At 42.1% G+C, this 511,800-nt stretch overlaps 8 protein-coding genes, 1 long non-coding RNA gene and 1 pseudogene across 24 annotated transcripts; 4 read left to right on the top strand and 6 right to left on the bottom strand.

The window, feature by feature from the left end:
* Positions 1-314: 314 nt before the first annotated feature.
* Positions 315-4,029, bottom strand: WDR5B (WD repeat domain 5B; the record flags this gene model as incomplete). The annotated part of the gene is made up of 1 exon (XM_082459499.1): positions 315-4,029. One exon carries the CDS (start codon positions 4,027-4,029, stop codon positions 3,040-3,042), a length of 990 nt encoding a protein of 329 aa, XP_082315625.1. The 3' UTR covers positions 315-3,039.
* A 710-nt stretch (positions 4,030-4,739) lies between these two features.
* LOC309659640 lies at positions 4,740-12,654 on the top strand. Its single transcript, XR_014262897.1, has 2 exons — positions 4,740-4,858; positions 12,214-12,654. It is a non-coding gene; the product is annotated as an uncharacterized lncRNA (long non-coding RNA).
* Positions 8,588-85,329, bottom strand: KPNA1 (karyopherin subunit alpha 1). The gene is made up of 14 exons (XM_082459488.1): positions 85,126-85,329; positions 60,265-60,398; positions 42,617-42,724; positions 39,524-39,623; positions 37,386-37,480; positions 30,548-30,679; positions 29,436-29,524; positions 28,995-29,094; positions 28,281-28,444; positions 26,729-26,807; positions 22,951-23,076; positions 21,169-21,296; positions 15,225-15,403; positions 8,588-13,782 (listed from the first exon to the last, which is right to left on the bottom strand). The coding sequence occupies exons 2-14, from the start codon at positions 60,391-60,393 to the stop codon at positions 13,595-13,597; spliced, it is 1,617 nt and encodes a 538-aa protein (XP_082315614.1). The 5' UTR covers positions 60,394-60,398; positions 85,126-85,329; the 3' UTR covers positions 8,588-13,594.
* A 4,574-nt stretch (positions 85,330-89,903) lies between these two features.
* Positions 89,904-128,825, bottom strand: PARP9 (poly(ADP-ribose) polymerase family member 9). Of its 2 annotated transcripts, none has more exons than XM_082459484.1 (11): positions 128,732-128,825; positions 123,825-123,906; positions 122,980-123,013; positions 119,936-120,780; positions 117,681-117,905; positions 116,244-116,444; positions 113,168-113,231; positions 110,042-110,407; positions 106,591-106,727; positions 105,804-105,978; positions 89,904-98,315 (listed from the first exon to the last, which is right to left on the bottom strand). In XM_082459484.1, the coding sequence occupies exons 2-11, from the start codon at positions 123,837-123,839 to the stop codon at positions 97,945-97,947; spliced, it is 2,433 nt and encodes an 810-aa protein (XP_082315610.1). In that variant the 5' UTR covers positions 123,840-123,906; positions 128,732-128,825; the 3' UTR covers positions 89,904-97,944. The 2 variants fall into 2 exon arrangements, with proteins under 2 accessions (XP_082315610.1, XP_082315611.1); XM_082459485.1 differs by having other exon boundaries at positions 123,825-123,903; positions 128,732-128,769.
* On the top strand, positions 128,769-137,867 carry DTX3L (deltex E3 ubiquitin ligase 3L). Its single transcript, XM_082459486.1, has 5 exons — positions 128,769-129,105; positions 130,275-130,480; positions 132,728-134,263; positions 134,685-134,902; positions 135,745-137,867. Exons 1-5 carry the CDS (start codon positions 128,904-128,906, stop codon positions 135,812-135,814), a joined length of 2,232 nt encoding a protein of 743 aa, XP_082315612.1. The 5' UTR covers positions 128,769-128,903; the 3' UTR covers positions 135,815-137,867.
* Positions 137,868-139,568: 1,701 nt separating this feature from the next.
* LOC309659636 (large ribosomal subunit protein eL30 pseudogene) lies at positions 139,569-147,478 on the bottom strand (annotated as a pseudogene). Its single transcript has one exon. The product of its transcript is annotated as a large ribosomal subunit protein eL30 pseudogene (transcript).
* Positions 147,479-161,674: 14,196 nt separating this feature from the next.
* On the top strand, positions 161,675-225,206 carry PARP14 (poly(ADP-ribose) polymerase family member 14). Of its 3 annotated transcripts, XM_082459478.1 has the most exons (18): positions 161,678-161,940; positions 166,873-166,997; positions 167,761-167,794; positions 170,900-171,142; positions 173,882-174,118; positions 178,329-180,571; positions 182,598-182,831; positions 183,369-183,590; positions 186,370-186,448; positions 188,628-188,777; positions 189,094-189,156; positions 190,798-190,965; positions 194,823-195,029; positions 197,729-198,328; positions 199,608-199,741; positions 205,365-205,539; positions 206,201-206,293; positions 224,971-225,206. In XM_082459478.1, exons 1-18 carry the CDS (start codon positions 161,754-161,756, stop codon positions 225,036-225,038), a joined length of 5,262 nt encoding a protein of 1,753 aa, XP_082315604.1. In that variant the 5' UTR covers positions 161,678-161,753; the 3' UTR covers positions 225,039-225,206. The 3 variants fall into 3 exon arrangements, with proteins under 3 accessions (XP_082315605.1, XP_082315604.1, XP_082315603.1); XM_082459477.1 differs by lacking the exon at positions 224,971-225,206 and having other exon boundaries at positions 161,681-161,940; positions 206,201-208,928; XM_082459479.1 differs by lacking the exons at positions 199,608-199,741; positions 206,201-206,293; positions 224,971-225,206 and having other exon boundaries at positions 161,675-161,940; positions 205,365-205,461.
* On the bottom strand, positions 212,074-266,155 carry HSPBAP1 (HSPB1 associated protein 1). 7 transcript variants are annotated; one of them, XM_082459495.1, is made up of 8 exons: positions 266,056-266,155; positions 252,779-252,964; positions 243,602-243,783; positions 229,221-229,357; positions 225,214-225,385; positions 222,111-222,194; positions 212,827-212,937; positions 212,074-212,699 (listed from the first exon to the last, which is right to left on the bottom strand). In XM_082459495.1, exons 2-8 carry the CDS (start codon positions 252,915-252,917, stop codon positions 212,160-212,162), a joined length of 1,365 nt encoding a protein of 454 aa, XP_082315621.1. In that variant the 5' UTR covers positions 252,918-252,964; positions 266,056-266,155; the 3' UTR covers positions 212,074-212,159. The 7 variants fall into 7 exon arrangements, with proteins under 7 accessions (XP_082315621.1, XP_082315619.1, XP_082315618.1 ...); XM_082459493.1 differs by lacking the exon at positions 266,056-266,155 and adding an exon at positions 264,602-264,919 and having other exon boundaries at positions 222,138-222,194; XM_082459492.1 differs by lacking the exon at positions 266,056-266,155 and adding an exon at positions 264,602-264,918.
* On the top strand, positions 266,073-374,872 carry SLC49A4 (solute carrier family 49 member 4). 3 transcript variants are annotated; one of them, XM_082459490.1, is made up of 9 exons: positions 266,073-266,548; positions 275,368-275,461; positions 295,415-295,680; positions 306,484-306,613; positions 313,175-313,283; positions 323,671-323,738; positions 327,194-327,321; positions 347,499-347,681; positions 373,981-374,872. In XM_082459490.1, exons 1-9 carry the CDS (start codon positions 266,203-266,205, stop codon positions 374,037-374,039), a joined length of 1,383 nt encoding a protein of 460 aa, XP_082315616.1. In that variant the 5' UTR covers positions 266,073-266,202; the 3' UTR covers positions 374,040-374,872. The 3 variants fall into 3 exon arrangements, with proteins under 3 accessions (XP_082315616.1, XP_082315615.1, XP_082315617.1); XM_082459489.1 differs by lacking the exon at positions 373,981-374,872 and adding an exon at positions 359,095-366,618; XM_082459491.1 differs by lacking the exon at positions 373,981-374,872 and adding an exon at positions 354,492-355,153 and having other exon boundaries at positions 266,178-266,548.
* Positions 374,873-388,952: 14,080 nt separating this feature from the next.
* SEMA5B (semaphorin 5B) lies at positions 388,953-510,562 on the bottom strand. 4 transcript variants are annotated; one of them, XM_082459481.1, is made up of 22 exons: positions 510,508-510,562; positions 429,217-429,419; positions 423,926-424,025; positions 418,841-418,886; positions 407,208-407,270; positions 406,740-406,838; positions 406,079-406,292; positions 405,127-405,412; positions 402,639-402,774; positions 401,257-401,464; positions 400,940-401,147; positions 394,080-394,197; positions 393,749-393,930; positions 392,508-392,651; positions 392,159-392,306; positions 391,796-392,021; positions 391,390-391,608; positions 390,756-390,926; positions 390,504-390,653; positions 390,121-390,165; positions 389,473-389,678; positions 388,953-389,235 (listed from the first exon to the last, which is right to left on the bottom strand). In XM_082459481.1, exons 2-22 carry the CDS (start codon positions 429,368-429,370, stop codon positions 389,077-389,079), a joined length of 3,282 nt encoding a protein of 1,093 aa, XP_082315607.1. In that variant the 5' UTR covers positions 429,371-429,419; positions 510,508-510,562; the 3' UTR covers positions 388,953-389,076. The 4 variants fall into 4 exon arrangements, with proteins under 4 accessions (XP_082315607.1, XP_082315606.1, XP_082315608.1 ...); XM_082459480.1 differs by lacking the exon at positions 510,508-510,562 and adding an exon at positions 505,829-507,815; XM_082459482.1 differs by lacking the exon at positions 510,508-510,562 and adding an exon at positions 480,235-480,541.
* Positions 510,563-511,800: the final 1,238 nt, after the last annotated feature.

The raw sequence follows: 511,800 nt of genomic DNA, 5'->3' as shown, positions 1-511,800 counted from the left end.
CTGGTTTGGGGAGGATGTCACTGTACTGACGCCAGCAAGCCTGAACCTAGAAAAGAAAGCTCGTCTGAGAGAAGAAGCTGCTGTGAAGGCCAAAACAGAGTAGCAGAGATATCCATGTTGGCTGGATTTTGAAAATCTAGAAACAATGTTGCAGTAACAGGCCTTATTAAAATGAATGTGGTATGAGTTCCCTAATTCTGCTCTAGAGCTACAAATAAATTTTCTTAAAGAAATGACTTGTCTATATTTTACGGCTTTGATCCAGGTTAAATGCAGCCTCAGCTTTTTTGAGAAAATGAAAGAATGAAAAGTGAGACAACTTACTTGAACTTTAATATTAACTCTTCTTTAGAGAGTCAGGTCCCGTATCTTACTTTAATTCCCATTACCAAAGTGACATCTCCCCGGAAGCCAAATGGTTTCTAGTTCTGCATTTCTCTCTCTTCTGTGTCCTCATTTCTGAAGCGATAAGGAGGGCCAGCTGAGTACACTGCCCAGGTGCACGTTGGAGCGCTAACCTTCCCAAATGCCCTGGTGTTTCTCAAGAGCCCTGGGAAGCAGCGAGACCACACTATGCCTTTGTCAGGCGTGCTGGTAGACAGAGGCTTTTAGGAGAACAGTCTTTGAAAAAGTCCCGGCAAGGTGATGATGGAGGTCTGGCCACAAGTTTCTGAGGATTTTGAAATCCCAGCGCCATGGAGTTGCTTGGGGCCAGCACAGTCACCTCTTCTGCTCCATGGCTTACAATTCCCAACCGGTCCTTTTCCTTCTGCCTTTACACTAAATTTCTCAGTTATGAAAATCTATCAAATGCATTTTCTTATTAAATTAGTGTTGAAAAATAAGCATTTGCATCTGGTATGTATCTTATTTACAGTTCGACGAGGGTGCCAGGTTGTCTCACACTTAGGTATGGATGCTGGTTTCTATTTAAGTATTTCATTTATTCTCATGTGCTTCAATAGTATTAACGGATGGCAGGTCCGCATAAACATCCCAACCTGCTGGTTCTCTTCAGAGGGTTATAGCAGATTAAAAAGTAATATATGCAGCTGTTTGGGAATTTGGTTTAATAAAATACTCGGTAAAATGTAATGCACCACTCTACCGACAGCTTCATAATCTATCTGATGATGTTAATTGTGTCTGTCTATATACGTCACAGTACTCTGACCTTAGCTTCATTTTAGATATCAAGCTCTTCGATTTTTATCACTTGCAAATTTATCATCAAAAAGCATTGCTTTGTATACATTTTAGCAGATTAGTTTTTCTTGATTATTTTGGAACACATGTTACATCTTATCTAAATATGGGTTTTAAATATGGGTAAAATCTAATGTACTTCTTTTTAAAAGTGTATTATCTTTCTTCATAGAACAATACCATTTTTAACTTCTAAAGAAGCATTTTAAAGTGTTGTATCTTGGAGATATATTGTAATAAAATGTATGATTAAGTCAAAGCTCAAAAATGCTACCATGCAGCAAGAATTTATATAATCATTTCTCATTTTGTGTCAACTCTCCTATTCAATAACTTATAGTGACTACCTCTTTTTGGGTTAAATATAAATTTCATGACCAGTATTTAGGACCTGCCCCTATCTAATCCCACTTCTCCCAGTACCCTCACTTATTAACTTCTTAGCAGTCACTCACCTACTAGTAACTCTACTATCTTATATTGCTTACAACTTGTCAAGCAAATATTTCATGAGCACTATTAAAAGCAACAAGGGCAAAACCGTCTTCTTTTGTATTCTATAATACCTACTTTCAATTAAGTGATCATTGTACTATGTTTTGCTTAATTCCTAGATTATTTTTTCATGTTTATCATGTCTCTATAGGTAAAATGGGCAGAAAACATTTTCCACTTTATATTTCCTGTAAGCCCTGTTTGAATAAAGTTAACATGTGAGGCTATGGTTAGATACTTTTAATCAACAAAAGTAACAGTATAGGGATTGACTCCGAAAACTTATTGAAAGCAGGTAAGGAATGAAGTTGTGATGGTGGTATAATTCATTGTCATTCATCAAACATTACCTGAGTCCCTCCTATATACAAAAAGTGAGAATACAAAGATAAATAAAACATACTTGACTCCGCAGAGCTCATAGTTTACCAGACACATGGCCCATGAAACCATTACAACACAAATTGGTAAATGATATATTTTGAATTTTATAACAGAAGCTATAGCAAGAAGCAAGAAAAGCGAATTTAGCTGTCAGGCAGGCAGCCAGTGATGGTTACACAAAGTGATGATTTTCTGAACTGAGTCTGTAGCATGGGTAGGGTTAGGTCAGACCTAATGGAAAGAGAGCAGCCTCATACAGACATTGAGCTTGCCCTGAGAATCAGGAGAGGGCAGTCTGACAAGGTAGTGAGAGGTCCTTCAGTAAAATGCCTTTATAATTTTGTTCTGGTTTATTTTTACTTTTTATTTTGATAAAAACTTAAAACTTTTAGACTCTCAGAACAAACACAACCATTGCTTATTTTTCCCAATTTACAAACTTGATTCCATGGACCATTTCACGTCCCATCGTGTAGGCTATCACTTAAAGTGTGTGAGTGGCATCTGACATAAATCTCCAATCCACCACCATCCTAGGCTTATTCTCTTAATTCATCTGCTCGCCCAAACCAAATACCCTGGAGTTATTCCAGACTCCCTTGCTACCCTCATTTAATCAGTCATCCTGTCTTGTGAGCCTTACTTCTAAATTTTTGTCAAATACAGTGATCCTCTAGAATAGTCACTGAGAGGAACAGAATGAGAATCTGCTCAAGGACAGACACAAGAGATTAATAACAGACCTCAAGATTAAAGTCAGAAACCCTGGGATCTAGACTTGCTTTTCCAACTGTGTTGCTTTGCAAATTGAGGTCTTAAAATCTTGTAATTCAAGGCAATGTTTAAAAAAAAATACAAAACCATTCCAAAATTGAGAGGAAACCATCTTTTATAATACCTAACCTTTTTTTTTTTTTTGGCCGATTTGACTCTACTACTTGATTTCTAAAGGGTTTAATTACTCATCCATAATTTAACTGTTTTGTCATTTCCTAATGCTGCTGATGCAATGATGTTTTCTGTAGGATGACAAGCTGCTGAGATTACGACATCTGTATGGCCTTGTAATTTCTGTACAATCTCTTTAGTCTGAAGGTTCCAAATGTAAACCAGGTTATCCTCTGAACCAGACACAATCCACTTTCCACCAGTAACTGAAAAACTGGCAAATATGCAGTATTTCTCGTTCTTGTGACCAGTATATGTCTTCAGGCATCTGCCTCTGCTGTAATCCCATAGTTTAAGAGTATTGTCCAAAGTTGCAATGAGAATATATTTACCATTTGGAGAAAATTTTACAAAAGAGACAGGAGGGTTATCATCATCAACAAGTGTTTTTAAACACTGACCTGATGCAGCATCCCAGATTCGACAGACACCATCATAGCTACCTGACACTATCAAGGACCCGCTACAATTAAAGTGAACAGCAGAAACTGGGTCGGAATGAGCAGACAAAGTCTTAAGGCACTTTCCTGTTTTCACCTCCCATATTTTCATGCTCTCATCAAAAGATCCTGAAATGATGAGGTTAGATGGTGGATTGAAATTACAGCAAAAAACATAATCACTGTGCCCTGTAAGCGTTTTCAAACATTTTCCAGATCTCACATCCCAAATCTTTAGAGTTTTATCATCTGAGGCAGAAACAAGACGACCGGAATCTGATGACCAGGCAACATCTGATATTTCCAAATTGTGTCCTTTAAGTGTTTTCTCATGTTTTCCATCATAGGCGCCCCAAATTATAATTACTTTATCAGCAGAAGAACTTGCCAGCCATTCTCCATTAGGACTAAACTTAACTGATGATACTGCTTCCGTATGTCCCACCAGAGTAAATTTCAGAGCATAGTTTGGTTTTTCAGACACACGCTTGCTCGGATTGGCTGATGAAGAGAGAGCCGACTCTGCTTTGGCACCTCCTGACTCCTTTGTAGTCATGACTCTGAAGCTCGAAGTCTGTAGGCTGGCTAGATGTCCGGTCCTGAACCAGGCAGCCAGTATTTTGGCCCTTCTGTCCAGCAAAATGAAGATAAAAAACATCGGACTCAAAAAAAAAAAAAAAATCAACAAACTAAAAAACGGTCTTTTAGTGACAATTTCTGGATCGTTTTTAAACTACAATATACACTGATACAGCAGCACGGCTTGGACCGCTTCAGTTTTTCCTCGCTTCTTCCTCTGTAAACAAATACTTGAGAAATACTATTAAAAGGGTCCTGTGCGCTGTCGGCAAGTAAGGTATTACTGCTGGGTATTCTGCGAATGTATAAAGCGGTCCAAAGCTGCACGCGGAGGGGTGGGGCGAGGCGGGGTGGGAATCTACAGAAAGTATTTCTCACCGCTCCTCCCCCCAGCTCTGAAATGTTTGAGACTACTGAGCACCCCTACCCGCCAGACTTTAGGTACTCTACTTGAGCATGAATGAATCACCGCTTTAAACAGATTTCAGAAGCTAAGCGAAAACCTGCGTGGGCTCGGTTCCCTGAGGTCCAGGCCTGCGGCTCACTCTCCTCACCGCTGCGTAGCGAACTAACGCGGGGGCAGCACAGCCGGGCGCATGCGCAGAGGGTGCCCCTTCCACCACCACTTCCGAACCGAGGTGACTTGTGGGGGAAGCCCCCTTGCGCTTGCGCAAAAGAAAGTCCTGAGGTTTTCTTCCGGCCTTCTGTACCCTTGCCCTCCACGCGCGAGCAGTGGGCTGCGTTCTTGGGCGAGAGGGAGAGTGAACAAGGCTTCTACGATACCTCACTGGCTAGCGTGGGAAGCAGTGAGTATTTCGAAGAACATTCATTACTTTTTGGAAACCGTGTGACGAGAACGGACTGAATTTTGCGATGCCCGTAGCTGCAGGGTTAAGCCCGCATTTGGATGTAAGGCGCTCAGACCGCGCGTTTTTTAGCAGACCGGGGCCCACCCAGCGCCGATGACTGCGTAAGCTCCGGCTGCACAGGTGGCTTTCATTCTGTTCTCCTCCACCTGCTGTGGTGTAGAGCCTGGTGGCGGGTACGAAAGGCTGCAAGTAGGCGAGGGGGACGTAGCTAAATTTACGCCCAGATTGTAAGACTTCTGATTTAAAAAGTGTTCCCTAAACGTTTCGGGAAGGATAAAGAATATGTGTTAGGGGCCTTTAAAGGCCAGTGCCCAGGTAGCCCGACATGGTAGTGCCGGGGGAAATGAGCAGACGTTTGTCTTAGCACTTCCTTATGGTTTAAATTTCCAAAGACAAGGAAAGTTCAGATCTGCATAGGTGCTTGGAACGGAAAAGGTGGAATGGGGTAAGAAATGTGTAAGGTTACTCGTAACTAGGCTTTAGCCAGCCCTCCCTACTTTTAAGAAATGATTAGTGGCTGCGAAATATGTGAAGGATACATGCTTTTCAGGTGTAAATTACTCTTTAAACAAGAATAAGTTTACCAAAAATGGAAGCCTGACTAGTTTCTCCAATCCTGTATAGTCTGTCCCTTGGTATCTACAGGGAATTGGTTCCACGACACCCTCCCCCCCCGCCCCGCCACACATCATACCAGAATCCACTGGATGCTCAAGTCTTTTGTATAAAATGCTGGAGTATTTTCATATAACCTACTCACATCCTTCCCTATACTTTAAATCATCTCTAGATTACTTACTTACAATACCTAATACAATATAAATGCTATGTACATAGTTGCTAGGATGAAGCAATTTAAAGTTTTGCTTTTTGGAACTTTCAGGATTTTGGGGGGAAGATTTTTGATCTGTGATTGGTTGAATGTGAGGATGTGTAACCCACATATAGGGAGAGTCGATCGTAATTGCGCAATAAAGAGTGCCCAAGAGAGGCTGTTAGTGTTGTTTGAAAGGTTTTCCTGGTAGCCAGTTGAAGTGAAGACGCAAATGTGTCTCAGGATGTTTTCTGTCAGTCACCAATTAAAGCTTTTGGAAACCAAGGGTCTCCTGTCGTATACTTACTGGGGATAATTTAAAGTCTTGCTTTTATAAGGCACAACAGCATAACTAGATCACCTAGAATAAACTGTAAAAACCTCATTACTTAAAGACCCTACTACTCTAGTTTGGAATTTAGACAGGAATTGTCTTAGCTAGTGCAAATTAACAGTATAAACACAATGTGGTGCTGAGAATGGGAAGAGCATCTTTAAAATGGTTTGAAGCATCCATTTTTATACATTATCTTAATCTCATTAAACTCCACCTCCTCCCTCTCCTTTCCTCCTCCCATTTAGGGAGGGTTATCACTCCCAGGGTTAGAGTGATTTTTACTGGGAAGCTTAGAAACACTCTAAATAACTCATTAAAAAATAAATTTAAAAGCACTTCACAGAACAAAGCATAGGCTTTGTTTCAAAGAATATAAGTAAATCTGTATTTTTCCAACACAGAGTAAAGAAAGGCAATTAGACAAGGTAAACACATGGTCTGAGGGCTAAGATGGGTGTTGGTACTGGAGTATATTTAGCCCACTAGAAATACCACAAGCATGAGGGGGAGAGGGGGCACACAATTAAGAATGTGTTGACAGAAATATCCAGAAATGATTTTGCGTCAGATTTTCCCAAAATTTGAGAGATTTCAGTATTAAAATTCATTTCTTGGTGTCTGCAGTGTTTTTATGAATAGCATCAGGAACTCGTGTAAAGAAACAGCTATGAACATAACTAGTTAAATCTTTATTCATAAGTCATGTTCTAACACTAACATGTAGTCCTAATACTGTAGTCTGTATGGATTAGGACAAAGCATTAGTTTACTTCCTTGGGCGGAGGGGAGCGTCAGCAACTGTGGAGTGTGTAGGAATAGGGAATACTGATACAAGTAAATCCACAGTGGCTGAAACCATAACTAGAGATTTGCATTTGGGGCTCTCAAGCAAAATTCCTTACTCGGTACCGTTTTTAATGATTTGTATTTTTGCTACTTTTAATCTTCACCAGACAGGTGATTTGGAAGTTTCTCTCCCATTAACGTTTCTTTAAATTTCCCATAGAAGTTTTAGAACTGAAAGTCTCATCTGTGGTTGAAAGGTTTATTCTCCTTGCCACCCAGTAAAGTTGCAATTGTAAGAAATATTGCCACAAATGGGTCTTTTTTTTTTTTTTTTAATTCTAAAAAAATTGGGGGTGGGAGGTGGGTATGTGTGTCAGACCTTAAACACGGCCTGGGAGTGATTCCTATACTAAGGAACAACTTGACTGACGTCCTTCGTAGCAACTGATTACCAAATCCAGACCTCAAAAATCAGGCATAATAGAACTCTATACATACCCAGTTGCTTAAGACCACTAGCAATTTAAATATACAAGCATCTCTTTGGGCTGAATATGGGGTAGCCATGCAATTTATCTAAACTGAGACTTTTTTAAAGTGAAACGGGGCACTAAAATAATTAACAGGTGTTGATTTAAAAACTGGGACTGCCCCCAGCAAACCAGAACAGTTAAGTGTGGACTTCCCAAGAGGGCTCTCCTCATTATCAGAAGTTAATCTTGGAAGATTCTACACTCTTTGTATGCTAATTTGCACTCCAGCCTGCCCAGATCTCTGCCCACCACTGTGGTCTTCTGGGTTTCTATTTTCTCCTTACCCATAAATAATGCTGGGGCCAAGAGTTTTAGATAGGGCAGTGCTCCATATTGTGGACACCTGCTGGGCTCCTTTGGCTTCCTCAGGTTAAGTGGGTATAGATAAAGGAATTTAGAGTAATTTCATTCTTTGGAAAAACATTCAAGATCACAGAAATGACCATTATTGATTTTAAAATTAGAAAAATACTTTTTTTCAAAATGGCAAATGAAATAGGGGCAACAGTCATCTAAGCTAGCTTTAATAAATTTGTAAACCCTACAGTTGTGTACTATGGATAACAGTGTAGTCTGCAGGAAGTAAGACTGTTTTAAGATTTTGTTTTGTTTTCAGAAAAAATACCTGGTCAGTGGAATCTCTCAAAAATGGTAGAGAAGCAATCACAGAATGAATAAATACATCTTTCTGTTTCTACTGATTTGTCACTTAAATTGGAAGAATGTATAAAGAAAGTATTCTCATGCAGCAATACATACAATGTGTAAAAATGAAAAATCTCTATTTAATAGCGTAAGGCAACCACCACTTCCACATTGGTTGGATATAATTGGCAAAAAAATTTTTTCTTCTTAGAGTATGCCAGAAGAGACTGATGAGCTATTTCTGGTGTATATATAAACATGGGGTTGATTATATATTAGTTACCCTGTAAAATATACCCATTAACTTTTCTCAGAAGGCATAGGTTTTTTGTTTTTGTTTTAATATAACAAACCTGTGTTATGACAGCGTTTGCTTTTGTAAACTTCAGGTCAAATTATGTCTCCTGAAAGGGAACTACATATAAAGCACTTAAATTTTGAGACACTAAAGAGTTGTTAATCCTTGTTTCAAACAGCAGCATAAAGGAATTCCTTTGAGCTTTCTTTGGTAACCAAGTACCCTTTACTAATATCACATAGATGCACATTCCTTCAGTCATTTAATATTTATTGAATGTCTACTGTGTGCAAGGCACTCATCCATGGCCTGACCAACCACATTCAAGTACAAAGAATCATTAGAACCATTCCAAATCAAAGTGTAAGAACACTTTGAAAAAGGACATAGAGTGGTCAAAATGACGAGGTAAGCAGAACATACTCAACAACATACATTAAAAGGTCATTTTTTTAAATTTTGGACACTCCTTGTGTTGACACTCCTTTAGGAAGTAAGCTGTGTTAAATTCACATCCATGGATGGCACTGCTTTCTATGGCAGCATTGTTTGTTCCAAAGCCTTTCCCTCTCTGTCAGTACTTCCTACATTTGAGTTTGTTGAATGGAACATGTTTCTGAGTTTAGCCATTATGCTACTAAACTCAAAATCAATCATTTATATATTATTTTTAACTTGTCAGGTCATACAGAATTTTAGCACCACAGAAGGGGAAAGATGTTTGGACTGAGAGGGTCTACACTCCCGATTATGTAACCTAAAAGCAATTCATACCTGATTTAGTCATTTCAAGGGGACTGATAAGGAAGAACAAGAAAGAATGGCCCAACAAAACAAGAGTTGGCCCCGCTGTGGTTGCGGTGTCTTGTTCTGGGAATTCTTGGCACAGAACACCACCACTGTGACTGCTGCTTTCTTCAAGACACACAACCTGCAGGGCTTTTCCCCACCTTTAGACAGTGTTCAAGGGCTGTGACCTTGAGGCAAAGTAAATTCTCCTAAGTGTTGATTTTGTCACTGTAACATAATGACAATTATCCACCTCAAAGAGCAGTTGAAGGATTAAATGAGAGAAAAGTGAAAGCCTTCACTTAGTCAAGCACCTGGAACACAACAGTGGTTCAAATAGACTAGTTGCCTTTATGTGACCTGTAGGAAAACAGACTGGGACTTCTTGTCTACCCCTAGCTGAAAACAGAATGGAACTTCATCTACCCTTAATCCTTTCTTCTTACCCCAAACTTCCAGATGAATTTTATGTCCAGTAGCAATCTGATATTTTTAGAATCAGCATATAATATTTATTTTACTTTATCACACATTCTTCTGATGCTCTGGTACCCATTGTTACTACCTATCCTTTTCTGACAATAAAGCATGCTATAGAATATTCTCCAAGTTAGAGCAGACTTACTGTACTAGTAGTACTATATCTGCCTTCAATTACTTTAGCTTCTTAAAGATATATATGTAACTTTAACTTTTGATGATAGAAAAAGATAGCCAAGAATATTTCTCAGCTGGGTAGATATATATTTACTCTGCTCACCTCACAACAGAAGAAAATGGTTCTGTTAACTTCAGATGGCAAAAAATTCAGATTTGAGACTTCCATATATAGGTATACCTGTCTCTGCAAATGAGCAAATTTTGGAATGCAGGAGGTAGAACATAGTAAATAAATACGAAAAGCAAATAATACCTCTTTCTAAAAGTGGATCCCTTTTCTTTAGTGAAAATCACCCTTAGACATCACAATTTCTAATATATGTAAAAAGCCCCAAGCCCTTAACAACAGCTATAATGACTTGCCTATTGATATAAAAATGTTCACAAAATTCATTAGCGAGAAAGAAAAATTCTTCAACCTGAGGAAAACTCTTTCATAATGCAACCCCAAATTGGGGTATTAAATAACTGAAATATTTATTTAGCACTAGAGAAGTAAATTCATAGTTGCCCGTGGGTGGCCATGTACAACAAAGGATAGTTGACAAAGTTTGATTAATAAAATATACTACATATTTTTTCTTATGCAAAGTCAGCAACAATCTGGAATAATTCAGATTTATTATGGGATAACTGTTAAAGTTTATATCTGTAACAATAACGATGAAAAATGACCCCGAGCCCATTCAGCTTTATCTGGCAGATGGAAGGAACTATCCTAGGGCAATAGAATTTTCAAAAACAGTACAGCTGATATAAGTTAAGTTTAAAAGGGTTCTAATTATTTAGTGACAACATGAATTAAAAGTGTTCCATGGAGAACTCTGTCTCCTCATTCTCACCATTCTTCGTATCTATCATCTTTACCTTTCTTGGTGTCTCTCAATCTGGCTGTTATCTACCTGCTGGTCCTTCAGATACAAAGTGCCTTTACATCCCAAATGTTATCAATGCTTTTTTTCCCACTAAAGTTCTCATTTCAAAGAATACACTTTGAAAGTTTGGAGGAGGAAGAAAAGGAGAGGAAAGTAAAATCAAGCCACTTCCCAACCACCCCCCATCAGTATATATTAAACTACAGAAGAGTTTTCCTGTGTTGAAATTAGCATGCTTTTGTAATAAGTAACATCTTAGTGATAAGATTATACAATAAACTGAAACTAAACTGATATAATCTGCCAGGTAGAGAACTAAAAACAGGACAACAGCTACCTCCTAAATGTCATTCTATTACCAAAAAGGCTGCTTTATCAGTTACAACAGTTATGCTGGGATTTAACTTTTAATCAATTCCAACTTTTATATTTAAAAAAATTCGTTGCAAAAAAAAAAATTAGCTCGTATCTCATGGCTCATGAACTTCTAGGACACGAGCAAGATAAATTCCTCTTGTTTTAGACAGAAAATAGACATTAGTTAAATGGACTTTCTTTGTTTTAATTAATTCATTGAGACACCTGCAACTGCTAGCAAAAATTCCCAACGTATGCTCTTCTTGCTAACTTGGGGAAACAATTTTGTTTTATATTTTTTCCATTCAAATTGGTTTATCAAAACGAAATTTTTTAAATTATCCAATAGAAGGTACATGATTTAAAACATCCTAGAGAAATGATGTGTTACCAGTAATTTACAATTTAAAAAAACTCAGCCACGAAAAAGTCAAAGCTAAAAAGATTTTTACTATGAATCAGTGTTTCTATTACCCTTCTGAAAGAAGTTATATTTTAATGTGATATAAAGGCAACATTGAAAGTTTTTCTTTAAATTAACCACCTAATTTGTCCCTAAAATTACAAAGGATCAAAGTCTTTTACAGGTCAAGTGCAGTAAACTAAAATGTTCTTTCAGCACAAAGCAGCACTAGAAAAAGTAACAGTTATAGATGGGAGTTGACTAGTTTTGCAGTGGCTGCTCCATCAATAACAGACAGACATCAGACGGTATCCATCCAGAGCACAGACACAATTACAGACTAGATGCAAAAAATGCATCACACGCTTGGCTGATCAATGTCCTCTGTCTTTGTATCTTTCTACTTTGAATGAAGTGGATTTTTTAAAGTTTAAATCAGATCACATAAGTTGGCTGCTTAAATAACATGATGAGGTATGAAAGCTCTGAATGTCCCTAAAGTTCAGCAGGATTTACCAGAGATATAACAGCTTGTCAGGGGAACTTCCAAATAGTTACGCTTTGGGGTTATAATGAATTCTAGAAGAGGACAAAATTAAAGAGGTTTAATAAAAGGATATTCTCTGAAAAAGTGAGCAACTTTTCCTTCAGAATTCATTTTGAACAGCACATCAACAAAAAATCTTCTCTGATAGTATATCCCAACATTGAGTCAAGATGGCCAACTAGCACCAAGAAGTCGTATTGAACTCAGTTGCAGTTCTCTTGGCAATTAAGCTTATTTTTTCATTCCAGTCTGAGCACAAATGTGGATCACTGAAGACAGTACTGGAAGCGCCATTTGCAGGTAGAGATTGCAGTCATCATTAAATGAGCCAGAAGGTAGAACTGTTTTTATTTTATGGAGGGGACTTGACTGGGTAGTACTAGTAGGAGATGAAATGAAATGAAATGATTAGGGAACAATGAGGTTGTAAGAAGAAGATCACTGCCCTTATTTGGGTTAAACAGGTCATGTCCAGAAGATGGTTATTTAAGATAAGGATGCTACTTATGTGCAGCATGAATACATTAGAATCCAGCTGCACCTAACTAAGGGGAAAAAAAAGAATTCCCTAAGTAACCTTTAAAAGCATGTGTTACTTGCCAGTCACAGAGAGGAAAAGCACCTAGGGTGAACTCCAATTTAATGAGGACCTTCATCAGGACCACAAAGCCTGAAACATTTGTTTTAATGCAGAAACACAGCCTCTAGTCACACTGGTTAAGTTTGGGAAAATCAGAGGGCTTTTTTTTTTCTATTTGTTTTTAACTTGTTTATTGAATTACAGGATACGGTTTCGATCACTAAGGATTCTAAATCTTCATACCAGCATTAGAATTGAACCACTTCCAAATCCTAAGACACATAAGACCGAAGAGAAGCAACAGGCATACAAATTAATATGTGCCCCTCTCCTTTTTGCTCTAAGGGCTTCTTCAAACCAGTATCACATTTAAGAGTCAAAGTGTTAATTCTTCAGCATTCCTGACAACTAGAAAGCACATTCACTGAAGGCTGAAGGTGAGGGAGCGGATGGTTGAATATCTGTGGAGAATGGCGCCAACAGAGGAAAGAAAACCATCCAATCTCAGTAAGGATTAATGCAAATTTGGCTAGAAAAAGCCACCAGGTAATCCAAGGGTTCACTGTGGAAGAACTCATGAAAAGTACTCTGAAGTACACAACAGGTCTAAACATCTCCCTTGTTGCAAGTAGTTGTGTGAAATTCAAGATAAAGGTTTAGTCTCATCTTTTAATGTCAGTATTTTTTCCCACATTAAAGGGAATGAGGAGTCCTCTTTTTTCCCCCACACACAAAAAAAAGGGAGCCACATTATTATGTGTATATTCCCATGACTCTATAATATATAAGTGCGGATCTCCAAAGCCTAGGGTTTTCCATAAGACAGTGGGCCGTTCTGGTTACCCTTTTATTAGAAGGGTATTCCACCACAGAGAGCCAGAGGTTTTCCAGATGTGTGTAAGAGAGCAGGTGCGCAAGGCAAGCAAATGAGCGCAAACAGTATTATGGAAAACATTTGAGAAGTTAGCTCCATGAGGACTGTGGGCTCCACAAGAGGACTTGACTGGGTAGCCTGGTCTGACACAGGGACATGAAAGCAGAGTATTGCTTCAAAGCTGGAAACCTTCCATAGGCGCCTCACACTGCTGGAAGATGTACTGCTGCTGGCTAAGGTCAACCTGGGGTGCAATGCTGCTGTCTTCATCCTCAGTCCCGAAGTAATGCTCAATAAGGTCAAAGGCCTTCTGGTAGATCTCTTGGTTTTCATGACTCTGTAAGAATTCAATTTTATCCAGACCTAGAATGAAGAATTAAGAAAAAAATCTGTTGTATATCTGTTGGAAATTCTAATAAAACTATATTTTGCCATGTCTCTTTTCTTGACATAAAAGGAAGATTCTCTATATCTCATAAGCATCTTGCAGCAACATAGAAAATATTGCTGGGATTACATCTGAATAATACTGTTGCAAACTGACATCTTAAACGTGTGTGCAAGAAACAGCCAGTCCCCAGAAGCAGCCGTTTCCATAACAGTCACATCATCCTATGCCCAAGGCCAGGAACAGAAGTTCTCCTATGGGACTGTGTCTGTGGCCTAATTTATTCTTTGCTCTGGTTCTATCTACCTAGGCTCTGAGCTATCCAATATCATTTCAACAAATGTGTAATATCCTTAAATCAATCAGAATCAATTTCTATTGCTTAAACTAAGAAGTCTAACCAGAACAATCAGCCAACACATACTCCTCCCTTTAGTAAGTTCAAGCACATCTGAGCTAGGCTTTCTTTTACCTATAGCCATAAGCAATCTAACTGCTACAGCGATACTGGAAATAAATGTTAACATTGCTCAAAAAAAAATACATATTCATATATGTATCCATATTTATATATATATATATATATATATATATATACACACACACATACAAAAATTAACAAAACTTCTATGGCAAAAGATCTGGGTAAAGGAACATTTGTCTTTTCATACTTTCAAAATTTCTTACACTAAGCAGGAACATAGTTTTTTATAATCAGGCCTTTAAAAAATGGTAAACTGTTAAAGTCATTTTGGAAAACAATTCTGCATTATCTGATAAATTTGAAGATGAATGTGCCCTATGATCCCTAATTCCAATTTTAGGAATAAAAAACCCTAGAGCAGTGGTTTTCAATCCTGGCTATGCATTAAAATCACTTAGGGAACTTTAAAGTACAGTGGTAAACCAGTGATTAAGAGTATAGTTAGAACTGAGATTGGAAGAATGAGGAAACGAAACGGCAGATAGTGACTCTACTGTTTCTAATGAAACTCTTAGAAACCTTTACAGTCAAGAACACTTAAGGAACACAGGAATTGGGGGATGCAACTCAAAATCAGAACTCTGAAGTCTTACAAGAGAAAAGGAGTGGAGTCGAGCGTTGTCTACAGTAGATATGGATGCTCTTGAGGCTCAGATGGACTAGTAAGAATACAAAAGTACCCACAATGGCAAGCAGAGTCAGGGAACGGAAGATCCTAACAGCCCAGTGTAAAAAGGGCTCAACTTAAAAGGGTACTTGCTTCTCTTCACATCTACAATGCATCTTCTTTTCCAATTCTGCATACTAAATATTACTCATAAGAGAACAACTTTTTTGTAAGAGTTTGCTAATGACAGGTGTGGACAAGCCAGAAAAGCATGGAGAAAAAGGAAAAAAATAATTTCAGGACATCTATTAAACAATCTATCTTACCATAAGCTTCTTCAATCAAAGCACAGTAAGGATTAATGCCAGTGCCATTCCTTTTGGCTTCTTGTTCTCCAAGCCTCAGGATATTTTCCAAGCCATTTAGGGCAACCTGTACAATCTTAGAGTCCATGACTGTGAGGAGATCACAGAGTGGCTTGATACAGCCCAGTTCTACGAGGTACCTAAATTAATACAAAGAACAATTTAATCAAACAAAGCTTTTAATTTCATAAAACTTTTATGAAATTGGTAGAAGGGAAATCCTCAAATTCACTGTAGAAATAAAAGTAGGCACCCATTCAACCATACAACCTATACTTGTCAAAAAAAAGCTACCAAAAAAAAAAAAGTTCTCTGGCACCATCACCATTCTTTTTCCCCCCCACAATTATTAGACTCAAAGAAACTGTAATACTCTCTTACTTTGACTATGAGTGATTCTTCAAAATAGTATACTTTTGATTAATTTCATTTTTGTTTCTATAGGTAACCACACCTCTGAAACAGGACACACTTGGTGCTAAAGCCAGCACAAGCCCAACAAGCCAATTCTATTGTGTAAAAGAACTCTTAAAACTCAAAGATAAGAAAACAAGGAATTTAAGAATGGGCAAAAGATCTCCACAAAGATATACTGATGGCAAAAAAGCATATGAAAAGACACTTAACATAATATGTCATTCGGGAACTGCAAATCAAAACAATGATGCCCCTACACATCTATTAAAATGGCTAAAATCCAAAACACTGACAATACCAAGCACTCGTAAGGATGTGGAGAAACAACTCTCATTTTTTTGCTGGTGGGAATGCAAAATAGGATAACCACTTTGAAAGACAGCTTGGCAGGTTTTTGTTTTTGTTTTTTTAACAAAGCTTTCCATATGATCTAGCAATCACACTCCTAGACATTTACCCAATTGAGACGAAAATTTATGTCCACACAAAATCCTGTACAAGAATTATTTACAGGAGCTTTATTCCTAACTGCCAAAAACTAGAAGCAACCAAAATGTCCTTCAATAGGTGACTGAATAAACTGTAGTACATTCAGACAATGGAATATTATTCAGTGATAAATAAAATGAGCTATCAAGCCATGAAAAGATGTGAAGGAACCTTAAATGCATATTGCTAAGTGAAAGAAGCTAGTCTGAAAAGACTCCATACTATATGATTCCAAATATATGACATTCTGGAAAACAGAAAACTTTTATAAAGGCAATAGAATAGTGGTTGCCAGGGATTTGAGGGATGGAAGTAAGGGAGTAGTGATGAATAGGTGAAGCAGAGGGGATTTTTAGAGCAGTGAATGATACTACAATGGTGGAAACAATCATCAAAACCTATAATTGTACAACACAAAGAATAATCCTTAATATAAAATATGAACTTAAGCTAATAATGTATCAGTACTGGTTCATTAACTATAACAAATGTAACCACACTAAAGCAAGATTTTACTAGAAGAAACTTAGAAGGGAGGGAAGTATACAGGAACTCTGTATTATCTCAGTTTTTCTGTAAATCTAAAAATGTTCTTTAAAGAGGCTTAATTTTTTTAAAAGTTTTATGTAATATTTAGCTTTATTATTTACAAAGGAATGAATTTAATAGTATTGTGTGTAATTTTATTTAAATATTTACTGACAATTTAGATGATATGTCCTAGGAATAGACTAGGTCAGTCATAAAGAGACTAGGTAAGGCATAAAGCCATTTCTGACCATTTCCCCTTCCTTTACACCACAGTTTTTAGTCACTAAAAACTGTTAACCATTCCTTCAACATATCTACATAATTCTGTTTTTCTTAAAAAAACAAAACCAAGCCTCTTTAGATTATAAATGTTAGTTGCTGCAAATTTGAAAAACAGAAAAGCATAAAGAAAAATAAAAAGTACCCAGAGATAACCACCACTACTACATCCCAGCTGTGCTACATACAAGCTGGATGACTTTGGACAAGTTATCTGATCTCTCTGTGCCTCAGTTTCCTCAACTGGAAAAGTCTGGGAATCAAAGACTAAGTCTGTCACTAAACCCCAGCAAAATTTTAGAGTAGTTAATTAAACAGATGGCTTACATGTCTGCACTTAAACTTCACTGGTCTATACAGGCAAGTCTATAGAACACCAACTGGATTTCAGAGATTTGTTCAGAATCTCCAGATTGTCTGCAAACTTGATCCTGGTCTATGCTTGATATGATTTTCTCTCCCATCTAGAAATCTTGGCTCAGTAACCTCTAATCCTTACATCGCCTTTAAAAACCTCATTTACTTTTGTAATACTGTCTGGTTATGAAACCTTTTATTATGAAAACCAGTGTACTGAAAACTTGATTCAGAATTAAAAACAAATTTTAAGTTCTGGAAAGCTTCTAGAACTTGTATATAATTAAATGAATAAATACTGACTAAAACTTTATTATAAAACTCTACCCAAAAATGTGCTAATAAGTAAATCCAGAGTTTTGAAGATGTGAGGTTTTATATTTGCAAAAATATGGTATTATTATTATTATGGCACAGTTCATTAAATGAGTTTTGGGTTCCCAATTGTAGCCACTTAAATTATACCTCCTTACAAGATCAGAGGAATTTAAGGTGCTGTTTTCTGATGCAACCACTCATCTTTGGAGATTTAAGACCACCATAGTGGTATTTCACTACTGATGCAAGTTTCTCCAAAGATAGTAATTTGCACCAAAAAGCAGAACAGGTCACCAGAGGACCTGGGTTGTATAGGAGTTGGAAAGTCATATTACTTTGAGAAAAGCACTGCAAGAAGTATTTCCTCAGGAAAGTCTGAAGCCTTGAAAAGATGACTGGAAAACAGGCACAATTCTATGGTTAAAGTCTGGAACTGGCTCCAATGGGTGGTGTATTTCAAACACTTGGATAAAGCAATCACTGGTCACTGACGCTAGCTGGCTTTTGTGGCAGAAGAGGCTTCCATTAAGAAAATTTTCTGGGTAAGGAAATTTAGTCCATAAGAATTTACTATCTGGAAAAGTGAATTATATTTCTCAAATATTTCTTCTGATGAAAAACAAACTCACTGTGTCTTAAACCATCTCTCTCGGGACTTCCCTCGTGGCGCAGTGGTTAAGAATCCGCCTGCCAATGCAGGGGACACAGGTTCGAGCCCTGGTCTGGGAAGATCCCACATGCCGTGGAGCAACTAAGCCCGCGTGCCACAACTACTGAGCCTGCGCTCTAGAGCCCGCAAGCCACAACTACTGAGCCCGCGTGCCACAACTACTGAAGCCCATGCGCCTAGAGCCCATGCTCCGCAACAAGAGAGGCCACCGCAATGAGAAGCCCACACACCACAACAAAGAGTAGCCCCGGCTCACCCCAACTAGAGAAAGCCCGCACGCAGCAACAAAGACCCAACATAGCCAAAAATAAATTTAAATAAATAAATAAAGCCATTTCTCTCAAACAGGATTTTGCTTCTTCTGCGTCCTAATTTTTATCAACAGCACCACCTTTTTCTCCAGTCATCTTTGGCTCTTTCCTTTCCTTTGCAATCTGTAACCTGCCCCCAAGTCCTACAGATGGTTCTTTCCCATATCTAGACCCATACCTCATGCTACAACACTTTTTTTTTTTTGCCACACCTAGCAGCATGCGGGATCTTAGTTGCCCGACCAGGAATCAAACCCGTGCCCTCTGCAGTGGAAGCATGGAGTCTTAACTACTGGACCACCAGGGAAGTCCCTACAGCTATTATCTTAATTCTGGCCATCACAGTATACTAAACTACTGCAATGGCATCTTAATTGCTCTCTTTCCTCTCCTCAAAACACTATCTTCTTGGGACTTCCCTGCTGGTCCAGTGGCTAAGACTCCACGCTCCCAATGCAGGGGGCCAGGGTTCGATCCCTGATTAGGGAACTAGATCCCATATGCTGCAACTAAAGATCCCACATGCCACAACTAAAAGATCCCACACGCAGCAACAAAGATCCTGCATGCCGCAATTAAGACCCGACGCAGCCAAATTAAAAAAACAAACAAAAAACCACTATCTTCTTCATATCACTCTCAATGTTAAAGACACTCCAGAGTCTTCCCAATACCCAAGATTAAGGCCTTCATCCCAGTTTTCAAAGTCCCTCAATTACTTAATTCCTCATCCCTGCAAAAGAATAACCTGTAGCAAGATTGATTTGCCTCTTCCAATAACATTTACTGTGCATATTCCCTCATGCTATTCTCTCTCCTCCAAAATTGCCAAATCTCTACCCAAATGTCAAGTTTCATCTCTTTCATGAAACTTTAACTCCAGTTAACATTCTTTATCCTTCATTTTTAAGAACCACAGTATGTATTAGCATTTGATTATATTTAACCTAAAATTATGAATACTTCCTAAGTTATTCTAACTGGTTCTTGCATCTAAATCTTGTCTTCTCAACAATAAGCAGAAGCCCCACAGATGTCTTTTATCAGTAATAAAGACAGCTTATTTTCTATAATTTGGACTGTAATAGTTTTATAATAATCTTTCAAGATAACTCTTTACCCAGTTAAGAAAAAACTGCTAGGAGACTGATAATTAACTCCCATTATTATAAATAGCTATGCTGAATAGTAAAAAGGGATAGTAGGAATTCCATTCCTCTCTAACAGAGCAAAATACCCCTGAATACTTTCTGATGAAAGATACCATAGTATTTTAAAATGTCTTTAAAATATGTACATGTACAGTTTCACTATTTCAACTAAGAAAACATATTTGGTATAAAATATAGTGACAATAATTATAAATCTGAATTTGAACATGAGACAACTATCAACTGTTCTAATAACTTCTATATTACTTCATATTACTGCCATCTGGTGGTGGCATACTTAAAAATCATAGTACCCCAGACTGGAACTTTGGAGGTTAAAAAAGACCCAATCCCATACAAATATGCTCTGAAGACCACTTGAAGTCCTCCTTGGCTAACCTATCCATGATGAACTTTACCGAAATAGCTACTGCATGTGTTAATCTATTTAAGTTGTATTATTTCAGGTACATACTTATATTCTGTAATCTTATTTTCTGATCAATTTCTGAAATCTTAGGACTACTTTACCTTCTCATGTTGAAATTTCCAACAGAGCACTAAAAAATCAGCATTGGTTGAGCACCTACATTTAACCCACAAAGCGACAACATCAGAAGTAGCTATGTTTCCCCCATACTACTACATATATAGAAGGGGTTAATGCTTTAACACTCATTGGTAACCATCTTCTCCTCATTTGAATTCCCCAAAGAATGTTAACGCAGGCTAAGAGTCTAGGTTCCATTCTTCTTTTTTTTTTTTCTATCTGAAATACTGTATATATCCATAATTAACCATCTGATTATATGATGTTCCTTTGAGGAATTGATTCCTATCCATATTTATGCCTACTCAAGCCATTAAGATTATAAGTTGCTGCCCTAGGGGCCATTTAAGTCTCAAGCTAATACACAGACCTCTCCCTTTACTGAATAACATAGTCCTTTAGGAGACCTGCCTCTACTGAATTTGGCACTTTATTTTAAGGCATATCAATACATCTCTTTCAAGTCTGTCCAATTCTACTATTAACACATCTAAACTAGAAATAGCAAGAGTTAGCTATTAAAGTTAGACTCTAAGAATTCTACAAGTAACCTTCTAGACTACCCAAGATGTTTTTTGATCAAGCAGCTTGAGAGTAGGCTCAAGCCACCCCTATAAGTATTTCGATCGCCTCAAACCTCAACTATGTGTTCCTTCTCACATCCCAGAATTATCTTCAGCAATAGAATGGGAGCAATATAAGGAATCAAATATATGCTTGAGTCTAATTATGAAACTGAGAACAATCTTCCAAGAGGCTAGAGTTGAGCATTCTTAATTGGGAGACAGTAATTTTCCTTTAATTTACAAGACACTACTTGGCTAGTACTTACTTGATCTGTTCAGCTGATCCTCCAGAAGTTGCATTTGTGATGGCCCAAGCTGCTTCTTTCCTTGTCCGAAACTCAGCAGTTTGTAATATACTAATGAGGGCTGGGAAAATGTTGGCATCTATCACAGTCTGGAATGAAAAAATTAAATGGAAAGGGAAATTACAAGAGTTGTAAAACTGTTCATGACACTAATTATAACTTTTCAGCTAGCTTCACTAATGACACCCTTCCCCTGTTAAAAATAAACTGGAAGGAGTTAACTCCTCATTATCCCTAACCTTTTGGCTACACTTAGTATCACTAACAACATCCTCCCTGGAGTTTGTGACCTTGTAATCTCCTAGTTTTCTACCTGGGTTCTTTTCTCTTTTATTGTTCTCTCTTGTTCCACTCACCATAACAAATTATAAAAGTTCAATTTTCTTTCTTTTCCTCTGCCATTCTCATTTCTCTCATAGCATCCACTCTCACGTGTGTGCTCTACCTCTCCAGTCCACATTTCTCACTGGGGCCCCAGCCCAAGGTGGCTGACAGCTTACTTAACATCTGCTAACCACCTTAAACATATTGTCTGCTCTTTGTATCAGGTCTCCTTTCAAACCTCTCTCATTTACAAAGGCTGTTTTTATATTTATTTATTTGTTCATTCTAAATTCAATCAGTCACCAAGTCTCCTTTACATTCTCAATTCAGAATGTCCTAAGTCCATCTTTTCCTTTCCTTTAGCACTGCCACCATTCTATTCCAAGCCACCACCTCACACACAGATTACCAGAATAGCCTTTAGACAGAGTACTTTGACTCAATCACTCTCATATACTACAGTAGTCTTCCTCAAATTGCTTTCTTCATGTTTCTCCTTAGCTCAAGAACCTAAAATGGGTTCATATCATTTCATTTATCAAAAAACTGAGGACTTCTATATGAGAGCCTGGTGGTAGCAGACAATAAAGTACAGCTGAAATCACCCTGATGCATGCTATAAAATGCCACAGTTACCAATCTCAGTCCCTGACAGCCTCCTGGGGATGACTAACCATGCTTTCGTGGTCAAGAACTCTTTCTATTCCACCACTGAAGAAAGTCAGTAAAATTTAGTGGAAAGGTGCTTCATCTTGGTCCTGTCATTAACTAGAGGTATCCTTGAGCAAATCATTTTATTTCTCTGAGCCTCAGTTTCATCTTTAATTGAGAATGTTGGGTTAGATGACCTCTATGATTCCACTCAGCTCAAAGTCCCATACGTCTATGGTGTATCTTTTCCAACTCATTATTCCAGCCTTTCTCATGGCCTATTCTGAACCATTTGGCCCATGGCTTAGCCTTTCACTTGGATTACTCTCCCACTAATACAAGGACAAAAGTAAAGGGCAGATAACCATTTAGAGAAAACTGGGTCCCCAAAGAGTCATGAAAAATTGAAGCAATCCAACACATGGGTCCACTAGAAAAGAAATATTTTATTTGGCAAGAGTAAAGCCAATCTGTTTAGCATGAAGTCCATCAAAACATTTTGAAAATACAAGATACTATTTCTCAGATCTTGACAAATCATCAAATATTAAAGGCAAAGAGAAAAAACCAAGGCCTAAGTGTAAGTTTCAAAAGACTTAACCTCTATAATGTTGGATAAAAAAAGTAAGAAGTACACTAAATAAGACAACATTGGAAATTAGTGTTCTCCAATGCAATAATGAAAAATTATACATACTTTAAAGGCTGACTGAAAAAAAACCTTAACTAATAAAAATAGAGAAAAAAAGACAGGTGCTATGAGATTACCTGGATCTGTGCCCTATTTCCAGCTGTGATGTTAGATATTGTCCAACATGCTTCCTTTTTGATAGACTCCTTTGGGCTACTCAGCAAATGCAATAAACTCTGCAGAGCTGAGCAATTCAAAATTACCTAAAGAAAAAAGTTTGAAAATTTTACTTATTGTATTAATCCAAACTGAAGTAAACCTTTAACTCAAAGACTTTATTTTCAGAAAATACAGACAAAGAAATAACATCTCTCCTTGAAATTTTAGAAATAACTTTATCAAAGCAGTTTCATTATATACACTCACAACTGCTAAACATACTTAAATATGGCACAATATGCCTTATTCACTTTCCTATGCCTACAGCATATTAAAATGTCTTTTGGGTAAATGTATCAAGTGGCCAGAAATTCATAAGTGGTCTCAGATTTTTAAGTCTTCTGATAATTCTCTACCTGGAAGTCAAGGAATCAATACATGCTTAGTTAAGTATACCAGGTGCTTTATAGGATACAAAGATTAAAAGTATATGCCCCCAGCTATCAAACAGCTTACAAAGGTGAGGAAGATAAGACAAATATACATGAACAAGGAGATCTACTCTACCAGAAACTAAAATCATAAAGTTGTAACGATTAAAATAATATGTGACAGGCTCAAGATCAATCACTGAACAAAAGAATAGGATATCTAGTCTAGAAATAAATACAAGTATTTATAAAGAATTAATAAGTATGTAATAATATTAATCCTTTCTTCCTCCAATGACTGGTAGTCTTATTTAATAGATGGTACTAGAATAAGGGGCAACTAGTTGAAAATTTTTAAAAAATCAATTCTTAACCCCAAACAGTTAGTAAAATAAATCTGCAACCTATTTAAAGAGTAAATATAAAAAAGAAACCATAAAGCAGAAGAAAATATTAGTTAATAGCTGGTTTGGGGACAGTGAAGGACTTTTCAAGCATAAAAACAATAGAAGAAATTATAGGGGAAAACTTAAAATTTCACCAAATGGAAATTTTTGCATGTCAAAAACTCATATGAAAATTAAAATGCACACCACACAATGTGAAGAAGTAGTTGCAACGGAAAAAAGCATTGCTGTCTTTAATATGTAAATTGGTAAGAGAAACTACATTTTTAATAGAAAATTACCTCACAAAGTAACAAAAGAAGTGCAAATTAAAATGAAGCCAATTTTTCCCTATTAAATTAACTCAAAAAATAACAAAACTTGTGGTTTAACAGGTACAGTCTTTCCAAATAACAGTGTGAAAGACATCACAAAGCATTTTTAAATGCCAAAGATGTGGTGTGGAAGATAAGCATGTCAGAAGAATACCTGGGGAGGAGTAGTAAGGAAAAAAACACTTCACGGGAGGAGGTGGGGGGGAAACACCTTGAAACACAGACAGGATTTCATAAGCAAAGAAGAGGGAGGACACAGCAGACAGAAGGGTTAGAAATGAAAAAATGCTGAAATGGTTCTTTATCTCACAGGCATTAAAGAAGCTCATTGTTTCTAGGAGGAAAATAATGTGAACAGAGTTATTTTAGGAAAGATTAAGCTGTTATTAGGAAGAATACACTGAGAGGGGTAAATGCCTGGGAGAGCAGGAGGATGAATAAGATAGGTACAGCAACAACCCCTGCATGTGAGAAAACAGGGCCCAAACTAAGGTAATCAGATGTGGATCTAGAAACACTAAGAATCAGTAAGACCTGCTGACTTGCTATACAAAGTGTGAGAGATGGAGACACCAAATATGACTGCAAAGTTTCAAGACTGGGTGAACAGTTGTACCATTAACTGAAATGGGAAAAACCAAGACGAGAAGGCGAGACAGGTACTGGAGACATGGGACTGGAACTTGAGAGAGGTTGGAACTAGATGTATAGGTTCAGAACTTCATTTATTCAGTAAATATTTTTTGAGTCTCTATACATTGTGCCAGGGACTATTGTAGAAGCAACAAAAATGAACAAGAATGACACAGTTCCACCTCTACAAGCTTACAATCTAGTAGACAGTTACATTACAGTGTGGTAAGTGCTATGATGGATGAAACAAAACAAGGAGCACCTAATTTAAGAGTCAGCTTCTCGGAGAAAATGTTAATAGCAAGACTTGAAGAATGAAAAGGCATTAGTGGCAGAGTGAGGATTTGTGTGAGGGGCTGGTCAGAACAGGGACGGGGATGGAAGCATATGTTCCATGCAGAGGGAAGCAAGCCATGGGTTAAATCTCAGAACTGAGTGTGGTCATAGCTAATACAGCGGAACAAACATGGCAAAAGCACAGAGCATGGCATGGGAGGGGGTAGATAGAAACTTTTTCTGAATAGCAAATATACCAATATGGTTTTAAAATTCAGAAAATAAAAAGGACTATACAGTTAAAAGCCTTCTTTCCATTCCTATACCCCAGCTACCTGGTTCTCCACAGAGACAACCAATGTTATTAGTGTCCTGTGTATGCTTCCTGAGAAATTTTATGCAAATACAATCAAAAACATACATTGTTTTCTTCTCCTCTCCTCCCTGCCCATTTTTTACACTAATAGTAATATATCCTACATACTATTCTGCCCCTTGTTTTTCTTTTTAAACAACAGAACCTAGAAACCTTTCCATATTGCCTATTAGCTTCTTCTTTCTGTTGCACAGCATTTCATTATACAGGTGCCAGATTTTAAAGGATCTTAAACACTGTCCAAGGACAATAGGGGGCCATAAAAAGATTTTAAGAGAATGACACGATCAAATCTGCATTTTACAAACATCCTTCTAGTGATATGGGAATGGTACAAGAAATGTCTGAACTAAGCACTGCAAGGAATGAGTAGAAATGGCAATCATTAGTGACTGATGAGAAAGGTGGCAGAAAGGGAATAATCAAACTAATGTCCAGGTTTTTGGCTTGGGTAACTGTTGGGGCCATTCACTGAGACAGGAACATAAATAAGCAGAGGTCCAGATACACCAGGAAAAATAATGAGTTCCCTTGTGGACAGAATAAATTTAAAGTTAAATATTAAGTGTTAGAAGACACCTGAGAACAAATTCAGTCTCCTAATTTTAGAGATTAGAAAAGTGAAGACATTAAATGTCTTGCTGAAAGTCAGAGCTGGCTAAGAAAGCGCTAAGGCTAAAACTAATCCCCTCCAGGGGATAATCCCATAAACAGAAAAGAACAGGTAAAGGAACTTGCTAAGGAGAAATAAATGGTCAATGAGGCAGAAGACCCAAAATACTTCAACACCACAGAAGCCTAGGAAGATAATTTTAAAGATGATGCCAATGCATCTGAGAGATCAAGAAGAAAAATGGCTAGAACAAACCACTGTGAGTGATGTATCTTGATATAAAATTTGAATGGAATAGAAGGTGACATTAAGAACTAGGAGGGAAGATACTTCTCACATAGGAAACTTACCATGTACAAAAAGGAGGAAGCCATCAGGGAAGATAAGATGAAGAAGACAGAAAGGATGCTACTAGAGGCTTCTAATGCTCACAAGAACCCCTTCAAGTAGAAGTAGTGGGAAATAAACCGAACCAAAAGGATAAATTACACCATAGGGGAACCCAAAATTGCCACAAAGCAATAGGTCAAGACAGAGATAGTGAAGGTATTGAAAGTAGCTGCCAAAGCCAACACTTTTAACAAACATTAATGAAACAAGGTATCATTTCTCCCCGTGGAGTTAAATACTGTAACAGAAACATAATCATGAGGGGTCAATCTGCTATTTCTGAAAGAAAAAAGAAATAGTTACCATTTATTCATACCTGTGTCTGAATATCATCGCCTGTGACAATGTTTCCCACAGCTCGCAAAGCAGGAGAAACCACTTTATAATCATTATGCCTGCAACCATAAAAAGAAGCATCATATCCAACAGTTCTATCTTTAATCTCTTTTCCTTAGGGCTGAAACCCAAAAGAAATTAATATGTGATCGGTCCTTGGAGCAGAAAGGTACCTATGGTGGTTATTAAAGGAACCCTATCATAATGAGGAAATGTTTTTGGTGTCCCAAGAAAGGCTGTCTTTCCTTTTGTTTAGTATTTTTGGATAAAAACTACAAATCTGTTCTAATAACCCTTCCCAGGTATTCAATCACCTGGAGTCCAAGTTTTCCCTCTCATTCATTAATGCAGGTTTCATTTCCTCTTTACTTGGTCTCTATGGTTGCTGAGATAATGGAAAGAGATAGTAACATTTATACAGCATTTTTAAGTTTTACAAATCACTTAATTTTCACAGGAATAAAAATATATCAACAGTTGAGCTAACTTGAAAATGGAAGCCAGGCTTCATACTTCAAATAGTAGACTCTTTCTACTAAACCTCAGCTGACTTACTGGTCTGAAAAACCCCTCCACAAATCTTTTATATATCTGAAGACAGATATTAAGTCTTGATTTCAGGCTAAATAATATCCTTTAACTTTCCTTAAATATCTTATTTTCTCTCCCCTTTAATGAGATTGATCACTCTTCTCAAAACTATGCCAGTTTCTCCACATTTAAGATCCGATGACTAAAAAGAAGTGGTTAAAATATTTAGTCATCTAGAGACTAAAGAGTACAAAAGGTTACTCTCCCAGATTCTGAATGACGTACTTCTGAGTCCTCCAGCATTATATTGCTTTTAATTCATAACAGCATTATGCCGCTAATCTGTACCCAGTCTATAACCCCAGAGTCTTATATTCTATATATTATACTATCTAATTCATTCCACATGTCATCTTTGGGGCAATGTTTCCTTGCATCTACTTTGTACTTACTCCAATAAATTTCACATGGCTTGTAATTATACTGTTTCCCCATTATGTTATCACTCTAATTTTTTTCTTCGATATTATTTTCTAAAAATTTGATTAATACAGTCTCAAATTATTTATGCCATCAGTAAATCTTCCACTTCATAAATGAAAGGCATCACAAAGAGATATAGCAAAATAAAATTCAAAGTCTGACACCAGTCTAGGTTAAGCTCTAAATGAGACAAAAAGATGAAGAAATGACTGTTTTTAGTGGCAGTGTGCCTTCTGCTATCCAGTGGTTGGTCTCAGGTCATTAACCATGAGCTAGAATTACACAGATCAAAGTTTTCCAAATGTTTCTGCTAAAGGGCTGCTTACAGCAGAAGAGTGAGAGGTTCTTTATAACCCTCAAAACAATCAAACAAACAGATGTGACATGAGTATAAAAAAGTAACAAAAGACAGTAGCCTAAAGCACAATAAATCAGTATAATGCATTAATATTTGAGTATCAGCAACTAGAAAACTAATATGAGAGACAAAAGAACAGACACACTTTAAGATATCTTACATCAGCAGCTCCACAAGTCTCCTACATACTCCTGCATCAATGACTGCTTGAATTTTATCATTGGGTCCATCTGATAGATACGAGAGGGCCCAGCAGGCATCAGCCAGTACATCAGTGTCACTGACAAACAGCAACCAGGAAAGCACATTCAGACAGGGGGAAACCTATAAAGGGAAGATGATATGATTATGAAATTCAACAGAATAAAAGCAAGAAATGAGGGGGGAAACTCCAGAGAGCAACCAGGCACACACCTGGTGACTTCCGGTGTGATTAATACTTCTGGAGATGGAGCAGTAAGTGGCCAAGTGACATTTCCATCTTTGGGAATGCTGTCAATAACCTTGCAGTTTACTTTGATGAGGTAGTCAGAGCCCAGGGAAAACAATTTCAAGAGCAAAGTTTAATATATACCAATTCTCAGAGTGAGATTCCTTGTCAAAACACTCTTTGTGGATCAGAGAGGTAAAGGAATTCTCCTAAGTGTTAAAGCTAGGAAATTCTGCATTTTAGATACTTTGTTACAAACAAAAAATGCCATGTTTTAAGAGTAATTCAGAGCTTTTTAAAGGCAGTGAAAATTTATTCCAAATTCAAACAAAAAGACCTCTTTTTCTAGAAACAAATTATTCTCTTTCTATTCACATTAATATTGGTTCTTAGACTCTTTTAACTGTACTTTTTCTGCCAATTTCCCACAAGCATAATCCTTACCTTTGCAAATTCTGGAGGGGGACTTTTCCCTCTACAGAGATTAGACAAAGCCCATACTGCATTCCGGGTCATGGTCAGGCGATTTTGCTTTGAAAATAACCTATAAGCATAATGATGAAATGGTAAATGATATAATGGGCATTAATTCTCTGATGGCATAATATAAATATTTAACCACTTAATGCTATTGATAAACAGATGTCTTCAAACAGCTCTTCTCCACAACAATAAAGCTTAGTTAATTCTAACACAAGGAATTCAAAATTTTGGCACTTGAATAAGATAGGATGCCCAAGGAAATGATCTGAACAAGTTAGTAAGAAAACATCTGTAATGAAAAGTAACAGTAGGAAATCCAAAATGATTTCCAAAGATGCACTGCTTTCTGAGGAACTTCCCGTATTTTTATTACTCACAAAAAAAAAAGAAAAAGAAACTTACTGCAGCAGAGGCGGAAGAATATTGCAGTCTAAAACATAGTCCCTGCACATGGTACTATCTCCAGCAATGTTGCCAAGAGCCCAGACTGCCTGTGAAAGAATTATTCATTAATGACAGGCTGTAGAGTTTTTCACATAATTCTTTCAAAAAAGATGCCAACATATCACAATAACTCTTTACAAAATTATACAGTAGTTAATCAACATATTATACATGGACATTAACTATTAAAACCCCTAAGTTCACTCAACAGGGAGTCAAATGAAATAGTTGTGGGATTGGTGGAAAAAGATCAATACTATTATATAAGTATACATGTGAATACTCATGGGAGTAAACTTATTAAAAGGAGGTACCAGTTCTTATACATATTCTTAATCTTAGGGGCCCCTCCCCTTAAGTAACATTCCATACAGCCCTTGGAACATAGCAGAGATCCAAATGGCTTACTCAGCTGATTACAAATGTATTTTAAGCTTGCTTACAAAAGAAAACAGTGAGCCAAGAATTTAAGAGCAATCAAAACGCAAAAAACTTTACTCAACTTTTGGGGGTGATGGATATATTAATTATCTTGACTGTAATGACAGTTTCATGGGTATATACGTATGTCAAAACTTATCGTATTATACACTTTAACCATATGCAGTTTACTGTAGGTTGATTATACCTCAATAAAGCTGTAGAAGAAAGTCATATTCATTTAGTAATGATTTATATTTATGAATTTGACAAACTTTGCAGTAATTAAAATTTCACGTTTTCTAAGTGATTTTCTGCACAAAAGTGGCAAAGACTTGCTACGTCAATCAACACTAGAGATTACTACAAGAAAAAACTCAGTAACTGCTTACATGGTCTAAAATGTATATCTATAGGACTTAAAGAATTTCAGGGTTGGAAGGAAAAAATGGTTTTATGTTTCTAGGAGAAATTCTGCCTATATTCACTATGAAATTTTCTATTTTGGTTAAGTTTAGATTTCTCGAACACTCCCTGTGATGAACCATGGATTGTCATATCCAAGCGGTAAAACTGAGACTCTGAATATAAGACTGAAGGGAAAAATTGTACTCTTTGACCTGCTTCTCTTTACTTGTTTCATTTTTTACCTGCTCCTGGACATCTTCAAACTCTGAGCTGAGCAACTCTATGAAGATAGGCACAGCTCCTGCCTGAATCACAATCCGGGTCTGAAGAGAATTTCCTGAAGCAATATTTGTCAGTACCCAAGCTGACTCAAACTATAAAGATAAAAATAATTTCATTATCTTATTAGAATTTAATAGCTTGTTTACTTATAACAATAAGGTTTTCTGTGCATGAAGAAAAGAATCTGAGATCATTATTTACACATAATCTATCAGGTCAATACCATATTAATTTTAAATGAAGAATTCCTGAAGAAATAACCTTAGCCTAGAGGAATACTCAGGGTGTATAAAATTTCAGATCAAGACAGAGCTGACATGAGACCGTAAGAAGAATGAGGGAGTGCTTCATATACTGACATGGAATGATCTCCCAAGATATAAATGGAGGAAAAAGAAAAAAGAAAAACAATGTACATTAATATGGTACCATACTGTATTTTCCAAAAGGGTTAAGAAGGAATATATGCATTAATTTACTTACTGCACAGAATATCTCTTGAAGGAGCCACAATAAACTGTAAATACTTGTCACTTACATAGAGAGCTCGAGGTGAATGGGAAACAAGTATGGGAAGGATAGGCACTTACAGTAAAGCCTTTATGTACCTTTTGGCCTTAAACCATGTTTATTATCTAATAAAAATAAAATTAAATAATTTCTATAAAATGGGCAGAGCGAAATGGGGAAAGAATAAAACTGTAAAATGTGTAAAATATAGACAGAGTGAAAAAGGCAGAAGACAATTTAAATGATAAGTAGTCCAAAAGGAGTTAACAGGCATACAACTAACAGAAATGGCAACTTCAGAGCACAAGAGCTTCCAATAAATTAGAAGTCTCCAAACCAAGGCACAGAGGTAAGACTTCTTTAAAAAGAGCATTCTTAAAGGTTGATAAACTGGTAAACAGTACGAAGGAAATTACGGCCAACAAAAAATACAGCATGTTTTTAATTCTACACATCTCTATAGTAACTTGACTCTTTAGCCTAATATGATGAAATCCAAGAATGACCTCTTAAAATCCAAGAATGAACTCTTATATTACCATTCTATTTAGAGTCCTTAATTAAACTTTAGTTTTGTTTCCTTCTCCTGTTCTGTCTTCTATTTAATATTCTTTAATGAAGCACATATTGCGGGGGGGGAAATTCCGTGACGTGCCCCTTGAATGAGAAATCAATAAAAAGTCATCAAAAGATGGAGCTGTGACTTCTTTAAGCTTTTGGGTCAATTGAAAGGCAGTTGTCATATGGAAAACTAAATCATCAATCACTTGGGGTACGGGAAAATGAAAGAAATGGGAAGACAATCTGATTAGCCCAGTCCAAAACTACATGAATGATAGTAAATTTATAGCAGAAGACACTTAAAGAAGGGATATTCAAAGAAACCTAAAATTTGATATACAGAAGTGAAATAAAGTGGTCTGATAGCTAGTTAGGACACTGATATTACAGCAGCAGGGAGGACAGCCTAGGAGCACCACAGTTAAACATTTTTTGCCTGATAACTCTTTGCTATAAGAGAAGTTCAGGAGACTTTTAAACACTGAGTATCACAAAATAAAAACTCATATCACCTCTGTAATTAAATTACTACTCAAACCAATGTTCAAACCCTTTTCAATCTGTCTGAATTGAAACTTGACATTTATACAGTACTTTATATTTTCAAAGCATTATTCACATACTCTCAGGTGTTCCTTACAACAACCCAGAGAAGCCTGGCTTTTCTAGTTTATGAATGAGGAAACTATCAGAAAAAGATCCAATGATCACTAATGATTTGAGTAATGTCAGTCAAAGAGAGCTAGATTACAGCCTCCTAATCTAGTAGGCTTATGGCCCCAACCATAGTTTCCTCTCTGAAACACACCTGTAACACTGACAAGAGTCTTCCAATTGCTGGCAGTTTTGGTATCTAGGGCAAGAAATTTCAAATAATGATATGACAGATTATTTAGGGTATGCTAAAAGGAAAACACAGTTCACCTAAAATGTAGCTTCTTTTGCTTACTAGGAAAATGAACTAGTAAAAGAGACATATGAAGTGGGTACGAAAGCAAACTTTCCTACAAGAAGAAAGGCTCAAAGTTCAACAGAGTCATCAGCATCTGAGACCATGTCAAAAAAATGAAAACTTTGAGGAAAAGCAACCTGTGAAGAATGAATAAGATCAGCATACATAGCAATCTATATCAAAGAGAAAAAGGTTTGCAGTGAGATTTTGATGCAAAAGAAATGGTGACAATAAACTGAGTAGACAAAGGATATATTAAAGAGTTATCAATGAGAAGAAATTAGAGTAATAATTGCTAACAGAAGTCAAACTGCTGTTTGTCTAATGAGGTTTAGCCCCAAAGGTCTCCCAGAAAAAGAGAGATTTCCAGATGCCACTGAAATGAATAAAATGGAGAAGCAAAACAAAATAGAGTGACAATGATTAGGAGGATGGAGAATAAGTAAATAATAGCCAGAACATGAATGGAAGAAAACTGGAAATTAGAACTTCTCAACAAAAGAAGAATGTACCAGAGTTATGTTTATCACTAAGAAGTACGTAACGATTATAACCTCTGAATGCAAAGAAGATTCAAGGTCTCTCTTGGTAAGAATGGAAATCAGAAAGTAGTTTTGCCATTACTGGGGAAAGAAGTAGATGAATAACTATAACCAGAGGGCCAGTGAAAACTCAAATCATATTCATGGATTAATGAGGCATTAAAACACATACACACACACGGTGTTGATTACTGTGATGTTTACCTTGTAAAAACTTATCAAGCTCTATTTGTGCAATTTTCTATACCCATGTGTGTATGTGTGACATGAGAAGGAGGCGGGAGGAGAGAGAGTGAGAGATAGAAACAGAGAAACAGAGAGAGAGAGAGAGAGGCAGAGAGAAAGAGAGACTGAGAATTCCTCATGGGTATAGACCCCTATTAAATTGTTGGAAGAAGCAACTTTCAAATGTGTTTAATATGTAAGTATGTTTTTAAAAAACTGGTTGTACTTTGAACTATGTAGTTTCTCTTTCACTGGGTATCGCAGTCTTTATTTTTTTGAGTGGGGTGAACATTTCCGTCTCAGGTCCCAGACTAGATTTTAACATGAAAGAGAGTTGTGAAATGGGAATGTCCAGAGTTGATACCAAAAACAATTGCATAAAGTTATAATAGAAATGGCCAGAAAAGGTAATTTAAGTAACCATGCAACTCAAGAAAAACTCAGCAACATGATGAAATGAAAAAAACTTAAGAAATGGTATCACCTGAAGTAGTACCCAAAATTATTATAATCTTTACTCCTCTTTGTTGTTTTAAACTACTATATTCTTAGTGTTCCAAGAATGGCATCATGCAAGGAAACAACCTGTCGTGCAGCTGTGATTGCTTATAAATTGTAATTCCACTATTATTTTTCACTGTCCAGAACTTTCTAAATAAGGCTACAACTGAAACCTGAAGGGCACGCTGAAGATTTTGGTATGTTCTCTCTTTCCTTTCTCAATCTCTACCTTCTGGTGCTCAGTTCCTTAAAATAAGGAAAATGAGAATCCAAAACTGAAGTACTTCTGACCTCCTATCAAGTTTCCCACTCCAGGTTGAAGTACGCCTGGTTCCCTTTCTCCATTTGGATCAGGACTCTGTTGCTGGCCACTTTGCCGGTTCCACTCTGGTTCCTAGCAAATGCCAGGCTCACCTGGAGAGCAAGTGAAAAGAGAGGCTCACATCAGAAAAATAAATCCAGATATCAAACTCTGCGGAGAACAGTGCCTGAGTCATCTGAGCAACCTTTTAAGATAGGTAGAGGGATCAATGAAGATGGGGAAAAAACATAGGAAGATGAAGGCTTAACTGCAGTTTACCACATTAAGCTTTTAGTGTGGACAAGAAAGGTAGAAATGGGAAAACTAAACCAATTTAATTCAAATTTACAACTTTAAGAGGAGTATCTATTTAATGACTGGAACTAGGAGGCAATTTACTTATTTCTAGCTATTTTTATAAGCTTCTATAAGAAGGTCTGGGAATACACCATCTCAGCACTGCAAAGGACAGTACAAAGATGTTGAACCTGGACTCAAAAAAACAAACCAAGTGGGCCCAGGGAATACACCATAAGGCAGACCAATCTCATGTCAAGGCTCTCATGTATGGCTGAGGCCTACATGTCACTGTGTTTGAGAATGCTGTTAGTTAAACGGCATAGTCGGCTTCCGAAGTCCTAGATTCCACCCATATTCATCTCATTTGAGGGCAAGTGAGTATCTAGGTAGCACTGCCAAAAGCAGGCATTTTTATCTCCCTGGTTTGCAGTATCCCACTGATAAGGAAAGCCAGAAAGAAAGTGAAGAAACCCTTCACTAGGATTCACAGTTCTTTATCTATGGAATGAAGGGATTAAGTTTATCCAGTGATTTATTATTGACTTTAGCTATCATGACTACATATTATTACTCTTTCTAGAAGAGAAATGGCAAACACCCCATTCCAAAGACACACTATTCAAATTTCTAATAAGCAGGTACGAATATCATGGATAACTCACATCCTAGCGCTCTCCAAGAAGACAGAGGAAGGAATACCCTCCAAGCTTCCCAGAGCATGTCTAATTATTTAACAATGAAGTCTCCTGGCTCTAAGGTCTCCATCAATTATTTGCTCCTCCTGCTTCTGGGGTAGTCAAGGTTACCCATTAGTCACACTGGAGAAAGAACACCATATTGTGCTTAAATGCACACAGAAGAAAAGCTGGGGATGATGACCTTTATATAATAAACAGGTTTGTTATCTCTAGAGTCTTTGGATCGCTAAGGTGAAAATCATGAGGTGGTCACTTCCAGAGGAATCATTTCTCAATCTTTCAGCCTAATTATTAGTTAGGCTGCACAAGGGTGGAATCTGAGAATTCTGATAGAAGCAAATTAGAGATTTCTGAAGGCTTTCATCTTCAGATGTGTTAAGATACAAACTCTGGGATTACAAAATCAAAAATGATGTAGAATTTACAAGTGTTAGCCAGGAGAGGGCACTGTCTGAGAGAATATACTGTGCTCTTTAGGGAATACTGGAGAAGGTAGGGATGGGGAAAGACCAAATTCTCTGACACTTTTCATTTTAGGACTAGAAAGTTATACCATCTTCCTTTAACACATTAAGGAACTGGACCTCTGCAACCACCTACTAAAAACTGCTAAGTCCAGGAGTAAATTTAATATCTCTGAATTACTCTCATTGTCAGAGACAGGATAGAAACATACTTCCACATGAACAAAATGATAATTTTCCCTACCTCCCTCTTCCTACAAAGCTTTTCAAATGATAAACTGCAGTAAGGCTCTTCATTTGGTCCCTTTGATTCTCTTGACAGGTTGCTTAAGGGGCTCAGGCTCTGTTCTCTGCAGTATTGGTTGTCTGGATTTCCTTTTTTTCTGAGAAAAGTCCTCTTTCTTTGCTCTCTAGGTGAACCTGATTATTTTCCAGGTGTCTGGTGATCCTGGCCTTAGATGGGGACCAGAATTACAATCCAGGAAGCAGCCAACAAAACAGAATCTTAATTCAAATGAACTTGGGGATTAGTAAATGTCAAACTGGAGAAGAAAAACTGATGGGACACTGAAGTACTCTACCTTTTCTGGACTTCCTGTTTTTTCCTCTGGAAGGAACTCATCACCGCAACAAAGAGAGTAAAAGAGAGAGAAGGATGGGATGGGAGGAAAGGAGAGAAAATATCAAGACAAAGCATCAAGTCTCATGAATTATCAATAATGCTCTGGACAGTAAGGAACCTGGGGAGAGGAGCTGGTACTTATAAAGATGCCCCAGTCCTTATTATACCCTTAAAGTAAGGCAAAGGTAAACATGGGGGTGAAAGTTATCTTTATGATTAACTTGTTATTAGCAAATATTTACTTGGAAAAATAACCCCATTCTGCAATCTATGTAGGACCTAACCAATCTTTATAGTTGCAGAATCTTTCCAAAGGGCCTGAGCCACTCAGATTAGATCCTACAAGTGAGAATTTAGGAATCACAGGTATTTGTTAAAGAATAACTCAGAAATTATTCGGTTGTTTACTCCAAGGAAGTCTAGCTACTGAATTACTTAATTACCAGTTTACTTAAGATCCAACTTTATTCAGGAACAATATAGTATTTTTAAATTTCTAGATAACTCCCAAGATGAGAGTCAGTTGATAGTTGGTTCTTTTTACTGTAAAAATTATCTAATCCAGAAGCTGTAGAATTTTCTCCTGGAACCCCTATACAACAGTACTAATACAGTAAATTAACATAGGAGAAAGCACACACATTCCCAACAAGGCTACATCCTTGTCAGCTCTTTTGGGGTGGGGCCGGGGGTGGAGGGGAAGGATTAATTAGTACCAGGTTTGGGGATCAGTGAGTCTCTGACCTAGCCCATGTTACACAGCCCTGAGAAACCCAACAAGTACAATCTAAAAGTCCTTCAAAACCAAATTTTACATAGTCCACACTTAGGTCCTTATAATGGCTCCTCTACTGCAAACAATTCCCTACCAGATAAGTATGATCCATAGTCATCATAAAATAATCTTTTACATGACTAAAAGTAACAAGAATTTTAAAGAGTAAAACCAAGGGCCTGGATGTTAACAAAGCTATCAAAGCAGCTTGCAATGTGGTTGCCAGGAACATCAGTATCAAAAAATTAACCCTTCATATAGATTAAAATAAGTAACAAATCTGTATACAAAATGTAACTTTGTAAAGGGAATTAAGATATGAGGCAAGAAATGAAAATGGTCCGCACCTGCAATGTACAATTCTCTTTTCGTTTGAGGAACTCCACAAACCTGGCCACTACTCCTGGTGCGCTGATGACTTCATCAATAGGAGGATTAGGTTCTGTCTCCCCATAAAAATAAAAGGAAAGAAGAAAAATAATCCTTTGATTTCAAGACAAGGACTTTATAAAGCTCAAACTTACTTCATAATATCCCTCCCTCCATTTTTAGCAACTCTTTCATGTTGTAAATCTAAAACAGAAAAAAAATGTAAAACTGAGTTCAGTCACTTTGAGACTAGGGTAGCTTAAAAAGATTTCATAATAAGGGAAGCCTTAACATGGAAATATGATGGGCAGAATTCTTACAAATTAAAACTACTGCCTCTACTATTTTAGAAAACTTAGAAAGTATGGGGAAAAACATCAAAAGACAACCACTGTTATTATTTTGGTATACTTACTTCTAACCCTTTTTCTGTGTATGGGTTTTAAGTCTCTTTTTTATTTAACATAAATTGTCCGAAGAAACTGGATTAAGAGATTCTGTGCTTGCAGGATCTAATTTTACTGCTGTAGTGATAAGTAGGAGTCAGCAGAAATTCACTAAGAATGACCTGCCAAATTAATCTCATTTTCATTTATGACAATAGAGTATCTTATAAATAAAGTCATTCAATAGAAACTTGTTGGGCAAATAGATAAGAAATGTCCTAAACAATTAGCACTGTAATTTCAGCAAGACATTTGACAAAGTTTTTGATGACATTCATGTAGCTACACAAGAAAAATGGCAGCTGGATTACAGTACTACTAGGGACTCTTAGCTAAGTCAATGGCCTTACTGGGAAGAGATGACTAATGATTCAATGTTAATTTGCAGAAAGCTCTAGTGACATGTTCTTTGCCTGGTTCAATATTTTTATCAACCATTCATATAAACACAACAAATAAATTTGATGATGACAATAAAAATGAAGTAGTTAACATGCTAGATTACAGAAACAGCATATAGAAAGAATAACAATAAGCCAAAGATGAAAATAAAACAGGGATAAAGCAAAATTCAGCTTTTAGATTTTTTTAAAGCAATTTAAAAAAATCCACATGACTTCACAGACGAAACCTAAAAATAGTTCTAAAAATAGTTCATAAAGAAAAGTACTAGGGAGTATAGACTGCTGAAAATGCAATGAAACATTACTATGCCATGACTACCAAAATAAATGATGCTAGCCTGGAGTACATTATTGGAATGTATAGTTTCAGGACAAGGAAGGCACTCTCTCACCACACCTTATTACTATAAGAATGCATCTGGAGTACTGTAGTCTAATTATCACATTTTAAGAGGAATGGCTGGCAAACTAGAATACATGCAGGAAAGCAGCAGAGTGTTGAAAGGCCTTGGAAAACCACATTATCTGAGAAACCTTTTTAGAAGGGTGGGGAAGGTAATATGATAATGGCCTTCAGCTATTTTTAGCAGGTTGTCAGGCAAAAAAACAATTATTTTTTGCTCTGGTGGTAGGTTTTCTTTCCAGTTAACCTCAAGGGATATATTAATTTATCACTAATGACTCCAAACAACCATAACTTACTATGCGGGGGAGGGGGTGGTCAACTGTTTTAATGCTGATTTACTATCAACATTTTAATATGGCTCAGAGTTCCAGAGTTCTTACTTGCCCAGATAACAAGAAGTATCATATCCCATTCTACCCTAATTATACACACACACCAAAAAGGTAGTTATCCTGTCCACCAATAAATCCATACTTAAATTTCAGCGATAAACTGCTAACATTAGAATCAACAATCACTACTCTTTCAAGTGATATTTTAAGTTTTTCTTAAAGAAGAGTGGAGTTTCTCAATTTGAATTAACATGAAATATTGCTACCGTTCTTATCACTTTAAGATCTTTTATAAGATACCTCAGAAATGAAAATAATGCTGCCTTCTGGTCCTGGTAAGGTCACACAAATAAAAAAGGAAATTCAAACATTAGCCATGACTCATAATATACATATGTCTGTATGTGTCCTTTTATTCTGTTGATAGAGATACTCCAAAGCAAGTTATCTGTAGTGTGAAAAATAGATTATGGGAAAGTAATACTTTGTAAATAAATGAAAAATATACTTAACATATTCAGAACTCACCTTTTGAAAGCAGTTTTCTGAATTTCTGCGTTGCTGAAAGCTGTTGCTCTGGGCTATTGGAAAATATCATTTCAATCATGTCAGAAGTAATAACACCACCCTGGAATCACAAACAAAAAACAAATATAATAAAATTTTAACTTAAATTCAAAGGAAAACAAAGATAGTACAAATTGTGGCCAAGTTACTGAGTTAACTATATTTATCTACAAGAGTTACACAATGGTAGGATAATCTTTGCATATATAAATGTATGAGATGATTAATAATGTGATGAAGCCAAAAATCTTTGTCTATCATTAAAAAGCTCACAACCGTGAGAAAGTAATGTTAGTAGTAAACACTAAGACAAGGCGTTTATTACTCTTCCTCTCCTGCTCATCACATGGCTGGCTGTTCCTTGTCATTCAGATTAAATGTTAGATTATAAAAGAAGGCTTTTCCTGACCTTCAAATCTAAAGCAGCTACTCTATCTCTGTGATCACATCACTCTATTTTAATCCTATGCCCAGCCCTTCTCAGTATCAGTTATTCTTCTTAGTTATCTGTTTATTGCTTAGGTTCCCCCAGTATACTGTAACCTCCATGAAAGCCAAACACCCTGTCTATCTTACCAATATATCCCTGATGGGTGGCATACTGTAGACGCTCAACAAATATTTACTGAATGAGTATAGAGTAGTCTTATATAAATCACAGATTCTAGCCACTGCCAAATTCAACAGCTGACTCTTAAATTTATTTAAAATTTCTATTTTCTTGCTTTATTAAAACTTTTTAGTTTCCCACTAGTTTCTTGCTTTACTAGCGCTTTCCCATTTCCCACTACAAGCCATCCTCAGCATTAGTAGTTAAACTTCCTTCTCAGGATCACTTGTCACAATGAAATAAAGTTCTTAACATTTCATGAAGCGTAACAGTCAACAAGATAAACTGTGAAGAAAGCTGCACTGAGCTGTACATGCAAGATGGTTGGTAAGCAACACCTAACACTTAAGAATAACCCATGGGGAGAACGAAGCATTCTGCTCTTACAAGTCAGAAAAGTAACTACTTTGAAACTTATAAGTCTGGTTCCTGAATAAACAAAAGTACCTGTATGATTTTGCTATGAGTATGTTTCCACATATATCTTTGTTTTCTTCCCTCTCTTATCCCCTTATCATATAACATAAGATGTATTGACTTCACATTCATAGTATTTAAATATTGTTAACTTCACATCAGAGTATTTAAGTTACAGGATATCCAAGAGAGAAGTAAATATCACCCAAGGACTTTTCCCCTTCTGGGGAAAAGGTTAGTGCATTTTCAGCTGCATGCAGGATAGCTATATCATGTTACAAGGAGGTATGACCTTGTCATTGTCTTTATCTGAGACTCAGTATGGTTTAAGGAGTTGGGTATGGATGCCACAAGGACAAGGAGTAGACTGGGACAGTTAATTTTATGTGTCAACTTGGTTAGGTTATGGTACCCAGTTGTTTGGACAAACACCAATCTAGGTGTTACTGTGAAAGTACTTTTTAGGTGTGATTAACATTTAAATCAGTACACCTGAGTAAAGCACATTATCCTCCAAAATGTGGGTAGGCCTCAATCAATCAGTTGAAGAGCAAAGACTGAAGTTTCTTGAAGAAGGAAATCAGCCTCAAAACTACAATATCGGGACTTCCCTGGTGGTCCAATGGTTAAGAATCCGCCTGCCAATGCAGGGAACGCAGATTCAATCCCTGGTCGGGGAACTACGATCCCAAATGCTGCGGGACAACTAAGCCCGCATGCCACAACAAGAGAAGCCCGCACGCTACAGCGAAGAAGAACCTGCGTGCCACAACGAAGACCCAGCGTGGCAAAAAAAACCCCCAAAAACCTATAATATCAACTCTTACCTGAATTTCCAACCTCCTGGCTTACCCTACAGATTTCAGACTTAACAGCTCCAACAACTGCATGAGCCAATTCCTTAAAATCAAATAATCGGTGGATCAATCTATCTCTCTCTTCCTCTCCCCCCACCCGCAAATTGGTTCTGTTTCCTCTGTAGAACCCTGACTAATACAGTCCACAAAATACTCCATAATCATTTAACATCCACTTTAAAAAAAAAAAAGAGAGAGAGAATTCTTCAACTTCCTGAAGAGCCTAGAAGAGTTCACCACAAAATAACAGTGTTGGCAATAACGTCTACATAGATTCCAAAGCAATTTAAACTGTTCTAAGTCCAAAAGAAAGCTGGTCCATAAAAACTGGATATCTATGAAGTAAAAAAAAAGAGAAAAAAATCTATAAAATACTGTGAATAGTCTACTATTTGCCAAAAAAAAGAGAGGGGTTTTTCTCAAAAGCAATAATAAGAATCTACTAACAGTGGTTGCCAGTGGGGAAAGAAATTGGGTGACTAAGGCAGAAGAAAAAGATTTTTCTTTTTTTGAAAACCATGTATATATATGATCTATTAAAACATATACAATTGATCAAAATAAACTGGAAATCTAGACAGGTGTGATCCATATAAATAAAGCATAATTTTTATCTGTTTATGCAACCTCAAGAAAGTTACAAAATGGGTTACAACAGAAAATTCCAATAGTTGTGATGTGGAATCAATTTTTAAAATCATATGAATATGTCCAATTTTGTACTTGGAATGAGTAACAAATTGGAATTTCCTTTAAAGTATCACTTATTATCAACTTTTAAGGAATAATTTTATAATTATCCTTTTAAGTTTTAATAGCTGAATTGATCTCATAATTAGTTAATTCTGTTTAACTGCATGTTATTCAAAATATAATAAATATTTTATGAACCATGAGTTTACAGATATAGTTTCCTTTTAAAAATGAAATGCCAAGTACTTTTTGTAGCCATCTAACCTTTTTTTTTGTTGGCTGCACCACACGACTTGCAGGCTTTCAGTTCCCCAACCAGGGACTGAACATGGGCCACTGCAGTGAAAGCCCAGAATCCTCATCACTAGGCCACCAGGGAACTCCCCTAACCTTATTTTTTTAAACTCCAAAAAAGATCTAACCTCATATCTTCATCAGAAAAAGAGTAAAAAGAGGTTCTTTCATTATCCTACTTACTGGTGCCATCTCCATGTTATTAATCTGAGCCTCATGGAAGCCTCCATCTGACATAACTTCTTCTTCTGTTTCTTCTTCTGCTGTAGCAACATTTCTTCGCTTGAATAACTGAAAAATAAAAAGTCTGTTACTAAAATAATTCTAACACAAGGTAGTTCAACATCCAAACACTCGGCACCCCACTTTTAAAAGGCAATAAGGATGGAGCTTTTTGAAAATCATTTTTTAAATTCTAACGTTTGTGCCACCTTCAACCTTTCCTGATGAGGAACTATTTCAGAATTCTCCACTCTTATAATCTAATGCAATTAAGTATCACATCATACTATCACCAACCCTTGATGAGGTAAAACTTACTAAGAGAGGCCTGACACTACATGACATATTAAAAAAACACATAAGGTTGAAAAAGGAGCTGGGGCATGCTTGGTCATTTCCCTCTTCACTACTGAAGTAGGTGATAGGATAATCTTACCAACACATCAGGGGAAATAGGATAAAAATGCTGTTAGAATGACTTAATACCTCCCTCATAACCCTAAAGGACAATGGATCAAGGCTTCCTGACCTTCCCAACCTGTCCAACAACCAATGATGACAAATGACCTCTGCTTGAACACTACTTTTAAAGCACCCATTAATTTGTGCAGGCAAAGGAGAATAGTTCTCGCTAACGGCAACTCACTAAGATGCCTTCCGTTACATCCTAGGCAGTACACTTATTCATTAAGCCATGACAGAGTAATAATAAGTTATCCTCTCACCCTATATGACTAAACAAAGCAGACGAAATCCCTAAAATAATAGGTTTCAGACATCGGACAACAGACAACAGAGGCAGTGATCCTTCAGAAGAAAAGAAACAAGGTCAGTCCTACAATTGCCTCAGATTGCCTGGATGGAGCTTCTAGCCTGCAGCACAGGTAGGGTGAACCTAAACAGGGTCTAGAGGCCCCCTCAACTGAGGAGACAGCATTCAGAACTGATGAGGCCAAGACACCTAGAATCTACAAGGCAGAGTACTGAAGACAAGCGACCAACACAGAACTCCAAAAATCTGTGGAAGGTTCCCCTTAAGTCTTTACTGGCTTAGTACTCACAAGCGCAGGTGTGTGATGAAAAGGTCCAAAGCTGGAAAAGAAACCGCCTTCAAGGAGCATGCAGAAAAATTTTGAAGGTCACACAGGTCAAGCAATCATTCATGTTTCACCTAGCTGTTAATAGAAATGACCTCCCAATATATGGGGCACTAAGGAGAATACTCAGAAGGGTATTGACTCAGTAGTGAGGTAAATTAGTCCCAGATTAAAGACTGTTCTGGTCCAGCCCAATGGAACATAAAAGCAAACTGGTTTCAAGTAACTTAACTACATCCAATGATACATTCAGAATTACACATATTAAAAGAATACAAAAAACTCCAACGACAAAGGAGGTAAAATTTACAATGCTCGGCATTCAATCAATTACTAATAAGCATGCAAAAGAAGTAAGAAAAGACCACCCACGAGGAAAAGAAAAAGCAATCATATCAATCAAAACCACCTATAAACGGAAAAGATGGAAGAACTGGACAAGGAATTGAAATAGTTGTTATAAATATATTCCATGTATTCAAAAGTAGAAGAAAGTATAACCATGAGACGGAGAGATAGGAACACATGAAAAAAAAAAGGCAAATCAAACACCTAGATATAAAAAATACAATTTTTCAAATGAAAAGTATGCTGGAGGTGATTACGGTCAGATTAGATATTGTAGAAGAAAAGATTAGTGAATTTAAGGCCATCACAAAATAAAAGGGATGGAAAAAAGGCTGAGAAAATATGTACAAAACATAAGTCAGCTGTGGGACATGAAGTGGCCTACTACACATGCATTGGAGCCCCAAGGATGGGGGTAGGGAAATATATTTGGAAAATTAATGGTCAAAACTTTTCCAAATCTGTGAAAAATACAAACCACAAATCCAAAATCTCAAAGAACTCCAGGAAGAAATATGAAGAAAACATGATAGGACATTATATCAATGTTTAAAATCAGGAATAAAAAGATAAAAGATAAAGCAGCCAAAGGAAAAAAGACATCTTACATGCATGCAGGGAAACAAAAGATAAGACTGACAGCAGACTTGCTGCTGGAAACAATGCAAACCAGAGAGTGTGGATCAAACACAGTTAAAGTATCTCAAGCGACCACTGGGATAGCCACTACAGAAGTTCCTCAAAAAACGAAAAAAGAATGAAATTCTGCCATTTGCAACAATGTGGATGGACCTAGAGAGTACTATGCTTAGTGAAATAAGTCAGACAGAAAAAGACAACAACAGATACTCTGTGTTATCGCTTACATGTGAAATCTAAAACATAAAACAAACAAATGTAGATAACAAAGGAGAAACAGACTCACAGATATAGAGAACAAACTAGTGTTTATCAATAGGCAGATGGAAGGGGAGAGGGATGAGATAGGGGTATGGGATTAAGAGACACAAACTAACAATAGTATGTATAAAATAAATAAGCAACAAGGATATATTGTACAGTACAGGGAAACATAGCCATTATTTTATAATAACTTTAAATGGAGTATAATCTATAAAAATATTGAATCACTATGTTGCACACCTGAAACTAATATAATATTGTAAATCAACCATAGTACAATTATAAAAAAAAAGAAATCAAAAAAAAAGGGGAGAGAAACTGTTAAAAATGGAGGTAAAATACTTTTTTCAGTAATGCAAAAGCTGAAAGAATTCATCACCAATAGACCAGCTCCGTGAAGAAATGTTAAAGGATGTTCTTCAGACATAAGGAAAATGATACCAGATGAAATAAAGATCTAAAAAAAGAATGACAAACACCCAGGAATTCCCTGGCAGTCCAGCGGTTCGGACTCTGTGCTTTCACTGCTGAGGGCATGGGTTCAATCCCTGGTCGGGGAACTAAGATCCTAAAAGCCACAAGGCACAGCCAAAAAATAAATAAAGTTTAAAAGAAATTAAAAAAAAAAAAAAAGAATGACAAACACCAGAAATCGTTAAAAGGTAGTGAAATTGGACTTCCCTGGTGGCACAGTGGTTAAGAATCCACCCGTCAACGCAGGGGACACGGGTTTGAGCCCTGGTCCGGGAAGATCCCACATGCCGTGGAGCAACTAAGCCCATGCGCCACATGGCGCAGAGAGTCTGACAGAGATTGGTACATTGAGGTTTAAGATTCTAGGGGCAGGGGCTTCCCTGGTGGCGCAGTGGTTGAGAGTCTGCCTGCCAGTGCGGGGGACACGGGTTTGAGCCCTGGTCTGGGAGGATCCCACGTGCCGCGGAGCAACTGCGCCCATGAGCCACAATTACTGAGCCTGCGCGTCTGGAGCCTGTGCCCCGCAACAAGAAAGGCCGCGATAGTGAGAGGCCCACGCACCGCGATGAAGAGTGGCCCCCACTTGCCGCAACTGGAGAAAGGCCTCACACAGAAACGAAGACCCAACACAGCCATAAATAAATTAAAAAATAAAAAATTAAAAAAAAAGATTCTAGGGTCAGAGGTGTTCTTGGTGATAAGGTTTAGGATTATGTCATGGGAAAGCAGCTGCTGAAATAGCCTGTGGATGAAGATCTCTGAAGTGGGAAAGATCAAAGAACTTTGAGGGCTTCCCTGGTGGCACAGTGGTTGAGAGTCTGCCTGCTAATGCAGGGGACACGGGTTCGAGCCCTGATCTGGGAGGATCCCACATGCCGCGGAGCAACTGGGCCCGTCAGCCACAACTACTGAGCCTGCGCGTCTGGAGCCTGTGCTCCGCAACAAGAGAGGCCGCGATAGTGAGAGGCCCGCGCACCGCAATGAAGAGTGGCCCCCGCTTGCCGCAACTAGAGAAAGCCCTCGCACAGAAACGAAGACCCAACACAGCCATAAATAAATAAATAAATAAATAAATAAAAATTTAAACAAAAAACTATTTGAAGGAATATTAGCTGAAATTTAAAAAAAAAAAAAAGTGAAAACAACCCAAATGTCCATCAACTGAATGAATAAACAAAAAGTGGTATATCCACACAATGGAATATTACTTGGTAATAAAAGGGAATGAAGTACTGACACATGTTACAACATGAATGAACCTTGACAACACTATGCTATGTGAAAGAAGCCAATCACAAAAGACCATATATTGTATAATTCTATTTATATGAAATGTCCAGAACAGACAAATCTACTCAGACAGAAAGTAGACTGGGGGGAGGTAGGGAGAGATGGGGAATGGAGAGTGACTGGTAACAGGCAGGGATGAAAATGTTCACAAATTGATTGTGATAATGGTTGTACAACTCTGTGAATATACTAAAATCCATTGAATTGTAAAGCTTAAATGGGTGAATTACATGGTAGGTGAATTATATCACAATAAAGCTGTCTAAAAAAAATTGACAATTTAAAACAAAAGTAATAACAGACTAGTGGTTTGAGAACACACATGTATAAGTAAAAACCATGAAACATAACATGGTATAGTATAAGTTGAAGGCAGACTATAAGTTAAAGATATAAACCCTAAAGCAAGCACAACACACACACACACACACACACACATATATCATATCTAATAAACTACATGCAGCCTACATGAAACAAAATACAAAGACACAATTATGTTAAAAGTAAAAAGGTAGAAAAAGACTGCTAATGCTAACCAACAATGCTAATTAACAATGTCAGTTAACAGGAAGTTGGAGTGGCTATATTAATATCAAGGTTTACTATCAGGAGTAAAGAAGATAATTTCATAATGATAAAGGGATCAGAAGACATAAGAATTCTAAACAGTTATTTACCTTTTTAACCAGGAACAGAAGGGACCTCCTTGAACTCAAGGAAGGGAATATATCAAAAACCTAAAGCTAACATCACACTTCATGAAAGATTGATTATTTTTCACCTAAGATTAGGAATGAGACAGGTATGTACACTTTCATCATTTCTATTCAAGGTTTAAGGTGTCAGTGAGCTGTAAGGTGCTAGTCAGTGCAATCAGGCAGGTAAAGAAATAAAAGGCATCCAGATTGGAAAGGAAAAAGTAAAACTGTCTTTATCTATAGTCAACATGATTATCTATGTAGAAAACTCAACAGAATCTACAAAGAAGCTACTAGAAGTAATACGTGAGTTTAGCAAGCTTTAGAACAAAAGTGATTATACAAAAATAAACTATTTCTAAACATTGACAATGAACAATTGAAAACTGAAATTAAGACACCATTTACAATAGCATCAAAAACTATGGGGGCTTCCCTGGTGGCGCAGTGGTTGAGAATCTGCCTGCTAATGCAGGGGACACGGGTTCGAGCCCTGGTCTGGGAAGATCCCACATGCCGCGGAGCGACTAAGCCCGTGAGCCACAATTGCTGAGCTTGCGCGTCTGGAGCCTGTGCTCCGCAACAAGAGAGGCCGCGATGGTGAGAGGCCCGCGCACCGTGATGAAGAGTGGCCCCCGCTTGCCGCAACTAGAGAAAGCCCTAGCACAGAAACGAAGACCCAACATAGCAATCAATCAATCAATAAAAATAAATAAATCTTTAAAAAAAAAAAAAAAAAAAAAAAAAAAAAAAAACTATGAAATAGGGAAAAATCTGACAAAAAAATGTGCACCTATACACCAAAAACTACAAATCACTGGCAAATTAAAGACCTAAACAAATGGAGAGATACACCATGCTTATGAGTCGGAAGACTCATTTGTTATCAATTCTCTCCAACCTAATCTATAGATCTAACACAATCACAATCAAATTCCCAGTAGGCTTTCATGTACAAATTGGCAAGCTGACTCTTAAAGTTCATATAAAAATGCAAATGACCTAGAAGAGGGCTGACACTACCTGATTTTAAGACTCATAAAGCTATAGTAATCAAGACAATGTGATATATAAGAGATAAACAAAGAGACTAATGCAACAGAGTAGAAGTTCAGAAGCAGACCCACACAGATACAGTCAATTGAATGTATTGATAAAAGGTTCCAAGGCTGGGCTTCCCTGGTGGCACAGTGGTTGAGAATCTGCCTGCCAATGCAGGGGACACGGGTTCGACCCCTGGTCTGGGAAGATCCCACATGCCACAGAGCAACTGGGCCCGTGAGCCACAATTACTGAGCCTGCGCGTCTGGAGCCTGTGCTCCGCAACAAGAGAGGCCCGCGCACCACGATGAAGAGTGGCCCCTGCTTGCCACAACTAGAGAAAGCTCTCGCACAGAAACGAAGACCCAACACAGCCATAAATAAATAAATTTTAAAAAAAAAATGGTTCCAAGGCAATTCAGTGGGGGAAAACAATCTTTTCAATAAATGGCACCTGAACTGGACAGCCATATGCAAAAGAAGGTCCATTTCGCCTAGCCTTACATTGTACACAAAAATCAAATGTAAATGATCACAGACTTAAATTTAAGCCAGAACAATAAAACTTCTTAAAGAAAACATGAGAAAATCTTAAGTGACCTTGGATTTGGCAAAGATTTGACATATAAAAGGACAATCTGTAAATGAAAAAAAAAAAAACTGATAAATGGAACACCACAAAAACTTTTGCTCTTCAAAGATCACCGCTGAAAATGAAAAGGCAAGCCACTGACTGGGAGAAAATATTTGCAAAACATATATCCAACAAAGGACTTGTATCCAGAAGACAAACAACTCAATTAAAAAAACAAGGAAAATATTTAAACAGAATTCACTAAAGTAGATATACAAATGGCAAATAAGCACATGAAAAGATGCTCTCAACTTTAGTCACTAAGAAAAAGTAAATTAAAACCATAATGGCATATACTACACACACCATAGGTAAAATGAAAAAGACTGATGATGCCAAATATTGACAAAGACATGGAGCAACAGAAACTCACACACTGCTGATGAGAAGGAAAAACAGTACAATCCATTTTAGCAAACAGCAGCTTTTTAAGTATACACCTACTTAGGTGTACCCAGTCATTCTGCTCCTAAATATCTATCCCAGAGAAAAGGAAATATAGGTCTACACAAAAAGCTGTCCATGAATGTTCACAACAGCTTTATTTGCAACCAGCAAAAACTGGAAACAATCCAAATTACCATCAACAGGTGAATGGATAAACCAATTGTGGTCTGTGCATATAATTGAATATTACTCAACAATAAAACAGAATGAGCTACTGACAAACAACATATGAATCTCAAAATGATTAAGCTGATTGAAAGAAGCCAGACAGGGCGTCCCTGGTAGCACAGTGGTTAAGAATCCGCCTGCCAATGAAGGGGACACGGGTTCGAGCCCTCGTCTGGGAAGATCCCACATGCCGCGGAGCAACTAAGCCCGTGAGCCACAACTACTGAGCCTGCGAGCCACAGCTACTGAAGCCCGCGCGCCTAGAGCTGTGCTCCGCAACGAGAAGCCACTGCAATGAGAAGCCTGCGCGCCGCAACTAGAGAAAGCCCGCGTGCAGCAACAAAGACCCAACGCTGCCAAAAATAAATAAATAAATAAATTCTATAAAAAATTCAAAATAAAGATTTAAAAAGAAAAAAAAGAAGCCGGACAAACAAGATGCACATTGTATAATTTCATTTATGCAAACTAACGAGTGGTGACAGAAACAGATCAGAAGTGGCTTGGAGATAGGATGAGAGGGGTAGAGAAAAGGTACCATAAAGGTGTACCAGAAAAGTCTGGGGAGATAAACATATTCACTATCTTAATTATGGTGATGGTTTCACAGATATATACGTATGTCCAAACTCATCAAATTGTGCAGTTTATTGAATGTCAACTACATTGACATATATCAATGCCATATTGACATTGTCAATAACATATGACATATTGTATACCACAAAGATTTTTTTTTTAGTTAGAAAAGAGTAATAGCTGAAATAAATTTAAATACTTCTATTATGTTAAACACTATGCGTTCCTAATAATTTTTTAAATTATTTATTTATTTTTGGGTGCGCCAAGGGCACGTCATGCGGGATCTTAGTTCCCTGACCAGGGACTGAACCCATGCCTCCTACAGTGGAAGCGCAGCGTCTTAACCACTGGACCACCAGGGAAGTCCCCTGATAATGTCTTAATACACACTCACCCTTTACTGCTCCCCTTGGAGGATGCTAAGGAACCAACTCATTATTTTGAAAACAAAGGGAGAGAATCAAGTATTTCTCTTTCCTGTATGATTAGTAATTCAGGAAAACAAAAAACTTGTTCAGGAAAAGCTCCTCTTTAGAGTGACCTGCTAGTTAATAAAAGCAGAAGGAATGATAAAATGATCACTGCAACTCCTGGTAAAGTAATGGATCTAGGCAATGACCATCAAAGGTTACTAAGCTTGAGGTGAAAAACTGATGGGTGTTGACTAGAGGCTTGATATTAAGGAACTGTTACCTTTTTAAGGTATGATAATACAGGCATGACTTGGAGATATCGCAGGTTGAGTTCCAGACCACCACAATGAAGTGAGTCACACGAATTTTTTGGTTTCCCAGTGCATGTAAAAGTTATGTTTACATTATACTGCAGTATATTATAGGAAGTGCCCAAAAGCATTATGCCTAAAAAATACAATGTATATCTTAATTTAAAAATACTTTATTGCTGGGGCTTCCCTGGCGGTCCAGTGGTTAAGACTCTGCGCTTCCAACGCACAGGGCACGGGTTCAATCCCTGGTCAGGGGAACTAACATCTTGCATGCCGCGCAGCGCGGCTGAAACAAAACAAAACAAAACTTTATTGCTAAAAAATGTTAACCATCACTTGAGCCTTCAGCGAGTCATAATCTTTTTCCAATATCAAAAAAAAGTAACATCACTGATTACAGATCACCATAACAAATACAATTATAATGAAAAAGTTTGAAACGTGAAAACTACCAAAATGTGACATAGAGATACGAACTGAGCAACTGCTATTAGAAAAATAATGCCAACACACTTGATGCAGGGCTGCCACAAACCTTCAATTTATTAAACACATACACACACACAATATCTGTTAAGCATGATAAAGCAAAGTGCAATGAAACAAGGTATGCCTGTACTACTCTGGTAAGCCTTTATCTTTCAGAGATATATACTGAAGTATTTATAAATGAAATAATTTGATGCCTGGGATTTGTTTCAAAGTAATTCAGGGCATTATTTTACTTCTGTCTAAAGCAGCAGTCCCCAACCTTTTTGGCACCAGGGACCTAAGACAATTTTTCCATGGACTGGGGTGGGGGGACGATGGTTCAGGTGGTAATGCAAGCAACGGGGAGCGGTAGGGAATGGCAGATGAAGCTTCGCTCGCTTGCTCGCCCACCGCTCACCTCCTGCTGTGTGGCCTGGTTCCTAACAGGCCACTGACCGGTATCGGTCTGCAGCCCAGGGGTTGGGGACCCCTGGTCTAAAGGACACCCTCCAACATTGCTTGTAGTACAGATCTGGTGGTGATGAATTTTTTCAGTTTTTGTATGCCTAAACACAGCTTTGTTTCTCCATAGTTTTTGAAAAATACTTTTGCCAGCTACAGAATTTAAAGTTGACAGTTTCTTTCTTTGAGTAATTTAAAGATGTTTTTCCACTGTCTTCTGGCTTGTATTATACACTATTAATGAGAAATCTGATGTCAACTTTATCTTTGTTCTTCTTTATATAACACGATTGTTTTCTCTGGATGTTCTTAAGACTTTCTCTTTATGATTGGTTTTAAGTAGTTTGGCTATACCATGCCATAGTGTAGTTTTCTTCATGTCTTTCGTGGCTGGAATTCACTGAGTTTCTTGGATCAGTGGGTTTATAGTTTTCAATAATTATGAAAAGTTTTTAGCCATTATTTCTTCAAACATTTTTTTCTCTTCCACCCTCTCTCCTCTCCTTCGGGGATCCAAACCATGTACTAGGTTTCTTATAAGTTGTCACATCACTCACTGATGTCTGCTCTTCCGTGTGTGCACGTGCGTGTGCACGCGTGTATTCTTCTACCTCTCTTTTTCATTTTGGATAGTTTCTAGTCTTATCCTTTGAAGTTCATGAATCTTCTCTTCTGCAATTTCCAATTTACCATTGATCCTATCTGTGTATTTTTGTTCTGACATCGTAGTTTTTCTCTAGAAGTTCAATTTGAGTCATTTTTCTATCTTCTATGCCTCTACTTAATGTTTTGAACATAATACAGTTATTTCATTGTTCTCCTGATTAATGATAATGTTCTCCTACTTCTTTGTACACCTGATAATCTTTGTTTGGATGCCAGACATTGTCATTTTGACTTAGCTGGGTACTGGATATTTTTGCATTCCTATAAATTTTCTTGGGCATTGTTCTGATATGTAGCTAAGTAATATGGAAACAGTTTGATCTTCTTGGATCTTGCTTTTATGATTTGCTAGGTAGGTCTGAAGCAGTACTAACTCTATGGCTAATTAATCTCCACTACTGAGGCAAGACTCTCTTGAATACCTAATGCCCCAAGAATTATTCCAGTCTGGCTAGGGGAACAGGCACTATTCTTAGCCCTATATAAGTGACAGGCACTGTTCCCTCTAATCCATTTGGGTATTTCTCCAGCCTTGGGTAGTTTCCTCAAACATATGTGATCAGTACATGCTTAATATTCAAGGAAATCCTTTGAAGATCTCCAGTTCTCTATGAATACAGGTCTCTCCTTTCTGGTATTCCATCCTATGAACTCCATTTGTTTTGGTGTCCCGGGACTCAGCTCTGTCTCAACTCAGGCAATCTATGGGCTCTGCCTTAGTTCCCCTTCCCTATGTTGAAACTGGGAAACTCTCAGGCAGCAAGCTGAGGCAAGTTGTAGAGCTCACCTCATTTGTTTCCCATCTCTAGAGATTACTGTCATTGAATGCTTGATGTCTTTTTTTTTTTTAATTGAGGTATAGTTGATTCACAATACTGTATTATTCTCAGGTGTATAGCAAAGTGATTTAAAGAGAGATCATTTTCCATTATAGGTTATTACAAGATACTGAATGTTGTTCCTTGTGTTATGCAGTAAATTCGTGTTGCTTGTCTATTTTATGTATAGTAGTTTGTGAACCCGATACTTCTAATTTACCCCTCCCCTACCTCCCTTTCCCCTTTGGTGACCGTAAGTTTGTTTCCTATGTCTCAGTCTATTTCTGTTTTGTATATAGATTCACTTGGATTATATTTTAGATTTCACATATAAGTGATATCATATATTTGTCTTTTTTTCTGATTCACTCCACTTACTATGACTTTCTACAGGTCCATCCATGTTCCCACAAATGGCAATATTTCATTCTTTTTATGGCTAATATTCCATTGTGTGTGTGTGCGTGTGTGCATGTGCGTGTGTGTGCATGCATGTGTGACCATCTGTATGTTTTCTTCAGAGAAATGTTTATTTAAGTCTTCTGCCCATTTTTTTTATTGGGTTTTCTTTATTTGATGTTGAGCTGTATGAGCTGTTTATATATTTTGGAAATTAAGCCCTTGTTGGTCACATCGTTTGCAAATATTTTCTCCCATTATGTAGGCTGTCTTTTTTTTTTGTTTATGGTTTCCTTTGCCATGCAAAAGCTTGTAAGTTTGATTAGGTCCCATTTATTTCTGCTTTTCTTTCTTTTGCTTTGGGAGACTGACCTAAGAAAACACTGGTATGATTTATATCAGAGAATGTTTTGTCTATGTTCTCTTCTAGGAGTTTTATGGTATCATGTCTTATGTGTAAGTCTTTAAGCCATTGTGAGTTTACTTTTGTATATGGTGTGAGGGACTGTTCTAACTTCACTGATTTATCAATACATGAGGCTGTCCAGCTTTCCCAACACCACTTGTTGAACAGAATTTCTTTCCTCCATTGTATATTCTTGCCTCCTTTGTCAAAGAATAATTGACCGTAGGTGTGTTGGTTTACTTCTGGGCTCTCTATTCTCTATTTATCCATGCCCGTTTTTGTGCCAATACCACGCTGTTTTGATTAGCTTTGTAGTACTGTCTAAAGTCTGGGAGGGTTATGCCTCCAGCTTTGTTCTTTTTCCTCAGGATTGCTTTGGCAATTCTGGGTCTTTTATGGTTCCATATAAATTTTAGAATTATTTGTTCTAGTTCTGTGAAAAATGTCATGGGTAATTTGATACGGATCTCATTAAATCTGTAGATTGCTTTGGGTAGTATGGCCATTTTAACTATACTAATTCTTCCAATCCAAGAGCATGGGATATCTTTCCATTTCATTGAATCGTCTTCAATTTCCTTCGTCAATGTTTTATAGTTCTCAAGGTATACATCTTTCACCTCCTTCGTCAGGTTTATTCTTAGGTTGTTTTTTTTTTGGACACTATTTTAAAAGAGATTTTTTTTTTACTCTCTCTTTCTGATATTGCATTGTTAGTGCAATGAAATGCCAACGGATTTCTGTATATTAATCCTGTATCCTGCTACTTTGCTAAATTCATTTATTAGTTCTAAAAGTTTTTGTGTGGAGTTTTTAGGGTTTTCTATATAGAGTATATCATATATCATCTGCATATAATGACAGTTTTACCTCTTCCCGTCCAATCTGGGTACCTTTCATTTCTTTTTCTTGTCTGACTGATGTGGCTAGGACTTCCAATACTATGTTGAATAGAAGTGGTTAGAGTGGCCATCCTTGTCTTGTTCCAGAATTTAGCAGGAAGGTTTTCAGCTTTTCACCGTTGAGTATTATGTTGGCTGTGGGTTTGTCATAAAAGCTTTTATTATGTTAAGTTCCCTCTATACCTACTTTGGTGACTGTTCTTATCATGAATGGATATTGAACTTTATCAAATGCTTTTTCTGCATCTACTGAAGTGATCACATGGTTTCTGTCTTTTCTTTTGTTAATGTGATGTATCACATTGATTCATTTGCATACGCTGAACCATCCTTGTGACCCTGGAATGAATCCAACTTGTTCATGGTGTATGATCCTTTTACGTTGTTGGATTCAGTTTGCTAATATTTTGTTGAGTATTTTTGCACCTATATTTATCAAAGATATTGGCCTGTAATTTTCTTTTTGTAGTGTCTTTGCCTGATTTGGGTATGAGGGTGATGGCGGCTTTTCATATAATGACTTCGGGAGTGTTCCCTCCTCTTCAATCTTTTGGAATAGTTTGAGAAGAATAGCTATAAGTTCTTTAATGTCTGGTGTCTTAAAACTGTTGTTTCACGTATTTTGTCTGTTTACTGTTGGTTGCTTTGAGTAATAGGGTAAATCTGGGCCCTGCTACTCCACTTTGGCTGGAAGCAAAGTCCTCATAGTACCCTTTCTGAAATTCAAAATATCCTACTTTTGGCTAATGAGAGCCTGTTTAAGCTATCTCCTGAGTCTTTTCACCACAGTTTCACATCTTAACTTCCTTGCTTTATGTTATGAAAAAACATTATAGGCTCACCTTGAACACTCCCTATCTTTAATGAAGAATCAGCTATTTTTCCAAGGAGCCTCGTTCCTTTGAGAGAGAAATTCTAATGACCGCCATCCCAGGGTACGAGGGGTGCTCACTGCTACAAGGCACATCACTGCTTCGAGGCGTTTTCAGGACAAAGCTGGGGGTGTGTGTGTGTTTAAAGAAAATATATAATGAATCCCTAGTGATATTACCAATTCAAATTTATAGAACTTCTTTGATTTTACATTTCCATATTTTAAGCTACAAAAATCCAGGTTCCTAGTATTAAATACATAAATACTTATTTGCTGTATTCATATATAAGAATACATAGTTTCAGAATAAATATCAATCCTATATGATTACAAAAAGCAGTTAAAGATTTGTTTATACTTTTTTTGTCCTTACGGTATATCCCAATATAGACAATTAATCATATTGTCATATTTTAAAGTTTATTAAATAATTCCTTTCTATGTAGTTTAACCACAACAAGCATGATACACAGTAAGCGTCCTTTAATTACTTTTATTTATTTTTAAGGATAGCCTCCCTCATGTTGATTTAGTTTTGTTTTACAATTACTTAAAACATTTACATGACTCAAAAATCAAACCTAATCACTAAAATTACATCTACTGGTAACGCAAAATTTATATTCACAGGCAGGGTCCTTAATATGGTATGATGGAATTTAAAATCAAAAACACAATACTATTTAAGTCACAAGGATGACAAGAAAAGAAGTTAAGAAATTACCTAAGACTACAGCTATGCAACAAGCCCACAGGATAAACAATACTGACTGGAGCAAGAGGACAACAAATATAAGATGAAGGTCTCTAGAGTAAAGAAATAGAACTGAAATTATCTGAGAAGTTTAACCAAGTAGAAAATCAGACAAAAATAATTTAAAAGAACTGTAGGAAAGAGAAGACAGCCAGGAATTCGAAGAAAGCCAAGCAGGTAAAAAATGAGACAATTAACCCCAGGAAAAAACAAAGTATTAAGAAAGGAAATGTAACCACAGTATACTATTCAGCTCAGCAATGAATTCTTACATATTGCAATATAACTCTACACTAGGAAGATGCACAGGTAAGGGAAAGAGTGGTTTAAGAGCTTAAATCCTCACCTACTGTAACAGAACATCAATAGATAATATTTTAAATTGATAAAGACATATAGTAACATACACATATTACTCAGAAACGCAGCAGTATAAACCACGTTGAACAGCTGAGAGGTTGAAAGTGGTTTACTTGGGAATGAGACCAAGAACACTGCTGGTTTGGTTTCAAGTATTTTAGGACTATTTAACTTTTTCAACTATGTACATGTATTATTCAGAGAAAAATAGGTTGGTTTGTTTTTATCTGCTTCTTTGACCAGTTTTATTAAGAAATAATTGACATACATCACTATATAAGTTTAAGGTATACAGCATGATGGTGTGATTTACGTATATTGTGAAGTGACTACCACAACAGGTTCAGCTAACATCCATCTTCTCATATAGATACAACAGAAAGAAAAAAACTTATCCATCTTTCCTATATATCATACACCAGTGTTAGCTACAGTCATGTTGTACATTACCTCCCTCATACTTATTTATCTTATAACTGGAAGTTTGTACCTTTGGACCACCTTCCTCCAATTCTTCCTCCCCCAATCATCCACCTCTGGTAACAAGTCTGATCTCTTTTTCTATGAGCTTGGGTATTTTTGTTTTTTGTTTTTAGATTCCACATATAAGCATGTGTCTTTCTCTGTCTGGCTTATCTCACTCCACATAATGCCTTCAAAGTCCATCCTTGTTGTCTCAAAAAAATAGGTTTTAAAAAAGACAAAAATGGCCAAAATAATCATGATTTGTATACCATGTACAGACTACATGTTGACTGAAATTGTAAACAAGTTATTCAGTGGGAAAAGTTGGCTGTCCACAAGTTTTATCAACTTGCTTACTTCACAAAATATTTCTTGTAACTAAAAACATCAATCAAGCCTCCATTCTTTATCACTATGGTTTTTACAGACTTTTTAGCATCATTATGTTACCTACATACATTGAGTTAGCAAGAGTCTGCTTAATTCAAAATATTTTAATAATAAATGCAAATTTCATCTTTTTATACATAAAAAATTATAAAACTGGCTCAATCAGAATGACATCAACTAGTAAAATTTTTGCCAAAAAATAAATTTTAGTTTGGTCTGCTGGTGTCAAATAAATAAAGGTCATTTATACAGTGCTGCCTAAATAACAAATATTAAGTGCTAGTCTGCTAAAAGGAAAGCTCTAAAAGATGCAGTTATCTTTTGTGTACTTGGCAGCATCAATTCCTGAACTACCCTCGAAACTAGCTGCACAGCTGGCCTAAGCCTGTGACTTTTCCAGATAGATGACTAAGCAACTGTGGAAAGATAAACAGTACCTAAATGAATCTGTATATTACTGATGTTTACTATTTTACAAATTAGGTGTGAAACAAGTACTGCTGTGATATTAAGAAGCCTGATTTGCTTTACCAGTTCTCCTTACATAAGATGGCACATATGAAACAACAAAATTAAGATTTTAAATAGAGCAATATTCCAGAAACTTATCACAGAAACCTATTAAAGCCCTAGCACAGTTTCAGACTCACACAATGAAGATGACAGAACTTCAACTACAAATGTTTTTAGTCAGATAAGTGGGGCCATACTTGCGACCTGACAGAGCATCTGCCTTCACGCAACTGAATATGAAAAACTTATTTTTTGTTTATATAGATTTTACAATGAAGTCTAATAACATGAATTCCCTGTCACCAAAAAGAAACAGTATAAAATAAACATTGTTAATGGCAGACTGTCACTACTACATCTTCAAATGGCTTTATGCCAAATATAATGTATAGGCTAGTCGTTATATTCAGACCTATACTTGCGCTTGTGTGCGTACATACGTGTATTCACATTTACATGTAAATATAAATATATAATAATGCTGTTGTAATACCTGAATTTTACCCCCAAAATAGAAGCTAAATAAAAGCTCATGCAAAGAAAAGGTTCCACTTCAAATAAGACACAGATGAATAAAGATGCAACAAGAAACCAAGAGAAACTCATCCTTTTATGAATAAGTGATTGCTTTCAAAGACAGTAAAGCACAATGTTAAGAATTCATAACTTAATTTGCTGCACTTAATATAAACTCTATTACAATATTACAAACTCATTGCCCTCCCACCAATAGTAATAATGATAAAGTGATTCAAACATCTACAGCCCAAACAAATAAAACACTGAGGTTGTAATGCACTCTTGGACTTCAAATAATTGGATTATCTAGTGCAGTGTTACTCAAAAGAACAGTGTATGTTGAATAACTCACTATAACTGTAAACTATTTATAACAAATTGCCTTATTTCTCAGGTATGAAGGGTTCTGACTCATTCACTTGCCTTTTATGGAGCTTTCATAGTGTGGGGGTCAAATGGTCCTTCCAAGCCTCAAGCCTTAGCAAAAAAAGTCACCTAAGTGTTCTACCTTTAAATTTCCTTGCCAAAAGGGATGGACCATTTGTCCTAAGCGTTTTTAGAGAAAGGTAAAGTGAAGGTGAGTCTCAGATTCCCCTGTAGACATTCTCAGGTTAAAAATGATCAAAAATCCCTGTCCTAAATGTCCTTATGAATAATACAGAATTCAGGGGTGAAAAGACTTATTCCTTGAAATTTTGTTTAAAATACTACCTAATAAAGAAACATAAAGATAGAAAGACACAAAGCAAGTACAGCAAACTGTTGATAATTACTGAACCCAAAGGATGGGTTTATGAGGTTCATTATCTATTCTTTATTTTTGTACATGTTTATAAACTTTCAAATTAAAATTTAGAATGAAAAGCAATGTTCTGTTGGTCACTTGAAAATTCATTAATAAACACATAAAATCTTAAAGAAGTTGTAGCTCTAGAAAAATAAAACAAATAGGCCAAAATATTAAATAGTAGTTGGGAACATGAGAACCTGAGAGATTTCTTCATTCTTCTATTCTGCTTTTCATTACCTCCACTCCCCTACCCCTAAAACATGTTGATTTTATAGTTGGGAGGGGGATATACACCACACAAACATATATATTAAACATTGTTAAAATTAAAATACAGGACGGTGCTGTCAGGATTAAAAAGAAACATTAAGTTCTTTAAGAGAAATTAATTAAGGGTAAAGGACTTACCTGCTCTTCTCTTTTCTGCTTACGTAACTGCAGTCCTTCTTCCTCCCTCCTTCTGCGCATCTCATCAGGATTCAGGGACTTATTTTTGTAACTTTTCAGGCGAAAGTTCTCTTTCCCTGGGGTAGTCATGACTTCTACAAAAATAAGAGGGAGGGAGGGAACAGATGAGCTCAGCTGACTATAAAGAGCTCTGTTACTTTAATAGCTCAATCTTTTAAACATATACATGCTCAGACCCACCCCACAGGAATGTCAAATGGTTACTTTAACAGCTTTATTAAAGTGTACAATTCAGTGTCTTTTAGTATATTCACAATTATGTGCAAATCAACACCACAGTAAATTTTTAAACATTTTCACCACCTCAAAAAGCTCATTGCTCCTATTCAGGATATTTCATGTGAATAGACTACGTGTGATCTTCTGTGCCTGGCTTCTTCAACTTAGCACAGTATTTTCAAAGTTCATCCGTGTTGCAGCATATATTAGTACTTTATTCCTTTTTTTGGCTGAATAATATCCCATTGTATGGAGATACTCCGTTATATTTATCCACTCATCAAATGATGGACATTTGGGTTCTTTCCACTTTTGGGCTATTATGACTAGTGCTTCCATAAACATTTGTCGACAAGTTTTTATGCAGGCTTATGTTTTCATTTCTCTTGGGTATATACCTATACACTCTGTTTAATCATTTCAGGAGCTGCCAGACTATTTTTCCAAAGTGGCTGCACCATTTTACATTCCTATCAGCAGTATACAAGTGTTGCCAATTTTTCCATATCCTCACCAACACCTGCTATCACAACTTTTTTTAAACTGAAATACAGCTGATTTACAATACTGTATTAGTTTCAGGTGTAGAGCAAAGTATCACAACCTTTTGATTCTAGCCATTCTAGTGGGATAGATGTCTTTTAACATATTTATTTGCCAACTACATATCCTCCATAAAAAATGTCTATTCAGATTCTTTGCCCATTTTAAAATTGTGTTGTCTTTTTACCACTGAGCTGTAAGAGTTCTTTAGATAGAAGTCCCTGTCAGATACATGACTTGTTAATATTTTGTTCCATTTTATAGGTTGTCTTTTCACTTTCTTGATGGTCAAATCTACTGTTAAAACCCTCTCATGAATTTTGAAGCACCAAAAGTTTTTAATTTTGATGGAATCCAAATTAATCAATTTCTTTTTCTGTTGCTCAATGCTTTTAGTGCCATACTTAGGGATTCTTAACCCTGTTTCCTTCTAAGAGTTTGAGAGTTTTATCTCTTACATCTAGGTTTGTCATCCATTTTGGGTTAATTTTTCTATGTGGTTTGAGGTAAAGGTCCAACTTCATTATTTTGCATGTGGCTACCAGTTGTTCCAGCACTACTGAAAAAACTATTCTTTCTCTATTGTACAGTCTTGACACTCTTGTTGAAAATCAGTCCATCGCATATTTATAGTTTTATTTCTCAACTTTCGATTCTATTCCCTTGATCCGTATGTGTATCCTTGTGCCAATTCCACACAATCTTATCTTTTTTGTAATAAGTTTTAAAATCAGGAAGTATGAGTCCTATTTTATTCTTTTTCAAGATTGTTTTGACTCACCTGGGTACACTGCTATTCCATGTGAATTTTAGAATCAGTTTGTCAATTCCTACAGAGAAGTCAGCTGGGATTCCAATATGAACTGCACTGAATCTGTAGATCAATTTGGGGAGTACTGCCACCTTAATGTTAAATCTTCCAACCCATGAACACAATTTTTTTTTTTACTTAGATCTTTAATTTCTTTCAACAATGTTTTGTAGTTTTCAGAGTGTTTTACACTTCTTTTGTTAAATTTACTCCTAAGTATTTTTTAATGCTATTGTAAATGGAATTATTTTCTTAATTTCACTTTTGGATTGTTCATGACAAATCTATATAAATACAATCGATTTTTATACATTGATTTTTATATCCTGCAACCTTGCTGAACTGAACTTGTTTATTAATGCTATTTTATTAGTGCATTCTTTAGGATTTTCTACATAGATCATGTCATCTGCCAGAGATAGTTTTGCTTCTTTCAAAACTAGTAACATTTTTTGTTTTAAAGTCTAATTTTTCTGATATTAAGTATAGCCACTCCAGCTTCCTTATGGTTGCTACTTGTTTATCTTTTTCCATCCTTATACTTTCAGTGTATTTGTATCTTTAAACTTAAAGTATGTCTCAGGGAATTCCCTGGCAGTCCAGTGGTTAGGACTCTGCGCTTCCACTGCAGGGGGCACGGGTTCAATCTCCGGTCAGGGAACTAAGATCCCACATGCTGTGACGTGGCCAAACATAAATAAATAAATAATGTCTCTTATAGAGAGCATATAGTTGGATTCAGCCTCACAATTTCTGCCTTTTTAATTAGACTGTTTAATCAATTCATATTTAGTGTTATTATTGATATAGTTGGAGCGATGACTGCTTTCCCATTTTTCATTTTCTGTCTCATGTCTTTCATTCCTTTATTACTCTTTTACTGCTTTCTTTTGCATTGATTTTCTAATGAAGCACTTAAATTTCTTTAGTGATTTTTTTCACTGTATTTTTTTAGTTTTTTTCCCCCCAGTAGTTGCTCAAGGGCTTACTACACACTTTCACTTAGAATCAGCTTCAGACTTATACTAGCTTAATTCCAATGAGATATAGAAATGTTATGCTGTATAATTCTATTCCCTTCCCCCCATTTTATCATATTGTTGTTACACATGTTAATGTTACAAATCCAACAACACAGTTATAATTATTACTTTATCATCTACAGTTACTTCCTTAGCTTAAGACAGTTTTGCTCCCACTCACCTCCTGAGCTGTTATTAGCAGATACATTTCAAATACATTACATTTCTATAGGCCCAAGAATACATTACAGCAAGTCCCCTACACACAAATTTTCAAGTTGCAAACCTTCCAAGATGCGAACGTGCGTTCGCATGTCTAATCATGTAAGCTAGTTCATGTGTCTGGTATAAATTGTCACGTGCATGCATCCTCTACAAGTGGTTGTGCTTCTGTATACTTTACTGTACAGTACTGTATACAGTACAGTAGTACAGTATCTTTATTTCAAGCCCAGGATATCCAGAAGCAAGCATAAAAGCAGCAGTGATGTAGCTGGTACAGCTAAGAAGCGCCAAGCAATAACAATGGAAACAAAAGTGAAAATATTGAGAGAGTGGAGCGACAAGAGGAAGAAAAAGTAACTGAAGAACTGAAGAGATTCACGATGCAGGAAACGGCAAGGGCATTTTCTTTATTTGAGGAGGCACAGTTAGCTTTTGAGGCACGGCACCCAAATGTAGAACAGTACACGAAGGTTGCAGCAGCTGTTCAGAATGCAATCCAGTGCTACCGTGTCACCTATGACAAGAAAACAAAGAGCTACCCAGACATCACTGGGTCGTTTTTTCAAGAGGGAAGAATAGAATTGAATCCAGCAAGGAATCAGAACTTGTGCCATCAACGTCAGGTGTGAGTGAAATTGCAGCTTGCCCTCCTTCTCATATTGCTAATGATCCTTCAACTCTACCATTTCCCATCTCCTCTCCCTCCTCCACTCAGTAACTCTTCTTGCCTGTTCACTCGATGCCAGCCCTGTATGCCAGCTGTGGTATTGTGCTACTGTACTTTTCAAGGTACTGTACTGTAAGATTAAAAATGTTTTTTTTGTTTTTTTATGTATTATTTGTGTGAAAAGTATTATAAGCCTATTACAGTACAGTACTATATAGCTGATTGTTAGTTGGGTACCTAGGCTAACTTTGTTGGACCGATGAACAAATTGGACTTACGAACATGCTCTTGGAACAGAACTCATTCGTATGTAGGGAACTTACTGTATATACATTATTTTACACAACTGCTTTTTAAATCAGTTTTAAGAAAAAAGGAGAAAAAATATGTGGTTATACACTCTCTGTTAAAATTACATCATTACCTTTACTGGTGCTCTTTGTTCATGTGGATTGAAATTACCATCTGCGGTCACTTGCTTTCAACCTAAAGAACTTCCCTTAGCCATCTTGCAAGGCAAGTCTGCTAGTAACAAAGTCTCTCAGTTTTTGTTATCTGCAAAGTATTTTACCTTCATTTTTAAAGGACAGCTTTGCTGGATATAAAAAAATTGGGGTTAACAGTATTTGTCTCTGAGTACTTGGAATATATTGGATTGGCCAAAAGGTTCATTGGTTTTTTCCATACGCTGGCTCTAGTAGGGCTTAGTTGTCTTTAACTCCATTCGAAACAATTTTGTTAAGATTATATTGTGACAACTGTCATATCAGCATGCATTAAAAAAAAACTTATCAAAATTGGTGAATTTTTGTGTAGCCATTTTAATACTGAAGATGGAAGAAAAAAAGCAACATTTTCAGCATATTATGCTTTATTATTTCAAGAAAGGTAAAAACGCAACTGAAACACAAAAAAAACGATTTGTGCAGTGTATGGAGAAGGTCCTGTGACTGATCAAACGTGTCAAAAGTGGTTTGTGAAGTTTCATGCTGGAGATTTCTCGCTGGATGATGCTCCACAGTCGGACAGACCAGTTGAAGTTGAGATCAAAACAAGACATTAATTGAGAACAATCAACGTTATACCACATGGGAGACAGCCGACATACTCAAAATATCCAAATCAAGCGTTGAAAATCATTTGCACCAGCTTGGTTGTTAATCGCTTTGATGTTTGGGTTCCAGTAAGTTAAGCGAAGAAAACCTTCTTGACAGTATTTCTGCATGCGATTCTCTACTTAAACGTGACGAAAACATACTATTTTAAAACAAATTGTGACAGGTGATGAAAAGTGGATATTTACAATAATGTGGAATGTACGAGATCATGGGGCAAGCGAAATGAACCACCACCAACCACACCAAAGGCCAGTCTTCATCCAAAGAAGCTGATGTTACGTATATGGTGGGACTGGAAGGGACTCCTCTATTATGAGCTCTTTCCAGAAAACCAAATGATTAATTCCAACAAGTACTGCTCCCAGTTAGACCAACTGAAAGCAGCACTCGATGAAAAGCATCCAGAATTAATTAACAGAAAACTCATAATCTTCCATCAGGATAATGCAAGACCACATGTTTCTTTGATGACCAGGCAAAAACCTTTACAGCTTGGCTGGGAAGTTTTGATTCATCTGCCGTATTCACCAGGCATTGCACCTTCGGGTTTCCATTTATTTTAGTCTTTACAAAATTGTCTTAGTGGAAAAAATTTCAATCCCTGGAAGACTGTAAAAGGTACCTGGAACAGTTCTTTGCTCAAAAAGGTAAGAAGTTTTAGGAAGATGGAATTATGAAGTTGCCTGAAAAATGGCAGAAGGTAGTGGAACAAAACGGTGCATACGTTGTTCAATAAAGCTCTTGGTAAAAATGAAAAATGTGTCCTTTATTTTTACTTAAAAACCGAAGGAACTTTTTGGGCAACCCAATATTATTCTACCACCTTCTGGACTCCATTGCTTCTGATGAGAAGTCAGCTGTAAGTAATCGGCTGTTTTTCTCTTGCTGCTCTGAAGATCCTCTCCTTGTCTTTGATTTTCAACATTTTCACACTGATATGTCCATTTGCAGATTTTCTTACATTAATCCTACTTGAAGTTCTTTGGGCTCTTTGGATGTGTATGTAGGTCAGTGTTTTTCAATAAATTTGAGAAATTTCAGCCATTATCTCCTTGAATACTTTTTCCGCTTTTTTTCTCCCCTCTTCTTCTAGTACTCTCATGTATACCATGGTGCACTTAAGGTTGCCCCACATTTCTCTGAGGCTCTTTTCAATTTTATTCATTTTTTTTCTCTCCCTTCCTTGGATTTCTATCAATCTATTGGCAAGTTTGCTAATTCATTCTTCCACCAGTTCAAATCTACTATTGAGCCCCTATAACTAATTTTTCATTAGTTATGGTACTTTTCAACTCCAGAATTTCCATTTGGTTCTTCTTTAGAATTTCTGTCTCTTGACTGATAGTCTCTATTTGATATTAGTTGTCATCATACCTTCCTTTACTTCTTTAATGAAGGTTTCCTTCGGTTCTTTGAACATATTCATAATGGGTACTTCAAAGTCTATGTCTGTTAAATCCAGCATCTGTTCTCTCTCACAGGCAGTTTCTGTTGCCTGCTTTTTCCACTATATTAGCCATACTTTCCTGGGTTTTGTTTTTTGTTTGCACATCTTTTATCTTTTTATTGGGAACTCAACATCTTATATAATACTCTGTGGCAACTCCAGGTATACTCCTCCACCCATGAGGTTTTATATTTTTATTTGCTTGTTTGTTTAGTAACTTGTTTTATTTTAAAGAAGTCTACTTTCCCACCCCACCCAGCCCCCTGCAGTGTTAAGCCTCTGATGCTGGTCCTCAGGGGGACATAACCTGGATATGCCCACAGTCATCTTGCCATACAGTAATCTGTCAGGACTCACTTTCCCTGACTACTCCCAGCTATTAACCTCCACTAATTGCCAGTTGATTGCTCTACTGATTTAAACAATGGCTTCAGGCATAAATTGCTCTGCAGAGGAATCCAATCAAATTCAGGCTCCTGAGAAGGAGCAGTTTCAGGTCAGTGTTTGACATTAACTCTGTCCCCAGGAAGGCTCCTTCCAGCTGTCTCTTATCCCAGTTCTTGCTGCAAGCTCAATGGCCTGCAGTTTAGCCTGGATCTTTTTGAATCTACAAATCTCCCAAGTGCCTTTCACCACAATCTCCACTGTTTCTGAAAGTAGCCTTAGGTTTGAACTTCTCCAGCTCTACTGCAAATGAAGTCAGTTCCTTGAGGAAGAGATTAGGAGCTATCTGTTTCATGACTTGCTTCTCACCCCTACCCCCAAGCAAAATCTCTGAACCAGGGCTCTCAAGATGAAGGTGTGGACAACAGCACACTCTTCTGAGTGACAACCCATTTAGCAACTGAGTATTCTGTGGGGGATAGGTAGCAACCTGAGGTCTTCTCAGCTTGTCTCTCCTGACATGGAGCTACCATCTTATAAGACAGGGAAAAGGTGATCTGTTCTCTAGTATGCTCAGCAACTCTGTTACCAAGGTAGAGCCTCTGTTCCACAAGTGGGGACTGGACAGTAGCCCCCTACCTCTCCAACACATTTTCCCAAAACTTAGCCGTAACAGCAGGCAGCTGGGGGCAGGATGAGAAATCCTGACGTCCTGCTTCTCCCAGAAAGAAAACCTTTGCTCCAACAGGAAGCTCTGCATTTACTGTATACCCTAGGACCATTTCCAAAGCTCTAAACAGTTGTTTCTTAATAGTTTTCCTCAGTTATACTAGGGAGCAGATCTGCAGAGCTCTTATGCTATCAGACTGGAAGTCAAAGAAACAGTTATTTTTAAGAAGAGGATTCTGATGCAAGCCTGGTTTGAGAATCACTGATTTATACTGTGCTGTATCACATCACCTATTTTACCTGAATCTCTTGAAAAAAAAAAAAAAAAATCTACAGGGCAAGAATTATTATTCTCATCCTTTATAGGTAAGGATTCAGGAGGCTCACAGAGAATTAAGGTTAAATGAGGTCATAAGGATGGGGCCCTAATCCAATAGGACTGGTGTCATTAGCAGAGGAAGAGACACCAGAGATCTCTATCTACACCCACTGCCCCCCCCCCCCCACCGCCATGTGCTCAGAGAAAAAGCCATGTGAGGAAACAGAAGGTGGTCATGTGCAGGTCAGGAAGAGAGGCCTCACTGGAAGCCAACCCTGCTGGAACCTTGACCTTGGACTTCAAGCCTCCAGAACCATGAGAAAATGAACTTCTGTTGTTTAAGTCACCCAATCTGTGGTACTTTTTAATGGCAGCTCAAGCAGACTAATACATATACCCAGTGGTATTTTGTCAGATTGGACTGAAAGATTGGTGCAATGCAGATGAGAATCTGCAAATAATTCTGAAGGAATCATAACTAATGGTGCTGAGAAATGACACAGAGAAGAGTTGGATTCCTGAGGCAGGCAGCATTTTGGTTCTGAAATATCACAATATAGCATAACAGCAACAGTGTTGCAACGAAGTTTCAGGTTAAAGGTATAGTAGTATAGTAACAGGGCAAGACCTGGATAAAGTTTAACAAGACCAAAACCAATCAGACTTAAATAATTGGAAGCCTAGATTCAACATGGAGCTGGAAGGGTAAGCAGTTAAGGAAAGGCAATGTTGGGAACATAGTACACATATACAGAGAGACCAAATGATAAAGCAAATGGAGCAAAAGGTAAAATGAACAACTGGGGAATGTGGATGAAAGGTAAACAGGAGGGCTTTGTACATTTCTTCTGTAAGCTTTAAATTATTTCAAAAAATTTTTTAAAGTACAAAAACTCTAGAAGGAAAGAAATGGTCACACAAAAATTAATTATTCACTTGCTTTTTATTAAAGTGATGTAAGAAGCAAGTCCAGAGAAGGTGCCTGGCCTTGAAGCCCTATTTTCAAATTTACTTCTTAGCACCAAGATGTAGGGAAGGTACTAAACTTCTGTGAATCTTGGTTTCCCTTATTCGCACCATGGAGATAATACCTTATAAGGTGAAGAGAAGTAACATATGAAAGCATGCTTCCACTGTCTGGCCCATATATAGATCACACCTGATATTTGTGTAGTGAAGAAATGGCTATAAATAGCTCTAAAGGTTCAAAAAAAGATCTTGTCTGACAAAACTGATCAGGGGTGGCTTCACGGAGAAGATGGTGTTTCAGCTAGGTTGTGAGGGATAGATAGAATCATCAGTTGAGGCTAAAAGAGAAAGACCCACGAAACAGGGAAGAGTACAAAATAAAGGCACAGATGTTAGAAAGAACAACTGATGAGAACAGTAGTAAGTCATGTTTGACTAGAGAAACTGTTCTTTAAAAGAGGTAGGTAACAAGAGAAATGCAAAGGCCTCTTGGTTTTCTTTTTCTTTCTTACTTGTTTGGTTAGATTTCGGTATCCAAGAACTCACAAATGACTCCAGCATTCTAACAATTTCTACCTACCATTCATACAGTGCACCTGTGCCTTTGAATTTCAAAACATTTCAAAAAAAAGAAATCCAAACAGTATGAAAGGGTATTAAAAAAATGAAATTGTACCTCCCCCATTGTTTCTAAAGGTAACCACCATCAAGTTCTCTGTATATCCTTTCAAGAAGTGGTTATACAAGCACATACACATCCTTTTGGTTATTACTGTATACTGACAGAACAATTCTATACACAGTTCTGCACTTTGCTTCAACTTTCGACAACTTTCCATACCAATGCCTACAAATCTTTATCATTTTTAATACAGTAATTAATTTTTGTAGCATAATAACTAGACCCTACACGTAATTGACAATTAAGCTTGACTTCAATTTTCTGTCACAAATAATGCTGTAACCAATATTCTTTTTCATGTATTTGTACATATTTTGCAATTGTATCCATGAATGAATTCTAAACAGTGGAACCTCAAGGTCAAAAATATGTTCACTTAAAATTCTGATATTGTCAAAGTTCCCTCTAAAATATTGCACCAATGTACCAGTGAATAAGAGTGTTAACAGTTCCCCATCACCATCATCACTAACCCACGACTGAAGCAAAGTTTTCCATATTTGACAATGTGATATGTGAAAAAAATGCTTCTCATGAACACTGTTTTCATAATACTCTTAGTTATATGCTTTTTTCATTTTCACTCATAAGTTTTTCAGAGGCGTGGTGATGTGATGGCATCATCACTCTGGTGCCTAATGGGATGTTTGCTGTGTATTCCTGTGTTTTAAAATTTTGTTTTTATTTCTAATGCAGTAATTTTGCAGATACACAGTAACATAAAGGTTTTTCAGGGTCCTCAATAAGTGTAAAGTTCTGAGACCAGAAAATGAGAACCCTTGGTCCAGATAATCCTTCCAGTCTTAAGAGGGGGGAAAAAGAAAACCTTCGATATTCAGATAGCATTCAATTCACAGATTAAGGAAACTTCTTTACAATACTGTATCTCCTTGGTCAGAAATTAAATACGTATTTCCATTTATCTCTTTTGTTACAATGATAAATGTGATGCTTCCTTCCATTATATTCTAACTGGCTATTGTTTATAGGAAAATTATTCATTACTATATGTTAATTTTTTAAAGCCAGCCACTGAATTAAATCAGCTACTGAATTCTGTTTCTGATACTTCAGCTGACACTCTTTATACTGGGGGTTTTTCAAAAGGTCATGTTTACTGAGGTATAATTCACATAGAGTAAAATTTGCCATTTAAGTAAATATCACGACAATTAAGATAGACATTTTCCTCACTACAAAAAATTCTGTCAGGCCCCTTTCTAGTAAATCCACTTGCCCCAATCCCAGGCAATCGGTCCCTATAATTTTGCATTCTCCAGAATGTCAAACAAATGGAGCCATACAACAGGTAGCTTTCTGTGTGTGGCTTCTTTCACTCAGTATTAACTATTTGAGAGTCCTCCATACTGTTGCATTTATCAGTAACTGATTCCTTTCATTGCTGAATTGTATTCTATTGTATTCCACAATTTGTTCATCTATTTAACAGCTGATAGACATCCAGATTGTTTGCAGTTTTGGGTGATTATGAATAAGCTACTATAAACATTCACATATGGCATTTGTTTAGATAAATGATTTCATTTTTCTTGGGTAAAAACCTAAGAGTGAGACTGCTGGGTCATATAGTAAGTACATGTTTAACTTTACAAGAAATTGTCCAACTGTTTTCCAAAGTGGCTGTAACATCATGCATTCCTATCACCAATTTATTATAGCTCCAGTCGTGTCATAGTATTGAGATATATATATATTTTTTAAATCACATCTAAGTACCACCCATCCATATCTATTTTACTGAAGTTTTAAAAACCTGAAATGTGTGTTGAATTAGATCAAATGCCTTTTTGGCAGTTATTAAAATGGTCACTGTTTATCCCCTTTGACATATTAAATATGGTGATATATTAATACACTTAATAGTCAATGATTTTTGACTCTTGGAATAAACACACTTGGTCACAGTGTATCATTCTTTTTAACTCTGTTAGTTATCTTTTTTTTGTTTTACATTATTTTAAATTTTATTTAATTAACATACATTAAAATTGACTTGTTTTGTATACAGTTCTATAAATTTAACACATGTATAAATTTGTTCAGCCATCACCACAATGAAGATACAACTGTTCCATCACCTCAGAAAACTCCCTTGTGATATAATTTTGTAGTCACACTCTCCCCAACCTTTAACTCCCAGCAACCATGGATCTTTTTTCCATCACTACAGCTTTGTCTTTTTGAGATCATCGTACTAATGGAATCAAACAGTATATAACTTTTTGAGACTGACTTCTTTCCCTCAGAAAAATGCCAAGTTGTTTCATGTTAATAATCTATTCCCTTTTATTGCAAAATAGTTTTCTATTGTAGACTTGGACCTTTTTTTGGATATCATAAGTAGAGAAGATATGAACATTGATGTCCAGGTTGTTGTATGAAGATGAATTATCATAGCCTAAGCAGGAGTGGCATGCCTCAGCCATACGGCAAATATATGTTTTAAATTGATATTTTTTTAAAAACCTGCCAAATTGTTTTCAGATTGTCTATACTCTTTTGCATTTCTACCAGTAATGCATGGGATTTCCAGCCTCTCTGCATCCTCAGCAGCATTTGGTATTTTTATTTTAGCCATTCTAACAGGTTGTATAATGGTATCTTGCGGCTTTAATTTCCATTTCGCTGATGGCTAATGATGATGAACATCTTTTTATGTGCTTATTTGTCACCCATATATTTTCTTTGGTTAAACATTTGTTCAATCCTTTTGCCTACTTTTTGATTGTTTTCTTATTGGTGAGTTTTGAGAGTTCTTATATATTCTGAATATAAGTACATTATGAGATAAGTGATTTTTAAATATTCTTGCAGCCTATAGCTTGCCTCTTCATTCTCTTCATAATATCTTTCACAAATTAAATATTTTAATTTTGATAAAGTCCGATTTATTATTTTTATTTATCTTTTATGCTTTTGGTGTCACATCTGAAAACTCTTTTCTAACTCAGGTCATCAATATTTTCTCCTACATTTTCCTCTAAAAGTTTTACGGCCTTAACATTTTACACGTACATCTACGATCTATTTTGAATTGATTTTTGTTTAAGGTGTGAGGTTTGGGTCAAGTTTCAGTCTTTTGCATATGCATGTTCAGGTGTATCAACACCATTTTTGTTGTGTTTTTCCCAGCTTTATTCAAATACAATGGACAAATTAAAAACTGTACATATTTAAGGTATATAATGTGATGATTTGATACACGTATACATTGTGAAATGATTACCATAATCAAGCTATTTAAATTATCTATGACATCACATAGTCTTCTCTTTTTTGTGGTGTGAACACTTAAAATATATTCTCTTAGAAAACTTCAAATATACAATACGGTATTATTTGCTATAGTGTCCACGATGCACATTAGACCCCCAGAACTTACTCATTTTACAACTGAAAGTACGTACCCTTTCACATCTCAGTTTTCCTCCCCCTCAGTCTCTGGCACCCACCATTCTACTCTTTGCTTCTGTGAGTTCAACTCTTTTATGTTCCACATATAAGTGAGATCATACAGTATTTTTCTCTGTCTGATTTATCACCTACCATAGTGACCTCAAGGTCTATTTATACTGTTAAAAAGGCAGGATTTTCGTATTTCTATGGCTGAATAATACTCTATTTTACATTTATGCCACATTTTCTTTACCCTTCCATCCATCTATAGACACTTAGATTATTTCCTTGTCTTTGTTATATCGTGAATAATGTTGCAATGACATAGGAGTGCAACTCTCTCTACGAGATAACTGATTTCCTTTGGATACATCGCCAAAAGTGGAAGAGCTGTATCATACAGCAGTTCTAATTTTAATTATTTGACAAAAGTTCATACTGTTTTCCATAGTAAGCTGCACTAATTAACATTCCCACCAACAGTACAAAAGAGATCCCTTTTCTTCATATCTTTGTCAGCACTTATTATCTTCTGTCTTTTTGATAAAAGATCTGTGGGCTTCTCAGATATGGCCTTTATTATGTTAACATACATTCCTACTACACCTAATTTGTTGAGAGTTTTTATCATGAAAGGATGTTGAATTTTTGTCAGATGCTTTTTCTGCATCTATTGAGATGATCATGACATTTATCCCTCGTTCTGTTCATGTAGTGTATCACATTTATTGATTTGAATGTTGAGCCATCCTTGTACCCCAAGGATAAATCCCACTTGCCTCATTGCGTATGACTCTTTTTTTTTTCCAACATCTTTATTGGAATATAATTGCTTTACAATGGTGTGTTAGTTTCTGCTTTATAACAAAGTGAATCAGCTATACATATACATATATCCCCATATCTCTTCCCTCTTGTGTCTCCCTCCCTCCCACCCTCCCTATCCCAACCCTCTAGGTGGTCACAAAGCACCGAGCTGATCTCCCTGTGCTATGCGGCTGCTTCCCATTAGCTATCTATTTTACATTTGGTAGTGTATGTATGTCCATGCCACTCTCTCACTTCGTCCCAGCTTACCCTTCCCCCTCCCCGTGTCCTCAAGTCCATTCTCTAGTAGGTCTGCGTCTTTATTCCTGTCCTGCCCCTAGGTTCTTCATGACCATTTTTTTTTTTTAGATTCCATATATATGTGTTAGCATACGGTATTTGTTTTTCTCTTTCTGACTTACTTCACTCTGTATTACAGACTCTAGGTCCATCCACCTCACTACAAATAACTCAATTTCCTTCTTTTTATGGCTGAGTAATATTCCATTGTACATATGTGCCACATCTTCTTTATCCATTCATCTGTGGATGGACACTTAGGTTGCTTCCATGTCCTGGCTATTGTAAATAGAGCTGCAATGAACAATGTGGTACATGACTCTTTTTGAATTATGGTTTTCTCAGGGTATATGCCCAGTAGTGGGATTGCTGGGTCGTATGGTAGTTCTATTTTTAGTTTTTTAAGGAACCTCCATAGTGTTCTCCATAGTGGCTGTATCAATTTACATTCCCACCAACAGTGCAAGAGGATTCCCTTTTCTCCACACCCTCTTCAGCATTTACTGTTTGTAGATTTTTTGATGATGGCCATTCTGACCAGTGTGAGGTGATATCTCATTGTGGAGATTTTTGCATATGTGTTCCTCGAGGATAATGGCCTGTATTTTTTTTCTTATATTGTCCTTATCTGGCTTCACTTTTTTTAATAGTCACAGTGTATCATTCTTTTTAATTCTGTTAGTTTTCTTAAAAATTTCTAAATCACTATCCATACATAAGATTGATTATTTAATAAAATACCCTCCTCTTTGGGGGTAGGGGTGGATATTGTATTTGTCACATGATTCCAATTTTATGACATTCTGGAAGAGGCAAAACTATGGAGAGTTAAAAGATCAGCGGTTGCCAGGGGTTTAAGGGATGAATAGCAGAGCAGAGGATTTTGGAGGCAGTGAAACTATTCTGTTGGACTATAATGGCCGATACATGTCAGTATACATTTGTCAAAACCCACAGAATGAATGTACAACTCCAAGAATGAACCCAAATGTAAACTATGGGCTTTGGGTGATAATGATGTGTCAGTGTTGGTTGGATTATAACAAATGTACCACTCTGGTGGAAATGTCAATGGTGGGGGCACTGGGTGTACAGGGGTAGGGAGTAGATGGGAACTCAGTAGTTTCCATTCAATTTTGCTGTGAACCTAAAATTGCTCTAACAAACAAAGTCAATATTTAAAAAAAAAAAAATCAAAGATTTCTTCTCTGATATTCATAAATGAGACCGGGTTCCCCTCTTATCAGGAGAAAGAGATTATATTTGCCAAGTGGGAGAGCTTTTTGAAAAACAGACGCCTCAACTGTCCTTCCAAAGAGTTTGATTAATAGGTCTGAGGCAAACACGAGGTCTCTAGTGTTGTTTTTTCTTTTAAAGATTCCCAAGTGAATTCTGATATGCATCTGCATGCAACTGAAAATCACTATAGCAGAGCAAAAGTTTTATCGGAAAATAATGCAAAATACAGCTGAAATGTAGGCTTAAGTTGGATTGAAGAGAGCTTAGATAACAAATGAAATAAAATCTATAGAGGTTTATGATTTTAAAAAAACATGTAATAGTATGAGAAAATTATATTTATCCTAAACAAATATTTTTAGGATATTATCACCTAAGTGATTAATTGAAAAACTTAAGTTATTGTCAATAACTTTTCACTCTCTCAGGAAGCAGAAGCCTTTAAAATTAAAGCCATTATGCCCCATTTTCCTCTTGTTTTCTAGGGAAATAAAGCCAAAAAAGCAATAAAGTTAAAAACAAGATGCAATACTGGTGGTAAAATAGAAATGTACTCTACTCTTCCAAAATGAAATCTCCCAATTTCCCCTTCATGTCTATTTAGTTAAAATTATCAAATTTTGCTTACTATTCCATCCAGAATGATTTTATCTATTCCTATCTATTCACACTGCCACCAGTCTGATCCAGGTCCCTGTCATCCTACAGCTAGATAACTGCAACAGCTCTAACCACCCTTCCCTAACCTCAGTCTCTTTGCTCTTCAATTCATCCTTCACACAGCTCTCAGACTAATCTCAACACCTTTTTCACTATATAACTTCAATGCCTAAGGACCTAAAATGAGTTTTTAGCACTACTTAGATCAAATCTGAACTTCTTTGTCCTACAAGTTCCCTTCACTTTGATACTCTTTCCATTCTTCATCAATCTATACCCAAAACACACTGAGTGTAGATCTTTTTATATTTTTATTATATTCAAGATGGTATATATATTCAGTGTGCTGAGTCAATCCAAGCAGTCAGTAAGCCCCTAACCATTGTGAATATTTAACATTCACAATATTCTTTGTGCAACACTATAAAATGTTAGTATACTTAATTCCATCATATAAATTGAGTATAATTTTATTAGAAAACATGATGTGTATTTAATATTAAAAAAACCAAAAACCACAAGAAAGTATGACTACAAAAAAAGCAAGTTACAGGTTTATAAATTTAAGCATAAATGAATTTTAAGTATAAAAAATTTTCAGTTCAGTTGTGAATATTTTTTGAACCTATTTTTTCATTAGAGAATGGAGAGGTGTGAGCCTGCACCCCAGAGTATATGCTCTCCCATTTGTAAATATTAATTACTCATCTACTGTTAACTTCTAGTCAAGTAGTAGTGGGTCCCTTTAAAATATTTTAATAAAAATTAGGAAAGAAAAAGGAAATTTAAAATATCCTACCCATTTCTTCCCAGTAAAATTATTAGAGTACCTTTATTTTAGTGACAACATTCTTGCGTTCAATGGAGGCAAGGTTTGAAAAACCCTGCAATAAGCCTCCTCTGTGAGAAGTCAACGCTACAGATATGATTCGTAGGTGCTCACCTCTGATTACATCTCATAGCTCTAACTCCATTAACCTAATAGAAATCCCTACTTTCTTTCATGTCCCAGCTTCAGACCTTCTTCCACTGAGACGTTTACTATAACCTTTGACCCTGAAGTCTGACCTCACCTTCCAGTATCTACGGGTTCCCAACATGCAAGGTTCCCCAGAGACAGTCTCAATATCCAAACATTTAAAGGAAAATATTTACCAAAGATTTGGGGAATTCACACCCCAAGATTCAGTAATTCCACTTCTGGAATGTACACTAAGGCAATAAAATCAGCAGCATGTAGAAGAATATTCACAGCAGCATGACTGTTACAACGAAAACTGTAAACCTAAAAATTCCAAAACGGGGGCTTGGCTATGGGACATAATCATAACATACTGCGAATTAAGAAAAACAGAACATTAACACATGAAAAATCGGGGTGGTAGGAACAAAACCCCAATTTATACTATTCTCTATACTTTTAAAAATATTTTATAACTTAGAATACAAAAATCTTAAGTGGAAATTAATATTCTTCTTTATCTTCCAAATTTTCTACAGTAAGCAATATACTACTTATACAATGAGAAAAACTTTCAAAAAGTAAAGCTGGAAGCATATATTATATTTACTACAATGAGACTTCCCAGACTAACTAAAACCTTAAATTTCTTTACTTTTGGCTAGAATTTTATCAACTCAACATGCTGTTATTTCATCAAAGTTCTAATTGAATACTTCAGGTCTTTATGAAAGGGAAAAACTACTTCCCCCTTATAGCTGGATATTTTTAGAGAGAAATCTTTCCCCAAAAATGGCATAAAGGACTCCTTCATGGGGAAAAATAAAAAGCGCAAACTTGCCTTTATCCAATTCATATTCATTACTGAATCTAATATATCTATTACGTGTACACTTATAAAGGTTTTAATGTTTTACATTAAGATTTAGCACATACAGGATGTATGTGCTTTCCTCCCAAAACATATTAACAACTTAAAGCTCAGAAATTTAATTTTAATCTTCAATACTAAACAAAGTACTGAGCGTACAACACTCAAATGCCATGGAAAGAATGAACAGACCAGAAATAAAGAGTTCACGTAAAGAAATAAAATGATGGATTTGGTAGATTAATCCATACCAAAATTATAACTTTTTTTAAAAAAGGATGAACTACAAAGATAGAACACAAAAGGAGAGAATCAGAGGTGATAGATGAGATGTCAAAAACTTTTTAGAAGCCTTAAAACAGATGGCCCTGGGACTTCCCTGGTGGTCCAGTGGTTAAGAATCCATCTTGCAATGCAGGGAACACGGGTTCGATCCCTGGTCGGGGCACTAAGATCCCACATGCCGCAGGGAAACTAAGCCCGCATGCCACAACTACTGAGCCCGTGCGTTCTGGAGCCCGCTCGCTGCAAGGAAAGATCCCGCATGCTGCAACGAAGATCCCATGTGCCGCAACTAAGACCCGACGTAGCCAAATAAATAAATTTTTAAAAAAGATGGTCTAATGATATTTTACTAGTGAAGTGGAGAACTCTGAAGCCTAAGCACCTGTAAAGAAGCTGATTCACACTGCCCACAAGCAGGAGGCTTCATAGACAGGAGCACCCCCCCCCACCCCACCCCAGGCATCTCTGAATGTAGAGTGAGGAACAGGACTGAAAACTAGAAGATTAGTTGAAAGTCTACAAAACAGTCATCACATTCAGACTTCCTCCTCCGTTGTGCACAGCCAGGCAACAGTCCATCCCCAAGCCCCTATGGATGTTGAGAGCATTACTCTGAAGAAACTAAACTAGAAAGACTCTAAAATGAGGGACTCCAGTGTAGGTGATGTGCTATACAAAAGACAGGATTACATGAACACAATTAACAGTGAGAACGCCAGCTTCTTTTCTAAGATGAGTTCTCAGAACATGGCATCCAGGTGTATATCCTCCAGGCAAGACTGGAGGCTCTCTTTTACTTTTTTTTTTTAATTTTATTGAAGCATAGTTGATTTACAATGTTGTTAGTTGGAGGCTCTCTTTCTCAAGGAAATTGACAAGCCCAAGAGAAAAGAACTATGAGAGTTCCCTCCCCCCATAAATGGCCACCAGATACCCTGTCCACCCTTTTAACAAGCCACACCTATAGTTTCCAATTCAGTTTTTAGCACTTCACTCTTAAATAGGAATGGACAACCGTAAGTTTACCAGACATCCAGGGAAAGCCTCTACAGAGAAAGACTGCAATGGAAACAAAGGAACTTTGAAGAAACGGAGCAATGAGGGGGTACAAAACTTTAAAAAAAAAAAAAAACTATCATTAATACTGTCCTCAAGAGGACTATAGTGTCTATAAAATAATATATAGATATCATAAGAATGAGCTCTAAGAAATTAAAATATGGATAGGAATTAAAAATTCAATAGAAGGGCTGTAAGATAACATTAAAGAAATCTCTCAGGAAACAGAACAAAAAGACTAAGTGATGGAAAACAGGAAGGAAAAGAAAATTAAAAGAACCACCTAAGAATTCTAATACCCAAATAATACAAATTCCAAGAAAGACAAAAAAATCAAATGAAAAATAGATTATCAAAGAAACAATGCATTAAATTTAGAGTATTCATTCAATGAAAGACACCATGGACAAAAAACTAACAGACAGATGACAGGCCTATAAAAGATATTTTCCAATCCTAAAACCAACAGACCTCCACAAGGAACTCCTGCAAACCAAAAAAAAAGACAGGAGGAGTTCCCTGGTGGCCTAGTGGTTAGGATTCTGGGCTTTCACTGTTGTGGCCTGGGTTCAATCCCTGGTCAGGGAACTGAGATCCCACAAGCTGCGCAGCACAGCACGGCCAAAACAAACAAACAAACAAAAAAAGACAGGGACCGGAAAGGAAAGATAGACAAAGGACAAAACAGACAATTAACAAAAGGGAAAACCTGAATGGATACAAGAGACGCTCGAATTCATTAATTATCAGAGAATGTAAATTAAAACAATGAGATACCACTTTATACCTGACTAGCAAAAATTAAGAAGTTGGATAAAACCAAGTACTGTCAAAGATGTGGGCAAACAAGAAAACTCCTCACTGCTAGCAGGCACATAAACTAGTTCTCCTATTCTATGACCCAGGAATCCCACTCCCGGGCATACATCCCAGAGAACTTCTCACACAGGTCCACAAGGATGTACAAGTAAGAGTATATTTACCACAGTGTACTTGTGATGCCAGAGAGGCAACTCAGGTGTCAGTGATTAGAGAATAAAAAGTAAAATGTGGTAGATGCACATTATGGAATTCTACATTATACACAACTATATGTACACACAATGAAACAGAAAGGTCTCCAAACAATGCTGAGTAAAAAGAGTAAGAAACAGAACAAGGTCTATAACACAATATATAAACTAAATACACAAAACGTGCTACATATTTCACAATGATTCACATATAATCAAGGAATGTATCAGCCACAATGCAGTGGGTGCCTACTAGAAAGGGTAATGGAAGTAGGGCTCAGAAATGAAAGAGAAAAATTTAAAGGACCCTGTATAGTTTGATGATAGTGTCAAGAACTGGGAAGCATAATTAACTCTAAAACTCTTTTTACCTAAGGCCCCAATAATAATAATAATTAATAAATAAATTTCCCAAAACTAAAGGACACAAATCCCCAGCTTATAAGGGTCCATCGAGTGCCCTTAAATGAAAAAAAAACAAACAAACAATCAAATCTAGGGACATTATGGAATTTCAGGGGTTAAAAATAATACCCTAAAAGCTTCTGGAGACTGGAGAAAAGACAGGGAAGGTCACATACAAATGAAGAATGAGAACGCCTTTGGACTTCAACAGCAACATTAGAACGCAGAAAACAATGGAGCTATGACTTCCAAACTTTTTAAGCCTAGGTTTTTATACCCAGCCAGATTACTGATGAAATGTTAAGGTAGAATATAGATTTTTTTCAATCATGCAAGATCACAGAAAGTTTTCGCTTCCCAGGTACCCTTTCTCTGTAAGTTAAGAAAATACGGGAAACAGGAGATCCAATACAGGAGAAGGGCAAAGAGAATTTTAAGGGCGACATAAAGAAAAGTTCCAGGATAACAGCTGTGAAATAGACCTAGAAAGTAACCAGTCCAGATTGCATTAAAAGGACAAAAGGTTCCAGGACAGCTATCTCATGGAAATGGAAGTGGGAAAAAAAAGTATTACTCCTGGAAAAACAAAAATTGGTTAAGAGAAGAAATGATATCATAATATACTACATGGTTCAGCTAGAAACATTTACATAGTTATAACTGAACGTTGACTTAATAAACACCTGTGATAACTATATTAAAAGGATGGGAGAGGCAGTGTGTAAATGTGGAGGAAAGTCAATAGATAATGTCTAAAACTGCTGTATCAAGAAATAGCAATAGAAGCAAGTTATTTATAAATATGAAAGAGGAAACAGCTAAAAGAAAGAAATTGGTGGCCTCTAAAGTGCAGAGGCTAGGACAGGGGACAGTTGTTTTCAGAGAATATTCTAATTTAAAAATTGTATTTTTTAATGGCAGTAAAGCAAGGAACTCAAATAGCCCTTCAGCTTTTAGTAAATTAGATCTTCACAATGTCATTTCATGATGTTAAACAAACTGCATCTAGTTTGTTCTGTTGGAGACTGCACTGCAAACCAAGACAAAAATCAAGCTTTAATGATTGATGTGAACATAGTACAAATAGCCCTGTGATTGAATACCAGCTCCACCACTTATTCTGTGAAGTAAGGCAAGTTACCTAACCATCCTGTACGTGTAGCCACTTTCTCAAAGTGGTTTTGCAACGGTAATTAAGTGAAAACACCTGATGCAGTGCTTGAGCCATCAATAGATGTTAGTACTTTTTGCTTGTCTTTCTGCTCCCTAGCTAAAAACCCCCATTTTGACCCCAAGCTGCCTTGCTGGTCACAGAATACGGAGACTCATGGGCAACTCAGCACATATTCCTCCTCATGCTGAAAAATCAATCATGATGAGTAAGCAGACTTATCTTTGTATATGAAAAGCACCATTATTCTTGTTATGTGAAGGAGATTATCCCCATTATCCACATTTTGGATTACTGCCTGCTTTCAAGAACTGTCCCAATTAGTCTACTACACTAGATCAGAACCATTTTGTCACTAAGGTCTGTCGTGTAGGGTCGTTATCATCTTTAAAAACAAACAAACAAAAAACTGTACGTTCCACGAGTCTTCATCCCTGCTTTTCCACTGCAAGGACTTAAAATTTCCTAATGAAGGTCCTATCTGGTCCCTCACTGTCCTGGGGCCACCTCCTGCTCACTGCAGCAAAAATAGAGGCAAATCAGCCCCAATCAGCTAATTGAATTGTTTACCATTTCCAATGTTTTCTTCCATTATTATGGCTGAATTCAGAATACCTTGCAAAGTACAGAAACCTTAAAACAAAGAGATTAACAGGGAATTATCTTTATGATCACTATGTCAGTCACCTTTACTTGCATGGCCAAAAGTCTTAGTTGATTTTATACAAAGCATACATACTTCTAAAAACAATCTGACAAGACTTAAAAACACTAAATCATAAATCATCAAGACTTTACCATTAATTCAACAAACACTATGCTAAAATACCGGAGATAAAAATAATATATAATCCCTACTTTCAAACGAGAGGGAAAAGGTAAAGACAAAATCAAGAGCAACAGAGAACAAACAGTCCAGGAAACAACTGAGAGCAGCAATTCCAGACTACCTGGTATAGTTTATAACACAGTTGAGGCTAAGGAAAATTATGAAAACTATGAAAGCTGAACACAGCTCTGAGCCTCCTGATAGCCAAAGTACAAAGAGAAACAGGATAGCTTACAAATACAAATGATCTAATAAAAGCAGTCATTTGTTTTAAAAAAAAAAAAAAGCAAAGGAATAAAAAAAGGCCTATCACTGAGGTGTTAAAAGAATTTGTAAGGTTTCTACTTTATAAGGATCAGTAAATAAATTAGACACGGTGTCTTAGATAGCAATGAAGAGTTCTTTCATGTTGCCTTTTTTCATGTTCCAATCCTAGATAAAAGTCAAGGTACAAAATATTATTAATTCATAGTTCTGTGAAGAAACTTCTATGAGGATCTAAAGTAACATAATGCAAGTATACTGACTTCAGGTGAAGCGTTAATTTCTATCATTTAGCTTAGTCTAAGTTTTTATAAATGTATGTTTTGTTTCCCTACTAGACTGTAAACTCCTCAAGGCTTATGTAGTCTGATTCCATTTGAACTTCCTTTGCTATTTAGTACAGTTTCTGCTCAATTATGACTGATAAAATGTCATGCAGTCAGTATTTTTACTCATTATTTGTTAGTCTTCCCTGCAACACTATAAATTCCATGACACAAGAACAGTGTCTTCTAGGGGCAGGACAGGAATAAAGATGCAGATGTAGAGAATGGACTTGAGGACCCGGGGAGGGGGAAGGGTAAACTGGGATGAAGTGAGAGAGTGGCATGGACATATAGACACTACCAAATGTAAAACCCATAGCTAGTGGGAAGCAGCTGCATAGCACAGGGAGATCAGCTCGGTGCTTTGTGTCCACCTAGAGGGGTGGGATAGGGAGGGTGGGAGAGAGACGCAAGAGGGAGGAGATGTGGGGATATATGTATACATATAGCTGATTCACTTTGTTATACAGCAGAAACTAACACACCATTGTAAAGCAATTATATTCCAATAAAGATGTTTAAAAAAAAAAGAACAGTGTCTTGATCATGTCTACATCCCCAGTCTCAGGGCCTATGAACACTCCAAGTATTCGCTGAATTAATGGACCAAATAAAGTGAACGCAACCAAGAAGTATGAAAGGAGAGGAGAAATAATTCCTAAATTAGCAGTGATTCTGGTTCTAAGGCTGGTTCTAACAAGAGCTGGAACACCTTAGGTAAGTTACCTAACTTCTCTGACCCTCGAAGCTTTAATCTGTAGGAAAGGAAAAAATATACTTCAGAGTTACTGTAAGCATTAACGTTTTAGTGTACAAAAAGTATCTAGCACAATATCTGGAAAGGAGCTTAATAAATCTTAATTCCTTTACCTTTCCTCATGTTCTCCACCTTAAAATCCGGTATTACACATAAAAGTGCCGTCCAAGAATAAATTATTTCAGTAAAAGTACAATAGAGTTCATTCTCCCTTTGCTTTGAAAAGTTAAAATTTCATCTCTTCAATCTTTAAAATGGAGGGGGACTAGCTTGTGAATTACTTTCAAAATATCACAAACGCAAGAACAAGTTAAGAAAAAAACAATGTCAAGAATGAGCCTTGAAGCAACGTAGAGGGGCGGCGGGGCGGGGAATAACTTACTCAACTACTGCGAATAGGGGTTTTTAAGGAAGTGCTCACTAAAGGAAAAAAGGCTTGAAAAAGGTAGAAACGTTATTTAATAGTATGTTTTAGAAAAAAAATACTTCCCAACTGTTTATTCTGAATTTAAACCTTAAAAATCAATTATTTTGACATCGTGCGCTTAAAAGTGGAACATTAAATATACTTCCATTCAAACCTAAGACATTCCTTCATGACGACTTCCCAGACTCCAGTCATCCTTCAGTTTCATCCTCCCATTTTGAGCTTAATCGAATACCTCGCCGCTTCCCTCGCATCACCACTGACACACGCTGTGTGCAGATGAAGTTCTGTCATTCCTATAATTACCACACCCCTGTCAGACGCTTCAGGCCCATGTTGTTATGACATCTGTAAACTGCAGTCCTCCGTCTGTCTCCACCCGCACCGCCCCCCCACCCGCGCTTCCAAACCACCGGCTCCGGCTCGGGCTGTAACTTATGAATTCCCGAGACGGTCCCCTCCGGCCTCGGTTAGGATTTTTACACGCCCCCTACCCCTTGGTCTTTCCTGCCTCAGTCGCCGCACTCTGCGCGGCCCACCCACACCCCCGGCTCGCTCGCGCCGGGCCGCGGCGCTGGCTCCGCACTCCCTCCTCTCCGCCCCGCTGCCTCGGCGCCCCGCAGTCCCCGACGCTGCTTCCAGCCCCGCTGCCGCGCCGCCCCGCCCCGCCTCGCCTCGCCTCCACCGGCGTTCCCGATGGCGAACCAGTGCTCCCCACCCCCACCCCCACCCTCCTCTCCGCCGGCCGCGCGGCCGTTGGGACTGCCTGGCCCGTGACGCACGGACGCGCAGCGAGCGCCCAGGCCCCGGAACCCGAGCTCGAGCACGGCCGGCGGCCCGCCCTCACCGCGGGGCCTCCCCCGCACACAACCGGATCCACCGGATCCCCCGGCGGGAGGGGGAGGGGCCGGGGGCCGCCGGGGCCCCGCACTCACCAAGCTCAAGGCAGCCGATCCCGGTGCCACTGCTGGGGTGAGCCTCTGGCTCGCTGGCTCGCCTGCCGTGCCTCTCCCGCACACAACCTCGAAGACCCAGCTCGCGCCTCGGCGGTGCTCACCAGGCCTCGCTCGCCGACACCGCCGCGCACCCAGCACAGCGAGACCCAGCTCAGCCGGCGTTCGCAGTACGCCTGCGCGCGGGGGCCGGCCCGCGCGCCTGCGCGCGCCTCTCCACCACCCTGCTGCAGAGGCTGCCGGGAGATGTAGTCTTCCAACCGTCCTTCTCGCGAAGCGCTAGCGGTTAGCCGGGAACCAGTGGAGAGTCTGGAGTCGGTAAGGAGGTCCGGTTGACAAGGTTCGCAGTTAGTGGCAAAGGTTAGAGAGTCATGCTGGAGTGACAATGAAACGGTACTTCTTAGGCTGAATTGAAAAGTTATGTCTACAAACTTGTCTTCGAAGCTCTTCCAGGGCGGATCGATCCTTGCTCACCTCTGTCTATAGCCTCTGACAGGGTTGTTACCTAATACACGTTTACTGAATAAATAATGGAATGAATGAAGCCTGAGGGATTACTAAAAAAGAGTTATAAGTCACCGCTTCATGTCTAAGGCATTCACATGCAGCATGTTTGAGAAACTTCTGGGTATTTCCTTTTTTAGTTCTCTCCCGTCCCCTTTGCCTGATAATGTATATAAGCAGTATCAAAAATCATTAAGAAATTAAATGAAACACAAATGCTTGCTTTACTCTCAATAAATGCTCTCAAACGAAAATTTGGGACAAATAGTTGTTACTGTTAAATCTGATGGAATTCTCTTTGAGCTTAATCGAATTCTTTTTGAGCAGTGGCTTCAAAAGAAGAAAGACTGAAGCCAGACAAGCAGAGGTCACAGAATACAATGGCTCACATCCGACCAGGTTTATCAAATCAATCTAAACACCCACGGAGAAGCAAGGTGAAAGAAATGGGGTAGCTCTATAACATAAATGTGGGAGAGAGGACCTCACTGCCTGAATCCTAGGCTATGCGATGTTCATTTGTTCTGGATCTCTTTCTGCCACGTCAGTATTCCCCACTAACGGTGCGTTTTCTAGGATGAGCTGAGTTTGAGCAAGGGCACTGGGGAAAGGGAATGTGTTCTAAGGGAGAGACTTGGAGGCAAGTGTGCGTGACCGCAGCCAAGCTGAGGACAGATCACTTTATTCCAATCAGGAGCTAATATTATTCAGAGCTGGACTTTAGTGTTTGTGAAAACTAGTTTCTTTCCAGTTCACCCTTACTCCTAGTTAGGGTATCCCGTGAGGGTCTGGACCAAAAGTCTGGGGTATTTACTAGGGCCTCTCTTCCTTGACCCAACCTCTTCAGCCCCATGAGACAGTCAAAAGCTCTACTCAGTTTTTCAGCCACTGCTTTCAGAATTAGCAATCACTTCAAGTGGAAAAGTAACAGCAAACATCAGGCTCACCTCTCACGGGTTCCCTTTCTTTTCTTCCAGATCTTGGACCCACAGATTCTCACTGCTGTGGTAGCTCTTCAGTGCCTTAATGTTTTCTATATTTTGTCCAGCTATTCTCTGTGGTGGGAGGATTTGTTCAAGACAACAACAGTAGCTCATTGCTGAAGCAGAATTCCTATATATGTGTTACTTTTACAAAAATGTTATCATACCATACATGGTGTTTTGTTAGCTAATGTCTCTCTGACTATATCTTTTTGTATTAAATTTTTTTTTAAATTTTAAATTATAGAACAGTAGTTTTGCTATTACAAACAACACTGCTGTGAACGTTCTTGTACGTATCTTTGTGTGTACAGGGAAACTGCTAGATCCTAAGACATTGCATCTTTAACCTTACGAGATGTGATAGGCAGAATTCTCAGATGGCCCCCATGATCTTTGCCCCTTGCTGTTACCCTGTATAATCCCTACCCCTTGAGTGTGGGTGGGAGCTTTGACTTACTTCTGGCCAATAGAATGTGGCAAGGATGATTACATTTCACTATAAGTCTCTGTCTTAGCAGACCGGAGCTAGACACTCTCCTGCTGGCCTTGAAGAAGCGAGCTTTCATGTTGAGAACTGCCTATGGAGAGGGCCACGTGGCAGGGAACTGCAGATGGTTTCTAGCACCTGGGTGCAGCCTCCAACTGACAGCCAGTAAGAAGCCAGGGCCCTCAGCCCTACAACCACAAGGAAATGAATTCTGCCAACAACCTGAGACGGCTTGGAAGTGGATTCTTCCCTAGGCAAGCCTCCAGATGAGAAGACAACGTGACTTACACCTTGATTGCAGCTTTGTGAGACCCTGAGCAGAGGAACCAGCTCAGCTGTGCCCGTAATCCTGGCCCACAGAACCTGTGAGATAATAACTGTGTTTTAAGACACTAGGTTTCTGGTAGTTTGTTCCACAGCGATGGAAAAGTAATATACTAGATATTGCCAGATTATTTCACAAAGTGGTTGTGCCAGCTTATGCTCCACAAGCAGCTGATAAGGTTTTCTTTTCTAAACAACCTTGCTAACATTTGGAAATGTCTTTTTCATTTTTGCCAAATGGATGGGTGTGAAAATACATAATAATTAGACACATATATTAACATAAAAACACGAAAAATAAGTTTTTACTTGCAATGATGTATTCCCTTGTATTTTTTTCTGTTGCATAAATGCTATTACTTAAAATAGCAATAGGACTCATTAAAAGTGGCAACTAATAATAATTAATAGAAGGACTAATTAAGAAAATAATTTGTGAGAAAAATACAACCTTTTATAGCATAATATATATATATATTTAAACATCTTTATTGGCGTATAATTGCTTTACAATGGTGTGTTAGTTTCTGTGTATAACAAAGTGAATCAGCTATACATATACATACATCCCCATATCTCCTCCCTCTTGCGTCTCCCTCCCACTCTCCCTATCCCACCCCTCTAGGTGGTCACAAAGCACCGAGCTGATCTCCCTGTGCTATACAGCATAATATTTTTATGTTTCTTTCTGTCCTCTGGTTCAGCAACTTATTTTAACTCTTTCTTAAACTCTTTATCACATATTCAAATTTTGTAGGCTATATTATTCTATATTCTATATGTATATTAAGATACATAAATTAGGAATTTTATGAAGGAGAGTATAAATACAGTAGAACTAGTTAAACAGATATTACTCCTATTACAGTTTTAAAAAATGATGTGTTTCTGTCCCATGATACAGTGGGATATTTTTTATTCTTTTTGTTTCCTTTTTCATCAATATTTCTCTGAACTGCCTGGAGCCTTTAGGACATCTTTTCTTTTATGTAATGGTAAAACCAAATACAGCCAAATATAAAATTAGTTTTGACTTGCAGCTCTGTTCCTCAGCCTGCATTGCACTGATTCTTGTTGTTGGCACAGATGACATCAAGCTAAACATTCCCTCAACAAAAGTGTTTGAGCATCGAATAGTTAGGATTTTCATTACTAGTGCAGCAGGTTTTTAAACTTGTAGGAATTTGTTTCTGGTTCTCCAAAATGTCCACCCATTTTGTATCTACAGACTTGCTTTGGTAAACCAACTGTTTGTCAATCAGGTCCTTTGCATATATAAATTAACCATTTCTGTATCTAAAATGCCCATTGTTTTTAAAACATTCTGAAGCACATTGTATGTTATCATAAGTTAAACCTCTCTTCCCCAGCAAAAATGGTTTTAAAGCATAGAGGTAATTTGAACTTGTGAAATTGAAGTTAGATTCCAAATAAATTTACAGTTTTAGTGAAGAAATTCAGAAAGTCCTGTTTAATTTGGTTACTTTTTTCTAGGGACATTTTTTTTTAAGTTCTGAAACAGTCTTATTTCCAAAAATTAGTCTTTTTTTTTCTGTTTGGAGTTTTTGTCGCAACCTGCATATAACATTGAATAATTGAGATTCAGATGGTTCATCCTTTTCTAGACTTCTTACGACCTCTTCAAGGATTATCAGACAGTTTTGGAGAACCAGCATGTTTATTTCTGTTTCACTGTAATTCTTCTCTCCGTTCTCATCCTCAATGTATTTCCAAATTGGAGCAGGACATTCTTCTTGTTCCACGCTTTGAAAATATGATTTTATGGCAGGCTGACATTATAACGTCTTTTCTATGGCTGGCAACAATGATCGCCATCTTGTAGGTACATGTTTAAGGAAGCTGTCTCCTGCCATTTCTATAGTCAAAAATGTCGTTAAATGCTTCCGCACATTTTGAGGAAACTGAAATGCCCAAACACTTTCATTATGAAAACTTCTGTATCGAAGGTAAGCAAACCACACCCCTCTTTAAACAGTGTTCTGTATAAGATGTTTAGCCGATGAGATCGTTTCATTTTCTTTGATAAGAAGTTTAGAGAGTGAATAGAATTTGTCAAAATTAACATTTGCCCTGAAAGCAAATAAATAAGCCAAGTCGACTTTGTCTTTGGACAGATATAACACACTTTGTTTTATGTGTTTGTGGTTTCATTAAAATCTTAGACATCAAGAAGTCAATTTGAAACTCCATTTTTCAAGTAAAATTACCTTAAGAGCTAGGGGAGACATTTTCTGAATCAGGAAATAAAACCTTACTCCGTTCGGTAGAGCAATGAAAGGCACGATACAATAATGCATATTGGTTCATGTGATACGCCCAAGATAATTCAGCAGCCACTGTTTTCAACTGAGCATTGGTGTCTTTGGGAGAAATTAAACAAACTTTTGATTGATTTTGAAGTACTCGTCTGTCTCATCCTGGACTTGTAAATTTCAGTCTCCATATGTGCTTTTACGTCCCCTTCTCCGCCATACCCATCTCAAACTCTTTTCTGCATATTGCACAGTATGCTGTTTTTGTTATTTACCTTCATAATCAGTTACACTGTCCTTCCATATGTAATTAATATTACACAGTCGTTGAGCTTTCTTTCAGTGATGTCATCATGCTGTTGCTGGTATTATAATCACTCTCTTATAAAACATGATCATCACACTCATAATGTTAAAATATTTAACTTGTATGAGGCACAATGGTTAGTCCATAGGCAAAGCCAAAGATGTATTGCTAATGTTTATGATTACAATGCACTTAAACTGCACACTTTGGTCGCATCCCTCAGAATGATGCAACAATGGATGATCATTACCGTGAACTGCAAATCATGGTTACCAATATCAGTGAACAGGGGAAAAAAAACAATGACAGAGACTATAGAAGTCGAATAATCTGTGCTGTATCCATTTGACACAATAAGCAGTGTTGCTTTCAGCCTCTATTTTTGGGGATGTATGGTTTTGTGCTTTTCCCCCAACTTCCCACACCCATCATAAAAGATCAGGATTTTTTTGTGTGTCCTGGGAGGTTTCCCAGGATGTAGGAATTTCAATGCTAAAACCCAGAAGGTCAGGCAAATCAGAACAGTTTGTCCCTCTTTCCCACCTGTACTGGCCAAATGTATTCCATTCATCTGGCCAGTACACCCATTCCCCTACCTGCTGTGAGTGCTGGCTGATAACTTTCAGCTGCCCCCTTCTCTGAAGAATTGCAGGGCTAACAGGAGCCAGCTTGCTAGAAGGCTCCCACTCCTTTCCCCAAGGACAAACCTCAGCCAATAACTGACATCAGAGTAAAAAAAGGCCAACCATTGCTACAGTGAGCGACTTACTCTGATGGTACTATGTGTGCTCTGGAGCCTCCCCATGTAATCAGACTGAAACTAGTCTTCAACTGAGACAGCACTCTTACTAGCTTTTCCCCCTGCCTTAGACTGTCTCCTTTATTCCCACATTCCTGATAGCACTCTCCCAATAAGTCACTTGAACAAGAATCCCCATCTCAGGCTCTGCATCTAGGGAACCCTCCCTAGGCCATGATCCTAATGTGCTGTTTTCCATTTCCTTAATCAGTTGTCCAAGACCACTTACTGAGGTTGGTCCATTGTTTTCCCAGTGATCTGCGATTTTACCTCTCTCATTCATATATATATACACACTCAGGGCTCCACATTGAGAAGAGTATGCATATAGTCACATGATACTCAGAAAATAAAAAGAATCAGTGAGCAAAAATGCAAGAAACAAATAGTTTAGACTTGAACATGGAAACTTGAATAAGAAATCAATTGTATTCTTTATCACATAAATTCTGATTTCTAAATGGTACTTAGCTTCTAATTGCAAATATTTACTGAAAATATTTTAATGCATCATGAAAGTATTGACACCGTAAAACCTGCAGTGTGAAAAAGTGCATCATAAATTTGCAGAATTTTTTATATATTTATAAAATTTATATAGTATATATAAACTTGAGAGATATATATCGCGACTATACAAATATATAAATGTACTATATAAATTTATGTATTTTGGGGGGTATTCAATACATATATATTTGATATATATATTCGAGATACATATATTCTCAAGTTTCCATATAGGCACAGGTCTGTTTTGGAGCTTTCTATTTAGTTGGTCTGTTTGTCTATCCCTACCCCAATAACACATCTTAATTACTGTAATATGTTGTAGGTCAAGTCACCTCCACTTTGTTTTTCTTCTTTAAATTGCTTTGGTTCTTCTTGGGCCTTTTTGTTTGATATGTTTTATAACTACTCCATCAGTTTCTATGAAGAAAATCTCCTCTGATTTTGATTGAAACTATATTGAATTGATAAGATTAATTTTTGGAGAACAGACATTGCTAGTATATTGTCTTCCTCTCAGTGAGGATATAGTATATCTCTCCAGTATTTAGGTCTTCTCTAATGCCTTTCAATGATGTTTTGTCATTTTTTCCGGGAAGTTTTTGTACATCTTTTGTTAAATTTAATTCTAGTTACCTTATTTTTTTGCTGTTGCTATTATATTGGTTAAAAAAAAAAGCCTTTACATTTATTGTTTTTCATGCATAGAAATGAAATTGATTTATATAAATTTCTATTTAGAATCTTGCAGAGTGCTTTTACTAATTCTAATAATTTGTCTCCAGATTTTCTTGGATTTTCTGTAGACAATCATATTTTCTGTGATTTAATGACATTTTTGTATCTCCATTTTTTATGTTTTTTGTTTGTTCTTTAATGTGTTTGACAGGAGCTCTAATACACTGCTGAAGGTGTGGTGATAGGAAGCATCCAGTGTCTCATTCCTGATTTTGTAGGGAATCACTCTAATGTTTTACCATGAAATACGATCCTTGCTCTAGGTTTTTGGTAGATATCCTTTTATGAATTCTTTACCAAATGATTTCTCTATATATATTGAAATGAGCATACCCTTTAATATATTTATATGGTAAGTTACATTTTAGGTTTTCTAAAGTTAAACTATCTTTGCATTTCTGAGATAAACCCAACTTGACCATGATTTATTTATACAGAGCTGAATTACATTTATTAATACTTTGATTAGAATTTGTGCATCTATTAACATAAATGAATCAGTCTGTACTTTTCCTATCTTGTACTGTTGTCTATTTTTGGTATCAAAGTTAAACTAGCTCTGAAAAATTTGTTGGGGAGGGTTCCCTATTTCTGTTCTCCAGAAGATTTTATGTTTATAATTCCAGAAGATTGGAATTATCTGTTCTTTGAAGATTTGGGAGAACTCACTAGTTAAATCATCTTAGCCTGTTGTATTTACTTGTTTACTTGTTAGGAAAAATTTTAATTACTAATTTAGCTTATTTAATAGATATTAGGAAATTTAGGATTTCCAGTTCTTCAGTCAATTTTGGTAAGTTGTTTTTTCTAAGAAAATCTATATTTTGTCTAAATTTTCAATGTATTAGCATTAAATTATTTTGTCTATTTTTTAAAATTTTTGCAAAGAAACTGCTATTGACTTTATTACTTTTCTCTGTTGTATGTTTTTGTTTAATTATTTTCTGTTTTTATTCAAGTTTATTTTGATTTTCTTTTTTTTTAATTTTTTAAAAATTTATTTATTTTATTTATTTATTTTTGGCTGTGTTGGGTCTTTGTTGCTGCATGTGGGCTTTCTCTAGTTGCGGTGAGTGGGGGCTACTCTTTGTTGTGGTGTGCAGGCTTCTCATTGTCGAGGCTTCTCTTGTTGCAGAGCACAGGCTCTAGGCACACGGGCTTCAGTAGTTGTGGCACGCAGGCTCAGTAGTTGTGGCGCACGGGCTTAGTTGCTCCGCTGCATGTGGGGTCTTCCCAGACCAGGGCTCAAACCCATGTCCCCTGCATTGGCAGGTGGATTCTTAACCACTGCGCCACGAGGGAAGCCCGTGATTTTCTTTTCTTACCTTAAATTGGTTACTTAACTGATTAATTTCTGCCTGTAGATTTTCTTAATATAAGCTTTAAGGTTCTATAACTTAAGTACTATTTTAGTTTTATGTCAAAAATTGTATTAGTAATATTTTCATTAACATTCAGTTCTAAATATTTTCCAATTTCTGTTAAGTTTTCATGACCCATGAGATGTTATTTTGAAGTGTATATCTTATTTCTAAATGTATTTATTTTTAAGCTATTGTGGTTTTTTTATTGATTTCTAAGTTAATTACATGATGGATGATGGTCAGAGAACACAGTCCAATAGAGAATATCTTAAAACTGTTGAACTTAGAATATGGTCAATACGTATAACTGTTCTGTGTATACTTGAGAAGAATATATATTCTCTAATTGCTGGGTGGAGGGTTCTGTATATGTTCATTAGGTTAAAACTGTGTTCTTCAAATCTTCTATAGTCTTGCTAATTTTTTTAACTGAGTGTCAACTAGGTCCTGAGAGAGCTGTGTTAAATCTCTAAGATAGTGGATTTGTCAGTTTTGCCAGTAATTCTGTCAGTTTTTGCTTTATATAGTGTGAGGCTATGTTATTACCTCAATTACCATCATTATATGCCTATCATTATATCTATTCCCAGTTAACTGAATCTTTTGTTATTGAGTAGTCATTTATCCCTAATAACATTCTTTAACTTAAGGTTAAACTTTGGGATTTGTTTGTTCTTATTTTTCTAATTCCTTTAGGTGTAAGTTTAGATTGTTTGAGATTTTTCTTGTTTACTGAGGTAGGCTTGTATCACTATAAACTTCCCTTTTAGAACTGCTTTTGCTGTGTCCCATAGATTTTGGATCATTGTTTTCATTTTCATTTGTCTCCAGGCATTTTAAAATTTCCTCTTTGATTTCTTCAGTGACCTATTGGTTGTTTAGTAGCCTATTATTTAACCTCGATATGTTTGTGTTTTTGGCAGTTTTTCCCTTGTAATTGACTTCTAGTCTCATACCATTTTGGTTGGAAAAGGTGCTCAGTATGATTTCAATCTTCTTAAATTTACCGAGACTTGTTTCATGGCCTAGCACATGATCTATCCTGGAGAATGTTCCATGTACACTTGAAAAGAATGTATAGTCTGCTGCTTTTGGATGGAATGTTCTATATATATCTGTTAATTCCATCTTGTCTAATGTGTCAATTAAGGCCAATGTTTCCTTACTGATTTTCTGTCTGGATGATCTGTCCAGTGATGTAAGTAGGGTGTTAAAAGTCCCCTACTATTATTGTATTACTGTCAATTTCTCCCTTTATGTCTGTTAGTATTTGCTTTATGTATTTAGGTGCTCTGTAGTTGGATTTTTAAAATCCAATCTATCTGTGACTTAACTAGCAAGTTTAGTTCAAATTACACATATTATGATCACTTATGTATTTGGAACTATTTCTTCCATTTTGTGTTGTCTCACTTTTTTTCCCCTCTGATTCTTTTTTTCCATCTTCCCTGATTTGCCTTTTTTGGATTTTTTAATTCTTTTTTTTTTTTTAATTTAAAAATTTTTGGTCTACTATTTAGAAGTTAGGTACTTTACTTCTCTTCTTTTAGTGGCTGCCCTTAATAATGCTAATCTCTTGAATGACACAAGGACTTTAAATCCCTTTAATATTTAACTATATTCATTAATCCAATATTTTACATGGTTCATTTTTTCAGTATTTTATTTGTCTTATTTTATTCCACAAATTATTAGTTGTTTATAAAGACAATGATTGTTTACCATATACACATTTACCATTTTTTGGTTTACCATGCCTTCTTGAAGCTTAGATTTTTCTTTGTTTTTTCCCTCCTCCCTGAATTATATCCTTTAAATTTTAAATTCCTTACGTAAGAGTTTATCTTTTGTTGGTAAATTCAGTCTTCAGTGGTCTGAGAGTGTCTTTATTCAAGAATTAAGGCAAAATAAAAGCTTAGCTAATTACAGAATTCTAGGTTAACAGTTCATTTTTCTCAGCCCTTTGAATATATTATGCAAATGCCTTCAGGCTTCAGTATTAATTTTCTATTACTGCCATAACGAATTACCACAACTTTAGTGACTTAAAAAAGCACAACTATACTGTCTCACAGTTCTATAGGTCAGAAGTCAGGCATAGGTCTCACTGGGCTAAAATCAAAGTGTTGGCAGGCTTCACTCCTTTCTGGAAGCTTTTGAGTCCATTTCCTTGTTCACTCCAGGTGTTGGCAGAATTCAGTTCCATGCAGTTAAGGAACTGAGTTCTCACTTTCTTCACTGGTTGTCAGCTAGAGGCCACCCTTAGCTCCTATAAGCTTCTCACTGGTCCTTGCATCTCAGAACAAGCACAGGGCATCAAATTTTTCTCATGCTGCCATCTCTTATGTGATTAGATTGGGCCCACCTGGATAATCCTGGTTAATCTTCCCATCTGAAGGGTAACTTTATTTTTTTTTAACTTTTTATTTTATATTGAGGTATAGCCAATTAACAATGTTGTGATAGTTTCAGGTGCACAGCAAAGGGACTCAGCCATACATATACATGTATCCACTCTCCCCCAAACTCCCCTCCCATCCAAGCTGCCACATGACATTGAGCAGAGTTCCCTGTGCTATACAGCACGTCCTTGTTGGTTATCCATCTTAAATATTGCAGTGTGTATATGTCGATCCCAAACTCCCTAATTATCCCTTCCCCTGACCCTGAAGGGTGACTTTAATCACATCTGCAAAATGCCTTTTGCCTTGTAAGGTAATATATTCGCAGATTCAGGAGGTTAAGGTGTGGACATCTTTGCAATGAGCAGAGGGAGGACATTATACTGCCTACAACAAGAAATATGTTGTCAGTCTAATTGTCATTCTTTTGTAGATAGCTTGACTGTTCCCTCTGCCTGCTTTTAAGATCACCTCTTTGGTGGCCTACAGTTTCATTATGTTTCTTGGTATGCACTGTTTCTTTTCTTATCCTTGTGAACACTGCCTCTCCTCCATTATCTTTTGACATCTCTATTAAACATACGCTAGATTTTTCAAATCAGTCCTCTCACCCTCAGCTCTGTACCACAGCCTCATGCACAGGCGTGTCAACACCTCAGCCCTCACGTCCAAGCTCCATCCCTGAAAACAGTCACCCCATGGCCATTCTTGATGCAGACTGTGGCATAGTCTACCCTTGGGAGAGAGACCCAAGGAAGAGTCCTGGAAGTAGACTTGGAGCTGTGTAGGCAGGAAATCAGAGTTTCCAGGTACCTAGTGGGTGGCTTAGAAGTGAGGTGTGCAGGTTCCAAATGGACACATTCTCTTGATCTTGTGCATTCCTCACCTTGTGGAGATGGGCATGGCCAGAGGAAGGTGAGAGTGAGACCCTCTCAAACAAGAAGTCCAAGGCGGGACTCCTCTTGCCCATATTCAAGGGCAGTAACATATGAGACAATAAACATGCTTCTTTTAAGATGAAGAATGCTGGCCAAGGTAAGATGAGGAGGAGGAAGTATTCTAGACAAGAGGTTGAGGATGTGAAGGTCAGGGAAGTTTGGAAGTATAGAGAGATACTGATTTCAGAATAGGAAAGAGATGCATGCTGAGATTAGCTGGCCACTACATTGCAGAAATCGGAAGTCAAATATGGCCACAGTCACAGTAGATTCAGCCTTTTTAAGAGCTCTCTGCACAGAATACTCTTCCAACTCCGTTCCCAATGTGCTGCGTCCCTAATTCGCCTATCTTAAAAATTCTTCAGGTCTCAACTTGAGTTTCACTTTTTTTTAAAAGGACTTCCTCCCAACCCCAGATTAATTTATCCCTCTCCTCCTTAAATTTTTCCAAAGAATCTGTAATTCCTCTTTTGCTATACCGAGTCACACTTGTTAAGTTGTCCATAGCTGCCTTTCTGATTATTTTGGCTGAAAGCTTTAGGAAGACATTTGTCTTGTCCAGCATCGTATCCCCAGCACTGAGAAAGTGACTGAAATACATACATCTGGTGACCAAGATATATTTGGTGAATTAATAATTTAGCCTCATGGTGCCTGAGTGGCATTACTTGAAATAGCTGAATCCAAAAGGGGTAGCAGTAGAATATCGGCTGTCTGGTGTCCTTCCACTGCAAATAAGTTCATTTTACACATAATTTGCGGAGCCAGTTACTTTGACAAAGGTGATTTATTTTGATATATAAAGCACTTTATAAGATTCTCTGGAAAATCTAAAATCATCTTGCCGTCTTAATATGTTACACTATCATCATTTTACAAAGTAAAAGGATTGGATTATATACTGGAAAATCTCTTCATTACATGTAAAACATTTCTGCTATTACCTATGGTAAAGAAGATAAAATGACAACTTGAAGGAGAGGGAGAGGTCCTAAGAGTGTTTTAGTTGTTATCTACCCACCCCAACCCCAAGAGAGGAAGACAGAGATGAAGGCACTAAGATGATAGTTTATTTGACATATTCAAACCACTCTTTGAGTCACTGATGGTGATTATTTGGTTAGTTCCTCCAAAGCAAGGTCATACTTGTTGTTAAAATGATGTGGAGGTTAATCAACAGAGCTGCCACTTGAGAGTTTCCTCCAAGGCTGCTGTGGAGAGAGCATCATTTGTCCTGAGTAATCCTGTACATGATCTTGGGTGCAAGTCCACAAATACTGGGGCACAGCCTGTGTGTCATTAAAAACGACAAAGGTTTCAGGGCTGGAAACATTGTCAACCACACTGTCATGACAATCTACAGCTCCAGGATGCAATGGTGGGGGAACAATATTTAACTGATGACCCTTGCAGAAGGAGCCTGTGAGTACTTCAGCCTCAAACACATAGATCAGCTTATCTGTGGCAGATGTTTTCTTGATCTGGTGTGCTATGTTTTTGAGGTTCTTGACGAAGTATATTCCAGCTCCATATTTTGTGTCTGATAAGAGAAAAAAAAATTAAAGATTATTATGATCTGACAAATCACATTGCCTATTTGGGTACTAATATGTATTCACTCCCTAGTTCTCCAAATAATCACCACTTCCTGCTCTCAAGTCCCTGTGTCTGTAGCAAAGACACCCAAAGTTGTTCACTTGTGGCAAATTAACACTAAGATCACGAAAATAATGATAGCTTACATCTTAATATACCATTAGAGTTTATAGAGGAGTCTATGATATACAAAGCATTTTTACATTGATTATCTTCAATTAATATGTGATTTGGGTAGGATCTCCATATCGCATGAAAAATCTGAGGTTCAGTGAGAGTATGACTTCAGTCAACTTACCAGCTGAGCATCTAATAAAGACAGCATAATGTAGGGAAGGTTCTGTTTCTATTAGAACATGGCCTGACTTCTACAAGCTACAAATAAGGATATGTCTAGAACTCTTGAGAATAGAGCTAGTGAAAAAAGCATGTAAGAAAGGCAAAGTGTCTTCCAAATTCATGGACAGCATTACAAGAAAAATATGTCAAAATAAGGGGAATGCTGAGCATATGAAGTAACGTTAGTGTGCATGCTACATTGTTCAGGAGGAGACACGCTGGATTTTGGGGACACAGACATCCGGTTACTAGAGGGATATTCTCTACTGTGGGGCAGGGATAGCTGTGGTAATACCAACCTCAAAGAGGAGGCAAAGATGAGACTTGGTTCCTCATCTACTGGCGCCTAGTCTAGGGATTTTTCCCTGTTCCAAAAGCTAATCCAAATAGATGACTCTCTAACTGAGGGATGTCAGTATTGACCAGACAGATGGAAGGAGCATTTGGAGGGTTCTAGCAGCTTCCCTGGTGTCCCTGAAATCACACCATGTAATCATTCACCTGCTCCATTAGTTCTGGCCCTTGAGACACACCCCAGTGAGGAACAGAAACCTCTCTAGATCTGCAGCTTAAAGTCACTTTACTGGGTATGAGCAAGTGTCCTGGGCCTGGACACAATGCGGGCCCGTCTGTTAGAGAGCATGGCTGAATATTAGAGAAAGAAAAGGTGTGTCCAGCTCCCTGAACCTCAGCCACAGTTGGAGGCTGACCCCGTCACATCCCAACCCCTCAGCCTGACTTCAGACCAAGCCCTGGGGCAGTTACTGAATGAACCCTGTCACAGAAAGACTCCTAAGGCTGGACTGAGCCTAGAACCGTCTGGGCTCTGGTCCATGCTCTCCCCTCCCTACACCCCAGCCCACAGTGGCCTGTAACCTGGGAACTCTGCATCCATACACATAGCCAGGTCCTGGTTTGGGGGTGGCATCAGTGGGGCCATGGACACTGAGAATGGCTATCAGGCTTGGGGCCAGTCCCAGAGCAGGTCCGTGGGGTGCAGGGAACCACTGAGAAGCAGCATGAAGGCTGGGGCCAACAGAAATAGGCAGTGATCACCCAAGGCATGAGCCTGGCAAAATAGCCCACAGAGAATTTCTACATGCTTTTGATCTAGGTCCATGCTCACCAGGAAGTTTTCCATTCATCAGGCATCCTTAATACTGTGATACAAGGAGGATGTGCCCTATTTCAACCACTGGAGATGAATATTCTCCACACTGATATAAATGCTTGTCATCTGTCTTCTCTTCTCTGGAATATTAAGAACTCTCAGGAAGCTGAGGGCCAAACTCTGGTCCCCAAGGTAATAATCCCTGCTTAATGCCCTCTCTACCCCTACTTAGAGGGGGAAAAAAATGAAAACTTCTTTGAGGCCATATTCTCTCTCCCTCCTTCCCTTCCATTCTTCCCTCTCTCTTTCTTTACATTTACTTGGGACATAACCAAACACTGTTTCAGGTTCTAGAGCAGCACCGAACAACAGAAATGTAATGGAAGCCACATATGTAATTTTAAATTTTCTAGTCGCTGCATTAAAAAAGGTAAAATTAATAATATATTTTTAACCTATCATATCTAAAATGTTATCATGTCAACATGTAATCAACATAAAAATTACTGAGATATTTTACATTCTTCTCTTTGGCAGTGGTCTTTAAAATCCAGTATGTATTTGATACTTACAGCACATCTCAATTCAGATTAACCACATTTTAAGTGCTCAATATCCACATGTGGCCAGTGGCTACCATGATGGTCTTGAGCTTCAAAAGTGGCTAAGAGGGCTTCCCTGGTGGCGCAGTGGTTGAGAATCTGCCTGCCAATGCAGGGGACACGGGTTCGAGCCCTGGTCTGGGAAGATCCCACATGCCACGGAGCAACTGGGCCCATGAGCCACAACTACTGAGCCTGCGCACCTGGAGCCTGTGCTCCGCAACAAGAGAGGCCGCGATAGTGAGAGGCCCGCGCACCGCGATGAAGATTGGCACCCACTCGCCACAACTAGAGAAAGCCCTCGCACAGAAACGAAGACCCAACACAGCCATAAATAAATAAATAAATAAATTTATTTAAAAAAAAAAAAAGTGGCTAAGACATGTTCACAAAGAGAACTCCCCACATGTAAACAGATAAAATACAGTACAATTTTATGTGGCAAGAAAATATTTTGAGATAAAATTCGAAGATTTCTTTTCTGGGGGTTTCTTCTTGCGCCTCGTTCCTCTACCCATTGAGTTCTTGCTACTTATCGCCTCAGAGGCAAAAAGAATAAAATTTAGAACAAACTCAATTGAATATACATATATATGATATATACATGTATGTATACATAAATGACAAAATTATTTTTAATCAAGCAGAGAATATAGTCATAAAAGTCTGGCTTTCCGAGTTAGGAGTTTTTTTGAACCAAAAAAGGAGAGAAAAAGGAGTTTTTTTGAACCAAAAGGCTAAAAGCCTGAAGGATTTAGAGCATGGAGTTTATACCATATATGAGAGAGGAAAGAATACAAGATATTCTAAAGCAGTTTTCTCACTTCAAGATAAAAGTTTTGGGCTTCCGTGGTGGCGCAGTGGTTAAGAATCCGCCTGCCAATGCAGGGGACACGGGTTTGAGCCCTGGTCCGGGAAGATCCCACATGCTGTGGAGCAACTAAGCCTGTGTACCACAACTACTGAGCCTGCGCTCTAGAGCCCGCGAGCCACAACTACTGAGCCCACATGCCACAACTACTGAAGTCTGCACGCCTAGAGCCTGTGCTCCGCAACAAGAGAAGCCACCGCAATGAGAAGGCTGCGCGCCACAACGAAGAGTAGCCCCTGCTTGCTGCAACTAGAGAAAGCCTGCACGCAGCAACAAAGACCCAACTCAGCCAAAAATAAATAAATAAGTTAATTAAAAAAAAAAAAGATACAAGTTTTTCCTTCTACCTGGTGGGAAGAGAAGAATCAGAGAGGACATGACTAGAACTCCTGGGGACTCTGAGAACTTGCTCACTTTACTGCCCCACTCCCTTGAAAGAGCCCTGGGAGCTAAGACGGAGCAGAATAATAGAAATCTCAGAAAAACTGGGGGGACTTCCACAGCAGAAGGGACCATTGCCTGACCCCGCTGAGTGCAGCCCCTCACCCAGCCTGGCACTTGAGTGGAAAATAGCAATGGCTGGGAAGGTGTCCAGAACAGGTGAGGACAGCCCCCGCAAGAGCCCGCATTTCAGCTTGGAGGACGCGCACACTCAAAAGTTTCCTGTGCTGCAGGAGGGGCACAGACCTGGCCTGGAAAGGATTTCCCCTGGCATGAGAAACAGAGCAGTCTGTGTAGACACTACCTAAGAGCAAAGGGCATTGGGAATTTAAGTCTGGGAAGGTGCTAATGACCAAAGCCGAGGGTGGTTTACCTACCAGAGGACACTGGGGGCAGAGGACAGATGGGGGGCCATAAGCCAGACCACCCTCCCCACAATGCCTGTCCCACCATCTAGAGCAATCTCAGGGATATTAGGAGAAGAAAGGGCAAAGCCTTGCAGGAACTGAGTTTAAACACCAAATGGGGACTTCCCTGGTGGTCCAGCGGCTAAGACTCCGTGCTCCCAATGCAGGGGGCCTGGGTTCAATCCCTGGTCAGGGAACTAGATCCCACATGCCACAAGTAAGAGTTCTCATGCTGCAACTAAAAGATCCCACATGCCGCAACTAAGACCCGATGCAGCTCAATAAATAAATAAATAAATATTTTTTTTAAAACCAACCCAAATGGACTAAGAAAACTCTGAAAATGACTGAGTTCATCCTGGACTGTCAAGATGGAGTTTTCCATATCTGTGGACATGGGCGCATGAAAGCTAAAGTTCAGTTATAGAACGATAAAGAAAACAAGTCCCGCACCTGAGATGTGTGGGACTGTACATTTTTGTACTTGTTAGATTTACAGATGTAACAAAGAAATGAAGGAAGTACAGGAGCACACAGGGAAGCAACTTGCTGGGCCTGCAGGAGTTGCAGAAGGTGTCAAACAGGAGATTCCATTTGAACTATATCTTGAAGAAGGAAGAGGAGTTCGCAGGACTAGAAAGGGTGAGGACGGAAGGCATTCCACATGGAAAGGCACAGAGGCATGAAAGCACACAGCACATATTTAGGAAGCTCTAAGAAGTTCACAGCTAGTGTGTTGAGGAATATAGTAAGTGATAAGCTGGTGAAATAACGTGGGTCCAAGGCCTTAAATGCTCTGCTAAGGAGTTTGGGTTTTTTACCTTGTAGGCAACTAAAATTGTAGATGTTAAACGGGTGTGTAATTTTTTAGCATGCTAATTCTGGTAACAGAGTAAAGGATAGGTCAGATGGGGTGGTTTTGAGGCAAGGAAAGGACCAGGCAATGGTCTAGGCTTAGGGGAAGATGAACTAAAGCAGTAGGAACAGAGAGGTAAGTCTGGACTGAGAATTTTATTGAGAATCACTAGAACTGCATGACTGCCTCAATATGAGAGTGAGGGAAAGGAAGGAATGGAGGATGATAAAGTTTCCAGCCTAGGAGACCTGGTAGATGGATGGGGGTATTAGCCAGGTTAGGGAGTATGGGGGGAGCCTATTTCTTAAGGAAAAGTATGGCCAAGAAAAGCGTTCAGTTTGAGGTGGCTATGGGACATCTAGGTAGAGATGTCCAAAAGACAGAAATATGGGCCTGCGGGTCCGGAGAAACATAGGGGGTTAGAGTTACAAATTTGCAAGTCATCACCATAGAGGTAGGAGTTGAAGTCATGGGAATAGGTATAATCACGCGGGGGCACATTGTAGAGGAAAAAGAGTGAAGGTTCCTTCAGAACTCCAGAGAATACCAACATTTAAAAAAAGGACAACAGATGGACTCACTAGATTATAAATTATAAGGGCAGGAACTCTGTATTTTGTTTCACCGTTGTATCCCTCCCACCTAGCACAGGGCCTGACTCTTAGAATGGTTTTCAATAAATACTTATGGAATGAATGAATGAATCCAATAAAGAAACTGCAAGCATGCAGGCACATTCTTGCTGCATTCATCCAAGTCTTACAAGCAAGAGATGAATTCAGAATAGAACTGGCTAGAATGCAAGACAGATAGAAAAAAATAAATAAAGCTTGTTAATAGAAGCCCCCTCTACCAACACATGGCATCTAAGTTTACTGAGAGTCCCATAATTCAGAGCCATGCAGGTGTGAAAAAGCCAGGAGCCTTTACACTCCAAATGAAAACTAGGTTAAAAAAAATGAGTTGCAAACAACTTCAGTGGTGACAAAATTGATGTCTCCAGGGTTTCTCAGGCACGTTCAGTTAAACGTTCTCACCAGACACATTGGCACAAGTCACATTATGAGAACTATCTCCCCACTGAGTCTGGATTGCCTGAATTCCCTCAAGGCAGTAGCTGTTAAGCTAAAGGCTAGGGAAGTGGGCACAGCACAGAGGCCAGTAGGTAAAAGACCAGAATCTTGAGGCTTAAAGACTAGATGGAGACAAGATATTTGGCTGGGTTAAAAAGACACAAACTTGACCAGAAACAAACAGGCCTCATGCTGCTTAGTTTTTAAAGGAATCGTATGGCTGAAAAAAACTACAAGTCCAGCTATCAGTAGCCTGGGAGCATTCTAGATCCCTAGGGCAATCCATAGACCCCTGGTAGGCAGTTCACCTAGAAATGACCAAGAGCGGCAATACATAAGGAAGATTTTTCCCAGAGTGCAAAACGAGGGTCTTACTCCACTCCCAGAATAGAATACTATTCCGGTCCAGCAGCACGTGGTTAGTGGTATAGACCAGTGACTTGTGTGTTTTCCTTTCTCCCCTTTCGAACTGGGAGTTTTTATTGCGGTTTTCCTGCTCTCTCTCATATCGTTGTATAATGAAAGTATTAGGACAATTACCTTGCCTTTAAGCTTTAAGAAAGGACTGTCTGGACCTGAGGCTGATGATAAGCCAAGATGAGACTTTGGGACAGTCTTCCTTGGGAGGATGGTGTGTGTCTTAGCTACTTGGGGAAGAAATATGTGCACAGATGTTAGGTAGGCAATTAACAGTGTCTGCCACAGAACTGAAAAGAGGGCACTCACTGGATTTGAAAAATATGAGGATTGTAATGTTCTTAGAGTAGTTTAAGTCAAAATAGAAGGGGCAGGGGTGGACTGCAGAGATGCCAGTTACAATGGGTTTAGGAGCAAATGGAAGTCGTGAATTTTTAAGATTTTGCCAGTGAAAGGATCACACTGATCATCACTTCCCTGGTTACACTTCCAAGACTTCTTGGTGGGGATTCATTTATCAATTTTTACCCCCAGGTGAAAAATTGTTCATGTCCAATTTTTACCCTGGGTATTGCTTATGTTTTCTCTGGGGCAAAGAGATGATTTCCAGACCCTTCGCTTTCCAGAAATCAAGCCTTGGAGTAGGCTCTACAGCAAGGATCATGCTATGTATTTGAAAGGCGAGGATCAAAAGCCACATATTTAATGGACCAGGCAAAATCAAGCTGCCTCGCTAGTATCCTCCATGATGATTACGAAACTTCTTAGCTTCTTATGGAGAGATTTAAGAGAGAAAATATAGCAGTAAAGTATGCAATATTTTTGTACAACTGAGACATAGAAGCTACTACACGTAGAACCCCCATAACTGAGATGATGCCTAATTCATTCGTTGGCAGCTACTGGAAATGAAGAGGATGGAAGAGAAAAGACCAACTTTATTATATTCAGGAAAATGCTCTTTTAATTAAGGGAGGAAGGTGGTTTGGTAGTGTTGATAATAATTTCGTTGAGATAAGAAAAAAAAAAGCTCCAGGGTGCTCTTGGCAGATAGGACACAAACACAGAAAGGGGAAAAACAGTGAACTGTAGCTCTTACTGCAAACACTTTCATCAACATAAAAGCCACCAGCCACAATATACGTGAAGGAAAAATTTGAAATATGACCCTTTCCAAATAACTTTACCACTAAATCCCAGTTGTAAATGACCCGCTTACCAAAGCAACAAATGCTATTAGTGGTGAGTCATCTGCTGATGTCTGCTCACCAACTCCTACATAGAGTAACCCCGATTGTGAGGGGCTGACACCTACCGCAGGGCACCGAGTACATTCTGTGAAAGCCGACTCTGCATACCATTTTGCAGAACTGGTGTGGGACTTGCTGAAACAACCTGTGGCTCACAGGTTTCCCATGGGTTCTGTCTTCCATCATTTTCTTCCTTCTTTGGAAGGCAGCCATGAGAAGCGCATTGTCTATCTTCTCCACCTACAGCCCAAGGAAATGAAAAACTGAAAAAGAAACTGGAGAACTGCTACTTAAATTGCCTGCTACTCTGCTTCAAAAATAAAGGCACTATGTGCATATTACTTTGCATGTGATTTGCTTTTCATATAAAGTTGCCTAAGAGTCTCTCCTGGCCCCAACCCTCTCCTATTTTGACTTCTATCTCTTCAAAATTCCCCGTCCCTTCTTCGATAATAATTCCCTGAGCAATCACTATGTGATTGCTGGTAATGAAATGGTCAACTGCAGACACAGTCTTTGCCCTCTTAAAGCTCATAGTTTAGTGAGAGCTAAAAATAGGTAAATAATTATAAGTGTGATAAATGCTATTGCATTTTTTATTTTGCTTCAAGATAGGCAGATAGCTTCTCTCTGAGTCTTGATCTATGCTTCTGTACATCCTGACATCATTTCTACCACTTGATTCCAATTATACCTCTCATACCTGCCCATCCCTGCCCTCCTTTCAGACTAATTCCTAGGATTCCAGGTCATTGAGCAGCTAGCTTAGAGTCATTAGCAGGTGAGTTTTTCTTTTGGCTGCAGAACCAAGTGATAGCAGATAAGTCAAATTCTTCCCTTAATTAAGTATACCTTTATAACCTGCAAACCACAGTCTTCAAACTGTTTCTTTTGATCCTGAATTTCTCGAGCTGAAAGCTTTAGGCGTTTCAAAAATGCATTTTCCTTCATTTGATTCTGGTTTTCTGGTTGCTGATCAGTCTGCTGCCCTAAAAATGAGTAATATAAAACTTTGTCTCAGTGCTCTGTGAGAGGGAAAGGTTTGTAAGGAAATTGAATGAGGGAATTCCCTGGCAGTCCAGTGGTTAGGACTCAGTGCTTTCACTACCGGGGCCTGGGTTCGATCCCTGGTCACGGAACTAAGATCCTGCAAGCCGTGCCACATGGCCAAATAAGTAAATAAATAAATAAACAGAAATTAAGTGAAACAAATTATAAAAATTTGGAGGAATATATAAGCAGTTTAACTTGTATGCCTCATATATTTAGGACATGCAAGGACAGCTGTAATACCATGAGAAGTCATAGGATAAAATAGGGGGTTAATAAATTTGTCCTCAGGACTTCCTTGGTGGTCCAGTGGTTAAGACTCCACGCTTCCACTGCAGGGCACTCAGGTTTGATCCCTGGCCCAGGAAGTTCCAGATGCCGCGGGGTGCGGCCAAATAAATAAATAAATAAATAAAATAAATAATAGAGCTCAAGAAAAAAAGTTACATCCCATGGGAGGCAGAATCTCCCACAGAATAAATAAATAAATAAGTAAGTAGTAAATAAATTTGTCCTCAGATGATTTGGATTATGAAGCTGAGGGGATAAGAGAAAAAAGAGCATTAATATATACTCCCCCCATCAATGCTGTAATGATGATATATAGTTGTATTGCTAATAGGAAATGTTTGTATTTCTAGCCAGGATGCCAATCAACAAAAAAACATAAGCATAAGAAAATGTTAAGGGGTGATGGAAAACGGTATGACATTTATGTAACACTTCAAAGTTTTCTAAACAGTTTTGTATCTCTACCTCATTTGGGTATTACAAACCACCACTGAAATAATTAACACAGTTTTACAAATAGGGAAATTGAAACTCAGAGAAGTTAAGTGACTTGCTCAATATCACAAAGCTAATAAGTACAGATCCAAGATTATAAACCTGGCTTTCACCAGTGCTTTCTGTAAGGGGCAAGGCAGAATATTTAGTATATATGTTATTCATAGGCCACCCAACCAAGAAGAACAAAATTTGGAGATTAATAGTTTATGGTGTCATGTCTTTCCTCCCTTACTTCCTTTTCCCTCTTTTTCTTCCTTCTTTCCTTCCTTAACTTCTTTCCTTCTTTCTTATTTTACATTCAAGGGACAACCTTTTATTGCCCAAAGGAGTTCCTTACTGGACTAAATACACAGGTGGACATATGAAAACCCCAAAAAAGGCTTCTTTTCTTTCAGTTTATTTTCCATTTGACTTAAGACCAAGTATACTAAAATGACCTAATCCCTAGCACATTATCTAATTGAGTGGGCTCAATTTAACCACAAAAAGCAGATGATTAATTCAGAGAAACTTATAGAGGGCCAAGTTGTAAATCCGGAAAGCAGGAAAGCAGGAGGAACATAACTCCATAGCAGAGGAACACCAAAGCCAAGACATTTCAAAGGAAGAGACTGTAAATTAAATCTGGAGAGCAATAGCTCACATTTATAAAGTACAGTATTAGAGTTCAGTTCTCTTGAGTTCAGCAAACATTTACTGAGCTCCTATTACATGCCAGGCACTGAGCTGGGCACCGGAAACTCAAAGATCCACAAAGTCCTGCTATCAGAAACACTCACCAGGAAGGATTAAAAGAGAACCATAAAAGAGGAGATGCCTAACTTCTATTATTTAAAACATACTGTTCTGGTGGATAGCTGATGTTCCCTGTAGTAATAACTCATTTCAAAATTATCCATTTTGTTAATGTAGATCTTAACCTGATTAAGAGGGGGTGAGTCTCTATGAACCTCTGAAACGCTGCTGTAGAATAACATGCTTAGTCATCAACTGCCAAAAAATGCCACCTTGCAGCAGAGCAAGGGACTTACATGACTAAATTGCCAACAGCTAGGAGAATGGGCCAACTTTACGAATGCAGTTAAAGTAATGCCACAAGCTTTACAGGAGATCAGTGTTATTTCCTATCTTGTTCTCTTGAGAAGTGTCAATGTCAGTTTAAAGACCCACATTCACTACATTTTAAGAGCTAAGTAGAAATCATAATCTTGGGTCTCATTCTTGAGTATTATTTTTCTCCATGTTTTTTGACACTGGGTTTTCTGTGGACTATGGATACAACATTTATTGCAAACTCCCACTCACTTTGACCGTATCTGCCTGAACTATTTTTACAAACACATGGTGAAAATAAGGCGTTCTCTGAAGTTTTACATCTGAATTTTTGCACTAAATTCACTCTCCATGTTACAACTAGTGATCTTTCTAAAATACAAGTCTGACCTTGTCTTTGCTTAAAATCATTCAAGGCTCTCCACCTGTTTCAAGAAAAACTCTGAATACTTTCATATGATTTACAAAGTCTTGCATAACCTAGGCCCAGCTATGGTCTGATTTCTTTAAAGTTTCTTTCTTTGCCTTACTAACTCCTACCTATTCTTCACTTCTCCATTTGTGACACATCCCCTGAGAAGCTTTCCCCTTACCTCCCAAGTCTGGGTTGGGTGCCTCACCTAGTTGTTTCCAGAGCACTTTCACCTTCCTGTTCATAACTAACCTGCTTACCTCTCAGTTTCCCCAGTTAGATTTTGAGTGGGAACAATGTTCATCTTATCACTGTACCCCAAGCACCTAGCACAATGCTTCACATAACACGGATGCAATACACATTAGTTGAATAGATGAAAGAAATAAGCCTCAATTCCCCAAGGCAGTATTTTCAATGGTATGATTTCCCAGTTAGCTCTAGGGCTAAGTTAAAAGGATCTCTCCAGACCCAAATTCCCACAGTCATCCCGATGGATTTTGCCCCATTGAATGAGTGATACTTGAGTGGACCTCACAGTACCAATGAAATTTACTCTGATGGGAAGGCTCAAAGTAATTTTAGGGCTCCTAACGCTGCCAGCAATAAATAATTGCAATAAAACTCAATTAAAGAAATGAATTAAGTAAGTGGAATGTGTCTGCATTTGAATGCTCCATCTGCAGAATTAGGGATGTACTTTTTTTTCCCTAGAGACTGGGCTTGGGTTATCCTGGGCTTTCCTCATAATCGCCTCTTAGGCAATCCATGTCATCATCAGTAAACCCAATCGTGTGTGTGTGTGTGTTTTCATTTACTAATAATTAACCCTGCTGGTATAAAGAGCCAAAAAACGGTTATAAAAGTTATGGCCTAACAGACCCAGCATGGTTTACTCTCTCTCCTCTTCCATTCTATCTCTCACGCACTTACACACATGCACGCTCACGCCCAAAAGTTGGAAGGGCTGACTTTCCAACTTAATTGAAAGTTACTCACCTGACAAGCTCCAAAGGAATCGCTCCTTTTTTCTTGCCATTTCCTCTTGAACTTCACACAGCATATGTTCAATGTTCATAACTGCCTTAATGAGGTCAGCCTGGGCTCCTTTAATCTCTAAATGTGCCTTTCCCAGGCTGATCACCTCTGAGATAGAGACCCATGAGGTTTTCTGAAGCTGAGACAAACAGTCATGTTTCTTTTTCCCGAGGTAGAGGATATGCATATCCTCAATGATGTGGTAGTCCTGGAGGGTCAGTATCCTCTGGATCCACGCTTGGGCCTCATCTATCTTTTCCTGATTGGGTCCCATCAGATTGAGGACAGGAAATCTATTTTCTTTCTTCTCTCTGGTCCCCTGGGGGACTGAAAACACTATCGTAAGCAACCACAGAAGGCAGGTGGGTTTTAAACCAGTACAGAACAGAACACCACAGCCACTGTTTGCCCTCAGCATCCTTGGCAGTAGCAGCTTCAATTAAGTACCTATCTCTGAGAGCTTTGCTGGGTACAAAGAAAATCTAAATGTATAGTTTACAGTCTCCTTGGGGACACAGAGTTTAGCTTATCATGTCTTGCCCCTGCTGTGTTGCATGTGTCAGTTTACAGATGAATTCACCTTGTAATCTCATCCTGGATGCTAACCAACTATTATTTCTTGCTGAATGGGATTTTCCGTAAACTCTAGTTACCACCAGATTTAAAATCAAATATCTCTGAAAGCCACAGGTAAAACCAATTTTTGAAAAATTGGAAATTATCATAGTATAATGAAAAGAAATACCCATAATTTCACTACCTGGGATTCCTTTTTATATCTTATCTGTATATGACAGGACATTTTGCACCTCCACAACCAACACTTGGAGTTCAGTGCTGCTAAACAATGGAATATTATAGCAATGAAAAGGAGTAAACTTTAACTACACGGATAAATCTCAGAAACATATTTTGAGGGGAAAAAGTAAGTTGAACACTTAATATTTCTAGGCATTATTCTAAGTGCTTTACATGTATTATTTTATTCAATTCTCACAATCCTATGAAATATGTACTATTAGTAGGACCCATATTACAAATGAGGAAACTGATTCAGAAAGTTATTAAGTAACATGCCCATAGTTACAGGACTTGTAAGTGGTGGCCAGGGAGCTGGTAGGTGTGTGGGTAACCTGACTCCAGTGCTCATACAATTCTGCTTCCCAGTGAGTGATCTCAGGACAGTAGTGGTCATTAGCATCTTTTCCCCTGATATAGCAGTTGGGTGGTACCAGGAGCTATGAAAAAGTACCAGGACATACCTAAAAGTAGGAGGGGGAGAATGGCCTCCCTCTGGTAACAATAAAAGCCAAAGTTTTAGACAACAGTAAGAAGTGACAGAGGTTCTTATATTGATGACATACTTTTTTTAAAAAACGCTTGTTCTGCCTGGGAGCTTATATTATTTTTAGGAGAAAATAAAAATAATGCATGGTGATATTTCATTTATCCATCATTATTAGGAAAGAAGAGTTGTTCTTCTAGGTAACTAAATTATTGAAATCACTAAAGGAGTCTCTTCTAGCACCAAAACATAATTAACTTTAACTATTTATTAGTTAAATACTTATAATGGAAACATAACTTCCCTGCCTTCCTAAATAGTTTAACTTTTCCTTAATAATCTGAGATCATCATCATTAATCATTATTAATGTCTGTTACTGTCCTGTACTATAATTTCTTTATCGATGTCCTCAAAAATTACTGAAGTAAATGGCACCGCCTGGCCCCATTTTTCAGATTAATGATATAGGGACATTTGTATGTTCCTCTTGCATATTATCCTCTCCTAAAACTCCTCCTATCTAACTTCCTTAGAGTCATTGTGGTTTCCCAAACATGCAGTGCATTTGTTTGCTTCTGTGAGTTTTCTTCACTTTGGGTGCCCTACCCCCACCAATTCTGGCCATTGAAAATCTTGCCATCCTCAAAGCCCAACTTAGAACCATCTTGTCCGTGAAGCCATTCTTGCTCCCTTCCAGTCAAAGGGCATCTCTCCCTCTTCTAGGCCACCTGGGGAGTCTGGCCATCCTCTCATTCATTATTTATCCCCTGGCATTTGTTTAATGCTTTGTAATTTACAGAACATTTTTACATACATAATCTCCAGTTATCCTCACAACCATCTGTCATTATCACCATTTTACAGATAGATAAATAGGCTCATAAGAGGTGCAGTCACAGGCCAGAGCTCTTCAAGTTCCCTCTTCTTCATTTCCAACACTGCTGGACACTGAATGTCCAAAAGTGAACTCTTCTAATAAAGGGTATAAGCAAATCATTTCGACCCTAATAGAAAATATCCTAATAGTTTCTATTGCTGGTTGAATGTCTGGTGTTCTTAACATCTACAGAACACTGTGGATTAAAAGACTATTTCAGAAGTACACATCCTAGTTGTCATGACACAATTCCATCTCAGTCCACTCAAACTCCTCTACAGGAATGGAGTTATAAGACAAAGTTAATCCTTCTCCAACAACTACCAGGATTGGTTTAGTCCAGTGATCCCCAGACCTGGTTCTGCAGCAAAACTGACCAGGAAGCACTGAAAAGTATACATGTTTGGCCCAGACCCAAAGTTCCTGAATCAGAATCTGTAGGGTTGGGCCATACATATTTTTGTTTGTTTGTTTGTTTTAAAGTTTCCATCACAATCCCAATGATTACTCAGGTTTGGGTAGCATTGGTTTAATCCACTTATTATTATCTGGTATTACTGATATATATTTTCTATGATTACTAATAAGTAACTCCATTTAGATAGCACTCCATTCAAATCAGAAAGAGTAACTGGCTTAGTAAGCTTATGAAAAAAAAATGTAGACATCTATTTGTGAATGAACTACCCACACTGTGGATTACCTACTTCAACTTAGCTTCTCTCTATTCATATCATGAAACTAGACTGAGCGAAAATAGAATCATGGTCAGGTATAGAGCACATTGGTATCCAGGCAGGAGCACAATGAAACATGTTTGGCTTATTTATTCATCTTCTCCCCTCCATTAGTTCGGATGATCAAGAATAAAATGAGCCTATGGTGGTAGACTCTATTTCTAGATCCGTGAGTTTCTTACTCACCACCAGGGTAATTGTTGAGACCCTGCAGCTTCAACTTATTCTTTTCCATTTCAGTGCTGAAAACCTACGAGAAGCAAAACAGAGCAGAGAGTCCTAAGTGGGGCTTTTAGCCACTGTCATCAAAATCCCTCTCTCTACCTACACTCACATACTTGACCTCATCCACTCTGTCATCCCCCATTTCCACTGCCACAAATCTAAAGCAGCCTTTAGGAAAGTCCTCGGGAACCGCAAGTGCAGCACTACAATCTATTAGAACATGTAGGGGAAACAAGTATAGGAAAAATGGAAAAAGAAAAAAAACCACCTTAAAATCTGGCATAAAAAAAAGGAGAATGTACATCCCAAGGCAAAATATCATTTATTCATTCATTCATTCATTCATTCATAGATATTAATGCCCTGCTAATTGCATATTAGGCACTGAACTAAAGCTGTGGATATGTCACTGAAGAAGACAAACAGAGGCAGACGCTCTTGTAATCAATAAAACAAATTCATTTTAAAAAGTTATACGCACACCATGCTTTGTTTGTAGATTAAATAAATGATCAATTCCTGTAAAGTGCTTATAATTGTACCCAGCATATTATAAATATTCAATATGTTAGCCATTGTTATAATTATTAGTATGTGACAGTCTACACACAAAGATTTATGTATATTGCCAGGTAGATCCTTTAACATAGTATCTATTTGAAAAAACTCATCTCTCCTAGGGTTTGGAACCACCACGCCCAGGGTCTTCCTTGTTTAAAGTTGATGCAATTGGCAGTAATTCTTCATTGAAAAAGATGGTAAATAATGAGGTAAAGACTAGATTTTCATTGCGTCTGAACTTTAATAATGAAGTTTCTTAATCTGCAGTACTTTTTCTTCATAAATTATATTTGCAGCTGCTATTTACAGAGCAAAAAAGCCCTCAATCTTACCATGCTTATTTAGTACCTGGAGAGGTCATAACAGGGAGGAACTTCCCTGCCCTCCAAAACAAATGACATAACATTATCTGCTGATAAACAGACTAATAACAGCTGCCAAACACAACATGGATAAAAATCAGCTCTCTTCCAAAGTCACTTAAAGGTCAGTATGTGTCGCAGGGTTAGAAATCATTTAGGCAAGGCTTTTGAACTGAATGTGAAAGAAAACTGTACCTTAATCAGTATCAATAACATAGAGGGTGTGGATAACAAGCAGACAGTCTGCAAGCAGTCTGGAAAAGTAGATCCAAATGGCAAGAATTTGGCAGTTTTTCCAGCTCTGTCCACGAATGACTAACACCTCATGTGAGGAATGTGAGGAGTGTTCCTAGTAAGGAGTTCCTTATTCTGAGACGTGATGTCTGGCACAAGGTAGATATGCAATACATATTTGTTAAATAACCAAATGAATGACTGTTCATTGCCTTTTACAGATACTCAGTGGCACCCAGGACCCTTATCATCATGAAATACTAGTGAACACAGTATTTCAGTCAGCTGGGGAGTTATTTACTCATTGTCATCCATGAACTGGAAATTCATGAGTGTGTGAACATAAGTATCACTTTATTGTGAGCTCAGTAATTGGTTGGTCTTCCTGAGTCAGGTCCACTCTAGATGCCTGACAAATCCAATTTCTGGAGTGTAGGGACCTTGCCAAGGTAATGCCCCCTGTGAAGAACTGTGTAAGTTGCCCTCTGATCTTTCTGAACATACACCCCTCTCTGAAAGACTTATTTAGGAAGAAAAGATGTGCTTAGCAGAAGACCAGAGGTGTACACATATGTGTACGCGCACGTCATACTTCCACATGGATATAATGTAGTGTTAACATTGAAAAAAGCCTGAAGGAATGGTCAATGTTCAGGGTATAACATAAATTACTTTGTAAGATAATCTTCTCCTTTGAGTTACAAAACTGAAAGCTGTATCATCTTTCAAGTTATTTTTTCTGTATTTTTGCTTAGTGGTTCAGAACACAGGCTTTGGGGTCAGACCAACAGACACAGGTTGGAATCTTGGCTCAGCCACTGGATTGGTGTGTACATATCAACCTCTGGTCCCATTTGTAAAATGGAGATGACAGTAGTGGCTTCATCATAGGACTGAGGGGAGAATGAAGAGAGACAGCTTCTTCTTGGCACAGTAACTGGCTGATGCAACTCATGGCAACTACTGTTATTATTAGCCTCTGGGGAAGCCCTCAGACTGTGGTTGATCTTTTCTGTACTGTTGAACCGCCATTTACATTTTTGTTTGTATGTTGAAGAGAATGAGAGCCTTCTTTTCTAGTTGTGGTTAATTCCTCTTACAGGGATGTGGTGCTTTATGGACAGTCCAGAGATGTACTCAGGGCACCTATCTGGGCCCAGTAACAGTCCTCTGCTGGGGGCGGGGAGGGACTGGTGAACTTCATTCGAATGACAGAATGTTTAATTTTGTCAATAAGGTAAGCTACTTCATTGGGTAATTCACCAATCTTTCAGGTCAGCTGTGGATGAGACAGTGGTGTACTGGAGCTGGCTTACACTGGCTCATGAGACCCCACTGTGAACACCTCTTTCCAATTCCTTCTTCAGTGATGTAACATGGATAGCTTGACGTCAGCAATGGAAATCAGTAAACACTACAAACCTCCCTGTGTCTAGTGAGGCAGCAAGAGGAATAAGAACCTTTACACTTGTTCCAGAAAAGAATAAGATAGAACAAATCTGTTTCCTTGTAGGGAGAGAGAAAATGGCAACCACCGCCCACATGGAGACAGCCTGGGAGGTGGGAAAGAGAAGGGGAAGGAGTAGAGGACCCCATAAAACTAGGAGGTTGCTTACCTTTAAGGAGCAGAGGGAAGAATAAATGCCAACAAAGGACAAGAGAGAAGCTAGGTAGTGGGGTAAACATGGCTTGTACAATGACATTCTTTACTAGGTCAGAAGTGAGCAACTTATAAAAATTAAATTTCACCAAGTTAGACCATCACCATGCTGTACAGCACTTAACAGGCCCCATGTCTTACTTTGGAGATACTAAACAGATGTTGTTGAGTGAATGAATGAACAAACGAACTGCAGGACATTTCTAAGACATTAACTTACCTTATATAACTGCCGTTCTTTTGGGAAGATCACAAACTTTACAGTTAATGGTTGCAAATGGTGTCTGGCAAATATTAAAACTTCATTAAACATAATCTCTGCTGCTGCAGAGATTCCAGTCCCAAGGGCAGGAAAGGAAATGGAAGTTATATTTAGCTCAAGGCATTTTTCCAAGCATTTCTTCATTGCAGTTTCCAATGTCTGCAGGAAAAACACAAATTCAACATCAGCCTTGAGTCAAAAATAAGACTTCACTTACCCCTTAATCCTGCCCATATTTTACAATGCCAGCCTCCACTATTCCTCAGGGCCATGTCCATCCCTCCTCAGAGAACAGGAAAGGTACCACTCCATAGGGGACCCATTATAGCTATAAGGTTAGATGATGAGAAATGAAAGGGCTGAGAAACTGAAGTAATTGAGTGGCCCATTTTGTGCCATTCAGGACGCCTGAGCATCGTGATTTCCCTCAGTTTATGTAGCCTTCCCCACAGGTTAGAGAGCCAACCTTCAGTTTATCCCCACTTCCCTGCCACTTCTGGGTCAACATAAAGAGCTTTAATAAAGGAGGCAGAGGTTAAAGTAAGTAAGCAACATTTATTTAATGTCATTAAGATCTGTTATGTAATTTTTTTTGGCAGATTTACACTTCCATCAATGTTTCAACATTCAAACTGAATACTAATGTAGGAAGGTTATCTAATAACCTTCCTACATTATACTAATATACTAGTATATTAGTTGTTCTAATGTAGGAAGGTTTTACTAATGTAGAAGGACCTTGAAAAACTGAGGGGTAGAGAGTGACTGGAGGACCAATTTGGGATTTGAGGGCTCTCTAAACAAGAGAAGACCAGAAATGGAGACAAAATAAAGATAGACAAAGGTAGAAAAGGGGACTAAGTTTCCCTCTCTCCACTTGTCAGTAGGTTCCCCCTATTCTTTAATGCATGTAACTTATGTCCCTCAGTTGTAGAGTCAGGCAGAAAGCTAAGCTCCACCACAGGCACAGACACCACAGGCGATAGATTTGACTGGAATGGTATTGGACGGGAGATCCCAGGTCCTCCTGGAGTTTAACAGATGGCAGGAGATATGGAGAGGCTGAATCCCAGGCCCACGTAGGAAAAGGCCTACAGGGTCACTGGGTGCGGTGAGGTGAACAAGTGTGCAGACTGAGGGAGCCCTGATGTTTCTGTGTCTATCTGCGGTATGTCCACTTAAAATTTAGACATGGGTTAGGTGATATTTTAAATTAAACTTAAGATAACTTGTGACAACAATACCTGTTTAGTATTTCAGGTATTCACAGGAGTAGTAGAGAATGGGGATTATTCCACTTGACAATAACATTTCATGAATGTAATGATAGGATGGAAATTCAACAGACTACATAGACTCTGGAGATACAGAAAGATAAATTTATTTTGACCTTACCAGTTTTTGTTCAGAACATCTTGAAGGCCACAACACATGGTATACGTATTTGCAGGGCAATTTAAATCCTTTTGTGACCAGTACCAACTGGGAATCTAGTGGTGTTTTAGTCATATTTTGGCTAAATTCCCTTTCTATTTCATCTCCTGCTGCTTGTAGAATTGATTTTGACACAGATGTAGCTCTAAGACCATGTGGATATACACAATTAACAATTACATTCGTCTGAAAAGGGAAAAAAATGAACAAGATTCAGTGTTAAATTACTTTTTCTTAAATGACTAATTTAAATCTTTATTTCCCTGAAGAGCTTTGAAAAATACATTTGAAGATCCTAAATCCACAGAAATATCACTTAATAATGGATATAAAATTTCCAAAGCATGATCATTTGACTGCCATGAATCTGTCTGTCCTAGTCAGAAATTAGGTGAAGTATGTAGATGATACAATTTTTATTGCAAACATCTGTCAGCCCCTTGCTGGCTTATACCCCCAATATCCCAGATTCACAGCATTCTCTATGATTTGTTTTAAGCTTTATCAATAAGTGGTTTCACTCTCTGCCCCACTGTCATCACTTTTTGCTGTTTCTGTGTGAATTCTCATTTTGTCTTACAGAGTGGAAATAAAATTTCTCAGGCAATTTCTATCCCCTAAAGTTTGTGTTTTTTAAGGTAAGTAGTACATGGTGAAAGAAAGCACAAATGAGACAAAAAAGTCTTCGGTGGGAAGTAGACCTCCTTCTTGGTGGGGTCCCCAGATCCCCCTAATTCATCCTGATGGCTTTGGCTCCCTTTGGGGGTAACTTCGGTACTTCTCATGAATGTTAATGAATGTGTCACTTTGAAAGTGAAATCAGAATTTGCAAGTCGGGGGCATTGGCACCCTTTACAAATTTTAAAGTTCCTTGTGTTGGCAATAATTAAATACAATAAAATTTTAGTTAAAGGGGTAAGTCATTCAACCAGGATGTTTCCACTTTAATTTTAAATTGGCATATTAATGACTTATCAAATAAATATTTCATCTCATGCCGTCCCCTCAGTCTTCTTTCTAATTGTCTTGCAGGCAATAAATGGCATTTTTTCACTTGTGATTAAGTCTATTTGATTGTGGCCGTAGGAGAGTCACAGATCCAGGGGAAAAATAGAGAATATAGCCTTGTATCCTTTCTCTCTCTTCCTCTGTTGCAGCCCTTGCTCCCTGCTGCCCCCTTCAGTGACTCATCAGTAATTTGTTGAACAGCCAGATGCATGCCCAGAGACCAGCCCCAGGGCTACAGAGATGAACAAGCCACGATTCCCACCTTCGAGGTGCTCTCTGCCTGGCAGAGAAGCTGCACTAATCCAGAAATACCTACGTTCACTGTCACCCTGACTCCCTCCCCTCCCTGTCAGGGTCCTCACCTTTGCGCCCTATGATCCCTGGCTAAATGCTAAGTTACACTTTGTATCCTCCTCAGCTCCTGGCACAGAGCCATATACTCAGAATACGATTTACAGCTCCGCTTAGGTCTCCTGACTGGTCCAGCCTACCACTTCTGATCTGTCAGTTCCTCTGTATCTCTCTGATCCGTCATTTTAACCACGCAGGCCTCTTCTCCTGCCAATTCATAACTATCATAACTTGAGATCAGATTTAAAACTCACATCTTCTGAAGTAATCCTTCTTGAGCTACTACACTCCACTCTTGTCACAAATGTATATACTCTTAAATACGAACTCACTTTGTATTAAGACTTTTTTGTTTATTATTGCTAGGTTGCTTTAGAAATGTTCAGATGGTTTGTCTCCCCAACGAGATTTTTCAAATAGAGAATCTTTTTACATAAAAAGAATAAAATAGATTTTAAGTTCCTCGGAATCAAAGATTGTTCTATTTCCTCATGGTGCCTAAGAATAATGGCAATAATAATTGTAAATACTTATCACATGCCAAGTTTTATTCTAAGCAGTTTATGTGTATTGATTCCAACTCTAAGATATAAGTGCTATTATTATCCTTATTTTACAGATGAGGAAACTGAGGATCAAAAGGTAAAGTAATTTGATTCAGGTCACCCAGTTAGTAAGTGGCAAAGCTAGTATTGAAATCCAAATGGTCTGGCTCTGAAATCCATACTCTTAACCTTACTTAACAAGATGCTTTCTAAACCGTGTTTGAAATAGCATATGCTCAAAACATACTTGATAGGTAATAAACAGTTCAGGGATCCCCTTTGGTAGTGCAAGAAAATAAAACAAAGACTTACTTTCTGCATTTCAATGAGGCCCTGGACAATCTGGAGAGTCAGGTTGTTCACAACCATAGTATTGAAAAGGTGGCTGGCTTCTTGACTCACCCGGGACCCCAGCTCGTTCCTCCCTAGGATGACTTCTGAAGCAGTTTTAAAGGCAGCAACAGTACGGTCCTCATTGCTTACCAGGTGAATTTCTTTCAAATTACTGGCTAGTTGCATGTTTTGGAAGTAACACTTGATAGTTTCCACAATGACCTGTGTACACCAATCCAGAGGGAACTGGAAAATCCCAGAGCTCAGGGCTGGAATCGCTACTGTCTCAGTGTACACATTACTAGTGACAAAATCCAAAATATTTGTAATGGCTCTTTGCAGCTTACCGATACATTCCTGTCTATCCATTAACCCCCACCGAGGCCCAACAGCATGGATAATGAGTTTGCAGGGAAGCTTCCCTGCTCCTGTGATAGCTATGTCACCAGTTGGAATTTTGCCATATAAGGAAATATGTCTTCTGCTCTCCTCTTGGATTTCAAGGCCGCCAGCTTTCACAAGGGCCTGGGCCAGGCCTCCCCCATGCATGAGGTCTTCATTGGCTGCATTCACCACAGCATCAACAGCATGTCTGGTGAGGTCATCCTTCCAGACAGATAACTCTAGCCTGGGCATCAGCATTTTTCTGAAGACTTGTCGAGACTCACTGTTACCTTCCTGGGCTGGAGAGACTAGGCTAAAGATACAGCTAAATTTATTCTGGAGGACTTCCCACAGCCGACTCTCATTATTTTTTAAAATTTTGAAGTCATTGTGATTAATGGAAATTTGCCGACTGTAGTTTTCTCTGAGAGTATCAATCTCTGGAAAAGGAGAGAAGATAAAAAATAAAGAAATGAGCAAGAGTTCCTTTGAAAAGAATGTAATTCTACTTCACACCAGGAGACTGAGCTTCTTCTGTGCAAAAGGAAAGATGAGCTTCCTCTAGGTCCCTTCCTGATTCTCCCTCTCACCTAGACCTGTAATTAGACCAAAGATATCCAAGAGTTTTCAATGGTAAGTCACCATAAAGTGCTTAGTCGTGTGCCTGGCATACAGTAAATATTCAATAAGTGGTAGCTACTATGATACAATGATGGTGGTTTAAAACTGTGCATATCAGGGCTCATAGATTTAAAAAATCTACATAAAAATGGCAAGTTTGGGAAGACACATGCTTAAGGCACAAGTATTAGAAAGGACTTACTTATGAGTCAAAAATATGTGGAGGCTTTATTCATAACTCGTTTGCCTTTGTCAGTGTCTTGGCTTGGGTTCTCCTAGAAGCTGATTCTGAGGCAGGGGTTTGAGTGTAAGTTTATTTGGGAGGTTATCCCAGAAAACACCAGGGGTGTAGGATGGCAAGAGGAGAGTGGGAAAGTGAGACAGGGAAAGGAAAGAAATGAATAAAGGGGGTGTTACAAAGCAAATGAAGCTTAACTCCACAGGGGGACAGTTTAGACCATGTGTCTCAGCATTATATCACCAGAGGGGTAAAGGAGCTGGGATATTTATTCAGTTTTTATCAGTCATTGGTCGAGGATGCTCCTGGGTGCATAGTCCAGCACATGGGCGGAGCATTGACAATATGACAGTAAATAATTCTTCACCATACTCTAGTTTTGTAGCGCAATTTTGGTGGAATTAAAACTGATTGGCTAAAAATTATTTACTGCATGTGGCAGCAAGATGATGTGCTGCTCAGATCCCCCTTCAGTGAAGGGGGCAGTATGGTTAGCTGACAGCCTCCAGTTGTTAGTCCCTCAGGGCCCATCTCAGCCTTCCAACCCAGGTCACGCTATTCTCAGTGTGGCTCCCATCAATGGCTGAACAAGGCCATTGATGTCCAACGTGGGACTCCGCCAGTGAGCAACCTCAGGCTGGCAGAGTTTTTTTTTTTTTTTTTAATTAATTAATTAATTAACTTTTGGCTGCATTGGGCCTTAGTCGCTGCACGTGGGCTTTTCTCTAGTTGCGGCGAGCAGGGGGCTACTCTTCATTGTGGTACGCAGGCTTCTCACTGCAGTGGCTTCTTTTGTTGCAGAGCATGGGCTCTAGGCGCACGGGCTTCAGTAGTTGTGGCTCGCGGGCTCTAGAGCGCAGGTTCAGTAGTTGTGGCGCACAGGCTTAGCTGCTCCACGGCATGTGGGATCTTCCTGGACCAGGGCTCGAAACTGTGTCCCCTGCATTGGCAGGTGGATTCTTAACCACTGCGCCACCAGGGAAGCCCGGGCTGGCAGAGCTTTGCCAGGTTTTCATTACAGTCTGATGGCTTCACCTGCCCAATCCAGTTTCTTCTCTTTTCCTTTTACCTTCTGCATTCCTAACTCCATCTCAGTTTCCGCGTCGTGGAGAACCCGACCTGTGACAGTGCATTTCATGGGGTCTAAGGCATCATTATTATATGCCACTGAGAAAGGAAAAACGATGCCAACTAAACCTATCAGTGGGTAGAAAGTAGCCTTATTTCAGAGATGTGAAAAAAATGTGTGCCCTAAAATAGATTATAGTGTAGTTAATTAATTATTTTTTACTTCAATTCCCATTTCTAATCTGAGCCACCTAGAAAGACCTCTGGTGGCCTCAATTACAATTACCTAAAAGCAGCAGCACATGAGTAGTCAGAGCCAACAGGCTTGTGCTTTGGTTGAAAAATCTCAAGTGGGCCACCCAAGTTTAGGCAGGTTCCATTTTGGCTCTTACAAGCCTTGTTGAGCAAGGAGACAATCAGTGGGTCACCTCTTATGAATAGTTTCAGTTCTAGGGCTGTGGTCAGAAGGGTCTCACATCTTGTGGGCAAGGGATAGGATCAACGGGAGCCCTAAGGAAACACATCTGCTGGTGCCACACTGCTTCCAAAGCAGTCCCCCTTCTGAGGCATATGCCCGGTCCCCACAAGGTCCTGCAGTCACGCACCTGAGCATCTGTGGGGGAGATAGTCTCCTCTGTACTCCCCTTTCTCCACTGAGGAAAGATAGGAGCAAAGATTTTCTGAGACAAGAGTGAGAGTGAGGTGATCCTACCTGATTTCTCATTGTAAGCTGCTGCTCCAACACCCTGTGAAAAGGGAGAGGGTTTAAAAAAAATTGAGACTGAATGATTTACAGATTACTGATGACAAATACCATTTCATAAACACAAAGCAACAGAAACCTTCCTAAGAACACTGGGTTTGAGGGGGAAGGGGAACACGTTTGTTTGTTTAATCAGTGTGCCTGAAATACTTGAAATACTAAATGTTCCAGCCAACACTGACTCTACCCCGCTTCCCTAGAGGCCAATGCACTCTTAATTCTGGATGGGATGAAGGGCTGGAGATTACCACTTGAAAAGGCTCAAAGGTCACAGACCAAAATGACCCAAAACTCTCAGGCAGGACTCCAATCTCCAAAGGTTTGTGGGGTTTCTCTAGACAGAACAGAAGACATAGGGACCTGAGCCTCATCAGCTACACCTCACCATCTACCACTTTCAATTGCTTATTTCGTGATACAAGCCTGAATGTGGAACTTTCAGGATAAACAAATGAGGTGCCTTTTCCCTAGTCCCTTATTTTTATTCCTCCTCCATCCTCCTCCTTCCCGCATTCTGCAAAAGCAGAATTGCTGAATGAGTAGAGAGAATAAAAATGATACTGAGGCGACATTTTAAAAAAAATCACCCATGCTCATGTTGACTCTGTTGATTATACTAGCATATTCTTGAGTCCCCGTCTCTCGCATGGGGCAAGGAGAAAACTTTTACTGGGAGAGTAAAACCAAATAAGAATGCCAGTTATAACTGAAGACCCCAGATTTTTTGCTGTTACAGGAAGAACTATTCACGTGCTGATCAAAGTTTATTACTTATATACATTTATGCTTTTTACCTTGGAAAAGTCCATCCTCCAGGTCTCTGGGGTCTTTCAGTGTTTACTCTGTTTTGCGTTTCCCAAATGTGGCGGCCCCCTTCTAGGAATGAATAGAAGGATGTAATATGATGAGCATCTTAGGGAATTTGGTGAGAACACACAACAGGAAGACTAAACAAGATTTCTGATCTTGAGTGATTTTTAATTTCATTGGTGAAGATGCACACATTGCTTTTGCTGCTGTTGTTACTGTTTCCCCTCTATCCTTTACAGAGAGATTCAAAGAAGGGAAAAAACTGTATGGGCTACAGCAGGGAAAGCTTTATGAGGAAGGTGAGGCTAGAGCCAGGCCTTAAAGGACGAAGCAGGCTTTTACATATTTAGAAGAGGAGGATGATACCAAATGGTAAAACTAAGCACAGCATTCAAAGAGCAATGAGGAAAAACCAGCCTATGAGTGAGTGAAGACCCCTGGAAGGGGTCCAAAGAGAGGGAACTGTGCTTATGCCTGTGGAGGATGTACGTTACTGAGTTTGTGATAAATAGCTCTGATCGAATTAGAAAGGGGATTGTCTGGATAAAAATCAGAGACCATGGGAAAACACATTTTAATAATTTTTCCTTCTAACAGGTAGGAATTAAAGACTGTGAATTTTGAGGAGAATAATAATAAAAATGCTTAAAGACACCGTTGCCCACACTTGTTTCCACATAGTCGCCTCTAGGCCTCTGAAATGATTTCTGATGCCTTTGCAATAGGAAAATTTTGTGCGACTCTCTACAGCATCAGAACACTATCATTCTTTCTTTTTTTTTTTCTCGGTAATATTTATTTATTTTATTTTTGGCTGCGTTGGTTCTTCATTGCTGCGCACGGGCTTTCTCTAGTTGCGGCCAGCAGTGGCTACTCTTCGTTGTGGTGCGCGGGCTTCTCAATGCAGTGGCTTCTCTTGTTGCGGAGCACGGGCTCTAGGCGTCTGGGGTCAGTAGTTGTCGCTCACGGTCTTAGTTGCTCCGCAGCATGTGGGATCTTCCTGGACCAGGGCTCGAACCCATGTGACCTGCATTGGCAGGAGGATTATTCTTACGTGTCAGGAAAAGTTGCAAGTCCAAGTATAATCCAAAAATGCAGGGAAAAGATGCATTTTTGCCTCCAGAGGGCACTGCTGTTTTCACAAAAGAAGGAAAACTGCCGCATCTGCTCCCACTGTGGGCTTCCAGTGGGTTTTTCTTTAGATGATGTTGCACTTGTTTTCTTTTTTCTTTTTTCTTTTTCATTATTAATTCTTATCGGAGTATGGTTGCTTTACAATGTTGTGTTAGCCTCCACTGCACAACAGAATGAATCAGCCATGCACATACAGAGATCCCCTCCCTTTTGGACTTCCCTCCCGTTTAGGTTACCACAGTGCATTAGGTAGAGTTCCCTGTGCTATACAGTATGTTCCCAGCGATTGTCTATTTTATACATAGTATCAATAATGTATATGTGTCAATCCCAGTCTCCCAAGCCCTCCCTCCCCACCCCTTTCCCCCTTGGTATCCATACATTTGTTCTCTATGTCTATGTCTCTATTTCTGCTTTGCAAATAAGATCATCTATACCATTTTTCTAGATTGCACATATACGCTTTATTATACGATATTTGCTTTTCTCTTTCTGACTTAATTCACTCTGTATGACACTCTCTGGATCCATCCATGTCTCTACAAATGACCCAATTTTGTTCCTTTTTATGGCTGAGTAATATTCCATTCTATATATGTACCACATCTTCTTTTTCATTCCTCTGTTGATGGTAGGTTGCTTCCATGTCCTGGCTATTGTAAATAGTGTTGATATGAACATAGGGTGCATGTGTTTTTTTGAATTATGGTTTTCTCTGAGTATATTCTTGTTCAGACCAGGCTTCAAGGGCTCTGGGATAGACTTGGCAGTGGGGGATGACACTCTTTTAACCCCAAAGAAATTAGAAACAAGGAGCATATTGTCCAAAACATTCAATCTCTTCTATTTTATTTTAACAACAACAATAGCAACAAAAGCCTTCCCAGCTTTCCATCACTGGTTCCTACTATGTTCCTTTCTCTTCATGGGCAGCATGAAGGAGTTGGCTCTCCGTCCATCTGCCTGCTCAGCCCACTGCAGTCTGACTCCCAGCTCATCCCCAGCCCCCTCTGAAACTGCTCGTCAGTGTCTTCCACGTGGCTAACCCCAGTGGACTCTCTTCTGTCCTAATCTTTATTTGACCTCTCTCTATAGTTTCATTCTTCATTTCATTCTCTGATTCCTGAACCTCTGCTTTTTGGCTTCTCCTATACCATCTTCCCTTGGTTCTTTTGTTACCTCTCACTTTGCCTTTACAGACCTTTCCCCTGGATTCAGCCTCAGTCAACTATCCCAGGATTTTGTCGAGAGGCACGTCTCAGCTCATTCTGTACACCCTCAAAGGGTGATCTCATCCACTCTCACGACTTCAACTCACCAGCTGCAAATATGACTCCCACATCTGTATCTCTAGGCTATGGCTCTCCTAAGCCTCACTTTTCAAGACTACCTGAACGTCCCGTAGTCCCCTCAAACACAGCCTCTGCAAAACTGGACCCATAGTCTCCTCATCTCCACTCCCCGCACTGCTACCTACCCTCACCCAACCCCCTCCAAAATCCATGCTTTATCTCCTGGATTCCACAGCTTGGTAAATGATACACCATTTATCCACTCAAGTCAGAAATGTAGAATCTTCTGTCCCATATTCAACTCATCACTGGGTCCTGTCCACCTAAATCACTTTCAAATACAGCCCTACCCTCCTTGCCCATTGATACCACTTCACTTCAGGGCCTCAGGGCCTCTTGCCTGAGCTATGGCAATACATTCTTTTTAAACATTTAAATGTACTTAATTTTATGTTTTATTGTTTGAATTGTTCAAATTTCGAAAGTATAAAAGGCTCCCTCCTACTCCCCTCACTAAATTCCCTTCCCAGAGGCAATCACTGTTATTAGCTTCTCCTGTGTCCTTCCAGAAGCATTTTTACACAAAAGAAGCATCTTTTTTTCCTCACAAAGAAGGCATTTATTTGAAAAGCACTCTCTGCTCAAAACCTTCAGCAGACTCCATCACCTATGTTAAAGATCAAGCTCTTCAGCCTGGCATTCAAGGGTCTCTCTGTCATATCAGTGTCCCAGCCTCCCCTTTACATACCCAATGCTCCGGCGGAATTACAGTGCTGCGAAATGGCACTACTCGATGTTCTCCAAACTCTCCTTCACCTCTGGGTCTTTGCCCTCATGGGGAGGAAGCTCTGGGACATCACCTTGGTCAGAGTGCTCTTCAGAGCCTGTGCCCATCCTCAAAAGGTAGCATGTTATACACACTGTTCTGCATCTTCCCTTTTCCATTTAATGTATTCTAGAGATCTTTCCATGTTAGCACATAGAGAGGGTCTTCCTTCTTTCTACTGCTCATTGCATTCCATTGCATAGATGCACTCACTATAAGTTATTCAACTGCTAGTACCCCCTTTTATGGACACAAGGAGTTTCTAATCTTTTACTATTATAAAAAAGGCTGTAAAGAACAACTTAGTACATAGGTCACTACACACAGGTGTTAATCAATAAACAGGACAAATTCCTAGAAGTGGAACTGCAGAATAGGGATGTATATGCAGTCATAATTCTGATAGCACTGGCAAATTGCTCTTCATAAAGACTCACCCACTTCCAGTCTTACCAGACACGTGCAAAAAAATCTTACCTCTGGCCTCTCCACCTCCATTCATCCCTGCATGGAAATGTGTCCTTCACATGATTGTCAACACCAGCTTTCTAAAATGCACATCTGACATGTCACTCTCCTGCTTGCCCTGCCTACGAGCCTTCCATATCTCGTTACGATCTTGAAGGCTTTTCACCGTCTAGAACTGTGCGGTCCAGTGCGGGTCATTAGCCACATGTAGCTCTTGAGCACTTGAAATGTGGCTAATCACAACTGAAAGGTGATGTAAATGTGAGATAAACACTGGATTGCAACGACTCAGGATGACAAAAAAGAATGCAAAATATCTCATTAATAAGTTTTTAACATTGATTACATGCCTAAATGGTTAATTTAGGCTATAGTGAGCTAAATAACATAAAATTAAAATTAATTTCACCTGTTTGTACTTTAAAAATTATAGCTACTAAAAAAAATTAATATGTAGCTCACATTATATTTCTATTGGACAGCACTGATCTAGACCCTTCCTCCGTCATCTCCCTTACTCATCACAGCTTCCCAAGGCCTCAGTGTCCCCTCTGTGCTTCAGATACAGTGGTCTCTGTGCCTTTGATGCTCCCCATCCCTCCCTCTCCTCTCTTTTAAGATTCTTCTTCAAACTTCCTCGCCTTCAAGAGATTTTGCTTCTTTAGTCACAAGTCTACCTCACCCTACCAGCAGGTGAGGTCAGGTGCCTCCCCTTTCACCTTTATTCCCTAGTACACAGGGCACAGCATGGAGTTCAGTATTGTTGGCCAAATCGAGAAATGAGAGCAGAAAAGCCCCAAGAGCCAGTCTAAAGCATAGCGTTAGAGAAGGTAACATGTGCTGTGTCACAACGCAGGTGAACAAATTCAAATTTTAAAAAAGTGTAGGTAAGTTTAACCTGAATTCAGAATGTGAATTACATTTCAGCTGCAAATAATAGTAACAACAGTAAGAGTTAAAAGGAAAAAACAAAAAGGAATCACAAACTCAGGAGAAACTTTCTTTGACTTGAGCATCTGCCCAGCCTCCATCCTCACCAGGGGAGGCTTGGCCCTGGGCGCGTCTCTCGACCGCTTCTCCCCTGCCCGCTCCCCGCCCGAGTCCGCAGGAGAGGAGACCCGGGCGCCTCGGCGCCCCACCGCCTCGGGAACAGGGGACAGGACCTACTCACCCGGCAGTCCGCGGCAGGGAGGGCAGCGAAGAGAGGAGCGGGTGCGGCTCTGCCGGGAACCGAGAGTGATCTCCGGAAAAGCGAAACTGAAACTGCGCTCCAGGGCGGCGGGGCCGGACGCACCCCTGCCCGGGCCCGGCACAGCGGTGTCGCGAGTCGCGGCGCCATCCCCATGCGGAGAGCCATGGCTTCGAACCTCTGCCCGCCGTCCCCGCTGCTCGTGCGGGTGTCGCATCCCGGCACCCGCCTTACATGGAAGCTGGAAAAGTACTTCCAGAGCCGGGAGTCGGGCGGCGGGGAGTGCACCGTGCAGGCCCTGGACCGCAACGACCCCAACTCGGACACCTTCCGGGTGCAGTTCGTGCAAAGGGCAAGTGAGCTGCGGGCCCGGGCTGGGGGGCAACCACCGTCCCTGGGAAGAGGGGAGGGGTGGGGGGCTCCATGCAGACCCAGTTCAAGCTGACCTAGGAGAGAGGGCGGGAGAAAGTCTGGTGGGGGACAGGAACCTGGGGGTCCTGCTGGCAAGAGGCGCAGCCCCAGAGAGGAGGACAGTGCTCACAAGTCCCCAGTCTCCGACCTGGGCCGACTGCGCCTGAAAGTTGATACTTTGCAGTCTCCACGCCGTGACTCCTATTTCTCAGCTCTCAGAACACGCTTGCCACCCCCAGACGCCTGTCAGCCCTTGTCACTTAGGAATTCCACTTTTATGTTTTTTTTTAAATTAATTTATTTATTTATTATTTATGGCTGTGTTGGGTCTTCGTTTCTGTGCGAGGGCTTTCTCTAGTTGTGGCAAGTGGGGGCCACTCTTCATCGCGGTGCGCGGACCTCTCACTATCGCGGCCTCTCTTGTTGCGGAGCACAGGCTCCAGACGCGCAGGCTCAGTAATTGTGGCTCAGGGGCCCAGCTGCTCTGCGGCATGTGGGATCTTCCCAGACCAGGGCTCGAACTCGTGTTCCCTGCATTAGCAGGCAGATTCTCAACCCCTGCGCCACCAGGGAAGCCCCACTTTTATGTTTTATATAATTATTCCACTGATTTTGTTTTTGAGAATTCGAAAAGTTATATATGCTCACTATGGAAAAGGGAGAAAAGAATAAAGAAGAAAACCACCTGGAGAGAAACAATGTGAACATTTTGCTATATTTCCTCCCAGCCTTTTCCTCTGAATGTCAGTAAACACATAGTAGTTGTAAAACTGAGTCTACACTTCTGATTCCTGCTGTTTTCACTTAACTCATAATGAGTGTCATTGAAATGGGGAACTGGCAACAGTTTCAGGAACATGACTTTCCTGAAACTGTTAATGAGTGGACGATATTCCATTATCATTAAGCTTTCCTTTCTACAGTAGAACTTCAGCTGCCTACTTTAGAGTTTGGAATAGCTCCCTCACCTTATCACCAACCCACCATTCCAGGAAGCAGGGAGCAGCCCTTACTGGGAGGGTGCTGGGGCAAGGTACAGATGCATGAGTAAGAGGATTATTTGAAATTGCTCCCATTTCTATGTGTATGTATATATTTAATGTCTCCACTGAAGGTAAGGAGGGAGTGTTGAAGAAAGGAAAGCACCAAATTGTGGTTGACGGCAAACCTGTGACTGTTTTCCTGGAACCCAATGAAAATGCAGTAGAGAAGAACACCAGGATGTCTTCTTTGACACAGTCACGAAAAGGGGCGAGGCCTGGTGAGAAGCATCCAAATGAAAAGGACATTTCTAGCATTGTGGATTCCTGTGTCCAGAAGGTGAGTATTGAAGGAGCTAGGTATGTTCCTGCAACTTCCTCTCCAGTCCAAGGACCATTTGCTGAGGATTTATTATGAGCCTGGCACTGTTGTAGACATTGGGACACAGAGGTGAACACAACAGACAGGTCCCTGCTGGGGATGGAGAGGTACATAGAAAGACAATAAGCAAGAAAACAAAATAAATAAAACCATTTCAGAGAGTGATACGTGCTAAGGATAAAATATAATGGGGTTTTGCCTTAGAGAGTGACAGGGCCAGGGCAAGGAAGGAGAAGGAATCTGTGTTATTTCCGACCAGAAGTCAGAGTCTCTGAGGAGGTGACATTTGGCCTGAGACTTGAATGATGAGCAGGGGCCAGCCATGCAGAGTCATTCGACAAATCAGTATCAACTGCCTACTATGTGCCAGGCACTGTCACAGGAGCTGAAGATCAGCCAGGAACACAGCAGACCCTGCCCTCAGGGACCTTACATTCTAGTGAGGGAACCAGACAATAATACTAAACATATAGATACGGAATAAAATATCTGCCAGTGATAAATATCTGCTAGGAAGAAGAATAAAGCAGGATAAATGATAGTAACAGGACTACTATTTCAAATAGGATATCAGGAAAAACCTCTCAAATGAGGTGACCTCTGAGTAGAGACACAAATGAAGTAAGGGAGCTAGCTAAGTGGATTTCTAGGGGAAGAAGGTTCTAGGCAGAGGGAAAAAAACAAGTGTAAAGCTGACACCCCCCCTCGCCACACACATCCAGACAGGAGCTCACATCCTGAGCCCAAGAGCTTCAAAGAGGGAGACCAGCGTGGCTGGAGGGCAGAGAGCAAGAGAGAGAGTGAGAGAGGAACTTGGAGAGGTACCTAGAAGTCAGGTCTTTGAGGGATAAAGGTTAGGACTTTGGATTTTAACTTAAATGTTAAGAGATTCCTTAGATGGTTTTAAGCAGGGGAATAGAGTGATCTGGTTCACACTTCTGCAGGATCACTCTGGCTGCTGTGTGGAGAACAGAATCTAGGAAGAGGCTGAAGTGGAAGGTCAGAGTCCAGTTAGGAGGGGGTGCAGTGAGCCGGGTGCAAGATGACAATGGCTTGGACTCTGGGTGGTCCTGATGGAGGTGTGAGAAGTGGCTGGATTCAGGAAACATTTTGAAGATCTAGAGGAAGGATGTTATATGCAGAGGAAATAGCTTGTGCAAAGACCTCGAGGGAGAACAAAACATTAGGAATCTTGCTTTTATATTACATTCAATTTGCCTCTGTCCTTTTTCGCCTCATCTGGTGTTTGTCTTATACTTGAGCTTCTAAAGGCCAGGGTTTAGAGGGCCCAGCAACACTGCATGCAGTTAGGGGGTTAGTTTTGTTTTGTTTTTTAAAAAGAGAAAAAAAGAAAGAAGGATGAGGGCAGAAGAGAAAAAACAATAATAGGAAAAAACATCACCCTCAGATTTATGGCTCCCTCCCAGGCTCACACTCTTCAGTGAGAAACATAGCAGTTTACCCAGAAAGTCGAACGAAGTGCCTTCCCTCTGCCCTACTCCCCAAGGTCAAAGCAATAGTGGCAGCTCTAGAATCCAGACTTCCTGTCCATGGAACTTTTTTTTTTATTTAATAAATTTATTTATTTATTTATTTATTTATGGCTGCATTGGGTCTTCGATGCTGCATGTGGGCTTTCTCTAGTTGCAGCGAGCGGGGGCTACTCTTCATTGCGGTGTGTCGGCTTCTCATTGCGGTGGCTTCTCTGTTGCAGAGCACGGGCTCTAGACGCGCAGGCTTCAGTAGCTGTGGCACGTGGGCTCAGTAGCTGTGGCTTGCAGGCTCTAGAGTGCAGGCTTAGTAGTTGTGGCACACAGGCTTAGTTGCTCCGTGGCATGTGGGATCTTCCCGGACCAGGGCTCAAACCCGTGTCCCCTGCATTGGCAGGCGGATTCTTACCCACTGCGCCACCAGGGAAGCCCCATGGAACTTTTAAAAATGTTAGTGCCCAGGCTCTACATTTACATCAGAATCTCTGGAGATGTGCTTGGGCCTTGGTTTTTTTTTTTTTTTTTTTTTTCTCCCCAGGCCATTCTAATGTACAGACAGGGCTGGGTGCCTCTGGGTTGTAGTACATTGCATGCTTTGCAAAAAGGATTTGAAAGAAGTCACGGCGGTTATTTCTCTAGTCTCTAGACATTCTCCTGAGAGGAACGTAGACCTGGATGTCTAATAGATTTTATTTGTTCCCTTTTAAAATTTCAGATCTTTCTTACTGTCACGGCTGAACTGAACTGTCACCTGTTCTCTAAAGAGCAGAGGGAACACATCGCCATTCTCTGCCCCAATGTCGAACGAGTGAAGGGCCATGAAGGAATTGAGAAAGTGCGCGGTGACTTCAGAGATATTGAAAAAATACATGGCTTCTTGAGTGAACACCTCCTGGAAAAGGAGCAGAAACGAGAATCTTCCCCTTTGACAACAGAGAGGGAGCCACTCCATCAGCAGGACGGGAACAGCTGTGTTTCTCCCTCTGAACCAAAAACCAGGTCGGAAGAAAAAAATAACCGTTTTGAAGTTCCCTTGGCTCTCTTTGAATACTTCACATACACCTGCCCTGATAAAATATACTCAATAGAGAAAAGATTTGGTACAAAAATAAAAAGTCAGAAGAGTTCTCCGAATATAGTCTATTTAGACTTCACCTCAAGTCAATCAGGTAACCTCGAAGCAGCTCGCGAGTCTTTTGTCAGAGAATTTCAGAAGAGTGTGGAGACGCTGAAGCAGGAATGCGTTGCTCTGGCAGACAGTGAGCAGGCACACAAAATCAAACAGGAATTAAATCACCAGTTTACAAAGCTCCTCATAACGGAGAAGGGAGGAGAATTAACTCTCCTTGGGACCGCAGATGACATTTCAGCTGCCAAACATTTTCTTGCCTCACAAATCTCTGAAAGTCTTCCCAAGGCGCCTGTGAAAATAGTGACTCCCAAGCACATGATGAATGGAATTCAGGTTGACACTGCTCACTATAAGCTTTTAGAAGCAGAGTTACTCCAGGAGATATCACAGATAGAAAAAAAGTATGACACTCAAAGTAAGGTTTTGAGAACAAGTCAGAAAATCTGCATTCTATTTGAACCTAAAACCAAGGAGTTAGATCTATCTGTGCATGCTTATTCAAGTTTCATCGATGCCTATCAACATGTCTCATGTCAGATTGTGAGAGAAGTTCTTTTGCTGAAACTTTTGGGCAAGGAGACAAAGCACTTACATGGGACCAAGTTCTCTGATGACTTTCGAAAAAGGCATCCAGATATAGACTTTGTGCTAAATCAAGAGTCAATGACTTTGATTGGGTTGCCAAATCACCTTACAAAGGCAAAACAGTATGTCTTAAACAGAGGGGGAATGTCTCTATTAGCTAGAGAGAAATGGAATGAAACACCCACGGACACTGATAGTAATGATTCAAAAACAGCTTCACCAACATTGCAGCGCTCTGCCAGTTCTGAGGTGTCAGAAGTGGACAAGGAAAAGGACATATGTACCATCTGTTTGAACACCATTAGCAACAGAAAAGTGCTCTCAAAGTGCAAGCATGATTTCTGCAGCCCTTGTATCAACAAAGCCTTGTCATATAAGCCAGTCTGTCCTTTGTGCCAGACTTCCTATGGTGTCCAGAAAGGGAATCAGCCAGATGGAAACATGCATGTCGTTTTCGAAAGAGACTCACTTCCAGGTTACGAATCCTGTGGCACCATTGTGATTACTTACAGTATTGAAGAAGGCATACAAACAGTAAGTGTTTCTGAGGTCCATGGGTTTCTTTCCAGTATGCTGGGATTACCAGAGCAACAGGGACTGTTACCAATTAGACAGTGGATTTCCCAGGTAGTTATCTCCATGGTCATATGCAAGGATTTTAAATGCTGATACAGCTAACAATGTTTACGTATAATTTAGGTATCTTTTGTGTCTATTAAGGCAGAGAAAGGGTGGGTGGTGATTGTGCGCTGGAGTGGGGGAAGTCAGGAAGGTGGATAGTGTTCCCAGCATGACCTTGGGGAAAGAGGAGAAATATGAATTATATGGAGAACGTGAAGAAACCTTGAATACTTCTGTTGATTTTTGTTTGCTCTATATGCATATGAACACATCTACACATATAGTAAAATTCTGACACAATGTTTTCATGTGACATTTTCTTGCCTTCATATAGAAAGAGCACCCAAACCCAGGAAAGAGATTTTCTGGAATATGTCGAACTGCATACTTGCCTGATAACAAGGAAGGAAATGAGGTTTTGCATCTGCTTCGTAGGGCCTTTGACCAAAAACTGATTTTCACAGTGGGAGACTCTCGAGTATTAGGAATCTCAGATGTCGTTACGTGGAATGATATCCACCACAAAACGTCCAGGTTTGGGGGACCAGAAAGGTGAGAAGCTTTTGAAACAGACTGGCTGCTAAACAGAATGTAGAGGTCGTAAAACATGGTGATTTGAGGATGTGACTGTAAGGAGACAGTTTCTAGCAGTGGGATTGGATGCAGTATTTTGACAGATGCTCATTTGGGGTGATCATCTCAAAGATAGGAAGATTGGTTCCTATGACCTTCTACCCTCCCAACCACAAAGTGTCATACAGTTAATAAATTTTGCATCAGTGGGCAGCAGATCTTCAGAATCCAAGATGAATGGAATCTAAGGTGATTTAATTTGGGGTTTCATGTCTATTTGAAGGGTAGATCCTACGAATGTTATTTACTTCGTCTTCTTTTAAGATCACCCTTTCTTCTACCCTCCCCTCCCATGAGTCCATAGAGATCTTAAATTCACTTGGCTAACAGAACTCTAGAAAAAGTCTTACTTAATGGAGATGTAAGTTGTATTATGGGCAATCCAATTGCTCTTTATGAAATTCAGATAGAATACCTCAGACCCTTAATATTCAAAAAGGAATACATCTTAAGACTTAATTTCCCAAATTTGAAAATCTTCCTGTAGCAAAATGATTACCCTCCATAAAAATATAGTATATGATAACTTTATAAGAGTCATTGCTAACCATGAGCTGAAAATTGAAGTCTTGTTGGAAGGCAGATACTGGGCAGACAGCTAGGCCTACTCACTAGCGAAATGACTCACATCAGCACACTTACAAATCAGCCTTCAGGATTGCTTGTGAATATTTGCAACACTGAATGTTAATGCCAGGGACCTACTGTACAGATTCTTTAAAACCATCTGTGATGAAGCTAAGGGCCTTTTTCTTCTGCAGGTATGGCTACCCTGATCCTGACTATCTGAAACGTGTCAAACAGGAGCTGAAAGATAAAGGAATTGAGTAAGAAGAGTATTGGAAGGAAAAGTTGAGCCAGGCTTGCAAAAGGCACAGTTGAAGAAGCAGAGTAAATTCTAATCTAAATCCTTACGTAAAAACACCTTTAAAATTGTTTCATCTCAAGAAGATTGGTTTGTGGGGAATTCCCCGGTGGTGCAGGGGTTAGGACTCGGAGAGCTTCCACTGCAGGGGGCACAGGTTCGATCCCACGGTTGGGGAACTAAAACCCTGGCTGCACAGCCAGAAAAAAAAAAAAAAAAGACGTGCTTTGTGTAAGAGTAAGAATCTGCTGGTCTGTCATTTCTGGAGTGTTACATTTTCTAGAAGATAAAAGCCCCGGAGATCTGTGTAATCTTGCTGCAGAGGTAGTGTGCCTCATTCTCCTGTCATCCGTGTGGAGGCTAGAGGGGTGGAGTGCTGTGGATCTGAAATCATCTTCTGTGTTGTTCAACTGAAGTACCAGCTGTCAGTGGATCCTCCTTTTATTGCCATCTCTCGGGTAGTCCTTCAGTTTTGTCTGTTTGCTCTTTGACCCCTACCCTAAAAGTAAAACCCTAATGTGAAGGGTGGTCGGGTGGGAGGAGGGCTTTGGTTATGCAAAATTAGAGACCTACGTTCCCCTCCCTGCCCCGTGGCCAGAGGAGTGGCCAGGACAGAGCCTGAGCAACCTTGGTCATAAAGGGAATAAGGCTGTTATTTTTGACAACACAGAGCCTGGTGAACAGTTGGTGCTTAATAAATGTTTGCTGCCTGACTCAAGTTGCTAGTAACCCCGCAGAGAAACATGGTCCTTAAATCTTTGGCAGAGGCAGGAGTAAGGAAGACAGCTCTGGAGTCCTCACCACTTATTTGGGAAACGGAGTTTCTTACTCCAGAACTTGTGGCCTCTGAACTCTGACCGGCCTCTAACTTTGTCCTTGCTCCCTGCTGATTCTTATAACCTGCCATGTGGTGTGCGCCTCCCCTGCCCTAGTCATGCTACCCATCTCTGAACATTTTTCCCTCTGGATATTATTGTACTTTTATGTATACCCCACTTGCAGTTTTAACAGATAAATCACAGGAATCGCCACAGACTCTCATTTTCTCATGAGAAAAATGAGAAAAAACCCTTTTCCTCCCTTTTGCTAAGTCCTACCACGTCATGCTTTCTCCCTTAAAATATGTCTCCCTAATAATGTCTGGACAGAGAAAAGACTAGAGTCGTGCCTACCATCAGGAATACGGACATGTCAAAATTTACTTTTAAATGGTTCCTCAAGTCAGAAGAAAGTTTTAACAGCAAACTATCTAGTTATCCATGTCCCAGCCTCTCTCCAAAAATGACGAAAGAGATGTCATTTTCTTTTCCTAAAGATACGTGTACACACAGTTTTCTTGGTCAGACAGTAATAGTTAATATTGTGTACTTATTTTGTCCCCTTTATAAGAGCTTTATATCTGTGTGATTGATACTATTGGTATCCCCATTTCATAACTGAGAAAACTGATGCACAGAGAGGATAAGTACCTTGACAAAGGTCACATAATTAAGAAGCAGAAGTTCTGGGATTCGAAGGAGTTAGTCTGGCTCCAAGGCTTCTGTGCCCTAGAGCTGTACTGTCTCCTACAGGGGTCTTTTCCTCCATGGAGGAAGCTGAGGCGTTCCCATTATTCTGAGCTTCTCTCAGAAATGGATTCCTGCCCAGTGCTCAAGGCAGATTTCCTCTGAGGAATTCCTGTTTGAAGAACTTGAAAAACCAGAATCTTTTTCTTTGTCCGGAGAGTTGAGGAAGTTTAAGGTAAATGATACGTCTTTTTTTAAAAAATCAGATTAGACATTTAGTTTTTGGTGATTCATTAAAGTCTTAGAGTTATGATTGTTTTGTATCTATGGATATTTTAGCTAAATTTGCTTCAAAAAAGCAAAAGTTTGGTCCCTGCTAAGGGCTGGATCCTTGATTGCAACGTGTACGCAAGTTTCATAGTGTGGTTTGTGAGCCTTTGGATTACTGCTTGTGCTCTGTGGAAGGTATTATCATTGATATCTGCTATAAATAAAGTTATATCCATTTTAGGAACAGATTGCATTCCTTCCCACTTCTTTTTTCTTTTTCCTTTTTCCTTAGGTTTAGATTCTGGGTGTTTCCTACAATACATACAGTGTACAACATACCATGTGGGCAGATGTCTTTGCTTGATTTTGTGTGTAGCTGTTGCTAAACAGTATCACAGTAGACCTTTACTATTGACTTCACTGCTGCCACGTTCAGCTGTAAAAATCACATTTCTTAGTATTTTTCCTCCTTAACACATAGGTTACTACAAAGGTAAAGGTAGACTGCAGGTTTCATCTCTTCTCTCCTTTTAGAGAAAGCATACATAATAACCCATCAAACTACACTTGCCCCTCCTTGCTGCAAGAGTTTTTGTTTCACCTTTCTAGCATTAGTGCTGGATTACTGAAATAGCTCACTAGGCCCCAGCAAATTAGGGCACCTTTTTCTCCAAAGAAAAAAAGAGAATTACAAATAATATTGAGATATTTGATGTCTCTCTAAAGATAGTAAGTTTCTGCATCCAATTTCAACGTGTGGGATTTTCCCCCATACATCCAAGCAATCCAACACCAGCTGAGTGTCCTACAGTTCAACTCAATTCTGACACTTTCTACCTGGGGATAGCACCAGATTCCAGAGGTAAGGGCTCAGCCCCACAAGACTGCCCTCCAGTTCAGGTGCCAATTGCAAGTCCAGATTGTTCTTGTGCTTCTGACCGAATGGCTATAAAATCAGAGGTTCCCATGACCCCCTCCTTGGGTTCAAGTAATTTGCTAGAGCAGCTCACAGAACTCAGGAAACCAGGTTACTCACTAGATTACTGGTTTACTATAAAATGATATAAGTCAGGAACAGCCGTATGGAAGAGATGCGTATGGGGAAAGGGCATGGAGCTTTCATTCCTTTTCCAGGTGCTCCACAAAACCGAGCAGAACCCTGTGGGGCTCTCCTGGGTACGAAAGCCTTTCCGTGCCCCCCATTTCTTGTTTGTAGGAAAAAGGTTTCAGCCTCCTAGACCTTCCCTGAGTTCCAAAGGGCAGATTCAAACAGTTACTAATTAGAGGAGTGAGGGAATGCAGAAACAAAGGAAAGGCAGTCAAGAAGCAATAATGCAGCAATGGGCAGGCTCCTGGTTCCTCCTCAAGGGACACACATAACAATCTGATACATATCTCTGTCCACAAAAATAATCAGTAAACAATTTATAATAGGAATAGAAAAGAGTTTTATCTGAGCCAAACTGAGGACTTTAGCCCAGAAGACAGCCTCTCAGATAACTCTGAGACCTGCTCTGGAGAAGCATGGTTTTCAGCACAGTTTTATGTCTTGTCAGAACAAAGAACATCAAACAAGTCAGGGATACATTCCTTCAAGGTTTCAAAAACAAAACCAAAAAAATCCAAAAAACAGATCAGGACATACACAGCAAGTAGTATAGCCTTGGCACCTGGGAAGGTATTCTCATCATCAAAGGAGTACCAGCATTGGCATCCCAGGAAGGGAGGCATTTAATCTTTATTTTTAACATGGACATTCTTTACTTCTGGTCAATGCACCCTCTTCTTTAATAATTAAAGCAGATGTACAACGCATGTTTGATAGGCCACAAACTGGCTATTCTAGTTAGCATAAAATTCAAGTTAACTCATGTATAAGCCAGAATGACTTCCCTTTACCTCAACATGTGAAAATTTCTTTTATCATCTCTGAGTTCTTCTACAGGAACTAAGGTCCCCACCCAGGTGGAGGATGGTAACTTCAGGCTGAAAACAAGCATGTGGACTTCAGACTGGTTGGAACCAGACAGCTGATGATTGAGATTCCAGGAACACCACCCAGTTACCTCCCCACCAAACCATCAGAGGGAGGTCACACACCCTGCAGCTCTCTCCCCAACCCAATTTTGCCTATAAAAACTCTTCCCCAAAAACCATCAGGGAATTGGGGTCTTTTGCGCATGAGCCGTCCATTCTCCTTTCTTGGCCCTGCAATAAACTTTTCTCCATTCCAAACTCCAACATTTCAGTTTGTTTGGCCTCAGTGTGCATCTGGCACAGGAACTTCAGTTGGACAACAGCCACTCTCCCCAAATCTCCAAGTGAATTGAACCCCAGAAGCTCTTCAAACCCCGTCCTTTTGGATTTTTATGTAGGCTTAAAAACATAGACATGACTGATTAAGTCGTTGGTCATTGGTGATTGGACTCAATCTCCAGTCCCTCTCCTCTCCCTGGACTGAAAGTTCCAACCCTCTAATCAGGGTTGGTTTCTCTGGCAACCAGCCCCCAACCTTAGGTGCTTCCCCAAAGTCACCTCATTAACATAAGAAAAGACACCCTTTTCACTCTCAGCACTGCGGAAATTTCAAGGGTTTTAGGAGCTCAGTGCCAGAAATGGGGATGAAGACCAAACATATATTCTTATTATGAATCCCAACATCACAGATAGCATCAAAGCAGCCATTAGGAGAAAAACCAAACTTTTGTTGGACTTCCTTACACTTACGTTTTGGTTTAGTACTGTTTTTGCCTTGATTTCCATATGGGAGTTGGGCACTATTTCCTTTTCTATTAATTGGGACTTGCAGCCTCTAAAACACAGAGCCCTAGGCAAAGAGTAAGACGCTAACAATTTGTCGGGAGGTGCACATCAGGTCAGTGAAGGTGAGAACAAACAGGGAAGTGAGGCAAACTAAGATGAAACGCTATGCAATACCAAGGGTCCCCACCCCTCACCCCACCCTGTGCCACTGCTTTGCAAGTTAAGATGCATATCAAAGGAATAATTTCAATAATCCACATACATAGAAAAGCACTAAACTATGCACCTGCACTACCTAGGGCCAGTATCCTGTTTTTCTCCATCCTGAATTCCCCTTGGGGTGCACTGTGGGGGTCAGGGGTGGGGGAAGACAGCTGCAGTGGTTGATGGCTTCAGAGCCAAAACATCCTTTCTTCACTGAAATGGCAGGTGACATTCTTTGTCCACACCCATATCCCACAAATCTATTGTCACCAGTCCTGCCTCTCCCTCATTTCAAAGCTCACTGCCCAGTTGGCATCTTCCTTGTTCCCTCACCAGAATCACTGGACTACCCCTAAAGACTCTGTCCCCTTCCCCCTTCTTCCTCCCACCTCAAACTATCTTTTGAAAAAACAGCTCCGATTGCATCACTCCTCTGATGAAGTGCCTTTAGTGACTCCCTGATGCCTAGAGCAGTGCTTCTCAAACTTGATCTTGTGTCAGATCACCTGGAGGGCACAGCAAAACACAGATTACTAAGACCCACCCCCAGAGCTTCTGACCCAGTAGATGTGAGGTTGGGCCCCCAAATCTTCATTCCTAACAAGGTCCCAGGTGATGCTGATGCTGCTGGTCTGGGAACCACATTTTGAGGACAATGACCTAGAAAATCAAGTTCAAACTCCACAGCATGGCCATCAAGTATTTTTCATTCTACTTTGCTTACCTCATGTCCCTTCCTCCCCGCCAAGCCACTAATGGTCCACTCACACCAGACTACCAACTCTTCCAAACCACAGTCTATACTTTCATTCTTCTGGCCTTTGCTCTGCGTACAGGGCGCGCTCTCCCTCTCTCTCGCTCTCTCTCCCTCTCATGGCCTAGCACCTCATTCTCCTCTTACAAATCTCCTCCTCATCACTCAAGTTCTTACTCAAATGCCACTAGTATAGAAACTGTCTTTCTAATTTGTCTCCAAATTATGAACCACCTTTTCTCTGGTTTCCTAATATACTATACATATCTCTATTAATGCAGATGTGATATCAAAATCCACTTACCCATTTTGAGTATACCATCTATATCCTGCCAGGACCTTTCAAGATACAGCAAGTAAATCTGTATTCTTTCTTTTTGCTTTTCTTTCCCCTTACGACTACACTTACCCCAGAGAGAAGGGATCCGTGTCTAAATCATCTTTGTAATCTTAACACGATGCCAGGGCCTTCACTACATGTTGGCTGAATGACATTAAATAATGTCAGGCCGGAGGGACACCTGATTCTATCCCTGTCTTAGGGGGCATGAAAAGGACCCAGTGTATTTTTCTGAGGATGAGTGTGTAGGGAAAGTGGGGTGGGGTAGAAATGGGTTGCCCAGCAGAAATGGGAACTAATACTGATTTTTAAAAATAAAATATGCCAGGCACTCTGCAGACATTATCTCATTTAAGCCTCATGACAACATCATGAAGTAGTTACAGCTCTGCCCATTGTACAGATGCAGTTGACTGAGTCTACACAACTAATGAATTATAAAGTCCAGGATTTTGACCCCAGAATTTGTCTAACAGCAACGTCTGTCCCAAAAGGGTGACATAATCCTAAAACAGCTATAAGCGATTTTCACGGAAAAGAAATCGAAAGAAGATCAAGGCACAGCCTGCTGGGTGGGGCAGAGCCCGACAGTGGGGGCAGATGAGCGGAGCTGAGGAGGGCTGCGCCTGCGCCCCCGCCGCTGCTGGTCTAACCGTCCAGGGGTGCTGGGGCCCCCAACCCTTTGAAGAACTGACCTCCAAGTTGTACTTCCTGAGCCCAAAGAGACTGAAAGCCATGAGCCAGAGTTCCGCCAGGAGCCAGGGAGCCCGTCCTCTTCCTGGCGCTTTTCCTCGGGTTGTTTGGTGAGGGGCGCCCCGGGGGCGGAGAGGAAAGGGAGATCCAGCTGTCCCACCAGGCGTCCTGCGCACGCGCGACGCTCTGCCTCGCAGGGGGCAAATCGGTGCAGAGATCTCGGTCCTTCTACACCTGTCTTGGGGTAGGCGCTCACCACCCTGGCTTGCCCTGGGAGAGGAGAGTTGTGCGTAGTCTCTTCCATAGCATTTTTGGTCTCTTTCCCCCCAAATTTTAAACTTTCCTTATAAGTTAGGGATACTAGTCATTTATTGTGATGTATCCTATGAATATTTCCTCTCATTTTGTCATTTGTCTTTTGAGTTTGCTTATTGTGGCTTTTTTTTTTTTTTTTTGCCAAGCAAACGTTTTTTATTTTTATATAGTAAAATTTACCAATCTTTCTTTTTATTGCATCTGGACCTTTAGTCACATTTTAAAAGCTTTCCCCTACATCACGTGTAGGTTATAGTCTCCCCATGCTTTTTTTTCTATTCGTAATGCTTTATTTCTTACATTTAGATCTCTGATCCATTTGAATTTTATTCCTTAATAAACTTCCTGTGTATGTTTCCTGTGTATTCCTGTGTATGTTTTGAGAAATGGAGCTAATTTTATCTTTTCTTCTGAATGGGTATCCATATTTTTATCTCTGGTAATACTTAAATCCAAACAGCATTTATTAAAAAGATTATCACTACCTCATTAACTTGAGATACCACCTTCATTTATCATATACTAGATTTTTAGGTGTAGTTTGGCTATTCTGGAACTTCTGTTCCATTGACTACTCCATTGACCTGTTTATTCATCCGTTTTAGAGACGCTTTGTAGTATACGTTAAAGTCAAGGCTAGTCCCCCTACAGAGCTCTTCCATCTCAATGTTTTCCTCCATATTCTTGTGTACTTTTCTTTCCTTATGAACTTTAGGATAGGCTTCTGATTTATGACCAATGTCAAAAAAAAAGCTCGCTGGGATTCTTATTTGAATTGCATTAAACTTGTAAATTAAATTGCAGAGAGCTGACATCTTGAGATGGTGTTGAGGTGTTCTCACCATTTCGTTTGTTCAGATCTACTTTTGTGTCTTTAAAGAGTGTTTATGCTTTTTTACATAGAAATTTCTTAAGTTTGTTTCTATATATTTTATCTTTTTTCTTGCTGTTGTTAATGAGCTTTTCTCATTCATTATATCTTTTAACTAATTATTTGTGTATATGAATGCTATTGACTTTTCCTGTATTTCTAAAAATTAAGGTCTAATTTACATACAGCAGATTCATACTGTTTAGTATATAATTCTGTGACTTTTGAGAAGTGTATACAATTGTGTAACAACCACAAGATACAAAGATATAAAAGAACTTCAACACTCCCCCAAATTCCTACCAGTCCCTTTGTAATCAACCTCTTCACTCCAGGTGAGCCCCTGACAAACACTGGTCAGATTTTGGTCCCTATAGTTTCAGAGTGTCATATAAGGAGAACCACAGTGATCAAATAAGGTTCATTCATGTTGTAGAATGTATCAGAACTTTGCTACTTTTTATTGCCAAATAATACTCTATTGTATGGATATACCACATTTTATTTATCCATTCATTTATGATGGACATTTGGATTGTTTAATTTTTTTAATTGTTGGGGTATAGTAGTTTTACAATGTTGTGTTAGTTTCTACTGTGCAGTGAAGTGGAGTTCCCTGTGCTATACAGCAGGTTCTCATTAGTTATCTATTTTATACATATATACATATATACATATATATGTCAATCCCAATCTCCCATTTCATCCCACCTCCCCTTTCCCCCCTTGGTGTCCATACGTTTGTTTGCTATGTCTGTGTCTCTATTTCTGCCTTGTAAACAGGTTCATCTGTACCATGTTTCTAGATTCCACATATATGTGTTAATATACAATATTTGTTTTTCTCTTTCTGACTTACTTCACTCTGTATGACAGTCTCTAAATCCATCCACGTCTCAACAAATGACCCAATTTCGTTCCTTTTTATGGCTGAGTAATATTCCATTGTATATATGTACCACATCTTCTTTATCCATTCGTCTGTCGATGGGCATTTAGGTTGCTTCTATGACCTGGCTATTGTAAATAGTGCTACAATGAACATTGGGGTACATGCATCTTTTTGAATTATGGTTTTCTCTGGGTATATGCCCAGTAGTGGGATTGCTGGGTCGTATGGTAATTCTATTTTTAGTTTTTTAAGGAACCTCCATACTGTTCTCCATAGTGGCTGTATCAATTTACATTCCCACCAACAGTGCAAGAGGGTTCCCTTTTCTCCACATTCTCTCCAGCATTTGTTGTTTGTAGATTTTCTGATGATGCCCATTCTAACTGGTGTGAGGTGATACCTCATTGTAGTTTTGATTTGCATTTCTCTAATAATTAGTGATGTTGAGCATCTTTTCATGTGCCTCTTGGCCATCTATATGTCTTCCTTGGAGAAATGTCTATTCAGGTCTTCGACCCATTTTTTGATTGGGTTGTTTGTTTTTTTTGATATTAAGCTGCATGAGCTATTTGTATATTTTGGAGATTATGGATTGTTTAATTTTTGACTGTTGTGAATAAAGCTTTATGAATATTTGTTGTCTCAGTCAGCTTGGGCTGCTACGACAAATACCATGGACTGAGTGGTTTAAAAAACAAACATTAATTTCTTACAGTTCTGGAGGCTGGAAATCTGAGGTCAGGATGCCAGCCTGATTGGGTTCTTCATGAGGGCCCTTTCCCTGATTCGTAGATGACCCCTTCTTGCTATTTCCTCACATGGTGGAGAGAGAGAAAGAGAGAGACAGAGAGATCTGTTCTCTTCATCTTCACATAAGGGCACTAATCCCATCGGAGGCTCTATCCTCATTATGTCATCTAAACCTAACTACCTCCCATCTGACCCCAACTTCAAATACCATCACATTGAAGATTAGGGCTTTAATGAATTTTGGAGGGACACAAAGATTTTGTCTATAGCATATGTGTACAAGCTTTTGTGTGGACATATATTTCACTCTTGAATATGTACCTACTTGGCAGTGAAATTTGTGGATCATGTAGTAAACTCTAACTTTCTGAGGGACTGCAAAACTGTTTTACTAAGTGGTTGTATCATTTAATATCTCATCAGCAACATATGAGTGTTGCACTTTCTCTACATCCTAGATAACACTTATTATTGTCTGCCTTTTTTGATTTAGTTATCCTGGTAGGTGTGAAGTGGCATGGTGGGGTTTTTTTTTTCTTTTAATATATCTCAGTTAAAAACTTTTTTGGTTTTAAAATATAAGAAGATACAATGAAAATGTTTAAGGTGAAATGAACTTATTTCTAACTGAGTTGGATTAGACTGTGACAGACCAACCCTCATACCTAAAACAGCCAGAAAATTGAAACAAAATAGAGAAATCATCTATTTTCAGGCAGAGGAGAGCTGCTGAGTCAACGAGAGAGAACCGGAGGGGCTGAGACTCCAGAAAGGGAGAATCTTGGAGAGGGAGGGCTGACTTCTGCAGCCTCTTCACCCAGGTGTTAGTTGCTGATTCTGGGCGTGAGCCCGAGGTGGATGATCCCAGGGCTCGCACCCAGGGAACACCAGATCAGCAGAGCTGGGAAACAGATCAGCAGAGCTATGGCAGGAGATTTGGGAGGTCCCTTCAGAACATCTGTTAAATTCTGGGGATGCACGAGTCTAGAGTTCTAAAAACAGAAGCAGAAAACTTCTGCAAGCAGAACAGAGCCTTCCAAAATCTTGTGAGACAAAGATTAGAATTCTGGACTCATCAGGGGGATTTCTGCCAAAAATCCTGAAGAGACAGGAGTAAAACTGAGGTAGACTGAGCCTTACCAGGGCTGCAACTCAGCCTCAACTCAGAACAGGACATGACATTATTGGATTCAGGTGACCAGCCACTGATTAGAAATAAAATGCTTCATAGAATTCACGTAATTTTTATTTTATGTGGAAAAATAAATGGGCAAGAACATCAAAGAGTATTCTAGATTCAAAAGGAGTCATGAGAAGAATTTGTCCTAGCAGACATTAAAATCTTTTGTTTGTTTGTTTGTTTGTTTGTTTGTTTAAAAACAAGCTCTGGCCAGTTTTATTAAAGAAAAATTGTGCATGATTTACCTTTCACCAGTCTGTGCAGGCATGCTTTTAATAATATCAGAATCACCTGGATCAATGATAGCCAGTGTGTATACTCTGTAGTATTTTCTACACACTCTGCCCAATTCAATATTATTGCCACTGTAGTGATGGACACCAGTTTTGGCCAACATGGCATAATACTCTATTTCAGATTTCTTCAAGGCTGGGCAGTTGGTGAGGATGACCAGTTTCGCTTTGCCTTGTCTGATCATTTTCAAAGTCAGCTTGTACCCCAGCACATACTTTCCACTTTTCATAATGAGTTGGAGCCCAGAGTTGATCGACTCCAGTGACTTTTTCTTCTTCTTTGCGGCCACCATCTCCCTGCCTTAGGTGCGGGACACCCCCAACCAAGAGCAGCCACCAAGATGGCCAGGGGGCGAGAAAGGTGACATTGAAATCTGTTGGTAACCAATTTGAGACCCTTGGTATATAATAATATCAATAATGAGAATATTAAAAAGACCCACACCCTCCACCATACTCTCCAAAAAATTCCAGGTGGATTGAAAGTTAAATGCTTAAAAATCAAAACAAATGCACTCTCATGTATGTGAACAGACTAGCACTAGAGGAAATCACTTTTTGACTTTTGATGGAATAGAAATGAAAAAAGTTGGACAGGTTCGTTACTTAGATAGTTTTAGCTTTGATGGAAAGAACATCAGTAAAGCTAAGGTTTTAAAACTTCAGAAGAATGGAGAAATTGCACATAAACACAAAAGTTCAATAACTGAAAAGTATAAAGAGCTCATATAAATGGGCAAAAATACCAACTGGCCCTTAAACAAATGATTAAAAGGTAGTCCCATGAGAGAAACATGATTTTAAAACACGATTTTTAAAACATTCAGTCAACCTTGTCGGGAATACTTCACCTACTGTGAAGTTTCATTTTGTACCTAAAAACACAATTAGAAAAACTGTTGAAAAGGGATAAAACCCAAAGCCTGCAAGTCTTGAGGACAGCAGATATCATGCCTTAATGACAGCAGTGCCAATGGAGCCAGTCTTTCTGAAGGGCAAAATGGTACTTTATTGAAGGAATCATAAATATGCCTAACCCCCCACTAAGTAATAGAATTTATCCTGAGGAAATAATGTTTAATAAAAACCAAAAGTCTACATAAACAATGTTTATTTTATGATATTGAAACGCTGAAAGAAAGCTAAGATCCTAACAATGCCAAAATATAGAAGCTAACTGTGGTATATCAAAATGATATACTCTAGTGATATACTAAAAACATAAATATAAATATGATGCAGGAAATAGAAAACATTTGGTTAAATCACGTTACATAAGAGGAAGAATACCAAATTGTGTATACACACCCATTATAATGGTAAAAGAAAAACGAATATGTAGAGGTAAAGGAGGCAAAAGGACAGATAGAGGGAATGTTTCTAGTCGGGTTAAGATCAGCAGACTTGGAGTGAATTATTCTGTAAAGTTGCTAAAATTACATTTCAGAAGAATTTAATATTGCTCTAATGAGAGCAAGATTTTCTTTGCAGGACATTGAACTGACTTATAGAAATACAGTTATTTGCTGCCTTCTTGATTGGATAGATGGAAAGATGGTGTTGTTTCCATTTGGTTATGTGAACTTTACTGCAGCTAAAGGTCATAGGTAAATGATGATCGAGTGGCTCACCCCAGTCCAGGGGAAGAGAAATAACTTTCCTTCTACCCTTCTGAGTTCTTGGCTGAGACTCATGTAATAAAAGACAGATTAACAACAGACAAACAGAAGTTTATTGCATGTATACCTCATGTATATGTGGGAGATACCCCGGGAGAATGAATAACTACCCGAGGTGGTTTAGAATCCAGACTTAAATACCATCTTAATAGGGAAAGAGGAGGGGGATGTAGATCTCTTAGGGGAGAGTAAATGAATTTTAGGAAAAATGAAGGGCTCTTAGAAGGGTAGGTGAATGGTATCATAGTTTGTGACAAAGTGTGTCTAGGTGAGGTGTTAACTTCCAGTACCCTCTCCTGCAAAAAGAGTTGATCATCCCTGGCTGATGAAACTTCTGGGGGGTGTGGGGTTGGGTGTGGGCAGATTTATGACAACCGAGTTCCTTTTGGAGGATCTGTCTTTAGGCAGATAAGGGGAATCAGAGAAAGCCTCTCCCTGCATTCTCTGTTTTATATGTGCCTACAGCTCAAAAAAATCAAGATACCAAAGCAGGATATTTTAGGGGTGGCATGCCTTGAACTCCTACAGTCATATTTTGGGGTGGCATATTCTGCTGCCCTTTAGTTCAACTAAGACTGTTAGCAAAAAAATGTTTCCTAGTAAATGAGCAGAGAGGAACTATTAGGTCCTAGCCACGTGCCACAAAGTAATCTGAGAAGTGGGATGGCAGTGGGTAGAACTCTGCCCCCAAAAGATATGTTGAAGTCCTAACCCCAACCCCATAATTGTAACATTTGGAAACAGGGTCTTTGCAGAGGTAATCAAGCTGAAAGGAGCTCATACTGCATTAAGGTAAAGCCTAATCTGATGACTCGTGTCCTTACAAGAAGATGGGCGTTTGGACACAGGCAGATGCCAGGAAGGCACTATGTGACAATGGAGCCAGAGAATGGAGTGGTGAGGCTGCCAGCCAGAGAGTGCCAAGGACTGGGGGCAACCACGAGAAGCTAGGGGAGAGTCATGAGAAGCCTTCTTTCTCAGAGCCTGCAGTAGGAACCAACCCTGCTGACACCTTGATTTCAGACTTCTGGCTCTAGAACTGTGAGAGAATACATTTCGTTCGTTTTAAGCTACCCAGTTTGTGATACTTTGTTACAGCGGCCCTAGGAAATTAATACAGGGACTAAATGTGTACAGTCTAGTAGAAATACTAATTAAAACAAAAAACTGACAGCAGCTGACTACTGGCTTCCAAGGCAGTGGCAAAATCCGTGGTTCGCTGTTTTTAGGAAAACACCTTATGTGGAATCCCCATCACTGTCATAGTCTAGGTCAGGGGTTGGTAAACTGTGGTCTGCAGACCAAATCCACCCCACGGCTTGCAGGCCAAGAGTGGTTTTTACATTGTTAAATGGTTTCAGAAAAAAAAATCAAAAGAGGAATAGTATTTCATGGCATGTGAAAATTAAATGAAATTCAAGTTTCTGTGTCCACAGTAGTTTCACTGAAACACAGCCATACTCCTTTGTTTACATACATTCTATGGCTGCATAAGAGCAAAGATGAATTTAAAAATTAACAATTAACTTGCTCAGGTGTTGAAGAGGGAAGAAATCTCCCCTCCACTTTCCATTTCAGCTTTAGAAAACTTGCAATCGTTAATGCTTTCTCTGTCCCTTTGAGATGTACATAAAACTTCTTGAAAGCTAAAAAAGCCTCTGGTCAGTTTTACAACCTAAGAGTGTTTTCTCAAAAATATGGGAACCATCTCTTTGAAATGCAGTCATCAAGAAACGTGGAACTCCATCTCCCAATTTCCCTGGGAGGGTAGGAGCCTAACTTCACCAGCAACTGGCTCCCAGTTGTAACTACATACCCGTCATAGAGATGTGAGAAGTTGTATTATTCTTTTGGATAAAGGCAATTAGCTAACACAGATGGACACCGCAATTACCAGGTGAATTTAGGATGAATTGTGTGTAACAAATGGTGTTGTCAAGGCCTCTTACTTGAGGACTAGTTATTTTTCTTGAGGCCATGCGTGTTAACGGGCTGTATCTGCCTGGCTGTATATAAAGGTGAGATTGTTGTCTGTCTTCTAAATTCCTTTAGTGGATTGCCTGTGATGAGTACCACACTCTGGTTTAATACTTAATCAATAATAAAACTATTTTCTTTCTCTTCTACTTTGTGGAGAGGTCTTCTGGGTTGGCAGAAGATATGTTTTTTAATGATATTTCCCCAATGGTTGCTTTTGGTCCATGACAGAAGAACTGTCAGAAGACAGCAGAGACCATATGGCCTGCAAAGCCTAAAATATTTACTATCTGGCTCTTAATAGAAAAAGGTTGTTGACCCCTGGTCTAATTGACTAGGTGTATGAGCAAGATAATGAAAAAGCTGAGTTATTTAGTATCATAAAGTGAGTGGAATTTTGGGTTTGTGTGGGTTCTAAAGAGGAGCGGTAGGGACCTGGGAACATGGGGAAGGGGTGGAGGAGGAAGTGGATTTTAGGGCAAGGGGTTGCAAACCCAAATGTCTAGAGGAGCTGGAGGTTACTGTAATGAATGAAGTGGGCCAAAGGAACTTTCAATGAACAGAAGCCAGGGATCAGCTGATACTGGCTACACTTACTTGATTGCTGACATGCGAGAAGGTAAACCGAACATTGGTAACCTGTCCTGCCTTTTCCCGAGAGAAGCTGGAAATCTGAGGTTTAACGGAAACTCACACGGTTACAATGTTAGCATCTAATTCACATTTCGAAAGCAGGTCTCAGGGCAGGCTTCAGTTGGGTGGCTACCAACATTTAACTGCTGGTCGCTGATCTAGAGAGTGGGAAAGGACCTCTCCATGTTAACACTGAGTGAGGAGATGGTTAGATAGGAAATGGCTGATGAATTCCTGGAAATACTTATGAGTGACGTTGACCTGGAAGATGATTCCTGCACTAAGATGTAATTAGTCAAAACCTTCAGTGAATGTGGTAGTGATGATTTGGGGGGAAAAGAGGGGATGGTGTCTCTAGCACAGGAGCAGTGTGGAAACAGGAGCCAAGAAGCAGATTTCAATGTGGACTTTCCCTGGAAAATGTAGTCCCCTGAAAAGAGCTATACTGGGGAGGGACTGCCCCGCAGTGCAGTGGATGGGGACTTGAGATATTTTATTTGGATAGTAAGTGAAGAATAATTCAAAACAGGATCGAGAACTTGGGAACTTAGATTACCAGCACAAAATAAGCTCTAAATAAATGTTGGCTCTTGTCATTTTTCTTGTAAGTTTTCTGGAATGTACACAGAAACAGGATCACTTGGCCAGAATGCAACACCAGCTAAGAAAGAAACAAAGGAGGCTCAACTGCTTTTCTGCTCAAAAGGAGAAGGTTTGGCATATGCAGTGGCTTTAAAACATGTCAGCAAACTTATAAATACTCCTCCTGTGAGGAAGTGGAGTCTATTTCTCTCTCCTTGAATATGAGCTGGCCTTAGTGACTCACTTCTAATGAACAGAATGCTAAGAAGTGACACTACGTAACTTTTGAGGGCTAAGTCATAAAAAATGATACAGCATTGGTCTCTCTCTTCTCTCTTTCTCCTTCCCTCCCTGTCCCTCTCGACACGCCTTAGGAGCTGAGCTGCCATGTTAGAAGTCCAACTACCCTGAAGCTGCCATGCTGGAGAGGCCACGTGACGAGCCCACATATTGATGGTGGTGCCAGAGGAGCCCCAGCTGCTCCAGCCCCCAGTTGTCTGAGTTGTCCCAGTCTTGGCACCAGACACGTGTGAGGCTAAAACAGGCTTTGAGACGACTCAAGCCTCATGCACAGTTTGACCACAGGCACACAAGAGACCTTGAGGGAGATTGCCTATGTGAGCCCAGAATCTGGAGAAATAATAGTAACAAGCGATTGTCATTGTTTTATATCACTATATTTGGGGGAGGGTTGTTAAACAGCAAAAGATAACTGGAATAATGTACTCAGCTCCTGCTGTGTGCCAAGAATTTTTAAAAGTTAGGTTCAAAAAAAAAAAAAAAAGTTAGGTTCATTGCCGGATATAGAAAGAGAGTAATTTATACTGAAATTTCTTTACATTCATGCCTTGATTTCACTGACAGATTATGGCAATTAGGGAAGAAGTTGATATGTAGGATAGATATTTTATTTCTTTTAATTCAGGCATAAGACTGACCTATGGAAACAGAAAAAATTATCAAACCTCTTCCATAGAACAAAGACCTCTAGAATGTAAGGGTTGTAAGATATGAACCTTCTTGTATGTAAAATAACTCACAAGATTGTACTTTCAGACTGATGATAATATAACATCCAAATACCTTGAATTTGAGAATGCGAGGAGGAAGGACACTGCTGATTTCTTCAGAAGGTGCTCTGGTTGGGCTGGGAAAGACACGTGGATTGAGTAGATGGCCCTTGTTCCCAACTGCTGATCTGCCTTCATTCAATGGAATGAAAAGATGCTTTAAAATGTCCTACCCAATTACGTTATGGGCTGGCTTCTCCAGGGGTCAGTTGCTGACATGAAATGTAATATACAGAATGTTTACTAGGGAATGCCCTTGGGGTCAGCACCTGTAGAAGGGAGATAGAGAAAGCTGGATTGGGCAAAGAGGTCAAGCTGCAATGCAGGCCTGAAGACAGGCTCAGTTGACCCCAAGGTGTGCTTGAGCATTAAAATGGCCCATCAGAGTTGTCCCAGGTTTGGCTGGGAAGGCTGGGTCTTTATACTCCCACTTGAATCAGTCATTGGATGGGGGCTGCCCCAGGAAGGGCATGACCCTGGGCAAGGTACTGTAATCCCTAATGGGCCGAAAGCTGAAGGCTGTTGGCTGATAGCACTTCCTGCAGCTGAGTCAACAAGTCCCTCCTTAAAGTGGACCCTGGGTGGTGCATCACTGTGACCGCCTCAAAAGAGATTAAAACTGTGGCTGAGTGTGGACCATCCATTCTGTTTCTGAGTATGACTTTGGACTGCAAACCTCAGGGTTCCCACCAGGGCAATGAGTTTCAAGTGGAACTGACTGAGCTATAAGAAAGGAGACTCAAGAACATGACACAGTCTCCCTGGAGTTTGGGGAATGATTTTTATGAACCTCTGAATTATTCTGAAATTTCTGGCTATGTGGCCAAATTGTGGGCAAAGTTGTGTCAACTCAAGTCTGTGAATTGAATATTTTAGTTTCTGGCTGTGAACTGCATTTTTATGACTCTCTTTTTGGCTGAGTTTGGATTTGACCACTGCTCACTGGACTTGAGGAAAATTTTTTAAGTAAAATTAGTAAAGACACAGGATTTAATAAAAACAGATTTGGATAATGCATTGTTAAAAGTCACTTTTCCTGTACCCTATGGCTTATTTAGTTATAAAAAGCTTGTAATTCCAGGTGACCACATTATATTTCAAGTTACTACTTTGAAGAATATGGTTTAATCCAATTGATTTGACAGGAACATGCTTGTGCAGAAAAGAGTTAATTAACACAGTTATCCTTGGAAAGGCCTGCTTGTAAGGTTGGTCCTGGCTGGCGTCTGATCTTTGATTTGGGGAGGGGTCTCCCAATTCCCTAACTGATGAAAAGAGTCGCTCACAAAGTGCCTGTCTGTACAAACAGCAGGATTTGTGCTGAATACCTGCTTTCCTTTAAGGAGTCGGGAATTTTGGTATGTGCTAGGTAGAGGCTGCCTGCATGATCAGCCCCAAATAAAAACCTGGGGCACTGAGTCTGCAATGGGCCCCCTAGTAGACATTTCACATGCGTGGTCACAGTTCAGTGCTTGAGGAATTCAGTGCATCTTATGTGACCCCATTGGGAGAAGACCATCTCTCCTCCAGACTCTCCTCATGCTCTGTTCCCCACTGCTAACTTTGCTTTGTATCCTTTCACTATAATGAATCGCAACTGTTGAGTGTTTCTGTACTCTGAATCTTTTGAGTCCTCCTAGAGAATTACTGAACCCAAGGGGTGGTATAGGGACGCCCAACACAATGTTATTATCGTACATGTAATTAAATCATATTTTTCTCTCTGATGGTCTACACCCGTAAATTGTAGTTCTCAATTACAATTTTTCCTTAATTAAAGCCAGAAGTAGTCATATTTACTCATAAAGTTAAGTGAATGAAAACTTTGTGGTTTATATAGAAGACAAAGGATAGATTTTAAGGGCTAAAATCCACTATTAGCCATTTCCATAGAACTGATACGATCTGGGAGCAAGAGCTGGTAACCAAGATTTCCAGTGCAGCATTTTCTTCTTCTTCTTCTTCTTTTCTTTCTTTCTTTCTTTCTTTCGGCCATGTCTTGCGGCTTGCGGGATCTTAGTTCCCTGACCAGGGATCAAACATGGGCCCCTGCGGCAAAAGCGCCGACTCCCAACCACTGGACCACCAGGGGATTCCCTCCCATGCATTTTCTAAGGAACCCCAGAAGGAAGCTGTCACCTCATCACTCCTCATCACCCTCTCCCTACCTTCCCCCTCAAACAAAGGATGGGATGCCGCTCAAGCAGTACTTAGTGGAAAAATTATAACATTAATGCTTACAAAAAAAAGAGAAAGTTCTCAAGTCAATGATACAAATTTCTATCTTAAGAAACTAGAAAAAGAAGAGCAAGTTAAACCCAAAACAAACCAAAGAAAGACAACAGTAGAGATAAAAGCAGAAATCAATGCAATCAAAAATAGAGAAAGAGTAGAGGAAAAAAACAGCATAATTGAAACATGTGAAGTCAGACAGTATATGATACTCTTTATATACTTATCTTTTTGTCTTATATAATCCTGAAAAAAACTTTTCCTGGCGAGTACTATTAAACTTATTTTTTAAAGATGAGAAAACCAAGATTTATAGATTTTGATTAATTTGCCCATGGTCACATAGCTGGTAAAATCCAGAATAAGTCTTGAACCCAAGTCTGTCTGACCCAGACCTTAACTATCATATTACCCTAACTCTTAATACCTTGAAGAGGATACAAGGGTGTCTATCCAGATCCCCATTTTAGGAATGACTAGCGTTTCTCTCAGTTGCTAGAAACATCTGCTGCTGACAGGCCACAGCTTCATCCCTCACTGGAAGTTCATCTGAGCCTGCAGAGAACTGCCTCCCCCAAGACTGGCTGATATTTTCAGCTGTAGGCAACTGAATATAAAACTAAAGGGAGCTTCAACAACAAGGACGTTTACTGACTCAATAAGAAATCTGGGGGCTTCCCTGGTGGCGCAGTGGTTAAGAATCCGCCTGCTAATGCAGGGGACACGGGTTCGAGCCCTGGTCTGGGAAGATCCCACATGCTGCGGAGCAACTAAGCCCGTGCACCACAACTACTGAGCCCTTGTGCCACAACTACTGAAGCCCACGTGCCTAGAGCCTGTGCTCCGCAACAAGAGAAGCCACCGCAATGAGAAGCCCACCCACCACAAGGAAGAGTAGCCCTTGCTCACCGCAACTAGGGAAAGCCCGCGCGCAACAACAAAGAGCCAACACAGCCAAAAATAAATAAATAAATAAGATAAATTAAAAAAAAAAAAGAAATCTGGAGGTAGGTGGTTTTAGAGCTGATTCTGTACCTCAGTTATGCCCTCAAGGACCTGGGCTCTTTCTCTCTCTTCAATTTGCCATTCTCAGTGTTTCTGGCTGCAGTATCTCTCATCAGCATATCCCACCTGATAACATCCCAAAAAAAGGAGGGAAAAGAGATTTCTCATTAAGTGTCTCTACATAAGGAATGGATGGCAGACTTCCCTTTATATCTCTTTGCCTAGAACTGGATCACGGGTCGTACCTAAACCATTTCCATGAGAAGGGAACCGTGAGTCAAGTGTGTGTCTGAAGGGGCATTTCCTTTACCTCAGCACTTTGCTCCTAACAAGGAAGGAGAGACTGCCTTTGAGTAAGCGGCCAACCTACTCAAGATATCTGTAACACTTAGCAAGGACTAACCAAATTAAAGTGGTTATAATATAAGACAAAATGGACTTTAAGACAATGAATTAATAAAAGAGAAAGAACAGCACTCACTAATGACAAAAAGAAACAATTCACTTGGATGATATAAAAATCTTGAAGGAATACAGCCTTAAATTAAGCAAAAGCAGATAAGCAAAAAGTGGCAAAATTACAAGGGGAAATTAACAAATCACCCACCACATGAGAGACCCCATTTCCCCACACCCTCACTACCACAGCTTTGCTATTTGGGCCACATAAGTATGATATGGTTAACCTAGCCTGCGGGTAGAACTGGACTCAAATGTAGGAGATATAAATATTCTCTGCCATGAGGAAACTGTTGATGGGAGAGATGAAGCAAAGGTAAGGCCAGTGAGAGATCCTGCTGTGAACTGTCAACAGCTGATATGACCAGCAGCTGGGGAGTGGGTTTATTACCCTGTAGAAGGGATCTGAGCAGAACATCACTGTGCAAGGGTATCATAATGTTGAGTCTGGGTTGCCTAGGTTTGTATCTCAGCTTGACATTTAACTAGCTGGGTGACATTGGGGCAAGATATTTAACCTTTTTTGTGCCTCAGTTTCCTCTTAATAAAATGGAAGTAATATTAATTTTCTCATAAGTTTGTTGTATTAATTATTACACTTTAATATTTTAAACTACATTTGTCCTTGTTTTATGATTTTCATTACGCTTTTATTTCTTCCAGGGTAGAATTCTCAAAAGTAATGAACAGATTAATGAATGCCTTGGTGACTAATTGTCCATAGTAATGAAAGGAAGCAATCAGCTTTAAAGCCTATTTGACTAGGAGAATATTAGTATAACAATTGTACTAAGGTGTGTGTGGGAGGAGTTGGGAGGGGGGAGAGCGTACCAACTGCTCTATCTGATAATACTACCTCTGATGCGGAAAGAGTACGGTTTTGTGCTAGAGGTAGGTCATACTGGCTCACCAGAACTGACTGTTCAATTTTCAAAATTTCTGTGAGCCAGTTATTAAAAACCATTGTATAAACTCATAATAAAATGGATTATATTTTTAAAAGATTCATCACTTTCTAATTATTTCACTACACTTTACTATTATCTGTACTCTTGAGTTATTTATGTCTACTGTATGGTAGAAGTATTATACAATGGTATGCTACTGTTCATCTCTTCCCAACTCTGCATTCAGTGCTATCACACTGGGAGCTTAAAATCAGCCATGGTAAGAATATTTACACCATGGAATTGAAAAACACTACAAATCAGGGCTTAATTTATTGTTTTGTTGATTAAGACTTAAGAAAGTAATGGAGAATATGTTAATAAGGCAGACTAAATTTAAAAGTATGTCATGTCTGTAGCCATAACCTTGTAAAGGAATTATTCTTCTGGTAGTTGAAAACTATTATCCTATTCAGCAAAGAAGGAGCCCATGTCATTGACAAATAACAGAAATTCTGACACATGTATTCATTGTTTCATCTTCATCTCCCTTTTTAAACAAAAGTATCGACCAACGTTTATATCAGAACTACCCTCATTCATCAATTGCAACCATAGATTGGCAACCATTGAGAGTTGGGCAAACATCTTTGAAACAGTCAGTGAGAATCAACTGACTATTTGAAATTTACAATAAAGAATATTATACATTTTATTGTTATTTGTAAACTATGTGCTATACAACCTTTATGTCAGTGAAATTTATAATCACATATACATACATGTAAACTTTTTTATTTCCCAGAGAGCAAGTTGTTCAATATTTAACAGCACATCACTGGTGATCATGCATGGTATGGTGTAGGAATAAAATATTGTATGCTTTTCTTTTTTAGTATGATCTAGGTTGTACTCTCTCTGAGAGTTAATGCCTGTCTTGAGACACGTGCATGTGTGTCTGATTCAGTACCTACTGAATGGCCAAGAAGGATCTTTACTCTGCTTTACTCTTCCCATCACATGAACTTGGAAAGATCAAGTCGGCTCTGGACTCTTCTGCAGAAGTCTCCCTCCACTTCCCAGCCAACTATAGTATTAATGAACCTAAATGACCTTTTTTCACTTGGAAACACCCCTATTTTTAAAAAAATAAATTCATTTATTTATTTGTTTTTATTTTTGGCTCTGTTGGGTCTTCGTTGCTGTGCATGAGCTTTCTCTAGTTGAGGCGAGCGGAGGCTACTCTTCGTTGCGGTGTGTGGGCTTCTCATTGTCGTGGCTTCTCTTGTTGCAGAGCATGGGCTTTAGGCACACGGGCTTCAGTAGTTGTGGCATGCGGGCTCAGTAGTTGTGGCTCACGGGCTTAGTTGCTCTGCAGCATGTGGGATCTTCCCGGGCCAGGGGTCAAACCCGTGTCCCCTGCGTTGGCAGGCGGATTCTTAACCACTGCGCCACCAGGGGAGCCCCTAAATGACTCTTATTTGGGAAAATATACCATTAGCGATTACCATACTAGAGAGTGGGGGCATCAGAGACATTCCTTGTGGATGAGTGAAGACGATGAAACTCCTAAAAGGGATTGGAGCACAGGGAATAAGTCCACAAACTGGTGCGTGCCCATCAGGTGACTCCATCTGAGGACTGAACTTGGAGTGGTAACGGGCAGTGGAGCTTGCCTCACTTCTGAGGTCACATCCTGTTTTGGGGGACCAGGCCAGCAGGTGCAGGAGCAAAGTGAGGCAGAGAGTTCGGCATGAGGTGCTCACAACTCACTGATTCAGGACAGATGGGAAAACCAAACCTTTCCCCAATATATACTTCAGCGGGAGAAATGGGGGGCCTGATGCTGGCTTGTGGAGAACTTGAAAGGAGTCTGATGTTAGGTTATAGAAGTTCATAGAGAAGCTGAAAGGGGAAATTTAGATGAAGCAGAGAAAGGGAAGTTCAGCCCCAAAATGCGGATGTGGGTTGTTCTGTTAAGATCAGCTGTGACTTTTTGGTGGAAAGAGAAACAAGGAACAGCCACGCAAACATGGCCACCTCTCTGCTGGAATCTGCTCTCCCCCAGGCCCTGAGAGGATGCTTGCTTCCTTGGAAGGAAATGAGTTTCAGGAGGCAAACACCCTATGGAGACAGAGAATTGAGAGAGGATAAGCACACTGGGGGAGGGCGGAGGGTATGGGTTCAACAAATGAAAAGGGTCAAAACAACTGAGGAGAGAAGACAAAGTACTTCAGGGGCTAATGATGGTTAACAATTTGCTCCTTCTAGAATTTTTTTTTTTCCCTTGGCTTTCAAGACCTGACATCCTGATCCTCTGATAGATTCTTCCCAGTCAACCCAGGAATAATGAGCAGACCATGTGCGACAAAATACACTGTTAATAATTAAATAAATCCTTGAAAGAAATCCAGAAATGGCCTGCCACAACTTCTACTATAGTTTATTTCTCTCTGATTTTATTTTTTGTAAAACGATGGTGTGAGGAAAAAGGTAAACTGTTTGCCCAGTTCTGGACTCCCAAACTGGTTAAAGGAGGGTGCTGATTTTAGTTGTGGTTTGAAGGGAAAGGGTGACAATGCCCTGAAGAGAAACAGTCACCACTGAGGCTGAGAGCCCTGGCTGGCTGTTCTGTATCCTCCCCACTTCCCCCTGCAGGGGCCCAGGGTGGTTTGGACTGGATGATGAGCGCCACCTGGAGGTAGGAGAAAATAGCTGAACACTGTTTAGCATTGTTATGCATCAGAAATTAAAGCCCTGTAACCTCTCTTTGGCCCATCTCTGGTTCTCTTCTTCCTGAAATTTTGTTTCATTGTGATTAAGAGACAATACATAAGGTCCAGCCCTGCAGGGAGAAGCAGCTCTAATTTTGGCAGTGTCTAAGAGGCCTCATCACCTTCTTCATAGAGAAAACAAACTATCAGGAGAGAATTTACAGACCTTCCCATCGGCAGTCATTCAAAATCACCTACTTCTGTACTCCAGCTCCTCCTTCCCGGTGCAGTGGGAAAAGCGTCCCTTCCTTGGGCCAATGCCCCCAGGATCCCCTCCCACCTTCTCCCACAACCTGTGTCCTCAACCTTCCTTTTACTTTTCTAACACTATTTAAACATTTCTAAGCTTCTTCCAGCTTAAACATATTTTAAAAGCTAAAAGACAAAAAGAACAACACCTCCCCGATCCTATAACCCCAGAAGCTGCTACCTAACTTCTTCCCTTTCACAGTCACACTTCTGGAAAGAGCTGACAGCGCTTGCTGCCTCCCTTCCCTTCCTTTCGGATCTCTGACCACCGCCCTCTACTCCCTCCTCTGCCAGAAGACAGTGCTTGCCAGGTCCTCCGAATCCAAGAGACATTTCTCTCACCTGATGTATTGGTTGTATTTGAATGATGATCCCTCCTTCTCACTTGAAACACTACCTTACGATGGTCAAGGATACACACATTCCTAGCCTCTCTCCCACTTCAGTGCTCCCATCGGGTAGATGCCACTTTTATCTAGCCAGCTGCTCAGGCCATGCATGGACGACCAAGGAATCACGCTTGAGTGTCTGCTCTCGCTGCCCGCATCCTTCCGCAAGTCCGATATCAATTCGGAACCCCACCCCTTCTCTGTCCTCCTAGGTCAGCACCCTGGTCTCAGCCACCCTCACCTCTCCCCTGAGACACTACAGTAGCCACTCGGCTGGCCTCCTGCCTCTACTCTGGCTACCGCCCAGCAGCTCAAGGGATCCCATACAAGTAAATCACACGGCACTCCCCTCTTCCCCACCCGTCAAGGTTATCCGCAATCACCCTTGGCTTCAGGTTCCATGTTGCCTCCCCATAAACCCTCCCTGAGCTCCCACACCTGGGCTAGGAGCCCCTCCTAATTTGTTCCAGGAACACCTGTATATTCCTTCCAAAAGCACTTATTCCACTGTGTCCTAACTGCTCTGCATCCCCACAGCTTCATGAGCTCAGTGAGGGCACAGACGGTGTCTGCTGAATCCATTCAGCTTGCATGGCACCTAGCCAATATTCCATAAAAAGACGACTGTGAATGTACTGTGTCCCCCACATCTCTAGACACAGAATATTTAACAGATCAGGAGGGAAGCAAGGTAAAATTCTGATCATTAGTTGACTGTTGAAAGAAGTCTGAAAATGGGCCCCAGACATTCTAAAGAATCAGAGTTTGTAAAACGGCGGCCTGCGGCAAAAATGAAGCTTTCTTCGTGTTTCCGCAAGGTCTAGTGACCAGAGCTGCTGATTTCACCTGTGGCTTGGGTGAGTGGCAGATAGTGCCCTGAGCTTAGGGTCCCGCGTATATAGATGCAGGGAGGCCACGAAGGCGATACCACCTTCTGCCGTGGTCCAGAGATGAAGGTGAAGAATTGGGGAGGGGGCGTCGGGAGGACGGTGGTTTCTAGTCCAACTAAGGGCAGCTGTTTACAGCCAAAGGCGGGAACTAAGGGTGGGAGGAGTGTTCTGGGAAACGAAAGCGAAAGAGGCTTAACCACTGGGATTTGGGTGGGACCTGCAGTCGGAGCCGGACCAGCGGAGGAGAGGATGGCTGCGTCCGGCTCCTTCCCGCTGCTGGTCGAAGGGTCCTGGGGTCCCCAGCCCCCGAAGAATTTGAGCACCAAGTTGCAGATGTACTTCCAGAGCCAGAAGAGATCAGGAGGCGGGGAGTGTGAGGTCCGCCAGGCGCCGGGGAGCCCGCCTCGTTTCCTTGTGCTCTTCTACCCCGACGACGGTGAGGGGGCAAGGGGTGCGGGGGAGAGGGGACAGCCGGGCTCTCCTTCCAGGGAAACCTGGGGCTGGGGCGCGCGGCGGGAGAATTCGTCCGGCTCCGGCAGCAGGTGTAGGAAAGAGCGTGGGGGGCGCAGAATAGACAAGGCGCGTCGGGGGCGCTGCGGTGCCCCCTGCGCGGCGCTTCCAGGCGCGCCCGGAGCTGGCGGCAGACAGCCCAGGTGGGTTAAATAAACATTTAGAACCGTGTGACTGAAGGGAGCTGCCTGAGAGCTGGTACACCTACCTCATTTTACGAGGCTACATCGTGTAGTGGCATCGTGTGTTAGGGGCAGAGTTGCAATGCCATTGCAATTTTTGTCTTCTTCCTCTGAAAGCCGCAGTTCTGGAACTCCAGAGGTTTATGGGAACACAATTTGAAGGGAAGAGAAGGTTTCCAGGAAAGTCACATCTAAACTGACTCCTGAGGGTGAATTCAGTTCTTGATAGGCGAGACACTGGGGAGGGCTCTTCAGATGGGAGCTGGCTGCAGTGCTGGGGACAGGAGAGCAAAGGCGTCTCCAGGGAAGTGCTGGGCGCCCTTGGGTAGCTTTGGTTTGAGGAATGAGCCCCCTCCTTATCTCTGTGCACAAGCGAGTTCTGGAGACTGGCACTAAAAAGAACAGGTAGGATCTGGGAAATTTTATAAGATTACAAAGAGGGTGCTTGTATTTTAAAAAATCTTAGGCCTTCTCTTATTAAACTTCCTTTTTAAAAAGAAGTGGGATGGAAATTAAGGCTAATAGAATATTGCGTTGAGATAAAAGAGGACCTTGCATAACATGCTAAGGAGTATGAACTTTCCCCCACAGGTAGGCAGGGGAGAGCCACGTCCAAATACACTTTGGGGAGATAAATTTGGTTGCAAATAAGTACAGTGATTTCTGTTGGGAGAGACCGTGGACATCAGACCTTTGAAGAGTGTCATGCAATGTCCAAGTGAGGACCAGTGAGGCCTTGAACAAGGAAAGTCATCATGGGGATGGAAGGTGCATGTTTGCGTACTGTCTGGATTTGGTAACTGATTCTACAGGATGCTCCACTTGAGAGAGAGGGAGAGGGAGAGCCCCTGTGCTTTCTCTTATTTTTTAGATGGGGAAGGAAGGAGCTAAGCAATGTGAGGAGTCACAGGGATTTCCCCATGGGTCATGGAGATTCCCAGTGATTCTGGGATCACTTGGGAGAGGGGCAGAAGCATTGCCTAGAATCTCATTGTCTGCATGTAAATCTAGAGGCTTATTGGAGGAGAAAGGCAGGTACTGTTGATCAATGCACAGTATCTTTGTCGAGGGTCGGCTGGAACCTCTCCAGTCAGTTTCAGGGTGGTCCTCAGGCTGGGAGCACGGGTGGCATTCTGAGTTGATTGAGGGTTGGGAGTTTTGAGCTTTGAGGGGGAAGTTCCCTCCCCATAGGCAATTGAGCAGCTGAGTTAACCCCTCCTCATGCTGTTGCTATTAGGGAAGCCGGAGGACAAGTACCCACCAGTTATCTGCTTGCTCGAGACACCTACCAGGTCTGCACTGGGAAGCACGTGACCTGCTGTTCTCCCAGTGCACACTTTTTCCCATCAGAATCTCAAAGGCAAGGATGTGGACAACCCCTGACCCTGCCTTCCCGTTGCTGGATTTGGAGAAGCATTTGGGTCAGAGGAGAAGCAAGGAGGCTTACGAGGCCATCAGAGCAATTGGAATGCTCTAGGGCAGGGATGCAAAAAGGAAAGAATGAAACCCAGAGAAGAGAGGGGTGCACAGACCAGTGTGAAGGAAACGAGGTGGGCAGGGGTCAGGAGACCTGCCTGGCTCAGAGCCCTTAAAACAATGTCAAAAAGTTTTCCAAGGGTTAATTTCACCAAGCAATGCTCAAAAGGGCATCTGTGCAATGTAAGCCATTTCCCTGGGGCTTCACTTTTCCTCCCAGGATTTTACCATTTTGATTCCAATTGTCAACATCACCATGGGCCTGGCCCTTAGGGACACTTCTTTCTTCTTTAAAATCCCGTTATTCTCAAGAGTAGTCCTCACATTGAGGCAACAGACCCCCTGCATCCAAATCACAACAGGTTAAACAGGCACATTCCCAGCTCTGTCCTAGAGACTCAGGTACCCTGAGTGTGGGGTGGGTGGGAATCTGCATGTTTAACCACACCCCAGGTGATGCTGATTTGCTAAAGTCTGAGAATCCCTGTTGTTTGTTGATGACCCTGAATGAACAAAAAGGGAAATAATTGTAGAAAATACAAACCTCGTAAAAATACAAACAGCAAAAATATAATTGTGTGATGATAACATCATTCTGTTCTAGTCCTCAAAGCAGAAGTGATTTCAGTCTCCCTGCCAGGTTTCTTCCTTCCCATCTCCCAGCCCACTTCCTCCCTTCACCCACATCTAGACTGCTCTAATGTCCTTCTTGCAGTAGTACCCGCCCAGCATACACACTCAAAGCTTAGTTCAGCTCTTTGTATGGTCAAAGTTCTTAGGGGTGGAAAGTCCCTGTTCAGTTTTGGTTTCCTCGCAGAGGAATGGCTTTCTCAGAAGCAAGTGGTCAGGAGTTTGCTAACATCAAATTACCTACCCCAGCACTGTCCCTCGGGCAAAGCTCTTCTCCCACAGGAACACCCTCTGCCCTCCAGGGAAGGAAGTGGCCCCAACAGGTGCAGGCCCATAGTGTAACACAACTTGACTCTTATCATTCACATGATAAGAATGAGCCCCAAAGCACTCCAGTGTAGAAATGAGTGGATAGCAAACAGAAACTATTTGGAAGCTGTATACTTCTATATAATTGGCTGAATTTCCGAAAAGTCGAGTGTAAATTGCCTTGTAAGATTTTAAATCCTGGGCTTCCCTGGTGGCACAGTGGTTAAGAATCCGCCTGCCAATGCAGGGGACATGGGTTCAAGCCCTGGTCTGGGAAGATCCCACATGCTGCGGAGCAACTAAGCCCATGCGCCACAACTACGGAGCCTGAGCTCTGGAGCCTGTGATCCACAACTACTGAAGCCCGCGTGCCACAACTACTGAAGCCTGCGCACCTAGAGCCCATGCTCCACAACAAGAGAAGCTACCGCAATGAGAAACCTGCACACTGCAATGAAGAGTAGACCCCGCTCACTGCAACGAAGAGTAGCCCCCGCTCGCTGCAACTAGAGAAAGCCCTCGCGCAGCAACGAAGACCCAACTCAGCCAAAAAACAAAAACAAACAAACAAACAAAATTTATAAAAAAAAAAGATTTTAAATCCTGTTTCAGATGTGTACATTTATCATCTTTTCTGGTCATAATTTTGCTCCTGATTATTGTCAGCTTCTCCTTAAATAAAATTAAATATGGATGGTCTGAGATTGGTGCAGGAGAGAGCCTGTCCACATGGGTAAGGGTGTTTAGAGGGCAGCATTTCAGCTCTTCTTCCTCCCAGATTCACTTTCTCCTTGTTGCGGATCACTTACTGTTACTGCTACCACTTACTCTCTTAAAATAGTTGTGCCCATACATATTACACACAATCTCAGAACAAGCTGGCACATTTAGATACCTGGACAGGACTCTACCAAAATATAGGGAATAATAAAAGGAATGTAACACAGAGGTCCATGACTCTAGATAGCTTGGCTTATAAAACTTAGCCTGCTCTCTGGGCTCAGGAGTCCTATCCAGTCCTTAGTCCTCACTCCAGCTTAGGTCAGCCTATCAGGAGTCCATGCAAAAACACCCACCCTTCTCACAAAGAATGAAATTAGAGTCTGGCATTCCTTCTCATATTGTTTTTGAGGCCTGTTTTTGAGATGGCATCCAATTAAGTCATCACCTCCCTCATCCTCTTCATGGATGGTTGAGGTGGGAAAGCTATTCAAGTCCCTCTTGATGAAAGATTCTACCCGTATCTTCAGCCTCAGCAGGCAACCGTATCAGAATACAACATGGTAGCCCAACAGCCATAGCAGAGCCACATCTGTGAATGCAGGGCACTCTCCAAGGTCCTCCTTCGCCCTGACCTCTTTGTACCCCCTGACTACGTTGGCCAGGCCTCCTCCTCTAAACTCACTCATTCCCTGTTCTCCACTGTCTCAGATACACCGATTTTCCTTTTCTCTCTCTGACTGCTCCTTCTTATAATTGTACAATAACTTACAGTTACACAGCTCTTATGGGTGTCAAAAAATTCATTCACAGACGCTGCTTCAAGTATGGAAACTGAGACGCAAGAAGTTAAGATATTTTCTCAGTGACACAGCTAGTTGGTGGCAAAGTTGGAATTTGAATCCAGGTCTTTGGACTCATGTCCACTGTTCATTTTTTTCTTCCACTGCAGCCCAGCTGCCAAATGTGTTAATTTTTTTTTTTTTTTTTGGTAAGAATCTCTCCCATCTTATCATCACAGGTTAAAGAATTGATTGAAATACCTTTTTAATGAGGCTCCTCGCCATTCTGCTCATGTTAACCTGAGTCACTTTCCTAAAACATGGCTTTCATAATGTCATGTCCTAGCATCCCTGGCTCACAGTGAGGGACGATTTAATTATTTCCCTTCACTGTAGAATAAATATTGCTACCTTTCTGAGTGCCTACTGGGCATCGTGTACTGTACTAAGTTCTTTATAATGTTTCTTGAATCTAATCCATGTAACACCCACACAAGACAGTCTTCATTAATTAATAGACAAGAAGACAGATTTTGTAAATAAGGCTTATTAAGGAACATGCTCAGGGTTAAAAAAGTAAGTTTAAAGATAGAATTCAAATCTGTGTCTGCTTGCTAAACTTTCCCCCTTTTCACCACACACAGCCTCTCTTGAGAAGCTGACCAAGCCGTTGATTGATGATGATGAAGCCTATGGAAATCATAGAATAATTTTGTGAATAAAGATTGCTTAACAGTTGGCTTTTTAAAAAAATTTCAGTTCGGCAGCAAGTTCTGGCGAGAGAGAACCACGAGTTAGTATGGCCAGGAAAAGGAACGTTCAAGTTAACTGTCCTGTTGCCCAGAGCCACGGATGAAGTCCAGGAGGGGAAAATTCCAACAATGGTAAGTAAAGGGGTGCTTAAAAGGGAAGTAGGGTGTTCTCCCAAGGTGTGTGGGATGGGAACCACGATGAGGAAATATAGTGGAATGAGAAGTACAACTCAAACTGGGGTGAGGAAAGCAACTTACAGATGTGGAGGGAGTGAGAGTGGTGATAGGGTAGGTATGAAATAATGGAAGAAGAAGCACTTTTTGTTTGATTTTTGACACTTTTGAAAATTCAAGATTGGGGGGTTACCATAATGGTGGTTTGAGATGTAAAATCTTGGGTCTGTTTGTCCCAGGTACTTAATAACCTGGAACTTGCTATATTTGTTTCATTTTCACATGGTTTAGAGGGGCCAGCGATCTATACTGCAGGTTCTAAGTATTTCCTCAATTGTAAAATGGGATAGTAATAGTATTGACCTCTTTGGATTATTGGATTGTTGTGAGGATTAAATGAGACAACCTTAGTAAAGCACATGGCCTAGTGCTTGTTAATAGTACGCACTCAATAAATGTTAAATGGGAAAAAGAACATGAGCTAAATTATTGCTCTGATTTAGGTCTTACCTCAAACACTTGGTGCTCCTTTGGGGTTTCTTTTATTTGTGACTCGTTTTTACCAGTGATTTGTGTGCTGTATATTCAACAGCATCATTGCCTGAGCTTTTAGTTATAATTTCTGTAGACCCTACATCTCCAGGCTGGTCCTAGGGACATTTTCTTAATGTAAAGAGATTATTAGTAATTTATTAATGCTACTTTATTGTTTGGGTTTTAGGAATCCAAGACCAAAGAACATGTGAAAGAATCAGGTAACTTCTCATTCACCAGGCAGTTTTGCTTTCAATATTAAACACTTTGTGTTGCAGAGGTCATCCTTCTCTTCTTAACTTCACAAGTCAGGGTTTGTTAGCTGAGAGATGCTTTGGGCTGCATCATCTCCATCCTCTCAGCCAGCTGTGCAAGGGTTGCCTCTTGAGCTCTAAGGGTTCAGGTCAGAAGGATGGGAACAGCTCTCTCTGTGGGAGCTGGGAGACACCTTGCAATTGATGGGAGAATAAAGAGGTACCCGAGAGGTGGATGAACTGACTTTTAGAGTCTACCTGTGCCCAACTGGCCATTGTGAAGCAAGGACATGATGTGACAGTGGGTGCTGTGTGTGGCTAAGTCAGTTAGTGCTGCTTTCTGAGCTCTGGGTGCCGGATGTGGGTGTAGCCCTCCAGACCAGCGGCAGCTCTTCTCGTCCCATCTGCTGTAGGAAACAGCTAGCAACCTAGTAGCTATACAGTAGGACCTTGTTGTTTATCCATCCTATATATAATAGTTTGCATCTGCTAATCCCAAACTCCCAATCCTTCCTTCCCTTGCCCCTCCTCCCCCTTGCTAACCACCAATCTGTTCTCTATGTCTGTGAGTCTGTTTCTGTTTTGTAGATATGTTCATTTGTGTGGTATTTTAGATTCCACATAGAAAGACAAATACCATATGATATCATTTATATGTGGCCTCATTTCTTACACCTCTGCACAAGTGCTCCTTAAGCTTCATTTGTCAAATTGCCATTTCCTAAATGGTTTTGGTGCAATCTCGGCACTCTGTCTATACTTCCGTTGCTCACAATACATTCTACTCCACTTTTCTCTACCTAAATTCTAGGATAGCCTTCAAGATCTACTCAGGTCCTTCCTCTTCTCTGAAGCCATTCCAAGCCAGCCCAATTCCTTCATCTCTCTTGTTTGGATTCCTGGCTTGATTGTTGACACTCTTTATTTGGCAGTCAACCAAGCCACTCTTGTGATGAAGCTTCTAATAGTCATGGGGTTATAAACTATATTGCTGGAAAGGCTCTTTCCATTCACTTAAGTCCAATAATCTCATTTTATAATTAAGAGATGTGCCCAAGGTCACATGGCTAAAGAGTGGCCGAGTCAAAGGTCGAACTCATATAGCTCACCCCGACTCCAGTAGTCGTTCTGGTTTGTCATGCCTGTCTCACTGAATGCTAATTTATGTTGTTATTGAATCCTTAAGCTATTTTTTATTTGGCATGAGTGTGTGTTTGTGTGGTGTCACATCCAGCACATAACAGGAGTGTTTGTCAGGGTCATCTAACTGCTGTAACAAACAACCCCCCAAATCACAGTTCAGTGTAGTCGGCAGCTAGAGTGGTGGGGGGGAGTCTAGACTGCTTCACACAATTATTCAGGAATCCAGGCTCCTTCCATCTTTTTGACACCGTTATCTGTGATATGTGGCTCCAAGGTCACTGCAAGGGAGAAGGAGATTCACATAAAGGAGATTTGATTGGCCAGGTCTGGAAATGGAATTCACCAGTTCCACCCATATTCCATTAGCCACATGAACTCTACTGTAGGAACTCAACTGTAGGAAGTCTGGGAAATGTTGCCTAGGAAGAAAACAAAATGGATTTGTTGAGCGCATAGCATTTTACTCTGCCATGATAAACATTTACAAATGTCAGTTCCATTTCTTATTTATTTATTTATTTATTTTTGTATACATCCATTAAAAAACTGGTAATTTCCTTTTCTAGCGTTTTTTGTACGCACCCATCTCCACACAACCAGTGCCTTGAACATAAGGGTGCTAATTGAATAGTTGCTCACAGAATGTCTAAAGATCATAGCATACTCATTGTGCTTCATTGCACAATCATAGAGTGAGACGGACCTTCTGTATACAGTTAACCCTTGAACAACACAGGTTTGAACTGCGTGGCTCCACTTATACGTGGATTTTTTTCAATAAATATATTTGAAAAACTTCTGGAAATTTGTGACAATTTGAAAAAACTCACAGATGAACTGCATAGTTTAGAAACATTGAACAAATTAAGAAAAAATTAGCTATGTCATGAATGCATAAAATATATGTAGATGTACATATAACATACAAAATATGTGTTAATCGACTGTTCATGTTATCAGTAAGGCTTCCGGTCAACAGTGGGTTATTAGTAGTTAAGATTTTGAGAAGTCAGAGTTATACGCAGTTACTTGGCTGTGCAGGGGGTTGATGCTCCTATTCCCCGTGTTGTTCAAGGGTCAACTGTATATGTAACTCACTTATGGCCAACGATGAAACGGAACAAGCTGGCTGGGTGGTTGCTATTCTGTAAGTTTGAGGTATACACATAATTCTCTGGGCCATTTTATCTTCCATGTGCATTCCTTAGTCATTCACTGTAAGTATCGTTTTTCTCTCCAGTGATAGGAAATTATTGCTTTTCAGAGCATAATGTGTTAGGTGATGCCCAAATATGGGCATGGGATAGTCTTGCTTTTCTCCAGTGACCTAAGCAGTAATTCTCCAATTCAGCAAACATTTATTGAGCCTCAACTATATACCATATGCCATCAATACAAAGATGAATAAATATGTCCCTTGCTTTGGAGTAGCTTGGTTCAATAACTGTAATTTGGTGCAGTGATAGAAATATATGTCAAGTGCTATGAAAAACAAGGCAGGTTCCTTAGAGAAACAAGGCAGAAAAGAGTGTAATAAAATTGAACATAATCATCATCAACATCATATGAATAGACAATTAAATACTATTTTTTATTTTAATTAAGTTAAGCTAAAAGTCCTCTAAGATCTGTTTTTTTGAAAAAAATATTTATTTATTTGGCTGCGTTGGGTCTTCACTCTAGTTGCGGCCCCTGCGGCATGGGGGATCTTATTTCCCTGCCCAAGGATCGAACCCATGTCCTCTGCATTGGAAGGGGGATTCTTAACCACTGGACCACCAGGGAAGTCCCCTAAGATCTGTTTTATTTGAGTTAGCCAAGAGATCAGGAAGGGAAGAGGGCAGTGTAATTAGCTTATGATAATTTACTTGCTAAGAACATGGTAGATAAATATAATATCTTGTACCCTTTTTGTCTCCCTAAAATCAGATGCATCAGAAGAACTAGATGCAAATATCTCTCTCAATAGAAGATCAGAAAAAAAAGAAGACACCCCAAAAGATTGTGAAAATATTTCCTCTTTGGTTGCATTTGAAAATCTCAAGGCAAATGTGACTGATATGATGCTAATCTTGTTAGTGGAGAACATAAGTGGCCTGACCAATGATGACTTTAAAGTGGAATTAATACAAGATTTTAATGTTGCTGTAGTTACCTTTCAAAAATATACTGGTAAGATCAAAGGATGCTCCATTTGTCAGCGTACTTTGCACTACACTTTGGGATTTGGGACACCTAGATTACGGAACGTTTCTGAAAGCTTCACTCTTTCTAATAGCTAGTAAGAGAGGACTCCAAGTTAATACAGATGCTTTCTTATTTTGAAAGAGAAGCAAATTCGTTCTGAAACCAAATTCTGATTTTTTTTTAATAAGTTTATTTATTTTATTTATTTATTTTTGGCTGCGTTGGGTCTTCGTTGCTGTGCGCAGACTTTCTCTAGTTGCAGCGAGCGGGGGCTACTCTGTTGCCGTGCGTGGTCTTCTCATTGTGGTGGCTTCTCTTGTTGCAGAGCATGGGCTCTAGGCGCACAGGCTTCAGTAGTTGTGGCACAAGGGCTCGGCAGTTGTGGCTCGCAGGCTCTAGAGCGCAGGCTCAGTAGTTGTGGCGCACGGGCTTAGTTGCTCCGTGGCATGTGGGATCTTCCCGGACCAGGGCTCGAACCCATGTCCCCTGCATTGGCAGGCAGACTTTTAACCACTGCACCACCAGGGAAGTCCCTCTGATATGTTTAATAAATCAAACTTTATTGTATGAGTTTGTGTGTGTGTGAGAGAGAGAGACAGACAGACAGACAGAAATAACACACCGAAACAGAAATCTAAAGTCAGGTTATTAAAGAGATTCCAAGCAAAGGACTCAATGTTTTCCCATGTGTTATCTCATTGGGAGGAGTAAATATTGATCTGTGTTACTAAACTGGACTTGTTGGGCAGTAATAATAACAGCAAATACTCATATAGTGTTACTATAGTCAGGTACTATGCTAAGTTTGTTCCATGTATTAATTTATTTGTTCCTTCCAACAACCTTTTGAGATTATTATTATTCCTCATCTTACAGTTGAGGAGACAGAGACACAGAGATGCTAATCAGAGACACAGAGATGCTAATAACTGGAAGAACTAGATTTGAACTGAAGCAGCCCACCTCTGTAGAGCCTGTTCTCTTACCCCTTTACCATATATTTCCTTAGTGGGGTTGGCCAAAAAGTTCGTTTGGGTTTTTTGTAACATTTTATGGAAATACTTTCATGGTTGTCACATATGCAGGGATGAGTAAGTGCATGTGACGCAGAATATGAGTGCCCTTTAAGGTCTGTGTGAGGAGTCTGTGGACAGTTTCTGAGACTGGAAGAGCCATCTCTGGAAGTCAAGGAAATTTTCCAGTTCCAAGCCCTCACTATTCCATGGCCATGGCAGTGGAATGGTTGATCTTAATCAACCAGCACAGGTCATGAAGTCAAAATTCTAGTTCCACCATTTAACTAATTATCTGAGGTTGACCACGTTACTACCCTCTGTGTGCTTTACTTTCCTTATCTATAAAATGGGGACAATAATACCTAATACAGTTTCTGTGAGGATCAAATGAGATGGTGTTTGCTCTTAACATAGTACCTGAGACATGATAAGGACTCAATAAAGGGAGCTATTCTTACTTCAAATTTATGATTATTTCTTATAAAGGTAAAACTAAGTTGACTTGCTTTTGTTCATTGATCAAAAATCTTGATACCTACTATGTGCCAGGTACTTGTCTCGCTGTAGGTACACGGGTGAATAATTCTTGGTTCCTGCTCTTGAGGAACTCGTGTGGAGCAGGGAGGAAATCCATTCATAAGTGAACAATGAAGATGCAAGAGGAGAAGCTGCTTCCCTCAGCTGTGAACAGCAGGCTGTGGGGAATGGGAGGAAAGAGGACACAAGCATGGTGGCTTGGTTATCTTTGAAGTTTATACTCCAGCAGTACCAGGCTATCAGGTCTCAGATATGCTATGTTGCTACACGCCCCTGCTGGTCCCTCTGCCTGAAATGTTTCCTCCCCTTAAATACCCGGTAAACTCTTCTTCATCCTTCAAAACTCGGATCAGTGACTACTTACTCTGGGAATCCTTGTCTGATTCCCAGTATTAATCTTCCCACCTCATTTGATCCCTAAATAGGCCATTTGTTTGCTTTCAAGACTTCCTCCCTCCTGGATGGTGAACTTTCAAGGAGCTGTTATAGTCATCCCCTCTATCCCCGGATCCTAGCCCGGAGCCTGTTATGTCATGGGCTCACCGTCAATATTTATTAATTTGAAAGAGATAATGGGGCTGAGTCTGGAAGGAGGAACAGGACCAGGGTAAAAAAATTGGAGAAGGGCACTTTAGACAGAGGAAATTGTATATACGAAGGCAAAAGAGAATGTAGTTTTCAAAATAATCATTGGGTTTTGTGGCAGTGTGGAAAATAAAATGAATGGTCGGTAATAACAAGAGGTGATATTTAGAAATTAGTTTGAAGTCAGATAGCCAAGGGCATTGTAAGCCTAGCCAAGGAGCTTGAACTCATGCCTGCAGGCAATGGGGAGCCGTTGCAGGATTCGAGGAAGGAGTGAAATGAGGAGACTTGTATTGTAGAGAGTGCATTCAGGTGGTGATGTCAAGGAGGGGTGGAAGGGGCTGTGGCTAGAGGCAGGCACACGACTCAGTGTCAGCAATCCAGGTAAGACATTCCTATGTGCATTGCTGTTCAGAGGCTGGAAGCTTTAGGCATGTAGATTCTCATGTGGGAATTAAAATCTTGCATTTAAAAATTGAGTGCTTAACCTCCCTCCTTAATCTCAATTAATATTCAGTTTCTTCTATATAATATAAAGATATAATCATAATTTTTGATTGATTGATTAATTGATTATGGTTTGTAGATGCGCTGAAATTTGTTGATAAATGTGTCAAGCACCATTCAGTGAAAGAACTTCAGCTTTCTGCAAGACTTCTGGAAGTGACAAAAACGGTCCGAGTTGAAAACCTGCCACCTGGTGTTGATGACCATGATTTGAAATGTTTATTTGAAAATCCTCGTAATGGAGGGGGAAGAGTTGCCAGCATTGAATGTTTTCCTGACGAGAGTTCAGCACTGATTGAATTTTTTGACAGAAAAGGTAATACCTATTAGCCTAATTTTGTAAACTTTACCTGGCATAATTAAAACCATTTTAATAGATCTTAACAGTTAACAGTTGAATTCTGATGTATTTTATTTTTATCTGTATATATTTTTGTTTTTTTGGTTTTTAAAATTTATTTATTCATTTGTTTATTTTATTTTTGGCTGCGTCGGGTCTTAGTTGCAGCACGCGGGACCTTTGTTACAGTGCGCTGGCTCAGTAGTTGAGGTGTGTGGGCTTCCCTCTAGTTGTGGCGAGTGGGCTCCAGAGTGTGTGGGCTCTGTAGTTGCGGCACACAGGCTCTCTAGTTGTGGCTCGTGTGCTCAGTAGTTGCAGCGCGTGGGCTTAGTTGCCCTGTGGCATGTGGGATCTTAGTTCCCCGACCAGGGATAGAACCCGTGTCCCCTGCACTGGAAGGCAGATTCTTAACCACTGGACCACCAGGGAAGTCCCTCCATATATATTTTTGGAAATCCAAGTAGCAATCCTGTACATCTGGTATATCATGTTAAGTGAATCCAGTGATTCAAACTTTAGAGAAGCAATGTCAAGGTTTTGAAAGATATGAGGAGATTCTCTCATGGGTCTCTACTTATGACAGACTGAAAAATATATAATTCTTAGAGTCTTTGAGATACCGTATTTAAAGAGGTGATCTGTGTTTTAGCTATACATTTGGTAGAAATTCTCAAGTTAACTTCAACAAGATTAGGTAAAGAAATACTCAGAAACACACAGTTCCTATGAAGTATCTTAACTTCCCGCTTCACTTGTCAGTGTCATCATTCAGAAATTAATAGGGATGGTTTCACATGATCAGTGGATGCCTGCTAGATTGTTCTTTGCAGTGACCCTGTGAAAACCTTGTCCAGGTGAACCTTAGGAAAACGTTTCTGAGGGATTCGTAGACATAGATTGCCCGTTCTCTGAGGCATGTGCAAGGTCAGCTTGGAGATTCCACTGATGTTCAGAGGTCAAGGCTGAGGAGTAGGAATTAGGGAGCCAGACTTCTTAGGGAAAGAAGGAACGTTGTGCTTGGGATCAACTGAGGGAGAATGAGACAGGATCATGTGGAATGCCACTCACTTAAAGTAAACTGTTTCATGGGGGTACTTGGAGGAACCTCCTTTCAGCTGTTATGAGTTGGGGAAATTGTGGTGAAGGTATGGTTTGGATTAAAATGGAATGAAAGACCTAGTGTTCCTTGGGCAAAGGGATGAAAGATGAGCTTTTGTTGCATGTTCTTTAAATCTCTCTCAGCCTGGCCTTGGGCCCAGGGAGAGAGCTACATAGAGCTGTTACTCTAGAAGTTAACCTCTCAGCTTATGGTGGGAGTTGACAACTATGGGGCTTTCGAACATCTTGAGGGCATGGGGCAGTTGGGTGTGTCCTCAGAATGTCTATGTGACATGTCTAATGACATGTGTATGAATAATAATAGGAACTATTTTATTCAGGTTTATTTTATGCTAGAGCCACACTTGTAGGGCACTCTCAAAAGTTGCTCTTTGCCCTGACCTCTTTGCACCATCTGACTATGTTGACCACACCTTCTCCTCAAAACTCACTCATTCCCTGTTCTCTGTGTCTGAGATACACTGATTTTCCCTTTCTCTCTCTGGCGGTGTCTTCTTCTGAATACGACTTACATTTGCACAGCTCTGCAGGGTGCTACCAAGTGCATTCACAGACACTGCTTTATGGGCGTTGCTATTATTGTAATCCCTATTTTACAAATGAAGAAACTGAGGCACAAGAAGGTCAAATAACTTGACCAAGGTTACACAGCTAGTAAGTGACAGAGCCAGGATTTGAAGCTGGGTAGTCTGGCCCCATAATCTGTGCTCTTAACTTCTCCACTTTCCCCCAATCTCCTATACATCTATGACATTAATTTTTCTTGTAGGATATTTCACCACTTACAATGAGTTAATAATGAGGCAAACTGTAGATAAAGCTGAATTAAAAACAGAATTTATTTAGCAATATTGTATTTTATATAGATCATTTGAGAGGAATAAGTTAGGCACTTTAATCTGAAATTATTTTGTTCAACTTCACAGAATCCAATTCATAAAATCTTAAGGAAGGGAACTCTTATTGAATGCTTGTTGTACATGAGATCTTTTTTAAAAAAAACATTTTATTTATTTATTTATTTGGCTGTGCTGGGTCTTAGTTGCATCATGCGGGATCTTTAGTTGCGGCATGAGAACTCTTAGTTGCGGCACGCATGTGGGATCTAGTTCCCTGACCAGGGAGCATTGGGAGCGCAGTGTCCTGTCCACTAGGCCACCAGGGAAGTCCCTACATGAGATCTTTTGCTGTGTTTTCTGCCACAGTATCTCATCACTGAATCCTCATAAGAACCTGCACAGTTATATAGTTTTTTGTTTTTTGTTTTTTGTTTTACAGAGGAGGAAAACAGGATGGAGAGCTTAAGCCACTTTAAGGTGATATCTGTGATGGTTCTTGGGTCAGACAGAGCTGAGTTCAAATGCCTGGTGCTTTGGTGCTTACTAGCTTTGTGATCTTGGGGAAGTTACTTTAACCCACCAAAGCCTCTGTTTTCCATCTGTAATAGAGGGCTCACGTTACTACTTAGCTCAGAGGAATGTTGTGAGGATCAAATTCAATTGTACCTGCAGAGTGCTTGGTACATGGTGGTACTCACTGGTACTCAGAGTCTGTTCCAGGCCATGGTGGGAAGTTGAAGCCATGAGTCTGGGCCTCTGAAGGCCACGTTTTTTTCATTAGGTCTGGCTCCAGGCCTAGGAGCCAATGGTGCACAAGGTGAAGTTATTTTTAACATCTTTTCACAAGATGCTATTTTAATCCAAGTTGTTCCTGGAGTTCATTCTAATTCCCTTCCTGCTTAGACCCCTTGTACCTGTCTAATAACTAACACAAAGTGAGGAGGGGTTTGGGGGAGAAGAGTACCCCTACACACACACATACACACAGGGACTGTCCCAGTAAAAGTGGCAGGAAGGGGATTAGAGCAGGGACAAGGGATGTGCAGGACTTACTGAATCAGAGTCTCTCGGGCTGGGCTGTCTGATGACTGTGAGGATCGTCTTGGTTTGGAACCCTTGGAGGAGCGGCAAGAGCACGGGCTTTGGCATTAGACAGACACGGGCTTGAACCTTAGCTCAAATCTGTACAGTCTGTGTGACCCTATTCGAGTTACCTAACATTTCCTAGCTTCAGTTTTATCAGTTGTAAATAGGGATGATAATAATAGTGTCTCCACCTCAAAGGTTTCTTGTGAGCATTAAATATATGTAAACCACTTAGAATATTGTCTGACACGTAGTAAAAGCTATTATAATTATTATTATGCTCCTCCTCTTAGAAGTATTAACGGAATCTAAGTCATCTGTGAAATCTAAAATTGTGCGACCGTACAAGAAGAAATAAATAACATGATTCTTAGATTAGCTTTGCTTTGAGCGGGAAAATATTCTTCACAGTGGAGCAAACATTATCCCCTTGCTGGTGACTAAACTCTTCTCTCTCTTTTTTTGTTTAAATACATTTATTTATTTATTTATTTTTGGCTGCATTGGGTCTTTGTTGCTGCGTGCGGGCTTTCTCTAGTTGCGGCAAGCAGGGGCTACTCTTCGTTGCCGTGCGTGGTCTTCTCATTGCGGTGGCTTCTCTTGTCGCGGAGCATGGGCTCTAGGCGCATGGGCTTCAGCAGTTGTGGCACAAGGGTTCAGTAGTTGTGGCTCACGGGCTCTAGAGCGCAGGCTCAGTAGTTGTGGTGCACGGGCTTAGTTGCTCCGCCGCATGTGGGATCTTCCTGGACCAGGGCTCGAACCCGTGTCCCCTGCATTGGCAGGCGGATTCTTAACCACTGCGCCACCAGAGAAGTCCCTCTTCTCTCTTTCTTAACCTGGTGGTGATATATCAGTGTTATCAGAAAAACAGAAAAATAGAATTTACTTATCAAAATTTCAACATAGAGTGTTCTTGGCTGGAAAGTAATTATTACATGAAATAAGGAATACCTGTGCAGTGTTAATACATATCAATTTATATTTGAGCACTCTGGGAGTAGTGCTTCTTTTTAATAGCATGTTGTAACATCAAAGTTCTACAAACATTAGGATTTTCTTTTCTCTAGAATAGGAAAGCTTGTTTGCTTGTTTTTTCATCTGAAACATATTACACTGAGATTACTTTCTTTCTTTCCTTTAAGTGTTAGACACCATCATGACCAAGAAACTTGACCTCCATAATATGCCGCTCTCTGTGTTCCCGTACTATACTTCTTTGGGCACAGCCTTGTATGGACAGGAGAAGCCTCTGATCAAGCTTCCAGCACCATTCAGGGAATCACTGGATCTTTCCTTATGGAAGTTCTTGCAGAAAAAGAATCACCTGATTGACAAGATAAATGATGAAATGAGACATTGTCACTGTGAGCTAACATTGTGCCAACTCAGCAGTGAAGTGATCATCAGACCTGCAGCCACCTTAGTCAGTCAAGGAAGACAAAGAATCAAGACCTGGCAGAAAGATGCTTCTACAGTATTCTCTGGTATCAGGTCTAAGTATACAGTGATCTCATTTAAAGTGGATTCAACAGTATGGGACGTCATAAAAGACAATTTAGAAGATGATAGGATTTTGACTGAGTTTGATGCACTAACAGGGATTGCAACCTTAGTGGGGAAATCAGAGGATGTACAAAACATGGAGCCACAGATCAAGGACTTAGAAGGCACCATTCAAGAAATTAGAAGAGAAGAGCAAAGTCTGAAGCAAAAAATGGCCATTTCTCCAGGAAGGTATTCACTTCTGTTGCACAGCGGTATACAGAAGCATCTCCACATGGAGTGCCCAGAGGTGGAGATTTTTTATGATGAAGCCTCTCAACACATGTGCTTCAAAGGACTCCCTGCAGATGTGTATAAAGTAAAGTGTGAAATCCAGGAAAAGGTATACACCATGGCTCAGAGAAACATTCAGGTTCCCCCGGAGGTTTTTCAGTTTCTGCAACAGGTGGACTGCGCAGAATTCTCTAAGTCTCTCTTTCTAGCCCAGAACATTCTTGCAGTTTATGAGCTAGAGGGCACAACTGTTCTCTTAACTGGTGCTTTTTCTGAAGTCCTGTTAGAAGCTGAAAAGCAAATGGTCCGTGCCTTAAATTATAAGTGCATTGACATTGAAGACAGGCAAGTTCTTAACAGTAAGAAATGGAAAGAGCTCACTTGCAGTTTGCATAAGAAACACAATTCCTCCTCAAAGACTGTAATAATCCATGAGGTAACTTCAGAAACCACAGCCCAGGTCATCATCACAGGCTGTGTGAGAGAAGTAAATGAAATCTATGACTTGCTTTTTGACTTCATGGAAAAACACACAAAAATAGAGAAACTGATTGAAGTAAAGCCTTCCTTAGTTATTGATTACTTAAGGGCAGAAAAGCTATTGTGGCAAAAGATAAAGAAGATGAATGTTCAGGTAATTTTTAATCCTGAGAACAAGCAAAAAGGCATTTTACTAACTGGCCCAAAGACCAAAGTCCTGGAGGGAATGAACATTGTCACGCAAGCCTGGGATTTGATCTGTGTTAAAAGCTTCCATATTGATAAGCCAGGAGCCAGTCAGTTCTTCCAGGATAAAGCACGGTATTATAAAAGTGAGGTCAGAAGGTTATTTGGTTGTTTTATTGAACTACAGAAGGATGAAGAAAAGGAGGGAGGCCGCACTGGTGGGCAGAGGTGCTTGTTTCGGACAGATTTAGCCCCTGGAGTCTCGCTGATTGTGCAGCAAGGAGACTTGACACAGTTTCCCGTCGAGGTGGTGGTGAACGCGGCCAATGAGGAACTCAAGCTCACGGGGGGCTTAGCTGCTGCTCTTTTAAAAGCAGCTGGCCCTGAGCTCCAAGAAGACTGTGACCAGATAATGAAGACAAGAAAGGTCAGGATCTTACCAGCCTGTGCCGTCATCTCGAAAGCAGGAAAGCTCCCGTACCACCATGTGATCCACGCAGTAGGGCCCCAGTGGAGGAGCGATGAGGCCCAGAAATGTGTGTGGCACTTAAAGACTGCTGTGAAAGAAAGTCTCCATTTGGCTGTAAAACACAAGTACCGATCCATAGCCATCCCTGCTATTAGTTCCAGAACCTTCTTCTTTCCCCTACCCCAGTGTGTGCAGACCATTATTTTGGCCATCAAGGAATGGTTCCAGTGTAAACAGAATGGATGCAGCTTGAAAGAGATCTACCTTGTGGATATAGCTGAGAAGACCGTGGAGGCCTTTGCTGAAAGTGCAAAAATTATATTTAAAGACACCCTGCCTGATGTTGCTTCCCTGCCCAGTTTACCAGCAGCAGTCCAGCCCAACTTGAGAAAAGATCATGGAAAAGGAGCAAGTCTGTTGTCCCCAGAAGGCCTGAGGATCCTGTTGGTGAAAGGAGATGTGCAGAGTGCTACAGTGAGTGCCCCTGTTTTCAGAACACCCACCAGCGTGCTGGGACTCCAGTTAGCCTGTTGCTAAAGGGAGATTAGGATCAAGGGGAGAATCCCATGCCCTCCATCCCTGCCTTGAAACAGGTTTCCTTAGAAAATTGGGCTACTTCACCAAGGCATTCACTGATTGAGATTGGCCAATTACCTGGGGGAGCTGATAGCATATTCAGATCACTAGTTTCCAGTAAATGTGAAAATCCACAATAATACCTAACATTTACGAAGCTCTCTCTACTTTTTCAGTGCTCTTACACCTGTCATATTTTGGCAAATCTAAGGTTAATTTCCTGTCAAATTCACTGATAGCAGATACAGAAAAATTAGAGCATAACATGGGGACGGAAGACAGTAATCTTATCAGCGGAACTGAACCAGAGGGTTCTGAGTCTGAGCTCCCAACAGCAGTAAGAAAATGTAGGGAGGAAGGTAGAAAGGGACCTGGGGAAGGTCTGGGTATTATGTGGGGACAATTCTTATAGCTCTGCCACAGGGTGACATGTTTTTTAAAAATGTACTTAGCAACCTTTTCAACACAGGCTCTAACTAATCCAAACAGTCCTGGAAGCCCCCTACTGTGCCAGGTGTTAACTTCCTGAGCTGGGCGAATGTGGGCAGTCCTGGGGCAGGGATGCTTAGGGAAGGCCATTTGCATATCTTATTTGGAGAAAAGTCTATTCACATCCTTTGCTCACTTTTAAATTGAGTTACCTTTTTATTATTGAATTTTAAGAGTTCTTTATATATTCTGGATACAGGTCCTTTAACAGATATATGATTTGCAAATATTTTCTCCCATCCTGTGGGTCATCCTACTGTTTTGTTCAAGTTGTTACTTGCTTTAAAATATTTTTCGTTTAGTTTAAAATATGGAAAGAGATTGTAAAAAATTAGATTTCTACTTACAGTAAGCTTAAATCATAATTACAAGAATAATAGCTAACACTGACTATTTACTCTGAGCCAGGCACTCTACTAAGTGCTTGACATGCATTTTCTCATTCAGTGCCATGAGGCAGATTCCAGGATTATTATTATTCTCATTTCACAGATGAAGGAATGAGATTTAGAGGGGTTAAATAATTTGCCCAAATCCCACATTTAACAAATGATAGAGCTAGGGTTGGAATGTGCATTGCTCTATTTCAAAATATTAAAAATAATTTTGTTTCTCATTGAAAAAAACAAGCAAATAAACAAAAATCTCTTTTGGCCAAGGGTCAGTAATTGGAGTGAGTTCCAATCCTCATTCACCTTGAACGCTGAGTAGTAAGACATTCCTTCCATGCCTTTCACTCCCATAGGTGTGTGCCCTCTGAAGCCAAGACCTGCTCTGCATTACTCCTCAGTGACCCACGTGGGGCAGCTTTGACAATCACTTGGTCACACTCCCTCTCCCGTCTTCTCTTGGTGTCTTAGTCAAGCCTGATTAATCTGCTCACATTAACTGTCCTGCTGAAAAAGCTCCCATGGCTCTTCACTGCTGCTGGGAAGTCCAGTTGGCTTGGCACTTGAGGCCTTCTGTAGTCTGTGCTCAGCGTAACATTTCTAGCCTGGCTGGCACCATTTTGCTGCAGAAGCTATCTATCAGGTCAAACTCACCTACTTGCCGCTCACAACCTACCATGCTTCTGTCCATGCTGTTGCCCCTCCCGAATGACTTCCCCATCTCTCTCTGCCTGCTGCAACTATTCCCATTTCTCAGACACCACATCGCTCACAGTGTCTTTACTAGCCTCTGAAGGCACTTCCTCTGGACTCCTTTGGTGATCCCATACCATTTATGTATTGCTCTTTGACAGCTCTCTTTTGTCCTGGAGTGTTATTTAAATAAGTATCTAATAACACTCTCTTTTGGGGTGGTATTTCAATCTCTGAAAACTTAATCATCTTAGTTGTCCCCCATTGTGCCAAGCCCAGTGGCTCAAATACAGTAATCCTTGATGAATGCTTTTTCTTACAATTTGAAACAAATTGTTGGTTTTGTCTTTAAGACCGATGTGGTTGTCAACTCCATTTCGTCGGATCTTGAGCTCGATAGAGGGCCCCTTTCCAAGGCCATCTTGCAAAAAGCGGGACAGAAGCTCCAGGAGGAGCTGAAGACGGCTGGACAAGGGGTGGCTGTTGAGGTGGGCACAGTTATCCAAACCAGTGGTTGCAATCTGCACTGCCACCGTGTGCTTCACGTGGTGGCTCCGGACTGGACAAATGACAAAACATCACGCAAGGTGGGACCTGGTTTTAAATTCTCCAGGAAATTAAGTAGCCCTTTGGACTCTCCTTTCAGTGGAATGTAGATTGAACCCTGGCTGTGTCTGTTCTGTAATAACAGCACATTCTCATAGCCATTTCTTTCAGCTGTAGCTGACTTCTCCCGAGGACCAGTTAAAAATAGAAATTGATTACAGTTCTCAACCATTGTTGGGACTCAGGGAAGAATTACTGAAGATAGCACTCTTTAGTGAGGAAGGAAAGGTGAGGGCATGAAGAGCGGAAGAGACTGAAGGAACAGAACAGTAGCTGCTTTGCTTCTTTCCTTCATTTCTGAGTGAGTTTGAATCTTTTTGGAGGGTCTCACACATTCTTCTTTCCTTTTCCTTGTTTACTCCTCTGTTTTCCTTTCCCCTTCTGACTGCCCTTAGCCTGCCTTTTGTTGAAAGCAAAAAGGAGTAGACAGAGATCACAGAGTTGCTAAATTCTTGTTCTTTTTGTTCGAACTCCAATTTCCAGGAAAAATGTATAAGAATGTGCTTTGTGCTTTTCAGATCATGGAAAACATAATCAGAGAATGTTTGGAAATCACTGAGAGTTTGTCCTTAAACTCAATTGCATTTCCAGCAATAGGAACAGGAAATCTGGGGTTTCCTAAAAACATTTTTGCTGAATTAATCACCACAGAAGTGTTCAAATTCAGTAGCAAGAATCAACCCACAACTTTACAAGAGGTTTGCTTTCTGTTGCACCCAAGTGATCATGGAAATATTCAGGTACAGTCTTACTCATTACTCGTTATTTTGGCAACTGAGCCCTAACACGTTCAAGTGTCTTCTTGGTCTGATAGGTTGCTTCTTTCATGTATCTTCATACAGGAAAGTAAAAGAGTAGTGTGGACTAGTTGCAGCATGGCAAATTTCAAGCACATTTATGGATATAGAAAAAAATTTGACTTCTTATTAAGAAAAATTTGAAACATATGCAAAAGTAAACAAAATAGTATAATGAAATCCCTTGTACCCATCGTTCATCTTCATAGTTATCAACCTATGGCCAGTATGTTTCATCTCTATCTCCATTTATTTCCCTTCCTCCCATATTGTTTTTGAAGCAGATCCCATATATACCTTTTACCCATAAACAATTCAGTATTTGTTTTAGACATTAGGATTCTTTTTCAAAAGTAATCTAAGTACAATACTATTTCACACCTAAAAGAAATAGGCAATCATTCCTTTATTTCATCAATTATCATGTCAATGTTCACATTTCCAACTGTTTCATAAATATTTTATTTTGTTTTTATAGCTTATTGGTTTGAATCAGAATCCAAATGAGGCCCAAATATTGCAATGGAGTTGACATATCCCTTACGCCTCTTCTAATCTATAGAATTTCCTTCCATATGAACATAGAAATTTTAATACATAATATAAAAGCACAGTTGTGGTCCTACACATAGGAGAATGTCAGAATAAGATACAACTGAAGGCTCCGCACATCCCCATAGGAGTAAGACGGTTGGGACCAGAAATACCAGAACCATCTTTGGTCATAGAGTCCATCAACCAGCTCACGTTTGCTGAACACCAGCTGTGAGTAAGCCTCTGGGCTCAGCATTATGGGGGAACAAGAGGCATTTAATAAGAGGCCATTATTCCTGCCCTGCAAGTCCTTAGAGTCCAGGAGAGTAGATGATATTAATTGTTTGAAAAGTTCCATGATAATGCAAGAATTAAACAGATTAAGGCTAGCAACCCAAGAGATGTCCATAGATCATTGGACTAACTGAATTTTTAGGTCATACTTAATTTTTTTTCTGGATCTAGACACTACCTTTAAATACTTTGGAAGCAAACAAATCTAAATTCTAATCAGACAGCTAAACCACCTGGGCAAAATATGTGGTCCATTTAGTTGGCCTGCATAACTACAGTCATTTCTAGTCAATAAATGCTTTGTGAACAACCTCCCTATGACTTGCATTGTACAAAGTGATGTGGATTACAGAATGGGTATGTTGCATGTACTCTCCCTCCTATAAATCATAATTACTTTGGGAGCTAAGATTTATACACATAAAATGAACTAGAGACATGAAGTGCTGAGAGTTTTTGAATGAATGGCTGAATTCATTGTAGGGAAGTGAGTCCTGTGACATGGATCTGAACCCTCGAATCTCACTCTTTCTGTGCAACCTCAGCCTTTGTTATCTTTCCTAAAGATTCGAATTCTGCAAGTATTTTGTAAAGGGATTAGTCTATACAGACACCTTTATTGCCATTGGAAATAGTATTGATTCTCCATACATGGCTGTGACAATTTTTCTCTTAAGACTTTTAAAGACAGTTAAGCTTTGGTCATATTTTCACAAAAATCAGCAAAACTTATTGAAATATTTATAGGTGGAGACTAACAGAGGTTGCACACAGCAGCCTGTGGTTGGAACATAGCCTTTAGATGTGCTTTATTTGGGCTATTTTTAAAAAATTTGAATCAGTTGCTGGCATTTAAGAACCAAACTTGTCACATAAAACTCCAGATGTCCACTGTGACCTAAAAATTCAAAAGTTCTGGCACCTTGGACATGGATTTCTGCCTGAACAGTTCACTGTGGCCGAATGGCAGCCGCTCTCTAGTTCTCCAGAGTCAAACCAGTCCACCTTTACAACTGTAGCTCACGTTCCTGGTGCCGAGAACCCTGGCTCTGTAGTCTCTCCTGGTCCTTCTCCCATTATTGTATCAGCCTTTTAGCCAAGATGTTACTTGTTTTTTTTCCAACAAAATTTCCTGTTGCTTGTTTACAAGGAGGAAGAAAGTGGTGATTTTGGGGTGTCACTAACCAGGCAAAGAAATGGAATTCCAGCCTCTTGCTCCAAAAGCACTACTCCCCTAGCTGTTTCTCTCCTGGTACAAATAAGAAGTTAAAAACTGAAGTGTCTGGGTCCTTGTGATTGTCTTTCTTTTAACACTGTAGTTTTAACAACAACAAAGTATTTGTTTTACTGATTATGAAAGTAATACATGCTCATTGTAGAAACTTTGAACAATAAAAAATGCATAAATTCTTTTATTTGTATTTCATCTTAGTCTTCTTTTATATATGTGGACTTTTAAATGTGGTGTATTATATAATGTAATTTAGTATCATTCTTTTTTCATTTAATAGTATGAAATAAGGATTTCCCTAGTCCATTAACTATTCTTTGAAAACATAATTTTTAATGGCTGATAAATACTCCAACATATGGACATACTAAAATTTATTTAACCATTTTCCTGTTGGATTTTTAAACTGTTTAATTTTTTCTCAATTACAAATAGCATTGTAGTTATATTTTTGTTCACATCTTTGATAATTTTCATAGTTTGTATTTACAGAAATAGAATTTATGAATTTTTCATAACTTAAAAATCCATAATGAAAATAAATGATACTCTGAGAATTGTTCTCTCCTAAATATTTGTGCATGTAGGATCAAAAGGTCTGATGAATCAAATTCATTCATCTACAGAGAATTGTAGTGATTAAAACTGTCTTTGTATTTCTAGGCATTCTCAGATGAATTTGCCAGAAGGGCTAATGGAAATTTCATCAGTGACAAAATTCCCAAGGCTGAAGATACACAAGGTTCAATAAAGCTTTTAAATAGAGAAATTATTTTTAGTTGCTAAATAAGTATTCAGTGTTAAGTGAAAAATGATAGGATAATTTTTATGAAAAAAACAATTTGTGATAAAGAAGATAATAAATTATACTCTATACACCTGAGCATGCAAGACACTGGCCATGTTTATGTGATCTGGGGTGAAAGAGTAGGCAGGCCAGATTATATAATCTGTACAAGGGGTTTTCAGTGGTGATGAGGCTACTATTTTCTAAGGATGATGTGATTTCTGAAGTGTTTTCAGAAATAGACACATTTAAAGAGATGATACCAACCAAATACTTCTCCTCTGTCAAAGTTACTGTTGTATATTTGAGTTTATCCTATTTGGAGTTTGCTGAAGCTTCTTAAATCTGAATATGTATGTCTTCCATCAGATCTGGGGATTTTTCAGTCATTTCTTCAGATATATTTTTCTGCACTGATCTCTCTCTCCTCTCCTTCTGGTGCTCCAATAACATGAATGGTAAGCCTTCTGATAATGTCTCTGAGGGTCTGTTCTTTTTTTTTTTTTTTTTTCAGTCTTTTTTCTCTCTGTTCTTCAGATTGGATAATATTTATTAATCTACCTCCAAATTCACTGATTCTTTTCTCTGTACTATACTATTGAGCCTATCCAGTGAATTTTTTATTTCAAATATTGTATTTTTAAGTTCTAAAATGTCCATTTGATTCTTATTTTATAGTTTATATTTCTCTGCAGAGACCCCTGTTTTTCCATTCATTCCAAATCATTTCCATGCATTCAAGTGTGTTTACTTCGCCCTTAGGGAGCGTAGTTATAGTAGATGCTTTGAAGTCTTTGTCTGATCATTCCAACATCTGAACCATCTTGGGATTAGCATCTATATTGAGTGTCTTTATCCTTGAGAATTTGTCACATTTTCCTGGTTCTTTGTATGACAAGCAATTTTGGATTATAGAATGGGCATTTTAAACATTGTGTTGTAAGACTTGGGTCCTGTTAAAATCCTCTGGAAAATGGTGATTGTTTTGTTTGTTTTTTTGTTTGATCAGGTAGCCAATCAGTTAACGTCATTCTACAAGTTCTGCCTCACTTCCTGTGTGGGCAGTGGTTCCAAGGTCAATTCCATTCTCAAGGCCTTTGCTGTGCAGCTTGGGTCTGCCCCACATACACAGCTCTGGGGTGAGCTCAGGGTTGACTCCAGTCATACACAGAACAGGGGGTCACCACTCCAGTGTTCCCCTTACATTCTCTGACTTGCAGGAGCCCATTTTCGAGGTCTTCTGGCCAGAAGGACAAGGTTCTCTCAGAGGTGAAGCTGCCTGTTCTGTTGCCTCATTATTCTGCGTGATCAGGGGTGCCCTTGGGCAAAGCAGAGGGGGTGGGGGGTGGGGGGAGGGAACCAAATAAACAAAAACACAGGGATTTCCCATACACCACATATATACTTTTCAGACCACAAGGCCCTTTTTCCTGATTCTTCTGGACAGAAATACAGAATGTCTCTCAGAGTGTTAGCTCCCTGCAATGCCGCTGTGGAGTTCTGCAACCGGGGCACCTTGGTACAGGGCCTGGATTTAATAAGGAAAAATATGGAAAATTATGAGGCTTCTCTGCCATACTCTTCAGCTCACAGGGACCCATATTCTCAATCCTCTGGCCACAAAGACAGAGATTCTCTGAGAGTTTTGCTGCCTGTTCTCATTGTGTAGTTCTGTAACTAGGGCCATGCTTGGGTCAAAGCTGGGAGAGAAAAGAGGAAAAATTTCAAAACAAAACAAAATGGGAAGCAGCACAGGCTGCTTCTTCAAGTTTTGACTCCCTTCCCCAGTCTGCCTGCTGTTGTGCACGTCTCAGTTCTCAGAGTGGCTTTTTGTATTTGTCCCATGTTGTTACTTGTAGTCAGTGGGAAAGAAAGGCTCAAGTGGGCTAATTCACCTCATCCAGCAGCAGAAGGCCATGTTTGATATGTATTATATTTTATAATCCTTTTCCAGAAACAGACCATCAGGGGCTCAAGGCCAGGGCCAGGTTAAATGCCAGAAATCACAGAGAGAGAGACAGAAACAGAGAGAGAGAGAGAGAGAGATGAGAGGGGCACAGGTGAGAACCATGAGACCTAAGTCATTCTTGCTGTTGTCGACTTGTTACTGAGTCTATTTTTTTATTCTTATCAGGTTTATATGGGACTGTTTCTAACCCTGATTCAGGAGTGCATGAAATGAAGATTGGGCCCATCATTTTCCAGGTAGCCTCTGGAGATATCACCAAAGAAGAGGCAGATGTGATTGTAAATTCAACATCAAAGGCATTTAATCTCAAAGCAGGTACTTGACTTATAGAATTTTGACTAGTGTAATAGTCACAGTAGAGCCTGTGAAGGAGAGTTCCTATAGCCAAACTGGTTTCTACAACTTTGGCTTATTGATATTAATTAGTAATTTAAAAATTATTTTGACATTGTTTCTCATAATTGGGAACAGCTCTTTTATGAGTTTTTCTTCTTTGTTATCAGAAATACCCAAGTTATAGGATTCCTTTGAGGATGGGGAAAGCATTTAGATAATTAGGCAGTCATTCTGATCCAAATGTCCTGTAATATTTTTTATTCATGTGTGTAAACATCTTGCTTTTCTCATGTAGGGGTCTCCAAAGCAATTTTAGAACATGCTGGGAAAAGTGTGGAAATGGAATGTTCTCGTCAAGGTAAGGCACAATGCTATCTTTTTGGTTCTAAGTTTTAAGTAGAAGACTGAATATGGGAGGCTGTGGAGGATGAGGAAAGTCCTGGGATTGGGGAGACAACATATTGATCTTAAAATCATACCTTTCACTAAAGAATTCCAGTTGTAGAGAATTAGAAGTGAAAAGTAATCTCACAGTTAAAAAGAGAAGCAAGAAAGATTCATCAAAGGTAGTATTTCAGGAGTTTCTTATTCACATAAAATGCTTTATCTGCCAATTCAGACATTTTGTTTTTTAAATAATCAAAGAGTGGGTTCAAAGACTAAATAGACATTTCACCAAAGAAGACATGCAGATGGCCAAGAGGCACATGAAAAGATGCTCAACATCACTAATTATTAGAGAAATGCAAATCAAAACTACAATGAGGTATCACCTCACACCGGTCAGAATGGCCATCATCCCAAAATCTACAAACAATAAATGCTGGAGAGGGTGTGGAGAAAAGGGAACCCTCTTGCACTGTTGGTTGGTGGGAATGTAAATTGATACAGCCACTATGGAGAACAGTATGGAGGTTCCTTAAAAAACTAAAAATAGTGGGGCTTCCCTGGTGGCGCAGTGGTTAGGAGTCTGCCTGCCAATGCAGGGGACACAGGTTTGAGCCTTGGTCTGGGAAAATCCCACATGCCGTGGAGCAACTAAGCCCGTGAGCCGCAACTACTGAGCCTGCGCGTCTGGAGCCTGTGCTCCGCAACGGGAGAGGCTGCGACAGTGAGAGGCCCGCGCACAGCGATGAAGAGTGACCCCCACTCGCCGCAACTGGAGAAAGCCCTCTCACAGAAACGAAGACCCAACACAGCCAAAAGTAGATAAATAAATAAATAAATTTATAAAAAAAACAAACAAACAAAAAAAACAACTAAAAATAGAGCTACATACAACCCAGCAATCCCACTACTGGGCATAGACCCTGAGAAAAACATAATTAAAAAAGAGACATGTACCACAATGTTCATTGCAGCACTATTTACAATAGCCAGGACGTGGAAGCAACTAAATATCCATTGATAGATGAATGGATACAGAAGATGTGGCACATACATACAATGGAATATTACTCAGCCATAAAAAGAAACGTAATTGAGTTATTTGTAGTGAGGTGGATGGACCTAGAGTCTGTCATACAGAGTGAAGTAAGTCAGAAAGAGAAAAACAAATACCATATGCTAATGCATATATATGGAATCTAAAAAGAAAAAAAAAAAGGTACTGATGAACCTAGTGGCAGGGCAGGAATGAAGACGCAGACATAGAGAATGGACTTGAGGACACGGGGAGGGGGAGAGGGAAGCTGGGGTGAAGTAGCATTGACATATACACACTACCAAATGTAAAATAGATAGCTAGTGGGAAGCAGCAGCATAGCACAGGGAGATCAGCTCGGTACTTTGTGACCACCTAGAGGGGTAGGATAGGGAGGGTGGGAGGGAGGCTCAAGAGGGAGGGGATATGGGGATATATGTATGTAAATGGCTGATTCACTTTGTTGTACAACAGAAACTAACACAGCATTGTGAAGCAATTATAGTCCAATAAAGATGTATTAAAAAGAGTGGGTTCAGCATCTAATTTTGCATCTTTTTGTCTTGTGTTTCCCAGCTCAAGGGGGCCACAGAGATTATATAATTACCGAAGGTGGATTATTGAAGTGCAAGAATATTATTCACGTCATTGGTGGAAATGATGTCAAGAGATCGGTTTCCTGTGTTTTGCAAGAGTGTGAAAAGCAGAATTACTCGTCTGTTTGCCTCCCAGCCATCGGGACAGGTTTGTAGCCTTTGGCTGTCAAGGCTAAATCCCAAAATGACTAGTTTCCCTTGGATTGGTGCTGATGGCTAATGTACTTACTGCTGAGTCTACATCAGGGCAGCTTCCTCAAGCCAGGGCAGCCCCCGAGGGAAGGAGCAAAGTCTGTGGGTAGTTTAAGTAAAAAAGGGAAAAATGAAGAAAACTGAAGAGAGTATTGGGATAGTAGACATGTGCTTTCTAATGTGGAAGGGAAGGGAGAGGAAGGGAGGGGAAAGGAAAGAAAGTCCATCTCTCATTGCTTTCATCAGCTCCTTTCTCTTTTCCATCCTCTACACATCCCCCATTATTTAGTCTGACTTCCCCTCCATCCCCTCTCCATGGAAACATCAGTGCACGGACTTTTGCCTCCCCATGGCCGACTCTCAGACAGCATGGCTGTCCGTCTTCTCTTGCCTCCTCGACAGTGGGCTGGCCATGGGGCATCGTGACCTCTCAGTCGCCAGAATCCAGTGGGTTCTCATGGGTCAGAAACTCTCCACCTTCCTCCTTTCAGCCTGCCTGCCTCTTTGAAGTTTCTTATTTTCCTTAAACTACATAATGATTGTATGAGTCTTCATTTATAAGGATGGTGCTTTGGGCTTATCATTTGTAAGGTGGTGCTCCTTGAGCTCTTTTCCCAGAAATCTGAGTCATGTGCATTAATCAGGGATTCCTGCTCAGTCTCCTTTAAGAGAGCTGCTCAGGGGAGGCAAATACTCTCAGGCTTGAAGTGGGATGGAGCTGACTGGTCCCAGAAAGAGAAGGCTCAGCACTGGATTAATCATTCCATTGCTCAGGAATCTAAGTTTGAGTGTCTCACACTGGCATTCTAGGCCCTCCAAAAGTTTAGCCTTAATAAACCTAACCATCCTTGTCACTTTCTGGGCCTTCTTCTAATTCTCTTTCCCATACTTTGATTTCTCTTATTTTTCATTGCTCTTAATGTTCCCACATAGAATGTTATGTCTCCTTAGTTCTCTGTTTCTGAAAGTATAATTTATGTTCCCTTTATGCTTTCATTCCCCTTGTAGTATCATTCAATCCTAGCAGATTAGCCAATGTATTATCTGTCTATCATCTATGTAGCATCTATCTATCTATTTATCATCTATCATTTTCTATGGACACCTACTAATGATTCCCCAGTCTCTATCTCCATCTGCTTTTTCCTCTGAGCTCTTGTCTTGTGTTTCCATCTTGACTTTATTTGTGCCAAGAAAGCAGGCAGCCTAAGGGTGGCACAGACCTTCCCAAGGGAGTCCCTGGGTGGAGTCAAAGAAGAAATAAGGAAATGAGGCAGTTTTAGTTTTGTATAATTATTTCTGGGTTACTGCAAACCTGTTGTTTTTTCCACTGACCTGGTTGTATTGCTGGTCTGCACAAATAAATCAAAGTTAGCAAATTCTCCTTCCTCATCTTCTTTACCTGTCTCTATCACCACCTGAGCAGGCCCTTAGACTAACAGATGGGGAGCTTTTTTGCTTAGTGGTGATTATGAGTTGAATTGAGACTGTGATTGAGACAGTTGCTAGCAGTAAAGGAAGCCCTCTCCCTGTTCCTCACGGGCTTGAGGGGAGAGAATGGGTACTCACTGGTACCTGCAAGTACCTCAAGCTCAAAGCAAACTCCAAACTCCAGTTCATTGTCTTCTCCCCCACACCTGCCCTTCCTCTTATATCCCTGAGCATGTTAAAAACATCACTTTCTATCTAGAATCCTTGATTCTACCTTCTTCATGACTCCTATGTGTATTAGTTTATTAATTAGTTTGATTAAATATTTACTGAGTGTCTGCTATGTGCCGGGCACTGAGCTGCGGCAGCAGGGATAGAAAGATGACTAAGAAAAGGGTCCAGTCCTCAAGGGGCACCTGGCCTTTTGTGAGACACAGACATGTCAACAAACAACTGCAGTGCAACGGGACTTATGAAATACACGTGAAGGTTGTAGGTGGCAAAAGACGGGGAACAAAGGGGAAGTATAAAGCCAGTTGGCCACTTGGTCCTGCTGACTTTACTTTCTAAATATCTCCTCAATCCCTACACCCAGCTCTTCATTCTGGCCTCCTCTCTTTGTTCAGCTCTTGTCTTTTGCCTAAACCTTTATTTAAATTATCCTGTTTAGACCTGGCTCCCTGCTCCAGTGCCTCCTCCACCTACCCCCCTACCTCCCCCGTTTATCTTTCTCAAAAACAAACCTGTTCCCCTGAACACACCAGGTTCACATATCACACTTTTTACACAGTTCTGTCTGGCATAGCCTTTCCCTCAGGTTTCCATACTTCACCTGTTGAACACCTGTTCATCCCCACATATCACATCCTCTGTGTCCCAAGTGCTTAGATTATTGAGAGTGAATGAATATATCTGAACATTCCCATTTAAATTCTTCCAAATAGCATGGAATAACTACAGCATTGCAATGGAGAATTTCCCTCTTTCCCTGATCATCTAATAAAAAGAAAAAACCTGCACAAACCCTCTAGGTTAGTTTTATATGGGGATTGTCTACATTCCTACAGTTGTCTCCATAGCCAAGTCAAAGAGGTCTGCTCTCCTTTCTGCAGTAATAGCGGGCACTGTCAACAGGGATAACCCAAGTAGGCCCTTTGTCTATCACACCAAGTTGGCCAGAGGACTTTCACATTGCCCACTCCCCACCCTGCAATGTGACAGCTGCTATTCATATGGAACTGCTTCCATGGCTTTTCGTGAGCCTTTTCAAGGAACTTTTCATGATCTTACCTAGCCAGTAGGCTTGAGAAACAAGATATGGAGCATGCTTAAAATAGGAAAAGACCTTGCTCAGGTGGCAACCTTGAACCCTGAAAGTCAACTAAAATCACAGTGACCGTGGGACGAAAAACTTCTTGGAGGCTCATGGATAACTTGTATGCAAAGAATTATAGATTATAACAAATAGCTTATGGCTCTAGGTGTCTTACGAAATTAGCTCAGTTTAAATCAGGTCCCCAAAGACATCTGAGAGAATAAGGATATATACGTAATAGTTAAGAAATGACTGAACAAAAAATAATGCTGTTCTCTTTATTTTTTAAATTAATTAATTTATTTATAATTAGTTCTCTTTTATTTATTTACTTTTTGCCTGCGTTGGGTCGTCGTTGCTGTGTATGGACTTTCTCTAGTTGCGGCGAGCAGGGGCTACTCTTCATTGTGGTGCATAGGCTTCTCTTTGCGGTGGCTTCTCTTGTTACAGAGCACGGGCTCTAGGGCACGGGCTTCAATAGTTGTGGCACGCGGGCTCTAGAGCACAGGCTCAGTAGTTGTGGCACATGGGCTTAGTTGCTCCGCAGCATGTGGGATCTTCCCGGACCAGGGCTCGAACCTGTGTCCCCTGCATTGGCAGGCGGATTCTTAACCAACTGTACCACCAGGGAAGACCTGTTCTCTTTAAAGAGCATGATATTTCAACATACATTAGCTTCTTTTGCTTTTGTGGATCTTTTGAGGACACCAGTGAGCCAAGAAAGGTTAACTGTGCTCTGTAACACAGAGGAACATAGTGAGCTGGGATCAGCTGAATAGAGCAAATAACAGATATCAGACACCAAGTTATGTTTCTGGGTCCTTTGTTCATTGTTGGGCTGTTCCTGACATCCTGGAACAAAAACTCCCCATTGCATCTAGGACTTCAAGGGTGTCTGCTGATGCATTTTAGAAAAGTCCATGGTGATGAAAGAGTTGGGGAGTGGGAATTTATTCTGAGAATCAGAATCCCTAATTTATTCCTCGGCCTTTTCCAGTTGGGTCTTCTTTTTCAAATCCAGTTGGATCTCTTTTTTTCCCAATCATTTTTATTATTTGCCTTTCTAGGAAGTGCCAAACAAGATCCAGATAAGGTTGCAGCAGCCATAATTGATGCCATTGAAGACTTTATTCAGAAAGGATTGGTCCAGTCTATGAAAAAAGTTAAAGTTGTTATCTTTCTGCCTCAAGTACTGGACGTGTTTTATGCCAACATGAAGAAAAGAGAAGGATCTCAGCCTTCTCCCCAGCAGCCTATGATGTCTAAAATTTCATGTGAGTTGTTCATTTTTATGAAATACATGTTCCTAATATTGATGTCACATGAGAAATAGCTATTCTTTTTTCTGGTAGTTTATTAGCTTTGTTCCAGCTTTATGGAGATATAGTTGACATACATCACTGTATAAGTTTGACCTATACAGCATAATGGTTTGACTTACATATATTGTGAAATGAATACCGCAATAAGCTTAGTTAGCATCCCTCATCTCACGTAGATACAATAAAAAGAGAAAGTAAAAAAAGAAAAGAAGAACATTTTTCCTTGTGACAAGAACTCTCTTAACAACTTTCATATCTATCATGTAGTAGTGTTAACTACAGTCACTAAAGAATGTTTCTGGACCCAGTTCCAATGTGTGTATGGAGGCTTCCCTGTACCTACAAGCAATTCTCAGATGCCAGCAGGGTGTCTGAGGATTCAACTCAATTCTGACCATCATCTACCCAGAGATGGAATCAGATTCCACAGGTAAAGGGCTCAGTGCCACAAGACTGCCCTCCGCTTCAGATACCAATCACAAGCCAAATACTGTATATATGAGAAAAATATTTGGTCATTCTGACCAAATATATTTTTTCTTATAAATCACAGTATTACAGTCATCATTCTGTACATTACATCCCTAGTACTTATTTATCTTGTGATTGGAAGTTTGTATCTTTTGACCGCCTTTCTCCAATCTCCTCTCACCCTCACCCCGCAACCTATAGTAACCATAAATCTGATCTCTTTTTCTATGAGTTTTTTTTTTTTCAGATTCTGCGTATCAGTGAGGTCATACAGTATTTGTCTTTCTCTGTCTGACTTGAAATAGCTAATCTTTAATGAACTATCACAGAGAAATTAAGAAAACAATCCCATTTATAATTGCATCAAAAAGAATAAAATACCCAGGAATAAATTTAACCAAGGAGGTGAAAGACCTGTATCATGAAAATATACAACATTGATGAAAGAAACTGAAGAAGATACAAATAAATGGAAAGATAGTTCATGCTCATGGATTGGAAGGATTAATATTGTTAAAATATCCATACTACTTAAAGCAATCTACAGATTCAATGCAATCCCTATCAAAATTCCAGTGGCACTTCTCACTGAAGTAGAACAAACAGACTTGAAACCATAAAACTCCTACAAGAAAACATATGGGTAAGCTCATCAACACTGGTCTTAGCAATGACTTTTTAGATTTGACACTAAAATTACAAAAGCAAAATGAATAAGTGGGACTACATCAAACTGAAAAGCTTCTGCACAGCAAAGGAAGTCATAAACAAAATGAAAAGAGAACCCACTGGATGGGAGAAAATATTTGTAAATCGTATATCTGATAAGGGGTTAAATCCAAAATATATAAAGAACTCATACAACAATAGAAAAACCCCCAAACAATTTGATTTTAAAATAGAGTATCTGAATAGTCATTTTTCCAAAAAAGATATACAGCTGGCCAATAGGTACATGAAAAGGTGCTCAACATCATTAATCATCAGGGAAATGGAAATCAAAATCATAATGAGTGATCACCTCACATGATAGAACAGCTATTATCAAAAAGACAAGGGAGGGACTTCCCTGGTGGCACAGTGGTTAAGACTCTGTGCTCTCAATGCAGGGGGCCCAGGTTCAATCCCTGGTCAGGGAACTAGATCCCACATGCATGCCGCAACTAAGAGCTCACATGCCACAACTAAGAGCAGGTGAGCTGCAACTAAGGAGCCCGCCTGCTGCAACTAAGACCCAGTGCAACCAAATAAATAAATAAATAAATAAAATATATATTAAAAAAAAAAAGACAAGGGACTTTCCTGGTGGTCCAGTGGTTAAGACTCCATGCTTCCACTGCACGGTGCATGGGTTTGATCCCTGGTCAGGGAACTAAGATCCCACATGCCACGTGTCACAGCAAAAAAAAAAAAAAAAAAGTATTAAAGACTCAAATGTTAAGACCTGACCATAAAACTCCTAGAAGAAAACATAGGGGAAAATAAATGATTAAAAAAAAAAAAAAAAGACAAGAAATAACAAGTGTTGGTGAGGATGTGGAGAAAAGGGAACCCTCATGCACTGTTGGTGGGAATGTAAATTGGTGCAGCTACTGTGGAAAACAGCATGGAGGTTCCTCAAAAGTCTAGAAATAGAACTACCATAGGATCCAGCAATTCCACTTCTGGGTATTTATCTGAAGGAAATGAAATCACTCTCTGGAATCCATGTTCACAGCAGCATTTTCAATAGCCACAACATGGAAACATTGAAAGATGAATTATAAAGAAGATGTGGTGTATATGGAATATTACTCAGGCATAAAAAAGAAGGAAATCCTGCTACATGCAACAACATGTGTGGACCTTGAGGGCATTATGCTCAATGAAATAAGACAGAGAAAGACAAATACTGTATGATAGCACTTATACAGAGGACAGATTGGTGATTGCCGGTGGGTGCAGAGGGGTGGGAGTTGGGTGAAATGGGTGAAGTTGGTCAAAAGGGTAAAAGCATCCAGTTATAAGATAAACAAGTCCTAGGGTTGTAATGTACAGCATGGTGACAAAGAAAGAAAGAAAGAGAGAGAGAGAGGAAGAGAGGAAGGAGGGAGGGAGGGAGGAGGGAGGGAAGAGGGAGGGAGGAAGGAAGAAGGAAAGAAAGAAAGAAAGAGCTAACCTTCCTTTCTTTTCTTTTTTAGCATTCTTGGGCTTCTCAAGTAAATCTCCCCCAAAACAGACTCCTTTGGTTTTAGAAAAGAAAACAGAATCAGCAGTTTTTCAGGTGTGTGGTGAAAATGTAAAAAGTGTAGAAAAAGTCTTCTTCTGGATACAGGATCTCATTCAAAAGGAACAGTGTCCCTACACCAGTGAAGATGAATGTATCAAAAACTTTGATGTAAAGGAATATCAGGAATTGAATGAGCTTCAGAAGAAGTTAAATATTTCCATTTCCTTGGACCGTGAAAGACCTTTGATTGAGGTTTCTGGAATTACCAAAGATGTGATACAGGTTAGAAATGCAATTGAGGACATGATTAAGAGAGTTAGATTGTCCAAAGAACAGGAATACCTGGCAGATCGTACCAGTGATTTTGTGGAATGGCAATATAAGGACGATAACAAGTTTCATAGTTTTGACAAAATTACCAATATGCAACTGGAGGATGCAAAGAAACAAAAGAGAAAGACAATTGATGTTAAAATTAATCATCAGAGCTACACAGTGGACTTGGAAACATACATTGCTACAGATGCAAACGGAAAGAGTTTACCTGTTGGGCGCCGTACAAAACCTGAAGGTGAATCAAACTATCATGCTTGTTGTCCATTACTTTATGCCTGTGATGTGTGTTGTACATACATCAAAATGTTGTTCAAGTAGATAAAATCCAAGTACCCTTATGGAAGAAAATAGAAAACTTGGTCTCAGCTGAAGGACCTTACACTTTGGCCATGAAAATACAGCACGGGTGCACCCAACAGCTGATCATTATTATCTTAATGGTAACAATAGTCAAATGTTGCATTTGTTCTCATCTCTACAGTTTACAAGCTTCCCGGAGCCAGTTTTGCTGGGGAGGTAATGGCTGCTTCTGTCAGGAAAGGGAAAGCCATGGGCTGTAAAGTAGCCCAAGGCTTTCTAGAACAAAAGACTGAAGACAGCCTAGTCAGAGAGTGGGCACTCTGTGTCTGTGACTGATGACCCAGAGTGGATGGGGAGCCTGAAGGATCTTCTCCCAGAAGTCACTAGCTCCTCTGCCCTGAGGATAAGATTCTTTGACACACACATCAGGAAGCAGTCTTCAAGATTCCTGAGAAGGGAATGCTTGTCTTGTGTAGTCAGCTATTCCTGCCTTTGACACATAAATCCCCCACTGAAAACTACTAAATTGGCTTTCAGTACATTGAGAGATCAGTGTGAACGAATTCCTCAGACTCTGAGCAACCCTGGGGAAATGACAAGTCAAATACAGTATTCTGTTTAGCAGACGGGGAGACAGAGCTGCCACCACAACCTGCCATGTAGCAAAATCTCCCACCCACCCAGCTCTTAAGGATGCTGTGAAGAATAATGAAAGAATAGATGTGGAGGGCCTGGTGGTTGTGGTGAGTTCTGGCAAAAAGCCATGCATTTGTAAGCAAAACATTAATGACTATATATTGAAAACACTGTAGGAAAATCATTTATATTATATGTAAAATTATTAAATTATGACAGATTAGAGACTGAACAGAATATGCAGCTGAGTTCTATTACACCAGCAGTTCTCAAATCTGAGCATGATCAAACTTGTTAAGATGCAGGTACCCAGGTTCCACCCTCAGAGATTTTGATTCGGTAGATCTGTGAGGTTTTTTTTAAGCAAGCGTTATAGTTGGTTCTGAGGTGGGTTATCTGTGGTCCACCTTTTGAAAACATTCTTCTAGAAAGATAAGGGGCTTCTTGAACACCTTGAATTAGGAGATTGTAAAACAAGAGCACAAATGATACTCAGTTTTTCAAAGCATACCAGGAATGTGGACTATGCGGATGAGCCTTTCTAGGTGCGAGGGAGTTTTCAAATGTCTGCTTTGCAGTTGAGATCCCCTTATACTGGAGCGATATGAAGCAGCAGAAAGTCTGTGTGGTTGAGCTACAGCCTGATAATTCAGAATACAAAACTGTGGCAAGCAAGTTTAACGAGACCTGTGCAGACTTCATCATAGAGAAGGTAAGCCTTCCGCTGACATGGAGTTTCTACACGGTGGAAATAGAGGTATCATCGTCCTGGATAAATACATTTTCATTCACTTCCTATCACATTTTTTACCCAGAATTAGAATATTTTATGGCAATTAGGTTTTAAATTCTAGATTCTACTCATGTCACTATGATTACTGAGACATTGAAATTCTTGTGTCAGTTATTACAATATAATATTAGATTGTAATATATTAGAATAATAAAGATATATATTTACTTTGTGAAGCAAGCTAATAATTCCTAGATATGGCTCCAAAGTTGGAGTTGATAACTAGCAAAGTTGGAGTTGATAACTAGCAAATTAGATCAGGATTATGTGCTTCTGCCCCACTATTCACAGATCAACAGTCCTTGCTTCCTTGATAATCCAGCGGTCCTTTCCCTGTTCATTCCCCTTATTTTGGCATCTTCTGCTTTTAAACATTAGAAAGTTTCCTTTTTGAAATTATTTTTCTCCCTTGACTTCTAGGACAGTATTATTTTGATGCTTTCTTCTCCTTCTTTAACTAATGCTCCTTTCATTTTCACTGGCATCTGTTCCTCCTCTAAACCCCTAATCCTAGGTAACCCACAGGATTTATATTTTGGTATTCTGTCTCTGCAGTTCACCAGGGAATGTTTTTACTCTTCTTGGCTGCAGCTATTATTTCAGTGTTGATAGCTCTCAAATCAACATCACCAACCTGGATCTTTTTTTTTTTTTTTTTAAATGGGAATTATTTATTTATTTATTTATTTATTTATGGCTGTGTTGGGTCTTCGTTTCTGTGCGAGGGCTTTCTCTAGCTGCGGCAAGCGGGGGCCACTCTTCATCGCGGTGCGCGGGCCTCTCACTATCGCGGCCTCTCTTGTTGCGGAGCACAGGCTCCAGATGCGCAGGCTCAGCAACTGTGGCTCATGGGCCCAGTTGCTCCGCGGCATGTGGGATCCTCCCAGACCAGGGCTCGAACCCGTGTCCCCTGCATTGGCAGGCAGATTCTCAACCACTGTGCCACCAGGGAAGCCCCAACCTGGATCTTTGACTCAAGCTCTAGAACTTGAGTTCCCAAGTGGCCTAAAAAAGTCTCCACTTGAATATCTGCTAAATCAATTTCCCTAAAATCTAACTCATCTCATCATTTCCCCTTCCTTCCTGCTTTCTGTCCTTGGTTCCACCACTTTCTGAGTAAAGCTAGAGATCTTTGAGTACCTTCCCTTCATCTGTAATAACAAGTCTGCCAGTAAGGCCTGCATTGTCTTTCTTTGCAAATTTTCTCTTATTCTCTATTTGCACTGCCACCACTCTGTTTATTCATGTACTTAATAATACATATAATATTATTATTATTACATAATAATTCAAAAAATATTTGAAGTGTCCTACAAAGATATACCTTCAGATAACATAAATATGGACAAAAAGAAAAGTAGGGCAGGGAAATTAAGATAATTACAGAGGTACTGTTAGTTCACAAAAATACATAACATGAAGTCCTAGATAGTTACTAGAGGAGGCCCTCAAATTTGTCCTTGATCTTCCTAGTAGACAAAGCAAAGAAGTAAACACTCAGCTCTAAGATTCATAATGTCCATAAATCAAAGAGCAAAGCATTTGATCAGGAGACTCAACAGTTTTTCACAATACTGAGACTGACTCCCGAAAGTGTTCGCCTGTGAATAAGTACTAGAGAATATCTTCAAAATCATCCTCACAATAAATTCAATATCAAATCTTATACCATTTTTTTTAATCCCTCAATGTAGGAAGGAGAGGAATAGGTTAGAGAGATTAAGAGGTACAAACTTAGAGTTGCACAGTAGCTGAGTCACAGGTATGAAATGTGCAGTGTGGGTAATATAGTCAATAATTATATCTTTGTATGGTGACTGATCATGGCTGGACTTATCTTGGTGATCATTTTGAAATATATGGAAGTATGGAATCGCTATGCTGTGTAACAGGAACTAGCATAGTGTTGTAGGTCAGTTATACTTCAAAAATAAACAAACAAACTCATAGAAAAAGAGATCAGATTTGTGGTTACCAGAGACAGGGGGTATAGGGAGAGGGAACTGGATGAAAGGTAGGCAAAAGGTACAAACTTGCAGTTTAAGATGAGTACTGGAGATGTAATGTACAACATGATAAATATAATCAACAGTGCTTTCATACACTATATTATGTGTGAAAGTTGTTGGGAGAGTGGATCCTGGGAGTTCTCATCACACGGAAAAAATTTTTTTTCTATTTCTTTAATTTTGTATCTATATGAGATGATGGATGTTCACTGGACTTATGATGATCTTTTCATGATATATGTAAGTCAAACCACTATGCTGTACATCTTAAACTTATACAGTGCTATATGAATGTAAACTATATCTTAATAAAACTGGAAGAATAAATAACCTTGCCAAATAGATAGATCCCTGTATGTTGAGCAAAACAATTATATGTGGTACCAAGAAAATGTAATTCAAGTACGCAGCTCTTTCATGGTCTGGTTCTGAGACAATAAGTTTCATTAAAGATACCAATTACAGTCCTCTGGGAGTGGCTGACTGGCACATTGTGATGAGATGCCAAGTCCAAATTGAGCAGGACCACCCAGTTGACCAGAAATGTCTGCAGTGAGCCCTGGAGTCTTACTGTGTGTTGGCAGACCTTCACCAGAGAAATGACTTCACTACCCTTTTGTAGTGGAACCCTTTTTTCAAATAAAATCTTATGTGAAATCCCAGTCTATGACCCCAGTAAAAGCAGAGCTAGGTTGTACTTAAGGCACCTCTGTGGAGGTGTCTAGTAGTGCAAAAGCACTAACATGAAAAATGGGTGGTCTGTCATCCTCCATGACTGTCATGTCTTGTGACTAAGATTTTTTAACACCCATGAACTTCCACCTAGATTCAACAATTTTGTAACATTTGCTTTTTTTCCCTCACTCTCTCTGTTTTTCCTGAAAAAATTGAAAGTAAGTTGCAGATATCATGACACTCCTAAATATTATAGCATATGTATCCTAAGAATAAAAACATTCTCTTAAATAACACAAATATCATTATCCCTTATAATAATATCCAATAGAAGGTCAATATTGAGATCATCCCTGTTGCTCAAAACAGCTTTCTTATAACTTCCCCCCAACCCCTGCCCCCAATCTGGACTCACACATTGCATTTTGTCATTGTGTCTCCTTCATCTCTTCTGATATAGAACAGTACTCCTGCATTTTTAAACATTATTTTTCATGATATTGAAATTTTAGAAGAGTTTAAGCTAGTTGTGTTGTAGAATGTTCCACATTCTGGCTCTGCCTCGCCTAGATTTTTTAAGAATCCAAGCAGTTTTCTTATAGATTCTAGATTTGTCTGATTGCGCATGGTGTCATTTAATTTATTCCTCTATCCGCTTTATTTCTGGTAAACTTGGAGTTAGGTTGAAAGGCTTGGGTAAATTCAGATGAATATTTTTTGCAAGAATATATTTTGTAGGTGAGGCATCAAAGAAGCTTCTTTTTATTTATTTATTTATTTATTTACTTTTATTGAACTATTGTTGATTTACAGTACTGTGTTAGTTTCTGGTATACAGCAAAGTGACTCAGATGTGTGTGTGTGTATATATAATATGTATATAATTTTATATACATATTTACCCTTTCATCCCACTGCTTTTCAGTCCTTCTTGTATTTCTGTGCCTCATCTGGCGTCATTTTCCTCTGGCTTTAGTATTTCTTCTAGTGCAGGTCTGGTAGTGATGAATTCTCTCAGTTTGTCTGAAATTTTATTTCACCCTCATTCTTTGAAGGATATTTTTGCTGGGTACAAAATTCTGAATTGGTAGTTATTTTCTTTAAGCACTTTGAAGAAGTTATTCTATTATCTTCTGACTTTGTTTCACTCTGCACTTCCCTTCTCTCCAGGAACTTGGCTAAAATCCTTGTTGCCTTCAAACAGACTTTTTTCCCACTAGCTCTTCTAGTAGTTGTTGGCAAGAAGTTTGGTCTGATACAAGTAGTCTATCATAGCCAGAAGCCTGCTGCTAAAATAAGCCTACTAAGTAAAGCTTAGAATTTATCCTACTAGGAATACAGACTCAGATTACTGTGTTCAAAATTACTTGAAATAATTTTCTTTGTGTGGTTATTAAATTTTAAAAGGGTTTGTGCTCACTTCAGCAGCATATATACTAAAAAAGGGTGAGAAACAAGAATAAAAGGACTAAGAAATTAAGAATGGTTTCAAAACTCGGTATGAATAAAATTTTAAGGCTTTTAAAAATGAGTAAAATAAATAAGATTTAAAGTAAATAGAAATAAACTGGAAGTAGTTTGAAGATTAGAAACTTAGTTGTAGGTAAAAGGAAAAATAAAATTTAAGATTATAAATTGGATCAACAAAATACATGATAATGCTGAGACTTGGAACTAGAGGGCAAACTGTATCTTTTTTAAAAATTAATTATTTTATTTATTTTTATTTTTGGCTGCATGGGGTCTTCGTTGCTGCACGTGGGCTTTCTCTAGTTGTGGCGAGTGGGGGCTACTCTTTGTTGTGGTGCATGGGCTTCTCATTGTGGTGGCTTCTCCTGTTGCGGAGCACGGGCTCTAGGTGCCCAGGCTTCAGTAGTTGTGGCACAAGGGCTCAGTAGTTGTGGCTTACGGGCTCTAGAGTGCAGGCTCAGTAGTTGTGGTGCATGCGGCATGTGGGATCTTCCCTGACTAGGGCTCAAACCCGCATTCCCTGAATTGGCAGGTGGATTCTTAACCACTGTGCCACCAGAGAAGCCCGCAAACTGTATCTTAATTAAAAACGGGAAACCCAAAACTGAAAAAAAAAAAAAAAAAAGAATAAGAACCCAATAAAGGCAGGTAATAATAGTGTCAGACTCGAGAGTTCCCTGGACTGGAAGATTCTGACCACATGGAACCTTCACCTTGTGCCTGTTCATGGGGGTCCTTGCCTCCCTTACCCACCCTTCACTCTTTCCCAAGTCAACCTTATGAAACTGCCACCACCTGGTGATTAGGGGAGTGTAGAAACTGATCTGCAATCCAAGACCCAAGGAGTTTCTACCACAGCCCTGGAGGCCAAAGAGTATGGTCAAAGCATGGCCACTTTGGTCTATAACCAGATCCCCTCCCACCAGGATTCATGCCCCACTCTTCCAACTGGACCAGAGATTAATTTTCACTAATTAATTTCCTTCTTGCCTAGACACTAGTGCTTCTCCCACTATTAGAATACTCTCTCGCGGGAGGAGAGAGACAAAGTGACATAGTGAGGTAGACGGCAACAGGAGCAGTTAGGAGTTGAAGAGGCTTTGGTCAGCCAAGTTCATACAATGAGGACTTAAGATCCTAAACATTGTCTGCTCTCATGTGGTACATAAAAGATGTTTAAAATTAAATTAACATTCTTACCAAGGCCTGTTTCTGTGAAACTCTGGATCTAAAAAGACTTCTGAATGTAGAAAGCTGCCATCTCGCATTGAATTTGCTGTTTATTGTAATTTGTATATACTTATGAAAAATAATGGTCATGTTTCATCTGTTATATCTTGCCAAGGGCTCTTGGCATTGACAGAAAATTTTTCCTTATTGATTTGCAGATTGAGAGGATCCAGAATCCAGAGCTCTGGAAACACTACCAGACAAAGAAAAACAACATGGATGCCAAAAATGGCCAATTAATAAATGAGAAGCTGCTCTTCCATGGGACAGATGCTGACTCAGTGACACTTGTCAACGGAAAAGGCTTTAATCGCAGTTATGCTGGAAAAAATGGTAAGGACGCAAGTAATCTGGCTGCTTCAAATGAGGTGTCAGCCATGAGAACCCAAGCTGGCTGGGGACAGTATGGATGGTGTTGTGTTCTCTCATTGTTGGGGGCCATGTTACAGCCAAAGTTTTAGGTTAGACTCACTATATTTCATCCCGAAGGGACTGACTGGCCCTCCAGGGTGGGAGAATGATTTTTAAGAATAAAAAACTAGGGACTTCCCTGGTGGCGCAGTGGTTAAGAATCCGCCTGCCAATGCAGGGGACACGGGTTCGAGCCCTGGTCCAGGAAGATCCCACATGCTGCGGAGCAACTAAGCCCGTGCACCACAACTACTGAGCCTGCGCTCTAGAGCCCACGAGCCACAACTACTGAAGCCTGTGTGCCAAGAGCCCGTGCTCCGCAACAAGAGAAGCCACGGCAATGAGAAGGCCGCGCACCGCAACGAAGAGTAGCCCCCGCTCGCTGCAACTAGAGAAAGCCTGCATGCAGCAACGAAGACCCAACGTAACCAAAAAAAAAAAAAAAAAAACCACACACAAAAATTTAAAAGAAGCTTAAGAGAGAACTGAACATTATTTTAACATTATTTGACATATTGGGTCAACATGTCAAATTATAGACTAAATTGAAATCCTTAAAGATGTTTTGTTTTTCTCTTCACAGCTACGGCATTTGGAAAGGGAACCTATTTTGCTGTCAGTGCCCATTATTCTGCCAGTGATACATACTCTAGACCGGACGTAAATGGGAAGAAACGTATGTATTATGTGCGAGTACTCACTGGATCGTACACAGTTGGAAACAAGTCATTAATTGTGCCTCCTCTAAAGGACCCCCAAAATCCTACTGACTCGTATGACACTGTCACAGATTGTGTGCAAAATCCAAATTTATTTGTGGTATTTTATGACTACCAGGCTTACCCAGAGTACCTCATTACTTTTAGATGTTAACATTTTGGTATCTTTTGCAGAAGATATTATTCATCTATACATAGCTAACTGTAAAGCAAGCTGTAGTTTTTTTTTCTCTTAACAGCTTTTTCTAAGATCAGAGGACCCTTGTCACTGAAATCAGACTTTCTCTAGCCTCTCTTTCAAAACTGGAATGAACCTATCTTGAGAGCAATAAATTCGAGAATTTAATTGGATAACTTAGAGTTACAACTGTGCATCCTCAACCATGGATATCAAATCTGTAGACGTACAGGTGTTTATTTCCAGAGGGGAGAGTATAACGTTAATCTGTTTTTTTAAATTGGGGTATAGTTGCTTTACAATGTTGTGTTCGTTTCTGCTGTACAACCAAGTGAATCAGTTATGTGTATACATATATCCTCCTCCCTCTTGGATCTCCCCCCCCACCGCCATCCCACCCATCTAGGTCACCACAGAGCACTGAGCTGATCTCCCTGTGCTATACAGCAGGTTCCCACTAGCCATCTGTTTTACGCTGGTAATGTATACATGTCAATCCCAATCTCCCAGTTCATCCCACCCCCACTTCCCCCTCCACGTCCACATGTCCGTTCTTTACGTCTTTATCTCTATTCCTGCCCTGCAAATAGGTTCATCTGTACCATTTTTCTAGATTCCACATATAAGAATAACATTAATCTTAAAGGCAGAGGACACAGTGATGCAATTTCAGCTGCCACTGAGAGACAGCTGGTATCGTGTCAGGACTCCATACTGCTGTGGGGAGCACGGTATTACTAAGTGGGTGGGGCTGCTGTCTTCCCTGGGTGCAGGGATGGTGTCTAATCTTCTTTATCCCTGGGCTGAGGTCTGTGCCTGATGTACAATAGATGCTCCATAAGTGTTTCATAAACCAATTAAGAATGAAGAAGCCCTGTCAGACTCCTAACCAAAGTGGGAACCATCTCATCAACACCCGTGACTTATTGTCACTTTGCCTCAAATCGATGAGATTCCATGGCAGGGAGCTTTTTCACAAAGCAGCCTACGGACATGTGGGACAGCTCCGGTCAGGGCTCTGGGACTGCAGTGCAGCCATGTCCTGCACAGTCCAGGGGGCTGTGGTCTAGCTTGGGGACTAGGTGAGCTGTATCCCATGGAGCTGGGCAGTGCAGCAGCCCTGTTTCCAATCGGTCCTTTCTAATGTTGAACCCAAATCTGCCTTTTTATAACTTTTATTCATGGTCTTAGTTCTGCCCAGTGGAAGAAAGGGATAATGCCTGCTGTATTTTCAGTATGAACCCCTTCTACTATGTTAAGATTAAATGAATCTAAGGGTATTAAATAGCACATTTTCCTTGGCAGCCTAGCTTTTGATGATTTTAAAGCCTTGTGCATAAATAAACCAAAGGAATTAAGCAGTCATATTACTAATTTGCTAACTCAGTAGCTATAGGATAGTAATGGAAAGTTTCTTTTTTAACTTCCTCAGGTGAATTTCAGATTCTAACACTGTTTATTGAGTGCCTAGATTAACCAGGTACTATATAACAGGTGCTTTCACATAACAGTATTTATTTTCTTCCCCCAAACAGTCTTGTGAGGTAAGAATTACATCCCCATTTTAAAGCTGAGGAAACTGATGCCTCAGAACACAAGAAGCTTCCTTGCCTTAAGTCACCTGGGTAACAGGCCTCAGAGCCAGCAACTGAATCTGGGTCTCTGTGTCATCAAGCCCCTTGCTCTTCCCACTGTAGAACATGGCTTCTAGATTAATGTTACTGATTCAGGAATATCTCAGACAATCTGTGAATTATCCTCATATTTCCTTGGCCTTGTCCCTTCTGGCTTTGGTTTTCATGGTAGAGTCTCTTCATTCGAAGCTCTGTAGGCCAAGAGGCCAGAGCTATGCCCATGGGCAGCCAGGACAGATGGTGAACTTGGATGCTAGGGGTCACCAGGAGGACAAAGGCACTCTTTCTTGGCCCCAGGGAACAATGCCTGCACTTCAAGTAAAGGAGGTTGAGGGGGCCACAGTTGCTGCTTCATTAAACACAGACGTCTTGAAATTTTTCTTGCTGTTGCTGTTTTTTAAGTGGATTGGCAAAGACTTCTTATTGCTTAGGAGTAGCTTCCCAGCCACTGGCATCTGAACTTGGGCTTGACAATGAATGTAAGAAATAAAAAAGGAGAGACCCGCTCTCTAATTTGTTCTTGTTCTCCAGTGGTTTGGTTAACTTAGGCAAGGCTGAATATCAGGGTGTATTACACCAAGTATGATGATTCAGTCCGTAAATGTTATAGTTACCCTCAATCTAAGGAAATATGTCATACAACACAGGGAACATGGCCAATATTTTACAATAACTATAAATGGAGTATAACCTTTAAAAATTGTGAATCACTGTAGTGTACACATGCAACACATAATATTGTACATCAACTATACTTCAATAAAAATTTTTTAAAGTAAATATTTCCTCCTTTTTGAATAAAGTGCTTGGAAAATGTTATTTGGTGGTTAAACAAACATCTTTATCCTTTAGGGCAAATACAGGAGAGCTTGATGATAAACGCAGGCAACTGCTGATAAAAGATCACAACTAAACATGACAGCATCAAGGGGTCCTCACAGTTATCAATAGCATTCAGCTGAAAATTACACGAAGGGCACAGTACAGCTTTAGTTCAGTAAATCTGAAGGGCAGATTGACCCCAACAAGTAGCCCCTGCTAAAACAAGCCCACTTTGAGCCTGTGTTAGGTCTTGGTGGTCTACTCCAGGGCCAGAGATTCTTAAACTTTTTTGCTATTTGAAGCACCTCAGGTGCTTGCTGAGACTGCAAATTCTGGCCCATCCCAAAGGAGGCAAATTCTATAGCTCTAGAGTGGTGCCCAGACATCTGCATCTTCAGCAAGCCCCTCAAATGATTCTGATATCCCTGATACCCAGAGCTGCTTAGGACTTTCATGGGCCCCAGGCAATTTTGCCTTTGTAGGCCCCTTACTCCATGAAAAGTATTAAACATGATACTTCGCTACGGCATTGGTATAAACATGAATGTAATCGAAACTAGATTATATTCTTTTTTTTATTTTTAAAGAAACTAAAACATTTCTGTAGACCCTAAAAGCTCAGGGGCCCTAGCTACTTTGCCTACCGGATAGATCACCCTGCTTATACGTGGATACTGTAACTTTAGGTGTAACACTTCAATCCCTCTAACCTCTGGAGGGTCAAAGTATTAATATTTATTTAATAATTGAGTTCACTCATTCGGGCCTGCTCATCTGAGAAATGCAGGATGAAATGGGACCCTACTTGGTGGCTGATCATCTCCCCCTTTGACTGTCTTTTCTCCTTCCCACACTCCCCGGTTGCAGACAGCCAGGATCTCTTGCTGTGTCATAATCTCTATCTCTATAAAATGAGGAAATTATCTCCCAACACCCATTTACATTTCGAATGCATTCATATCAATGTCTTAACTCTCTACACAGGTCTCTGCATGCCAGAAACTATTACCTCTAACTGAAATCAATACTTTGCCTTCAGAACAGCTTTCAAACCTTTCTGACCCCAACATACACTAAGAAATACATTTTATATCAGGCCCAGTACACACACAGATATAACTGAAAAGTTTTATGAGGTATATTTACGCTGAAAAAAATTTTTCCTGGACAGTTTCACAAAATAATACTTATATTTACTATTGAATTCACTGAAATTACATATTCTGCTCCACTAAAAAAAAAAATGCTTGTCTCACCCACTAAATTGATCTTATGACTTGCTAATGGGTCACAATCTACAACTTGAAAAACACTGGTCCAAGTAGTAGCAAATATAATAAAATATCTGGGAGGGAGGGTGTGAGGGAACCCTGGGGGAGGGAGGGGGTGAGGGAATTCTGTGTGAAGGAGGGTATGGGGGAGCTCTCAGTGAGGGCAGGTGTAAAAAAAATATATAGCTGAAGACAAATGTCTATTTCTGCGATAGGGATATACCTACTACAGGTAACAGACATCTCACCCTTAGCCACAACATCCTCTGCCCCAGTGTTTCTGAAGGAGTATCGCCCAACAAGGTCTCCTTTTTTTTTTTTTTTTTTTTTAAATTAATTTATTTATTTATGGCTGTGTTGGGTCTTCGTTTCTGTGTGAGGGCTTTCTCTAGTTGTGGCGAGCGGGGCCCACTCTTCATCGCGGTGCACGTGCCTCTCACTGTCGCGGACTCTCTTGTTGCGGAGCACAAGCTGCAGACGTGCAGGCTCAGTAGTTGTGGCTCACGGGCCTAGCTGCTCCGCGGCATGTGGGATCTTCCCAGACCAGGGCTCGAACCCGTGTCCCCTGCATTGGCAGGCAGAGTCTCAACCACTGCGCCACCAGGGAAGCCCCAAGGTCTCCTTTTTAAAAAATCCACTCAAATATTTAAGGAGCACCTACCATGTGCTGGGCACTGATCAAGACTCTGCAAATATACAATAATCAAAGTCCAAACCCTCATGCAGTGACATTCTCGTTGGGGGAGACAGACAGTAACCAAATAAATAGGCAAATATACAGTGGTCAGATGGTGGTAAGTGCTACAGAAGGGTCTTTTTTCAGACCCTTCTTTTCCTGGGCATGTTCACCTCCCTTCCTCCTTTCTCCCAGAAAGTACGTACTCTCTTGGGATTTACTGATACCGTCAGTTTGACCTGAGAAGGATGGGGCCAGTAGTCAATTCTTCTTAAAAGGTGACTTTGTCTTTTCTGTTTTGAATGGTTACTGAGTTCAATATGCTTTTATAATTTTTAAATTCTTACTTAGATGGTAATGTTAATAATTATCCCCACATATTGCAAATGTAATGAGAGTGGGATCAAGTTCACTAAGCCAAGCTTTTCGTTAGTTTCAGAAGTCAGCAGCATTTGGTCCTTTTTATTCCAGGGCTGGTGTTCCTAGATGTCCCAGTTCCTTCCACAAGGAGGCCTCTTATTGGTATTCTCCTGATTGGTATTCTGCTCTGGATTACAGGGGTTACCCAGTGAGAATTCCACAGATGCGAGAAATGTGATCACTTCAGATCAAGGCTAGACTTCAACCTGCATTTGAATTAAGAGATCAAGAACTTAAAACAATCATAAATCTTCCCACACCATCTTATGACAAAGAGTCCATGATAGCTACTGAAATTAACAACCGCACCCCTCCCCCCCAAAAAGCTAGAATTCACCCAATGGATGCATTAGATCAGGAGTTAGCAAACTTTTAAAATATTTTCAGCTTTGCGAGCCATACTGCCTCTGTCACTACTCAACTCTGCCACCGTAACCCTAAAGCCACCAGACAATATGTAAATGAATGGCATGGCTGTGTTCCAATACAACCTTATTTACAAAAACAAGCAGCAGGTGACCCCTGATGATGGAGAGACTATTTCTTGATGAGAACACTAGGGGCTTACATTTGAGATAGGCGGATGAGATAGGTAAGGAAAGGCAAAGGCACTGAAGAAAGAGGCCTACCAATAACAAAGAGCCAGGTTGTCCAAAGAGCAATGTGTATGCAAGAAGGTGGCAAGAGACTAAAATGTTAATTAGGTGAGAACAGGACATTTATAAGCATATGCAAATTGACCTTTTGCCATTTCATCTTTTATTTTAAAACTATATTATTTTAAAAATATTCTTAAAATATTATTGAAAAAGTCATTTTCTATTAGAGTTGCAAACTTCTTCCTTGAATCAAAAGTTGTGCCACTATCCTGGTTACCTGTGGATTTACCAAGCAATCCAGCAAGTCATCTGTAGAAATGAATGTCTGGGAAGGGGCCACAGTACTATTTGAAGCAATATGTTCCACTACTGCATTCTCACTTTCACTCATCATTCGTTGTCTCTTGGTATAATGCAATTTTCCAAAGTGTTTTCCATTTTTGTCAACAAAGTCTTCACCATCACTTTCAAACATGCCTCCTCTTTCTGAGGGTGGTTCTTGGGAACCTGGTATCACAGGAACCAGATCAGGACCAAAGGGACTTGCTGCCTCCTGCTTTACTGTTCCCAAGGTTAAGCTGTGGCTACTAGTTTGTTCTACCTCCACGTGGTTGTGCACATTTAATTCTTCCTTTATCACGTACTCTCCGTTTGTGCTCAGTGCTTGGGTTTCTACTACCTTAGATGTTCCATAATGATCAAAAAAAGCAGAAACGGCTCCATTTAAGTAGTGACAATTGACTTCATGGGATGTTTCCTCAACCTAAGGAAAAAGAAAAACTCTTTAAAATGGTTATATGCACTTACATAAATTGGAAAACAAATTTTCCAGCCGCGATTGGTTTATCACAGGATACTAACTGCCATGATGAAAACCAGAAGGGACCTACCTCAGTTGGGTTTAACCAAGCTCTGGTATCATGTGGATTCTCTGCAGTTTTCAGGGCACACACAAGCATGCGGGTGATTGCCTCTTCTACCCGGGCTTGGTGGTCCTCTTCCTAAATCAAGGTTAAAAAAAAGACACATTTTTTCATTTGTCTCTGTGTCTCATTGCTTAAAACAGAGTAGAGTCTCTTAATTGTGTGTTCTGTTCTCTCATTAACATAAGCTTTGTTACTGAAGGAATATGTTGTTGGCAGACCACAATTTTTATGTATTCACTCTCCTCTGCCATCTAGAAGAGTTTTAGAATATTTCACCAACCAAATATAAGTGTGTATCCTGTCTATAAGACATAGACCTTAAGTATGAACCACCTTGAGATTTTTTTCCCAATATTTTCCATTCTCTGACATGTTTAAAGTTAAAAAAAAAAAGTATTACATACAAAGGAATAATCCCTGTAGAGCAGTGGTCCCCATCCTTTTTGGCACCAGGACTGGTTTCATGGAAGACAGTTTTTCCATGGGATGTGGGGGGTGGATTGGTTCAGGCAGTAACATGAGCAATGGTTCAGGCGGTAATGTGAGCGATGGGGAGCGATGGGGAGCGGCAGATGAAGTTTTGCTCACTTGCCCGCTGCTCACCTTCTGCTGTGCGGCCCGGTTCCTAACAGGCCGTGGACCAGTATCGGTCCGCAGCCCAGGGGTTGGGGACCCCTGCTATAGAGGATCATTTTGATAAGCTAATTTCTTGAGGAACGGGAAATAATTATAATAAACATTCTTGGCCACAAGAATGAGATGACCAAATATCTAAATATGTTTTTTTAAAGAGACAATAAGTATAAACTATGGCATTAATGATAAATTACATTATATATATGTGTATATATATGTAAAATTTTCTTTTTTTGGCAATCTTTTTCTTTTTCTTGGCCACGCTGTGTGGCTTGTGGGATATTAGCTCCCCAACCAGGGACTGAACCCAGGCCCTCGGCAATGAAAGCAAAGAGTCCTAACCACTGGACTGCCAGGGAATTCCTAGTGATAAATTACATTAAAATCAATAATTTTGTTCATCAAAAGATACCATAAAGGAAAAAACAAGCCAGATGTCTGTAACATATATAAGTGATAGGAGATGAATATGCAGAATATATAAAGAATCTGCACACATCAATAAGACAAATGACCTAATTTTTTTTAAATGGGCAAAAGGCATGAAGACAAACATGTCAAAAAAAGAACAATTATAAGGTTAAAAACACAAGAAAATAGGCTTAGCTTCATTCATAATCAGGGAAATGCAAATCAAGAAACCCATGAAACTGGCAAAAGAGGGTCTGATAATTCCAGATGGTGGAGAAATGTGCTTGACAGAAATCTTGCTGATGGTGGGAAAACATGCAGGCGTTATTTTATAAACTTGAGTATTGTGTACCCTACAGACCAGCAACTCCACCCCTAGATATATACATATATACATATTCTCTAGAGAAACTCTTGCACATGTGTACAAGAATATTCTATTTATAAAAGCAAAAGAAATTGGAAACAACCCTAATATCCATCAACAGAAAAATGAATCAAATTGTAGTACATTAACACAAGAGGATATTATATCATGGTGAAAATGAATGACCAGCTACGTGTGACAACACAGATGAATCTTAGAAACATAATATTAAATTTAAAAAAAAAAGCGCAAATCCCCAAGATGAGATACCACTTCACACTAGGAAGGCTATAATAAGCCAGATAACGACAAGTGTTGGTGAGGATATGGAGAACTCAGAATCTTCACAAATTGCTGGTGGGAATGTAAATAGTACAGCTGCTTTGGAAAACAGCCTGGCAATTCCCCAAAGGTTAAATGTAGAGTTACCAGACGGTTAATTTTATAAGTCAACTTGGCTAGGCTATGGTGACCAACTGTCTAGTCAAACACTAGTCTAGTGTTTGTCACTGTGAAGTTTGTCACTGTCAAAATATTTCATAGATGCGATTAACATTTATAATCAGCTGACTTTAGGTAAAAGGAGATTATCCTCAATAACGTGGGTGGACCTCATCCAATCAGTTGAAGGCCACAGGAGTAAAATTTAAGGTTTTCTGGAGAAGAGATTCTGCCTCAAGATTGCAACAGAAATCCTGAGTGAGCTTCCAGCCTGCCAACCTGTTCTACAGATTTTGGACTCCAGACTGCAACTTTAACTCTTGTCTGAATTTCCAGCCTGTTGGCCTGCCTTGGCTGATGTACCATATGACCCAGCAACTACACTCCTAGGTACATACCAAGAGAAATGAAAGCATACGTCCACACAAAAACTTGTACACGAATGTTAACAGTAGCATTATTCATAATAACCAAAAGTAGACACAACCCAGACGTCCATCAGTTGATTAGTGGATAAACAAAATGTGGTATATCTGTACAATAAAAAATTTTTTAGCCATAAAAAAAAGGAATGAAGTACTGATACATGCTACTACATGGATGATTCTTGAAAACATTATGCTGAATGAAAGACGCCAGCCATAAAAGGTGTCCCCTTCAAATAGTTAAAACAGAAAAAAAATTCTGTATAGTTTTAGAAGTAATGGGTATGGTTACAAGCAGGCAGATGACAGCTCCACAATGGAATGAGCTATCTTGGGAGGCAAAGCATCTGTAAAGCTATTGTACACGTGACTTTGGCACTGGGAGTGGAAGTGGACTCTATGCACTCTACCTTGATATTTGCTCTGATTCCAATACAGCGTGCTGCAAGCAGAATTTCTTTCTTTCTTTTTTTTCATGTATAGTATTTTTTGAAGTTTACTTTATACAGCAGTTTCTTATTAGTTATCTATTTTAAACATATTAGTGTATATATGTCAATCCCAATCTCCCAATTCATCCCCCCACTCCCCAACTGCCTGCTTTCCCCCCTTGGTGTCCATATGTTTGTTCTCTATATCTGTGTCTCTATTTCTGCCTTGCAAACCGGTTCATCTGTACCATGTTTCTAGATTTCACATATATGCATTAATATACAATATTGGTTTTTCTCTTTCTGACTTACTTCACTCTGTATGACAGTCTCTAGGTCCACCCACGTCTCTACAAGTGACCCAATTTCATTCCGTTTTATGGCTGAGTAATATTCGATTGTATATATGTACCACATCTTCTTTATCCATTTGTCAGTTGATGGGCATTTAGGTTGCTTCCATGATCTGGCTATTGTAACTAGTGCTGCAATGAACATTGGGGTGCATGTATCTTTTTGAATTATGTTTTTCTCTGGGTATATGCCCTGTAGTGGGACTGCTGAGTCATATGGTAGTTCTATTTTTAGTTTTTTAAGGAACCTCCATACTGTTCTCCAAAGTGGCTGTATCAATTTACATTCCCACCAACAGTGCAAGAGGGTTCCCTTTTCTCCACACCCTCTCCAGCATTTGTTGTTTGTAGATTTTCTGATGAAGCCCATTCTAACTGGTGTGAGGTGATACCTCATTGTAGTTTTGATTTGCATTTCTCTAATAATTAGTGATGTTGAGCAGCATTTCATGTGCCTCTTGGCCATCTGTATGTCTTCTTTGGAGAAAAGTCTATTTAGGTCTTCTGCCCATTTTTTGATTGGGTTGTTTGTTTTTTTACTATTGAGCTGCATGAGCTGTTATATATTTTGGAGATTAATCCTTTGTCTGTTGATTCGTTTGCAAATATTTTCTCCCATTCTGAGGGTTGTCTTTTTGTCTTGTTTATAGTTTCCTTTGCTGTGCAAAGCTTTTAAGTTTCAATAGTTCCCATTTGTTTATTTTTGTTTTTATTTCCATTACTCTAGGAGGTGGGTCAAAAAAGATCTTGCTGTGATTTATGTCAAAGAGTGTTCTGCCTCTGTTTCCCTCTAAGAGTTTCATAGTGTCTGGTCTTAAATTAGGTCTTTAATCCATTTGGAGTTTATTTCTGTGTATGGTGTCAGGGAGTATTCTAATTTCATTCTTTTACATGTAGCTGTCCAGTTTTCCCAGCACTACTTATTGAAGAGACTGTCTTTTCTCCATTGTATATCCTTGCCTCCTTTGTCATAGATTAGGTGACCATAGGTGCGTGGGTTTATCTCTCGGCTTTCTATCCTGTTCCATTGATCTATATTTCTGTTTTCATGCCAGTACCATATTGTCTTGATTACTGTAGCTTTGTAGTATAGTCTGAAGTCAGGGAGTCTGATTCCTCCAGCTCCGCTTTTTTCCCTCAAGACTGTTTTGGCTATTTGGGGTCTTTTGTGTCTCCATACAAATTTTAAGATGATTTGTTCTAGTTCTGTAAAAACTGCCATTGGTAATTTGATAGGGATTGCATTGAATCTGTAGATTGCTTTGGGTAGTATAGTCATTTTCATGATATTGATTCTTCCAATCCAAGAACATGGTGTATCTGTCCATCTGTTTGTGTCATCTTTGATTTCTTTCATCAGTGTCTTATAGTTTCCTGAGTACAGGTCTTTTACCTCCTTAGGTAGGTTTATTCCTAGGTATTTTATTTTTTTGTTGCAATGGTGAATGGGATTGTTTCCTTAATTTCTCTTTCTGATCTTTCATCATTAGTGTATAGGAATGCAAGAGATTTCTGTGCATTAATTTTGTATCCTGCGACTTTACCAAATTCATTGATTAGCTCTAGTAGTTTTCTGACAGCATCTTTAGTATTCTCTATGTATAGCATCATGTCATCTGCAAACAGTGACAGTTTGACTTCTTCTTTTCCAATTTGTATTCCTTTTATTTCTTTTTCTTCTCTGATTGCCGTGGCTAGGACTTCCAAAACTATGTTGAATAATAGCGGTGAGAGTGGACATCCTTGTCTTGTTCCTGATCTTAGAGGAAATGCTTTCAGTTTTTCACCATTGAGAATGATGTTTGCTGTGGGTTTGTTGTATATGGCCTTGATTATGTTGAGGTAGGTTCCCTCTATGCCCACTTCCTGGAGAGTTTTTATCATAAATGGGTGTTGAATTTTGTCAAAAGCTTTTTCTGCATCTGTTGAGATGATCATATGGTTTTAATTCTTCAATCTGTTAATATGGTGTATCACATTGATTGATTTGTGTATATTGAAGAACCCTTGCATCCCTGGGATAATCCCATTTGATTGTGGTATATGATCCTTTTAATGTGTTGTTGGATTCTGTTTGCTAGTATTTTGTTGAGGATTTTTGCATCTATATTCATCAGTGATATTGGTCTGTAATTTTCTTTTTTTTGTAGTATCTTTGTCTGGTTTTGGTATCAGGGTGATGGTGGCCTCATAGAATGAGTTTGGGAGAGTTCCTTCCTCTGCAATTTTTTGGAAGAGTTTGAGAAGGATGGGTGTTAGCTGTTCTCTAAATGTTTGATAGAATTCACCTGTGAAGCCATCTGGTCCTGGACTTTTGTTTGTTGGAAGATTTTTAATCACAGTTTCAATTTCATTACTTGTGATTGGTCTGTTCATAGTTTCTATTTCTTCCTGGTTCACTCTTGGAAGATTACACCTTTCTAAGAATTTGTCCATTTCTTCTAGGTTGTCCATTTTACTGGCATAGAGTTGCCTGTAGTAGTTTCTTAGGATGCTTTGTATTTCTGCGGTGTCCGTTGTAACTTCCCCTTTTTCATTCCTAATTTTATTGATTTGAGTCCTCTCCCTCTTTTTCTTGATGAGTCTGGCTAAAGGTTTATCAATTTTGTTTATCTTCTCAAAGAACCAGCTTTTAGTTTTATTGATCTTTGCTATTGTTTTCTTTGTTTCTATTTCATTTATTTCTGCTCTGATCTTTATATTTCTTCCCTTGTACTAACTTTGGGATTTGTTTGTAGTTCTTTCACTAGTTCTTTAAGGTGTAAGGTTAGATTGTTTATTTGAGATTTTTCTTGTTTCTTGAGGTAGGCTTGTATAGCTATAAAATTCCCTCTTAGAACTGCTTTTGCTGCATCCCATAGGTTTTGGATTGCCGTGTTTTCATTGTCATTTGTCTTTAGGTATTTTTTGATTTCTTCAGTGATCTCTTGGTTATTTAGTAACGTATTGTTTAGCCTCCATGTGTTTGTGTTTTTTACGTATTTTTCCCTGTAATTTATTTCTAATCTCATAGCGCTGTGATCAGAAAAGATGCTTGATATGATTTCAATTTTCTTAAATTTACTGAGGCTTGATTTGTGACCCAAGATGTGATCTATCCTGGAGAATGTTCCATGCGCACTTGAGAAGAAAGTGTAATCTGCTGTTTTTGGATGGAATGTCCTATAAATATCAATTAAATCTATCTGGTCTATTGTGTCATTTAAAGCTTTTGTTTCCTTATTAATTTTATGTCTGTATGATCTGTCCATTGTTGTAAGTGAGGTGATAAAGTCCTCCACTATTACTGTGTTGCTGTCGATTTCCTCTGTTATAGCTCTTAGCATTTGCCTTATGTATTGAGGCGCTCCTACGTTGGGTGCATATATATTTATAATTGTTATGTCTTCTTCTTGGATTGACCCCTTGATCATTATGGAGTGTCCTTCCCTGTCTCTTGTAACATTCTTTATTTTAAAGTCTATTTTATCTGATATGAGTATTGCTACTCCAGCTTTCTTTTGATTTCCATTTGAATGGAATATCTTTCTCCATCCCCTCACTTTCAGTCTGTATGTGTCCCTAGATCTGAAGTGGGTCTCTTGTAGACAGCATATACACAGGTCTTGTTTTTGTATCCATTCAGCAAGCCTGTGTCTTTTGGTTGGAGCATTTAATCCATTCACATTTAAGGTAATTATCAATATGTATGTTCCTATTACCATTTTCTTAATTGTTTTGGGTTTGTTTTTATGGGTTCTTTTCTTCTCTTGTGTTTCCCACTTAGAGAAGTTCCTTTAGCATTTGTTGTAGAGCTGGTTTGGTGGTGCTGAATTCTCTTAGCTTTTGCTTGTCTGCAAAGCTTTTGTTTTCTCCATCGAATCTGAATGAGATCCTTGCTGGGTAGAATAATCTACAATATGGTTGTAGGTCCTTTCCTTTCATCACTTTAAATATATCGTGCTGCTCCCTTCTGGCTTGTAGAGTTTCTGCTGAGAAATCAGCTGTTCACCTGATGGGAGTTCCCTTATGTGTTATTTGTCGATTTTCCCTTGCTGCTTTCAGTAATTTTTCTTTGTCTTTAATTTTTGCCAGTTTAATTACTATGTGTCTTGGTGTGTTTCTCCTTGGGTTTATCCTGCCTGGGACTCTCTGCACTTCCTGGATTTGGGTGGCTATTTCCTTTCCCACGTTAGGGAAGTTTTTGACTATAATCCCTTCAAATATTTTCTCGGGTCCTTTCTCTCTCTCTTCGCCTTCTGGGGCCCCTATAATGCAAATGTTGTTGCATTTAATGTTGTCCCAGAGGTCTTAGGCTGTCTTCATTTCTTTTCATTCTTTTTTTCTTTATTCTGTTCCCGGCTGTGAATTCCACCATTTTGTCTTGCAGGTCACTTATCTGTTCTTCTGCCTCAGTTATTCTGCTATTGATTCCTTCTAGTGTATTTTTCATTTCAGTTATTGTATTGTTCATCTCTGTTTGTTTGTTCTTTAATTCTTCTAGGTCTTTGTTAAACATTTCTTGCGTCGTCTCAATCTTTGCCTCCATTCTTTTTCCAAGGTACTGGATCATCTTCACTATCATTATTCTGAATTCTTTTTCTGGAAGGTTGCCTATCTCCACTTCATTTAGTTGTTTTTCTGGGGTTTTATCTTGTTCCTTCATCTGGTACATAGCCCTCTGCCTTTTCATTTTGTCTTTCTGTGAATGTGGTTTTCATTCCACAGGCTGCAGGATTGTAGCTCTTCTTGCTTCTCTATATATGTGTTTAATTTTAATTTTGATTCAGTGTTCTGTGGATAATTTTAATTAACACTTGAAGATGGTTTGAGGTATAGCAAATTAAGCCATTCACTTTGATGCTTGGATTTCATGGTTTCCAATCCCTGGAGTGCCTTCAGAGTTGGAGAAGCTGGCCTGCAGTGGCTCTCCTTCTGCACTGCACCTAGTATTTTTTATTTAATATGTATAAGACCATGCACTAAAGAACAGTATGTTGACTACCCTTAGAGACAAAGAAATCTTATCTTTAAAAAATGTAAACATTAATAACATATTTCAGATAATGGGCACAAAAATGATTCAGCTGAGATGTCCACTTCTGGCTGTGATAGAGTAACAGTAACTTAATTACTTTCCTACCATAAACAACTGGAAAACTAGACAAATACATATTATTAAAGGATTTCAGACATTGGACTACAGGCAACATAAAAATGTGATCTCTGAGAAAAAGAAAAATGACTTAAGTACTATAATTGACCAACTTCTTTTCAGAGGGACATTCTGAACACTGGAGCAGAAAGGGGGATACCGAGCAAGGCAATCAGTTAAGCAGAATTTCTAACTGTAAGTCTATTGATCTCCCATTATAGTTCTCATCCAAGGGTTAGGACTCTTTTCTAAGCCACACAATAGAGCTTCCTGTTACAGTATTCCTTATGCTCCCCCTGTGCCAAAGCCCTTCCCATTATCTAAGGATGAGAAAAGTCTGAGTGAGGGGAGGATGCAGCAGCCAAAGAGAGGAGAGAGATGCAATCAAGGTTTTGGGTACAGGAGAGCAGAGATGCATTCAAGGCCTCAGGTTAACGAGGGCACAGGTGCAGTCAAAGCCTCTGGTTAAAGCACACAAGGATGCAATGACACCTCAGGTGGAAGAGACAGACTTGAGCCATAAGAGTAGCCATTCTAATTGTCAAGTAGAGCAAGGCAACCAGGATTAAGCACAGCATACTGGGGGGAAAAGCCTTTGGGAGAAATAAAATGATAACACCTAGCACTGAAAGACTGCTCTGAGAAAATGTGTAAGTCAGGACTGAGAATTTTGCAATTATTAATGAGGACCCTGAACCAAGAAGCAGGTATTTCCAGCCCAGATGGTGTGGGATGGGACTGGCAACATGGGACACACGTGGCAGATCCAGCCAGGCCCAGCATGATTCTCCTAACAACACCGGTCAAGGGAGAAGACCCAGCACACCAACATCAGGGCCCATTTTGTGCCCTTAAAAGAAAGAGAATGGTGTGTCACAAAAATCCTATTTCCAACCTCACTATCCATCAACAGAGCGCAGAATACATAAATTATGGCACAGCAAAACAAAGTAACACTGGAGTGTTGGTGAAAATTAATCACCAAGTTCTATAGACAGGCACTGTATATCTTAAAAGCAGGGAGATTACATTTGTTAGAAAAAAAAATACCAGTTCAATCCATGAGTTTATACTGACAGTGACAGGATCAATGGATTCCACATAATGCCACCAGTGTCTGGGGACAAACAGAACCTGAAAACCAAACAAAAAATGGTTAGCACAAGAACAGAACATTTTATTTTTATGTCAGAATCAGATCTTAAATGAAGTTGCTAAGGAAAAAAAATGAATTCAAATGAATTTATACTAATATTGTAATAGGAAAGGGAAACAAGAAAAAACCCCCCACAATCCTTTTATTCCTTTTCTTAAATTAACAAGTTTGCATGTTCTACAAAGGATATTACTAGCTTCTCCAGTCTCTACTCTCCTTTATCCTGGACCTTCTCTGTCTGCATCCAAATCTTAGTAAAGGATTCTGAGATTGTAACTTTTCCTCCTTTCCATCACATAATAGTTGTATGAGTTCTGAGAAAGGGCAGAGGTAAACACATAGGACATAGTTTCTGCCTTCTCACAGTCTAAAGTCTAGCCAATGAAAAAATAATATATAGAAGAGTGGTAAATCACTTTTTACCACTTATATAATTTATAAATTATATAAGTGGTAAATCAGAGGAGTGGACACTGGTGCTAGAGACCTTCAGAGGTGGGAGAAGCAGGCATGAACTAGGGAGGTTAGGGACAACCTGGATGGAGGAAGTGTGATTTGAACCAGGACTAAGAGAGAATGAGGACATGCCAGGAGGGAGAAGTGGGCAAGGGAGGTGGGACTGTCGAGGGACAGCAAGTAGGCCTGTCTTACTACTGCAGAAGGAGTAAAGGGGAATAAAGTGGGGAATCAGGTTAGGGCCAGTGGAGGGCCCTGAGTTCAGAATAAAGAATCTGGATTTTATCCTGTAGGCATTTTGAGTTGCTGAGAAGTTCTGAGTAGGGGGATGGTTAAAACAGTGACATTGTGGGAGAGTCTGGGAAGGACAGGAGATTCTTGCAATGGTCCAATTATTAAATTAAGTGTTAAGATTTAAATAGGAAGATATAGCAAACGAAAGCAATGGGCAGAGTCAAGAAGGACTGCATTTATCCAGAGTCATTACAAGAGTCTGTAGAAGGCTGAGTACAGCAGACGGAGATGATCTGAAGCTTCTGGGTTTCGGATTTAGGAAAATGGTGGCACTTGCTATGGACAAGGTGGAGATGGGAAGAGAGCTCCTTTTAAGAGAACTGGGCACTAAAAACGTCCACTTCAGCCACTGGATTTAGTCATTAGGAGGTCATGAATGTCCTATCATAGAGTATACTTTCAAGTAAAGTGATAAAAGAGAGAGCCAGTTTACGGTGGATTCAGGAAACAGCATGATGTAAGGAAAACTGATACAATAGACAGAAATACTCATTCGAATTTGGCTATTAAAATAGAAGAAAAAAAGAATTAGCAGCCACTTCACACCCACTAGAATGGTTATAGTTGTAGTAATATAATAATAATAAAGGAAAATAACAAGTGTTGGTGAGGATGTGAAGAAATTAGAACCCTCATAAATTGCTGGTGGGAATGTAAAATGGTGCAGCTGCTGTGCAAAACAGTTTGGCAATTCCCCCAAAAGTTAGAAAACACAGAGTTATCATATGACTCAGCAATTCCACCCTTACGTATATACCCAAGAGAACTGAAAACATATGCTCATACAAAAACTTGTACTCAAATGTTTATAGCAGCATTATTCATAATAACCAAAAAGTGGAAACAACCCAAATATCCATCAGCTGTTTAACGGATAAATAAAATGTATATCCACATAACGGAATATATTCAGCCATAAAAATGAATGAAGTGCTGTTAACATTCTACAGCCTGGATGAACCTTGAGGATATTATGCGACGTGAAAAAAGCCGGACACGAAAGTCCACAGACTGCACAACTGCACTTATGTGAAATGTCCAGAATAGGTAAATCTATACAGAAAGAAAACAGAGAAGTGGTTGTCAAGGGCTGGGGGGGATAAGTGAATGGGGAATGACTGCTGATGGGTTGAGGAAACTTAAGTCAAATTGTTCGAGCTGGAGCACTCGTGTGTAAAGGCAGCAGGAAGAGCCAGTGAGAAGGGAGCAAAAGAAGGAACACAGGCAGGTCAGAGGGATAATCAAGGGAATAAAATCTCCTTAAGAGACTAAGAAAACCTTGCAAATGTTAATAAAATATCAGACAGCAAATGCCAGTGTTGTAAAGGTGATATTCCCCACTGGGTAGCAGCACTAAGTACTAAACCTTTGGAAATGTTTCAGAGACAGTCAGTTACAAAAGTAACATCCATTCTTGCTTAAAAGCAAATCATTCTCAACAAATATTATATAGTATTACTTATATGTGGAATCTAAAAAGTGATACAAATGAATCTATATACAGAACAGAAACAGACTCACAGACATAGAAAACAAACTTATGATTATCATGTTTGGTTATGGGGAAAGGGGTAACTTAGGAGTGGGGGATTAACAGACACAAAGTACTATACATAAAATAGATATGCAACAAGGATTTACTGTATAGCACAGGGAACTATATTCAATATCTTGCAATAAATTATAATGGAAAATAATCTGAAAAAATATATATAACTGAATCACTTTGCTGTACACCAAAAACTAACACAATATTGTAAATCAACTATACTTCAATTAAAACAAACAAACAAACAAAAAACCCTAAATCGTTCTTAGTTCATTCTGCCTTTGTTGGCCCACTAACTGGATGCATTCGAACCTGTGTTTGTATGTCTGGATTTTATCGTGGTTGAACAGATATTAATTGTGAATAAATGTTCCAGAAATGTTCAAGTACTCATGCCTTGACACCTTCTCTTAACCTGAATAAAAATAACGGAGCTTTTGGATCTTCCTCCACAGGTCATTCTCCTCTTCACCAGCAGGAGGAGCTGTGTTCCCTCCTCCCATCTCCCTCCCATGACCTGTGAAGCAGGGATTGTGTGTGAAGCCTACGGCTGGGGAAGCTACGTTCCAATAGCAGAGCAGCAGGGAAGGAACCATTGTTATTTGTATTGGTAGGGAGGCACGTGGCATAAAGACTTGAAAGAAGTTATAGCTGGGGTGTCCACTGACAGGTCACCAATGTTTTAAAGCTCCCATTACCTGTCCGGGGCTCAGGGTAACCATATGTCTTCGAGCCTTCCAGAACTGAGGAAAACGTTTTAAATCAGGATTGACAACATTGATTTTACTGAACACACTAGATTCTTCATAAGGGATTCTAGTTGGATAAAGGAAAGGAGTATCTTCAGGAGGAAAGAGATGCCATCTTTTCCTAGTTAAAAAAATAAGATACAAGTTAGTACTCTAAACTTGAGACAAAACATGTAAGAAGGCAACAGCTAAGTGCTCATTTTCACTCATTTTCATTCAATCCATAAAGGAATACAGGAGCCACCTCAGGGGTCACCTGGCCCATCTCTCACTCGGGGCTGGAATCTCCTCTGCAGACACCTGGTAAAGGAAGGGCAGCAACCAGTGGGTATCTCATGATGCCCTGAGCAGCCTATTTGCAGGGACAGGAGCTACTTTGTAAGATCATTCTTTCTGATCTCAAATCAAAGTCAGCCTCCTCATAAACTGTTTCCATCCCTGAGTCTAGAGCTCCCCAGAATAATCTCTACCCTTTGAAATCTCTGTATCCTTCTCTTATACAGAGTAACCATTCATCCAGAGTAACTACCCACCAAATAGTTTCCAGACTTCTCCCTATTGGGGTTGTAAATTCCTTAACCTAAACATTTGTTAAATTGATCCATTAAGGAAGAGAAATGCACGAATGATGCCACACAACTAAAAAGTAGTATAATATAGGAATTTTCAAAAAGAAAACTGTAAAATGTTTCAGTCACTTTAAAATTTTTTGAAAAATGGAAGTGATAAACCTTAACTCATAAAACACTAGACACACCAATACTTTGAGCCAACAGAGGGAGGACATCTGAAGCACAGGAGGGAGAAGTGAAAAAGGAAGAGACACAGACAGACAGAAATACACAGATGGGGAAGCAAAGAGAGAGGGAAAAGAACCTAGTTCTGAGACAAGCCCTAAAGCCCTCTAGTGACCCCTGGCAGTTACAGAGGGGCTATCATGTCCTTTCAAAACATGTCCTTTCAAAAGAGCTGACTGCTCTTCTCAAACTAGGAAATATAAAGTCTTATTTTGCCTTAGAGATGATAAAGCTGCTCCCTCCCACTGGACCTATGACTAGTTTGGGAGAATTTCTGACATTTAGGATGTTTAGAATGTTAGAGCTGGAAGGACCCTTAAGAGATCATCAGTCTAATCTTTTGTTTTTTTAAAGATTTATTTGTTTATTGATTGATTGATTGCTATGTTGGGTCTTCGTTTCTGTGCTAGGGCTTTTTCCAGTTGTGGCAAGCGGGGGCCACTCTTCGTCGCGGTGCGCGGGCCTCTCACTATCGCAGCCTCTCTTGTTGCAGAGCACAGGCTCCAGACGCGCAGGCTCAGTAATTGTGGCTCACGGGCCTAGTTGCTCTGCGGCATGTGGGATCTACCCAGACGAGGGCGTGAACCCGTGTTCCCTGCATTAGCAGGCAGACTCTCAACCACTGCGCCACCAGGGAAGCCCCATCAGTCTAATCTTACATTCAAAGAAGTGGAAGAGGGAGCCAGGGTTTGCTCAGTGTCATTCACTGGGCTGGTGTGAGTGGTGGACCCAGTACTAGGTCACAGATCTCCAGACCCCTGCACTACAGCTGTGTTTCCCAAAGGAACAGCCACGATGATAACCATCCCATACAATTTGCTCTGCTAGGTTTAAAATGTAATATATATGCATCCTTGTGTTCTTAATCAGAAAAGGTAGTCAATCATCATGTCATCCCTGGCTCAAAAACCTCTTGGTTCTGATGCTGAAAGAACAGAGAATAAGCAGTATTTGCCTGGGCATTAAGACCCTCAGGCTCCACCTTGCCTTTCCTACTAATCCCTCTGTCTCTAATGCACAACTTACATGGACAACTCACTGGGCCCTCTATATACCCCACGCTTTCCTGGGGCTCTGCTCATGCTGGTCCCTTTGCTCCTCCCACCTGTGTCTTTTGAACATTCACCCACCCTTCGAAACCCATCCCAAATGGCAGCTCCCCTCTGAAATCTTCCCTAATCTTTCCAACAGGAACATTTTCTCTTCTACTTCTCAGTTTCATGGCTCTACGAAACCTTCCTCAAGGGCGTGTTCATTCTGCCTAGATATATCACAGCAATCCGTGGGCTTCCCTGCACGCTAACTGTACATACACTCTCTTAGGGCAGAGAAGTGTCTTACTTGTTCACCTCTGTTGCTACTGTAACACGTGGTATCTGCACGGCAGGATACTCAATAAATACTTACTGAATAGTTAGTTATTTTATTACTCCAGAGCTATATGAGGCCAGAAAATATGGTCTACGACAAAGTTAAAGTAAAGCTATATTAATTTTATATCACAGAAGGAACCCAGGTATTTTTTTGGTAATGTTTTTCCAGCTGAATTTCTTTGGCTTATTTCTCCACTCAGAACACACGGAAAGCAGCTACTTGAAATGATGTCCTCTCTAACCAAGTTTAAGGTTCAGACTATTAACTCCATAAGGGCAGGGACCAGGCACACTTGATTCACTGCTGCAACCATAGTGCATTAATAATGCACCTAGACGTTCTAGGCTGCTTAATAAAGACCTGAGGAATCCAGGAGGAACTATCTCATACAGTTTTATAGTTTTCAAAGTACTTTACACGTGGGGGGAGCAGTTCAAGATGGCAGCAGAGGAAGACCCTGAACTTACCTCCTCCCACAGACACAAAAAAATACACATGTACATATAGACCAGTTCCCTCTGAAAAGAACCTGAGAACTAGATGAACACCTGCTCCACAATAAAGAATAAAAAGGACTAACTACATCGAGATGGGCAGGAGAGGCAGAGAGACGCTCCCGCCAAAACCCCCAGCCCCCGTGCGGTGGCACACAACAGGAAGGGACCTCACCAGACAAGGGCTTCTCCCGGGAAGTGAGGGGCTGGCACCCCACGTCAGGAGCCCCGGCCCCTGGGATCTATACCACAGAGATGAGCCCCCCTAACAGCTGGCTTAGGAAACCAACAGGACAGATGTCTAAGGGTCCCCAAGTGCTACACGAAACTGAGACTCCCCTCGTAAAGGGTTCACGTACATCTCACTTGCCCCAAACCCTAGCAAAACAACAGCAGTTTGAAAAGTGTTGAGACTATACGTGAAGGAAAGTCATTTAGAATCTGAGAGTAACCACCGAAGGGGTGGGAAATGAGGGAAATGCTCCCCCGGGATGGAAGCAATGGCAGACGCCATCGTTGTGCTCCCCACCTAACCTGCGGGCACAGGTGGGCAAGCTCGGATGCAGGGGCGAGCAACTGTGGCTCTACCCTGCCACAATGCTGAAGCCAGAGCGCTCCGGTGACCAGAGCACTTCCCCAGCCCTGGCGCAGGCAGGTGGGCACAAATGGTCCCGGCATTCTCCTGCTCCCTAGCTAAAGTCTGTGAGTGTGGGAGGCTGCAACACACCCCTGCCCCCTGGCTGGGGCTGGTGAGCATGAGTAGTCACAGCGTTCTCCTGCTCCTGGAAAGCCAACACGCGTGCATGGACAAGGCAATCTCATGCTGCACTGCCGAAGCCTGCGGGCGCGAGCGGTCATCGTTTTCCCACTGCTCTCCTAAAACAAGAGAGCAAGTCCCACCCCCTACACTCTACAGCTACTAATGCAGACGCTTACATTATAGAGCTAAGCAGACAACTGTCTAGCTGAACTGGGAGTGTACTCCTAGAGTTCTAGGATCAGCTTTCTGACAGTAATCCTGACCATGGCTGAGAGACACAACACACAGAAACCACCATCTATACTGTTCCCCTTATTTCACAAAGGAGGAGACTGAACCAGAGGTTAAGAGATCTGCCCTGGTCATGAGGCAGGCTGATAGGATGGAGCAGGGAGTCCTGCCCTCTACCCGACACTCATTCCTCTTCTTGTGCAACACACAAAGACACACACACACACACACACACACACACACACACTCTCTCTCTCTCTTTCTCTCTCCCTCATGCATGTGCATGCACATGTGCATTACCTTCCTTGTACCTGGAATACTAGGTTGCAACCATAGGTGTCCAGATGACAGGGTGTATGGGCCCCCATGGAACCGATCCACAACGTACTTTCCTGTCCATTTCTTCCAGGAAACCCAAAGTCAGACCATATCACATCCTGTTTTGAAAATAAAGTCACAGACCATCAAGCACCAACCAACTCTGTTGTATAGGAGTGTTACACATTTTCACTTACACATCTGGTTTTGGGCACTTGGAACACTCTCTTACAGAAATCGCTATAGATGGAAGAGGTTAGGTTTCCAGAGCAATTCAAGAAGTCTTTTTAACCAATAACATATCTGAATAACCCCACTAATAGTAGTTGTTCAACAAATATTTACTGTCTGCCTATAACATGCCTGGCACCCTTCTAGAGCATGTGATGAATCAATGCACAAAATAGACAAAAACGCCCACCCAGAGGTTGGAGACCAACAATAAACACTAGATACAGTTATGCAGCTATATGGGGGAAGTGGCTCAGGCAGCAGGAACAGTGACTGCAATGGAAATAGAAGTATTGTTTTAAATCTCTGAAGCTCAACTCAGGAATCCAAAAAGGCACATTCCCTCTAAGCAGTGCACATATTTTGAGGCATAAGTAATGTACTAACTTTTTGCACTTTCAAGGACCACATGAAAGAAGCCTTCTCCTAGGTTAGTGGAGTTATTTAAAATTAGAGATGCTGGAGCATCTATAGTAGTTCATACCTACTAAACTAGAGTCTCCAGGTAGAGACACAGCATATCTTTTGAAATACTTTTGCTGTGCTCCTCAAGGTCATTAACCCTTTAAGTGTAAAGAACCTGAAAAAGAGACTGCACTGTGCTTTCAACTTGGCACTCCTTATGTCTAGTTCTGTGGACAGATCCTGCCCAAGTCAACCACTGGTCCATAAATACCATCTGGTCCAGTAGTTCTCAAACCAGGCTCCCTGGTACCCCCTGAGGGCACTGGGGGTAGCAGCAAAGGCTCTTTCTTTCAACAAACTGCTCTGCTTGATTTTATTTAGGTTTGAAGAGAGGGTGTTCCTGCCTTTAAATAAAAGTTAGAAAACTACGAACGTAGTTTGACATAAACTCAAATCCATGGAATTTAAGATATGTATAAGCTGAAAAAGAAAAAGAACACAGTAGTGAACCAGGCAGGAAAGTTTTGCTTTCTTTTTTATTTTATTTTTTTGAATCATGAATTTTTCCTTTTGAATTTTACAAAACGAAACAAAAAACACTTCTATTTGCAGAACATGGTCCTAAATGCTGACACTACTTTATCAGTATCTTCAAACTTTTCTCTTTTTAGAGGCAAAACATTAACACTACTCAAAGAGAAAGAGGATTTTGGAGAGACATTTTTAATGGATGGCTTTAAGGAAGACTAGAAAAAGCTTTTTCATTTTTGTTTTGAGTGATAAAAATAGAATATGTGCATATAACTAATATCTGTTATAAAAAGGGGAGTTTTTGCAAGGTCAGCACTATTGTAAACGCATATGGCTCACGTGCAGCAACTCCAGGGGGTGGCAAAAATCATGTCCCCTCTGGATATAGCCCATATGCTCCATGAAGCGAGCTTACCTCTGTTTTCCCAATGCCTAACATAATACCTGGCTCAGGTTAAGTGCTTAAAACCTTGGCTGCTTGGGAGGAAAAGAAGAATATGTTGGCTTATTATGGGTAAATGGTTCAGGTCAAGAACATTTTTGAGCATCTATTACATACCTGGTATGATGTTGAATGTTTGGAATATGAAAATTAATACAACACAGGCCCTCCCTTCAAATCTCATAATGGAAGATAGTCCCATAAATGGACCCTTCCGATATAATGCAGAAAGTGCTCTCACAGCAGTGAGCAGAGAGCGCTCTAAGATCACAGAAGAAGGGCTCCCAGTCCAAGCAGGGAGCTTAGGGAGGCTTCCAATGAACCTGGTCCTTGTTGAACAATTCACCACACCCCAGTTTGGAATTTAACTAAAGGTAGATGAAAGACACGCAATATAAAAACAAAAAACGGGGATCTGTCTTACCTAAGAAGAGCCTGGTTTAAGTGACTCTTAATCTTCTTACAGATACACCCCTTTGGGAGTCTAATGAATGCCGATATCCCTCTCCTCAGAGAAATGCACGCGCACACACACGTGAGCGTGCGCGTGCGCACACACACATACACACTCTTTCACATACACTTTGAGGGAGTCGGTGGACCAACCCCAGGTGAGAAACTGTTCTAGAGCACTACTTCAGAAAGAATCACAGAAGGAAAGTTTTTCTACCAGGTTGGGGGTGACTATATGAAAAACTGACGTGAGGCTTCCCTGACCTCTCATCTAACACAGTAATGACTGAAAAAGGAAAAATTATTTTGGAATGATTAGATCAGGGTGACCTAAAATTCAGCTGCAAACTGGCTGGGAAAACCAGAGGGTGAAGGGTTTGGGGGAAAGTGGCAGAGAGAGAGTAAGTCAAAGTAAATTTGTCAGAAAATAGATAGCATTGAGTGTTACCTATTTTGGCTTTCTTTCCCCACGGGCTCTTGAGAGTTGGGACTTCCTTGCCAATTGAGTTCAGCTACTTACAGGTAATCAAATCTCTGAAATGAGTGCAGGCCCAGGAGGAATCTGCGTTGGGTCTTGCTAGAAACAAGTGACCCTGTTAGGCAGTCACATCAGTGAAACTAACACAGGTGACTGGGCGGGTGATCCATCCTGGAGTCTATTCCCACATCCACTTCAAAAGTTGAAAAAGTCTTTAGAAATCATCTCTATCCATGAAATTCTATTCTACATCATCCCTGAAAAGAGCAAGCGTCTGGTTGATTGCTTACTACAAAATCAATATTTGCTTTCTTGTAACTTCCAGAAGAAGGTCCTAGATTTGTTTTCCACAAACAACAGGTTTATTTTCTCTTCTGCCAAAAACTGTTGTCTTTAAATTATCTGAAAAATGGTCATGTCTTCTCCTTTATCATTTTTTTCAAATATCTAGACTCAGTAGCATTAAATTTTCCTTCCAGTTTCTCTCCTCTTGACTACCTTTGTCAACAGCCCTCTTAAAGCCTGGCTCCCAAAATGAACCCCAGACAGAGCCTATGTAGTACCTTGCATATGGGTCTCAACATTCCATGATCTGGACATTACACTATTAATACACTGCCAGACAGTGTTTTTTTTTTTTTTTTTTTAAAGCAGCTGAATTATACCATGGCTAATCTAGGCTTGACTGCCTTTTTCTTATGAACTGTTGCCTAGCCATATCTCTTCATTCTTGACGTTACAGAGTTTAGGAGAAGGCCATGGGACCCTACTTTCATCCCTCTTAAATTGAATGTTAAGTTTCTGCCTGGTGTTTTGTAATGTTTAAATGAACCTACATACATGACTCCTAAACCTTCATCTCCAGTCCTAACTTCTCTTCTATTTACGACTAAATCTATATTTTCAACTGCTAAACCTATATTTTCAGCTGCTAACTATCAGGTTATTGAATCCATATGGTGGGACAGGCCCTGATACTAACATTTTCTATGTATCATCTCATTTAATCCTTATGAGATTGAACGTAGTTATATCTACTGTACAGATGTGGAAACTGAGGGACAGTTCTGTCCTTTTGTTAAAAAACATGGAGACATTTTTGGTTGTCATAATAAATAGGACGGGGGTGCCTTGGTATTCAGTGGATGGGGGTCAGGGATCCAGCTCAACACAACAGAAGTTTTGTATCTTGCACAATTTTCATAACACTGAAAAATCTGATCTTAGTTATCTGAGATTAGAGCTCTGACTCTTAATTTCATATATCCTCACAGGACTTTTGCATGGTTTTAACACATACTGAATTTTCTAGAAACACAATTACTAAGTAAGTCCAGGGAGGATTGTACTTTGTGTTCCTGCAGCTTCATCAAGAGTTGTTCACCGTTTTGAAAAATTAAGTCACCAGCAGCATTGAAACTCATATGATACTTGGTTGAGCAATGTATACACCAATATCAGTCTGTGCTCGTACTGTCTCATCATGGTGACTCTATGTGTATAGATACAAACATACTCATTTAGCCTCATTTCAAAATGTTAAATATAAAATATTGGAGATATTCTATGGAATTTTTTATTAACTCTTCAAAACTGAACCTTTTCCTTGTAGGTAGGTACAAGCATCTGATTAATTCATTACGTCTTCTAGTATAGTGACGCTTGAATATTTACACATTAAATCACATACTTCTGCTTAAATTCTCCTGTATTTTATAGCTGGGGTAGTTTAAAAGTTTTTAAAAATTATTTGTGGAAGTAATTATATCACCTGCAAACTGCATTTCAGAACAGTAAAGGGGATGCAGGTTCTGGTATGAGACCACTGCTACACTACCTCTCTAGTGCTCTCCCAGCATGGGCTGCACACCTCCCTGCCTTTGCTTCTGCTGTTCCCTCTGCCTGGCTGGTCTCCTCGCTGCCCTTCCCACACCCCAATTCACATTTCTCTTTCAAGACCCAATGTAAATGTCATGTCTTTGAACCCTTCCACACTTCCCACCCCGCCCCCTCCCTCTCCTGCCGCATGCAACCTGGTCATTCTCTCCTTTGGTCTCTCTCTCCCAAAGAACTTTGATTCTTTGCCTGTCTGACCCATTCTCCTCAAAGCAGCAAAGAGTGATCTTGAAATATTAAGTCCTGTCCCCCCTTTGCTCTGCACTTAGAATTAGATCCAAATGCCCTCTATCATGGGCCCGCATGACCAGGCCCCTCTCACCTCTCTGACACCTCTAACCCTCTCAGTCTCACTGGCCAGGCCTTCAATCACAATGGCTTTCTTTCTTTTCTTCCAAAAAGGCAAACTCTTCTCACATTCAAGGGCTTTGCACTCTGCTTAGAAAGCTCTTGACCCTCCATTCACTTGGCTAGCTTCTCATCTTTTAGGAATCAGCTTAAATATCACCTCCTCAGAGAAGGCTTCCCAACTTACTCTTTTAGAAGTTCCTCTGCTGTACTAATTTTGGCCCATTTTTGTTTACTTCATAACAGTTACGACAATCGGTTAGACTCACTTGTCTGATTTCACCATAGAATATGAGCTCCCTGAGGAGAGGAGACCAAGGTTGTCTGTGACTCTCTAGCCCTAGCACAGTAGTTGAAAAACAGGTGTCTGTAGAGTGAATAAACAATCATTCACATTTTACAGTTATTTTCTGTCTTTTGAACACATATTCACCTCACAGACCCCAGCAACTGGCAGAGTCCACAGCACACAACAGAGCTTGAATCTAGTTTCTGCATTCATCTACTCTCAGCTTTGGCTTCATGTTTTTTAATTGGCTGGAAGACTTATTACTCTGCTTTGCCACTGGAAGTTTTTTCTTGGGAAAATACAGGTCTGGTGGGTATGGTCCTGGAGCTCCTTGGTCATCCCAGGCCAGTGCCCAAGTCTAAACAATTCTCCCAACACACAGTGGCTGACAACAGCCACCGGCGACAGCGTCACAGAGAACTCAGCGAGCTCCCCCCGGGTCTGCAACATCAGAGAGGAGCATCCCAGACCACAGCGTGCATCAAGGTTGGGCCTGGTTTCTGGAATAAATGGACTATCCATTCAAAACGATTATATGTTGGCTTTGGAGGTCCACTTAATCACACACCTGGACTTGACTATGTTGTTATGTCTTCTAGCGTAGTTATTGAGCATTAACACATCAAAATATATGTTGTTTATTATAAATTACTTCCTCGAAAATTCTCCTTTATATTATGGGTAAGGTGTTTTAACAATTTAAAAGATTTACATGTGTAGGTAATTGTATTACCTACAAACTGTATAAAGGGAGTGCAAGATCTGGGAGAGTTGAGAATCACTGCTATAGCACAACTATTAGAATCAAAAACTACTGACCGATAATATATGTGATATGCTAATAGGGGATGGAGACTCAAAAAGTGTAAGGCATAAACATCTCTATTATCAAGAACTCTAAAATCTAGTTGAAGACACCAACCTGAAATAACAACATAAACAGATCAATTACCCCCTCCCCAATATGCCAGAAGGCAATTCTATCATGATCACACAACTGTACAATAAATTAAGAGGTCAAGAATGCTTGATATTTGCTTTTGTCTTTCTCTGTCTTGATCCCTCAGTAAGTACTAATGCATTAGTACTTAATAGAGAGATATGAACTTTGTTCTTTTCCCTTCCTCTCTTCAGTAAGACGTATAGCAGATTGCTAACCTATCAACTTAAGCACTAAATAAAACGACCATCAATCATCCTGCCCCAGGGATTTGGCCATAGGGGCCCCCCCTTGAAACTGCCAGCCCTATGGCTGCCTAAGAAATCCCTCTGGCTTCAAAATCCTCTCTCCCCGGCTGACAAGGGCATTCTTAGCTATGCACTAAGGATGGCTGTACAGACTCATCCTTGGAACCCTCCCTTTAAGGCTGCAATTCTCTCTGGTCCCTGTACTTGCTGCCCGCAGAGGCTCTGGAATAACTGTACTTTTTGTAGAAACTGTAAATCTTGCTTCAATTTTTCATGTCCTTCCATGAACAGAGTGTGCCATAAACTGCCTACCTTTTTTAATATCTCATTCCCAATATTATTCAGAGAGATAACGTGCCCAGCTAAGAGACATCCGTTTTCCAGCCTGCCTTGCAGTTCAGTGGGGCCATGAAACTAAATTCTAACCATTAAGCAGAAGTTGTTGGATGGGACTTCTGGGAGAGTTCCTTAAAAGAGAGGCAGAGAGCTGGGAGTACATTTTTGTCCTTCCTTCCTCCTTTCTGAAATACAGTGTGATGGCTCTCTTGGAATACAAGATGGCTTTGAGGATGAAAGCCACATGCTAAAGACAGAGTAGAAAGACAGGAAGAAGCTGGGTTCTTTGGGATGACAAAGCCTCCATTCCAGTCCCAGCCAGCGTACCTCCAAACTTTCCTTAGGTGAGGAAAAAATTCACCGTTATGCGTTTAGTTAGGCAATTTCCATTCTGAGATTTCTGTTACAAGCAACTAAGCCTAACCCAAATTGATTCAGGAGGTTAACCCATGGAACCTTGTCTTTCCCCAATAATCTCATTCTGTCAGAGCCTTTATCTTGGGTTTGCAGTTATGCTAGTCCTAAACCCTGTATCAGAGAAACATATCCTTGAAGAAATACGCCTGTTGACACTTTGGGGTGGAAGTAGGGAGAGTTTCATGGTACTATTCTTTAAGCATATTATAAATATAGTAGGCTTCCCCAGGCTAGCCTGGAGAACTAACCACCAAGATCTGCACTGTTCCTCCAGGAAAAAAAAAAAAAAAAGTTCTGAGTCCAAACAATTGATATACAAATAAAATGTGTAGAACACAAGCAATGAAAATTATAAAAGACAGCAAAAGAGTAAAAAGAACCAAAAGGTCTTGATAATCAACTCTTTAATTAAAAAATAAGACCACCGTTATTATGGAAGTGCTAATGTAGGGCTGCAGTACTGTAATTTAGTAGTCCATTAGATACTCTAGTGGTTAGGGGTAATTCTAGAAGAAGACAATATCACATGTTACCCCAGTACTTAAAGGAATTAACCAGGAATTCAGTCCTGTTTTTTCATCCTCCCCCACATCCAACCCCAATGGTTTCCTATCAGCCCCAATTCCTGGTCTCTTCCCAGACATATTCTGGGAAATTTACCTGCAGTTTAAAGACACCTAAGAGAGGGACTTCCTTAGTGGCGCAGTGATTAAGACTCCACGCTCTCAATGCAGGGGGCCTGGGTTCAATCCCTGGTCAGGGAACTAGATCCCACATGCATGCCGCAACTAAGAGTTTGCATCCTACAACTAAGGAGCCAGCGAGCCACAACTAAGGAGCCCTCGAGCTGCAACTAAGGAGCTCGCCTGCCGCAACTAAGACCCAGCGCAACCAAATTAATTTTTAAAAAACTATTAAAAAAAAAAGAGAGACACCTAAGAGAAGAGGGATGGAAATAACACACTACAGTGTTTCAAGACCAAATATGGCACAGCTTCTGTACAGAATGAGAGTTATAAGCAAAATTCATCATTTACTCATAGCTGAAAACTGGCTGGCCAAAGAAAATGAACTTGGTTTATAACAAAAAAGTAGTACAGATACTTTTTTCTCCTCTTTCCTTTGGATGGTTCTGCCTTGTCATGATGTCCTGAACATAATATGTAATTTATAAATAATAATGGTTTCATTTCTTGTGTACATAGAATGATCATATTTCCCAATAAAAAAACCCAGGACATAAAGGATGACAACGCACATTTTGCTACCTGTGAAGATAAGAGTTAGTTGGGGAGAAACTGCTTGAATACCAAAATAAGAAACTATTTAGAAACAATATTTTTTCCACTGCCTAGTTTTCTTTTTAAATTAATTTCACTGAGGTAAAATTTATATACAATAAAACGTACCCATTTTAGACTACAGTTCAACAAGTTTTGACAAATGTATATATTGGAATAATCACCACCATGATCAAAATATAGAATACTTCTACTACCCCAAAAAGTTCCCTCTTACTCCTGTGCTTTCAATCTGCCTGCCTCTACTCTCAGCCCCAAGCAACCACCGATCTACTTTCTGTTATCCCAATATTTTGAAACTGGATTCCTTTAAGTACACATAACAGCAATGAGGATGAGTTTTAAAAATTGCTGGGGCTTCCCTGGTGGCGCAGTGGTTGAGAATCTGCCTGCCAATGCAGGGCACACGGGTTCGAGCCCTGGTCTGGGAAGATCCCACATGCCGCGGAGCAACTGGGCCCGTGAGCCACGATTACTGAGCCTGCGCGTCTGGAGCCTGTGCTCCGCAACGGGAAGGGCCGCGATAGTGAAAGGCCCGCGCACCGCAATGAAGAGTGGCCCCCGCTTGCCACAACTAGAGAAAGCCCTCGCACAGAAACGAAGACCCAACACAGCAAAAATAAATAAAAAAATAAATTTTAAAATTGCTTAATAAAATTGTCTCCAACATTTTAAATAAGAGAATCTAAAAATCTGGTTGTAATTTTAAAAGTTCAAGAAAATGTATATGCTTCAATCTTCTTGATTATACATAATATTCTAAAACTATTACAATCATTTAAATGATAAAATAATGTCAGAAAAAGTACTAAAGTGTAATAGCACATTTTACACTTTTCTGTCTTAAGGCTTGGCTCCACATTCAACTTTAAACTCCCACGGGAGCCAAGTCTTTTATTCAAGTTGGCATCCCCGGTACCTAACATAGCACAACGAATGTTCAAAAATTGCTGAGTTACTGATCTAGGTGACTAGATCTAATTTTATGCTGAAACTGAGTTGCTCCTAAACCTGTTCCAATTAACAAGTTAAATAATTGTTGCAGACTCAAACACCATTTAAAAAATGCTGTACAAGCAACCAAATCTTCCATAATTTTACAGGTTTTTTTTTTTTTTATTTATTTTTGGCTGCATTGGATCTTTGTTGCTGCGTGTGGGCCTTCTCTAGTTGCGGCGAGTGGGGGCCACTCTTCCTTGAGGTGCACGGGCTTCTCATTGCAGTGGCTTCTCTTGTCTCAGAGCATGGGCTCTAGGCGCACAGGCTTCAGTAGTTGTGGCACGTGGGCTCAGTAGTTGTGGCTCGCAGGCTCTAGAGCGCAGGCTCAGCAGTTGTGGCACACGGGTTTAGTTGCTCCGCAGCATGTGGGATCTTCCTGGACCAGGGCTCGAACCCATGTCCCTTGCATTGGCAGGTGGATTCTAAACCACTGCGCCACGAGGGAAGCCCAATTTTACGGTTTTAACCAAAGAACTTAAGAAAAACTGGTAAGATACTGATAATACAGAATAGTGGCTTTTTTTTTAAGCCTGACATTATCAGAAAATAATTCATTCTTAATTTGTTCACCACTAAAAAATGGTATATTTTGAGTTGGAGTGTTCTCAGAGCCTAGATTTGGTGTGAGCTAGTGTAAACTCTAGGCTCTGAGAATACCCCAATTCGAAACTATTTGTTCTTTTACCGGGCTGTTTGGGTGACTTGTGGTCATGGTTAATTGGAGTCTATCACGTTAAAAGTTGTCTCATTCTATTTATTCTCCATGCCTAGATCATACACACAGGAAAACTGAATATACGTAACACTGTAATGAACTTACATCTGAATAAAAAAAGAAAAAAAAACCCGACAAAAATGGAACTTTAAAACAGTATAATTAACTATAATTACTATGTAAAACTTATAAAGGATAAATACTTCAAACAGCCCCTTAAATGAACATTATAAATTAGCAAGTACTTAAGGCCCTTTTCTCCTTGAAAAAATTACCTCAGGGAACAAACAGAAAAGAGGTAGTTAACTCTACCCACAGATAGGCTTGGATAAATACCCAAATTCTTACATTCCAATTTGCCTCATCAGAAAGCATCATGGTACTTAAAGTGATGAAGGAGAAAAACCTACAACCAAGATTACACTACCCAGCAAGGATCTCATTCAGATTCGATGGAGAAATTAAAACCTTTACAGACAAGCAAAAGCTGAGAGAGTTCAGCACCACCAAACCAGCTTTACAACAAATGCTAAAGGAACTTCTCTAGGCAAGAAACACAAGAGAAGGAAAACACCTACAATAACAAACCCAAAACATTAAAGAAAATGGGAATAGGAACATACATATCGATAATTACCTTGAATGTAAATGGATTAAATGCTCCCACCAAAAGACACAGGCTGGCTGAATGGATACAAAAACAAGACCCATATATATGCTGTCTACAAGAGACCCACTTCAGACCTAGAGACACATACAGACTGAAAGTGAGGGGATGGAAAAAGATATTCCATGCAAATGGAAATCAAAAGAAAGCTGGAGTAGCAATTCTCATATCAGACAAAATAGACTTTAAAATAAAGACTATTACAAGAGACAAAGAAGGACACTATATAATGATCAAGGGATCGATCCAAGAGGAAGGTATAACAATTGTAAATATTTATGCACCCAACATAGGAGCACCTCAATACATAAGGCAAATACTAACAGCCATAAAAGGGGAAATCGACAGCAACACAATCATAGTAGGGGACTTTAACACCCCACTTTCACCAATGGACAGATCATCCAAAATGAAAATAAATAAGGAAACACAAGCTTTAAATGATACATTAAACAAGATGGACTTAATTGATATTTATAGGACATTCCACCCAAAAACAACAGAATACACATTTTTCTCAAGTGCTCATGGAACATTCTCCAGGATAGATCATATCTTGGGTTCAGATTCTTGATTGCAACAAACGAACCTTTAAGAGACTACTCATTAGTGGTAGAAACAACCCAAATTTGGTGGAGTATTAAAAAAATCCACAATTATCTAAAAAGGTTGCCAAAATGCTCCTCTCTTTTTCAGCTGCATATTTGTGTAAAGCAAGATATTCTTCATATACTTAAAACAAACCAACAAATCGCAAGACTGAATGAAGCAGACAGAAGAAACCAGCTGTCTTCTATTAAGCCAGACACTAAAGAGACAAGAATGTAAAACAATGCCACTACTCTCATAACATTAAAAAGAAATTTGGAATATAATTACTTTCATAAAAATGTCACTTAAATTCACATACAATGAGTTTATTTTAAATAAACATTTAAAAAATTTATCAGTTTTAATGTTTAACTACCCACCATTTTAAGACAGACGGAAGAAGGCTTGAAACAATAAGAAGTAAGATTTAGTGACTGAATGAATTATAGTGGTAAAAGTAAAACAACTTAGGTACCTTTGATATAAGATCACTTCATGCTTAGAAAACTTTGAGATAAAAAAATGACATAATCTTAATGGACTTGGTTGTTCATAGCAGATTTGCCTGTTCTAATCCAGAGAATAAATCACCATAATGTGAGCTGAAGAAAACTCATTAACTAAAAATATCATATTTTATAAGGGCTCAATTAGAATTCCAGCACATTATCAAAAGGCTGCCTTTTATACCCACACTTAATAAATAGGTCACGTTTCTGCACAGTGCTACCATGCCTGGCCTGAAACAGAACGACTGATGGGGTCAGATTAGAGATTCACCCAAGGCAGAGTGAGCCTAGATTCAGCACAGACAGAAGTCCTTCATCCTAGCTGGAAGTCCTCACAGGACTGAATGTATCCAGACCCTCTGCAGGCATATAGTGCAGTAGTTAAAGCTCGTGGAGGCAGACTGCTTAGGTTATTCTTTTCTTACTTGTATAATTTCAGAAAAGGTTTACTTAACCTCTTGGTGCCTCACTTTTCTTTTTTTTTTATAAATTTATTTATTTGTTTGTTTGTTTATTTATGGCTGCGTTGGGTCTTTTTGCTGCCCGCAGGCTTTCTCTAGTTGCGGCGAGCGGGGGTTACTCTTCGTTGTGGTGCACAGGCTTCTCATTGCGGTGGCTTCTCTTGTTGCGGAGCACGGGCTCTAGGCACACGGGCTTCAGTAGTTGTGGCTCGTTGTGGCTTACGGGCTCTAGAGCACAGGCTCAGTAGTTGTGGCACACGGGCTTAGTTGCTCCGCGGCATGTGGGATCTTCCCAGACCAGGGCTCAAACCTGTGTCCCCTGAATTGGCAGGCGGATTCTTAACCACTGTGCCACCAGGGAAGCCCTCATTTTTCTTAAAATAGGGATAATTATTAAATCATAGGGTTACTGTGAGGATTATAAAGGTAAAGCACTTAGAAAAGCACCAAGTATGAGTACTTGATAAATATTACTATTACAGTGTTTTACCTGAAATATGGAGTAATAAAGTACCAGTCTAATATACAGGGTGGGTTAGGGTATGAGAAATATTAATAAGATACTCTAAAAGTTAACTATGATATCTAAAAGGTCTAGGATTAAAGAGCCATAGAGTAATCACAATTAAGGTTATTAAAAAAATTACCTCAAAATTATCATTTAAAAATGAGTAAATAGGACTGAATGTCAATATTATGACATAGTATGAGTGTGTTTCATGTTTGGTAATTGCAATCACTGTTGCTTTTGCTGTGGTCATCCATTTACAATGCTTGGTGTCAGTTTATTTATCTCTTGTAAAAATAAAATACAGTGTGTGTGTGTGTGTGTGTGTGTGTGTGTGTGTGTAAAAAATAAATGAGTAAATAATAGATTTGGTATAGACTTTGGATTCAGAAAACATCTACTGAATGTTTTCAAAACAAATGCATTTCTTTTATTGTTGTGAGAAAAAAAAGTATCCTCAACTAACAATTATGGGGCAAGTGATGTGTTTTTCCTTCTTTTTTTTTTTTTACAAAAACCAAAATTTAAGTAAAACATTAAAAAATTTAATAAAGGAAAGATACTAAGTATTGATAGCTGTATGATAATATTATAACTATGAAAGCACCAGCATCCAAACCTTCACTCAAAGCGAAAAAGAAAAAATATAAGCTGAATAGAAAATGACTCAAGAGTCCAAGGACAATCAGCCTGTATGAGAGGAAAGTCCAGAGGGAGAGTGGTGGTGACCGGCAGGAGAAGAGCAGGTGGGTGAACAGCCTGCTGTGATGGCAAAATATATCCTGTAGGGGCAGGATGAAGGACTCTAGAACCTTGACCTGATGCTGGGCAAGGCAGAGTCATTCAAACAGCCTTCTGGGACTACTCCCATTCCTGGCCGATGCCGAAGACACACAGAAACCAGAGCAGGGAGTTTGCAAAATCACCCCACAAAATGAACTGGCAGTTTGAGGTAGAAAACACTTTGAAAAGAGGATATGGTAGTCTGCAAACTGCCGTCAGTTATGTCAACGCATGGCAGAGAACTTCCACATTCTTACTTCTGCAAGCACCCCCATCCTTCTGCAGGACTTCTACAGTCAAACACTGGGAGCCCAGCACTCTCTGCTTCAGGCCATAAACCTATAAACCTGTACTAAACACCCCAGAGCAGAGAGAGATGGCAGCAGCAGCCCGGAAGGCTTCTAGGATTCTAGGAATGCTTGAATGCTTCTTCATGTAATCAGCTTTGTACCTCCATCTGCCTCACTGACAGAACAAGGACTTAGATGTAGGTCAGGAGGAAAGGAAGCTGTACACACAGTCTATGTTTCTGATATACTCCAAATCGGCTCAGGTGCTGTTTAAAGGCAAAGGAGAGAGTGTGCAGGAAGTTTGGTGACTAGGAAAATAATAAGAAGGCTGCTCATCTTTGTAGGCCAAACATTATACTTCCTTTGAACAAATCTTTGGGCTTGAGTCAATAGGATAGTCAAGACTCACGGTGACTACTCTTCAGAGAAAAAGACAGTGAGGAAAAAAGTACCAAGGAGATTCTAATTTGTGATCTTTTCTCAAGAACAAGTTATACTATGATTAAAAGAAATGTACTCACTTACCTGGAAAATATCTGTCTTATCTTCAAATAAACTGACAAGATATTTATAGTCCGCATAAGCCCAGAATTTGGAATGATCATAGTCTCTAAATGGTCCAGAAATACTAGATCGGTCACAGTTCCAGGTCAGAAACTCTTCAAGTGTAGCTTCTACGTAACTACATGTGGTTTCAAACTGAGGAGCTGCAATGTAAGAGAACCCAACTTTAAATGTACATTGAACACAGTTTCCAAATATTGTTGTTTTCTTAAATGAGGATAATTTCAACCAAGAAGTATTAACTATTATTTAACATTAATTAGAAATTAATTATGTACTTGCTAAATAATTAGAACCATTTACAACACTTAACAATACTCATGATTAAATTTAAAAGTAAAAAACACAATTTTAACCTTAAGATTAAAGACTATCCTTTCTATAGCCTGATGCAGTAATCCAGTGGAATACTTTAGTTTATCACTTCTCCAAGACCTTTTCAGGGGTCTGTGAGGTCTAAACTATTGTCATAATAATACTACAACAGTATTTGCCCTTTTCACACTTATTCTCTCACAAGAGTACGGTGGAGTTTTCCAGGGGCTACACAACTTGTGTTGACGTCACTGCTCCGACAGCTAGTGGACTATGTGCTTATGTTCTTATATTTTTAAATGTCTGGAAACAAAGAAGAACAAAGAGCGTTGCTCACCAAACACTTCTACAAGGATTAAGTCGTAACCCACTGCAGTCACTGACCAACCAGTGCACTCTCAGAGGAAATTAAGACATAACAGGATGAAGCACTCTGTGCTTCAGATAGAGGAAATTAAGACCATAACAGCATGCTCTGTGCTTTGGACAAGCAAGCCTCGTAGATAGTGAGATGTATATCTCGGGAAGAACTTCAATGACCCCAGATTCTTGCATCTTCCTAAAGAAGAGCGCTAAAATCATTAACTGTAGATATTTGTTATTTGTGACTAGCAGTAATCTTTTACCAAGATGTCTGCTTGACTGCACACGTTCCCTAGCCAAAAATCATACGTATACAGGCTTCTTCCTTACCCTTCGGAGAGGTTTTCTCAGAGCTCCTGAGAGGCTATCTTCTGTGCTACAGTCCTTTAAGACCCTGAATAAAACTTAAACTCACAGTTCTTACACTGAGCGTTTTTCTTTAAGTAGACATGTCTCGGTTTTAATTTCTAATAATGCTAAGTATCACTAGATATAACCCACATTGACAAAAAAGCTCACTCACTGGGGTACTCAATCGTTTTTAAGTCTAAAGGAATCCTGAGACCAAAAAGTTTGAGAACGACTTCTTCAAATAATTTTTAAAAAAGGGTAACAACAAAAAACTGTCTTTTGAAAATTTTCAACTTTATACTGCACATTTATCATACAGAGCTCCTCAATCATTAAGTAGACAACGGCAATTTAAAGTCTGTTCAATTATTCATTAACCCATTTATTTCAGAATCATTTATTAAGTACCTAATTTGTAACTAGCATTGTGCTCAGGCTTGCAGGAGCATAAAAGAAATAGATAATACTCTTGAGTTTAGACTATATTTAGATAAAAAGAAAACTTCAACCAGAATAATAGGGAATTTGAGGCATCATATAACTAGATGCCAGATTTTGTGCCATAGACACCTAGGAAAAGGCAAAGACCACGGAGATGAGGGTTGATCAGGAAAGCTTGAAGAAAAGTCTGTCTGTCCATAGTGGTTTGTTATTACGGGTAGAACTCATTTATTCCAGAATTATTCTTCTAAATAGTGATGAAATGAGTTTTTTTTTTACAATTAGCTGAATACTTTAAATGTACATTGGGATGTTAATATTCAAGAAACCTGATTATGATCTATTTTGGAAAACATGAAATCCTTTCAAGAGGAGATGTAGATCTAACACATGTAAATCAGTCAGTACAATGCTAGACACATAGCAGACGCTCAGTAAAAGTTAGACACTATTTAGTACTTTTTATTATTCATTCATATATTTACTTGGGGCACTTTAAAAGTTAGCTGAATTGGTAGTAGGAAGAAAAGGATATTCAAACATCTTTTATCTTTTCCATCCATTTCTACCCAAACTGTTTAGGATTATCCCAATCACGATTCTCCTTCCTCTCTTTATCCTAAAACCTTATAATGGCAGAGAAATAATGGAGGGGAGGGTGTGTGTCACCCTTAATTCATTTACTTCATCAACTTGTCACCTGACTTTAAGAAGCAGGAAAACTTTACTAGGCTACATTTATCTAAAAGATAAAACCCTGCAGATTTAAGAACTATTTAAATTTGATAATTTTTGAGAAGCATTTAGAATAGTGGCTGGCACACACTGACCCATCGATATATAAAAGCTCTTAATATTATCAATATCATCATCAAGAATTTACCATAACAGCATTGGAATACACGGTTTTTTAACAAAAACCCATGTAGCAAGAAAGCTTCTTGGTGCTGGAATCATTTCTAAATCATTTCAGTAAGCTCCAATGTGAGCCTGAACACATTCTACTGTCCTGTAAGTTTTCACTTCACAGAATTCAATCCAACTGATCCAACGGAATACCAAAGCCATTGCTTGAGCCACCTGCCCCTAGGGTAGACTGAGGACTTTTCAGTTATGACCAGTTTTCACAGGCACATCCGTACTGCACCCGCATCAGAAGACTTCATTTTCTGTCACAGCAAGTTCTGTACTTAAAAGAATGAAAATCTAAAAATGCAAAAAACTACATGTGAGAACTGTTACTGTCAGGGGAAAATTACAATGAATGGAATGAATGAAGATGACAGACTTTTTCACTTACATAGTGATTTCAAAATAGAATCTTTTCACCCGTTCCTGGTAATAATAGCACCAAAGGCACTGTTTTCATTCTGTTATCATGACAATTTCTTTCTGGGTAGTACAGTTGTTTTTCTTAGTTTATTCTATGCAATGGAATTATTCCTTTCTAACTTGATTATTATTGTTCTTTCGTTTAACATTAAAGTAGCCTAGGCAGCTGCAACTTTCATCCTACTTACTGTCAAAATGTTAGGTAAGAGGAAGCTCAACTAAGTTTAGGATTTGGAAATAGTGTATAAATTGAGTTTGCTTTTGACTCTCATAAAAGGGAGTCCTAAAATATTTTTTGCACAGCAGTGAAACAAATATTTCTCCATTTTGTTAGACTTTATCACTTCACAAGCAAGAAACACTTGGAATGTGGGTACTGAGTATGACTTGATTGTTACTCCACTCCCTATCAACAAATGTTTAGGATTATTTCTACATCTGCTTGCCAAATCACTGCCAGCTGAGGTATAGTGTTGTCACTGAGAATATATGTTGGCAAATGAATCTGATCCAAAATGTTTCAAAGAGCTACTGTGATGTCATTATCTGCTTCCTAAAATAAACTAAGAGACACATTACAGTCAAATATGCTAATTATTAATACTATTATTTCAAGCATTCTAGAAAAATTCTAACCAAGACCTAAAACAGAAATAAATATGCTCAATAGAAAGGAAACAAAGTTATCATTGCTTGTAAGATCATATGCCTGTCTTACTTAAAAGCCCACAAGAATAAACTAAAAAACTATGTACACTATTAACTGGCTGGATAAAAAATAAACATGCAAAAAATAAATGGCTTTTATTTGTGTATCAATCACAGTTTGAAAAACTAAAGAGGCAAAAATATTTCCTAACAGCTATAAAAACTTTATAATATTTTAAGAAATTTGTAGACTTATATGAAAACTCCAGATCTTTTTTTTTTCCCCAAATCTTTTTACTGAGGTGAAACAAACTAGGTAAGTGAAGATTACACATTCTTGTGTAGGAAGATACAGTATTGTCACAAGGTAGATTCTTTCCAAATTATGTAATTTATAGCACTTTGTGAATTTTCATTTAAAATCCTGTTGACTGAAAGAAAAAAAGAAAAACACATGACCTAAAAGTTGCAGGTTATGTTTTATTCGGGTATCTTAGTGAGGACTATAGTCTGGGAGACGGCCTCTCAGATGCTCTGAGGAACTGTTCTAAAGAGGTAAGGGAGGTGCCAGGATATACAGGAGTTATCGTGGAAAAAAAAAAAAAGGAGTCGAACATCAAACGATTACTGCTGATTACAAAAAAACCGGGCATCTCAAGTTAATGATTTTTGTGCTTTTCTATGGATGGGAAGATGCAAAAGTCTCGGCTCACTGATATTATTGCTTTGATATGCATCTTAACTATCTAGGGCCAGGATCCTGTTTTTCTCCATTCCGAATGCCCCTCAGGGAGCACCATTATTGGGGGGGGGGAGGCAGCTGCAGTGGCTGATGGCTTGAGGGCAGGCAACATTCATTGTTTAATGTGGGCGCACTGTTTAATTCTAAAATTCGTTTAGAGGAATAAAATTCAATTGTATCTAATAAAATACTGAGAAAGAAGAGTGATTAGGGAGGATGAACTGTTCTTTCAAATATTAAAAACCAGTTGCTAAAATAGTTTTTAAAAAGTGTTTTACTGGCCCCAAAACTGATAGCTCAATAAAATGTCCAAAAACAGATGCTGGAATATACAAGAATATAGTAATATAATAAAGATGGTTTCAAAGTCAATAGGGAAAAAAAGGATTATTCAGTAAATGGTACTACAATAAAGATGTTATTTCCAACTTAACTATTTGGGAAAAAGTCAGTTAACGCCACATACTAAAATAAATATGGAATGGATAAAGAGTAAAATGTAAAAAAGAAATCATTAAGCTATTAGAAGAAAATATTAGAACATTTATCTATTGTCAGGATACAGAAGGAATTTCTAAATAAAATATATAAGAATAAAAATATTAATGAAATATTATTTGACTTTACTATAAAAAATATGAAGCAAAAATCAAAAGGCAAACAATAAACTGGGAAACATTTGTTTAGTACATTAGTACATTAGTAAACAAACACAGTATTCTTAATATTAACATAAGGAATTTATTTATTAAAAAAACGCCAAACCCTGAAACCCTAATAAGGGTAAGTGAAAGAACAATTACCAGACAAAAATACCAATTATTCATAAACACGAACATATGTTCAACATCACCAGCAAAGAAATGTTAATTAAAGTCATGAGACACCCATCTCTCACCTATCAACAAGATAGTTTTTTAAAAACATAAATTTCAGTTTCGGCAAAGGAGTGGCCAAACAGGCACCCTTGCATGTTCTGAAAGGAAAGTAAATGTAAACCACCCTTCTGCAAAGCACTTGCCCTCACGTATCAAAGGTCTTTCATTCTTTCACTCCATAGATGTCTGACTATCCAGATATTAGGTGCTCAGCCAATAATGAGACATGGCCCTGGCCCTTACAACGTGGCCCTCTTGAGGGGAAGAGAGACTTTAAACAGATAATTACTTACACAACTAACCATGTGATTACAATTGTGCTAAGTGTTACTCAGAAATACAAGGTGCTCTGAGATAACTTAATAGTAACACCTGATTTGGGGGTGAGGGAGGGAGATGCGGTCACAAAGACTACCATGAGGGAACGACCTTTGAGCCAAGATCTGAAGGAAGCAGAGCAGTTAACTAGGTAAAGCTGGGGTAAGGGGAAGTGGGAAAAGAGAGAAGAACGGCTAGACTGTATATGCAAAGGCCCTGAAGTAAGAAAAAGCAAATCTCTGGAAATACAAAAACTGGAAAAAATGCTTTTTTGCCCCAAGCTCAGAAAGAGGAGGCAAACAGAGCTTCCTATACCATAACAAAAATGCTGGTCTTTAGCCTAAGGGTAATGGGAAGCCATCTAAGGGTTTTAAACAGGGAAAGAAGATGAGATGTTTCTTTTTTTTAAACTGTCTCTGGTTTCAGGATGAAGAATGGCTGAGGCGGGAGGGCAGGGAGTGCACAGGGACTAGGGACGAGGCTACTGCAACCACGGAGGTGAGAGAGCAGGGTAACCCCAACTGGAGGATGGCCTCGGACAGAGAAGCAGGTGGATGCTGGATACTTCGGGTGTAAGTCACCAGACACCGCTTAGAGAGGCCACCAGAATGGCTCAGAGGTTTCTGGCATAAGAAGCTTCTTGGATAGTGCTACTCCTGGTGATAATGTTCACACCCTTTGATCCAGTCATTCTCCTAGGAATCTATCCTAAGGAAACAATCAGAAACTTGGACAAGATTTACTTTCAAACATGCTCAGTACAGTCTTATTTATAAATTTAAAACTTCTAAGCAATCTAAGCAAAATAGGAGAATTTTAAATATAAATTATGGTACTACCATACAATGGAATATTAGGTAGCCATTTAAAAGTCATATTTAATGTCAAGAGAAGCTGCTCAGAATATGTTAAGTAAAAAAAGAGAAAACACAGGCTGTTAAAATTAACACAATTTTATGTTTAAAATACAGAAAGGCTTGCATGGACATGTATCAAAATGTAATTAGTGATTGCCTCTGGGTAATAGGACTAAGTGTGTTTAAATTTCTTTGGGTCTTCCCATTTTTCCAGCATTCTCTAAAATGAGAAGGTATATTTTAATTTTTTAAATTATTTCTACTTTTAAATAATATTTTTTGAGCATTTACTATGTGCTAGGCACTGTTGTAAATGTTTAATGAATATGAACCCATTTAATCTTGAAAACATTTCTAAGATACAGAAAAGTTAAGTGACTTGCTCAAAGTCACAGAGTAAGTCAAAATTTGAACCCACGCAATCTGACTTGAGTCAGCTCTCTTACATCACTACCCTACACTGCTCGTGGAAGTACTGTATTTATACTCAAAGAAATAACTTTAAAAAGAACAAATTATTAAGACAACCCACATAATGGGAGAAAATATTTGCACATCATATATCTGATAAGAGTTAGTATCCAGAATATATGAAGATCTCTTTTACCACTCAACAACAAAAAGACAAAAAAACCCCAAAGAAACACACATAAAAACAAAAAAATCTCAGTTAGAAAACAAGCAAAGGATTTGAATAGACATTTCTCCAAATTAGATATACAAATGGTCAATAAGCCCATAAAAAGATGCTTGACAACATTAGTCATTAGGGAAATGCATCAAAACTATAATGAGATAATAATTCACACCCACTAGGATGGCCAGAATAAAAAATGGAATAAGTATCGGCACAGATGTAGAGAAACTGGATCCCTCACACGTTGGGGTGGGAATGTGAAATGGTTCAGCTGTTTCGGGCAACAGTTTGGCAGTCCCTCAAAAGGTTAAACATAGCTGCTGCATGACTCAGCAATTACACTTCTAGGTTTAACCCAAGAGAAGTGAAAACATATGTCCACACAAAAATGTGTACCTAAATGTTCATAGTAGCATTATTCATAATAGCCAAAATGTGGAAATAACCCAAACGTCCATCAACTGATGAATGGATAAACATTTTGTTTATCAATATGATGGAATATTATTCAGCAATAAAAAGAAAATACAGATACATGCTAAAACATGGGTAAATCTTGAAAACATGATATGTGAAAAAAGCTTGACACAAAAGGCCACAACTGTATGATTCCATTTATATATATCCAGAATAGGCAAATCTATAAAAACAGAAAGTAGATTAGTGATTGCCAGGGGCTGGAGAAGGGGGTGAATGGGGAGTGACTGCTAATGGGAACCAGATTTTTCAGTGTGACGAAAATGTTCTGGAATTAGATAGTGGTTGTGGTTGCACAACATTGTGAAGATGCTAAAACCACTGAATTGTATACTTTCAAATGGTGAATTTTATGTGAATTTCATCTGAATTTTAAAAAAGAACAAATTATCTTTAGTAAAAACTCAGAGCAGCTTCTCTCAATTGCAGAGACTTTCTACTTCCCTTTTTCTTCTATGCTGGAGTACTAACTTTAAAATGTCAAATTACTGTATCTCCGCTATAAAACAGGATAATAATAGTACCACTCCAAGTGGGTTTGAAGAAGATTGAGAGAGGTAATATGTATAAAGCCCTCAGAACAGTGCCTGACACAACAGTTCTCAATAGCTCTTAGTAGTAGTATTGTATTTGGAGTCTAACCAGGAGGTGAAAAAATTACAATTTCTATTTTTCTTCAAATTATTGTTTAACAGACACTTCAATGAGTGGAAAATTTATCTAACTAAAATCAAGAAGAAAAGAGCACAAGCTGATTTTTACATAGCTGCTGCTGGTCTAGCATTTAATTTAAAAATAAACATTTTGGTCTGTGACTAGAATGAGATGCCAAAGAGTTTCGGGTCTATTAATCCTGCTCTACCTGTCACTGGAGTACAAAGGGGTTCCAGACACCAAAAACCCAATAATTATATGAGATATCCTAGAAGATCAACATGAGAAAACGAAGCTTGGAGAAGCTGGAAGAGAAACTGGGTAATTTTCTGGTTCCTTCTGAGTTATTAATAGATATTCTTAGAGCCACTTCACAGCAATGCTTAAAACACTATGAATTTCTAGACTACCAAGTTTACCCATATTTAAATAGAAGTTAAACACATATTCTGAAGTCAGACAGTGGTCATGGACTTCTTTAGATTAGAAACAGTTTCTAATGTAAACTCTTTCTTTCCTATAAACTAACTGTTTTTAGAGTAACAGTAATTGCTTTATCTGGCTTAAGGCAAAAAATCAAACTGTTACAAGTCTTCAGGGAAGAAGAGGGAGCTGGCAAAATCAAATTTCTTAAGAGGATGAAAAAAACAGCTTCACATATGTTTCACATTTATGTAATGCAATAGAGGTCAGGCAGCTGATAAAGCAGAGAGATAAAATTACACCCAGACTGAGCACTATAAATAGTGAGTGAGGCGACAAATAAAAGGACACATTGTACATGAGTCAAAAGTAGAATGGATTGTTAGATTAGTATTGGTCTCTTTCAATCACATAAATAATAGCACATTAACAAATATTTATTATTATTAAGTGTCTACTATGATCAATGAACCATGATACATGAACAAATACATTTTATGTGGGGTTATAAATTATAGGTTGTTTAGTCTAAAAAAATTATCTTAAACTGTCCTTTTAAAATCTCTAATGAAGTTTTCCTATCTGAAAATGGTCCAAAAGAGGATTTGAAATAAAGGATTCTCTAGAGATAAAGAAACCACGGTTGAGAATATGGGAATGCTACTGAAGAGACATTATGATGATGATTCCTTGTAGTCCTACCTGTATCTGTGTGTTTCGTTCCCATCCTGAATCGTATCTGCTTGCCCTGAAGGACCTCAGAAAGATGTTTTGCAGTCCAGTGTTGGGCTGGCCAATCAAAAACCATGTTACAGAAGACTGCAGGTTGTTGTAAAGACATTATAATTTCTTTCGCTTTCTCTGGTGTAAAAGGTTTGACATGTTTACCTAGGGAGAGAAATAAATAACTTAAAAGTTATTTCATATAATATGAAGAATAAATAGCTAATATCATTTCTATTATGGCAAATCTTTCTGTGTAATTGCACTGCATTTACTCTTCATTTATTACTGTTTACATAAATATTTGGCCTCAAAGAGCCATAATCCTTCAATGATTTTTCTCAAATATTAAATTGTAAATGTTGGAAAATATTTACAATCTTCAATGTCAAAAATGTTTTTTTAAAAAGGCTTTCCAAGTATTTATATACATTTAAAAGATGCAATTTTTTGAAAATATTATTTCCTAAATAGAGAATTATGTAAGAAATGCTGATGGAACCTACTCTTGAACAACTAGAGTTGCTGGACTCAGCAATAATTCTACTTGATATAGCACATGTTCTTGCCAAAAAGACTACCGCATTCATACAGCAGTGGATGGGGAGCAGGAGAGGGGATTATTTTATTGCAAGATTTAAAAAGATAAAATATGTGCTAGGGTGGATATCAGTGTTAATCATTGATTCTGACTGCATCTATAAACTGTACAAGGGAATATGCACAAACTAACACTGTGACTTACTGAGGACTTCAATAAATTTCAATCATAGAATGTTAATCCCGGATAGGAGGGTAAAGATTAATATTTGTTAAATAAAAGAACAAGTAGGGACTTCCCTGGTGGCGCAGTGGTTAAGAATCCGCCTGCCAATGCAGACGGTACGGGTTCGAGCCCTGGCCTGGGAAGATCCCACATGCCACGGAGCAACTAAGCCCACAGTAGTGCGCCACAACTACTGAGTCTGTGCGCCTAGAGCCCGAGCTCTGAAACAGGAGAAGCCACCGCAGTGAGAAGCCCCCGCAGTGAGAAGCCCGTGCACCAGAACGATGAGTAACCCCCTCTAGCCGCAACTAGAGAAAGCCTGCGCGCAGCAACGAAGACCCAACAATGAAGACCCAACACAGCCAAAAATAAATAAATAAATTTATTTAAAAATATATTAAAAAAAAAAATTAAAGAACAAGTAAGTTTCTCTTTAAAGACATCTCAAGATGAAAGTCTCGGGGGAAAGTTGAAAAATGCTTCATACTCTGGGCTTCCCTGGTGGCGCAGTGGTTGGGAGTCTGCCTGCTGATGCAGGGGACACGGGTTCGAGCCCTGGTCTGGGAGGATCCCACATGCCGCGGAGCAACTGCGCCCGTGAGCCACAACTACTGAGCCTGCGCGTCTGGAGCCTGTGCTCCGCAACGAAAGGCCGCGATAGTGAGGCCCGCGCACCGCGATGAAGAGTGGCCCCCACTTGCCACAGCTGGAGGAAGCCCTCGCACAGAAACGAAGACCCAACACAGCCAAAAATAAATAAATAAATAAATAAATAAAAATTAAAAAAAGAAAAACTTTAAAAAAAAAAAAAAAAAAAAGCTTCATACTCTGATCCCCAAAACATGAATATATGATTCTCTAGTACAATCAGCTAAACCCTCTATGTCAGTTACCTAATCTGTAATTCCACTTACTCAAAAAATTACGAAAAGCTCATGAATAATCCAAATTCCCCCTTCAACCAACCTTCTTCTAAACTATATGACAAAAGGACGAGGGATGGAGAAGGACTCATCGAGGAACCTGAGTAATTTGTACTTGTCTGAATGTGAGGCTTTTTTTAAAGAAAATGAAAATTTAGGTCAGTTTGGCCCTCCTTTCTCAGACAAGGGCAAAACTCGGAAACCTCTCCTAAACCAGTGGTGAAAGCGAGCAGGCTCTAAGCCCTCAGCAGTTGACATCTGAGAACACTCTGGCCCCTTCTGTGTAGTCAGGGCTCTCATGTGAGGACATCAGTGCGGGTGCTTCAGGGGATGGGCAAGTGCAAGAGGTGGGGCTAGTGGAGTAGGGAAGACAGAAGGCACTCTTAGGTCTCTATGTAAAAGAAGGCCCAAGTTTATCTTTAAGTGACCTTTACATACTGAAGAGCCCTGTTAAGGAAAACAGGCTGTAACCAGGAATTGTTTAAAAAAGGTCTTAACCCATGCCAGCCTATAAATGTAAGCACAGGGTTACCTAGATTGCAATGTACCAAGTCTTCCTGGACTTGGAGTGCCTGGATTCCCTGTGTACGAAAATGGACAAGTCACATTTTTTATTATATATTTTTAAAGTTTTGCTAGACCATGAAAAGCTGCAATACATTCATGATAATACCTGTTGTTTGTGACATATAAATTAGTACTACACTTTGGGAAACAACTGGGAAAATGATGCAAAAGTCTCAAAGAACCACCCATTAACCTAATAACTCATGTTAGAGGAATTTGCTTTTAACAAAATAATCATAAGCTACATACATATTCATTTATACTATATATATGTACATACATATGCATAAAATATCTATTACCATAATAAAAAACCTGAAAATATAAACAACCAAATGTCTCAAAAGTAGAAAAATAATTTACTAAATATTTCTCCCATAGTACAGTCCCCTGGTACATTCAATTCATTAACAATAAAAATGAGGGCTCTGTAGAAATGTGTGGAGCTGTAGGGACTGGAACTGACTCAGAGAGTTATTGCAACAGCCAAGTGAGAAGAGTGGTAATAAGGCCCTGAACAACAAAGGGTGGCAGTGAGGAAGGCAGAGATGGTAGAGATGGAGAAATACTAGGAGAACGACGTCAAAGACTATTATGACTGAAGAGATGTGGGGTAGGAGGCAGATGCAGCTGTAAGGAAGACTGAGGTTTCCAGACTTTGTGACTTGCCACGAGAGAAAGGTTAGGAGTGACATCTCCTTCTGTTGGGAAGATGAGAGTTTGGTTTTGATCATCATCATCATAACAATACCATATATTTACTTGTATAAGGCTTTACTATTTGTCACACACTTTTGTTAAAATAAAAGTGCTCATTGGATCCTCTAAGAAGGCTGTAAAATACAGGTAGAGAAGGTATTTTATTTCCATTATCCAAATGAAGAAATGGAAGTTCAGATGTCAAAGGTCAAAACACCAGTGATGATAGGACTATAGGTCAGGTTCCCTGATTCCAAGTCCGATGCTCTTTCTACCACATAATCCTGCTTCCAGAGAATTAAAACTGTAGGACTTACACTAGCACTAAAAACAGAGAGACAGTGTAACCCGAAAAGATAAGCTGGTGCAGGGAAGCTTTAGATGGATCCATAGATAATAAATCCACATGTGTTGTTGGGGAGAGAGGAATGTTCTGGTTTGTGCACATGTTTGTATGTGTGGTGGGGGGGAGTAGTTAATACCTATAGTAGAGATTGCTAGTTGCCTACCTTACCCACTACTGGTTCCTTCTTCCTCACTAACAGAACTTTGGGCAATGGGAGCAGCTGAAAAATTACATTTCCCAGATTCCTATGCAGATAGGAGTGGCCAGAGATACATCTGGAAGTTGCTGAGTCAGCCTTTCCCCCTTATCCTCCTCTCCTATATCCTGCCTGGAAAACAGACATCATGGTTAACCATCTCGACAGATAAAAGAAAGGCCCAGGAAATTGCAAACACCGGCTGAAAGAATGCAAAGATGTCCATCTTTGTGCCGCTGAACCAAAGCCAGCAAAATTCTATCCCTTGAACCCTTTCACATAAATACACTAACTCATAGACAGGACTCTGTTATTAGTTCATAACTGGTATAGCACCTTGCCTTCTGAGGCTATGGTTTTCAAGGACAACCATATTCTCCCTAGAGAGTGCTCTGTGGCTTAGTTTAGGCTGGATGAATCATGGCTGGTGGGACTCACTATAACATTCTTTCAGTTCTACGGTTGTAAAATGTTCAAGCTTTGAACATTTTGCTTCTAGAACTTTAAAGGGCAGAGAAAAACAGAAGCACCAGTCCTTTGGGGGTGACGATTTATTCATGCTGCTTATCTTAAATCAGAGCCAATAGATCACATGGCTTTGAATGTTTTCAAAACAGTTCTCGTATTTGTACACCTAAGCACGTGGGCATTAGTAACACATGAGTAGTGTTTTGACAGAGGAGCTTCAAAGAAGTAAATAAATATTTTTTCCTCTAACATAACATTAAATTTTCTAAAAAAGTATTTAATGATCTGATCAAAAAATGCCAAACATCCCAAAGGTTATTTAATAGGAGACCCTAAAAACTAAAGTTTGCTGAGAAAGTACCAGGCCCAGTGATTGGAATATATTAAATGCTCAAACATTTGCTAAATGAATGAAAAGTGCTATAAAGCATATGCAGAGTAGATCAGTAGGATGCTCACCATAACAGGAAATTAACATACTTGCAGATTTCAGGCCTATCAGTGAAATAAAACAATCAGCTGGTTGTGAGATAAAAGTAATTTGGGTTCTGATCGTTTAATCAACAATGAACTGGGCTATTAAATTAACAAATTTAAGTGTTACAATTTTCTTTAAAGAAGAATACAATCTACACTGTATTAATTAAATAGCCTAGGGATGCACCCAGTCATTCCATGCCAGGGATATTTGCAAAGTGCTATAAAAATTCTGAAGCAACCTCAAAAGCCTTTAAAGAGTAAATGTATTTAGGTCTAAACTTGCAGCAAGCAGCAATTTCTAACTAGATGACTTAGACACTGCTGGAAGAAATGATTAGTGATCTAGGTGTCGCACAATAGTCTCTTCTCCCTCCAAATGTAGCATGTTATTCAGATGATTTATTACAGCTTTGGTAACAATTCTTCGGAGATGGTGAAACACCATCAAAAAGCAATTTACTTTTTTCTCAGTTAATTTTTTCTTTAATTAATGCAAAGGACAAGATAATTTGAAACCTAATTTCTCTGAATTTGCTAGCAATCTGGCTTCAGTCAATTAATATCTGGCTTGGATTTGTATCTGAGATTTAGAATTTAATACAAGAAATACCAAGTTTCCAGAATATGCTCCTAATATTGATAGAAAACAACAAAGACAAAGATCCTGAAATTGAAATGAACTCACTTCTCATGTCAGGTATAATTTTAATAACTATTAATTTTAAATTTAATAGTTTTATATTTTATTAAAAAGTTTTCAGAAGGTGACATCAGAGTAAGCCTCAAGTTACAATGCAGAGACTCACCACAGTGATACTGTATGAACAAAAAATTGGGTCCTAGCATTGGGAGCTAATTTATTTCTAAATATATACAGGTAAGCCTATGATGGCTTCATCAATCTGATGACTACTGTATATACACACAAGGGTCATCTACCATCTGGAATGGTAGATATCAGGATAAAAAATAATGAACATTTAGACCAGGTCAGAAAAATGCTGATGGAATTATGCAAGTACTACTTAACAAAATGACTGTATTCAGACTGAAGACCGAATGGTAAAACTTACATCAAAGATGATTTTAATTTTATAGTCATTATTTTAAAATGTCAATAAGAACTAAGAAAATTCTGCTGCTGCTGAACTGTCATAAACCCTTTGAATTTCAAGATCTAGAAGGTGGTGCCGACGAAGAAACCACAAAGTGTTGAGGCTGTGTTGACATGACCTTGCCAATACCAATGCTCAGTGTGGTAGTGAACACCCAACCAGGTTCAGGCTGGGAACCGGAGACAGTTACATGCTGGACATTTACCATCCTCTTCTTCCCATCTTCTTACACTTGTAACTCTTGCCCAGTTAACCCAGAAAATTGTCTTCTCCTCCTCACTTTAATCCATTTATGAACCAGAAAATGACTCATAGTGCTTTTAAGTTCCTAAACCTAAAGCAAGAAAAGTAAATCTATATTTTAAGTGAAGTTAATACTTGAAAGACTGGTGCCTCAAAGACTGGAGCTCTTTAAAATGTTTCAAAGTACCTTCAAAATTTCTACCAAAGTGTTTCCATTTCTTCAGCTTCCACTAAGTAAATTTTCAGTAATTCAGAATAAACTGGTTATTTCATCTCTTTTCATCAAAAATATTCAACAGAAGAGTCTTGGAAAGGTATGTGGACACTCACATTCATAGTAGCGCTATTCATAATAGCTAAAAGGTGGAAGCAACCCAAACATCCATTGACAGATGAAGGGATAAACAAAATGTTTATACATGCAGTGGAATATTATTCAGCCTTTAAATGGATGGAAATACTGTCACAGGCTACAACATGGATGAACCTTGAGAACATTTTGCTACGTGTAAAAAGTCAGTTGCAGAAAGACAAATATGGTATTATTCTACTTACATGAGGTACTAAAATAGTCAAATTCAAACAGAAAGGAGAATGGCAATTACCTGGGGTTGAGGAGAGAGAGAAAAGGGGAGTTATTTTCCGGGTACAGAGTTTCAGATTTGCAAGACAAAAAGGATCTGGAGATCTGTTTCACATTAATATGAATACACTTACTACTGAACAGTACTCTTAAAAATGGTTAGATGATAAATTTTATGTTGTTTTCTTGTCACAATTTAAAAAATACTGAACAGTTCTGTTTTTCTAATATTATCGTTACCAAATATGAAGTACCTTAGCTACATGTAAATTACACAAGTGCTCTAGCATGAGAATTTTTCACTTTTTAAGATCACACAGGCTTGTGTTTTTCTTCAAACTTCCCTGCCTCCTCCTGCCCTTTTAAAAAATGAGAACAAGAATGACATGGAGAATATGGCACCTCTAACTGAAAAGGAATAAATCCAGTTATGCAGGAGTGTCAGCTGCATAGGAAAGTCAAGTCCATGTAACTCTGGAATGAGATATTTCCTTGGGCAGGACTGGAAGAACAGTTAGAAAGGATGCATCCTTCTCTTCACCAAGGCATAAACTTGGCTATAATTAAAACTATGAGATTAGGGGTAGGGGATTAAGAGATACAACTGCTATGTATAAAATAGATAAGCAACAAGGATATATTGTACAGCACAGAGAATTATAGCCATTATTTTGTAATAACTTTTTTAAAAAATTTATTTTATTTTTTACTTTTTGCCTGCATTGTGTCTTCATTGCTGCGCGCAGGCTTTCTCTAGTTGCGGTGAGCGGGAACTACTCTTTGTTGGGGTGCACGGGCTTCTCACTGTGGGGGCTTCTCTTGTTGCAGAGCACGGCTCTAGGGGCGTGGGCTTCAGTAGTTGTGGCATGTGGGCTCAGTAGTTCTGGCTCGCGGGCTCTAGAACGCAGGCTCAGTAGTTGTGGCGCACAGACTTAGCTGCTCCGCAGAATGTGGGATCTTCCTGGACCAAGGCTTGAACCCCTGTCCTCTGCATTGGCAGGTGGATTCTTAACCACTGCGCCACCAGGGAACCTCTATCTTGTAATAACTTTTAATGGAGTATAATCTGTTAAAATGCTGAATCATGTTGCACACCTGAAACTAATATAATATTATACATCAACTATACTTCAATTTAAAAAATTAATCAGAAAAAAATTTTAAACTATCAGAGCCCAATGGAAACAAATACAGTCTCAGTCTGACAGATTCAAAGTATTGATTTTTAATTTCACTGAAACGCTTCAACCAATGTATGATCCTAGAAGTAACATCTCACATTCAGAGTTCGAGTTGATTCTTAACAGTAAGTAGTTTCATGTTTGTTTGTTTAAGTTCATATTCTTAAGAGTAGTTTTGGGTTTAAAACAAAATTAGGAGGAAGTACAGAAAGTTCCATATACCCCCTCCCCTCATACATGCATGGCCTCCGCATTATCAACATTACTCACCAGGGCTTGGCATAAACTAACACCAAATGAATGTTTTCTGAATTCACAGCTCATTTTTAACAATGCATAAAACTTTACTAAGATTAACCATTTGTTTTCTCCACTTTTGTAAAATGAACTACTGAGCATGCTCACAGCAGTCTCAAAACAAAGGGATCAGTTCCATGATTTCATGCTCACCTCCACGGGTTCCCTCTCCAGCTCCCGATCACTCTATTCACCACTAATTGACTCCTAATCACCCCTGTCCCAACAGCAACTTGACAAAGCTTCTTCACTCTCAAATCCCCAATACCTCTCTCCACTCCCTCACTCAGGGGGGTGCCTTACCCTGTTCTTCTGAGAAAAGTGAAACCCATGACTTCCTTCTTCTTCACTTCAATGTTCTGGTTCACCCTGCTCCTCTCTGGTCTCCAAGGACATAATCTTCCTCCTTTCAGCTATGTACCCTGCACATTCCACTCCAGTAGCACCAGTCTGTCTCCTCGCTTTTTTCCCCACCCTCTGCCCCCTATGTGCCTTGGGCTTTTCTCTACTCACTTCCACTCCTGGCCTCTCCTCGCCAGAAACAACTTCTTCCATTCATTTCCATATTCAAACTACAGTTGTCCCTCAGTATCCGAGGGGGACTGGTTCCAGGACCCCCAAGGACACCAGAACTCTTGAGCGCTCAAGTCCTTTAGAGTGGGCCTGTGGGACCTGAGGCCGCGTGCAGACTGAGGACTGTAAGCCAAACCTTCAAATTACTCGCAGAAGCACAGACCAATCCAATCAGTATTCATTCTTTCTCCTCTCACGCCCAAAGCATGTAATGCGTGTAATATTTACAGCCCATCTGCCTCCTGCCGTGAGAATATGTATTATACTACAAGTCTTTTAATCTGTGTTCTTTTCCCCCAAAGTATATTTATAGGCTATTTAAGAGCAAGAACTATCTTCAACCTTACTGTACAAAAGAGTCTCCTGTTCATAGTGTACATTCAAATATTTTTGGATTATGGAGTGGTAATAAGTTTGCTCAAAAATTACCTTTTCTATGACCCCTACAATATTCGTTACTATACTAAACAGAGTGAAACTTTCACATGCATTTATTTAATGTATGTATTTTTCTTACCCTTTATTCACATAAGCCTTATCTAATTTAAAGCAAAGTCTTCTCTTCCAGTAGGATTTTGCCCATTTAACTTACTTTGAAATGGTAATAAGCAGTCACCCCAAAGTGGTTTTTCTGGGGAGGATGACAGTTTAAAATAGGGTTGAAAGTTCCACAGATAGGATTCGGAGAATCCTTTAATACAAAAATTTGAAGTCACCTGCAAAAATGCGTACGCATGCTATATTGTTCAGGGGAGCAAATCCATACTTTCATCAGTCCTCCTTAGGACTTCAAGATTAAGAATCACCAGTTTCCTCAAAAAGTTAAATATGGAATTACCACATAGCCCAACAATTCCATTCTTAGATATATGCCCAAGAGAAGCTGAATACATATGTTCCTACAGAAACTTGTAAACAAATGTCCATAGCAGCATTATTCATAGCAGCCCCAAAGTGGAAACCCAATGCCCACTGATGAATGGATACACAAAATATGGCATATCCATACTACAGAATATTATTCAGCCACAGAAAGTAGTGAAGTACTGGTACATGCTACAACATAGATGAACCTTGAAAACATTATGCTGTGTGAAAGAAGCCAGACACAAAAAGCCACATATTATGATTCCATTTATATGAACTGCCCAGAACAGGCAAATTCATAGAGACAGAGTAGATTAGTGATTGCCAGGGGATGGAGAGAGGGTGAATGGGGAGTGACTGCTAATGGGAACCAGGTTTCTTTTTGGTGTGATGAAAATGTTCTGAAATTATAGTAGTGATGGCTGCACAACTTTGTGAACATACTAAAAACATTTTAAAAGGGTGAATTTATGGTATTTGAATAAAAACCTCCTCTTCCCCGGCTACATGCTTAACATCTTCTTTTGCATTATCCTCCCAAACCTAAATGCTATGCATTCACATTAAAACTCAACAGTGCTCCCAGCCACCTCCTTCTTCTTCAGGTTCCTAATTTACATGTAATTTCTCAGGCTGAAAAATTTCAGAGATATCTCCAATTTCTTTTCTCTCAGTTTCAACATCAGTCAGTCACCAATGCCAGCACTTTTTATTAACAATAAAGATGGCTACCATTACTGAATATGTAATTCCTGCCAGACATTTATGCTAGATGATCTACAAGTATCTTTAATTTTCACAATAGTTATGCACTTTAGAGAGGAGGGTGCTGTGGCTAAGGGGGTTTAAGTACCTTGTCCTTCAGTCTTTCTCCCTCCAAGCTATCCTCCACCCTTCAGCCGCAGTGATCTTCCTAAAACCAAATCTTATTGTGTTCCTCCCCCATTACTCCCCCACCTAAAGCTTCTCAAAGGCTTCACACTGTCAGACTCCTTAACTTGGTATAAGGTGCCCTTCAGGATCCCTGTCTCTTACATTCCTTATACCAACTTCTTTCAGTTCCTGGACTATGCCATGCTCTTTCTCCTCCTGCCTCTGGACTTGGCACGAGGTTCTCTTATTCATTCACTCAACAAATATGTATTAAGTACCCCCTAGGAGCCTGACATTGTATTTGCTGCTTGGGCAAACATTGTGAATAACACAGATATATGTTCTGCCCTCAAGGTACTTAAGGTCTAAGGGAAGAAACAATAATAAACAAGTAATTACAGATTGTGATAAGTGAAATGAAGGAAGCAGGATGCCGTATTATAAAACATCTAGGGTTAAGGGTCAGAGGAAAACTACGATGACTGTTTTAGATAGGTTAATCTGGTAAGGTCTCAGGTGGTGACATACCTTAAAATCTGAAGACTAAGAAGCCAGTTATATGAAAAGCAGGTAAGAGCAGAGGGGGTGATGAGTGACAAGAGATGCTCCTGGAGACATCAGCAGAATCCAGACCAAGGATTTTTGTAGGCCGTGGTTAGGAGTTTGGATTTTAACCTAAGTTCTTAGTGCAATGGATTTCACTGAAGAATTTTGAGTAAGAGAGTGTCACTTTTTGCCACTGAATGGAGAAGAGATTGGAGGGGCACAAGAAAGGAAATGGGGACACAAGGCCTGAAGATACAATAGTGGTTTAGGTGAGAAATGTGGATGATTTGGACAAAGGTGTGATAGAGGAGGAAAAAAGTAGATTAGATGCAGAGTTGACCTGACATGCAAAGTCATCAGCTGGAAGTGAGGAAGAGATGAAGAGAGGATATAAAGAGTTTGGGGAATTGTCATTGGGGAAAGAAAGTAAGGTTACTATAGAAACAGAGGATCAGAAGGATCTCAGGCCCACACTGAGTGAATACTCAAGAGGTTGACCATTTTCATTTTATAATGTCATCAATTTGCCCAGGACTTTTTCAGTGTGCACTACTAATAGTATTCACGTTACCAGGCATTAGTCATTCTTTTTCCTTTCTAGGTCCCTCTACTCAACCCGGAAAAGGCAGTGTTATATACAATCAAAAGTCTCTGGATCCCATGGCAGTCCCCAGAACAGTGCCAGGCACGGAGCAATCATTCAATAAATGCTAACAGGGATCTCAGGCTCACCGGCCTTCAAACTTCATCCGTTCTCTAAAGCAGGATTCCACTGAAATCATACTCCTGTTCACAAAAGTCCCAGATATCTCCACTTATCTCAAGGGTGGTTCAATCCACTGTAACAGTCACAACACCCTCATGTGTGAAACAGCACTGGCAGGATAGAGAGATACTGGACCTATACGATGATCAAAAATCTGGGTGCTACAATTTGAAAAAAGCCACGTTCACTAGAAAGCAAATAGTTTTCCTCATAGCTTACTGCAGGGCCGAAGAGACAAACGGCCACATGAGAGGTGCCAAGAGTCAGTTGGCACAGGGTTGTACTCACGGTCTGAGTTCTGCCTAGCACCTACCTTCTTCCTCTCCAGATTCAGAGTCCTCATTAGTGATCGCCCCGGAGTCTGCTGCCATGGAGATCACTACACGGGCTCCACCCGAACCCAAAAGTGAAGTGGAGCGGGAGCCGGGTCAGAGAGAGGCCAAAACCCGGGGTCTGAAGCCGCAGCACAGGAAAGAGTCGCAGCGGTTGCTAGCAGGCTCTTCCGGAAGCGGCACGAGCGTGAAAGTCACGTGACGGGCACTGGGCGGGGCCACGCGGTTTATTTTGATTCTTGAGTGGTGGAAATGTAAGCACGTGATCGCGGTTGCGGTGGTTTTTATTTTCCCCAGACAGTAATCGTCTTCCGGTGTAGACTTTTCTTGGCTTCTTTTCTGGTTTTCCTCTAGTCATTCCTTTTCGCCTTGGCGCTTTCTTCCTCCCAACAGTATTGGAGTTTTAGGGAATGGTTTGCTTTTTTGTGGGGCTCGGAGCAGTGGAAAGTGGCTCTGCGTTTGCTTACTCTGCAGTCGCTCTTAGCCTTGGATACCAGGAGAGCTCACGCTTCTCTTCCCCTTCTCTTCCCGACTCTCTTGCCCTTCTGGCAGCAAAATGACTCCACCTGGTTTTCGTGGCTACCGGGCAATGTGAACCTCAGGCACATGTTCTTTAATTGAGTTGCCTGTGACTCATTTCCCGACCAAAACAAGCCAAATCGCTTGACTTAGGTTTTCAAGGACACTAACCGACAGCTGTCAGGCTTTTGGATTTGTGTATCAAAATAACCGGTTGCTTGGTCAAGAGATCGACAACCTCCACTCTTCCCGTTTACTCTTCGTGTAGTCAAAATCATAATAACTGGAGATGAATCTAGGTCATTTGGGGGCAAAAATCCTCCAGCTTTAATCAAAATATCTTTATTGCTTTTCTATTAATAACAGGCAAAAGAGTAGAAAGAGATCTATATCGTATATATACATGAATGAAATTGACTCGTTTTTAATTTCCTCATTGGGTATGTAAAGCACACAAAAAATGGCTGATTAAACAAGGCTGTACTTACTGTACATAAAAAACAAATGATTTTCATGCGGCAATCCTCTGGGTTCCGTACTACGCCTAAATCTTATCCTATCTCCCTCTCTAATTCATGAAGTTATAAACCCAACAGAAATGAGAATAAACCCAATATAGAAGCAAGCAATATATGGCTTAAGTGATTGGAGATCTCCGAGTTATTAGGCACAGGACGTAAACTTGGACACTTCCCCCAGCAATCCCGGGTTCCTAGCCCAGCCTCCTGTACTACAGCCCCTCCGGGAGTTTCCTTTTCCTCGGGCTCAGCGGCGCTCCTCTCTGCCTTCCCAATTCCTCCCGGTCCCCGCTCTGGGACACCGGCTCCACTCCCTCTCTCACCGAGGTTTCCTCTCCACCACCCGGCGAGAGGCTAGCCCGGCTCCCGCACCCCAGCCCCCTCCTCGCCAGTCGCACCTGCCCCGCCTCCCGGACCGGGGCCGGCTCGCGCGGCGCAGGCGCAGCAACGCGGCCGCGAGGCCGAGGGCGACCAAAGCAACCTCGGCGTCCACCTTCTCTGACAGTATCCGCGCTGGGCAGCGGCCCCGCGGGCCGCGCGTCGTAATGGGCTCGGGCTGGAGCAGCGAGGAGGAGCGGCAACCGCTGCTGGGACCCGGGCTCGGGCCTGCGCCGGGGGCTGCTTGGAGAAGCAGGGGGGAGGCGGCGGCGGCGGTACTGCCCGCGGCAGCCCCGAGTCCCGGGAGGGTGTACGGGCGCCGCTGGCTGGTGCTGCTGCTCTTTTCGCTGCTGGGGTTCGTGCAGGGCCTGGTCTGGAACACCTGGGGCCCCATCCAGAACTCGGCGCGCCAGGCCTACGGCTTCTCTAGCTGGGACATCGCGCTCCTCGTGCTCTGGGGGCCCATCGGCTTCATGCCCTGCTTCGCGTTCATGTGGCTCCTGGACAAGAGAGGTGAGGGGGTCCCGGGAGCGCCGGCCGGCGATGTCACTCCTGGGAAGCCGCCTGCCTCGGCTTCGTTTTAGGGGTTGTGTGAGGTGACCGAATGTTGCTGGCATCCCATTCCTGACTAGGAACACCCTGTCCCCAAAGCGACAAATGAGGGAAGGCTTCTTTGTAGATACTATGTTTTCATCAAGGCCAATTATGCAACAGCAGGGATTAAGCGATCTCTAAATGTTCAAGTTTTTGCATATTTGGACATCAGAGCATCCCCGTGCACGTGCTATGTGTGTTTTTTACACCTGACAAAAATGACTGATGCTTTGACTTCAAAGGGATTTGGGGATTTTGAGGGTGAAAGGTCAGAAAATAGACTGATGATGCTCAGATACAAGGAAGTAATGAGCTGGCTTTGCATAATAGATGACTCAAGCCCAGGAAGAGATGTTGCGGAACTCGGATCTGACGCTTTGGTTTCTGGAAAATGGTTCTGGAAAATGGTGCACAGCAGCTTTAAAGTGTGTGTATGTGACTAGGTGCAAGGGTCAGTTGAGATTTTTAACTCTCAGATGAAGCTTGCAGATGAATGAAGACTCTCTTTTCATAGAGAATACTCTGGACAGACATCTCACTTTACCACTTGCCAGTATGATTCTGTGAGGAGAAAAAAAGGTCATAGGATTGAATGATTAGGCATTGAATTACACAAGTATGGGTAAATGATTCATGATCAATGTGATGTAGCTGCTAAAAAGTGCAGGACAGTTTTAGGCACAGAAGTGTAGTATCTAAAACAAGAGAAATAGTTTGAAATGCTCTATTCTACTGTTCAATTCTGAGCGTTAATTTTTAGAAGGCCATGGGCAAACTGGAGAGCTTTAAAAGTGTGACAAGAATATAAAGGATGTAAAAATCATAATGTGTCAGATGAAGGGAATTGGGTGTGTCAAGCTTCAAAAAGAAACTTGAGGCAGAATATAAATATGTGAAGACCAAGTAATGAGGAGTTAGACTTAATGTTCATAGTTCTAGAAGGAAGAACTAAACTGAGTGAAGTTACAAAGGGCTGTAACTCAAAGGGATACAGGGAAGAACCTTCTAACAATGAAAGTGTCCAGCCCTGGAAGGTGTGGAACTTCCAGGTAGAGCAAGTACTTAGGCAGAGATATGTGCTAGATGCTGAGGAAGGGTTTCTTGTACTGAATGGAGGTTTTCTTCGTTTGGATTTGTTTGTTTTTAAACTAAATTTAGACTTTATTTGGATTTCACCAGTTTTTCCACTAGTGTCTTTTTTTTTTTTTTTTTCCTGTTCCAAGATTCAGTCGAGGGTCCCAAATTGCATTTAGTTGTTATTTCTTGTTAATCTCCTTCAATCTGTGACAGTTCCTCTGTCATTCCTTACGAGGTTGGATAACTTAAGGGGAAATGCTATTTTATTATTTCTTTTTATTAACTTTTTATCAGGAGCATTTTTCAATATTATTCCCTAAATTCAGCCAGCTTTGTTTTTATGGTAGAAAAATGTTAATTTTATCCTTTTTATTATAATTATATCTACTATCCATGGCCAGATAAATTAGGGACTACCTATTCTCTTTATAAAATAAGTTACTTTAGGAGTTCTTTCAGAGTTTCTATGACTATATGGTGAATTCTATTTTATGTTTTCTGTTGGTTAGAGCAACAAAAAATAAATTTAAAATTCTCTCACTTAGGAAGTGGTTTCCTTTTCAGTAGGAGAAAGCCAGTTTCCTTCCATATGTTGGCTGTCCTGCTGCACATGTCCTATTTGCATACATAGAAGTAAGTTCCTGGTATCCCTGGGTACTAAAGTATCTTTCTCCCTAGAGGATAGGTCTGGTCTTCCTGCTGCCATGGGTCGCACCCAACTTAGTAGAAGACCAGTTATCTTTCTGAAATCGGTTTTGTACCCTCTCAGTCCTTTTCATTTTCCAGCAAGGAGATAAAAGGGGACTACCTAGTGAGATAATAGGAGACCAAAAGTGAGTGTGCCCTAGAAGCTTAGTGAAGAAAACTTCAACAAAGAGATAGCACCTAAATTTGTGCTAAGCTCTAGGGAGATAGCCCTCATGGAGCCTACATTCTAGTGAGGAGATCCAGGCAAAAACAACAATAAAATTAAATATTTAGTGTGTCAGATGGTGATAAATGTTTTAGAGAAAAATGAAGCAAGGCAAGGGAGAAAGGGGATGTGATTGGGTGATATTCTCTCTAGACTGTCAGGGAAGGACTTACTGATAATGTGTGTTTGAGCAGAGACCTGAGGGAAAAAGGAAACCTACCTTGTCAATTCTGGACAGGACTGTTTTGGACAAAGACAAAGGTCTTAAACTTGTTTGGCATATCCGAGAAAGAGCAATGAGGCTTCTGTGGCTGAGTTGAGCCATAAGGGAAACCACAGTAGAAGGTGAGGCCAGAGAGGTGGTGAGAGGCTGAAATCATGCAGGGCCTCCTAGGTCACTGTAAGGACGCTGGCCATGAAGGAGTGAGGAGGGCTCACTCCACTGGAAGGTTTGAGCAGAAGAGTAAAATGATGACTCTGCTATTGTCTTGAGAACAAGAGCCAGAGCAGGGAGACCGGTTGGGAGGCTGTTGGAACAGCTCAGATGGGGCTGATGCTGACTTCCAACTGGGGTGATAGTAGTGAAGGATTTGAGTATTGTTGATGGATAGGCAGAGGTGGAGTGTGAGGAAAGGGGAAGATTTAAGATGTTTCTCAACTTTTTTAGCATTAGTAATTGGGAGAACCAAGCTGCAGTTTACTGAGATGTAGAAGATTGTGGAAGGAGCGTTTGGGGGTAGATGGCATGCAGATCAGGAATTTGAAAAGCCTATTAGATATAGGACAAGCTAAACTGTCAGTTTATTCCCTGAGCAATAAATTTGGGATTTGTCAACCTATAATGGTGTTTAGAGTCTTGGAGCTGAGTGAGATCACCTGTGGAGAGGGATGTTGCTTCAGAAGAAGACTGAGCCCAGGGGCATTCCAACATTCAGAGCTTGGGAAGATAAGGAAGAACCAGTTAGTGAGGACTGAGAGTAGAGCCTTGGGTTTAGCAACATGGAAATCTTTGGTATCGTTTAAAAGAATAGTCTCACTGGAGTGGTGGGGGTGAGTTCAAGAGTGTAGACATTATGTCAAACACACTGTAAAGGGCAGTAGAGAAATGAGGGAGTAGCCAGGGGGAATGTGGCTACTGAGAAAGTATTTTTAAAGATAAGAGAGAAAAAAAAAAGAGAGAAAAGAGAGAAATAAAAACATAAGAGATACTAAAACATATCTCTGGAATGCAGTATTCTAATGGATCCAGTAGAAAGGGAGAAATTGACAATGCTGGAGGGAAGGGGAAGAACTGCTGTAGCCATGTCCTTGACTAAGCAAGATGGGGTGCAGTCCTCCAGAGTACAAGTAGACAGGTTGGCCTTAGAAGTGTTGACAGCTAATTCTTCAGTAGTAACAGAAGAAAAGGTAGAGTGTATAGATAACGGATGCACATGGTGGGTGGTAGGAGCTTGTGGGAGTTATCTTTGTTTACAGTTCTCAGAAAATAGAAAGCAAAATTACCACCTGACAGCGAGGACAGGAGAACAATTCTTGGAAGATTGAGGAGACACGGTAAGTTGTAGTACTATTTCCTAGGAAAGGAGAGAACACACGGACTAGAAAATTGTAGTGGGATTGTCGGGCAGCTCAGAGGGCCTGCTTTAAGTGACTGGGCATTAATTTCAAGTGAGACCAATCAGCATGGCCGTTCGTTTTCCTCCAGCCTGTTCTGTTGGGCAAGCACAGGCATGGGCAGAGTTGGCAGAGAGAGAGATCACCAGAGTTGCGGTTTGCCAGGTGTGTAGGACTAAGAAAGTGCAGGCCAGGAGTAGAGGATTATGTAGAGAGTGATATAACAATGGACCACGGAATCTAAACTGGGTAAAGAAGAAAAGGAAACACCTGAGGTAGATGAGAAAAAGTAGTAGGCTCCAAAATTGTCATTCCCAATGGATGAAGAATTTAGAGTACTAGAAGGAATGAGTGGGAAGGAGAGGAGGTCATGGTTGAAGAATGGGACGCTTGAAATTGGGATTATGTCGTGGATGCAATTACGGTAAAGATAAGGTCAGAGTATAACAAAGAGAGTGGACAACCGAGGTAGGGTAGAGGGCATGATTGTGGAATAAGAAGTCAGGGGACTGAGAGGGCAGGATATTGAAAGGATCGTATCTGGTATTGAAATCACCAGATTCATGAAAGAAGTAGTGTCCTCAGGAGTAATAATGAGCCGAAACAGTTTCAAGCCATGAGGGCGAATGACGTGGAGGCAGGTATGTGGTGGTCTGCAGACAACTGCAGCAGGGAGTGGTGAGTATGACAGTCAGATAGAATTGGATCAAAGGCTGTTCTGGCCATGATGGATTAACAGGAACTGGATTTATCCTTCCATCTTAAACAACTAAAAACAGAAAACAAAATCAAAGTATACGAAACAGTGGTTTTCAGACATTGGACAAAAGGTAGAGCAGGTCAGTGATTCTTACGATTACTTCACACAGAGATCTGTAGTTCAAACAGAGCCCCACAGAGCCCCCCAAGTCGAGGAGACAGTTGAGAAGTCTTAAGAGGCCACCATAGCTAGAATTCTTAGGGTGGAGTACCAGAGAGGAAAAGGGTTCACAGAGAGAGAGTTCTAGATCTGCAGGGAGTTCCTCTTGAGTCTTCAGCTGAGCACTGATTAGCAGTTACACATGAAGAAACTACTTAAGTCTGAGAAAAGGACTGCGAAAAAGGAACAGGCAGAAAAATTCTCAAAGTTCACACAAGGCTGGGAATTGTTCACATTCCCAACAGCCAGAATGGGAAAACCTCATAATACATAGGAGGTTTGGTTGAATACTCAGAAGGGTGTTGCCTCAGCAGTAAAGACAAACAGAGCTCTAAACTAAAGGCTGCTCTGGTTCCACCTAATAAAGCTTAAAAGTACTGCTTGAAAAGATTAAAAATAACTGTATCCCAGAACATTGTTCAAAAATATTTAAAGGAGTTGAAAAAAAAAATCCATCACCCAACAAAATTCAGAATGCCTGACATCTAAATCAGAAATTACCAAGTGTGCAAAGAAGGAGGAAAATACAACACATAAAGAGGAGAAAAAGCAATCAGTAGAACAGACCAAGAAATGCCACAGATGATAGAATTAATAGACAGGGACATCAAAGCAGCTACTGTGAATAAATATGCTACATATATTCAAGAAAACAGAACAAAGCATGTTAAGGAGAGACATGGAAGACATAAAAAGTCCAACATTAAATTTCTGGGGATGAAAATGTAATCTGTGTCTGAGACCAAAAAAATACACTGGACAGGATTTAAGAGCAGATTACACATTGTAGAAGAAAAGATTAGCAAACTTTAAGATGTAGTAATAAATACTATCCAAAGTGGAACACAGAGGAAACAAAATAACAAAAAACCACAGGTATCAGGGAGCAGGACAGTTTTAAGTGGCCTAATATACATATTAGAGTGCCAGATGAGAAGAGATTGGTAAAGGGAGAGGGCATGGATTGAGATAAAATGGGGAGGAAAAATTGAAGAAATAATGGCAGAAAAATTTCCACATTTGATGATATCCACAAACCCAGAAATCTAAGAAATTCAAGAATCCAGTTTGAGGAAACAGCACGAAGAAAAAAACCACACCAAGCAAATCTCAGCGTGCATAACACTACAGCAAGGCACATCGTAATCATAGTGCTTAAACCAGAGGAAATCAAAGCATGGAGAGAAGCCTGGGAGCTTTAGGGGGGAGGGAGTAACAATGACCTGGAAGGGGCTGGGGAAACACTGTCCTCAGGGAAGAGGTTTCAGAGTAGTAAAAAGGTGAAGACAGTGAAGAGCTTGAAAATATAGGGATTCTACTGATCCGCTGATTCTGAGCGCTCCAGGAGTCACAGTGCAAAGATCTGGGGAGCTGAGGTGCTGGCAGAGATGAGGTCGGATTTGGGTATGCATGAAGCCCTGATGGGACGAGGATAACCTGTGAATCTTGGGTCTCTTGTGACCAGTGTAAACAGGAAAAGCAGGCATGATGTGGTTAGTCCTCCTGGTGTCCAAGGCAGATCGGGGTGGCCAGGCCAGGCTATAGCTGTTGGGGGTGGGGCAGGTGGTCTTGCCAGGAGCAAGCAGAGCTTCACTCCAGCTGATGGACGTGTGGGGCCTGGGAAGGGTGGTTTTACCAGATCAAACTCATTTCCGTGCATCTACTACACATGGTTTGTGTGGTGGGGTGTTTTTTTTTGCTTTTGGGTTTTTTTTTTTTTTTTTTGCTTTTGGGTTTTTTTTTTTGCAATCATGCTTTTAGGCACCGATTGTGGAGACTCTCTTCCTGTACCCAATAGGTTCCTGGCATAAGGAGTTATCTCATCCATTGGAAGGGGGCTTCCTGCAGAGTCTGGATGCCATCTTTGAGTAGAATTTATTTTTATTTTCAGTCATGTTTGGTTTTCCGAAATTATTCCCGTACCTTTCATCAGATGGTTTTTGCACTCACATCCTAGGACTGTAATCACTTGGGATCTATTTATATGAAGGTCCTAGATGTCTCATAAGCATATTTTCCTGGGGTCCTCATACCTCTCCTTCCCAAAGTCAGTTGTTATCTTTTTGATTACATGGAACTGCAGAGTCCTGCCTTGTCAAGATTCAAATGAGATCAAGAAAGCATTCTATTCAAACCTGAGCAGCAGCTGAGGTGGATTAAGTAATACTTGGCAACAATTAAAAATAAGCAAGCCACAAGTTGTACCTGCAAGGTTGCTTTATAATAATCAGCTTTTCACAACTTCTTTACTCTTAAAAGTTTATATCAGCTGTTACATTGTCATATGTTTGATAAAAGTCATAATTGAGTAGAAAAGTGTGTTAGCTTTCAGCAGTTGTAATAGGAAACCTAGTTATTTGGACCGTAGGGCCATAAACAATGTCCCACTGCCCACTTGGTGGCTATTTACCTTAATTACAAACCAAATATTAGAAAAAAATAAACATCATGTAGAATGTAAGCCTTATAGTCCCAAATCTATAAAATTTTATCTCATAGGGCACCCAGTATAACCTTATAAGAGCAACGTTTTGCAAGTTTAGGATATTTATGACCATGAATGTTCTTTTTATTAATTACACTCTATTTCCTGTGGCTATAATGTGGTTTTAAAATCTGTGTTCTGTTAGTAGACGCAGTAAATGAGCAGTATGTATGCATTACTTGTTCCTGCGAAGCACAGTTTTCTACCGGATTACTTCTGCCAAATTATATTAATCATATTCAGATCATATAAAGCTCAGTTCATATCACAAATTACCCTCAATGTAGCGTGTGTGTGCCTGATCTGAATCGCAAGTTTATTTTCTTGCTGTGTTTAATCTGCATAATTATAGTTTTGTTGACTTTCAGTTTCCTTCAAGCAGAGAAGCCCTTTGAAAACCAAGCATTTAACCATCTCCCCCTGCCAAAAAAAAGAAAGATCTGGAAAAAAAAAAGAGAAAATTTGCATTAAATAGTTTAAGTCTATTCACTGTGAAATGGTTTCAAGGAGGTGCTGAGTTTGGGAAAAATTGTAAGAAATGTTGCCACCTTTGCCACATACTCAGTGAAAGCCACCTCTGTGACTGCTACAAGCAGTAAGGCAGCATTGATTTAGTAATAGAAAAGTACAGCATTCCAACAGGAGGAAGATGTAGTCCTGTTATATTATTCTGCCATAGATAGACTATTGTGTCTATTTTTGGTTACCTTAGTTTTTTTTCACATTCTATTTTTAATTTTTTTATTTTTTTAACATCTTTATTGGAGTATAATTGCTTTACAATGGTGTGTTAGTTTCTGCTGTATAACAAAGTGAATCAGTTATACATATACATACATCCCCTATCTCCTCCCTCTTGTGTCTCCCTCCCAACTTCCCTATCCCACCCCTCTAGGTGGACACAAAGCACGGAGCTGATCTCCCTGTGCTATGCGGCTGCTTCCCACTAGCTATCTATTTTACATTTGGTTACCTTGTTTTTATATTTTATATTCTCTTTTGCCCTGTTATCCATGTAACCGACCATTGGTGTACATTTTCAAAATAATTGATTGTATTTGGTATACAAAGGGAAAAGCTATCTGATCCGCATTATCTAAAACCCTAAACCATGCTTTTTTTTTTTTAACAGCATCATTCTATAAGTTGAAAGCCATCCAATAAATCAAGAAAAATTAAAAGACTATTATTGTATTAATAATCAGAGGGTTCTAATGGACCATCTCCTAAGACCCTATAACAAACTTGTCCTCATTATAAGATAAAAGAAGTAATTGGCCACTTGTCATTTTTTGAGAAAATTTAAAGCATTCTATCATCTTAAAAAACTTTTTAGGGGCAGTTTAGAATTTTTTTATTAACAGCTTGCATTCGAAAATTAGAAATTTTATATTTGAGATATAAAACTAAAATACCTTGTCTTTTAAAATTATTTTCTATATTTTTTATTGTTATATCTGAACAAAGCATTCTAGCCATTCATTTTAAAAAACCGGAGCTAATAGAACTTTTTCCTCTATCCTCGATGTGATCATTCAAGTTTTCTATTAAAGTTAGAATCATTTCATTTTCAGCATGAGAGTTTTTTTTTCCCCCCATATTGGGAGTTATAGAGAAAAGCTGTATTAGAATATAATACCAGTATGACTGAGTAAAAAATCTTTGTTCTTAACATTGACTTACTTGAAAAGAAAATAGAAAATAATCCAGATATTTTTGTTTCCTTTTAGGTCTTCGGATAACAGTGCTTCTGACATCCTTCCTTATGGTTTTGGGAACTGGTCTAAGATGCATACCTATATCAGACTTAATGCTTAAAAGAAGGTAAATCATATAAATAACTTAAAATTTTTTCTCCACATTTTTCTCTTTTGTTATGAGTATATTATATATGTTTGGTTATAAGCTGTTAGTAAACAGTTCCATTTTTAAGATCAGTAGAGGGTCATATTTATAGTAGCATTTTTTTTCCTGACATGATTAATTCAGTGGGCATTTATTAGTTGTCATGTGGAAGACACTATACTAGTTGTTGTGTAAATAAATAGAGAACAAGTTAATCTTCACGCTATCTGGGAGCTATAACCATGGGAAAATAATAGTATAACATAAGGAAGAATAATGTAGTTAATGCCATAGAAGATTTATAAAATTGCCCCAAAAGACTAAGATAAGTTTTGGCTGAGGATCTCGAAAGGAAGGGCTCATGAAGAAGGTGATAATTAAAGTAAGCATTGAAGGATAAGTAGAATTTTCGTAACTATAGTTAGGGGAATGATATTCCAGCGTAGAGGAACAACAGAAACAAAGGCACTGAGGCAGGTAAGCACAGGCCTCTTCCAGGATGGGTAGGTAGCTTCATTTCTGTACAGCAGCATTTCTGTACCTGGGGTCCATGGATTTATTCTCAGGGGGTGCAGGGTATATGAAGATATAAAAATTTTTGTTTTCCTTTTGGTTATAATATTAAGAGATTTTTTAACCAATAATAATCTGTAATTAAAAGACATTTTTATTAACCAGGATGTCAGTTTCCTAGTGTTTATCAAACTGGGATCCTTGGATTTGACCTTAAGAGCCATTGAGAAAATTTTTCCCCTTAAAAAGGAGCATAAATTACTCAAGTTTGGGAGACGCTGGTGTACTGAATAAGACATAAGAATGGAATATAAAGAGATGAGTTTAGAAAAGGGTATCCTGAATGTGAAGGATATTGACGCCATCCTGTAGAACTGTAGTTTCTCACTGGACAGTTGGGAGCCACTTAGGTTCTTAATCTGAGCAGCAATAAGATCAGACGTATATGAGGTAAACTATTGATTTGAAGTCTGTAGGATTGACTACAGAGGGTTGAGAGTACCAGCAGGAGGCCTGGAAAGATGCAGTGAGAGCCCAAGCTGGAGTCATTGTTTTGTTTTATTTCTTTATTCATTTATTAGTTCATTTATTCAACAAAATTCACTGAGCTCCTCCTGTGTGCCAAGCTCTCTTCTGCACATGGGGAATATAGCAGAAAACACAGTAGAAAAATCTGTACCTCGTGGAGTTTACATTCCAGTTGGGGAGACTGGCAATAAACTAGATAAATAAGTTAAATATATAGTATGTGCTATGGAAAGAAAAATAAAATAGGAAAGAAGGATTTGAAATGTCAGTGGAAGGATGGTGAAATTTCAGAAAGAATGGGCAAAAAAACTCTTACGGGGAAGATACCTTTTGGGGAGAAAGCTTGAAGGAATGAATGGACAATGCATTATGTAGGGGACAAGCATTTCAGGCAGAGAGAAGAGCAAGTATAAAGGGTGGGAAGGAAAGAGCACGCCTGGCAGGGAGGCTGGTAGGGCTGGAGCCGCTGAACCAGAGACTTCATGGGAAGAGTGGTAGGAAATTAGACCAGCACAGTTATGGGTGGTGGCGGGAGTGTGAGACCAGGTCCTTCAAGACCTCGTAAGGACTTCACCTTTTTCTGAGCTAGGAAATCATTAGCAGCTTTGAGCTGAGGAGAACCATGGTCACAGGCTGCTTTATTGAGAATAGACTGATGTTGAAGGTCTAGGGCAAGAGTGAGGAGACCAGGTAGGGAACCAGTAAAATAAACCAGGTGAGAGATGATGGCGGCTTGAGCCATAGTGATGGAAGTGGTGGTGGTGAGAAGTGGTCAAATTCTGATTATATTTTGAAGGATTTGCCAGTGGATTGAATAAAGGGAATAAGAGAAAGTGAGGAGTCCAGAATGACTCCGTTGCCCTGGGAAGTTGTAGGAATGGAAAGGATAGCACAGATGCGAGAGAGAACATGAGAGAAAGATATCAGAGGTGATAGGATTGAGGTTGCACTCTGGAGACTCTGAAATTGTTGATTCCATTAACAGAGACATGGGGCACAGGAGGAGGAGGAGGAAGGAATGGATTTTAGGTATAAGATGTTGACTTTCATTTGGAACAGAATTTTTCACTTCAAACTAAATGCTGTTCCTTTTCAAATTTTCAAAATACGTTATCTTTCCAGAAAATTTTGAGTACATGTGTTTCATATTTTAAAAGGCAGATAGCAAAATCATTTGGGTTCCTGTGGAACATTGGTCTTCATTTCCTATCCTTCTGAGTGAGGTTTTAACAGATGAGTTTCATCGTGTTTGAGATGTTCGTAATTTTTCAAATATCCAGTTTTTTTTAAGCATCTACAGTCTTTGAGTACAGATTTCAGTGTAAGCTTAAATTCAACAATGCATTCTTTAAAAATGCCTACTGGTATTTTTGTTAGCTTTTCTTCTGTTTGGGCCATCCATTCTATTGCTTCTCTCTAATCTTATATCCCTTCATATCCTTTTCAGATATAAAATTATAGGAATAATAAAGAGTTGACTCTGTTGGTAGAGAAAATGGTATGAAAAATAGAGCTCATAAAGAAATGTAAACAAAGATAGGAAAGGAAAGAAAAGAAAGAGAAATAAAGAGTTACGAGAGATTGAACCTTTCATAAAAAGAAAGTAAAAGTTGAATTTTCCATCTTTGTCTGTTCACCTATAAGGAATGTTAGGATATTATCCCCTTGAAACGAGACTTCACTTTATGTCCATACATTATTTCTTTAGAGCAGTATTATTAACAATGCATATGCAGCTATTAAAATGAAAATGCTGCAATTAGAATGCGTATTTTGACTAGTAGGTTCAATAGATCACCACTTTTAAGCTTCAGTCTCCATCTGACACTGAAGAGGAAGGGATAGAGACCTTTAATATGCATTTGGCTAGCACTGAGACAAGTATTTAGCGATCTTTTTCTGTGCCCTGTTCCACTTGGAGCTTTTTGAGCTTCTGACCCAGCCTTCTGAACAGTGTCCCTGCACCCTTTACTTCCTGTATTTTATCTTCTATGAGTCTTAAGACATGAGAGTAGCAGCTTTCTGACAAGCCCTTTCCTCAATACAATTATTATTACCACCTTCCTAACGGTGGTCTACCTCTTCATAGTATCAATATTTCTTTCACCTGCAGAGTACCAATGAAAATTCAAGAAAAATTATTTTGCCACTTTTATTTTTTTTTTTTTTCAGCTGAACAGGAGATGTTTATGTGTGTGTTTAGCTACTTTCAAGCAGACAAACATTTCTAATATCAGCTAATCATTCATGAGATAAAGAATGCTGAGCTGGATACACCTGGCACTAATATAATGTCAGTGATATCTCATTTGAAAAAAAAAAAAAAAGAGAGGGTGGGGAATTTCTTAGCCTGCACTGTTTTCCCAGAGCAGAGGCTCAGATCAATTGCCACTTTTATTAACATCACAAATAAATAAAGAACTTAGAATAATGAACTATAAAGCATGTTTTCTATGATTGGGAAGCAAATCATACCAAAAAAATTGCAGGTGGCATTGCTCTATAGCACCAGATGGCATTACTTTATAGTGTGAAATACAATATAGCATGCCCAGTAAACAATTTACAAACTTCTAGAAGGTGAACTTATAGTAGGTCATATCTGCTTTTAATCATAGGGTGTATCCAGTGATTCTCATAACATATTATCTTTCAATTCAGTGTAATTTTCATTAATATTAACAATAGATTACTAACATGTATTAGATAGTTAAATAGTATGGTTCTAGTAAACACAGATTTTCTAGAAATACACTCCATTGTGAAATGCTTTGTAGCTGGCAATATTACATTTAAAATGACCATACCAGAAAAGACGAATTGTTTAGTAAATGGTTTTATGATAACTGCTCAGCTATCTGAAAAAAAAAATGAAGAGCCCTAAATCTCTGCCTTACCACTTAAGTAAATTCCAATTGGATCAAGCATTTAAATATAAAAAATGAACCATAGAAGTATTAGAAAATGAGACTGGTTTTTAATAATCTTAAAATGGGGAAGACCTTCCAACTAAGACACAAATCCCAGAAGCCATAGAAAAGCTTAATACTTTTACTACATAAAAATTTAGAATATCTGCATGATTAAATACACTATAAAACAAAGTCAAAAGACAAGTTAAAAACTGTGAAATGTTTGCAACAATAAGACAAATGGATAATTTCCTTAGTTGAAAAGAACTCTGTCAAATCAATAAGAAAAATAGCAAGTCAGTAGGAAAATGGGTAATAGATATGAGCAAGTAATTACAGAAATTGAAATACAGATCTTAAGATGCTCAACAACTTCATCATAATTAAAGAAATGAGGGCTTCCCTGGTGGCGCAGTGGTTAAGAATCCATCTGCCAATGCAGAGGACACGGGTTCGAGCCCTGGTCCAGGAAGATCCCACATGCCACCGAGCAACTAAGCCCATGCGCCACAACTACTGAGCCTGCGCTCTAGAGCCTACATTCTAGAGCCCACGAGCCGCAACTACTGAAGCCCGCGCATCTAGAGCCGGTGCTCTGCAACAAGAGAAACCACCGCAGCGAGAAGCCTGTGCACCGCAACTAGAGAAAAGCTTGCGCACAGCAACGAAGACCCAACGCAGCCCAAAATAAATTAATTAATTAATTTAAAAAAAAAAGAGGCAAACCATTTAAACAAATAATTAAAGAAATGAAAATTAAAAGAGCAATTATATGTCTGTTTATTGGCAAAGATGAAAAAGTATGATAGTGTGCTGTGTTGCCCAGGGTATAGGGAAAAATAGGAGTTGCTGATGTGCAAGCAATTTGGGGCATCCTATTTAGAGGGCATTTTTGCAGTATTTATCAAATTCAAAATGCACATGTCCTTTAACCCAATACTTGTCCTTCTAGAAAATTAGCCCACATATAAAGCTCTACCAGTTTGTAAGGAAAATCACATTTGTGTGGCTTTGCCTGTAATAGCAAAAGGCTGGATGCAACCCAAATGTCTTCCACAAAGGACTAGTCATGGTGAAGTATATAGTGGAATAGTATGTAGCCGTGAAAAGGAGGTGAAAGTTCTGTAAGTGCTGATTTGGAAATATCTCCAAGATATATCATTGAGTTTTATAAAAGACAAAGTTTTTAATGTTATGTTTAATATATTCCTACTTAGAAAAAAGTGGGAGGGATGTATTTGGTAAGGACTGTTTCTGAAAGAAACCATTACCATTGGTTGTTTCTGAGGAGGAAGCCTGGGAACCTGGAAGTCTGGGGTGGAAAGGAGATTTACTTTTTGTTTTATACTCTTTTCTCTGCTTGAGAATATTTTTACCATGTGAATATATCACCTTTTGGACTGAAAACACTAGTTAAGAGAAACTAAAGTGAACACATCAGATCTTCAATAATGAGAATAAGAGAAGGAAAGGCAAGGAAGGGTTATATGTAAATTTCCCCAGTATAGAAATATAAACCCTTTGGTATAAAAATGAACAATTGTTAGATTTAAGAACGAAGACTCTTCTCTGTAAAATACATAGGATTCTGATCAGTGTGTTCTAAAAGTATGGTCCACAGACAAGCTGCTTATTAAAAATACAGATCCCTGGGCCCCACCCCAGTCCTACTCATTTAGTCTTAACAAGCTCCTTTAGTTAATTTTATACTCATTTTAAGTTTGACAACCTGACTGCCCTAGGTACGTAGCATCCTCACTTTAAATAGTAACTGCATTGTGCTTGCCCATCCTACAGTATAATCACATAATATTTTTTATGTCTTATTTTAAAGCAGATTAAGATTTATCTTCTATTTAATAGTTTTATTTGCAATTTGACTCTTAAAACTCCAGAGGTCAGATTTCATGAATATATTTCTCCATGATGGTCAGATGGGATTCAGATAAGAAAGATTGGTAGGAAGTTAACTCCTCATAATAAGCATTTAACAGGGGAAAAAGCCAATAGAAGATATGTAAAGTGATCTTTAGATTTTTGGAAGATACTTTTGTTCCCCTTTGGTTGTCTTTGGAATGTGATTATTTCTGAGACATTTCTTCTAAGGACTTATAAGATCATATGTGAATTTTTAAATTTACTTTTTTTGTTGTTAAATATAGTATACATATAGAAGAGTACATAAAACATTTATGTACAGTTTAGTGAAATAATCATGAAAAAGACAGCTATGTACCCATCACCCAGGTTAGAAATCCAGAAATCCCCTGAGACCCCCTCCCTGATTTATAACCCTGTCTCTCCTTACTGTACATAATCATAATCACAAATGTTGATAGGATTTTCAGAGTAAACTGAGTTGAAAGTTATGGAGAATATATTCAAAGTCTGTTGCAAATGTCTGTTTATTCTTCTGAATAAAGATTTGCCATAGATTTTTTTTTCCTATTAATACGGAAAGGCACAAACAAGTAAAAGATTATTTTATCTGCAACAGAATGATTACAGGAACAAAATAGGCCAGAAGTAGGCATTGGTAATAATTTAACATATAATAATAAGCACATAAATCAGTAGGGTTACTAAATAAAGCATATTTTATTAAATAGATTTATCTATTATGTGTTTGGGCAAATTGGTTACGTATTAGAAAAAGAAATGTGGATACTTAACCGTACAGCGTGCATTAAAATATATTCCTGATGGATTGATGAGCTTCATATTTAAAATGAAACAGTGTAAGGGAAAATTAATCTTATCCCTAAAGAGATTGCTTTTCCAAGTATAAAAACAGTGAAAGAAATCATAAGGGAAGGATTTGTAGATTTGACTACATAAACATTTGAACCCTCATGCTTCCAAAAAAAATCATAAAATTAAAATACAAAGTAGGTAAAATATGTGTTGCAAATATGATATCCAACTTATAAAATAATATAAAAATATAAGCACTTTTGAAAAGAGAATGGGAAAATGAACATAATAGACATTCTTAACAAATGTTGGTTTGCAGATTTCAGATTTCATTATTTAAATTCATAACTCGGCAGTCAACATTTATTGACAGTCTGTGTATTTGTAAAGCATAGGCTAAGCTGTGTAAAGAGATAAAAAATACACAAGCTCAATAAATAGACGTTTATTTTTCTCCCAAGAAACAGTCTAAAAGATAGTGGACTGCTCCCGGCATGTAGGCAGCTCTGTTCCAGGGACCTTTTCTGTTGTTCTAACATCCCCTGGGGTGATATCCTTGTCCAGGTGGTCAAAGCTGGCTCATCATCAGTGCTTTCATTCTAGCCCACAGGAAGGGGAAATAGGACATCCAGGGCAAGTGACTACCTCTTTAGGTGATGACTAGGAAGCTGTATGTATCAATTCTACTCACATCCCATTGGTACAGACTTAGTACATGGCCACACTTATCTGCAAGAGGAGCTGGAAATGTAGCTCAGCAGCCATGTGCCCAGTTAAAATGCAAGGATGCTTAAAAAAAAAAAAAAAAGATATAGCTATCACAGCATAAACAGAAGTAATGGTACAAGGCACTAAATTAAGCAGTACTCCTCGGGGTAGGAAATCTCAGCTAGAAACAAGTACTTCCTGTTAGGAAGATTGTGGAAGTCTCATTTTTGCCATGGAATGTCATGTTTGATTTCTTTTTGTAGAAGTGGGAGGATTTGTTCTCTGTCCCAGGTAACAAAGTTGGTTTGAAAATAAATTTAAGAAATAACAACAAAAAATGCATGGATGCTATAGCAAAAGAAAGGGAGAATGGGTGTAAGGAGACAGTTAGTAGTCTCTGCTATCAAATGTCTCCGTGTATCCATGTACCCCCTCTTCCCATGCAGAGAACATACTCATGTTTCCTCAAAGGAGAAGACCCACAGTCCTGTCCAGTTATTGCGTCCAACTCAAAATCCAGAGTCTCTGGCTTCTATCAGGTCTTTGTGGTTCTCTGGGAGTAACCCCTTTGATTGTTCTTTGTAATTTTGGCTTTGTCCTTGGGAAGGCTCTTTTTTGGTCCATTCTTCTTAGTGAATACACCTGAAGTTGGAGGCTATGCCATTCTTAGGGGCTACACAGCTGTTGTGTTTCACTTTCTGCCTGATACTGATTTGGGGACCTCAGGATTACTTTAGGAATCAAGCAATCTTAAAGCTTCATAGAACCGTTTTGCGGTGTCTTTGGTGATACACTTCCCTCAAACATTTAGTAGGCTTCTCTATTTACATCCAGTGGGTTTATGTAAATGTAGCCACATCCAAAGATTTTTACTTATGGCTGTGTTTCTTACACCTGCTGAATCTCCTTTCCTTTACTCCTTCTCTGCTCAGCTCATCCCTTTTCCCTCAATTTCGTGGTGGCTACCGGGATGCCATCTGAAAAAAGGCCTGGGTAGGAAAATAACACCTTTAATTTGATCTTTGCTGCTAGACAGGCTCTGAAGGACGTTATTTCCTGCTATTTTAGGATACAGAAGCAACCTGAGGCTTCAAATTCCTGGATTCTCATTAAATTTGGATAGTAGGCCTTGGGCAGAGAGAAACTCTCTTAGCAGAGATCTTGTCCCTTCCATCTGTGCTTGCAAACCAGCTACCACTTGCCTGGCTCCACCTCTCTTGTAGTGCCATCCTAAGAGCAGCAAGGGGCAGGAAACAGAGTAGTGTTCTGATTTTTTTCCAGCCAGTTCCAGGTAATCACAAGCAGTGGTTTTGCTGCATCTCACAAGTCACCTGCCTTTTCAGCCTGCAGCCCAGCCACTAAGTCAGTGCCAAATATGTTATGCCTTTCTGAATGCAGAATCCTAATTCTGGAGCTAATTTCTCAATCAGGGAACAGTTAAGCTGTTATAGTGAGGAGTCTCAAAATATAATGGCTGAAACAAGATAGTATTTCTTTCTTATGTGATAGTGCAGAGTTGGCAGGTGGGCCAGGGCCTAGGCAGCTCTTTTCTACAAAGGAACCTAAGTTCCCTCTATCTTGTTGCTTCCCTAGGGAGATGCCTTGGCAGGACAGTCCAGAGTGGATTTATCCGCCCTGTAGTCACATTTCATCCCACAGGAAGAGGGAGAGGGAGAGGGAGACCAGGGAGAGCATTTTATGCTCAAGGAGGTGACCTTGAAATCCTCCCACTCTCATCACATTGGCCCAAACTTGGTAACAAGGCCCCACCTCACTGCAGGGGGAGCTTGGAAATGCAGACTGTAGCTCACCCCAGCACAGACTTGGGGTGCTCTGTAATTAAAAGGAAAATAGAGAGAATGGACACTGGGGGATAGTTTATTGTCTCTACCACAGGCAAACTGGCTATTTAGGAGGAAAAGATCAGTTTAGATCCTCGTTTTATACCATGCATCAAAATAAATTCAGATGAATTAAATGGTTAAATATTTAGTTGGAAAACAATATATAGGAATATTTATCTGATCTCTACATAGGAATTTTTTTCTAAAGCATGAAAAACAGGAAAATTATAAAGAGAAAAATTGATCTGACCACTTCCAAACTGTTGAGTGTACGAATTGTTAAGCTTAAAACACAATTGACCAACAGGAGAAAATATTTATCAAAATAAGGGCAAGAACAGGTAAATAATACAAATAAATATATTAAGCACTCATTCAAAATAAGAAAAATTGTAATATACCAATGGGAAAAAAGACCAGTAGTCAAAAAAAGAAATGCAAATTAAAACAAGGAGATGCCTTTTGGCCTTACCAAGTGTGACAGACAGAATAACACCCTCATCCCCCAAAGATGTCCATGTTCTAATATCCGGAACCCGTGAATGTGTTCTGTTACATGGCAAAGGAGAACTACGATTGTAGGTGGAATTAAGTTTGCGAATCATCTGACCCTAAAATAGGGAGATTAGCCTGGGTTATCCAGGTGGGCCCAATGTAATCACAAAAGTCCTAAAAGGAGACATAGACAAGGAAGTCAGAGAGATGCAGTGTGAGAAGGACTCAAACCACTGTTGCTGGCTTTGAAGACAGAAGAGGGGGGCCAGGAGCCAAGGAATGCAGGTGGCTGCTAGAAGCTGGGAAAGACGAGGAAGCATATCCTTCTCTAGAGCCTCCAGACAGGAACATAGCCGTGCCACGCCTTGATTTTAGCTCAGTGAGACCCATGTTGGACTTCTGATCTACAGAAATGTAAGAGAATAAATGAGTGTTGTCTTAAAGCCACTAAGTTTGTGGTAATTTGTTATAACAGCAATAGAAAACAAACACACCAACTTTGTGTGTAGGTGTGTAATTTTTATTTTTCTATTAAAAATTTTTTTTAAATTTTTTTCTTTATTTTTAGGTGAGTATTTTTTAAATAGTGGTATTCAATGCTGGTGAGGCAGGCACTGTTGACCACTACTGATGGGACTGTAAATTGCTACAGGCTCTTCTGAAATACAACTTTGGAGCATATTTCATAAGGTCTAAAATGTTCATACCCTTTGACTTATTGACCCTAAGGAAATAATTTGGAAATGGCAAATATTTTCATACAAAGGTTATCACAACACCATTATTAATATTAACAAGTAACAAACATTAGGAAAATGTTAAATGAGTTTTTGTGCATCTGTATAATAGACTATCAGTGGAGCCATTAACAATTATGATATAAAGAATGAAATGAGAAATGCTTATTATAGACTATAAAGTTAAAATGATTTAGTGCATAAAACTGTATATTCAATTTGGTATCTATGATTACCTGTGCCTGTCTTGATTGAGAGATGCACTGAAAAAAAAAACTGAAAGAAAAAAAGACTGAAAAATCAAAATATTAGGAATGGTTATATGAGTTACTGAATCATTGAATTTATGGATTTTTTTCTTCTCTATGCACTTCTTTTCTACTGCAAGTATATATATAAAATACTTTTAAACTAAGAGGACAAAATAAAAGTTATGAGACAAGAAAAACATTATGAGACAAAATGGGGAGAGGTAGGTCTCTCTCAGACCAGGACTAAGTCCATTTTTCTCCCGTGCTTTGCTGGGAGATTATCGTATTTGGCCTTAATAAAAATCCTGTGAGATAAAGTACCTTTGGGGAAATTGAAATGAAAGAGAATAAGCGGTTCACCAAAGATTATACAGTTAATAAATTTAGATAAGTCTAGAAGCTGAGTCTTTTGATATCTAACCCAATATTCTTTTCACTGTGTTTTTTAATGAGCTTTCTGTAACTGTATTTGATATGTTATTATTATAAGCTTCTTTAGGCCAAGACTATAGTTCTTATCTTTATACTCCCTTTAGTGTCTGCTGCAGGTGCCTTGACCATAGTAGATATGCAGTAGATATTTTTAATTGGATCATAATTGGCCAAAATTATTAAAGGGTACAAAAGGGAAATAGATTTTCATAAAAGAAAACTGAGGCTATGGTAAAAATCTTTAGAAAGCTCATTCCTTTTCACCATTTTACTCTATTTCTCCCTTCCTAACTTCCTTTTTCCTGTAATTAATTCATAGCATCTCTGACCCTTTTTATTGCCTTCTTGGGCTAAGTAAAGGAAAACTACTTCTAGCACTTTAGACCATTTTCAATATCCAGGAAATCCTGTCACACCTGAGTTTATTCCCATGCAGGATGATTAGGAATGGGGAATTGGGAGAAAGCTTGTGAACCACTGGCATATTGAGTGTTAGAGATAAGTATTCTTATGGATTCTAAATCATTTCACATTAAAAATACATAGAATTTAAGTTAAGAATGCTGGATTTACACTGAGGAAATACCTGCTCAGTTTCTAAAAAGCCAGCTCTCTAATGTTATCCCCAGTGCTAGTCATAATAAAGGTTTATAAAGTACATCTCTGCATAGAATAAAAATATGCCAGCTACTGCATGCCTTTGGATGTGAGAACCTTGGGTTATCTTAGTAATCAATGATCTTTATCATTAATGTTAGTTACAGAGAACCTTCAGAATGGAGGCCATGTGGAAGAGTAGAAAGATTTGTGGACTGATGTAGAGAACAAATGTATGGACACCAAGGGAGGAAAGTGGGGAGCGGGGGTGGTGGTGGGATGAATTGGGAGATTGGGATTGACATATATACACTAATATGTATAAAATAGATAGCTAGGGCTTCCCTGGTGGTGCAGTGGTTAAGAATCTGCCTGCCAGTGCAGGGGACACGGATTCGAGCCCTGGTCCGGGAAGATCCCACATGCCGCTGAGAAACTAAGCCCGTGCACCACAACTACTGAAGCCTGCCTGCCTACAGCACATGCACCGCCACAAAGAGTAGCCCCCGCTCACCATAACTAGAGAAAGCCCGCGCGCAGCAACAAAGACCCAATGCAGCCATAAATAAATAAATAAATAAATAAATAAATAAATAAATAAATAAATAAAAAGAACCTGCTGTATTAAAAAAAATTAAATTAAAAAAAAAAGATTTGTGGACTGGTGAAATCAGATTTAATTTTGATTTCTAGTCCTGGCTTAGCCATTAGCTAGTTATATGACTTTGGAACTCCTCCCACGAATACTTTTTGAAGAAAAGAAAGTTATAAGTAAGTTATAAAATAAGTGTGATTTTAAATGTCTTATTAGCTTTTCTGGAACTCAGTTTTTCTGTAAAATCAAGAGGGTGGGTTATCTAGCTGAGGTTTGAAGTCTCTTCCAACTATAAAAATTCAAATTCTAAAACATCGTATTTTTCTAAGTAGAAAATAATTTAAGAATCATGCGTATTTGTTCCAGAATGTCAGGAAGCAAAAGGTTGGGATACCAGAATATCATTAAATACAAGCTAAAATGTCAAGTACAAGAGAACACATGAACTTAACAGGTCTTCAGTTTGAACTTTAGCTATTGGCATTTGTTTGAAAAGCTATAGTATACTGAATAATAAGAAAAGGAATGCAGCTGTGCAGAAATGCCACACTACGTGCCCCTGAGCCTTGGCCTCTCCATGGGCAGGGGCAGCAGTTGAGGGCTGAGGTGCCCAGGGCCGGGGCAGACGTGGCCAGGCCATGCTAGGTGTCCTCATGCCTGCCGTGGGCCAGCCAGCCTCAGCAGTACCGACACTGGTGGGCCGCTCCCACTTCCTAGTCTCTACCATCTGGTTCTGCTGATGCTGGAGAAACTCCCAAAGCTCTGATCTAATCTTTTCAGCCCACAAGGGAAATTCCCCTATTTTCCACCTGGCCTGTGGGGACCGTGTAAACTAGGCCTCAGAAGTAGGCAGAAGCTACGTAAGGAGAAAAAAAAGGGACAAAGAAAAAAGACCCAAGGGAGAAGGGAAGAAAAGGAAGTTGGGTGGGGGGGGGGGAGACAAGGAGAGGGAGTCAATTAAGGGACCAGTGAGAGGAGACTGGGATGAAGGAGAGCAGCACCCCTGTGCCTTGGCACGTCTGTCAGGGCTTGACCTGCAAAGGTCAGGACACCTGCAGTCTCCTAACTGTGAATATACGAGTATACCCATCTTCATCAGGCATGAAGTTTCAGGCAAGGAAGCAAGAGTTAGACCCCTTGAATTAACTAGTCAGCTTCCAGAGAGCTCCCTTTCTGCTACAGAGCTTATTGCCCAGGAGACGAAACTACGTCCTCATGCTGCTAACTTCTGCCTGCCCTCCCCAGGTGCACTGTGTTCGAGACAGTGCTAAGGCCTTGGCCTCGCTCTAACCACTCTCATTTTCTTTTTCTAAAAGTTTTGTTTCCCAAATATTAATCACCTTGTTTTTTGTATTGCTGAATATAAGCTTTTTAAAATTTACAAGTGGAACTGATGTGATGTACGTGGTGGAACCTTGTGAGGTTTGTACAGCACAGGTTAGTTGTGTACTTCGGTGACCCCACGTCCCTGTACTTAGATCCTGGAGAGCATCCACACTGCCTTCGCACCCTGGGAGGCACTCTGGGGAGATTAGAAACTGTGGTCCTTACCCACAAGGAACTTAACTGCTGCTTGCAAAACAAAACTGAAACATGGGGGCTTCCTGGTGGCACAGTGGTTGAGAATCTGCCTGCCAATGCAGGGGACACGGGTTCGAGCCCTGGTCTGGGAAGATCCCACATGCCGCGGAGCAGCTGGGCCCGTGAGCCACAATTACTGAGCCTGCGCGTCTGGAGCCTGTGCTCCGCAGCAAGAGAGGCCACGATAGTGAGAGGCCCGCGCACCATGATGAAGAGTGGCCCCCGCTTGCTACAACTAGAGAAAGCCCTCGCACAGAAACGAAGACCCAACACAGCCATAAATAAATAAATAAAAATTAAAAAAAAAACAAAAACTGAAGCATGTAATCATGACACAGAAAAATTAACATTAAGTTATGTGATCTACTTCCCTTAACGGAAGGTTGTGAATCACACCTCTTTTGTTGTTCTGTGTTGTTTTTAACAGTCAGCCCAGATCAATCGGTATGAGTTTCTGAAAGCCAGCTTCTTTCAGGAGTGCTTCGAAAGCATTAGGACAATCACAACAAGTTGCATTTATCTTTCAGCATGTGAAGGCAGAGAGACTTTTCAGTTCAGGCTGTTCATTTAAGCTGGGTGTTTTTCCTTTTCATACTGTCAAGTTCATATACCTAATTTTTGTTCTGGCATCTGTTTTTAACAATTAGAATGAATAGTCTAATTGTAAATTTCCATTTCCTCACGTATCCGACTTCCATCCTCAACAGTCTCCTGAAACTGCTTCTGCTCAGGTCATGCAAGACCTCCTTGTTGCCGAATCCAGTGGTTACATCTCAGTTAAACCCTCTTTCTGTTTGATCTGAAATTATTGGTACCTCACTTTCATCTTCTCTAAACCCTTCTCTCCTTAGTTACTATGACACCAGTCTTTCCTGTTTTATTTCTTTTTCTGCCTCTATAATTGCTCCTTCTCAATTGTCTTTCTAGACTCCTCTTCCTCTGACTATTTAAAAGACGATGGTATTCTCCAGAGTTTGTTCCCCAAACCTAATATATATCTCTCATCTCAGACCCCTTTCCTTAGCTTGCAACCTGTAGTCAACCACTTGTTGGACATTTTTACAGTTACGGGTACCCCCCCTTATATCTAGTCATTCACTTAACTATATCTTTTATACCACCTTAACAGCCCTCCAGACCATCCCTCCTCTGTACCTCACTGTTGTTGCCAGTAGTGCCACCGGGTCCTTGTCCTGGACTCCATGCCTAAGAGTGTTCCACTCTGGTTTTACTTCAGTTTTGCCATTCCTTATGGGGTGAGGAGTCTGTAGAGTCCAAGAGATGTGTCTGCCCTGCCCATCACCACTTTCAAGCTACACAAGACCCCAGCAATCCCTGCAACATACCTCTTCCCCAGGTCTGTTCTTCCAAGAGTGAACTGCATCCCTGGGGTGTGCTCCCTAGGCCCAAGGGGTAGCTAAGGGGCAGGTGTTTGGAAGGGGATAGATGGAGCTTGGATGGGGTTGGACCTTAAGGTTCATGTGCATGTATGCGAAGCCCCTGATGTTATAGATCAGAACCAGAGGTCAGAGGAGAAGGAGGGTGTGCAGGGACCTCTACTGGTACTCTTGTCCCAGGCCCCACAAGCTTAGGCCTAATTATTGCCTTATTTTTCTTTATATTCCTGATACAGTACTGGTAGGTGACTCTTCAACTACTCTACTTAAAGAGTTTAGCTTTTTAATTTTATATTCCCGTGTACCCATTGCTATCTCAGTGCCTACCCAATACACAGTGAATACTCAGTACATCTTTGTTAAATGAATTAAATAATACAACTTCTATTGAACAATTTATAATTATTTCCTCTCCTTAATTGTCATTTTAAAGAATTTACGGTAATGTTTGTATGATTTTATTATGTCTTAGGGCCAGCACTTTTCCAGAAAAAAAAAAAAAAAACCTCTATGCATTACTATTAAATGGGAAAACTAAGTTTTATATATATAACTGAATTATTTTTAAATATATTTTTACAAACAGGTTAATTTCATAAAATAGGGTAAGTTTTTTATCCCAAGGCTTTTTATTTTTAATATATTTTTTAACATCTTTATTGGAGTATAATTGCTTTACAATGGTGTGTTAGTTTCTGCTTTATAACAAAGTGAATCAGCTATACATATACATGTATCCCCATATCTCTTCCCTCTTGCATCTCCCTCCCTCCCACCCTCCCTATCCCACCCCTCTAGGTGGTCACAGAGCACCGAGCTGATCTCCCTGTGCTATGCGGCTGCTTCCCACTAGCTATCTATTTTACATTTGGTAGTGTATATATGTCCATGCCACTCTCTCACTTCATCCCAGCTTACCCTTCCCCCTCCCTGTGTCCTCAAGTCCATTCTCTACGTCTGCGTCTTTATTCCTGTCCTGCCCCTAGGTTCTTCAGAACCTTTTTTTTTTTTTTTAGATTCCATATATATGTGTTAGCATATGGTATTTGTTTTTCTCTTTCTGACTTACTTCACTCTGTATGACAGTCTCTAGGTCCATCCACCTCACTACAAATAACTCAATTTCGTTTCTTTTTATGGCTGAGTAATATTCCATTGTATATATGTGCCACATCTTCTTTATCCATTAACCTGTTGATGGACACTTAGGTTGCTTCCATGTCCTGGCTATTGTAAATAGAGCTGCAATGAACACTTTGGTACATGACTCTTTTTGAATTATGGTTTTCTCAGGGTATATGCCCGGTAGTGGGATTGCTGGGTCATATGGTAGCTCTACTTTTAGTTTTTTAAGGAACCTCCATACTGTTCTCCATAGTGGCTGTATCAATTTACATTCCCACCAGCAGTGCAAGAGGGTTCCCTTTTCTCCACACCCTCTCCAGCATTTATTGTTTGTAGATTTTTTGATGATGGCCACTCTGACTGGTGTGAGGTGATACCTCATTGCAGTTTTGATTTGCATTTCTCTAATGATTAGTGATGTTGAGCATCCTTTCATGTGTTTGTTGGCAATCTGTATATCTTCTTTGGAGAAATGTCTATTTAGGTCTTCTGCCCATTTTTGGATTGGGTTGTTTGGTTTTTTTGATATTGAGCTGCATGAGCTGCTTGTAAATTTTGGAGATTAATCCTTTGTCAGTTGCTTCACTTGCAAATATTTACTCCCATTCAGACTATACTACAAAGCTACAGTAATCAAGACAGTATGGTACTGGCACAAAAACAGAAATATAGCTCAATGGAACAGGATAGAAAGCCCAGAGATAAGCCCACGCCCATATGGTCACCTTATTTTTTATAAAAGAGGCAAGAATATACAATGGAGAAAAGACAGCCTCTTCAATAAGTGGTGCTGCGAAAACTGGACAGCTACATGTAAAAGAATGAAATTAGAACACTCCCTAACACCATACACAAAAATAAACTCAAAATGGATTAAAGACCTAAATGTAAGTCCAGACACTATAAAACTCTTAGAGGAAAACATAGGCAGAACACTCTATGACATACATCACAGCAAGATCCTTTATGACCCACCTCCTAGAGAAATGGAAATAAAAACAAAAATAAACAAATGGGACCTAATGAAACTTAAAAGCTTTTGCACAGCAAAGAAAAACATAAACCAGATGAAAAATAGGGTACATTAATGGTAGGTGATGGAAACCAGTGTCAGGCAAACATGAAAATCTTTATATTACAGATTGGTGTTATGCCCTGGTTATCGGATGGCAGTGCTTATAACCACTTAGTAAGTGCCAGGCCCTGAGGGACTCTAGGATATAAGTGAAAGAAGGAGCAGAACTAAGTTCTGGAAAATTTAAAGATGCTGGGAAGAGCAGGCACTGGATTTCCCTGCCAGGTTTCCCACGAATTCAGAGGGTAACCCCAAATCCTGTAGGTCCCAGTTCTACTGAGCTCATTTATGAGGAGTACATTTATTTATGATGACTTTAATGCAAAAAAGCACATACTTATTTAAATTAGAATAATTTTTAAACACCAAAACAGCTTGTTTTTCACTATGATTTTTCACTTTGATAATTCATGTTTTAGGTTGGCCTTCCAAGTTCGGTGACCTTTTAGACTTAGTAGCCATCTGAAATGTCCCTAGTGCCATACGTGCTCTGGATACTTACTTTAGCAGGTATACATGTTATAGTGAGAAATATTCTGATCTGAGAATTGAGTAAACTGGACTTGGATGATCCTTACCTTATCTCAAGCTCACATGTTCTATGACTCTTATGTTTGCTGCTTGGAAAATAGTCTATTCATGATTTCACTGAGAAGTAGCAAAGAGTTAAGCCATGACAGTGATTTGAGTTTTATACCTTAGCTTTCAGGATTCATACTGTTTTATCAAGTTTTTTTTTTTAATAGGTCGTTTCTTCCATGTTCTCCTACTCTTAACATTTTTAGGCATAATAAAACTTACTCATTCCAACCCTTCTCCTTCTAGATGAGATGAGTCTTTCAGGAACACCTCATTAAAGGTGTTAAATGTCAAAGCAGTTACCTTTATGAGCCATCATGCGTCGTTTGATTATTGTACCATCGCGAGTCATGATTAAAACCACTTAATGACAGTGTTTCAAGAATATTTCTGTGATGAAATTTCTGTGTGACAGCTGGGGACCCTCTGGCATTTGGAGGAGGTATTTGGTTTATAAGCAGTTTAATTGTGTTTGTCATCTAGAAAATAATTCCCCTTACACAAGAAAAATTTTAAATGTCTTTGGTTTTCTTAATTTAGTAACATTAACGATGCTTGAAGCCATTTTGCCTTCGAATAACTTTTCCAACATTTACAAAGATTTGAGCAGACGTAATTCACATATTTCACTTCCCACTCACTTATGCTTCTACATTAGGGCCCTACGTCTCCTCACATGCCTGTTTATTATTTCCTTCTACATTCGAAAAACTTTTTCTAAGTAGCTTAAGGTGGTACTTGTTAAAAAGAGGATTTGGCACCCACATGGTGACTGAAAAGCAAAAGGAACAGAAAGAAAAAGTAGTTAGTATCATGTGTATGTCACATACACTGTTCCTTCCCTTTCCTCTACCTTCAAGGCAGAAGAGGTTGACTCGCTTCCCTTTCTTCTCTGTGCTTTTTGGACTTCTGGCTTCTTTTCTCCTTCAAGGCTACTCTTGAATGTGAATGTATATTTTGGTGGTGGAGGAAGAAATGGGGGAAAAGGGTTTTCACGTTCCGTGTTCAGCAGGGAACAGGATAGAGCACTGAATAGAATAGTGAGGAAGGATGAGCAAGAGAACAACTGGAATGGAAGCAAGAAACTACTTTTCACTAACCCTTACAATTAAAGTCATGGTCAGAGAATTGGGACTGGAAGGGACCCAGTGATCTGTGATTATAGTACCTTAACCTAACAAATGCTCAAGGCATGAATATTCAATTTAAACTAATCTCATCATTTTACAGGAGAAGGAATGGAATCCTACAAAGACATATTACCCAGGGCCATTCAACTAGTTAGGTGCAGACTAGATCCTCTGATTCCTCTTCCATTAGAAGATTCTATAATGATTACTTTCTTTTTTGTATTTCCATCACCTGGCACAGAGTAGGTGTGAAATGTTGAGCTCAACTAACTGTGTTATTGTAGGGCTGGCGGCACTTACTAGGTCTCTGTGAGTGGCAGTCTAATAGAGTATGGATTTGGGAGTCAGACCTGGGTCTAAATCTTAGCTTGCCTGTTAGCACTTGGGCAAGTTTCTTTATCTTTCTAAGCCAAAGCTTTCATATCTCAATAAATGAGGATAATAATAGCTTCCACATAGTGTTGTGATAACAAATGAAACAAGTTATTGGAAGTATTTAGTTTGGAATGTGACACAAATCAGAGGCTTTGGAAAATATTTGTGAAATGAATAAGGGGTGACTATTGCTGTATTTTATCTCCCTCACAGAGAGTCACCATACTTTACGTTTCAGGTGTGTCATAGTCTTTACAGATACGTATTCTTATTGCCATAGTTAACTGCAGTGTGGCTAACTTCTTTTTGTCTAGAAGATTCCTGTCTCAGCTACCTCACAGCCTTTTAATTTGTTTGATTGCAGACTAATCCATGCAGGACAGCTGTTAAATGGATTGGCAGGTCCGACTGTAATGAACGCAGCTCCATTCCTCTCCACAACGTGGTTCTCTGCAGACGAGCGGGCCACTGCCACAGCTATTGCATCAATGCTCAGTTATCTTGGGGGAGCATGTGCATTTTTAGTTGGACCACTTGTTGTTCCAGCTCCCAATGGGACGGCGCCTCTTCTTGCTTCAGAGAATAGCAGGGCCCACATTAAAGATCGCATAGAGACTGTATTATATGCAGGTATTTTGAAGTTTATTTTCTTCCTGTTATATTTTGTCTTTTATCCCCATCATCTTCACTCTACTTTTTGTATACCAGATCACTTCTTATGAAATAGAAGACTAATCCATACATATTCATATATGTGCTTTCCTTTCATATAATATGGAGATGCCTATTTAAAACTGACCCTTTCTTGGAAGTTATTAAGTTTAAAATGTATTATTGCTACATGTAAGGTTATTTCTTAACTTCGCTCTTCCCGTCCATTTACAGTTAAGCACTGTATAACACATTGTCTGGTGTCTTTTCTAGATATCAGTATAAAAAACTGAACATCATGATCCACGATAAATATTTGTTAAGCATCTGTTGGTAGGTGTTAAGCCCATTTTCTCCCTTGCAGTTTCCCTGTTATTGGCCATGTTCTCTAACCTTATAAACCTATATCACCCATGATTTATCCTTTTCATTTCCTACTCTCTGTATGTTTAGTCTATTAATAAGGGGTGTTGATCTTTTCAAAATATTCTCCTGGGTCCTTTCTCTTTATTTCTAGAGTCAAGCCCTAGTCCACTCTTAGATCTCCTTAAATATATCCCCTCTCCCCATGTGCCTGCTTATTATTTCCTTCTGCATTCAGAAAACTTTTTATAAGTGTTTACTATATATCAATCCCAGCTAAGCACTGGGATTTGGTAAGATCACTGATGAGATCATTATAATACAAATAAGGATATACACAGCTTAGAAGGCCTAATTGACCTGGCTTTGGGGAGAAGTTGAGGAGTCAGGGAAGGCTTCACTAGGAATGTGATAATTAAAACTAAGAATTTCATAGGAGTTCACTGAATGTTCAAGCAGGTTAAGGTATTCCTTATAGAAGGAACAGCAACTGAGAAGGCAGAGAAGGTGTGAGAGAGCTCAGTATGTCCAGGGAACTGCACGTAATTTGCTATGACTAGAGTAGTGTAAATATGTGTTTGGGTATAGGTAGCAAGTGGCAGAAAATGAGACTGTAAAGATAAAGGACCAGATTATGATGAACTTCGTATTAGTTCATGTATTTACTTATTAATTTAACAAATATATTTTGAACTCCTATGTATCTGTCAGTGTGCTAGGCACTGAAGTGAACATGGTTCCTGACCAGACAGAACTTAACAGTGTCCCAAAGGATACAGACAGACAGTTGTAAAACAGGGTGGTAAGGGCTATAACCAAAGACCTACAGTTGCTTTGAGAGCTCAGAGGAGAAGCACCTAACCAGATTTTGGTGGTCAAGTAGAGCTTCCTAGAGTTGCAGCATCTAATTTGGAACCTGACGGAAGAAAGAGAGTTAGCTAACTATAATGGGAACAAGGAAGAATACATTAGAAAGACAGAGAGAACCATGGAGGAGAAGCCCAGTAACGGCGGAGAGAGCCTGCTGCATTCAAGCAACTGAAAACCCAGAGTGGCTTAGATCTGGTGAGAGTGGTGAGAGATGAAGCCAGAGAGGTAAGCCATACCACGCAAGCCTTCTAAGCAGAAGTAAAGGGTTTGAAGTTCATCATGTTGTAGGCAAAGGCCACACTCTGGAGAATTTTACACTAGAGAGTTATATAATGGAATTTACATTTCAAAACATTGGGCTGTTCGTTCGGGTTTTTCCGGAACATGGAGAAACCCAAACAAACATTTTGGCCAACCCAGTAGGATTCACAGGGAATAAAAGTGAAATTAGAGGTGGCGGCAGTAAATAAAGCATTTAACCCCCCTGTAGACAGCTCACACCTTTTTTTTTTTTTTTTTTTTGAGATCCAATGTTATTGCAGAATGCCCAGGAAATTTCGTATTTTCTGCTTACATTACTCTTCAGTCTCCCACTTTATTATATAGTAAAAGGCATGACTTTTTTTTTTAATTTAATTTAATTTATTTTTTTATACAGCAGGTTCTTATTAGTCATCCATTTTATACACATCAGTGTATACATGTCAATCTCAATCGCCCAATTCATCACACCACCACCCCACCCCCCACTGCTTTCCCCCCTTGGTGTCCATACGTTTGTTCTCTACATCTGTGTCTCTATTTCTGCCCTGCAAACCGGTTCTTCTGTACCATTTTTCTAGGTTCCACATATATGCATTAATATATGATACTTGTTTTTCTCTTTCTGACTGACTTCACTCTGTATGACAGTCTCTAGATCCATCCATGTCTCTACAAATCACCCAATTTCGTTCCTTTTTATGGCTGAGCAATATTCCATTGTATATATGTACCACATCTTCTTTATCCCTTCATCTGTCGATGGACATTTAGGTTGCTTCCATGACCTGGCTATTGTAACTAGTGCTGCAATGAACATTGGGGTGCATGTGTCTTTTTGAATTATGGTTTTCTTTGGGTATATGCCCAGTAGTAGGATTGCTGGGTCATATGGTTTAAAAACTATTTTTAGTTTTTAAGGAACCTCCATCCTGTTCTCCATAGTGGCTGTATCAATTTACATTCCCACCAACAGTGCAAGAGGGTTCCCTTTTCTCCACACCCTCTCCAGCATTTGTTGTTTGTAGATTTTCTGATGATGCCCATTCTAACTGGTGTGAGGTGATACCTCATTGTAGTTTTGATTTGCATTTCTCTAATAATTAGCAACGTTGAGCAGCTTTTCATGTGCCTCTTGGCCATCTGTATGTCTTCTTTGGAGAAATGTCTGTTTAGGTCTTCTGCCCATTTTTGGATTGGGTTGTTTGTTTTTTTAATATTGAGCTGCATAAGCTGTTTATAAATTTTGGAGATTAATCCTTTGTCCGTTGATTTGTTTGCAAATATTTTCTCCCATTCTGAGGGTTGTCTGTTCGTCTTGTTTATGGTTTCCTTTGCTGTGCAAAAGCTTTGAAGTTTCATTAGGTCCCATTTGTTTATTTTTGTTTTTATTTCCATTACTCTAGGAGGTGGGTCAAAAAAGATCTTGCTGTGATTTATGTCAAAGAGTGTTCTTCCTATGTTTTCCTCTAAGAGTTTTATAGTTTCCGGTCTTACATTTAGGTCTCTAATCCATTTTTAGCTTATTTTTGTGTATGGTGTTAGGCAGTGTTCTAATTTCATTCTTTTACATGTAGCTGTCCAGTTTTCCCAGCACCACTTATTGAAGAGACTGTCTTTTCTCCATTGTATATCCTTGCCTCCTTTGTCATAGATTAGTTGACCATAGGTGAGTGGGTTTATCTCTGGGCTTTCTATCTTGTTCCATTGATCTATTTTTCTGTTTTTGTGCCAGTACCATATTGTCTTGATTACTGTAGCTTTGTAGTATAGTCTGAAGTCAGGGAGTCTGATTCCTCCAGCTCCGTTTTTTTCCCTCAGGACTGCTTTGGCTATTCGGGGTCTTTTGTGTCTCCATACAAATTTTAAGATGATTTGTTCTAGTTCTGTGAAAAATGCCATTGGTAATTTGATAGGGATTGCATTGAATCTGTAGATTGCTTTGGGTAGTATAGTCATTTTCACAATATTGATTCTTCCAATCCAAGAACATGGTGTACCTCTCCATCTGTTGGTATCATCTCTAATTTCTTTCATCAGTGTCTTATAGTTTTCTGCATACAGGTCTTTTGTCTCCCTAGATAGGTTTATTCCTAGGTATTTTATTCTTTTTGCTGCAATAGTAAATGGGAGTGTTTCCTTAATTTCTCTTTCAGATTTTTCATCATTAGTGTATAGGAATGCAAGAGATTTTCTGTGCATTAATTTTGTATCCTGCGACTCCACCAAATACATTGATTAGCTCTAGTAGTTTTCTGGTGGCATCTTTAGGATTCTCTATGTGTAGTATCATGTCATCTGCAAACAGTGACAGTTTGACTTCTTCTTTTCCAATTTGTATTCCTTTTATTTCTTTTTCTTCCCTGATTGCCGTGGCTAGGACTTCCAAAACTATGTTGAATAATAGTGGTGAGAGTGGACATCCTTGTCTTGTTCCTGATCTTAGAGGAAATGTTTTCAGTTTTTCACCATTGAGAATGATGTTTGCTGCGGGTTTGTCCTATATGGCCTTTACTATGTTGAAGTAGGTTCCCTCTGTGCCCACTTTCTGGAGATTTTTTATCATAAATGGGTGTTGAATTTTGTCAAAAGCTTTTTTTGCATCTATTGAGATGATCATATGGTTTTTATTCTTCAATTTGTTAATATGGTGTATTGCATTGATTTGCATATATTGAAGAATCCTTGCATCCCTGGGATAATCCCAGTTGATCATGGTGTATGATCCTTTAATGTGTTGTTGGATTCTGTTTGCTAGCATTTTGTTGAGGATTTTTGCATCTATATTCATCAATGATATTGGTCTGTAATTTTCTTTTTTTGTAGTATCTTTGGTTTTGGTATCAGGGTGATGGTGGCCTCATGCAATGAGTTTGGGAGTGGTCCTTCCTCTGCAATTTTTTGGAAGAGTTTGAGAAGGATGGGTGTTAGCTCTTCTCTAAATGTTTGATAGAATTCAACTGTGAAGCCATCTGGTCCTGGACTTTTGTTTGTTGGAGGATTTCTAATCACAGTTGCAATTTCACTACTTGTGATTGGTCTGTTCATATTTTCTACTTCTTCCTTGTTCAGTCTTGGAAGGTTATACCATTCTAAGAATTTGTCCATTTCTTCCAGGTTGTCCATTTATTGGCATAGAGTTTCTTGTAGTAGTCTCTTAGGATGCTTTGTATTTCTGTGCTGTCTGTTGTAACTTCTCCTTTTTCATTTCTAATTTTATTGATTTGAGTCCTCTCCCTCTTTTTCATGATGAGTCTGGCTAATGGTTTATCAATTTTGTTTATCTTCTCAAAGAACCAGCTTTTAGTTTTATTGAGCTTTGCTATTGTTTTCTTTGTTTTTATTTCATTTATTTCTGCTTTGATCTTTATGATTTCTTTCCTTCTGCTAACTTTGGGTTTTGTTTGTTCTTCTTTCTCTAGTTCCTTTAGGTGTAAGGTTAAATTGTTTATTTGAGATTTTTCTTGTTTCTTGAGGTAGGCTTGTATAGCTATAAACTTTCCTTTTAGAACTGCTTTTGCTGCATCCCATAGGTTTTGGATCGTCGTGTTTTCATTGTCATTTGTCTCTAGGTATTTTTTGATTTCCTCTTTGATTTCTTCAGTGATCTCTTGGTTATTTAGTAACATATTGTTTAGCCTCCATGTGTTTTGTGTTTTTTACATTTCATTTCTAATATCATAGTGTTGTGGTCAGAAAAGATCCTTGATATGATTTCTGTTTTCTTAAATTTACTGAGGCTTGATTTGTGACCCAAGATGTGATCTATCCTGGAGAATGTTCCGTGCACACTTAAGAAGAAAGTGTAATCTGCTGTTTTTGGATGGAATGTCCTATAAATATCAATTAAATCTATGTGGTCTATTGTGTCATTTAAAGCTTGTGTTTTCTTATTAATTTTCTGTTTGGATGATCTGTCCATTGGTGTAAGTGACGTGTTAAAGTCCCCCACTATTATTGTGTTACTTTCGATTTCCTCTTTTATAGCTGTTAGCAGTTGCCTTATGTATTGAGGTGCTCCTATGTTGGGTGCATACATATTTATAATAGTTATATCTTCTTCTTGGATTGATCCCTTGATCATTATGGAGTGTCCTTCCTTGTCTCTTGTAACATTCTTTATTTTAAAGTCTATTTTATCTGATATGAGTATTGCTACTCCAGCTTTCTTTTGATTTCCATTTGCATGGAATATCTTTTTCCATCCCCTCACTTTCAGTCTGTATGTGTCCCTAGGTCTGAAGTGGGTCTCTTGTAGACAGCATATATATGGGTCTTGTTTTTGTATCCATTCAGCAAGCCTGTGTCTTTTGGTTGGAGCATTTAATCCATTCATGTTTAAGGTAATTATTGATATGTATGTTCCTATTACCATTTTCTTAATTGTTTTGGGTTTGTTTTAATAGGTCCTTTTCTTCTCCTGTGTTTCCCACTTAGAGAAGTTCCTTTAGCATTTGTTGTAGAGCTGGTTTGGTGGTGCTGAAGTCTCTTAGCTTTTGCTTGTCTGTAAAGCTTTTGATTTCTCCATCGAATCTGAATGAGATCCTTGCTGGGTAGAGTAATCTTGGTTGTTGGTTCTTCCCTTTCATCACTTTAAGTATATCATGCCACTCTCTTCTGGTTTGTAGAGTTTCTGCTGAGAAATCAGCTGTTAACCTATGGGAGTTCCCTTGTATGTTATTTGTCATTTTTGCCCTTGCTGCTTTCAATAATTTTTCTTTGTCTTTAACTTTTGCCAATTTGATTACTGTGTGTCTCGGGGTGTAACTCCTTGGGTTTATCCTGTATGGGACTCTCTGCGCTTCCTGGACTTGAGTGGCTATTTCCTTTCCCATGTTAGGGAAGTTTTCGACTATTATCTCTTCAAGTATTTTCTCAGGTCCTTTCTCTCTGTCTTCTCCTTCTGGGACCCCTATAAGCCGAATGTTGTTGCGTTTAACGTTGTCCCAGATGTCTCTTAGGCTGTCTTCATTTCTTTTCATTCTTTTTTCTTTATTCTGTTCCGCAGCAGTGAATTCCACCATTCTGTCTTCCAGGTCACTTATCTGTTCTTCTGCCTCAGTTACTCTATTGATTCCTTCTAGTGTAATTTTCATTTCAGTTATTGTATTGTTCATCTCTGTTTGTTTGTTCTTTAATTCTTCTTCTGAGGTCCTGGATTGTCTTCACTATCATTATTCTGAATTCTTTTTCTGGAAGGTTGCCTATCTCCACTTCATTTAGTTGTTTTTCTGGGGTTTTATCTTGTTCCTTCATCTCGTACATAGCCCTCTACCTTTTCATCTTGTCTATTTTTCTGTGAATGTGGTTTTTGTTCCACAGGCTGCAGGATTGTAGTTCTTCTTACTTCTGCTCGACAGCTCACTCCTTTTAAAGAAAGAAGTTGAAATGTAAAAGTAAATAAGTAAATAAAACTGAAAGTAGGTAAAACATAAATTTTAAACTTTATTTTGGTTATATCATTCTTTTTATTGAAAGCTTAAGCAATCATTATATCTTTTAAATGACTGGATTTTAGGCATTATTGGTCATGTATTAATGCTCTACATCCTCTGCCTTATGGTTCCCATGCAGTCAAGCAGAAACCCCTACTCAAAGCTTCCAGCTATTGCTTCAGTGCTTTTGTATTTTCCAGTTTGCCTCCCTGAGATAATGTCCCGTGACCCTTCATTCCATTAAAAAATATTTTTCTTAGAATCATGATCTTAAGAGATTAATGACTCTTAAACTAAAATTATTTCAGACAAAGACATCATAAGTAAACTTTTGACCAATATATATAGGCCCACAGGTCCTCAACAAAATACTAGCAAACCAAATCCAGTAACATAATAAGGCTTATACACCACCAGCAAATGGGATTTATTCCTGGAATGCAATTTGGTTTCACATTCAAAATTCAGCTAATGTAATATATTAAATCAATAGAATAAAAGAGAAAAACTATGTGATCATCTTAATAGATGAAAAACAAAAGCATTTGGGAAATCCAGCACCCTTTCAAGATAAAAACACCCAACAAATTAGAAATAGACAGGAGCTCCCTCAACCTAATAATATTAGGGCATCTACAAAAAAACCCATAGATAAGATCATATTTAATGGTGAAATACTGAATGCATCCCCTCCTGAGATCAGAAACAAGACAAGGGTGTCCACTCTTGCCATGTCTACTTAACATTGTGCTGGAGATTCTAACCAGGATGACTGAGTAAGAAAAATAAGTAAAAGGCATCTATATCAGAAAGAAGGAAGTAAAGCTATCTCTATTGAAAATGACGTGGTCTTGAATACAGAAAATCCTCTGTAAGCCAGAAAAAAACTATTAGATCTAAAAAAACAAGTTTTAGGGTGCAAGATTAATATATAAAAATCAAGTGTATTTTACACATTTGCAATGAACAATCCAAACATGTAATTAGGAAAACAGTTCATTCGCAATAGCCTCAAAAAGAATAAAATATTTAGGAATAAATTTAACAATATAAGTGTAAAACTTGCACTCTGAAGACTATAGAGCACTATTGAAAGAAACTAAAGAAGTCCTAAAGACATGGAAAGACATCCTGTTCATGTGTTAGAAGTTTTAATATTGTGAAGGTGATAATACTCTCTACATTTATCTACGAATTCAGTGCAATCTCAATTAATATTCAGCTGCCTTTGTTGCAGAAATTGGCAAGCTGATCTTAAAATCTGTATGGAAATGCAAGGGACTCAGAATAACCAAAACAACCTTGAAAAGGAACAAAGTTGGAGAACTCACAATTTCCAGTTTCAAAACTTACTACAAAGCTACACTGGTCAAGACAGCATGGTACTGGAATGATAGACATATAAATCAACAAAAGTGAGATTCCAAAAAATAAACCATTACATTTATAGTCAATTGACTTTTGACAACAGTGACAAGACAATTCAATGGGGAAAGAATAGTCTTTTCAACAAGTGGTATTGGAATAACTGGATATGCACATGCAAAACAATCAATTTGAATCCCTTCCTTACCCCATACATAAAAATTAATTCAAAATAGGTCATAAACCTAAATGTGAGAACTAAAACTATATAAACTTAGAATAAAACATAGGAGTAAACCTTCATGACCTTGGGTTAGGCGAAGCCTTTTTATAAAGGACACTGAGAGCACAAATGGCAAAAGAAAAAATAGAAAAATAGGATTTCATTATCTCAAAATCTTGTGCTTCAAAATACACCATCAACAAAGTGAAAAGACAACCCATAGAATGGGAGAAAATAATTGCAAATCATATATCTGGTAAGGAACTTGTATCCAGAATATTTTTTTAAATTCTTACAATTCAACAACAAAAAGACAAACAATTCAATTAAAAGATGGGCAAAGGACTCGAATAGAGATTTCTTCAAAGAAGATACACAAATGGCCAAGAAGCATATGAAAAGTTGCTCATTGTCACTAGTCATTAGGGAAATGCAAATCAAAACCATAATGAGTTAAACTTCAACCCAGTAGGGTGACTATAATCAATAAAATGGAAAATAACAAGTGTTGATGAGAAAGTGGAGAAATTGGAACCCTCATACATTGCTGGTAGTAATATAAAATGGTACAGCCTCTTTGGAAACAGGTTGGCAGTTCCTCAAAATGTTAAACATAAATTACCATATGACCCACCAATTCCATTTCCAGGTATATGCCTAAGTGAGATGAAAACATACATCCATGCAGAAATTTGCACACAAATATTTGTAGTAGCATTATTCATAATAGCCCCAAAGTAGAAACAATCTAAATGTCTATTAACTAAGTGGATTTAAAAATGTGGTATATCCATTCAGTGGAATATTATTTGGCAAAAAATAAAGTACTGCTCCAACATGGGTGAATCTTGAAAACATTAAGTGAAAGAAGCCAGTCACAAAAGACTACATATTATATGATTCCATTTATTAGAAATGTCCATAGTACTCAAATCCATAGAGATTGAAAGCAGATTAGTGGTTGCCTGGGGCTAGGAAATTTGTGGGGTAATGGATACAGAGTTTCTTTGGGGGATGATGAAAAAATTTTTAAATTGTGATGATGGTTGTAAAATTCATTGAAATATGCACTTTAATGTGTGAATTATATGTCACGTGAATTATATCTCAGTGAAGCTGTTTACAAATATGCCAGTAGTAAGATGGGCAAAGAATACAAACAAGGCAATCACAGAAGAAATACAAATGGCCAGTAAGCATATGGAAGATGCTCATTCATTGTTACTAATAATTAAAAGGACTGTAAATTAAAGCAATTCATTTACTTCTTGTTGTTCCTCAGATTGTCAAAGAATAAAGACATTATCTGTGGTTAAGTGTCTTATAGAAATATTGTACCTTTTGCTAAGAATATAGCCCTAGAATTAGAATTATCCTACTGAAAGGATCTCTAGAAATCACTTAATCAGTTTCCTTTATTGGCCCAGAAAGAGTAAGAGATTCATTCAATTTATAAGTTAATTAATGGCATGGATAGGTCTATACTCCAAGGCTTCCTGACTTTTCTACTAGAGTCATGCTTTTCTACTAAATTGGGCACAGTTAAAAGCTGGAGTTTCCATGTGCGAGAACTCTGGAGGGAATGATCAGGACTCCTAGAACCTTTCCTTCTGTAATGGTGCCAAACTAAGATGGTTCAGGTGTTCTTTTTACTTCTGATTGTTTAATAACCTACATTAGCTAGCCTTGTGTTTGTTAAATTTTGCTCTGTCTCCTGGTTTCTTTCTTTCTTTTTTTTTTCTTTTTTGGATGCTTTCCTGTTTTGTTCAGATTTCCCATGTAGCCTATAAATTGAGTCTGTCCTACACAGTACATCAGAATATCCTGTCATTGATCAAACAAACTTTCTCCTATTCTGTTCTTACCAATTTTCTATTATATTCTTTATTTCTTAGGACCATGCTTATTAGACAGTCATCCTAGACCTGTTTAAAGATCTCTGTTATAGATAGTACTGTTGGTTTTTAATGTGTTTTCTCCAGAGTAACATTTGTTTACTGCCTCAATCCTTTCTGTGTAGTATACTATACCATAAGTCTACCATACTTATTTCCTTATGACTTCTTACCTGCTGAAAGTTATATTTTTATGTATCAGTCTTTCTCACAATACTGAACTATTTTAGCTAGGCAAGTACTATATTTTGCTTATCTTTATATATCTAAAGCTTCATTGATGCGCAATAAATATTTGTTAGATAGATACTTGAGATATTGAACTTTTTGTGTTGTCTGATTAACATTTTACTTTTTTTTTTTTTTCCAGAGTTTGGAGTTGTCTGCTTACTATTTTCTGCAACTCTAGCTTATTTCCCACCGCGGCCTCCTCTTCCTCCCAGTGTTGCTGCAGCTAGCCAGCGGCTGAGTTATCGGCGGAGCTTTTGTAGATTATTAAGGTAAATATACTTAAAATCACTTAGTGGTTTTGACTAGCACCTTGAAGATAATTCCACATTTATCTAAGATAATTTAAGATAGTAGTTTTTCAACAACCTACTAATCAGGTTGTAAATAATTGATAAAATATTGATTAAATATTTTAGAGAGATTTCCTATCAGAAATCTATCTTTAAAAATTGCCCAGGACAGGAATAAAGACGCAGTTGTAGAGAATGGACTTGAGGACATGGGGAGGGGGAAGGATAAGCTAGGATGAAGTGAAAGAGTGGCACTAACATATATACAGTACCAAATGTAAAATAGATAGCTAGTGGGAAGCAGCCGCATAGCACAGGGAGATCAGCTCGGTGCTTTGTGTCCCCCCTAGAGGGGTGGGATAGGGAGGGTGGGAGGGAGATGCAAGAAGGAGGAGGTACGGGGATATATGTATATGTATAGCTGATTCACTTTGTTATACAGCAGAAACTAACACAGCATTGTAAAGCAATTATACTCCAATAAAGATGTTAAAAAAAATAAAATAAAATAGAAACAAAAAAAAATAAAATAAAAAAATTAAAATTGCCCAAAGCAAAAACCTTTATAGATTTTGCCTTCTCTATATACCACCCATATTTTAAAAATCAAACCTTTTGTTTAAATAATTTTCTTTTATAAGGAAACATCACATAATAGTATCTGTGAAATCATGTGTTTTATGTGTTTATTATATTTTTCCTAATATGCAGATTATTTTTATTCATTATGTATTTCTTGATACACATTAAAATAAACGTGCTATTTAATACAAAGCAAAAAAAAATAAATAATGTTTATTTACATATCACCTAAAATCATCTTGAACCTCCAGTGGGATCATACTTTGAGAAACTTAGTTTCTTATTTTACTTTATTTTATTGGTACAACTTAAAGGTAATTAGATTAAATTCTACGCTTGAAGGCTTCAAATACTTGAAGGTCCAGTACTGAATTTGATTCTTTGGATATATAGACCATTTCTGATAATTATGATTTGTAATTGGGCCACTAGAACTTATGTTTTGGATTTTTTTCTCCAGTTAGTTGTGATGAGTTTTTATTGATTCATCAACAACTCTCCCTAGTTAGTTCTTTCTTTTCTAGTCATCCTCTCTCACCAGGTGGTAAGTTCTTTGTGGTCAAGAACTATCTTTGTGTCCTATATATTAATAATGTCCAACAGGATTATAATGGGAGCCACATGTGTAATTTTAAATCTTCTAGTAGCCTTATTTAAAAAAAGTAGAAAGAAACAGGTAAAATTAATTTTAATAGCATATTTTATTTAACTCAGTATATCTCAAGTATTATTTCAACATGTAATCAGTATTCAGAATTATTAATGAGATAGTTTACATTCTTTTCTTCATAGAAAATCTTTGAAATCCAGTGTGTATTTTATACTTACAGTACATCTCAATTTAGATGCTAAATTTGCATTAGAAATACTTGGTCTGCATTTAGATTTCATTAAATTTACAATTAAAACAGTTTTCATTGAGCAGTGTCTCCCATATTGCACTATTTATCTAAAGTTAAAAATAACTACCTGCAATTTTTCAAATTTTGAATCAATACACCTTTGATGTTATTTAAAAGGTCTTACATTCTATAGGCAATTGTTTGGGCCTTAATTGAAGATCTTTCACTTCTGTAAAATACATTTTTTTCTCTTCATAATTTTAAACAAAACTTCCATAGCTAAAAGAACCATTTATTTTACCATCTCTCCATCTAAAAATGTTTTTCTTCTTGTGCAGGAATCCAAACCATTTTATAGCTGACCAAAAGTATAAGCTCAGATCTGTTAAAAATTGTTTAAAATTGTTTGTTGAACATTTAATTTAGATTTCAGACAAATAATCTTCTTGATTCTTTTTTGACTTTAAGAAGAAACTTCTTATACAATTTATTGTGTATTTGTTGAACATGTCCCTTAATATTATCCATTTAATTATCCTAAAAATTTTTTTCCATAACAGACATCAATTTTACTCTGCTGCATTAAGTTGCATCTACCATTCATTGTGAAATTTGCGACATACTTCATCTCGTATTTTTCTTCCTGCATAGAATATTCATAAGCAAATTACAATGTTATATCAGTGTGTAAAAAATAATTAGAACTGAGTTTGTTCATTGACACCAAGAAGATCAGTGACGGGTTATAATACTAGAAACAACATATGCTACCACGTGCACACTACAGTAATATCTTACCCAATGCAGCAGTTAAAGTGAAATGTACTTCTGACAAAAAAATAAAGTTGTGTTTAATGGAAAAATACTTTTCACTGTTTCTGTTTTTAAATTAGATTTTAATTAATTAAAATGAAGTAAAATTAAAAATTAGTTCTTTACTTGCACTAGTCACATTTCAAGTGCTCAATAGCCGCATTTGACTAGTGGCTACCATGTTAGACAGCATAGCTATGTAACATTGTTTTTCAAACTTTGATTCATAGCCAACCAATTTAGAGGGTTGACCACCTTTTTTGTTTAAAAAAAAGTAGAATGGAATAAAAAAGAATAGAAAATATTATTGCATCTCCTATAGTAATGATACATATTTTTGTAATACTTTTGTTTCAGTATTTATATACTGAGTATTGGTAGGTAGAATATTTCTTACTCTGGAGTACAGCAAAAAGTTTTTGAAAACCACATCTCTGTAGCAGCTAGTAAATTGCCTTCCACATAATAGGCAAAAAAATAATATTAGTTCAATTGAATTGTGATCAGTAGAACATATTTGTAAGATGAGAGTTAAAATGATACTTTTTTTTTTTTTTAAGATGCTATTTAACTAAATTTTTCTCCATGCAGAGCTAGAGGTTAGAGAGCAGTAGGTAAGGCTAGAGAAGTAGGTTAGGGTCAGATTATGCCATACTAATAATTTTGGACTATTCTGTGGGAAATGTGGAGTAACTGTAGGGTTTTAAGTTAAGGAGTTATGTAAAAGATTGTTCTGACAAGGAAAAAACAACTTAAAATGATCACTTTGACCACAATATACCCTGTGTTTGCTTCGGATTACCCTAGAGTCAAGATCTTTATTCTCTGTTCAAACTATAGAGTATAAGATCTTTCTTCTCTATTAAAATCCCTTTACACTAATGCCTAACATTCCTTTGTCTCTTCCCATATTCATTCGTTTACTGTGCAGGATTGCCTGCTTCTACTTTGGGCTTTCCAGGGGAGTTCTTTGGGCCTGCCACTCTCCATTCCCCTAACCTACCTGTGTAATTTTCCCTGGTCCTTCAAAGAACTCCTGATATCATTACTTCCTGGATTAATCAGAATAACTGCTTCTCTTGATTCTAATTCCATTGTCTGGGCAGAAAAAAAAAAATCAGTGGTTATGCTCCAAAGTTTCCACCACAATTATTTATTTACTGTCCATATGATTCCCATCACTTAATATGCATTTAACCTGTGTAACCTAATGTAAACATTTTTCTCCCTTTATGTATCAGTTTAATGTTTGATGATGGTGGTTGTTGTTTTTGCCTTTTGGACTTCAAGAGTGGAGAGTTGAGTTGACGACGTGTTCCTTACTTCAGGATACATGAACAGGATACATGAATACGTTTATTCATTTATTTATTCATTCATTCTTTTATTTATATTTCTCACTCCCATTACCTTCCCCCTACCTAGGATACCTCTCAAATGCATTTGATGTGTATCTCTTTGTGCTTTGCGACATTTGTATTGTTTTGTATGCCTCTCTGTGTTTAATTTATCTAAATGATGGCAATTATGTATCTCACTCTGTTTGACTTTTTTTCACTAAACACTATGTGGTTTTTTTAAATTACTTTTCATTTTGGAAGTACAAAGGTAGAATAGTATAACATCTGTATCCCCATAACCCAATATCAACAATTACCAATTTATGACCAATATTGTTTCATTTGTACTGTACCCACTTCTCCCCTTACTGTATTATGAAGCGAATCCCAAATGACAAATCATTTCACCCATAAACATTTCAATATGTATATGTTAAAAAGATAGGGACTCTTTTTTAACATAAATATGGTACCATTGTCACACTAAAAACGTTTTACCAGTAGTTTGCTACTGTCAAATCAGTGTTTCAATTTCCAATTGTCTCATAAATGTCATAAGTTTTGTATTTTTTTTTAACAATTTGTTTGAATCAGTATCTAGATTAGGTCCACGCATTGCAGTTGGCTCAAATGCCTTATAATCTGTAGGTTTCCTTTCCATCTCTCTTTCCCTTGTAATTTATTTGTTGAGGAACCAGCTCTCTTGTCTCCGAGATCTGGATTTTGTTGATTGCCTCTTTGTAGTACTTTGCCAAGTTCCTCTGCCCTTTGTATTTCCTATAAATTGTTAGCTAGAGCTATGTTCTGATTCAGGTTTTGGTTTTGGTTTTACAAGACTACTTCATGGGTGATGCTACCTTCTTCCATCAGGAGGCACATGATATCTGGATAGCTCTCATTTTGTGATATTAGTGCTCTGTTGTCAAGATGTATCCCTGTGCTATGTGTACACCTAGTTCTTTGTACTCCATGGTATGAAACCATTGCGTTTTGTATACCCACTTGCATTGTGTACTCAGATTGCCTCCAACTCATTGTCACCACAAATAACACTGCAGTGACATCCTGCACATCACCATAGACCTAAGAATTCTTTGGAAAACAGACCCCACAACAAGATTGCTGGGTCATAAGCTATTTTAAGCTTAATTTGCCAAGTATTGCCAAATTGCTCTAAAGAAATGCCTGCACTTGTCTATACTTCCATCCACAGTGCCCATTTCCCTATATGCTTACCAAACTTGGCATTATCCATCTTTCTAATTTTCACTAGTCTAACAGGTATAAAGAAATATATCTTTTGTTTAATTTGCATTTTCTGGTTATTGATAAATTTGTGACTCATGTGGTTGTTTGCCATTTAGGTTTCCATCTACTGTAAATTCCTCTTCTGCCGATTTCTCAGTGGTAGTTTCTTTTCCTTAATGATATACGTATTCTAGATATAAGTTCCCTGTTGATTTTAAAAAGTCAAATTTCTATTTGCATTCTGTTATCTGTCTACTAATTTTGTCAATGAATTCCTTATTTATCAACTTTCTGGTTTTTTCTTTCACATTTAGGTTTTCATCCCACCTAGAATCCACCTTAGTGTATGGTGTTAACTAATGATACAGGGTTTTCTTTTTTCCCCTCCATAAAGTGAACTAGTACCATTCACTAAACAATCCTTAGCCCTTTGATTTTTATAGTGCCGCCTTTATTGTAGATTGAGTTTCTGTGTCTTAGCTCTCTTTTTTCCTTCATTGCTCTCTTTGTTCTTGAGCCAATACCATACTAATTTTATTACTCTGGATGTGCAGTTTGTCTTAATATCTGTCAGGACAAGGGCTTCCTTTTTCGTGTTTTTAAAGGATGAGTTAGCTTTCTGAGGACTTTTATTTTCCCATATGAACTTTGGAGCAAATTTCATAAGTTTCTAAAAAAAATTCAACTGGAATTTTAATTGTGATTGCGTTGAATCGTGAATTAATTTGGGGTGAATTGACAGCATAGACTCTGTCTCCATTTATTTAAATCATCTTCTGTGCCCTTATGTGTTTCACTCCCTCCCACCCATAGAGGTCTTGGGTCTTCCTCGTTTATGCCTAGATACTTTATAGTTCAAATTTTTTAAAAAATTGTTGTTAATGGTATCTAATTTTTATTACATTTTTAAATTAAACTTTATTTTGAGATAATTATAGATTCACATGCAGTTGTAAAGAATAATACGAAGAAATAACATGGACCCTTCACCCAGTTTCCTCTAACGATACCATCTTAGAAAACTACAGTGCAATATCACATCCAGAAAATTGACATTGATATAGTAAAGATATAGAATATTTCCATCATCACAAGGCTCCCTCCTGTTGCCCTTTTATAGCCACAACTACTTCCCTCCCACTCTACTCCTTAACCCCTGGCAACCACTAATCTCTTTCCGGTTACTATAACGTCACCTCAAGAACGTTATATAAATTGCGTCATACAGTAAAGAAAATTTTGGAGTTAGCTTTTTTCACCCACCATAATTCTCTGGAGAGTAATCCAGGTTGTTTTGTGTACTGGTAGTTATTCGTTTTTACTGCTCAGTAGTATTCCATGGTATGGATGTACACAGTTTGTTTAACCATTCACCTTTAATCTTTTTTTCCCTCCACCTCGTTCATCAGAAGAAACAGTCATTTATCCTTTCAAATAGGAGCTTTTTTTAAAAAAACTGAATCTGCCTACTCATTCTAGGAAATAATGTTAGTAATTCATCTGTATAATAAACATTGAAATTTTTAAACAATATGAACAAAAAGATTATTCTTATAAATATAAAAAATTTAAGGAATTTATTAACAAACTGACAAATATTTTCTATTTCTGATTCTGGTGTTCCAATTTCAAAATGACTTACTTTTCTGTGAGTAAGAGTTTAAACTCTAGATTTTGAATTTGTAATAATGTTTTCTTTTACTCCTCTTTTACAGCAATTTGAGATTTTTGATGATTGCTTTAGCATATGCCATACCACTTGGCGTATTTGCTGGCTGGTCTGGAGTTCTGGACTTAATTTTAACACCAGTGCATGTCAGCCAAGTAAGCATTTTATTTCTTTATATCTTGTAGGTGTTTTTAGTTCACTAAAATTATAAATATTGTCTACTTGTTCTTACTTTTAGCTTCAAGGCCTAGGTAAAACGTTATCCTGTGTCACTGCTGCAAAAGGAAGATCCTTATGAAATAGTTATAAATAATATTGATTTTCTTCCTGGATTTTGTTAACCACCATGAATTTCACATTTATTTGGGTATGATTACTGATGCTAATAAACAGAAAAATAAAGAACGAAAATCTTAGAATCCTTGATTCATGGTTTATAAAGATGAAGATCTCGTCATTAAATATATGGCTATTCCTACATCTAATCCCTCACTTTCTCTTCAGTCTCAGTATCTCATTTCCTTTAAAATAACCATTTCATCTATATGCTTATGACATCCATTCCTTCTCCTTGCTTCCAAATAGCATGCTAGAAAGGGGTAGAGAGATTTGGAAGATCAAATGGAAGAAATCCAGCACACTGATGTGATATTCCATATGAATAAACAAAAATTTGTCTAATCTGCTTTTGATGAACATTTGGAATGTCTACATTTGGGCTGTCATAAACAGTGGTGTATGGATATTCTCATATATGTTTCTCGATGCACCTCTATATACATTTCTGTTGGATATTTATCTAGGAATGGAATTGCTAGTTATAGGGTATGCCTGCTTTGATAGATGATGCCAAATTTCCCCAGAGTAGTTGTATTAGTTTATAGTCCTACCAGCAGTACATGAAATTTCTCCGTGTTGCACATCGTTACCAGCACTTGGCAATGTTAATCTTTTTAAATTTAGACGTGCTGATGACTGTGCACTTGTGTGCCATTGTCGTGACTTCCATGACATCTTTTTAAGTGACATCCTTTTTTGTGACACACCTGTTCAAGTTTCTTGCCCACTACTGGGGTACCTTTTTCTTACTGATTTATAAAGAAGAGAGCTGTGTGAAAGGGGGCTCCCCAGCAAGTCCTGGCTGTGGAATGGACTGCACATGTAAAGGGAAAAGCTACCAAAGACTTATTAGAGAGACTGTTGTGGGGTGGAAAGCAGAACAAATATAGTAGAGGGCAGGCAGTGCAGGACCCTTGGAGTTCTGGCCCAGCCAGAGTGGTATGACCTCATTAACACCTTGTTAATGTCTTAGGCTTCTGCTGAGACACCAGAAAGGACAAACTTTAGAATCAAGGACCATACCCTAGGTAGAGTAAGGCCTATTCTACTTAGACCCACCATGAACAAAGCCTAAAACCAAGCCCTGACAAAAATTTGCAGAGGGGATAATTTGGAGATTGAGTCCTGCCAGGTGAAAGGAGCTTGGGAAACAACTTGGTTTCTAATATTCTTCCCTAATAAAGCACAAAATCAAGCTTACACAAGTTCAAGGTAATTGAATGGCCTACTAACACAAAAATGAACTATTTTAGAGAAAGATAAAATTATCCAGAATCTCGATATTGTATCATCCACAACATATAGTATACAGTTTTTTAAAAATTAGACATAAAAAGAAACAGGAAAATATGGTTCATATTTAAAAACAAAAACAAAAAAAAGTAGTCAATAGAAACCAATTTAGAGATAGTCTAGATATTGGATTTAGCAGACAGAGACTATAATGCAAAAGAGAGAGTGAGAGAAATCTTTTCTTGCTCCAGGTTCATAAATATATTCCCCTATGTTATCTTGCAGAACTCTGTTATCCAGTACAGTAGCCACCAGTCACATGTGGCTATTTAATTTGAAGTTTAAATTAGTTGAAAGGAAATTAAAATTAAAAAGTCACTTCCTCATTGGCATTGGCCACTCTTCAAGTGCTCAGTAGCCACTTGCAACTTATGGGTACCATGTCGGACAGTGTTGACATAGAACATTTCCATCATCACAGGAAGTTCTATTGAACAGTGCTGTTCTAGAAACTTTATTGTTATTCCTGTCACATTTAAACCTAGAATTGAATTTTGTGCTTGTTATAAGGTAGGGGTTAAGTTTCTTTGTTCCCACATAGTTCTCTATTAACCTAATATCAGTTTTTGGAAAGATTGTTCTTTCCCCATTGCTCTTTAGTGTCATCTTTGTCATAATGAAGTGCCCTTATGTGCATGGATGTTTCTAAATTATTTTTCTCATCTAGTCTATTTGTCTATCTCTGTGCCAACACCAAATTGTCTTAAGTATTCTAGTGTTAGAATAAGTTTTGGTGTTTAGTAGAATAAATACTCCCCTTATTGGGATTTTGATTAGAATTTTATGAATCTATAGATCAGTTCAAGAATTAACTTTTTTTGTAATAGTGAGTCTTCCAAATCATTATTATTATATCTCTCTTCATTTACTTAGGTCCTAATGTCTCTCTAAATCTCTTTTCTGCAAAAACACCCTCTATTTATTTGTTAGATTTATTCCCAGGTATTTGATGCTTTCTGAAGCTATTGTAATTGGTAACTTTAAAAATCTTATTTTCTGTTGGTTGGCATGTAGGAAGTAAACTTGGTTTTTGAAAGTGATTGAAATACAGCTTATCTTGTATCCAGCAACCTTATTAAACTCACTTACTTATTTATCCATAGATACTTTGGCCTGTCTGCATACATCTCATATCGGTTGTAACTAATGACAAATAGATGGAGAAAAATACATTTAATAAAATTCAACATTGAGATGATCATGTTTTTCTCTTTTAAACTGCTAATTTGGTGAATTACATTTGTTGATTATAAAATGTTAAACTACCTTGCATTCCTGTACTAAATGCATTTTGTCAGTGATTTATTATACTTTTTATATATCACTGAATTCAGTTTGCTTACATTTTGTTTAGGATTTTTTGCAGTTAGGTTCATGAATGAGATTAGTCTATAATTTTTTTTTATCTTGTCCTGCCATTTCAATTTTTAAAAAATCTTTATTAGAGTATAATTGCTTCACAATACTGTGTTAGTTTCTGTTGTACAACAAAGTGAATCAGCCATATACATACATATATCCCCATATCCCCTCCCTCCTGAGCCTCCCTCTCACCCTCCCTATCCCACCTCTCTAGGTCATTGCAAAGCACCTAGCTGATCTCCCTGTGCCATGCTGCTCCTTCCCACTAGCTATCTATTTTACATCCGGTAGTGTATATATGTCGATGCTACTCTCACTTCGCCCCAGCTTCCCCCTCCCCCTCCCCCTCCCCGTGTCCTCAAGTCCATTCTCTATGTCTACATCTTTATTCCTGCCCTGCCACTAGGTTCATCAGTACCTTTTTTTTTTTTAGATTCCATATATATGTGTTAGCATACGGTATTTGTTTTTCTGTTTCTGACTTACTTCACTCTGTATGACAGACTCTAGGTCCATCCACCTCACTACAAATAACTTAATTACATTTCTTGTTATGGCTGAGTAATTTTCCATTGTATATATGTGCCACATCTTCTTTATTCATTCATCTGTCAGTGGACATTTAGGTTGGTTTCATGTCCTAGCTATTGTAAATAGTGCTGCAATGAACATTGTGGTACATGACTCTTTTTGAATTATGGTTTTCTCTGGATATATGCCCAATAGTGGGATTGCTGGGTCATATGGTAGTCCTACTTTTAGTTTTTTAAGGAACCTCCATACTGTTCTCCATAGTGGCTGTATCAATTTACATTCCTGCAAACAGTGCAGGAGGGTTCCCTTTTCACCACACCCTTTCCAGCATTTATTTTTTCTAGATTTTTTGATAATGGCTATTCTGACCTGTGTGAGGTGATATCTCATTGTAGTTTTGATTTGCATTTCTCTAATAATTAGTGATGTTGAGCATCTTTACTGCCATTTCAATTTTAGTGTCAAGGTTTTGCTAGTCTCAGAAAGCAACTTCTGAAGTGTTTCCTCTTTTTCTATTATTGGAAGAGTTTATGTAAGTTTAGTGGTTTGGGGCTTTTGTTTTTCCCTAAATATTTGGTAGAATTCGCTGATGAAGCCATCTAGTTTTCTTTGTGATATGAATTCAGTTTCTTTAATAGTTATAAAATTATTCAGATTTTCTACTTATTATTGTGTCAGTTTAAGAAATTATACCTTTCTAGAATTTGTCCACTCCATCTCAGTTTTCAAATTTATGGTAATAAGTTCTTCATTGTATGATTTTATTAGGTCTCCAAGGTAAGTCATTGTATCATTCCAGATACTGATTTTCTGTATCCTCTTTCTCATTTTTTTCCTTGAATAATTTCACCAGTAGCTCTTTAATGAATGCTTATTTTTTATTTCATCAATTTTTGATTTTATCTTAATTTTTTTCTATTCTGTTATATTGAGTGAAGTCACTTTGCTTTCATTTTTCTAACTTTTTAATATGAATGCTTACATCCTTGATTTTTAGCTTTTCTTCCCTAATACATGCATTTTAATGCTATTTATGTCCTTTTAAACACAGATTTAGCTGCATTCCATACATTCTGGATTTTCATTATTATTGAATTTAAGATACTTTCTATTTCCAGAGTTATTTAGAAGGACATTTCTTAATCTACAAACTGTGAAAGATCCTCTAGTTCTTTTTTTTTAAATTCCTAACTAAATTGCATAAATGTGGTCATAAGGATATACTATGATTTCAGTATTTTCAAATTTGTTGACCCAATTTTTGGTGAACTATTTTCTATAATTCTTGAGTGTAGTGTTTTATATATGTCAACTAGATCAATTCTGTTAATTGTGTGTTTCACATCTTCTGTTCCTTACTCATTTTTGTCAGCTTGTTCTGTCAGTTACTGAGAGAGGTGTGTTAAGATCCTACACAATTATTTTTAATTTGTCTATTTCTCCCTTTTATTTCTGTCAGTATTTTCTTTATATATTTTAAGACTGTGTGATTAGGTGCACATAAATCTAGAATTGTAGTACCAACTAATGAATTGAACCTTTCTTCCGTAGGAAGTATTTTTTTTTTTTCTTGTAATGCTTTTTTGCCTTAAGGCCTATTAGTTGCACCAGCTTTCTCTTCATTTGTGTTGGCATGGTATATCTTTTTGCATTTTTTTACTTTCAAACTTTCTTTAGATACACCTCTTACAAGTAGCATATCATTTTTTCTTTAATTCAGTCTGATAATCTTTGTGTTTTAACTGGAGTATTTAGTCCATTTGCAGTTAATGTAATTATTGATAAATTTGAGTCTAGATCTACCACCTTACTATTGGTTTTTATTTTTTTCCAGTCCAGTCTATCCTTTTTCTCTTCTTTCTTACCTTCTTCTGGATTAAGGATTTTTTACTACTCTTTTTTCCCCCTTTATTAGCTTGGTAGTTATAGTCTCTTTTACTATTTAGTGGTTACCCTAGAAAGTACAGAATGTACACTTCACTTATTAACATCTATTATAAATTAGAACTTTTACCTCTTCCAGGACTGTCCAAGTTCCTTAGAACCCTTTCACTCCATTTAAGCCTCTACCATACTTTGTACTATTTTTATCATATATTTTAAACTGCCCAAGACACATTTTTATTGTTATTTTACACAGTCAATATTCATTTAGATTCACCCTCATATTTCCATTTTGTTGCTCTTCATTCTTTCCTTAATCTTTAGTCTTCCATCTGTGATCATTTTTCTTCTGTCTAAAGAGCACATTTGAGAGAGAGAGAGAGTCAGTGTGTGTGGTGTGTGTGTGTGTGTGTGTGTGTGTGTGTGTGTGTGTGTTTTGTGTAGGTCGGCTTACAACAAATTCTCTTCTTTGGGGTTTGTTTTTTTACTTTGGTCTGAAAATGTCTTCATTTGACCTTTGTTTTTGAAGATTATTTTGTATTGCATATAGAATTATTGGTTAGCATTTATTTTCTTTTGTTTATTTGAAAATACCATCTTATTCTGGCCTCCATTGTTTCAACCAAGAAGTCAGCTCTCAAATTTAAGAGCTTGCTGCATTTAAGATTTTCTCTTTGTCTCTTTGTCTTTGGTTTCAGCAGCTTAACTAGGTGGCAAGTTTTTAAAATTTTATGCTGAATGGATAAAGAAGATGTGATATATATATATACACACAATGGGATATTACTCAGCCATAAAAGAAAATGAAATTCTGTCATTTGCAGCAACATGGATAGACCTAGAGAATATTATGCTTAGTGAAATAAGTCAGACAAAGACAAATACTGTATGATATCACTTATATGTAGAATCTAAAAAATAATACAAATGAATGTATGTACAGAACAGAAACAGACTCACAGATATAGAAAACAAACTAGTGGTTACCAAAAGGAAGAGGGAAGTGGAAAGAGGCCAAATTAGGGGTATGGAACTAAGAAATACAAACTACTATGTATAAAATAGATAAGCAACAAGGATATATTTTACAGCACAGGGAATTAGAGCCATTATTTTATAATAACTTTTAGTGGAATATAATCTGTAAAAATACTGAATCACTATGCTGTATACCTGAAACTCATATAATACTGTAAATCAACTATACTTCAGTTTGAAAAATAAAAATAAATAAAAAGTAATTCAAAATGGAAAAAATAAATAAATTTATTCTGCTTGAGGCTTGTAGGACTTCTTGAACCTGTGGCTTGATGTCTCTCATCCATTTCAGAAAATTCTTAGCCAATATCCCTTCGAAGCTCATGCTCCGTTTTCTCTATTTCTCTCTCCTTCAGTAACTCTAACCGTATATGTTATACTTTCACACTGTCTGTCCTATGTCTCTTACTCTCTGTTCTGAATTTTCTATCCTTCTGCCTTTCTCTACTTCAAACTGGATATTTTACCTAGCCTCTCGTCCAACTCACTATTTCAGTTTTCAGCTCTATCTAATATGCTGTTAAACTCATCTATGAGTTATTAATTTCAATTATTATATTCTTAAGTTATAAAATTTTTATTTGATGCTTTTTCATAGTTTCCAAATTTCTGTGGAAATGCTTGATCTTGTATTTTATTTTTTTGAACTATTAAAAATAGTTATTTAAAGTCTGTATCTCCTAACCCCTTTATCTGGATTCCTGTGTGTCTCTTTATATTTGTGATATTCATTCATGTTTTCTTATTTCCTTATGTGTTCAGTTATTTTTGACTGAGTGCTCAACATAGTATATTAAAAGTTGTAGAGATAACTTAAGCTTCAAATGATGTTCTTTTCCTCCAGAAAGAACTTATGTTTTTTCTTAGGAGTCTAGGGATACTTAATCTAGTTTCAAGAATTGAGATCATTTAAAGCTGGGTTTTAGTCCCTCAGAATAGGGTTCCATTTCTTCCTTCCTTCCTCCCTTCCTTCCTTCCTCCCTTCCTTCCTTCCTCCTTTCCTCCCTTCCTTCCTTCCTCCTTTCCTCCCTTCCTTCCTTCCACAGTTCCATTTCTAATTTACACTGCTCTTAGGTGTAACCCTCAGAGTTCCCAGCTAAAGTCTGGGATTTTCTACAAGGCCAACCACCTTAGAGCAGGCCTCGAACTCATATTTTTTTCTTCCTAGATCCATGAGGCTGTCAGTAACTTTTTAGCCCCTTAGCTACCTTTTCTCAAATTAGCAGACATACCCCTAAGGAAAAGTGTCCCCACATATCAGGCTTGCTCCTCTGGGCTTCCTTCTCATCCTATATCATGGTTCCAGAATTCTGGATTACCTTCTTGGCTCTCTGCCGCCTTCAGATAGATTTTCCACCCCAGATTTTCTGCTTTTTCAACCAGAATATTAATCCAAATTACCTAGTGTACCTTTACTATAAGAAGAAAGCCTTCTTTTAGTTTCCTAACCTATTTTTCTGGATGGCAGGTATTCCAAGCATGCTCAGTTTCAAGAAGGAAAGTGTAGCACCCATTTAGATGATGCTGATTTTGCACATCTTATGATTCATGTTATAAACCCTGAGAAGCCCTTCCAAGTATGTCTCTTTGTACAAACTCTGAGAGATACAGAGACCGTGAATCATACCAGGTATTAAATAAAATGGAATTTAAAATTAAAAGCAGAGCTTCTGGGTTGGTGGACAAATGAAGGTGCTGCCCCCCCCAATTAATTAATTAAATTCAAGCAAAGAAAAAAATTTAATTAATTATTGGGTAGAATGTTATTAACTAAAGCAAATGTCATGAACAGGGGAAGGAGAAAAGCACAAAATGGCCTGAAAGGACCAGGGCTAGTACAGTCAGATACACAGTGGTTCTTCACCTGATGCAGGACCCCACTGACCTAGGGGATAGATGAGAATGTTTGTGGGGGCCTCATAGTATTAATGGACCTTAATCCAGAGTATTAATGGATGCTAAATGCAAGGAGAGGGGCATTCTGAAGAACAGAGAAGTCTCTTTCCCTTCATGCCAGTAGTATGAAAAAAATGTAGAGATAATTTAAGTTTCTGGTGTTATCTTTCTCCAGAGAGCATTTATCTTTGCTTCTGCAGCCAGACACTGGTAGAGCAAGAAGATTTGTATAAAGTTATTGTATTACATAGAGTAGACTAAGAATCCCAAAATTCTGAGACTTATGAAGAAATTCGTTTCTCATTCACATAGCAATCTAGGACAGTTTGCATAATAATCTAGGACAGTTGTTCACAGTTGGGACTGCTCTTTTCCTCACACTGATTTAAGACCTAGGTTGCTTCCACTTTGCAGGTCTTCTGTCTCCTAGGACCTTGTCATTATATGCATGGGTGAAGTGGGATGACCATACAGATTCCAGCTGGCAGAAAGGGAAAGAAAGCGTGGAGGGAGTATAGAGCTGTCTTCCAGGTTCTAGCCTAGAGGTAGCACACCTCACTTTTTCCCCTTCCATTAATGAGAACTTAGTCATGTGGTCACATGTATCTGAATAGGGGCTAGGACATGTAATCTAGCTAAGTGCCCTGGTAGAACAAGATATAACATATCTTGGTGGACAGCTGACAAGCTCTATCACAGCTGTAATGAAAAATGTGACTAGAAAAATAATAAAAGGTAGAATTTAGTTTGGGCAGCTCTCAAGTGCCAGGTCAAGTTTGGACTTTGCCCTATAACTACAAGGAAAGCCAGTAACTGTTTCTGAGCAGGGAAGTGGAATGATTGGAATAATTATTCTGGCAATAGTGGGCAAAAATATTGCTATTACAGGAGTCCAGAAGTAAGAAATAAGATAATAAGCAAGTGTGATGGCCGGGGGAAGGGGAAAGAGGAGACAAAATCTCCCGATATTGTTAGGGACACACGGAATGTCAGGTATTGACAGCTAACAGGTCTTGAGCACTTTGCATTTATTAACTTAATTAATTCTCAGAAAAATCCTTACTATCCCCATTCTACTAATGAGGAAACTGAGACTTGGGGTGTAGTTGAGATAGAAGCCAAGTCATAGTAAGAGTTAAAGAAAAAGACTCTGACAAGTACAGGTTTCTGGTAACTGACTGTACTGCTGAACTGAATGAATAAGCATTTTCAGAGCTCTAATGGAAAACTGATGAATTTATAAAAGTGCTAACAAAAGATCAAGATGAAAAAAAAATTAATTACATGGAACTGAGTGAACTGATGAGGATGATTTTAATTTTTGTGACTTTCTGTTTGAATAAAAAAAAAAAAAAAGAGTTAAAGATACATGAGTGATTAGGAAATACAGGCAGCATTTGTAGATTGCTCTGAATAAGTTTGTCCATGAAGGTAGGAAAGAGACAAGACATTAGATGATGGAGAAACATCATCAAGTAACAATAACAGCTCTAACCTTTATTGAGCACTTCCTGTATGTCCACTGCTGATCTAAGTTCTATATGCAGATTCTCTCATTTAGTCCATTTTATAGGTAAGACGACATAATTTGCCCAAAGTCACAAAGCTAGTAAATGGCAGGGCTGGAAATGTTTTCTTCAAGAGTGGAGCGAGCTATCCATTTGAAATTCAGCTCAAATTCTTTCTCTGTCTAGTCTCACCAGGTGCTCCACCCATACTCTCTCCCCGCCCCCCAACCCTCTCTTTCCCCTACTCTTCTGTGTTTCTCTTAATACATTTTTACTTGTGCCAGACATTTTAGCACTTAATTATTGCCTAGTAGTTTCCTGTATCTTGGCTGTATTTAAGCTTTTTAGGTCAGTGACCATCTTTTCTCCTTTGCCTGTTTTCTTAAGAGTTCTTGGTACAACACCTGGCATGTAGAACACATTTGAAAAATATCTGTTTGTGACATTGATTATTTTGTTGATTTAAATATTCCAATAAAAAGTTAATCAATGATGTATTTATTTAGATAAGTTTGTATTAATTAGTCACACATGAATCCTTTCATTTGATTCATTTTCTTAAATAGTGTTTACTAGATTTGCTGCCATTTAGCTATTAACATACTGATAATAGAGGATTTTTTTTCCATGCCTTCTAAACTTCAATATGATAATCTTGTATTAAATGTGTCTGTCACTTTCTTAACAGGTAGATGCTGGCTGGATTGGATTTTGGTCCATAGTTGGAGGCTGTGTTGTTGGAATAGCTATGGCAAGGTGAGAACATTTTACGTTAAACATGTGAGTGGGCAGAACCAAAAAAAGCCCAAAGGGAGACTCCACTCCCCTAGATAAACATTAAAATTGAAGGAAAAGTAAAACAGGCAAAAGTCAGATAAGGGCACTTGTTCAGGCTATAAGAAAATTCACATGCAGTAGGTAGAATTTGCTGCTACAAGAAACCTTCACAGGAGTAGTCCATCCTAAAATGTTTTTGGAGACTAGAGATGTATTTCCAGTGTAATTAAGCTGACTTTCTCCATATTATTAGAGAACAACATCTACAAATGGGACCCAAGGAAGAGTATACAGTAATAAAGGCAAATTGATAGTTATTGAGATTAGAAAAGAATTGAAAGGAATCACTCATAAGAGCATCTCTAGAACTTTCCATGAAAAGTCAGTATCCTGATTAGCAGATATTTATTTCTGGTCATTTTTGGCAGGTATGATGCTATAGTTACCACATTTTGATGAAAAATGTCCATAAAGACTTAGAGTTTCATCAAACTCCCTCTGATCTTAACCATTATGACAATACATTTTTAGAAAGAGACAGAAGAAGGAAAAAGCCTCATTTATTCTAAAAAAAGGAAAGAATGAAAATGTCACTCATGTAGGTAACTACCTATAAAACTACTCTTGGTGTTTCCAGTGAGATAATGTTCATTCACTTTCCAAGTCATTTTACCCTGCTTAATCAAAAACAAAATTGGACAGTCAATTTTAGCAGGAATGGAAGAATCTAATTACATATTTGGGGAGATCAAATAAGATACGTGAAGCATCTTGCTATCTAAATATTTAAACACAATTGACACAGGATAATATAATATCTAAACCTTACAGTTTGCCTAGTGTTTCTGGGCTAATGAAAGAATAAATTGTCACTGTAATTTCTAAATCACTTTATCTGAGGTTTTTATAAGTTAGGAAAATATGAGGATAAAATCAAAAAGCTAAAGAAGAATAGGAGCATAGCTATTTGTAGGAAATCACTACACTGATACTAGAATACATTGACCTATCACATTTGATAAGAATCATATCTAATTTTTCTAATTAAATCTCCAAGCCAATGATAGCGAGTCATCATTTACCAAATCCTTTTCTGAGCACCACATAGGTCAAAGAGGGACATATTATGTATCAGAAATGACATCTCATATGCTCCTTTCTCTTTATTTTGTTCTACAAACCCTTAATTTTAACTATATGGAAAAGTTAGAATGAGGACATTTCTGTTTTTAAATTGTTGAAATGGAAGTTCTAAAAAGTACTGCCCTTACTCTGGGATCCAAAATCAATTGTAGGTATCTCCTAAGCCTAAAATCAATTTTTAGATTATATTCAAAACAGCCTTTTTGGGATCCCTAGAACAGAATCTCCTGCTTTGGGTGGTTTTTTTTTGTGATTATATTACTAAAGGTTACTACTAAATGTAATACTTTGGTCCTAACAGTACACTTTGATGGTATTAGCCCATTTGAAAGGACTAGGTATCTAAAATTGGTAGACCAGAGTAGTCAGTTTATTCTTGTAGGATCAGGCCCTGGAAAATTTACTCACTGTTCAACTTCACTCAATTCTGATTGTACCAGAAAACTGTTTTATTCTCTCATACCTGGCCATCTGCCCATCTGACAAGTAAGTTTATGCAGCATAGCAAAATATAAATCAGAAAAGTGGTGAGCATGGAATTATAACAAAGCATTTGGATTTTCTTGAGGGGCATTTCCATCAAGCTGTGGAACCTTTTTCAGAGTACGTAAGAATTTTCTGTTTGTGAATTTTCATAGTAGAGAACTAACCAAAGTCACTAGGCAAAGGTGCATCCATTTTTCCCACCAAAAGATGGCATCAGCTCTCATAGGAAGTCGTTTTAGTCTAGATTACACTTTACAAACATGATTAACCACATCACATCAAATAAGTGCAAAATGAAAGATAGTATTGCCAGTCATATAATTACAGTAGAAATTAAAATCAATTTAAAAAACAGAGAAGGGGCTTCCCTGGTGGCGCAGTGGTTGAGAATCTGCCTGCTAATGCAGGGGACATGGGTTCGTGCCCTGGTCTGGGAAGATCCCACATGCCGCAGAGCGACTAGGCCCGTGAGCCACAACTACTGAGCCTGCGCGTCTGGAGCCTGTGCTCCACAACAAGAGAGGCCGCGATAGTGAGAGGCCCGCGCATCGCGATGAAGAGTGGCCCCCGCTTGCCACAACTAGAGAAAGCCCTCGCACAGAAACGAAGACCCAACACAGCCAAAAATAAATAAATTAATTAATTAATTTAAAAAAAAACCGATGGTGCTTTAAAAAAAAAAAAAAAAAAAACAGAGAAAACATGGTAAATGTTATATTTGGGATGGCATCAGTTTTTCTACAATAGGAACAATTCTGAAGGACAGAGTAAGCTGTGTACAGGCACAGCAAGAGGACTGTGCTTATATAATCAACGGTTCATCAGTAGAAGAGGAAAAACAGTTGGCAAATGGAAAACTTTTTGGTCATGACTAAACGATAAGCATCTCAACCAGGAGTTTCATGTTAATTCAAGACAAAGCAGGATTTTTGAGAACTTAAAATGCTGGGAAATATTATACACAAATTTTAGAATAAATTCACTATTCTAGAGCTACGTTTTTGCTCTTACAAAGCTTATAGTCTGATAGGGAAGACAAACAATAAATGCAAAAACGAGAAATTCCAATAGAGTTAAATGCTATGGAGAAAATAGAGTGTGGAGTTGGGATGGGGAGGGCTTCCTCCACAAGCATGGAGAGCCTTGCTGAACGGAGACCCAAATGACCTGAAGAATAAGCAGGAGTAAGTCATATGACAATCTGGGGGTACCAGCATTCCAGGACAGGTGCAAAAGCTACCGTTGCTGTGGGAAACAACCTTAGCATGTAGGAGAAACAGAAACAGGGCTGTGCAGCTGGAGAATAATAAGGCAAAGGGAAAGTGGAGGCAGAGACCAGACCGTATAGGACCCCAAAGGCTCTGGTGTAACCATTTGTATTTGTTCTCTAGGTGAGTTTGAATTTTGGGAGAGCCATCTTTACAAGTTTACATCAACAAGTTAGCCTATTTTCTAAAACTAGGAAAATATGTGCTCATTATAGGATGTTTGGAAATTACAGAAAAATATATAAAGAAAGTAAAGTGGCAATTAAAAACTCAGAATCCATCCTGTAACTTACAGATCCAGAACAGAGATCACATTTTATGTGTTTTGTAAGAGAAAAAAGAACGCATTTATCACAAAGCAACATTTATCACACACACACAAACACATAAAATGTATCAGTTTTAAAAAATCAAAAAACTTGCTTTTAAAAGCATTGAAATTTTTTCAAGAAATTATTGTTTAATGAAAATGTGTCATTGATGTAAATGGTATTTTAAAAATCCAGCTAGCATTCATAGAACATTGTTTCTTTTCAGGTTTGCAGATTTTATCAGGGGTATGCTGAAACTAATTCTTCTCCTCCTGTTTTCTGGGGCTACACTATCATCCACGTGGTTCACCCTGACCTGTTTGAACAGCATCACACACCTGCCTTTAACCACAGGTGAGCACAGACTGTTTTGAACTTTGAATAAATAGTTTCAGTTTATAGAAGTATATACACACTGACAGTAGGACTTCTTCCATAAGTAATTGTTAAATATACAAAAAGGTCTCCCTTGTCTAGCCATCAGACCATCATCCTATCTAAAAAGAGCTCAAGAAATAACTAAAAACATTTCCATTGGATTTTGCATATGGAAATGTATAATCTTTAGCCTAAGCTTATATAGCATGGAAAAGCTTATATTCTTTTAAAAATCATATCAGAGCATAATACAAGTATTTTTTATCTTCTTTATAGCCATTACGTGATTGTTAAACAGGAAGGAAAATGAACAAAAGCAAAAAGCTATGATGTTTCAAGTACACACCAGTAAAGTTCTTTGAATGAGCACCTATAGGTTTATTTTATATTTAGCCTTTTTAAGAAAATTTTATTCCATTTATTTAAACTAAAAACAAAAACGAAAACCAAACAGTTCACCATTTCTCCCACCGCCCCCCACCTCTTGCAACCACCAGTCTGTTCTCTGTTTCTGTGAGCTTGGTTTGTTGGGTTTTTTTGTTTGTTTGTTTTTGATTCCATATATAAGAGAGATCATACAATATTTGTCTTTCTCTGTCTGACTTACTTCACTTAGCATAATATCCTCAAGATCTAAACATGTCACAAATAGCAAGATTTCATTCTTTATGGCTGAGTAATATTCTATTGCATATATATTCCACAATTTCTTTATCCATTCATCCTTTGATGGACACTTAGGTTGTTTCCATATCTTAGCTATTGTAAATAATGCTGCAGTGAACAAGGGGGGTGTGTAGATATCTTTTTGAGATAGTGATTTCAGTTCCTTCAGATAAATGGAATTGCTGGATCATATGGTAGTTCTATTTTTAGTTTTTTGAGGAACCTCCATACTGTTTTCCATAGTGGCTGTATCAATTTACATTCCCACCAACAGTGTAGGAGGGTTCCCTTTTCTCCACATCCTTGCCAACACTTGTTATTTCTTGTCTTATTGATAATAGCCATTCTGACAGGTGTGAGGTAGTATCTCGTGATTTTGATTTGTGTTTCCCTGATGATTAATGATATTGAACTTCTTTTGTCTGTTGGACACCTGTATGTCTTCTTTGGAAAAATGAGTATTCGGATCTTCTGCCCATTTTTTAATTGCATTTTTTGCTTTTTGGTACTGAATTGTATGAATTCTTTGTATATTTTGGATATTAATCCCTTATCAGATATATGGTTTGCAATTTTCTCCCATTCAGTAGGTTGCGTTTTCATTTGTTGATGGTTTCCTTTGCTGTGCAGAAGCTCTTTAGTTTGATGTAGTCCCAGTTGTTCATTTTCACTTTTGTTCTTTCACTTTTGGTGTCAGATTCAAAAAATTATTGCCAAGACCTATGTCAAGGAACTTACTGCCTATATTTTGTTCTAGGAGTTTTATGGTTTCAGGTCTTACATTCAAGTCTCTGATCAATTTTATGTTAATTTTTGCATACGGTGTAAGATAGTGGTCCAAGTTCATTCTTTTGCATGTGGTTGTCCAGTTTTCCTAATATCATTTATTAAGAGGCTGTCCTTTCCCCATTGCATAGTCCTGGCTTTTTTGTTGTAAATTAATTGACCATAAGTGTGTAGGTTTATTTCTGGGCTCTCTGTTCTGTTCCACTGATCTATGTCTCAGTTTTTATGCCAGTACTATACTATGTTAATTACTATAGCTTTGTAATATTGTTTGAAATCAGGGCGTGTGATGCCTCCGGCTTTGTTCTTCTTTCTCAAGGTTGCTTTAGCTATCCAGGGTCTTTTGTGGTTCCACACAAATTTTGGGATTGTTTGTTCTATTTCTGTGAAAAATGCCATTGGAATTTTGATAGGGATTGCTTTGAATCTGTAGATCGCTTTGGGTAGTATGGACATTTTAACAGCAGTAATTCTTCCAATCTATGAGCACAGAATATCTTTCCATTTATTTATGTCTTCTTCAGTTTCTTTAATTAATGTCTTTAAGTTTTCAATATCATATCTTTCACCTCCTTGGTTTATTTTATTCCTAGGTATTTTATTATTTTGATATAATTGTAAATGGGATTTTTTTTCTTCATTTCTCTTTCAGATAGTTCATTCCTAGTGTAGAGAAATGTAAGATTTTTCTGTTGATTTTGTAGCCTACAATTTTACTGAATTTATTAGTTCCAACAGTTTTTTGATGGAATCTTTAGGATTTTCTGTATATAATATGTCATCTGCAAATAGTGTCAGTTTTGCTTCTTCCTTCCCAGTTTGGATGCCTTTTTTTTTTTTTCTTGCCCAATTGCTGTGACTAGGACTTCCGAATACCACATTGAATAAAAGTGGGGAGAGTGGTTATCCTTGTCTTGTTGCTGATCTTAGAGGAAAAGCTTTCAGCTTTTTACCATTGAGTATGATGTTAACTGTGATCTTGTCATATATGGCCTTTATTATGTTGAGATACATTCCCTTTATACCTGCTGTGTTGAGCATTTTTATCATAAATGGGTGTTGAATTTTGTCAAATGCTTTTTCTCTGTCTATTGGGATGATCACATGATTTTTATCCCTTCATTTTGTTAACGTGGTGTATCACATTGACTGATTTGCAGATGTTGAACCAGCCTTGCGTCCCTGGAATAAATCTCACTTGATCATGGTGTATAATCCTTCTAATGTATTGTTGAATTTGGTTTGCTATTTTGTTAAGGATTTTTGCATCTGTATTCATCAGGGATATTGGCCTGTAATTTTCTTTTTTTGTGGCATCCTTATCTGGTTTTGGTATCAGGGTAATGCTGGCCTTGTAAAATGTATTTGGAAGTTTCCCCCTCTTCTGTTTTCTGGAAGAGTTTGAAAAGGATTGGTATTAGTTCACCTCTGAAAGTTTGGTAGAATTCACCAGTGAAGGCTTTTGGTCATGGACCTTTGTTTGTTGAGAGGTTTTTGATTACTGAGCCAATCTCCTCCTAGTAATTGATCTGTTCAAGTTTTCTATTTCATGGCAATTCAGGCTTTGTAGGTTGTATATTTCTAGGAATTTATACATTTCTTCTAGGTTGTCTATTTTGTTGGCATGTAATTGTATCATAGTAGTCTCTTGTCCTTTGTGTTTCTGTGGTATCAGTTGTAACATCTCTTTCATTTCTGATTTTATTTATTTGAGTCCGCTCTCTTTTTTTCTTTGTGAGTCTAGCTAAGGAGTATAATATAGGCAGTTTACTTATTATTAGCTCATCCAATTGACCTGAAACATTTATAGCTGCAGTTGTTTTTAATTGTTATTAGTATCATTTGGGGGTCTATATTAGTCTTTCTATGGCTGCTGTTAATAAGTTACCACAAACATAGTGGCTTAAAAAAACACCAGTTTATTATCGTATATTTCTGTAAGTTAGAAGTCCAACTCGAGTCTCATGAGGCTAAAATCAAAATGTGGGCAGATACTAGGGAAGAATTTGTTTCCTTGCCTTCTCTAACTTCTAGAGGCTGCCCACATTCCTTGGCTCATGGCTCCCTTCATCCATCTGTAAAGCTGGCAACAGCAGGTCAAGTCCTTCTCATATTGCATCTCATATTGCATTGTTCCTTCCTTCCAAGGTCTCATCTTCCTCTGAACTTCATATTCTGCCTCCTTCTTCTACTTTTAAGGATCCTTGTGATTACATTGGGTCTACCCAGGTAATCCAGTATAGTCTCCCAATTTTAAAATCAGCTGATTAGCAACCTTAATTCCATCTGTAGCCTTAATCCTTTTTGCCATGTATGAAAACATATTCACAGTTTCCAGGAATTCACCCATGAATATCTTTTGGGGGAAGGAGGGGACATCATTCCTCACAGTAATAAGTGTGAAACAGGAAATGAGGGTGGCAGTGTTGTTCTGATTACAAGATTTGAGAAGTTGTATAGTGCCTGTCAGATGTACACATGCCATTAGTAAGTAATTGTGGTTATTTAAGAATGAAGTAAAAATCTATTTCTTTCAATATATGAGTATTTTTTAATGGTCACTAAATTATTAGGACATATATATATTTATTAAGTTGTTTGGACCTAACCATGTAATTAACAGAATTGTTATCTATTTCCTTTGGCCTCGAGGCACCACTAAAAAATTACTGAGATACAAAGGGTGCTGAGAAGGAAGGTTTGGAAACCTCTGCTCTGTACCATCCTGCTGGGATTCCCTCTTTTCAGTGTTTATTGCTTTGCCTATAAATCCCTGTTGTCCAGAGTAATCTTTCTTTGGATACTTCACACTTTTAATATACTAACATTCCTTCATTAGGGTTTTGAGCAATTTTGGCGAGTGTCCTGAGCCAGAATTTTTTATTATTCTGGTATAGTTTCAACTTTAGCAGCTGTACAACATTCTGGTGGAACAGTTTTAGTTTACAACTCTTCTTGTACATAGCATTACACTCAAATTTTTTTTTGTGATACTGTATGTCAAGTATGCATCTGTTAGGTTTCACAAGAATATAGTCATGAGTACATGATGAACAGATTTGCTCCCTTGAATTAAGTGCAGAATATTCATTATAAGGTAGTACGTTCATTAAATTTCATGTATTTGCTATTTAACCTGATAAAATTAACAGTTTTATCTCTGGATGGAGGAGATTTAGTTTTTTACCTCCTTTTTTGTCTGGATTTGTAACACTGAATTTGTTTTACTTTTATAATCAGAAAACGTATATATATGTTTGAAAACTATGCATCTTTTTATTTTATTTTTTTAACAACTTTATTGGAATATAATTGCTTTACAATGGTGTGTTAGTTTCTGCTTTATAACAAAGTGAATCAGCTATACATATACACATATCCCCATATCTCCTCCCTCTTGCGTCTCCCTCCCACCCTCCCTATCCCACCCCTCTAGGTGGTCACAAAGCACCGAGCTGATCTCCCTGTGCTATGCGGCTGCTTCCAACTAGCTATCTGTTTTACATTTGGTCATATATATAAGTCCATGCCACTCTCTCACTTCGTCCCAGCTTACCCTTCCCCCTCCCTGTGTCCTCAAGTCCATTCTCTACATCTGCGTCTTTATTCCCGTCCTGCCCCTAGGTTCTTCAGAACCTTTTTTTTTTTTTTTAGATTCCATATATATGTGTTAGCATATGGTATTTGTTTTTCTCTTTTTGACTTACTTCACTCTGTATGACAGACTCTAGGTCCATCCACCTCACTACAAATAACTCAATTTCGTTTCTTTTTATGGCTGAGTAATATTCCATTGTACATATGTGCCACATCTTCTTTATCCATGCATCTGTCGATGGACACTTAGGTTGCTTCCATGTCCTGGCTATTGTAAATAGAGCTGCAATGAACGTTGTGGTCCATGACTCTTTTTGAATTATGGTTTTCTCAGGGTATATGCCCAGTAGTGGGATTGCTGGGTTGTATGGTAGTTCTATTTTTAGTTTTATAGGAACCTCCATACTGTTCTCCATAGTGGCTGTATCAATTTACATTCCCACCAACAGTGCAAGAGGGTTCCCTTTTCTCCACACCCTCTCCAGCATTTATTGTGAAAACTATGCATCCTTTTAAATCTTTAAAGAAAATTGATGTAATTGACCCCAGTCAAGACTGTTTTCCCATTCTGTCCTTAAAAATAATTATGTTGGACAGAAAGGAAAGCAGAATTCTAAATTAAATCAAGGCTAGAATTGAGAGGTTGAGTTTGAGGTAGACATCTTAACCATTGAATTTATAAATTCTACTGTTTTCGAATGTAAGTCTGTTTATTAATGTCACTTAGAAACTCCTGAAAGATGCATTTTTAAAAATATCTTTATTGGAGTATAATTGCTTTACATTGCTGTGTTAGTTTCTGCTCTACAAAGATGCATTTTTAACTTACAAATACACTGGGTTAAGGACTAGATTTGTTCACATACCTTCTCTGAATTACCGTAGTATTTTTTTTCTCTTTCCTGATACCACTTAATAGTTACTTGAGTATATGTCTTATCTCCCTACCAGTCTGAAAATCTGGAGCATGGACTTTTGCCTTTTAAATTCTGACCCCCAACTCCCACCCCAGTACCTAGCATAAGCCCTGAGTAATGAATGAATGAGTGAATGAATGAAGTATATTTTGTCTCCATTTTGAATCTCAGTAGATATGACTTATTGCCAATAATAGTCAGGAAACTTAGCCACTCTGTTATTCAGCACTAGCTGTAAGAAGGCAAAAGGGCATATTTTAATGGAACAAAAGAGAATTTGAATAAATCTGTCACAGATACTCTTACTGCCTTTGTAAAAATCTGACCTAATTCCTTTTAAGTAAAAAAGGTTTCATGAAAGGGAACTTACTACAAAATCTAATTATAGACACATCTAGACCTTTAGGCTGATATTTAAAGTCAGTAATGGCAAATTCATGTTTCTTTTTTTACCAGAGTCATTCTTTTTTTAATCAGGAAAATATCTAGTCTTTTTCCAGTTTCTAGCAAACTTAGTGTTTCTATTATTACTTTTTATAAATCAGAAGAATTTACATGAAAAGTGTTTGAAAAATACACATTAATTATAACTGTTGACATAATAAATTAAAAGCTATTAATTTTGTTCAACCCTTGTGTTATAAGTGCTACTACTGCTAGAACCTTCTAATGCAATCTTTCTGTAGTCCACTGATCTTGATATTACTGTTGCCATCTCTATAGAAGAAAAACTGGATCATTCCATTCTATCTAAAGATGTACTATTTTGGTATATGTACTTGCTTACATACATCCTCTTGGAGGCTCTCAGTGGTATGTTTTTATTATTTCTTTAGGGAAACTCAATATTTAATATTGTATTATATCTTCATTAATTGAATTAGCTATAATAGGGCAATAAATAAACTCATGACTAGATAATAGGAGTTTCAAAATCTTGAAGCTTATGCTGTAAACAAAATTATGGAAATACATTATGTACTTTATCTGAGAACTAGATGTCTAGCCATGCTAGCCACAATTCACATGTCATTTTTCACCAAATAGATGAATACTTTGAAAATGGCATTTTGAAAAATGTTAGCACTTTGGTGTTGAGTTTGCTGAAACAGTGTAATTTGACTGTTGAACAGAAGATGCTTTGGGAGAGGTTCTTCATCGAATGCAAGTTACTAAGATGCCATGATGGTGATGTCGGAAACAGATAATGGGTGGTGAGAATAAGGGAAGGTGATTAGCTGGATAGAAGCCCCTTGAGGGTGATAGCCGACTACAAGCTGGCTTTAAGTGATAATTGAAGAAAGGAAATATATTTGGTTGTATTGAAAGGCATGTGACATGTATAGGTTAGAGAGTAATCATCTTAATATATTTTCATGCATTTGCCTTTGTTAAGATAATTATGTCCCATTTTAATAGCATGCAAAGAAATAAAAACATACACTTGCCCAAAAATGGGGAGAAATGAGAAAATTCAGAAAAGGATGATCATGATTAAAGAAATGCACATTATTAAGGAAATTAGGGATTTTAAGCTTTAAAGAAAGAAGGCTAAGGAGTGAATTATTATTTTCAGTTTTATGAACTAAAAGTGATTACTCGTGTTCATGACTGATTAAGAAGCAGAAATAGAACATGGATTAAAAGACGAGAATGGATTTGTGAAATGCTCAGAGAAACGCTTCTTACTGAGGTCATGTAATGTTTATCCATGGAGATTTTCAAGAAGAGAAAAAAGTCTTCAAATAGAATTTGTGTTTCTTGAAAATAGAGGGTTTGACCAGGTGATCAGTCAGTGTTCCATGATTTAATAGTACATTGCCTTCTGCAGAACCATATGTCATTCTTTGGGAGCTTAAAAGTTACTGATAAACCTATACTACTTAGGATATCTGATTTCCCAACCAATCTCTACTCTGGGCCCACTGTTTCAAAGAATTATTAGTTGTGCTTCATTTCTGCAAGATAATAACTGTGCCTTCCAGCCATAAGGGACTCTAAACATAACTGTCAGTCTTTATAGGACTAAAGTTTGCCACCAAAGGGGCTAAACAAGGGACACCCACAAAGTAATAACACGTGGAAAGAAAACCATCACCATTAATGAATATTGCAGCAAAATATGCCCCCTCCTCTTTTGGAACCCCAGTTTCATTACTGCATATTTTATTTTACTTTTTATTTTATTTTATTTATTTATTTATTTATTTATTTAAATTTTATTTATTTATTTATTTATTTATGGCTGTGTTGGGTCTTCATTTCTGTGTGACGGCTTTCTCTAGTTGCGGCAAGTGGGGGTCACTCTTCATCGCGGTGCGCGGGCCTTCTCACTATCGCAGCCTCTCTTGTTGTGGAGCACAGGCTCCAGACGCGCAGGCTCAGCAATTGTGGCCCACGGGCCTAGTCACTCCGCAGCATGTGGGATCCTCCCAGACCAGGGCTCGAACCCGTGTCCCCTGCATTGGCAGGCAGACTCTCAACCACTGCGCCACCAGGGAAGCCCTATTTATTTTTTTTATGGCTGCGTCAGGTCTTAGTTGTGGCACGCGGGATCTTTCATTGCGGTATGCAGACTTCTCTCCAGTTGCGGCGTGCGGGTTTTCTCTTCTCTAGTTGAGGAACACAAGCTCAGTAGTTGTGGCGCGCGGGATTAGTTTATCTGCAGCATGTGGGATCCCAGTTCCCCAATCAGGGATCAAACCCGCGTCCCCTGCATTGGAAGGCAGACTCTTCACCACTGGACCATCAGGGAAGTCCTGTACTGTGTATTTTAATTAGTGATAGACCATGACGGCCACAGTAATCATTTTTAGGAAGAAAATGTGAGGCTGAGAAGAAAGGCACAGCTCGATGATATAGCAATGTATATCAGTGTATGTGTATATACATACATATGTATTCTATATATTCAACATGCCCAAAACGTATGAAAAACTCTGTAGTTGGCAAACTTTTGAATGTTTACCGTTTGCCTTTATGTGTATGTCTTTATTTCCAAAAGGAGTATTTTCACTTGCAATATCAAGTTTAATTTAGTTTTTATAAATATTTTAAATAAATGTCTAATCTAATAATTCCCAGTTAACTTTCCTAACTTTTATCATGAAATAAAAATTCAGTCAGTGTGCACAATAATAAAAATTTATCTAATAAAGTGTATTGATGTTATAAACCTACTATTTAGGGAAATTTCTTGATTCTAATCATTAAAATAATTTATGATAAAAATGTATTGTTATTTTATAATCCTTATTTCATATTTATAATGCTTCTTAATAAAACTGTAAAAAAAATTTCTATTATTCTTACCCACTAAGAAGCACCTTTTAGATTTTTTTTTATTATCCTAGTTAAGCTCTTTACTTACACGTATCTAAATTTGTTATTGATCTACTTAAATGAACCTTAGTCATCATCTGATATAACTTACTCAATAAATGAGTCTCTTCCATTACAATCCAGATGTATGTTCATATGACCACAACTTGAATGAAAACCTCCCTTGTTAATCAGCTCTGGGTCCTGGGAAATTCTTCCTCCTATCAAGCTATTACTTATTTGGAGCAGCACAACTCCCACAGAGCAAGTCGGCCACCTCCCTCTTCTGTTGACAGCCCTCAGAACATTTGAATATGTCAGTCATGTCTGGACTTAGCCATTAATCTAAACATCCCCCAATTTTCATAACGTTTCCTCATCAGACATAGATTCCACACCACTGACAAGCATAGTCACTGTCTTCTAAACCTACCATAGCTTGTCAGGCTCCTCCTTAAACAGTATTACTAGAATTTAGCACACTTTCCCTGCTGCACTTGGCACCTAACGCTAGGAGGCTGTGGCTTCTCATAGCTTTTTTTTGTTTCTTTTAAAGAGAATGAAGTATAATTATGTTAACACTGTGCATATAAATGGCTGCTGAGCCCATAGGTGTCCGTCATATTCCTTTAGATTAGGAATGATTTGAGGATAGTGTCCTATTTACTGTTCCAGCGTAGCTGCTTTCGTATAAAAGGCACTTGATAAATGTTTTTTTATTTTTTTTAAATGGTTTTGAAGAAAGGCTTAAGCTAACTTTTCCCTATTATATATCTAAGCAATCATTTTTGGACCCATTTTACATTTATCATGATTAAATTTCATCTTTTTTGTCTGTAACCTTTTGGTGCTCTGTTTTTTATTCTGTCATCTGTCTTATGAGCAGTCACTTCCAGCTTCTGTGTGGAATACAGATTTGAGAAGCATTCCTTTTGTGTCAATACCACTGAATAAAAGAAATATTATAAAAGAAGAACTTTTTTTCAATCTGATACAGTGGCTTGGTGGAAAGCACGCTAGATTCTGTAGGCCTTAATTATACTATTGTTATTAGCACTGGTAATTTACATTGTTTCTATATACGTCATTTTGACTTTCAGAATTTCAGGCACTTCATCTTACTTTACCTGCCTCAAAGAGTTGATACGATAGTTAAATACGATAATATTTTTAAAAGCAGTTTTAAAAATTGTTTAAAAAATTATATAAATCTAAGATTTGAAGTTGTGATTGTTTTTGATATCTTGAGAATCTCATTCAGTGCTGAGTGGAAATACATCTTCACTGAAATTTTGTGATTTGTTTTATAACTACTGATCACCTAAGGTTTGAGTGATTTGATTAATAAAAATGTATTCATACATAGTTTTACTTCCCTAAAGTTTAGTAATTTGGTTTGTCACTGGAAGCAGGGGTGGAGAGAAGAATTCTTTCAGGGTTATGATCCAAGTCATATTCTTGAAATACAGCCTTTGTTAGTGTATTTTGTGGTACAGAGGACTTTGTTTTTTGCAATTCAAATTATGAGTCTATGAAATTTTATCAGCTTCTTTGAAAAAAGAAATCTGTGTCAGCATTGTGTTTGTTCTGCTAAATTACCTTGACTTTTTAATTGAAAGGCAGTTTATTTTAATTTTAGTATCAGTACTATAGAAAGTCATGGAAATATTTAATGATCATGTATTGAACCTTCTCTGATGAGCAGGAAATTATCTTGTCTGCCTGACTTTTAATAGATGACATTCACCCACTGGATCTGCCAAACCAGTGTGTAAAGATACTGTATCAGACTCTTAACTGAAAATTCAAATGAAAGTCAAATTCAGACTCATAATAATCAGCTTTTACTTTATGCATGTCCCACAACACTGGGGAAAATATTAAATCAATCCTGACACAGCTACCTTTCCCCCATTCTGATTATGAAGATCTTAATTTAACCCTTTCCTGTGTAATTTTTTTTTTGAATTTTATTTTATTTATTTTTTTATACAGCAGGTTCTTATTAGTCACCCATTTTATACACATCAGTGTGTACATGTCAATCCCAATCTCCCAATTCATCCCCCCACCCCCCCCACCCCCCGCTGCTTTCCTCCCTTGGTGCCCATACGTTTGTTCTCTACATCTGTGTCTGTACTTCTGCCCTGCAAACCGGTTCATCTGTACCATTTTTCTAGGTTCCACATATATGCGTTAATATACGATATTTGTTTTTCTTTTTCTGGCTTATTTCACTCTGTATGACAGTCTCTAGATCCATCCACGTCTCCACAAATGATCCAATTTCATCCCTTTTTATGGCTGACTAATATTCCATTGTATATATGTACCACATCTTCTTTATCCCTTCGTCTGTCGATGGACATTTAGGTTGCTTCCATGACCTGGCTATTGTAACTAGTGCTGCAATGAACATTGGGGTGCATGTGTCTTTTTGAATTATGGTTTTCTTTGGGTATATGCCCAGTAGTGGGATTGCTGGGTCATATGGTAATTCTATTTTTAGTTTTTTAAGGAACCTCCATCCTGTTCTCCATAGTGGCTGTATCAATTTACATTTCCACCACAGTGCAAGAGGGTTCCGTTTTCTCCACACCCTCTCCAGCATTTGTTGTTTGTAGATTCTCTGATGATGCCCATTTTAACTGGTGTGAGGTGATACCTCATTGTAGTTTTGATTTGCATTTCTCTAATAATTAGTGATGTTGAGCAGCTTTTCATGTGCTTCTTGGCCATCTGTATGTCTTCTTTGGAAAAAAGTTTATTTAGGTCTTCTGCCCATTTTTGGATTGGGTTGTTTGTTTTTTTAATATTGAGCTGCATGAGCTGTTTATAAATTTTGGAGATTAACTCTTTGTCCGTTTATTCATTTGCAAATATTTTCTCCCATTCTGAGGGCTGTCTTTTCGTCTTTTTTATGGCTTCCTTTGCTATGCAGAAGCTTTTAAGTTTCATTAGGTCCCATTTGTTTATTTTTGTTTTTCTTTCCATTACTCTAGGAGGTGGGTCAAAAAAGATCTTGCTGTGATTTATGTCAAAGAGTGTTCTTCCTATGTTTTCCTCTAAGAGTTTTATAGTTTCCAGTCTTACATTTAGGTCTCTAATCCATTTTTAGTTTATTTTTGTGTATGGTGTTAGGGAGTGTTCTAATTTCGTTCTTTTGCTTGTAGCTGTCCAGTTTTCCCAGCACCACTTATTGAAGAGACTGTCTTTTCTGCATTGTATATCCTTGCCTCCTTTGTCATAGATTAGGTGACCATAGGTGTGTGAGTTTATCTCTGGGCTTTCTATCCTGTTCCATAGATCTATATTTCTGTTTTTGTGCCAGTACCATATTGTCTTGATTACTGTAGCTTTGTAGTATAGTCTGAAGTCAGGGAGTCTGATTCCTCCAGCTCCACTTTTTTCCCTCAAGACTGTTTAGGCTATTTGGGGTCTTTTGTGTCTCCATACAAATTTTAAGAGTTGTTGTTGTAGTTCTGTAAAAACTGCCATTGGTAATTTGATAGGGATTGCATTGAATCTGTAGATTGCTTTGGGTAGTATAGTGATTTTTACAATATTGATTCTTCCAATCCAAGAACATGGTATATCTCTCCATCTGTTGGTGTCATCTTTCATTTCTTTCATCAGTGTCTTATAGTTTTCTGCATACAGGTCTTTTGTCTCCCTAGGTAGGTTTATTCCTAGGTATTTTATTCTTTTTGTTGTAGTGGTAAATGGGAGTGTTTCTTTAATTTCTCTTTCAGATTTTTCATCATTAGTGTATAGGAATGCAAGAGAATTCTGTGCATTAATTTTGCATCCTGCAACTTTACCAAATTCATTGATTAGCTCTAGTAGTTTTCTGGTGGCATCTTTAGGATTCTCTGTGTATAGTATCATGTCATCTGCAAATAGTGACAGTTTGACTTCTTCTTTTCCAATTTGTATTTCTTTTTCTTCTCTGATTGCCATGGCTAGGACTTCCAAAACTATGTTGAATAATAGTGGTGAGAGTGGACATCCTTGTCTTGTTCCTGATCTTAGAGGAAATGCTTTCAGTTTTTCACCATTGAGAATGATGTTTGCTGTGGGCTTGTCGTATATGGCCTTTATTATGTTGAGGTAGCTTCCCTCTATGCCCACTTTCTGGAGAGTTTTTATGATAAATGGGTGTTGAATTTTGTCAAAAGCTTTTTCTGCATGTATTGAGATTTTCATATGGTTTTTATTCTTCAGTTTGTTAATATGGTATATCACATTGATTGATTTGCATATATTGAAGAATCCTTGCATCCCTGGGATAAATCCCACTTGATCATGGTGTATGATCCTTTTAATGTGTTGTTGGATTCTGTTTGCTAGTATTTTGTTGAGGATTTTTGCATCTATATTCATCAGTGATATTGGTCTGTAGTTTTCTTTTTTTGTAGTATCTTTGTCTGGTTTTGGTATCAGGGTGATGGTGGCCTCATAGAATGAGTTTGGGAGTGTTCCTTCCTCTGCAATTTTTTGGAAGAGTTTGAGAAGGATGGGTATAGCTCTTCTCTAAATGTTTGATAGAATTCACCTGTGAAGCCATCTGGTCCTGGACTTTTGTTTGTTGGAAGATTTTTAATCACAGTTTCAGTTTCATTACTTGTGATTGATCTGTTCATATTTTCTGTTTCTTCCTGGCTCAGTCTTGGAAGGTTGTACCTTCTAAGAATTTGTCCATTTCTTCCAGGTTGTCCATTTTATTGGCATAGAGTTGCTTGTAGTAGTCTCTTAGGATGCTTTGTATTTCTGCGGTGTCTGTTGTAACTTCTCCTTTTTCATTTCAAATTTTACTGATTTTAGTCCTCTCCCTCTTTTTCTTGATGAGTCTTGTTAATGGTTTATCAATTTTGTTTATCTTCTCAAAGAACCGGCTTTTAGTTTTATTGATGTTTGCTATTGTTTTCTTTGTTTCTATTTCATTTATTTCTGCTCTGATCTTTATGATTTCTTTCCTTCTGCTAACTTTGGGTTTTGTTTGTTCTTCTTTCTCTAGTTCCTTTACGTGTAAGGTTAGATTGTTTATTTGAGATTTTTCTTGTTTCTTGTTTCTTGAGTATAGCTATAAACTTCCCTCTTAGAACTGCTTTTGCTGCATCCCATAGGTTTTGGATCGTCGTGTTTTCATTGTCATTTGTCTCTAGGTATTTTTTGATTTCCTCTTGATTTCTTCAGTGATCTCTTGGTTATTTAGTAACATATTGTTTAGCCTCCATATGTTTGTGTTTTTTATGGTTTTTTCCCTGTAATTCATTTCTAATATCATAGCGTTGTGGTCAGAAAAGATGCTTGATATGATTTCAATTTTCTTATATTTACTGAGGCTTGATTTGTGACCCAAGATGTGATCTATCCTGGAGAATGTTCCGTGCGCACTTGAGAAGAAAGTGTAATCTGCTGTTTTTGGATGGAATGTCCTATAAATATCAATTAAATCTATGTGGTCTATTGTGTCATTTAAAGCTCATGTTTCCTTATCATGATCTGTCCATTGGTGTAAGTGAGGTGTTAAAGTCCCCCACTATTATTGTGTTACTGTCAACTTCCTCTTTTATAGCTGTTAACAGTTGTCTTATGTATTGAGGTGCTCCTATGTTGGGTGCATATATATTTATAATAGTTATATCTTCTTTGATTGATCCCATGATCATTATGGAGTGTCTTTCCTTATCTTTTGTAACATTCTTTATTTTAAAGTCTATTTTATCTGATATGAGTATTGCTACTCCAGCTTTCTTTTGATTTCCATTTGCATGGAATATCTTTTTCCATCCCCGCACTTTCAGTCTGTATGTGTCCCTAGGTCTGAAGTGGGTCTCTTGTAGACAGCATATATATGGGTCTTGTTTTTGTATCCATTCAGCAAGCCTGTGTCTTTTGGTTGGAGCATTTAATCCATTCATGTTTAAGATAATTATTGATATGTATGTTCCTATTACCATATTCTTAATTGTTTTGGGTTTGTTTTAGTAGGTTCTTTTCTTCTCTTGTGTTTCCCACTTAGAGAAGTTCCTTTAGCATTTGTTGTAGAGCTGGTTTGGTGGTGCTGAATTCTCTTAGCTTTTGCTTGTCTGTAAAACTTTTGATTTCTCCATCGAATCTGAATGACATACTTGCCGGCTAGAGTAATCTTGGTTGTACGGTCTTCCCTTTCATCACTTTAAGTATATCATGCCACCCCCTTCTGGCTTTTAGAGTTTCTGCTGAGAAATCAGCTGTTAACCTTATGGGAGTTTCCTTGTATGTTATTTGTCATTTTTCCCTGGCTGCTTTCAATAATTTTTCTTTGTCTTTAATTTTTGCCAGTTTGATTACTATGTGTCTCAGCATGTTTCTCCTTGGGTTTATCCTGTATGGGACTCTCTGCGCTTCCTGGACTTGGGTGGCTATTTCCTTTCCCATGTTAGGGAAGTTTTCGACTATAATCTCTTCAAATATTTTCTCTGGTCCTTTCTCTCTCTCTTCTCCTTCTGGGACCCCTATAATGCGAATGTTGTTGTGTTTAATGTTGTCCCAGAGGTCTCTTAGTCTGTCTTCATTCCTTTTCATTCTTTTTTCTTTATTCTGTTCCGCAGCAGTGAATTCCACCATTCTGTCTTCCAGGTCACTTTTCCGTTCTTCTGCCTCAGTTATTCTGTTGATTCCTTCTAGTGTAATTTTCATTTCAGTTATTGTATTGTTCATCTCTGTTTGTTTGTTCTTTAATTCTTCTAGGTCTTTGTTAAACATTTCTTGCGTCTTCTCGATCTTTGCCTCCATTCTTTTTCGGAGGTCCTGGACATCTTCACTATCATTATTCTGAATTCTTTTTCTGGAAGGTTGCCTACCTCCACTTCCTTTAGTTGTTTTTCTGGGGTTTTATCTTGTTCCTTCATCTGGTACATAGCCCTCTGCCTTGTCATCTTGTCTGTCTATCTGTGAATGTGGTTTTTGTTCCACAGGCTGCAGGATTGTAGTTCTTCTTGCTTCTGCTGTCTGCCGTCTGGTGGATGAGGCTATCTAAGAGGCTTGTGCAAGTTTCCTGATGGGAGGGACTATTGGTGGGTAGAGCTGGCTGTTGCTCTGGTGGGCAGAGATCAGTAAAACTTTAATCCACTTGACTGCTGATGGGTGGGGCTGGGTTCCCTCCCTGTTGTTTGTTTGGCCTGAGGCGACCCAACACTGGAGTCTACCTGGGCTCTTTGATGGGGCCAATGGAGGACTCTGGGAGGGCTCACGCCAAGGAGTACTTCCCAGAACTTCTGCTGCCAGTGTCCTTGTCCTCACGGTGAGACAGAGCCACTCCCCGCCTCGGCAGGAGACCCCCAACACTAGCAGGTAGGTCTGGTTCAGTCTCCCCTGGGGTCACTGGTCCTTCCCCTGGGTCCTGATACACACACCACTTTGTGTGTGCCCTCCAAGAGTGGAGTCTCTGTTTCCCCCAGTCCTGTTGAAGTCCTGCAATCAAATCCCGCTAGCCTTCAAAGTCTGATTCTCCAGGAATTCCTTCTCCCATTGCCGGACCCCCAGGTTCGGAAACCTGATGTGGGGCTCAGAACCTTCACTCCAGTGGGTGGACTTCTGTAGTATAAGTGTTCTCCAGTTTGTGAGTCACCCACCCAGCTGTTATGGGATTTGATTTCATTGTGATTGCGCCCCTCCTACTGTTTCATTGTGGCTTCTCCTTTGTCTTTGGATGTGGGGTATCTTTTTTGGTGAGTTCCAGTGTCTTCCTGTGGATGAATGTGCAGCAGTTAGTTGTGATTCTGGTGTTCTCACAAGAGGGAGTGAGAGCACGTTCTTCTACTCCACCATCTTGAACCAATCCCCTATGTGTAAATTATTTTGATTCTTTAGTTTCTACAGTAACAAGTGATTTCAACATATATATCCAGCCAGTGTAAAACAACCTTGTGGTCATCATTTTTATAGTAATATAAGAAACAAACACTGAGAATGAGAGAATTGAATGAAAATGCTTGGTTTTTTGATTTCTGGCCTCTGAAGTTATATCAGCAGTCTCAGCCCACTTATCCTACATATAATAGGAATTCTAATAAATGAGGTGGAAATATTTATGTCGAGGATCCTGGACCAAGGCTGGGTTATATGGCTTCTGGGTGTAGATATCTGGTGTGTGGGGCAGCTCACCCAATGATAACCATTTCTGAGTCAGGGAGCTAACAAACCTGCATGAAGTAGAGTTGGATTAGCTGCCAATTCATTAGTTTACAATGACATTTCTCTTTTTTTATTTTGTTAAATAGGTAAGATATGCACATAGTAAAAACTAAATTCAAAAAGTAGAAAAGGGTATACAATGAAAAATGTCTACCGTCCCATGGTCCCCAATTTCCCTCTCTAGAGGCAACCTTGAATGTCAGTTTCTTGAGTTTTCCCAGAGAATTCTATACATTTACAAACAGGTGTGTGTGTGTGTGTGTGTGTGTGTGTGTGTGTGTATCCCTTAACACACTTTTTGGTACCTTTTTCACTTATGTATCTTTTGTTTTAAAGTGTTTCTCTTTATTTTATTGGCATTAAAAACCTAGTGTGTTTTGTATTTTGGGATAAATGCTGGGCGTATAATGACTAATAAGTTGTTCTTAAAATTAATAACCTTTATTAATAATTAATAATTAATTAATAATTTTAATTGGCGTATAGTTGATTTACATTGTCTTAATTTCTGCTGTACAGCAAAGTGATTCAGTTACACATATATATATTCTTTTTTTAATCTTCTTTTCCATTATGGTTTATCATAGGATACTGAATATAGTTCTCTGTGCTATATTCAGTGTTTTATCATCTTAAACTTCTAGGCTCATCTGTTTTGGAGTCAGTAGTGGTCTCTGCTCTGATTACCATGACTGACCATAAATTAGTATAAAGTGTTTTGTAGATAGAATACTCTATAAAGCTACCAGTGATATTCCATCCCTAGATTTCCTAATGTACCACTAATGAGTCATGTGTAAGAAGTGTTGATTGATTTGCGTGATCTATGTCCAGCAAATATACAGTGAGCATGAGGTGTGGGGTTTTGTTTTGTTTTTAAGAAACTCTTGAAAAGTGCTTCATGTTTTACATGTGTTTATATCCATCAGATGCTTCTCATTTAATCCTGTGACTAGCCTGGTCACTGCTTTAGCCAGCAATGCGTTCTTTATTCACCGTCATCCTTTTGTTCTCTATTTCCATGTGTCTTCTAATCAAAGAAACTCAAAGTAATCACCAGCTATTTGTGGTACTAGAATGTGTTAAATATTTTGTAATCCTGAAAGGCTAGTGTAATTGGAGGAGGAAGTGTGAGTTGAGATTAATTAGAGAAATGCTATTAGAAAACAGTAGATACAGTTTTTGTTTTTACCTCTTCAGCAATGGTAGGGATTGTTAATGATTGCAATTGAGTGTGGTAAATTCTGGTAATTTGATATGTTCTATGAATAATACATAACAGAGTTAGGGTAATTCCCTCACTTTCTGCAGTTCCTGTACAGAAATTTTTTTACTTAACAAATATTTTTATTAAAAATACTTTCCTGGTAACTTTAAGGTTAGAATAATTGCTACTCATTATCATCAGTGGGCATGATATACTTATTAGTCTAAGGGGAGCTGTTTTAGGTTTCTAAATAGGATATCATTTTTTCCTCATTGATTCTGTTTTCACCTTCAAATTAAAATTATTGAAGGTTTGTATGCATACAGCATTAATAAAATTATTTGGAGTGGGGTGCATTTCTCTAAACATTCTTCTAAGAATAAGAATAGTGTCCTTGGGACTTCCCTGGTGGCGCAGTGGTTGAGAATCTGCCTGCCAATGCAGGGGACAGGGGTTCAAGCCCTGGTCCGGGAAGATCCCACGTGCCGTGGAGCAACTAAGCCCGTGCGCCACAACTACTGAGCCTGCACTCTAGAGCCCGCGAGCCACAACTACTGAAGCCCACGTGCCACAACTACTGAGCCCGTGTGCCTAGAGCCTGTGCTCCGCAACAAGAGAAGCCACCGCAGTGGGAAGCCCGCGCACTGCAACAAAGAGTAGCCCCCGCTCTCCGCAACTAGAGAAAGCCCACGCGCGTCAATGAAGACCCAACGCAGCCAAAAATAAATAAATAAATTTATAAAAAAAAAAAAAAAAAAAAAAAAAAGAATAGTGTCCTTATTCAAAGATTTCACTATAGATTGTGTTAATAGGCTATTTATTGGCTAATCTGGGATCCTAGCCACTATTAATTATACATTTCTAGGTGAAATTTTTTTCTATGTTCCAAAAAAGTCATGTATTTTTTTAAAAAAACTCTTGACATGAAACTCATTCTAAAATTGAGGACTATTTCTATTTTAAGTGTTTCTCCAGGAATTACATAGCAGATAACTTTTATTTTATGCTTGAGGGCTGTTATTAACCAGTCTTAAAATATGTAATTTTTAGTTACACTTAATGTTTCTTACATTTTTTCCTTAGATTTTAACTTCTCTTTAAAATTATAGAATGAGTCTAGATTTTGTGTTAATTTGCTATATTTTACCTATCCCTCAATATGCCAGGAGTGTGACTCAGGGGAAAGAATCTTTTAAATTATAATGGTAAAAATTGTTTCTGTGCTTTGGAGTAATCCACCAAAAAGATAAAGCAAATAAACTGGCAATCATCCAGCAAGAGAACCTTTTCCTATCTACTCCACAAAACCTGTGTGACGAGCTGACAGATGTGTGAAGCTTTGCTGAAGTTCATCAACTACCACTGAGAAGAGATGAAATTCCAGAGTTGATACTCATGAAGGAGAACCCCCAGAATATCCATCTGATGTGACTCACTGCTGCTCTTATGAAACTAAAATGTTTGTGTTTTTATTTTAGTGACATTGTATGCCTCCTGTATTCTCCTGGGAGTGTTCCTGAATAGCAGTATACCTATATTTTTTGAGCTTTTCGTGGAAACTGTCTACCCAGTTCCAGAAGGAATTACTTGTGGAGTTGTCACTTTTTTAAGTAATATGTTCATGGGAGTACTTTTGTTTTTTCTCACATTTTATCACACAGGTAAGAAATCTGACTTTTTATTTACTATCTAAATGTGTTACGAGAGAGGTTTGTGGCACTGATGTACAGGGAATTTATATGGAGAATTCCCAGTAAGGCAAATTACTTTATTTGAGCTTTCACATGCGAAGAAAATATCTTCTGTTGCTTTTCTTGAAAGGCATCCCAGCCTGATGGAATGCATCCTCACTGCCCCCCCACCAAAGTTTCTGATTTAATTAACTTGGATGGTGGGGGGGGCAGGGGGCAGCATTTCTACTTTTAAAAGCCCACCAGCTGATTCTAATATGCTGGTTCTCATTGAGAACCACTGATACCTTGTTTTTAAAAAAATACTTCAACTCTACTGTCTTAACATAAGGTAGAAATTAAGGTCAGGGGTATATATGTAGTTTAAAGCTTTGCAGATGAATGAGAGATCACCCAAAGAGTGGATCGCCTGTATCGGACAGCTCTGTCCAATGGAACATTTTATGATAACAGAGGTGCTCTTTATCTGTGCTGTCCAGCACAGTAGCCACTAGCCCATGAAGCTAATGCAGCTAGGGAACTGGATTTTTCATTTTATTTCATTTTGATTAATTTGTTTACATTTAAATTGCTACATGTGGCTACCAAATTGGTCAGTGCAGGTATAGAGTGAAAAGAAGGTTGCAGTTAGAACCCAGGGGTACGCCTTTAAAGAAGGGGGACGTCCTTACAAAGGAAGAAGGGCTGGGTTCCTGAACCCAAGTAGAGGAGTTAGCCTTGCACGAAAGGAGGTGGAGAGAAGGCAGTGTGTGTGGCATAGAAGCAGAGGCCTGTGCTGAGCACATTGTTGAGGGAGCTCCTTCTTGATGGCACCAACTTTTGGCTTAGAAGCCAGTTCATCTATGCAGAGTTGGTGGGAAGGTAGTGGAGAAGGGGCTTAAGGAGAGAATGAAACTTTAAAATAGCTTTTGAGGGGGTGGGAGGAGATGCTGCAGGGACAGCTGGAAACTTGCTGGGCATATTGAAGGCAGGCCCCACTGGTGTTGAGGTCTGCAGGTTTGTAGTGGTTCTGTTTTGCAGTTGTTTGGTTTTCTCTGATATTTTCTTTTCCATGGTCCAAATTCTGTCTCGCTATTTTAGAAAATTGGGGCACAATTATCTAGACTTCTATTTTGCATGTTAAAATAAGGATTTATACTTATTTTATACATCTAGACTTTTTAAATTTTATACTTGTGAGTCTTAAATATAAATCTTTTATTAATTTCTACTAGGTTTATATCCCATTTTATTTCCTTGTCTTAAATAATTGAATATTACTACTTTTTTTTCTGGTTACTGTTTTCTTAACTACTCATCAGATACAGTAAATCTGGATAATTTGTACATGGAAGAATCTAATTTATAAGACTTAAATGTAAGAAATGCTCTAAAATGTGACACTCCAAGAGACCTAATTGTTTCTAGGAATTCTGACAGGCTTATAATTGAAATAATAGCCATGATAATCTCCTTGACTGGAAAACAAATTTTTGAAACATTCAAAGCTGATGAAGCAGAATCTCCCTGGGTTTTGGACAGCTTTTGACATAGCACTTTCACCTAACAGCAAGGAGCATCCAAAGGATATATTAATTTCTTAATATAATTAACAACAAACTAGATCATTTCTGTCGATCACTAATACAGGTAAAGATGGTTTCAACTTTGCTAAACCTGATATACGTTTGGTTAATCCTATGAAAGAGAGTGATATTTTCGAAGGCAAGTGATATTAATAAAGTCAGACCACTCTTCACTGTCCTCCTGGAAACGTGTTTCCATTACGGAAAATGCCATCACCAGGTATAGGGTCTTTGCCTTCAATTAGTTTTCTAAACAGAATCACCTAACAGTCATTACATTATCAGCTTTAACCCACTTCAGCTGTGACATAGTTGAAACTAGGAGGCTCAGTGCCTCTCTTTTTTTGCCTGGTAAAGTATCAGAGATGGCTGTTGCCCTTAGAGTGGTAGAAACGGTTTTCCAGCTCATGGACACAGGTGGGCTGAATGGTCCTTGCAGCCCGGCTGAGCATGGGTTCTCCTGTTGGATGGAAATTGTTTTGTCTTCCCAGCATTTAAAAACAACAACAGTAGACGCCAGATCACGTTATCCCCTAATAGACCTCTTGCACGTGGTCTATAGAATATAACAAACATGTATCTATTGGTCAGTTTAAAGCAGGAACTACCCCTGTGCTGTCTGACTGTGGAGGAGCCCAGTGCACTCCTGCCATTGTGCTCGGCTAGCAGAGTGTCTCTATCACTCTCCTGGGTCTTGAGTGTGCAGCTTCCAGTTTGTTCAACAGAGACTGGTGTCTGTACATCAGTCAGTGCTCACTCCTCATTTTGCAGATTTGTAGTGACCAGATACAAGCAGACATTTTTGGTTCTTTGGCACAGGCAGTGGAAGAAGCACTTAACACCATTTCTGCTAATTTCTATCTCACTGATACAATCAAGGATTTATCTAGCTGGGGGGAAAAAGCTTCCCTCTTCTGGGTTGGTTTCTGATCATATGTTCTTATACATATCTATGTAGATGTTAAAGGTTTCTGCCTAAACTCCGTGAGTATTGTGAAAAATAAAACTTTAAATAAAAATTAATCGAACAGGATGGTTTTCAGGACAAAAAACTCAGTATGTTTTGACATTTTAGAGTTAATGAGAAGATGAATGTGAAAGAGCTTAGACCAGGGCACAGCTGGCACTCACCAAATGTTTTGTTTCCTTCTGGATAATTAGCTGGTGATGATAGCAATTTAAACATCTAAGCTTCTATTTTAAAGAAATGCTTTTATGTGCTTATTTGTCAGTGCGTATAATGAATACACACAAACATACCCCACAACTCTCTAAGGCTAAAAAGTTCCTAGAACTATGAAAACTCTGTTGAGATTCTTTCACTTATCATTAGTTGATCTCGCCCCAAAAGTCCCGCAGCAAAAGTCCACATGCCTTATAGCTGAGGTATGATGATACATAAATTACAAATCTGAAAACTGTATAAAATTATTTCCTAAATTTTTAGTTACGCAGCCCGGTATGCTAAACATTTTATATAATGAATTCCCTTCCATTAGAGCCAGTGTTTGAATGTCATAATTCAGTCATTTTAAACTTGAAAAACTCACCCAGAAGTTAGTTATATGTCAGAATTCAACTATTAGTTACATGATTGGAGGGCTTGATTTTTAATCATCGTAAAGATCGGCGTTTTTTTAGGTCACTTCTCAAGGAAGTACTAAACTTCCTGACTAGAGTTTTTGGTTTCCCACCATGTGCTATCTGGTAGATGACTACATCAGATATGGCTTTTCAGGGCTGTACAGACTAACCCCAAAATGACCACATTAGAGTGCCTTGCCTGGCAAGATAGCCTCCACTGGTGATTTGCTTGTTGATTATGGCCATTGCCATCATTGATGGCGAATGTCACACAGGCTTCTATACCAATGCCACTGGCCTATTTAAAGCCCTGGGTCACAGAGTTTCCCATGTCCTGTGTTGACTCTGCTTTGGGAACCTGGACCATGTCAAAGATTTCTTGGAGTTTTTCTGACTTGGGTTTTTTAAGGTCACTTTCAAAAAAAGTTACTTGCTCCTTAATATAAGCATATTTGCAAAACTGAGTTGCTTCCTATAATGTTTGCTTTGTGAATCTCAGCGAGCATTTCAGACAGCACAGTGATGTTTTATTCTAATAACTTCACATACAAAATCAATTTGGAAATGCCGTTGTATGCTTTATATGCTCTGAAATGTATTCTAATGTTCTATTTTATAGTTTGTAGCTTGTTTTGTAGTTTGTATTGTCTGTTATTTGTTGTTGTTGTTGTTCTAGGAGGTTTGCAGCAAGTTTTGGCTAAAAACATGAAAGGTTTTACCTCAGTCCTTTCATTATGAAGTAGCCAACCATGAATTTGAGGCTGCATTGTGTGCCGAGGAGGGAGGTATTGTCTAGTGGTTACCAGGAGAACAGGTTCAACTGATGTGGACTAGTGAGAAGTCATTTTATATCTAAGAAGTAAAATAATGCAATGTGCTGGTCCAAGCTATCGGATAATTAACGTGGAGTGAAGGGAGCAGGGCATCACACTGTGAAACTGTGGTGTCAGCTGGCTTCTCTTGAGAGAGAATGGAGACAATTTTGTTAAATTACCATAATTTTGGTTAAATCACCAAAGAAACTAGAAGGCTGGTTCTGGAAGATAGTGTCTGGAACCAGACAAGTACTTGAAGCCAAAAGTGTGGCATCATTGCAGGGAAAGATGAGGCGAAAAGTAGAATGGTACTTCATCCTGATTAGTTCAGCCCCAGCAGAGCCTCCCCATTTGGTGCAGAGCTCTGAGTAAACTGTAGCACCTGCCTCACTGTGAATTGGCAGAGTCCACAGGCTGCAGCACAGGAGATGACAGAGAGCCAGCAGAAATGTAGAGGCCAGCCATGGGGGCTTGCAGTACGGATTTATAGTTTCCCTAGTGAAAGGCAAAGGGAAGGAATGTTGGAAAACTGTGCTCACTTTAAAAGATAACAAAAGAAAATTTCGATGGCTAAGGACTCCGTTGGGTTAATTACGTCATGGCACTGGGCTCCAAAGGACCACAGCCAACTTCGCTCTGCCAAGTCAGACTGAACTTTTAAGCAAGCCATTTCCTGCACATTAGAGTCCCTTAGATGTGGTTTATGAGAGTGGCTTTCAGTGGGGACATGCAGAGGTTTCCATCCCTGACCTTTTTCTCTCTAAAAAGGCAAAAATTTCAAAGAACACTGGTCGTTGGTTAAGCCAGGTGAACTTAGTGAAGGGTGGATTTGACTTCTCAGAGAGAGGCACAATAGTGAAAACCAACCAACCCACAAACCATGACACTAAAGAGCAATTTTGAGGTATTTTTAGAGATTTCATCTGAACCCAGGTAGAAGGAATCGTTTTACAATTCTGATGAAATAAAGGTCTGCTTTGGCAATATTTGACTAATTTCTAGGTTTGAGGAGAGCTAGGACAAGTTGATTGTTGCTGCATGTGTGTTGCTCTAGGTCCCTGTGAAATAGTCTCTAAAGTTTAGGAAACATCTTTCTTGTAGATTTCAAGTGCCATACTTTCTTTTAGCTATTGCTTAAAATGCGACCTTAAAGTAAAACACGCTCACTTTTAGTATAAACAGTATGCTGTTATCTCTATTTTACTACTTTTTCTTTTTGTATTTTTTCACTGCTTCATTTTGCTTGTTAAAATTATCATCAGAAATCCAGAGGCTATATGGTTAATATAAAAGCAGAAAATGCTTGGTGCGTCATTTCAGGGAATATTAGAATAAAGACAAGATCCCAGAGATCACAGCGTTTCTGAGTATTTAGATTCTAGTCAATCCAAGTAAAGGACAGAAAACAGCTTTGCATGAAAATACCATTGAAATATACATCTTTGTTCCGTGCTATAGAATAGCATGTCTGACTTTTAAAATGTAGAAATTGAGAGGTTAGGGAGGCTGCTTTTGTGAACATCATATTATAGGAAAAAAAGGTACTTCAGCACCTTTTCTTACTGGTTGGTTTTCTGATGTCCATTCCTGAGCATAAATTGCTCTTTTAGCCATATGAATTATGGATTAATCTAAAGCAGCAGCATAGAAATCTTTAGGATGATTTTTGAAGATTAAGGCAGTATTAGCATTCTGTAGAAGCACAGAGGGAAAATATAAACTTATAGCAGTGCCCAAAGGAAAAAATGTACCAGGGAATGTGTTTCCTTCATTTTTGGTTGTGTTTTTATTTTTTCATTGAAATTGCTAAATGGATATTAAACCAGAGAAGTTGTCCCCCCCGCCAGCCCCTTTATGCCAAGAAGCTGCTCGCTTCTGCACGAAAGCCTCAAGCCTGACTGACAGAGTGGGCTGGGATAGAAGGAAGCTGAACAGATGCCCGGCTCCAAGGCCCCCGGAGCCACAGGAAGCAGCTAGAGACAGCACAGTCGGCAGGGCAAGCATGTGTGTTTTGGTAGCAAGAGGCCCAGGATTGGCCTGTTGGGGAGTCCTGAACTCGTGAATGAGCATTTTCGAAGAAGCACGTTCTCAATTCCATTAAATCGAAAAACATTATTTGAATTGCCTGTTTAGATGATTCCTGTAAATCTTCTGGTAATTGGCATCATACATAACCATTATGTTTGTTAGTAGGAAAAAAAGACTAGAAAGAAACCAAAGTATTCACAGTAGTTTCTCTGAGAGTAGAATTTAGGATTCATTTTTTACATTTTACTTATTTTATATATATATATATATGTATTTTCTACTTTGTTTTACAGTGATTACTACTTGATTTTTTGCTGAGAATTAGATATTTCTTTCCAAAAAAATTTAAAAGTGTTATCTCAAAATTCAGGCGATTTTCTTGTTTGTCTTTCTAATCCATCAGATATTTCTAAACAAGGACAAGAGTGATGGTGATAAGGGGGCACTTTAAAAACAATTAAACTAACATTTAAAGGTGATTGATTTTTCTTTCTTTGAAGTAATAATAGATTTTTTTTTTTTTTGGTCACCAAAGTCAAGTTGGGTTAAATTGATGAAAAGTCATTAACAATACTGATTAAAAATATTCCACAGGAAAGCCCTGTAACATATTACATGCATCGCTTAGACTCCGCATTTGTCACTGTTTATTGAAAGCCGGTTTTCAGGCCTCCCAGGGCGCATTTATTATAAGTGCTTTTGAATGCAAAGCAGGTTGCTCCCAGCATACAGGTGGTGTTCTGCTGGTGACACATGAATGCTTACAACTGCATGTTTTTGTCTTACAGAGTTGTCTTGGTTCAACTGGTGCCTTCCTGGGTCGTGTTTGCTCAGTCTCCTCCTTATTCTGTGCTTCAGGGAATCCTATGACAGACTCTATCTTGATGTGGTTGTCTCAGTTTAATAGCACAGACTTGAAGGAGTTTTTAAAAAGAGACTGGAAATCAATACTGCATACTGCACATTTGCTTGGAATTGCACATCTAACAGGAAAAAGAAAAAGAGAAGAGAGAAACTTCATTCAGAGGTTTTGTTAGGTTACAGATGATCACATTAATTTAATTACTGCTAGGTAATAATAATGTGGAACTTGAGTGATAATAGTGGGTTTAAAAACTGTATCAATGGCGTACGTGTGCCTGAGTCTGGGCTTAGAAGTGTGATGTCTTACACAGAAAGCACTACCTAGGTAATTCCCTCTATGTTTTGTGCCAGTGCTAAACTACTGATTAATTGTAACTATGAAAAGAAATAAAGGGTGTCTATTACATGAAGATAACTCCTTCCCTAAGCCACATATCATCAGAATAGGAAGAAATGCCACTAACTTCTAAAGAAGTTTAAACCCTATATCAGATTTTAATTATAAAATAGCCAAGAGGTGTATCAATGATAGATATTAGCCACCTGTACACTACATTTTTTTCTAATAAAGCCATTTCTTATATGACTCCTTATTTTTAATTAGATCGGAAACCTTTGGCCACCTTAATTATGGTGATCAAGTGCTTTCCAGTGACTGCAGAGCACATACTTTGTGTCTCGATCTTAACTTATCCTTGTTTCTGTGAAATACAATTTCATCTGCTAGGCTCTTAAATGATTAAATTAAATGTGACTAAATGTTTAATACAGTCCCATTAAATGCTGTATGAAAAATGTAATTTCATTCCGATTTAGCACTTTGTTAAAAGTGAAATGACAAATCCCATAGAACATCCTGTGTCTTCGGGCAGATATGTATGTGGTGGCATGGGATGGAAAATCCAGCACCAGCTGTTATTTACCAGGGTTGCATTTTATTAAATGACCCTTGTTTGAAAATAACAATTTATAGCATTGAAACTTTCAGATCTGTTGAGTGATTTCTGAATTACTTTCTTGTATCTCAATTCAGGTTATAAAATATTCAGTTCTATATAGAGTCAGTATATTTGAGAGGGCAGTATTTTGCCAGTACCTGCCTTCCTTCTGTGGATGACAGCTTTTTCAAAAATAATACCCACTGGACAGCTCTCAGACGTGTATTTCACTATGACATAAAATATGCTCTGGTGGGGTTATGATATTACCACTATTCAGATTTACATAATTCCCCTCAGGCTGGAAAATCAAACACTTTGTCAAAAAGTCAAGAATGATGTTTTATCTTCATTGTTCTCAGCTTCCTCCAACCCCCTCTCCTTTTTTACTCACTTGAAATTGTATCTTCATTGTCAGCTAAATATATATTATTTTATTTGTCTTCTTCTGGACAGCAGAGTGTAAGACAGCTCCTTCTATTAGCCAAGATGGTGAAGTATGGTTAAGGGGACCTGGTCAGCACTTAATTGACTCATCTCCACACATTCACACACACCATCACACACAGTCCCAGATACCCCTCCTTTCCCCCTTGGTAAGTTGAAGGCTATGCTTTTACTAACCTCGGTCCTAGAGGAGGATGCTGTTACCGTCAGGCCTTGTAAGATCCAAAATTGTGCAACCTGGAAAGTAAGAAAACCCTCAAATTTAACATCTGTCTTCAGTCACCTTTAGACCATCCCCCTTTACAACCACCCTGCCAATAACTTAGCAGCCAGAACTGAAGGAACTGAGGAACTTGCTAAAGAGAAGAAGAAAACCTGTGGAAGCTAGGCTTAGTTCCTGTTAACGCCGTCATTCTTCTTAAATAAAAATAAAAGGAAAGCAAAGCAGAATTCTTAAGGGTAATTGAAAGCCAGCCAGTCCAGGTGTCAATAGTCCATGACCCAGGTGCTAAAACAACCACCACCCCTTCCTGTTTAGAATGAATCTAGAAAGATGAGGGAAGAATTATGATGCATTTGGTTTTAGTCAGAACTGTTGTGTTTGAGGACACTCCTATATAAAATTTTGCTATAAGACTTCTCATACAGAGCATTTTAATTATGGTTAGTTCTACTTTTAACACAAAGTGAAAAATAACATTAAAAAATATTACCTAAATGACTGATTAGTTCAAAGACAGACCAAATGGGTAGTGATTTTAAATTCTTGCATTGTACCAGGCACCAACCACTGTTCTTAGCATACGTGAGATGAGATGAGATGTGTCCCTTTGTCTCATTTACATCTGCTTAACTCCTCCAGCAGATAATTGTTCTAATCACAAGCTGCAGCTGTTTTAAATGATCAAGATTTCATACACCAAACCTGATAGAGAACCAAAATCTTCTAGGGGTGGGGGGAGGATTACACATTATTTACTTACTGTATATTTCATAATTTTTTTTTTTACTTTTGTATTTCTCACACGCATCAAAAGACCAGCCATAATCTTTGCACTTTATAAACAAACATTAAAGAGTCCTGATGAATTTTATAATTGAAAAAAATCTTAACCCTCTACTAATCCAAGCACTCATTTTAGAATTTATAGGAACAGCCCCAGAGAGGTAAAGGATCTTGCCAAAGGTCACAATCCTAGTTAATGACAAAAGTAAAACTAACTAAAACCCACATCTTCTGACTCCCAAAGCAGTCTTCTTTTCTCTGCCTCAGAGAATTGCCGCTTAATTTGGACATTTTGGGGTGTTCGTGAGTACTCTTCTCATGTTCAAAAACGATGGGGCTTAAGAGTAAAATACTGTTAAAATTAGGTGATTGCTTGATTTCTAAGTAGAATCCATCTTTTTTCTTCATCGCTATCCCGTTGGTGCTCTAACATCTCTAAGTCTTAGCTTGCAGTGAGTGACGTGATCTGAAAAGTTTCTGATGAATAATTCAATCCTCATAAACTAAGTCAACAGCATTATTAATTGGTAAGGACATGTTATAGTGTAAGTTCCCTGTGGCTTATCAGTGAATATTTCACAGTTTATGGGAAGAAGCATTTTTTAGTATGGTCCCTGGTGGAGATATAGAACAGATAATTACATACACAAATGCATTTCACTGGAGGGTAGAGCTAATAAAATAACAAGAGGGAGTCAAGCACCATTTTGTATATTTAAGCATATATGGCCTAAGGGCCACGTTTTATCATAGATCATACATTCATGTTTAATTATTGAGAATGTTTACAGCTTGCCTTTCTAATGAGGGATTCAAGCGAAGAGATTTTAAATTGAGATTGAATTCTCATCTACTCATCTTTTAATTCCTTTTTTTTTTTTTTTTTACTATTTTTACTAAAATCTAGGCATTCATCTTGCTGTTTGCATAAGTACAAGCTCCACTTTAAACTCAAGATCAAATGCAAGTGCTTAGTAGATTTGTTTTAAATTAATGTTAAAAATCACATTAATTCCACATTTGTCCCAGAAACAATAAGTACAGGAATTACTGTGATTATACCATATTATCAAGCAAGTGCAAAAGCTGTGACATGAAGAAAGTGTCCTATTAAAAAAGCAATATATAGAAAACTATGAGGAAATTTCATCAGACCTATTTCATAAATGTAGGAAAAATAGAATTCCACTTTAATTTGTATGATTATAATCATATAGAAAAGAACGAGATAAAGCTTATTTCCATACTGTCAACAGTTTGCTAATCTGTTGGGAAATAAAAACAGTACTGAGGGGGGAGAGTGTTGGACCATCCCAGAAGAACGAAATTTGACAGGGAAAGTTTTAGGTGCTCTTTTAACAGCATCCATTGGGTAGTTTGTGCTCAATAGTGGTGAGTGTCTGCTCAGTAAGCAGACATCTTGGCCATCCTGAGCACTCGTTTCCTTTCAGGTGTCCTTCCGGTTCAGTTGGAACCTCAAACATAGGAGATGACCTCTAGGAACTAATACCAAGGCCCTTAAGAGACTCTTGAGGGTGTCACCTCTGGCCAGGGGATGGGAGTGATAGAGGCTGTGGGCAGAGAGCACAGGCAATGACATGCCCTAAATCTCTCCCCTGAACCACTTCTCTTTTTATAAATAATTTTAGTTTGCTCTTGGTCAGGACTGAAACATCAGCCCCTTGTTTCACCTGACAGTTTCCTGAAGCTCTTTGCTTGTCCTCACTGCCCTGTGCCTCAGCTTTCTGAACACCTGCATGAATCTGCCCTCTGTTCCATCCTGGTCTCCGCTTCCTTGAGCTGACTTCCTGGCATAGGCTTCTTTACCCTCAACCCCTCCCTAAGCTCCAGGGCCGAAAACACAGTCTCCTTCCCGCCTAGTAGTAAAGCCATACACCCAGGCTGCCCTCTCATGAACAGGATGCTAGCATGAGCAGAACATAAACAAATCCAGGCACTCCAGAAAGATTTAACAGTTATTCTCACAGCCAAGTCGTATAAGTTAGAATATTCCCCTGAAATGGGAAGGGAATTACAAAAGTCTCTAACAAGTTTCTCGTGTTATTATTTCTTGTACTTTTATTTTTTTAATGCCTTTTGTTTGTTTATTTATTTATTTATTTATTTTTTGGCCAGGCGGCATGCGGGATCTTAGTTCCCCGACCAGGGATCGAACCCACGCCCCTTGCACTTTGGAAGTGCGGAATCTTAACCACTGGACCACCAGGGAAGTCCCTATCTGTTGTACTTTTAGAATGTGGACTAACTTGCCTTGTGTAGTCTTTCTCTTGTGTCTTGGAACCTGGTAGGCCTCAGACAATAGCCTTCCATCTCAGCCAACACTCAAAAAGAGAGCAAAAAGCCGCCCCACCCTAGCTGCTCTGTTCATTCAACAATGGAGAATTAATTTTTTAAAAACAGCTAAAAAATGAAACAAACCATGAAATTCATTTCAGCAACCTTGGAAAAATGATAAAAACACATCAAACCATTTTAGCTCTAAACATGCTACATTTGGTACATTGCGAGGCTTGGGGCTCCAGAAGGGATGCCAGAAGATCAGCCCTACAGCACAGCGCTCCTGGGGTTCCCCCAGGCTCTTCTAGTTTACAAGCGAGGCTTCTGCAGTCTTGATCAAAATGGCAAGAATGACTTGGAGGCACTTTTGATTTACCTTAATGTTAGAAAATGATACTTTTTTAAACTACAATTTAATTTAGACTTCCTCTAGTTCAGATTGGCTTACTTCCCATTTACCTGGAAGAATCGTAGAATCAGAGACGAGGATTTAATCCAACACCCCATTTTACAAATAAGTAAATAGAGAAGCTTTCAGGTTAAATGACAGCTCAGTTTTAGCAGATCACTCGACTCCTACACCAGCATTCCTTCCATAAGTGATCAGTGTGTTAACCAGAAATAATTTAAGTAAAATTTCTTTCAAATTTTTGAAAATTAAAACACGTGAGTGTATACCCATTATAAAATACCAGTACAGAAATATAAAGTGTAGTCTACCTCCAAACATGCTGGTTGATCCATTCTCCTTTTCAGAGATAATCCCTATGAGTCCTTTCAGAAAATTTTCTATGCATTTACCTACATCAAGTATAAAAACTTAGAGAGGATTTAAAATCAACTCATCTCAGGAACTATTTCTTAAGACCATGTTGGCATTAACACTTGGGCAGGAGTTTCTGAGCTCCTTATTTTTCTCCAAGACAAATCTGTATCAAACGTAGCAGTGGTTAATGGAGACATTTTACAGACCTGGTTATGTGCCATCAAGCTCTATCATATTCTGAAGTTTAAAGGTGAACTTCAATATGCAATATTGGTTTTCTTATTGGAAATATAGTCAGTTTTTAATGCTGCCAACTAAGGTCCACGCCCCGTGAGAGAAGAAAATGAATGATCCACCCCCAAAATCCAAGCGGATTTTCTTGACAGGGTTTTCTTGGCTGTCCATCTCAGCAGAGGCACGCCATACTGTAGAAAGCAGAAAGTCGAGAAGACAGCTTATGCCGTCCCATTTTTTAAAAAAATAATAGCTAATGAAGATTCTGGTAATCCTTAACTATTTTCCTGGTCACCTTCCTTAGCTGTTCTAACTTTCAAGCTACCAGTAAAATTGATGAACTGTAGTAGGACAAGAACTTAGCTTTGCTTGGTCGCTTCTTTCTTTCCTGTCATCTTTCCCATCAGGCTTTCCCCTTTCTGGTTGTATCTTCCTGTTTATTTCTGACTATGCTTGGAAGCAAGCTGTGTGAAACCCACATTGTCTGAGTTGCCCATATTATTGAAGAGAGCTGGCCAATTTCTTCATGAACTAGACTAGAGAGGACAGAAAAAAGCCCTAGCCTAGGAGCCCCAGGGCCCAGCTCGTGGCCAGGCCTGGTGTCTTCAGCTGTTTAACCCTGAGCAAGTCCCTTCATTCCTCATTTACCCACAATTCTAAAATGAAGGAGTGAACAAAGATGTTCCCTAAGGTCTCTTCCAGTTCAGAAATTCAGGTCCATTCTTTTTAAATATTAGGAAATGACTGACGTACATGCACCTGTTTGTGCAGTAACCCTCCTCCTGTGAGTCCCTACACGTAAACACACAGACTCTTCCACCACACACACATTCAGCAACAAGAAGAAATGGCTTCTTCATTGCCTGTGCTAGAAGATGAGCTATAGGTACTGTTTATTTCCTCAAAGGACCTTATATATGAAATGCAGCGTTTATTAAATTTATCAAATGTGATATGAGAAAATCTGTCATCTGCTGTTGAGATAACATCCTGGGAGCCAGGTCAGAGTACTGCATTTGCTTACTGGAATCAGGACAAACCAGAAACCCATCCTTTGGTTTGGTTTGATTCATTGTGAGTCAGCAGTGACTTGGCACCTGTAGAAATCAAACTGTTGGATCAGATGGTAAAGCTGATCCTTGAACTGATATTTCTAGAGTTACAGCACCAAACTGATATTTCTAGAGTTACAGCACCGAAGAATTGTAAGTTGCGCTGCAACAATGTCATCTCTAATGGCCAGATTCTGCCAGTAGAGCTGTGCATATATCTTTTATAGAATGAGAACAGAGGTTTAGTAGGTCATGTCTGATCTGTACCCAGGTGTTAGGAAACAAGGCTTCACTGAAATTGTAACATGGGCACAGAAGCTGTCAGAGAAATGAACCAAAAGTCCAGCCTGAGAGTCAGGAGGCCTGGGTTTCAGTCTGTCTCTCCAGGGCAGCTGCTGAGCACCTTGGGGCTTTGGAAAAGTCACCTGTTCTCTCTGGACCCTGGCTTCCTCTAAAATAGAAGGGTCAAGTGGATGTTCCTTTTTGCTGAAGAGTTTTATAGCATCTGATATACACTTACTTGGTCACACACAGACCAGACAGAAAGTAGAAAACAACACAAGTGCAATACCTTTCCACCGGTCCTTCCAGTTACACATTATCTTTTCAAACAAGCAAGGAGCTTCTACAAGGAAGGCCCCCTTAGTCATGCATTATAGGTGCCAGGCAGTTATGGAAACTCTCAGGCCATCGACATATCCACTATTCCTTCATTCATGCTTTTATTCATTCTACATAGAGTAATTACATGTGTGAAGTGTGTGCCTGTGAAGGAGAATCAGAAAAACAAAAGATGTTTCTACCCTTCAGGACATTTTAGACAGGTTTTTTAAAAAACAAATACTCTCCTGAACTAGCAATAAAAAGGAATAATGAGAGTTTCCCAAATAATTATGCATAGCAGGAACCCAAATTTTTTTTCTTGTACCATCATTAACCATAACTGATTTCAAGGGAAGGTATTCTGTTCCATTGGAACTTCCACCATAGGCAGAACATGTATCTGTCTAGGAGCACTGAATCAATTTTCATGTGAGGAATCCCAAGCCTTCCCATCATCCCATGGCTGGGGAGTGGGTTACTATTCCTTTAGGAAGTTGGGAAGATTGTTGGCACCTCCAGCTTCCTCTGAAGACAAGACTTAAATACAAACACACCAAGATACACATAAGGCCTTGTGCGTTTCCTTTCTAAAAGGAATTTGAATTTTAACAGAGAACAAAGACTAAACACCAAAAGAAAGGGTTTCTAGTGATAGAACTTGGGACATCAGCCCATCAGAGAGAGAAGGGCTGCTTTGGGGGCAGGAGACTCTATGGGAGCCCTTCAGCTGTGTCCACCTGTAAATCTAAGCCACACTTGAGGCATCGCTATTGCAGTCCTGGCCTTCTAAGCCTTTGCAGAAACCCAAAGATGCTCAAAAGGGCAGGTTTTAGTTCTGCAGATGGGTTTATTTACTGCCAATGTCCCCACCTCCAAATTTACTTCCCTCTTTACCAGAAATAAATCTTTTGGAGGCTTATGAAAATTAAGTATTAGGAAAATTCTGCCCCCATCCTACTAGATTGCATCTACAAGTCCCAAACAAAATTGCTTCCTTGACTTACGTGCATATAAGCTCAAGGAAGGTCTGTGACTCGGAGAAGTGGCCTGGAAGAAGTCAGGGCAGGTGCCTGATCCCACCCCTCCTGCTATAGGCAGAACGGGGCTGCCCACTGGAATCCTGCTAAAATGGAGGGCTGTGCTGGGGTGGTCCTTTTCCTCTCAGTCCTTCCCTGAACTCACTAATTCACATTGCACTGCTCTTCCTGATCAGTAACTTATTGCTGAGAAAATCAGTAAATGATGTAAATGTCTCCAGTGGAGCCGTCCCCCTCCATGACCCCACTGTCCTTTCAGTCTGCGCCCCAGAATCCTTGTTCCGTGTCCCACAGAAACGCAGTTACCCTTGTCCTTTTCAGGGAAAAAGACATTGAGAGCTTAGCCCTGACATTTCACCCTCTTTTATCTCAGAACACAGAAGCCCCTTCACGTTTGTTGTCTTTTTTACTCAAGGTTAATATAGATCCCCAGGCACTGGCACCTCCATGCTGCATTCTGTTGCCTATAATTGTCCTTCCATCTAATTGGGCGAAAGGCTACTCTAATGAACCAGCTACTGATTCCCTTACCTATTCACTCTTTTATCAGTATTCCTTTACCAGTAAATTCTTTGTTATCTAGGTCCTGAAATTTATTTCATGTTTTTTTAAATTTTAATTTTTTCTTACAAAATTGCTTCTTTTATCTTATAGCAGACTGTGATCTTTTTGCTTCTGAGTACTTTATAATACAATTTAAATATAATAGAACATTCTAAAATAAAGCCAGGCAGGGATTTCATCCTAACCACTATTAAATGCTGGGAGAGGCAGATCATATTTTTTTAAAAAGAGAGGAGAGCTGGGATGGAGGAAGCTGGATCTCTTAATTCAACCAGTATATTTCGGGCTCCTGCTGCATGCTGAGCACAGGGCTAGGCTCTGAAGATGCAGAAACAAATAAGACAGCATCCTGGCCCTCAGAGAGATTCATATTCTGATGAGTCCATTCATAACAACTGTAGTTCAAACCTAGCAACACCCCCAAAAGCTGTTGGAAGCTTTGTAGCTTATTTCTATGACTGTCTATGGGATCGTACTCTGTTTGGAAAAATACGCTCTAAATCCTGCTTTCTTGGGCCATTAGAAATCCATGCTTGTCCCTAATCAGTTTTTATAGTTACGTGTAACCTTCATAGAGTAAAAAATGTGTCTGGACAGCTTTTGAAGTGTCAGGCAGAGAAATCTGTTTTGATGGCTTGAAAAGAAGTGGAAAAGTTTTAGGGAAAGCTAACAAGCTTCCAAAGAGTTCAGATCTGCTAGTGTTCAGACATGGGATTAGGCAGAGAGAAAAGCCTTCTAGCAAGAGGGAGCTGGGGCCATGTAAGCATGGAGACCCCACTGAAGGAGTTAGCGAGATAGAAGCCAGGCTACAGGCGTTTGTTGATATGTCTGCTGAGTGAAAGTGGAGGAGGAGGTTTGGAGGCAGGGAGTTGTGGTGGAAGCAGATTCTGGAAAACAGAACCCCAAAACTGGCTTGTTCTCAGAGTCATCTGGCCCAGCCTCCCGCCTCCAAGCACATCCTGCCTGCGCTGTGTCTGGCCAACTGCTTTTTCAGCTCTCGAGGGATGGAGATTCTACAACCTACCCTGTCATCTGTTCCAGAGCCACCCCGCTCTGCACTTAGAAGTTCTTGCTTTTAAAGAATGGAGGCAGGAGAGAGGTGGTCCAAAAATGGGGAGACAGCAAATAAAGGCAGAGGAACTGTCGTGGAGCTTGGAGATGGGGACCGTCTCTGCTTGGAGACGGGGATCTCACAGCCCAGGGCAGGTGGGGGCACTAGAAGGGGAGCCAGCCATCTGGGAACCGCCCTCGCGGAAGCCCTGTCTGGCGGAGCGGAGGTTCCCGTTCTGTTCCACAAAAGCAGTGGGAATCTCGACATCCGCCGCCTCTTACGCCTGCAGTACCCTATTGCATTTCATACACTCTGCCCGAGTCATTTCTTTTCATACCAATTCTTGGATGCAAAGAAATCTTGGGTAGTCCAAGTGGATTTTAGAGCCAAGTCAAGTCACCATGTCTTACTCCATTCAGACTTTTCCATCTGCCTTCACCCTCTCAGTCACACTCCTAGAAGCAAACCGGAAAGTCCTTGCAACCAAAATCACTATCTGAAAGCCCAAGAGCTTTCTTGTTCTCCCTCTGTTCTCAAGCCACAGTGTGTTGGTCTGATTTTACTCCATTTATAGCTCTCTGGCTTTCATGGCTCTACACCACATGACAGAGCAGGAAAGCAAGCAGAGGCCGGGGGATCAGGTGGAAGGAAGTAGAGGCAGGATGGCTGCAGAAGCAGAGCAGAGACAGCTGCTGACGGGGGAGCCTGCAATAGTCCCATGGCCGCCGTGATCCACGCTGGGGTCCTAGCGTGCCATACAGGCTCGCGCAACCCCATTCCCTGGGTTTCCTGGAGGTGGCCCTTCCCTCAGCCTTGGGCCTCCCCTTGGCGGTGAGTCTCACTGAAATTCATGCCCTCCCTGTGCCCTCCTCCCAGTCCCAGGCTACACTGAAGCCCCTGACTCCTTTTCAGTCTGCGGAAGAACAGAGTCCCTGCCTGTTGGGATCCGGTCCACTCTGGGGATGGTTTTTAGCTGAAACTGCTGCAATTGAGCACAAGAAGTTCTGACTGCCAGAGTGAAAGAGTACTCCAGCAGGCTGCAGCAGATTCCCTGCCTCTGGGGCTGTAAATAAGAGAACGGTCCAGGACCGTCCCAGAGGACTAAGGATAGACCAGATGATCTCTTGAGATTCCTCCCAGCTCCAGAACCTGACTTTTAAATAGCAACACTAAGATCCAGGTGACATACAGGCTCCCTGACAGCAGGTGCTCCTCCTCCCGTGACACCCCATGTACCTGGGCAGACATTCTTCTCCCAGCAGGAGACATGGTGCAAAAATAGACAGGTGCAGGGAGGGGGCTTAAAATCTGCCCACGCTGAGCCTTGATGCCAGGGGATGTGCATATCTGCTGGCCCAGCTCTGTGACCTGGTGGGTCTATGCAACTGTCAAAACATGAGTGTGTGTGATAAATTCCCCTCCGACGCTCATCACAACTTCTGAGTGTTCTGTGCATTTTTAAATAATTCTTACCATGTAAATATTATATTACATTTTAATAAAAAGATTTTTTTTTGCATTTTACTTTTGTAATATTTGGGGTTTTATAGATTTTTATTTTATGGCCAAGTATACTTTTGTAAGGAAATGTTGAAGTCTTGAGTATTTTTATTCTTTTCAAACTATAGTTAATGTCAACTGTAAGCACTGATAAATATTATTCATATGTGGCTTTCCTTCCTTTCCATCGGGTCTTTTTAAGGAAATGTGTTTTGGCATAGCATTTTATTTAAAACTCTGCTTCATTTTACACATTGTGAATACTGAAGATTCTGAAAAATAAAGATGCATTTAAAATCTCTGTGCTGTTACATTTTAGAAATGGTAAATGTGCATTGCTTTGCCAGAGTGGTAATGAAATGTTTAATGGTTTAGAACTCCTAGTTCAGAATGGGGCTTCTAGTCATTACTCACAGTACGGCGCCTCCGTGTCAGCCCCCGCTTCTTGGGAGGGTGCACATGAGAATGGTGATTTCCTGCTCAGCTTGGAAATATGGTTATGTTGACATTATAGTTACTGTGCTGTGGTTTTGCAATAAATGTGTATTGAAAGCACTTGTGATGACGTGGTCCGCGTTTTGTTTTTAATCAAACTGCAAATGGCAGTAGGAGTGGAGCCAAAGCTCCTTGAGCATTTGGGCAGCGAGATGTGGTGGGAAGAAAAACATGAGTTTGGGAGCAGGACAGACTGGGCCAAATCCTGCTGCTCCACCGACAAACCCTGAGACTTGGGTATTCTTTCAGCACTTCTGGAGATCCTGTGTTCTCATCCATGAAAAAATAGAGCTAAAATAAAGGAGGGGGATACTTATACATTTTGTGATGATGGGATAAAGTGATGAACCTAACAGACGTGGCACGTTTTGGTCGCCTGATAAGTGTTATTGGCCTTCTTCCTTTTCTTCCCTCTTACATCCCTCCCAAAGTCTTCATTTAAAAATAATTAATATTCAAGTTAAAAACATATTGACCTTCTGAGTAAGGCGATAGTATTAAATATGTAAGGATTAATAACTGTTTCTAATTTATCATAGAAGTTAATTCCCAAAAATGTTGATCACAGCTGGATTGAGACAGTATTTGGGAAACGTGGCAATGTTTGTATAAGCACACCACATTATAAGTCTACTGGCGATCCAAAGGGGTTTGCCTTTGTGGCATTTAAAACAAAAGAACAAGCAGCAAAAGCTCTGAAGGTAGGTCCAGAGTCATCACAAAAACATGAAAGCACTTATTTTTGTAGTTTCAAAGCAAGCACATCCCAGGTTAAGTAGTGGGGAGCCCGTTCTTGGAAAAACTTGGAATCATGAACATCCGTTAACCTTTTGGAGGAAAGTTTTTCTTAACCTTCCTGGACTAGTTATCAAATAGTCCTGTTCTCTTCTTGAAGTTTCCAAAGTCTTCATTTTTGAAATACAGAAAACTATAATGCTTTCTTTACGTCTTGCTATAAATGTTTTTAGTATAGAACAGATGAAAACTGTATTTTTGTTTTATATCCTTAACATATCACGGACATTCTCCCATGACAAGGGAAACTTTTTGAAGTATTTAGTTTTATTGTTGGACATTAAGGCTGTTTCTGTGGAATACATTGTTGTATATTTCTCCTCCTTCTACTCTCTGATTATTTTCTTAGAAAAGATACCTAGAAGGAGAATTACTTGGCTCAGGTATGAAGACTTTTAGCTCCTATCAAGTATCCCCATATTAATTTAGTTATTTATCCAGCCTCACTGGAAAAACCTGTTTCTTCTCTACACTCAGTACTCATTCTGACCCCAAATATGTGGGTTTCTCCAAACCAAGCAATTCTCCAATTCTCAGCAGACACCAACAGTTGAACTCACCGCTGATACTAACTGCTTGGAACAGGGTAGACCCCACAGGTTAAGGGCTCAGTCCCACAGAAGTACCCCTCTCCTCCCTCCTCTTTAGACTCCAATTGCAAGTCCAAGTTGTCACCTCTGCTTCTGACCAGTGAAAGGCTATAAATCACGGTTCCCTAATCAAAAAATGGGCAGAAGACCTAAACAGACATTTCTCCAAAGAAGACATACAGATGGCCAACAGGCACATGAAAAGATGCTCAATATCGCTAATTATTAGAGAAACGCAAATCAAAACTACCATGAGGTATCAACTCACACTGGTCAGAATGGCCATCATCAAAAAGTCTACAAATGATAAATGCTGGAAAAGATGTAGAGATATGGGAACCCTCCTACACTGTTGGTAGAAATCAGTGCAGCCACTATGGAAAACAGTATGGAGTTTCCTTAAAAAAAACTAAAAATAGAGTTACCATAAGATTCAGCAATCCCACTCCAGGGCATATACCTGGAAAAGATTAAAACTCTTATTTGAAAAGATACATGCACCCAATGTTCATAGCAGCACTATTTACAATAACCAAGACATGGAAACAACCTTAATGTCCATCAACAAATGATTGGTTTAAGATGCGAGGTGTGTGGTGTGTGTGTGTGTGTGTGTGTGTACACACGCACATACATAATGGAATATTATTGAGCTGTAAAAAAGAATGAAAGGGCTTCCCTGGTGGCGCAGTGGTTGAGAATCTGCCTGCCAATGCAGGGGACACGGGTTCGAGCCCTGGTCTGGGAAGATCCCACATGCCGCGGAGCAACTAAGCCCGAGAGCCACAGTTACTGAGCCTGCGCGTCTGGAGCCTGTGCTCCGCAACAAGAGAGGCCGCGATAGTGAGAGGCCCGCACACTGCAATGAAGAGTGGCCCCCGCTTGCCACAACTAGAGAAAGCCCTCACACAGAAACGAAGACCCAACACAGCCATAAATAAATTAATAAAAAAAAAAAAAAGAATGAAATATTGCCATTTGCAGCAACATGGATGGACCTAAAATTATCATTCTAAGTGAAGTAATCAGAGAAAGATAAATATATGATAACACTTATATGTGGAATCTAAAAAATAATACAATGAACTTATTTACAAAACAGAAACAGACTCACAGACGCAAAAACAAACTGGTTACCAAAGGGGAAGGGGGGGCTGGGATAAATTAGGAGTTTGGGATTGACAGATACACACCACTATCTATAAAATAGCTAAACAACAAGGATTTCCTGTATAGCACAAGGAACTATATTCAATATCTTGTAATAACCTATAATGGAAAATAAACTGAAAAAGATTATATATATATAGATATAAAATATTATATATAATATATACATAAATAAAACCGAATCACTTTGCTGTATACCTGAAACTAACACAATATTGTAAATCAACTATAGTTCAATAAAAAAGAAAATGAGGGGTTCCCATGACGCCCTCCTTGAGGTTGATAATTTGCTAGAACGGCTCACAGAACTCAGGAAAACAGTTTCTATACTAGATTACTACTTTGTTAAAAAAGGATACAACTCAGGAACAGCCAGTGGAAGAGGTGAATGGGCCAGGGTATGGGGGAAGGGGCATAGAGCCTCCATGACCTCTCCAGGCACACCATCCTCCCAGCACCTCCATGTGTTCACCAACCCAGAAGCTTGGCTCCTCAAAGCCCTTCAGTTAGAGCTGTTTATGGAGGCTTCACTACAGGCACAATCGATTATATCATTAGCCCTTAGTGATTAACTCAAACTCCAGTCCCTCTACCCTCCCAGGAGGTTGGAGGTTGGAGGTTGGGGCTGAAGTGCCAACCCTCTAATCACCTGGTTGGTTCCCCTGGCAACCAGCCCCCATCCAGAGGCTATCCAAGAGCCCCCAGCCCCTAGCCATCATTACCATACAAAAGACATGTCCTTCAGAGATCCCAAGGGTTTTGGGACCTGTGTGCCAGGAAGTGGGGGCAGAGACCAAAAGTCTATTTCTCATTGTGTCACAAGTTCCATTAGGTTCCACCAGCAAATGAGTTATTCATAATTTAAGAGATTCTGCTCAGGTGGAAAAAATAACAAGGAGAGGTGACAGGAGGGCGAATCATACTGGCCGCTCCTCCTTCCTGTTCTTCACTTCTCATAAACCACACACCTTGGCATGGGCCCTGATACAACCTATTAGTTCTTTCTTCCATTAAAACACTGGACCTGGCTTCCCTGGTGGCACAGTGGTTAAGAATCCGCCTGCCAATGCAGGGGACATGGGTTTGAGCCCTGGTCTGGGAAGATCCCACATGCAGTGGAGCAACTAAGCCCATGCACCACAGCTACTGAGCCTGTACTCTGGAGCCTGTGAGCCACAACTACTGAAGCCCGCGCGCCTAGAGCCCGTGCTGCACAACAAAAGAAGCCACCGCCATGAGAAGCCCGCGCACCGCAACAAAGAGTAGCCCCCGCTCGCCTCAACTAGGAAAAGCCTGTGTGCAGCAACAAAGACCCAATGCAGCCAATAAATTAATTAATTTAAAAAATAAACAAACACTGGACCTGATGATCTTTAAAAGCCTGATCAATTCTGAATTCCAGCAAGTAAGAGGCAGAAAGGAGGCAATGCAGGAAGATGGGCTGCACCCCGCAGGCCTACAAACCCAAGCTGTACTTGCCCAGCTTCAAGACCAAAGAAAGAGCCCAGAGTCAGCAACAGGGACATTAGTGGTTTAATGGACGGGGGAGCTTACATGTCTGAAGCAAGGTCCTGGAGCAACACCCCTCGGTGTGTGGCAGACAGCAGGCAGGACCTGGAGGCAGGCTTTTTTCCTGGGGCAGTGGGAGATTACTAGTTGAAGGGGAATTGATGTCAGGTGGGCTCATTGGTTACCTGGGAAACCAGCAGAGGACCATGCCCCCTCACTGCCCCTTTGATAAGCTATCAGGTGGAGATGTTCTGATCTAAAGATTAGAGCAGCCATTAGCTGGGCCCAGGGGGCAAGTATGTAGGAAGGTCTGTCATGTGAGTAGGGTGTAGGTGAAGTAGGCGTTGGTCGAGCAGGGGATGTACGGAGAGCAAGAGAACAGCCATCTTGGGTGTCCTGATCGTACAGAAGGGATGGAGGGAAGGAGGGAAATTCTCAAGTTCAGATAAATGGAGATGGAAAGGCCCTATATGGGAGACTTTGTTTTCTTTCACAAGTGATGTCTTTCAGAGCTGTTTCATGCATAATTTACTGGACTGGTATCATTTGTTCCCCAAAGGAAGCTAGGGCGTATTTTGGAATTTTGTCAACAAAACAATTTTTATGAAGCTCAAGCCCATGTTTTCCATATTTCCATATTCGCCTGCCATATCAGTAAACAAAGGATGTTGTGGGCATCAAGCAGCCACTACAGCTGCCCTAGACTGTGCACCTTGAGGGAACTCAGGATGGAGGAAAACGGAATACTGACCCTAGATAGTTAAGGTGCATATCAAAGGAATGATTTCAATGAGCCCAGACTCTTGCATCTTCTCATACATAGAAAAGTGCAAAATTCATTAACTTGAGATGTCTGGTTTTCTTTAATTAATGGTAAATTTTGATGTTCCAACTGCCTGGTTTTTGTTGCAAAACTATATATCCTGGCTCCTCTCTTACTTCTTTGGAGCAGTCCCTCAGAGCTGAGAGGCCGTCTTCCAGGTTAAGTCTCCGGAAATTTCGCCAAATAAACCATAATTCTCAACTTTTACGTTGTGCATTTTTTTCAGTCCGCACATATTTACGTTGACATCCCAGTGACTCAGATTGCAGAGACAAACCTAACCCCCATGCTTAGCTCAGTAACAATGGTAACAATTTTGGGTGCTTGCTAAGTGCCTGATACTGTTGTAAGCACTTTCCATGCTTCAGCCCTCACAGCAAACCCAGAGTAGGTTCTATTATTAGTTCTATTTTGCATAAGAAGAACAAACTGCCCAAGGTCAAACAGGTGGTGAGCCAGGGGTTGTATCTGAGCCCAGGCTGTGGCTTCAGAGCTCTGGGCCCCCACCAGGAGGCAGTAGGTCCTGGATAAAGCTGTGTCTCACACAAACACACACACAAACACACAAGTGAAGGAGCTTTCCCAAGGGCAGTGTATTTGCACTGCCGGGCTTTGTACAAGGCCCTGTTCTAGAATCATTTTACTCTTCACAACAGTCCTGCAAGGTAAGTGTCACTGCTCCCACCTCACATATCACAGAGCTGGTAAATGGTGGGTCTAGAAGTCAAAAGTCCAGGATGGTCATGGATAGGCTGGGACCTGGGACACTTTACGGGAGTGCTTGCACCTGGACAAACATCTCCTCGAGCAATGGAATACAAAGAAACTAGAAGGGACTAAAAATAACTGCACTCATGCAGCAGCTGGGGCAATTATGAACAAGATACAAAAAGGCCACAAACTAACTGCCATTTCTGAGGTGCCAAGAGCAAAAACAGGGTACCCTGTGCATGATCCCTGCACGCAGCACCACCAAGAGGGTGGGCGGGCCACCTAAGCTATGCTTCCTGCCCAGCCCACAGACCCACCCTTGTTGTTACCCCCATTAAGGACCCAAGCAGCTCCTCTCCCAGGGAGCAAGGGCACCTGTTACTTGTTTTTGCTGCCTCGTGCTGCAGCTTCAGCCCCAATAAAGCCTTGCATGGAATTCTCATCTGGCCCCTTACCAATTCCTATTAATTAAAGAAAGAGTGCAAGGGACCAGGTTAGTGACAATCCCTCTGTATCAGGAGCCTTCAGACCAGGGCATGTGAGTACAAGAGGTTCACAACATGATAGATTTAAGGAAACCAAGTACTGCCTTTCCTCAAACCATCTGAGACAGCTGCTTCTGACTCGAGGTCAGGGCTGGGTTCTGCTGTCCCACTTCCCCTTTCATATTTGTCCTTTTCTCACTTTACAAATAAAAGGTGTATCTCTCACAATTAGCAACACTACTATGGAGGTCCTGGGGTGTAAAAGCCTTCCCACTACCAGAAAAGGGGGGGAGGAGGAAGGATAATTAAAAATACATGTGTCCAACATATATATATTATAACGGAATATTATTCAGCCATGAAAAAAGAATGAAATCTTGCCATTTGCAGCAACGTGGATGGACCTAGAGGGTATTATACCACACAGAAACAGAGTCAGAGAGAGAACAAAAAGGTGTTTGCCAGAAGGGAGGGGTGAGCGGAGGAGAGAAATAGGTGAGGGAGACTAAGAGGTACAAACTTCCAATTGCAAAATAAATGTCACAGGTATGAAGTGTACAGTGTGGGGAATATATAGTCAATAACTATGTAATAATATCTTTGTATGGTGACAGATGGTAACTAGACTTATCAGAGTGATCATTTTGTTATGTGTAGAAAGATCGAATCACTATGTTGTGCATCAGGAACAACATGGTGTTGAAGGTCAATTATGCTTCAAAAGCAAACAAACTCATAGAAAAAGAGATCAGATTTGTGGCTACCAGAGGTGGGGGGCAGGGAGGAGGAGGAACTGGATGAAGGTGGTCAAAAGGTACAAACTTCCAGTTATAAGATAAATCAGTACTAAGGATGTGATGTACAACATGGTCAGTATAATTAATACGGCTGCATGTCATATAGGAAAGTTAAGAGAGTAAATCCTGAGCTCTCATTGCAAGAAAAAAAATTTTTCTATTTCTTTAATGTTGTATCCATAAGAGATGATGGATGGTCACTAAACTTATTGTGATAATTATTTCGTGATATAATTCAGTCATTATGCTGTACACCTTAAATTTATATGTCCTGTATGTCAGCCATATCTCAATAAAAATGGAAGAAAAAATATATGTGTCTGCAACACCTCCTGTGACGAGTTATCATGAACCCAGGGTAGGGCTTCACATCTGTCGCTTTCTTACACATATTTCTGTTACAGACAATGTGGCATTCAAGTGGGGTGCTTTGACTCATGTTGAGATGCATAGAATTCAGATGTAGTATAGAACGGGAGAGCAGGAAGGATGACAATTGTTGTTTAATAACCTCACCTTTTCCATCCCCCAACTTCTGTCAGAGATCACCAAACTCCGGAGGGAGAGTTCCAAGAAAGCAAAGCAGGCTGAACAACAGTGAGAGACGGTAAAGCTGTCAGGACCCTATTTCTCCCATGCGACCTGTGCATGTCACGACTGCAGCCTTATCTAACTGTATCTGTCTTAGAATGTTCAAGATTGCAGTGAAGCACGCTGCTTTGGAAGCTCATCCTCTCTGCCTCTTCTTCCTCTCAGCTGGAGGAAGAGCTTTGAGAGTGTTTTTTTTCACCCAGTCCTCCATGTGGGCAAAATCGAGAGCATTTCAAATTGGGGGAGGAAGGGATTTCCCTATGTACTTCAGACAGCTGAATAGTACACCTTCAAGTAAAGGAAACATTGTAAGAGCTAAGCTAATATTTTATATTTTCTTAGGCATTTATTCATGCTTTTAAACAACTTTATTGAGGTAGAATTGACATGCAGTTAGCCTCAGGTATTTAAAGTATACAATATAAGCTTTGTGACACATGTACATACCCGTGAAACCACAACCACCAAGATAAGTGAACTTATCACCCCTTTAGCATCCCTCCCTCCACCTCCCCGTCACCATACCCCATCCCTAGACAATCACTGATCTGCCTTCTGCCATTATAGATGAGTTTTCGTTTTCTAGAATTGTATATAAATGGAACAATACAGTAGATATTCTTTCTTTTTGTCTGGCTCCTTTCACTCGGCACAATTGGCATAATTATTTTGATACTCATTCATGTTGCTCCATGCATCAATATTTTGCTCCTTCTTATTGCTGAGTATATCCATTGTATGAATACACCACAATTTGTTTACCATTCACCTGGTGATGGATATTTAGACTGTGTCCCGTTTTGGGCCCTTACAAATAAAAGTGCTGTGAACATTTGTGTCTTAGCTCTTGTGTGGACGTATACTTTCTTTTCTCTTGGGCAAATACTTATGAGTGGAATGACTGGATTATATAGTAAATGTATGTTTATTTAAGAAGCTGCCAAACTATTTTTCAAAGTGGTTGTTCCATTTTACATTCTACCAGCATGTAGGAGAGTTCCACTTATTCCACATCTTCATCACACTTGATATGATCAGCGTTTTCAGTTTTAGCCATTTTAATAGTGTGTTATGGTACCTCATTGTGGTTTTAATTCATGTTTTTCTAATGGCAAATGGCATCTTTCCACATGTTTATCTGGCATTCATAAATCTTCCCTGGTGAAGGGTCTCTTCAAACCTTTTGCCCATTTATGTTGAGTTCTCTGTTTTCTTATGACTGCATCTTGATAGTTCTTCATATATCTGGATTCGCCAGTATTTTCTGCTCACCAGTGGATTACCTACCTTTTTTTTCATTTGGCTGCGCCGCACAGCTGTAGGTCTTAGTTTCTCGACCAGGGATCGAACCCGGGCCTTTGGCAGTGAAAGCATGGCATCCTAACCACTGGACCACCAGGGAATTTCCAGCCCAATGAATTATATTTTAACTCTTTTAACAGGGCCTTTCAAAGAGAAGTTTTTTATTTTGATGAAGTATGATTTATCAATATTTTCTTCTCTAGATTGTGCTTTGGGTGTCATATAAAATCCTTGCCTACCCCAAGCTCATGAAGATTTTCTCCTATTCTTACTTAGAAAAGTTTTATTGTTTTTATTAAATTTTGTCAAAAGATTACCAAATACCATAAAACCATACTCATCTTTTACTTGGGTACAAGCCTCCTTGTTATAACTGCCAGCTTCTCTATCGTTTTAAATTCCTACCATAGATTTCAATGTCCACACTCTACCAGGAGTATATTGTGGGTTCTTCTGTAAATAACGCACTTGACACTAATCATTGATGCATGCTTTGTTAAGTCCTAATACTCTCACTCTCTCTGTCTCTCTGCTGTTAATCTTTCTCATTCTAGTGATAAATCACATTTATTCTAAACTGCTGCTCTCTAAAATATAACTTTACATTTAATAATTGTCAAAATTCAAGTATCTGTATGTTTGATGTTAATAATAATCATGATATCTTGATCCCAAATAATTTTTTTTAATTTTATTTATTTATTTATGGCTGTGCTGGGTCTTCATTTCTGTGCGAGGGATTTCTCCAGTTGTGGCAAGTGGGGGCCACTCTAAATCGCGGCACGCGGGCCCCCCACCGTCGCGGCCTCTCCTGTTGCGGAGCACAGGCTCCAGACATGCAGGCTCAGCAATTGTGGCGCACTGGCCCAGTCGCTCGCTCCGAGGCATGTGGAATCCTCCCAGACCAGGGCTCGAACCCACGCCCCCTGCATTGGCAGGCAGATTCTCAACCACTGCGCCACCAGGGAAGCCCCCAAATAATTTTTTAACTTATAAAAATTTTTTAAATTAACATTTCAATTCACATATATATTTTAGTTGCAGAGAAGTATGATAGTGCAAAGAATAAAAGACTTTCAAGCTTAAAAATATATTACATTAGGATGAAATTCTGTGGGAACATATAATATACAAATTCGAAGGGAAAAAGGAACAATGTAAATTTTCCAGTTGTGAAAGTAGAGCTCTTCCTAGATTTTTAAAAAATGCTCTGTTTGTTAGATGCTATTAGTTACATTTAAAAGAACAGTTTTATTTTTAAATGTCAGTATTTGCAATATGCCAGAAATTACATCCTTTGCAGCTCTTCAAGCTATGATGAAAAATTCTAGATATCAATGTAAAAATTGTAAGGGTGTAACTAAATTTTTCAAAAATCTTTCAGAAAGTATGTAGTTTTTTTTAAAAAAAAGGTAATACTACTACTACTAATAGTCACCGCTCTACCTCACATAAAAGAACTAGCGGTGGATGCCGGGTGCTGACTCAGTGCTGGGCGTGCTCCTGGGAGCAGGGAGATGCCACGCTCAGGAAGCGCGTTTACCTGGGCACATAGACTGTTCCTGGATGGGGCCCAGGCGTCAGACACGAATGTCTCAAACTCCTCTTTTCTCTAAAAGGGAATTTAAAGGTACAGGCCGTAGATCAAGTCAGTCTTGCACCCTGTGGGTGGAGAATCTCCTCAGCAGGGTACGTGGGAGAAGGCAGGAGGTGGACGAGAACAACGGGCCAGGAGAGAAAGTTCCGAGCCACACGCACGAGGCCCACCAGGGAGCGCGCTCCTCCAGTTATGAGAATCCTAGGTACCTCAGCCATCTGGAGCCAAGAGGAGGGGCAGACATCCTCGCCCCACCCCGCCTCCGCCTGCCCATCTCTGTCTGCTCCTTTCTTCTATTGCTACCGGCCAGTCTTTTCATTCTCCAGCCCAAATCCCACAGAAGCCAATCTGATTGGTTTAGCCGATTTCCCTCTGGGCTTTAGGCACAGTCCTTCATGCCAGGCCACCCTATGGCAGGTGCAACCAATCAGTGGCCATCCTCCTGTAAAGACCAGCCTAACGTTCCTCGTCTGATGGGAGGAGGGCTGGTGTGGGTGTGGGGCTGTTTCAGAGATTCGGGAGTAATGGACTTGACAGGACTCATTTATTTGAGTGTCTTTCTCTGCGGTTGAGATGGAAATCTTGGCTTCCCCATGCTTGCTTGTCCCAAGCCCCTCCCACAAATCAAGTAAAAATCATGGCCTAGGGACCATGGTCCTATACAGACATTAAAATGAACATTAAGAGAACAAAGGAACTTTCTAAATTGGAAAAGATGCCCTAAGCATCAGGAGGGACCCAGCTCCTTGCCCAGTGGAGGGTCAGGTGAGAGCCGCGGAGAAATTCCAGGAGCATCAGACCTTTTCCCAGCGCCTGAAATAAGGAAAGGGGTAGAAGAAAGGAGGGTCATGGTGTCCCAGGCAGCTTTGACGCAGAGGGTTTTGGGGATCCCTCTGCCCAAAATCTCTGTCTCACCTGCCAGGTAGAGTTCCTAAAAGTCCCAGCCTCATTTACTTCTTTGAGGTTAGGCCTTGAAAGCCTTAATTATAATGCAGTGTCAACCAATCACACCGAAGCTGGATTCTGCTTATCCAGTTAAGAGAACAGGGACCCAGGAAACCTATGACATTGAGCAGACAAGGTTTGATGGCAAAAAAAGAACAGGTGTGGTGGGGCCCTCATAGGGGTCTGACCAGGTACCTGGGGGACCAGGACCATGGTGGGGAGGAAGGAAGAGAGGGCCTTGGAGATGGAGGCACAATGAAATCACCTTGATTGATTCTCTTTCCCCCAGATTGAGCCCAACCACTAAAACTGGAAAACTACCTCTAAAACAGAGAGACAGATAAAACCAGAAGGTGTTAAGTGAGGTGCAATAAGTTGGATAATCTATCAAATTTTAAATATGTATACTTATTGAGTAATTCTGTTTTTAGGAATTCATTCTGCCATTATAGTTGTACATATACAAGGATAGTCTTTGCAGCACTGTTTGTAACAAAAGACTGAAAATACCCTCAAAGTCTATCATTAGGGGGTGGGTTAAATAAATGGTGGTTTAATTGTTAGGAAAAGAAGACAGCCACAAAGCACTCTGCAGGAAGATGGGCAAATGGACAGGCTGGTGCTGAGCAGTGTGTGCCGGTGGCCTTGTATGTTGCCTGGAATGCACACTGGGGCAAATGCTAAGATCAATATTGGGTTAAAACTGAGGCCAAAGCCAGATATCACCATCTCAGAACAAAACATCTGGGGTTCAGGAATTAATCTGAAATCTCATCCCAAAGAACGTAAATATTCTTATAATTTTGCTATTAAAATTATATTAATATTAATGAAATCAAATAATTAATATTACATATTTAAATTTTAAACTTGACGTTACAGTACAGGAAAAGTAATTGCTTGGCGTAGTCAGCTGCAGTTTTGTGGTGCTAAGTAGATGCTCACTTCACTGAGGACAGTAGAGACGCCAGACTTTTTTTTGGATATTACATTTTCCTGGACTTTTTTCTTTTCTCCATTCCTTTTATGTTCTTTATTATGTCTAGATTAAAGGTGATTTATCATGGAAATTATACATGATTTGGTAATTTTTTCTGCCTACGAAATGTTGAAGTAGAAAAACTGACATTCTTTTCTAGAAATCCATTTTCATAAGATGTGAATTCCCAAATAGAATTTATTCTTGAGAGACTCATAACCTAAATGGAATTAAATACCAAAATTAAACATAATGGTTAAAGGTTATTTTGTTTAACATAATGAATGATAGACACCAAGCCAGTTGGCAAATGTTAGAATTATGATTTAATCAAATCTCTATTATTCTGCCCTGTATTTTTTTTTTTTTAATTTTTGTCTGTGCTGGGTCTTCCTTGGGGTGCACGGGCTCTTCGTTGCAGTGAGTGGGCTTCTCTAGTTGCAGTGGCTCTCAGGCTCAGTAGTTGCAGAGCGCGGGCTTAGTTGCCCCGCAGCACGTGGGATCTTAGTTCCCCGACCAGGGCTCGAACCCGCGTCCTGTGCATTGCAAGGCAGGTTCTTAACCACTGGACCACCAGGGAAGTCCCTGCCCTGTATTATTTTAAATTAACATTTATTAGCTCACAAAGACTGTAATGTTTTCCTAAAGTTATCTAGCTAACGTTCTCTCTCAATATTCTTTTTAACTCTGAGTCTTGTTCCCTATTTATTTGCTCTTTAAAAGGGCTTAATTGTGTTTGAACATAAAATTAGCAGCTTTCACAATCATTGTTTATTATTGGGGCATTTTACTCTTACAGTACTAAATATGCATATATAGTTCAACTGACTAATCGAATTTTAACATATGAAGCATAAAGAGATTTTCACTTCAAGATTCATCTAGACATTTATAGTGAGTGTTATCTATTAACAATAAATCTAAATGGTGTGCTCTGTGCATGTCACCAGCGTTGATGAGCTGATTGAAATACCAGTAACCTATGTAACCATGGCTGTAGCTCAGGTACAAGCTCAAGGTTGCTCCCGAACGCAGGTCCGTGTGCCTGTTGCACAGTGAGGGCAAACAACACCAAAATGTTGGAGTTTGGAGCAGACAAAGGTTTATGGCAGGGCCATGCAAAGAGATCAGTGACTCATGCCTTAAAAATCCAGAACTCCACAAAAGCTTTCAGCAAAGCCCTTTTATAGGAAAGGTGAGGGAGGGGCATGGTTAGTTGTTGCAAACTTCTTGGTGTTAGATCCTTTGTTCTTGAGGTCAGGTCACGGTCAGGTCACAATGTTCCTGTAAACCTCCACCAAAACAAATGTTATTCTCTGTTCTGACGAGAAAGGGCAAGGTCCCAAGGCTCAACCTTCACCCTCCGAGGTCCAGGTCCTGGCTAAGAGGAGGGGGTCCCTGCGGGGGCTGGCTACCCTCCCCGGGAGCATTCATCCAGCACCCAGGCTAGGTCCACCCGCCAGTGCCCAGGCCCGGCCCACGAGGCAGATCTCAGCTGGTGGCGCCCTCAGGGCCAGGTCCCCAGACCCTGCCCAGCCGTCACCACTGAGGACGCCCGCCAGGCCCAGCTGGCCCTCAGGCTTTTCATTTACACTGGAGAGACTCATTTGTGTAGGATCAGGAGTACATGTTGTGGCGAATACCAATCAGGCGAATTCCCAGCTCGCAGTCGCAGACCACCACAGAGGCGGACCTGAAGCAACGACGTGCGACGTCCTTGCAGCCTAACCCTGACCTCTGGCCGCCTCCTAGGGGTAGACAACCGGTCTCGGCTGCACCAATTTTTGAAACTTGAATGGAGAGACTGAAGCTGGTTGAAGCTCTTACCTTAATGGCAGTGTCCATATACTCCAGTTGCTGAGGCCTCCATGGACTGCGGCCCCATTAGGTCGCAGAGCTGGGTCCTGGGCCCGGCCAGTGGTCGGCCGTGGCGAGGGCTCTGGAGCTCTGCGGGACACAGCCCTCAGCCTGTCCCCGGGCCCCCTGGCTCACCCACCGGCCCCTCGACCAAGAGCCCTGGAGGGCCCCAGGGAGAAGGCCGGGATCCGCCTCTCACCGCACTCTCTGCGGGGAGAGCCCTGCGAGGCTGACCGCTGGCGGAGCCGGACCTCTAACTACTGCGCTAACGTCTCGCCCTAACGGGCGTGCACTCCACCCCTGTTATAGTTGAACTTCCAAAAGCTGAGGCTAAAGGACAATCCACAGATTTTGGGCTGAATAGCAAGGTCAAAGCCAAACTTTGGTGACACACAAATACACATTATATGCATGTGTATCCACTGTCCACCTCTATCCGCCTCAAGGAAGCAGAACTTGGGGCCCAGGAATCAAGAATGGGAGACTCTGAGGAAGACATTTCCCCTGGTTCCTGTGTGAGGACAGCGGGTTCAGGGTGCCTGGTGTCCCCTGAAGATGACCCAGCGCTGAGTAGCACAGCCGACGCTGAGACAAGTTAGAGGTGGCAGAGACAGGGCCAGAGCAACACTGGAGCACTTGGTCAGCATCAAAGGGGAAAAAGCACCATGTACAAGAATTTTTCCCAAAGCTCTAGGAATCATAGAAGTTGGTAGAGACTCTGGGCCCAACCCTGACATGACATAGGCCAGAAAACTGAAACCCAGAGAGGGAAGAGATTTGCCTAGGTCACACAGCTGGTGAGCAGTAAAGCTAGAGACTGAGCCATCCTCCCACACAATGAATACGAAGAATGGATACTGGAGGAAGAGTGCTTGTCCGTTGCCAGCTGTCAAAGCAAGTTTGGTCTATATCCTCTCTCTCCAGACGATAGGTGCTAAATCAAACTAAAATTTAACTTTGAATATAGAGGCTTGAATTGTGCCGTGTGACTTTGGAACCAGGACTTGGAATCCAGCCTCTAGTCGGGGAAGCCCAGATCCTTGCCCAGGTGTACTGCCTCCTGTAAAGGCCACCTGCCTGACCATGTGGGGAGATGATCTCTTTCATTGTTAATGGGCTCCTAACCTTGGATGCTTGAGGGTCATATTTGACCTGCTCAGGGACTGGGCTGTGAGACAAGGACCCTGTACTCTGGGTCCCAATAACTGTCCACCACATGGCCAGTGTCTGCCACCAGAGAGAGGAGCCCAGTTTTTATTTCTCATCTAAATCTCACCTACCCTGACAGATAGAGGGGGCCCAGCTCTATTTCCTCCTCCCAGAGAAATGAACCTCTCAACACACACTCTGTTCTTTTTCTCCCTCTAAGGCACCCCTTCCTCTGCAGTGCATAAGGCTGTATGCTCCCCTAAGTCAAGTCCCAAACCAATAGTTCCCCAGCCTGGATCCTGTCTTTGTTTAGAGTAACTGACACTATGCAGCATATGCAGAAGGAGAGAACCGTGTCCCCTAAAGCCTGCATCCCTGAGATTCATGGTGGTGAAAGTGAGAAAACTCATTACTTCAGTTTCATTCAAGCAAAATCAGTATAGTTTCCTTTAAAAAAAAAAAAAAACAAACCAGTAGTTCTATGTAAAAAATACAAATATCTATGTATCAAAACGGGCATAGGATCAATTAAGGAAATATTTAAATCTTTTTTTTTTTTTTTTACCAAAGGTTAATATCTTTTTACCAAAGGTTAATATCTTCTACAAAGCAATAGGGAAAAGCTGACCACCTAAGAGAAAAGGTACAAAATATCCTCCTTAAAAAGAAGAAATGCAATGGCCAGTATGTATATGGAGGGAAATGGTCACTCAGTAAATATTTTAAAAAGTTAAAACAATTACGCTTTAAAAAATTATCAAGTTGATAACAAGCAGTTGGACTGCCTGGGTTGAACCGTCACTGACTAGCTGTGTGACTTTAGGCAAGTTATTTAAATTTATTAAACCTCAGTTTCCTCATCTGTAAAGTGGGCATGGCAATAGTACTTTCCTCTTAGGATTGTTGTGAGAACTGAATGAGATAAATGACCAGCACTTGGTATGGTGCTTGGAGGTGACAGCACTTATCAGAGTTAGCTACTAGGATTAGAAATAATGCAATGAGAATGTGCTGCTGGTGGGAGTGTACTCCCATCAGCAAGAGATTTGGTCACAGAGGTTAAGGGCAATCGCTTCTGGGAATTTGTCCTAAGGACATAGAGATACGGATAAGAAATTCCATAATAGCATTCTTTGGTAAAGAAAAATTTGAAACAAATCATAGTGGTTTAAATAAATTATGATTAATTCATGTAACGGACTGATTGATACATTTATGTAATAGAGTAGAATAAATTATGTAATAGAAGAGATAAATCTGTTTAATAGAAATAGAGTTTAAATAATGGATGTTTTAAGTCAGGATTTGTCAACCATTATTCAAACTTTTTCAAACTAAATCTTCCTCAGTGGTATAAACAATGAAATACATAAAAATTGAACTTTCTCTCATTTAAGGGGTGGGGGTGGGAATGTTGTTACCTGTGGAGCTCTGCAAACAAGGCCCTTCTCCCAGCCCTGCCCCACTCTTGGACAGCAGCTGAAAGAGGTCCTATGGCTCACAGAAGAATTTTTAACAATATGGGGAAACAGTGATGGAATATTGTGTTAAAATCAGAATAAAAACCACATACATAGTATGTCTTAATTTTGCATTTTACAAAGCCATATAAAAATGCCTGGAAGAGAACACACTAAAAGAATGATGGCCATCTCCTGGTTGGATTTTAGGGCATTTGTATTTTTTTTAAATTAATTAATTATATTTTTGGCTGCGTTGGGTCTTCGTTGCTGCACGCGGGCTTTCTCTAGTTGCGGCAATCAGGGGCTACTCTTCGTTGCAGTACGTAGGCTTCTCATTGCGGTGGCTTCCCTTGTTGTGGAGCACAGGCTCTAGGCACACGGGCTTCAGTAGTTGTGGCTCATGGGCTCAGTAGTTGTGGCTCGCAGGCACTAGAGCGCAGGCTCCGTAGTTGTGGCGCACGGGCTTAGTTGCTCTGCTGCACGTGGGATCTTCCTGGACCAGGGCTCGAACCCGTGTCCCCTGCATTAGCATGGGGATTCCTAACCACTGCATCACCAGGGAAGTCCTGTATTTTCTTTTTATAACTTTTTGGGTTTTATTTTCCAAAATTTCTTTAATTAATATGTACCATAGTTATAATCAGGAAATATATCGTTTAAAAAAAGTTTTTATTCCTTTCTTTCCCACTTTTTACCCCAACATTCAGTTGGCACCAAAAGCTCAAAGGCCTGTCCCTCTGATGTTGTCTCTCCCATGATAAAAAGTTGTAATATATCTGTATTGGAAGTAACGCTTAAGTCCATATACAGTGTTTTGATTATTATGATTATACAAATATCATGGTTGCACACTTTCCTCTCCTGTATGTTCTTTTGCTTTTCTCATTACCTTATTTTTGGAGGGTGGAGAGGTGGTTGTGACAGGGATGGGACAGAAGATAGGGATTCAGAGTGTTTGTCAAAGTTCTATTTTTTCACCTGGGTGGTCATTGCAAAGGTTTTTGCTCTTTATTCATTAAGCTATACTTTTGTGTGGTTTTTCTGTTCCTGTGCTATATTAAGAAAGAAAAAGTTGGGCTTCCCTGGTGGCGCACTGGTTGAGAATCTGCCTGCCAATGCAGGCGACACGGGTTCGAGCCCTGGTCTGGGAAGATCCCACATACCACAGAGCAACTAGGCCCGTGAGCCACAATTACTGAGCCTGCGCGTCTGGAGCCTGTGCTCCGCAACAAGAGAGGCCGCGATAATGAGAGGCCCGCGCACCGCAATGAAGAGTGGCCCCCGCTCGCCACAACTAGAGAAAGCCCTTGCACAGAAACGAAGACCCAACACAGCCATAAATAAATAAATAAATAAATAAATAAAAATTAAAAAAAAAAAAAGAAAAAGTTAAAAAAACAAAAAGAAAGAAAAAGTTTAAATAAATCATGCAATAAGAACGAAAGAGTGGCCTTTTTTTTTTTTGTCTTATTTTTCTTTGAACCCAAATTTAAGTCTTTCCTCATGGCTCCAATGGTTTTATAAAATAAAATTTCATATAATTTTCCATACCAAGGTTGGTATGGAAACCAATCAACAGGTAGCCAGATAATCTACCTGTTTCAGTCAGTCTTCCCTGGGTCTCTCTGGGTGCGTGCTCTCCTCGTAGGTTAATCTGGACTGTTGCTCTCCAGGCCTGTTGCACTGCTGTCAGCCTGATATCTCTCCTCACGCCCTTCCTCTGTTAGATCTCCTTTTTCTTGGATCCATGTTTTTGTTGTTTACTCTCTTGTTTTAGTGAAAGAATAGCATGTGTGAGATATATTTTTTGAGACCCTGCATGTCTGAAAATGTCTTTATTCTATTCTCATATGATAATAGTTTGGCTGGGTATAAAATTCACAACCAAACATTTTTAATTCAGAGTTTTGAGGATAATTTCTGCTATATTCTAGCTTTAAATCTTGTTAAGAGGTTTTATACCATGCATATTCCTAATCTTTTTGTCTGTTGTTGGAGTCTTCTCTTCAAGGCTGAAATTTTAAAATGTCATGTTTACGTGCCTCAGGGTAAATCTTTTTCATAAAGGTGCTAGTTACTGTGTGGGTCCTTTGATCTGGAGACCTCATTCTTTGCTTCTGTCAAATTTTCCTGTATTCCTTCTTAGGTAAGTTCCTCCTTTGAATTTTTTTTATTGGCTGTTAGAACTCTTGGATTGATTCTCTAATTCTCTTATCCTTTCTCTCCTATTTTCCATCTCTTTGTATTTTTGTTCAGCTTTCTGGGAAATTTCCATTATCTTTAAACCCTTTTACTGTTTTTGTTTTCTGCTGTCATGCTTTTTAATTTCTAAGAGCTTTAATTTATCCTTTTTATTGCACCTTGTTCTTGTTTCCTGAATGCAATACCTTCACTTATTTCTGAAGAATTGTCATTTCTCTGAAATGTTCTTCTGTTTTCATTGAGTTTTCTCTGTTTTCATTGGGTTTCTCTGTATCTGTGTACTTGTTTTGGTCTTTCTTTTGCATTGGGGCTTTCTCTCTTATGTCTGTGATCCTTATTCTGCCCCCCTTTTTTTTTTTTTGCCACACCACGCAGCATGTGGGATCTTAGTTTCCTGACCAGGGATGGAACCTGTGGCCCCTGCAGTGGAAGCACAGAGTCTTAACTGCTGGACTGCCAGGGAAGTCCCTGCCCCTTCTTATTTAAGAGTGAGCTACTAGAAACTGACTGCAAGCTCTGTGCACTTGGGCACTGCTTGCTAATGAGTGTATTTCACTGTAGGACCTGCTACACAAATGACCAGATGGCTTATTCTTTTAGAATCTTTGGTTTGATTTGCTCCTTCAAAGAATCCTCTTCTAATCTTCTGCCTGAGAGAAGAGGAGGGGGAGAAACCTGGGTACCAGAGTCTTGGATTAGCTGGAAAAGGCAACTGCTGAATTCCATTGATAATCATAGTCTGTTTCTTAACCCCCAGTTGTCCAAAGAGCCCCTCACAACACACCCACCTCTGTGCCTGGTATTCTCACGTTCAGGGCCTCTCTGATTCAGTATCTCAAGGGAACATATTGTTCTTAGCATCCTCTGTGGAGAGAGAGGAGTGGTGACCTAGCTGTAAGAGTGAAGACAACTTGAGGTCTAACTGAAGCTTACACACAGATTTTCAACCAACCCTTCTCTTTTTAGGCTCCTACCTTAACCCCACCTTCCCCAATACTTTGTTCCTCCAATTTCTGATTCTTTCTGAAATTGGGTGCTCAGGACCCACATCCACTCTTTTAGATGATTGCTGTTCCTTCATCTACTTTGTCTTCATGTATTATGACTTGGGATTACAGATACATCCCAGTTTTATTGAAAACAGTGACAGAGCTTTTTTGTTCTCTTTGCTTTTGGAGTGATGTTGAGACACCACCATTTAAAATCCCCAAGTCTCTGCCTTGCTTTTCAATATAACTGTTATTGTATTTTTTGGCTTCCTGAATTCTCTACATTTTCTGCAATTAACACGTAATACTTTAACAAGAAAACACCTGCCAGAGAGCACCACACCCTCCTTGTCAGGGAGCACATTCCTGGTTTCTTCACCTCTGGGCCACGACTGGTTAGGAAGTAGCCTTTGCCAACCATGCAAGCTAATCTGCACGCAGTGTGGATCCTTTCCTGAGTTATGAATGGTCATGCCTCCAAAAACACAACAGTTTTTATGAACAGACAATTCAGGGTGTGTGTGTGCACATGCACACACGTGCAGTGTGTATTTTGCCATGACACACATGGGTTTCCATTCCACTGATGCCATTCCAGTCAATAGTGGCTGGGCATGACCCGGGAATTCTCCATGACTGCTTGCTACAGACCTGACCAGTGCCTGACATATACGAGTGGCCCCTGTGAAGCAGGCACCCTGGGCCCTGGAACACTCTTGAACTTCATTGGCTCTACCAGGTTCAAGGGGATACAAAACCCCAAGATCTAACACACGTCCCTACAGGCTCTGGATTCATGGGGTGAATAGAAACCCAGTGAGGAATCCCCAAACTGCAGAAATAGTCATTATGTCCCCTGAGCTCTCACTGACTGGGCTCCACCTTGGCCTAAGGACACTGCTATTGCAGTTGACCCAGTAAGCACAAGGGAGTCCAAGACACGAGGTTCAGGAGCGCTCTTTTCTTCCTCCTCCTCCCCTCCCCAAGATCCTCTACTTCCTCTACCACCGGGATCTCACACTTTACAGCCTGAGCTACAAATAGATTTTGCTGCAAATCCTGTAAGAACTGATCCAGCCAATTAAGTCAGGAAATTGCTCTCTGAATTTAACATGTCCATCGATCTCATCCAAAATGGTACCACTGATTTGGTGGGCTGAGGCTTTGAGGCTATTTTGATTTAATCCAGCAAAAACTACAGAGGGCTTCCCCCACCTCACAGATTTACTCATTTCTCAGTCAGTTCTTGTTTTATTAAACTCAGCAATGTAAGCACCTCATTAAATAACCTTCACCAATACTCCCCTGCCGGACTCACACATTTCCACTGCGGAAGTGTTGCCGAGTAGAGCTGCTAAGGCAATGGGCAGAAATCTCCTGTTGTATTGCCTTTGGTGTACTTGTGTCCCTACTTGTGAATTTGTGATTATGCCTCTTTTCCAACAAGGGTTTAGGGCAACGTGTGTACGTGGAGATTTACTTACAAATGGAAAGTTATCCTCTATTAAAGTCAAACTCTACTGGGGTCATCTCCCCCACCCTGAGAAGACCATCTGCCACCCCAGTGCATTGCTCTAATTGACCAGACCAGGCCAAGAGGAGCCCACACATATATGCACGAAGACAACGTTACATTTGGAGACTGGATATCATCTTTAATTATTAATACCACAGCCCAACATCCTTTTTGTTGCTGTGGCAGATTGTGATTGTGTGTGTACATGTGTGCGTTCCTGAACAGATGAGGGGCCAGCAGAGACTCCCAAGCAGGTCTCAGCCAACAGCTCTGTTGAGCAGCAACTGGAAAGCAGTCTCCAGAGCAGCACGGAGACTGGACTCCCGCCTCCCTTCCTCCTAGGTCACCTTCCGTGCACTCTGAGAGAAAGGCTGAGGAATGTGCCAGCCCAGATTAAAGGACTTCTCAGCAAAGATCAGTCTCCAGCCCCCAGTCCTCACTGCCTCTGACCAGAGGGATGTCATTGGGCAAAGCACAGACTGCTAGGCAAAGGTGGACAACCTGGGCCAGCCTTGGTCCCCATGTCACACTGGGGCAGCACCACAATGACCCAGCCCTGGGCAGAGAATCCAGAACTACTGGGGCCATTTGACAAGTTTCTTTCAGAGATAATCAGGATGTAGCCCAGGCCCTTCCTGGGGCCAGCCAAAGAGGGGCAGACTCAGCCCGATAGCTACAAGGGCCGTCATCTCCAATCCAAACCTAAAAGCCTGCCCTCCTGCCATCTCCACTCTCCAATTCCCTCACACGCCTAGTAGGTCCACAGCCCAGACATGGCAGGGGAGATCAGCATGATGGTGGGTTCCAAGGGGGCCATGAGAGACCTGGGCTGAGCTGGAACTGCAGCCGTGTGCCAGCCTGAAGCCAGCCCTCTCCCCCATGGTCACCGCCAGCCAGAGCTCTTTGAAGCCAGATGGGACCCCACAAGGCAAGGCAGCAAGTTCTTGGCCTAGTGCAGAGGGAGAAAACCAAACCGGCTGCACTGTCCCACCTCCACCTGCTCTGTGCCTTAGGAAGGCAAGGAGCCCAAGTCCCCAGGACAGTGGTATCAGCTGTTGGGGAAGCACCGTTGTCCAGGTGAGGCCTCAGGCCGGAAGCTGTGTTTGTTCAGTGGACTCGGGTAGTAGGTGGTTGTGTACACATTGGTCTGCTGCAATGGGTAGAAGTTGGCTCTGTCATCGGGGATCAGGTTATTCTTATTCAGGGTCTGTGGGAGAAGGAAAGAACAAGAGAGGAAGGGGTGAAGGGAGAGACGAGGAAAGAGGACAGGCCAGAACAAGGAAATCAGGAGCCAGTCAATGAGAGAACGTTCTGGCTGCTGACACAGTGTTCTGTTCACAACACCACTGCTCTCTCCCGAGTGCCCAGCCTAGTTATGTCCAGCTTAGGGCCAGGACCACTGCACCCTTCACGCTGCCCTCTGCTTCTCCGAGAGGACTCCCACCTTGAATTCCATGGGTGTGTACTTCTCATTCTTGGGGGCACCCCCGCCCTTGTAATGCAGGTGGTTGGGGGTGGCGGGATGGACGAGCGTGGACTCCTGGGACTGATGCCGGCAGTGCTGGCAGGACAGGTACACCGCCAAGGTCAGCAGCCCAGAGCCCAGGAAGCAGGAGATGCCTGTGGCCACCAGGTGGATGAGACTGAACCCTGGGAGAGGGAAGAGACAAGAGGTAAGGAGAGGGCCACTGTGAAGACCCCCAACTGCCTCCCAATAGGAGGCTCTGAGACACAAAGGGACGGGCTTTGAAGCCAGAGTCATCAGAAACAGGAAGGCTGCGTGGCCTGTCACCAGGGGCCCGTCTCACAGGACCACCTGTGGCTTGGGTCAGAGGAGGCAGCCAGTGGTGTGGAGCTGGGGGACTCTTCTTGAATACAGACTTGACCACCACTTCTTCGCTGAGGGGCATGGATGGAATCGCCCAGACTCCCCCACATGTGGTCTAAAGCAGTGTGGGACCTCAACAAGGTTTGTGGGTCTGGAGCGAGAAGTGGAGAGACTCCAGGTTTCGGAGTAGATGGGTCTCCTCCTTGGGGAGGGCGGGGCGTGGATCGTAGGGCAGCATCATGAGGTGGGGCAGGTTCCTTTTACCTCCACAGCCAGTGGCCTCGTCCACACTGGAGGCAGGCAGGATCACTGCAGGAAGACAAGCAGAGTGGGTGTAAGAGGCAGGGAGGAGAGAACGTGGGTCCCTCCAGGGCGGTGTGTGTCGGTGTGTGTCTCGGAGGACCCCTGGGTCAGCGCTGACCTGTGGGACTGCACCTGGGGACCTTCATTGCCCTTGGTCTCCCTCCAGGCCCCACCTCTGAGAAAGGTCGGCCCATCCATTAAATGAGGAAGGGCAAAGGCCCGAAGTGTGTGAACCTCCCACCCCGGCATTTCATCCTGCACCCCCAGGATACTTCAGAAGGGGAAGGAAGCTGGGGGCTCAGGGCAAGAAGGGTTGGTGTGAAGGCGCTGGCTCGAAGACCTACCGGGAATCTCCCTGTAGGGGCAGGGGCGGCTCTGGCTGCTGTTTCCAGCACAAGTGCTGGGCCCGGGGACCAGCTCCTCACAGTGCCGGCCACGGCTTTGGACTCCATCCTCCGTGCATGCACTCCACTCAGACCACGGCGACCAGCCTTCTGTGGGGTGTGGGCTGGGATGAGGTTAACCACGCAGACCCCCTTAGTGGGGATGGGCAGGCTCCTCATTGCTCCCCAGTCCCTGCCAGATGCACTGAGTACCTGGGCAGGCCTGTGTGGCACACAGCGCCTCCTCCGTGTGCAGCCCGAGACAGATGTCCTCGCCCGGGGAGGGGGCGGGGCTGGTGCAGGAACGGGTGCGTTGATAGTGGCCGCCACCGCAGGAGGCTGAGCATGCGGACCAAGAGGTCCAGCAGGACCAGGCACCCCGCACTGCAAGGGGATGGGGTGGGTGAAGAGGGGCTGCAGGTGCAGGCATGGCCCAAGACGGTCTTCTACCCCATCCCAAGCTAGGCCTCTCAGGGCCACACTGCCCTCAACATCCGCCCCGCCCCAGCGCTACAGTCCACTGTTAGGGAGTCCCCCTCCCCTCAGGGGTGGCAGGGGAAATGCGGGCTGCAGAGGGGACACCAAAAACCAACTCCGCCTCAAATCAAGCTCCTTGTCTAGCTAACCCGTTAAAGGAGAGAAAACAGTGACACGGAGGGTGAGGAAATGCCCTGGTCCCTGGGAGTAGCTGCCGTGTCCATGTTCAGGGCAGAAAATTGCTCTGGGGCCCCTGTACAGAGTTGGCAGGGAGGAGAGGTCTCCAAGCAGGAGTTAGCTGTAGCCTGGGTAGGCCTGGGAGTCTCCCCGATGGGGGTTCCCTGGGCCAGATTCCTTAGTGGAGGGTCACCTGGACAAGCTTGGGGGTTGCAGTCCTGGTACTCGGCAGCGTCACCCACGCACGGCAGGCCGCCGTTGCGGGGCTCCGGGTTCGTGCACGTTCTCTTGCGGACGCGGAAGCCCAGCTCACAGTCCCGGGAGCAGGAGGACCACGGGCCCCAGGCGGCCCAGCCCCCGCTCGCCCTGTGCGGGGAGCTGCCCCCGCTGCGCAGGAGCTCCTCCACCAAGGCTGGGGGGATACAGGGGGGCTGGCCTCAGCCACAGAGGGCTCCCACGGCAGCCCAAAGGCCTCCCGCCTTCTTCCAAACCGCACGTCCCCTCCCCGCCCCCTCCTCCCCCAGCTCTCACTCCCGGCCCCGCCCCATCGCTCTGGGCCTGGGAGGGAGGGTGGCAGGTGGGGAGGCGCAGGGCTGTACCGTCCGTGTCGCAGGCTCCAGAGCCGTCCGCGGGGCAGGTTCGGGTCTCCGTCCTCCTCCGGCCAAACTGCAGCCCGTGGGGGTCGGCCAGCGGCGCGCGGCACGTGAAGCGGAAGCGCTGCTCCTGCCGCGCCCCGCCCCGGGTCACGTTCACCGGTAGCCAGGGCGTCCACGGCGTGTTGCGCCGCACTTCGGGGCAGCCTTCAGGGTTGCAAGTCTTGAACTCCTTCGGGGTGAGGACTGGTGCTGTTGCACAGCCTCGCAGCCACAGGCCTGCCCCGCGCTCCGCCCCCCGCCCCGTCTCTGCCCTCCCCTTGGCTCGAGGTCCGGGCATCCCGCGCCCGCCCCCGGCCTGGCCCTCACCACGCCGCAGCCCGGGCAGGAGTTGCCGTTCTCACAGGCTCGACGCCGCGATTGCACACCGCTCCCGCAGTGGCTGCTGCACTTGCTCCAGGAGCCCCAGGATGCCCAGAAGATGGGCACCGGGCAAGGCGTGTTTTCGTTACAGAACCTGACGGGGAGAGGGGGAGGAGTCGTTACTCTAGGGAACGGGCACCCCTTTCTCTATGAGAGGTCACTGGGATTGCGAGACTGGGAAAACGAGGGTCCACTGGACCAGCTGGAGAATCCAGGCCACCTTCTAGGGGGCCCGGGAAGTCGGGGACCTCGGGGCTGGCTTGTCGCAGAAACCAATAGCCACGCCCTAGCTCACCGTTCCTCCCGGCTCTTGCCCACGCAGATGCGGCCCCCGTGGCGCGGAGCAGGGTTGCTGCAACTTCGCTGGCGGACCTGGAATCCAATCCCACAGGAGGTGCTGCATAGGGCCCACGATGACCACGGTGTCCACGCCCCGTTCCTGGTGGGGCCGGAGGGGATAGAGACAAATGACCCTCTGAGCTCTAGCTTCTCAGATCTAATCACATCTGCATAGATGGATTTTGTATTGTTGTCAGGAAGTGCCATTGACAGGAGATAGTTCCTAACCAGGCCTTCTCAGGAATGACTTATTCATTCATTTGTTCACTCCTCGAACATGCATTGAGAGCCTTTTTTCATATATCAGGCTGTGGTTAGGGTTAGAGCACAAAGGTATACCCACATGGCCTCTACTCGCAGGGGAAAAGGACATATTCTCTAGAGAAGGCCTTTGCCATCTGCAACCTTTGTTTCAGGCTTGTTGGTTGGCAGACCCTGGTATTCAAACCCATGCTCTCTCCCCCATTCTACTACTGCACATGCTTTGCTCCAACCTCAAGACACCACCCACTCTTGTCTCCTTTGCCCCTAATTTTCAAATTTTGGCTCTACCACTTACTGGCTGTTTAAGGCTGGGTAAGTTACCGAAAACTTCTGTGCCTCATCATACTCTTATCTTTAAAGTAAGGATAATGATTGTATTCCTACCCCATGAGGTTGTTGTGATGGTTAAATTAATAAATGTAGTGTATATAAAATTATTTCAAGAGTGTCAAGAATTATGGGTTATTTATTTTAACCACTTTAGGGAGTCCTCAGGCAGTAGGCAGTGTGCAAGCTCTCTCTCTCTCTATATATATAATATGATCTCATTTAACCCTCCCAACAACCTTCAGGGTGGGCACTGTAACCCTCATTTAGAGAAGCTCAGAGTGGTTAGGTAGCTACCACCATCCCATGCTGTCCCTCCTGTTTGGGACTGCAAGGCTTATTGAGGATATGATCTGGCTAGGGTAACTCCCATGCCTCTTTGTATTAAGAGCACCGCAAGGCAGAAAGTTCTCTCCCATTGGAGTGGAAACTCTCCCAGGGCTCATGTTTCCTGCCTCGGACATCAGCCACCTGTCCAGTGCCCTGCACAGCCCTGAAGTGTTTTCTGTCCCTTAGTGCAAACAGCTGGCTGGGGATGCCCCGTTCCCTCCATCCCCCCTCCCCCATTCCAAGGCCACTGCCGGCAAGCCCTGCGTCCTCACATACCTGGAGCAGTTGGCAACGTGGATGGCTGGCCCCAGGCAGTCACAGCCCCCACAGCGGGGTCGGGGGGAGTCACAGGCCCGGGCCCGACACAGGCAAGAACCTGAGTTGTCCCCATCTAAGTGCTCACACGGTTGCCATGGTGACCATGGGCCGAAGCCCCCATCCCGAGTCACATTTCGCACCTGCAGACACACACCAGGAGCAGGACCCTGTCACACAAGGCAGGGGCAGGGAAGGTACAAGGTCCCAGGGCTGTGGGGACACTGATGGAGAGTCATGGCCTGAATTCGGGGGAAGAGGTCCCTGGTGGGGGGTACAAAAGGGTTCTCACAGGACATGCTGTGATGTTCTGGGTCCAGAGGCTCATGTTGGAGCTGTCCTCGAGCGTGCTGCAACGTTGCTGCTTCCCGTCCCAGCCGCAGTACGGGTCCCGTGCCCCCAGGCATGCCCTGCCAGACAGAGGTCCAGAGACTCAAGCCCACTGGACTCCCACCATCACCTGCATCCCAAGAATACACCTGGACATGCTCCTCTGGGCACTTCTTTCATTCAGTTGTCCTCCACAACAATAACGAAGTTCATTGAGTACTTACTGTGTGCCAGGCATCGTTTTAAGCACTTTAGAAGCATGAATTAACTCAATACAACAACTCAATGGGGAAGGTACTGTTATTATATTCATGTTACATGGAGGAAACCCAGAGCCGACCATGGACTCACGCTGTGGTGCTCCAGAACCCACACACTTCGCCAAGAGATTACTGCCTTCCCTGAGTCTGGGTGCCCCACAGTCCTCATCTAGGGCCACAGGTGAAGATGTGGCGAACAGAAATCCAAAGAGGTAGTTCCTCCCTGCTAGACACTCTGATTATAGTGATGGAAAGGACCTTACAGATGATCTGGCCCAGTGGTTCTCAACCCTGGCTGCACGTTAGAATCACTAAAGGAGCTTTTTTTAAAAATTTTCCTTCATTAAAAAAAAATAGTAGTTATTTTTTTATTTGGCTGCGCCGGGTCTTAGTTGCGGCCTGCGGGATCTAGTTCCCTGTCCAGGGATCGAACCCAGGCCCCCTGCATTGGGAGTGCAGAGTCTTAACCACTGGACCACCAGGGAAGTTCCTAAAGGATCTTTTTTAAAAATATTGATACCTGAGCCCACCCCAGACAAGAATTTCTGGGTGGGTGGGTTGGGGATTTAAAAGCTTGAGGGTGATTCTAATGGGAGCCAGACTGAGAATCACTGGGATTCATAAAACAACCTTTTCATTGTACAAAGGAGGAAACAGTCACAGAGGAGGAAACAGTCACAGAGGAGGGAATAGGCGTTTCCCCAAGATCACGCAAACTGTACATGGCAGAGCTGGGGCTAGAACCTAGAGCCCCCCACCACACTCTTCCCCTCATGCTCCTGCCTCCCAGCTGGAGGCTGTGTCTTACTTCACACACTGAGTGAATGTGAGCCCATGCCTCAAAACACAGGTGCAGGGTCAGGGGACACCTGGGCATAGTCCAGGGTCACCTGGGCATCCACATGTTTGTGCTGCTCAGTGGCAGGACCCAGAGTCCAATGCATTGGCATCATAAGAATGAGCTCCGGCTGGGATGAGCCAGGGGTCACATCCCAGGTCCCCATTCCCAGGCAGGTCTATCTCAAATGAGCCAGGAGAGGTAACGGTTCACACGCTGATGCATGTGCCAAAGCCCCCACTTCTCATAACCTAGGCTCCTCTCTTCCCTTTTTACTTCTGACTTAGTCATTGTATCCTCTACAGTTTTTAACAACAACAACAAAAGTTAAATCTCTACTGGTAAGACTCCAAGGAGGGGAAAAACAATATGGGAATTGTGGAATCAGGATTTGCTGTCCATTGCTAAGTAAACAGAACATCAGATTCTGGAGCCTGAAGGAAGTTCCCTCCAACACCCAGAGAGCCCACTGCCAAGCTCAGGGGATTCGCTGGGTCCCTTCTGCCTCCTTACGCCAACTTCCACCCTCTCTGGCCAGGCCTGGCTGCTCCACAGCAGTGGGCCTGCTGCAGAGGGCCTAGGAGAGCACTGAGAGTGACAGTGAGGCAGTGATTGGAGGTTAGAAAGCAGAAGAGGTTTGGGGTTAAGGAGGTGCTGGATGACAAAGAGGGTGGGGGAGCCCATGCGATGACATGAGTCTGCAGAGGGATTTTCCTTTGGCCAAAGGGACCAAGGCTGCCCAGGGCTAAAGGGATACACAAAGGAGTCAAGGGGCTGCCCCTTTTGGTGTCTCCAGGATAGAATCTTTCCTTTCTCTTGAAGCTTCAGGGAAAGTCACCTGTCAGGTGAGTTCTTTATTTTCAGTGAGTTCAGTAGACCAAAGAGAAAAGAGGTTATACAGAGACCTTATAAAGAAGAGGGTGGGGCTTCCCTGGTGGCGCAGTGGTTGAGAGTCTGCCTGCCAATGCAGGGGACGGGGGTTCGAGCCCTGGTCCGGGAAGATCCCACATGCCGCGGAGCAACTAAGCCCGTGCGCCACAACTACTGAGCCTGCACTCTAGAGCCCGTGCGCCACAACTACTGAGCCCTTGTGCCACAACTACTGAAGCCTGCGTGCGTACAGCCTGTGCTCCGCAACAAGAGAAGCCACCACAATGAGAAGCCTGCGCACCGCAGTGAAGACTAGCCCCCACTCACTGCAACTAGAGAAAGCCCGCGCGCAGCAACGAAGACCCAACACAGCCAAAAATAAATAAATTAAATAAATAAATTAAAAAAAAAAAAAAGAAGAAGAGGGTGGGTCTCCCCCTTGTTGCCAGAGGAGGGCAAAGACAGTGTTGTCCCTTTCTCCAGCAACCCATGACCTTCGATTAAGGAGGCGATGCGCGGGGTTTCAGTGAGTGACAGCCTCGCTGGACCCCAGTAAACATACCCTGGCCCACCTGGGAATCCAGAACACTCATCTGTTTCTCAAGACTATGTTTCCACTTTATTCTCTCAAGGGCAATTTGTGTGAATTATACAATGTACAGGTGCTCATATTTTCATTTGGGATCAATGGTTTGATTTAGGGATGTTTCGCCAGCAAATACATCAAACTAGACATCATAGGACTGAATACAATACATGTGCAAAAGTAGTCTCAGCATCCTGTGGTTTTGAGGTTCTGCTTACTGGCTGACATTTGGGTCAAATTTGCTGCTAGCAGATTCAGCCAATCAGAACTCAGTAAAGCCCACTCCTGAGTGTATTTCCCTCAGTTCTCAGAAATGGGCATCAAACTCTAGAAGCACTGATATGGCACTTTATAAGCAACATAGATTAAATAGTTAAAAAAAAAACTAGCCATGACGAGTGATTAATAATAATAATAATACATACATACATACATATATACGATTCTATCCATCGAAAACAAATGTCTGCCAGTAGAGAGAATGGATGAGAGCAGATAATTTGAATTGATTTACACAAGATAAAAACAAAAGATTCTGGAGGGATGCAATTTGCCTCATGCTACTTCTTTCATCTAGGGCCTAACCAGTTCTAGAACAGTTGTTCCCAGTCTTAACAACAAATTAGAATCTCCTGGGGATCTTTTAAAAAGCTTAAGCAAACAAAACAAAAAACCCTATTTCTGGGCCTTCTGGACTGGAGTAAGCCCAGGCACGAGAGTCTTTGAAACACTCCTCAGGTGATTGCAATGAACAGCATTAGACCTGCTGTTCCAGGGCCACTTTTGTCAGGGTTCTCAAGCCAAGAGATGAAGTGCCTTGTCTTTCCAATCCATGACAGGATAAGAAAAGAGTGAAGAAAAACACAGAGTAGATGCTGGCCCCAGCCCCTCACTCAGGATCCCTCACCCTCAGCCTCTCCTGCTCTCAATTCTCCCAGAGAAGAAAGAGGAGACCAGATTCTCCATGGACACGCCTGCCCTGCCCTGCCCTGCCCCAGTCCTGGCTGCCTGAGGGGACCTGCAAGACTCCCCTGGCACCAGCGCCTGAGCTATTTTCTTGTCCACATTTGCTGCTTTTGGCCAAAGGCCACTCCAGAGCTTCCAGAGCAGAGAATGTTCTTAATAAAATTAAAGCTCCAAGCAGAGGAGAGTTAAAGTGGGTCTCTGACTATAGGAGTGGGTGGCAGTTTAGAGTTCCTTTCATAAAAGCAGCCATCAGACCAATAATATATCATCATGTCTTTTTCACTGCAGTGTCTCAAGCAGCCATTACAAAAGGCAACAGGTTCATGTCATGGGCTCCAAAGCAGGACAGAGGTGGATGGTGGAATTTGCAAGCAGGCGTATTCCAGCACCGCGTAGCAATAATCTCACAATGGGAGCTGTCCAGGGTGGAGCTTGGGAGCAAGTGGCCGTTACTTAAGATGGTAGTGGAACGGGGCCCAGACCCCCTGCCAGGGAGGGAGGTTGGGATAAGCTGGCAATAAGGGGCCCCTCCCTCCAGGGCAGCGTGAAAGGCGTGCTGGAAGGAGGAAGGGGGCAGTTCTTCATACATAAAACACCTGCTTTGTAGAGCCAGCCAGCCATTCATTCCCTCTGCTCCTCCTCCTGGGAGCACCGGTCTCTCTGGCCAGGCCAGGGTCCTGGTCGTGCCCCATGGGGCTGAGGTTTGCCTGAGTGAAAGGAGGGTGCTAGAGACAAGCCCCAGCATTCTGGACAGAGGAGCGGGCCTGAAGGGGCCTCTGCTTACCCCCCCTCAGCTTCCTGCCAGCTTTGGAAGGAATGAGGAAAGAAGCAGGAAATGTCTCTCGTGGGACACAGTAAAACCCCGTGACAAACTGCCTCACAACAGCATAAATTCTGATACAGTGTGATGGGCAGTTGGCTCCCAGACTCCCGGAGCACACAGCTTGCTGGCAGCACGGGCTTACTCTGGTCATTTTATAACTTTGCAGTAATGAGACCTCACATTTTAGATCCACCTATAGCTTTATGGCAGGGTTTCCACTGTACATATCAAGGCCTCTTATCCCAAACTCAGGAAACCAAAAGTATCAGACCCCGAACTGACCTCTGTCTACCTTGCTGTTCCACCTGGCCACATTTCGCGAACTCCCTGTCCCCTGTCTGCAGCACCACGTGAATGGGGAAACGTCCGGCATCGTCCCTCCTCTCGTTCCACTGCAGACCCCATTACGTCATATCTGGCCTAGAGCCACAGCAGCTCACGCTGGCCAACCATCTGCCCCGAGACAATGCTGCTCGCCACTGTCTGATTGATCTTTGTAAGACACCTATTCACACTGCCCATCACACCACTCCCCCGTTCAAAGACCACTTCAGTGCCCCCAGTCACAGGATTCAAGTCAAAATCCTCCCTTGGCATTCTCAGCTGGCCTCAATCCACTTTCCAGTCCCATTCCCCACTCCTCTCCTGCACCAGCCTGCTCTCAGGCCAAGCAATCTATCAACTGCAGGATCAGTCATGTGTAGAAGGCCACTTTGTGTCTGGGGCTGGGCATGGCCCCCTGGTGGAGTATAAAAAATACTGGGACATTGGGCTTGCCTTCAAGGATTTACAACCTCTTAAAGAACACGGTACCTGTGAAAAGTTTAATAATGACACAGCAGTTAAAGAAGAACATAAGAGGGAAATGCCATGATTCATTGCCAAGCAGTGCTGTCTGTATCCAATGTCACAAATTCTGAGACTCCAGAGAGCCCAGGAGACTGGAGGGCCCCTAAATGCATTTGCGGAGATAAAAAAGGAATAAGGACACTAGCTACCAATGATGACTCGCTGGACTAGGCACTTCGTGAGCATTATTCCCAATCCTTACAACTCCTCTGCCAAAAGTAAACACCATCTGCTTCATCACATTTCCTCCTATTTTCCCCAGGAGAAAGCCAAAGCTCAAAAGGTTAAGTAAGTAACTTGCTCAAGATCATATAGCTGGCAGATGATGGAGCTGAGATGGAGTCCCAGGTATATCGAATTCCACCACGCAAGTCCCTCCCATTGCACCCCATTCTCTCCCCACATGTCAGATTCAGGCCAAGGTTTCTCTCCCCAACCAGACATCTAGAGCCCTGAGGGAAATGAGAGTGTTCCAGACCTATTTCATCTTGCCTCCCTCTTCTCACACCGACAGCCCTGTGAAGTGCTCTGAGCATGGGAGGGCTTCGCAAATGTTTGGTGCTTTGCTGATGGAGCCCTGTGCTGGGGCTGAGGGAAGCTTGGGTACCTGCCCACTGCACTCGCCTCCCCCCGCCCCCGGCTCCCCGCTGTCACACCATGACCTTCTAGCCTCCTCCCTGGCCCTCCAGGCCTCTGCTCAGATCCCAGCATGCTCCACCGGGGCTGGAAAACAATGCTTGGCAGCCTGGATGCCATTTGTCTCCCAAATCTTGAGGACAGATGGGCACAGCCAGGAGGTCCCTGTGTTGCAAAGGCCACAGGAGCCCACATGGCTGTGGCTATGCCAGCTAAAGGCAATTTTTGAATTATCTCCAAAATGAGCGGGTGCAGCTCAGGGTAGCCTCACATGCTTAGGAGTCTGAGATACATTTGCATTTGGCTTTGGAATAGGCTTTTGTTTCCCCTTTTAACGTCAATGTCATTATTGCCAAATTTGTGAATCCACCTGAAGCTAAGGTATGGAGAACTGATTGCAGAAGCTGTTGGGAAGCCAACGTCCCATCCCCACACGTTTCCTCACCTCCACCCCATCCATGCCAGGCCTTTCTGCCTCTTCTAAGTGGGGAAGTTACAGAAGCAAACTTGGGGCTGACTCAAAGCATCATCTCCTATCTGCCGTCACATCTGCATAGCAAGTGCTGTGGTTTCAAAGATAAAGACCATTCTCTGAACTGAAGGGACTGAGAGTAAATCAAGTGGTCTAGAGACGGCCACCAGGCCCTAACTGTGGGCTTGCCAACAGGGATAACGACAGTCACCACCGTTTGCTCAGCACATATATCCGCCAGGTGAGTGATAAGTGGTTTCGGCAGATTATCCCACTTATCCTTCACAAAAACCCTGCAGAGACTTTATGAGGAGGAAACCGAGGTTCAGAGAGGTTAAATGACTTGTCCAAAGGCACACAACTGGAGATTGCGCCAGGATGCCACCCCAGGACGACCTGACTCCGAAGCTCCACCTCTTAACCGCCAGCTCCCTGCGCGATCGGCAGGGATCTGCGTCTGGAGGCCCGCCCGGCCGCCCGGCCGCCCGGCCGCCCGGCCGCCTTCCCGCGGCGCCCGCTTACCCCTGGCTGCGGTAGGCGGCGCACCTCTCCAGCGGCACCCGCAGCACGCCGTCGCTCAACCCCACGAAGAGCGCGCGGGCGCTGTGCAGGATGCGCAGGCTGCGCAGCGGCTCCCGGCGCCCGGGGGGCAGCACGTGCAGCTCCTCCAGGTAGCAGCCGCGGAGGCTGCGGCTCGTCGTGGACAGCGCCTTCAGGATGGTGCCGGACTCTGGAGGGGCCAGATCAGGGTGGCCTTAAAGGCCCCGGAACCTCGCTGCCCAGCCCCTGCCGCTCAACCTCCTCCCACCCCGAGCGCCGGCGGGGCGGGGCGGCCTCACCCGTGCCGATGTAGAGCACGTGGTAGAGCGTATCCTTGGCCTGCACAAGGTCCACCACGAGGTGTGAGAAGCGCACGCTGTCCTGGGTGACGCAGGGCTCCGGTGTCACCGGCTGCACGGCCTCGCTCATCAGGAACAGGCGCTGTGCATCCTGCAGGCTTCGCTCCGTCAGGTTCTCGTTGGGGCCCACCTCGGGCAGGGTGCCGCACTGCGGCGCGGAACCGGGTCACGCGTGCCCAGCCGCCGGGCTGCCGCGATCCCGTATCCCTCCTTCCTCGCAACCCAGACTCTGATTCTCCAATCCCTGCTCCCCGCCCCCCAAAATCCCCCGCTAAGTGCCCTGCACCCTCTTCCAGGAAGATGCCTCATCTTTGGGAACTAAGGGAAAATGGGGCTGGGAAGACGGAGGATGAGGGACCTACCAGGGATGGAGAAGAGGACAAGGAAGATGAAAGGGGGGCTGGATTATCTAGAAACTGATCATATGAGTGTGGATAACAAGTGTCCTGTTATTTCATGCTGTCGCTGTAGGTGCCCCTCCCCCATGTTGGGCCAAGCCCTGCCTTCCTTCTCCCATGTCCCTATCAGCTCAAGGTTCTTACGCCTTCTAAACCAAAGCTGGAAGGCAACTACCATTTATTGAGCACCTACTACATTCTACGGACCACCTCAGGTGCATATCAACCCTCCAGCGTATCTATGAGGTCGATGGTATTATCCCCATGTGCCAGATGAGGGTAAAGAGGCTCAAGGAGGTTGAGTGACTTGCCCAAGGTCACACAGAGAGGGCTAGATCTGGGTCAGGATTGTACTACTGAAAAGCCTGAGGTCTTTCCCTGCTCCATTCTGCCTCCTGGTCAGGAAGCTGGATGGATATGCAAATCACCCATCTGCAGTTTTCTCTGTCCCGTGGCTACTTCCGCTTCTCCACACTGGGGATGCTCACACCACCCATGGCCGGGCTCTGACCACTCCTGGTGCTCAGAGATCCTCCAGGCATTAGTACCCATACTGGGTAGACTGCAAGCAAACTCCAGCTAAAAATCCCTGAATTCTGGCCACATAGCTTGTGACTGCTCTCCTGGTTCCCTACACTGAGTAGAGCTGAGGTCCCACCTCCCTGCCTCTCTGGAGGTGAGGGGTCACATTTAGAGATGGCTCAGAGCAGGCCCCCTTGTTCTGCATCCCACCCACTCTCCCTTTCTTGCTCCACAGTCTTGAGGTTACCACCCTCTTAGGGAACCATCGCAGACCCCACAGATGGGCATAGATCAGCAGGGACACATTTGGTGGTTGCACTAAGTAGTTGGGAATCAGCTTGCGGCTGGTAGTCTGGGGGAGGGTGGTATGTGAGGAGAGGGAAAGGGGAGGAGAAGCTGTACCTGGAAATTGGGGATGGGGTTGGCGATGGGGAGCCAGGCAGCCCTGGGGTTCTCCTGGTAGCGAAACGGGCCATTGAAAGCCTGAGAGATGGCACTGAGGTTGAAGGCGCAGACAGCAGATGCGGCAATGCTGTTTCTGAAAGGCAAGAGATGGAGGCATGCTGCCTTCCCTGGAGGCCTCGGCACCTTCCCCTTAAATCCCATGGCCAGCTGTCAAATCACAGCATGGCACAGCTCCAAGGCTTACTAGGCACCTATGATGACTCTGGTGCCTTCCGCGCCACAGGGGTATCACAGAAGGAGGAAACATGGTTTTCACACCGTGGAAAGCCTCCGGGAAAGAAAGACCCACTGATGAGAAGCCCTGATGGATCCTTCTGTGTTACCTCCTCATCCCCTTCGTTTATTCAGTGGGAGGGTCAAATAAAGTCAATGGTTTTCAAACATTTTAGTCCCTGGCCCACTGTAAGAAATATATTTTATATTACAGCTCAGTAGGACACACACATACATGCACACATACACATTTGCAATGAATTTTCATGAAACAATATGCACCCTTACTAAATACATTATACTCTGATATTTTTATTCCAATCAATTCTGCTTTATTTATTTTATTTAAAAAAAAGAAAAACCAACAACAACTTCGTTGCCAAACCAGTAATCTATGCTGCAGCCCACCACCCGCAGCCAGATGACCTCTCAGATCCCTTTCAGTCATGGATTCAGACGTTTCTATGAGTCTGATGTGGGCAGTTCGGAGAGAGGATACCACTACACCAAGTGTTTCCAGGGCTGTTCTCTGCGCTCAGTCCCTCTCCCAGATGTGTGCATTTCGCTCCCCTCTGCCTGGTCGCAGTCCCCACTGTCTCCTCCAGGATGCTGCACTGTCCCTGCAGCCTGTCCGGTCTCCTCGGATCCATTATCCACACAGCAGCCGGAGTGAGTGTTACAAAATGCACATCTGAGCTAGTCCCTGTCCTCCTTCAAACCCTCCAATAACGTCTCCTCACTCTTAGGATAAAGATCAAAACCCTTAAAGCAGTCTACAAGGCCCTTCCGGGCATAATCCTCCCATGCCCACCCCTCGGCTGACTCTCCTGTCTTTCGCCTCCTCACCCGCCAGGTTCCTGCCACACGGGTCTCCTCTCAGTTCCTCAAACATTTTTCCCCACCCCAAGCTTTGTACATGTTGTTCCCTCGGGCTGCAATGCTCCTCTCCCCTAGCTGCAGGATGATTCCCAGTCATCCCATAGATGTCACTTTCTACAGGAAGCCTTCCCTGATCATCGACCCTCCACACTGATCACAGCTTCTCTGCACACTGCCCTTTCCCTCTGTAGAATTCATTACAGTTAAAACTGGCCATTCTCGAGAATGTAAGCTCCTTGTGGGCAGAGTCAGGTCTGCTCTTGCTCACTGGTGTGTCCCCCATCCCCCTGACCTCCACCATGACAAGAACCTGGGGCATGGTGAGGTGCACGATACACAAACAATTTGCAGTCTACACTAATGCTGCTGTTTTCCCTTGATGCCTCTCCAGTGACTCCTGCCCTTTGCTCACGGCTGCCCACCTTCTGCTGCTGACAGCGGGCTGGTCACTGAGTCCCCGCTGTCACCTCATGGCCTGTGTGGGCTGTGCTGCATGTCTGTCCCCTGGCTTGGATGGCTTCTCTGCTCCAGCTTCCCTGTTTTACTCTCCTCCCTGCCCATCCCCTTAGACTATCCTTCCTGTAGCTAACCTGGCCCTCATCCAATGCCTGCTATCTGGGGCCCTAGATAAGCAAACTCCACTCTATGCTTCATATGTTTCTGTCCTTACAAAGAACCCAGCACAGCATCCTGTACAACAAATGTGTTTCTTGGTCTCTGCCGCCCATTCAGCATTCTCTATAAAAAAATCACCTGAATGGGTCAGCCTTTACACAGAAGAGACGGTGGAAGGAGGGTCTCATGATCTCCATGGGGGTTACCCTTCCTCACACCTAGGAAACAAAAGGGGTTCTAATTCCCAGCCTGTGTTTTCCAGGGCAGTCGGGATTGCCAGAAGACTCTGATAGTTAGATTTAGCAGGATCATGGAGTCCTGAGGTTGGAAGGGTAAAGAGTCCCCTCTGAGCCTCCCCGATGGGCAGCTGCTGGACCCTCCTGGGGCTGCCATCCCCTCATCGAAGGCAGCCTATTTCACTTTCATCACCAGCAAGTTCTTCCTTCCCGGAGCCACAATCCAGCTCCTTTTACTTTCCTCATATCTGGCCTAGGCCTGCCCGTCACAGCAACCCAGAACAAATGCTTACCTCTCCAGAGGCAGCAAGTCACAAAATCCTCAGAGGACCCAGTGCACTTCTGCACTGCACAGTAATCCCCATTTTACAGAAAGAGAAACAAGGGCTCAGAGAGGGACTTGCCCGAAGCCATCAGGCTTCGAAGCAGGTCAGAGCGCATTCCTGACATCCAGGGGAGGGTGGGGGAGGGCAGGGACTCACACATTGGTGGTGAAGACCCCGTAGATGAGGTCCTGCTCCGGCAGGTGGAAGGCACTCTGCAGCTCGTTGTAGTAGAAGGGGACCTCGCCCGGGCGGGAGCAGTTGAGCCGGGCCTTCATGAACGTGGTCCAAGTGTCCTCCAGCAGGAACCGGCCCCCCATGTCGTTCTTGCACACGCGGGCCACCCGAGAGTACACGGTGCGTCCACAGTCATGCTCCACCGCGTTCTCCCGCAGCAAGAAGTACGCGAACAGCCCGATATCATAGGCTGCTACAAAGTTTGGCTCTGGGGGCAGAAGAGGAACAAGGGGTGGGTCAGGCCAGGAGGGAGGAAGGGGGCAGAGCTGGGAGTACTTGACTACTTCCATTTCCTCAGATGGGCATCCTGACAACCCCCCACCAGCTTGGTGACCTGGGGGCTCTAACCCTGTTCCCACCTCCAATGCAAAGTGCAGTTATAGTAATAGTTAACACGGATGACTGAGCACTCACTGTGTACCAGACACTGTTATAAGTACTTTATATGGATTAACCCGTTTGATCCTCTTAACAAGCTATGAGGTATATACTATGATCGTCCCCATATTACAGATGAGACCATTGTGGCCCAGAGAGGTCAAGTACTTGCTCAAGGCCACACAGCTCATTAGTGGAGAAGCAGGGATTCAACTCCAAGGGGCAAGAAACTCAAATCACCCTCCTCCAATCTCTTCTTTCCCATAACCTTTCCTCCTCATCAATTTCTAACTCCTTCTCTCCCTTCGTAGCCTGCCCTCTATCTGCTCTGGGTCCTCAGGACATCTGTGATTTCATCCACAGTCCCTCTCCAGCATGCTGTGGTCCTTGGGCGACCATCTGCCCCACTCTGGTTGGGCAGGAAGGAAACTGATGGGGGTCAGGGTGGGCTGGCTGGCTTAGGACCAGGGGAGCCCCCCGGGCTGGATCTCCTTACCATTGAGCCACTTGGAGTTATACTGGGCGGTACGAAGTGGTGGCCTGCTGCCCAGGCTGCGGTAGATGGCGGGGTCCCGACCTGAGAAGTCGATGACCGTGGCTGCGTAGAGCTCCCCCTGGGAGGAGATGACGGCTGTGGAATTGTGGCGCGGGTCGTAGGGGCAGCGGGCCACACCGTTGATCTTCTCCACGGTCCGGCTGAGGTTCCCCACCTGGGGATGATGGGGAGATGGGGCACTTTTCCCCGAGGCCCTGGGGCTGCCTGTTCTTTCCACCCCAGAGATTTGTTTCCTCCTGGGTCCCTGGTCTCTCTGGGCCTCTGCTTCCCTCCCCCTCCTCCTCACTGCCCACCCCACAGTCCCTCTGAGGGAGCAGCCATCATGGAGGGAGAGGTGTACCAAGAGTCAAGGCCCTCCAAGGTGAGGCTGAATTTTGATGAACAGCGAATAATTTTTTAGTGTAAGGATGCCCCAAATCTTGCCTGGGACATACTGATACTAACATACTGTCTGTTTTTTACCTGAAATTCAAATCTAACTGGGCATCCTTTTCGTTTTGGTTTTTGTGTTGAACTGACTGCCCCATTCCAAGGCTGTGTGCCTGAGTGAGAGAAGCTCTTGGTGTCCCCCTCTGTCTGCCTGACGCTGCACAGCCCTCACCTGTCTGCTGGAGCACACTGGGGAGAAGGCATTGGTCCCACACATGAACACTTTCCGGCCAGTGACAATCAGGACTCGCACGTAGTTCTGACACTCCTCCTGAAGCAAGAAAGGGGAAGTAACAGAGGCACAAGCTCTCCAGCTGCAGAGCTGTGTGTCTTTCCCTCCTCCACTGCACCGCAAATATTCGAAAGCACTCTTCTCTGCTCCAGATCCACCCCATTCTGAAGCTGAGGTTGCATCTGTGGATGTCTCCCCTCCCCCCCACCTCCCTCCCAGGCCGGCTCCCTGCCTCACCGCCCACTCAGATGCTCAGGCTGCATCCCCACCTGCACCAGGAGCCCCTGGCTCCTCCAGGCTGGGCCTCTCATGCAGGTGGCCTCGTGCCCACAAGGTGCCCCTCCATCCCTACAACCACAAGCCTCCCGCCGGCTCTAAGCCAGGCCCCTGGCTGCCAAGGCCACGTACCTCGGTCTTCCCTTTGCTTTGGCAGGAGCGGCGCGTGTCCTCGTTGGAGGCCCACTCTGTGGCCTGTGGGAGGAGCACACAGACATCACACGGCTGTGCCACTCACAGCCAGAGGGGGCAGCAGCCGTGGCTGGAGAGGACAGAGCTGGGAAAGGGCCAGCCACGGCCTGCAGGGTAAGGTTCCTCGCACAATATCCACGTGGACCCGGCAGGGCTGCCAGACTCCTTACCCCGAGACACCCCCTCAGCCCAAAACCCTCCACACCTCCTCGGGTCAGGGAAGCCTGGAGTAAAAACCGCCTTATCCCACATCGTCCCCACGCGGCTCTGGCCTGGGACCTCCCCAGCCCTTCCTTCCCCAGGTTAGCCAAGGAACTTTGAGTGGCCAAGGACCTTCATTCCCACCCCAGGCCCTGAGTGGGAGATCGGAATTGTGCCTCCAGTATGTGCCAGATGTCCCTCGAATGAATGGGAGGCAGGGAGGGAAGAAAGGCTACATCGGCCGATCTTAGATACAGGAGATTGATTTCACCTGCCCACTACAACCCTGCAAAGTTCTGCATGACTTGCCGCTGGTATGTGGTAGAGCAGAGATTGGAACCCACATCCCTGGTTCAAAGGCCATGTGTTTTTTTCCTCTTCATCCCACTGCCTCAAGGACCTAGGACTTCCCGTTGCTTACTTGCTACCCTCGCCCCACCTCTGTACAGGCTGCTTCCTTGTTTCCCTGTAGTATCACTCATGCTCTATCGTGGGGTCATGTTTTGGGGACACAGCTTCCACTCAGGGACTCAGAGGACATTGCATATTCTCCAGTGCCCAGGGCTTTAGGAGAGGGCTGTCCCCACCCAGAAAACCCCGTTCCCCTTCATCTGCTCTCTGAGAGTAGATGTCACTCCCAGTCACCGAAGAGCGGCTGGAGGGAGGAGTGATACCCTTCACGTCCAGGCAGTGTCAGCCCTGGAGTGTGGCTCATTATATACTTCTGGGTCACATGTATAAACATGAACTGCCTACCTGTCCTGGGAGAGGGAGCCCTGAGCAAGCAGCTTCTCTATCCAAACGGGCAAACCAAAAAAAAAGAAAAAGGAAAAGAAAGAAGGAAAAACAGCCCACCTGCTTTTAATTTCTAACAGCTCCTTCTAGGCGTGCAGTCACTGCCTGCCGAGCTCCAGGACCCAGGATGTGGGAGGGGAAGAGGTGCTGGGAGCCAGAGCGGCTGGGCTGCTCTCTGCCGTCCAGGCTGCAGCTCACCCACAGCCCCAGGGCGCCTGCCTGGTGGGGCAGTGGGAGGGCTGACTTCTGCAGACCCTGGATTCAGGAGCTGGGTGGTGAGTTTGGTCATGCCTCCATCAGACCCATGACCAGGCTGGGCTCATCCTGCCGTGCCAGGCCTGGAGCTCAGGTCTCTGCTCCCAGACCTTGGAGAAGGGCAAATGACCCCTGGCATCTGGCCACAGAGCCATGGGCTTCTGGCCAGGAACAATGGAGGCATTGTCATACTCAGCACCACATCAGCTCCAAGACTGAGTCTGATGTGAGAAGAAAGAGGGATATGAACAAGGAAACTCAGGGCCTCTGGGGGCAGAAAAGGGCAATGACCCACATATACTGCAGATGTCCAGGCCTAAAGCTCTGGACAGTGGGTGGCTGCAGGGGGACTGTGTGGACAAAGGGGCCTTGCTGGGGCCTTGGGGTCCCTGAGCACCAGGGCACTTTAAAGGGGTCAGCCTTATTTCTAAGGGGGTGGGAATCCCATTGTGAGGGTTGGGGGCTCATGGGGGACAGCTGTGTACAATCAAAAGGTGTTAGACAGTCACATGGAGCTGAGCACCAGGACAGGCACTTGACGCACCTCTCTCTTCATTTTACAGGTGAGGAAAATGAAGCTCAGAGAAGCTGAGCAATTTTCCCAAAGTCACAAAGCTAGTAAGCAACAAACCCAAGATGCAAACCCAGACAGCTGACAGTAGAGCTAAGCTCTCTCTGTTACATCCTGCAGCCTCTCACAGTGAGTAGATTTCTCAAACCAAAAGTTAGAACATATGGCCTGAAAAGAACATGTATATTTATAATGATAACAGCACAGAACAGGCTTGAGTCATTTTATTTATTTTTATTTTAAAAATTATTTTTATCAAAATAATGATGCGCAGAGTTGAAAAAGTTAAACAGTATGAAAAAGTAATTTAAGAAGCCCTCAGCAACCGGCTCTTCTCACACCCCAGCCCCATTTCCCAAGGAAACTACTTTAGACTCCTTTAGCTATTTTTCTGTATGTGTTTTTTTTTAAATCCAATTTCTCAAAAATATGTGTCAATCTCAGACTTCATCTTCTGACTTCCTGTTACGGAGGTGAAGATTTTTTTCCACTTACCCATCCCCATTCTCCCCCACCCCAAAGCACACATACATTTCCCCTCTCCCTGTCCTCCCATTATAATTATGTAATATTAATTATTTAATATTTTAATATAATTATTTAATACTTTAAAATCAACACCGGTATTTACTTTATTGTGAATGTGTGAAAATTGTTCACTGCTACCAACTACAACCCCAGATTTCACTGAACGTAAGACACCATCTATCGTAATAGGAACCATGAAGAAAGAAAACATACTGCCGCACTCCTTTATTACTTAAATTTTTAAGGTAAGCTTATTGGAAGTGCTCTTATTTAGATATATATTTAATCATATATTAATCTTGTGCACACAAAAAAGAAAAATGTAAGCAAAATTAATTAAATATTCTTAAACCTTCTCTGAATTCAGAGTTCATCTCTTCTGAATCACTTTTCTATTGTCATCAGTGCTCATTTTCTGTTGTTTTGTTTGTTTGCTTGTTTTAGACTATCGTTTTTTGAACCACCCAGGAAGCCAGTGATGCAGCAATTCTTCAAGAGTATTCCTCTCTGGTTTCCAGAATTTTCTTCCAAGTCATTGCCCCCATTCTGCAGGTTGAATGCTGGCACCTTCTTGATCTTACCAGCAGGTGTCCACAGAAGGTTTTCTGACAAACCAGGACTCCTAGTCCCTCTTCATACGATCCTAAAATGGTCTGTGGGCTGAGATATCAATGGGTGGCTGTTGCTGGGTGAGAACACCAGGAATAATGACCAAGTTCACACCTTCACAGGTAGAGACAACTCCATCAGGACTGTGGTCTGGCCAATGGTGACTGTAAGATGCCTTTGACAGAAAGACATGGCCTGACTTCAGACTCAGTAAAATGTGAAAACATATGCCTCTGAGAATCAATGAAATATGCCTATTCTGATGAGGTATCCTTTCTTGACCAACGTTTTGTTTTTCCTGGACTGTATAATTGTCTTGATTTTCTTCATTGGCTTGTTTTACAACATACCTATCACTGATTTTTCCCTAATGCCCAACAGTCCCTCTCAATATCATCTGCTAACAACTGTACACACAAATGGTTCAGATAACCTATTAATTCCCATTCTCTTCCTCCTGCCAGCCTCCAGCCTTCTGCCCCAGTATGACCTGGTTGCTCTTGAGGTCTCCTGTTTTGCTGTTAACCTGGGACTTACCTCCACTCCTCTCCTGTTTGCTGAATCCTGTGTTTCCCCTTTCTTGAATTACTTGCTTATTTTGGTAGAACACATCTCCAGTATCTTCCTATGAAAAGGAACATGGTAGATCAATTTTTTTAAATTCTTGCATGTCTGATTCATTCTATCTTCATACTTGATTGATCGTCTTGGTATAGAATTCTAAGTTGAAAATAATTTTCACTCAGAATTGTAAAGGCATTTATTCCTCCATTGTCTTCTAGATTCCAGTGTTGCTACTGAGAAGTCTGGTGTAATTCTTATTCCCAATCTTTTGTAGTGATCGTTTTCTTTCTCTTTTTCTCTTTAGAAAAAAAAAGCTAGAAGCTTTTAGAATCACCTTTGATAACAGTGTCCTGAAATTCACACTGATGTGCCTTAGTGCAGGGTCTCTTTTGGGAACTCAGTCAGCCCTTTCAATGTGAAGACTCATCCTCTATTTTGGCAAATTTTCTTATGTTATTTCATCCATAATTTCTTCCTCATTTTTTTCTCTGTTCTCTTTTTTGTAACTCTTATTAATCCAATCCACTGTTGGCCCTTGTGCATTGATCCTCTAGTTTTCTGTTATTTCTCTCCTGTTTTTCATTTCTTTTTTTTGTCGTTGTTCTAATTTCTGAGAGATTTTTCTTCAACTTTATCTTCTAATCCTTCCATTCAATTTTTATTTCCCCAATCACTTTTTAAATTTTCATTTTTAATTTAATGTTTTATAAACAAAATATATTTTTATATCTCAGAAGATTCTAATTAGTTTTTAAAATTAATTTACGAAGTGTTTTCTTGTATGTCTTGCATTGTCCCTGTTTCTTACAACTTCCTTCATTCTGTTTGCTTGTTTGTTTTGATCTTTCTCTTTCACTGTAGAGGCTTTCCTCAAATGTCTGGTGATTTTTGGCTATTTATATTTAAAAATAAATCACTAACCATTTCCCACTGAAAGGAGCCAAGGTTTCTTGGAGAAACGACTAATTCTAGGTCTGGGGCAGGAAATGTACAAGGTGAGCCTAGAATATCTCCTCACACCAAATAGTAAGGAAGCAAAGACCACTAGGGTCATAGTGTCATAGGCCCAGGAGCCAATTTGAAGAGGCCCCCTACTGGCGAAAGATGGGATAGTCATGAGAGATAACTGCAATGGGCTGCAACACCCACAATGTTTAAAGCCATGAGTCTGTAATAATAATAATAATAATAATAATAATAATAAAATTAAATTAACTGATCATCATTGACAGATACTTCCAAGCCAGTTCATTATTTGAAAACTGGTGAATAAAGACAGAGTATCAAATATTTATCCTGCCTTTTCTATATGACTGTATCATTGGGTAATCAAATAGGAGATGAGGAGAAGTTTCTCCTTGTAGAAGTAGTCTGGCTAATGTACTGTAACACCTAAAGAATTAATGGATCTGGGAAACAATCATCAATGGCTGCTAACATTAAAAAAAAAACAGAGAAAATCAGACACTATGTACCGCCTAAAAAAGTATACAATAACACCTCTGAAGTAATCTTGCCAGAATCTAAACTAAATAAAGTCTTTAAATCTAACAATCAATTCACAGATGATACAGGGAACAGAGGAACACATTAAATTGTACCATTTGGATTACAATCAGCAAAGTCAAGATTGTGGGAAACACTATAAGACAAATGACCAGTTTTCTTCAATAAATAAATTGCACACAGAGAGAAAAAGAAATATTGTTCTAGCCCCGTACCCCATCAGTGCGATTTCACCTTTCCTGGGGTCTCCAAATTTGGAGCCTCACCAGTTGGGTCTTTAAAGAAAGGGTCTTAAAGCGGGAGGCATAACCCTCCCAGACTTCAGACAATACTACAAAGCTACAGTAATCAAAACAACGTGGTATTGGCACAAAAACAGACAGATGGATAAGTGGAACAGAATAGAGAGCCCAGAAAAAAACCCACACCGTAGGGTCAATTAATCTTTGACAAAGGAGGCAAGAATATAAAATGGGAAAAAAGTCTCTTCAGCAAGTTGTGCTGGCGAAGTTGGACAGCTGCATGCAAATCAATGAAGTTAGAAGACACCCTTACACCATGCACAAAAATAAACTCAAAACAGCTTAAAGACTTAAACATAAGATATGACACCATAAAACTCCTAGAAGAGAGCATAGGCAAAACATTCTCTGACATAAACTGTACCAATCTTTTCTTAGGTCAGTCTCCAAAGGCAATAGAAGTAAAAACAAAAATAAACAAATGGGACCTACTCAAACTTACAAGCTTTTGCACAGCAAAGGAAGCCACAAACAAAATGAAAAGACAACCTACGGACTGGGAGAAAATATTTGCAAATGATGCGACCAATGAGGGCTTAATTTCCAAGATATACAAACAGCTCATGCAACTCAACAACAACAAAAACCAAACAACCCAATCGAAAAATGGGCAGAAGACCTAAATAGACATTTCTCCAAAGAAGACATACAGATGGCCAATAGGCACATCAAAAGATGCTCAGCATTGCTAATTATTAGAGAAATGCAGATCAAAACTACAACAAGGTACCAGCTCACACCTGTCAGAATGGCCATCATTAAAAAGTTTATAAATAACAAACACTGGAGAGGGTGTGGAGAACAGGGAACACTCTTACACTGTTGGTGGGAATGTAAACTGGTGCAGCAGCTATGGAAAACGTATGGAGGTTCCTCAAAAAACTAAAACTAGAGTTGCCATATGATCCAGCAATTCCACTCCTGGGCATATACCCAGACAAAAGTATAATTCAAGAAGATACATGCACCCCTATGTTCACAGCAGCACTATTTACAATAGCCAAGACATGGAAACAACCTAAATGTCCATCAACAGATGAATGAATAAAGAAGATGTGGTATATATAGACAATGGAACGTTACTCAGCCATCAAAAAGAATGAAATAATGCCATTTGCAGCAACATGGATGAACCTAGAGATTAGCATAATGAGCAAAGTAAGTCAGAAAGAGAAAGACAAATACCATATGATATCACTTATATGTAGAATCTAGAATATGGCACAAATGAACATATCTACAATACAGAAAGGCTCACAGACGTAGAGAATAGAGTTGTGGTTGCCAAGGGGCGGGGAGGTGAGGGAAGGAATGGAAGTTTGGGATTAGCAGAGGCAAACTATTATATACAGGATGGATAAACAACAAGGTCCTACTGTATAGCACAGGGAACTATATTCAATATCCTGTGACAAAACAAAATGGAAAAGAATATGAAAAAGTATATATATATGTATAACTGAGTCACTTTGCTGCACAGAAGAAATTAGCACAACTTTGCAAATCAACTACATTTCAATAAAATTTTTTTTAATGAAAAAAAAGGGTCTTAATCTCCCTTTATTGGGGGAGGGGTAAATGGAGGAAGGGATTACTGTGTGGGATGGGACAGGAGATCTGGGTTCTGACCTCTCAATTTAGATAATTTCAACCATTTCCCCCTTTTAGCCTTGTACCTCATCCTCACATTCCACAATATCCAACACCCCAATTTCTGAGGCCTTCTGGGGAATCATCACGCTTCTCTGCCATATATCCCTCTGTAAACCGTTCTGCTCTACTAAATTGGTTATGATTTGCTCCATCCATTTTCCACCTTCCCAGAATACATTAATCTCTTCTCTACTGACATCTCTTTTGTTCTCTCTGTCATTGCAGATCTGTACCTTCTAAAATTTCTCACTGTCCTTTTAGTGAATTTTGTGAAGGAGTGGAGATAAGATGTGTACGATCAATCAGCCATGCAGAATGCCTTAAAGTAGGACTGTCCCAGAAATTCCAGGATGGCAATCTCTAGTAAAGAGAAACTGCGTGGTTTTCTGGTATGGGGAAAGCAGTTGAGACAGCCAGGAACTGGATAATCTCCTTATAGACTCAGCAATTCCCCTGGACACCAGAGACAATGGCTGAACGTTAAAACAGCTGAGCATTAAGTCCACCACTCATCAGAGTTTAGATTTCAAAAAACTATGGTGCTGCCAGCTTAGTTTGGACAATGTGGAGACAACTAGAAGAGAGCTCAGGATCAGCCTCACCATCTGCCCAGGCGCAAACAAAGCCCCATGTGCATCCTGATGCGAATGTGCAGAACAGTCCCCATGTCTGCACATGCAAGACATGTGGCAGCCCAAGATCATAAATCCATCGCAATTAGGCCTCCAGCCACGTCATCCTCTGGAACTGCTCTGGCACAGGTGGCTCATGAGCTCCTGATTGACAAATCCAAGTAAGCTTATCATTCAGCAGCCCCCTGACACTGTCGACCACTCGCCACCTTTTCTTTCCCACAACCAGTTTATTAAGTTACAGTGACAAATAACAATCACTGGTGAGCTGATTTGGTTTCCCCTCCCCTTCTGCAAGCATGGGCGTGTGCGCGCGCGCGCGCGCGCACTCACACACACACACACACACACACACACACACACACGCAGGCACGCACGCACTCTGCCCCCTCTGCCACTACCTGCATCTCTCCTCCCTTGTTGCTTAGAGACTTGAGAAGGAAGCTGGGTTTTTCTATTTTCCTTAAGGAAGAGTAGTTTACACAAATTGTTTAACAGGGGTTAGGTACTTAGAAGTCCTTTTAATGGACACTGGTTTGCATAAACTGTTTGCATTTAGATTTTTCTTTAAGGGATGTTAATTATTTAAACTATCAATAAAGCACTGAGGTTTAAGTTTGGCTAAATCATACCCTGGGGCCATGTCGGAGGATCTGTTGGCTGTAATGGAGAGTTATAACTGCATGTGTGCCCCAGGCAGGATGGAGACTAAAGGAAGTTGGGCTGGGGAATGGGGAGGCCTTGACCCTGTCTCCTCTTTTCAGCAAAGGGGTGCAGCTCATTTTTAGCACTTAGTTGCTGTGAGTCAATTGTGATAGCAGATGCTGTGGACTGAAAGCTGATAAACAGGAACCCAAAGCCCCAGACAGGGCAATGGAGGAGCGCTCAATGAAGTCCAGCTTTCATGGTCAAAAGGCAGGGCTTTCTCATCAGAGGACAAACCAGGAGACCAGAGGCTGAGGTAGGCCTCCTGCCTGGTCGAGGGGATGCTGGACAGCCTGCTCTAACTTCTCTCTCGTTCCCTTCTCTTTGTGGCTAGGTGGTTCCCCCTATGGTGGGGAGGTGGGGATGTGACCATGAATTGTATTTATTTATCTCCTTAGTTCTGTTACAAAGAACCCAATCTGAACTCCTGGAGTCAGGCCCTAAGAGACACCCTGGGAAGGTGGTAAAACCAATTCCTGGTGCAGTTGTGGCTGGTCTGCAGAAAAGCCTTCAGAAAAGCCCCAGAGGCCCAGCCCCTGCCTCAATCATGAGTGATAGGGCTGGCAGAAGGTACCTTCCCATGGCTGAGACCAGATCCACATGGAGCAGAATGAACCAAAAGCCAGGCCTCAGCATCAAGCCGGAGGGTCCTAACATCTGGTAAGGTACGGGACCCAGGACCTGCAGGTCAACTGTCAAGGACACCTGGGGAAGCCAAACCAGTTGGGCAGCATCTACAAAAAAGGCCTTAACATCCTAGAGCAGTGGTTCCTATATCTGGCTGCACAAAGGAATCACCTGGGAGCCTTTAAAAATCCCAGTGCCCGGCTGTACCCTAGAACAGAACCTCTGAGGCATCAGTGCTTTTTAAAGCTCCTCTGGTGATTCTAGTGGGCAACCAAGGGAGAACCAGTGTCTAGAGTCAGGCTAGCTCCAGTCCCATCCTGATTTATGCTACCCAGCTCTGCAAGCCAGAAACCTAGATGGCACCACTGTAGTCCAAGCCTTCGCTAAGCCCTCCAGAGCTGCCACCTTCCCAACTCTAGGGGTCACCTTCACACAGAAGACAATGTGCCTGGTGCTCTGTGGAGCCGTGCGATGCTGGGACGCTGTATGATTCTGCCACCGGAAGATCATTTCCTTTCTTCTCTCCATCCCCACTCTGCTGCCTTAATTCAATTCTCCCCATCAATCACCTGGGTTATTGCCGTTTCTCCCAACCAGTTCCTCTGCTGATCCATTCTCTGCATTGGGCTAGGTGATCTGAACACCAGATCTGTTCACGCCACTTGTCGGCTTATACCTCTTTGCCTTCAAAATAAAATATGGACCCCTCTGCTCAGCCGTGAAGACCCTCTGTGATGTAGCCTCTCTCTCTTCCTGGGCCTCACCTCCTGCCTTTATCCCACTCCCACCCCATGATCCTGCCACACTGCCCCCCTCGGTGCTCCATGCTATTTCCCACCTTGTCGCCTCCTTAGCTGCCTGGCCAAACCCCATCCCTCAAACTGCAGCCCAAGGGCAGCTCTCTGGGAAGACTTTTCAGACCCTGCGGAGCCTGGGGGTTCCTCATGCCTCTGGGCACCTGGCACCTGGCATGCACCCCTTCTTACATGCTTCCCACAGCGCTGCCATTATTTCTGTGCATCTGTCTCTCTTTCCCCACTTTGGCCACTTTACTGTTCCCAGTAGACTTTCATTTGCAGACCATGGGAACTTAATAAAAAGCCAACTGCCTCCTGAGCATAAGGCAGGACCCTCGGATCCACTTCCTCCCACCCACTTTGGACCATCTCTGCACTGGCTGCCCCCAGGCCCTGACCTGCAGGGTTTGGCATCTTGGCTTCATTTCCCATGGAAGTCACTTGGAAACTAGGCTCTGGCTGGGCTGCTTGTGACTGACCAAGCTGGCAGGACATGGGATGCTGCCTCTGGGAATTTACTCCACCTTGCTCCAGCCCAGGCCCCAGGAACATGTCCCGTCCAGGAAAGGGAATCATTTATGATCTCTTATGTGCTTGCTCCTTCAGGCAAGGGACAGAGCCTGATTCACCTTTGGATCTCAAATGCCTAGTACCATGCCTGGGACTGGACCCAGCATTTAGTAGGTATTCCATAAATGTTTGTTAATGTTTATTAATGTTTATTAAAAATGGATGAATGGAATTTCTTTTCAATTTCCCCTAGTTCTTCCTGGCTCCTCCTTTCGGATGGTCATACCTTTTCTGCTCCCTGTGGAGCACCTCCTCTGTGGCAACCAGCTGCAATGGCTCCTGGGGTCTAGAGCCAGGTGCAGCTAGAAGAAACTAGACCAGAGTGTCACACTAGCTCACCAAGGAGGTCTCCCCTTCCCCAACTGCCCTTTGTTGTGAAACACTACACCAAATAGCCCAGGCCCTGACTAACTACTTGTACCATTCTCTAATTAGGTTCTGTGTATCACTCATCATCTTTTCCTGGCTGTGCTGTGAGAGAGGCCAGAGACTCTGCTTGTCTTATAGCCCCTCCTCCCCCAGCTCACTTTTGATACACAGCAAGTGCTCAAGCAACACTTGATCACTGGAGACCAGCAAGCCTCCCCTGGACACAGGAACTGAGGCCCTCCCCTCATTGACAAAGAGATGGCCTTCCTTTCTCTAGAATGTCCAGCCTCTGCAGAGATGATATGGCATCTGTTTCTCAATCTGGGATAAACGTTCTGGATCAAGGAGTCCCATCAAAGTGCCTCCCAAAGCACTTAGGGAATTATGCTGGGGGAGTCCTTCTTGGCAGCAGATAACAAATCAATCGCAGCTCAGTGAAAATGCTGAGCTACAGTGGGATCACTCAGGCCAGGCTAAGAAAGGAACCAGGGACACCCTTTCCCTCGAGGCCCAAACCCAGAGACCCTCCTGTGGATTTAGCAGCTGGACTCAGCATGACCAGCCGTTTCAGTTTGCCCAGTACTGTACTGGTTCTAGTGAAAGTCCTGCATCCTGGGACCCCTCAGTCCAGGCAAACAGGAGCACCTAGCTCCTCTCCTCACAGCGCAGGAGCCCTGAGTGTGCCCCCATGTTCCTGTGGCCGCGCCCCCACTTCCAAATATCTTCCCAGCCATTACCCCGACCGCCGGTGTGAGCCCACAGCCAGTGAAAAGAACACAGGGCTCCTGTTTTCAACCTTGGGGGTTCAATTCTGAATCTCGCTCCTTGTGCTGCCCTGGCCCCAGCCCCCAAATACCAGGGAAATTACAGGGAAGGGAAGCAAATGTACCTGAAGGAGGGAGACATTGGCAAGGCTGAGTCTGAAGAGGTAGTTCCTGTGAAAACAGAAACAGAGACGGTAAGTCAGGCCGGTTCTGCAGGTAGGTCTCCAGGAACAGCTTCGTGGCTCCTGCCTCGTGGGGTGCCAGGACTGGGTGCCGACTGCAGACGGCTGCCAGTGGGCCGACCCCAGGGAGAGCTCCACCTCCGTGTGCTCATTTAATCTGCACTGCCACGCCGGGAGTAGAGAGAAAACTCCATTTTACAGACGAGGAAACAGTTTGGGTAAATGGCCCAAATCATAGAGAAATAAGTGCAGGAGGTGGGATTGAAACCCAGACGCATCTGCCCCCAAAGCCCACGCTGTCTCTGTTCCCTGCCATCCCAGCAGGCCCAGGGCAGAGCTTCCTACACCCCTTTCCCAACCATGGAAACTGTTTCTGTTCAACATAAAGCCTCATGGAGCTCTTGTGAGGACCCAGGCAGGTCATCTTCTTCCTTCCCTCGACTACCTCCCTGACCCACTTCCCCTCCTCAGACAGGCCAGCCATCTGTCCTGGCTCCACGGCCTGGGCCCCTGGAGTCCTGTCTGCTTCCTCATCTCCCGCAGTCCCTCCTGCGGTCAGTGACTCTGGATCTGACCTTTCCACGGCCACCTCCCTGGACCAGCCTGTCTCCTCTTGCCCAAACTGCCCCTCTGCCACCTCGTGGCTCCTCTCTTCCACATCGCCACCTGCACGGGGCTGCCAGATTCACCCTCCTCAAACGCTGCTTTCATCATACCAGCCTGCTGCTCGAAAACCTTAAATAAGGAAACTCATATCCACACGAAAACCTGCACACGGATGTTTATAACAGCTTTACTCATAATTGCCAGAACTTGGAAGCAACCAAAATGTCCTTCAGTAGTTGCGTGGATAAACTGTGGTGCATCCAGACAATGGAATATTATTCAGTGTTAAAAAGAAATGAGCTATGAAGCCATGGAAAGACGTAGGGGAAGCTTAAATACATATTACTAAGTGAAAAAAGCCAATTTGGAAAGGTTATATGCTGTATGATTTCATTATATGATATTCTGGAAAAGGCAGAACTATGGAGACATTAAAACGATCAGCGGTTGCCAGGGGGTGGGGTGGCGGCGGGGATGAACAGGCAGAGTACAGGGGATTTTTAGGGCAGTGAAACTACTAGGTGTGACACCCTAACGATGAATACATGATATTATACATTTGTCCAGACCCACAGAATGTACACCACCAAGAGGGAACCTTAAGGTAAACTCTGGGCTCTGGGTGATGATGATGTGTCAGTGTAGGTTCATCAATTGTAACAAATGCACCTGCGGTGGAGGCTGCTGGTGGTGAGGGAAGCTGGGCCTGTGTGGGGCGGGGGTGCCTATGGGAACTCTCTGTACCTTCCTGTCAAGTTTGCTGCCAACCTAAAACTGCTCTAAAAAAATAAAGTCTTAATTAAAAAAAAAAAAACCTTAAATAATAGTAATGATGATACCATCACTACTATGACTATCGCCCACTTACTGAGCGCTCATGGGGTCAGGCGCTGCTGAAACTGCTTTGCACAGACTCTGGAGCCACAAGGCACTATGCGTGGACTCGGAGGGTGGCAGGACCCCCGGGTCAGAGAGCCACATGAAAGTGGTTGCAGGTTCAGAGTAGCCGCTGTGGCAGAGGCAGGGAGAATTCCAGCTCAGCCACTTGCTGGGGGCCTTCTGAGGGGCTCAGTATCCGCATCTGTAAAATGGAGAAACTAATGCCTGTCATTCTTATTTCATAGGGCCGTGGAGACAGAGGAATGGTGTGACGCATGTTGAAAGGCTTTATTAATGTCAAACAGATGTAAAGTTTGGGTTTTCCCTAAGAATTTTCTTTCCTTCTTACATCTTCTTCTGGCCATTCCTCTTGGTTCCTGAAGTTTTCAGGAATGATCGCTTTAGAGAGTTCTGGCCCACCTTAGCTGTGCTGAGAAATGAGGGGAAAGGTTGTAGAGTGGGCCAGAAAGAGAGGGAGAGGCCCTGCTGAGTGAATCCAGGGGCCTGAAGGAGACACCTCTGGCTCTGGGTCCAGGACCCACTCGGCTGCTCTTCTGTCCTGGTGGGCCTCACTAGGGGACCTTGGCTCCAGGCCTCTGAGGTCCCTCCCCAGGCCCCTCCTCTGCCCCCACCCTCCCAGCCTGGGGACGGATGGGCTCCAGCTTAAGGCTCTGCCCCAGCTGTCTGCTCAGGTAACACAGGCATCTGCTCACAGCTTTAAAAAATTAGGGGAAACATTGCATCACTTTATTCATTTTTATCTCAACAAAAATCATTCATCACAACATCGAAGTCTGCTTCCCTGGGAGATAAGAACAGAGAGAAATCTCTGAAGCTTGACCCATCCTAAACCCCTTACGCAACAAGGCGGGGTATAAATGAATAAAAAATTTCCCTAGCCTGAATTCCAGAGGCCCAGGGGTCACAGAGAAGGGGGAAAATGTCAGGGAGAAGAGAAGGAGGAAGGAAAGAAGCTCCAAGAGAAAGGGGGAGGAGGAAGAGGCTGAGGACCCACTTCATTTGCTGTAAGGGCTGCAAGCGACCCGGTCCAGGTTTTCCCCCGGTTCTCTGTGGGCATAGCCAGGCTCAAGGACCCAGGCAAAGGGATGCCGCCCCTCACCCGCATGTGGCGGAGGAAGAGGATCAGGAAGAGCAGTGTGAGCACAGGCAGGTGACTCAACCCTCCTGCGTTTCAGTTTCCTGGTCCATACAATGGGGATAGTCATAGAACCTACTGCCTGGGGTTACCGTGACGATGACATGACTTATTACATGCCTGATTTACTACACGTTTTAGACGTTTTACTACACATTTGGTACATAAAATAGTGCCTGGCACATGGCAGGTGCAGAATGAATGGCAGCTTTCAAAATGCTTCCACAAGGTTCAGAGAGCAAAGGCACCAGGATTTTTAATATTGATTGATTGATTGATTGATTGATTGATTGATTGATTCTCTAGTTGATTTACAATATTACAGTAGTTTCAGGTGTACAACATAGTGATTCAGTATTTTTATAGCTTATACTCCATTTAAAGTTATTATAAAATATTGGCTTTATTTCCCCGTGCTGTACAGTTTATTCTTGTGGCCTCTTTTTTCTATACACAGTAGTTTCTCTTAATCACCTACTCCTATCTCGCCCCCCTCCTTTCCTCTCCCCACTGGTAACCACTAGTTTGTTCTCTACATCTGTGAGTCCGTTTCTGTTTTGCTATATTAATTCATTTGTTTTATTTTTTAGATTCCACGTATAAATGATAACATTTGGTGTTCGTCTTTCTCTGTCTTACTTATTTCAAAGGCATCAGGATTCTAAAAACTACATATGTAAAGCTGGTGGACACTGAATCAGGTGGAAGGATGGCATTAATGTCAGCTTCCTGACTGCAGTGTTGTATTATGGTTATGCAAGATGTTACCACTGTTGGGGGGGAACGGGGTGAAGGATATAAGGATGCGATCTCTGTATTATTTCTTACATCTGCATGTAAATCTACCATTATCTCAACATAAAAAGTAAAACAATGATTCTCTTTGCTGGGAAAATAAGGTCCACACTCTTGTATACTTGCATATGTAGAGATTACTTTGGAGAGGACATGCAAACTCACCACAGGGCATGCCTCCAGTGAGGGGTCCTGCTTGGTGTATAGCGAGCTGGCCCTACTTTTCACTTTTGTACCTTCTGAATGTTATACCATAACACATATCACTGATGCAAAATAATAAGTTAATTTCAAAATTAAAAAAATAAAATGCATTCCGCCGCAGCTTCTTAATAGCCCTGTGATGTTGGCAGCGTCACATAACCCGGACTTTACAGATGAGGAAACTGAGGCTCACAGGTCAAGACCACCCAGAACAAGAATGCAGCTCATCTGGTCCAGAGCTCTGTCCTCGGCTTGCCTCCTTTTCACGTGGCAAATGAAGGGGTGGGGCCACTCAGGAAAGCCCAGAAGTCAAGGATGGTCAGCTACACAGTGGAGCCTGGAGGCGTCCAACCCAGTGGCCATCCTCCCTCACCCCAGACCTGCTGAATCAGAACCCCTGGGGCGGAGAGCTTCTGAAAAACACCAGTGCAGTTGGAGGTGGTAACGTGGGTTGGCAGAAAAAACTCTAGCCCTGAGGTTAGGGGACCTGGGTTCTCGTCCCCAGATTCTGTTGTCATCTTGCTACGTGGTCTTGGGAAGGTCACCCTCCCCACCCCAGCCTCTGCTTCCTCATGTTTAAATCGAGGACAGTTGGATTAGGCCAGTGACTCTGAAACTCCAGTGTGCATCAGCCTTACCTGGGGCGCTTGTTAAAACACAGGTTGCTGGGCCCCACCCCCAGAGTTTCTGACTCATCAGGTCTGGGGTAGGGCCCAAGAATTTGATTTCCAACGAGTTTCCCAATGCTACCGATGCTGCTGTTCCCACTGGAACAGACCATCTCTAAGCTCCCTTCCCTACCAGAGCTGACGGTCTATGATTTTGTGAGGATTCTCTCCTCCTACTCCACTCTGTAAAGTCTCTACAAGTCCTCCCTAGAGTGTATTATCCCTTGAATACCAGACCTGGGCAGTGGGGCTAACTGATATCAGGCAACAGGGAGGTGAGGTCCTTCATAAAAGAAGCACATGGCCTGTGTCCCATGTCCCAGGTGCAGGCAGCCAGCCGGCCAGCAGGGGGCTCCTGGGCACCTTCTCTGCATGGAGCTCCAGGGAGGACACCAGCTAGGTAGGTCCTGGCAGGATGGCAGGGACAGGGGCTAGGAGGTTGCTAGCGGGCATTCCTGCCCTTAATAACTGCCAGACACTGAGGAATGTGGCTTGCTGAGATCTGGAGGTCACTTCCTTCCCACCTCCCCCCACCCACCCATCCACTGCTTCCTTTTCTGGGGGACTGACATTCAGACACAGAGAGGGCCTGGTAGGGTGGAACAGGAGCCCAGGGTGAGGGTCTGCCCACAGAGGGTCATCCCAAATAATATTCCCTCCACTCAATTCGCTTAGAATTGATCCCCCAGTCCTGGCCCCAACCCTCCTGTACCTCATTACCTGGCTCCCACGATGAGCTGGTTTCTGGAAGGATCCAGAGCGAGCTGGGAGAAATCTTGGGCTCCAGGGTAGGTGAAGTTAGAGACCCATGGCTTCAGATCTGGGGGAGGGAGAAGCAGTCATTCGGTTACTGTTGGCCCAGGGGCTCCCAGCTGCACCAGCATCGGACCCAAGAATGGAAGGCCTGCAGTGAGGCAGGGGCACCCCTCCGGAGACCTGGGTTCTACCTGCCCACCTCTGTGAGCAGCCGGCTGGGGGACAGGGAGTGGGGGTGGTGTCACTGCTCCTGCTTTGTTCCCTAGCTCAGAGAAGGGCTCCACCCACCCCCTAGCTGCGCAAAGCGACACCTGTAATCATCCTTGACCCCCCGAGACCCTCACCAGCCACACCAAACACACTGGCAAATCCTGTCCGTTCTCTGAAATCCATCCATCTCGCCCTCCGCACCCTACCCCCCAGCCAAGCCACCATCATCTCTTGCCTGGACTGGTGCCAACGGCATCCTAACTGGCGTGGCTTCCACTCTTGCCCCTCCAGCCCATTTCCCACACAGCAACAAAGTGATCTCTCTAAAATGCAAAGCTGGTTATGTCACTCTCTAGCTTAGAACTCTTTAATAGCTCCCAGTTTCCTCCAGGAAAAGTCCCAACTCCTTTGGGTTCTGGCCCCACTGTCCTCCCAAGTAGAATGAATGCCTGGCACGTTAGTGATCTAGTGATCCACTGAAAGAACGATGCTTCTGCTTATACATTCCCCCTTACACCCTCCACTCCAGCCACACTCAACCAGAACACAGTGCACATCTCCAGATCTATCCTGCAGGAGCCTGCAAACCTTTGCAATTCTATTCGTCCTCAATGGAACAGTTCCTGTTTGTCCCCGTCCCCACCCCACCTCCTCCAAGAAGCCTTCCCTGACTCCCCCACACAAGGTGACCGGCTCCTATAGACCTCTTCTTGACTGCCATCAAAGCTCCTATCTCACTGGGTGTCTAATCTGGTAGTTTGCCCTGGGGGACAGGGAAAATCTTGCTTCTGGGAGCTCTAGCCTCCGCCCAGCACCTGCACCTGGAAGTATTTGAATGAATGTATGAATAATCGTCAACTCCCTTTTGTACAAGAAACCTCAGGTTTTCAGACAAGACTCCACAGAGGTGGAAGAAATGGAGGGTGGGTGGGCAGTGCCCATCTCTGTCTCCAAGAAGGATCTTCCCAGCCAAGGCCAAAGTCTTTCATGGGGACCAGGTGGGCAGAGGAGACCTCGAAGCCCTCTGGATGGATGGGGCAGTGGTCTGGAGAGGGTACACCTGGGGAACAGTGCCCAGCTGACTTTCCCTCCAAATGGAGAACCACTTCCCCCATCTTGGCTCACAGCCCCTTAACAGCTCTCCTTCAGCCCCTTCCTCATGGATGTGAGGGAACTGACCAGTAAAGAGAGAAAGCTGTGGGGCAGAGGAACTTCCACGCCGATAGGGTAAAGATGAGGGGAATGTGAGGAGGCCCTGAGATTTCTTCCTCACAGTGTATTAGTAACTGGCTCCCAGAAGGCTCAGAGTAGTGTGTGTCTCTGTGTGTGTGTGTGTGTGTGTGTGTGTGTGTGTGTGTGTGTGTAATCCAAGGGAAATAAATCAGTGCTCATTATCCCTCCACTACAGAGTAAAAGCAGCCCTTCATTTCTGCATGGCAGGCAAACACTTAATCGCTCCCTGGAGAACTGAAGGTTTTGCGAGTTGGATGTTTTTCAGAAAACTGTGATATGCACGATTAAAAAAAAGAAGAAAGAAAAACTGCAGCAAGATGAAGCAAATCCTTCGTGTCTGCCTCTGCCCTCAGCAGGTGACTATAGGTTGGCAAGAACCACCACGAAGTTGCAATGGCATTTGGGTGATCACAGCATAAGGAGTGGATCTGGAGTCGGGTAGGCCGGGTTTTTAGCTGACCTCAGGGCCGCTCTCAGAAATCCTGATAGGATATCATGGTACATTAGAGACTAAGCCAAGGGTCCTCCTTCTCCAGGAAGCCTTCCTGGATTATAACCTCTCCATCCTGATCTTATTTTGTTCCATATTCTCTCCACCCTTCGTGTTCCATTCACATTGCACGTTTTGGTCACTCTGAATGTGCTCATCTGTCTTCCGGGTGTGTGTGTGTGTGTGTGTGAGAGGGGTTGCCATCCCCAGCATACTGGGTGCTCTCCAATAGTAGCAGCCGGCTTGCACTTTAATCCCCTTCTTCCCTTCTGACAGGGGTATTCCAGATGTGGGCAGCTGAACAGGGGAAGACGTGGCATGACTGGTCTGCGGCACACCAGGAGAAACTCCATCTGGAGATGGCTCAGCTCAGCCTTCATTCCAGCCCTTTCTTGGGGTGAAGGGAGAGGAAGAGGAAACAGGGCAGGAGCCAGGATGACAGTGGGAGGTGGGGGTGGAGGAGGGGGGGGCGGTCCCTTCCAGTTTCTGTCCCTCTTCCTTACCCCGAAGTGACTGACAAGGGCAAGGGGGAAGGGGCAAGGGGGGAGATGCAGCGGGCACAGCGCGGTGATCCTGGGGGAGCTGTCTTGGGAAGGGAGCCAGATTCCTCTTATTACACAGGCAAAGAGGACCAGAGGGAAGGCTGTTGTTAAAACACCGAGCACGTTCTGAGCTCCGTGTGCAGTGAACGCTTTGGACAGTGACTTTAAGAGAAAAATGACATTCTCCATGACGTGCCTGTGATTTTAATTATAGTCAATTCAATTACCCACTTTGTGGATTAACCACTGCCAGTGTTAACCCCATACTGGCTTCTCCCCACCACCTAGAAAGGCCAAGCTGTGGCAAAAGGAATAACGTTTAGGCCAGAGGGAAACACAGATGGATCCCCTTAAAAGAAACCCATAGGAGAAAATTTAACCTTACAAAACAGAAAAACGTCTGTCAGATTCTGCAATTGGCAGCTCCTCTGGAGTATTTAGGGGTTATTCACAGATCAGCCAGGTGTCAGGGGAGAGGGAAACTCACAGCTACAGGGTTAGAAGCCTACTCAACTGTCAGAAGTAAAATGTAACATCTGGAAGCTGGGGGTTGGTGCGGGGCTGGATTATGGCAGCTTCTCTGGAACATGGCATCACCCAGAACATAGTCACCCAACATGAATGGAGGCCCTAGTCTGTGCCCAGCAGAACTAAAGGATGTGGGGAGACAAGAGGACCAGCCCTCATCCAGGACTAACTGCACTGGGGGACCAAAAGGAGCGACATTCAAGGAACAACAGGGACATGAGTACTCAAAGGAAACTTCTTCACCTCTGAGCATCCAGCTCCGTGCCTGGAGTCACGTATTGGGTCGGGGGCCCAAGAAAAATTTGGCCAATAGACAGGAAAACCCAAAGCCATCAGAAAGAGGGAACGGGTGAATTTTGGGGAAGCCAGGAGGCCTGAGGAGGAAAAACGAGATGACTCCTGTCTCCAGGGCTGTCAGTCTATGACGGACCATCTCTGCTCACCTGGGACTCAGGGGATTTCTTAGTCACTCTGTGTCAACTGCCTATGTCACTCTGAGCCTCATTCCTTCCTTCTGAAAGGGGGCGGGGTGGGAAGTCAGTTTCATTCAAGTAATTTACAGCTGAAGATCAGAAATGGTGTCAAGGAAGCCAGGCTTTCAAGGAACACATCTTCCACCTCTCCACCCTCTTCCCATCACCAGCCAGTTTGTTCCAGTACAGACCAGCCTGGCTGGGTGACAGGGATTTCCCTGCTCTCCTTCCATTGTCCATGGCCCCAGGATCAGCCAGGCCAACCGTGCCCCAGCAAAGCCCCTGAGAAGAAAGGGTTCATTAGGAGCTGCCACAGGCGGCCCCCTCATGAGGAGGACACCCTCGGAATTCTGCTCCTTGGTCCCTCCCTTCAGTGACAGCCTCCGGGAGCCATCAGAAGTCGGAGAGTGTGCGTGCGTTTTGTAGGTTTAAGGACATTACTAATTTGCTTTAATCCACTTAAGCCTTCGAAGCCTCAGATCCCAGCTCAAACAAGACAGCTCGGAGAAGACAGCTGGAAACCCTCCTCCCCGAGACAGGAGGCAGCCCACAGCTGGGAATCCCACACATCTGAAACGCCTCCAGCCTCCCCACCTCGCTGCCCCAACTCCTATCCATACTGCCTTCCCCACCCCCCGAATCCCATGCCCGCCTCGGTCTTGTGGATTCATTTCTCCACTCTGGTTTCCATCTGGCCCCTCTCAGCTGGCTGTGTGGAATCGCAGAGGATGGGCTGCTGTGCATCTGACGGTGGAGCGCCTGGTCCCTTTGCGGCGGGGGGTGGGAAGGTCCCGGGACGGAGTCAGGAGGCGGATATGGAGACCTGGCTCTGACAAGTCCCTCCAACCGTCTACACCTCAGCCCTCCCCATTTGTAAACAGAGGTGAGAGCCCTTGCCCTGCCTCACTGCCAGCGTTACTGTGAAGAGGAAATAGGATGGGTGTTTATCAAACTTAAGAACCTGGGGACCTCTGAGACCACATCTGCAGGTCCCAGTGTGAGCTCCATCATTTAGGTGATGGACCCTGAAGTGTCGATGTGGTCCTAACACCCCCAGTGACCACCAAACTGGCTAGCAGTTTGAGGGAGAACGTGCAGGACGCTCCAGAATTTGTGTTTTGTTATGTTTTTAGATTATCATCAAATGTATACACTAATCTTAGAAACTTATTGAGAACTTATGGACCCCTCAGAATATGTCCAGCCATTCACAAACTCCAGTCTGGGAAAGACTATGATAAGACACTCTCATGCCCTCCCTTGACAGAAGGAGTTATTTGTCATCAAGGCCCCTTTTCCTGGGGGCTCCCAAGGCGCCACAGACGGGCATCCCTGCAGCCACCTTAGAGCACAGGGAACCTTTCCAGAGATCTCCAGGCACTTCCTAATGAGTGAGTCAGCTTCATTCTTTCCCAGGGTAGCCAAGAAATAGAGCTTGTGCTTCCAGAAGAGCTGGAAGCACAAGATGACCAACCAACCCTTGGCTACAGCACCCCGGGCATCCATAACCTCATTCTCCAGCAAAGGAATTCCAGAGAAAGACCACCTCCTCCCCCAGGGAAAAATGGATGAAGGGCCTGAACAAATTGTCTGGAGACTAAAATCAGATCCCTCCAGCCCATGGCTGCCCATCCTTCTTACATCTATTCCCAGAGGAAGAGTCTTCCGTACCCTACAGGAAATGACTTCCAACAGCCAAAGAGACCCTGCGGAGGTTCCACCTAAGTCCTTCAGGACACAGTCATTGCAAAAAAGGACCGAGAGGGAAGTGGCTCTCACCTGCAAAGGCCACGATGGGGTGTTCCCTCAGGGAGCACAGTTGCTGCTCACTGCTGGGTTCACTGGCGACATCCTGGGAGCTGGCGAGGCGCACCACCAGCAGTGTGAGGCTGGGCGGCAGCAGGGTGATAGCCAGGGGTCCCGGGAACACCATGGTGGGCCCCTCTGTGCTCTCAGCTCCTGGAGGCGGGCTGGGGGGAGACCTGCAATGCAAACACTCACTCTCACCACACGCTCCCTCGGCAGGGCCCACCTCTCCCAATCTCCTCCGTGCCTGTCGGTAGCCCCATGGGATCTGTTTTTTTGTTTGTTTAAATAAATTTAAATTTTTTTACAATACTTAAGAGTTTGCTCTGCTCTAATAATGTAAAGTTATAGATCATATCTCGAAAGCTAATTTCTCTTGTAATGGTATTCTGGACAAAACTGACAAATTATAGAGCTTTTTCTATTATGATCCCAAATGGTTTAAAATTTATTTTAATGATAAAGGTGGTATCTTAGGGATTTTAATAAATGGAGTTAGGACAAGTGGGTAGTCATTTGTAAAAACATAAATTTAGATCCATAACTCACACCAACTAGGAAAAATTCCACTGCATGAAAGATTTAAATGTTAAGGATAAAACCAGAAAAATGCTAGAAGAAAATGTGGGCAGAATTCTTTATAACCTTGGAGTGGAGAACCATGACTCCAAATCCAGAAGCTATTAAAGAAAAGATTGACAAATTTAACTACATAAAAACCACAAACTTCTGCATGCTCCCTCTCTCCCCAAAACAAACATCAAGCAAAATCAAAAGGCAAATGACAAGAAAGGGAAAAAGATATGCAGTTCATGTCAGAGACAAGGGGCTAATATTCCTAATATACAAAGAATTCCTGAGAATTAAGAGGAGAAAGACGAACAATCCAGTAGAAAAATGGCAAAGAATATAAATACAAACAGGACTTAAAAATATGAATGACGCTATTCTCACGCATAATAAGAGCAACACAAATGAAAACTTGGACTGAGATATCGCTGTTCAGCTGTCAGTTTAGCACATATCCAAGTGAGATGACAGCTCTTGGTGAGGCAGTGGAAAAAGGGGCGCTCTCACATACTGCTGGTGGGTGGGCAAAATTGTACAACCCGATGGGGAGGGATTTGGCAACATCTGGCAAAACAACAGAGGCATTTACCCTTTGACCTAATTCCTGGGAGTAAAGCGGTAGCCCGATCCACAAGCTGTGACCAGTCTGAGATAAGATAAATGAATTTGGAGAGTGGTTTTTAAAACCTTTACAGTAATTTGACAGAGCAATTTTTATGTCTATTGGATGTGATAACAAAATATGTGGACTTATATTTTGCCTAGATTTTTTTTTTCAATTCACTCCTCAAGGAATTCGCTTTTATTGAATTTTACATAAGTATCCATCCACGACAGATTGTAAATTGAAAGGTAAAACCTGCTCCTTCACCACAGTTAGTTAAGAAACAAAAATAGACTATAAGGGCACCTGCACACAGGCAAAGTGACTTATGCACAAGATTATTGCTTGTGGTATTTTTTGAAATAACAAAAGACAGGAAACAACCAAATATCCAGCAACTGGAGACTGCTTAAACAAGCCACGGTGTGTCTTTGGAAGGGAATGTGATGCAGCTCCAGAAAAGAATGGGGGTTTGCTCCAGATTTTGCTATGGAGGAATCTCCAGGTATATTAAGTGAAAAAAGAAAGGTGCAAAACAGTGTAATAGCACCTTCTGTGTACAAAAGAGGGTAGAGGACTTCCCTGGTGGCGCAGTGGTTAAGAATCCGCCTGCCAATGCAGGGGACACGGGTTCGAGCCCTGGTCCGGGAAGATACCACATGCCGCAGAGCAACTAAGCCTGTAGGCCACAACCACTGAGCCTGTGCTCTAGAGCCCATGAGCCACAACTGCTGAGCCCACGTGCCTAGAGCCTATGCTCCGCAATAAGAAAAGCCCCCGCTCGCCGCAACTAGAGAAAAGCCCGTGCACAGCAACGAAGACCCAATGCAGCCAAAAATAAAAATAAATAATAGATAAATTTTTTTTAAAAAGAGGGTAGAAATAAGAATATATATTTATATTTGCTGTATTAGCATTACGATACAGTGGAAAAATAAACCAAAACTAATTCTTTAAAAAAAGGTTACTTAAAAGTAGCAAAATGGTGATCCAGTTTTCTCAATATATACCTTTTTATATTGTTTTCATTTTTGAATATTAAATTTGTTTAATAATACCTATTCAATAAAAATTTTTAAAACCTTTTAAAAATTAGTGTTGGTTCCCTGAAACTTCTAATATGGAGCTGCCCAACGGTTCCTCTGAATCAGTTCCCCCCTCTTTCCTTCCCTGGCCCATCCAATGTGTCACCAAGCCCTGTTGATCCCACATCCCTCACATGTCCTTAACCCACTGAGTGACCTCTTTGATGTCACTTTCATTATTTGTGAAGGGAAAGGTTGAACTAGATCAGGGATTCCCCGTTGGGATAGGAGCAAATCAGAATCACTTCCACTGGGGGCGGAGTCCTGGGGCCAGCAGGTAAGTGGTCCCAAAGGTGATTGTGATGAGCCTCCCCAAGCCCTAGAGGCCCCTGGGTTTCCTTCGTGCTCTTTTTTGCTCCTAACGCCTCCTCTCTCTTCCCTCCCTACTGCCACTACTTACTCCAGGGCTGGAAAGCTACAGCAGGATGATTTTCTTCTTAAGTTCCCTCACCTGTGTGTGAAATGGTATTAAAACCTATCACTGCATTGCTGCAAGGCTTCCAGAAGTACCCCAGTGACCACACCGTCCAGGCACCCTTACTTACCCTACCCCATCCTGCACCCCACGGGTCATTAGTTCCCAGAGCACCTCTTTCATTCCTTCATTCTCAGGCTCAATTCTCTGTCCCTCCCCAGTAGAGCCTGGCCATCTCTCTGAGCAGAGACCCTCTGGGAGGGAGGTTTGGCTCAAACTTACTCCCTGGAGCGATGTTTCACACACTTGCTCACTGGAACTTATTCCTCAGCGCTAAGCTGGGTCCTTCCTGCTGCAAAGGGCTTGGCACTGCTGTCCTGTCCTGGGTGCCCACCATCTCCTTTCCTTGACGCTGATTCCTGGCCTTGGGGGAGTGAGGAATCAACGGGCAAGGCCAACCCTCTGGAGCCAGTCAACCTGAGTTCAAATCCCAGCCTTCTCCTCACCAGTTGTGCGACTCTAGGAAAAAATACTTAACCTCTCCCTGCCTTAGTTTCCCCGAATTGGGAGTGAACATAACAGTATCAACTCCCTCAGCAGTTGTAAAAGTTAAGGGAGTTACAGGTGGCTGTATCTGCGGGTTCTGCCTCTAACCAACCATGGATCGAAAATATTTGGGGAAAAAAAATTCCAGAAAGTTCCAAAAAGCAAAACTTGAACTTGCCATGCTCCCAGCAACTATTTACATAGCATTTACAACTATTTACACAGCATTTGCATTGCGTTAGGTATTATAAGTAATCTAGAGATGATTTAAAGTATATGGGAGGATGTGCATGGGTTATATGCAAATACTACACCATTTTATATAAGGTAGTTGAGCATCTGAGGGTTTTGGTATGGGGGCGCTGTTTCTGGAACCAATCCTCCATGGATATTGGAGTGTACTACCTTTTTTTTTTTTTTAAACATCTTTATTGGAGTATAATTGCTTTACAATGGTGTGTTAGTTTCTGCTGTATTACAAAATGAATCACCTATACGTATACATGTATCCCCATATCCCCTCCCTCTTGCGTCTCCCTCCCTACCTTTTAAAGGCCTAGAACAGTGCCCGGCAGAGAGTGAACATCAATTAGAGCTATTCTGGTGCCCTGAAGGAAGAGGAGCGGGGAGGACTGGGGAAACTCCCTTGCGCCCTTGCGATGGATGCCTTCTATTCTTCCCTCCACTCTCCCTCCCCCTCCCTGTTCTGTGTCTGGACTGCATGGGGGCCTCCTTCCCTCTGGTCAATGGGGGGCGCTGGCAGAAGATGGGGAGGGGGAGGGAGGGAGGGAGGGAGGAAGGAGGCAGCAGAGTGGGCCGCTGCATCCCTCCACAGAAGGTCAGAGCTCGTTCCTGCAGCTTCTCGGCCTCCAGGTTTCCACAATCGCTCCCCACGTCCTCCCTTCAGGCCTGGGGGTGTACTGCCCCTGGTTATCGGCCCCAGGGTATTGCACAGTGAGCCTTCCCATATGGTTCCCCAAACCCTTCCCACACCACTGTCAACAGTTCCTTTATTAAACTGCCCTCACATTTCCCAATTTGCATGTGCCATCTGTTTCCTGTGGGGACCCTGACTGATATTAACCCCTAATTGTCAATGTTCAATGCATATGCAAGTACACTCTTTTTAGACCTTAGCTGGGGTGTTTCTTCCTTTGGCCTCTCAGGACATCAAAGGTGGTAAGGCAACTGCCCTCCCCCCATTATTCCCAACCCTCCCCCTGCGCTATGCTTCTTTCCCAGGCCTCCCTGCCACCCCCAGTGTCCCCAGGCCTGGCCCTCTGCGTGGCCAGATTCTGAGTCCCCCCAGCCTGCATTAGGAGCACATCCTAGGCCCCTTCCTCTCCCCCAGACCCCAGGCCTAAAAATACCTAATTTCCGCAGCAGAAGTTCTGCTCACATTATGGTTTCCATGTAAATATGCCCTCCAAGTCCCTCCTGAATCAATAATTGCTAGATTAATATCACTCTGTCCACCTGGCCCCAGCACAGCACATCTGCTGCTTGAGGAGAAGGGAAGGGTACACGGCACAGGAATGAGGGCGGGAAGGAGTGAGGGCAGAGCCTGGATTCCGATCTCCTCTGCTCAGGCGAGGGAGGAGAAAAGAGGAAGAGAGAGCCCGAGCAGTCGAGCAGTCGATGGACATGCAAGCGGCACGCAGACCAGAGTCACCCAGAGACAGGCAGACTCTGATTAGGGAGCAGACAGGAAGAGTCTTTGTTCTGGGGAGGGTTCTGATCCTGAGGAAGCGGGGTGGCCGAGGTGCTGACTTCAGCAATGCCACAGGGGCCATGCCCAGCCTCTTTGACCACCACCTTCAAGGACCTCCTCTGCCCTTGGCAAGGAAGCCAGGAGACCCTAAGAGGGGTACAGAGGAGGGACAGAAGGAACAGGGTGGCAAGGGATGGGGCTGGAGCATGGGGTGCAGATGGCCAGGGCTCCAGGAACCAGGGCCTGCAGATGCCAGCAGAGCAGGGGCTGCCATAGTGAAAAAAGGAGGCAGTTAACCTGCACATCACTGAGAGGGTTACAGGGTCTGACTTCTTGAACCCTTTCTAGATACTTGGGGTGGGGCCTGACTTCCCAACTCCCAAGAATTCCCCATCTTTGGAAATGATCTCCCCCCCATCCACACGTTAAAGGGGTGGACCCTCAGCAGCCTTACACACCTTATCCCCCCCCACCATAGCTGCCTGCATCCAGGGAAGTCATGTGGTCAAAACAGACCAATCAGATGCTCTCCCTGGCCACGTGAGTGTATGCTTTCCACCCCCAACCCCAGGGTCAAGTCAGTCTTTTTAGAGGAACCTGGAACACTAATGGCCCCATGGGGGCGCTGTCTTCCACCTGTCCCGTGGGCTGAGGAGAGGAGCAGAAGTCAGAGACCAGTGGCAGGAGAGAGCAGTCTCCCTGGGACGCTGCCAGCCTTCCAGTTCCCAGTTCTAGCCCTTTCCTGAGGTCTGGCTACGTTCTACTTCCGTGAGCCACCCGCTCCCAGATCCTTGTAATCAAAGTCCCTGTTTTTGCCTAAGCCTGTTGGAGTCAGACCAGGAGTCGCCCACACACTATTGCCTCTTGGGTGTCCATTCTTGCCCTCCTTCTTCCTAAAGGCGCCCGTGCATCACTGGGGGTGAGGTGGGGGCAGCTTGCCCTGCTCAGGGCCTGGCCTGGCCTTCAGACCAGTGGCCAGTGAGACGCGCAAGGAAGTCGCTTGGGGCCTGCGGGGACATATCTGAGAAGGCTCCTTTCCTGCCTGGCCTGCAGATAGGACAGCCTTGCATCTTTAGGTGACCTCTAGCCACATGATAAGGATCGTGGTGGAGAAAGACAGGTGGAACCTGGGCTGTTGATGACAGAATCAGCTCTGCTCTGCCTACCGCCAGGCGTCTTTCTCATGTTTGACCATCACACTTCTGTGTCTGTTCCTTGTTTGTAAAATAGGGAGAATAATAATACCTCTCTCACAGAGTTGCTGCAAATACTGAATGAGTTATTTTGTCTAATAGGCTTAGATCAGCACCTGCCACAGAGCAGACGCTGTATAAGGGTTGGCTATTATTATTATTATTATTGAATAATTCACTCCTAATTTAAGCCCTTTTTTTCAGGCCTCAGATATCATTAGCCAAGCACGATTCCTATTCCACACAGTTTGGTTTCTCATACCTACAACCAACACGCCTAAGACAAACAGAAATTTCTATTTCTAATATGTTTGTCTAGTCTGACATGAAAATAATCACAGAATTTCTCCACTGGCAGTGCATAGCAGAGGTCATCCCACCTTCTTGAGGCTTGTAGAGTACCACAGAAAGTCTGGAGCTTGGGAGGCTGCCGGACCTGAGTGCAAATCTTAGTTTTGTCACCTGTAAAATACGGCTAATATGTCCTTGCCTTGGATAGAATGCTTGTCACACTCCCAGAACTAAGTCTAGCACAGAGTAGGTCTTTTATGAAATCCACTTGTATGAAAGTTTCACGTACATAAAACATTCAACTAGTCACCTAAATGTCTTCCCAGGTTCACCCATGGCATTTGTTAATACAATACTTTACTGAGCATTTGCTGAATACCTACTATGTGCAGGTTCCTATATAGATAAAGGATGCGAGGGAGGTGGAATGTCACAGGACAAAAGTTTGGCCCCTACCTTCAAGGAGCTTATGGTTCACTAGAGGAGTGGAGACAGTCTCCCATGGCACGAGAAGTCACTAGGCAGAGACAGTGACCTGGGCCTGGGGTCTGGATGGTAAGGGGTCACTGAAAGCCTGTGTTTCGCCCTGTCTCCAAGCGCTTGTCACTGGCACCGGGGCGGGGTGCTCTAGGAGAGGGGGAGGGAGAGCAGCACGAGCTGACTTGCTATTTTGGGAAACCCTCAGTGACAAGGAAAGCATTTTCCCAAAGCCTTGGCCAGAGCTTCTGTTGCCTTCTCTCCCGCTGCTGCCCCAATTCCCCGTGGTCCTCAACATGGGGTCACCGTAATGGTGCCTGGAGCCGTGTGAATGTGTGTGTGTGTGTGTGTGTGTGTGTGTGTGTGAGAGAGAGAGAACGCACACCCACGCGGACCGCCCCTTGAGACTCCTCGCCTTCTATGGGACTTGTCCAGGGCTCATTTTCCCAGCTCAGATAGTGGGAGGAGGATTAGCTGCAACCGTGGGAGGGGATGAAATTGCTGACAGAGAGTGAAGGAGAGAGAAAGAAGGGCGGAGGGCCAGGTCTGGGGCTGTTGGAAGGCCCGCAGTCCTAGAGGGACCTTTGCTCCTGTCTGGCTCTCTGGGGCGAAAGATGAGGGAGACGGGTGGAGAGAGAGTGTGTGTGTGTGTGTGTGTGTGTGTGTGTGTGTGTGTGTGTGAGCCGAACCCCACAGAGCCCACGCTGGCCTCCCAGCACGTTCCCTGCACAACCGGGCCCTCCCTGCTTGCCAGAGCCCACTGCCCACACTGGCCTCTGGCAGGAGACGCTGAAAGGCCGCACTGAGGACCATCAGGTCATCCGTCATTCCATTCAGTATAAGGATGAACGAAGGGGTGTCCCAGTTCTCCTGCAGGTTATGGTCCCACAAGAGATTGAAGCATGAGGAGAGGATGAGCAGGAAGCAGATTCCAAGGTGCCCTGGGAAAGGGAAGTGAGAGGATGCCAGTGGGATGGAGGTCTAGATCCTCATGTAGAAGGTAGAACTCAAATAGGGCCTTGAGGAAAGAAGAGGAGCTCGCCCAGCCTTCAGGGCAAAGCGCATTCCAGACTGTCGGAATGGCAAGGGCACAGGCAGAGACTTGGCCCTTGTCCATCCTCGCATAAACTAACAAGGCTGGAGAAATGGGCAGCAGGAGATGAGTCTGGAAAGGAAGACCAAGGCCAAATCATGGAGACTTTAGCACGAACCTGAAGCATCAGGAGGTTTTCTTCTGCTGAAAAGGAGGACATGTCGATGGTTTGGGGCAGGGGAAGGACGTGGCTGGATCTGTGCTTTGGAAAGTTAGGTGGCAGCGGGCAGCGGGTGGGACGGGTTAGAGCAGGCCACCTGTCTGCAGGACAACCCTGAGGAGTGGAATTAGGTGCACTCAGAGCGCAGCTGGATCTCAGCCCCCACTGGCACCCAGTGGAGAACACAACAGCCCAACTGCAGTGGGTGGCCCTGCATAGAAGCCGGGAGGGCCTGGAGGACCAGGTAGGAGGGGCAAGGGTCACAGAGCTGAACCAAGGCAGCAGTGGAGACCCCTCAAATTACTGCTGCAAGGGGGTTGTCTCCAGAGCAGCCAGGGATCTCTTTTCATTTGACTGATAAAAAAAGGTATAATGAGAAAGGAAAAGACAACCTATGACCTCGAATAAACATGGCTGCTGCCTGTTGAGATTGTGCCAGGCACTGTGCTAAACTCTTTCCCTGCAAGATCTCACAGCAGTTCGGCAAGAAAGCTGAGAGCTGACAAGAGATCACCATTCTCAGCTGATGAGAGGAAACAGGGGTGAGCAAAACTGAGCAGTGTGCCCAAGCTCCCAGCACCAGTTGATAACAGAGTGGGGATTTGAACCCCGGGCTGTGTGCTGCAGAAGCCCACTTCTGGGCCACTCCACACACCGCCCTCCCACGAGGAGGACTGGTCCCAGCCCTCCTGGCACCTGCCGAGCCCTGGCTGCCTGGCTGCCTGGCTGCGTACACTCTCTAAGCAGCCTCTGGAGTTTCATTTGGTTTCCTGAGTCGGCTTCCAGACCAGGGAGAGTGCTTTCCTGCGATTAAGCTGACTTCCTGCCGCAAATCAGTCTCCTGTGAGTTTGGCTGTGGAGGCCAGTTTTTCCAGGTCCTGAGCGGCTCTGGAGAAAGACATTCCAGAGGTTGGACGGTCAGGGCAGGGCCCAGAGCCCCACACCCAGGGCACTGACAGTCGCTTGGCAGCCCTGGGCTCCAGCCTAGACTGGACAGCCAGGGGCCAGGGTGGGTGGGAGAGAGTGAGATGCTCCTTTCTGTCCCCACCTCAGCTCGGCCCTCGAGCCCTTGGGGACCCTCAGGGAAGGGGGCTCAGCTGGTCCTCCTTCCCGGGCCCCTCCCTCCTTGCTTCGATTCAAAGTCTCCACTTGGCTGCCTGCCTGGGAAAGGAGAAAAAGAGAAGGAAAAGAAAAGAAGAGGAAATAGGGGGAACCAAGAGCAGGAAAGAATGCAATCTGCCTGCAGTCTGGTGGGGAGGGGAAGGTGTGGGGAGGGGGCGCTCCTCCCTCCCCCTCCCCCTGCCCCTGCCCAGGACCAGGAATGCCATCTTCCCACCCACCCATCACTCACCACTTGGGGGGCAAAGCTTAGCCAAGCTCAGCCCAAAGATAAAATTAAGATGCAGATTCCTTCCCATTGCTCTGAATAGAGCAGATTGGATACGGATTTCTCTCTTTTCTTCCCATTTAGACCATCTGGTCGATAGGGGCCCCAGAGAAGGCTGGGACCAGGTGGGGGAGGGGCAGAGGCTCGAAAGACTTCCCAGCACTTTTCAGCTCTGGAACCTGAGGGTGAGGGTATGGGATGCCACCCCCACCCCTACCCCCTTTCCCAGGGGCAAGTTCATTCCCTGTCTTTGCACTCTGCTCTCCGGGCTGGGCCGGGCTAGGCTGGCGTCTCCTCTCCTCTGTCTATTCCTAGCAAACTCCAAGTCATGCATTTGTCCCATCAGTGTTTGGCATGCTTCCTGCAGTCCCACCCGCATCCCCCTAACTGCAAGTAAACCTATGGGGAAGATAAAAGGAAAAGTGTGATCACAGAAAGTTTAATAGGAAGGGCTCTTAAAGATCATTTGGTTCAACCCTGTATTTTATAGATGAGGAAAGTGAAGCTTGAGATTGGGCAGGGAGCTGGTGGGAAAACCAAGACTAAATAATAACAACAAAGACCATGTTATTATGTATCAGGCAGTGCTCTATGCTCTTTATATTATGCCATTTAATCCACACAATAATCCTATGGAGCAGGTACTATTCTCATCCCCATTTCATGGATGGGGAAACTGAGGCACAGACCAGCTAAGTAACTCACATAAGGTCAAACAGGTAGAAGTCAGACCCAAACCCAGGCAGCCGAGCTCCAGAGCCTGCCCCTTGCACAGTCTCAGTGCACCACACAGGAAAATGGCATTATTGGACAAAACCTTGTGAGTAGCGTCCAGGCCTGGAGGGCTTCTTGCCGGAGCTCAGGCTGCTCCAGCAAACATTTGCAGATGGGGAAAGCTTAAAAGTGCAGTCCACAGCCATTCTGCATTTATCATCAGTCTGGACTTGCTCCTATGAACAGAGTATGTCAACACGAGGTCAGGACTGAAAACAAGAATAGAAAGGGAATATTTACATCACTTTGCACAACAAGCAAGTGTGAACCTCGTGAGGGCAACTCTGTAGGGGACGGCATGTGGGTGGAGGCGGGCGGACCAGACACAGGAGGAGAGAACCTGGCGTTCAGGGACACGCCATGGATTGGGACCAGGACCCTGCCTCACGGTTGCAGCGCAGCTTAAATGAAATAAGGTGAGCAGCATATTTGGTTCATACCTTGTCGGACAAATACTGTGAATGGTGGTGGCGGTGCTCACCCTCAGGTGGTTTGTCCATGAGTAGGAATTTTTTTCTGTTTTCCAAACATTCTGTAATATTTAATTGTTTTGGCAAGGAGAAGGAAACAAAGGAGACTTGCCTACTTTAATTGCTGGAATTAAATGCTAAGGATGTTGCCAAACACAAATCAAGCTTATCTATTCATTAGAGCAGCCTCCTTTTTCTCCTCCCCGTGGGCAAGCTCTCTCCATGGAAATATTTTGCTATCAGATATTCAGTTGCTGTATAAAATGAAAACTGCATTTGAAAACATGCCTACAGCTCAAAAACAGCCCACGAATCCAGCTAAAGGCCTGGGCTTCCTTGGTGTTTCAATGACAGATCCACTTGCTCAAAAGAAACCTTTGTGGGGAGGGTCCATTTCTATTCACTCACCAGAGCATGGTTCTCAACACCTGGAGAGGCAGTTCTATAACCCAAAGAACCCCTACAGAAAGGCGTGGTGCTGATGGTTACCCACAGTGTGAATGTTCCTAATCCCACTGACTTTAAAATGGTTAAAATAGGTTGGTGGGACTGTAAAACGGTGCAGCTGCTATGGAAAACAGTATGGCAGTGCCTCAAAAAAATATAAATAGAATTACCATGTGATCCAGCAATTTCACTTCTGGGTACAGGCATACCTCATTGTATTGCGCTTTGCTTTACTGTGCCTAGCAGATACTGTTTTGTTTTTGCTTGTTTGTTTGTTTGTTTTAACAAATTGAAGGTTTGTGGCAACCCCACCTTGAATGAATCTATCGGTGCCATTTTCCAACAGCGTTTGCTCACTTCATTTCCTCTGCTCTCTGTCACATTTTGGTAATTCTTGCAATATTTCAAACTTTTGCATTATTATTATATTTGTTATGGTGATCTGTGATCAGTGCCCTTTGATGTTACTATTGTCATTGTTTTGGCTTTTTTTTTTTTTTTTTCCGGTTGTGCGGCTTGTGGAGCTGTTAGTTTCCCACCAGGGATTGAACCCGGGCCCCAGCAGTGAAAGTGCTGAGTCCTAACCACTGGATCACCAGGGAACTTCCTGTTTTGGCATTTTTTAGCAATAAAGTATTTTAAATTAAGGTATGTACAGTTTTTTAGACATAATGCTGTTGCACACAATAGACTACAGTATAGTATAAACATAACTCTCATACCCACTGGGAAACCAAAAAATTCGTGTGACTTGCTTTATTGCAATATTCACTTTATTCCTGTGATCTGGAACTGAACCCACAACATCTCCAAGCTATGCCTGTATATACCCCCAAAAATCAAAAGCAGGGACTCGAAAAGATATTTGTACACCCATGTTCATTACAGCATTATTCTCAATAGCCAAAAGGGGAAGCAACCCATGTGTCTATCAAAAGACACTATGAATAAACAAAATGTGGTATAAACATACAATGGAATATTATTCAGCCTTATAAAGGAAGAAACTTTTATACATGCTACAACATGACAAATCTTGAAGACATTATGGTGAATGAAATAAGCCAGACACAAAAGGACAAATATTGTATGATTCTACTCATATGAAGGGTAGTCAGATTCACAGAGACAGAAAGTAGAATGGTGGTTGCCAGGGTCTGGGGAGAGAGGAGAATGGAGAGCTGCTATTTACTGGGTACAGAGTTTCAGTTTGCAGGATGAAAAGAGTTCTGCAGATGGGTGATGGTGATGGTTGCACAACAATGCAAATGTTCGTAATACTACTGAACTGTACACAGAAATGGTTAAGATGGTAAGTTTTATGTTGTGTGTATGCTACCACAATTTTTTAAAAAAGAGCTCCTAAAATCCATGGGATTGAGGAGGACCAGGAGATCCCAGGGGGTGTGCGGCTGACCTCCCAGCCCCACCCCAGAGGATGGGGTCTTCTCCCACTCTCCCCGCAGTGCGGAGCCCACTGCCAGACCCTCACTCCCCCCCAAGGCGTGCTTGCTACTGATCAGTGAGTGAAGTGAGCCCCCTACTGTCCATCGCACCTTGGCTACCTGGCTGGGGCATCACGCAGCCCAGGCCGAGGCGTGGGCAACAGGAGTTAGATGCAGACCCAGGACTAGCTGAAACCGCAGGGGGCAATTTTGGGTGAGTCCCTGGATATCCAGTGAACAAGGCAAAAGAGACAGGTTAGGTGTGAGGCCTGACGTCCAGGCGAACCGTGTGCTGGCCGCTGTCTTCGTTTCCTGTTGCTGCTGTAACCAATTACCATAGACCTGGTGGCTTCAAAGAACACACATTTATTCTCTTCCAGTCTGTAGGTTAGAAGTCTGCCACGGGTCTCGCTGGGCTGAAATCACGGTGTAGGCAGAGCTGCATTCCTTTCTGGAGGCGCTAGGGGAGGATCCATTTCCTTGCTTTCTCCAGCTTCTAGAGGCCGCCCGCATTCCATCTTCAGAGCCAGCAAAACTGCCTCTCTCTAACCCTTCTTTGGTAGTTACACGGCCCTCTATCACAGCTCGGAAAGCTCCTCTACTTTTAAGGACCCTTGTGATCACAGTGGGACAACCTGGATAGTCCAGGATGCTCTCCCATCTCAAGGTCCTTAACTGAATCGCAGCTGCAAAGCCCTTTTGCTACATAAGGTAACACATTCACAGGTTCCAGGGATAAGGACAGGGATGTCTTGGGTGGGCCATTATTCTGCCTATTACACCCACCATACGTACTCCCACCCAGTCGTTCACACGCAGCAAACATTTCTGGCATCTGGAGACTCATCTGTGCCTGAATTTCTAAAGAAGGAAGAGCAGTAGCAGGTAAAAGATCACCATCAAGTCACGGCCACAGTCTTGGGGAGGAAGAAAGAGGCTACTGCTGAGGGGACGGTCAGGGAGCTCAGAGCCTGAGGGGGTGGGGAGAGAGGACCAGAGATGGGAGATGACAGCGCAGGGAAGGGGAGCAGTGTGTCCCGTGGGAAAGAAGGAGGTCACAAAATGCAAAGGGAGACCGCGGGAAAGACCTTACAGGTGAACTGCACTCCAGACAAAGAAATTCATGAACATTGGCACCAAAGTTTTACCAAAGGGTGATTATTATTCACTTCCCAAAAGGGTTTTCTAAAGCATTCTTCAAGTAATGAGTTCCACTGTGTTCTTAAAATAGGATTTACACCCAATTTTTCAGTAACACATAAAGGGATGCTTGTAAATCTATGGAAATGAAGTGAGACCAGTAACATCTGCCGCCTTCTGTGCTGGTGGTGTCAGAGGGAGCGGGAAGGAACTGCCGGTGGGAGGGATGGGCTCAGACTCCAGCCTCCATTTAATCCTCAGGCAACCTTTCCTCATTTCACACATGCACGACCCAAGGGTAGAGGTGAGGGAAGGAAAGCCACAGGTCAGGCTCTCTGACTCCAGAGCCTGGTGCCTTCTGCCTTTCCTTAGAGAGATTTTTTTTGGAGCAGTGGAGTTGTGTGTCTGTGTCAGCAGCAGAAGCTACATCCTTCCTACGTGCACACAACCTGCTTCCCCATTTCTGGGATGATACTGAAATTTTCAGTTAGGGACAAAGCCTTTCATTCTAAAGTTATTAGACAGAAGGCTCCAAATGGCCTGAAAGGGGTAAAACGGCCATGATGTAAATGGCTGATTTCCTGTCTCTTTGGGGAGTCAGCAAACACGCAACACCAGCAGGAACAAGGGCTTTGGCCATGGAGCCTGCGGGAAACACTCCTTGGGCTGCAGAGCGGATAATATAGATGACAGTGCCATAAAAATCTTGGACCCTGTACCTACTTTTCTGTCATTACACTGTCCAGGTTCCCTGCAACCTCTCACTTGGCCCTAACTCTCATTTCTAGTTCTTTCTCCCAGATCTGTGATTCTCCAAGGTTCTCCTCTCAATCCCCTCTTCTCTCACTCTTGACTGCTCTGGGTGGTCCCTGTTCCTTCCTCTCCAGGGTTTCCACTTCCACCCCAGCTCCATCACCTCCCCAGGTCGCCAGCCCTACTCTTCTGGACTCCAGACCACAAGGCCATCTCCATCTCAGCGGCACCCAGACATTTCTACTGCAGCCTGCCCGAAATGAAATTGTCACCTTTCTCCCTTAACCTGCTCCTCCCACATCCCCCATTTCTGTCAATGGAACCACCCCCAGCCCCACCCCCTACCCCTCAGGTATCCTGACTCACATCTCAGCATTCCCAGATCCCCTCTCCCTCATCTCCCATGTCCAACCCATTGTCAAGTCCTGGCACTTGGACTTTAATACTGGATCCCAAACCCAGGGATGGTGGGCAACACATGAGCTAAGTGCACGAGGTGGGGGTGGGGGGTGAGGTGGGGAGGGACAGGGGCAGGGGAGGTGGGACAGGACATCCCCATCTGGACAGGACGGCTGGGACTCAGCTCTCCTCTTCTCCAGACTGTTGCCTTCCGAGGACAGGGGCCCAGATCCACCCATTTGTAAAGAAAGTCTGTGCTTCTGGATTTATGTGAAATTCCTTTATTTTTAAATGCAAGCAATTACTTGCATTTTCGGAAATCCCGATGTGTGCCAAACAAAACTTGTCTGTCTGTGACCTCAGGGCTCTTCCCCCTTCAGTCTCTCTCCTACTCTTCCTTCTCTCCGTCCCCAGTGCCAGTATGTCCTCACTACCTCCTGGCCAAGGGAACCACCTCCTCAAGGTCTCCCTGGGCCATTTTCTCCTCTTCCCTCTGCTGATCTCAGGCCCCACTGAACCAATGTTGGGCTTTTCAGCCTTAGGGTCAGGCCCTCCAGAGGCGGTGAGAATGGTGAGGGTGAAAGAGACAGAGAAGAGAAGGCTGATGCCACTCAGGGTGACAGAGCCATTACTTAACAAAGTTAAACATCTGGTGTTTAATTAACACCTTCCCTCCTCTTTCATCCTCCCTCCCGTCTTCCTTTCCCAGGGACTCCCTGGTGGGTGAAACTGAAGCAGAAACCAGGAGGGCAGCCTTGGGAAATGGGATGGGAGGTCCTGGCTGGAGGCAGGGCAGGGGAGGGGAGGGAAGTGATGGTCCCCGTGTGCTAAAGGGGAAGAGGACAGGCTGGGAAGAAGCAGGTTTGTGCTTCATCAGGAGTCACTCTGATTCATCCAGAAGTTTCTTTCTTTCTTTCTTTTCTTAAATTTATTTATTTATTTTTGGCTGCTTTGGGTCTTTGTTGCTGCGTGTGGGCTTTCTCTAGTTGCACTGAGCGGGGGGCTAGTCTTCGTTGCAGTGTGTGGGCTTCTCATTGCGGTGGCTTCTCCTGTTGCAGAGCGCGGGCTCTAGGCGCGTGGGCTTCAGTAGTTGTGGCATGTGGGCTCTAGAGCGCAGGCTCAGTAGTTGTGGTGCACGGGCTTAGTTGCTCCGCAGCATGTGGGATCTTCCTGGACCAGGGCTCGAACCCGTGTCCCCTGCATTAGCAGGTGGATTCTTAACCACTGTGCCACCAGGGAAGCCCCATCCAGAGGTTTCTTGAGCAGAAGCTCAGTGCCTAGGATTGCACAAGGAAGTCCACAGCTCTCCTGCAGCAACGCTGCTGGTTGCCTCCCTGCTATTCATTCCCCCATCGTCCTCGGTAACGAACCCCATGTTGCACAGAGTGGCAACGTTCCCAGTGCCAGGTGAGACGCTTCCCAACCTCTCCTGCAGTTAGGGGTGGCCATGTGCATAGTTCTGGCCAATGAGAACTAAGCAGGCAACTACAGATTCTGGGAAAGTGCTGCTTTCTTTACAAGAGAATAGACTCAGCTGTCTCTAACCCCTTCCTTCCTGCCATGCAGAAAAATGTGATGTCCTGAGCTATAGCAGACATTTCGATACTATGAGAGACAGACCAGGAGGACAAAAGGCTCTCCTGTTGCTGCTGAGTCAGTGAGCGAAGAGCAGCAGCTGCTGCCACCTCCAAATCTCTTGTTAAGTGATTAAATAAGTCCTTATGTCTAAAGTTATTTTAAGCAGTGTTTTCTGTTTCTTGCAGCCAAAAACATTCCTAAGTGATACACTCCCTCCTATAGAACCTCCGCTTTCCAGGGAGATATCGAACTGACCCCTTGTTTAATTAGAGTTGAGTGAGGTCAAGAGCAGACACTGGTGCTCAGAGCATTTGCCAGCCTGAACTGCCCAGGACCTGGGATGAGGCACTGGACAATTGACAGCAGTGTGGGCCATGTCTGCATTAGACTGTGAGCTCCGAGGGGAGCCCTCTCCTCACTGCCTCCCCAGAGCCAAGCACAGAGCGTGCCATGTAGTGGGAGCTCAGCTGACATGTGTTTGTGAATGAATACATAAATGGATGGATGTGCCACTTCCTGGCACAGGTGTCCCAGTGACAACCAGCTGGCAGGAAGGGACTGTCTAGCAGCTAGCTTGAATCTAACTGATTCAAGACCCGTCCTTCTCCGAAAGCCAGCCTGGAATCCCTCTCCCCTTCAGAAGCTCCCCCATACCCTATTCCTACTATGCCCACCTACCGTCTTATTTGGCGATAGATCAAACCTCCCCGTTTGTTACATATCTGGCTCCTTGATTAGACTGAAAGTCTCTCAGGCAGACGCCGCAACCGTTTTAAAGCCCCCACAAAATACCAGTGTCTTGAACACAGAAGATTGTTGATAAGTATTTTCATTTGAGGTTGATGCTTTGGAAGGGTGCTAAGGCATTGATGATTTAAAGAGTTGCTCAGAAAAGAGTTCCCCTAAAAGGAATAGTCCCCTGATATCTGTAGTACACCTGAAATTTTACTATTAGAAATGGAGTACTTTGACTAGCTAAGTCATCATAAAGTAAAACACTTAACCACCTTAGCAGCAGTTTGTATAATGGGAATAATAATAACAAAACGGGTTCTTAGTGCCCTCATGAGAATCCAATTAACATGAAAATTCATTTTAAGAATGCTTATTAAAATAAGCATTTAAATGTGATTAGTCAAGGAAGAATTATCCCAGCAATTAATCACTTTTATTAAAATAAATTTATTTATTTTATTTATTTATTTTTTGGCTGTGTTGGGTCTTCGTTGCTGCACGCAGGCTTTCTCTAGTTGCGGCGAACAGGGGCTACTCTTTGTTGCGGTGCGCAGGCTTCTCATTGCGGTGGCTTCTCTTTGTTGTGGAGAACGGGCTCTAGGTACTCGGGCTTCAGTAGTTGTGGCACATGGGATCAGTAGTTGTGGCTCGTGGGCTCTAGAGTGCAGGCTCAGTAGTTGTGGTGCATCGGGCTTAGTTGCTCTGCTGCATGTGAGATCTTCCTGGACCAGGGCTCGAACCCATGTCCCCTGCATTGGCAGGCGGATTCTTAACCGCTGTGCCACCAGGGAAGTCCCTATGAGGAACTTCTTGAGTTTAATTAATGTGATGTTTCATGGAGAGAAAGAGGAGAGGACAAATGTGGGAGTGGAAGAGCTCTGTAGCAAATGCTGTTGGTGCCCTGCCAGACCCCCATTTCTGGGCCAGCGTACCCATTCCCCATCTCCTAGCAAACTTCTCCAGAGGCCAGCCCTTAGCCTAGGATGGTCTCCTCACGGAGACAAGCCTGGGAGACTAGTGGGCAATCACTGACTGATGTAGGAGTATAAAAGCCCAGCCCCGTCTCAGTGTAGCAACTTCTGTGGTGCAACTCTCACTTCAGGGCTCCCGGTCAGATCAGGCAGTCTTCCTCGATAGTGCATTTTCCCCTGGCTTTGTCCTCTGCTCTGTCCTGCTTCCCTCACGCCCTCTCAGATGCGTCACAAACACACTCCTAGCCAACCACTTACATGAGAATCTCACTCAGACTCTGCTTCTAGGGAACCTGCCCGAAGACAAGCCCTTAGGAGGCCTTCACAGAGCAAGGCCGACAAGACGGTAGGGGAAGAAGTGAACCAGGGTCAGGGCCAAACTGCACATTTGTTTGGCCCAGGGCTCTGCCCCTTCACCCTGTATGCAAAACACAGTGTGGGCCGGGCCAGCCCTCAACCCCCTCCAGGGCTGGAGCCTTGAGCAGAGCTGCCGTCTGCACCTTCATTGCCCCATGCTCTCCTGATCTCCAAGGCCCCACGACGTTTTCCTGGAAAGCTGTAAATCCAAAAATCAACTGGTCTCCACATCACCAGCTTATCAGGATGGGTCCCCAGGCACGTTTAGCCGCATAGACTCACACAGGATTAGCATAGAAAGGGCCTTGGGAGACAGTGTAACTCCCCTTCGTACTTTAATCTGGATCATACGTCTGCATCCGTGTTCTCCCCTCTCATTATAATTGTGATAATTATGGTCTGCTTTATCCTGCTCTAAACCATTTACACAGATGGACAGATTTAGAAATGTACGGATGCTAATCCCCCTCCCTTGGCCCTTTTCTCAGGGCTGATCTCCCCGGAAGCAATGAACCTGAGTTAGAAGGGATGGTGGTCCTGGGGGTGACTTACAGTGCAGTGGGGTGCAGGTTGAAAGGGCCCAGGTGCTCTGCCTCTTAGCTTGGAGCCGGGGAAGGTGGCTGTCTGCATCCCAACCTCCCCTCCAACACAACTGGAAATACCAAGTTTTGTAAGAGAGGGCAGAGGGAAATCAGGTAAATTTGGAGCTTCCTGAGGTTAGTAATGCCTCGTGAGGACCTCTGAGGTCATCCTGTCCATTCCCCCAGGCTCCAGGTAGGACAGCTCCTGCCCACAGCGGGGCAGCTGGATTTGGGGATGGGAGGGGTCACTTCACATCAACCATACCTCTTACTGACCGCATCAGTGTCTGGCACTCATCAGTGTCAGGACATTCTTGTGTCTTTTCTGCACCAGGAACCAACGCTTATCAAGGGCCCTAATAAATGCCAAGGGCCTCAAGAATTGGTGGAGGACACTCTCTGTCTCTTTGGGGACAGATAATTCCATGGTCTTCTGCTCACTGGTTAATACTTACATCTGAATCCATTTTCCTCACCAATGACCCACAACCTGCCAAATCCCAGATACCAGGTCTTCTGGTGATAATACCTGATTTCTGCTCTCTAATAATTATAATTATATCTAAGTTTTATTGTTTTCTTTATTCTATGACAGTGTGCTAATTGTTTTACAAATGTTATCTTATTTGATCCTCACCATATGCCTATAAAATAGGCTTTATTAAATAGACCTTTCTCCAAAGAAGATATACAGATTGCCAACAGACACATGAAAGAATGCTCAACATCATTAATCATTAGAGAAATGCAAATCAAAACTACAATGAGATATCATCTCACACCGGTCAGAATGGCCATCATCAAAATATTTACAAACAATAAATGCTGGAGACGGTGTGGAGAAAAGGGAACCCTCTTGCACTGTTGGTGGGAATGTAAATTGATACAGCCACTATGGAGAACAGTATGGAGGTTCCTTAAAAAACTAAAAATAGAACTACCATACGACCCAACAATCCCACTACTGGGCATATACCCTGAGAAAACCATAATTCAAAGAGTCATGTACCAAAATGTTCATTGCAGCTCTATTTACAATAGCCAGGACATGGAAGCAACCTAAGTGTCCATTGACAGATGAATGGATAAAGAAGATGTGGCACATACATACAATGGAATATTACTCAGCCATAAAAAGGAACGAAACTGAGTTATTTGTAGTGAGGTGGATGGACCTAGAGTCTGTCATACAGCGTGAAGTAAGTCAGAAAGAGAAAAACAAATACCGTATGCTAACACATATATATGGAATCTAAAAAAAAAAAAAAGGTCATGAAGAACCTAGGGGCAAGACGGGAATAAAGATGCAGACCTACTAGAGAATGGACTTGAGGATATGGGGATGGGGAAGGGTAAGCTGGGACAAAGTGAGAGAGTGGCATGGACATATATACACTACCAAATGTAAAATAGATAGCTAGTGGGAAGCAGCCTCATAGCACAGGGAGATCAGCTCCGTGCTTTCTGACCACCTAGAGGGGTGGGATAGGGAGGGTGGGAGGGAGGGAGATGCAAGAGGGAAGAGATATGGGGATATATGTATATGTATAACCGATTCACTTTGTTATAAAGCAGAAACTAACACACCATTGTAAAGCAATTATACTCCAATAAAGATGTTAAAAAAAAAAAAGGCTTTATTGTCTTTTGACAGGTGAGAAAGCTGAGAGGTTGGGTTGCTTGCCCAGAGTCATGTAGTAAGTGACCCAGCCAGGATCTGGCCTCAGGTCCATTCAAGGCTAAAGCCTATGTTCTTAGCCCGCCTGCTTCCCATCTCCTTACAGGGCTACTGGAGAGACAATTCCCCCAGGAAGGAAGGAGGGGGGCTTGGTGCTCTGTCCAGCTGTGGCGGTGCAGAGCTGGGAAGCTTCCCGGGCCTCCTCCTCACCTCTGTCCCCAAGGCTGCACCCAGCTCAGCTCCTCTCCCATTGCCCAGAGCTTCTTCCCTACATCCCATCCCGTGCTGGGTTCTGGATCCATTTCCTTCAGCTCTCCTGGCTGGGAATGCCTGCTGCTGTCAGGGCAATTGATCATTGTTTTCTGTTCCAGCCTCTGCAGTGAGAGCTCCCAGCTGCACTCCCATCTTGCTCCACCCCCAGACATCACAGCCCCTGGGTCCTCCCAGCCCTCCCGGAGCCCACCCGTATTTATACTTGTGGGGTAAGCAAGTCCTCCGTGCCCTCCTGAGCTGCTTACTGCTACAGGACCTGGTGCCACCGGCCCATTCTGCTCCCCCACGTTAGCCATCCCTTTCCAGTCACTGCTCATCAGCTGGGCCAACAGCGGGGGTGGCAGAGAGCAGCGAGGCAGATAATCCAAGGTAGCAGGGAATGTAAAAAATCATCTCTATTTGGCTGTGGAGGGTATTTTTGGACCTACAGTTAAATGTGGGTGTGTGTGATGTGCTGGGAATTCGCAACACTTCAAACCAAATCCTGAAGTGAAACCAGCAGGACCTGACTGCTGGTTTTAGGAATTAGAAAATCATCTACCCTGTTCCTATTTCCTGCTGGGCTGGGTAGCTCAGTGTCTCAGCTGACGTTCAGGATCAGTGGAAGCAGAGCTGCTAACTCTCTGGAAGACAGACCCACACCGTCCCCTGACCTGGAGCCCCGCCGCAAACTTGGATGCCGATAGGGGCTGGGCAGCCACATGAGTGAGGCCAGCTCGGGTAACAAGGGAGGGCGTGGCCAAGTGAAGACTGGAGCCCCTCAGGAGGGCACGGCCACTCCTCAGGGCAGCTGCTACTGACAAGAGCCCAACAAAACACATCTGTGAAAGCATTTGGCCCACTGACAACCAGTTTGCAATCTCTAGCCCCATGGTTCTCACACTTTAGCATGCATCAGAATCTCCTGGGGGGCTTGTTAAAGTAGATTGCTGGGCCTCGTCCCCAGAGTTTCTGATTTGGTAGTTCTGAGGTGGAGCCCAAGAATTTGCATTTCTAACAAATTCCCAGGTGATGCTGAGTCCAGGACCACACTTTGGGAATAACTGTTCTAGCCTAGTGGTTATACAACAGGGGAATATTACACTTCCTTACCTTTAATGTTTAATATCCCTCCTGTGTGAACTCAAGAGGTAACCACGTCCTTAAGAAGTTGAAAGTCAGATGTACACTGAGGAAGGATGGGCACATCTTTATGAAATGTCAACTATGCCTCAGAAGCGTTCTTGAACAATATCTTATTTAATCACTGCCGCATTCCTGCAAGGGAACTGTTACTGCCCCACTTCCCTGCTGAGGATCTAAGGCATAGAGACGTTCATGACTTGCCCAAGTCACACAGCCAGTAAGTTACAGTTCTGGGACTAGAATCCACATAAGCCTAACTCCAGTGCCCATGCTTTTGCCAAGCCATCCAACTCCACAGAGAAACAAGTCCCCTCTTCAGAACATGCCTTCTTTCTGGGGGTGGAGCAGAATAGCCTCCTCTTCAGGGGTCCTCTAAGTCTGCCCACTGGGGCAACTCTCACAGGAAGGGCTGGAACAAGAGGCAGAAGACACTATAGGCATCCTCTGCCTCTTTCTAAAGGGAAGGATCAACTAAGACCTGCTCCTTGGGCACAGCCCAGTGGCTATGATTCCCAGAAGACAGGATGGGCCAACTCTGGGGCAGCAATGGCCCTAGGAATGCCATGCCTGAGGAAGCCACTCTTCAACAAAGCACCTTAGTCCTTGGCAATACAGCAGAGCAGGATGGGGGAAGTCTCTGGTTAATGTCTGTAGACTCCTAAGGAAAGGAACTTTGTCTGTTTTGCTCAGTCTATATCCCTAGCTTCTAACACATCACCTGATGTGTAGCTGACACTGAATCATTTGTTGAATGAGAGAATGACTGAATGGTGGAACAAAGGGTAGGGAATCTTTGCTCTTAGCCAAAGGGACTTTGGATAATGTGCCCACTCATGGCTGAAAGTCTAGACACTCATAAAGCAGCCAGCCTTGAGAAAGAAGATGTGGCAGGTGATAATTCTGCTCCAAGCAATGGATTGGAAATGTTTTCCAAATCCAGGGTGGGCTGAGAAGCAAAGATATTAACAGGTCCGCCAAGAGCTGACAAGAATAATGTCATGTTCGCCTCTGGATCCCCAGCCCCTATGCCTGTTAAATGAATGAGTGAGAGTCTCCCATCCTGAATGCCCCAATGGGGAAAGTGCACGCAGTGCTGCAAGGGGGCAGCATGCCTCTGTGGAGGAAAATTCCCCGAGGCTTTCGGGAAGGCAAATAGGGTGGGGTGAGGAGGGCGCGGACTTGAGTGGAAAGGCCTGGCTCTCCCAGAACTAGTCAACAGTCACCCCCAGCGGGAGCAGTGCCCAGCACTGTGCTCTTAATCACCGGCCGTTGCCTCCTTTCTCTTTAAAAGAGGGATAATAATAACAATGACAACGACAACAATAGCACCAATAACAACTACTTCATAGACTTGCGGTGAAGGTGAAAAGCGTTTGAAAGTGGTGGCAAGGTGAGTACAGTAAGTGCTTAACAAACGCCTGTTGACCGTATGAATTCATTGAGGGGCAGGTCCTGTCTGGGTCACTTCCCGGTCTGCGTGGATTTGAGAAGAGTCCCTCCCCACTCCAGGCAGAAAGTTCTTCCACTATCTAACTTGCCTTCCTCTTACGGCAACTTCAACCCTTTTACTCCGCTGTCCATGGTGACAGGGGCTAGGATGGCAGTTGGTGGGACTTTTCTACAATACTGGCTCTCCAGCACTTCCAGAAAACCAGCAGTAACAGCCTGGTTGGAGTCATGCATTAATATTGTGTGTGCGCTGACTTAACGCATGATTTGTGCAAATCAATGCAACTCTAAACTACATGGTAACATGTGGGTTCGTTGCCCAGTGTGCTGCATGCCAGCCCTTTTCCATGCCATCCAGCATACCGATCAATCCCCTCATTGTGTGCACAAAACTCAGCCTGGACCAGTCATCCCCAGAACTTGAATCAAAGAAAAGTTGTTCTTGGACTATACACTATTTGGCATTATCTGTGCTATGGTTTGACTTTATTCAGCTCTTCGTTTAATCCACTTGCTCCAGATGATCCCATTGATGCTCTTGGGCAAATAGGTCCAGCACTGGGGAGAGAGGAGTCAGTGAGAGTGCTTGCGATGCTGGGTTGGGTGCAGTTGAAATGTCTCAGCAGAAAGGAGAGTGTTAGGGATCACGCATATTCCCTTCCCTTGATGGGCTCTTGCCGGTCTTCACAACCATGACCCCATCAGATCCCCTGTAAATTCTGCAGGCAGGTTGCCATCACTTCCATTTAACAGATGAGAATTTGGAGGCCCTGAGACGGGACACAGATCCAAATGTTCAGAGTGGGAAGTTGACCCAGATCTGCCCTCCCCGCTGCATCCAGCTCCTGGATGCAGCAGCCTTTTCCCCACGTCAAGCACTGACGGCTCACGGCTCACACTGGCTTCGAGCAACTTGGGGCTCGAGCAACTTGGGGCTGGGAGCCTGAAATTAAGAGAGCCCCTACCGACCGATGACAGGTAATTCAGAGTGTCTTACATGCATTGTTTCAGAAATCTGGGCGCTAGAAGGGACTGAATCCCAAGGTCCCCAGAAAAACCACTCTTAATACCCTCTTTGTGGAGTGCGCTGCATTGAGACTAGGGCAGGAACAAGAAGCGATCACTCCAGTCTGGGTCCCTGGCCTCCCTGACTCCAGCCTGTGCTCAGGTTACATTTTGTCCTTCTCTCCCCTCCCACCCCCGGCTTCCCAGTCAGGGGTGCCAAGCGGGCCTGAGCCTCCAGACCCCTGAGAGAGCCAGCCAATGAGCTGCCAAGTCCAGGGTGCATGAGCTGGTCCAGCTCAGCTTCTGAGATGCAGCCAGCTGAGGACAGGACCCCAAACCTCTGTGCTGCAGGTGTGTCTCCTCCCCTACCCCAAGGTGAGGAGGGCAGAGAAGGCTGGCTATAGAAGGTGCTGGAGTCTGCCCCTTTCTTCTTGTAGAGAGGAAGAATGAAAAGGAGTGGGAGTGGTGGAGGGGGAGGGAGGGAGGGGTGAATAAGGACACGGACTAGAAGAGAACAAGAAAACTGAACAGTTCATCTGTTAAGGAGCTTTTTTTCCATTTGGTTTATGTTACTGCTCTTATTATAGTGTTTGGGCAACAAATAAAACAGTGAAGGGATAAGAGGCTAGAGTCTGTGCCGGAGTTGTGTGATGCTGCAGACTTGGTGGGCTGCAGATTCCCAGGGTGGGCAGACAGCTTGGAGTCCAGTGTGGGGATGGAGGCAAGGAGGCAGGGAGTGACCCCAGGATTCCTCAGGTCCCTCTAGGGTGTCCTACTGGAAGCCTGAGACTTTTCATTACCAGGCTCAGTGTCTGGTGATCTGGGTCCTGCCAGCTCAGACTCCTGAACTTCCAAAACATAATTGTGTCCCACCTCCTCAGGATAAGGTCAGGGGCCATCTGGGAGACGACTGCCATTCCCCGAGGACGCTACATCAGCGCCCAGATCCACCCGGCAGCAAACGTGGGCTGAGGGAAGCTGGGAGAAAGGGCTCGGGCACACCATCCCCCATCTGTTCCCCACACATGCCTCGTGCTGCAGCCCAGGGAGGGAGAAGGCTCACAGGTGGTTGAGTGATGGGGCGGGGCGGCTGCCACAGAGACCAGGGCCCCGCAGCCCCACTGTCCAGCTCCAGCAAGAAGCCTTTCCGGGAACTCCCCCACCTTGCCAGCCGAGCCCCATCTCTCCTGCACAGACCCGTGAAAGATGGGTCTGAATAAAGACCAGGCCTGAGGCTGCATCCCCACCACTGCCCTGAACACACCCTCAACCTGCAAGTGTGCATGTGCTGACCTGTGCACACGCACACCCGCTCAGAGGCCTGAGGTTCAGCTTCATTCCCATGCGGCTTCTCCTGCAGGTGCAATAACGGAGGCTCACTGCTGCTTCAGCCCTTGGCATCTACGAAGCAGGTGACTGGTCCTTCTAGTTTGGGGGTGGGGGGGGAGGGCATGTGCTCGGGGACCTTTTAGGTGGACAGGCCGTGGAGCCTGGTGAGGGGCAGAACAGAGCTTTCGCCTTGGGCCAGGGGATGAGAGGAGAGGAGGGGGGTCTTTAAGAGAAGTACAGTGAGCTCTTTCTGGCCCGGTATGAAAGCAGCCCTTCTTAGAGACAGAAAGATGGTCAAGCTCTGACAAAGCCCTTCTGGGGCTTAATGAATGTCTCTCTTTAAACCTGGTCATTGGTGCCAAAGCCCCTTAAGCTCCACATTCATGGAACCCAGTTATAATAAGAATAACAGCTCACAGGCTTACTATTTGCAGGCATTTTTCTATAAGGACTTTATTACTCACCCTACAGGCCTTGCCCCTCCCAAACCCCCATCTCCCTTTCCATAATGGAACTGCCTGGGCATAGACTGGCCATGGTCGGGGCCATTTGGAGGAGCATCTGAAATGCAGGAATTTGGGGGAGGTGCCTGGTAGTATCCTCTGCTCAGGCCCAAGGACAGCAGGGACATAGAAGGGAGCAGGAAGCAATGCCATTTTTCTCCTGGAAGCTTTAGTCAAGTGCCTGCAGGTGTGGTCTGCAGGCAGCTGTGGGGAGCAGAGCACTGGACGGGGAGGGACAGAGAGTGGGCGCTGGGAGGGGGCAGGGGTAGGGGGGTGTGGAGGGAGGCACAGCTGAGGCCCTGCCTGCCAGGAAAGCAGCCTCTGCCGGCTGGTGGGGAAGGAAAGTGGTGAATGCTCCCTCGTCCAGCTGCTCCTCTCCTGGCTCAGGCCTCAGCCCGGCAGGGGAAGTGCCGGGAACGCTGATGCCTACCCGAAGAGGTGGGGACCTAGGCAGGGACCTGCTGGCCTCCTCCTCCAGGCCACCCTCCCTGTCTTTGTGTGCACGCTCACACAAAACGCACAGCCCTGCGTTCACATCCCAACCTGGGCATCCCTTAACCTCTCCAGTCAGTTTCCTCATCTGTAATACCACGCAGGGCAGTGTGAAGATTAAAAAGATAATGTTTGCAAAAGCACACAGCACCGGCTGGCACCTAGAAAGCACTCGATAAATGTCTGCCATTACTTTATCATCATTATTAGTGCTGTGATTATGTGGACCCTCAACATTGCTCACTCCAGACGCTCACAATAGCCTCCCAAGTATGCTCCCTATCTTTCATCTCTCCTCTCCAATCCATCCCACACAGAGCTGCCAGAACAACAGTCAGCAGCGCTGATGTGGTCCCATTATTCTGCTGCTAACAACCCTCCACCAGCTCCCCACTGCCTACATGATCAAAACCAAATGCTCCTTCCATCTGGCACGAACTACCCTTCCTGGCTCCTCTCTGGCCATTTCCTCTCCATCCCCACCTCCTCAGCCCATCCCCAAACTAGCTATCCCTCATGCACTTGCCCACCCCTCTGCCTTTGCTTCTACGATTCCCTCCACACAGAATGCCTTCTCCTCCAATGAAAACCTCCCATCCTTCGAGGCTCACACAAACACACCCTCTTCTGCGAAGCCTATTCTGACCCTGGCACAGCTAACGAACGGCTTCCTCTGCTGACAGACGCGGCACATGGTTTATACCACTCTCAGCACTTACCCACCCTGTGTTTGGCTGTGTATGTGAGGGCAGCGCTTCTAAAAGTGTGGTTCCTGGACCAGCAACGTCTGCATCCCCTGGAAACTTGTCAGAAATGCAAATTCTCATGTCCCACCCTAGACCTACTGGATTAGAAAGTCTGGGGAGGAGGCCCAGTAACCCAGACTCTGATGAACTCTCAGTTGGGGAACCATTGGTGTAGGGTACCCACACCCTACAGATGGTGGCTGGTACACAGAGAGAAGTGATGGGTTAGATCAGATCACCTGGGGAGCTCTGAAAAGATACTGCTGCCTGCAGAGATCCCGATTTAATTGGTCTGGGGTGGGACCTATGTATCCACGGTGTTTGCCTCCCAAACTTTTATAAGTATTTTCAAACATATAAAGCAGTTAAAAGATTGTTCAGTGAACACCTGTATACCCACCACCTAGATTCTTTCATTAACATTTTGCTCTATTTGCTTTCTCACATATCTATCCATCATCCCTCTACCCATGCATTCATCCATTTTATTTTTTGATACATTTCAAAGTTGGAGGCATCATACCCATCATCCAAATACATGTAAGTGATTTCAAAGCTCTCCAGGTGTTTCCACTGTGCAGCCAGGGCTGCTCTCACCTCGGCTGGCAACCTCTGCCAGCCTCCTAGCCTCAGCTGCCACTGGGAGATGAAGATGATGATGGATCAGGAAGATGCTTGCTCTGCCTCCCCATCGTTGCAAGGATAGAAAGAGATCACACCTGAGAAAGCCCTTTGCAAAGGGCTTTGTAATTAACAGGAAACAATTGCTGACTCCAGGCTGGAAAGAGCTGTCATGGGTTGTCAGATAAAATACAGGATGTCCCATGAAATTTGAATTTCAGATAAATGACAAAGAACTTTTTTTAGTATAAGTATGTCCCAAATATTGCATGAGATATACTTATGCTAACGTATGTTTCATTGTTTATCTGAATTTTAAATTTCACTGGGCATCCTGTATTTTTACTTGCTAAGTTTGGCAACAGGAGCTAAACCCTGTCCTGTGGAGAGCAGCAGGGTTGGGACCCTCCACCCAGAGCAGAGTCAGGTCTAGGCAATGGCACCTACTGGTCTGCCCAGTCAGCCTCTCTGGGCCTTGGAGCCTGTGACTGCAGAGCCAGGGCTGGTGGGCAGGGCCAGGCAGCGGTCTGCTCTAAGCTGTCATCTGCCCACATGTGATTGTGGTAGCCAGAGCCTTGCATACAGCAAACCAGTGTATTAGTCAGGATTCTCTAGACAAACAGAAGTAATAGGATCTATACAGCTGGCTATCTGTATCTATATCTATAAAGAGGGAGAAAGAGAGAGAGGTTGATTGATTGATTTTAAGGAATTGGCTTATGTGATTATAGAAGCTGGCAAGTCCAAAATCTGCAGGGTAGGCTGGCAGGCTAAAGGCTCAGGGAAAAGCAGATGTTGCAGTTCAAATCTGAAGGCCGTCTCCTGGCAGAATTCCCTCTTGCTAGAGGGGAGGTCAGTCTTTGTTCTATTCAGGCCTTCAACTGATTGGATGAGGCCCACTCACGTGATAGAGGGCAATCTGCTTTATTCAAAGTCCACCAATTTAACAGTTCTAAATTTAAACCGGATGTTTTAGTTTCATCCAAAAACACCCTCACAGAAACATCCAGAATAATGTCTGATCAAATATCTGGGCACCGTGGCCCAGTCAGGTTGACACAAAATTAACCATCATAGTCAGCAAGTCTCAAACATTAGGGCACAAAAGTATCACTTGGGGGAACTCATTAAGATGCAGATCCCCAGGCTCCACCCAGAGATTCTGATGCATTAGGTCTGGCACAGTGCCCAGGAGGCAGCATTTTAACCATCATTCCAGATGGTTCCAATCCAAAAGCTCCATGGGCCCACCTTGGGAAGTACTGCAGTTGGACTCAATAAATACTTGCCAACTACAGGAATGCTGAAGACGATAGTGTGGGCGGGAAGGCGTCCAAGCCCAGGCTGGGCCACCCCTGCAAGACTGTCCTGGGGGCTCTGGTGCGGGTGCAGTGATGGCAGATGGGGAGTCTGTCAGCTAGTGCTGCCCCTGAAGGGGATCCACAGCAGTGTCTGCAGACAGACACGGCAGACGTAGGGCAACACTTGCGCCTACACCAGCCCTGGCGCTAACCCAAAAGGCAAACCCCTGAACCTCTCCTGAGCCCACTCGGACCCTGAAGTGCCCCTCTCTCTCCCATGTGAGTGGAGTTGGTGGACGTGCTCAGCCTCTCACAGGCCGATGAGGTCATGGCTCAGGAATCTGTGTGCAGTCGGTTGCCCCTGAAAAGAACCGCTCACTCAGCTGGGGAAGGAGCAGCTGAACGTTCACAGGCCCGCGGGGGAGGCAAGGCACAGGCTGCGGGGGACCCACAGCATCCCAGACACCAGCGAGTTAGCACTCTTCCTTTCCTGCAGAAAGAGGAAAATCGATCCAGGACGGAAGCTTATATGACATAGCTTGTTTGTTCATGGACTCCCATAGACCATGGCTCAAAATTATGTCCTTGAAAACCTTAAGAGCTAAATGGTACCAGCCTGGGAGTGGAGGGAGTTAGGCAGAAAGAGAAACTCAGTGGTTGATTAGGCTTATTTCCCAGCCCTGGCGTCTCCCCATAACATAGGGTTAGCAGGATGGAGGCCTCCGCCAGGTGGCCCAGAGTGAAGCTCTGCAGGGGTAGAGAGGAAGGACGGGGCTTTGTGCTGGAGGACTTATTCATCCTCAGCACTGAGCACGTGCCTGATGCAGAGAATGTATGTGTTCCATAGATGCATGTTTAGCTCAACTGGGCACAGGGCAGGAGAGGAGGCTGATGGCTATTCCTTCTTCCAGACCCTTGTCCCCTGATACTGTGTCCTGCAGCTCTGGGCTGCTCTGTTTCAGCCACGTCAGTGTGATCACAAGGCTACCATGCTCCCTTCACTCCCGTCATCCTGACGAGGTCCTGCTGACCTTCTTCAGCCAGCCCTGCAAGTGATTGCACAGTGGCTGGATGGGGGTTCAGAGGGAGATGTGGGATACAATGAACATCTTGAAAAGAAAGGCTGAAGGACGGGGACTCTGCAGCCTGGGAAAAGAACAAGAATATCAGTGGGATGGGGGAGGCGGGGCGTGGGGTGGGGACTGCTGTCAAAATCCTCAAGACTCTGAAGGGCGGTCACCTAGAGGGGACGAGCGGAGATGCCCAGCACTCTACAGAAAAAGCAAGCAGAGAGCGTGAGACAAATCAGAACCAAAGCCAAGGGCAGGCCCGGGCCCTCCATCTCTTTTCTCCATCGGGCTGCCTCCAGGAGAAATCAGAAGCCCGCCCACAGCCCAGCATCCCCTGAACACCCATTGTGGCCTGTTATCCATGAGCATTTCCACACTCTCCCTGAGTCTACTCCTATATTTAGCTTATGCCACCTCCAGGGGTTATGAGTTCCATATAAGTTTACTACCTGCTGTGTAAATAGCACTTACTTTCATTTGTGCTAAAGCTGCCTTTTGCCAGCTTCAAGGGCTGCCTGCCACCTCATTCAGATTTCAGGGACTTTGGAGATCAAGTCCATATGTCACTTCAGCCACAGCCTTAATAGGCAGAGGAGATTCACAGTCGGGATGGTCCCCACCTCACGCTTCCTTCCTGCTGGACTCCTGGTAGACTTTCAATCCCACCTCAGACAGACGATCCCTTAAAGAAGGAACACGGACCACATGTCCTATTTTGCCCAGGTCAGAACCAAATGCCAAGCTGTTTCCAACACCCTCAACCGTAACCCTGGCCGTTTGGCTAGTCTTTCTGTCCAAACCAGCACACGGGGACAGAGCCGTTAGGGGAGGGTTTCCAACAGCTCCTGAGATCTGCTGGGCTGTGTCACAGCATTGGTAACTCCCAACTTGTGGACATGACTTTATGTATTTTCCCTGAATGGGCGGCCTTACACACAGGGGTAAAGCGAAAGTGACCCTCTGTTGGGCCCTACGCACCAGCTGACCTGACATTGCATCAGTTGGAAGTTTTTGATGTCATCTACCTTTTCTAGTGGATTCTGCCATCAGCTCTCCCACCCCAACCCCCAAGCAAAAAAGTATCATTTCCTTTTTGTTTTGTTCTTAAGCCAGCCTCTGACTCACGACGCAAACCCCTGTGGTCCCAGGATGAGTTACTGAGGCATGGATCCAAGGGGCCCTGGAAGGTCTCCCTGTCCTGGGCGGGGACGCTGGCAGGGCAGCGGTGAGTGCACGCTCACCTTCCCTGTGAGCTCCGAGGCCAGGACAAGACGGAGCCTTCTGGCTAACAAGGCTCCTCCTGGAGGAGGGGCAGTGGTTCAGATTATTATAATTTTTAAATTGTGGTGAAATATACATAACATGAATTTACTATTTAAACCATTTTTAAGTGTACAGTGGCATTAAGTACATTCACACTGCTACCATCACCACCAGCCATCTCCAGAACTTTCATCTTCTCCAACTGAAACTCTATACACGTTCAACACGAGCTCCCTGTTCCCCCTCCCCCCGGCTCCTGGTGACTACTATTCTACTTTCCATCTCTACAAATCTGGCTACTCTGGATACCTCGTATAAGTGGAATCACTCATTATTTGTCCTTTCGTGACTGGCTTATTTCACTTAGCGTAATGTACTCAAGTTTCATCCATGCTGTAGCATGTATCACCAAATTATTTTTTAAGGCATGCCACCAGGTAGCATTTTGGGGGCCTGGTGAATTAGGAATGGACACAGTTTCAGGAGTGGTCCCATAAATGTGGGCACGTGCACACACCTGGCTCTTGCAAGTCCAGGCGTGTAAATGCCCGCGTGCTTGCACACACCCCTCCACAAGACCTCCACGAAGCTCAGAGGGCTGCCCTCCCACCCTTTAGGAGCAGATCTCAGGCCTCCTTGTGCAGTAGAGACACCTGAATATCTGGTCACACTGTGGAGACTCCCATTGGGCAGGGCACAGCAGGCGATGCTGGGCCAGGGGATGGGGCACCTCACAGGGCTGCTGCGTGTGCAGCAAGGGAAGGATCTGATGCCAGCCCGAGCTCCTGTGCAGCCAGCCTGCCTTGGACCACTTCTTGTGGAAACCAACAGGGGAAGGCTCTGTGGGGAAATTGGGTCACCATGACCCCGAGGGTACACCTGGCCTGTGAGAGTCAACTCTAATCCCTACCTCCCGCCCATCCTTCTCCACCTGACTGACCCCTGGACAGCGTATGCCAAGGGCAAGACAGTGTGCTGGGGGTCTGCATGGAGGAGAGGCGGCCAAGCAAGGAGTTCTGGGGAACGAAGACAAGATCTCCAAGGCTGTCACACAGGCAGAGCCTGACATCGGCCACTGGGTTTCTGAGCAGAGACAGAGAGCACTTCTGGAGCAGGGAAGGCTCCTCAGAGGAGGTGGCACTTGATCTCAACAGAATTCTGACAGTAGATACAGAAGAGGCAGGAAAGAGAGGTGTGACTTTGCAAGTCAGCCAAGATGCAGTGTGATATGCAGGGATGGAGAGACTCTGAGTGAAGATTCTGGGTATGATGCCAAGTGCTTTGCATTTAGCCCTGTGACTGGCAAGTCACCAGGCCCTGCAGGCTGTTGTTCCTCATGTCAGCAGCAGGGCTGGAGTGATGGGAGAGGAGGTTGGGACCATGCTATGGAAGGCCTTGAATGCATTTAATTCAGGGAGAAGCTGGGAGCCATTCATGGCTCTATAGAGACCTGTACTCCTTTTAGCCACAGGCTTGTGGGCGGCAGGGGTCTCTCTTGAGCTGTGCCCCTCCCATGAGTCTGGCCTGGTTAGCCTGACACCTCCAAGCTCCTCCTCATTTCCCTCTTTGGGAATTCCCTCCAATGAGTATATAACCCCCAGAAGAGGGTTTCCTCTGGCTCCTGGAAGGACTTATAGCACCCTCCCGGCACCAAGTCACAAAATCAGGAACTGTGAACTCTAAATAATTTATAAACATGTTAAATAAGACCAGTTCTAGCTTTGATCCCTGGGGAGCTCACCGTTAATACTTCCCTCATTTAACATCAGCCTGAGCCAGACATCATTAGGAAGGGAAATCTCCGTCTCTCTCTTTTAAAAAATCATGTAGCTTAAATGGCTCGGGATTATTTGTGGCTTTGAATCATTCCTGCCACTGCTCCTTCCCATTACGGGGATAATTAAGAATTGACTATGGTCGGCAAAAAGCATTCAACAGCCAACTTTTTATTTGGTTTTTCAAGTGCTCCAGCCCTCCCTGCCCACCGCCCCCCCCCCCGAAGTCTTCCCTTTCTTGTCCCTGCAGCCTTGCAGCCCAGGTCCCCAGGGGCTCCCCCCACGCAGGTCTGCTGCCTGTAAACACACTGGGGGTCCCATGGAAACCACACACTGAATGGAGGGAAAGCAGGGACACCATTCACTTTCCTCTTATTCCACTGCCCCATTTCCTCCAGGCACCTTGCCTGGTGTCCCTTGGGCCCGGGGCCAGAGTGTGTTTGTTCGGCTGCCCTGGTCACCCGGGAATGGGGTGGGCTCACAGCCCAGGCCTGTCCCCCAGCTGGTCATTCTTTCTTTCGAGAGTCACTCTCTCTGACCGGCTCAGGCAGGATTAGAGGCTTCAGGAAGAAGAGTGTGCCTCTGATGGCAGAAGGAGGGGTCCCCGTCACTGGGTGACCTCCAAGGCTGGCCAGTCAGGGCACTGTAGGATGAGGGGTCACCTGTCTCCATCCCCCCAACCACACAGGCTCCTCAATCTCCTGCTGATCAGAGAAGGCCAGGGGCATCCCGCCAGCCTAATTCTTTGAAGGCAGCACTAGGACTGGGGTCATCTTCATTTCCCTGCCTCCAGTCAGAACTGCGTCTAGTAGAGAATCCTAGAAATGCTTTCTGCAGGCTGACTTAAATCTCTTCTGCTGCAGGGTCCATGAATCAGAGTTTGTTCTGGGTTCAGAAAGCTGAGGCCCTACCCCTTTTGTATAATAAATCATCACGGAGGGACTTCCCTGGTGGCGCAGTGGTTAAGAATCCGCCTGCCAATGCAGGGGACACAGGTTCGAGCCCTGGTCCGGGAAGATCCCACAGGCTGCGGAGCAACTAAGCCCGTGTGCCACAACTACTGAGCCTGCACTCTAGAACCTGCGAGCCACAACTACTGAAGCCCCTGAGCCACAACTACTGAGCCTGCGCTCTAGAGCCCGCAAGCCACAACTACTGAGCCTGTGTGCCACAGCTACTGAAGCCCGCATGCCTAGAGCCCATGCTCTGCAACAAGAGAAGCCACCACAATGAGAAGCCCACACACCGCAACCAAGAGTGGCCCCCGCTCGACGCAACTAGAGAAAGCCTGCGCGCAGCAACAAAGACCCAACGTAGCCAAAAAATAAATAAATAAAGTTATAAAATCAGTCAATCAATCAATCAATCAATCATGGAAACAAATGCACACCATAAAGATGCACAGGAAGTCAAGCTACCTTTCGGGGGAGATTGAGATTAGAACACAAAGAAGCTTCTAGAGCAGCTGCCAAAGTTCTCTTTCTCGACCTGGGTGGTGGTATAAGGCACTAACCTTAATATAACCCATTACTAAAACATCTATTTTGTGGTTTTCTATATTCGTTTTATAATATCTCAATTAAAATTAGAAGGAAAAAATACATCATCAGAGTGTCAAAACCTGTCAGCTGTGTCATCATTCAGGGTCCCCTCCCCTGAGCCCTTCTTTGGGGTGAACCACCCCACCTCCTTCAACATCTCCATCAAGGTTCAGGATGCCTGCACCAGCTGGTTAGTCAAATCCTGTGACATTTGTCTCAAGGGAACCTTTCAGGCCAGGTGCTGCTGGGCCACTTAAAAGGGCAGAGGGCTGGGACTGCCTTGAGCTTCCAGAACAGGCTGCACAACTGTTTTCTGCTGGCTTACTAATAAAGTCTATACAGAGAGAGAATTTGGCCTGAGACTGCCTTTCATGGAAACCTGTAGTGAGGTGGGAGGAGGCCCATAGCCCTTACCTACCCCTGATGGTTGCAGGTACAGACGTTTACCAAAAAGAACCTAAGAATCTGGCAGGACCTGGTTGGCCAGGGTCAGATCATCTCAGCCTGGCACCAAGTAACTGCTCAATAAATGTTAGCTTCTGTGATTCCCTCCATTACCACTGCTGTGAAGGGGAGACAGGGGTGGTAGGGAACATGGTGTATGAAGGGAACAGAGGAAGGAGGAGAGAGAGACAAGGGCAGGTCACCCTCTGGTTTGGCCTTTAGTGAGACATTCATTCATCAGCCTCATAACTGGCCCTGCTGTGAAGAGGGATATAAATTAACAGCTGGCAAGGCTGATAGAAGCCACCCTTACCATCCTACAGTGTTCTGCTATAGAGGGGTTGCCCATAATTCTCCAATAACTTGCCCCCCTCTTCTCATTGGCTGCCTCCCCCATGGGACCCCCATAGGTTCTTTCAAAACAGGGCCACCCCCAGGTATCGAGAGCTGCAGAGATGGGCCCAAAGGCTCAGAGTGGGCCCTCCCCTTGGGTCTGCTTGCCCAACTGCCCCATGCCCACAGTTAGTGAGATGCCTGACAAAGTGCTTGGACATCCCCTAACAACTCCCATTATGGCCAGGGGACGGACTCATTATTAGGAGGCTGTCTGGGTTTGCCATTAAAGTCCTCTTTCTTTGTCACTTGTCAGTCGGGGACTGCCAATCTGTCCATGTCTCTTTATGTCCATCTGTAGTCTTCTGTTTGGACCCATGTCTTTATCGCTTTGTTCTCTCTCTCTCTGACGCTCTTGGGCTCCCCTGATCCAACCAAAAGCCACGGTGGAATTCTGGGAACATCATAAATGTTTTTCTTTGAGAATAATGACAAGGGAAGCTACATAGGAGAAAAGAGAAAGGTAGATTTTATTCTAGATTTGTTCAGTACAGGAGATTCCCCAGGGACAAGACTGAAAATGTGAAGGCCCTAAAAACACATATAAGGGAAAAGAATAATTTTCTCCTCTGTTTGGTCCCAAGGACTTCTTTGAAATATATTATTTCAAATATATCTCTATATTCTGAAACTTTTTCAGAATGAATAACGTGTTTAGGATGGGGTGTTTGTACGTTCCCAAACCGTTTCTAAAAATTATTCAATAAGATTTTATGTTAAAGTGACATCAATCTTTTCATCTGCATATAATGATGCATCTTGTTTGACATTCCTTTCTAAATGACCTACAGAAAAATCAATTGTTCCTAGGAATCCAAGTACATTTCCACTTATAAGTGCAGAGGAAAGTAAAATAAATTACTTCAGTCAAGTATGGGAAAAATTTTGTCCTCAGCAACTCAAGTTGTTAAAGTACTGGGTCCAGGATTCAGAGGCAGATGTGTGGAGGGGTGAGAGCGTCACAGCGTTTAACAGAGCTACTAAAACACACACAAAACATGGCCCAGAGGCTCAATGCTGCAGACAGCAGGCGTCTTTGGGGTTTGGGTCTAGAGGAAGCTGGGGGGGTCTCCCAAGCAAATCCCGCCCCCCCCCACCCCCCAGCCATGATGGCCATGCCATTGTATGGCTCCAATCTGTTCCCTAAGTCTCCTCCTGCATATGAAAGAAACAGACCATATTTGGGAAAACAGGGTGCAAATCAAGAGACAAATTAACATGTGAAAAAGGAGAGAAGCTTGTCTCAATCTAGGCAAATCTTCAGTTTTTAGGACTCTGGAAAGATGATAAAAATGAAGTGTTAGAAGAATCAAAAATGACTCAAGGTGATGGCTCAGAGAATGGGGCTGATTAGATAAAGTTCTTCAGAGCAAATTGTGTTCAGTGAGATTTAAAGATTTCCCTCTCCTTTCTTTCCACAATTCCTTTTCTGAAAATAAGTGCTTTTCTGTTTCTCGCCAACACCAAGTCCAGAAAACATAATACTGTCCTTTGTTTTACTCTAAGTGTATTGTAGATGGCTTCTTCTGTTCAAGGTTCTGCCTACTTCTTAAAAACTGTCTGAAGAGAAGAGACGCTAGACTTCTGAAAGAGCAGGCGCTTTTATAAGGGGAAACTTGGAATTATTAGCAGAATACACTGTAACATACAATTTGATATACTCAACAAGCTACTTTCATTTTTTAAAAATCAATTACTTACAACTATTTTGATGTTTCGAAACAAAGGGACATCAGGCCTTGTGAAAATCACCAAAAAGAAAAAAGTTTTATACCCTACGTTCATTTTCTTTCTAATATTTGAAAAATCAGTCTCTTTTCCCCGTGCCTCTAAATTTCTGAGAATGTTTAAATCCAAGATAAGACACTCCTGGTGCTCCGCAGAAGGCAGGAGGGGCAGGATGGGGCAGGCTTCAGACACATGTGCACGTATGGATCCAGCTGTGTGTCTGTGTGTGTTGGCCCTCCCCCTCCGTCCTGCAGTGCAAATGGTGGGTAGAAGGGAAACAAGGTACACACACACACACACACACACACACACACACACACACACACACACACACACACACAAAGGGGCATCCACTCAACCAAGAAAAAAACTCTCAGCTGAGGTTAACCCCATAACCCTGCATTTACTCCACCCTCTTCAAAAGAGATTTGAAATTCTTTCCCAAACTTTGCTGTGCTTTCCATGAGAATGGGGATGTTCCTGCATAAAACATGAGTGTGGGAGGGCACGGAGCAAGCAGGCTTGGGAGAGCCTTGGGGAGCTGGGGGGAGTGGGCAAGGAGAACAGAGCAGTGGGGGAAGGGAAGGCAGGCTGTTTTCTCAGGCTGCATTTCTTGCAGGCTCCTTGGAGACCAGAGAAAGGCCGGGAAAGGTCTCAGCTGGGGCCAGGCCACTCACAGAACCAGTGGAAGGCAGGATGCTGAACCTGACCCGATGGAGCTGGAGCGGAGATTTGAGGACCTCCAGGAAACTGATGCAACCATCTGCACCAAGGAAGGAGAGAGGGTTTGGGTGAGGGGAAAGGCCTAGAGGGGAGAAAAGCAGGAGAAAGGAGGAAGGGAGGTCCTCATTGCTTAATAAAGCTTTCTTAATAAGGGAGAACGCCCTTATTAAGCACTGAGGATGGTGGCACTGTCCCCCCTCTGGACCGCTGGTTCACGGAGGGCAGGGACAAAGGTTCTGTTTCTTTTGGTGTCATCACGCAATCCAATCCAGCGCTGGGCCTTTGCCATGCTGTTTTGTGAATGACTGCAGGTGGCCAGACAGGATTCTTCATCTGTTATCAGCACCCCAGTGAGCAGGATTTAGGGGTCTGCAAGAGGTCTTCTCACTGGCAAACCAGTTATTAGTATTGCTTGAATTAACTCAGCGATGGGCTAAATGCCAGCAGCGGGAGCGAGATGTTAGGGCATTCTGCTCCTCTGGGGGGAGAGGCGTTGTTAAAGTCACTGGGCCCTGCTCTCTCCAGAGGCTCTGAAAGGGCAGGCCCGTTCACGCTGCTGAGGGAGCACGTGCGGACGATCAGAGCAGGCATTCTGTGAGGCGGCTCATTCTCAGGTCCGCGGTGATGCTCTGTACAGGTCACGAGATTGCCGGCCCACCTCTGCGGGCTCCTCCCTACGGGGACTGGGGTGGAAGCCACCTTGAGTCCCTTTCTGGAAAAAGCCAGGGTATACATAGTGCATTTGTTTTTATTTTGTATTGTTTTTGTAATTTTGAGAATTTAATGATGCCTTCAAGATAACTCGGCTGTGCTCCAGAATGTGGCTACTACATTTTTGCAAGTCACTAGTTACTGCAAGGTAGGTAAGGATGAGCTCAGCCATAAAGCTGCAGTTGGAAGGGGGCCTCCCTGAGATATTCTAGAGCCGTGGTCCTCAAACCTGAGCTGCATCGGCATCACCCAGACGACATGGTAAACACAGGTTGCCAGGCCCCAAGGCCGGAGTTTTTGCTTTTGTGGTCTGGGGGGAGGCCTGAGGATCTGCATCTCTAACAGGTTCTCAGGTGATGCTGCTGCTGGCCCGAGGACCACACCGTGGTTCCCCTGTTCTAGAACACCCCCCTCATTCTACATATGTGGAACAGGCATCGGGGCTTTAACAGTAGAGCCAAGTACAGTCGTCCTTCAGGTTGTATATAAATCAAACACACCTCTCTCCATCCCCCATCTGTCCAGATAGGGTCTACAGAAACACCAGCCACCTGGGTCCCACTGGAGGGTCCAAATCGGCAACTGGGAGGAAGTGATCAGTCCCACAGAAGGACAGGCAGACTGCAGAGGAGGAGGAGAGGCGGGGGGCAAACGGACTGTGGAAACAACCCAGAGCCTTGGGGCACTGGGGAGCCTCCTGCCAGCCCTGGGGGACAGAGATTAACAAGACCATCCAGGACTTGACAGTATGGGAGCAGCCCGGCTGCTTCCAGCTGTGACTTGACCCCCCACATCTCGGTTATCTCCTGAAAGCCTTGGGGTGAGGCCTGGAAAGCTCTGCTGGGAGAACAGCCAGAAAGCCAATTAATCTGGACCCGGACTGGGCTCCCACAGCTGTGTGAGGGCCACCACGTCTCCATCAGCCTCCCCTAGACTGGAGCTCCTCAAAGTCGGAGGTGGTGTCGTCTAGCGCAGGGCTCGCAAGAACTCGATAAAAGTTGGATAAAGAACTGAATGCAGCCCTCCTGCTCCTGCAAAAGTGGGCTCTGCCTTCAGTATACTCCTCGACGGGAGTAACCTCTGCTTACACTTTCAGCATGAGTCTCCCAGGCTGGGAATGGCCTGTTACTAATTGGCACAGTATGGGCATGGGGGTCTCTTTCTCCAAATGCCCTCTCCACCTCTCTCTCCTTGCCCCACTAGGGAAAAAATCTTTTCTGACCAGCACATGTTCTGACAAACTCAATACCCCTACTTGGGGGCCTGGGCTGGGAACCCCCAGCCCTATCAGAAGTTCTCTTGCCCACCCATCCGGTTCCCAGGCTCAGAGCCCCGTTTCCCGGCAGCCAGCTGTGAGTTAGCGCTGCTGCCTGATGCTGCCCAGGGTCAGGTGGTGGGGAGAAAGGCCCCTGGTGCAGAGCTGCCCTTGGCTTCTCCCTGTAAGCTGACCTTGAACCGGCCCAGCAAGGCCCCTCACGGGCTTCCTGGTCTGTGCCTGGTCTCACGTACGCAGACTTGCACCCTCTGTGGGAACACACGAGGGCCTCTGGCCCACTGAGTGACCTCTCCGTCCCTGTTCACGCTAGGTGAGTCTCATGTCAGTCCCGGAATTTATATAAACCCAGGCCTGGCTCTGTGGGCCCTGTGCTTCTATATGACCAGCCAGCCCAGAACAGAATAAACATATAGTAGGTGGGGACCCAGCTCTGTCCAGGGACCATGAAACTGCAAACCTCACAGCATTATCACAACACTCTAGGTTCAAAAGCTGCAAATCACAGAGCTGTTTATTGCCCCAAAGCTGCCCGGATCATGAGATTTCTCTCCCCTTCTCGAATGCCCTTCCAGCTTTTCAGAGAAAACTGGCTCCTTGAGGGAGACGGAACCAGGAAAAGTGGGGAAGGGCAAAGGCTCCCAAACATTTGCTGGGGGAAGCAGATTCTACGTAGTTAGATGAGACCATGGAGACTCAGGGCCTAAAGACAATATGCTGGGGCTTCCTTTGGGCGACTCTAGATCCTGGAAGCACTGTGCAGCCAGCTCCCCATCCCTGCTCTTTAGAGGCCATTCGTTTTGGGATTGTAAATTGACTCGCCGGAATCAAGCATCATTAGGGGATAAAAATTGCTGCAAATGGATCCCAGAAGGCATTTCAAAGCCCAGCAGGCTGATTAGGCAATGATTTCCTGCTTTGTGCCACCTGAAGCACCTCTCTGCTCTATTCCACAAATCAGAATTTGGCCATAATTTCTCTGCAACATGAGGCTTCCTGTAAGTCCCTCCTCTGTGCTGAGGGGGGCAGGGGAACCTGACTTCTAGCTCTGAAGACAAGTTTCTGCCGAGTAGAGGGGAGGCATGGGGGAGGGGGGCTGGCCCTGCCTACTCAAGGAGAAAGGAAGGGCACTCCTTAGCCAACTTCTTCACCTGCCCCCCAGACTCACTGTCACACAAAGGGATCCGAGGGTCTTTCTCTCTCTCCTCACTCTGGCTCCCATCTACACATATCAGGTCCTGAGACATCTCTCTGTGAAGCTCTCCTGGATTGGTGACGAGCAAAGCCACCACCGCCCCACAGAGATTCTGATCAATAAGAAACTCAAGAGACTGCTTCTCCTCTTGTTTGCGCTTCCTCATTGCATTGGCCAAAAAGTTCATTCGGTTACTGAATACATTGTTCAATAAAATTCTTGGTGAAAATGAAAAAAATGTCATTTATTTTTACTTAAAACCGAGCGAAGTTTTTGGCCAACCCAATATTTTGCCTAAAAGGATGAGACTTAATCCAAGCAAGGTACAGAATCCTCCTGATTGGTTTATTTCTTCACTGGTGCATAACAGGATGTCTGTCTCACTCTGCATGCTCCCCAAGGCCAGGCTCATCTCAGTCACTTGGTACGGGATCCAGAAAGCTTCAAGCAAGTGCACATGCATCACACACAAACCTTGGGTGCTGAACCCGTCCTGGCCTTGGGGGCAAACGTCAGGAGGGAAGAGCAGTGCCCTGCAGTGGGATTTTCCTTCCCAGACCTCATCCCCCACAGGTGGAGGCCTAATCCAGCACCCTTGAGCTTTACCACCACATGTGAACCAGGAAGATCTGGAAGTTGGTGGAGGCTGGAGAGGACTAGACCTGATCCTCAGGCTAAACTGGATGGGAACATGCGTGAGAGCACGGAGCCCAGAGCTCAGGTGTCTGCACTCCCAGGCCAAGGATGGGTACACTTCAGTTGGCCTTGCTGAGATCCAGTCCCATGAGGCCAAAGGAGAGATGGCAGCAGCAGCAGCATTAATGGGAACTAACATTCTCAACCGAGGTAATTTTGCCCCCATCTAAAGATATTTTTGGTTGTCGCAAATGAAGGTGCTACTGGTAGGTAGAGGCCAGGGATCCTGATAAACATCCTGCAAGGTACAGGACAGCCCCCCCCCCACCAATAATTATCCAGCCCCAAATGTCAGTGGTGCCGCTGTTGAGAAACCCTGCCCTAAACCCTGCTGCTCCCCACACCCGCATGCCATGATTTCAGAATAATAATATCAGAATCTCAAATGAGTCAAAATCACGGTCCTCCATTCCTGCCTTGGACTTTGGCAAGCTCCAAAGGATCAGGATATATTGGAAAAGTGGGGTGCACTGTTGTCCTCTACACGAACCTCTGGAAAGTTGGAGATATTCCCCAAAGGGAACTCAGAAGTCATCACGTTCAAACATATTCATTGTATGAAACTTATGGAGATATAAGCAAAGACTGTACAATCACAAGGGAGCAGAAAACATGATCACAGACACGTTTGGGATGCTAGAGAGATGGGCATCCCTGTGAGTCAAAGGGAGAGTTAAGGGCCCCGACGGGAATACAGGAAGCATGACTTCAACTCGGCACGCAGCAGCCTCACAGCCCTCCTTACTCCCAGAGGAGCCCAGACTGAAAACATAGCCCCAACCACTGAGGAGGACGGCTTAGATGGCGACACAGGGGACAAAGCTATGAGAGTGTCCCTGCGTCCCACGAACTGCGTCTCCCCAGCCTCATCGTGTTTCATTTTGCACATTCGAGGTGGGGACCTGCCACTGTTCCAGTGCCCTTTCCTGGCAGTGCTGGCAGCAACCTGGCCCTCAGGAGCCCAGCAGCCCATGGGTCCAAGTAGAAGGACTGAAGGGCCCTTTTCAGTGGCTCCAGCATGGTGATGTCAGAGTGGGAGGAGGTGACAAGCCACATGGCGGGGAAAGAAAACCAGCAGGGCTTTGGCAGCAAGAGTGCAGTTGGCCCCAAAGCCGGAAGCACCTGTGAGTAGCGGGCATGTTGGGGCCGCCATCCCTCCACAGGCTCTAAGGCACATCTCCCAACCAGGAGAGGGGAGCCATGAGAGAAGCTTCTCCTTCCAGGGTGCCCTTACTCCTGAGAAAAACACCTGCGGTCCCAGTTCCCTGATGCCCCACCTCCTCCCCCAGGCTGGCCCTGCTCCCGAGATCTTCCACCCCACCCAGCTGGCATGGGGTGGGGCAAATTAATGTCTAGTCTCTGAAAATAAAGCCGAAGAGCTGGTCCACTCTGGCTCACGTGGGCACAGCCAGTGAACATGCAAAGGGACATCTGTCCAAGTACTCACCACTGGCAGCTCCGCCGCAGGCTCCCGGCGCCCCAGACGTGGTATGGGGAAATCAGACAGCGGCAGGAGAAGCAATCCTGGGGCAGCCAGCACCGGCAGCCCAGCAGTCCGGCAGAGCCCAGGGGAGCAGCGGGCTCTCCCACAGCTCACCCCCAGCGCCAGCCTGAGGACCCAGCCCCTGCCTGGGATCAGGACTAGGGCCACAGGCACACCCGGCTCCCAGGTCTCAGAAAGGGGCTGGGGGCTTCCTTGGGCTGATGAGTCCCTGCTAGGGTTTCTCAGTCCAGGGGCCCAGGACTGCTGTTACTGCGTTCAGAGAGAAAGCACTTCCCTGTAAAATCAACCCAGGCTGCTGCGTTCAGGTTAGCAAGAAAACATCTCTGTCCTGCCTGGCGGCTGCAGCGGCTTGATCCGGCCACAGGGAAAGCAGGACACAGCGCAGCAGCCCACCCAAACGGCTCTGACCGTCTCTCGCACTGCCAAGCCTCGCTCCCAGCACCAGACAAAAGCACTGGAAACAGCTCGTAGCCCCAGCTGTGACACACCAATCAGCAGCGCCCAGGCTGTCCTCCGGCCAAGCCCCAGTCACCCCACTGGAGGCTGGCTTCCTCTCCCCAGTTTCCTCAAAGGCACCTGAGGATGCTTTAGGATGCTATATCCTCATGGAATGGATTGCCCATTCCAGAAATACTCCAACTTTGGCTGGACCAGAGAGCAGTGGTGTAATGCTAAAGCCTGGCTTAGGGAGACAGAGAGACCTTCCAGAGTTTGCGTGTGTGGGTGAGCAAGAGGGGGAATGTAAGAGGATTGTGTGTGTGTGAGAGTGTGAGAGGCTGTGTGTGCATGCATGCATGCGAGCGAGAGAGGAGCATGAGAGGTCTGGAGAGAGAGAAAGCGACAGAGAGAGAGAGTGTGTGTGTGTGCAGGAGGCGGGTATGTGCATCTTCCCAGGGTGCCTGTCCCTCTCTCTCCTCCTGGGTTTTGAGACGGAAGGGGTGGGGGGATGGGTGGTGAGAGACTCAGATTCCAGAACAGGCAGGAGGCACCATCCCTCCCTCCCACCCCGAGGGCGATAATGCCACCCCTCGCTCCTGCCGCCTCCACAGCTGCTGCTGTCAGCAGTCGGCTTCCTCTGCCGAACACTCTCGGGTAACAACTTTGGAAGAAGCAGCATTTCAAAAGAGTCGGCAGCACGATCCCTCCTTTTTCCAGTCCAGGTCCTTTCCTGCCCCCATTTTGGCCATTGTCCTCCCTGCCGTGCTGTCCCAAGGCACGTTCTCCAGAAGGTGGACAGCCCAGAAGCCTCCCCTACCTGCTCCCCTCTGAGCCACCTTCCTGGAAGTCCTAGCTATGGGAGGAGAAGGAGGAAGACAGGAACCAGGGTGAAGGATCTGGTAGAGGGACGAGTGTTTTGGAGAAAGATCACCATCAAGCTCTGCCACCCCAGACCAGAAAGTCATCAGCTTGACCACACAAGGTGACCACCTAGGCAGCTCAGCGCTGTGGGTAACTGCCCAGGCTCAGGCTTTAGGCAGAACCAAGACTTTAATAAAACGTATTAATTGTGTGATCTTGAGCAAACTGCTAAACCTCTGAGACTGTGTCCTCACATGAAAACTGGGAATATTAATGTCTACTTCATAGGATGGCTGTGGGGATCAAATGAGGAATGAGCAGAGAAAGCCGAACACAAAACAGGGCGAGCCAGGCTGGAGAACAGGACCCCAGCAGGGGCTGCAGGAATCATCGGGGAGAAGAGGGCACAGAGCCTTGGGGGTGGACAGAGCTCAGAACCCCAGAATGTCAGCCTGGGGCTTTCTGAAATGGAATTCAGGCACCACTGCAGGGTGGCTGTATCAGCACCAACAATCCGAAGCCAAACTGAGGCCTCAATAGAAGAGAGCCGAGTTTCTCCAGAGACCAAGAGGGAAGTAAAGTCATGGCCACACTCCACCAGAAAATCCTCCACAACCACCAATGCCCATGGAGATGATGGGGGGCGGGGGGTGGAGGGCACAGCCCAAGGATCTGGGCCTGGAGTCAGCCCTGGGGCAGGAGAGGCTTAATCACAGGTTGCCCTGAAACGGGCTTGCCTGGGCTGCACAGTTTACATCCTGGAGCCCCCTCTGGCAGAGGAAATGCTAAGAGGGCATGGCACCCAAGCTTAAGAGGTAGGCCTGGCTCTGCTGGACAGCAAGGGGGAAAGGGGAGCACTGGCGGGGTAGAGAAGAGGTGATGGTCATGAATGCTCAGGCCAGAACCTCAAAAGAGGCAGCCCAGTACCATGGAGAGATCCTGGCTGGGGGAGAAAGGAGGTTTGCGTTCTAATCCCCATTCTGCCAACAACTGGCTGGGCGGCTGGCCCTCGGTGTCTTCCTCTTTGTGGAAGAGCATACCTGTGGTCTTCAAACTTTTTTTTTTCAGCAGCAGAACCCATCTTTCAAATGAAATCTATCCAGAACATCTACATCTAGATCGGATAGAAGCAGAAGTACACTGGTGCGCAGGGAACTGAACCCTGGACGCTCAGCCTCTCTCAGCAGCTCTCAAGGCACTGGGGTCAATGCTCCCCAGAGCACAGCACGAAACTACAGTACTAGCTGTCTCTGCGGGCCTGTCACCTCTCTAACGTCAAGGCTTTTTATCCTCAGGGGACGTTAAATAGACACCAGCTTGGATGGGCACCAGCTGGAGGGCAGCGCACAAGAGGGTCCCAGGGCAGGGAGCAAGCTACTTCCCCCCACTTAGAGCACCTGTTGGGCCTGCAGGCCCTGAAGCAGAGGCTGCGGCTACGGATGGCAGAAGGGAGGCCCGCCGGGGCCCGGGCTCCAGGGTGACAAATGTACCACACAGCAAGGCCAGATGGATGCCCCTGCCTTCGGCACTGTGGCTCTTCGAGGAAACACTGGGCTGCTTTTCCTAACGTGGATCGTTGCAGGCTCCCTCTCTCCCCAGCTCAGCCAAATCATAAATCTAGCCTGCCAGGGGCGCTGGCTGCCCTGACCCCGGCCCTGTGCATCCTCCGTCTTGGCCTCGCCTCCTGCCAAGCTGGAGATCCAGGCACGGGCAGCAGATGGAGGGGCCGTATATGGAGCTGGGCCCATGTGGGTTGACGGTCGCGTCTTGGCTTGGTTTTCCAGAATGTTCTCCATCCAGATTTTTCTTTTTCCCTCTGACTCCTTCCCTCCTGTCCAGGATTCTGCCAGGGGCTTTGCCCTCACCCTCCCTCACTCCAGCTCCTCAGCCCTTCAAGAGTTTTAAGTCTGACAGAAATTGGGAAGCTCTGTGAGAACCTGAAGTCGGAGACTGCCTTCTCCCTGCCCCCAGCCTCCCGAAAGGAAGCGGGAGGGGCAGTCCGCCGGCACCAGCCCCCTTGCACTGTTCTCACCAAGGCAAAGGCTCCTCAGCTAGAGATGCAGACACAGCCGGCCACGGGCAGCCCCCGGATTCTGTCTCTCGGAGGGAACGCAAGCAGCCTCACGGCGGGAGGGTTTTATTTCTTCCTTGGTCCATCTTCAGTCATTTCTTTCCCACTGCCACGCACTGTCCTCTATCCACACTGTCCTCTGTCCTCTACCCACATCCCCAGCAGAGGGAAGGTTCAGAAAAGGAGCTCCCTGGCTCCCCACCCCCAGACTTCCCTGCTGCCTTCCCTGCCTCTTCTCCGTGCTTTTCTTATGAATTCAGCACATTACTCTGTGTGGCCCTTTATGGCTTGTAACCCGCTTGTTTACCCTTCACAACCGTGGGGTGCGGGGGTGTCCCCAGCTCCCTTTTTCAGGGGTGGAGGCCGAGGCTCAGAGGGTCTGACTTGTTGGCAGTGGGTGGAGACTAGATCTCCAAGCTCCGTTTCTCACTTTATCATGGCTCTCTTCTCCTCGCTTCTCTTCTGCTCTCTCAATTTTCTCTCTTCTCTATCTCTACCCTCCTCTCTTCTCCCCTTTCTTTCTGGCATCTCTTCTCAACCATTCCTCTGCCCCCCAAAAAGATCTCCTCCAGACCTACCTGAGGTCGGAGCAGAGGGGGACCTCAAGACCACCTCACCCCATCACCTGGTTTACAGGTGAGGAGACTGAGGCCACATTGTTTGGCTGGGTCCCCAGGCCTCTCCCCCATCTCCATCGGGGCACAGGGGCAGCTGTGGGAGGCCAAGAGAGGTAATGGATTTCTTAAGTCATCCTGATTTATTACTTGGAGCATTTCTAGGGCAGAACCCAGACAAATGCTCGCTGGCGTGCTCCCTCCCTTCCTCTGCAGCAAAGATGCTGCATCTCTGCATAATGCTTGTGCCCTATTTCACTTAGAAGGAAAGGTCAAGGTCATGTGTCTCTGCAGCCAAAGTTACCAGCAGGCAGAGTCTCTGAGAAGTTCATCTGCTCCCGGCTTTCACTCCCAGGCCGGGAGGCCCTGTTTCTCTCCTTGCTGGGTCTCACTGTCACCTGGGGACAGAGATCCCCCAGGCTCTACGGATCACTCTTTCTCATCCTCACACTCCCGCTTCAGGGCATCGCCCCCTTAGATGTAACCCTAAGCGGTCAGCGCACACGGTCTGGGCGCCGCCGTGCTGGGCACAGTGACAAGCTTGGCTGTGCCCAGCTGTCAGAAGCAGGGCCATGGTCTGTCAGGAAGGCTCCTCACAGGAGACCTCCTGGGGCCCTCCATCCCTGACCGCACAGCTGCCCGATCACTCTCTCTCCCAGGGCCCGGCCCCACAAAGCCATGCGCCAGGGTGGCTTTGCAAACCCTCCTGGAGTGCTCTGAACTGAGAGTCCTGTTTCACCTCAGGGTCACTCAGAGCAGCCAGCAGAGGGGGCCTGCGAGGCAGGAGGGGCTAGCCGGGGAAAGCGGAAAGGACATGGGCTTTGGAATCAAAAGGCATGGGCTGAGTCCTCATCTATCGTTCCTTGACCTCACCTCAAGCGAGTCATTCCTCTGAGCCTCCATTTCTCATCTGTTAAATGGGGGAGAGAAAAGTTCCGGGCTTATCTATTTCACCAGGTATGACAGGATTAAACAAGAGCGTGCAGGTGAACGTGCTCTGGAAATAGATGTTAAGTCAGGAGTACGATTCCCCAGGTCTGCAGAGCTGCCAATATTCCACTCCATCCACAGGGCACCAAGCCTACCCTGCAAGGTGACTCATTTTGTTTTAGGACACTGCCGCCCAGCCTCCTCTATGAGTGGCTTTGTTCTTGACTCCTGGCCTCCTTGAGTCCCCAGGTAGGAGCCTGTGGGTGTATGCTCCCTCTTCCCAGGGGCTCCAATGGGTGAAAACACACTCCAACTCTCATCTGCTCAGCTCGTTACAAGAAGTGGAGAGATTTACTCCCGAGGCCTTCATTATCACCTAATTGTGTTCCCACTGAAAACTCATTAATTAGCCATTCTAAAGCTGTCAGCACATTTAAATAGGTTCATAGTCTTAGAGATGTTTAGAGCTGGAAGAGAACTTTGGCAAGTCCAACCTGTTTAACCCTCTCGTGTTAGAAATAAGGAGAGTGAGGTCCAGAGAGGTTAACTGACTCAACCAAGGTCACACAGCAGGCTAGTAACGAAATTGAGGCTAGAAATCCAAGTCACTGAGTTCCAGCCCAGAGACCCTCCTTCCCACTACAGCACTTTCTGAAAAGAAAGCAATGTCACCCTTCACCTTTCATCATCTATCCTTCTCCCAAAGGAGCAATTCTAGATTGAGGTATGACCCCAGTTGGAAGAAAATATAAACGTGGAATTTTAAGTAGACTTAAAAAAATAATGATATACGTACCCGAGCCAGATGATAATCAGCTGTAACATGGGCACTGTGCCTCCTGGGGGTGAGGACAGCAATGACCCTCCCCTTCCTGGGGAGGAGCAGACATATGAACTGGACCAGGAGAGCGAGAGGCTGGCTCTGTGGAGACCAGCAGCATCAGGTTAATGCAGATTCTTGGCCCCCACCTGGACATCCTGGCCCAGAATCTCTGGAGTGGGACCCAAGAATCTGCATTTTGAGTACCACAGGCTAAAAGAGGTTCTAAAAAAGAAACAACAACTAACATATACAACTATGGAAACTTGGAGAGGAAAGGAGAAAGTGTGGTCGAAGTAGACTGCTAATGAAAGGAGCAGGGGAGCAGCCCTCCAGAAGGATCTGATGGAGCAAGGGCAGGAGCTGGGCTGAGAGCAGCGTGAAGGAAGCGCAGGCACCCAGGGAGGCTCAGGCCGGGGAACCGGGGGTAGTGCCTACCCTGGAGCCAAGGTTCTCAGGCACGGTGGCCGCCGGCCCAGTGGTCATAAGTGGAGATAAGTATTTTCCAGGACAACGGTTTCAACCTGAGGCCCAGGCAGGAATGGCGAATGGCTCCACAGCCGTCAGTGTGCACCGGGCACTGTCCCAAGTCCTCACGTATGTTAACAAATCCAATCCTCTTTAAACTCTGTGAAGTGGGGGCACTGTTACTACCCTGTGCCACAGTGAGGAAACAGGCTAGGAAACTGGCCACAGGGCCAGTAAGTGGCAGAGCAGGGACTCGGACCTTCTCCGACTCCCCCATGCTGCCTCCTGCCTCAGGAAAAGATCAGAAGCTCGCCGTGTGGCCTGAGGTGCACAAAATTTCCCGACGGGGGGTTTATGGCATGTTTTGAGGGATGCACCTTCTCTGTGCGCTGCATCCCTGGCCTCTGCCACCAAATGACAATAGGGTTCCCAAGTCACCTGTGTGTGCGGCAGTGGGTCTGACCCAGGAGCACCACCTGGGTGGGAGTCAAGGATGGCGTGGGAAGATGCCCTGAATCCCACAGGCTTGCTCTGCGAGGGACTGCGCTGGGAAGGGAGCTGGCTGGACCACAGGAGGGAGCACCTGGGAGAAACAGGGTAGATTTTTGTATCCAAGACCCCCTCAAAGCTTAGGCTACTGGGCTGCTGCAGGAGGGGTGAGGAAGGGTGATGTTGAAGCAAGAAGGAAAGGAGTGAGAAGAAGCCATAAACTCAGACACCCAAGGTGTGAAAGAGAAAGAGCCCAGGTGAGTCTGAGTGTGGGATTCACCTCACTGCCTTCAGCTGCCCTCATCGTCTCCTCATTCTCTCGCACGGTGGCAAAGACTGGCCACGGCTCTCAGAATTTCGGAGGGTGAGTTTTTCTGCAGAGGCCTGGGTAGCAGTAGGAGTATCATGGAGAAACAAAAGAAATGAGTCTGAGAACCAAGCCACAGACTTTGGAGAAGAAACAAGAAAGTATCTGCCCTCCTCCCCATCACCATTTCTTTAAAACCCTGGCCGGTGACAGCAGAAAACTCACAAAGAGCTGCACCCGTCCTGAATGGGCTGGGAGAGCCCTCTGTCCCGTTTTGTAGGGACCCCCCCACCCCACCTCCTCCTCAGACATGGCGTCAGGGCGGTGTGGGGAATCTTCAAACCTTTCTCTCATAGTATTCAATATACCACTGCAGCCAACTCTTCTTTTCCCACCTCTCTCTCCTGCAAAACTCCCAAGGACCAAAAATCCAGAATGTATTTGTGATGTACTGAGGAATGTGCTCACACAGTATAAGTTAAGTTCCCACCCACTCATCCCCTTAGGAGCCCAGGCCTGACACTCCTGCTTTCAGCCTCACAGTGAGTGGCCAGGAAAGGTACTTAAGAGGCAGGAGTGAGCACAGATAGTCCATAGAGCAGAACACTGAGAGGTGATGACATTCCTCAGGTATTTATTGGGTAACACACTCCTTTGAAAAGTCTGAAATTCTACCCCATAAGGTAAATAGATGTTGTGCTAGATGTTGTGCATCATACAAGAACAATGTAACACATACTCCTTGCCCTCCAGGAAACGAGATATACCCACAATGTCATTTTCAAAACAACATCAAAGTAAGTGTTCTACACAATAATTTCTATTGATGTTCAGAAGTGAAGGAGAGATCAGCTCAGTAACAGAAGGCAGAGGAGAGGGAACGGGCTGTGCATCGCAGCGCGTCAGGTGTCGTTAGCGAGGCCCTGGTGGGAGAAATCCAAGTGCAGAAAACGAAACGCACAAAAGTGGGTTAGGTCCATGGGGCAATGGGGAGTGAGAAGGGAAGGGCAGTTAGACAGCATCATTCTTGGGGCTCTGCGCTGGGTTCAGGCAGACGGGCATCACAGATGGGGGCATTTAACTATTCTATGAACCCAGTGCTTTGTATACTGAAGGAGTCCTTCACGTTTTTGGTATGCGTGTTTTTTTTAATATTTATGAGGGGAACGCATTCTCTCGGAAGCAGACCTCCCAAACGCCTGTATGTGGATAACCATCGTGAGGCAGGTCCCAGGCAAGGAACACCCAAGTTTCACACTCCATTTTTAGCTGCAAAACTGGCAAGACCAGGCGGACAGAGGCAAATTCCTGCTGCTCCTCCATTGGAAGCTCAAGCTGTGAATCCTGAAGAGCTTTGACCTGATGGCAAATCACAAACCTTGGGGCAGCAGGGGGAGGTAAAGGCAGTCCCATCCTGAGACCCGACCCCCAGGCTCTGATCGTTATGTTACTTATGGCTCTTAGTGACCATCAGAACACCCGTTTAGAAGTCTTATAAGAGAGGTTCCTTTCTGAGCACTTATTTCAAAAGTGCTTGTAACTAAAAGCATCCAAAGCCATTTCAAAATTAAATTCGTTAAGAACTAATTATAAACTTCAGCTTCATGTAAATTCACTGACCTCTGGCTTTCTTATCTGTAAAATGATGATGACCCCGGCCCTACTTATTTCCTGAGGTAAGGATGAGGTGGCGTTTTGTAAACTGGGGGGAAGCACTACTAAAAAGTGACTCGTGTTGAGAGCGTGTGGGCAGTCTTTAACAGCCCAACAAACCCGATAGGCACGTATACTTGCCAACAGGAAGGAGAAAGCACCTGCCGATGCACACAGACTGCTGAGTTTTAGTCATTTTAACAATTTTTTGAATGTCCAGTAAGGCACTGTGAAAAGTACTGGGGACACAAAGGTAAATGAGAAGCAGTCACTATCCACCTGGAAACTCTCAGGAAGAAATAAGGCCCTACATCAAAATCACAACCAAACTTCTGAGAAACCGAAACAGGCTAACAGAGTACGAGTACCAAAACCTTCAGGCTTCACCCAGAACCCACTCACTGCGATTTCATATATTCGATATTTATCCCCTGGTATGCTTTTAGTTACAAGTATCCCAAAACCCAACTCAATTCAAAGGGGCTTAAGCCCAAGAAAATATAATAATTCATGAGAGGAAGTTTAGAGGTTCAAAGAAGCCATCCAGTTCACGGTTCCCTCCATCTCTCCACTCTGCTAGCCTCTGTAATTCTACATCCCTCTCTGCCATCCTCAGTAGGCTTTTTCCCAAAGAAAGTTCTGGAAGTTATCATTCAGCTGCCGAGCAATCAGCTGTGTGTCTTCTCATTTATACCCACGAGGAGAATGGCTTCTTGTGGGGCTCTGTTGCTAGTGAGGAAGAACTTTCCCAGAAATCAGCTGAGAAGCTCTCTTCAAATCCCTTTAGTCAAAATTTTGTCGTTTCCATTTATGATTCAACCACTGACAAGGGAAGAGAGCGTCCCCTTAGACTAATCAGGCCACTTCCTTGGGCTGAGGTCAATCCCAAATTTCATTGCTGCTACTCAGGGAGGGTTAACCACGAATTAACCACAAGGTGCCCTACTTGGTTATAAGGACTTTAGTTTTCATTTTCCGTTTTCCGAGCCTCTATAATGAATGCAAATTAAAAGTGAAATTTGCTTTAGGCAGGTACATTTTGTCTAGCAAAACGGGACATCAGTCAGCAAGAAGCACAGCTGGAAAAAACTAAAAAGCAGGCACAAAAACACAAAACCTCAGGGGGCCATTTGGTAGAAGCAAATCGTCCCATAAGCCCCACAGAATTATAGCGCAGTACATTAATTAAGGTTCCTAACATACCCCTGGGACATCAAGAAAAGGTTACATTTATGCTTGCGTGACTTTGTTTAAAAAGGCAGAGACGCACGTAATACATTTTACAGAGAATTGCAAACCCAGTGGCTGACCATTTTTAAGTGTTGTTGCTTAAAGGGACAAACCTTACACTCGCTAGAAAACTCTGAAATTTGGAATGACCCACCCCAGCTTCTGTGAAGAGCAGAGATTGAGCGTGTAGACTGCAAATATGACACACCGCATGCAGCGAGGTGTCACGGCTGGCCTCCCCCCGCCAAGCTCCTACACGCTGATGGAAATTGACTGCCCCTCATCTCAGGACTGAGTGGCTGATTGCCAGTGCCAAACAAATACCGTAGCAGGTATTTGTGTTAGGATGGTGCTCTCCTAGAACAAATATTCAGATTCCCAGTCCCACCTAGACCTATCAAATCAGAATCTCACAGGCGTGGCCCAAATTCTCTCCGTAACGTTCCCCTAGAAAATCTGATGATCAGTCAGACCAAACCTCTCACTCCCTCTCTGAGAATCCAGCCATGTCCTGCAAGAAAAGCCCTCCGAATGCGAGAGCCAGGCCTCTTGGACCTTTCAGAGGGCGTCTCTTGTACACTTGCCTGCCTTCAGGAAGACCAGCATGGAACACCAGAAACAGCGGAAGCTCTGGGCGCTCCCCCCTGCCGGGGACAAGCACCATCCTGCCTGCCACCTCCCCAGCAACAAAGAACAGGTCCCGTGCGGCCCAGCAAGTCCATAACCAATCCGCCTCTCAGACCCAACTGCTCGCTACTCAACCTCTTCCTGCCCAGAGCCTTCTACCCCTGCCCCAGACGACAGCATCAGGGTCTGGTGGGGGGGTGGGCAATAATGGCTTGACAGACACAGTCCCTCCCCAGCCAGGAAGGACTTTCTCTGTCACCTGTTAAATGACACCACTGCCAGCTTCTACTTCACACGTTCCTTTTGTGATTGACTCCCCATTCCATCCTGTCTCTCTCCTAGATGTTCTTCACGTTATGTCTTGCCCCAGACTGCCTCATTGCAACTGGCTGAAGGTGGAGGATGGGAGGTAGAATAGAGACTCAGGACTCCTTGGTCACTGGAATTGACGCTCCTCACCTTCTTCCGGACAAGGGAGAGAGCAATGTCCTGACTTGAAACACTCCAGCCAGGGAGACCTTGGTCCCAGGAGCCTGCCCTGCCCCGCAGAGGTCACCACCTCCTGTAAGCCGGCCTTAGCTTCTTTGACACTCTGTCTCCACCTCCTCAACTCCTGTGACCCTCAGTTACCAGCCCCTGTGTGGCCAGAGATGATGGGCTTGACCATTTCCCAAAAGGCTCTTCCGGTCCTGGCTCCACCCAGCACCGTCTGTGTGACCTTGGAGATGGCCTGCAACCTCTCTGAGCCTCAGCTCCCTCTTCTGGGATGGAAAAGGCTTGTCTCGGCTCAGTCTCCCCAGTTCTTGTGAGGCTTTGAACATACAACAAAATGTGAATGTGCTCCGTCAATCAGAACGCGCTGTTCACTCATGAAGGATCCACTTCATGGATCCACAGTTCACGGTCCACTGGGTTCGGAGCGTCTCCAGCTGGGAAAAGTGTCCCATTCATCTTTGTGTCCCCAGTGTCTGGTGCTGGCAAATGTCTCCTGAGGAATGGCAGGGGGTGCTACACAAACTGAATGAGGAGGGGGAAACAAAGGAGGATGGGAAAATGAAGAAAGTCAGGGATAGAAGAAATGCCCCCTTTTCCTGCCACCCTCCGGTCTCCAGGGACTAACGATGCCCCTCCACCCCTGATTAGACAGGTCACTCTTAAGCATTACTCCGGCTCCAAATAGAAAAGGATGTTATTAAAGCTTTTCTGCGCCAGTTTAAATAAAATATTGAACACATCCAACCTTTAAACTGAATCGAAAATCCCTTTTTGTTAACAACCCTCTAAGGTGCTTGCTTGTCCTGGCTGGTGCCACACTGAATGCTGAGACTGGGAGATTTGGAAGCTTGGAGTAGGGCCTTGGAGGGCAAGGCCTTCCTCTAACTCCTCGTTGCTTTGGTTTCCTGGAGGAACAGGCACTTAGGAGGCTGAGAGAGCCAGGATGGCAACTGAGTATTTTTAACTGAAGCAAGGACTTGTTCTTCCACACTGAGCAGCCGTCCTGGGAACCCACAGAACAATCCTACCCTCCCACCCATCAGCTCTGTTCCATGCACAAACCCTACCACCACCCCCGTTCTCAGACAGAAACACAGCCTCTCAGAAGATGAAAAGGGCAGCCGCTTTTCCCCACACACGAGCCCTGCCACTACAGTCCCAGCTGCATTTTCAGGTATTCCTCCCTTTGCATCCCAAGCCTAAACTGTAATAGCATAATTGGGATGAGATATAAAGGAGAACTCCCCACCCAGAAAAGCATGAGGAATCAGAGGGTGGTAATTTTTAGACATAAAAGAACACTCCCACAATGTTACCCTTGCCCTCTGAGCACGGGGGCAAGTTGGCAAGCCAGCATACCCTCTTGGGCACATACATCCCCACCACACACACACACACACACAGAGGTCTTGCTCTCGCCCCTTCCTTCCTTCCCACTCAGTGTTAGGGCTGGAGCGGGGCTTTGCTCCCAGGAGCAGAGGGCAGACAGGTGCTCTCTGGATGGTCCCACATCCACAGACTCTGACCTTCCCCTTACTCTCCAGGGGCACCAGCCTTGAGCCCCTTCACCCTCACTCCAGAGCTCCGTGATATCTGCTAAGCACTTCTCAACTTAAAACCTTGATTCTTCCCCTTATAACAAGATACCAAGTCAAGTATCGATCTAATTTCACAAACGTCTAGTCTGTGCCAGGCAATGGACTAGACTAAGGAAAGATAAAGAAAATGTACAGGCTACTGTCAAAGTATAGTTTTCAAAATGCTCTCATTACATAACTTAATTCATTAACTTATGGGATGGTAAACGTAGCTCCAAAAAGATTTTGAAGAACAGGGGTTTATATAATCAGTAAGAAAGGCATGCAGAAATGAGTTTGTGAAGTAGAAACAAAACTGGTTAATGTCCTACAGGGCAAGAAACCAAAACTTTTGCAGTTATCTGCTCTACTGGACAGAAATCATTTGCATCTCTTCTACTGGTTAAAGATCTGTGTTATCAATCTATATGTTAACATCTAACATCATAAAATCTGGCCCCTAATCAATAATAAATTGAAAGTCAAGCAAAAGTACATCCCCCAAGAGAGTTAAATAACCTCTGGGGGGACCTGTTAGGCTGCAGTAGGAGGTCACCAGGACATGTGGTCATCCTTTTGCCTTGTTTCCAAGCTTTGGGTGCTTTTGCTTATCACCATGATCCTTGCCCTCAAGGGGCTTCCAATACCTGGTGAGGCAAGACTGCCCCACACAATAGAGTTAAACAGTCCCAGAAGAATTACTGTTTGTTTGCTTAGGCTTGACAACAGCACTGTGTTTATATACAATGTAAATACATCTTAATCAGTTGAGATGCACACTGAAGTATCTATAGATAAAATTGCATGATGTCTGGGATTTATTTAAAAATATGCCAGGATAAACAAAAGTTGGGGGGAGAATAGATGAAACAAGACGGGCAAAATATTGATGACTGTTGAAGCGAAGTAAGGGATACGTGGGAATTCGGGTATTGTTCTCTCTGTTTGGGGATATATTCAAATTGCTGTCCTGCTAATAGTAAAACAACAACCTACCACATGTTTATTAGCTTCTCACACATTATAAGATCTACTCTGTTCACTGTTTTTCCTCTGTCTCCCCTGCTTAGAAAATAAACTCCATGGGGGCAGGTCTTGTCAGTTCTTCCCCCTCCCAAGCACTGGATGAGTATTCAGCCCCCGTAGGCACACAGTAGGTATCTGTTAAAGCAGCGGTCCCCAACCTTTTTGGCACCAGAGGACCGGTAGCGTGGAAGACAATTTTTCCACGGATGGGGCGTGGGGCGGAGGTGGGGAATGGGTCAGGCGGTAACGCGAGCGATGGGGAGCTGCAGACGAAGCTTTGCTTGACGGCCCGCCGCTCACCTCCTGCTGTGCGGCCCAGATCCTAACAGGCCGCGGACTGGTACCGGTCCGTGGCCCAGGGGTTGGGGACCCCTGTGTTAAAGGATTGTTTGAGGTCCCCCACTGCTCAGGGCCCAGGAGAAGGGGCCGTGCATCAGGCGGGCTTGTCCTGGCCCTGATGGGGGGGTGGGATCAGAATGGGAGGGGACAGGGTTGAGGGAGAGCAGAGCGCGAGGAGGAGGCGGGCAGGATGGTCAGGAGGAAGGCAGGGAAGGGCAGAGTGTGAGAAATGTGGAGGATCCTAGGGGCCGAGCACTGAGAACTGGCCACTGGACTGAGTCGCCAGAAGCCCGCAGAGAAAGCCACTCGGGAAAAGTGACGGCGGCAACCAGAGTGTAAGAGACTACGGTGGGAACTGGGCAGGGAGGTTACACAGGGGCCCCAGGCAGAGACCACACATTCGAAAACCCAGCAAACGAGAGAAAAAGCAGAGAGTAGCCAACCTGGTTGCAGGGTTTTGGAGAAGGGCCTAATTGGGCCTGTTTAGAGACTGGGGGAAAGAGGCGTGGCCATCGCAGCGGCAGGTGGGGTGTAGCCCCACTGGGTGGGGGTCTCCCTGGGCCCTGGCTTCAGGAGCCGTGGTGCGGACTGAGACCTCCAGCTGGAGTGGGCGGCCTGCCACCGCCCAGGATTTTGGGTGGGGACAGCCTGTGGGGAAGCTCTCTGCCCCCTACCGCAGGTGTGACTTTGATGTGGCTCAAGCCTCAGGGCAGAGGACACCCGAGCTTCCCACAGCTGCCCACTGCATCAGTGCCACCCAGTTTTCAAGGAGGCTGCAGGAGACGTGGGCCGGTGGCCAGGCAATCACTCTATGGACCGGGTGACTGGCAGGAAATCAAGGTGCAGCATTTCAGCCCCAGATGAAACGGAGTTTTCACCCTGACACCTATCAATGCGTCCACACTCCGTTCTCCACTCTCTGGGGGGGGCTCCCCATGTGGGGAGCAGGCTTACAGACTTCTCTGACTTTCTTTCCCATTTCCTCACTTCCCCAAGGTGAAGAACACACAGTGGGGATGTCTGTAAGGAGCGGAACTGTGGGCTAAGGGAAGGGTCCATGTTATCTCTGCAGGTTCCAATTATCCAAGCTTCTTCTGCAGGACCAGGGTCCTGTGAACAGATGAGGTATGAACACAGAGCCCAAAATTTGTTCCCTCAACCCTTATACATCACACCCCACCCCACCCCTGTATCTAGAGATTTACCACCTCCATTCACACTTAAAATCAATATGTGAGACAGAGAGAGAGAAAATAAGAGAGAACGCAGCCCCACAAAGACTCTGCCCATGTCCCCTGCTCCATTTCCAGCCACTGAGACTCACCAGTGACCTTGAAATCCTGCAGGGGGTCAGGACCCTGCTCCTCGCCCCACACTGGGAATAGAAAATCAAGGACCCTTTTCTGAGAACACGCAGCATCCATGCTTTGAAAGAGAAATCACAGGAGGGGGAAACCAGGATGTTTTCCGACTTTCGTTCCCTTATTAACCACTGACCACACATTGACTGAGGCCTGGGTGTCAGGCACCGGGCTGGGCAAAGGACACAGAGACTAACTGGGCTCTCTCCCTGCCCTGGGAGTGGAGCTCACAGCATCATGCGACTGAAGCGACACAGGCAGCACCAAGTGCTGAAGGTCAAGGCAGAGAGGTGCCCCTGGGCTCTCTCCCTGCTGTCCCCGAGAGTCACCTTGGGAGCCCTAAAATACATGGATTCCCAGGCCCCACCTGGACAGATGGAACTGCTCTTTGATGGCGGGGTCTGGGCTTCAGGAGTTTTAAAAGTATCCCCAGGTGATTCTAATGTGCTGCCAGGGAGGAGAACCGTTAAACCATACATCCCCTTTCAAAATGGGCACAACGAAGGAAAATAGGGGTCAGGGCCCCAGGGGAGTGCTACCAGCTCCAATTTGTGCCTTCCCACAAAAGCATGGCACAGCAGGTATTCGGGCAGTAATAGCCTCCCCCAGTGGCCACCCCGGCCAGCGCCAGGACAACCCAGAGTGAGAAGGGAATGCCTTGGGCTCCTTTCCCCGTAACCTTGACCTCAAGGCTGGAGAGGACCAAGAAGTTTTGCTGACCTGCAGCCCTGGAGCACCTTGTCCCTCTCTTTCTGAAACTCCTTCTGAGTTCTATTCTTGCTTTTTTAAAAACACCCCAGTATGCTGGAGGAATGGGAAGGGACAGCACCCCCGCTGAGTGCCCCAAATGTCCAGGGAAGGGAGAGACCGCAGCCGCTGATGGTGGGCACTCTGGGTGGGCATCTTCAAGCCCAACCCCAAACAGGTCTGGAGAGGAAAGTCAGAGCTTACCCTGGAGGAATGAGGGAAGTGCCCAAGGTGGCTAGCTCTGCTGGATGTGGGGCAGGGGGCACTCAGCAAGTCCAGAATTCCAGGGCTCAAGGCCAGCGTATGGTGGCCAGAGTCTCCCAGGATACCCACACTGATAGCAGGTGCTGTGCAGTGTGATGGGACAGAGCACAGAGTTTGGAAATGGACACAAGGGTTTGAAACTGCCTCTTAGTAGATGTGTGGCCTTGGACATGTTCTTTTTGGAGAATTTCTTCATCTCTAAAATGGGTATAACAGTACCAAATTCCGAATTTTTATTGGTGTAAGAATTAAATATGATAATGTACAAAAGGCAAGTAGAACAGCATCTGGCATGGAGTTCAGTAAAAAAAAAAAAAAGTCACAGTTGTTGGGAGAAGAAAATAAGGATGTGAATGTTCTTCAACAACAGTGAAGCACTCCATTAAAAAATGGGTTTTGTCAGTATCATCATCATCATTTAGCCCAGAGCAGGTGAAGATGAATCACCGAGACTACAAAGAGCTGGGGAGCGGCCCAGCCTGCTCCTAGGGAATGGCCCCTGCAGGCATGGCAGGCGGAGCTGTGGGCAATGCTGGCAGCTCCTCGGCTACGTGGGACTAACCAGCATCTTGCCTCCCCCAGGGTCCGTCACCTCCCTGAAGGCAAGAGCTGTGCGTTCCACACCCCTATCTCTCCAGCATCCAGCACAGTCCTGGCACATGGAGGGTGCTCAAGTCAATATTTGTCCTTACTGGACAGTCAGTCAGTCCGAGGAAGAATTCGAGGCTGATAGGGCAGGTCAAGGGGTCGAGTCTGTGAACTCGAAGAAGGTCCCTGTGTCCCACTACGGTGAGAGCTGTTAGAGCCCAGAGGACCGAGCGGGCAACGCCGCAGACCAGCTCGATCTTGGGCACTGCCGCCAGCCTCTGCTCTCTCTTTCCCACCCAGGCTCTTCCCTGTTGCACATGAACACACTCGTGGGGTGGATCGTAACACAGAGATGCTGCCATTTCCTCACCTCTCAGCATCCCCACCTGATCAAGGCCAGGTATCCCTGGTTTCTCACCTCTCACTTGGAAGTGTAAATATTATCACCAGATAATGAGAATACTAGAAGCCTGTTTCTTCAAAATCCTGAGAATGACTGTGACCTCCCCATGCCCAGAGGAGTCCATCTTCCATCAATGTCCATTGTCACTCAATGAGGAGGACCAGCTCGGCCATGAAGCCAAATTCACAGTCTGGCACGGCTGAAACTCCAGAACCGCCGCAGCTCCCGCTGCCTGCACTAAATGCCATCCCAGGTCCTTCTTAGCCCTGTGAGTCTCCAGTTCACTGCAAACATCTCCACTCACAACGTAAACAAGGTTTTAAATTTGGGACCAGGAAGAATTCTGGCATAGCCCTATCAGAGCAAGCCCAACAGGAGAAACGTTGGTCTCTCTGATGCCTCGAAGGATGGACCATCCACACATGCAGGCCACCCTGCAGTCTAAAGCCCAGCCTCCCTCCCATCGACCTTCACACCTTCATGAAGGGTGCCAGGTTGTGTCAGACCCGTGAAACCAGTCTCCTTAACACAGATAAAATAATCTGAGACCTGCGGTGAGTAGAGCTTGATTTCTATCAGAGCTTCTGAGATGCGAGCCTCTCCAAATCCCCTCACCAGCCTCACTACTCCAAACCTCTAAGACAAATATGGGGTGTGACTTGGGCTGAACATCTGGGCTGTGCAGCCATGGGGCTGTCACTGAGGTTAGGGGACTCCCTCGAAGATGGGGGGCAGGGGCACCATTCACATGGACAACCTGTCCTGGGAGCCTCCCTTCAAGGGAACAGGCCCAAGGGCCATTGTTGAAAGCACAGAAGTGGGGTGAGGGGGCTGGTTAGTAAGCCCCTTGACTGAGCTGCTGAGCCCCTTCCTCCTGCAAGCCCCCACCTGTCAGGGCTGCAAGGGAACTGAGAGAGCCAGTGAGATAGAGTGTGACCTGGGGCCAGTTACTTAACTACCAGAGCCTCAGTTTCCCCAGCCATAACATGAGGGAACAAGTCTTGGGCTGGTCCTCTGGGGATCAGGGAACATGTGTTTAGAGAGCAGAATGCCAGGCACACTGAGCATCCAAGATGTGGTTGCCCCAGTCCAGCCTCCTTGCCACACGTGAGCAAGCACAGCACTGTATGGGTCCAACATGGGGGACTGTGGGACATCTGGGGCTCACCCTGGGCATTGATTTACCCAGATGCCCTGTGCACATGAGAAGATAGGAGATGGAGTCTGGAGTTTGGGCAAGAACAGTGAGACTCTGAATTCACACTGGCATGGGAGGTGGGGCCTCCGTAGCGTGGCAGACTCTGCCCCAGGCCTCTGTGAAATGAACCCTTCCCCACCACCAATACACACATGCACACACAGCCTGTGACCGAAAGTTCCATCCTGGAGTCTCAGAAAGTACCCAGGACACAGGCTTCTGACAGAAGTGCAGGCCAGGGAGCAGTCACTAGAGGGCTCAGGAAGACATCGAGGCTGCTGCCCTACGGAGGTCACAGGAGAGGGCCAGCCTGGGAAGGAAGGGAGGGAGGGAAGGAGTGAGGGAGGGACAGAGACAGAGGGAGAGAGAGAGAGAAAGCACTGGGGAGGAGGGGAGAGAGACCACAGCCGTGCTATGGAAGGATACGACGGCTTCCCATAAAAGCTTCACCATCACCTCCGCAGGACGCAGAATGACCCAGAGAAACCCAGAGCCCTGGGCCTCCCAGCAGTGACAGCACTCATGGACAACGTTCTAGCACAAAAACACTGCATACCCCAAATTCTCGAACCCCCTAGTTTCCAACCTCCCCTCTACCACCAAATGCATTTCCCTGGGTCTGTCTGGCACTCCTGACCCACAGGAGCCGGTAGGCAGGTACCAAGCTACTGGGAGAAGGCCATGATCAGGTGGAAAGAGCACGTGATTTGGGTTCACTATGGCCTGGTTACCTCACCTCTATGAGTTGTGGGGTATTAGGTAAGCTTCTTAACCTCTCTGAAGTCTTTTCCTCGTGTGTAAATTGTGGGCTAACCTCTCCCTTATAGGCCTCCAGGAGTACTGAAATGAGAGACTGGCTCATGGTGGGGCGTCACCCATGGTAGTTGCATTTGAGAACACAAAGCAGATCCCCCCCAGAATTAATCCCTGGGGCTGGAGGCATTTATCCACCCCTAGGGCTACCTGTGCTTTCTCCCCTGTGTGCCTTTCTGTCCCCCTCTCCTCTTCCCTCTATCAGAGCCCCTGCAGGAGGCCACAGCACCAGACTGCCAGCAGAAGGCTTAATTCACAGTCACGAAGGTTTCCCCAGACAGGTGACCAGGGCAGGAAAGAGCAGGGGACAGTCACAGGCATGCCCGTCCCCCCAGTTCCTATCCCACCCAGGTCCCAGACCTGGGCGGAGCCTCCCTGGCCCTGCCCTCTCAAGGAGAGAAGTTTCTGAAGCGGGAAGCGCTTCAGACATTTAGCCCAGTAGGACAATCTCAGAGCAACCGGCTCTCCCAGCAGGACCAGGCTGTGAAGTGTAATTAAACCATGGGTTACTGAGGAGGGACAGCCGTCTTGCCAGGAGGAGCACCCCGGGCCACTCATCCTGCACCTGGAGCCGTGGGTCTCAGAGGTCCAGGACACAGCAGCCACACCACCTCCCTGCATCCTCTCCCTCCTCCATCCCTCCACCCTAGCCCTGAACACCTCCAGCTAAGTCATGCCACAGTTGCCTTCAATCAGCGGTTGTAACTTCTCCTGCGGTTCATATTTGAGAGGCTTTCCCTGTATCTAACATAAATCCTTCCTTCTACAGATTGATGGTGGGAATGGGGAGAACGGACATGGATGTGAGTTAGAATCTCATGGAAGGTGCCCTGAGAAGCGTCCTTAGAGAAGGGCAGAGGCTTGAGCCCCACCCCCCCAATCACGAGGAGGAGATGCCGTGAGGATCCTGCAGGGTGGAACCGGGGATGGGGTCATGGGGTCATCGTGATGCATGAAGGGAAAGGGGGAACAGAAAAGCATGTGCATCAGACGGAGGAGAGTGCGAGCTGGGAGACGGCAGCCTGCCTGGGTTGGAAGCCTGGGGACTGGCTTACTAGTTACCTAATATCGCCGTGTCTCAGTCACCCCATCTGTAAACGGGGGTGATAAAGTCATACCTACTCTTAGGGCTTTCATGAGCTAAGATACATACCAGAGCATTTTAAATGGCCTGGCACAACGTAAGCTCTCAGTAAACTCTAGGAAATCCTCACGACCCTCCATCCTCTCTGCAAATTGCTCAGTCCTGGGGCTTCTTCCTCCTGCATTTCTCTCAGGCTCACTCCTTCTTCTCAATTCCAACGGCCTCACTGCATCCTGGCCCCCGTCCCCACGTGCAGGGCCCAGGCTGTGACCCCACCTCCCTCCCACCCTCCACGTCAGGCTCCAGCTGGCCAGTCCGCTCTGCACAAGGACCGGTTTGTTTGGTACTCTCAGGCCCCAGATACTATACCAGGTGACCTGGTTTAGTAAAAGGAACTCATTTAATTCAATCCCCACGACCGCACTCTGAAGTAGGTATGATAGCCATTTCACAGATGAGGAAACTGAGCCTCAGAGAGGAGAAATACTTTGCCCAGAGTCACCCTACGAGTGAATGGGAGAGCCGGCACCTAGCACCCTTCCCCTGCCCCCAGCCAGTCAGCCCCTTGGTCACACACCTCACCTTCGCCCATGCACTTACCCCACGGAGTCACAGAGCAACAGAGAGAAGAGAAGGAGAGACTTTAGGAATGAGAGCAATGTGGGGAAGAGGAGCTGGAAGGGGTTGAACGCTGCAAGGGAACTAACGTGGTGTCCAGATTGGGGGACTTCTCTGGCAGGCCCTGCCCTTCTGTCTTCAGCTCATGTCTTCTCCGTCTTCACCGTCAGGGTGCGGGGTTCCACGGAAGGGTGCCTCGGGCACAAGAGGCTCCCAAGCCTGAGGCTGGGGAAAGGCCCGTGAAAGCTCCAGCTGCTCTGAATGAGTTCAGGCCACTTGGCCCAGCCGCGCATCCCAGGGAACATGCAAATGAGGCTCGGAGCAGCTGTGGATCTTGCGGGAATCTTGCCAGCATCCTGGCAGGCACTGGAGGGGTTCACTTCCAGAAAGGGGTCTGAGGTGGCTTTCGCAAACCACAGAGAGGGAAAGTCCAGGTGCCGCCTGAGAGAATTCCTGAAGAGATGATAAAGGCAGGGTGGTGGACACTGGGGAAAGGCAGCTGAGACCACGGGCAGACAATGCGTGTTCAGTAAAGAAGTCCTGTCAGGCAGAGCTCAGCTCCTCCGCTGACAGGGCCACCAAGCTGGTAGACGAGGGAAACGGGGTTCACCTGTGTAGCTGATCTTGAAAACACGTGACAAGCTCTCTGTGAAATTGTTGCAAGCAAGCAGAAGGTGGCAGAACTAGTGGGACATGTAGCTGGCTGCACAATCGTAAGTACTCAAGGGTACTTACCAATGGTTCAAGACCTCTTGGAGGGAAGGGTCCAGGTGCATGCTGTAGGGCTCTGACCTATCCCACCCCATTCCACATCTCATCTAGTCCTTGGATCAATATACAAAAAGCACTTGAAGCTGGGAGCAACAGCAGATATACTGGATGTCAGAATTCAAAACATCTTAATCAGCTGGAGAGGTGGACTGAATTCAGACCACATAAAATAAATTAGGGGGAAATGTAGAGTCCCAAACATAAGAGCAAAAAAGCTACAATGCTGTCATGGGTTGAACCATGCCCCCCACCCGCCCAGAAAACCTCATATGTTCAACCCCCAGTACCTCATGTTACCTTATTTGGAAACAGGGTTGTTGCAGATGTAATTAGTTAAGATGCAGTCATATTGGAGTAGAGTGGGCCCCTAATCCGGTATGACTGATGTCCTTACAAAAGGGGAAATTTTGAGACGGACAGGCACACAGGGACAAGGCCATGTGAAGATGAAGGCAGAGATTAGAATGATGCTTCTATAAACCAAGGAATACCAAAGACTACCGGGAAACCACCAGAAGCTAGGAGAGGGGTATGGAACAGATTGTCCCTCATAGCCCTCAGAAGGAACCAATACCGCCAACACCTTGATCTGGGACTTCCAGTCTCCAGGACTATGAGACAATTCACTTCTGTTGCTTAAGCCACCCAGTTTTAGTACTTTGTTATGGCAGCCGTTGCTAATGAGTGCAAGTGCAAAGACAAAATCGGGAGATGGGACTGAGGCACAGACTATGGTATAGAAACCTGGAGGTATTGACTGGCTATTAAGTTTAACAAAAGTCAGCAGGGCCATGTGGCTTCTAAAACCAGCCAGGGCAGATATGAGGCTGCATTAAAGGAAGGTATGGTATCTCGAGCCATGAGGATGTGCTGGCCAGGCCTCACCCAGAGGACCAGACTCGGTTCTGGTGACCTCAACTTAAGACAAGTCAGAGGATGTTCAGTGTCCCATGCCCAGAGATGAAGAGACAAGTCAGAGGAGGACTAATGGAAGCAGGGGAGAGGTAGAAGGCAACTGGTCTCCAGTGTTTGAAAAGCTGTGCAGTGGGAGTGACTGGGTTTGCCTGGAATAGCCACATGTGGAAGAGATGGAGCCCATGGGGAGAGACACAGACTGCAGAGAAATAGAACTTTCTATCAGACTTGTTGACCAAAAATCAACTAGGCCACCCTGTGGGGAGATGAGCTTTGTCTCTGAGGAACTGAAGACTCCACCAGCTGGTCACCGGAAAGGGACTTGTAGAGGTGACCCCACCATCTCCCAGCTCCAAGAAGGGCCCACTCACGTTCCCTGCCTGTCTGACACCAGCAACTCAGGCTTCTTACCTACTTAAAGTTAGAGGCTGCCATGAGATGTTTTGGCCCCAAGACCTTTCATTGATGGCTTTAGTAGATAAAGTTGCATGCTGAAGGCAGAGAGTCTAGACTAGCAGACCTCATAAGATCAAGTTTGGCAACACCCAGGCCCACTGGAAGGGTGCACCCACACGTGCTCTCAAGCATAGGGGTCTTGGATGGGGGTGGGAAGGAGAGTGGCCCTGGCTCTCCATTGCCCAGGAGGGAGGGAACTGGAAGCCCAAGAGTTAACTGACCCCTCACTTGAGGGAGACCCGTGTTGGTGGGCGCTGTGAGGGGATACAGAGAAGCCCACACACAGGCTTCTCTTTGAGGGGCTCGAGGTAAGCTCACTGGGAAGACGGACTTCTGTAGGAAAGGCAACTGATGCTGATGAGACCCTTCGGAAGATGACCTGGCACTAATAGCCAGCATCTACATGAGCTATGCCACTTCCTTTAATCCTTTTTTAAACTAGCCCTCCCTCATTTTCCAGCACAAAAAGGAGGCTCAGAGAGGGAAAGGAACTTATGTAAAACCCACAACACAAAACCAGTCAAGCTGGGTTTGAACCCTAGTCTGTCTCATCCCCAAGCCCACACTCCTTCCAAGGTTCCACACTGCTTCCCCAGCTGAGGACTGCAGGCTGTGGTGCCACAAGCCTCCAGCGACAGAAAGAACCACCCAGGGTGGTCTAAAGCAGTGTCCCAAACTTCAGCACGCATCAGAACGGCCTGGAGGGCTTGTTAAAGGGCAGGCTGTTGGGCCCTACCGGGGAGTTGCCGCATTAGTAGGTTGGCCCCAGAACTGTTGCATCCCTAACAGGGTCCGGGTGCTGCGAATGCTGCTGGTCAGGGACTTCACATTGGGAGCCACTGCTCTGCAGTATTCAGGAAAGGAAGTGGGTACCCTCCAGCCGCAGAGCCGCAAGGAGACAGAGGTGTGCTGCCAGTCAATCATCTGTCTCTGGGCCAGGAGTTCCCCAACAGCGTTCGAGGCAGGACTGCCAGCTGGTGCTGCTTCACTAGAACCCATCTGGTTGGGAAGATGCAGACTGTGAAAAAATCCAGCTTCCTGTACTTTCCACTCTGGAGTCTTCTGGTTCTTCCAGGATGATGAACTGTGTTCTCTTCTACAGGAAGTCCTATTATTCTGCAGTCAGCCACCGTGACCCCCAGGATTTTCACCCTCTCTAAACAGACGGGCTCCCTTCACTAAGCCTTTTGTGGCTGGGTTTCCCAATCCCCTCCTGACCCTGGATGCCCTCCACTGATCACGCCTGAGTTGGCCAGGGTCCCCTCTAAAATCCATGTGCAGAAATGAGGACATAATGACCAGGGAGAACCCAATTTGGACCCTGCCCATCTCTTAGTGCCAATTAAGATGGTATTGTTTTGAGCAATCCCATCACCCTGTCGGCTCCTATGAAGCCTTCGTACAATTAAACCCCTCAGATGTTTTTCTCAGGATCTGCAGCCAAATCAAGTCAGCCCCCACCCCCCCCATCATGAACTTGAGTAATTAATTTCTGCTATCTAAATGCAACTTTCCATCTGCCCCTGTTAAATTTCATCCTGTTGGTTTAAACCCAGCATTCCAGTCTGTCAAGATCATTTTGAATATTTATTCTGTCTTTTATAGGAGGTGCCCATCACAGCCTTGTCATCAACAAGTCTGATAAGCTCGCTTGCTCCAGTTTCACCCAAGTCATGGATAAAAATGTGAAGTTTCATTTTTCAGAATTTCACCTGTCACAAACCATCATCCCTTTTGGAATCCCTAATCATGCGATCATACTTCCCAAAATCAGATTTCTTACAGACTAGGGAAGGTCTGTGGGCGTGTCATTTCTTTCCTTGGCCATCATTAACGCCAGACTGATGTGGTGTCTGTCATCTAAGCACTGTCACATCACCACCTAGTTCTTGGTCATGGTCAGAATCAAATCAGAAGGACAGTTTTGGCTGCTATTTCTCTATCTTTTGGGCAATGACAAGGTTACAGAGGCAAGAATGCAAAAGTGAATCCAGTCCTCCACTTTAAGCAGTACTTGACATCCAACAGAAGTCAGGCTGCCTCTCCCCCTATCATTACTATAGCATGCCTGCCTCCCTGACAGCTTTATAAGCCATACTGCGAAAGTAGCATCCAAATTCTTCCAAATGGGTTGGGAAGCTATAATAGGGGTATGTTATAACTTGGATCTGCTCAGCTGTAAGACACGCTGGGATACTGGCAACTGGTCGGTGAGGAGACAAGAAATGTTTTCTGGAGTGGGGTACTTGGAGAGAGGGGTGAGGACAGAATCAAGGAGGTCAAAAGGAAAAGGGAGACTTGATGAATAGCAACCCCACTCTTCTGCGATTTGTATGTGAGAACTGCCCTTCTTCTTCTGGAGAAAGTCACAGTATATGTACAGGGGATGCTGATGGAGCATTTGTGTACAACTTGTTGACACCATAAGCCAAGAACGGAGAAAAGTATATGTAGCAGTTAAGTCTGTAGGGTCTGCAGTCGGACAGTCTAGGTTTAAATCCTAGTTCTACTACTTATTAGCTGTGTGACCTTGGGCAAATTGTTTTCTCTCCCAAGGTTTTTGTTTCCTCAGGTGGAAAGTGGAGACAAAAATAATATGTGCACATAAGGCACATGAGGATTAATAGAGATAAAGCATATACAAAGTTGAGCAGACTGTCTGGTACTTAATAATAGCTCAGTAATAATAGCCGTTATGGAACAGTAGCTTGAAGGCAGTGCTGAGTGCTGACAGTTCTGGGGCTGGAGGTGTGAAGAAGGAAAGGCTAAGAAGGTTTAAGAAGAAACTAAAGACGCTGTGGGTTAGGGGCAGGAGAGACTTGGAGCTCACCTGAAAGGTGAGGCAGCAATCTGTGGAACTGACCTGGAGGTGGAGCCCAGGCACAAGGTTAGGTCAAGGTTTCTGACCTTCAGCTCAGATAAGGGTGAAGAAGCCAGGCTGATGCCTCAGAAAAGTTCAGTAAAAATAGTTTGTTTTTCCAGCTCTGAATATGAATATTTTTTATTGCTCTAGGAAGTCAGTCAAAAGTTGTCTAAATGGTCCCTGTTAAAAAGAAGCATAAATATTCCACTTCTAGAAATCTGCTCTGAGGAAATAATCATCAATAGGCACAAAGATTTATAGACAAGGATGTTCACTGCAGCATTATTTATAACAGTAAAAAGTGGTTTACAATCTAGATGTCCAACCCACACGGGATTCGTTAAATAAATTACGGCACATCCATGAGATGAAATACCGGGCAGCCAGTGAAAAGCCCATTTGAGAAGAATACTTAAGACATGGGGAAATTATCACAATATGTGATTAAATGAAAAGGGTTGGCTACAAAACAACACAGTACAATCACAGTTTTGTTACATATCTAGAAGGAAATACCCAAAAATGCTGAATGCATTACTTTTATAAATGCTTTTTAAGAAAAAAATGATCACAAAGGAGTTACACTAGAAGGAAGCTCCCACAATCAGCTTATAATAAAAAGTCATTAAATTCAGAACACAGGAACACAAACAGTAGCTATGATCTGAATGCCAGGAGCTCTAGCTGGTACCCGGCTGTTGTGAAGGGCTGAGGGCAAAGCAGATCTGCATGCCATTGGCGTGAGGCCAGGTAGAACCTAGGAAAGATTTAGGTCAGTGGCTCTCAACCATGGTTGCATTTTAGGAGCTCAAAAAAAAAAAATCAATGCCCAGGTTCCAGTCTCAGGGATTCTGACTTAATTAAGAGCTGGTCGTCTATATTTTTTTCAAAGCGTTCCAGGTGATTCTGAAGGAGCCAGTGAATTAGAGTTGAGTGGGACCAAGCTACTGTTACCCGTATACAGAGTTGACTTGAGCCTTGCTCTCTAGACTGAGCCCAGCATGTGAAGAGAGACCCACTCTGGAAGCTAGAGAGATGCTAAAAGGGAGCAGGCGGCCCCAAGGCACCTGGTCTATGCAGGAAAATGACCCTCAGCCTTGGGGGACATTCACAGAAGTGCTCCTTTGAGCTGACCTGTTTGGGAGCTTTTACCACAAGGACACTGCTCTTGGCTCAGACTCCTCTTCGCTCAGACTCTTGATGGGGCCCATAGCTGACTCCATAAAATCAAGTGCAGGTGGCTCTACAAACGGGAGAGGGAAGAAAATCAAGATGCTGGGAAATCTACAGGGATCTGACTCTGCAGAAGCCGGAGCTAGCGGTATTTTCCTCTCTCCTGCTTTTGGGCAGAAACACACCCCAGCCAACAGAGCAAGATGTGAACCTTAAAGGCAGTCTGCTTTGGGTGGATGAGGCCTCTCGGAGGGCTCCTAGTTTCCCTCAGGTGCCTTGAGGGAAGAGGAGCAGAGGGAAGAGGCTGCTAGAAACAAAAGTTTGTATTAAATGATAAGATCTCCCCAGCTTCTCACTACAGGTATAAGTTACTCAAGCCACCAAAAGAAGGGAAATAAGAGTCCTGGGTCAGGTGCTTTGCCCACTGGATCCACCTATCCCTGAATAATTAAGAGCCAACTGAGGCTCTTTTGTACTCCTTAAAGCAGGGCTCCTTGGGGCGCCTTCAGGGCAATGACTAGGGCAGCAAGGAGGGAGTTTTGGCTCAGGTGGACCAGTGCGGATGGCAAGGAGGGATGGATCTAAATTGCTACCCTACCAGACATTTCCCTGAAGTTGCCTCCCTAGAGGCAGCCTCCTGTCAATTCTGGCAGAACAGAGCCGCAGGTAACTCAAAATACTGGATGATCAAACTGTAACATAGCTGTGCAATGCATTGTATCTGTGTTCATATGTGAATGTATATGAGTATATTTACATACACACATATATCTGATATATAGCGGATTTACCTTCCTAATGATGTTTGGCTCAGGTGGAGGCTAAAAGGACAACGCACTTTCTGAAGATACTGGCAATCAGGTGGGTTTCCAACAGTGGGGCTGGCTGTAACTAGAAACTGGCCTGAGACTAAATATTCCCCACAAATAATTCACAAAAAAAGAAATGAACCACTCCTGGAAAATCAAGAAGTGATGGTAATCTCCATTCAAGATGGAGAAGCCTCCCTTGTTTCTAACCCAGCTTCCTCCTTGGGGAATTTAAACCTATCTCCTCTAATTTGATCCTCAGGAGATAGCAGAACAGATGGTCACCAGCCATCCTCCAGTACCAGCCCTTCCTATCACAGAACAGGCCAGAGACATTCGTGGTTCAAATGCAAAGACATTCTGATAGTACGGACAAGGCTTCAAATTCAAACGAGTTCCAGGTGCAAGTCTGATTAAGTCATCCTTATTAATCGCAGATCAATGAGGGAAGTGTCACGGTTGGGACTCAGCACACAGCACTGCCTTTAAAGCTCAGGGGAAGCCTAACGGAATCCTTGTTCTCCTGTTTCAAGTCAGAGTGGAGGAGGATGCGAAGCCCAACTGTTGGGAAGTGTGCTCAAGGTCAAACTCTCCCATGCCCAGTCGCCATCCCTCCCAGGTCCCTCGTCCTGCTTTCCCCACTGTTCCGAGCTGCAAATTGGATAGGAAGCCATCTTTTTTTCCTTTTCCCACTCTGGAGGTACCAAGTGTAGGCATTGCTCATTGGTGAGTCCCTGACTGATGTCAGGATTAAAGAGTGCATTCTGCAAGGTTTGGTTTTCATCTCTCATGCTCACTAAAGCAGAGGGAGGGAAGCAGACATGGCAGAGCCACAGAATGTTTGGCACCCCCCTTCCCTTTCAGAACTCTGCTCCCAGCTGGTACTTTCTAGCATTTAAGCAGGTTATAGGGGAATTTTTTTCAGAAAGAAAATCTTGGAGGAGATTCCTCCATCTGAGATAGAAAGTGACATACACAAAGATCCCCTTCCAGACTACCCATCAGAGAGCCATCTCTTCAGCTAAGGCAGATGTCATCAAACCAAAAGTCAGAGAGAGGGAGGGCCACAAAAATACAGCAGTATGACAGTGAAATCCACGTGTTGCCCACATAAGCTCTAAAAGAACAGCTCAGTTCAGTCAATTCAATGAAACTCCATTAGTCAAGACACTTGCTTTGGCTTCTAGTCATACATTTAAGACAAGTTAGTTAAGCTTTGTCATAAATTTAAGACCAACTTAGTGATGGCTAAACTCAAATGCAAAGATCTGAATGTGAAGAAAACTCATTATTTCCAACACACACACACACACACACACACACACACAAACACACACAGAGTCACCAGGTGACGAAGACAAGCTAGTGATCAAGGTGACTGGATGAGGCAAAGGATGATCGCAAGACTCACTGGGGTTCAGACACTGATGTATAAATAACCAAATACTCCCTCCCAATAGTTCTCTTCCTCAGATCTTCAGGTACCTGGCTTTGCCTCTGTCCACACCACAGGTACAAGGTAGGTGTTCAGCCCCACTTGATGAGTGAGGAATCTGAGGCATGGAGAGGGGACTTGGTGCTGAGGGAAGAGCTAAGGTGGTGGAATACTAGCCCTCTCAGCCCTCCCCCAAACCCTAGACCCCAAGTCCTTTGGACAACTCCATATTAGCTGTCAGGTCACCTGAACAAACCCACAGGAAAAAAATCCCCACAATAAATTCTATCACAGCAGTGGAGGCAATGCTAGTAATTGTGTTTTCCTAGTCACGCTGATTCACCTCCATCCTGGAGATCAGAGACATGTCTTATCTACTGTTGCATCCATAGCTTCTAGTACCTGGCACATAATAGGTGGTCGATAAATAGTGAACATGTGAGTTTAGTCCCACTGTTGGTCTTTTTTACCTTGTATCCACTCAGTAACAGAGCCAACACTTGAGGACCATGGGGAACATCTAGCTGCTGGGGGTGTGGGGGGGGGCATTGAAGCTCAGCCCTGGGGCCTTTAAAGCTATATAACAAGGAGACATGCACTTCTAATCAGGGATCTTGTCCTTTGCCTTCTGTGTCCATTCTACCACCTCAATCCTCAATAAAAGTAGTGAAATTTGTTGATTGTATGGTATTGACCTGAATTGATATCTTCTTGGCTTTCCCTGTGGGGTAGAGGAGGGTGGCCAAGATTAAGAACAGGAGTATCATGATCAGTGTTCAAAAGAATTGGACCCGAGAGCATCTTCTTCCCAAGTGTACACACTCCATCCACCAATCTACAGCCTTGCCATGCTGATCCTCCCTAAATGTCTGCTAGCCCTCTGCCCCCTTGCTGGGGCTCCCCTTTCCCTTTTCAGACCCACACTCAGGGATCAGGGCTTTCTGGATATTCCTTGGGATTCCTGAACATCCTATGTGAGCTTCCAGTTTTTTCTCATCCAATCCCGGCATAAGGCTTTACTACATCAGGGGAAGCAAAAAGTCGTGGTTGGATTTTTTTTCTTTTTTTGTAAAAAATAAAACTGGTTTATACCCACTGGGCTGGGTGGGGAGGGGCAGGAGACCTGAGTTCCAGTCCTGCCTCTGAGTCTGGAACCTTGTATCAATGTAAAGTGCTAGATTTGTATTAAGATAAGATGGCTCCCTGACCTCAAGGAACTCATCATCTCACAGTAGAATCCTAGTGGGCCCTGAGAGTCAGGGTGAGTAGGGGACCAGCAGGTGACAGGTAGGACCAGGCTGTGGGATGTTCCAATCAATGCCCAAAGTACAGGATAACATGCACACAGAGAGATAAGATCACTTAAAACTGTAATTTCTAGATCTGTAGTCTGTAGAGTGATCAAGTGGCAAACTCCCTCTCTCTCTCTGATATTTTATCCCCCTTCCTCCTCGGTTGGTAATCTAAATTTGGGGCAGGGTACTGGCGGGTTTTTCCAAGCTGCTTCTTAATCTGCCCCCCTTTTCCTAGTTGTGAGGTCCAGTTCTCAGGCTCAAGTTCCCCTCTTCCCCTTCCTCAAGGTCATCTATCCTGGTTCAGAAAAGGTGAGAGCCCACTTTTGAATGTCACGAAGAACTGGGGCGGGGGGCGGTGCGGTAAATGAGAAGGAATGGAAGAGAACAGGCTAAAAGATGAGGGAAAGTAGGGGCGGGGAGGACAGAGAGGCGGGCCAGAAGGGCCTGGAGGGAGACGCCGCTGCCGCTGCCGCTGCCGAAGGAGCTGAATGAGGCCGAAGTGGTGGGGATGGGAGGGGGAGTGGAGGTGCCTGAGAAATGTGGAAGGAGATTGGACTCAGAGAAGGTAGGGTCGTGGTGGGGTCTAGACATAGGCAAGCTTCCAACCTCCCAATCCCAGTTCCGCTCAGTCAAGGGGTCGGGAAAGAGCGTATCCCGAAGGTGGGCAGCCCTTCCCCGCTCCGGCTGCTCTCATCACCACCGCGGAATACCTGGAGAGGATCGCAGGGGTGGGGGCAGAGTAGGGCAGTTACCTTTCCTCCTCCCAACTCGGGGCCCACTGCAGCCCGGCGCGGCGAGGACTGGGCACCGAGGGAAGGGGAGGAGGCAAGGAGGGCGCTTCAGGTGGCTCCTCCTGGTTGTTTAAACTTTGCGCTGGAGAAGGGGCCGGCTCTGTCCTCCCTCCGCCGCCCGCCCGCGGCTCCGCTCGTCCGGGTGTCCTCAGCCTCGCCTTCATCCTCTGCGGGTCCTACGCCCACTTCCCTCTCGGCTCGGATCCCCATCCCCTCTCCTGTCTCCATCTCTCCCTGTGCCGGAGCGCCCCCCGCTCCCTCCCTCCTCGCTGGATCTCCCGCAAGACGTGAGCGGAAAGTGAATGGGCAGCCCAACCACAAAGACAAATTACCATGAGAAAAATAAATCAGGAAAGCGCCGTTCGCATCCCGCGTTCCCGCCGCCGCGCCCCTCTCCGCCCGCCGAGGCGGGAGCGCCGGGCTCCGGGACGGCTGCATCTGGGGCCTGGCGGGGCAGAGTTTGGGCTCCGCAGGGCCCTGCCAGGTCAGGGGGTCTGGGAAGAATCCGGTGGGGACGCTCGCAGGCGGCGGCGGAGCAGGGACGTCCCCGAGCGCGAGATTTCACACTCCGGGCGGGCCACGCGTTCCCACGCGCCTCGCCGCCTGCGCTCTGCCTCCACCGGGTTTACTCGTCCGCCCTCTCGGAGCCTCCATCTCGGCGCCACCCTCGGCGCCTCAGCCCGGCTCTCTCCCAGCCTTTCAACCGTCCGTCCCCTCCTCCAGGCCCGGCCCTGGGTCCCCTTCGCGGCGTGCAGCCCAGACGCCACCGACAGCGGCCGGGCCAGGGCCCCGTGCAGCCCGGACCCGGAGCCGGCTGACGGCGGGAACGCGGCAGCACAGAGGGCGCCCAAGCTGAGGTGGCAGAGGGCGGCGTGGAAGCCCGGGGACTCCCTCCTCTCTGCCCGCAGCCTCCGCCACCTGGTTCCAACTTGCCAGCGGCCCCGGGCCCCTAACCCTCTACCCACCCGAGTTACTGAAGTTTGCAACTTTCAGCCCAGCCCGCGCAGGGGAAGCGTCCTGGGCTCCCGGGACTCACCTCCAGGCTGCGGGCGCAGGTGCCCGGTTCCGGGCGGCTCCCGGCTCCCGGCGGCGGGGAGCTGCGAAGGCGAACCAGGAGGGCTGGCGGCCGGTCTGGGAATGGGGCGGCCGCGCAAGAACGGCCCCAGACCCTCACTCGTCGCTCCAGTGCAGCCGCGACCCGGGCCCGCGCCCGCCACCCTCGGGTTCCGCCAGCAGCCGCCGGACGCGCCGCCGACCCGCCCGGCTCAGCGGAGCTGGGCTCAGGCGGCAGCCCTCGCGCTCCAACTAGCTCCCGACCAGGCGCGCGGCTGAGAGCGGGGAGGAGACGAGGGGGCCGAAGGAGGGAGGGAGAAGAGGTGGGGGAGGAGTTGGGAGCGAGCGGAGAGAGGGAAGGGAGCGGGAGAGAAAAGGAGGAGGGTGCCGGAGAGGACCTGCCGCGGCTGGCGCGCCACCCGCCAACTCGTGGCGCGCGGAGGAGCGCGAGGGGGCGCCCTGCACCTCCGCGTCCCCGGGCTCGGTCCGAATCCCGCCCTCGGCTTGCCAAGTGTGTTTACACGGAGGGTGGGCAGAAGTCCCGCCCCGCAGCCGGCGTTCGAACGGCGAGACCCAGGTCCCTCGAGCACTTGCTGCTTTTTTGCCACGTCCTGCCTTACCGTCCTCGGCAAGCCCCGTCTCGAATCCGGCTTTCTGCTGGGGCGTCAGCGCACCAGAACCCTGCCCACCCAACCGCTGGGGCCTGAGGAAATTCTCCCTTCCCCTCGGCTCCCCAATTCCCCAGCCCTATCAGCTAGGGACGATCTTCCTGCCTGTGGATTTGAAGGGGGAAAGAATTGAGTACAAAACAAGGGAAATCTGATATAAATTGCAGTCGAAGGGAATGAGATGAGGCTGCTGGGCTGGACTGGAAAACCAGAATCGGCCGGAAAAGGGTTAACTTTACTAGCTACACGACCTTGAGTGAACCTCTCCAAGCCTCAGTTTCTTCAGCTGTAAACCAGGGTTGGTGATAACCTACCCTACTGAGCGATTGGAGTAGGGGCTACAGTGAATAACATCAGGAACATTGGGAGGGCATCCAATAGATTAGTGAGCGGGGGAGCCGGTGGAGGGCTCTCAGCTGAGGAGGGAAGGTTTAGCGCGACCACACCGAACAAGGCTGAATTGTTTACAAGTTTAAGTATCTAATATTTCTGATAGCTAGAAAACCTGAGGGAAAGACAAGGGGGCAAAAGCTGCTTCAAATCCTATCTGCCCGGCTGCAAGAGGGATGGGAAGAGAGCCCTCTGCTGAACAAAGAAAGGTATTTTAACATTTTTTAAAAAGGTGACCTAAGAAAAGAAAACGAAAGAATGAAGGATACAGACAAAGGACCTGACATATTAAAGCAGGAGAAGTGTGATTATAAGAGACAGCTAAAGAGAACTGTGAAATAAAAATAGGTAAGTTGGAAGAAGGAAAACATTAAACGACTTTCTAGACTGTGCCAGAAATTGAAGAATTAGAGTGAATCATTTTATGTAACAAAATTCTGGATAACGGAAATCCTAGATAAAACAGAGGAATGGAAATGGTAAGAAACCTAGAGAAGCACCCTACTACACACACACCCCTCTGAACCAAGGAGAGAAGTAGTTTGGCCAGAATGATGGGAAAGAAAAAAAGAAAGAATCCAAGAAAGGAGTTTATGAGATGCTGTAAAAAGGGAAACTGCACAATCTCAGAAATAATGCCTTTCTAGGGCAACAGGAATGCTGAGATTCATAATGTGCAGAATGGAGAGGAACTTGCAAAGGGAAGACACTCTGAACAAGAGGAGAGAGATGCAGACAAGAGGGAAAAAGGAAGGAAATGGGTATGTCGGGCATACCAGTCTGGTAGACCATCCATTTAATAAGGGGGTAGAAATCAAGTTGGAAGAGGTAGTGCAGGGCATCGAGTCCAAACCTATCATTTTACAGATGAGGACAATGAGATCCAGAGGGGAAGCATTTGTCCCAGAGTTGGGGGCTGGGGTGGGAGCAGGTCTCCTGATCCCCAGTCTGGGACCCTTCCACTGCTGTGAGTGTTGCCCGCCCCGCCTCCCCCCGCACTCCCCCATTCCCATTCCTTACAGAACTGTGGGGACTGTTTTGTTATTGCAAAAATAAAATGTGTATGAAGTATAGACACCTTTTAATTAATACAAAAATATGAAAATATTCTATATATATAGCAGAGAAAAGGTATGAGCGGGAGAGTTTCCCATTTGTTTGGTTGGGACAGCAGACAAAGTGCCTTCTGAGTGGTTGTCGGCAGCAGCTCTCTCTTGAAAGGCTATAAAAATCTTTTCCATCCTTCACCATATTCTCTCACCCTCCCTCTCTTTTTCCACTATGTTTTGATTGTTTTTTCCTTCTTCTCTTTCCACCATCACTTCATGCCCCTTCCTGGCTCTCCCCCTCCACGTTATGAATGAGTGTGGGAGAGGGCTCAGTGCAGGAAGAGAAGAGGGGAGACCCCAGCCTGGGGACACAGCCCAGGAACGCTTCGTTTTCAGGGGAAGCAGGAGCCAAGAAGGGGAGACACCCAAAGAGACACAGACAGAGGAGCAGACATGCTTGGGATGCTAGGCTAATTAAACCTAATTGCATCCTACGGTATTCTATTGACTAACAGTGATTACTCAAGAGCTCTCAATACAAGAGAGCTTCAGAAGTCCAAACCTCAGGAAGGGACAGTTATTTTACTAGCCTGGCTTATCACCTGCTTCAGGCATCCCCAGAGTTTGGCAAACCCTGAATCGTTTACTAGGAACAAAACCTGGAGCGTTGACCCCATCACCACAGTGTCACCACCATCTTCTGTCACTTTCCTTAAACCTCTGCAATAACCTGTACAGTAATTACTTCTATTAGGAGCAATTCTTCACCTACCAGAACAGTGTTAATTAAGCAGAATGTAAATACAGTAATTAATACAGAATTATCCAAAACAAACATGCTAAAGAGCAGCAAACATAGAGGGTGGGAAGAAGTTCTTGGAATTTACTCTTGATCTAGAAATTCCAAACTTACCTTCAACTAAGGTACCAAGAGATTAAGAAGTAAGTCCAAATTCTCATGCTCAAGGGTGACAAACCTGGGAGCCCACCTGAGGGCATTTTCTGGGATATCTAGCTGCCTCTGAAAAAAAAGAGTGCAGCCTCTCCCAGGAGTGTATGTAGGTGTGTGAGTGTGTGTGTGTGTGTATACCCACCTGTGCATAGCCCAGGCACAAACACAAATCTGGCCTTGCAGCAAAAGGCAAACAAGCCACAGCCACTCATATATCAACAGGAGAGAGAGAATTGAAAAAAAGAAGGCAGCAATCACTTATAATGTCCAAATACTTTTCTATTTGGTTTTCTATTTGGTCCCAGAATCACCTGCTCATTGTGCCTGGGGATGGAAAAGAAAAAGGAAAATTCCCACCCCAGAAGTCATTGTCAATTTGTGAACCAAAAGCACACTTAGGTTAGAGGAACTGAAGTGTCACTAAATGACAGCTTTGCCATTGTCCTGAGCTGATGTGAGAGAAGAGGCCTTCCTTCCTTCCTTCCTCCCCAAACACTTAAGTGCCACTCACTGTGCTCCTTGGAGAGGTCATAAGAGGAAAGAGCCAGAGCCTCACAGTCAGGCAGAGAGGCAGCTCTAGTCACAGCAAATGCAGGACCAGAGCACTGCGGGCACGTGGAAGACCAACAACCAGCTCCACCCAGCAGGGCAAGGAGGTCTTCACAGCAAAGGGCCCTTCTAGCTGGGAATGGAGATGGGGCAGGAACTTGCCAGACAGAGAAGCGGGAGGAAGCAGAGTATTCCAGGCAGAGGGAATAGCATATATGAAAGCATAAGGCGATATAATTGGATTTCTGTTCTGGAAGAATTACTTGGCCCTGGTTGACAGATTCAGAGAAAGCTGAAGCAGTAAATGTGAACAGGTGCGTTGTTGGAGGAAAGAGCACCACACCCGCAGTTAGGGCTCGTCAGTTCTGAGACCAGCTCGGCTGCTGGCCACTAACGAGCTGGGTGTCCTTGCACAAGCCTCTTAACTTCTCCAACCTCAGTTCCTCGTGGCTAAAACGAGAGGGGTCGATTGGCTGCTTTCTAAGGTCCTCTTGGTTCAACATTCTATGATTCTAACTCTCCCTGCAGACACTTCTTTAAATTATGTCCTTTACTCTGTTGATGCACTGAGTCTTTTCGATGTGTTTAGCACGTCACAGTTTACAAAAGTCTTTTCCATGCAATAGCTTTTGGCCTTCACGCCATGTGAAGGAGATAGTCACACTGCCGCCTGGGATGGTCTTGTCCAGCCCCGGGGCTGTAAACACCATCTCTCTGCTGATGACATCTAAGTTTCCATTAGCAGCTCTGACCTTTCTCCTGAAACCCAGATTCAGAGAACCAACTGCCTGCTGCCCTCCTCCACGTGAACATCTAGTAAGTATCTCAGACTTAACTTCTGATTTTCTTTCCCCAGACCAGCTCCTCCCTCAGACTCTTCCAACCTAGTAAATTAAAACTCCGGTCTTTGAATTCCTCAAGGCCAAAATCTTGAGTTCATCCCACACTCCACCTGTAAACCGTCAATAAGTCCCATTGAAATATTTTCAGAATCTGGCTACTTCTCACCACCTCCTCCTCTAGCACCTCAATTCAAACCACTCTCTTCTCTCACCTGGATGTCTGCTCTGCCTGCTTCCACCTTTGTGCCTACAGCCTGTTCTCCATGCAGTAGCCATCCGCAGTCAGATCCTCGCCCTCCTCTGCCAAAAAAAAACCCTTCCATGGCTCACCAGCTCCCTAGAGGAAGAGCCACATCCTCTCGAAGCCCACGAGGCTCTTTCTGATGTCATCTCCTACTGCTCTCCCCTCCTTCACTTCTCATCAGCCTCCCCAGCCTCTCCACTGTTTCTGGAACACCCGAAGCTCCCACCTCCAGGCCTTCTCACTTGCTGTTCTCTCCGCCTGGAAAGCTCTTCTGTCAATGTCCACATGGTCATTCCCTCTCTTCCTTCAGTGTCTGCTCAAATATCAGTTCATTAGCAATGCATTACTATCCTTTCAAAAATGACAAACCCCTGTCACCCTTTATCATCACCTGACATTGTACATATTTATTATCCATCTGCCCTAACCAGAATATAAATTCCACGACAGCGGAGGCATTGCCCACTTTGTTCATTGCTGTAATCCTAGCCCACAGAATGGCACTAGGTAAAAGCAAGTGCACAGTAAGGATTTAAGAGTGAATCATTATTATTATCCCCATTTTACAGATAAGGAAACTGAGGCGCAATGTTACAGTTTTCAGAGCCGAGATTTGAACTTAGATTTCTCCATATCAGTGTTCTCTCCAACTGATTATCAGTAAACATCTGTATTTGCACTTAAAAACTTGCAATAGGAGATGCATATTAGAGTAAAACATATACTAATTGTTTTCCACCCAGGTCACCACATGTGTCCATTGACTCACACAGCAGCTCTCCAAGTCACAGCACAGTGGAGCCTGAGCTCTGAAAACCCAAACCTCTAAATGGTCACCAACCCCACATGTGCACATTCATTCTGGCGTCATTTTTGTTTCTTGTGTTATAGTGCTAATTTTTCTTCTCATTTCCTGAGAAAATAAATTCCCTTCCAGACCTTCACATATTTACTCTCACACATTCTCTCAGGCAGCATGAAGATCAGTGTGTACATGCACACACACGCACACACACGCACACATACAACATTTTCACGTCTCCTAAGTCAGGGGTGTGGTGAGAGAAGGCAGGCTGACTTTGTAGTTTGCCCTTGGGATGACACCCAGGGATGACCACATCTGGCTCCGCAGGCAGTCAAGAGCAACTCTTCACCTTCCTCTTTCCTGCTTTTCTGACAAACATGTCAGACTGGGGCTGAGGATGAGTCAGGAGGAAGTGAGGTATGGGAGTGGTGTGAAGATCAGAAGGAAGGACAGAGG

The sequence above is a fragment of the Balaenoptera physalus genome (genome assembly GCF_965194825.1).
Source record: "Balaenoptera physalus genome assembly, chromosome: 4".
NCBI classification, from domain to species: Eukaryota; Metazoa; Chordata; class Mammalia; order Artiodactyla; family Balaenopteridae; genus Balaenoptera; species Balaenoptera physalus.
This window is presented reverse-complemented; position numbering and strand designations above follow the sequence as displayed.

Bases quoted from the DNA above. Each gene is read 5' to 3' on its own strand.
- DTX3L (XM_082459486.1), top strand. From the start codon at position 128,904: ATGCGGAGAGCCATGGCTTCGAACCTCTGCCCGCCGTCCCCGCTGCTC. The intron at 129,106-130,274 runs GTGAGCTGCGGG...TCTCCACTGAAG, and splicing joins GCAGTTCGTGCAAAGGGCAA to GTAAGGAGGGAGTGTTGAAG. The intron at 130,481-132,727 runs GTGAGTATTGAA...TTAAAATTTCAG, and splicing joins TGGATTCCTGTGTCCAGAAG to ATCTTTCTTACTGTCACGGC.
- PARP9 (XM_082459484.1), bottom strand. The intron at 105,979-106,590 runs GTATACTTAATT...CTTGGGCTGTAG, and splicing joins GTGGTTTGCAGGTTATAAAG to GTGGAGAAGATAGACAATGC. The intron at 98,316-105,803 runs GTAGGTGTCAGC...TTCTCTTATCAG, and splicing joins AATGTACTCGGTGCCCTGCG to ACACAAAATATGGAGCTGGA.
- KPNA1 (XM_082459488.1), bottom strand. From the start codon at position 60,393: ATGACTACCCCAGGGAAAGAGAACTTTCGCCTGAAAAGTTACAAAAAT. The intron at 30,680-37,385 runs GTGCGGACCATT...TTATCTTTATAG, and splicing joins AAGAGAATTGTACATTGCAG to TTTGAGTCAGCTTGGGTACT. The intron at 15,404-21,168 runs GTAAGTACTAGC...GTATTAATTTAG, and splicing joins GGATCAGCTGAACAGATCAA to GTACCTCGTAGAACTGGGCT.
- SLC49A4 (XM_082459489.1), top strand. From the start codon at position 266,203: ATGGGCTCGGGCTGGAGCAGCGAGGAGGAGCGGCAACCGCTGCTGGGA. The intron at 275,462-295,414 runs GTAAATCATATA...GTTTGATTGCAG, and splicing joins GACTTAATGCTTAAAAGAAG to ACTAATCCATGCAGGACAGC. The intron at 327,322-347,498 runs GTGAGCACAGAC...TTTTTATTTTAG, and splicing joins ACACCTGCCTTTAACCACAG to TGACATTGTATGCCTCCTGT.
- HSPBAP1 (XM_082459492.1), bottom strand. From the start codon at position 264,659: ATGGCAGCAGACTCCGGGGCGATCACTAATGAGGACTCTGAATCTGGA. The intron at 252,965-264,601 runs GTAGGTGCTAGG...TTCTCTCCCTAG, and splicing joins TGAATCTGGAGAGGAAGAAG to GTAAACATGTCAAACCTTTT. The intron at 222,195-225,213 runs GTAATGGGAGCT...TTTGGTTTTCAG, and splicing joins TTACCCTGAGCCCCGGACAG to GTTCTGTTTGTCCCCAGACA.
- PARP14 (XM_082459477.1), top strand. From the start codon at position 161,754: ATGGCTGCGTCCGGCTCCTTCCCGCTGCTGGTCGAAGGGTCCTGGGGT. The intron at 167,795-170,899 runs GTAACTTCTCAT...CCCTAAAATCAG, and splicing joins AGAACATGTGAAAGAATCAG to ATGCATCAGAAGAACTAGAT. The intron at 174,119-178,328 runs GTAATACCTATT...CTTTCCTTTAAG, and splicing joins TGAATTTTTTGACAGAAAAG to TGTTAGACACCATCATGACC.
- SEMA5B (XM_082459481.1), bottom strand. From the start codon at position 429,370: ATGGTGTTCCCGGGACCCCTGGCTATCACCCTGCTGCCGCCCAGCCTC. The intron at 418,887-423,925 runs GTAATGAGGTAC...CTGTTTTCACAG, and splicing joins CAGCTCATCGTGGGAGCCAG to GAACTACCTCTTCAGACTCA. The intron at 390,654-390,755 runs GTACTCAGTGCA...CACACCCCACAG, and splicing joins TGCCACACAGGCCTGCCCAG to AAGGCTGGTCGCCGTGGTCT.